Source organism: Tursiops truncatus, chromosome 4 (genome assembly GCF_011762595.2).
Source record: "Tursiops truncatus isolate mTurTru1 chromosome 4, mTurTru1.mat.Y, whole genome shotgun sequence".
NCBI lineage: Eukaryota > Metazoa > Chordata > Mammalia > Artiodactyla > Delphinidae > Tursiops > Tursiops truncatus.
In genome coordinates, this window is record NC_047037.1 from 95154412 (window position 1) to 95731127 (window position 576716).

The following is a 576716-nucleotide window of genomic DNA, read 5'->3' on the forward strand; positions in this document are numbered from 1 at the left end:
TTAGCAGATTCTTTGTGGAAAACATTTGAATCCACCATGTGTTGAGCCAGTGGTGTCAACAATAAACTTCATTTGTTCTTATGGGTTTACCATCATCAGCCCATGAATTTTTGTCAGAAATAGCAGCTGAATATCCTGACTTGCCCTACCACACAGTGTTTGATGACTTACCAGTGGTATCATTTTATTATTATTATTAATTTTTTTTAGCTCAGGGCCAAGATTGAAATTTTTTCAAATGAAAAGAACCTCCCTTAACCACTATTTTGGAACACTTATTGAATGGCTTTAAGATTCGTTTTTTGCTAATTTTGATCATGTGATGATGCTTCTTAACAAACTCAAGCTAAGGACAATGCAGCACTTACATGCAAAACTTATTCTGTGGTAAAGTCATTTCAATAATCACTAACATTATTTGATTCAAAAGTTAAAAAGGAAGCTGTCCATTCTCAAACAAATTTGCAGTGGTTATATTTTTCGAGCTCAAATTACAGTTTTAGTAGTGTTGTTGAGACCTCAATGCAAATGCAAAGAAAATTTCCATGTTTCAAGACCAATTTAACTGTGCATTTTGGAGCTTTCACTTAACTTTCAATTGGAAATAATTAATCTGACATGCTAAAAGGAAAATATCAAGAAAATAGTCTAATTCTATAATTGCCTTCCAAGAGATTAATATGTTCAATTTAAATCATATGTCCTTGGATTGATGGCAGTATTTGTCAGGGTGAAAAGACATTTTTCAAAGACCAAAGTTGTAAAATCTCATTAGAGATCAGGATTAACAGATTAATATTTGCAATTGATTTTGATGATAGGGAAATGTTAAAAGAAATGTTATCCTCCCCCTCCCCAAAAAGAATTTCATTCTTTTCTTTAGTAGATCTGTTTTATAAAAACGTACTCAATATTATTATATTTTAAATTTTGTCAATGGATATATTGTGGAAATTGGTTTTCTCTCTTGTTATAGAAATACTTATATAAATATTCTCAATTTTGCCTCTTAGCCCATGAAGCCTAAAACACTTAATATTTCCAAACCTCTGTTCTGGAGGAAATAAAATCTGAGTAGGAAATTAGCCAGTGAAAGGGAGGAAAGATTCCAGCCAAAGAAGACAGCTTGGGCACATGCGTGAGAACCAATAGAGTATGTGAACAGTACTAAGCAGTTATTGCATTCTGAATCATATAAATACCATGCTTCGTTCCTCTTGCATTTTTGAGCCAATCGGTAATACCAGTTTCTTCCAGAAGATGGCTCCCTTCATTTAGCCAAAATTTTATTATGAAACATTTCCAACATACAGAAAATTTGAAAGAACTTTACAGGGAACACTCATAAACCCACCACTTTGATTCTCTTATCAACATTTTATTATACTTATTTTATCACATATCTATCCCTCCCCTCCATCCATCTCGTTTTTTGATGTATCTCCCTATATACTTCAACAAGTATTTCATTAACTAGTGTTCAAAATTTATTTAGTTTCCTGTTTTTTTTAAATAATAGTTACGGTAATTCCCTGGCGGTCCAATGATTAGGATTCCGAGCTTCACTTCAGGGGGCACAGGTTCAATCCCTGGTCGGGAACTAAGATGGTGCATGCCGCGTGGTACAGCCAAAAAAAAAAAAAAAAAAAAGATATAAAGTAAAATTTACATGAATACTCAAATCTTAAATGGACATTCACTGAGTTTTGACCAACTGTGTTTAATTAACCCAAAATCCATAAAGACATAGAACATTACCATTAAAACAGAAAGTTCTCTCATACCCTTTCCCATTCAATAATTCCTCTCCCACCCAGAAGCAACCACTGTTCTGATTTCTTTTTCCATCATAGGTTAGATTTGTATGGTGTAGAACTTGATACACACAGAATCATACAATATGTACTTTTTTTTTTTGGTAAGGCTTCTTTCATTTAGCATAAGGTTTTGGGGACTCATGTTGATGAGTAAGTCAGTAGTTTATTCCATTTTATTTGAGTAGTAGTCCATTATATGAATATATATTATAGTTTGTCTATATATTCACATTTGATACAACACCGAGAGTGTTTCTTGTATGTATTATGAATAAAGATGATATAAACATTCTTGTATAAAGTGGGTTTTTGTTTGTTTTAAAAGTTTTTTAAATTACAAAATAATACAGGTGGTACTTATTCCTCCTATTTTCAGGATTGAATTGCGGGGCTTAAATCTTTCAATCCCTAAACACTTTATAATTGTTTGAAACTTTTTATCATGGAAAAGTAATTAAAAGAGTACATAACAGGACTTCCCTGGTGGCACAGTAGTTAAGAATCCACCTGGCAATGCAAGGGACACGGGTTTGATCCCTGATCTGGGAGGATCCCACATGCCGCGGAGCAACTAAGCCCATGCACCACAACTACTGAGCCTGCACTCTAGAGCCTGTGAGCCACAACAACTGAGCCCGCATGCTGCAACTACCGAAGCCCACGCGCCTAGAGCCCGTGCTCCACAAAGAGAAGCCACCGTGATGAGAAGCCCGGGCACCGCAATGAAGACCCAATGCAGCCAAAAATAAAGAATAATAATAATTTTTTTAATTAAAAAAAAAGTACATAACTATATAGACTATTGTGATGAACTCTCCTACACAACACCCAGCTTCAACTATTATCCACTTCTGGCCAATCATTTTTTTCATCCATGCCCTTACCCACTAGTCCCTTCCTCAGATTATTTTAAGGCAAATCCCAGCCATCCTGCTATTTCATCTGTAAATATTTAGTATGTATCTCTAAATTTCAATATAAGAACTCTTTTTTTTTATTAAACACACAGTACAATTACAATAGCTAAAGAATTGACAGTACATCTTAATATCAAAAGTCCAGTCAGTATTCAAATTACCCCTATGGTTTATCCAGCTTGGTTGTTCAAATCAGGCCTCAGTTAAAATCCATATGTTGCAATTAGTTGAGGAGGCTCTTAAATTTTTTTTAATCTATAGGCAGAGCCAGCTTCAAGTTGTGCAACCTATGCAGTCACACTGGGTCCCTTGCTCAGGGGTATCCCATGCTTGGAGTTTAATGCTCTGCTGTCGCTGTCTTGAAAGTCTTAATAATTGTATCCTTGCATTTGTGTTTTTTAAGTGAAGTATAATGGGACGATAGAGCATGTGCCTGGGGCTTGCCACCTCAGCTCCCTTGTAGGCCCACTCCTTGCAGCCTCCTCTCTTTCCAGGGATGGGTTCCAGAGGGCCGCTGGTTCTACAGTCCCTTGACTCACTCCTTCCCCTCCCCCTCAGCTCTCTCCAAAGCAGGCAGCACCATCATGCATTATGCCAGTTTGACATCTACCCAGGAGGATGGTGGAAGGAGATGGCTGGCTGAACTTCCCAGCAGCACTGAGGCAGTTCGTTGGTCCGGTGCCTCTAAGGAGGGGGACCTGAGAGCAGGTAGGCCTGGAATGTTCATGCACAATGTCAAGTCACAGGGCAGGACCCTGGGCACCTATGAGGGGCTGCATTGGCCCAGCGAATGTCCTTGCCTGAGAGAGCATGAAGTTAAATAGCAATTGAAAAAATATCATGAAAGGTCGAGAGATAGATTGCAGAAGAAAGGAAATAGCTTATTTTAGTACTTTAAGGACATCTTTTTCCTGCTTTTTGACAAAGGGACCCCATACTTTCATTTTACACTGGACCCTGCAAATTATTTATATAGCTGGTTCTGTTCATTCGTTCTTCTCTCTCTCTCTCAATTTTACATGATGTTGAAGAAATTAAGTCATCCTGTAGATGCCAGTTGCAACCATGTGGAGTCATTTCACATGTTCCTCTGTCCCCTATAATTTATATAATGGGTAGATATGAAAACTTGATTAGAGTTATATTTTTAAGAGAATTCTTTAAATTTTAATAATGCTTCATAATTTTAAAGAAAGATTCATAATTGTTCACTGAGTAATTTATTGATTGATTGATTGATTGATTTTGCGGTACGCGGGCCTCACTGTTGTGGCCTCTCCCGTTGCGGAGCACAGCCCCCGGACGGGCAGGCTCAAAGGCCATGGCTCACGGGCCCAGCTGCTCCGCAGCATGTGGGATCTTCCCGGGCCGGGGCATGAACCCGTGTCCCCCGCATCAGCAGGCGGACTCTCAACCACTGAGCCACCAGGGAAGCCCCACTGAGTAATTTTTAAACCTAGTTATTTTCTAATCTAGTTACTAGGCATTCCTTTCAAAGCCCTCCCTGAGGCCAATGCCTGAGAGTCTTGGGATTGATCAGCCTACTGGGAACTCTGATGATAGATTCTAAAAAGGCAGGATCCCTCCCCACAGCTGAGGAGAGAATGCTATTGGAAGAAAACACTAAGATTGGTGCCTAAGTCATTCCGAAGGCATTCGTGTTTACACATTCCTGTTGTTGTCTTATTTTAACTTTTTCTGCCTCTTAACGCTGTCAAAATTCTTCCATAGGCTTCTGTGAGATGACTGTCATGGATATCTATTTCCTTTCACCTCATCTGCTCAGCCTCCTTCAGTAGATTCTTTCTCCATTTCTCCTATCCCGTAAATATTAGTATTTCCTGATTCCTTTGGCTGACTCACTCTAGTCACTCTTTCTAGGGGTGGCAGACCCAGAGATGCCCTATCCAGATCCCTCTTCAAGCAAGAGCTTGAAGACATCATAGTTAGCAATGTCCTCCAGCTGTCAGCAGAGTCTGGCTCAGCTGCTGAGCACCACCTCACTTAGGTCATGAACTCCCTGGGTCAACCCACATCTGCTGACTAAGCAAGGTGGGGGTATAAAGAGAATTGATCATTTGACTCAAAAAGGGATACTCTGACAGGCAATAATTGTTCCAGAGCTCCTGGCAGGGTTGACTGGGGTTTAGTTGGGCCAGTAATGCATTTGCCTTCTTCTGCCTAACATTGCTTCCTCCTTCCTTTCATAGGACCTGGTCCCTAATAAATACCTTTTACTCTAAACATAGTCTCAGTAAGTGCTTCCAGAGAAGACAGCCTGTGACAGTAGGTGATGCTATCCCACATATTCTACTATCACCTATAGATCCATTACTCCTAAAATACATCCTATTCCAAACACTCCTCTAAACTTGTTTATCTTCCCACTACACAATTCCACCTTAACATCCTACGGGCATCGTGAACTTGGTCTTTCCCAAAGTGACCCTTTCCTCACAAACAGGCTCCTTCCTCTTATCTGTCTTCTTTTGACAAATGATACCGCTATTCACTAAGTCTCCATCTTCAAATTTTCCTTACTTCCTGCATTATCTATTGCTATGTTAACAAATTATTCCTAAAACAAAGTAGTTTAAAACAACAAACATTTATGATCTCACCGTTTTTATGGGTTAGGAATTCAAGAGGGTTTATCTGGGCGGAAACTGGAAGAGCAAGAAACATGTTCTACCCCAGAGCCTCCGGAGGGAGCACAGATCGCTTGACTTCAGCCTAGTGATACTGATTTCAGACTTCCAGCCTCTAGACCCATAAGAGAATACATTTGTCATGTTTTAAGCCATCAAGTTTGTGGTTATTTGTTACAGCAACCACAGGAAACTAATACAGCAGGAGACTATGTATAAAAGGTGAAGAAACAGTGAAGAGAATGCTCTGTTCTCAGGAAGTATATAGACGCCCAGAAAAGCACCAATTTTGGAGTGAAGCTGTCTTTTGCCTATGAAAGAGAAAGGATAAAGTCTGCAAAAATTTATGGATGGTGTTGGAAACTGTGCTTTATGACACTATATAAAATGCTTTTAGGGGTTTCTGTATAATTTCTTCTTATTATAAGAGTGTTTGAACACAATGTAAGGTGTGATACATACAAAGTGTTATAAAGAACCCTGAAATGCCAGCTCTAGGAAAGAGTAAAAGAGCTAAAATCCATAAGACCGAGTCTCCTGCTTTTCCTCCACGGAGTTAGACCAAAAATAATTTCGAGGACCGACAGAACAAAATCTTCCTAAAATGCTTGGGAAGGGACTATAAATTCTGGGGTTCTGTGAAGTAAACAGATCCAAAATCCTGCAGGTAGATCTTGGCTCCACCCTCTACTCACATCCAGCTCTGCCTTGTGGAGCTTGTAGAAGCCAGGACTATTCCAGAAAGATTTTTTTTTAAGTGATCAAACAATTTTATCACCAGTAATTTAAAACAAAGAAAGTTAGATGGATGTCAGAGTCAAGTTCAAAAACCATGGAAGCTGAGGTATCCATCTGCCTGTAGTCTATTTAGACAAAGTCTTCTAAGTATACCAGACACTCTCAACAGCTGGTCAGAGTTGGTCAGGCTGTCAAATTCCTTCCCTTTGCTTCTTTGGTTTTTCAACCCCATTCATATCTCTATTCATTCATTCTTGAGATTGTTTCCAACATATGTGCAGCTTTCTTAATATCAGTCAGCCACCTTGTTGGACTTTTTAAATCTCTTCAACCACCTATTTGCAGAACTTTTTAGGGTGCGTTGCTTATATAGAGAGTGTCCAGAAGAAGGAAATTTCCTACTCTACCCATTTTGAGTTCTTGTGGCTGGACTAATAATAAAATCAACACACAACAGATGAACAGGAGAAAAAGAAAATTAACCAAATTTAATTCATGTGCACAGAGGTCTCACAGAAATAAGTCCTAAGTAAGAAGTTGCAAAAGCAGGCAGCTTGTATATTTTTTAGACAAAGGAACAATAATTAGTAAGGAATTTAAGCAAAGTTTGGGCTTTGGGTAGTAAATTAGTATCAAAGTTTGTTTATACAAGCTTCTGTGCCCTGAATTCCCTATCTCTGGTAATAATGATGTCTTCCTACCTCCTGGTACAGTACAGCGAGAGAGTATGAGAGATTTATTTCCTGCTTCCAAGGGGACACAGAGGAGGGTCTAAGTATCCCTCTTGCACCTACCGGTTCTTAAGTAACATGAATGCAAAATATCCACTATGCCATTGAGGCATACTTTGGAGCAGCCTGCCAGTGGGCTCCAACAACAGCATAAACCGATCATTAGATTTGTTTCCTAGTCAAGTACTCCAGCCTCGCACACAATTCAAGGATTCTCTTTTGCCATTCCCCATCATTTGCTGAAGTACCGAGCATTACAGAAGGGGTCAAGCGATCCAGGCATCGGCCTTCCCGGTGGGCCCGGGCAGGGCTGCCTTTTCCAGAGAAGGGCTTTACCGTTTCCTGAGCAACCACCGGCCGCTACCCCCACACCCCCGCCTCTAGGTAGCAGCCGGCAGCCTGGCAATCGACCGCCACCGGCAGTCGTCATTTTGCAATGCTTCGGCGCTTACTTAATATAGAGTTTGTAAACTAAATGAATTAATGTATGCATATGATTTAGCACGAGTCCTGGCACACAGAAAGAGAACACTCAACGAACGTTAATTATAATTAATGCAAAACGCCATCAAGCACAATTCCATTTGCACGGCCTCAGAGACAGTTCAGATGTCCTTATTTTTTTGCAAATGTGGAAACTATTACAATTTAATTTTGTTAGTTAAGGAAATGGGCCAGCACAGAAGGCAAAATATGATTTTAGGTTTTACCTAATTGGTATTCATCTATACATCACTAAACTATAAGAGGGAGGGGAGAGAGGAGCCTCTTCTCTTTACCTCACGTTCCCTGCAGTAGGACGAAGCTCTAGGAGAGACGACAGAATGACTCAGAAAGCAACTGCCTGCCTGTCCCTCCCTCCCCGCCTGTAGAGCCTTAACGGCCTCTAGCGCAGTTACTCCAGAGGCAGACGGCCACCGGGGAACTCTAGACGTGTCTCCCCGGCGAGGTGACGTCATCACCGAACGCCGGGGTTAGGGAAGAGAATTGTGGGAGGAGATTGCTTTCCCACGACCTTATAAGGGCTTTTCCCATGATCCTTTCCTTCTTTTCGCCATCTTTTCTTCTCGCCGGCGCTAGCAGCAATGAAGTAAGCAGGAACCTTATATCCCAATCCTCTTGCATCTTCGGGCAAAGGGCCTCTCCGGCATCCCAGGCATGGCTTCTTCTTTCCGAAGATATCCCCTACCCCACCTAATGTGCTTTCGCTTTTCGTTACAGGGTCGAGCTATGCAGTTTCAGCGGGTACAAGATCTACCCAGGACACGGGAGGCGCTACGCCAGGACCGACGGGAAGGTGAAAGGCCGCTTGGGCTAAACGCACCTTTGCTGCTAAGGAAAGACCGGTCTCGTTCAGTCTAGGCGGGATCCTTCACCACATCACCCTTGGTCCCTGAAAAGCTTGTTCCGGGGACCCTGTGTGCAATGATTGTTAGGATCAGAAACCTCTAAGTGAATCAGTCTTGAGCTTTGATCGAATGTAAATCAGGTCGGAAGTTAGGAGCTTGTGTAACATTAATGTTCCAGTGTAAGGGCAGTGGGCCACCGGGGTATTTGGCTATTTTATGGGCACCAGGTCCTTTTGGAATCTCGGGAGGGACAGGAGTTAGATGCCTTCCAGAATTTGACACCCAACTGTCTTCTGCGTTATGAAGTTAGGTTTGTCTACTCGAGAAAAGACAGGGCGAAACGCAGAGTTTCCTGCCAGTTCTGTGATACAAGCCTTTTGGTCTGTATGGGCCTCAGTTTTGTAAAATGAGAGGATAGAATTAGAATATTAATTCACTAGTAATTTCAAGCTCAAGACTCCTACTTTGAACTTGTCACGACAGGTTTTCCAATTTCTTAATGCAAAATGTGAGTCGGCATTCCTTTCCAAGAGGAATCCTCGTCAGATCAACTGGACTGTCCTCTACAGAAGAAAGCACAAAAAGGGACAGTCGGTAAGTGAAATGCACTTTCATGTTGTTGAAACTCTGAGCATCATTTACTGCTTTTTAAAATTAAATGAGACAGTGTGAAAGTACTTCTAACTGAAAAGCATCAGACAGTGAAGTGAAAATGATTGATATAAAGAGTGCCTCCTTATACATCTTAGGCTCACAGTAAAAATATCAAGTTGAAATTTGAAAGCATTCCCCCTTCCAGAGTTAGGTAAATTACATTAAGCTCACTTGGGTTATAGTGCACCATTAAAGTGTTTAAGATGTTCAAGTGGTGGCAACTAAATAGTTCTGTGAAAACTTGGTATTGGTTATAATGCTTATAGAATTATTCCCAATGTAGGTATCATATTGTGGAGTCTTCCAGCATATTAGTTCTTAAAACTGGTTGTGTTTTTTGAAGTGGTCTTTTAGGTTGTTGAAACAGATTTTTCAGAAAAGGTTTGAGTGTCATGGCAAGAGAATTAGTATTCAGGAGGCTTGTGAATATTTAGTGAGTGAGCACTTCCTGGGTGAAAGACATGGCTAGGTATTATGGGAGTTCAGAGGAAGGAAAAATTCTAAATAGGGGGATGTGACATACCCAGTAGGGTGGCCGTTATCCAAACGGGGGTGGGGGTGGGAGGAATTACAAATGTTGGTGGGGATGTGGAGAAATTGGAACCCTGTGCATTGCTGAATGAAGATGGTGCAGGCACTGTGGAAAGTGGTTTGGCAGTTTCTCAAAAAGTTAAAGAGAATTACCGTCATATGATCTAGCAATTCCATTTCTAAGTCTATATACGCAAAAGAATTGTAAGCAGGGACTTAAACAGATTACTTGTACACTGATGTTCACGGTGCTGTTATTCACAGTAGCCAAAAGGTGGAAACAACCAAATGTCCCATCAGTGGATGAATGGATAACTAAATGTGATAAATACATACAGTGAAATATTATTCAGCCTTAAAAAGCTGACAGGCCTGACATTATGCTAAGTGAAATAAGCCAGACACAAGAAGACAAATATTGTATGATTCCACTTTTATGGGGTACCTAGTTGTGGACAAATTCATAAAGACAAAGTAGAGGTTACCAGGCAGGACTAGGGGGGAAGGTGGAATAGGGAGCTATTATTTAATGGGTGCAGAGTTCGTTTTGAATTATGAAAAAAGTTCTGGAGATGGAAGTTGGTGTTTGCACAATATTACAATGCCACTGAATTACACACTTAAAAATGCTTTAAAATGGTCAACTTACTGTTATATATATTTTACCACAATAAGAAAAATATTTTTTAAATGGATTTGAGGTAAGAAAAATATAAACAGGTAAATACTGGCATTTTCTACAATAAAATTTCACCTCTGTATAAAGTTTAAAGTATTGGTAAAACGAGCATTTTGGTTAACCACAAATGTGCCCTCTTTTCTCCATATGTCCTGTTTAAAAATTTTAAGATATTTTGCGTATCCCTGCTTTAATAAATAGTTCGTTTTATTTTTTCTTGGACTTAGAGATGCACACAAGATCTTTTTTCTCACAAGCACTGTAGCATAGGTTTCAGTATAGAATCTGCAGCAGATGTGTGAATTGTACTGTCTTGATTCCCAGACATTCCCTACATTTGGTGGCTTTCCTGTCTTAGATCATCTTCTAACTTGACTATTTCTCCCAGTGTCAATACTTGGAGTAAAAACAAAATAGAGTTGAGGTTTGATAATTTTTTTCCGAAAGCACATTCTTTATCATAAAGTCTTGTTAAGATCACTTTTAAAGTACTATTCAGTTAACTTCCTTAGAGTTTAACTTTCTGTTCTTCTAAATAATGGCCAGGATTTGTAATAGATGGTTTAACCAATCCATAATCGGAAAACTTATCTGTGTATTGTAGTATTTTACATATAGATACTTTAAAAATATATATTTGTATGTATATTTCATTTCAAATAATTGCATGGATTATTTTTGGTCTTTTTTTTTTTTTTTTTTTGCTGCACTGTGCAGCATGTGGGATCTCAGGTCCCCAACCAGGGATTGAACCTGGCAGTGAAAGCCCAGAGTCATAACGACTAAGCCACCAGGGAACTCCCTGGTTGTATATTTCTGTGGTCTGAATTGTGTTCCCCCCCAAATTCATATGTTGAAACTGAGCCTCCAAGGTGATGGTTAGGAGGTGGGACCTTTGGGAGGTGATACAGTCATGAGGGCAGAGCCCTCATGAATGGAATTAGTGCCCTTATAAAAAAGGCCCGAGAGAGAGCTCATTTGCCCCCTTCTGACATGTGATATATTTCATTTCTTCCCGACATTCATGAAGCAAGGTTGCTAAGTGTGGTCCCCATCTTTTTGTTCTGTAGGAAGAAATTCAAAAGAAAAGAACCCGCCGTGCAGTCAAATTCCAGAGGGCCATAACTGGTGCATCTCTTGCTGATATAATGGCCAAGAGGAATCAGAAACCTGAAGTTAGGAAGGCTCAACGAGAACAAGCTATCAGGTGAGGAAGCTTTCATTATGAGCATTTCAGCTGTTGGAATGGATTTTAGGTTATGTTTGGGTTTATAGGCACAGAAATCTTAATCTCATGTTATTTTGTGTTGTGTTACTTGCATCTGTATAGGAATTGTGAAATTGTAAACACTCATGTTTAATAATACAGAAGTTTATACTATAGTCTAAATGATTTGTTGAAATTCTATATGCAATTATAAAGATACTGTACAATTTCTAACAAATGTTAAGCTGACTTGGTGGTTAATGACATTTGTTAATAAATCCTTTGGATTTATCATACAAATAATTGCAGGTGGGGAAGGAATATGTTAATTCTACTTTTCCCAAACACTAGCCTCTTGTTAATAGACTATACCCTTAAGGAGTAAAGTGCTTTGCTTATGTTATTTTTAACCCCACAGGGCTGCCAAGGAAGCAAAAAAGGCTAAGCAAGCATCTAAAAAGACAGCAATGGCTGCTGCAAAGGTAATTGTGGGATTATCTTGGATTTCTCATTTAAAGCAACAGAAAGATTTATTTTTAATCCAAATTGTGGTAAATGAAAGTTTCAGTTTTTTTAAGGAATTTAGTTCAAGGCTCTAATGGAAATGATGTCCATAACTGATTTCTGAGTGAGTGATTCCGGTCTCCAGAGAGGTCCCTTTGCTAAAGCCAAATGCGTATGTTAGTGCTATATAGAAATAGAAAGGGGGAAAATAAAGGTGTTTTAAAGTTTATTTTGAAATAATTCTAGATTTTCAGTAAAATTTTCTATAATTGTACAGAATTTACCCAGCTTTTATCAGTGTTAATTTCAATAACCATAGTAAAAATTTCAAACCAAAAAATTAGCATTGGTCCTTCTTCTGTTCTTAGGATACAGTTCAGGGTCCCACACTGCATCTAGTTGTGTCTCTTAACTCCTTCAATCTGATATCTTTGTCTTTCGTTTATATTTCATATAAAGGTGGACTTCATAATATTAGGAACACAGATAATTAGGAAAGCAGTCTAGGAAACAAACAGAATCTGGGCATAAGAGAGCAGTGATTGGGGGAAAAAAACCAAAACAAAAGCTCACATGGAATAATGCCACATAACATATTGTCTTTTTACAGGCTCCCACAAAGGCAGCACCTAAGCAAAAGATTGTGAAGCCTGTGAAAGTTTCTGCTCCCCGTGTTGGTGGAAAACGCTAAGTTGGTAGCTTGGATTTTTAAATAAAGATCTGACTATAACTAGATTGTGGTGGAATTTTTACTCCTAAATTAGGCATGTTCAGCCTACACAGTAATAGCTAAACCACACAGTTAGGAATTTAAGAGCTAGGTGGGTTTTTTTGTTTTAATAAATTATTTATTTATGGCTGCATTGGGTCTTCTTTGCTGTGTGGGCTTTCTCTAGTTGCAGTGAGCAAGGGCTACTCTAAGTTGTGGAGCATGGGCTCTAGGCACGCGGGCTTCAATAGTTGTGGCGTGTGGGCTCAGTAGTGTGGCTCACGGGCTTAGTTGCTCCGCGGCATGTGGGATCTTCACAGACCAGGGACCGAACCCGTGTCCCCTGCATTGGCAGGTGGATTCTTAACCACTGCACCACCAGGGAAGTCCAAGAGCTAGGTATCTTTTAAAGAGTTCATTTCTTGGGAATAGTGCCTCCTAATGTAAGCCTCTTGGAGAGATGTTAAGCAAGATGATGTAAATAAAATAAGATCTATATGGTTAAATGCAAGCTTTGCTCAGCTGAGGCTATAAGGGCATGTTACAGACTGCATTGTCTAAACTTTTTTTGTTACATAGCTACAAGTACTAGGATGTTGCATAGATTTTAGCCAGGTTGATTGCTAAAAGATGCATTTTTTTCTTCTGTCTGCAGAAAGGAAGCCTTCTTAATGAGTTATTTTCTTGTTAAATTACCCTTCTCCATAATAGACACATTTATTTCATATTGGGGATGCCTTTTGGTTCACTAGTATCTCACCTTTTAACGATTAGCTTATAGCTGAGTTAAAACTACTTAGAACTATCACCTGTATAATCTGCTCTTGCTTCCAGAAAATAAGCTTAAATGAATACAATTTCTTTTACATAAATGGGGTAAGGAAAATAGTAATTGTAATTGTTGTTAAGAATAGGCTTACAGGGCTTCCCTGGTGGCGCAGTGGTTGAGAATCTGCCTGCCAATGCAGGGGACACGGGTTCGAGCCCTGGTCTGGGAAGATCCTACATGCTGCGGAGCAACTGGGCCCATGAGCCACAATTACTGAGCCTGCGTGTCTGGGGCCTGTGCTCCGCAACAAGAGGCCGCGATAGTGAGAGGCCTGTGCACTGCAATGAAGAGTGGCCCCCACTTGCCTCAACTAGAGAAAGCCCTTGCACAGAAACGAAGACCCAACACAGCCATAAATAAATAAATTAAAACTTAAAAAAAAAAATTGGCTTGCACTTCTTCAAAAAGCAGATCATCACGTACCACACTGTGCTAAGTTGCAAGGAAACGATGAACAAGGTACATCCTCTTGAGAAACATGCTTTTTATACATAGGAATAGTATGTGAAGGTAAAATACATCAACACTGCCCCTCACCTCCATTCTATCCAGAGTGATGGAATTAATGATTATATCTGGTGCTTGTTAAATTCAGGCATTGGTCTAGGTGTTGGGGATAAAACAGTCTTTGGAGGACTTGAAAACTGAAAAGGTTTATAAAGTAAATATACATATACAAGGTAAGCTGGTTGGCTGGCTTTTGCTTAGATTTTGTTTGGGGAAAAAACCCTTTTTATTGTGATTTTTAAAAAATACATGAAAAAAGAGGTCATGCAGCTGTGAACAGAGAAAGCTTAAAAGCCAGTCAAAATACCCAACGTGAATGCAGAGCTACATGTTCTTACTTCTGAACACAATAAAATGTCCCCTTAAAAGCACTGCTTTTTTCGTCTAAATGCCTTAAAATGGAACTGCCCATTCTGATTACCTTTGAGTCCTGAACAGCTTGCAGCTCAGGACAGTATAAACACTAAATACTTGTTCTCACAGGACAGCAAGTTTAGCTTTTCTCAGGAAGACCACTGGACCACGTGTAAAACATTTTACTAAAACATTTCTCTATTGGCCCAAAGGCACAGAGGAGAATCCCAAGTTTCAGTGGACTTCTCAGGGTTTTCACGGGGTGTGTTTTGATAGAAACTGATTTGGGTGTGGAGGGATTTCGACTAACTTAGCTTCTCTTAGCCATGTCCACAACTTGTTTACTTAAAATTTTAATCTACTTACATTAAATTTAGTTTTTTTAATGTGTTTTCTTTAAAGGTTTATTTTTAATTTTTATTTTTTTGGCTGCATCGGGTCTTAGTTGCGGCACGTGGGCTCTTAGTTGTGGTGGTGGGTTTTCTCTAATCTAGTTGTGCGCAGGCTCCAGAGTGCATGGACTCTAGTTTGGGCAGGCAGGCTCTAGCTGAGGTGGGCGAGCTCAGTAGTTGTGGCATGCAGGCTTAGTTGCCTCGCGGCATGTGGGATCTTAGTTCCCTGACCAGGGATCGAATCCGCATCCCCTGCACTGCAAAGCGGATTCTTACTACTGGACCACCAGGAAAGTCCCACATTAAATTTAGTTTTAAAGGAAGTCTATTTCACAGCAAAACTGGTGGTGCTGGCCCAGCACATATACATCCCTTGGAGGGTGGATTTGGAAATCCATTCTGGGTGCCCCACCCCTTGGGAGCAGGGGTGTGTCTCCATCTTCTAATTCCTCCCTCACCCAGCTGTAGTCTGTGGAATGAGTGGCCCTAAGGCCTGGTAGTTCTATCTTTCCTCAGGGCCTGGGAGCTCATGTACCTACAGCTAGAATGTTCAACTGCCTCAAACAACCGGGCCGTTTGGAAATTCCTGCAATCCCCACCCCCAAGTGCCGGGGAACTGAGTGCATCCCGCTTTTTTTTTTTGTTTTAATTATTTCATTTATTTAGGTTGCGCTGGGTCTTAGTTGCGGTTCGTGGGCTCCTCTGTTGTGGCATGCAAACTCTTAGTTTGCATGTGGGATCTAGTTCCCTGGCCAGGGATAGAACCCGGATCCCCTGCATTGGAAGTACGGATTCTTAACCACTGCACCACTAGGGAAGTCCCGCATCCTGCTTTTTGAGCCCACTGTTCTCACCATCTGTCCACACCTATCTCCAAAGGGTCACCTCACTCTGACTGCAGACTCTAGGCTGGGAGAGGAGAGGGTTGGCCCAGAGTTTTCAGGCTCCAATAAAGCACCGCGCAGTCTGAGCCGCCTCGGCCTTTTGTGCATTCAGTATATGTTGGGTGTAAAATGGAGAATTTTTTCCCCTAAGTTTATGTAAAAATATATGCCAATAAAGCTGTAAGAAAACACTGCTAGCTGATCTTCCTCACTCCTTGCCAACATGACTACCTTCATAGGTAAAAAATCGTCAATACATAAGCTGATCATTCCAGAAAAATGACTATTCCATGGGTAGTTAGGAACCAGCAGTCGCTTAGAAATTACATTAACTCCTATCACGGAGGGATTTAGATTTTATAACACTTAACTGGAAGCTACATTTTCATTAGAAAGGGCTTTCTTTAGTCTTACATCCAGTGGCTAATATTATACTAGGGGCCTCAAAATCTGGCGCTTTTATGTTGTCGGGTGTCTTAAAAACGTAGGCGGGGTCAAAAAGACTCCTTTACACCTTGGGGTATTTCCGACGGGATTAACAACTGCCCACCACCGCCTCCTACACGTGCTCAGATCCTGGGAAAGAAGGGAAAAGCAAAAAGGGAAACTGCCAGGACTTAAGATGTCTGCTCAAAACCACTTCGATTTCCCAGGAAGGGCCTACCCGCTACCAAAATGTCCGTCCGCAGTCCTAACGTCACTTGGTCGGCTAGATCAAGCTAGAAAGCCATTGCGCTCCAATCAGGTCTTAGCCCCCTCACCCACTGCCCTTGATTTACGTCACTTCCGGTGGTGCAGCAGCCATTTTGTCAGTCGCCAGCGGATCCCGCGCGCTGGAGAAGTGCAGTTCCTCTTGGTTACCAACTCGTCAGTTCTCCCTCCACGGTGCGGGCGCCCTCGAAGAGCACTCACCACAGACACAGCCAGTCCTCCCTACAGTGCCGCCACTGCTGTTGCATCCGCCCGGAACTAGTGCGCTGTCTTCCTCCCTTGCCACTGACAGGCGCCCTCGGGGAGCCGCCGTCAGCGATGTCAAGCGAGGAAAGCTACCAGGCCATCCTGCGCTACCTGACGAACGAGTGCGAGCCGTACGCGCCGGGCACCGAGGGTAATGTCAAGCGTAAAATCCGCAAGGCGGCCGCCTGCTACGTGGTGCGCGACGGAACGCTGTATTACCAGCGGAGGCAGCGGCACCGCAAGACCTTCGCCGAGCTGGAGGTGGTGCTGCAGCCCGACCGGCGCCGGGGGCTTATCGAGGCTGCGCACCTAGGCCCGGGCGGCACTCACCACACCCAGCATCAGACCTGGCACGACTTGTCCAAGACGTACTGGTGGCGAGGTAAGACCTCGCTCGCGGTAAGGGGGAGGGCGGGCGGCTTGCTCCCAGAAAAGGCCCGCAGCCAGAGGCGGGCCTGTCTGGGCACCCGCGAGTGTGAGGGTCCGGCACCCTCCTCCCGGACGCTGCTCGCGGGCCCAGCCTAGCCCGTGCCCGGCGGCGGAGCAGCTGCCAGGCGGAGCCGAGAGGGTGGGGGACGCGAAAGGAGCCGCACTTCCCACAGGAAGGAGGCCGGGGAAGCTGGGGGCGGGCCCTGGCCCGGGGTGGGGCGAAGGGGGCTTCGCCGGGGGCCGGCCCAGCCGCGGGGAGGGGCCGGGACGCGCGGGGTGCGCTGGGCCCGCCTCCTTCGGCGGCGCGGGAGGCGGTGGCTTCTTCCCTTTGCGGACGCTTTTGGGCGGCCGTTGCAGGTGCAGTGTGTGTGCGTTTAAAAATTCTGTTTGTGCGGATGGTTTGGGAGCGGCGCGGTCCGCCCAGAGCCCGGCCGCTTTCTGCAGTGCGTTCCGCTAGGGTGTTGGCCAGCGGGTTTGAGCTTCTGCTGATCCGCTTGCCGGGGTTCCTCTTTGTGCTACTGCGGCGTGAATAAGGAATCATACAGTTGTGTGCAGAAGTGATTTCGAGTGACTGTGTGGAAACAGTCATTTGAGCCTAGTTTTTAGGACAAGAATTTTAAAAGCAGGTACTCTCAATTCTGGGTATTTTAATATTCTTCCGTTTGCCGTAGTGAAGAGCGATTTGGACACTGTGAGGCACTGTGTATACCCCAGAAAAGATGAGGTTTCTGGGACTGTTATGGTTCGGGAGTGTGGCTTTAAAGTTTGACTCCTTGGGAACCAGGTTAGGGAAGGAGAGAAAGGGTCCTTCGGGTTTTTGTTTTTGTTTTTTACCGTCCTCACTCTCCAAAAAGTTGATGAATATTCAAATCGTTTATAATTTGTAAAAGTTTGCAGGCCTATAGAATAGGTTTCGTCAGGAACGATTCCGTATGGTTCTGCAGAAATTAACTTATGGAACTTAATCTGTGAGTAAGGAAGTTAGACTACTGAATATGAACTTTTCTGGACAGGTCTTTTTGCATCTTAAATAATTTTTTCGTGTTTTCAAAAACAGTCCAGCTCTCTATATTCTTCTTAAAAGCTTTTCCTTATTTTATATTTTAAACCAATATCTGACTTAAATTCCTATAGCGACATGACTGAAGGGTAAATATGGAGTAATTGCTGCATTTTGTTAGGATTGATTTGGTCAGACATAGTTTTGTTGAACAAATGTCTCAGGTTTAATATTTTATGACATGTTAAAACGATAATTATAGCTAAAGATAACACGGATCAAGCTTTTACATGCAGGCATAGTGCTGAGCACTTAATTTATTTTTACATAGTATTTAATCCTCATCAAACCTTGTAAGATGAAAACATTTGTCTCTGTTTTACAGATGGGAAAACTAAAAGCACCAGGAGCTGACCTTTGGGATTTCAAACTTTTCTTAATCACTATTATATGGTGCTAAATGGGCTTAGTGTTCAGAATTTTCCTTCCCTAAATTGATTATCTGTGAGTGATAATCTAATCCAGTATTTTGTTTGTTTGATTTTTGTTTTAGTGTGCAGTGTCTTAAAAGACAAAAAAAAAAACAAACCTGGGACTGTGTTGATGTTTATTTTTTTTAATGAGAGATACATTTGTGGATAAGTAGACTTTTGAAGTCCTTAAATGTCCAGAACAGCTGTTCTCTAAATTTGGTACTAAACCCCTGAACAGGGAGGCCCTGAGATCCTTTCAGAGAATCCCCAAAGTCAAAATTATATTCATAATAATACTAAGGCATTATTTGCCTTTTTACTTATTGTATCACAAGTATACAGTGGCGTTTTCCAGAGGCTACATGACATGTGATAATATGGCAATAGATTGAATGCATATATGATAATCTGTCTTCTGTTAAACCACGCATTAAAAAGACTTGCAAAAGGGGCTTCCCTGGTGGCGCAGTGGTTGAGAGTCCGCCTGCCGATGCAGGGGTCACGGGTTCGTGCCCCGGTCCGGGAAGATCCCACATGCTGCGGAGCGGCTGGGCCCGTGAGCCATGGCTGCTGACCCTGCGTGTCCAGAGCCTGTGCTCCGCAACGGGAGAGGCCACAACAGTGAGAGGCCCGCATACCGCAAAAAAATAAAAAATTAAAAAAATTTAAAAAAAATTAAAAAAAGACTTGCAAAAATGTAAAGTAGCACACTTTTCTCACTAATTTTTTTATGTTTTGGTAAATAGTATTTTTCGTATAAATGCTATTTTTGTTAATATGTAATGGGTTTATGATACTATTTTATATCATTATTTTTATTATTTTAATATTTTTTCATTTAAAATGAGAATTCATAGCATCAGAGAAGTTTGCTCTCGATTATTAGCTATTCATTTTGATGTTTATTACATTAACACTTTGCTCATTTTACTTGTTTGTTATAGGCCTATTAAAATTATCAACACTGGGGACTTCCCTGGTGGTTCAGTGGTTAGGACTCCACGCTTCCACAGCAAGGGGCGTGGGTTCGATCCCTGGTTGGGGAACCAAGATCCCGCATGCTGCTTGGGACTGCCAAAAGGAAGAGAAAAAAAAAATTAACAACGCTGCATAGACAGAAAAATAAACATTCTTGGACCTGGAATTGATAGCTGATAAAACATTCTTAACTGTCAGTTTTTAATGTGTCATACACTACAAATGGACCCTTTTTATAACAAACATACTCCAAAGCCCTGTAGATGTTTATCTGGGAATTAATAAGATCTAATCAGTGTAGGTGCCAAGAAAAAAACGAATCCAAAGTCAGGGGTAGTTTACTGGGATTTATTATTTATGCTGCTTTTTCTAGAATGTTGCCATCATAAGCAATGCCATTATATCCTGGTAATCAAGCAAGTTTGTAGCAAGTTCACTTGTTTGAGCACAGTGAAAAACTGGCTCAGTGCCTAAAGTTGACATATAGCAAATTTATTTCAGAACGTAAAATGTTAGTAGATAGTCTCACCCTCTCAACCCCTTATTTTATCCTGTATTATAGTTGTATGCTGGAGTTTCAAAATAAATGACTCTCTCCCCTGCCTCAGTCAAATGCTGACTTACGGGGATCTACAATTAATGCAAAATGTGAAGAGAAAATTAAATTAGTAGGAAAAAAGATTAAACTACGAAAATTATGTAATAGGTTAAATTAGCCACCTGCAGAGGTTCCTACCCTAAGAACTGATTTGTTTTATGGGGATAAATTGATGCTGACATTATCTAATCTAGAAGAGGAGGGTGTAATTTCTGAAAACCCAGCAAGAACTGGGTCTATGTTAATACAGCTATAACTGATCACTTTGTAACCTCTTTGAAAAAAAAATCTGAATGACTAATATGTGTGGAGAAATAGAAATAGGAGCCACTATTCTCTGGGCCTCATCACTGATAGGGAGGGAGGGAGGTTCTTGAACAGCTAACAGGAGCAAATTGTTCAATTTGGCAGATCTCCGGAGTAAGGGTTCTCAACCCTGGACAGTTTTGCCTCCCAGGGAACATCTGACTATGTCTGGAGACAATACTGGTTGTCATAACTGGTGGTGGTGTTTGAGGGGCTGCTCTTGACGTCTGGTTAGGTGGAGGTCAGGAATGCTCCTAAACATTCCACAGTGCACAGGACAGGACAGTCTACCCACCTCTCCCTGCCCCACAAAAAGAATCATCTGGCCCAAAATGTCAACACTGCTGAGGTTGGAAAACGCTGCTCTAGAGTGAGAATCTGTTCCTCGAGTTGTTTTATCAGAGGTTGTTTACCCACTAAGTCTATGCTCAGTAAAGAACCTTTTAATGCTAATTTGGTATTTTATGTGGACTTTCTTTTTGGGGGGAGGGGCTGCATTGGGTCTTCGTTGCTGCGTGCGCTTTCTCTAGTTGCGGCGAGTGGGGACTTCTTTTGGTTTCAGTGCACAGGCTTCTCATTGTGGTAGCTTCTCTTGTTGCGGAGCACAGGCTCTAGGCATGCAGGCTTCAGTAGTTGTGGTATGTGGGCTCAGTAGTTGTAGCACATGGGTTTAGTTGCTCCGCAGCATGTGGGATCTTCCTGGACCAGGGCTTGAACCTGTGTCCCCTGCATTGGCAGGTGGGTTCTTAACCACTGTGCCACCAGAGAAGTCCCCTATGTGGACGTTTTTATGGAGGTTGACCATTGAGCATCATTTAATGCTTACGTAGTAGTTACCTTGTCTCAGACACTGTTCAAAGTGATTTATAAATATTAATATTTTATCATTATAACATGCTGTGAAGGTAAGTGCTCTTATCCCCATTTTGGCACAGAGAGGTTAGGTGACTTGGACATGGTCACAAAGCTAGTCAGTGGATTCAAATTTTCCTGCATAAAGTAATTTCTACCCCTTGTGGTAATTACCCACTCTTAAAATAGTAAGTTAACTACTTTTACACATTTATGTCTTTTCAGTGATTAATTTGAGTCAGATTCTTTCAGCTTAATCAGCTCTGGGCAAGCTAAAGAGGTCAGGTTCATGAATCTGTAAAGCTAGATTTAAGATGCATCCCATCAAAACACTAACACTAGAGTTAAAGAACTCCTAAAATATGATAGGATGATTTTTTTCGGACAGTTGATCGACTGTCATACATTGATATCTTTTTTTCTATAAATTTATTTATTTTTGGCTGCGTTGGGTCTTCGTTGCTGTGCAGCGAGCGGGGTTTACTCTTCGTTGTGGTGAGTGGGCTTCTCATTGCAGTGGCTTCTCTTGTTGAGGAGCAAGGGCTGTAGGCACACGGACTTCAGTAGTTGCGGCACGCGGGCTCAGTAGTTGTGGCGCTTGGGCTTAGTTGCTCCGCGGCATGTGGGATCTTCCCGGACCAGGGCTTGAACCTGTGTCCCCTGCATTGGCAGGCGGATTCCTAACCACTGCACCACCAGGGAAGTCCCGAGAATATAATTTTCCGAATTCATTAGTCCAGTGTGTACTTCTTTTAGTAAGTATGGGATATAATACAATTTGAGGAATATTGCTTAAATACTATCTGAAGGTTGATGTGCAAGTAATTTGGTATAATTTATCATCTTGAAACTCTTTTCAGGAATTTTCTATATACCTCTGTATCATTTTAGCTAATTAACAGCCTTTTCATTGGCATTTTACTTGGGGATTGTGGGGGAAGAAGTTTCTGTCACAGGGATTGATAAATGTGTTCCTGGGTAAGTAGCATAGTATCCTGAAAGTCACATGACTTCTGGAGGCCCACTTATGCAGTTTACTAGGTGTGACTTTGGACAGGTTACCTCTTAGGGCTTCATTCTCCTTGCCTGTAGAATGGGAATTAATTGGTCCTCCCTTACAAGTATGATGGAGAGGGGGGAGTGTGTGTTAAGTGTTCCTCCCTGCTTCCTACCCCATCCCAACATTTTGAGTTGAAAGTTGAAATTCAAGGAGCTTCCCTGGTGGCGCAGTGGTTGAGAGTCCGCCTGACGATGCAGAGGACACAGATTTGTGCCCCGGTCCGGGAAGATCCCACGTGCTGCGGAGCGGCTGGGCCCGTGAACCATGGCCGCTGAGCCTGCGCGTCCGGAGCCTGTGCTCCGCGACGGGAGAGGCCGCAACAGTGAGAGGCCCGCGTACCGCAAAAAAAAAAAAAAAGAAAGTTGAAATTCAAAGTAGGGTTTTATGAGTGGCTCGTGTATAATCAACTTTTGATAGATTGGGTATACTGTTATTTAATAAAACTCTAAAAGCTCATAGCTTTCAAAGACAGATATATTTTACACTCATTACAAGTTTTGGTTGTGGTCCTTTTCAGGTTGCAGATTGGCTCCACCTGTTTTTTTTCATCTACATTTCAGGCTAAAGGGCAGTATCCATCTGGAACATGCTGCTCTTTGACAGAGGGGACATAAGTCAGGGAACCGATGGGAAACATTGCTTCTTAAAGCTTCTGGTGACACATGGTATCCATCATATTCATTCATATTCCATTGGCCAAAGCTAATTGCATGGTGAAGCCTGATGGTAGTAGGGTGGAGAGTTATTAGCGTGAACCACATTATTATATTACTGTTTATGAAGGTCAAAAACAGTTGAATATTGGCAATTTCATATAGTTCCTATTGCATGAGTGAGTTGAAACTCACATGGAGATGGATGGTGCTACATAATCATACAGCGAGTAAATGAATAACTAAGAGTAAACAACAAAACAGTCTACTTCGGCATGGAGACAAATTGTCATTATAACATATCTTTGAAAAAAATGTATCTTAAATTCTAAATAATTCACTCTACATACTTTATGGGCATGTGTGTGTCTGTATACATGCACTTGAATATACATCAGTATACACAGATTAAATAATGAACAGTATAATCTTCAGTTTTCACATGAGAGCAGTATTAAATTTAACTAGTTAATTTTTGTTTCATTGTAGGTATATTAAAGCAAGTCAAAGATTACATTAAACAGTGTAGCAAATGCCAGGAGAAACTAGATCGATCCCGTCCTATATCAGATACTTCAGAAATGTTGGAAGAATTGGGACTAGACCTTGAATCTGGAGAAGAAAGTAATGAATCAGAGGATGACCTGAGCAACTTTACTTCGCCTCCAACTACAGCTTCCAAGCCTGCAAAAAAGAAGCCAGTATCCAAACATGAACTTGTATTTGTAAGTGGAACTTTCCATTCAGCTTAACATTGGTAACTAGTGTGTTAGTATTTATAGTCTTAACTGAATTTTTTCTTAAACCACTAAAACTGCTTCCCTTTTGGCACTGTCATTGTCATGTTGTTATATGCCCTAAAAGTTTGCTAATACTGCCTCTTCCTTAATCATAAGTATTCTTGTTGTTTCTTCTCATCAGAATGTAACTTGTTGGTTTGTTGTTAATTACTCCTCCTCTCTTCTTTTTAATAGTATATTGGTACAGGTAGACAGAATACATTTCTGGAAGCAGTCTCTGGGTCATGCAGCAAGGTAAAATTAAGCTGACTAGGTCTTTGTTTTTTGCCTGCATTAGTTTCTTATATCATCAAATAAATTTCTGACTAATAAGAGGAGGCAGCAAGAAGTGAGATGCAGATTTTCATTGGGTCAAGTAGAATGAACATAGCAGAAGATAGTGAGAACAACGTATCTTTTTATTGAAATACATAGGTAATAAAGAATATCAGGTTATTTCTTCATATTAGTGGAATCTTTTACAAGGGAATAATGTGTCTTGTTTTAAATTCTGTTAAGGGTAAAAATACAGATGATATGTAATGCAACTCTTGGTCTCAAACTTATTTTGATAGGTTGACACCAAAGGAGTGGTGAAACGTTCTTCTCCAAAACATTGTCAGGCTGTCTTAAAACAGCTGAATGAACAGAGACTCTCTAACCAGTTCTGTGATGTTACTTTGTTAATTGAAGGAGAAGAGTACAAAGCTCATAAATCTGTTCTGTCAGCTAATAGCGAATATTTTCGAGATCTTTTTATTGAAAAAGGAGCTGTTTCCAGTCATGAGGCAGTGGTGGATCTTTCTGGTAAGAATTTTCTGATATTCTTGTTTTTTGTTAATAAGTATATACTGGAAGAGGGGTGTGTATATCTTACAAACTCAGGTTTTATGCTCAAGTGAGAGAAGCCCACTTACAGAAACAGACTAAGCTGAACTGTAAGGTCCTTCCTTTTAGTAGGGTTTCCAAGATAGAGTTATGAAAAGGCTGTCATTTCCTATCACTATCCGTTAGCGGAGATGATTGTAGCAGTAGTAGAATTTCTGGGATTTACACTGTTAAAAACAGTTTGAGAGAAATCCATAATTGCACCAGTGTTATTACACTAAGTAAATATATTACTTTAAAATTGACTGCCTGAATCTTATGTTGTGCAACATGAAATTGTAGAGCACTTATGTAGGTCTGTTGTTTTTCATTTTTTAAGATTAATAATCGTCATTCATTAGATTCGATAATCAAATTGTCAGTATAGAATAATCAGAATTCCAGATGTGGTTTTTTCGTTTCTTTGGGGCTGCTGCTGTTGTTGTTATTATTATTAAATGAATAATTTGACTTTCTTTTGGCCTCACTAGAATTTATGTATTGGCTTAGGAGTCAACAAATGAAAATTTAGGAAGCATTAAAATAGGTAACCTTATTTATACATTTCCTCATAATATTAATTTGCTGTAATTCTTGAATTACTGACACCACTGTGTGAAATGTCATTTCCCCTTTCTTAAACAAAAAAATGACTTTATCCAGATATATAAATACTTACCTAGTTAACCACTGATCCTTTTCTACCTTATACTTGTTAAAACTCACCTTCTCTGGAAAGACAAATTCATATATTTTTCCTTAACAGTAGCTATATGTTTAATTACTAAAAAATATTTCTGAAGCATCCATTGTTTGCAAGGAACTGGCCTGGGCTATGGGGATACAGTGGTGAACAAAAACTTTTACAGAGCATAGAGTTGCATTACATCCTAGATTCGTGATATTTACTTTGGTGACTCAGAGGAGAAAATACATCTTATTCTGGGCCATCTGAATAATAAAACCTATCACAAGTGTAGTCTTGATGTGTTAGCTTTGGAATTTTTTCCTTATCTTTCATGCATCTTTTTTTTTTTTTTTTTTTGGCGGTATGTGGGCCTCTCAGTGTTGTGGCCTTGGGCCCAGCCACTCCGCGGCATGTGGGATCTTCCCAGACCAGGCACAAACCCGCGTCCCCTGCATCAGCAGGCGGACTCTCAACCACTGCACCACCAGGGAAGCCCTCATGTATCTTTTTTTTTTTGCTGTATGTGGGCCTCTCCCACTGCGAAGCACAGGCTCCGGACGCGCAGGCTTAGCGGCCATGGCTCATGGGCCCAGCCGCTCCGCGGCATGTGGGATCTTCCCGGACTGGGGCACGAACCCATGTCCCCTGCATCGGCAGGCGGACTCTCAACCACTGCGCCACCAGGGAAGCCCCTTCATGCATCTTTTATGCATCTGAAGCAGAAAGAAGAGTGTGTTGCTCTTTTCCAGTTTCTCAGCAGCTTATAATAGCAAATGAAATGTCTGCCCCCAAATAACTGCAGCACAGCATTCTATTATTCCAACAAAATATCTCATTTATTCTTCATTCTATATGCTTATTTTTATATATTGTTCAGCAAATATGGTGTAAACCAATAGCAGGTGAAGTAGACATTGTTAAAAATTTTGTTTGATTTTTAAATATTTAGTAGACTAATTATAAAATATGTGTAATGTATAAAAAAGCAATGATAAATGACATCTGTTTTCTAATTACCTAGTTTAATGGTTGTTGAATTCATCAGTATTTTCCTTTATGTTGTTTATGCTTTAAAAAAAAATTCTTCCCTACTCAGTCGTAAAGATATTTTCATATACTGCCTTACAGTTTTCCTTTCATATTTAACTTTTAATCTATTTGGAATTTTTTTTTTGATGGTGTGAGATAGGTGTTTGATTTCATTTTTTCCCATTTTGTTTCAGAACCATTTAGTGAAAACTCCCTTCTCTTCCTACCCATCAGCCATGCAAATTCTCTTAAAAAACACATTTTCACATGTTTGGTACTGATTATAAGCTTTTTTCCAGTCTATTGGTTGTCTCTTCTCACACTATTATTGCTTGGTCTTAATGACCTTAGCTTTATAATAATGAAAGTCTCCCACCTTAATTATTCAGGTGGGTCTTAGTTATCCATAACTCTTTGCTGTTCCATATAAACTATTAAAGCAGCTTGTCTGCTTCCATAAAAAGAAGAAAAATGTATTTTGTTAGGGATTACATCGAATTAATAAAGTTTTAGAGGTTTTTCCATAAAAGTCTCACACATCTTTTGTTAGATTATTCTAAGGTAGTTTATACTTTTTGATACTACTATAATTTGTTTTCTTAAAATTATATTATTTCTGATTTATTTTTGGTAACTGTTGATTCTATATACAGTAGTACTGAATATAGAATCAACAAAGTAGTACTGTATATAGAGTACTGTATATAGTAGTACTGTATATAGAATCAACAAAGAATCTATAGATAAATGTCTGAATGACTACTAGTCATTCAGACATTTATCTATACTCTTTGAGATTTTCCATATAAAACAAATACTGAATATATTAATATATTATCTGCTAATAGTAATTTTTTTTTCCCTACCTTTCCAGTCCTTATATTTTGAACTTTTTTTTTCTCGCTTTACAGTGCTGTTTAGGACTTCAAAAGAACCCCAGCAGTTAAATAGAGGTAGTGATAGAGGGTTCATTTATTCCCATGGTAAAGAAAGACATGGGAATGCTTTTTTTTCTTTTTTAACCATGAAGTATATTATTTGGTGAATGTTTTAAATAGATAACCCTTTACCCCCTTTAACATTAAGGAAATTCCCTCTGAAATAGGTGTGGACTTACCACATACTTTTTCTGTATCCGTTGAGACCATCTTTTTTTCATTAACGTGGGAAATTACATTGGTTTACTAATGTTAACTCAATTTTTCATTCCTGAGATAAATCCAGTTTAGTCATAATATATCATCTTTTGTACAAACTGCTGTGTTTGGTTTAGAATGCTAATATTGTTAGACTGTTTCCAAGTGTATTCATGAGTAATTTTCCTTTTTCACACTGTTTCTGTCATGTTTTGATATCAGAGTTGGTTTAGTCTTATAGATTGTGTATTCCCTCCAATTTTTTACATTCACTGAAGTAGTTACTATGAGATTAGAATTATTTGTTTCTTGAATTTTTGGTAGAATGGTGGCTAAAATTGACTGGACTTTTGGGGGAAGATTTTTAGTTACTAATTCGACAAGTTTAATGGTTAGGGAATTCTTTAGGTTTTCTATTTCATCTTGAGTAATTTATAGAAAGTTTTGCCATAATATGTCCATTTCATCTAAATTTTCAAGTTTCTTGGCACAATTTTTGTTGTTGGTGGTGGTGGTGCCACGCGGCCTGTGGGATCTTAGTTCCCGACCACAGACTGAACCTGGACCCTCGGCAGTGAAAGCGCAGAGTCCTAACCACTGGACTGCCAAGGAATTCCAGCACAAAATTTTTTAATATTCTCTTCTAAATGCCTCCAGGGACTGTAGATTTGTCTCTTTCATTCCTTCTGCCTTCTCTCTCATTTCTGAATTTTTTTTACTAGAGGTTTACTGACTTTTTAAAAAAAAAGTTGGTAGACTATAACTTGTAGGGTGGCCCACTGCCTGCTTTTGTAAATAAAGTTTTATTGGGAGACAGCCACACCCATGTATTTATATATTGTCTGTGGCTGCTTTTGAGCTTACAAGGGCAGAATTGAATAGTTGCTACATAAACTAGTGACCCACAAAACCTAAAATATTTGCTTATCTTGCTCTTTACAGAAAAACTCTCCTAAGCCCTATGCCAAAGCATAATTTTTTAAATGTTAAAAACCTAACTTTTATGCAAATACTATAGTACAAGGTTTTATATGATTAATTTAGGAAACCAGTAAGATGTTAAAACTGTTTCTAATAGAATTCTGAAGAAAAGAATTGTATATATTGTCTTTCAACCAGAGAAATGAATTTGCTCAAAATGAGTTTGCTAACAGATTGGTTAATACTCTATAGAGAAATGAACTGTAAATTTTGGAGTTATATTTCCTACCCTGATAGAAAAAGCTTCTTAATCTTTCACATTTCATTTGCATTTGCAATTACTTTTCTGTAAATTAATTTTTAGAGTTATAAAATAATCTAGTCAATAGCAGTCAATCAGTGGTGCCTGCTCAACACTACTTTTTTAAAAATTTTATTTATTTATTTTGGCTGCGTTGGGTCTGTTGCTGCGCGTGGGCTTTCTCTAGTTGCAGCGAGCAGGGGCTACTCTTTGTTGCGGTGCGCGGGCTTCTCATTGCAGTGGCTTCTCTTGTGGAGCACAGGCTCTAGGCACACAGTCTTCAGTAGCTGTGGCATGTGGGCTCAGTAGTTGTGGCACATGGACTCTAGAGCACAGGCTCAGTAGTTGCGGCACACGGGCTTAGTTGCTCCACAGCATTTGGGATCTTCCTGGATCAGGGCTTGAACCCGTGTCGCCTGCATTGGCAGGCGGGTTCTTAACCACTGTGCCACCAGGGAAGTCCCTCAACACTACTCTTAAAGAACACCTGACTACAAGGATATATTATACAGAACAGAAAATATAGCCAATATTTTACAGTAACTATAAATGGAGCATAACCTTTAAAAATTGTGGAACACTATGTTGTATACCTGAAAATTATGTAATACTGTACGTACACTGTACCTTGATAAACAAAAACCCAATATTTTTGCCTGATAACCAAATTTTTCTTTATTGAAGTAGAGTTGGTTTACACCGTTGTGTTAATTTCTGCTGTACAGCAAAGTGATTCAGTTATACATATATATACATTCTTTCTTTTTTTTTTTTTTTTTTTTTGTACGCGGGCCTCTCACTGTTGTGGCCTCTCCCGCTGCGGAGCACAGGCTCCAGACGCTCAGGCTCAGCGGCCATGGCTCACGGGCCCAGCCGCTCCATGGCATGTGGGATCTTCCCGGACCGGGGCACGAACCCGTGTCCTCTGCATCGGCAGGTGGACTCTCAAGCACTGCGCCACCAGAGAAGGCCCCTATACATTCTTTCTTAATTCTTTCCATTATGGTTTATTACTGGATATTGAATATAGTTCCCTGTGCTATACAGTAGGACCTTGCTGTTATCCATTCTACATATAATAGTTTCCATCCGCTAACCCCAAACTCCCACTCCATCCCTCCACCACTCCCCCTCCCTGTTGGCAACTACAAGTCTGTTCTCTATGTCTGTGAGTCTTTCTGTTTCGTACACAAGTTCATTTGTGTCATATTTTAGATTCCACTTAAAACTGATATCATATGGTATTGTCTTTTGCTGTTTGACTTACTTCACTTAGTATGATAATCTCTAGGTCCAACCATGTTGCAGCAAATGGCATTATTTCATTCTTTTTTATGGCTGAGTAATATTCCATTGTATATATATGTACCACATCTTTATCCATTCATCTGTCAGTGAACATCTAGATTGTTTCTATGTCTTGGCTATTGTAAATAGTGCTGCTGTGATCATAGGGGTGCATGTATCTTTTTGAATTATAGTTTTGTGTGGATATATGCCCAGGAGTGGGATTGCTGGATCATATGGCAACTCTATTTTTAGTTTTTTGAAGAACCTCCATACTATTTTCCATAGTGGCTGCACCAATTTACATTCTCACCAACAGTGTAGGAGGGTTCCCTTTTCTCCACACCCTCTTCAGCATTTGTTATTTGTAGACTTTTTGGTGGTGGGTGGGGCGGTGGCACAGCATGGCTTGCGGGATCTTAGTTCCCTGACCAGAGATTGAACCAGCAGCGGTCCTCAGCAGTGAAAGCACAGAGTCATAACCACTGGACCGCCGAGGAATTCCCATTTGTAAGCTTTTTTTTTTTTTACATCTTTATTGGAGTATAATTGCTTTACAATGGTGTGTTAGTTTCTGCTTTATAACAAAGTGAATCAGTTATACATATACATATGTTCCCATATAGCTTCCCTCTTGCGTCTCCCTCCCTCCCACCCTCCCTATCCCACCCCTCTAGGTGGTCACAGAGCACCAAGCTGATCTCCCTGTGCTATGCGGCTGCTTCCCACTATCTATCTATTTTACGTTTGGTAGTGTATATATGTCCATGCCACTCTCTCACTTTGTCACAGCTTACCCTTCCCCCTCCCCATATCCTTAAGTCCATTCTCCGGTACGTCTGTGTCTTTATTCCTGTCTTACCCCTAGGTTCTTCTTGATATTTTTTTTCTTAAATTGCATATATATGTGTTAGCATATGGTATTTGTCTTTCTCTTTCTGACTTACTTCACTCTGTATGACAGACTCTAGGTCCATCCACCTCATTACAAAGAGCTCAATTTCGTTTCTTTTTATGGCTGAGTAATATTCCATTGTATATATGTGCCACATCTTCTTTATCCATTCATCTGATGATGGACACTTAGGTTGTTTCCATGTCCTGGCTATTGTAAATAGAGCTGCAATGAACATTTTGGTACATGACTGTTTTTGAATTATGGTTTTCTCAGGGTATATGCCCAGTAGTGGGATTGCTGGGTCATATGGTAGTTCTATTTGTAGTTTTTTAAGGAACCTCCATACTGTTCTCCATAGTGGTTGTACCAATTCACATTCCCACCAGCAGTGCAAGAGTGTTCCCTTTTCTCCACACCCTCTCCAGCATTTATTGTTTCTAGATTTTTTTGATGATGGCCATTCTGACTGATGTGAGATGATATCTCATTGTACTTTTGATTTGCATTTCTCTAATGATTAATGATGTTGAGCATTCTTTCATGTGTTTGTTGGCAGTCTGTATACCTTCTTTGGAGAAATGTCTATTTAGGTCTTCTGCTCATTTTTGGATTGGGTTGTTTGTTTTTTTGTTATTGAGCTGCATGAGCTGCTTGTAAATTTTAGAGATTAATCCTTTCTCAGTTGCTTCATTTGCAAATATTTTCTCCCATTCTGAGGGTTGTCTTTTGGTCTTGTTTATGGTTTCCTTTGCTGTGCAAAAGCTTTGAAGTTTCATTAGGTCCCATTTGTTTATTTTTGTTTTTTATTTCCATTTGTCTAGGAGGTGGGTCAAAAAGGATCTTGCTGTGATTTATGTCATAGAGTGTTCTGCCTATGTTTTCCTCTAAGAGTTTGATAGTTTCTGGCCTTACATTTAGGTCTTTAATCCATTTTGAGCTTATTTTTCTGTATGGTGTTAGGGAGTGATCTAATCTCATACTTTTACATGTACCTGTCCAGTTTTCCCAGCACCACTTATTGAAGAGGCTGTCCTTTCTCCACTGTACATTCCTGCCTCCTTTATCAAAGATAAGGTGACCATATGTCCGTGGGTTTATCTCTGGGCTTTCTATCTTGTTCCATTGATCTGTCTTTCTGTTTTTGTGCCAGTACCATACTGTCTTGATTACTGTAGCTTTGTAGTATAGTCTGAAGTCAGGGAGCCTGATTCCTCCAGCTCCATTTTTCATTATCAAGATTGCTTTGGCTATTCGGGGTCTTTTGTGTTTCCATACAAATTGTGAAATTTTTTGTTCTAGTTCTGTGAAAAATGCCAGTGGTAGTTTCATAGGGATTGCATTGAATCTGTAGATTGCTTTGGGTAGTAGAGTCATTTTCACAATGTTGATTGTTCCAATCCAAGAACATGGTGTATCTCTCTATCTATTTGTATCATCTTTAATTTCTTTCATCAGTGTCTTACAATTTTCTGCATACAGGTCTTTTGTCTCCTTGGGTAGGTTTATTCCTAGATATTTTACTTTTTGTTGCTATGGTAAATGGGAGTGTTTTCTTGGTTTCACTTTCAGATTTTTCATCATTAGTGTATAGGAATGCCAGAGATTTCTGTGCATTAATTTTGTATCCTGCTACTTTACCAAATTCATTGATCAGCTCTAGTAGTTTTCTGGTAGCATCCTTAGGATTCTCTATGTATAGTATCATGTCATCTGCAAAGAGTGACAGCTTCACTTCTTCTTTTCCGATTTGGATTCCTTTTATTTCCTTTTCTTCTCTGATTGCTGTGGCTAAAACTTCCAAAACTATGTTGAATAAGAGTGGTGAGAGTGGGCAACCTTGTCTTGTTCCTGATCTTAGTGGAAATGCTTTCAGTTTTTCACCGTTGAGGACGATGTTGGCTGTGGGTTTGTAATATATGGCCTTTATCATGTTGAGGAAAGTTCCTTCTATGCCTACTTTCTGGAGTGTTTTTATCATAAATGGGTGTTGAATTTTCTTGAAAGCTTTCTCTGCATCTATTGAGATGACCATATGGTTTTTCTCGTTCAGTTTGTTAATATGGTGTATCATGTTGATTGATTTGCATATATTGAAGAATCCTTGCATTCCTGGAATAAACCCCACTTGATCATGGTGTATGATCCTTTTAATGTGCTGTTGGATTCTGTTTGCTAGTATTTTGTTGAGGATTTTTGCATCTATGTTCATCAGTGATATTGGCCTGTAGTTTTCTTTCCTTGTGACATCCTTGTCTGGTTTTGGTATCAGGGTGATGGTGGCCTCGTAGAATGAGTTTGGGAGTGTTCCTCCCTATGCTATATTTTGGAAGAGTTTGAGAAGGATAGGTGTTAGCTCTCCTCTAAATGTTTGATAGAATTCACCCGTGAAGCCATCTGGTCCTGGGCTTTTGTTTGTTGGAAGATTTTTTTTTTTTTTTTTTTCAGTACGCAGGCCTCTCACTGTTGTGGCTTCTCCCGTTGCAGAGCACAGGCTCCGGACGCACAGGCTCAGTGGCCATGGCTCACGGGCCTAGCCGCTCCGCGGCATGTGGGATCTTCCCGGACCGGGGCACGAACCCGTGTCCCCTGCATCGGCAGGCAGACTCGCAACCACTGCACCACCAGGGAAGCCCTGTTGGAAGATTTTTAATCACGGTTTCAATTTCAGTGCTTGTGACTGGTCTGTTTATATTTTCTATTTCTTTCTGGTTCAGTCTCAGAAGCTGTGCTTTTCTAAGAATTTGTCCATTTCTTCCAGGTTGTGCATTTTACTGGCATAGAGTTGCTTGTAGTAATCTCTCATGATCATTTGTATTTCTGCAGTGTCAGTTGTTACTTCTCCTTTTTCATTTCTAAATCTATTGATTTGAGTCTTCTCCCTTTTTATCTTGATGAGTCTGGCTAATGGTTTATCAATTTTGTTTATCTGCTCAAAGAACCAGCTTTTAGTTTTATTGATCTTTGCTATCGTTTCCTTCATTTCTTTTTAATTTATTTCTGATCTGGTCTTTATGATTTCTTTCCTTCTGCTAACTTTGGGGTTTTTTTCTTCTTCTTTCTCTAATTGCTTTAGGTGCAAGGTTAGGTTGTTTATTCAAGATGTTTCCTGTTTCTTAAAGTAGGATTGTATTGCTATAAACTTCCCTCTTAGAACTGCTTTTGCTGCCTCACATAGGTTTTGGGTTGTCGTGTCTCCATTGTCATTTGTTTCTAGGTATTTTTTGATTTCCTCTTTGATTTCTTCAGTGATCAATTCGTTATTAAGTAGTGTATTGTTTTGCCTCCATGTGTTTGTATTTTTTACAGATCATTTCCTGTAATTGATACCTAGTCTCATAGCGTTGTGGTCAGAAAAGATCATTGATACAATTTCAATTTTCTTAAATTTACCAAGGCTTGATTTGTGACCCAGGATATGGTCTATCCTGGAGACTGTTCCATGAACACGTGAGAAAAATGTGTATTCTGTTGTTTTTGGATGGAGTGTCCTATAATATCAGTTAAGTCCATCTTGTTTAATGTATCATTTAAAGCTTGTGTTTCCTTATTTATTTTCATTTTGGATGATCTGTCCATTGGTGAAAGTGGGGTGTTAAAGTCCCCTACTATGAATGTGTTACTGTCGATTTCCCCTTTTTTGGCTGTTGGTATTTGCCTTATGTATTGAGGTGCTCCTATGTTGGCTGCATAAATAGTTACAGTTGTTATATCTTCTTCTTGGATGAATCCCTTGATCATTATGTAGTGTCCTTCTTTGTCTCTTCTAATAGTCTTTATTTATTTATTTTTTTTTGCGGTACACAGGCTTCTCACTGTTGTGGCCTCTCCCGTTGCGGAGCACAGGCTCCGGACGCGCAGGCTCAGCGGCCATGGCTCACGGGCCTAGCCGCTCCGCAGCATGTGGGATCTTCCCAGACCAGGACACGAACCCGTGTCCCCTGCATCGGCAGGTGGACTCTTAACCACTGTGCCACCAGGGAAGCCCTAATAGTCTTTATTTTAAAGTCTACTTTGTCTGATGTGAGAATTGCTACTCCAGCTTTCTTTTGGTTTCCATTTGCATGGAATATCTTTTTGCATCTCCTCAGTTTCAGTCTGTATGTGTCCCTAGGTCTGAAGTGGGTCTCTTGTAGACAGCATATATATGGGTCGTGTTTTTGTATCCATTCAGCCAGTCTGTGTCTTTTGGTGGGAGCATTTAATCCATTTACATTTAAGGTAATTATTGATAAGTATTGTTCCTATTCCCATTTTCTTCATTGTTTTGGGTTTGTTATTATAGGTCTTTTCCTTCTCTTCTGTTTCTTGCCTAGAGAAGATCCTTTAGCATTTGTTGTAAAGTTGGTTTGGTGGTGGTGAACTCTCTCAGCTTTTGCTTGTCTGTAAAGGTTTTAATTTCTCCATCAAATCTGAATGAGATCCTTGCTGGGTACAGTAATCTTGGTTGTAGGTTTTTCTCCTTCATCACTTTAAATTTGTCCTGCCAGTCCCTTCTGGCTTGCAGAGTTTCTGCTGAAAGATCATTAACCTTATGGGGCTTCCCTTGTGTGTTACCTATTGTTTTTCCCTTGCTGCTTTTAATATGTTTTCTTTGTATTTAATTTTTGACAGTTTGATTAATATGTGTCTTGGCATGTTTCTCCTTGGATTTATCCTGTATGGGACTCTCTGTGCTTCCTGGACTTGATTAACTATTTCCTTTCCCATATTAGGGAAGTTTTCAATTATAATCTCACATGTTTTCTCAGTCCCTTTGTTTTTCTCTTCTTCTTCTGGAACCCCTATAATTTGAATGTTGGTGCGTTTAATGTTGTCCCAGAGGTCTCGGAGACTGTCCTCAGTTCTTTTCATTCTCTTTTCTTTATTCTGCTCTGCAGTAGTTATTTCCACTATTTTATCTTCCAGGTCACTTATCCATTCTTCTGCCTCAGTTGTTCTCCTATTGATCCCTTCTAGAGTATTTTTGTTTTTTTGTTTGTTTTTGAGGTATGCGGGCCTCTCACTGTTGTGGCCTCTCCTTTGCAGAGCACAGGCTCCGGAAGCGCAGGGTCAGCAGCCATGGCTCACGGACCCAGCCGCTCTGCAGCATGTGGGATCTTCCCGGACTGGGGCACGAACTTGTGTCCCCCGCATCGGCAGGTGGACTCTCAACCACTGTGCCACCAGGGAAGCCCCCTTCTAGAGTATTTTTAATTTCATTTATTGTGTTGTTCATCGTTGCTTGTTTCATCTTTAGTTCTTCTAGGTTCTTGTTAAATGTTTCTTGTATTTTCTCTATTATATTTCCAAGATTTTGGATCATCTTTACTATCATTATTCTGAATTCTTTTTCAGGTAGACTGCCTATTTCGTCTTCATTTGTTAGGTCTGGTGGGTTTTTATCTTGCTCCTTCATCTGCTGTTTGTTTTTCTGTCTTCTCATTTTGCTTATCTTACTGTGTTTGGGGTCTCCTTTTTGCAGGCTGCAGGTTCATAGTTCCCGTTGTTTTTGGTGTCTGTCCCCAGTGGCTAAAGTTGGTTCAGTGGGTTGTGTAGGCTTCCTGGTGGAGGGGACTAGTGCCTGTGTTCTGCTGCATGAAGCTGGATCTTGTCTTTCTGGTGGGCAGGTCCACGTTTTGTGGTGTGTTTTGGGGTGTCTGTGGACTTACTATGATTTTAGGCAGCCTCTCTGCTAATGGGTGGGGTTGTGTTCCTGTTTTGCTAGTTGTTTGGCATAGGTTGTCCAGCACTGTAGCTTGCTGGTCATTGAGTGAAGCTGGGTGCTGGTGTTGAGATGGAGATCTCTGGGAGATTTTCACCGTTTGATATTATGTGGAGCTGGGAGTTCCCTTGTGGACCAGTGTCCTGAAGTTGGCTCTCCCACCTCAGAGGCACAGCACTGACTCCTGGCTTCAGCACCAAGAGCCTTTCATCCACATGGCTCAGAATAAAAGGGAGAAAAAGTAGAAAGAAAGAAAGAGAGAAAGAGAGGAAGGAAGGAAGGATAAAAGAAAATAAAGTAAGGTAAAATAAAGTTATTAAAATAAAAAAATATTTAAAAAAAAATTTTTAAGTAGAAAAACAAACAAAAAACTGGTCGGATAGAACCCTAGGACAAATGGTGAAAGAAAGCTACACAGACAAAATCTCACACAGAAGCATACACATACACACTCACAAGAAGAGGAAAAGGGGAAAAAATAATAAATCTTGCTCTCAAAGTCCACCTCCTCAATTTGGGATGATTCGTTGTCTATTCAGGTATTGCACAGATGCAGGGTACATCAAGTTGATTGTGGAGCTTTAATCTGCTGCTCCTGAGGCTGTTGGGAGAGATTTCCCTTTCTCTTCTTTGTTCTCACAGCTCCCAGGGGCTCAGCTTTGGATTTGGCCCCGCCTTTGCATGTAGGTCGCTGGAGGGTGACTGCTCTTCGCTCACACAGGACGGGGTTAAAGGAGCCGCTGATTTGGGGGCTCTGGCTCACTCAGGCCAGTGGGAGGGAGGGGTACGGAGTGCGGGGCGAGCCTGCAGCGGCAGAGGCCAGCGTGACGTTGCACCAGCCTGAGGCTCGCTGTGCGTTCTCCTGGGGAAGTTGTCCCTGGATCCCGGGAACCTGGCAGTGGCGGGCTGCACAGGCTCCCGGGAGGGGAGGTGTGAATAGTGACCTGTGCTCGCACACAGGCTTCTTGGTGGCGGCAGCAGCAGCCTTAGCGTCTCATGCCCATCTCTGTGGTCCGCGCTTTTAGCCGCGGCTCGCGCCCGTCTGTGGAGCTCCTTTAAGCGGCGCTCTTAATCCCTTCTCCTTGCGCACCAGGAAACAAAGAGGGAAGAAAAAGTCTCTTGCCTCTTCGGCAGGTCCAGACTTTTTCCGGGACTCCCTCCCGGCTAGCCGTGGTGCACTAACCCCTTCAGGCAGTGTTCAAGCTGCCAGTCCTCTCCCTGCGCTCTGCTCCAACTGAAGCCAGATCCTCAGCTCCCAGGTGAGCTGACAAGCCTCTCGGGCTGGTGAGTGCTGGTCGGGCTGGTGAGTGCTGGTTGGCAACGATCCTCTGTGCGGAAATCTCTCTGCTTTGCCTACTGCACCCCTGTGGCTGCGCTCTCCTCAGCAGCTCCAAAGCTCCCCCCGCTCCGCCCCCCACAGTCTCCGCCAGTGAAGGGACTTCTAGTGTGTGGAAACCTTTCCTCCTTCACAGCTCCCTCCCACTGGTGCAAGTCCCGTCCCTATTCTTTTGTCTCTGTTTATTCTTTTTTCTTTTGCCCTACCCAGGTACGTGGGGAGTTTTGTGCCTTTTGGGAGGTCTGAGGTCTTCTGCCAGCGTTCAGTAGGTGTTTTTTAGGAGTTCCACGTGTAGATGTATTTCTGATGTATCTGTGGATAGGAAGGTGATCTCTGCGTCTTACTCTTCTGCCATGTTTCCCCTCCGAGCACCCATTTGTAAACTTTTAATGATGGCCATTTTGACCAGTGTGAGGTGGTACCTCATTGTAGTTTTAATTTTCACTTCTCTAATAATTTAGCAATGATTAGCATCCTTTTTTTTTGTTTGTTTAATATTTATTTATTTGGCTGTGCCAAGTCTTAGTTGCAACATGCAGGATTTTTAGTTGTGCCATGCAAACTGTTAGTTGCAGCATGTGGAATCTAGTTGCCCAACCAGGAGTCAAACCCAGGCCCTCTGCATTGGGAGTGTGGAGTTCCAGCTCTTGGACCACCAGGGAAGTCCCTTGAGCATTTTTTCATAAACTTATTGGCCATCTTTGTGTTTTCTTTGCAGAAATGTCTCTTTAGTTCTTCTGCCCATTTTTTGATTGGGTTGTTTGTTTTTGTTGAATTGTATGAGCTGTTTGTATATTTTGGAGATTAAGCACTTGTCAGTCACATCTCTTGCAAATATTTTCTCCCATTCCATAGATTGTCTTTTCATTTTGTTTATGGTTTGCTTTGCTATGCAAAAGCTTGTAAGTTTAAGTCCCATTTGTTTATTTTTGCTTTTATGTCTATTGCCTTGGGCGACTGACCTAGGAAAACATTGGTACAATTTATGTCAGAGTATGTTTGGCCTATGTTCTTTTCTAGGAATTTTAGGGTGTCATGTCTTTTTTTTTTTTAATAAATTTATTTATTTTTGGCTGCATTGAGTCTTCGTTGCTACGTATGGGCTTTCTCGAGTTGTGGCGAGTTGGGGCTACCCTTCGTTGCGGTGCACGGGCTTCTCATTGCAGTGGCTTCTCTTGTTGTGGAGCACAGGCTCTAGGCACGCAGGCTTCAGTAGTTGTGGCATGCAGGCTCAAATAGTTGTGGCTCACAGGTTCTCGGGTGTAGGCTCAGTAGTTGTGGCGCATGGGCTTAGTTGCTCCGCAGCGTGTGGGATCTTCCCGGACCAGGGATCAAACCTGTGTTCCCTGCATTGGCAGGCGGATTCTTAACCACTGTGCCACCAGGAAAGTCCCGCCCCTTTTATTTTGATTAAAATGTTTTCCAGAGTGTGTGTATATGTACATAAAAAGGCTAGGAGTAAAAACAAAATATCAAAATTATCTTGTGGCAATAGGATTATGAGTGGGTTTTTTTTTTTTTTTCCCGGTACGCGGGCCTCTCACTGCTATGTGGCCCCTCCCGTTGCAGAGCACAGGCTCCGGACGCGCAGGCTCAGCGGCCATGGCTTCCGGGCCCAGCCGCTCTGCGGCATGTGGGATCCTCCCGGACCGGGGCACGAACCCGTGTCCCCTGCATCAGCAGGTGTACTCTCAACCACTGCGCCACCAGGGAAGCCCCTATGAGTGGTTTTTTTATCTTATTTTCTTTTGTGTTTTATAGCATTTTACAGTAAACATTTGACTTGTATCTTTGGGAAAAAATGGTTTTTGATATTTAAAGTTACTTGGAGCAGAGTTATTTCTTTCATGGAAAATTTTTCTTATGACTTCAACTTAGAAATTAAAAAGGTACTAGGTAAAAGACCAAAATACATTATTTTGTTGGTATCTGTTGCTTTTTTTTTAAGAAATATTCTTTCTTACCTCAACCTTATTTAACCCGGTTTCATAATTTGTAGCAGTATTAATATGACTTCAGCCTGCTTGATTATCAGCTTTCCTAGGAATGGCTGAATTAGCTATGATGGTCATGTTGATGTGTAGTCTCCCCAGCTTTCAACCTGAATCCTAATAGATCTCACAGTTTAAGGTTTCCCTGTATGCTTGTTACTTGTTTATCCACTATTTGCCTATATAAAAGGACCACATTTTATGTATCTTGAGTCAAAACTGAAAAACACAGCAAACATGAGTTTTTTGGTTTTGGGGGTTTTCTGGCCATGCTGCATGTCTTGCGGGATCTTAGTTCCCTCACTGGGGATTGAACCCGTTCCCCCTGCAGCAGAAGCGCAGAGTCCTAACCACCGAGCCAGCAGGGAATTCCCAAACATGAGTTTTTAAAAGGTTGCTTTGGCTCCCTGTATTTTAATAAAATATCTCTTAAGATAAATTATTATATGAGAAAAGCAAGGCACAGAAAAGTATGTGTAGTATAACACCTACTATAAGAAGGAGGCATAAGAGTATTTGTTTGACTGTATAAAGACTCTAAAAATCTGTACAAATTCTTAATCATTCTGGTCATGGAGATGGAGTTGGACTTTTCACTGTGTAATCTTCTGATATTTGAATCATGTGAATTTTAAAAATGGGTTTCGAAAGTGAAGTACTGAGAACTTAGAAATAAACTGATCTTATTTTCTCACATAAAATGAGAACCTAATACCTCATGTGTATAGTAATTGTCTTATTATTTAGAACAAAGATAAGCAAACTATAACCCAAAGGCCGCCAGTCCTCCTTTCCCTCCCTTTTTCTGAATAAAGTTGTATTGTACCATAGCCATGCCCATTTGTATACATATTATAATATATGGCTTCTCTTTCCAGCTACAATGGCAGAATTAAGTAGTTGCAACAGACACTTTATGGCCTGCAATCTTTATTATCTAATTCTATACAGAAAAATTTTGCTGACCCTCTGCTGTAGACCTTGTTTTAAAGTTTTTAATAGTAGAACCCTCTGTTTACAGTCAAATTTTTATATGGACTTCTATTATTAAAATATACAGCTATACTTATTGCAGTGAGGTTAGGGGACAGGTTGGTTGAACCCTGCCTACTCACCTGCCTCCCTCTCTTTTTTTACCCTCCATTCTCCAGCAGATGATTCTTGAGGGGAATTTGAGGAACCCCCGGGGTTCTAAGGAGTACATTTTGAAAATGACTGCCTTACAACAACTCTTTGAGGCAGTAAGTGTGATATTATTTTCTATTTTAGGTATTGAGAGACTCGGCTCATAGAAGTTAGTTAGTCAAGGCTTAATAAGCAACCAGAACTCAAAACAAATCCAGGATATTTAATTGCAGAATAAATGGTCATATTTGCCTTTATATTCTATTTTATATTGTCATAATTATACAGTAATTGTTTCTACAAGGTGTTTTAGTGGTGATTTGACTTTTTTGTCTTTCATCTTTCTTGTTTCGCATAGGCTTTTGTAAGGCAAGCTTCCTTCCTTTACTGGAATTTGCCTATACTTCTGTGCTAAGTTTTGACTTCTGTAGCATGGCTGATGTAGCCATCTTGGCTCGTCATCTTTTCATGTCAGAAGTTTTAGAAATCTGTGAAAGTGTACATAAACTAATGGAAGAGAAGCAGCTAACAGTATATAAGAAGGGTGAGGTACAAACAGTTACATCTACACAGGACTTACCAGAACAAAATGGAGGTACAGCACCTCCTGTGGCTAACAACGAGGGAACCACAACAACTTTATCCACTGAACTTGGGGATTGTGAAATTGTACTGCTGGTGAATGGAGAATTGCCAGAGCAGAATGGAGAGCTAGGACAACAGCCTGAGCCCCAGGTTTCTTCACAGACCGAAGCTGCTCTGTCACCTGTAGGCTGTGTAACTGATTCCCATCCTGAAATGGAGTCTGTTGATTTAGGAACAAAAAACAGCCAGACAGAACTAGAAACTTTAAACAGCAGAGAAGATGGCACAGTCTCTAATACTCATCCTAAGCTTTCAAAAGAGAATGTAATCAGTAGCTCTCCAGAAAACAGTAATATGGGAAATGATACAGCAACAGAGGATATCTGTGCTGAAGATATCTCAGAGCATAGGCAGAAGCTTGGCCAGTTTTTAAAAGATCAGGAAAATCTAGTTGAACCGACAGCACAGACAGACCATAGTCCCGATGATGATGATACTTACAGAAGCAGGCTTCGGCAGCGTTCTGTTAACGAAGGAGGATATATCCGACTACACAAAGGAATGGAGAAGAAGCTGCAGAAACGGAAAGCCATTTCCAAGTCAGCAGTTCAACAGGTATGATGAAAAAAGAGTTTACCTTTGTAGTTTTAGCTTTAAGTTGAAAACATTCTGCAGTTAAACTTACGGTGATAATTATCTTGGGGGGAAGGGGAGTGGATGCAGGAAAGCAATTTAATGTTTTAAATACCAATATTAAGATAATGTGAATTTGAGATAGTTAATTTATTTAGATTGTGTTTTCTGTTCTTTAATTAGGTGGCTCAGAAATTAGTTCAAAGAGGAAAAAAGATGAAACAACCAAAAAGGGATGCTAAAGAGAATACCGAAGAAGAAGCATCCCATAAATGTGGGGAATGTGGAATGGTTTTTCAGAGACGATATGCTCTTATAAAGCACATACTGAAACATGAAAGAGCTAGAGATTACAAGTGTCCAGTAAGTATCTGGAAAGCTAATAGTATAGATGGCTATAACTTCATTATAAATAGAATCCAATTTACTGCTTCATTATTATCCTGCCATTTGTGTTCTCTCTTCTCTCTGTCTCCCTTACATTGCCGTAAGAGTTATCTTCTGATTTGTACATGTCATGTTCTTGCCAAAAAATATTTACCTCTGCTTCTTCTTGATACCCTAGTAAGACAACAGTAAAACGATCTTTTTAAAAAGCTCATAGAAAGGCAAAAAGAACAGGAGACCTTAGCAACTAAATTCTGGATTCTGATAAATAGATGGAGTGTTTTTTGTTTGTTTGTTGGCTGCCCCATGCGGCATGCGGTATCTTAGTTCCCCAACCAGGGATAGAACCTGTACCCCCCTGCAGTGGAAGCACAGGGTCTTAGCCACTGGACTGCCAGGGAAGTCCCTAGATGGAGTCATTGATTCAGCAGATTTGAAAGGGCTCATTCCCAGGCTTTCAGTGTGGAAAGCTAAGAATCAATCTAAATTGTATTGCAGAACTACCAAAAGGCTCAGAAATTAATGGTACTAGCTACCTTGAAAGTAGAGATGAGTCTGGTTGTTAGAAAGTCTGTTTTGGTTTTTTTTTCTGGCTGCGTTGGGTCTACATTGCTATACATGGGCTTTCTCTGGTTGCGGCTAGCGGGAGCTACTCTTCATTGTGGTGCACTGGCTTCTCACTGCGGTGGCTTCTCTTGTTGCAGAGCATGGGCTCTAGGTGCGCAGACTTCAGTAGTTGTGGCGCACGGGCTTCAGTAGTTGTGGCATGCAGGCTCTAGAGCACAGGCTTAGTAGTTGTGGCACACAGACTTAGTTGCTCCACAGCATGTGGGATCTTCCTGGACCAGGGCTCAAACACGAGTCCCCTGCATTGGCAGGCGGACTCTTAACCACTTTGCCACCAGGGAAGTCCCTAGAAAGTCTTTCTAAGAAGTAAGTAAATCACTACCACCATGCCTTCAGCCAAAGATCCATCTTCTACTCTCTGAAAAAGATAAAACCCACCACTGCTCTAGGGAACACTGTGAATAATGAGGGTGAATGTACTATATACCAAACAAGGGAAGGTAAAAGCATATATACTGAATATTGAATCCTTTCAAGCTCTCTTTCCCTACTCAAGTTCTAGAATATTAACAACCAAACCCTTAATCTTAAAATAGAAGGATTTCTTAAAGGTGAGAAATCCGAAGTCTGATAACAAAAGATCTAAAGATACTGCTCATTAAAGCCTGTGGTTAATAGTTTACTCCTCTGCTTACACACAAGTTCCAATCGGTTTTTAAATGTCTTATTTTGAAATGTGAATAGACATCAGGTATACAGACTCACAAATATTTGAAGCAAAAAAACAACTTTGAGGAATCCAATACTATGCAGTTAAAAGAAACCTCAAACACCCCCCCACACACAACCCAAACCACAAACTATGATTTATATTAGAGATAAATAAAACAATTACATCAGTAAAACAATAACCATGTACTGTGTTTTTAAAAGGACACATCAAGAGAACAGAAGAGTTTTTCTTAGGAATAAAATACATAATAACACATATAGAAAAGTTAGGAAATACAATTGACTAAATCACCCAGAAAATAAAGCAAAAGACAAGGTAAAAATGGGAGTGAAAGAAATTTTAGAGGATTGGTCTAGGTTGTCTTCTAATATCCAGATAATTCCAAACAGCATGGAGAGAAAGAAACCACTAATGCAATGAAAAAAAATTTGAGAACTTGAAAATAGAAGTTTCCTTGTTAAAAGGGTGCGTTGAATGTCCAGAATCATGGGTGAAAATAAATCTATACCAAGATATATTATGAAATTTCAGAATCAAGGTACAAAGAAAATCTTATAAATTACAAGAGAGAAAGGATAAGGGTCAGAATAGCTTCAGGCCTTTCAGCAGCAACAGTGCAAGTTAGAAGACAAAGGCACAATATCTTTAATATTATAAAAGGAAATGATTTCTAACTTGGAATCAGTATTCAAACTATATTTATGATGGTAGAATAAGAACAGTTTCAGACATGCAAGGTCTGCAAAGTTTTACCTCCCAAACTCCCTTTCTCAGGAAGCTGTCGGCAGAGGTATTCCTCTAAAATGAGCAAGACATGGGAAACGGGAAACATGGGGTCCAATCTGTAGAGTCCAAGCGTGGGAAACAACCGCCCCAGTCTGGAACACCAACGTAGTGCTTTGACAGCGATCTCCCACAAGGTGATGTTTTAAACCTTCTCCCAATAGACAGTTGAGAGAAAGGTTTGATGATGAATTAGCAGTAAATACAAAGATAAATAAAACAGAAAAGGAAACGAAAGGAAAGGAAAGAGACTCATACTGTCTGTATGGTCCAGCTGTAATAACATGTATGTCATCCAGATAATGTAAGCACTGAAATTGATCTCATCAAAATGATCATAAAGCTGTATTGAGAAAGTATGGTAATGGGAAGGATCATGTACATGTAGAGAGTGGAGAGGTAAAGGAGAGGGTCACTTCCTATTATTCATATTACTCAGAATTACAGAGATAATCATTAAGAAAGAGTCAAAAAAGTAGAGTAGTGAACCAAGAGGCCAGTTTTACCTATTAAAAAAAAGTTTTGTAGATCATGACTATAAATAACTCTGATTTTAAAATAAAGAACAGAAGCTTTCAGGAATACTCAACAAGTACAGGGTAAAACCCAAGGACTATCACAGTTTTATCTTCCTACTTTTTCCAGCCCCTATTTTTGCTCTTCCTAACAACTGTTAGTACTCATATAATAATAGTATTCTTGTCTTTGTCTGTGTCTTACCATTCCTTCAACACCCAGCCTCGGTGATGATGCCTTTCCTTATACTCTGATTATTCCCTCTTCCTAAGTATTGATCTTTCACCTATTTACATATAAATCCTGTTTTTGTGGTTAGATTATAAATCTTTGCAGAGAGGAGGCTGGGTCTGTCCCTTTCATTTCTATAGTGTGGTACCTAGCATATTGTCTTTTACATAGTATATATGTTTATTGAGTGATATAATTGTAACAAAGATATGGAATGTTGAAGTACAAGTTGAGTTTCACTTAACATTTGTGATGGAAATACATTCAGGCAGAATTTTGTTTACTTTTTCTTTTAGTTGTGTAAGAAACAGTTTCAGTACAGTGCCTCCTTGAGAGCACACCTTATTCGACATACCAGGAAAGATGCACCTACTTCATCCTCTTCCAGTTCTGCACCTAATGAGGCATCAGGATCATCATCTGAGAAGGGCAGAACCAAACGCGAATTTATATGTTCGATATGTGGAAGGACATTACCTAAATTATATTCTCTTCGAATACATATGTTAAAGCACACAGGGGTAAAACCACATGCATGCCAGGTAAAGCCATTATATTTATTTTGTTATTTAAAGAAGATTGGAACATAACCGGTGATAAGACTGGTTGATTCTGGCGTCACATCACTTTGGTAAAATGTCACAGGAAGTCCATAACTTTTTCAGTTTGTTGCCTAGGTCAAGGGTGATTCCCAGTTCTGTTCTTTAATTTGGCTGAAGTTGTAACTTGAAATTAATCTATTTAGGATGTTCGGGAAACTTGCTAGGATTCAGAGCGATACAGGGTGAGAATAGCCAATTCATCATCTCAGTCATCCCTTAACGTTCAGTAGGACCAACCTGGCTTGGGAAGGAACCTGTGAGTTAAACACGTCTTAGTAGAAATTCTGCCTAAGCTATGTGTCCTTCTCTAGAGCTGAAGACTAAATGCCAAAATGTGATTCCTGGGTAAAGAATCCTGTGATAAGCCAGCTTTGGGCTATTTGCAACGGTGAAAAATTTCTAGTAGCACCTATAGCCTTGCATATAAGGATGACCCACTATTTTTATTAATAAACAGTTTTGGAACCAGTGAAATTTTTAATGTTTTTCTCTCTCTCTTTCGTTTCTTTTTTTTTTTTTTTTTTTTTTTTTTTTTTCTTTTCTCTTTCGTTTCTTAAGCTTCGTATTATAAGAAAAAAGAATGTAAGAGAGTAGAATAAACCCTCATGTACTCTTCACCCAGCTTTAATAGTTATCAACACATGGTCAATTGTGGGATTTTTTTTAAATTTTTATTGAAATATAGTTGATTTACAATGTTGTGTTAGTTTCAGGTGTTCAGCAAAGTGATTCATTTATTTATTTATTCATTCATCCATTCATTCTTTTTTAGATTCTTTTCCATTATAGGTTATTACAAGATATCGAGTGTAGTTCCCTGTGCTATACAGTAGGTCCTTGTTGGTTATCTGTGGTCAGTTGTATTTTATATGTACTGTCTCTCACTCCCTTACTTCCCCCTCCCTTCAGTTATTTTGAAGCCAAGTCCTAAGCATCATTTTATTCATATATTTAAAAACTAAGTGTTAATTCGGCCTCTGGTCTTCTGGTGTAGCACTACTCAAAATGTGTGGTCCATAAAAGATAAGTGCAAAGATGGAGAGTAGCATGTAGAAACTGTCATGGTAATTTGATACTGTGACATTTTCATTGTGTTTAACAAAAATCTCTCCCTAATAGATTGGGGAAAGAAAAAAACTGGTTCTTCATCATAGAGAGTTTAAGAAGCACTGTTCTAGTTGGTATAGCAGGAGTTGAGTATATTGTTCTTGATTAAGCTCCCATGTCTCTTTTAATATAAGATATATTGTTTACCAGTCTCACAAAGGACAGTATGAGGTTTTTTTGCATACTGTTTTGAGTTCTTCTAGTGATCTCATGGGTGTAAGAAAAATAGCAATATTGGTTAACTACTGAATCAGAAGATGATCAGCCAGCTAAAATCCTTGGCCCTTGTATCAACTTTAACTTTGTCATTTTGTTTATAATTTAAGTTTTTAATTTAAAATAGCATAGTAGGTTCTGTGTCCTCATTCTTCAGAAACAGCCCTTATCTCTTTTCCTGTTTTACTGGTTTAAACACCTGTGCTCTCTTAGGTCTGTGGAAAGACTTTCATCTACAAGCACGGTCTAAAATTACACCAGAGTCTCCATCAATCACAGAAGCAGTTCCAGTGTGAACTATGCGTTAAGTCATTTGTTACCAAACGGAGTCTTCAGGAACATATGAGTATTCACACAGGTATGAGAAACTTATATTGACATAGTTACATGTTATATACTATTAATTTACTAGTATATTGATTATGCTGTAAGATGACTGTATGTGTGCAGTTTTTTATTAATGAGAGTAAAGGTTTTTTTTGTTTTTTTGTGTTTTTTTTTTAGAGTAAAGTTTAAAAGTTGTTCTTATAATCTAGTTTTAGAGCTATCTTATTTGTGTAAAAATTGTTTCAGTCAGTGCAGAAAAATGTGTACTGAGTATTAAATCCAGGCACCTAAGGAAATGGTCTTGCTTTTAAAAAGTTAAGCAGTAGATAGATGCAACTGTCAGCATGGTATGTGGCTTATAATTTTATTAGAACTTTTAGTCCACATATACTTATTTTCAGGTGTTTAAAGCAGTTATGTGGAAAATGGCTGATGAAGGGTAGATAATCTGCTCTAGAACTTGTATACAACTCTACACTGTTATAATCCAGATGATCATGCAAGCCTGTCACATTCTGTGGGTAGTAGTAGTAGCCTCTCTAGTACTCTGGTTGAGAGAAAATAGGGATTTTGACATAGTTTGTTATTCTTAGAAGGTGGATGCCACATGTTACAGCTTCCGTGCCCACTTGATAAAATAACTTCTGAAATACAACGTAAAGCATTCTGTTGGAAGAGCACCTGATTGCTGGATTTGTGACATGGTTTTTATTTTTTATAGGCGAGTCCAAGTACCTTTGCTCAGTTTGTGGAAAGTCTTTTCACAGGGGCTCTGGGCTCAGCAAGCACCTAAAGAAACACCAACCAAAGCCTGAAGTTCGAGGCTATCATTGTACTCAGTAAGTATTTAATATGTGAACCATTCAATTAATTTCCTTGTGTTCTTACTCAGTTTATTTGAAAGTTGTTTCAAAAGAAAATATTTGAGGTGACTATAGTTGATAACACTGTATAATATGATTGAATTTTGCTAAGAGAGTAGGAACTTGAATATTCATATGTAATTATACACACACGTATATATATGTGAGGTGATGGGTGTGTTAACAAGTGGGAGGATTCCTTTCACAGTGTATACATGTACTGAATCATCACAGTATACACTTTAAATATCTGACAATTTTATTTTTCAGTTACACCTCAGTAAAACTGAAAAAGCAGAATACTTGAAGATAATATTAAACTGTTATTTGTTTACTCTTGATTTTATCAGTTTGTTTTTGTCTAGATGTTCCTATTTATTTATGTAACAGTTTTATTTAGACACAAATTTCATACCATACAAATCACTCATTTTAAATGATTTAAAGAAGTTGTTCAAATGTGCAACCAGTTCTTTCCTACAGTAGGGACTGTAGGAAAGAAGGGTCCCTTGGTGCCAGCCAGAGATTCTTCCTAGGCAGTTCCTCGGAAGTACTTGGCCCTCTGCTCATTTCTCCCTTCTTCAGATTCCTTTTTCCCTCTTTTCATTTTCCAAAGCCTCTTGAAATCTTTTTTATAATTGAAGTAAAGTTCATAGAACATAACATTCATCATTTTAAAGTGTTCAGTTTAGTGGCTTTCAGTACATTCACGGTGTTGTGTGAGCATCACCACTAATTCCAGAATGCCTTCAATACTCAGGCCAGGCAGTTTACAATTCTGCCTTGGTCTTCTCTTTCTGTTTGTGCAGAGTCAGCCATTGGTGAGAGTATAGAGCCTTTTCGGGTCTTTTCTGAGCATGTGCCCAGCACTGGGCAGATATTTGGACTTCTAGATTCCTGGGAATATGTGAGAGTTTTTCAAAGCTCTCATTCCCCAAAACATCTCGGTCTCCAGCCTTTTCCTCACAGGCTTTTGGTTTGGATATTGTTTGCACCGAACTGCTGTTCCTTGCCCCAGCAGCTGTGGCTAATACATTTGCCTGTAAGTGTTTCCAGCCATCTGCTCCTCTGTACTCCCCACCCCTCCCCGAGTCCTCAGCCCTGGAAGAGTTAGGGTAAATACAAGCAGACCCTTTGAGGGGTAACCTCAAGAAGTCATCAGATAGCTTAGAACAACTACAGCTCTGTGAGAATAAGTTCCTCTGGTACTAGGGACCCATAGCAGGAGTGCAGTCTGTCTGCTGAGCTGAGGAGCCCGGGGATGGGGCCAGGGTGAGTTGAAATGCCACAGAGCTCTCTTACCAAGATTCAGCAATTGCTTTCTTGATTAAATATTTACCTGGTCACTGTAAACTTTTAATTAGTTTCCAGAGGTCCAATAAAGTTGATTCTGACAGTTTTTGCCCATTTGTTTACTGCTTTCATGTAGGGATGGGCTTTTGGAGTTACCTACTCTGCCCTATATGCTGATGTCACTCTATAATCAGTCTTATTTTAAAACAAAGATAGTTTATTATTCATACATTTTTAGTTGCAAGTATAAGAAAACCCAATTTAAACTGACTTGAGGGCTTCCCTGGCTTAGTGGTTGAGAACCCGCCTGCCAATGCGGGGGACATGGGTTCGAGCCCTGGTCCGGGAAGATCCCACATGCCGCAGAGCAACTAAGCCTGTGTGCCACAACTACTGAGCCCACGTGCCACAACTAATGAAGCCCGTGCGCCTAGAGCCCATGCTGCACAACAAAAAAAGCCACCACAATGAGAAGCCTGCGCACCACAAAAAAGTAGTAGTCCCACCTCAACAAAGAGAAAGCCCGCGCACAGCAACAAAGACCCACACAGGCAATAATAAAAACAAATAAATAAATTTATTCTTAAAAATTTAAAAATAAAATAAACTGACTTGAATGAAAGTCGAATCTAGGAGTCTGAATAGTTTAATGTAAACTGGTTTCAGATTCATTAGCACTTGATGTCTCTGAGACTCCGTATGGACAAGGCAGTGGCAATGATTTCAGCCTTACATCCTCTCAACTCCCAGATTGTCAAGCTGCTTTTCTCGTAGTTCCTATAAAAGCCCTGAGGTTCGCTACCATTGGATCTGGTTAAGGCATTTGGTTTTCTGTGAATCGATCACTATGGCTAAGAGAATGCTGTGCTCTGATTGACCTAGGCCTAAGTCAGTTGCTCCATCCTTATGGTCAAGAGTGAGGCCTACTTCCAATAGATGGACAGAGACTGGGAGAGGGTGAAAAGGGATGTCAAAAGGGGAGATCAGATGGGGTTGACGAGGAGACGGAAAATAATAACACCTATGATAACCCTTGGGAGCTGTGCAGGATTCTTTCTAAAATGTTTCTAGTACTCTGCAGCTAAAAGAACTTAAGACCCTGTAGCCTTGATGCAAGATTGGAATAGTAAGAATTGTTTTTGTTTTAAATTGGGATCATCTTGTGGAGTTCTAGAAACCCAAGAATATACTGAGTTCTTGGAAACTTCTTTTAAAAGAATAAGATGATCCAGTTGGGTGAATGAACTTTGTTATTGCAGATGTGAGAAAAGTTTCTTTGAAGCTAGAGATCTTCGCCAGCACATGAACAAACATCTTGGTGTGAAGCCATTCCAGTGCCAATTTTGTGATAAGTGCTATAGTTGGAAGAAAGATTGGTATTCCCATGTGAAGTCTCACTCTGTCACTGAGCCTTACAGGTGGGTAAATCTGAGAAGGATCTAAACTTAAGATATAAATGTACTTGGATTAATTATTATGGATTCTGGTGCTTTGGAAAAAATAATTTGGGGTTTTCCTTTATTTTAGGTGTAATATATGTGGCAAAGAATTTTATGAAAAGGCATTGTTCAGAAGGCATGTAAAGAAAGCTACCCATGGAAAAAAAGGAAGAGCAAAGCAAAACCTGGAACGGGTGTGTGAACAATGTGGAAGAAAATTCACTCAGCTGAGAGAGTATAGGAGACACATGAACAACCATGGAGGTAACTATACTTCATATAGTTATATATATATATATATATATATATATAAAACTTTCAGTAGAATAAAAGCCAGTCCAGTAGTGATTCTCCTTTTACCATTCCTCTTGCCTATTATCTCGCTTTCCTTAATAAGAGATTAATCCCATGTTGTGGAAGATTTATTCAAGTGATAGAGGTGATCCTGAACCTGACTACCTAATTGTTGTGTAGATAGATAGATTCCTGTTTTAGTGAGCTTAATACTCTATATCAATATTTTTATGCTGGAATGGACTACTTGAAGTTTCTGGTTTTTTATCCTAGGATTATAGGATTGCTGTGAAGGCTAAAAGAGACTATTCACAGAACCTCAGGATTGTCTCTCAGTAACTTCTATCAATAGGAACATCTTTAGAGAGATTATATCCAGAATCTGCTTTATTCTAAGAGAAACCATTTGGTTCTAAATAAAAGACCGCCATAGTCAAGATAGAAACGTTTATGGGCTATTGTACTTAAAAGAAAAGCATTATTTATCAGGCAGCTGTAATATATTTTGGTACTTGGACCTCACCACACATACACCTCTCTTGTTTCTTTTTTAATAGGAGTTAAGCCATTTGAGTGCTTAACATGTGGAGTAGCTTGGGCTGATGCCCGATCTCTAAAACGCCACGTCAGAACACATACAGGTGAACGGCCCTATGTCTGTCCGGTATGTAGTGAAGCCTACATAGATGCTCGAACACTCCGTAAACATATGACTAAATTCCACAGAGATTATGTGCCTTGCAAAATTATGCTGGAAAAAGATACCCTTCAGTTTCATAACCAAGGAACTCAAGTGGAGCATGCTGTTAGCATCTTAACAGCAGATATGCAGGAACAAGAAAACAGCGGTCCTCAAGAACTTGAAACTGTGGTAGTGACAGGAGAAACTATGGAAGCTCTCGAAGCTGTTGCAGCTACTGAAGAATGTCCGTCAGTATCTACACTTTCTGACCAAAGTATTATGCAAGTGGTTAACTATGTGTTAGCACAACAGCAAGGACAGAAGCTGTCTGAAGTTGCAGAAGCTATTCAAACTGTTGAAGTAGAGGTGGCCCATATTTCAGAAACAGAGTGAATGTAGTAATCGAGATGAACAGAAGGGACATCTCACATAAACTGAACTCACAGAACATTTGTTTACAGTACTATGTGGCTGTCTGCCTAGAGTTTGTACATCAAGGCTCTGGGCTGTTTTGGTGGTGTTTTAACATTTCTAAACGGTTTGTCTGGCTAATGGGTTCTGTAGAAAAGTCCATTTACTGTAAAGAAATTGAAAACAAATCTGTTTGATGGCAGTGGATTATCATGGTATACTTTTTATGAATTAATGTTTATAAAGAACTGTACTAAATAAATTAAAAACCGTACAGTTTCATTTGCATTTTGACATTATTATATACTTTGAGTTTAAAAGGCTGTACTAATTGGCTTTTCTTCTCTTTTATTCTCAAAATATAGAGGTTCTGTGATTTCATTTGCCTTGTTTATGGTTTAAAAATTCTAATATAAAACGTTTTAGTGCGATGCATAAGTATATTACATTTTTTTAAATGCTTCAGATCTGTGATTCTTGACTTACTATTTATTTTAACCCCTTATAAAGTCAGGGATTCTTTATTTTAAAGCACTTAATGAGTTACATGTTGTAATCAAGTTTGCACAGTGTACTTAATCTATATGGGGAACCCCTAAATGAATAGCTGATTTTTTTAAATGCCATTAAAATGCATGAAATGCCTATTAAAGCCTTACTCTACTATCCTTCAAGGCAAGTAAATTGACCATGAGCAAAGAACATTGTTATTAAACTGTTGATGGGAAATTTCTCCATGATTACATAAGATGATAAATGGGAAAAAAGTTAAAACTAGGTTTGGTATGTTTGCAGCTTTTGTATCATGTTTAATTGTTCAATTTTGTTGAAGAACTGCAGTTTAGAAGTAGGATAGCAATATAGACATCTACAGCGGTCCTGTGGATACCATGTAATTGTTAAGTAATTTCAGAATATTGAAAATTCTTCAGCCCTCATTACAGTATACTACTTAAAGAAATTGATTATGGCCCACCAAATTGTTAAAATTAAATTCTTTTTAAAAGTTGCCTGAAAGTTAAATTAATTTGTGTGTTTGATTTTTAAATTCCCACCTCTTTAAGCTATCCAGTTTTCTCGTTTTTCAAAATAGCCACGGGGAGATGCCACATTTCTCTCCTGGGAAACTACCACTCAAGCTGTAATTGTTAAAATTAAACTTCTAAGTATTAGAAGCTAATATAAGTTGTAAAATTAAGATACAAGCAGATCACATGTAAGTCATTCCTAAAGCACAAGAAAAGAATGTGCCTTGATGTACATATATTATTAAGATGCGTATTCCAGTTTACTTTAAAAATGGCTTAAAAGATGAAGAATAAATGTGATGCCATGCATGCATTGTACCTGTATATGTAATATTTGCATTTGCAAATTTCCCATTGTTTTGATAGCTGTGTGGCTGACTTTCAATTTTAAGTGGATTAACATACAGTCTGTAACTTTATAATGGCTGCTTGTTTATCATATCTTTCAGTTAGTGAAAATGTATTTCAACCTGACAAAAATTTGGAATTGTGTCTTTATGTTCCCTTGTCACCATTGTTATTAGATTTAGTTAATTGTATAAGACCCATTAATGTATGTCATAAATATGTAAATAAAAGATGTTGAATCTTGTTTAAGGCATAAGCTTTGGAGTTGAGCTTGTCACTATTTTCAGCTCATAAATCAGTTGCTGTTATTTGATATGTTATTGAGTTAATCCGTTTGTTTGTTTGTTTGTTTTGCGGTAAGTGGGCCTCTCACTGTTGTGGCCTCTCCCGTTGTGGAGCACAGGCTCCGGACACACAGGCTCAGCGGCCATGGCTCACGGGCCCAGCTGCTCTGCGGCATGTGGGATCTTCCCGGACTGGGGCATGAACCCGTGTCCCCTGCATCGGCAGACGGACTCTCAACCACTGCGCCACCAGGGAAGTCCGAGTTAATCCATTTTTAAAGGGGAGGAGAATTGAACACATTAAAAAATAACCATTGACAGAACACATAATACTATTAAGACTTATTACACTTAATCTTACCACAAAATTAAAAGTAGTACAATTAACCGCCATCTTTGGATCATTTAAATGTGTTTAGAGAATTACATAAATTACGTGTAGAAATAAGTGTTAAGGTTCCAAAAATTCAGTTTTATATTTCCATGGGGAAAATTATTTAGTTTATAATAATTCATTTTTAGAAGCACACGTTGATTTGTTGTTGTCAGATGACTTCCTTCCTGATTAAATCTGCTTGTTACTGCTGTTTTATTAAAAGCCATTGGCTGTTTACATAATTTCACAAGGTTACCTAAACTGATAAATTTAGAGTTAATCCAGACCTTCAGTGTCTTGTCTTTTTTAAAATAATAGCTTTGATATAAACTGCATGATGCTTCCCACTCATAATTGAATCAGGAAATTTAAACCTATAATCTTCATGGAGGTTCCTAAACAGGGGTTTTACATCTGTTTGGAAAATAAACAAAGTCTTTGTCTCCCCTGATCTTATAAATGTATAGTTATAGTTTGTAAAGGCTTAGAGCAAAGATGCAAAGATAACTTGTTTAATTATTTTAAATATACCAGTCTTATAGTCTATTATCTGAAGTTTTGAAGTTGAATACTGCTGTTTATTGGATTTCTCCAGAGTTTTATAAATGTTAGAGTATAAGCGCATCTCCAGTAGGGCCTTATCTTTGGAATCCTGTGCCACCTGCCTACGTTGAAAAAGGGTCCTCCCAGATCAGTTTTATGTTTGCTTTTGTTAGATTGTTCCAAGAGTATCAATGGCTAGGCACTATTTTCATATTAATTTCTCAAACTCTGGTTTCCTAGACCAGCAACTGTAAATTTGAACTTTAGACCAGTGTGAGAACAAGGTCATTGTTCTAAATCTTAAAGGGAGGCTGTTTGCCCACCTCGTGCCCAGTCTGGGACAGACAAATATCTTTGCCTGGGTTGGTGAATGGAGTTTTTTTCTGGCTTGTTCTTTCACTGAAGGTGTAGCTCTTCAGTGGTTCCAACCCAGCTTTGTGTGGAATTCTTAGTTCCGATCTCTGTGGACCTAAATCCTGATCTCTTGTCACCTTTGGGCTTTCAAAAGCCAGCGCCTTTGAAACTGGCAGTCCCATCTATCACAAGGTTACTACAGTTTCAACTCAGTTTCCTCTGATTTGGGGACCCTAGGACATTTCGTTTCTTAAAGTCTTAGTACTACGATTTTCTTTTTTTTTTAGTTTTTATTTATTTGGCTGCGCCAGGTCTTGGTTGTGGCCTGCGGGCTCTTAGTTGCAGCATGCATGCAGGATCTAGTTCCCTGACCAGGGATTGAACCCAGGCCCCCTGCATGGGGAGCGTGGAGTCTTAACCACTGGACCACCAGGGAAGTCCCACTATGATTTCAAAGGAGTTTGTTCTAGCAGAGATTTATAGGTTAGTCTTTTCCAAATCCTGGAAAACAAATAGTGTTGTTTCTTTAAATATTTTTCTCCTCTGGTTACTTCTTTATTTCTAAGAGAAGGTTTTATTTCTACCCTCAATACCTGTCTCATTCTCTCCTTTTTCTCCATTCCTGATAACCTTATGGGAGTTGCTCAACTTCATCTTTAACTGTTTTTTTAATTGAATTATCTATTGAATTCATTTTAAAATTTGTATTTCTTATACTAGCATTTCCACTTAGTTCTTCATACGTGCTTATTCCTGCTTCTCTTTTCCATTCTTTCCTTGTTGATTGGATTTATTGTGCTCATTTGAATTCTTACTGTGTTCTGTGTGCTCTACAAAAAACATTACTTTCTGTGAATATACCACAACTTTACCTTTCTACCACAGTTAGATGTTTGGGTTATTTTCAGTTTGGGGTTATGAAGAATGCTGCAAGGCCCATTTTTATCCTCTTGGTATATATATGAACATGCATTTCTGTTGCGTACATAACTAAGAGTGGAATTTGAGTCATTTGGATTTGAGGATGTTCAACTTAAGCAGATAATATCGAAATATTTTCCGAAGAAACTGTGCCATTTTACACTCAGCAGTGCTGGTTGCTTCACATGCTTGCCAAGTACTGTTGGTCTTATTACTTAGCACTCTGCAGGGACTTCTAGGACAATATTAAATAGCTGTTGTGTTTGCCATCTTTGTCTTTTTCCAGTCTCAGTGAAAATCTGAGATTCACATGGTGGGCTAGATGGCTTCACCATGGGGGCTTATTGCCAGAAAAAAAAACAACCATGTGATTAAAGGGTTGAAATTTTCTGCCCCACCCCCTGACCTCCAAGGGAGGGGAGAGAAGCTGAAGACTGAGTTCACTCACTATGGCCATTAATTCATTAATTTAACCAATTATGCACTGTATATAATGCAACTTCAACAAAAACTTGAAGAGGCTCAGAGAGCTTCCTGGTTGGTGAGCATATTGATGTACTGGGTGGGTGGCACACTCCAACTCCACAGGAACAGAAGCTCCAGCACCCCTCCCTCCCAGACGTTGCCCTATGGGTCTCTTCCACTTGGCTATCCCTGAGTTGTATCCTTTATAATAAAATTGTAATTGTAACTTTAGTGCTTTAAGTGAGCTCTGTGAGTTGTTCTAGTGAATTATCAAAGGCGGGGGGGCTCCATAGAAGCCCCTAAATTTATAGTTGGCCAGGCAGAATTGCGGGTGGTTTGGGGATATCCAAGACCTGCTGTTAGCATCTGAAGTGGGTGCAGTCTTGTGGAATTGAGGCCTTAACTCATGGGGTATGTGCTAACTCTGGGTAGTAATGTCAGAATTGAATTGTAGGACACCCAGCTGTCAGAGAATTGGTGCTGAAACATTCCATCCACGTAGAGGATTGGTCTGAATCGGAGTGTCAGAGATCAAGTGGGGTTAGAGGGGGTGATGTCCATGTGGGAGGTTAAGGCAACCTAGGCAATGGGAGATTGGTTATATAGAGAGGATGAAATACGTAAACACTAAGGATATTGAAAACCAGCATTTTTGCTGTCGGAGAAGGGCGTCGCAAAGGTAGAAAAGGAGATGATGAAATGTGAAGTATTGGTTAAACTGGTAGTTGTCAGACACAAATGCTATGTAAATGTGTGTATATGTATATAAGTGTTTGTGTATACACGCATGTATTCTCTAGTTGTTTATTGAGATGGCCTGGGAGCAGTGATACCCACCAGAAATGATTACACCTAGTACTAAGTATTGGTTTCTAAAAGCCATTCCCCAATAGAACAAACTAGGGCTTCTTGGGGAAATGGCTAATTTCAGGGCTGGGTCAGGAAAAGTACAAAACGAGTCTGGAAAATCTTCTGTCAGAAAGCAAGTTAGATGCTCAGAGAATGATGGGGACATGTCAACAGGGCACAGAAGTCCTCGAAGGGACTTTTACTGGCCAAATCATGGCAAATTGAGTGAGCATAATAATAATGAGAGTAACAGATTATACACCATCAAAGAAAATAGGAAATCGTAAGTCCACTATCAGGAGTCCTTAAAACCATCCCCAGGTTCAGTGATTCACTAAAAGCACTCACAGGAACCAGCAAATACACACACTCATGGCTATGATTTATTACTGAGAATGGATATAAGACAAAATCAGTGAAGGGAAAAGGCAAAGTCCAGAGGAAACAAGCGTAAGTTTCCAAGAACCCCAGTGGAGCCATGCTTAATTCCTCCAGCAATGAGTTGTGAAAACACACGTGTGGAGTGTTATCTATCAGCAGGCTCATTAGAGATTCAGAACCCAAAGTTTTTACTGGTGCTGGTCACATAGGCACCCTCTGCATAGCACATTCCAAAATTCCAGACTCCGGGAAGGAAAGCAGTTGTTCAGCATAAACCACACTGTTTGCATAAGGAGTTTAAGCACAGAGAGCCACGCTTTTTAAGAAAGGTTTTGTATCAGTGTAGGGAACTGTTTACCAGTCAAGTTTCCAATTACCAGCCAAAGGTCAAACTTTGGCCTTAACAGTCCTCCTAGCAGGACTCTAAGGTAGCAGGCTCAGACCTGCTGTATTAGTCTTTTCTTCACAAACAGTAATACAAATAAATGAAAGAATAAATTGAGGGACTTCCCTGGTGGTACAGTGGATAAGACTCTGCTCCCAATGCAGGGGACCCGGGTTCGATCCCTGGTTACAGAAGTAGGTCCCACATACCTGGCGCAACCAAGAGTTTGCATGCTACAACTAAGGAGCCCGCCTGCTGCAACTAAGATCCAGCACAACCAAATAAATAAATATTTTTTTAAAAGGAATAAATTGTAAAGTTGAAGAGGAGCAGGACATTCCCATAGTTTCCCCCACAAAATACTTATTAATATTACAAAGGAGAGGGAGCTGTTACAGTGGAGGATTCCTGGACTGAATGTCAATATTATGACATAGTGTGAGTGTGTTTCGTGTTTGGTGATTGCAATCATTGTTGCTTTTGTTGTGGTCATCCATTTACAATGCTTGGTGTCAGTTTATCTCTTGTAAAAATAAAATACAGTGTGTGTGTGTGTGAGTTGTGAAAAAAAAAAAGAAATGTACACTTAAAATGGGTGAGTTTTATACCTCAATAATTCTTTAAAAAAAGCTATTTGGAGGTCTAAATAAAATACATTAGCTTATAAAAAAATATTACAAAGGAGGAAAGAGAAACTTCATGGGGGAGAAGTCTGACAGACACCTTAAGTAATCAAAGTGATCATGGTCAGTAATAGGATAAATCAAAATTGTGTACCACTTATATAGAATGCAATTAGAAGAATATAACATCATGTGATAGTTCTGTCAAAAATGCATAACTTTAATCATGAGGAAGCATTAGACAATCCCAAATTGAGGGATATTCTACCAAGTAACTGGCCTGTGATATTCAAAAGTGTCAAGGTCACACACACACCCACACACACAAAGACTGAAGAACTGTACCAGACTAAAGGTGACTAACCAGACCTGACAACAATGCAGTACATGATTCTGAACCAGATTATTTTGCTGTAAGGCAATTGGTGAAACTTGAAAGCGGTAAAAAGATTAGATGGTGGTATCCTATCAATGTTAATTTCCTGGCTGTATGCAGTTATGTAAAAGAATGTGCCTATTCATAAGAATACTTAATTCAGATGTGATGTGACATCAGGTTGATAAGTTACTCTCAAATGTCTCAAAACTTATTCTACTTGTAATTTTTCTGTAAGCTTGAGATTGTTTCAAGATAAAATTATCTTTTAAATGAGTTGGAGGATTGACTTCTGGTACGACAGATGAGGTACTCTGCCGATATGTTTCCCAACGAAACTGTAAAATTGTGAAAACAAAAACAACTATTTAAGGGGTCTGTAAATAGTCCTAAGGGCAAACAGCAAATGAGGAACATCTATTCAAGAAGAATCTATGAGAATTCACTAAGAAAGGCAAGAGTCTGTGGTATTTGCATATGATATCACTTATATGTGGAATTAAAATATGACACAAATGAACTTATCTACGAAACAGAAAAAGACTCACAGACATAGAGAACAGACTTGTGGTTGTCAAGGGGGAGGAGAGGTGGAGGAGGGAGAGTGGTAGTTAGGGATAGTATATATAGGATGGATAAACAACAAGGTCCTACGGTATAGCACAGGGAACTATATTCAATATCTTGTAATAAACCAGAATGGAAAAGAACATGAAAAAGAATGTATATATGTATGTAAAACTGAATCACTTTGCTGTGCAATAGAGATGAATACAGCATTGTAAATCAACTATACTTCAATAAAATAAATTTTTTAAAAAGTGTCTGTGGTGGTTTTTTTAATATTTATTTATTTATTTATATTTGGTTGCACGGGGTCCTGGTTGTGGCAGGTGGGCTCCTTAGTTGTGGCATGCATGTGAGATCTAGTTCCCTGACCAGGGATCGAACCCGATCCCCCTGCATTGGGAGCATGGACTCTTAACCACTGCACCACCAGGGAAGCCCTGCGCCTGTGGTATTTGAACAAAGACCACTCCTTCCCTTCCCTGTCTCAGTAAGGTGGCAACGCCACGCCAGACTGCTGCATCCTAGAATATCAGGCTCCCTCTCCCATCAGCTCCCGGTTGCAGGGTGGTCCTCCCAGGAAGTCCAGCCCGTCAGTTTTTCTCATCCTTTTCCCAGCTACCTGTTGCTGAGATAAGGCCTGAGCAAGTGTGGTTGAGAGGTTCCTTCTCAACCAGGAAGGAACCTCTGGGGGTTCCTTCTTCCACCCAGCTCCCACCTGTGGAACAGAGGTTCTACGTTGGGCCAAGTGAGCTGAGAAGACAGAGGCCGTGCCCGCCCTTGTCTCTGTTCATGAACTGGCGGTTCCGTGACAGGAGAGGAAGGCCGAGAAGACCTCAGGCTGCAGCCACTTCTTGGCCAAGAACTCAGCTTGCAGAGAAGGGGTGTCACTCAGAAACTTGCCATGGTCTTCACCTCCAGTTCCAGAATCCTGGCAGAGACTTTGCCTGGAAGTAGAAGCAGACTGTCGAAAGCTCCTAATCTCTTCCCAAAGGGCTGACTGCATTTGCAACTGAGTCTGAGGATATTGAGGCCTATTGAAGCAATTGAGAGGAGACTCAAGATATAGGATAAACTGTAGGCCTGCTGGTTTGTAGGAGAGAACTAGGGAAAAAGATAGCTGAGGGGAACCCTCTTGGAATCAGAATGAATATCAAACACTGACCTCAGAAATTATTATTGCAGGGACTTCCCTGGTGGTCCAATGGGTAAGAATCTGTCTTGCAACGCAGGGGATGCATGTTTGATCCCTGGTCGGGGAACTAAGATCCCACATGATGCAGGGCAGCTAAGCCCATGCACCACAACTACTGAGCCACATCTAGAGAGCCCACGTGCTCTAGAGCCTGTGCACCACAACTAGAGAGAAGCCCACGCACCGCAACTACTGAGCCCATGGGCCACATCTAGAGAGCCCACGCACCACACTAGAGAGAATCCTGCACACTGCAATGAAGAGCCCTCGTGCCGCAAATAAGACTCGACCCAGCCAATAAATAAATAAATAAATATTTTTTAAAAGGAAATTATTATTGCAAAGGAACCAGAGTTTGACTGGATTAGCTTGTTTGAACACCAAATTATTTCTCTAATAATCTAATCCCAGGGTATTATTCAAAACAAATGAGCAATTAGCCAGCAATTAATGGAGTTTAACAGCTCATGTGATCATGGAAACAGAGGAAGAGAACAGTACTAAAATAACTGTCATCCCAAGGTGACTTGGCGTACTGAGAAAAATCAGAGGCTTAGACTATTGGAGGGAAAATAGACCACTAAAATAATCCAGCTATTCACTAAACAAGCAAAAAACAATAACCAAGCCTTGGGAAGGGAGGCGGCATGGGATCAGTACCCCGACTTTCTACAATATGTTATGTAAAACGTCTAGTTTCCAACAAAAAATTACAAAGTATGCAAAGAAGCAGGAAAATATTCCCCATACACTGGGGGAAAAGTAGGCAACAGAAACTGCCTGTGAGAGTAACCACCTGACAGATTTAAAGAAACAGAACTAAAGAAAGCCACTGTCTTAGTCTGTTTGGGCTGTCATAACAAAATACCACAGGCTGGTGGCTTAAACAACAGAAATTTATTTCCCACAGTTCTGGAGACTGGTAAGTCCAAAATCAAGGTGCTGGCAAGGTAGGTTTCATTCTGAGTCCTCTTCTCTTGGCTTGTAGGTGGCTGCCATTTTGCTGTGGGCTCGCAGGACCTCTTCTAGAGAGAACATTCTGGTATCTCATCTTATTAGGACAGTTATTCTATCTGATCAGGACCTCACCCTTATGATCTCCTTTAACTGTAGTTACTTCCTTTGAGGCCGCATCTCCAACTACAGGCACACTGGGAGTTAGGGATTCAACATATGAATTTGGGTTGGGGTGGGGGTAGCGCGGACACAGACATTCAGTCCATAGCAACAGTGACTAAACAAGCAAAGGAAGGTGTACATATATCACCTCAAATAGAGAATAAAGAAAAAGGAAAAAAGAACCAAATAAAATGAGTTGAAAAGTAAACTAACTAAAAGAAAGGAACTTCAAGATAGATGGACAGAGATCATGCAAACCAAAGAACAGAGAGGAAAAACGATGAAGAAAATGAAGAGCCTCAGAGAAATGTGGGACATAATAAAATGTACTAATATATACATAATAGGAGTCCTAGAAGGAGAGAAGAGAGAAGCAGAGAAAAAATTTTTTGAAGAAATAATAATTGAAAACTTCCAACATTTATTGAAAAATAATAACCTACACATCCAGGAAGCTTAATGAACTCAAATCAGAATAAACAGAAAGAGGGGACTTCCCTTGCAGTCCAGTGGTTAGGACTCCACGCTTCCACTGCAGGGGGCTCGGGTTCAATCACTGTTTGGGGAACTAATCCACCAGGCTGCGCAGCGTAGCCCCAAAAAAAGAATAAACATAAAAAGATCCACAAACAGACTCATCATACTAAAAATGCTGAAAGTCAAAGACAAGGAGAAAACTGTAAAAGCAGCAAGAGAAAAACAACTTGTCACTTACAAAGGCACCCCAATAACAGATGACATCTCAGCAGAACAACAGAAGACAGAAGCAGTGAGATAACTTATTCAAAGTACTCAAAGGAATAAACTGTATACCAAGAACCTTACATCCAGAGAAGCTATGTTTCCAAAGTGAGATTACTTTACCAGATAAACAAAAACTGAGAGAATTTGTTGTAACAGACCTGACTTTATAAGAAATACTTACAGGAAATTCTTTAGGCCAAAAGCAACTGAACTCAGATGGTAATTCAGATTCACATAAAAGAACAAAGAGCACCAGTAAAGGTAGTTATGAAATTTTAAAAAATAAATTTATTTATTTTTTGCTGCGTTGGGTCTTTGTTGTGGTGCATGGGCTTCTCATTGTGGTGGCTTCTCTTGTTGCAGAGCACGGGCTCTAGGCACGCGGGCTCAGTAGTTGTGGCTCGCGGGCTCTAGGTGCGTGGGCTTCAGTAGTTGTGGCATGTGGGCTTAGTTGTTGTGGCTCGTGGGCTCTAGAGAGCAGGCTCAGTGGTTGCGGTGCACAGGCTTAGCTGCTCTGCAGCATGTGGGATCTTCCCGGACCAGAGGTCGAACCCGTGTCCCCTGCACTGGCAGGCAGATTCTTAACCACTGCGCCACCAGGGAAGTCTGGTAGTTCTGAAATTATAGCAGGTTGTATGCACAATTATTCTCCTTTATTCCCTTAATTGATTTAACAAGCAGTTGTATAAAGTAATGTGTAGAATGTATTACTGAGCCAATAACATACAGAAATGTAATATATGTGTAAAATATATGCCAATAACAACACAAAGGAGGTAAGAGCAAAACGGTATTGGATAAGGGAGTGGCTGTGGATGGTAAAGTAATAATTATATTAATGTATTGTCGGGGTTGTAACATTAATAGATGTAACAAGTGTAACAGGACCACAGAAAGGGGGACAAGGGAACAGAGTAGAGCTATATAGGATTAACGTTTCTATATATAACAAACTAAGCCAGTATAAATCTGAAGCTCATTCTGATAAGTTAAAGTGTATATGGTAAACCCTAGAGCAATCACTAAAAACAAAAAAGAAAAAATCATTAAAGAAATTAAAATGCTACATTGGAAAATATTCACTCAATACAAAAGAAAGCAGTAAGGGAGGAATAGAGGAACAAACAAACAAACAAAAAACCCGACATATAGAAAACAAAAGTAAGGGTCTTCCCTGGTGGCGCAGTGGTTAAGAATCCACCTGCCAATGCAGGTGACACGGGTTCGATCCCTGATCCAGGAAGATCCTACATGTCGCGGAGCAACTAAGCCCGTGCGCCACAACTACTGAGCCTGCACTCTAGAGCATGTGAGCCACAGCTACTGAGCCCGTGAGCCACAACTACTGAAGCCCGCGCGCCTAGAGCCCGTGCTCCACAACGAGAGAAGACACTGCAATGAGAAGCCTGTGCACCGCAACGAAGAGCAGCCGCCACTCACCGCAACTAGAGAAAGCCCACATACAGCAGCGAAGACCCAACGCAGCCAAAAATAAGTAAATAAATAAATAAATACATGTATATATAAAAAAAGGAAAAAAAGTAAAATGGCATACAAAAATACAACTACATCAATAAAACATTAAATGCAAATAGACTGAACAATCCAATCAAAAGGCAGAGGTTGTCAGGCAGGATTAAAAAAAAAATAAAACCATGATCCAACTGTATGCTGTCTACAGGAGACACACTTTAGATTCAGAGATACAACTAGATTAAAAGTAAATGGATGGGGACTTCCCTGGTGGCAGAGTGGTTAAGAATCCGCCTGCTAATGCAGGGGACACGGGTTCGAGTCCTGGTCCGGGAAGATCCCACATGCCGTGGAGCAGCTAAGCCCATGTACCACATCACTGAGCCTGCGCTCTAGAGCCCACAAGCCACAACTACTGAGCCTACATGCCACAACTACTAAAGCCCACGCGCCTGGAGCCTGTGCTCCGCAACAAGAGAAGCCACAGCAATGAGAAGCTCGTGCACCATAATAAAGAGTAGCCCCCACTCGCTGCAACTAGAGAAAGCCTGTGTGCAGCAATCAAGACCTAAAGCAGCCAAAAATAAATAAATTAATATCTCTGTATGAACGTGTATTTGCTATTTCTTCTGCTTTTAATTCTGGCAATTTTTGCTTTATACAGCTTGAAGCTATTATTAGTTGTATATTGTATAGAATTGTTTTCCTGGTGAGTTGAACCTTTTATCATTATGAAAGGATAAAGTAAAGTGCCTCTGGTAATGCTCCTGGATTTAAGTCTTTTTTGACTGAAATTACAAGAGCTACATCAGTTTTTTTGGTATTCATGTGGTACATTTTACCATCCTATTGCTGTCAACCTGTTCATATCCTCATACTTAAGGTATGTCTGTTGTAAACAGTATACGGTTGTCTTTTTTCTTTTTTTGGCCACTCCATGCAGCATGCAGGATCTTAGCTCCCTGACCAGGGATAGGACCCTTGCCACCTGCAGTGGAAGCATGGAGTCCTAACCACTGGACCACCAGGGAATTCCCTATGGTTGTCTTTATAAAAAAAAAGGTCCAGGCCACCAATCTTTGTCTTTTCATGGGAATATTTAGTCCAGTTATAAAACATGACATAATTACTGACATATTTGCCTATAAATCTGCCATTTTAATTTGCTTTGTTTTCGGTCCTGCCTGTTCTACATTTCTTTTCCTTTTCTGCCTTTTTATGTTTTATTTTTACTTATTTTTACAAAAGTACTTATTTATTTATTTTGGCTGCGCCAGGTCTTAGTTGTGGCATGCAGGATTTTAGTTGTGGCATGCAGGCTTCTTAGTTGCAGCATGCATGTGGGATCTAGTTCCCAGACCAGGGATCGAACCCGGGCCCACTTGCATTGGGAGCGTGGAGTCTTACCCACTGGACCACCAAGGAAGTACCTACTTTTCTGCCTTTTTAAAACACTCCATTCCCCTCCTCCCGTTAGCTTGTGAGTTATGTATTCTTTGAACTGTTATTTTAGTAGTTAGCCTAGACATCACATTAAAGTTCTTGGCACAATGTCTTCTACTTCACAGGCATCCACTTCATGCATGAACTGTAGGCTGTGTAAGTTCAGATACATATCATCCTTTTCAACAGACGTGAAAACAGAAAAAAGAGGCAGATTTATCAACTCCCACACCAATGGTACCCAATATAATTAGGCCTCATGTTGACCCCATTTCCCCTTGAAAACCCTCTGTGGATTTTCTGTCGTCATCTGCTTTCCTAAATTCTGGCTGGAGGTTTTTCTTAAACTTTAAAAGTTATCCTGTATATATTTGTCAATTTTTTTCCTCTTTAACATCTACCATTCTCCTAGGTACCTAGGTCCAGACCTCTAGTCATCTGGATGCTTCCATTTCTTCTATCATTGATTCAACCACTGAATTCCTTAGCAATGTCTCTGATCTGTTACTTCTATTACATTACCACTAATTAATGTTAACATATTACTCTAAGATTTTATAAACTCATGCATGTAGTGTATTACCATTATCTTGGTTTCCTAGCTCCCATGCTGGCCCTGTTTTCCTTTCTGCCTTACACACATTACTTCCAGATTAATATCTGAAATTGCTCTTAATCTTGAAGCTTCCGAGTTTTCAAATGACTCTATGTCCATAGCAAGGAAATCACAATAGGAATGAAAGTAACTAACTCTGTATGTGAAAAGAGATCACTGCTATCAAAATCTTTCTCCATTTCAGCATGGTGGCACTACCAGCAGCCCTTATTTTAAGGGTTGGCACAGCAGACTTCCCTGGTGGTCCAGTGGTAAAGAATCTGCCTTCCAACGCAAGGGACGTGGGTTCAATCCTTGGTCAGGGAACTAAGATCCCACATGCCGAGGGGCAACTAAGCCCGTGTGCGCCACAACAACTGAGCTCCCGCACCTCAATGAGAGAGACTGTGTGCAGCAAACTACAGAGCCCACGCGCCACAACTAGAGAGAAGGCTGAGTGCTGACAACGAAAAAAAAGATCCTGCATGCCTCAATGGAGATCCTGCGTGCCGCAACTAAGACCCGATGCAGCCCAAAAAATAAAGAATAATAAAATAAAATTAAAAAATATTAAAAAAATAAAAAGTTGGCACAGATCAGCAGCTGCTTCTTAAGTTCCTCTACTGGAGAAAGCAAGGACTGTAGTAAAATTCATGCTTAAGATTCCCAGTTTTCTTCCTTGGAGCATCTCATAGTCAGTGCCCACTGTAGAATTCAAATGAGGTAGAATGAGAAGAAACACCTGTTTATAATTACCTGGGAAAGGGACATTTTCATTTCAAAGTGGCCCTTTGAGAATATAACTCCACTTAAATCCTGTTTTGGGAAACTTGCTGGTAAGGTTATGTATGTAACTGTCTATACACAGATTAAATTAATATTCACACACAGCATTACGACAGTGTTGTTAGAATATTTGGGGAGTTTTTTATCCAACTCAGTATTATTTATATTTATGGTTAAGAGACATACCTTGTGAATCTGAGTCAAACCACTGCTCACATCTTGTTTTTTTTTTTTAAAGAAAACTTTTTTTTTTAAAGAGCAGTTTTAGGTTCATAGCAAAACTAAGTGGAAAAGTAAAGTGTTCCTATATACCCCCCTTTCCATTCTCAATTGCATCTTCAGTTAGATTTGCTTTAATGATTTGCAAGTATTTTATCATCTAATTAGTACTTACTTCCTTTCCATATTACTTTCTTTGCAGTACTTGATGTAAGTGTCCTGCTACTTGTTTTGATCTCTTTTCCTTAAAGTCAGGATATAATATATATTCCATAAATACTTAGAAACTTTGTTTTATTTTCAGTCATGGTTACATGGGTAAATTCATAGTTTCTATTGATCTAACCAAGTTTTACATCAACTGTGGTTTAATCATGGAATTCTAAAAGCAGAAATAAAATAAGTAACTCCAGGTGTGTGACTAGCATGAGATCAGGACAATGCTGGATTCTGAGTGAAATTCATTTGTGGTGTATTTGGATGACATACCAATCAGTGACATAGATGCACCAGCATTCAGAGGTAACTCTTCTTGCAGTAAAGTTATAGTGCTCATCCTTGATATTTTACATAGTACACAACAGTTTTTTTTTTCCCCTAAATACTAAGCAATGTAAATTCAATGGATACCACAGATAAAATGCTCCCAAAGAGGACTTATACTTAGAAAAAACCCAAAAAATATTTATAACAGCACATTTGTATTATATTTTAAAAGTACAAGATGTGAATAAGAGTTCTATGTCCATGTGCAATAATTGAGTGGGTGTCTATTGCGATGTAGCCCAAGGTCTTTGGTCTGAAAAAGTTCTCACATATCTGAAGCCCTAGCATGACAGTTAATTTGCCTTAGAGATACCTCTACTCCCCACTCAGTTCTCCAATTATCAAAGTAATGTAGGATCAATGTAGGAAATTTGGAAAGTATAGGAAAATGAAAAGAAGTAAAAAACTAAAACCAATAATTATTGCTAACTAACAATGGATTCTTGTAGGGGTAAAGGGCTACAAATTGCCAGGACTTTTCGTGAGCAAGTTGAATAAGGAATTTCCAAAATTTGTCTTCAGTGTGGTGATGGGCAGCTTGGTGTGCTGTTCTTCCCTGCAGCCAGCAGCTGTACCTCCTCAAAGATCTGAATTTCAGCCTCTGGGCCCCTCCTCTAAGATGTTGTCTTTTGCTTACTTATTCCCTTAGCCCTGCGGGTGGTGGTTTCTTCCTGCAGTTGCTACTTCTACTACACCGGAGAGTTCTCATGTTAATTCTATATATTACAGTTTCCCCTCATTGATAAAATGCTGAAAGAGCTTTCAGCAAAATTCAACACCTATTTCTGATAAAAGTACTTAAGAAAATTAGGAATTGATGGATATTTTTAACATGATAAAATATGTAGTCCTAAAGCCAGGATCTTATTTAATAGTAAAATGCTGGAGATATTTCCACTGAGAAAAAGACAAGGATACCCATTTATTCTACTACTATTCAATACTGTATTAGCGGTATTAAGCAATGCAATTAGACAAGAAAATAAATTGAGGCACAAAAATTGATAAAGTAAAGCCATCTTTATTTGCAGGTGATATGATGGTACACCTAGGAAATTCTTGAGAATCGATGATAAAACTCAAACAATAAGGAGTTTAGTAAGATAGCAAGACACAGAATTAACATACAGAAAATTGTCTTCATATCTTAAAACAATAACCAGCACAAAATGATAGAGAAAACCTCATTTCAATAGCAACAAAGATGATTAAATATTGAGGAAGAAGCTTAACAAGAAATAGGCAAAACCCATATGAGAAAAAATTTAACACTCCCCCAAAACACAAAAGCAGACTGCTTCCTATTAGGATGGCTTAATATCATACAGATGTGTTAACTACAATTAGATCTTGATCTCACAAATGCACAAGTATATATTCCAAATGGATCAGGAGTCTGTTTAAATTTGAAAATGAAACAATACAAGCACTAGAAAAACAAGGGAGAATTTATCTTTAACCTCAGTATAGAGAAAGGCTTTCTATTAACAAAACTGAATGGCAACAGAGATGAATAAAATTCACTACATTACAAAAAAAGGAAGCTTTTTGTATTACAAAGAACACCATAATCAAAGCCGAAAGACAATTAATAATTAGGATAAACTATTTATAACATATGTATAAAGAGTTAATATATGACAAATTCTTAAAATTTGAGAAAGGACCAAAAACCCAATAGTAAAGTGGGAATGAAATAAACAGACTATTCATAAAGATATTCAAATGGCCCTTAAACATATGAAAAGATATTCAACCTCACTCATAGCTAGATAGAGAGATGCAAATTAAAACTATTCTAACATGCCTTTTTTTTTTTAATTAATTAATTAATTTATGGCTGTGTTGGGTCTTCGTTGCTGCATGCGGGCTTTCTCTAGTTGTGGTGAGCAGGGGCTACCCTTGGTTGCGGTGCGGGGGCTTCTCATTGCGGTGGCTTCTCTTGTTGTGGAGCATGGGCTCTAGGCACACAGGCTTCAGCAATTGTGGCACGTGGGCTCAGCAGTTGTGGCTCACGGGCTCCAGAGCGCAGGCTCAGTAGTTGTGGCACACAGGCTTAGTTGCTTTGCGGCATGTGGGATCTTCCCGGACCAGGGCTCGAACCCGTGTCCCCTGCATTAGCAGGCGGATTCTTAACCACCGCGCCACCAGGGAAGTCTCGTGCCGTTTTTTTAAACCTATCAGATATGGCAAAAATTAAAAAGCATGACAAACACATTCTGCTGGCAAGGCTGTGGGAAAAGGCATTCATATATTTTTGGTGGGAAAACAAACTGGTACAATCCTTTTGTAGGAGAATTTGGCAATATCTAATAAGAGTAGATATGCACTTATATTTTGACCCAGCATCCTACTTCTGGGAATTTACCTGAAGGAAGATACACCCCAACGAGAAAATACACCTGCACAGGTTATTCGATTACAGCATTGTAATGGCAAAACATTGGAAATGACCTAAATGCCCATACAAGTAAGAGTAATTGCATTGACTATGGTATATTCACACAATGGAGTACTATGTAGCTGTTAAAAATTTTTGAGAAAGATCTCCATGAACTAGTATAGTTTCCAGGGTATACTATAAAGTGAAAAAAAAAAAGGATAAAAGAATAACTGTAGTATATTACATTTCATGTAAGATAAAAGGAGAAATAATAAACACCCATCTATTCATTGATTTAAAAGGAAACACAGGAAGGATAAACCAGAAACCAGAGATGGATTACCTATAGGGAATAGGTGTAAACAGGATAGAAAGGACAGGAGGAAGAGAATGAGGCAGAAATAGGGAGGAGTTACACTTTTTGTATAGTTCCAACTTTTAGACCTATGCTATTTCACATGCAAAAAAAATTAACGAGCAGTAATTCATTATGAAACACAAACAAAACCAAACTGCATTACAAATGAGTAATACAATCATACTGAAAGGGGGAGCAAAGAACTAACCTACATAACTTTGTAAAATAGTATTTTGATTATGTACTCTTAAGACTAAAAAGGAAAGGAACTACATACAAATACTGCACTCTGGTTAGTTTTTCATAGGGAAATATATGAATTAATTCTGAAACTTTATGTGTATTCTAGAAATTAAGCAAATAAGTGAACAGATTATACACAGTCAGATTTCTTACTGTTGGACCAGAGTAGTAAGTAGAGAAAGGAGGAAGACTAGAATGTATCTGGTGTTGGTCTGGTAATGGAAGTATCTATATGAACTCATGGAGATACATACAGTATACACATACATACACACACACACATATAGATCTAGAAATTGATATAGATGTATATACATACATATTCTAGCTCTGTCAAGTAGGCTAGAAGCAATGACACTTCACAACCAATGAGTACACTTAGTGCAGATTTTGATTCTAAAAGGAACCATGGATGCTTAGAGAAATCACTGATTCCAGGGTTAAAGAAGAGAAAATATGAGATGAGTCCAGAATATCTTCTGGTGCCAGAAATTAAAGATGTATTAAAAAAAAAGAATGGGGACATGTCAAAAAGACACAAGGGTCAATGGGGAGGGGTTTATGTGGGCAGATCTGGGACATTTTGAGTAACAAAATATATGATAGTAGTGCATTATAACCTATAGAATAACATAAGAATACACAGGCCCATTATCAATACAAAATTGAATAAAGAATGGAGAAGGAAATTTCCTCACAGAATTTGAACTACAAAAAATAGAAGATGAAAATAGAAAAATCATCATTCGGCAAATCCTACACTAACAATTGTTTCAGTAAAGAACCATGGGGGAAACACCCAAAAAACAAAAACCATGAATGTCTGCCAATTAGTGGGCAAAAGTATGAGAATACGATACTTACAAGAATTTTCCCATAAGATACTAATTACAAACAGAAAATTTACAACTTTGACATTGTATATATCTGGCAGATACCACCCTAACCAAGTGATCAAAATTAACATCACACTGGTAAGAGGACAAATTGACATCATGTGCTTGCTGATATACTGAAGACACATCCGTTCTGTCTTATTTTTGCCAAAAATGCATAAACTGAATTTGTGAGGAAACATTAGGGAAATCCCAAATTGGGAGATCTACAAATAATTGGCCTGTACTTTTCAAAAAGTCTAAGGTCATAATAGACAAACACTGAAGATTCCCAGATTAAAGGGGTTTGAGAGATGACAACTAAACAATATGTGATAATGTAGTGAATCTTCAACTACGGAGACATTAGTGGAGCAAATGGTGAAATTTGAATAAGGTCTGTAGAATAATAGTGTAAGGTGATATAATATTTTAATAATGTTAATTCCCTGATTTTGACAATTGTCCTGTGGTTGTATGTTATCATTTGAAGAACATGGAAGTACTTCACTATATTTTTGCAATGTTTTGAGTCTGAAATTTTTTCAAAATGAAAAGTTAAAAAAAATTAAAAAGTATCTTCATCTCAGCAGGGAAGTAACTTGAACAATTCCTCCACAGTATATCAAGCTAACCCTGATTATTAGCGTTAAGAAAAAAACATTTGAAATTCATAGCCTTCATTTGTAATTAGTCTAACTAGAAACGAACCTTAATTTTAAAATGTAGTTCAATCTTTTCATTTACTCACACCTGACCTATAGGGCAGCAGCATTATAAACATTAAGAAAATATTTAGAGATAATGGATGGCAGACACAAGTAAGAGAATACCTTCTAACACTTAGGGATTTTCAAAGGTATGCCTCAGCAGGATTTTCTACAGCACATTAATAGATGATACTTTGGCAGTAGAGGAGAGGGAGGATTTGGACTAGGTCTTTTTCTAACCTGAGATACTGTAATGTTCTAGAACTATGTGCTAAGTTAGGTAGACTCCAAAGAGTAATTTAAAATCTCCCATTACTCTGGCCAACAATCTGGGCAAGAGCACCAATAACATCTGTCTCTTCTTTGTTTAAAACAAACCCAGCAACAATTAAGTGTAACAGAAAATAAGAACACTGATAGAGTTGGACAAATTTATTGGTATTTTAGTAAAGACATTCATCTCAGTCGTTTTGGGATGTTATTTCAACATAAACATTAAAATGAACCAAAATGGGAAGTTTGCCTACGTTAAAGCAAGTTAAATTCATGTATCTTGATATAATTAAACCATGTAAGTAAGAACTAATCGTTCTATATACATTTCCATTGTTTTACTTGGGGCTTACTCTAAACTCATATGCAAGTGAACAAAGTATTAGGAATATATACAGGCTGCTTCTCTGGAGTTATTACCTATTAAAAGAGCTCAGAGAGTAGTTATCACCAATTAAACAGTATGAAGCTGCCTCCAAATCTAACATTGTAAGAGTTTTCAAGGAAATCATTATACTATATGTTTCTTTTATGTGTGACTATGCTTTTAAAGATGTGTTTAACTGTCACATTAAAAAAAGAATTCATATACAATACAAAAATACAAAATAAACACAATCCTACAACACAAAGATTAACAAAGTATATGTGGTCAAAGATTCCATAAAATATGTTTAAAGATGCATTTTCTTTCCTTTTATTTTCAGTATCTAAAATGTGCTTTTAAAGAGGCCACTGGTTAATATGTATACAGTTAAAAGAAACAATATTATTGTGCTAAATAAGAATTCCTGTAATAAGTTCAAATCAAATTGGATTTCACAAGTTAGTAACATAAATGCTTTGATAAAGTTACAGAAAGTGCATCTTTCTTATTTTCCATCTTCATACAATGTTGCCTTTTTTTTTTTTGGTGTTTATATCCTTTAAAAAATAAGAACAGCCAAATATTTAACTATTATGTACATTTAAATTTTTGGTGGTGGTTTGTTATTTTAAAAGAAACAGCTTCCTTATGATTTGCCTGAAGATCTGGTGGAAATACTTACAGGAACTAGCTAATAACAAAAACCAAGAGAAGCACATTCAAAATACTGATTTACTTTGGTAGCAAATGGTTGTTCTTTGAAGACTATCAAAGGTAGACAAGACCCTTTAAAGTGAAGTGGGCTATTTTAAATACTCAACAGTTTACATAAAATTTTAAAATGTTCTTTTTAAAGAGCTAAGCATCTGTATCCACTGATAGCAATGCAATAACTAGTTTATGATGATTCGAAACAAAACAAATGCCCATTAGGAAAAAAAAAGCTGTATTTTAATTTTTATCTAATTTACTTTCTCAGTCAATAGTCCAGCAACATTTTCCTCCCAATACAATACTCCCTTCTCTATAAGGCTGTTCCTGGGAGCCAGACTTTAGGTTAACAAGGGAGTTAAGTTAGAGAGTAACTGCCTACAGTTTAAATAGACAACTTTTTGCTTCCCTCTTAATGTGCTAGTAGTTGTGTCTAAAAAAATATGCAATTCTTAGAAAGGTACCATTTATGATTTTTTTAATCATCTATAACCTTTGGAAACTAATCACGTGAAACTACAAAATTAGCAAATGTCTTGAAATCTGTATATAAAACATAAATTACCTCTAATTTCAAATTCTCATTTATTAGTGTACCACTCAATCTTTAAAAAAAGAAAAAGAAAAAAAAAAGGCGGCTCCAAAGATAGTCTTATACCATTCTTTAAAAAAGGAAACTGTTCCTTTTAACTTTACACCCACCCCATACCCCAATTTCAAAACACATCATTTAATTGTCTTGGTCATGGACATTTCCAAGATGAGATTTTATATTTCGCTCCCATAGCTTCTGGTTATCAGAAAACCCATGCTTTCCTTTATTGAAGGAATTTGGTCCTGCTGATGTTGGTGTATCCCTGTGTTAAAAGAAAGGAAACTTATTTAAAATGTTATATAATGATTTTCGGGCTATGTTTTTAACTCATTCAAAACACATTTGTTTAGCACCTATTATAAATGCAGGCCAAACATCAGAAGCCTCTACAGATCTTTTTAAAAATACCCTTTACACAGACCCCATCCTAAAATTTCAGATTCAGTAGGCCTCAGGAGGAGCCAGGTAAATCTGTAGTTTTAACAAACATCTAAGGTGATTCTGATATGCAGCAACCACTATAGTGGCAACCACCATAGTTTTAAAAACCGTTGCTTGTAACCCATTAACAGGGTCATTAAATCAATTTGGTGGTGGCTTGCCATCAGCATTTATAAAAAATGAAACAGAAGATGTCATTTTATGAACTCCTGTTTCAGTTTTAAATGTTTAGATATATGAAGATATATGTATCCTGGGTGTTTAGATTTGGTTATAATGCCAGATGTATTTACTTTAGGTCCCAGTCCGAAAGGGAGGCAGGCAGACAGCCACTGGGACAGTTCCCGTTTGAATCACAGATGAAGTCTGAAGACTGATGCTTGAAGACTCAGCACTTAGTTCTTTGGGAGAATATATACATTTGGTAGAAGTGGGGATATAGTATAGGGTGTTTTGAAGCCCAGCTTTCTTATTAGCCTCGAAGTTATCCATTTACACATACAAAGACAGGAAACTGAACATCGTGTTAACTTGAAATTTATGTTATTTTCACAATAACAGAAACAATGGAGGAAAATTTTTAAATGTTTTTGTCTTCTTTTTATATTTGGCATTTAAATTACTAAGGAAAATGGGACACATACAATCAAGATTAAGTGGTGGGAATATCTTAAGTGAGATGAGTGAAAGCCATTTTTTTATACCTGAAAAAAACTTTTAAATTTTATATCAGAAACATTTCTCATAACTGTTTATTTGAAAAAGTTTAGATTACATGTATCTGAAAAAAAATAGCATTAAATTATCATTATTTTTTCTTTTCTTAAAATACTAATTTTCTTTTACCAGGAGAGTAATCTCAGAAAATAAAACTCTTTTGCCCAAATATGCAACAAAAGCTTGAACACTAATAGATTATGTGCAATTTGCAATTTATTCTTGCTCTTAATTCACTATAATTTTCTACAATATTATACAAAAATTATAATACCTTCCAATATTCTTCATCCTCATCTTTGCTTCTGGAGGCATTTCCTCTGGTTCACTCTGGAGAAAAATGTAAGACAGAAACAGAGATGACTGCATGTAGATAGAGCTGACCCTTGAACAATGCAGGAGGATTAGAGGCACTGCCTCCACAGTGCCACAGTCAAAACCCCGTGTGTAACTTTATAGTTGACCTTCCATAGCCATGGTTCCACACCTGAGGATTAAACCAACCTTGGGAGAGTGTAGTACTGTAGCACGTTACTGAAAAAAATCTGCATATAAATAGGCCTGTGCAGTTCAAACCTGTGTTGGTCAAGGGTCAACTACATTAAAATCACTTGATTACCAATAATGCTAAATTTTACATCTAAGTCTGAAATTTTGGTGAAAGGAGAAAATCATTTATCTTAACTACAGTAAATAAAACCCTCATGCTTCTAGTGTGCTGATTCTGCATAAAGAAAAAAAATTTGGTAAAAACTCGATATTCTAGGGACTCCCCTGCCGGTCCAGTGGTTAAGAATTCCGTGCTTCCATTGTAGGGGGTGCGAGTTCGATCACTGGTTGGGGAACTAAGATCCTGCATGCCGTGCAGCGTGGCCAAAAAACAAACCAACAAAACACAAGAACAAAAAAACCCCCCAAAACAAAAACAAAACCCCCCAAAAACTTGATATTCTAGAACTAAAACTATTTGTTTACTAGAAGCTACACATTGTGTTAAATGCTTTAATATGCACTGTCTTTGAAAACCCTAACAATCCTACAAGGTGGGTATGAGTATCATCATTCACATTTTGCAGGTAAGGTAAACAAGGTTAACTTGTCCCAAGTCACAAAACAGCTAGATGCCAAAGCAAAGGCTCTTAACCATTTTACTGTATTGCTCCTTCTCAAAAATGTCTCCTTTACTGAAAAGACATCTTGAAAGCTCATTCTCTACTACTTTTCCATAGTTACAGCTCGTGAAAAGATATGTGACAAGTGTCTTTTAGATGTTTTTTAAGTATAAATGTTACTGGTGAGCTAAATATTATTTTTTACACAGTCATCTGCCAAGATCCAGCTTAAAGGGATTTCTACTGGTCAAATCTGAGACAATTTGAGCATTATAACCTGTTGAATAGAGCCTACACTTATAAAAGCTCTTCCTTACAGTAAGAAACATTAAACATAGAAGGGATGAAAGAATGAAAAAAAATCACCATTCAGCAAACATCATAATAATTGATTCCGGTAAGAATCATCAATGAATGTTAACACTCATGAGTGAACACTTAAGAAATTATGTATTTTCACATATTCTTTTTTTAAATTTTATTTATTTATTTATGGCTGCGTCGGGTCTTCGTTGCTGTGCGCGGGCTTTCTCTAGTTGCAGCGAGAGGGGGCTACTCTTCATTGAGGCGCACGGGCTTCTCATTGCGGTGGCTTTTCTTGTTGTGGAGCACGGGCTCTAGGCACACGGGCTTCAGTAGTTGCGGCACGTGGGCTCAGTAGTTGTGGCTCGCAGGCTCTAGAGCACAGGCTCAGTAGTTGTGGCGCACAGGCTTAGTTACTCTGTGGCATGTGGGATCTTCCCAGACCAGGGCTCAAACCCGTGTCCCCCGTACTGGCAGGCTGATTCTTAACCACTGTGCCACCAGGGAAGTCCCCTCCACATATTCTTAAAACATATCCCCACAAGATAAATTTTAATTATAAAAGATAAAACAGTAATTTGACAGTAGAGAAATCTGGCAGACATCACTTTAACTAAATGATCAAAGTTAACACTGCCAGTAATGGGATATACTGACATGTGCTCCTGATATGATGCATTGAGAACTTGGCATCACTTCTGTGGTACGCCTGCCAAAAGGAATGTGAATCTAATCATAAGGGAACATCAGACAAATCCAAACTGAGGGACGTTCTACAAACTAACTGGCCTGAACTCTTCAAAAATGTTAACGCCATGAAATACGCAGAAAAACCCAGGAGTTGTCCAAATTAAAAGAGACTAAAGAGATACAACTGAAAAAGTATTTTTAAATTTCAAAATTAACTAAATGAACACACTCTTTGTACAATATATTTCAGGCTTAGATATATATCCAAGGTTAATTAATATGTGCTGCAGAAAAAGGAAGAACCAGATGAAGATTTTATTTCCTTTTATTTTTTTGGCCATGCTGAGCGTCATGCGGGATCTTAGTTCCCTGACCAGGGATCAAACTGGTGCCCCCTGCAGTGGAAGTGCAGAGTCTTAACCACTGGAAGTCTTAACCACTTAACCACTGGACTTCCAGGGAAGTCCCAGATGCAGATTTTAGATGCCTGTGTTCTTTTACCTAAGAGACAAGTTTATCCCTACCTATCATTACCATCTTATAGCAGAAAGAGTGTTGTCTGAACCTGTCTAAAATTTCTTTAAAAACAGGGAAAACAGTAACGTATGATGCAAAGAACATAGGACAAGAAACCAGAAAGCTCAGTTCTAGTTCAACACTTGTGCACAATACTTATGCACACTTAATTTCTCCATTTGGAAAATAAGAATAACCATATCACACAATTCACAGGGATGTATGGAGGATAAAATAAAGTTGTGTGAAAAGATTCAAACTGTTAGGCATTCAAAGCAAGCCATTACTATTATGTAGGTGCTTACTATTTCCAGCCTCTCTACTTCTGCACATGTTGTCCCCTTCTTCCCACAATGTCCTTTCCTGATAACAATCTGTACAAACCAAAATGCTACCTAATCTTTTTAAAAATTTATTTATTTATTTATTTTTGGCTGCATTGGATTTCCGTTGCTGCAAGTGGGCTTTCTCTAGGTGCGGCGAGCAGGGGCTACCCTTTGTTGTGGTGCGCGGGCTTCTCATTGCAGTGGCTTCTCTTGTTGCAGAGCACGGGCTCTAGGTGCACAGGCTTCAGTAGCTGTGGCTTGCGGGTTCTAGAGTGCAGGCTCAATAGTTGTGGCGCACGGGCTTAGTTGCTCCACGGCATGTGGGATCTTTCCGGACCAGGGCTCAAACCCGTGTCCCCTGCACTGGCAGGCGGATTCTTAACCACTGCGCCACTCTGGAACACGTACATATTGACTAGATCTTCTGGCAGAATCACCTGCACTATTGTTATTCCTCATGGGGATACAAGAAGAAAGCACTATAGCTGCTTTTTAAAGCTGAACACATGCATAATGTCTCACTGAAGACTCCAACTATAAAAATTATTGAAGACAGCAGTATTGAATTTTCCTTTTTTTGGATCCTACATATTTCATAGCACACATATATATTATTACTCATAATAAGCATCTGTTGATTTGATTAAGTTCCTTGCCCCCCCAAAGTCAGTAATATTTTAAATAATCCCACAATCAAATTAAATAAACAGAAGAAATATCCAGATTTTGCAGATGTCATTTAAAAAACAACAACTGTTCAGAGCTGCAAAAAAAGTTCACTAGTACCATTAGTACAACTTGACAATTTGCCACTAACATCTTTCTTAAAGAACTTGTTAAAGTAAAACAAACAAAACCAGGTATCAACTTACATCTTCATCTTCATTAAAGGCTGCTGCTACTGAAAGGGTTTTTGGAGCAAGAGTTGGAACGGTTTCCTTAGGTTTCTGAAGAAGAAACATTAAAAAGAGTATAATATGATGTTTACACAGGCTTATTTAATGACAAAAATAATTTATCTTCAAAGATTCAACTTTATGTTTTCATAGAAACATACAGTAAGGAACTAAGAACAAACATTGGAGAAATCTTCTTTCTTTTTGAAAATGTGGGTTATCAATGGGTAGATTTTACTTTATTAATTATATGTCCACTTGTTTTCCTCCTGTCAAAGATTTTCTAGTTAGGGTCTATAATTTAATATCACTTAGCTAAAAGGTACCTGGTACAGGTAAGAGAAAATGAATATTAATACCTGCCCATAGTAACATTAAAATTAAGCACAGTGTGCCTTGAGAAAGATATGAAGACTCATCTTTCTCTACTAGCTAGCTGCCTACTGGACAGCACCACTTAGAGCTCCCAGGGGTACTGCAGTGCTCATTAAGTGCTCAAGTCAGAAAACCTTTTCTTCAACTTGCACATTTTATTGTAAGGTCCTGTTAACTAGATCTCTATTAAACAGACTTAAATCTCCCCTGCCTTCCCAGCTTACTACCACACTACCAACACTAAGGCCCCTTATCATTACTTGCCTGAACTGCTGTTAGAAATACCATCTCCCCACCTTCTGTATTTATTTTCCTCTAATTCTCTATACTGGCACCAGAGTAATGTTTCTAAAATGCAAATCTGTTTAAGGCTCGAGACTCTTTATAATGATTCCATGGCTCCTCTAGAACCCAAAGAATAAAACCAAACTATATTATGGAGTACAAGTCCTTTATGATTTGGTCCTGTGGTCTTATTTGGGGGGCTTTCTATCCCTGCATTTGCCTACCAAACACTTCCTAACTATGAACAATTTCCTGAATGCATCATGCGGCTTCACATCTAAACTGCCTTTGCATAAGTCTTTTTTTTGGCTGTGCTGCACGGCTTATGGGATCTTAGTTCCCCGACCAGGGATTGAACCCGGGCCCACGGCAGTGAAAGTCTTAACCACTGGACCACCACGGAATGCCCTGCATGAAGCTCTTTTTATCTGAGATGTCCCTTTGCCTCTTGCCTGCACTTAAAGCCAACTCTAGCATCACCTCACCAGTAAAACCTTCTCTGAACTGCTGAAACAAAATTAACCATCCCTTCTTGTATAACAGAAACACTTTTTATAAATAATGTTTGTTTTTGAATAAAAATGTTCATTTGGAAATTATGCATAGCAACTCTAGAAGCATCCTTTACTCTTAAAGATGTCATGTATTTGATGTTGTACATAAACATAAGACACAAGTAAGTATTTGTTGGTTGTCTATCTTTTCACATCATATAATCAAAAGCAACAGCTTCAACTATTTTCATATCCTACACCTCATTTCGCCAAGATTATGTTTACACTTTGGTTTACTTTATGAAAAAAAGGTCTTTTGTTTTCTAACGATTGAAGTTTTACTGAATAGGCCTTTTCAAGCATAACCCTCCCAACTAAAATGATCAGCAATTACTAAATCACGTCAATGATCTAGCAAAAGTAGGGATATGGATATCTGATTTAGGAGGTGTGTTCAAGTACCGTAAAATCTATTATCAAGGGGAACACCTGTATGAGAAGTGTACATGAGAACCACATGTTTAATGACTATCAAAAAAAGTAAATATCTATGCAGGTAGGCCTATGCAACTTTATAAAAAACATATTAAACCAAAAGAATCAGCTCAAATAGGGAAAAGAGTCATGAAGTAATGAAGTTACAAGCTGAATGTCTTTTGTTCACACTAAATTTTTTAGAAAAAGGAAGAAAAGGAAAAAAGCAAAACAGCATAGGGTGGGAGTAGGGGTTCTGAGGAATGGTAGCTTTTTTAAAACTAGTGTAGCTCAAACACACTGACTCTAGTAGGAAAATGATCCATATCATATTTTTAAGATCTTTGAATGACATCTAATGAAGAAATCAAGCTGTATGCATCCAGGCAACTGAGCATTAATTTTCACAGAACAGACATGAACAAACAACTTAAAAGCAATTTTAAGATTATTCTCCTTACACAAGAATGTAACCATTTTCTAAAGCCAATAGCAATACACTATTCAAGTAACTTTTTTTCTTAAAGACATCTGTTTAGTTGAACCACATGAAATTAACACTTCTGTAGATCAGAAATAGATAAATCTCTAAACTTCATATGCTTCAATCTAATACTTCAAATACTTTCCAGATACTCCAGGGTTAATAAGTATTAATTTAAGGTTTACATCTTAAAACAAGGAATCAAAAGTTGATCTGTAAAGGACTACTATCATAGATTATAATACTCAATGTCCATTTGTAGCTTCAAAGTAAGGCAATCAGGAAGCTCTTATTAAGCAATACCTTACTAACATTAATCTTTTAAAATACAAATAAATGATTTCTAAATATTATTTTTAATATCACTGGAATTAAAAGATAAGAAAAATAAACTGAAACTCTAAAAATATTTTTCAGGTTTTGCTCAACTTAGGAAATCTTAAGGTATTATTACTTTATAAATCATATAGTCCCTATAATAGTTGTTCCTTCTCATATTCCAACCCCTTCTTAAAAACAGCTTTGTTGAGTTATAATTCATCCAGACCTTTCTTGAATATAGAGCCACTAATTTCTTAAATACTTACATGTAATAAGTTCATGCACCAATGTATCTTTTTATACATCTTTGTATACTTAATTTATCATAATCCAATAAAAGCACATTTTGAAAACAAATTTTCAGACCCATAACAAATATAATATATAAAATAACAACTCACACTTGAGCCAAGTTTGATGGATATGGCTGAGGCTTTCTTTGTCATCTGACTACCTATGGCAAATCCAAACTTGGAGATCTTTGTAGGCTTTGTAGGGAGGTCTGCAGCTTCTTCTTCAGCTGATCGCTTCTCAGCGCTGCGACTGGAATTTTCCCCTCCATTACTGGAAGAAACAGTCTTAGTTTTCACAGGTTTTTCTGCTTCTTCTTCAGGTCCTGGTGAAGTCGAAACAACTTACCAAGATGAGCTATTTTTACTGAGCAGATTGATGGGAGCAGCAACCTCAAAAAGCATCGTTATAAAGAAGATACCTCTGCAGTTGTCACCTACTGAACCCAACAGTCTCTTCCACTGTTTGTTAGAGTATACAGCAGGAACTGAGATTGTGTGGCAGTAGAAGAGGCTCCCATGAATTAACTAGCATAAAATACAGAGCAATTTAAAATTATAAATATAGAGTTCACAAGAAGTAAGACCCTTCAACTAAACACTGTAAGTTGTACAATAATCTAGTTATTTGTGGAATTTTTCTTTTTATAAATTAAGATCTATAAATTCTATACAAACTGGTTTGCTGGCAGTTAGGCACATCATAGGATAATACATTTGACTAATAAAAAGTCTAATATTCTTCAATAACGTACTACTAGTTATACAAAGTACCCTGTTATGAACAGCCCATTATTACCCAAACTACAGTGTTAGTACAGCCTGGAGTAATCTTCTTGAATGATGTGTTCTTCCTGAACATTTCACAATTTTTAGTTAGAAAGGAACTTCAAGGAAGACTTCAAGGTCATCCCCTCTTGAGTAACTGCATTCTACTCTCAAAGCTTGATTAACATCTGTTTAGGCTACTCTTAATATCAACAACTATATTTAGGTTTATATATTATTTTTTCTCATGAAAGAAAGATGAGCTAATGATAATTTCAAACAGAAGACATACATATGTAGATATGGAATGCAAGATGTCTTTCAGTAATTTTGCTTCTTTATATTAATAAATGAAATTAGTTCTCACTTGAATATCTTAGGCCTGTTACACATGCAGCCTATTTAAAAACATATTGGGAGGTAAGACAGAAGGCTGGCTGATTATTAAATATTTTATTTTCTTTCCCAAGTTTACCAATTTACCTTTTGAATGTTTTCTGCTACACTGGATGAATAGTTTATGGAGAAAGAGAAGATTCTCTAAGGGATGGCCCTGACAACAGCTAAGAAAACATGACAAAAAGCTAGAATGGGTAGAAAAGGGGAAATCAAACAGACTGACAAGTAATGAATTAAAAGACGGGATGTTATAGATCCCGATCTATATAGTCTTGGAATGATGGGGTAGCTAAATTAATAAGCACTTTGAATAGAACATTTTATTTTGTTTACAGGAAAATAAAATGAACTCTTTATTACCTTTAGACAAGAGGTGAAAGTTTTAATAACAATGTAGGGGAGAAATTAAGCAGGATTAGGTTTTGGGATTTCCCTAAGAAGCAAAGACAGCACTGGAATAGTTGTCTGAGGTGCCATTCACTTATTTAGATATAAAATTACAAAAGCACCTGAAGAATGTAAGATTGCTATTCAATATTTGAAATACAGAACTCAATTTAGAATTTCTTACAAAAAAGACAGTATTATGCAAACATTTTTTCAGTCTACCACTAAATGCATTTATGCTAAATTTTATTCTGTATTCTATGTATAGTTTTTTTTTCATGTATAGTTTTAATCAAGTATGAATTTTACAGTAAAACCCAAACAGTAATAACTACTTCTTCTTTGTGACTGACACACAGCTAAAACTGGAAACTCACTGGCTCTACGTATCAGAGCATATAGAAACACACAAAAAAGCCACTGGATTTACATATAGAAGCAATCTGTATACTAAATGCACAAGTCTGTGTAAACACAAAGTCTGAAAAACATCAAAACAAATAGAATAAAGAACATTTACTCTTGATTTTAGTGTAACTCTGCTCTTTGAACTGTGACTCAAGGGTTATAATTAGTCAAAATTTCTGGTTCTTTTAAAACCTATCTTTTCTTAATTCTAGGTCTCCTTTTACCCAGAAAATAATTCTGGAACAAAGAATCTAGAAAAATCAAAGCATAAATACGACAAAAAGTGAAAAACATAATTCTTACTATAACATTAATAACAAGTGTGACAACTAACTGAACTAGTATGTGCTAACACATGAAACACAATACTATCTGTTCAATCCTATGATTCTTAGGGAAGATTTCTATAGTGAATGCTCTAGAAAAATGTAGCATGAACAGGGGAGTTGGGAAAACTACTCTACCATTAATTAAGTAATCAACTGTCAGCAACTCAATTTTATTCACATCCGTGGTTCTGTCATCTGAAGAGGCAAACTATCAAGACCACTTAAGTGTTTTAAAGTCCATTAAGTGTTTTCCTTTAAATACAACATGTACTACTTTAGTTTGTATTCATTCTAAGCAAACAAAATGTGTAGATTAGTTAATGTGAAATCAAATTACACATGGTACTAGCATTTTTGGGGAGGAGAGGTGGGCCTTGGAGTACAAAGGTACCTTATTTTGAAAAAAATTACCCAATAAGTTTTAAGTCCATAAGGATACCCTTCATGACGCATTGGCATTCTGGTAACTTCTTCAACTGAAAAAAGGGTACATACCTATCTCTCTAACAGGACATATTCAAGAACCTCCTGGCACAATAAATGTCAATTTCATTAAAGTAGTTTTAGATAACTTAAAATAGCCTGAGGTGGGCATGATTACAATATGAATAGCTCTTCTCTAAAGCGTCTACTTATTTCAAGGAGCTACAAAAATTTAACCAAAGGGAGGGGAAAAAAATCTACCTAAAACCTTACCCTTAATATCATCCCTTCTCTTTAAGGTGAGAGCACCTTACTTACTTACTTCAAGTAAGTAGCTTCTCTTATTAACATAAATTCATGTTAACTATGTTAACTCATTAAAAAATACTTATATTTCCAACTTACTGGACTGTTCAATAGGAGTTAAAAATCAGAATAATCTCTAGGTAAGTCCCCCAAGACAAACTTGATACTGTTTTAAAAATTTTAAAACTTGATACTGTTTTAAAAATTTGCCGTAAAATTATCAATTTAACAATATCCATGGTATGAATGTTTTAACTATGATTTCTTTGTACAATTTCATTAAAAATATCTGACATGCAAAAATGGTTTACATGTAACAGTAGTATTTTCTTTCAAAGGAAGGCACACCCAAGGCAAATTATATAGACGTTATTAAGGGATATTACTTACTCTAAGTCACCAACAAGGAGACAATAATTTTTGATAACAATTAGCAAAGATAACTTTATATCACCCCTTCACAAATATATGCTAAAGTAGAAACATCAATATTCATACTACAGAGCAAATTATCCCTAACTGAAAGGGTGGTGGACAAATTATATAGTGGAACTATGCTGACACTTAAGGTATATTTGTTTTGTTTTGTTTGTTGGCCACCCGGCGCGCCTTGCGGGATCTCAGTTCCCCAGTCAGGGATTGAACCCCGGCCAGGGCAGTGAAAGCCTGGAATCCCAACCACTAAGCCACCAGGGAACTCCCTTAAGGTACACTTTGGCTCACGTTAAACACATCTCAGATACTCAGTCAAGACAGCTGGAAACCCATTCTAAAAGTTAAAAGGTAGTCTAAAAGTCAGATAAGATTCTTCAGGCTACAGATCTTTGTTTTTCCTCAAACTACTAATTTTTAAATGTAGTTCTACTTGATAATTTCCAAGACAATTTTTGACGAAAAAAATCGCTAACGAGGTAGCACTAAATGGCTTAAACTGTTGTTTCATAAACTATTTTACTAGTAAAACAACAATAACAACAACAAAAAACAAGACGGGAGGGGAGTGTGAAGAGGGAAAGGAGTTTGGGCTCAACTAATAGCACCGTACGTGTTTTTTAAAAGGGAATTTCTGGGTCCAAAGTAACTGAACATTACACTTTTCTCAATTTTTGTTTCCAAGTCAAATCACATTAAACTTGTTAGGAGGTCCTAACAGTTGCCTTCATATACTATTAATCTTCTGTATTTTCTCATATTAAATACTTTCAGGGATAAGACGTGAAGAAGAGTTAAGAGTGTGGTACTTAAAACGTTCTAAAGACATTATGCTCAGCTCGCACGTGTTAAGTCACTAGCCTTGTGAGGACAAAGGGGCGGGAGGGCTGGAGAGATTACCGGATGTTTCTTTTCCTTAATGCACAAGACCCAAATTTAGAGGAGTGGAGGTGACAGAATAAAGATAGCTGTAACCTGAGTTTACATCGTAACAAAATACAGGAAGAGTCACACTAGCCTATTTAGCCACCTAAATATCTGGCGTGCAGTTAGCTGGCAACAGCCTAGCACAGAAAAGGCAGACAGTTCAAAGAAAGGCAACCAAACCGTAACCCTAGACCCGGCAGATTAAACCAGGAGGCAGGCAAAGATATTCCTCTTTCCCTCCATCGCCTTGACCCATCCCATTACAGGATCAGAACTAGGCTTGAAAATAAAGAAAAAGGCCAGGGTAGTCCACCTCCTCAGTGAAAAGGGAGCAGCAAACTAACTCCTAGGTGTAACTGAGAGGCCGGCACCGTCGGAAACTCGGCCTGCGGCCAGTTCCTGCGGCCACTGCTCGGTGACTCGCACTGTGCGAGCGCCCGTGTGCGTTTTGTGTGATTGCGTCCGCACCACCACTCCTAGTCCCACCCCGACTTCGGTCCCCCTTTCTGGGGCCCATCTCCCTTCTCTTCGGAAGCAGGGCCTCCGCTGGGGCCAGGAGGTGACGAACAGTGACCGGCTCTGCCCCGGCAAGGAGGCGATGTGGGCCCGGATGCCAGCAGGCCGCACCGGGCGTGCCCAGGGCTTGTGTGGGCCCAGCACCTGGCCGGGTGAGCGCCAGATCCGCCCTTCTCGCCCCGGCCTACTCCCCCCACCCAGGGGAGCTCAAAGAAAGGCCCAGAGCATCCCACGTAGCCCGCGACGCTGGGGTTATGTTCACCTCCGGCGGCTCCAGCTCTCTGCGGCTTTTCAGGCTTCTCCTCTCCCGCCTTTCCGTCCGCCATTTTCCCCGCCGCGGCCTCCCCTGCAGCCACGCCAAGGACGTCACGGCCCCGCCCAGCAACCATTGAGCTTCGGAGCCCGCCTTGGAAGCGGCAGCCTAGAGCGGCCCTAGAGAGTGAAGGGCCTCTCGGAGAGTGAAGTGAATATGATATCATCGGCGAGCGTCCTCTGAGGGAAGGGCGGGGTAGGTTGAGCGGTCCGAGGACTGGTTAGGGACTTGACTAGAGGTGGGTTAGATTTTCATGGTTTACTGGCGGATTCAGGGAAGTGACGGAAGGTGGGATCACAACCCTGGAAACGTTGGTGAGGTCAGGTGAGGTTTCTGTAAAAACTGGCAGACCGAAGCTAGCCAGGCTCTTTCATTCTGTCTGGTTTGCTAGATCACGTGTACCCACTCAAAAAAAAAAAAAAGGACCGAATTCTTATTCCTACCTAAAAGCAAAATCAACGTTTATCGAGCGCCCTCTCGTGTCAGGCGCTATCTCGTTTAATCCCCATAATAGTCCAATGCGGAATTGCCCTCTTTTAATTAGCTGTGAGAGTTGAGGCCAAAGAAAAATTAGTCTAAGGTCGCGTAGGCAAGTGGTAAAACTGATTTTTCTACAAGCTGCAATTTCTGTGTCAAGAGAAGTTACTTTGTTACGTGAAGACCACAGTAGTTTCTGCCTTACTCAGAAACCTTTAGTGTATCCCCAGAGTTTGCAGAAAGAAGTCCAAGCGTTATATTGGGCCCCAGCCTAACTTTTCAGTTTCATCTTCGCTTTTTCTCTCTATATATACTGCCCTCTTGCTATACGGGGTCGGTTCCTTGCCTAGGGAACTGTAGTTTCTGGGTTTGCAGTACAATATACAGTGAGTGTTACAGAAATTGGTCTTACGGAGTCAGAACTTGGGTTGGAATCCCTTTACTGGCTGAGTAAACCTTGAGGGTTTCTTACTGTCTACAGACCTATGTTTCCTTCTCTATAAAATAGAAATAATAATAGTACATCCTCAAAGGGTGGTCCTGGGGATCAAATGAGATAATAAATTCCATATACCATTCTTTGATCATTGTATACTTCCCTCAATATGTGTTAAAAAGAAAAAAAAGTTCTCCCTAGGCGGCTCAAAAATTCCTTGACCACAGAGACCATTAAAAAAATTTTTTTTTTCTTCACAGCAGTTTGTATTGCACATTTCATATATGAAAGGTGCTCAGTATTTGTGAATGGATGACTCCTCAGGCTCCGAGTCTGGAGAATGCAGAAAGAATCAAAGTGTGTTTCCCACGACAGAAACAGGGTGGTTTGCTGATACGGTGATTTGGTGATTTGAAGTCCCTGGTCCACCATCTATGACAGTATATGTAAAAGTGCCCAGCAAACTATTTTACACAGAATAGGTAATTCATGTTTGTTTTATTTTTCCTAGATGTGATCTTCAAAAGTTACTTAATCGCTGAGTCTCTCTTTTTTTTTTTTTTGCCCGTACCAAGCGGCTTTCAGGGATCTTAGTTCCCCGACTAGGGACTGAACTCAGGCCCTCTGCAGTGAAAGCATGGAGTTCTAACCACTGGACAGCCAGGGAATTCCTGAGACTCTTACTTTTAATCATGTTTTAAATGGAGACATAGGGACTTGCCTGGTGGCACAGTGGATAAGACTCCATTCTCCCAATGCAGGGGGCCTGGGTTCCATCCCTGGTCAGGGAATGAGGTCCCACGTGCATGCCACAACTAAGAGTTCACATGCCACCACTAAGGAGCCTACCTGCTGCCAATAAGGAGCCTATCTGCTGCAACTAAGGAGCCCACGAGCGGCAACTAAGGAGCCCCCTGCCACAAGTAAGGAGCCCGCAACTAAGACCTGGTGCAACCAAATAAATAAATAGAGACATAAACATGTGATTTTTATTTGTAATTATGTATGTATTTGCTTATATATGCTTTTTTTGAGTTTTTATGTGTACCCATTTATTGATTGCTGGGAATACAGCTTATTGAGGATACCTGACGTGATGCTTATACGTTTTTTTTTTTTTTTTTTTTTGTGGTACGCAGGCCTCTCACTGCTGTGGCCTCTCCCGTTGTGGAGCACAGGCTCCGGACGCTCAGGCTCAGCGGCCATGGCTCACGGGCCCAGCTGCCTTGCGGCATATGGGATCTTCCCGGACCGGGGCATGAACCCGTGTCCCCTGCATCGGCAGGCGGACTCTCAACCACTGCGCCACCAGGGAAGCCCTGATGCTTATACTTTTAAATGAGAAAATGAAATTTAGAGAGGTCACATACAGCTATCCAGTTCCATATACCACACTGCAGAAGTTAAGGATGGAAGATATTAATCCATTCACCTGTCTGTTCCATGAGGTCATATTGTGCCTATCTTGCTCACCATTGTTTCCCTAGGACCTAGATTATACCAGTTTTCAATAAATATCCATTGAAGAAGTGAATGCAAGCTTCAGTAACCCCCAGCAAATGGGTTAATGGATGAAAAGGCAGTGGAGTGCAGGGCAAAGAGCAGCAGCATTGACTGCATCAGACAAAACCGAATTTAGATTATAACCCTGCTATTTGCTAATCTGTGAGTTTGAACGGATAAGGTAATCTTACTGAATATATTTTAACTATAAAAATGTACTAATACTCATAGGGTTACTGAGAGGAATAAGTGTGATAATACAGGTAAAATTTGTAATACAGTGCTTGGCTTGTGGCGGGCACTTGCTTAATAGTAGCTATTGTTTGCAGTCTCTAAAGAGCTATTCAAATAATGAGTAAACAAGCTGAAAATGGAGAGTAATATAGACAACTATTATTATAATTTATGTAGGTTTTAAAAAAATTATTTATTTTTGGCTGCGTTGGGTCTTCATTGCTGTGCACGGACTTTCTCTAGTTGTGGTGAGTGGGGGCTACTCTTCGTTGCTGTGCATAGGCTTCTCATTGCAGTGGCTTCTCGTTGCAGAGTATGGGCTCTAGGCGTGCGGGCTTCAGTAGTTGTGGCACGCGGGCTCAGTAGTTGTGGCTCGTGGGCTCTAGAATGCAGGCTCAGTAGTTGTGGTGCACGGGCTTAGTTGCTCCACAGCATGTGGTATCTTCCCGGACCAGGGCTCGAACTGTGTCCCCTGCATTGGCAGGCAGATTCTCAAGCACTGCGCCACCAGGGAAGCCCCTCCAACATATATTTATGCTTACTATATGCCAAGCATAGTCTGCATTTTTTTAACATGAAATCAAGTACACTAAATCATCACCCTATGAATTAAGTGCTACAATTACTTTGTTTTTATAGAAGAGGAAACTGGGACACTGAAAAGATAAGTAAGGGGTGGAGCCGAGTGTGGAATTCAGGCACAGAGCTACAACAAATTAGAGAGGAAAAGTGACTAATCATGGTTTCACTAACCTTGTTTTTGTTTTTTAACTTTCAAATTTCTTTACAGCCCAAATTAAGATGAAAACATATTTCTATTCATCCAAGTAATCCAAAACATTCACTGGTTAGATCAGGGTTGGCCCCATGACCCTGTAATATTAAATTACCCAGTTGGGCTTGAACTATCTATCTGATGTTGTACCATGAAATACAGAAACAGAATTGCACTGGGTGTCAAGTGACAGCAGCTCATGGGCTTTGTTTTGTGTGTGTGTGTGCTTACATTTTTTAATTTTAATTTTTTGTTTTTTTTCAAATTCTTTTCCAATTTATCACTAACGTTGGTTCTTAATTCAGCCTGTAATCCCATTATATTTCCCTATACCATTCTCAAGATTTAGTATACATCAGAATCATCTGAAAGGCTTCTCTTTTTTTTTGGCTGCATTGGGTCTTCGTTGCCATTCGCAGGCTTTCTCTAGTTGCCGCAAGCCGGGGCTACTTAACTCTTCGTTGCGGTGCGCGGGCTTCTCATTGCGGTGGCTTCTCTTGTTGCGGAGCACGGGCTCTAGGCACGTGGGCTTCAGTAGTTGCAACATGCGGGCTCAGCAGTTGCGGCATGCGGGCCCTAGAGGGCAGGGCTTTGATAGTTGTGGTGCATGGGCTCAGTAGTGGTGGCACATGGGCTCTAGGGTGCTCGGGCTTCAGTAGTTGTGGTGCACGGGCTTAGTTGCTCTGCGGCATGTGGGATCTTCCTGGACCAGGGATCGAACCTGAGTCCCCTGCATTCGTAGGCGGATTCTTAACCACTGTGCCACCAGGGAAGTCCCTGAAAGTCTTCTTAAAACAGTTAAAACTGTAGTGCCATGGACAGAGTTTTTGATTCAGTAGACTCAGTGGGTGGGTCCCCCCAATTTACATTTCTAACTAGTTCCCAAATGATGAGGCTGCTAGTCTGGGGATCACACTTTGAGAACCATGACCCTAATTCACTCACTTTCCTAGACTGTTTCCCACTTTCTCTGCCCTCCCCTCAACTGATGACTTTGATTCTTATTTTCAGTTAGAAAATAATAGAAATCAAAACAGAACTTCTGTATATTCTCACCATATCTGTGGTGTGGTACCTGCGTTTGTACCTAGATTTTCTGTCTTCTTTTCTGTTACTAATGTAGTAAATCCCATCTTTCTTGCTTATATAAGGTTTCACTCCACTGTTTTATCAGATCCTCCCCACCCCGCCAACTACTGGATCATTTCCAACAGCAAACATACATGCTTTTTATCTCCCATATCTACAAAACAACTATAGCAAAATTAAAAACTCTTCTCTTGATCTCATAACTCCCTCTAGCTCCTTATTACTATTCCCCTTCATATAGTAACTCTTTGAAAGGATTGTTTATACTCATTGTCTCCAATATCTCTTTGGTATTTGGTACCTACTCTGCTACCACCCTGGTCCAACTCACTATTATCTTTCACCTTTGTTTCTGCAGTAGCCTCCTAGCTGGTCCCTCTCTTCTCGTCTCAATACAGCAGCCAAAGTCACTCTTTTAAAATGAATCAGATTGATTGACTTAATAAATTTTAAGGTGCTTGTTATGTGCCAGGCACTGTACCAAGTCCTGGGGATACAGCAGTAAATAAGACAGAAAAGGGAGTTCCCTGGTGGCCTAGTGGTTAGGATTCTGGGCTTTCACTGACGAGACCCGGGTTCAATCCCTGGTTGGGGAACTGAGATCTTGCAAAAATTGACACAACATTGTAAATCAACTGTACTTCAACAACAAAAAAAATTTTTTTAGGGATTTCCCTGGTAGTTCATGGGTGAGACCCCACACTGCCAATGCAGGGGGCCCGGGTTCGATCCCTGGTTGGGGAACTAGATCCCACATGCAGAGTTCACATGCCACAACTAAGAGTCCACATGCCACAGAGAAGATCCTGTGTGCTGCAACTAAGACGTGGTGCAGCCAAAATGAAAGAAAGAAAGAACGAACGAAAGAAAGAAAGAAAGAAAGAAAGAAAGAAAGAAAGAAAGAAAAGAAAAGAAAAGAAAGAGTAAGCAGTTTTAAAAAATGTTAAAAAGGACAGAAAAAAAAATCCCTGCCCTCATGGAGCTTGCATTCTAGTCATCCTGTTAAAATGTCAGGAATGTGTCACTTTTTTGCTCAAGACCATCTGATCTTCCCATCTTATTCAGAATAAAAACCAAGTCCTTACAATGAGAGGCTTACATGACAGACCCCTAGCTACTCCTCTGACCTCATCTTTATCTCTCTTTACCCACTCTGCTTCAGCTACATTAGCCTCCTTGTGTCTTGAACCCTCTCTCAGGGCCTTTGCATTCATCATTCCCTTTACTGGAAATTCCCTTTCCTCGTATCTCCATAGCTCACTCTCACTTTCTTCAGGTCTTTGCTCAAACGTCATCTTATCAGTCTTTGTGCAAATTAGAAAAGGGATACCCTGTTATTGGTTGCAATCTTTTTTTTTATACATTTATTTTATTTTATTTAGTTTTGGCTGTGTTGGGTCTTCGTTGCTGCACGCGGGCTTTCTCTAGTTGCGGCGAGCGGGGCTACTCTTCGTTGCAGTGCGTGGGCTTCTCATTGCGGTGGCTTCTCTTGTTGTGGAGCATGGGCTCTAGGCACGTGGGCACGCGGGCTCTAGAGCGCAGGCTCAGCAGTTGTGGCGCACGGGCTTAGTCGCTCCGCGGCATGTGGGATCTTTCCAGACCAGGACTCGAACTCGTGTACCCTGCATTGGCAGGTGGATTCTTAACCACTGTGCCACGAGGGAAGTCCCTGGGTGCAATCTTTTAAGCACTTGGCTTAAAGGCAGATAGTACCTGTGTATGAAGAAAACAGTGCTTCTTCTAGCAAACATGGCCCTGCACCAGAGTGCATGGCTTGGAGAGGGTTGTATGGGTGTTCTTGCACAGTGAGCAACCTACTTAGAAGACAGTCCCCAACCACCTTGTATAAAATAGTAATGCCTCCCCACTCCAGTATTCCCCTTTCTCCCTTAACCTTCATATTACTTATTACCATCTGACATTTTCTATTATTTATGTCTTGTCTCCTTTCTGCCTGCCAGAATTTAATATCCATGAAGGCTGGGAATATTCTGTATTCCCACTGCTGTATCACCAACACCTGAAATGCTTCTGGGCACGTAGTAGGTACTCAATAAACATTTGATGAATGAATAAATGAGCCAATGAGGAAGATAACCTGCTAGACTGGGAAAAGTAAGACAATTGCTGTGATATGGAAATCAAGGAAGAAGTTTTTCAAGCAGGGAAGAGTTCAGTGAGATATTCATGGTCTTTTTTAATTAGTAAAAAGTGGCCACTGAATCTGGCTGGAAACAGTAGAACTTATGTAAGCACAGATCAGTTTTATCAAGCAGTACTCAAGCTGCACAGTTCGACATGGCAGCCACTAGCTACATGTGACTATTAAGCACTTGAAGTGTGGTTCGTGCCACTGAAGAACTGAACTCAATGTTATTTAAGTTAAAAAACCGAAGCCGTTAGCTTTTTTAAAACACAATTCTGTCATTTTCATAGGATTGCATTTTACTTTAACAATTGAAAATTTAGCATTCGTATATTTTTTCTTAAAATGAAAAGGTTTATTTAGAGAGATACACACTCCATAGCGTGAGCTGTCTCAAAAGGCGAGAGGTGGCCCCAGGGCATGGGGTCATGTGGGAAAATGACAGCGGTGCTGGGAGAAACATACTCCACAGAGTATGGGCCATTTCAGAAGGCAAGAGTAGCCTGGTATTCATATTAAGATGTGCTATAACCATTAAAATACGACCAGATTTTGAATGCTTAGTTTGAAAAATTGAATATGAATGTAAAATCTCATTAGTTTTTAATAATGAATACAAGTTGAAATAATAGTGTCGACATATGGGTTAAATATATTAAAATTAAGTTCACCTTTTATCTTTAACATGGCTACTGGGAATTTTAAAAGTACATACGTGGATTGCATTATATTTCTATTAACAGCAGTGGTGTAGAGGAAATGGAAACTGTGTTCTGAATACTTACTTGAAGGATCTGGCTTAGAAGTTGAACTGCATAATATAGTAGGGATAATAGTAGCAAACAAAGACTTCTTTTTAAATTGTTTAATTATTAAAAGCTGGAAATTTGGTAGCATGTTTGAAAAGAGCAGAAGGAGAGAACTAGAAATGTTATTACATGAAAACATGTCGCTAATAGGTAAGAAGGGGAAGATGATTAGACCATAGGAAACAAAAGTTACCTTCAAAGAGAAAGAATACTATAGAATAAATTATTGGGTGTTTAAGATAAAGAGAAAAGCTGTTACTTCCTAATTCACGCCCAGGAAATCAGACCATCTAGTTTGGAGAAACTGAAGCAGTATCCGAGGTTCTGCTAAATTCCAAATTCAAAAAAATTTGTAAAATTAAAATCAGTATGAGCTCAAACTGTGGATGAGCTTGCCACTGTGATCCATCTATATAGGAGAGAAGCAGTCTTAGAAATCAGTTACTGCTTGGCTATTGCGAAGGGAAAAAATTAAGAAGAAAAATTCTAGTGTTGCATCACTGAAACACCTTAGCATATTGTTACACAGAAATACAAATGTATTCCTCAAAGGGACACAATAACTTGCATATACCGTATTAGAAATTCTATACATTTTGAATGTATAGTCTGAATTAATTAGTTTATATTTACTTAGCACTTACGTGCCAGACGGACACCATATTAAATGTTTTATATGAGTCAAGAACCATTTCTAATCTTTTTATAGATGAGGACAACTGAAATTTCAAGAGATTAATCTAGGCAATGTCAGAACCCGTAGGGTGGAGCTGGAACCCAGAGAGCAGGGCTGGGACACAGGAGGCTCATGAGGTGCATTAGGAGCCTTGTTTGCCTTCCTCTAGTGCCAATCCTGTCAGGCAATCCTAATCCCTTTTTCTTAACCACTACGCTATTTTACTTTCCATGTATCTCAAGCAGTTCAAGTATTAGCACCTTGCTACTCAGTAGGGTCTTAAGAGTTGAAATTCATTCATAATGCACTTCTCATCAATTCTAAGTTTACACATCACCTTTTCTTTTCTTTTTTTTTTTTTTTTTTGCGGTAAGTGGGCCTCTCACTGTTGTGGCCTCTCCCGTTGCGGAGCGCTCCAGACATGCAGGTTCAGCGGCCATAGCTCATGGGCCTAGCCGCTCTGCAGCATGTGGGATCTTCCTGGACCGGGGCTTGAACCCGTGACCCCTGCATTGGCAGGTGGATTCTTAACCACTGCGCTACCAGGGAAGCCCTGAGTGAGGTGTCTTTTTTGAGATAATCAGTTGTGGCCAGGGGAGCAAGGTCTGTAAAAATATGGCAGCTTCCATTCAAATCACATGGCTGAAAAAAGGAAGTATTTCCTTGAAAAGAAAAGCCATCCACACTACAACAGGGAAGTGCTGTAGGAACACTCTTCAAATAAACCCTTTTCTTCTAAGAGGATAAGAAATTAGCTTTATCCCCACGAACCCATTTCTCACTACCCCACGAACCCATTTTTCATTATACGGTTCAATCTCATGACATGCCAAAGGATGTCCTAACTTTTTGTTTAACCAAGACTCAGTTAAATGATATACCTTAGTGCCTATGACATGCCCAGCACTGTACCAAATGTTAAATAAATGAACCACCACCTGAAATTCCATCAATATTCGATGAAAGGGTAGTTGTTGACATGGCTAAAAGAACATTTAAGAAGTAAAATGCAGTCTGAGACTCAAAAGTAGTCATAAGGGCTTCCCTGGTGGCGCAGTGGTTGAGAGTCCGCCCGCCGATGCAGGGGACACGGGTTCGTGCCCCGGTCCGGGAGGATCCCACATGCCGCGGAGCGGCTGGGCCCGTGAGCCATGGCCGCTGAGCCTGCGTGTCCGGAGCCTGTGCTCTGCAACGGGAGAGGCCACGACAGTGAGAGGCCCGCATACCACAAAAAAAAAAAAAAAAAAAGTAGTCATAAAAAGCCACACCAATGGTACAATTATTTTACTCAAACAAACACGGACAACTCTTTTTACTTTCTAAGATTCTTTTTACAGTAAACAAAATATATTTCCAAAGTTTTACAGATATTTAATTGGAGAAAGATAATACTTCAGTTAGTTTGGAAAGACAACCTTTAAAAAAAAGAGCAAGTGAATTCCATTCAGGATGAAACAGACTAACAGAACTGTATTCCTAAGTGGTGGTGGTGGGATCAATTGGGAGACTGGGATTGACATTTATACACTAATATGTATAAAATGGATAACTAATAATAACCTGCTGTATAAAAAATAAAATAAAATTAAAAAAAAAAAAGAAACAAGAGTGTATTACCTGTGCTACTTCAGCAGAGGCTTCCTAAAAATTTCAGCTGACTTTGGAAAAAAAAAAAATAACTGTAATCCTAATCCATTTACTTTTTAAGCTATCAAATATTCTCATTCAAGCTACCTTTTCTGTGTCTATCTACAGAGCCTCTTGGAAATGAATTAAAAGTCTTTGACTTCACTCTGTTGAAAAACTCTTGAGAATGCTGAGAAATATCCAGATAACCAGTATGTTTTCTCCTAGGAACAAACTTCAGAGCCTCTTCCCAATTACCAGTGTTTTTCAGACATAACAAAATACGTATCATTTGATCTAAGGTGAGATTTTTGGTGCCAGTGTCCCACTGCAAATATTTATCTAATGGAAGGCATTCTGTTGCCAGCTTCAGCCGTTTTGCTTTGGCTAGGGATGTGCCTGGTTGCATATTCTTATCAACAAAAGATCCCACTACGTAAATTTTGTCATGCTTGAAAGTAGTCATAACGTTGGGAGAATCTGAAGTTAAATATATAATACTGTCCTTTGGAAATAAATCTACATAAGACTTTTCTGTTGCTGTTAAAAGCAATTTGTTCCACTTTTCTCCATAACGTTTAACTAACTCTCTATAGTAGGCACCACCTGTTTTAAGACTGCAGAAATGAATATGGAAAGGATCAACATTTCTTCTGTTCCATCCTTCACTTTCTAAAAGTTGGGAAACAGCATTCTGCAGTTCTTTTGGTTTCATATAGTCGTCATAAGCCATGTCAAAAACCAAAGGTTGTCCAAACTGCATGGCCTGGGCACCCTTCCAGCCCATTGCAATGTCCATATTCCTATCCCAAAGTCGTAGAAACAGAAAGTTTTGCTGTTTATCTTTCTTAGTGGTTTCTGGTAGCTGATCTTTTTTTACTTGTTCTTTTGCTGCTATTTTCATTTCCTTTTTTATTTGCTTGGCTTTTTTCATTTTTTCCTTAATATATAAATATTTTAAATATTTTCTTTTTGACGATTTAGAAACACATTCCATAACAGTTTTGAGCTCTTCTTCACTGATGTGTTCTGGTACTTCTCTGCGAAGCAATCTCCACATCTCAATTAATTCCCTGGTGGCAGCTAGAGTATCTTCATCCTTGCTACTTGAGACTATTGAAACACCCTCTTCTCGCACACTAGATTTCATTGTAATTTTCCACCTATCCAACTCCAGCTCTTCAGGAGGTGATGTACTCTCCTTATTAGGATAGGACACAGCTGGTATTTTGGAAGACGTGTATCTCTGCAGAGTTGTTGAATATAAAACCCTTCTCTTCCTATGAAGGGTAAATGGCACCAAAACTCTGGCAAAAGGTCTTAAGAAGGTGACACTGACACTCATTTTGAGGAAAACAGGCTTGTAAGAAAAGCCCTATAAAAAAAGAAAAATGTAATGAAAAGTTAAAAACCTCTCAAGTAACTGTGCAAGTATAAATTTGAGATACCAAAATGCAATTTATTTCTGAAACATAAAGTGGAATCTTAGTCCAACTTATTTTTGCACCATTAATTTTTCTTAGACTCCTGTGGCCTAGAGCCTGTGATCATTCACTAGGCAAAAAGTTCAAAACTTATTTGGGTTCTTATTTTAGATATGAACTTCACTATTGTTTTAGGCAAAAGGATACCTTGAAGATCCTTTTCAGATTTGTATCTAGGGACCCAGAAGATCAATGTTACTGGATAACAAAGTTATGTACCACTATATGGCTGAGATTATGGTGCTGTATTCTTCTCCACTTTCTACTAAGCCCAGATACAGAGCCAAACACAAGACCCTTAACAAGCAATACATGAAGACAAAGGGCAGAAAAGTTACAGAAAATGGCAACTAGTAAAAAGCACTTAGCAGCTGCTGTACCAATGCCCTTATATGTTTTCAAAATAGAAATATAGAGAGATCTACTGATTAAAAAAAAAATAAAACCTCCCTTCTCCAATTTAGACTTTACAGCAAATAAAGTTATTGCCAAACAAAATATCCAAAATTAGGGCAAATATATATAAGCTCCACAATTTTATCCTAAAGGTCTGGATGTCCACAAAACAATGAAGATGCTTAAAGATGTGAAACTAGTGCTGGACTTGAAGCAAAAAAAGGAATTCAACTTTTCACCAAATGCAACTAAAATACTTGAAAAGTTCCTTCTTCCCTTGGCTTCATTTAATGACGCTGCATGCTCCTGGGTCTCTGACCTGTGCAATGATGCTCAGATCCATTCCCCCCACACCCCCAACACACACAAGGTGGATGTGCTTCTGAGTTCTGTCCTTAGCCCTTTTTTCAATCTAAACATTTTCCCTATGAACTCTGATCTACCTCCTTGATTTTGATCACCATGTACCAGATGACACCTCAAATGCAACAAACTGAAATCTGTCTCCCTTCCCTTCCCAATCTGCTTCTCCTTCTGCGTTATTTCAGGGAGGGACACTACTATCCATCCATTTGCTAAAGGCAGAAACTGGGAGTCATTTCATAACTGTCCCCTCTCACACCCTCCATTCCTAATTTGAGTTATATTTATTTAGTTTCTAAATACTTCTCTAATCCAGTCACTTCTCTTCAACCTCATTTTCTTATCTTTTTTTTTCTTTTGGAGGCGGGAGGCTGCGCTGCACAGCTTGCAGGATCTTAATTCCCCGACCAGTGATGGTACCCGGGCCCTCTGCAGTGAGAGCACGCAGTCCCAACCACTGGGCTGCCAGGGAATTCCCTCAACCTCATTTTCTTAATTGTATCTGCTAGCCTCTAGATTTGCTCTCCTTCATCTCTAAGCCATTTGGAGCTACTGCAGATCTGATCAATACACTCACATCATCCTCAATGTGTATTTTAAAACTCACTGCTGCCAGGTTAAAATCTAAACTTATATATATGGCTTATAAACTTTTTTCACAAAATCACCATTTGCTTACCTCTTCAGCGACATCTCTAGCTATCTGTCACTTCAAACTTTAGATCAAGTATTCCTATTAGATCTTTTAGCACCCTGTACTTCTGCACCATAGTGCTTGTAACACTGCATTGTAATTTCCTGGCTACTTATTAGCCCCACTATGTGGTAAACTCTATCAGGACAAGGACTGTATTTATAGTAACATCGAACCCAATGTTTGGCAGTATATAGTTCACATTTATCATTCAAGTATTTTTCGATTAAATACTCCGGGTCAATGCTTCTCACATTTAAAACGCGTTCAGACACCTTTTAAAGAAAATACAATTTCCTTCATACTCCTCGAAATAGTTAACCGAGAGTTCTCAGTCCCAATACGAGAAACACTGATTTCGGAAAAAGTCTTTTGAGTTTTGTCTTTGTAAATGGTAAATATTTTTAGGATATCAAAGAAACAAAACCCCCAAATATTTAAAAGGGGAACAAGGATATCATTTTGGGAAACACTGCTCTCGTCCCAGGTACTGTACTTATAGTTTATTAAATCACTAGGCTTCCTCTTATCTGTGGGCCTTCTTAACGCACAAGCTCCGGTATGCGTATGTTAGGTCTCCCGCATCCTCCCACCTCACCACACACACTGGGAGACAAGAAACCCGCCCGTACCAGGAGTGCAAAGACAGTGGCTCCGGCCGGTGCAAACCACAAGGAACCCCAGAGGACGCAGGATTCTGCCGGGAAATGCTGCCCAGGGTTCCGCGCTGCACCTGACCCACAGATTACCTATCACTCTACACAGTATCCGTCGTTGACCCGAGACCCGCAGCCCGAAATCTCTTCCCCTCCTTCCGGCGCTGCCATATGACGTCATGCCAAAGGGGTAAGCCTTCCGGCCTGGAAAGCAGCGCTGTCGTGCAACGCAGGGTGAAAAACATTCACTGACAGTAGCAATACAAAGACTATTGAGACCGCGTTGTGAGGTTTGGGGGCTGAAGCCAGGTGAGAGTGGGTAAGGGATGAGTGGAATATGAGAAAATTGAGTCATCAAGGTTAAACGTTTTTATGAATCTTGGCAGAGGCAATATTCGGTAGGCTCAGCCTCCGGTGTGGTGTCCAGGAAATTTTTGTTATTTTTACTGTGCCTGGGAGAGACTTGACCAGCTGATGGGATTGTTAGCAAGGGAATAAGGAAAGAAAGGTTGAGAAGGGTGAACTTCCTCAGAAGATTGAAAGAGATGGGATTCAGAGGACAGATGGAGGGAACTGGTCTTGGATAGGAGGAGGAAATACCACTTCCTTTGTAACAGGAAGAAGGGAAGAAACTTAGGTGGGGATGGAAACCAGTTTGTAGATATGGCACTTGTAATTTTAGAGTTCCCATTTCTGTGAAAGAGGTAGTCAGCTGAGAATCTCTGGAGAGCGAAGAATGGGAGAAGGTTTCAAATTGTTATGAAGAGTGAATGTGACACTCTCAGTGATGGAGAAGTTTTTCACGTATTGCAGTATAGGGAAGTCATTCTGGCTTATACGTGGTTCTGCCTGAACTTTGTGTGAACTGAAACACAGCCTGACTTACGGCCTGTCAAACACTTATACAGCACATCTACTTTAACCATTAAGATAAAGAATGTCCTCTTCGAAGATAAGGATAAATAGCTCTCTTCCTGTGGCATCCATTAACACTTTCTTGAAGGTAAGGTTCCCTTCCCAGACACGAGGATTATGCTGTCTCATTGAATACATACTATTCTGTCTCTTTTGAAACCTTGAAGGAGCGTACCCCTGTCATGTTTGATGTATGTTCTTTGTTTTATTTATTTATTTGCGGTACGCGGGCCTCTCACTGTTGTGGCCTCTCCCGTTGCGGAGCACAGGCTCCGGACGCGCAGGCTCGGCGGCCATGGCTCACAGGCCTAGACCGCTTCGCGGCACGTGGGATCTTCCCGGACCGGGGCACGAACCCGTGTCCCCTGCATTGGCAGGCGGACTCTCAACCACTGTGCCACCAGGGAAGCCCTGTTCTTTGTTTTAATAATAAGGTTTGAAACTGTGCTGAAAACCATGCTTCGATGGAGCAGATCCTTGGAGCTGCTGAGAGGGGCTGCCTCCCAGGCTATAGTCCTCAGTTTGGTTCTAATAAAACTCTTTTCTATTACTTATTATAGTTTGATTGTTGATTATTTGTGTCAACAGTAGAAGCAGAAAGTAGAATTTTGTTTACCAGGGACTAGGAGGGTGGTGGTGAAAACAAGGGTTTGTTTAGTGGGTATAACAGTTCAGTTTTGCAAGGTGAAAAAGTTCTGGAAATCTGTTGCACAACAGCACGAATATACTTAACACTACTGAGCTTAAAAATTGTTAATATGGTAAACGTGTGTGTTTCTTAAAATCACAATTAAAAAAAGAAAGAACGAAGTGTGAGCTGACTAGGGAATGACAGTCATGTTGTTAGGCAGTGTTTATGGTCTAATTCAGTTTGGGCGTCATGATTTATAGTGATATCAGTCTATCTTATATGATCCCTTTTACCTCACATGAGATAGACTTAACGTTATTACCTCCCTGGCCACCCCTAATCTTCCTAACAGTGGTTCACAAAGTGGGATCCCCAGACCAGCAGCATCAGTATCACCTAGAAACTAGTTAAAAGGCAAATTTTGGGGCCCCACCTACCAATTCTCCTGAATCAGAAACTTTGGCAGTGATACCTAGCAGTCTTTAAGACCTCCAGGTTATCCTGATGTACTTTAAAGTTAGAGAACTGCTGCTTTTGAAGAAGCATTGAAAAGGAAGTAAGAGACTTTCTTGCTGTCTTTTTTAACAGAGACTTCCCACAGTGAATTCACAGTATGTTCTTTTTTTCTTTGTTAAAATTTTAATATGTTTAGTCTGGTATTGGGAAGTGACAGACAAATCTTGGTGTACTTCGCTTACAATGATCATAGCCTATTACCTCTATTTTCCACAAGAAGGGGAAAAGTTATCACATACTGATGTCAGAAAGTCTTAGGATTTTCCTGCAGTCCTCCCTTATCAGTCTTTTCTCTATCAGGACACATCTCTGGTCTGCAGCTTATAGCCAAAAATCTGGAGATATCCTTTTTTGACTTCAAGCTGCTAAAATAGAGCAACATCGGAAGTCAGAGTAAGGGAATAGTTTAGGGTGACCCTAGGAGAGAAAATTAAAATAAACTTTATTTTCAACACAAGTATTTGTGGCAAAAATTCTGATGTCTTGCAGAGAAAGAGGAAACCAGTTTCTAAATACACAGCTGTTTATCAAAACAAGAAAAACTTTAAAACAGGATAAAAATGCTCCCAGACCAAGATAATCTTATAAGCAACAATTGAGTTGAGCTGCTATACCATTAATTTCAGTTGGCATCATTTCTGATGTGGTAGTCTAAAATATGTCTCCAAATTCTTTGACACTCTCTCACGAGGTGGAGTCTAATTCCTCTTCCCTTGAACTTAGTGACTCATGTCCAACAAATAGGAAAAAAGTAGACCAGTATACAACTTCAGAGAGTAGGTCATAAAAGGCGGTGCAGTTTCTGGCTTGCTTATTCACCTGGATGATTCATCCTGTGGGAAGCTAGCTGCCATGTTGTGAGGACATTCAAGTGACAAAGACTCTCCTTGACCAGACTTTAGTTAGGCTCTTCTGAGCCCTCTCCTGGGATTAGTCCTTGACCTTGACCTTCTGTGAGATTGCATAGGTCAATTTTAGCAAGAATCCTGCTAAGTCATCCCCCAACCTTGATATATTATCAAGTTTCTCACTCCTCACTCTTCATATCAAAGCCCTTGTCCTGCCTTTAGCAAGAATCTCTCTACCGTTGAGGTCTCTTAGTTTTCCATCCACGGATATCTCCACTCTGCTCCTAGCTATCTTTATTGTTTTGGAGTTGAGCCTGATCTCTGTTCCCTATTGCAATGTCCCTAACTGCAATAGTCTTGAGTAAAGTCTTCCTTACCATTTGAACAAGTGTCAGGTTAAGTTTTTAATAGAAGCAGCCTATGGAAGAAGTCCATATAGCGAGTTACTGAGGCCTCCTGCCAACAGCCAGCCCAGCTTTAGATAACTGCAGCTTCAGATAGTCTTTTTTTTTAAAAATAAATTTATTTATTTATGGCCACGTTGGGTCTTCGTTGCTGCGCGTGGGCTTTCTCTAGTTGCAGCGAGCCGGCACCACTCTTCGTTGCGGTGCGTGGGCTTCTCATTGCGGTGGGCTTCAGTAGTTGTGGCACGCAGGCTCAGTAGTTGTGGCGCATGGGCTTACTTGCTCTGTGGCACGTGGGATCTTCCTGGACCAGGGCTCAAACCCATGTCCCCTGCATTGGCAGGTGGATTCTTAACCATTGTGCCACCAGGAAAGCCCTTCAGACAGTCTTGAGTGTGCTCTTCTGAGGGATCCTGAACCAGAATCACCCAATTAAGCTGCTCCTGAATTCCTGACCAACAGAAGCTGTGAGATAATAAATGTTTGTTGTTTTAAGTCACCAAGTTTTGGGGGTAATCTAATATGTAGCAATAGATAACTAATACACCTGACTACCACATTAAATAGTAAATTGGGGGTTATGAGAAACATCAACGTTCAGTTAGTTAAATATAAGACAAAATAGTTTTTATGGCAACACTTTTTTTTTACTTTTTTGGTGCTTTTCACAGTAAGTGCATTAAATACATTCTAGATAGACTATCTGTGTTGGTAGAGACTTCTAAAGCTCAACTTATTTACACAATGGGAAATGCAGGCTGGGAGAGAGGAACTGGTTTATCCAATGCTAGGAGTCATTTATTTATTTATTTATTTATTATTTTTGGCTGCACCTCATGGCTTTTGGGATCTTAGTTCCTCCACCAGGGATTGATCCCAGGCCCGAGGCAGTGAAAGCACCAAGTCCTAACCACTAGACTGCCAGGGGATTCCCCCTGGGAGTCATTTAAAATCTGCATATCCTGATTTACAATTCAGTGCTTTTTGTTTTTTTTTCATTATGCCACTCAAGACATGGTGCAGAAAGAGAAATTTGAGATATTATGTCTATACTGTTAAGGAATTGTCATAGTCTGTTCAGGCTGCTATAACAGAGTATCATAGACTGGGAGGCTTAGACAACAAATATTTATTTCTCACAGTTCTAGACACTGGGAAGTCCATGATCGAGGCACCAGAAGATTCAGTGTCTGGTGAAGGCCTGCTTCCTGCTTCATAGATGGCTGTGTTCTCACTGTGTCTCACATTGTAGAAGGGAGCTTTCTGGGGTTTCTTTCATAAAAGTACTAATCTCATTCGTGAGGGCTCTACCCTCATGACGTAATCACCTCCCAAACACCCCACCTCCTAATACCATCACGTTGGGGATTAAGATTTCACCATGAATTTTGGCGGGGACACAAACATTCAGTCCATAACAGGAATTATAGTGTATACTAGGTTAAAAAAACACTAGGAGGGACTTCCCTGGCGGTCCAGTGGTTGAGAATCCACGCTTCCACTGCAGGGGGCACGGGTTGATCCCTGGTTGGGGAACTAAGATCCCGCATGCTGCACGGAGCAGACAAAAAACAAAAAACAAAACCCCCAAAACTAGGAATAAGAACACTAGGAAGACACTAGAAAGAGCTATGTACAGAAAAATTTGTATGTCCTATTAGATATGGCAGAGTCAGTTTTTCAAATGTAACATCTATAAGATGTTATAGAAAAGCCCAAACAAACTTCTTGGCCAACTCAATATTATACATAAATAGAGATGCAACAAGGATTTATTGTATAGCACAGGGAATTATATTCAATATCTTGTAATAAACTATAATGGAATATAATCCTCAAAAAAACGGAATCATTTTACTGTATACCTAATACTAACACAATGCTGTAAATCAACTACACTTCAATTGAAAGAAAGTATTAAGCATTTCTCAAACTACTGCCAAAATTATTTTGGTCTCCTGGCTTCCAAGCTTGTTCTCCTTCTAATCTATTCTCTAAACTGCAATCGGGATATTCTTATAAAATGTAAATCTGATAATATTCTCCTGTCTAAAACCATCCAATGGCTTCCATTGTCATTAGAATAAAGTAAAAAAAAATTCTTTTTAAAATTTATTTATTTTTGGCTGTGTTGGGTCTTCGTTGCTGCATGGGCTTTCTGTAGTTGTGGTGAGCAGTGGCCACTCTTCGTTGCAGTGTGTGGGCTTATTATTGCTGTGGCTTCTCCTGTTGTGGAGCATGGGCTCTAGGCACACGGGCTTCAGTAGTTGTGGCATGCGGGCTCAGTAGTTGTGGCTTGTGGGCTCTAGAGTGCAGGCTCAGTAGTTGTGACACACGGGCTTAGTTGCTCCACGGCATGTGGGATCTTCCCAGACCAGGGCTTGAAGCCGTGTGCCCTGCATTGGCAGGCGGATTCTTAACCACTGCGCCACCAGGGAAGTCCTAAAGTAAAAATTCTTAACATGGACATTGCAGCCTTGAATAAGCTGCCTGTTTATTTCTCTAACTTAACTTTGCAGCTACTGACAAAACCTCTCTCCTTTACCAAATCAGAGTCTGGCTCCTCTGAGCCCTCCTCTTGACTAGGCTCTGACATTGGGCTCTGCCCTGGGTCTGCTTAGTCCAGTTTTAGTAGGAATTATGCTGAGTCAGTTAGTGAAAATCTCACCTTTGGTATCTGAACGTCCTCTATTATATCTGATAAAATTCCTCATCCTCCACTGTCAATATCTTACCACCCCTGGCCCGCCTTCAGTAAGAATCCTGTTGAGTCAGTCTAGCAAGAATATCTATTATCCCTAATGTTTTTACTTAGTAGTTTTCCATTCACTGACCCTCACCCTGCTACTTGGTTATAACTGCCCCGCCCCACCCTTGTCCTTGTGTTTGGAGTTGAGCCCAATCTCTCTCCCCTACTACAAAACCCCCATTGCAGCAATCCCTTTTGAATAAATCTTCCTTACTGTCTTTAATGCATGTCATGAAAAATTTTTTCTTTATCACTACTCCCCATAATCTTTTAGTTCCAGCTGAACTGGACTTCTTCCTCCTGCCTTAGGACTTTTGCACATGTGATTCCTTTGCCTATGACTTAGTTTTTCCAGATAACTACTATTGTTCTTCAAACTAGGCATCATTTTCTCAGGGAGTATTTCCTGAACCCCAAGGCTGTTAGCTCTCATGCTAGATGTTCTATGACACCCTTTATTTCTTAACACTCTTCACACTTGCAATTTGTTGTTCATTGTGAACTCCAAATAAGGTTAAAGGCAACGTTGGCCTTGTTTGCCAGTGTGCCCAACACTAGTATTGACTAGTACATAGTAGACACTCAAATATTAGCTGAAGGTATGAGTAAACACACACACGAGATCAACAAACATAAACAAAAAAACTCACAAACATACAAAGAATGGAGTTGCTTATGATGTTTAATTTTTATGTTCACTTATATTTTTAATACAGCATTAAGAATGCAGAAGTCAAACACTGACTTAGTCTTTAATTTCTATCAACTACAGTTTTGGTGTCATTCTATGAAACTGAGAAATCTTTTCAAAAGAAGATCCTCTAACTAGACTACTCTTAATTTGACTAATACTGTAAAATATTAATGATAGTACTGACTGACTTCCTGGTTCATCAATAGGCTACGGAAGAGAACATACTCACTTTTTAAAAGAGTTAACAAATCAAATTTCAAGCCAGAACATACTGCCTATGAGTTGGAAGTATTCTTTTTCTTCTAGCATCTACATTAGCAAAGTTTCAGTGGGACAAAACAATCTTAGATGGCAAAAAAGTAACTTAAGCACTTTGCTTTCTTTTTGTGGAGCTTCTAGTTACTATGGGCACTCGAGAGAAATTAATAGCTGCTTTGGCTTTCAAAGATTTTCTGAAGTATTTAAAAATTGACTGAAGGCTAGAGGAAGGGGCTAAGTTGTGTTCTTCTGTACCAGCAGAAACCGTGGGAAACTCCTTTTTCAAAACAGTAGCTGCAGGTTTATCCAAAGGCTTTGGACTTGTCACCCATTCACGGCAGTGGTGCTTTATCCATGCTAATAACTGGATGTCACTCCCCAGCTGGTGTCCTACGTGATGTTCAGAGTCAATAAGTGCAACAGCATATACTTTGCTCATTACTTCCCACTTTCTACGAACAAGCAAGTCCATAAAAACCAAGCCTCCATAACCATGTACAAGGAAGGCAACATCCTTGCCTTCAGCCTTTGAAATGAAGTAATCCCAAATATAAGCCATGTGTTCTTCAGGAGTGTTGCTGCATCTTTTTGGAATACATTGGAGAGACTGCTGGAGAGATAAAAAGCTCTCAGTCTGAACCATTTTTCTGGAAGGAGACTCAACATTTTGTGTTAAAAGGCCTTTCCACTCTTTTTCTGTCTGCAGGTCCACAAAATTGTCGTTGGGGTTTAGCACAATTACATCATAATGTGCCTGCAATGCCATTTGAATACATGGTATCTGACTTCCATGTTGGAGACCATGATGTATTACTGCCTGCTGACTCCACTGACCAGCTCTAAAGACCCCACGGTCCTGAAGAAGGACGAGAAGAGCAGAATGATGACTTGTTAATGCTCTCTCACTCACGAAAAAGAAGCTTCTTGGTTCCTTATCAGCCTCTGGTGGGATATATACTTTTTGTAATTTGCACACTTTTTCCAAAAGTTCATAAATGTATTGTTCAAGCAAATGGCCAAGGGCCTGGTAGCGCTTGCTATTCCTCTCCAGGACATTTTTATAATAGTTAAAGACAAAAGGCTTATGTGTCTCAGTGTGTCTCAATTCAGCTTTTTCATTGAAGTCATATTTAAGTTCCTCTAGTAAATCAGATTGTTCTATAAATTTTCGGAAGCTCAGTTCCTGAGTCACTGGTAACCACTGAAAGTGAAAAGCAATATTATGTCAGTACCAGAAAAAATAAAATAAAAATTTCATCTTGCTAAAGTCTTCCTGCGGGAAATCATACTGAATTAAGCACTTTAAGAAGACATTAACATTATGGTAAAGATTTTAACTCAAAATAATTGTGAACGATGCAAAGTAGTGAGAAACTGAATACACTAAGGGACAATGGCCAGACGGTATATAAAAACAGAACTCTGACCCACAACCTGCAGCAACTTGCCCAGGAAGCCAATCCCTTATCTGTTGATCCAATAAACAGCCCAGGAAGCCAGTCTTGTAAGTCAGAATCTCAGGAAGTCAGACTGCTACCTCTAGTGACAAGCTGAGAAGCCAAACAATAACTTCTGTTACAGTGGGTCCAAAATGGCCAGGACGTGATTAATAACTTAGAGCTTCCCTAATTTTTATCCCCGCTTCCAACTTAGGACCCACCAGAGAAAGCCAAATATGCACCCCTAAACAGTCACATAGGATGCCTCCCTTCTAGTTATCTTGCATTCAGCTTCCTCATGCCAACAGTGTCCAGTCAGGACATACCAGCAGCCTTCCCTTTTTTTTCCACTACAAAGCTTTCCCACTCCTCTGCCTGCCTTTGAGTCACTGCCAAAATGCAAGTGATGGTGGCTAACTCCCTTGCTATAGTGAGCTCAGAATGAATAGGTTTTGCTTTTCTCATTTGGTTGGTCTTTATCTCCACAGTAAGCATTCAAACATTTTTGCTATTAAATAAATGGCAGGGGATGGCAGTAGAAGTGAAATGTGAACCAGGCAGTGTAGATGATGATCAATTTATCTACTAATAGAAGATATGGTTATTCTGATATTTGAAAATAAAAAAAGTGACTGAGAAGTGAACTTAGTTATTGTCAACATAGCCCAAAGGGAAAAGAAAAGACTTTGAAAGGTTAAGTCCTGGAAAAAAAATCTCAAATAGACTCTATTCTGAGGCAAACAAACAAACAAACAAAAAACAACAAAAAAGTTAAGTGGCTTGTGCCAAACAACTGTTAAATAAATGTTGGGTACCGAGGCTATCTGACTCCAATTCATGTTCTTAACAAATTCATGAATACTCTCACTCCTTAATTTCTTAACACTCACACTGGCAACCACAACCTACTTCCAATAAATAGCACTCCATAAAATGATTTTCAGTGCCACTCAAGCTGCTATCAAGGCTTAAGGCAAAATCAACATGGTGCTTGCTTGCTTTGATTTCTTAACTCTTTTCTCACTGAATCTTATTCCCTGATTCCCAATTAATACTTCATGAAGGTGTTTGGTTGTTCGAAGCATCCAACCTATCTACACTGCTCTCTATTCTTTAAAAACTTTTTTCCTTACAGTATTGCTGATCTCAGGTGCTATTATGTAATTAATATATTTTCCTAGCATGTAAATGACAGATAGGAGCCTCTGGAATTAGATTGATTTAGGTTTAAATCCTAGCTCCAAATTTTATGTTGAGTGACTTTCAGCAGGTTTCTTTACCTCTATGAGTTTCGGTTTTTTCTACTTTTGAGTCTTAGTTTATGTTATCTAAAATAGCAATCCTTATTACCCTCTATCCTGCTACTCTGCTTATTTTTCTTCATAGCCTACATTACCACCTGGTATATAATTGTTTGTATATTTGAAAATTATCTGTCTCCCCTCACTAGAATAAAAGCTCTATGAGAACAGGAACTTTGTTTAATTAACTGCTGTATCTGCAGTACTTGGAACAGTGTCTGACAAATATTATATAAATATTTTTTGAATGCATAAATGCAAAATAGGATAACATCATTTATTTCACAAAGCTGCTGTGAGAATTAAATTAACTAATATAGGTAAAAACCATTTTATGTACTGTCTCACACGTGGAAGTTTCTGTAAAGATAGGATGATCTTCCTTTTTGAGAAGTGTGAAATAAAAAAAACATATATCTCTTGTCCAGCCTTCCTTATTCACTCAACACTGTGATTTTTATCCACATTAATAAACATAGTCCTAGGTCATTCATTTTATCAGTTTATAGTATTCCATTGCTTGAATATGCCATGGTTTGTTTAACCATTTTCCTGTTGAAGAATATTTAGGTTGCTCCAGTTTTCCACTATTATAAACAAAGCTATAACAAACATAGCTATATTTTTGTGCACATATCAAGAGTTTCTTAAGGCAATATACCTAGAAGTGGAACTTCTAGGTCATATCAGCATCTTCCATTTTACCAGATATTGCCAAATTGCTCTCCAAAAAGGAGGGTCTATTTTATACTTTGGCATGGATGAGGAGGTTTGCCCAGAAAAGCAGTAATCTCTTAGATCTAAAAATACTTTGTTTATTCAGGTGCTGTGCTGGAAACTGCCTTTTTCTCTACTGAAATAAAGAGAAAGGTACTGAATATTTAAACCTCAATGAACTAAACCTAAACCAACTAAACTAAACTAAACCAACGAACTAAAGAACCTTGTTAGCTAACTTTTCTTTCAATCAGAGAGTAAAATAAAATGAGTATTTTCTAATAGCACATAGTATATGGCATTCAGTTACTCTTTTTCACCTTTAAGTGCTTGTGTACCTAGTTGTTTGAGAAACAATTCTCGGGGGAAAAGAATGGGAGTTTGCAAACTGGAAAACCCAAATGGCACACAGATATATAAAGGACAGGTATAGGTGGGGTGAACAGGAGCAAGGTGCAGAGTATCCTGTAGAATGAAAAGGTAGACAATTCTTTAGAATTTATTGTAGCATATTTTGCTTGGTTAATATACTCAAACTTGTAACTCTCATATCTAGCTGTCTACCTGATATATTTACTTGGATGTCAAATAGCCATTTCAAACTTAACACGTCCAAAGCACTCCCTTCAGTCTACTCTCCCTTTAGTCTTTCTCATCTTATAAATAATTCCATTCTTTCAGTTGCTTGTGCTGCAACCTTCTTTTCTCTCTTTCACACTCCACATCTGATCAATCAGCAAATCTGTAGGCTCCCTTATTTGAAATATATCTCTAATCTAACCACTTGTTACCTCTCCACCTCTACTGCCCTAGCCCTAGTACAAGTCACTATCAACACTAACCTTCATTATTAAGCCTCCTATCTAATCTCTTTGCACTCTTATCTCCTGGTAGTCTGTTTAACACATAGCAGCTAGAACAATCTTTTCAAAACATCTAAATTGGATATCACACCCCTGTTCAAAATGCTCCATTGTCTCCCCTCTTACTCAGAATAAAAGCCTAAGTTCTTACCATGGCCTACAAGGTCCCCCATGACCCTTAGCTCTCCAAGGTCATTTCCCTCCATTTCTCTCACTTGCTTACTCATCTAGTTACATCATCTGGCTCTTAGCGCTTTCTCAGGTGTCATTTCCCACCACTCTCTTGCTTACTTCACTCTAGCCCCACCTGGCCTCTTTGCCGCCAACTTGTAAAGCAAACTCCTATTTAAGGGCATCCCCCTTGCTATGCCCACAGATTGGGATACTCTTCCCCTAGATATCTATAGGGCTTCATTTCCTTCAAGTTTCTGCCCATCTGTTATCTGATCAGAGAAACTTTCTCTGAGCATTCTATCTGAAAGGGCAATCCCCTCTAATCCTTCCTTACTCCCTGTCTATCTATGATGCTTCATTTTTCCCTCCCTTCCTCCTTCTTCCTTTTCTTTTTTTTGGGGGGGGATTTTTTTTTTTTGTATTCAAACAGAAAGTCACAAAAATTATAATCATCCTCATCAGTTCACTCAGTTTTCTTTTCTTTTTGTTTTTGCACTTATTACCAACTGACATATACTTGCTTACTGTCTGTTCCCTCCCATTAGAATATAAGTTTGGGACTTCCCTGGTAAACCAGTGGTTAAGACTCTGTGCTTCCACTTCAGGGGGCATGGGTTCAATCCCTGGTCTGGGAACTAAGATCCCACAAGTTGTGCGGCACGGCTGAAAAAAAAAAAGTTCCATGACAGCAGAGACAAGGACTTTGTTTTGTTTTGTTCAGTAGTTCTTGGAATAGTGCCTGGTGAATAGTAGGCACTTAAACATTGTTGTTAGAATTTTACAATTTTTGCTAAGGGCATAAGAAAGTAAAGAGAAAAATCCTCTAGCTGTATATACAGGAGAAAGATGCACACAAAGCTTTTGAAAAATTATAGAGGCTCCTTCTATAATTCTAAAGTTAATAAATGTTGATTTATGAATTATTCTTAGAGACTATCCTATACATCTATATATATTTATTTTCTCTTTTGAAAATCAAGATGGTCCATTAAAATAAAGGAGAGAAACTGTTTTATATACTTAGTTTTCTAAAGAGTGGTTTGGAATAAGATAACTTAGCTTTAAGAATAAGATTGTCGGACTTCCCTGGTGGCGCAGTGGTTAAGAATCCACCTGCCAATGCAGGGGACACAGGTTTGAGCCCTGGTCTGGGAAGATCCCACATGCCGCGGAGCAACTAAGCCCGTGCGCCACAACTACTCAGCCTGTGCTCAAGAGCCCTCAAGCCACAACTCCTGAAGCTCCGGCGCCTAGAGCCCGTGCTCTGCAACAAGAGAAGCTACAGCAATGAGAAGCCCATGCACCTACAACGAAGAGTAGCCCCCGCTCACTGCAACTAGAGAAAGCCCGCGTGCAGCAACAAAGACCCAACTCAGCCATAAATAAATAAATAGAATAAGACTGTCAGAGCTGCAAGGGATTTCATTGATATTCTTAGCTAATATGTTTATTTTATAGAGAAGTGAGGCTTTCAAAGGTAAACTGACATGCCCAAAATAACTCAGGCAGCTCTACAAACTTGAGAGAAGATTCATTTTTTACCAGTGATTTTAAAAATACACAGTATTGGGCTTCCCTGGTGGCACAGTGGTTGAGAGTTCGCCTGCCGATGCAGGGGACACGGGTTTTTGCCCCGGTCCGGGAAGATCCCACATGCCGCGGAGCTGCTAGGCCCCGTGAGCCATGGCCACTGAGCCTGCGCGTCCGGAGCCTGTGCTCCGCAACGGGAGAGGCCACAACAGTAAGAGGCCTGCGTACCGCAAAAAAAAAAAAAAAAAAAAAAAAAAATACACAGTACTTTTTCATTCATTCACCAAAAATTTGGTGAGGGGTTTTGTTAGTCACTTAGTTTTCTATATCGAATACTCTAGTCATTTTAAGAAGGGAAAAGAGTATATAATCATTAACGAGAATTTCAAGTTAGGTCCTTTTAGTAACCTGGATTAGGTGGTGACACTGCTGTTATAGCCATGACTAGAGCAAAACATAGTTATTTTAAATTATTTAACTAATTGTGGTAAAATACATTAAAAATTTATAGTTTTAACCATTTTTACATGGGCAGTTCAGTGGCACTGAGTACACCCACATTGTGTGCAACCATTAATACCATCCATCCATCTAACATTTTTCATCTTGAAAAACTGTAACTCTGTACCCAGTAAGCTATAATTTTTCATTTCCCCTTAGCAGCAGCCCCTGGCAAATCTTTCTACTTTCTGTCTCTGAATTTGACAAGAAGAGGGTGGGTGGGGCAACAGAATCACAGATGCAAGTAATTTTAATTAGCTTACTTTGGTTTTAACAAACTCCTTCTCTAGGATCATAAAGTGGTTATATTTAACAATATTTTACATTCTTTACAAGTGATCAGTAAACTTTTATGAAAATATAATTTTACAACCCGGGAAGTTAGGGTCTAACCCCACGTTACACAGTAATATACCCTATTACAGTAATTACAGTCCTTTGGTGTATTTAAGAAAGAGGTCCTGTTGTATATCCTATGACATTAAGAAGCACAAATGAGTGATACTTCACTAAGAAAATGAAAAAATATCTAAAGATACTTTTTTCAATGAACATGTTTTTATTTACTTATATATTTAGAAAACCAAACTAAACCAAAACAAAAAAAACCCTGGAAAACATCATTTAAGAATTACTGCTTTGGTAAAAAGCAGCACTATTTTTATTTTCCCAACAGATAAATGCAATTATGAGGGCTTTTTTCAGAAAAATAATTATGCCTGTATACAATTCCATTTAGTAAATTATAGAAAATAATAGAGCTTATGAAATTTTATATGTAAAAGATTCAAAGAAGAGCAAACTAAATCTCTTCCCCCTGCCTACCTCTCCCCAGGAAAGACTAAAGAAGATTAATTTAAGCCACCTGAGGCAAAGACAGAAAATAGGATATTAGTGATGGAAAGAAAAAAATCAGATGTTAGAAATCTTGGGTTGCCCAAATTTGAGTATGTAACAGAATCTCCTAGGAAAGTTTCTTAGAAAACTAATTTAGTGAACTATTATAAAGATACCCTTGTAACTACCCCAGGTTAGCTTTGCGAGCCCCCCCTAAAGTGCCTTCAAGTGCCCTCTTCCTCCCCTCCAAGAGCAAGCACTCCAGACTTTTATAGAAATCAATGCTTTCTATTTCTTTATGGTTTTATCTCCTATGTACACAGCCCTAAGACCTATAGTTTAGTAGTTGAGTTTTGTTCTTTTTTTTTTTTTTTAAACTTGATATGCCTTCCTGGGAAACTGAAATTCTGACAGCTAGATTTTGGATTTACTGACGTTGCCCAATCCTAGATCCTATGCTTCTTGATTGGGATTATTTAGAGGTAAGGGGGTACCAAAAGATAAAGGATAAAGAAGACAGGACTACCTAAAGCTTCAATTTTACTAAATAGTAACATAAAATGAAATTTTTCTATTAAAATCAACCAAATGTATTAAGGCATAGAAATGCTAAATAAATATCACATTTTAAGACAGAACACTCTAAAGTTAGTGTTGGTGGGGAGGGATAAATTAGGAGTTTGGGATTAACATATATACTACTATATATAAAACATAACCAACAAGGACCTACTGTATAGCCCAGGGAATGATACTCAATATATTGTAATAAACTATAAGGGAAAAGAATCTGAAAAAAAATAGGTGTATACTGTGTTTTCAATCTTCAGCTGGGTCTGGGACACCAGACCCTGTCCGAGATGCTGGGGACACACATAGTACCTGCCTTCCAGGAGCTCCCTCACTCCTGTGAGGTCCAGAGAGTCAACCCCACTAATTTCAGTCCTTAGCTCAACACTGTTGCCCCTGTACCTTACTCATTAAGAGCAAAATAAATTTGAATGCATGAGTTAAAAAAAAAAAGATGTATATGTATGTATAACTGAATCACTCTGCTGTACACCTGAAACTAACACAACATTGTAAATCAAGTATACCACAATTAAAAAAAAATGATGAGCAAATCAAAGACTATGCAGCCAAAAAAATCAGAAAAAAAACGTATTAGAGAGGTATGCCATGAAGTTAATTAATACAAATATAATTTTTTCTATAAAAAATATATTAATCTAACATAAAAACCGAAAAAGAAGATAGTGGTGTATGTACAGGATACCTGGGGCTGAGCCCCAGAGCCAAATGACAGTTTAAAAAACTTAGGTTATTAACGGTTTGTCCTATAGCCTCCTGGACAAGAGATTACCCATCTCTTGCTTAAATACCTCAAGTTACTGCAGGTTTTCATAACTTCTAGGAATAGGCTATTACACTGTAGGGCAGTTAAAATTGCTCATTGTCTTAAAAAGGAAGATATCCTTGAAACAAAAAAACCTATAGTCATTTTTCATGAATCATATGTTAATTCTTTTATATCTAGAAGAAAAATCCTTCACATAAGAATTCTCAATATTTTAAGGATAAGATTCAACTACTAACAAAAATAAGGCTAATAGGAACATGACACAGTGCTCCAAATATCTTTGCAAAATCTAGGCTTTCCAGGAGCCCATGGTAAGGAATTCCAGATTTTAATTTCTAAAACAGTTTAGGAAGTCAGGATGTACCCAGTGCCCAACCGAACCTGTTTATACTCAGATTGTACTTAAAGTTAATTCACCTGTGAAGAGAAGGGTCTTTTTAGATTTTGTTAAGCTCTCCCCAAAGAAATTGTTAATTAAGGGGTAAAATAAAGGGTTGATCAATTTCACACTGCCACTATGTCTTGAAACTATTAAAAAAACACACCCACTGCTTTTAATAGTGTAGTCAAAACAAAAATATAATGAATACCTAACTTAAACACTTTATATGCACTTTTAACACTCAATAAAGAACCATACTCATTAAGATCAAACCAGTCCATCCTCTCCTCCTATAAAATACTGGGCTGATGAATTTCTAATCTCAAATAATCTTAATTTAAAAGGCTCTATACAGTGTGAGCTAAACATACATAAGAGAAATGAACTTATTTACAAACATACAAAGAGAAGATAATCATTCACTTTTTTTGGTCTTTCTTCCTTATTTTAAAATAAGGAAGCTTTCTCCTGAACATCATAAAACACTATAAAAGAAAAGACTGTGTAATTAGTCTTTCATAAAAGGAAAAGTAAGGTTGTTAAATGACTCCCTCAAAAGTAAAAAACTGAACTTTTTAGTCCTATAGTTGTTTGCAATACAGTCAACTATGTAGTAGAGATTGTTAAAACTAAACAATAAAAATACTGGTTTAAAAAGCAAATTTGAAAATAAAAAGCAAATTTAAAATTCTTGAGCTTAAAGGCCATTTATCTTCACATATGTTATTCAAAACCAGCTCCAATTCAAAGAAACAAACTGACCCACTAAGTCTTTATTAGCAGAAATGCTGTATTTGGTTCAATGACAAGTTTAAATGACATATTTGCAAGCTGAATGATATTATTTCTTATAATTTCATTTCTCACAGGTTCACTTCTTACTGCTAAACTTTAAAACTTCTTTTAAGGAAGCTGTAAGTTTGGACTGAAATGGATTAGGCCTACTTACAATTTCCTTTTTTATGTTTCCACCTCTTAGCTCTATTTCCATCTTTTGCAGTTAGTTTCCTATAATATTGGCTGATGAATTGAGCCAGTATGATTCTTGAGTTAAATCATTCAATTAAAAGAGTTGATTTATGAGGAAACTTAAAATTCAGATATTTTTCAGTAGGCAGTGTTTTTATTTGTTAAACGTAAACTAGGGCCTCTAAATGAAATCCTTGTAGTGAATTTCATTCTCATCAAGCCCTGAAGTATTTCTGCTTTTCAGCCATTCCTGCCATGTAAGACACTCCCCCCGGCCCAATAGGATCATCACCTGGAGGCCTACTTTTAGCTCCGCACAGGCCACACTGTAAGTAAGAAGCAAGGCTCAAGAAGCACAAACCTGGTCTCTGGTAATGAGCTGGACGAGTCCCTTTACTGGCCTTGGTAAAATGGGGGAGGGGGAGCGGATGTTAAACTGTTGGAACATTCCAGTATCATTTTGCCTCTGGAGCGCTCTGCTGAATTTTGTGAAACTTACTGTGATTAAAGCTTACACAGTAAAAAAAAAAAGTTATTCAAATATGTACATTACGGCTAATAAAGTAGGACAATTTTCTAAACTGATGGGTCCTATGAAAGGACAAAAAAAATCAGTCTGCAAGTACTAGTCGTTGAGTTCGAGGTCAGGGTTATTCCTTTAAGTACTGTAATAAAAATTAGCGGCACAAATTCGTTTACACCCACCACTTTCTAGCATCTCAGCATTTTATGTTTTAAAAAATTGAGGTGCAACTTATCTTTTTTCCTGGCCTTTAAAAATGGTGAGTTTGAAGAGATCCTTTCTATTACTCTGACATTCTCTCCTCAGCTGACCTTATTGATTTCCACTCCAACTGCTAAACCAGCAGCTAGGCTATTGATTTTTGTCGTCTTAAAATCTTTTTTTCTGAGTCTGAGGAAGCGCCTTGAGGACAAATATATGGGAGAGTCCATGAGGAAAGTAGTAGCATAAAAGGACTAACGTTTTGTTCTCATATTTCCGGGGTCCCCTCGCGGGATTCAGTGAAGTGGAGGAATTCCTAAAGTTTCCCCGGTTTAGTTTTTAGTCAATTTAATCTTCAAAGTCAACAAAGCCTTGACGATCTCGGGCTAAAACCTAGCACCCAGTCTCAGTTTCTAACAGGGGCAGAGACAATGAAAACAGCGTCACTTAATAAGCACTTGCAACGGTAGCCCGCAGAGAAAACTACCCCCAGGAAGTGATTTCCGGGTGGCGGTGGGAGGGGTGGCTAATTTCCGGTCTGAGGGCCGGCGACGGCTCTTGCGCAAGCGCAGTTCACATTTTCCTGGCTTTTTTTTCCCCCCCCTCCCCTCCCCCTCCCTTCCCCAGCCTGAGGGGTCTTGAGGTGACAGCGACTGCGATTCCAGCAGGAGGAGGAGAAGATGGACAAGGGGAAGGCCGGGCGACGGCGATCTTCATCCGGTGAGAAAGGGTCGGAGGAGGGCTGAGCATATTGTTTCCTACCTCGGGCAAAGCGGGGGAACAGGCGACGACGGGTGCTGCGGCCCGGAGCTGCGAGGGCTCGGGCTACGGCTCGGGCTCGGGGTCGGGCGCGGCGGGGAGGGGAGGAGGTGAGGGGAGTGGGGAGTGGAATGGAGTGGGGTGGAGGGGCGCGCACAATGGAGGGTTCCCGGGTCTCGCGGGCCCCTGCGAGTCGAAGACCCACTCCGAGCTGTCATCAAAGCCTCGGCCGCTCTTCACCCCGTCACCCCTTTTCATTTTTGTCCTTCTCCCGCGAGCACCCTCCTTGGGTCTCATCGGCCTGCGGCTCTTCCCGGTTGGCTTGCCGCTCTCCTGCCACGCCTTCCTCGTAATTCCACCAGTGTTCCAGTTTCATTTCCAGCTTCTCAGCGCCTACTTTCCTCTCTTCCTTTGATTCTCGACTTTGGCTCTTTCTCCCCCCTGTACCTCCTGGCAGGTAAAAGCAGCAAAGAAGGAAAGGTTGGGCATGTTAATTGACACTTCATTCCTCGTCTAAGTGCTGCAAGCAACGTGTCTTGCTTGGTCTTCTGAGCCGGCCCGCTTAATAACGTTTTTATTTTCCAGATACCCCCTTCTTCCAAAAGCGATTCAAAAGTCGAACAAAGGATTTGAAGCCATGTTTCGTTGTGTTTTTATTCTCAGCGTGTTTTTGTTTTTGAAATTGTTTTGCTGCTTAAATGACTGTCTTCAGTTTTGGGTACTACATCTTAGAAACACAAAAGTGGAGGTGTAAGACGCGAGGTCGAGCCCCTCCCAGTCAGCAAGTTTCTGTCAAAGATCTCATCCATTAAGGGTACCGCAGTTTCTGTATTAAGTCCTGTGGACTTACCAGAGGAGGAGGGGACAAGGGCTCTTTAATAAGCTTACACTCTAGTACACTAACATTCAGTGAATCAATTATTTCATTAAATTTTCTTATTTATTATTGTGCCATCTGTTGTTGCATAGACAGTCTATGCAGTCTATTTAGACAATTCTACATTTATTTAGGAGTGCCCTTGTGGCAGTGTGCCTCAAACTTTTTTGGCCACAAAGGAGCGTGAACATGGATCTCTGGGACATTGCTTAAAGTAGCTTAAATTCCTCTTCATAAGCAACCAGTATTACCATTTGTGTGTGTGTGTATTCTAGAGATATTCTTTGCTGTTGAAAGTATATGTATGTATTATATATATACATATATACACACATATGTATGTATGTATATGCCTTCAGTAGATCGGTGTTTGTTTTAATATACTTTTTTCTCCCCTAAAACCTTCAAGTGAAATTGACACATAAGGCCTATGCACAGTGTTTATCTGGTGTCATTTGTGTGCTTCCTCACACAGAACTTTAGGGGTAATCATACCTCAGTTTAACATGCACAGCCTTTTTTCAATAAAAGCATTTCTCCTTGGCTTAGTACGTTGTTTTGGGGGTAAGGGCAAGATATTAGCTTTGTTCTTCAGCAAATCCCATCCTCTTTACCTGGTTACACTTAGATTTATTTATCTATTTATTACAGTTAGTTTGGTGCAAGTAGTTGTGGGAAGTAAAATTTGAGAGTAAAATTGTTAATTCTTTTTAAATTTTATTTATTTATTTATTTATTTTGTGGTACACGGGCCTCTCACTGTTGTGGCCTCTCCCGTTGCGGAGCACAGGCTCCAGACGCGCAGGCTCAGCGGCCATGGCTCACAGGCATAGCCGCTCCGCGGCATGGCATGTGGGATCTTCCCGGACCGGGGCACGAACCCATGTCCCCTGCATCGGCAGGTGGACTCTCAACCACTGCGCCACCAGGGAAGCCCTTAAAATTGTTAATTCTTAAAAGACGTTGATATTTATGTGAGCTATCCCTCTGGAGAGGATTTCTTTTTCTGCTGACTTCCCTTTTGGAGCTGTCCTTTCTGAAAAGTAATTGTTAATGTATAGTAAAAACCATTCTCAGATCTAATATTAACTAGCTGTTCTCCAGTATTCATCTGGTTTTAAGAGATGAATATTAATTTTTAAGAATGTTTCTTTTCTGAATAGTGTATATTTAATTTTCTCACATAGATTCTCAGAAACAGAACAATCAGTTGGCTTAAAGGGATTCTGAATTCTGTGTGACATTTATGTGCATGCAGTTGCCATTTCATTAGGAGGGTTGCTAACTGGAACTTGAATGACTGGAAGTGACATTTATCATCGTGAGAATTTCATAAGTACCCAAAGGTAAAATTTTGATTAATAACAGGAAGAATTCTAAGTTAGAGGTATAAGGAAGGCGGATAGCAGTCGAGAGAGAAAACAAGATATGAAGTTTCAAGTTTCCTCTGTGAGACTGCACTAGGTTTTCCTAAACTTTCTCCTGAACAAGGAAGAACTATGAAGGGTTACATAGTGTATTGCTCAAAACTCTTTTAGTTGCAAGTAGCAGAAACCCAATTCCAGGTGGTTTAAGCAAAACAAAAAAACAAGCATTTGTGGACTCACATAACTGACAACTGTAGGAGTTGGATGGCTTCTGGCATGGCTGTATCTGTTTTAGGCACTGGTTCTCAAGGTATGGTCTGGGAACCTCTGGGTTCCCTGAGTCCCTTTTGGGTCTGTGAGCTTACACGGTTTTTCATAATTTTAAGACATTGTTTGCCTTTCCCTCTTAATCTTCTACCTGTGTACAGGACAGTTTTCCAGAGGCTACATGACATGTATCACAACAAATTGAATGCAGAAGCATATAGAGGAAATCATCTGTCTTTTATTAAGTTAGATGTTAAAGAGAGTTGCAAAAAGTAAAATAATGCCATTCTTCTCAATGTTTTGAAACTAAAGTTATTTAAAAAATCGTTACGTTAACATGCATTGTGTTATTGTTTTTAAATGAGTTAATAAAGAAAAATTCTGTAAGTAGAAGAACCACGAAAACTCTGATTGCCCCACTTTTCTGGAATGTGACCATGAATCAAGAATCAAGCATAAAACACCTCTAAGCATGAGAGGAGAAATCACATGGTTTGTATGCTAAAGTTCACTCATGAGAAGCTTCTGAAGGCTTTCTTCCTATTATACTGAATCTATGTGTTTAAGTTATTTATTACCCCAATAAAGATGAATATCCTATTTCCAGGTTTCCAGCATATCAAAGCAGTGAATTAGATGGGGACACAGATAAAAAATTATTGGTACCAGAGACAGGTCTAGTGACAGTTGAATGAAATAATAAAGTGCTAATGGTCATTCAAGGGAGCATGACCATTAGAAATGTTTAACAACAACAAAAGTATAACAGATATATTAGAGTCATAGATCACAACTTCCAAATGAATTTTTGAATTAAAACAGGAAAGTTGAAGTAAATTTCAAGTTATCAACTGTTCAGGCAACAACTTTGGAGATCTGTGTTCATTCTCATTTGCAGTTAAGGATAGATAAGTTTTTTTAGTACTTAGGTACTAAACAGCATGCTAAGAATTTTACAGATGTTATAATTCTTTCGAAAACCTTCTGAGGTGGTTATTATTATTTCTGATATACAGATGAGGAACCTGGAATTTAGGGAGGGTAAGCAACTGTTAGCAATACAAGAAGCAGAGCCAGGATTCAAAATCTGGTCTTTCTGATTACAAAACATATAATTTAAATCTTTTTTACTGTCATAGGATGTTAGTGAATCTTACTCGGAAAAAAGGTTTGATGGACAAATAAATGGGACAACTGTAGTTATAAGAAAATTTTATTTACTGCAGGATTTTTCAGAGCTTTTGCTGTGCTACTATACATTCTGCCTCTCCAAGAGATTGAACATGCAGTGTTTCTCAGACTTGCTTGATTTTGAAACTCTTCCCTCCTCCCCCAGTTTCAGCTTGAGGATCTAGTGTCCCATGATGATACACCTTTCTTTTTTCAGTAGGTCCAGGTGATGGCTGCATATTATGCAGTGTCTGATGAACCATAATTGAAGTTCAAAACCAGAATCTACAATTAATCATGGTAAAACTACTTTATTTGCAGTGATGTTAGCTGAAGCCATTGGAATGGATAGGATTACCCACAGAAAGAGTATGGAGTGAGAAAAATCTTGAATCACATATATTTAATTTCAAAGTAAGGAGGAAGAGACACTGGTGAGCAGTTAGGCAGATTAGAAGGAGTATGATAGGTTTGGGAAGCAAGGGAGAGTGAATGCAATGTAAATCAGAGAGTTAAAGCAGTATGAGGATGCTGGATTTGGCAATTAGTAGGTCACTTTTTTTTTTTAACCACTGATTTTAGTAGAGCAATAGGGACAAAAGCCAGATTTCAAGAGGCTAAATGAATGAGTGGTGGTGAGGAAATAGAAGATGAGATGTGCATTAAAGATTTTGGAACAAGCTTGAGTATGAAATTAAGTAGAAAGGATTATTTAAAAAAGACTATAAAAATCAGGTTTGTATGGCATGGGAAAGGGTTCACTGGAGAGAGAACGATATCTGGTAGGAGATAATTGATAGGGTGAAGTCTTAGAAGAAATGGGGGAGGATAGACTCAGGACAGTTTGTTAAATAAGACTTGTGTAAAGGTGGGAAGATGGATAAAGATATAGATAAATTTTGAGAAGTTAAGGATATTGCAATCATGGCTTCTAAGTGAAATAGGCAAGATCATCTTTTGAGAAAGAGGGACTTTCAGGTGGTATTGGGAGCTCAAAATAGAGTAGGAGGTCAATTAGGGATGAATAGAAGAGCTGTTGGGCTTCCGTCGTGGCGCAGTGGTTGAGAGTCCACCTGCCGATGCAGGGGACACGGGTTCGTGCCCCAGTTCAGGAAGATCCCACAGGCCATGGAGCGGCTATGCCCATGAGCCATGGCCGCTGAGCCTGCGAGTCCGGAGCCTGTGCTCCGCAACGGGAGAGGCCACAACAGTAAGAGGCCCGCATACCGCAAAAAAAAAAAAAAAAAAAAAAAAAAAGAACTATTAACTAATTTTGAAAAGGTATTTGTTAAAACACGTGTGCGTCTGTAGATAGTACCAGTTGTGGTTACTACAATTATGATTTTCTTTAGCAGTGCTAATCAGTCTAGGAGCAAGAATTTGGGGGGAATAAAAGAATTTAGTTTTACTTAGGGTTAAAGGATATTATACGATGTGGGGGTAAAAAATGGGATCAGTGCGAGTGAGGAAATGGAAGGGTTAAAGGACAGTATGTTGTAGAACGAGAGGTTCACATTTGTGAGCTTGAGAAGTGTAACCCTATTAAATCTATTTGTGAATGCACGTTGTTGAAATGGGAATGTGATATGAAGAAGTTTGTTGGACTAGAGTAAATTAAGATGAGTCCATTGTATTGAGTGATTTGATTTATGAAAGTTTTAGAGCTTCGGTATGATGGTAGGTTTTAATGATAGAGAGGAAAACTATGAATCAAGTATCAGAATATTCTAGGAATGTTGGAAAGGGTCTTGGGTCAGTACATGGCAATTATAATATGGGTGAGGTAATAATACATACAAGTTATGGGAATTTTAAAGGAGGAATTATTGCAATAAGGATGAATATTAATTGGAAGTGGTGGCAGGGGGAGGAGGTTGTTAATCCCTTCCCCTGTTTTTATAAGTGGGAGAAGAATATTCTTGAGAGAGTCTTAAAAAAATAGTGTAGTAAATAAAAAGATGTATAATGTATAATTATGTAATAAAAAGGATTCAGTTAAACTGAGGTGGAGGAAATGTTCAAGGAGAAGATTCAGAATTTAAGGAAATTGTATTGACTTTGGAAAGGAATTTGGTGGGCTGGGGAAGAGCTAGAGAAGAGTGTAGATGAAAACTATACCTCAATAAAAAGAAAAACAAAGAGAATATTAAAAAGACATGTACTCAAGGGTCAAGTTAAAAAAAAAATGTAGTGGAAAGGGTAGAGTGGCATTACCCTAAGAGATGAGAGAATAGCAAGGTAATAAGCTGTAGGGATTGGAATCTAGGGTGGTGAATGTGATTCCCAAGCCTGGTGATAGAAGGCAGAGGATTGGAAAGTAGATTAGAGGGGGGATATGGTAACACAGGGAGTGGGTTATGTATAGGACTGAGTAGCTCTAAAGATTCAGACTGGAACTTTGCTGTAATGGTGCTGTCTCAAACCTGCCTCTCAGATGTATAACTCTAATGTGAGTCTTCAGTAATTTAGGAGGCTGGCTAATGTGAGCTGCTTCATCACATATACCTAGATTGATAACTCACTTCTTGGCTTCACTTAGCATTGCACTGTCCTACCACCCATTTCTCCCTGTCTAAAACTTATTATCTAAAACTTACTTCAAAGCCCAGTTCAATTGTGCCTTTTCAAGAACTATCTCCTAATTAACTCAAACTTAAAAAATATTCCTATTTTTGAATTTCCATGGGTGTTTGCGCCTCTTATGTGATGTTTGCCAGATTCCATCATATATTCTAGCTTGCTGAATTGTTTAATCTCTGCTTTTATACTGTTAACTCTGTGACAGGGGCTGTCTTATTCATTTCCTATCCCCGTAGCATCCAGCATGCCTAGAGTGTTCTGGTTAAGAATTCCACCTCTGGAATCAGACCAGTGATGGATTAACATGGTGACCTTGGGCAAGTTATTTGTATTTTTCAAACCTAGATTCTTCATCTATAAAATGGAGATAATGCCATTACTGAACTCACAAGACTTTTGTAAGATTAAATAAAATAATTTGTGTAAAGTACTTAGCATAGTGCCTGGCAATGGTAATTACTGTTGTTTAAAATAAATGTTTATGTAATATATGAATGAATGGTTCCACAAGCTCCTTGAGAAAAAGTCATGCTTTCTGATTATTTGACATATATATATAATGGGAATAATTAGAGTGATTTTTCCGTATGCTAATGTAAATACATTAAGGTTTCTTAAAGAGGGGTATTTTAGTATAAAATATTGTAATAATAATAGTTATCATTTATTTGCAGTATTTGCCAGATATACTCTAAAGGGAGACGATCTCCCTTTATTTTGAAATATAGTTGATTTATTGTGTTTGTTTCAGGTGTACAGCAAAGTGATTCAGCTGTATATATGTTTTTCAGATTATTTTCCATTATAGGTATTACAAGATATTGAATATTGTTCCCTGTTTTGTACAGTAAATCCTTGTTGCTTATCTATTTTATGTATAGTAGTTTGTATCTGTTAATCCCATACTTGTAATTTATCGTTCTGCCCACTCTCTTTCCCCTTTGGTAACCATAAGTTTTTTTTCTATGTCTGTGAGTCGGTTTCTGTTTTGTATTTAGATTCATTTGTATTAATTTTTACATTCTGCATACAAGTGATATCGTATATTTATCTTTTTATGACATTTCACTTAATATGATATTCTCTGGGTCCATTCTTGTTGCTGCAAATGGCAATATTTCATTCTTTTTTATGGCTGAGTAATATTCCATTATATGTATATATATATGTGTGTGTGTGTGTGTGTGTGTGTGTGTGTGTGTGTCTGTCTACACACACCGCATCTTCTTTATCCAGTCATCTGTTGATACACACTTAGGTTGCTTCCATGTCTTGGCTATTATAAATAGTGCTGCTATGAACATTGGGGTGCATGTATCTTTTTGAATTAGAGTTTTCGTCTTTTCTGGATATATGCCCAGGAGTGGGATTGCTGAATCACGGTAGCTCTATTTTTTGTTTGTTTGTTTTTTTATTTAATTTATTTATTTTATTATTTTTGGCTGCGTTGGGTCTTTGTTGCTGCGCGCGGGCTTTCTCTAGTTGCCGCGAGCGGGGGTTACTCTTCGTTGCAGTGCGTGGGCTTCTCATTGCAGTGTCTTCTCTTGTTACAGAGCACGGGCTCTAGGTGCATGGGCTTCAGTAGTTGTGGCACGCGGGCTTCAGTAGTTGTGGCTCACGGGCTCTAGAGCACAGGCTCAGTAGCTGTGGAGCATGGGCTTAGTTGCTCCATAGCATGTGGGACCTTCCTGGACCAGGGCTTGAACCCGTGTCCCCTGCATTGGCAGGTGGATTCTTAACCACTGCGCCACCAGGGAAGCCCCTCCAGTTTTAGTTTTTATTTTTTAATTATTTAAAAAAATATTTATTTTATTTTATTTATTTATTTTGCCTGTGTTGGGTCTTAGTTGCAGCATGTGGGGTCTTTGTTGTGGTGCTCAGGCTTCTCTTCTCTCTAGTTGTGGTGTGCGGGTTCCAGGACATATGGGCTCTGTAATTGTGGCGTGTGGGGTCCAGAGCGCATGGACTCTGTAGTTTGTGACACGTGGGCTCTCTCTTTGAGGCATGCGAGCTCAGTAGATGTGGCCCTGTGGCATGTGGGATCTTAGTGCCCCAACTAGGGATCGAACCCATGTCCCCTGCATTGGAAGGAGGATTCTTTACCACTGGACCACCAGGGAAGTCCCCATTTTTTGTTTTTAAAGGAACCCACATACTGTTTTCCATAGTGGCGGTACCAACTTACATTCCCACCAACAGTGTAGGAGGATTCCCTTTTCTCCACACCCTCTCCAGCATTTATTATTTGTAGACTTTTCCATGATAGTTATTCTGCCTGGTGTGAGGTGATACCTCATTGTAGTTTTGATTTCCATTTCTCTAATAATTAGCGACATTGAGCATCTTTTCATGTGCCTTTTGGCCATCTGCATGTCTTCTATGGAGAAATGTGTACTTAGGTCTTCTGCCCGTTTTCTGATTGGGTTGTTTTGTTTTATTTTGTTTTGTTTTTTTGATATTGAGTTGTATGAGCTGTTTGTATATTTTGGAAATTAAGCTCTTGTCAGTCACATTGTTTGCAAATATTTTCTCCCATTCTGTAGGTTGTCTTTTCATTTTGTTGATGGTTTCCTTTGCTGTGCAAAAGCTTTTAAGTTTGATTAGGTCCCATTTGTTTATTTTTGCTTTTATTTCTTTTGGGAGACTAGACTATGTCACTTTAATCTTGGCAATTGAAAAGCTGGATATTGTCCCCTTTTTAGAGATGAGACACTGAGTCTCAGAGAAGTCACAGCTAGTAAGCCAAGATATAAATTTAGGTTGTTGGACTTTAATATTTTTACTCTAGAGCACTGTGCTATACCAGACAGTCACAAGCAGCGATGCATCATTTATTAAAATGCTCTAATACCAACCTAGTATCAGATGGAGCAACTCAGTTATAGAACCCCTAAAATTTTGGGAAGTCACAATAGTAGTCACTAAAAGAAATGTACAAACATTCTGCAAAATAGGATAGAAGCATTTTTAACTCAATGAGTCTGTCTGTGATTTAAGCAACTGATATTCCTTTTTTAAAAATACATATATTTTATTAAATTGAAAGTTGACTAGAAAGTGAATTTATGTAAGAAAGGTTTTCTTACCATTTATCTAAATGTTATATATTTTTGGTAGTCTGAGAAATGCTACTTTATTGAAAATTATTTAAATCTATTGAAAGCTTAAGTATAGAAGTTAAAGTAATTTTTACATCAGTGATTGCTCGAGGAAATGCATATGGTGAAATTCATGCTATTTTCATGAAATGAGAGAAATTATTTCAGCTATGTAGATTTCTGGATAAGCTATAGCCCATTCGTTATAACTGTTATTTTAAAGGTTTTTTAATTTTTAAGTTGAGATATTACATACGACACAGTACAATATCTTTAGTTTGATGATTTTTTATACTTGTATACATACACTTGTATAACTATCACCTAGATCAAGATACGGAACATTTCCAGCATCTCAGAAGGCTAACTTGTATCCCATCCCAGTCAGTCAGTAGTTTTTCCCTGCTCGGGTACTCACACTATCCTAACTGATTTGTTTTACCTGTTCCTGAATTCCACATAAATAGAATCATACATTCTTCTGCATCTGTTTTCTTCTGAACGTAATGTCTGTGAGATGTATCCGTGTTGTGCACAGCAGTAATTCATTCTTTTTTATTACTATGTAGTTTTCAATTAGCAATAATTGCGCCTCGGATAAACCTCGTTGGCTATGATACTGCCACTGTGCAAAGCTTGTAGTTTTCTATTGTATGAAAAGGTTTATCCATGCTCCTGTGATGGACATTTGGATTATTTTTAGTTTTTGGCTATTAAGAACAAAGATAACATTCTTATACATGCCTTTTGGTGGACACAGGCACTAATTTCTCTTGATTAAATATCTAGAAATGTAATTGTTGGACATTGAGTAGGCAGGTGTTTAACTTTAGTAGATACTGACTGGCAAAGTAGATGTATTCGTTTACACTCCCACCAGCAATATATGAGACTTCTAGTCTCTTATCAATACTTGGTATTGTCATTCTTTTTAAGTTTACCCTTTCCAAGGGCTGTGTAATGGTATTCTCTTACCATTTTAGTTTACACTTCCCTAGTAATAATGAAATTGAGCATATTTTCATATGTTTATTGGCCACTTGGACATTCTTTTTTATGGAGTACCTATTCAAGGCTTTTTCCCATTTTGAAGATTGGGTTGTCTTGCCTTTGCTTTATACGAGTTCTTTATGTGTTCTGGTTATGAATCCTTTGACAGATATATGTATTATACAGTATTATTAACTATAGTCACCATGCTGTACATAGATACATGAATTATAAATAATCTTCCAGTCTGTGGTTTGCCTTCTCACTCAATGATGAGGTTTGGTGAACAGAAGTTTTTAATTTTAATGAAGTTGAGTTTATTAATCCTTTCCTTTATGGATTAGTACTACTTGAGTCTTGTTTGAGAGATCCTTGCGAACCCCAAGTTCATGAAGATATTCCCCTCATTTTTATTCTAGAAGCTTTATTTGTCTTTGACATTTAAATCTATGATCAATTTAAAAAGAATTTTTGATATAGTGTGATGTTTATTACTTGTTTACCTTGTTTGGTTATCAAATTGTGTCAGCATTACTCATGGAAAAGATCATCCCTTTTCCACTGAATTGCAGTGGTGTGTTTGTCATAAATAGGTGATCACATTTGTGTGGGTCTCTACCATTCATTTTTATTATGAAATTTGTGAGAAATTTCAGTGAATTGTAAGTTCCAGGAAGACTTAGGCTGTGTTTAATTTGCTCACTACACTATACCCACTGGCTAGCACAGTGCCAGACACATGATAGACATTCAGTAATTATTTGTTGACTGAATGAAAGAATCATTCAGTAGAAGTCTCAAAAAGGTTGGTGAGGAAAGACTTAAGCTGTTCTCTGTTGCATAAATGCTTAGATATGTAGCCCTCACCTTGTGTTCTCCTCCCCTGTGGCCCCCCACCCCCCATTATAAGAATTTATCTGGTCTTATGGTTCAACCAACATAAATCGAAGACCTACTGGATACTAGGATTTTTTTTTTTTTAATATTTATTTATTTATTTGGCTGCGTCAGGTCTTAGTTGCAGCATGAGGAATCTTTAGTTACGGCATGTGGGATCTAGTTCCCTGACCAGGGGTTGAACCCAGGCCCCCTGCATTGGGAGCGTGGAGTCTTAACCGCTGGACCACCAGGGAAGTCCCTGGATACTAGGATTTTTGCCAAGGAATTTCTTACTGAGTTCTTAGAACCAGCTTTCTTTTTTCAGTTGTCATCATATGTATATTGTTTAATTGAGAAATTTTGTGAGAATCTGCTACTCTTTGATTATTTTTGACCTTTAGTCCTTCAGGTTCTGTAAAATGTATCAATGTAAATTGTAAATGTAACAAGAAACTAATTTGAAACAAAAGATAACTGAAAAGATTTATTCTGTTATGTTATCTCATTTAATGTTAAATTATAATTTTTACTATGTCTTTGTAGAAATTGTCACAGAAGGGAAAAGGAAAAAGCCTTCATCTTTGGAGTTACATAAGGTATGTATTAGTTTTGCTCTTAACCTTTGCATTATCTTTAGAGTTAATAATATTGAAAGTATTTTGGTATTTGTCTTTTTAATAAAATTTTAGGGAAAATACTGTAAATCCATAATTAATCAGTGTTTTTTTGGGAATGGTATATCCTAATAAACCAAGGGTTAGCTAGGAAACCCTTTCTGGGACCAGCCTTGTTTAAATCATTGTAAAATTTTCCAGTATACTTTCCAAGTCTTATTTTAGATTTATATAGAACAGAACTCATTTCTTTGATGACTGAATATATTAGAGCACCTGAGATTCATTCACTTATGATACTGTAGATGTTGAAGAGTTGTATTCAAGTCATGTGCTGAAATTTACTGTTTGGAATATGTATGTATGTCCTTTTAAACATACTTTTTTTCATTTATTTATTTCTTTTATATAAGCCAAGAGTAGCAAAACAAGTAAAATGAAGTTTCTACCTACATAGAGGTGTTTAAAAAAATTTAATCTGTGTTTTTAGAAAGATAATCTTTTTTCCTATAGAATTTTGTGATTTAAATGCCATAGTACCTTGATTTGCATTATAATAATTGATTAGAGACTTTTCTCTGACACATTCTAATTATACACAGAGGACTTTAATTTGGTGTATTTTTTGGAACAAAGAGGGACAAGAAGAAATCATAAAGGAGGGCTGTGAGAGGAATCAAGAGCACCTTACAAGACCACACAGAGAGCATGGCTTTGGATACTCTTTTTCTACCTTGGCTTACTTCAGATTTGTGGGGTGTGGTTTCTTCATTTAAAATTCTGGGACTTCCCTGGTGGCACAGTGGTTAAGAATCCACCTGCCAGTGCAGGGGACATGGGTTCTATCCCTGGTCTGGGAAGATCCCACATGCCGCAGAGCAACTAAGCCCGTGCGCCACAGCTACTGAGCCTATACTCTAGAGCCTGGGTGCCACAACTACTGAGGCCCGTGCTCCTAGAGCCTGTGTTCCGCAACAAGAGAAGCCACCGCCATGAGAAGCCCACACACCACAGTAAAGAATAGCCCCTACTCGCCGCAACTAGAGAAAGCCCATGCGCAGCAACACAGCCAAAAAAAGAAAAAAAAAAGAAAAAATTCTGGATTTATGGAATCCAGGCGGTTCAGTGGTTAGGACTCCATGCTTTCACTGCTGTGGGTCCGGGTTCGATCCCTTGTTGGGGAACTAAGATCCCACAAGCTGTGCCATTCAGCCAAAAAAATTCTGGATTTAGCTTAAGTGAGGTAGATGAGGGAGTTAAAAAAGAAATTTACATTGTTATTATACCCAGTTTTATTATTTATTTATGTATTTGATTTTTAAGAATTTTTATTGGCGTATAGTTGATTTACAAGGTTGTGTTAGTTTTAGGTGTACAGCAAATAAATCAGTTATACATATATCTACTCTTTTTTAGATTCTTTTCCCATGTAGGTCATTACAGAGTATGGAGTAGAGTTCCCTGTGCTATACAGGGAACTTATTAGTTATCTATTTTATGTGTAATAGTGTGTATATAACAATCCCAGTCTCCCAGTTTATCCCTCCCCCACCTCTTTCTCTTCTAGTAACCATAAGTTTGTTTTCTACATCTGTGACTCTATTTCTGTTTTGTAAATAAGTTCATTTGTACCAGTTTTTAGGTGCCACATATAAGCAATATCATATGATATTTGTCTTTCTCTGTCTGACTTACTTTACTCAGTGTGACAATCTCTAGGTCCATCCTTGTTACTGCAAATGGCATTATTTTGTTCTTTTTTATGGCTGAGTAATATTCCACTGTATATATATGTACCACATCTTTTTTATCCATTCATCTGTCGATGGACACTTAGGTTGCTTCCATGTCCTGGCTATTGTAAATAGAGCTGCAATGAACATTGTGGTACATGACTCTTCCTGAATTATGGTTTTCTCAGGGTATATGCCCAGTAGCGGGATTGCTGGGTCATATGGTAGTTCTATTTGTAGTTTTTTAAGGAACCTCCATACGGTTCTCCTTAGTGGCTGTATCAGTTTACATTCCCACCAACAGTTCAAGAGGGTTCCCTTTTTTTCTCCACACCCTCTTCAGCATTTATTGTTTGTAGATTTTTTGATGATGGCCATTCTGACTGGTGTGAGGTGATACCTCATTGTAGTTTTGATTTTCATTTCTCTAATAATTAGTGATGTTGATCATCTTTTCTTGTGCTTTTTGGCCATCTGTATGTCTTTGGAAAATGAGAAAAATGTACATTTAGATCTTCCTCCCATTAAAAAAAATTATTATTATTATTATTATTTTGGCCACACTGCATGGCATGTGGGATCTTAGTTCCCTGTCCAGAGATTGAACCCCCGCCCCCTACATTGGAAGCGTGGTGTCTTAACCACTGGACCACCAGGGAAGTCCCTGTTTATTTTTTTGATATTGAGCTGTGCGAGCTGTTTGTATATTTTGGAGATTAATCCCTTGTTGGTCTCTTCATTTGCGAATATTTTCTCCCATTTTGAGGGTTGTCTTTTTGTTTATGATTTCCTTTGCTGTGCAAAAGGTTTTAAGTTTAATTAGGTCCCATTTGTTTGTTTTTATTTTCATTACTCTAAGAGGTGGATTCAAAAGATATCGCTGCTATTTATGTCAAGAGTGTTCTGCCTATGTTTTCCTCTAAGAATTTTATAGTATCTGGCCTTACATTTAGGTCTTTTTCAGAAAAACCTATTTATTTATTTATTTATTTATTTTTGGCTGCATTGGGTCTTCATTGATGTGCGCAGGCTTTCTCTTGTTGTGGCAAGCGGGGGCCACTCCCATTCCGGTGCATGGGCTTCTCATTGCAGTGGCCTCTCTTGTTGCGGAGCACGGCTCTAGGCACATGGGCTTCAGTAGTTGTGGCATGCGGGCTCAGTAATTGTGGCTCGCGGGCTCTAGAGCGCAGGCTCAGGAGCTGTGGCACACGGGCTTAGTTGTCCTGTGGCACGTGGGAACCTCACGGACCAGGGGTCGAACCCGTGTCCCCTGCATTGGCAGGCAGATTCTCAACCACTGGGGCACCAGGGAAGTCCCCATTTAGATCTTTAATCCAATTTGAGTTTATTTGTGTGTATGTATACCTGGTTTTAAATACCTCTGTATTGACTGCCACTTCTTTTCTGCTTAATACCTTCAGTGAAGTGAAATGCTTTGCTTTAGGACATTGGTTTATGCATCTTGCTCTGAAGCTCCACCATTAGAAATTCATAATTTGTATTATGAATTTGTATTATGAGTGTACTGACTAAATACATTTCTCTTATTTTTAGTTGTACAGCAATGTTTTTTAAAACTGTTAATTTTCAAGTAACTTTAAATTTACAGAAATAGTACAGTTTCCATCTACCCTTCACTCAGCTTCCCCCAGTGTTAATGTCTTACATAACCATAGTACAGTTATCAACATAAAGAAGTTAACATGGGTATATTTTAAACTATAGACATTATTTGAATTTCTTCAATTTTTTCACTAATGTCATTTTTCTGTTTTAGGATCCAATTCAGGATCTCACATTGCATTGATTTCCTTAAGTCTATGACAGTTCTTGTCTTTTTTCTTTCGTGACCATGACACTTTTAAAGAATACTAGGCAATATTTTGTTGAATCCTTAAGTTTGGGTTTGTCTTATGTTTCTAATCATGTGTGATTAGATTAAGGTTGTGGCTTTTTGAGAACAATACCACAGAAGGGTTGTGCCCTTCTCAGTTGTCCTATCAGGGGTACATAATGATGGTATGTCTTATTACTGGTGATGTCAGTCTTGATCACCTGGTTAAGATGGTGTCTGTGTGGTTACTCCATTGTAAAGTTATTTTTTATCTTTAGTAAATAGATATCTTGGGAGAGATATCTTGTGTTTTTTCTCCCAGTTTTATTGAGGTATAATTGACATATAGCACTCCATAAGTTTAAGGTGTACAATATAATGATTTTTCTTACATACATCATGAAATGATTACCACCGTAGGTTTAGTGAACATCCATCATCTCATATAGATACAACATTAAAGAAATAGAAAGAAATTTTTTCCCTTGTGATGAGAACTCTTTGGTTTTATTCTTTTAACAACTTCTATTTATAACGTACATCAGTGTTCATTTCTTTATCATGTTGTATGTTACATCCCTAGTACTTATTTATCTTACAATTGGAAGTTTGTATTGGGAGAGATATTTTGAATCTATGCAAATATACTGTTTCTTCTTAAACTTTCACCCACTGTTTTAGCATTTAACAGTGGATCTTGCTTGCAACAGTTAAAATACGATATTCTATTGGTGACTTTCTATTTTCTTCATTCCCTCTATATTTATTAAAATTCTTCTGGAATGGATAGCTGTCCCTCTTGTCTCACTTATTTATTCAATTATTTACATATATCAACATGGACTTATAGGTATTTATTTTATTCTATGTGTTATAATCTACTACTGTCATTACTGGTTTTGTTGATCAAAGTATTCCAGCTTTGGCATTGGAAGTTCTTTCAGGATGGCTCTTGTGCCCTTTTGACATGCTCCGATGTTTGTTTGTCTGTTTTTTTGAGCTCTTCCTTACTTTCTGGTACTATAAGATACTTTCCGAGGAGCTCTGTTTTTTTAAATTCAAGAATAGTATTCAGAAACCCAGCTCAGGGTGCTAGATGTGCTCATTGCTGCTGGGGTGTCATCATTTCTAGGCTCTCTCAATAAACAGGACTAGAAGAATATATGTGTACTAACTCATACATATACATACATATCTGTATTTATTTCTCTATCTGCTTATCTATACATCTAAAGAAACCCTTATGAGTTCAGTACTGTTACTTCTGATTCCAATCCAATACCACAGGGCTTATTTTAGCCTGCCCTCTTTCCTTATTTATTTATTTTTTAATATTTATTTATTTGGCTGTGCCGGGTCTTAGTTGTGGCACGCGAGATATTTGTTGCGCCACGTGGGATCTTTAGCTGCAGCATGTGAACTCTTAGTTGCAGCATGCAGGATCTAGTTCTCTGACCAGGGATCAAACCCCCGGCCCCCTGCGGAGTCTTAGCCACTGGACCATCAGGGAAGTCTCCTTCTTCGCTTATTTTTAACTTTTCTGTCTCTCAGTATCTACATTATATTTTCTTATTTGTTCAACCATAATATGCACATGAAGTTGTGGTGCTACTGTTTAAAAATGTAGAATTTTTTTAGAATATTGGCATATTAAATTCTTGTTAGCAGTTAATAGTATTGCTTTTTCTCTCAAGGCAGCTAGGGAAATAAATCACTGAAAGGATTGAAGTTTTGATTGGTATAGGGACAAGACTCTGATATATTTTAAGTATTTAAAAAAATATTTCTAAATCAATACTAGATTGTTGTGAAGAAATTAGAAAATTCAGTTGAACAAAAAGAATACCACCTGGACACAGTTAAAATTAACACTGAAGTGTATATCCTACTAATTTGTCTGCGTATCTGTATATCTATCTATAATAAACAAATATTTAAATATTTATGGTTGAAAACCACAAAATACTATTTTATTATTTACTTTTTCTACTTAATTATATATTATAAACATTTTCTGAAATCAAGTTTAAAGCATTGCTCAGTAGATACTTATTGGGTACTTAACATGTATTGGACACTATACTAGGCATAAGTACCAGGGAAGCAGTGGTAAACATTTTCAATGACTACATTATATTCAACTGCAGGGATGTATCACAGTTAATTTAACCACTATCCTGTCATTATAGTTTTGAATTGTTTTCAGTTAAAAATTATAAATTGTACTGCAGTTATTATCCTTGTAGCTAAATCTTTGGAACATCATTATCTACTAATTATTCCTGGCCTTTTGATAGGTGCTGGAACTAGATTAACTCAAAGCTTATATCTCTGGATAGATGTAGAGTAAGAGTGTGAACACTTTGAATTCTGCTAATGGGGAGATCCATAGTCTTTGGCTTTTTAAATGAGGAGGTCGATACTGAAAACTAAAAACCAAGACTTTCATTCTTCCTTGGTAAGTCATAGCCATATCTTTGAGCAGACCCCAAAGTTTCCCTAAATAATAATTCTACGTCTATGTAGTATCTGAAGAAATAAGTGATTAAGGTTCTGAAGTTCTGTATTAAGATTACGGCAGAGATCATTTCAGCTTGTAAGGAGCATATGTTAGCAATGCATAACTTGTCGATAGAATCCAGCATATTTACCCCCCCCACCCATTATCTTCTTTTGATAGCATTCTCTTTTTGAGGGCATACTGTAATGAATTAGGTATAAAATGAACCTCAAAGTGACTGTGTGAATTGATTTGCTGAAAGGCTTGTTTAGTATTACATTTGAACATTAGTAAGTAAAATAAAATAAATGTTCTTGAGCTTTGTTTTTGGGAAGTTGTTAGAGTTCTGTCAATGTATTTAAGTATAACTTGAAGGGAAGGGGGTTTAGAACCCTTTTTTGCTTTAAAAGATTAAATTTTGATCTTTAAAGTATTAGGAGGGTATTGAAAATATTTGAAAGTATTAGGAGTCCGTTCTGATTCTTGTAATGGAATTATAATATAGGCTTTGCAGAATCATTAGTGGCTTAGAATCTCTGTTGATTGTACACAATTGAGATCATGATTAAAATTTGTCTATGAATAGATCAGATTGTTGTAAAGAGACAGACATTATTTTTATGATTTAATCATTAAGAAAAAAGTGAGTGTAGAAAAATTTGACGGAGTAGTTAGTTGTACCTAAAATCTGCTTGCCACGCATATACAATATTAGACCGAGAGATTTAGATATGTAATTTATTGACCAGGAAGCTGCAGCAGAGGTTTTTCTGGAGCTTTAAATGTTTATTTATTTTTTCTTGCTTTTAATGGTTGCGTGATAGTCCTATTAAAAAATAAAACATGTGGAAACTGTAGGAAGACACAAAAATGAAAATAAAAATCACTCCTTATATTAGCATTCAGAGCTAGTCACTGGTAAACGTTTTTGTGCATATCCTTTCACATTTGTTTTCCATATATGGATTTTTTTTTTGCCTTATAAAAGAGAGATCATTCTGTAGATATGATTTTCTTTATTACTTGTATTGGAAATAATTTCTTATTTGTTCTGGAACATGTTTTTTAATAACTGCTGTACAGTATCTCATTATTTGTCTTTACAGTAATTTTATTTGTGTTCTTTTATTATCATTGTTTCTATTTTTTCTATACTATAAATAATATATAGTCTATGTCCCTGTTCATAAATGTTTGTATGTATATACAGTTGGTCCTCGAACACAATGTATTTGAACTGCTTCAGTCCACTTATACACAGAAGTTTTAAAAATAAATACTATAGTACTACACGATCTGTGGTTGGTTGAACCTGAGGATGTGGAACTATGGATACATAAGGGTGATTATAAAGTTACTCAAATTTTCAATTGCGCAGGGGTTGGTGCCCCAACTCCTGAATTGTTCAAGGGTCTACTGTACTTTGATTTTCAAACCTTTTGATGCTTGTTTAGAGTTTTAATAAATTTCCAGATTTCATATGTTTATGCTTTTAGGGGAAGTAGAGAGCTCCTTTTTTTGAAGATAGGGTAAATTATATTTTGTGTCCATCCTAATGGAAGTATACATGAATATTTATTAGGGTAAATAATTTATTAACTTTGAGTCTAATCCACTTATAGGTAAAATAATAAAAACGAATTACTGTGAAAAAAGAATATAAAATCTTCCACAGAAGACATCAGAAGTCTTTTATTTTTACAAAATACTCAACACCTATACCCAACTCTTTAAAAAATATCAGCTGCTCTCCTTCAAGTTTGAACTTGGTATCTTTTTAGGTTATTACTAGGGCTGTGTAACAGATTATCCCCAAACTTAGTGGTTTAAACTTACTTGGCTCATGAATCTGCTGTCTGGCCAGGGTTCAGAGATAGCTTTTCTTGGTTTCATTTGGAGTTAGCTAGGTTTGCTTGGGGGCTGAGGCCTGGAATCATCTTAAAGGATCACTCACTCACTTACCTTGATACCTGTGTTTGGAAGCCTCATATATCTTGTTATATATCTGTTCTTTTTAGCCTTCTCATGAAATCTTTGCAGCACAGCAGCTTCAGGGTATCCAAGATTTTTTTTAACCTATGGCTTACGGCTCCCAAGGCATCTATACTGAGAGACAGAGAGAGACGGAAAAAAAGAGGGAGGAAGGAAGGGAAAACACACAAATATTGCTACATGAAAGGTAGGCTGAAGCAGTGTAGCTATACATAATGCTTTTTATGATCTAGCATTGGAAGTCACAGGCCTGCCCAGATTCAAGGGGAAGGAACATAGACTGCACCTGATGTTGGAGAACGGGTCAGTATCACATTGTAAGAAGAGCATGTGGGTTGTAGAATATTGATATGGCCATGATCGGAAAACACAATATGCCACAGTGTCTAATGTAGGCTAAATATCCTACTCACAAAGGATCCATGGGTGTGAACAGTCTGAAGCCCTTGTCTTACTCCCTGAAAAAACAACTGTTATTCCCTGATTAAGAATACAAAGGAAATGACTGATTTAGAGATAATGTTTTGGCAGATGAAGAATTATAAAGAGGTACCTTTTATATAAATTAAATATAAATAATTAAGATGTTACTGATGCCCAAGAGGATTAACTCCAGGGTACTAATGAAATAAGTGTTCAGATACCCTTTCTTCACAATTATTTTATCCTCCTAACTTATTTTTACTCTCACTGAAATCATTTTATCGTTGTCACTGGTTGTAGTTGATACAGTGCTTATATGTTATGTAATAAGCTGAACTTGATGCTTAACCATCATTTATAATGTGAAAGTTAAATTATTTTAAGTTCTAAACAAATGATTTCAAACTTGTGGCTACACTATATCCATCCATTCATTTGTTTATTCAGTATCATGAGCCATACACTTTGGAGATGTAAAGGTGACTTAAGGGTGCTCTCTTTAAGGACCTCCACAGTCTGGAGAAGAAGACAGACATGTAGACAAATAATTATAATATAGTATGAAATGTGTTAATACAAATTACCAAGTACTAACACCCAGAGAAAGGAACGCCTTGGTGTGGGAGTGTTGACTGTGTGGATAAGAGAATAATTTTGTGCAAAATCTGAGGTATTTAATAGGGGAGAAATAGAGGGAAGAGCATTCTAGGTTGGAGGAGCAGTACGTACAGAGGGGTAGAGATGTATGCTTGAAGAAGGTTGAGCAAACTCAGTGGGGTTGGGGTGTAGAGTTTGTGATATTTGGATGATGTCAAAGAGCCCAGATTGTTAAGAGTTTTATATATAAGTAATGGGTGCTATTGTTGAATTTAAAATTGTAGCCATAATTAGATTTGTGTGTTAGAGACCTCTGGGGATAGCGTTTGAAAGATTAAAAGGGAAAAAAAACTGCAAGTAAGAATAGTTAAGAAGTTATTATGGGGGGAACCTTCAAGATGGCAGAGGAGTAAGACGTGGAGATCACCTTCTTCCCCACAGATACATCAAAAATACATCTACATGTGGAACAGCTGTTACAGCACACCTACTGAACGCTGGCAGAAGACCTCAGACTTCCCAAAAGGCAAGAAACTCCCCACATACCTGGATAGGGCAAAAGAAAAAAGGAAAAACAGAGACAAAAGGATAGGGGTCCTCTGGGCAGGAGCAGCAGATTAAATCTCCACAATCAACTTGATGTACCCTGCATCTCTGGAATACCTGAATAGACAATGAATCATCCCAAAACTGAGGCGATGGACTTTGGGAGCAACTATACACTTGGGGTTTGCTTTCTGCATCTAATTTGTTTCTGGATTTTTGTTTATCTTAGTTTAGTATTTAGAGCTTATTATCATGGGTAGATTTGTTCATTGATTTGTTTGCTCTCTTCCTTTTATATATATATATATATTTTTCTCCTTTTTCTCTTTTTATGAGTGTGTATGCATATGCTTTCTGTGATTTTGTCTGTATAGCTTTGCTTTTACAGTTTGTCCTAGGATTATATCGTTTTTTTGTTTTTTTTGGGTGTAGTTTTCCACGCTTGTTATCATTGGTGGATTTGTTTTTGGTTTGGTTACTCTCTTCTTCCCTTTTTTTTTTCTTTTTAATATTTAAAAAAATTTTTATTTTAATTATTTTATATTTTTCTCCTCCTTCCTCCCTCCCTCCCTCCCTCCCTTCCTTCCTTCCTTCCTTCCCTTTATCCCTATCTCCCTCCCTCCCTCCCTCCCTCCCTCCCTTCCTTCCTTCCCTTTATCCCTGTCTCCCTCCCTTCCTCCCTCCCTCCCTCTCTACCTTCCTATCTCTCCCTTTTCTTCTGAGCTGCGTGGCTGACAGGGTCTTGGTGCTCCGGCCGGGTGTCAGGCCTGAGCCTCTGAGGTGGGAGAGCCGAGTTCAGGATATTGGTCCACCAGAGACCTCCCGGCCCCACGTAATATCAAATGGTGAAAGCTCTCCCAGAGATCTCCACCTCAGTGCTACGAGCCAGCTCCACTCAATGACCGGCAAGCTATAGTGCTGGACACCCTGTGCCAAATAACTAGCAAGACAGGAACACAACCCCACCCATTAGCAGGGAGGCTGCCTAAAATCATAGTAAGTTCACAGACACCCCAAAACACACCACCGGATGCGGTCCTGTCCACCGGAAAGATGAGTTGCAGCCTAATCCACCAGAAAACAGGCACCAGTCCACTCCACCAGGAAACCTACACAACCCACTGAACCAACCTTAACTGCTGGGCCAGACACCAAAAACAATGGGAACTACGAACTTGCCGCCTGCGAAAAGGAGACCCCAAACACAGTAAGTTAAGCAAAATGAGAAGACATAAATACACAGCAGATGAAAGAGCAAGGTAAAAACCCACCAGACCAAATCAAGGAAGAGGAAATAGGCAGTCTACCTGAAAAAGAATTCAGAGTAATGATAGTGAAGATGATTAAAAATCTTGGAAATAGAATGGAGGAAATACGAGAAACGTTTAAGAAGGACCCAGAAAACCTAAAGAGCAAACAAACAATGATGAGCAGCATAATAAATGAAATTAAAAATTCTCTAGAAGGAATCGATAGCAGAATAACTGAGGCAGAAGAACGGATAAGTGACCTGGAAGATAAAATAGTGGAAATAGCTACTGCAGAGCAGAATAAAGAAAAAAGAAGGAAAAGAATTGAGGACAGTCTCAGAGACCTCTGGGACAACATTAAACACACCAACATTCGAATTATAGGGGTCCCAGAAGAAGAAGAGAAAAAGAAAGGGACTGAGAAAATATTTGAAGAGATTATAGTTGAAAACTTCCCTAATATGGGAAAGGAAATAATCAACTCCAGGAAGCGCAGAGATTGCCATACAGGATAAATCCAAGGAGAAACACACCAAGACACATATTAATCAAACTATCAAAAGTTAAATACAAAGAAAACATATTAAAAGCAGCAAGGGAAAAACAACAAATAATATACAAGGGAATCCCCATAAGGTTAACAGCTGATCTTTCAGCAGAAACTCTGCAAGCCAGAAGGGTGCGGCAGGACATATTTAAAGTAATGAAAGGGAAAAACCTACAACCAAGATTACTCTACCCAGCAAGGATCTCATTCAGATTTGATGGAGAAATTAAAACCTTTCCAGAGAAGCAAAAGCTAAGAGAATTCACCAACACCAAGCCAGCTTTACAACAAATGCTAAAGGAACTTCTCTAGGCAGAGACACAAGAGAAGGAAAAGACCTACAAAAACAAACCCAAAACAAGAAAGTGGTAAAAGGAACATAAATATTGATAACTACCTTAAATGTAAATGGACTAAATGCTCCAACCAAAAGACATAGATGGCTGAATGGATACAAAAACAAGAACTGCATGTATGTTTTCTACAAGACACCCACTTCAGACCTAGGGACACATACAGACTGAAAGTGAGGGGATGGAAAAAGATATTCCATGCAAATGGAAATCAACGGAAAGCTGGAGTAGGAATTCTCACATCAGACAAAATAGACTTTAAAATAAAGACTATTACAAGAGACAAAGAAGGACACTACTTAATGATCAAGGTATCAATCCAAGAAGAAGATATAACAACTGTAAATATTTATGCACTCAACATAGGTGCACCTCAATACATAAGGCAAATGCTAACAGCCATAAAAGGGGAAATCAACAGTAACACAATCATAGTAGGGGACTTTAACACCCCACTTTCACTAATGGCCAGATCACCCAAAATGAAAATAAATAAGGAAACACAAGTTTAAATGATACATTAAGCAAGATGGACTTAATTGATACTTATAGGACGTTCCATCCCAAAACAACAGAGTACACTTTCTTCTCAAGTGCTCATGGAACGTTCTCCAGGATAGATCATATCTTGGGTCACAAATCAAGCCTTGTTAAGTTTAAGAAAATTGAAATCGTGTTAAGTATCTTAACATGATTTAAGCACTTAAGCACTTAAGCACTTAAGCACAGTGCTTAAATCTTAACATGATTTAAGCACTTAAGCTTAACATGATTTAAGCACTTAATCTTAACATGATTTAAGCACTTAAGCACTTAAGCACTTCAACCACAGTGCTATGAGACTAGATATCAATTACAGGAAAAAATCTGTAAAAAATACAAATTCATCGAAGCTAAACAATACACTACTAAATAACCAGAGATCACTGAAGAAATCGAAGAGGAAATCAGAAAATACCTAGAAACAAATGACAACGAAAACACGACAACCCAAAACCAATGGGATGCAGAAAAAGCAGTTCTAAGAGCGAAGTTTATAGCAATACAATCCTACCTCAAGAAACAAGAAACATCTCAAATAAACAAGCTAACCTTACACCTAAAGCAATTGGAGAAAGAAGAACAGAAAAACCCCAAAGTTAGCAGAAGGAAAGAAATTGTAAAGATAAGATCCAAAATGAATGAAAAAGAAATGAAGGAAATGATAGCAAAGAATAATAAAACTAAAAGCTGATTCTTTGATAAGATGAACAAATTTGATAAACCATTAGCCAGACTCATCAAGCAAAACTGGGAGAAGACTCAAATCAATAGGATTAGAAATGAAAAAGGAGAACTAACAACTGACACTGTAGAAATACAAAGGATCGTGAGAGATTACTACAAGCAACCATATGCCAGTAAAATGCACAACCTGGAAGAAATGGACAAATTCTTAGAAAAGCACAACCTTCTGAGACTGAACCAGAAAGAAATAGAAAATATAAACAGACCAGTCACAAGCACTGAAATTGAAACCGTGATTAAAAATCTTCCCACAAACAAAAGCCCAGGACCAGATGGCTTCACAGGTGAATTCTATCAAATATTTAGAGGAGAGCTAACACCTATCCTTCTCAAACTCTTCCAAAATATAGCAGAGGGAGAAACACCCCCAAACTCACCATCACCTTGATACCACAACCAGACAAGGTGTCACAAAAATATCAAACTACAGGCCAATATCACTGATGAACATAGATGCAAAAATCCTCAACAAAATACTAGCAAACAGAATCCAACAGCTCATTAAAAGGATCATACACCATGATCAAGTGGGGTTTGTCCCAGGAATGCAAGGATTCTTCAATATATGCAAATCCATCAAGGTGATACACCATATTAACCAACTGAAGGATAAAAACCTTATGATAAACTCAATAGATGCAGAAAAAGCTTTCCACAAAATTCAACACTGATTTATGATAAAAACCCTCCAGAAAGTAGGCTTAGAGGGAACCTACCTCAACATAATAAAGGCTATCTATGACAAACCAACAGCCAACGTCATTTTCAATGGTGAAAAACTGAAACTATTTCCACCAAGATCAGGAAGGAGACAAGGTTGCCCACTCTCACCACTGTTATTCAACATAGTTTTGGAAGTTTCAGCCACAGCAGTCAGAAAAGAAAAAGAAATAAAAGGAATCCAAATCAGAAAAGAAGTAAAACTGTCACTGTTTGCAAATGAAATGATACTGTACATAGAGAGTCCTAAATATGCTACCAGAAAACTACTAGAGCTGATCTGTGAGTTTGGTAATGTAGCAGGATACAAAATTAATGCACAGAAATCTCTTGCATTCCTTTACACTAATGATGAAAAATCTGAAAGAGAAATTAAGGAAACACTCCCATTTACCATTGCAACAAAAAGAATAAAATACCTAGGAATATACCTACCTAAGGAGAAAAAAGATCTGTATGCAGAATACTATAAGACACTGATGAAAGAAATTAAAGATGATGTGAACAGATGGAGAGATATATCATGTTCTTGGATTGGAATAATCAACATTGTGAAAATGACTATACTACCCAAAGCAATTTACAGAGTCAGTGCAATCCCTATCAAACTACCACTGGCATTTTTCACAGAACTAGAGCAAAAAATTTCACAATTTCTATTAAAACACAAAAGACTCCTAATAGCCAAAGGAATCTTGAGAAAGGAAAAAGGAGCTGGAGGAATCAGGCTCCCTGCCTTCAGAGTATACTACAGAGCTACAGTAATTAAGACAGTATGGTACTGGCAGAAAAACAGAAATATAAATCAGTGGAACAGGATAGAAGCCCAGAGATAAATCCACACACATATGGTCACCTTATCTTTGATAAAGGAGTCAAGAATATACAGTGGAGAAAAGTCAACCTCTTCAATAAGTGGTGCTGGGAAAACTGGACAGCTACATATAAAAGAATGAAATTAGAATACTCCCTAACACCATACACAAAAATAAACTCAAAATTGATTAAAGACCTGAATGTAAGGCCAGACACTTTAAAACTCTTAGAGGAAAACATAGAACACTCTATGACATAAATCACAGCAAGATCCTTTTTGACCCACTGCCTAGTGTAATGGGAATAAAACCAAAAATAAACAAATGGGATCTAATGAAACTTAAAAGCTTTTGCATAGCAAAGGAAACCATAAGACGAAAGGACAGCCCTCATAATGGGAGAAAATATTTGCAAACGTAGCAACTGACAAAGGATTAATCTTCAGAATATACAAGCAGCCCATGCAGCTCAATATCAAAAAAACAAACAATGCAATCCAAAAATGGGCAGAAGAGCTAAATACACATTTCTCCTTAGAATGTGTACAGATGGTCAACAAACACTGAAAGGATGCTTAACATCACTAATTATTAGAGAAATGCAAATCTAAACTACTATGAGGTATCACCTCACACCAGTCAGAATGGCTATCATCAAAAAATCTACAAACAGTAAATGCTGGAGAGGGTGTGGAGAAAAGGGAACCTTCCTGCAGTGTTGGTGGGAATGTAAATTGATACAGCCACTATGGAGAACAGTATGGAGGTTCCTTAAAAAACTAAAAATAGAGCTACCATATGACCCAGCATTCCCGCTACTGGGCATATACCCTGAGAAAACCATAATTCAAAAAGAGTCATGTACTGCAATGTTCATTGTAGCTCTATTTACAATAGCCAGGACATGGAAGAAACCTAAGTGTCCATCGACAGATGAATGGATAAAGAAGATGTGGCACATATATACAATAGAATAACACTTGGCCATAAAAATAAACAAAACTGAGTTATTTGTAGTGAGGTGGATGGACCTAGAGTCTGTCATAGAGAGTGAAGTATGTCAGAAAGAGAGAAACAAATACCATATGCTAACACATATATATAGAAAGTTTAAAAGAAGAAGGTTCTGAAGAACCTAGGGGCAGGACAGGAAAAAAGACACAGACGTAGAGAATGGATTTGGGGACACAGGAAGGGGGAAGCGTAAGCTGGACGAAGTGAGAGAGTGGCATTGACATATATACACTACCAAATGTAAAATAGCTAGTCAGAAGCAACCGCATAGCACAGGGAGACCAGCTCGGTGCTTTGTGACCACCTAGGGGGTGGGATAGGGAGCGTGGGAGGGAGACACAAGAGGGAGGGGATATGGGGATATATGTATACGTATAGCTGATTCTCTTTGTTTTATAGCAGAAACTAACACAAGAATGTAAAGCAAATATCCTGCAATAAGGATGTTAAAAAAACGTTAATGTGATACTTCATTTATCTACTTTTTTACTGAATGAGAGAGGCTTTTTATAAAATTATATTCGACTACCTATAAAGTAAGCACTGAATTTAAAACTCTTTAAAACTAATACCAAAATATTAATGCAAGTAATATAACGGTTCTGTTAGCTCATTCAGCTCTTATTTATATTTCAGTTAAACCGGTTATTTTCTCATTCTGGTTTCAGATAAAAAAGATGTTAAATGCAAAACCAGAGGATGTTTGTGTTAAGTCACCATTGTCCAAACTCAGAAGCTCAGAACGCTGGGATCTTTCTTTGCAGGGGGTAAATAAAAACTATTTCCTTTTAAGTATGTGGTGTTACTTGGTATGTTAAAATAATTTAATAAAGCTGAATTTTAATTTTCTTATATGTCCTTTTTTTTGTTTTCTAATTGCAGGTTTTAAATTTATTTCTGGCAAATGTTGAAGTGATGCTTTGAGGTTAGGGTCTTTTTCAATTTAAATCTAAGAACATCTTATTATGCATGGTTGTTTCATTCATGAATTTAAATCTCATTATTGTAATATATATTATATTTAAAATTTATGAGAATATTAAGCTTATTAGAATCCTTTGCTCTTTTTCTCTGTTTTGTAAGTTTGAGAGGGTACATCTTAAAGGGTGACACAACTATATGTGTGTGTGTGTATATATATTTTTAAAATATTTATTTTTTATTGGGGTACGGTTGCTTTACAATGTTGTGCTAGCTCCTGCTGCACAGCAGAGTGAACCAGCCATATGTATACACATATCCCCTCCCTTTTGGATTTCCTCCCATCCAGGTCACCACAGAGCACCAAGTAGAGTTCCCTGTGCTATACAGCAGGTCCTCACTAGTTATCTATTTCATACGCAGTGGCGTATGAAATAGATTGACCCAGATGTCAATCTCAATCTCCCAATTCATCCCAGCCCAACACGACTATATCTCAAAAGGTATCCTGATTATGAATCTGGAGTAATTTTATTACTATTAAGTATTACTATAGAGTTCTCATGAATAAAGCTTAAGATAGCACTTTATAAGTTTTTTTTTTTTTTTCTTGACAGGCACAACTCATGGTCAAGGTTTTAAAAATAGAATTTTTCTAAGATTTTCTAATTCTCCATTTGAGGATATACGTATTAGTCTACTAGGGCTAACATAACGAAAGACCACAGGTCAGATGGCTTAAACAACAGAAAGTTATTTTCTCACAGGTCTGGAGGCTGGAAGTCCAAAATCAAGGTGCTGGCAGGGTTCATTTCACTAAGGCCTCTCTCCTTGGCTTACAGATGGCTATCTTCTTGCTTTGTCCTCATATGGCCTCTTTTCTGTGCACCCACATCCCTGGAGTTTCTTCCTCTTCTTATAAGGACACTAGTCTTATAGGATTAGGGTCCCACCCTTATGACCTCATTTAAACTTCATTACCTATGTAAAGGCCCTATCTCCACATACAGTCATATTAAAGGTTAGGATGTCAACATATGAATTTTGGCAGAGACAGTTCAGATCACAACAGGAGAATTTTAGGATAACAGACTTTAAGTCACCTTGAATGTATGTGTTTTTATGTTACAGACAAGAAAAATTAACCATTTACTATAACTGTTCTCAGAGGAAAGATTTGTTGTTAGTATTAGTTGCTTTAACATTTATATATTTATTTATTTTGGCCGTACTGCATGGCTTGCAGGATCTTAGTTCCCTGAGTAGGGATTGATCCCATGCCCTCAGCAGTGAAAACATGGAGTCCTAACCACTAGACCACCAGGGAATTCCCTAACATTATTTAAAAATTTAATAATTAAATAATGCATTTGCTTTTTATACAGTGTACAAAAAAGGGAAATAACAAATGGGACTATTTCCTAAATGTAGTCACTGCTGACAGTTTTTTTTCATTCCTTTCAAGGAAAAGAAAGCATATTGCCCCCATATGACTCTGTATTATTTTTTGATCATTGCTTAAGAGGGATCATGAAATACATAGTAATATTAGTAATATTGTTAATTTTTTCTTCTATTTTAACACATTTAGATCTATCTCTTTTATTTATTTTTTATTGGCTTTGCAATACTCCAAAAATATACTATATACAATAATTTATTCACTTAGTGCACTGATATTAGACAATTTGGTTGTTTCTAGAGTTTTGCTGACAGAAACAATATTGCAAGACCTTCATTTTTTGTAAACAGGGAACTATTTTTTTTTTTTTTTTTTTTGCAGTACGCGGGCCTCTCGCTGTTGTGGCCTCTCCCGTTGCGGAGCACAGGCTTCAGATGCGCAGGCTCAGCGGCCATGGCTCACGGGCCTAGCCGCTCCGCGGCATGTGGGATCTTCCCGGACCGGGGCACGAACCCGTGTCCCCTGCATCGGCAGGCGGACTCTCAACCACTGCGCCACCAGGGAAGCCCAACAGGGAACTATTTTTGAGTGGAATTACTGGGTCTAAGGAAGTTTGCATATTAAATTTTAATGAATATTGCAAAATTGTCCCACAGAAGATTTACACCAATTTATATTGCCACCAGTGAGAGCTCCCCTATTTCTACAGGTTTACTATTACTGGATATTATCAGGCAGTAAAATTGTTGCCAGTAGAAGAAAAAAATACATTATTTTTTTAAGCTTTTTTAAAAAAAATATTTATTTATTTTTGGTTGCATTGGGTCTTAGTTTTGGGGATCTTTCGTTGTGGTCCGTGGGCTCTCTGGTTGTGGCACGTGGCTCAGTAGTTGCAGTGCATAGGCTTACTTGCCCCATGGCATGTGGGATCTTAGTTCCTGGACCAGGGATTGAACCTGCTTTCCCTGCATTGGAAGGCAGATTCTTAACCACTGGACCACCAGGGAAGTCCCCAACATACATTATTTTAAGAAAATTTTATCTCTGCATTTATATATTTTACTTTATGTTTTAGAGTACTGAATGGAGTAAAAATAAGATATATATATCATTTTAAATACAAACACACACACACACACACACACACAGTCTCTTGGAAGTAGATGGATGCTTTTTGTTGGGTTTGTTTTCTTAAGGGGTGTCTTACTAAATGTGTTTTTTCCTTTACCCTTGGGTCATATAATCTTCCTTTAGTATTTGGCCTTCAAGAGGCAGATGTGGATCACCAGAGAGCTCTTTTTTAAGAAATAAATTTATTTATTTTATTTATTTATTTTTGGCTGTGTTGGGTCTTCATTGCTACGCGCGGGCTTTCTCCAGTTGCGGTGAGTGGGGGCTACTCTTCGTTGCGGTGCGTGTGCTTCTCACTGCAGTGGCTTCTCGTTGCGGAGCACAGGCTCTAGGCATGTGGGCTTCAGTAGTTGTGGCATGAGGGCTCAGTAGTTGTGGTTTGTGGGCTCTAGAGCGCAGGCTCAGTAGTTGTTGCACATGGACTTAGTAGTTGCTCTGTGGCATGTGGGACCTTCCCGGACCAGGCTCGAACCCATGTCCCCTGCATTGGCAGTCATATTGTTAACCACTGTGCCACCAGGGAAGTCCCCAGAGAGCTCTTTAGGTATTAAGTCTCTATGTTATATAATCTGCCGTCTTCTCTTTCCTTAACTCCTTTTCATTTCAGCAGTCTCCTTTTCCTGCGAAGTAATGGCTTATTTTCTCCTATTTCTCTCTACCCACTGAGTGAAACAAGGCCTCCTCAGAGACATATTTTCTTCTCCTATGACCAGTTTCCCACTCTAGTTGCACGTGTTCCTTAGGATAGTGATACTTAACTTTTGGGAAATCTACATCGTGTTTGAGATTTGAAGTGGCAAATGTGTCAGCTTTACCTTGCTCCCATGTTGCTTTAGACTTAACGGTATTTGTTAAGTGTGCTTCATAGTTTGTAGGGTTTGAGGCAGTACCAAAATCTTGCTTTGTTGTTTCTCCCACACGCTGTAGGTTTCAATGAAATAAAAAGGGATAAATACCACTCTCCATAATCTTCAGATTATGCTATCTTCAGCAGAATTTTAACTTGTTTATTTTTGATATTAACTGAGATACAATTATATAAAGCAGGCTGCACAGATCTTAGGTGTATAATTGGATGAGCTTTGACTAATGTAACATATGCAACCAATATCTCAGTGAAATAGAGCATTGTCGTGAGCCTTGAAAGTTCCCTTATGCCCCTTACCATTGTATCTTCTCTTTGCCCGCTGTCCCTATTCCCACCCTGTTCCTGACAACCAATTTTCTGATTTCTATATCAGTAAGATAGTTTTGCCTATTCGTATAGTGTATACTCTTTTGTGTTTGCTTAGTTTTCTTTTGCTTAGTAAAACGTTGTTGAAACTCATTCCTGTTTTCTGTCTATCAGCAGTTGCTGTGAGCGGGGGGGGGGGTACTCATTGTTGTGGTGCGTGGGCTTTTCATCATGGTGGCTTCTCTTGTTGGAGACTCTAGGCACGCGGGCTTCAGTAGTTGTGGCATGTGGGCTCAGTAGTTGTGGCTTGTGGGCTCTAGAGTGCAGGCTCAGTAGTTGTGGTGCCCGGACCAGGCTCGAACCCATGACCCCTGCATTGGCAGGAAGATTCTTAACCACTGTGCCACCAGGAAAGCCCAGTTTGTTTCTTTTTACTGCTAAGTAATATTCTGTTATATGAGTATAACACAATTTATTAATCTAATTCTTCTGTTGATGGACTTTTGGGATTGTTTTTAATTGGTTTTAATTTGCTTTGCCCTGGTGACTAATGGTGTTAAAATATTTTCATATGTTGATTAGCTGTTGTATGTTTTCTTTTTTTGTGAAGTGTCTGTTCAAATTTTTTGCCCTTTTAAAAATATATTTTATTGGCAATTAATTTACATATAATTAAATTAATCCATTTTAAGTGTTCTCTGAATTTTGACAAAGGTATACATTTTTGCAGCCACCACCATTATAAAGGGGTGTGTGTGTGTGTGTGTGTGTGTGTGTGTGTGTGTGTGTGTATTTGTATTTATTTATCGTTTTTTTCTTGGTGTACAGTCCTATGAGTTACAAGATCTGTATAGACTCATATGACTATCATCACAGTGAAGATACCATACAGTTCTATCACTCCAAAAAATTCCCTGGTGCTGTCCCCTTTGTAGTTACTCCCTATCCCCATCTCTAACCCATGGTAACATTGTTGTTTTCTCTACCTGTAGTTCTGTATTTTCCAGAATGTCACATGAATGCAATCATGGAGTATGTAATTTTTTAATGTTTTGAGAGTGGCTTTTTCATGTAGTATAATGCCATTGAGATTCATTGATGTTGTATATATCAATAGTTTGTTTAACCATTCCCACATTAACCACTGAAGGACATATGGGTTGTTTCCAGTTTTTGGCAGTTAGGAATAAAGATGCTATACATATTTGTATACAGGTCTTTTTTGTGAGCAGAAGTTTTTAAATTTCTCTAGGGAAAATACCTAGGAGTGGGATTCCTGAATCATATGTAAGTGTATGTTTAACTGCCAAACTGATTTCCAGAATACCATTTTACATTCCCACCAGCAATGTATGGGACTTCTGGATGCTCTGTAACTTTACCAATACTTGGTGCTGTCAGTTTGCTTATTTTTTAAAATAATAGACTTTTTTAGAGTTGTTTCAGGTTTACCAAAAAATTGAAGGGATAGTACAAACAGTACCCATATATTCATTCTGCCCTTCCCTATGCTCACACACAGTTTCCTTATTATTAACATCTTGCATTAATGTGGTACATTTGTTACAATTGGTGAGCCAAATACTGATACATTTTTTTAATATTGAGATGTAATTGACATGTAACACTGTATTAGTTTTAGGTGTACAACATGATGATATTTATTTATTTATTTATTTATTTATTTATTTTGGGGATCAAGCCATTTTATCTAGGGGCTTTGGAGGAAGGTTGAAAGGCTGGGAGGACAGTGAGATCTGATGTCCTTTTCCCAGCCGGGAGCTTCCCAGCTTCACCATCTCTGAAAGCCATAATGATTGATACATATTTAAATTGCAAGATTATTGCCACAGTAAGTTTAGTTAACATACATTACCATACATAGTTACAGTTTTTTTTTCTTATGATGAGACTTTTAAGATCTACTCTCTTAGCAGGTTTCAAATGTATAGTATAGTTTTGTTAACTAATTCGCCATGCTGTACATTATGTCCCCAGGACTTATAACTGGACATTTGTACCTTTTGGCCACCTTCATTCATTTCCTCCAGCTCTCAACCCCTGCCTCTGGCAACCACAAATCTGTTCTCTGTATCAATGCATTAAGATTCAAAAAAAATTCCACATGTAAGTGAGATCGTACAGTATTTGTTTTTCTCTGTTTGACTTATTTCACGTAGTATAATGCCCTGACAGTCTACCCATATTATTGCTAATGGCAAGATTTCCTTCTTTTTTTATGGTTGAATAACATTCCATTAAAGTGTGTGTGTGTGTATATATGTGTGTGTATATATATATGTACACATACCACATTTTGTTTATCCATTCATCCATTGATGGACACTTAGATTGTTTACACATCCTGGCTATTGTAAATAATATTGCAGTGAACATGGAGTTGTTGATAATTTTTTTTTCAGGTAGTGATTTTGTTTTCTAAGGAAAAATACCCAGAAGTGGAAATGGAATTGCTGAATCATGTGGTTTTTAAAAATTTTTTTTGAGGAACCTCCATAGTATTTTCCATAGTGTCTCTACCAGTTTACATTCCTGCAAGCAGTGCACAAGGGTTCCATTTTCTCCTCATCCTTTTTTTTCTTTTTAAATATTTATTTATTTGGCTGTGTCAGGTCTTAGTTGTGGCACGCGGGATCTTCTATTGCAGCACATGGGCTTCTCTATAGTTGTGGCGCTTGGGCTCTAGAGCACGCGGGCTCAGTAGTTGTAGCACGTGGGCTCTCTTGTGGCACACGGGCTCCAGAACCTGCGTGCTCATTAGTTGCGGTGCACAGGCTTAGCTGTCCTGCAGCATGTAAGATCTTAGCTCCCTGACCAGGGATTGAACCTGCGTCCCCTGCATTGGAAGGTGGATTCTTTTTTTTAAATAAATTTATAAATTTATATATTTATTTATTTATGGCTGCGTTGGGTCTTCATTGCTGCATGCGGGCTTTTTTCTCTAGTTGCGTCTAGCGGGGGCTACTCATTGTTGCAGTGGGCAAGTTTCTCATTGTGGTGGCTTCTATTGTTGCGGAGCATGGGCTCTAGGCACCCGGGCTGCAGTAGTTGTGGCTCATGGGCTCTAGAGTGCAGAGTCAGTAGTTGTGGCGCACGGGCTTAGTTGCTCTGCGGCATGTGGGATCTTCCTGGACCAGTGATTGAATCCGTGTCCCCTGCATTAGCAGGCGGATTCTTAACCACTGCGCAACCAGGGAAGTCCCAGAAGGTGGATTCTTAACCACTGGACCACCAGGGAAGTCCCTCTCCTCATCCTTGCATCCTCTTTTTGTCTTGTCTTTTTGATAATGGCCATTCTACCAGGTGTGAGGAGGTAGTTCATTGTGGTTTTGATTTGCATTTCCATGGTGTTTAGTGATGTTGAGCCCCTTTTCATGTACTTGTTGGCCATATGTATGTCTTCTTTGGAAAAATTTCTATTCAGATCTGTCGATTTTTAAATTAGATCTTTTGTTTTTGCTATTGAGTTGTATGAGTTCTTTATATATTTTGGATGTTAGCCTTCTATCAGTTATATGTTTCAGAAATAATTTCTCCAATTCTGTAGATTGGTTTTTCATATTGTTGATGGTTTCCTTTGCTGTGCAGACATTTTTAGGTTGATGTAGTCTCACTTGTTTATTTTGTTTTTATTGCCTTTGCCTAGGTGTCAAATCCAAAAAATCATTGTTAAGACACTGATATCAAGGAACTTACCCTTTATGTTATCTTTTAGGAGTTCTATAGTTTCAGGTTTTATGTTCAAGTCAGTCAGTTCATTTTGAATTGATTTTTGTGTATGGTGTAAGATAGTCATCCTGTTTCATTCTTTTGCATATGGTTGTTCAGTTTTCCCAGCATAATTTATTGAAGAGACTGTCTTTTCCCAACTGTATATTCTAGTGTTATTTATCATAAATTAATTGACCATATAGGTGTAGATTTATTTCTGGGCTCTCTAGTCTGTTCAGTTGATCTATTTTTGTGTTTTTATGGCAGTACCATACTGTTTTGATTACTATAGCCTCGTAATGTAGTTTGAAATCAGGACGTGTGGTGTCTTCAGCTTTGTTCTTCTTAAGATTGCTTTGGCTATTCAGGGTCTTTTGTGGTTCCAAACAAATTTTAAGATTTTTTTTTCTATTTCTGTGAAAAATACTGTTGGAATGTTGATAGGGATTGCATGAATCTGTAAGTTGCTTTGGGTAGTACGGCCATTTTATCATTATTAATTCTTCCTGTCCATGAGTATGGCATATGTTGCCAATTATTTGTATCTCTTCAATTTCTTTCATCAGTGTCTTACAGTTTTCACTGTATGGGTTGTTTATTCCTAGATATTTTATTCTTTTTACTGCAGTTGTAAATGGGACTGTTTTCTTAATTTCTCTTTCAGGTAGTTTATTGTAAGTGTGTAGAAATGCAATTGTTTTTTTGTATGTTGATTTTGTATCCTGCAACTGTACTGAATTCGTTGATTAGTTGTAACAGTTTTTTTGGTGTGATCTTTAGGGTTTTCTATGTATGATATCTTGTCATCTGCAAATAGAGACAGTTTTACTTTTTTTCGAATTTGGATACTTTTTATTTATTTTTCTTGCCTAATTGCTCTGGCTAGGACTTCTTGTACTCTGTTGAATAAAAGTGGTGAGTGTGGCCATCTTTGTTTTGTTCCTGATCTTAGAGGAAAAGCTTTCAGCTTTTTACTCTTGAGTATGACATGAGATGTGGGCCTGTTATACGTGTCCTGTCATACATAATTGAGGTACATTCCCTCTATACCTGCCTTGTTGAGAGTTTTTATGGTGAATGGATGTTGAATTTTGCCAAATGCTTTTTCTGCGTCTATTGATATGATGATATGATTTCATCATTCATTTGATGAATGTGATGTATCACATAGATTGATTTGTGGATGTTGAAGCATTTTTGCATACCTGGAATAAATCTGACTTGTTCATGATGTGTGAACCTTTTAATGTATTGTTGAATTTAGTTTGCTAATATTTTGTTGAGGATTTTTGCATCTGTGTTCATCAAGGATATTGGTTTTGGTATTAGGGTAATGATGGCCTCATAAAATGAGTTCGGGAGTGTTTCCTCCTCCTCTGTTTTTTGGAAGAGTTTGAGAAGGATTAGTAATAATTCTTCTCTAAATGTTTGGTAGGCTTCACCAGGGACTCCATCTGGTCCTGGACTTTTGTTTGTTGGGAGGTTTTTGATTACTGATTCAGTCTTGTTACTAGTAATTGTTCTGTTCGTATTTTCTCTTTCTTCATGATTCAGTCTTAGTAGGTTATGTTTCTAGAAATTTATTCATTTCTTACAGGTTGTCCAGTTTGTTGGCATATAATTCATAGTAGTCTCTTATGATCTTTTATAGTTCTGTGATCAGTAGTAATATCTCCTCTCTAATTTTTGATGTTTTTGTTTTGTGAGTTCTCTCTCCTTTTTGCTTGTTGTGCCTAGCTAAAGGCCATTTTGGGGTTATCTTTTCAAAAAACAGCTTAGTTTCATTGATCTTTCCTATTATCTCTTCACTCTCTAGTCACTTATTTCCACTCTGATTTATACTTTCATATGTTTTCTTGTAACTAATTAGTTCCTTTTTTGGCTTAAGGAAAACCCTTCAACATTTCATGTGTGGCAGGTCTAGTGGTGCTTCTCTGGAACTTTACCTTTTGCTTGTCTGGAGCTCTTTATCTCTCCTTCAGTCCTGGAGGACAACTTTGCTGGGTAGAGTGTCCTTGGTTGGCAGTTTTTTCTTCTTTCAGCACTTTGAATATATTGAGACACTCCCTTCTGGCCTGTAAAGTTTCTGCTGAAAAATCTGCTGATAGTCTTATGGGGGTTCCCTTGTATATAAGAGGTTGTTTTTTCTCTTGTTACTTTTTAGATTGTCTCCTCGTCTTTAACGTTTTACAATTTAATTATAATGTGCCTTGGTGTGGCTCTCTATAGATGCATCTAGTTTGGAACTTTCTGGGCTTCCTGACTGTGGATGTTGGTTTCCTTCCGCAGGTTAGGGAAATTTTCAACCAGTATTTCTTTTCCTTTTTTTCTTTTTTTTTTTAAAGAGTTTTATTAGCAACTAATCAAGATGCTTTTTTTTTTTTTTGCGATATGCGGGCCTCTCCCATTGCGGAGCACAGGCTTCGGATGCGCGGGCTCAGCGACCGTGGCTCACGGGCCTAGCCGCTCCGTGGCATGTGGGATCTTCCCGGACCGGGGCACGAACCCGTGTTCCCTGCATCAGCAGGCGGACTCTCAACCACTGTGCCACCAGGGAAGCCCTCAACCAGTATTTCTTTAAATAAGTTTTCTACCCTCCCTTCTCTTTTTGGTACTCCTATTATGTGAATATTGTTCTCCTTTATGTTGTCTTATAAGTCCCTTAGTATATGCTCACTCTTTTTATTCTTTTTTTGATCCTTTGATTGGATGAATTCTACTGCCCTGTCTTTGAGTTCACTGATCCTTTCTTTCACGTCATCTAGTTTACTGTTGATCTTTCTATTGAATTTTTCAGTTCAATTATTAATATTCTTCAGTTCTGTGATTTGGTACTTTCTTATATTTTCTTTCTTTTTGTTGAAATTTTCATTTTGTTTATGCATTGGTCTTTTGACTTTGGTGAGCATCTTTATGACTAATTTTTTGAACTATTTATCAGGTAGATCACTTATTTCCAGTCAGTAAGGTGTTTTTTTTCTGAGGTTTTATCTTGTTCTTTCATTTGTAATGTATTTTTCTGCTTTATTTTCCTTCATTCTCTGGTTAGTTTCCATGTATTAGATAAAACAGCCACCTCTCTCAGTCTTGAAAGACTGATCTTATATAGGACCTGAACCTTATCCTTTAATCCTGTCCTAACTCTCGGTTGTTTCTTAGACCTCTGTGATTGTCCAAGCAGTCTTCTTTGTTTATAGTGGCTTCCAGTAGTTGAGTGTGACAAGACCTGTCCGTATCCCAAGGGGGAGGATCTTAACACCTAGATGCAGGCTGATTGGAAGCCAGGCCCCCAGGCAGCAGCTTTTAAAGTACATAGCTAGGGACTTCCCTGGTGGCGCAGTAGTTAAGAATCCGCCTGCCAATGCAGGGGACACAGGTTCGAGCCCTGGTCCGGGAGGATCCCACATGCCGTGGAGCAACTAGGCCTGTGCACCACAACTCCTGAGCCTGCACTCTAGAGCCCGCGAGCCACAACTACTGAGCCCATGCTCCGCAGCAAAGAGAAGCCACTGCAGTGAGAAGCCCATGCGCTGCAACAAGGAGAAGCCCCTCCTCGCTGCAACTAGAGAAAAAAGCCCGTGTGCAGCAACAAAGACCCAATGAAGCCAAAAAAAAAAAAAAAAGTACACAGCTATACCTCTTTCAGAGTAGGACTGGCAGACAGGTGTTTCTGTTTGTTTGCTCTGTGCTGTAACCTGGGGGGATAGCTGGTTAAAAACTGTTCTGCTCTTAGGTTTAGTCCTGTGGGACCTACGAGCATATGCCCCATTGGCCACCAGAGCCAGGTGATTAAGGGATATCCCCTAGGCAGCAGCTGCAAAAAGTGGTGTGCAGTCTTGTGCATAAGCTCCTTTTTGGGAGATAAGGGCAACCTGGAGGTAGAGGGAGAGCTCAGAGATGGTGCCTACCTGCCTCTGTGGTCTCTGGAGAGTGTTGCAGTTGGACCTGGGGTGTGTATTAAATTAGAAGCCTGCCCTTCATACTGCAGATTTTGCGATAAACAAATAGGCCTCTTTTATAGAAAGACTGGGTGCATTTTAGTCTGCTGCCTCTATTCTGGGTCCTGGAGGGTTAGCCATGGTGAGTCCATGTGAGCCTTTTAAGAACTGTATCTTAGTATGCCAAAGCCTTATGGGTCTTATATTTAGATGCAAGTTCTGTTGCGTTTTAAAGCTAAATGTTTTGGGGGCCTATCTCCTTGGTGATAATCTTAAAAGTTGGGGTGCTAAATGTGGGGTGCAAACCCATTGCTCCTTAGGGAAAAGCTGGGAGTTGTGAGTTCCTTTCTGGCTGTGTTCTGATCTGCTGGGGATGGTGTTTATGGAGAGATTATGTCTCAGCCTCTCCTACCAGTTTTTTTTTTTTTCCCACTTTTGCGGTACGCGGGCCTCTCACTGCCGTGGCCTCTCCCGTCGCGGAGCACAGGCTCCAGACGCGCAGTTTCAGCGGCCATGGCTCACGGGCCTAGCCGCTCCGCGGCATGTGGGATCCTCCTGGACCAGGGCACGAACCCGTGTCCCCTGCATCGGCAGGCAGACTCTCAACCACTGCACAACCAGGGAAGCCCTCTCCTACCAGTTTTGATGTGGGTTTTTTCTCATTTGTGTGATAAGAGTTGCTCAGCTAGTTTCTGGATTTCTTTCAGAGGGAGTTGTTCTGTATGTAGCTGTAGATTTGGTGTGTCCATGGGAGGAAGTGAATTCAGGACACTACCTACATCATCATTGTGAACTGGAACACCTCTGTTATATTATTGACTGAAGTCCGTAGTTTATATTAGGGTTCACTTTTTGTATAGTATATTCTATGTGTTTTGAGAATATGATGACATGTATCCACTATTACAGTGTAATTCAGAATAATTTCACTGTTCTAAAAATTTCTTGGGCTTCCCTGGTGGCGCAGTGGTTGAGAGTCCGCCTGCCGATGCAGGGGACACGGGTTCGTGCCCCGGTCCGGGAAGATCCCACATGCCGCGGAGTGGCTGGGCCCGTGAGCCATGGCTGCTGAGCCTGCGCGTCCGGAGCCTGTGCTCTGCAACGGGAGAGGCCACAACAGTGAGAGGCCCGCGTACTGCAAAAAAAAAAAAATTTCTTGTGCTCCACTGATCTTCTAATATCTCTATAGTTTTTTTATTTACAGTGAAAACTTTTATATTTTGAATTAGCTAGCTGGACTCAGTTTAGACGATCCCAATTCTATTGGCTACTCCAATGCATCATAGTCAGGAGCCAGTAGAACATATGCCTTCTTCTTTCCATCAGGCCATGTCAATGTCAGAGCTTCTTCACAGCCTGTTTAATTTGGTGTTTGTTGGCCTTGCCATCCACAGTGAACACCAGTGTGTTGTTGTTTTCTGTTTTCTTTATGGCTGACTTGGTGGTGAGGGAGGACTTGATGATGGCATAGTGGTCAAACTTGTTTCTTCTAGGGGTGCTCTTCTGAGGACATTTGTGTTGCCTCTTGAGCTGCAGTGTTTTGGGCCGTTGGAAGGTGGGTGACATCCAGATCTTCTTTTTTTGTGGCTGTGGATGCCTTTCAACAGTACTTTCTTGGCCTTCAAAGCTTTTGCTTTTGCTTTTGCTTTGGGAGGTGCAGGAGCTTCTTTCTTTGCCTTTGGCGCCATCTGCGTGAAAAGCTCCATAGTTTTAAAAATTTATTTATTTATTTATTTTTGGCTGTGTTGGGTCTTCCTTGCTGCGCTCGGGCTTTCTTTTAGCTGCGGCGAGCGGGGGCTACTCTTCATTGTGGTGCGCGGGCTTCTCATTGTGGTGGCTTCTCTTGTGAGTATGGGCTCTAGGTGCACGGGCTTCAGTAGTTGTGGCTCACAGGCTCAGTAGTTGTGGCTCGTGGGCTGTAGAGCACAGGCTCAGTAGTTGTGGCGCATGGGCTTAGTTGCTCTGCGGCACGTGGGATCTTCCCGGACCCAGGCTCGAACCTGTGTCCCCTGCATTGGCAGGTGGATTCTTAATGACTGTGCCATCAGGGAAGTCCCCATATATATTTTTTTAAATCATATTGTCATATTCTTGGAATCATACAGCCTTTTCAGATTGGCTTCTTTCACTTAGCTGTATGCTTTTATGTTTATCAAAGTGTCTTTTTGTGGCTTGATAGCTCGGTTCTTTAAAAAAAAATTTTTTTTTTTTTAGAAAGACTATTTTTTAGAGTAACTTTAGGTTCATAACAAAATTGAGCAGAAAATACAGACAGGTCCCATATATCCCCTGCCCCTACACATGCACAGACTCCCCCAATGTCATTTGTGTTTATTGCTGAATGATACTCCATTATGTGGGTGTACCACAGTTTCTTTATCATCTATTGAAAGACATCTTGGTTACTTTAAAGTTTTCGCAATTATGCATAAAGCTGCACTAAACATTAATGTGCAGATTTTTGTGTGGACAGAAGTTTCCAGCTTATTTGGGTAAATACTAAGGAGTGTAGTTGCTAGATTGTTTGTTAAGAGTATGTTTAGTTTTGTTAGAAATTGCCAAAGCGTCTTCCAAAATGGTTGTACCATTTTGCATTTCCACCAGCAACTAATGAGATTTCCTGTTATTCCACATCCTGGCCAACATTTGGGGTAGTCAGTGTTTTGGGTTTTAGCCATTCTAATAGGTATGTAGTAGTATCTCTTTGTTTTACCTTGTAATTCCCTGATGACATGTTTTGGTGAGCTTCTTTTCATATGCATATTTGTCATCTGTGTATCTTCTTTGATGAAGTGTGTGTTCCCATTTTTGGCTCATTTTTTCTTTTTGGCTGTGCTGCATGGCTTGTGGGATCTTAGTTCCCCAACCAGGGATTGAACCCGGGCCCACAGCAGTGAAAGCATCGAGTCCTAACGAGTGGATCACCAGGGAATTCCCTCATTTTTTAAATTGTTTGTTTTCTTGTTTTTTAGTTTTAAGCGTTATTGTATATTTTGGGTACCAGTCCTTTATCACATATGTGTTTTGCAAAGAGTTTTTTCTAGTCTGTATCTTAACTTTTCATTCTTTTAACAGTATCTTTCACAGAGCAGTTTTAATTTTAATGAAGCCCAAATTTCAATTTTTCCTTCATGGATTGTGCTTTAGGTATTATATCTAAGGAGTAATTGTTCAACTGAAGGTCACCTAGATTATCTCTGATGTTATCTTTTAGGGATTTTATAGTTTTGCAATTTACATTTAGATCTGTGATCCATTTTCAGTTAATTTTTGTGAAAGGTATAAGATTTGTGTCTCTGTTTATTTCTTCATACACGAGTGGCCAGTTCTTTTAGTGTCATTTGTTGAAGATTAGCCTTTCTCCGTTGAATTGCCATTGTTCCTTTGTTAGAAATTAATTGATTACATTGTGTGGATCCTTTTCTCAGCTGTCTATTCTGTTCTGTTGATCTATTTGTCTGTTTTTTTGTCCATACCATGCTGTCTTGGTTACTGTAGCTTTATAGTAAGTCTTTAAGGTGGGAGTATCAGTTCTCTGAACTTGTTCTTTAATATTGTATTGGCTATTCTGGGTCTTTCATCTTTCTATTTAAAATTTCAAATCAGTCTGTCGAAATCCACAAAATAACTTGCTGTGATACTGATTGGAATTGTGGTGATTCTGTAGATCAAGTTGGGAAGAACTGACATCTTGACAGTATTGAGTCTTCCTGTTCATGTTCATGGAATATCTATTTATTTAGATCTTTGATATCTTTCATTGGAGTTTTATAGTTCTTTTCATATAGATTTTACACATTTTTAAAGATTTGTACATAAGTATTTAATTTTTTCAGTGCTAATGTAAGTGGTATTGTGTTTTTAATTTCAAATTCTAATAGTTCTTTACCTTCATGTAAGAAAGCAATTAATTTTTGTATATTCATCTTATCCTGCACTGTTGCTATAATTGCTTATTAGTTCAAGGAAGTTTTTTCTTTTTTCTTTTTTTTCAAATTCATCTCTGGGATTTCCTACATAGACAATTATGTCATCTCAAATAAAGGTTTTATTTTTTCCTTCCCAATCTGTATCCCTTTTATTTCCTTTTCTTGTCTCATTGCATTATCTAGGACTTCCTGTATGAGGTTGAATAGGAGTGATGAGAGGGAGCATTCTTGCTTGTTCTCAATCTTAGCGTCAAAGCATATGGTTTCTCGCCATTAAGTATGATGTTGGCTGTAGGTTTGTTGTAGATATTCTTAATCAAATTAAAAATATTCCCCTCTATTCCTAGTTTTCTGAGAGTTAAAAAAAATCATAAATGGCTTTTGGGTTTTGTCAGATGCTTTTTCCACATCTATTGATATGGCCATTTCATATTTCTTCTTTGGCTTGTTGACATTAATGGATTTTTCAAATGCCTAACCATCATTGCTTATTTGAAATAAGTCTCACTTGTTTATGATATATGATTCTTTTTATACTTTGTTGGATTTGATTCTGTTGAGAATATTTTCACCTATGTTCATAAGAGATATTGTGTAGTTTTCTTTTTTTGTAATGTATTTTTCTGGTTTTGGTATTAAGGCTGGCCTCGGGACTTCCCTGTTGGTCTGGTGGTTAAGAATCTACCTTCCAGTGCAGGGGATGTGGTTTTGATCCCTGGTCAGGGAACTAGATCCTGCATGCCGTGGGGCAAGTAAGCCCGTGCGCTGCAACTACTGAGCCCGTGCGCTCTAGAGCCAGTGTGCCACAACTAGAGAGCCCATGCACCACAACTACTGAGCCTGCACACTCTGGAGCCCGAGCGCCACAACTAGAGAGAAGCCTGCGTGCCGTAACGAAGAACCCGTGCGCTGCAACCAAGGATTCCACATGCCAACAACAAAGATCCTGCATGCTGCAACTAAGACCTGATGCAGCCAAATAAATAAATAAATAAACAAAAGGAAAAATAGAAAGGCTGGCCTCATAAGAGGAGTTTGGAAGTGTTCCTCTACTTCTATTTTGTGAAAGAAATTATAGAGAATTTGTATAATTGATTCCTTAAATGTTTGGTAGAATTCACTGATGAACCAAACTGGGCCTAGTCCTTTCTGTTTCGGAAGGTATGAAATATTGATTCAATTGATTCAATATCTTTAATGGTTATGGGCCTATTCAGATTACATAAGTTTTGATCAATTGTATCTTTCAAGGTATTCGTCCATTTTCATCTAAGTTTTCACATTTGTGGGCATTGAGTTGTTCATAGCATTTCTGTATTATTTCTATATAATGTCCATTGGACCAGTACTGATTGCCCCTCTTTCATTTTTGATATTAGTAATCTGTCTCTTCTGTTTTTTTTCTTAGTTAACCTGGGTAGAGGTTATCAATTTTATTGATTTTTTTTCAAAGAACCAACCTTTGATTTGGTTGATTTTCTCTGTTGATTTCTTGTTTTCAATTTCATTGATTTCTGCTCTTTTATTTATTTATTTCTTTTCTTCTGCTTACTTTGGAATAAATTTGCCCTTCTTTTTTTAATTTCCAAAGCTGGAAGTTTGCATTATTGATTTTAGAATTGTCTCCTTTTTTAATACATGCATCCAGTGCTATAAATTTCCCTCTAAGCATGTGCGCTTGAGAAGAATGTGTATTCTTCTGTTTTAGATGAAGTATTCTATAAATGTTAATTAGATTTAGTTGACTGATGGTGTTTTTCAGTTCAGTTATTTCATTACTGATTTCCTTACTGATTTTCTGCCTGCTGGATCTGTTTCTGATAGAGGGATGTTGAAGTAGATATGTCTATTTGTCCTTGTATCAATATTTCTATCAGTTTTTGCCTTATGTATTTTGGTGTTGGGCATATATACATTAAGGATTATTATGGTTTTTTGGCAAATTGACCCCTCTATCATTATGTAATATTCCTCTTTATCCCTGTATCCCCAAATTTGATACTGTTTTTTCCTCTGAAATCTCAGTCTGAAATTAATATAGCTACTCTGTCTTTTGATCTCTTAGAATGGTGTATCTTTCTTCATCCCTTTACTTTTAATCTGTTTGTGTCTTTATATTTAAAGTGAGTTTATTGTATACAATGTAGAGTAGGGTCTTTTTTCTTTTTTGAATCATAGATTGATTTGATTTTCAAATATTAAACCACTGTTCTGTCCTAGAATAAGCCCTAATTAGTCATGCTGTATTATTCTTTTTATATATTGCTGGTTTTGATCTGCTGATTTTTGTTGAGTATTTTTGTCTGTACTTATCAGGGATATTGGTCTTTAGTTTTCTTGTACTCTCATTATATTGGTTTGGTATCAGTATAATGTTTGCTTTATAGATTGAATTGGGAATTGTTTATTTCTAGTTAATGGAATAGGTTGTGTAGAATTCACTTTATTTTCTTCTTAAATGTTCATTTGAATGTCTGTGAAAACTCTAGGAAATCCCTGCTAGAATGAGAGCTTCAAAATTAGGTAACTAAATGATTTGATCCTGTAGGGTAGGGGGTTAGTGGAAGGGGAGGGTGGCAGATGTGTTTATAAAAGGGTAGCAGAAAGGATCTTTACGACACAACTGTTCTATATCTTGAGTTTGGTTGTAGTCACAGAGATGAGCACATGTGATAAAATCGCCTAGGACTAAATGCATGCATACAAACACACACACACAAGTATGTGCATGTAAAACAGGTGAAATCTTAATAAGGTCATGGATTGTTTCAATGTCACTTTCCTGGTGATGATATTGCTGTGCAGTTGTGCAAGGCGTTACCATCAGGGAAAACTTGTTGAAGAGAATACAGGATTCCCCAGATAGCCTCTCTCCCTGCACCTCACCAATTTATCCAGCTGTTCAGTAGATGTTGGTTACCAAATAATTTCAGCTTATGTTTTCTGATAAGTGTTTTCACTGTTGACATTACATGTTGCTAATTTGGAAATTAGATGAAGAGTCAATAGAATTGAAATTCTGATATAAAAGTTAAATCCTGACCAATAATCTCAATTGGTTGGAAAGTCATCATCCATCTTTATTACAGTAGGCTGTGACATGGATAAGTAGTTGTAAGCAAAGCTGATATTTTCTTCAGGTTGCAGATTTGGTTCATTTTTAGTATGTAAGGAAGTACTCAGTTGAGACTGTGAACACTGCACCACTTAGAATGGGTATAGAGTTGATTTGTCCAAGAAAAATTTTAGTCAAGTTCCTATTGAACATTTGGTTTTAATTATCATAGTATTTTATTTTGATGCCCCTGCTAGAATGAGAGCTTCAAAATCAGGCAACTAAATGATTTGGTCTTGTCTCTAAGCAAAGTCTTTTATTCTTCTATAAGTTTTTTCATATTTAAATTACAACTGTTCATACTATTTCAGCCTTCCTATTTGTGATCAGATAGCTTTCAAAATATGTATATGAATAAATTCTCATTCATAATCAGATTGTGGGAGAATTCTTTGTTATCTGATTTTTTTTTCAGAGATAGCATGTATATAGGTTCATAGACTAAGTGAAAAATTGTATCTCTGAAAAATACAGATTATTATCCAGGCTGCAATTCTAATCCAACTTTGGAAAGAAAAAACATTCTAGTGTGATATTAAATATAAGAAACAATTTATCAAAGTCTAAGTGAATTTTTGTTTTCCTTTGATAATGTCTGTAGATACACTCCAGATTACCCTTGGCTGTGGTAGGATTGGAGATGGGCATTGAAACATCTTACTGTTATTTAGAGTTAATAAAAGTTTAATCAATTCCCCTCCTCTCCTATTAAAGATACCTTCATTTTGTCTCATTGTGTTTGTTTCATTTTTTGTAATAGTTTAAAACTTCTCATTCTTTTCCCCCCTCTTTGGTGGGAATTATGTTTCTTTTCTGTACAGAATATGAGACTCAAAGACTAGTACTCATCATTTTGCAAATATAGGTAAAACCTAATTACAACGTTATTAGTAGGGTAGAAAAAAATTTGGAAACAAAAAATGTGAAAGCTGCATTTACTGTGAGATTAGTGAAACAGTTGTGGAAAACTAGTTAACCAGTAGTTCTGAGAGTCTAGCTTGTGAGCTAAATTATTCCCAGTCCTGGTTGCAGTTTGATGTAAACAAATAATGTAATTCATTGTGAGAACTGTTATCAGTAATAGAGGTATGTAAAATAGTGTTAGAGCAGAGATACTGATTTACTTTTCTAGAGAGTGAGGAAGGCTTCATAGGTGGTGTTGATCTGGGACTTAATGGACAAGGAGAATTGGGGAGGGCAAAGCACATTCTAGTAAGAGGAAACATGTACAGAAAGATGTCAAAGGATCTGAATGGCATGCACTTTCAGGGAACTACATATAGTTTAGTGTTGTCGGAATAGAAGATTCATGGGAAGCAGAAGTGAGAAAGATAACTCAGTTCTTTTTTTTTTTTTCTCCTTAGGTAGTGGGGAATACTTAGGAATTTAAGCAAGGGGAAGCAGAAGTGAGAAAGATAACTCAGTTCTTTTTTTTTTTTTTTCTCCTTAGGTAGTGGGGAATACTTAGGAATTTAAGCAAGAGAATGACATCAGATTTGCATTTTTGAAAGATTTAACTTTCTTGACAGAGTGGCTGCTGGACTGGGGGGGAGAAGAGACCATTTGCAGGGAATCCCATTAGGAGAACATTGCAAGAGTCCAGGTCAGAAGTAAGAGGCAGAACTAAGACAGTGATACTGAAAATGGAGGAAAAATGTATTTTTAATCTAGTTATATTGATACATTTACATTTTGTAGTGAAATGGGGGTGACAATGTGTTTAAGTTGATATCTTGATAGGAAGGATTTCCGAGAATTTGTGTAATTTAGAATTACAGCATTGGAAGGAGCATAGGCTTTTATGTCAGGCAGACTTGGGTTAACTGGTGAAGTTTATTCTCTGAGCTTCACTTCCCACTTATAAAGTGATGAGTTTTATACCATGTAGGGCTGTGGTGATAATGAGATAATAATGCCTGGAGAATAAAAATGACAGTTTATTGAGGGCTATCATGGTTAAGACAGTGTTTTATTTTGTTTTTCATTACTTAAATTTTTTTTTTACTTTTAAAAATGTATTTCTAATTATGGTAAAACACACATAGCATAAAATTTATCATCTTAACCATTTTTAATGGTACAGTTCACTGGCATTTAGTATATTCGCATTGTTGTGCAACCATCGCCACCGTCTATCTCCAGAATTCTTTACATCTTGCAAAACCACGACACTTTACCCATTAAACAATAACTCTCCATTTCCCCCTCTCCCATCCCCTGGCAACCAAAATTCTACTGTTTTCTATCTCTCTGAACTCTAGATACTTCCTATAACTTGAATCATAGAGTATTTGTCTTTTTGTTACTGGCTTATTTCACTTAACCTAATGTCATTGCGTTGGGAAAAACGCATCTTCCTCCCATGTTTCTCCTTTCCTCTCATACTACTATCATTTTCACAACACTTCTCACACCAGATGTTTGTGGGTTTTCCCCCACCAAGCAAGCCTCTGGGACATGAGCTGGGTGTCCTACAATTTATCTCAATTCCGACACTATCTACCTGGAGATGGTTTCAGATCTCACAGGTTGTGGGCTCAGTCCCAAGACTGCTCCCACCCCACTTCAGATGCCAATCACAATTCCAGGTTGTCACCTGTGCTTCTGACCAGCTGGCTATAAATCTGAGATTCCCATGACTCTCTCCTCAGGTTTGATTAATTTATGCTAGAGCAGTTCACAGAACACAGAGAAACACTTATTTACATTTACCAGTTTATTTAAGGACATGATAAAGGATACAGATGAACAGCCAAATGAATAGATACATAGGGCAAGGTCTGGTAGGGTCCTGAGTGCAGGAGCTTCTGTCCCTGTGGAGTTGGGGTGTGTCACCTTCCGGGTATATGGATGTGTTTAGCAACCTCAAAGCTCTTTGAACCTCATATAATATTTTTGAGATTGTAATGGAGATTTGCTCACATAGGCATGACCGATAATTAATTGTTTCCAGTCCTTCTCCCCTGTCTAGAGAATGGTGGGGCAAAGATGAGAATTCCAAGCTTGTAATATTGGCTTGGTCTTTCTGGTGACTAGCCCCTATCCAGGAGCCATCTAGGATCTCACCCAGAGTCGCTTCATTAATACAAAAGGCAAATCTATCACCCAGGAAATTGTGAGGGTTTTAGGAGCCCTGTGTCAGGGATTGGGGTTAAAAACCAGATATTATAGCAAAAGATGCTCCTATCACCAAGGGAATTACAAGGATTTTAGGAGCTCTGTGTAGGAACTGGGGCCAGAGACCAATATAAATATTTTTTATAATCTCATAGTTGTCAAAGTTCATGACTAATTTTTTGAACTATTTATCAGGTAGATCACTTATTTCCAGTCAGTAAGGTGTTTTTTTCTGAGGTTTTATCTTGTTCTTTCATTTGTAATGTATTTTTCAGCTTTATTTTCCTTCATTCTCTGGTTAGTTTCCATGTATTAGCGTGTTGTAGCGTGTGTCAGAATTTCCTTACTTTTTAAGGCTGAGTAATATTTCATTGTATGTATATGACACATTTCATTATTATTGGTGTTATTATTGATGGGACACTTGAGTTGTTTCCACCTTGTAGCTATTGTGAAAAATGCTGCTATGAACATAGGTGTACAAATATCTCTTTGAGGAAGACAGTATATTTTAGCTCTAGTTGATTTACATTGTTGTGTTAGTTTCAGGTGTACAGAAAAGTGATTCAGTTATACATATGTATACATATTCTTTTCCATTATGGTTTATTACAGGATATTGAATATAGTTGTCTGTGCTATACAGTAGGACCCTGTTGTTTATTTTATATGTATTAGTTTGTTTCTGCTAATCCCAAACTCCTAATTTATCCCTCCTCTACCCCCTTTCCTCTTTGGTAACCATAAGTTTGTTTTCTATATCTCTGAGTCTGTTTCTGTTTCATAAATAAGTTCATTTGTGTCATATTTTAGATTCCACATATAAATGATATCATATGGTATTTGTCTTTCTCTTTCTGACTTACTTCACTTAATATAATCTCTGGGTATATCCATGTTGCTGCAAATGGCATTATTCTTTTTCATGGCTGAGTAATATTCCTCTCTCTCTCTCTCTCTCTCTCTCTCTCTCTCTCTCTCTCTCTCTCTCTCTCTCTATACACACACACACACACACACACACACACACACACACACACACACACACATCTTCTTTATCCATTCATCTGTCAATAGACATTTAGGTTGCTTCCATGTCTTCTTGGCCATTGTAAATAGTGTTGCTGTGAACATTGGAGTGCATGTATGTTTTTGAATTACAGTTTTCTCTGGATATATGCCCAGGAGAGGGATTGCTAATCATATGGCAACTCTGTTTTTAGTTTTTGAAGGAACCTTCATAGTGTTATCCATAGTGGCCACACCAATTTACATTCCCACCAATAGTGTTAAGAGGGTTCCCTTTTCTCCACACCCTCTCCAGCATTTGTTATTTGTAGACTACTTAAAAAAATAATTTATTTTTTTTTGGCTGTGTTGGGACTTCGTTGCTGCATGTGGGCTTTCTCTAGTTGCGGCGAGCGGGGCTGCTCTTTGTTGTGGTGCTTTTTGGCCATTTGTATGTCTTCTTTGGAGAAATGTCTATTTAGGAAGGAAGACAGTATTTTAAACTTATATAATCATCATATATCCTTGTGAGATAGTAACCATTATTACGTAAGGAAACTAACGCATAGAGAAGATAAGTAATTTATTTGCCCAGATTCACACTGTTTCTCTTTTTAAAAATAAATAAATAAATAAATTTATTTATTTATGGTTGCATTGGGTCTTCGTTGTTGCATGCGGGCTTTCTAGTTGCGGTGAGCTGGGGCTGCTCTTCATTGAGGTGTGCGAGCTTCTCATTGCGGTGGCTTCTCTTGTTGCGGAGCACAGGCTCTAGGCACGTGGGCTTCAGTATTTGTGGCTCACAGGCTCTACAGCACAGGCTCCGTAGTTGTGGTGCATGGGCTTAGTTGTTCTGCGGCATGTGGGATCTTCCTGGACCAGGGCTCGAACCTGTGTCCCCTGCATTGGCAGGCGGATTCTTAACCACTGCGCCACCAGGGAAGTCCCCACACTGTTTATATATATATATATTTAAAAAATTTTTAATTTTGGCTGCATTGGGTCTCTGCTGCGTGCAGGCTTTGTCTAGATGTGATGAGCGGGGGCTACTCTTTGTTGTGATGTGTGGGCTTCTCATTGCGGTGGCTTCTTTTGTTGTGGAGCACAGGTTCTAGTTACATGGACTTCAGTAGTTGCAGCATGAGGGCTCAGTAGTTGGGGTGTGCAGGCTCTAGGACGTGTGGGCTTCAGTAGTTGTGTGTGTGGGCTCAGTAGTTGTGGCTCGCAGGCTCTAGAGTGCAGGCTCAGTAGTTGTGGCTCATGGGCTTAGTTGCTCTGTGGCATGTGGGATCTTCCCAGACCAGGTATTGAACCTGTGTTCCCTGCATTGGCAGGCGGATTCTTCCATTGCGCCACCAGGGAAGTCCTGTTTCTATATTAACTAAATCAACTTTAACTTTGTTTGTAGTTGGATTAAACCTAAACACTGTTAGTAAGATATCTGACTCTTCCCTAAACTTTTTCCATGCAGCAGTTCATAGGGAATCAGTTGTAATCCCTTCCAATTGTTTATAAATGCAGTTATTTCAGAATCACAGACTCTGTTTAACTTGGCATGTAATTATTTTTATTTCCTTTAAACACATTCACCATTTTTCGTAGTGATGTAAGCTTTTGAGTCTTAAAATGTCTATTTCCTGACTAAAATTACCTTTACATTTTTAAATGTCTTTTTTCTTTTTCTTTTCTTTTCTTTTTTTTTTTGCGGTACGCGGGCCTGTCTCACTGTTGTGGCCTTTCCCGTTGCGGAGCACAGGCTCCGGGCGCGCAGGCTCAGCGACCATGGCTCATGGGCCCAGCCGCTCCGCGGCACGTGGGATCTTCCCGGACTGGGGCACGAACCTGTGTCCCCTGCATCGGCAGGTGGACTCTCAACCACTGCACCACCAGGGGAGCCCTCTTTTTCTTTTTTTAACGAATTAAGTCCAGACCCTTTATTTATTTATTTATCTATTTATTTATGTTTTGGCTGCGTGGCATGTGGGATCTTAGTTCCCCAGCCAGGGATTGAACCTGCACTACTTGCAGTGGAATGTAGAGTCTTAACCACTGGACCGCCAGGGAAGTCCATAAATGTCTTTCTTCTGTAATTTATTGGACTTTTATATCCTCATTAGCAAAAGATGCCAGGTGTTTTGTAGATTGCAGTTTTCCCCCTCTGTGAACTGTTATGACTTTGGCTGTTTATCTTGAATTTCTAAATAAAAAGAAAATTTAAGTGCCTCTTAATTGTCATATTGCTATATTTATTATTGAAATTCCAAATTCCATTTTTTTTCCTTAGTGGAAAAGGAGCCTAAGAAATAAGGTCCTCTCTGTAGACCATAAAAGTAAAAAAGATGTACGTGGGCGTCCTGTCACTTCTAAGACATCAGCAGAAAGGTAAGATATATGTATGTGTGTGATATAGGATGGGCTTATACTATGTATAGTGTGACCATGAATGATTCATTTAACCTTTTTGGTTCTCAAATTTGCACAACTTTTAAAATACAGTGATTGAGTTCAGTGACCTCTACTGTTCCTTCTAAGCTCTTTCTGTGATTCTAATTCATCTTAACTCCTTGTTTTTGTGTGTTTGTAACATCTTGAAAGCTTTAGCTAATAAAGCAAGAGTTACATATAGACTCGTTAAGATGCTGGATTCATCTTTTGTCCTCCATTTAGCAACTCTGGTCTTAAAGTCATAGTATTAATGAATAATGGATATGCTGGAATTAAATATCTATGGGATTCAAATTACAATTATTACCAGCAGGAAATCGGAGCTAAATTTTAGTATTGGACATCAGTAAATGCTTAAAAAGTTGTTATTTTGCAAAAGGGTATTATCTGTTTTAGAATAGTGAATGAATAAAAAGTGACAGTAACAAAGTTAAAAATTACAGTTATTGGGAGTTTGCACAAATGAGAAGACTAATTGGAGTTTTCTTTTTATAAGTTTATTTATTTTTTATTTTATTTTTGGCTGCATTGGGTCTTTGCCGCTGTGCATGGGCTTTCTCTAGTTGCAGTGAGCAGGGGCTACTCTTTGTTGCGGTGTGTGGTCTTCTCGTTGCAGAGCACAGGCTCTAGGCACGCGGGCTTCAGTAGTTGCAGCACATGGGCTCAGTAGTTGTGGCTCGTGGGCTCTAGAGCACAGGCAGTAGTTATGGCACACGGGCTTAGTTGCTCTGCGGCATGTGGGATCTTCCCAGACCAGGGCTCGAACCCGTGTCCCCTGCATTTGACAGGCGGATTCTTAACCACTGTGCCACCAGGGAAGTCCTAATTGGAATTCTTGATTTTATGTCAGAGCACTCTGTAAGCTGTTTAGTCTGAATTCTCACCTTTCAAGTGAATTGTCCTTAGGAAATAAGCATATTGGTGACTCCATATCCTTATCAATACTTATTTTCCGTCCCTCCTTCCCTTCCTTCCTTCTTTCCATAGTTGTCCTAGTGGGTGTGAAACGATAATCTCATCGTGGTTTTGGTACATATTTCCTAATGACATTGAGTGTCTTTTTATATGCCTGTTGGTCATTTGTATATCTTCTTTGGAGAAATGTCTGTTTAGATCCTTTTAAAAATTGTTTAAAAATTGTGGTGTTTATCTTTTTATTGTTGAGTTGTAAGAGTTCTTTATATATTCTGGATACAGGTCCTTATTAGATATGTGATTTGGAAATATTTTCTCTCACTCAGCTTTTCACTTTCTTGATGGTGTCCTTTGAAGCACGAAAGTTTTTTTCACTTTGATCAAATCCCATTTATCTGTTTTTCTTTTGTTGTTGTGCTTTTGTTGTCATATCTAAGGAACTATTGCCTAATCTGAGGTCATGATGATTTACTCTTGTGTTTTCGTCTAAGGGTTTTATAGTTCTAGCTCTTAGATTTAGGTATTTTATCCATTTTGAATTAATTTTGGGTATGGCATGAGATAGGCATCCAAATTTATATTTTTGTTTGTGAATATGCAGTTGTCCCAGCAACATTTGTTGAAGAGGTACGAATTTTTCTTGGTACCTTTGTTGAAAATCAGTTGACATTAATGTAAGTGTTTATTTCTGGATTTGGAATTCTAGTCCATTGATGTATATGTCTGTTTTTATGTCAGTACCGCTGTGTGCTGTACACTGTATTATTGCAACTTGGTGGTAAGTTTTGAAATTGGGAAATGTGAGTCTTCCAACTTCATAATATTTTTCAAGATTTTTTAAAAAAAATTTTCTGGCTGCACTGTGCAGCATGCAGGATGTTAGTTCCCCGACCAGGGATCAAATCCATGCCGCCTGCAGTGGAAGCATGGAGTCTTAACCACTGGGCTGCCAGGGAAGTCCCTTTTCAAGATTGTTTTGGTTGTTCTGGGTTCCTTGCATTTTCAACTGAGTTTTAGAATCAGTTGGTCATTTTGAGCAAAACAGCCAACAAGGATTTTGATGGAGGATGTGTTGAATCTGTAGACCAATTTGGGGAGTATTGCTGTCTTAACAAATTAAATCTTCTGATTCATGAATATATCTTTCCATTTATTTAGGTCTTATTCAATTTCTTTCAACAGTGTTTTGTAACTTTCAGTGTGTCTTGGACATTTATTGTTAAATTTATTCCCAAGTATTTTCTTTTTGATGCTGTTGTGAATGGAAGTATTATCTTAATTTTAGTTTTAGATGGTTCATTACTAGTGTGTAGAAATCCCATTTATTTATATATGTTGACCCTGATTTATATATCGTGACCCTGTTTGTCCTGTTCTAGAAATTTTTAGTAGATTGCTTGGAATTTTGTATATACAAGATCATGTCATCTGCAAACAAAGATGGCTTTACTGCTTCCTTTTCAGCTGGAGGCCTTTAATTTTTTCCCCTTGCCTAATTGTCCTGGCTAGAATGTACAATGTATAATGGAAGTGGTGAGAGTGGAAATCTTTGTTTTGTTCCCACTATCAGAGGGAAAGCATTCAGTATGTCACCATTAAGTATGATGTTAGTTATAGGTTTTTTATAGATGCCCTGCTATGGTTTGAATGTTTGTACAATATCTCCCCAAAATTCATATGTTGAAATCCTAATGCCTAATGTGATGGTGTTTGGAGGCGGGGCCATTGAGGGGGGTGCTTAAGTCATGAGGGTGGAGCCCTCATGAACGGGATTAGTGCTCTTTTTATAAAAGAGACCTCACAGAGCTTCCTGGTGCCTTCTACCACGTGAGGACACTGTGAGGAGTCTGCAGTCTGCAACCCAGAAGAGGGCCTTCACCAGAGCCTGACCATGTTGGCCAGCACCCTGATCTTGGACTTCCCAGCCTCCAGAACCGTGAGAAATAAATGTTTGTTGTTTATAAGCTGCTGAGTCTGTGATATTTTGTTATAGCCTGAACAGACTAAGACATGCCCTTTTTCATGTTGAGGAAGTTCCCTTCTGTTCTTAATTTGTGGGAGGCTTTTTATGATGAATGTGTGTTGGATTTTGTCAAATGCTTTTCCTGCATTTATATCATGTAATTTGTATCCTTTATTAATATAATGTATTACATAAATTGATTTTTAGATTTTAAACCAACTTTGCATTCCTGGGATAAATGTCACTTGATTCTGATTTATGATCCCATTTATATGTTACTGGTTTCAGTTTGCTAGGATTTTATTGAGGATATCTATGTTTGTATTCAGAAGGGAAAATAACTTGCTATTTTCTTATGTTGTCTTTGTCTGGCTTTGGAATGAGGCTAATAATAGCCTTGTAGAATGAGGTGAAAAGTGTTGTCTCTTCCTTTGTTTTCCGGAAGAGGTTTTGAAGGATTGGTATTAATTCTTGTTTAAATGTTTGATAAAATTCACCAGTGAATCCATCTGGTCATTCATTGGTGGTGTGTGTGTGTGTGTGTTTGTATGTGTGTGTGTATCTGTGAAGTTTTCCAGTTAGAAATTCAGATTTTTCCTTGTTATAAGTCTGTTGAGATTTTCTATTTTTTTTTTTATGAGTCTGTTTTGGTAGCTTCTGTTTTTCTAGGAATTTTTATATTTTATTTATCTAATTTGTTGCCATACATTTGTTCATAGTATTCTATTATACTGTTTAAAATTTCTGTAATACTGTTAGTGATGACCCGTCTTTCATTCCTTATTTTAGTAATTTGAGTGTTTTCTTTCTTTTCTTTTTTTGTTCAGTCTACCTAGATACTTGTAAATTTTGTTGATCTTTTCAAGGAACCAACTTTTGGTTTCATCAGTATTCTCCTTAGGTTTTCTATATTCTATTTCATTTAGTTTCACTGTAATCTTATTTTTTATTTCTTCTCTTTGTTTTGGACATAGTTTGTGCTTCTTTTTCTAATTTCTTAAGGTACATGGTTAGGTTATTGATTTGAGATGTCTTCTTTTCTAGTATAGGTGTTTAGTTTTAAATTTTATTCTAAGCAGTGCGTTAGCTGCACCTCATAAATTTTGGTATGTTGTGATTTTTTATTCATTAAGCTCAAAAGTATTTTCTAATTTCTGGTATGATTGATTCACTTCTTTTGAAAGTGTGAATTGTTTAATTTCTATGTATTTTTAAATTTCAAAGATTTTCTTCTTTTATTGAGATATAATTGACATATAACATTATATTAGTTTCAGATATACAACATAATGATTCTATACTTGTATATACTATGAAATGATTACCACAGTAAGTATAGGTAACATCCATCACTCACATAGTTACAGATTTTTTTGTGTGTGATGACAACTTTTAAGATTTACTTTCTTAACAACTTTCAAATATACAATACAGTATTATTAACCATAGTCCCCATGTTGTACATTATATCCTCATGACTTAGTTTTGTTGTTGTTAATTTTTAATTGAATTACACTGTGGTCTGAGAACGTTTTGTATGATTTCACTTCTTGTAAATTTATTGAGGTTTATTTGTGGCCTGGTATGTGGTCTTTCTTGGAGAATGTTCCATGTGTTTGAGAAGAATGTGCATTCTGTTCCTGTTTGTTAGAGTGGTCTGTGGATGCGTTGGTTGATGGTGTTATTCAAGCCTTCTGTATCCTTGCTGATTTTTGTCTAGTTGTTCTATCAAGACTGGGGTTTTAAGTGTTGAACTATTACTGTTGAATTGTTAATTTCTCCTTTCTGTTAGTTTTTGCTTAATGAGCCTTGTGGTCCTGTTATTAAGTATATGTGTATTTATAGTCAGTATATCTTACTGATGAATTAACCCTTTTGTCAATGAAATGTCCCTCATTGTTTCTACAGACTTTTTCTTTTTTTGCTTTAAAGTCTATCTTGTCTAATACTGATAGAGCCTAGTCCACCTGTCTTAAGGTTGCTGTTTGCATGGTACACCTGTTTCCATCATTTTACTTTGAACCTGTTTATTTCTTTGAGTCCAAAGTGTGTCTCTGGTTGAGAGCATATTGTTGGATCTTATCTTAGTCTGTTTAGACTGTTATAACAAAATATCATAAGACTAGGTGGCTTATAAACAAAAAACATTTATTTTTCAAAAGTGTTATAATTCCTGGGAATCCCAGGATCATAGCACTCCCAGATTCAGTATCTGGTGATGGCTTCCTGGTTCTTAGATGGCCATCTTTTTACTGTATCCTCAAAGGGTGGAAGGGGTACTCTCTTGAACCTTTTTTATGAGCACTAATCCTATTCATGAGGGCTCTACCCTCATGACCCAGTCACCTCCCAAAGGCCCCACCTCCTACTGCCATCACTTTGGGGGTTAGGATTTTAAAATATGAATTTTGAGGTGAAACAAACATTCAGAACACAGAAGGTCTTGTGTTTTTTTTTTTTTTAATCTACTCTCACCATCTCGACCTTTGACTAGATTATTTAATCCATTCACATTTCATGTGAATCAAGGTGTCCTCTAGGCTGTGCTTCCTTTGAAGGCATTAAGGAATAATCTGTTCCGTGTCTCTCTCCTCTCTTCTTCATGCATTCAGTCCTCCATATTTACATGTTTTCCCTGTATGTCTTCATGTTGTCTTCCTTCTGTGTATGTCTGTTTCTGCCATTTTTATAAGGATACCAGTCATAAGGTACAGGCATACCTTGTTTTATTGTGCTTCATGTTATCGCACTTTGGAGACAATGCATTTTTTTACAAATTGAATGTTGCAGGCAACCCTGCATTTAGCAAGTCTGTCGGTAGCATTTTTCCAGAAACATTTGCTCACTTTGTGTCTCTGTGTCACGGTTTGCTAATTCTCCCAATATATCAAACTTTTTCATTGTTATTATATTTGTTATGGTGATCTGTGATCAGTAATTTTTTAAATTCAAGTATAGTTGATTTACAATACTGTGTTTCAAGCAAAATGATTCAGTTGTATATTTTTTCAGATTATATTCCATTATAGGTTATTACAAGACACTGAATATAATTTCCTGTGCTATACAGTAAATCCTTCTTGCTTATCTATTTTATGTATAGTAGTTTATACCGGTTAATCCCATACTCTTAATTTGTCCCTCGCCACCTCTCCCTCCTGTTTGGTAACCATAAATTGGTTTTCTATGTCTCTGAGTCTGTTTCTGTTTTTTTTTAAAAAACATCTTTATTGGAGTATAATTGCTTTACAATGTTGTGTTAGTTTCTGCTGTATAACAAAGTGAATCAGCTCTATGTATACATATATCCCCATATCCTCTCACTTTTGTGTCTCCTTCCTACCCTCCCTATCCCACCCCTCTAGGTGGTCACAAAGCACCGAGCTGTTCTCCCTGTGCTATGTGGCTGCTTCCCACTAACTATCTGTTTTACATTTGGTAGTGTATATATGTCATAGCTACTCTGTCACTTCGTCCCAGCTTACCCTTCCCCCTCCCCGTGTCCTCAAGTACCTTCTCTCCATCTGCATCTTTATTCCTGTCCTGCTCCTTGGTTCATCAGAACCATTTTTTTTGTTTTTTAGATTCCATATATATGTATTACCATATGGTATTTGTTTTTCTCTTTCTGACTTACTTCACTCTGTATGACAGTCTCTAGGTCTATCCATCTCACTACAAATAGCTCAATTTTGTTTCCTTTTATGGCTGAATAATATTCCATTGTGTATATATGCCACATCTTCTTTATCCATGCATCTGTCGATGGACACTTAGGTTGCTTCCATGTCCTGGCTATTGTAAATAGAGCTGCAATGAACACTGTGGTACATGACTCTTTGAATTATGGTTTTCTCAGGGTATATGCCCAGTAGTGGGATTGCTGGGTTGTATGGTAGTTCTATTTTTAGTTTTTTAAGGAACCTCTATACTCTTCTCCATAGTGGCTGTATCAATTTACATTCCCTCCAACAGTGTAGGAGGGTTCCCTTTTCTCCACACCCTCTTCAGCATTTATTGTTTGTAGATTTTTTGATGATGGCCATTCTGACCGGTGTGAGGTGATACCGGTGTGAGGTTTGATTTGCATTTCTTTAATGATTAGTTATGTTGAGCATCCTTTCATGTGTTTGTTGGCAATCTGTATATCTTCTTTGGAGAAATGTCTATTTAGGCCTTCTGCCCAGTTTTGGATTGGGTTGTTTGTTTTTTTGATCTTGAGCTTCATGATCTGCTTGTATTAATCTTTTGTCAGTTGCTTCGTTTGCAAATATTTTCTCCCATTCTGAGGGTTGTCTTTTTGTCTTGTTTATGGTTTCCTTTGCTGTGCAAAAGCTTTTAAGTTTCATTAGGTCCCATTTGTATATTTTTGTTTTAATTCCATTTCTCTAGGAGGTGGGTCAAAAAGGATCTTGCTCTGATTTATGTCATAGAGTGTTCTGCCTATGTTTTCCTCTAAGAGTTTTATAGTGCCTGGCCTTACATTTAGGTCTTTAATCCATTTTGAGTTTATTTTTGTGTATGGTGTTAGGGAGTTTTCTAATTTCATTCTTTTACAAGTAGCCGTCCAGTTTTCCCAGCACCACTTATTGAAGAGGCTGTCTTTTCTCCATTGTATATTTGTGCCTCCTTTATCAAAGATAAGGTGACCATATGTGCATGGGTTTATCTCACGGCTTTCTATCCTGTTCCATTGATCTGTATTTCTGTTTTTGTGCCAGTATCATACTGTTTTGATTACTCTAGGTTTGTAATATAATCTGAAGTCAGGGAGCCTGATTCCTCCAGCTCTGTTTCTGTTTCTCAAGATTGGTTTGGCTATTTGCAGTCTTCTATGTTTCCATACAAATTTAAACTTTTTTTTTGTTTTAGTTCTGTGAAAAATTAATACTACTATTAATAAAGCTACTGTGAATATCCATGTACAAGTGCCTGTGTGGACATGTTTTTATTCCTTTTGGTTAAATACCTAGGAGATGGGTTGCTGGGTCATTGAAAGTACATTTTCAACTTTGTTAAGCAACTGCCAAATGTTTTCCAAAAGCAGTTGTGCCACTTTACATTCTCATCAGCAGTGCAGAAGAGTTTTACTTCCTCCACCCTCCTGCCAGCACTTGTATGGTCAACCTCTGTCATCATCCCTTTTAATGTATGTGTAGTGATATCTTATTGTGATTTTAATTGCATTTCCTTGATGAATGATGATGTTGAGCATCTTTTCATGTGCTTCTTGTTCTTTTGTATCTTCTCTAAAGTGTCTGTTGAAATATTTTGCTGTCCTTCCCCCTTTTTTGAAAAGACAAACTTTTTTTAAAGACTGGAAAGATGAGGTTAATGATATTGAGCACCTTTTTATGTGCATATTCGCTATTCATATGTCTTTCTTGTGAAGTGTTCAAATATATTTAAATATATAGAAATTTAAAAAATTTTACCTTTAATTTGGGGGGAAAAGATTGCTGACTTCTGCCTTAGGATATTATTAGTCAATCAGATTACAGTAAAGCAAATTTATGAACATGAAATAAGTATTTTCACAGAGAATCCAAATTGTCTTTTTCACTTAGAGCCAACTATTAGAATTACCAGTAAAATCACCAGTGGTGATTCTTATTTGGTTTGGGTAAATAGAAAAATGGCATTTTCCAACATTGGATATTTTCATATTTAAAATTATTAAAATTACCACTGGGATATTTTCCCAAATAATTTAGCAAATTACTAATAGTGATTTTCTCAGACGAAAAGTATACCTTATATATCCTTAAGATTTTAGAAGTATTTTCATTTGATCATTTTAAGTTGTACAGTTGTAAAACCTATAAAAGAGTAGTCCTGAATGTAAAAAATAATTTTTTTTCACTAATCAATAGATAGTTTTTGACTGGGTAAAGATGTTTACCATTCTTTACAAAATTAATTGGTTGACATTTCTCTTTATGTAAATAGTATAGTACTTGCTTAGTATAGAAAAGAGAAATAAAGACAAGTTGAAAGAAAAAAACACAGCCAGTCTCTCTTAAAATTTAAAGTAGAAGATTTTAAGAGACTAATAAGTAACATTCCATTAAGTGGCTTTATCATTGTTTACTTAACCATTCTGCTATTGCTGGGAATTTTTATGTTTTTAATTTAAAAAATTTTTAAATTTTTGGCTGTGTCAGGTCTTCGTTGTGGCACGTGGGATCTTTGTTGCGGCATGTGGGATCTTTCGTTGGTGGTGCATAGGCTTCTCTCTAGTTGTGGCACGTGTGCATTGTAGCATGCGGTTTTATTTTTCCCCTCTCTCTAGTTGAGGTGCGTGGGCTCAGTAGTTGCAGCGCGAGGGCTTAGTTGCCATGCAGAATGTGGGATCTTAGTTCCCCGACCAGGGATTGAACCTGTGTCTCGTGCGTTGGAAGGCGGATTGTTTACTGCTGGACCACCAGGGAAGTCCCTATTGCTGGGAATTTAAATTTGCTTTCATTTTGTTGCTTTTATAAATAATACTGTGATGAATATCTTCATGCATAGCTTTTTCCCCGTTTCATATTTTTTTGGTACAGGACCAGGCGGGATTATTTTGTTAAGAGTATAACAAACACGCAAGATGTTGTTAATGTTTTCCCACATTTGCCTTCTCTCAGTCTCTTTTCATACATGTATGTAAGTGCATATCACATATGCATATTCATGTACACATTTTTTTTCACAGAACCATTTGAAGGTAAGTCACAGATGTCAGGCACTTCACCTCTGAATACTTTAGCCTGTACTTCTTAAGAACAAGAAAGTTCTTTTACATGATAACCACAATATATTATGAAGAAAATTTATAATAATTTCATATTATCATGTAATATAAAGTCTAGAATCAGAATTCTCTAAATGTCCCCCAAAATGTCTTTTGTTAAAAAAATCTAGGATCAAATTGAGGTTCATGCATTTTATTTTTTGGTTATTATGTCTCATTAGTCTCTTAATCTTAGAATAGCCCCTGCCTCCCCCCGACCCCCCTAAACCATGACATTGATTTTTTGAAGAGTTCAGGCCAGTTGTCTTGTAGAATGTCCTACATTCTAGATTTTTATAATTGTGTTTGTCCTCATAATTAGGTTCATGTTACATTTTTGACAAAAGTACTTCATAGCTGATGTATTTGCTTATTGCATTATATCAGGGGATATGTAGTGTCTGCTTGTCCCACTGTTGGTGGCCTTACATTTGATCACTTGGTTAAGGTGGTAGCTACCAGATTTTCAGTTATAAAGGTGCCTTTTTCCTTCGTAATTAATAATCATTTGTGAACCTAATTATCTGTTTGCATTGTGCTGACACCAAGGTGGCTGAGCAGTGATGGGAAAAAAAATCACAAAACACAGTATGTTTATGCCATTATAAATTTGTGGTTATTAACCCTACTGGATTCCTCAACTTCAAGATAATCCTACTGTGTTTCTCTAGTCAGCTTGTGTTCCCCCTCTCCACAGTGATGATTTGAAACCTTTTCTCTCCTCAAGCCTGTGTTCTTTTACCTTTTGTATCACTTTGAAAAAATGATCTTGGTTTCTGGAAGAAGGAAAAGGGGTTCTTCTCCCACCATAAACCAGCACAGTGGAGCAGTTAAGAGTGCTGGCAACAGAGTTGAGAGTGTGTGGCTCTGGATCCCGCTCTCACCACTCACTCATTTAACTATGGACTTAGTTATTAATCATTCTATTCTTGGTCTTCTCAGTTGCAGAAGAATAATTACCATTATACTTCACAGAGTAGTTGTGAGGATTAAATGAAGTGTAAATCATTGTAGAGGTCTTAACATGCTTCCTGGTGTATGGTGCATGTTCAGTAAATATTAGCTCTTTTTATGCTACTTCTTAAGAAACTTAATTATAAAGTTAATTATACTGTCTCCTGTATCTTCAACCTCTCCTAGTCTGTTGACCTCTTCCCCTAAGCACTGAAACTTACACAGATATTTTCTATCTTAAGCTAACTAAGCAACCAATAACTAACTAAGAAGACCTTTCTTGCATCTCACATTTATCTTCAGCTCTTGTCCTATATCCCCCTTTCGTAGCTGTTTGTCAACTGCCTACATTTGCTGTGTCTGTGTCCCTTTTCTTCTTTCCCATTTCTGCTCCCACCATTCCACTAAACTATCCCTAAGCACCATTTCCTCTCTAAATTCATTATTACCCTTTTCTCTTGGTGTTTTCTTTATTATTCATAAAAGATCAAAGTCATCTTTTAAAAATACAGCTCTGGTCTCATGATTCTTTTGTTAAAACTAGGGGATTGATATTGTTGTTGACATTAAAGTTTCAAATCCTCAGTATAGTCCACAGGGTCCTGCCTAACTGCCCATCTTTATCTTATACAAATTTCCTCTTCACTTTAAGCACTTGAGCCAGGTAAGTCCTTTAATTTCCTTGAACAAGCTTTACTCTTGTCTGAGCATTTACATTTTGTCCTCCTTTTTGAACCACTCTCCATTTTCCACTTGTTTCCTTTGGACAGTTTCAACGTAAATGTCATATTCTCAGTAAAACCTTCCCTGATCTGGTTCAGAAGAAATGCAGCACCTGTATTTTCTGTTCGTATTGCTCATCACAGTTGTAATTAAATAATTAATCGGGTAATTCTTCTTTGGAATGTAAGCTCCATGAAGGCAGGAACTGTAACTCTTTCGTTTGTTGCTGAATCTCCAGATTCTACTAGTACAGTTGTTTTGCTAGAAGGTATTTGGTAAGTATTTGTTGAACGAAGAATGAATTATTATTCATTCATAGAAATTTCACTCATCTCTTTATTCTTTAATGATAATTCTAAAATCTATAAACTTAAAGTATTTGGAGTTTCAGTGCGTTCTATAGAGGTTCCTCTGAAGACTTCTATCCCGCTTCTTCCAGATGATCTGAAGATACAGCCCCAAGTGGCTGCGGCAAACAAGTGATTTCTTTGAGCTCTGTTTTATATTAAAAATACACGAACACTTTGCTTTCTCTTTCTTAATATTATTAACATTTGTTAAACAAACAGTGCCTAAAACTGGTACTAGGGAATAGAATAGACACTCTTCTGATCACACATTTCCAATTCTTCCAGCCATTCCTCATTTGACATTGTCTCACATCTACTTGGTAGCCTGTTCACAGTCCTGAAGAAACTATATTTCATGGTTCTAGAACTGAACACAGTTCTTCAGGTATTATCAGCACATAGATATGTTGAATGAGTAATGGGCAAAATTTAATGAGGCAGAGCTGGAAGTGTTTGGATTTATCAGTTTTACTTTTGAAATTGGTGTAGGTACAGTAAGTGTTTTAAGTTGACATATTTTTAGAAATAAGGTAAAATTAAATGTATCTTAAGACTGTGTAGGGTTAAGATTGTAGATGTTGTACTGTTACCCTTAGTTTTAATTATGTTTGCCAAGTCAAATACTAAAACAAAAATACATTTTTAGTGCAGAAAGCGGTTGCCTCTGTGACATGATGTGCAGATGTGTGTTGTTGTTCCACTTGTAGTGTGACCAAGCACAGATTGGTTACCAGCAATCCAACAGCTGTACGTGTGTGTGACCACAGATGTAGTATACTAGATAGAATTCTGAAGAAAGTCCCAATTTAAGTGAAATGTGCTTTAGTTTTTCATGTATATTTGAGAATGATTGGCATATTTTTTACTTATGATATTTACTACTCTGGTTAATTTCTTGAAGGACTGAATTTAGAATTCCTGGAAGTTTTCATTTGTTACAATTTGTGATGAATTTATGTATTATATAATGTTTAGTACTGTATGTATTAATTATTTATGTGTGTAACAGGCAACTCAAAGTTATGTTGACGAATGTCCTATGGACGGATTTAGGACGAAAATTCAGAAAGACCCTACCTAAAAATGATGCTAATTTATGTGATGCCAACAAGGTGCAATCAGACTCATTGCCTTCGACATCTGTTGACAGCCTAGAGACATGTCAAAAATTAGAACCTCTTCACCAAAGCCTTAATTTATCTGAAAGGTATGTTGTTCAGTATTGCTTTTGTTCAACTTACCGCAGTTGAAATAATTTAAGTCCAATAGTCTTCAAAATAAGATTGTTGGAAATGATCTTTAAGAAAATCTGCATATACAGGTGTGACTCCCTCAAATCTTAAAGTTGACAATCTTAATTTACAAAGTTAATGATTCTACATTTCATTAGATTGACATAGAATTATTTTTAAAAACAAGTATTCTTATTGCATTTAGCTTAATAATTTGATTCACATGTACATATTTTTAGAGATTCACATATGATATAAAATGAAGAACTAGATATATATAGATGGGTAAGGACCTAGATTAAATATTTTTTGAAAGGTGTGTTAAAGATGCAGAAATAAAACAGGTATGTATATCTATCTGTAGATCTTTTAAATTTTCTGCATCTTTAACATACCTTTTAAATATTATTTAACCTGGGTCCTTACTACTTTTGACTTTGTGAGCTTCCTTGTATTTTACATGTGTTTTTTTTAAAAAGGAGATGATTTTGAAATATTACTCCCAGATTTTTGATAATAAATATGCGGTTTAATTTTGAAAACTAACAAGTTTTGTTCTATATTTTTTAAAAGAATTATATATGAAGTTTGGGGCTAAAAATTAGGAATTAGCTCTGGGAATTTGTCATCTGTAACATATTAATATTTTTAATGTATTTCCACTTACAGTTTTAACCCTTAAATGAGTATTTTTTAGGGGAGGTATTTTGCTTTCAATTAGCATATCCTGTCATTAGCTAGATGGTGCTTTGGTTATTTGGTCTGTAATCTGATAACGATTTGTAAGTGCTTTAAGCCAAGATCCAGTGAAAACCTGTTAACTTTCAGCACAATTATTTTAAATATTAAAGAACTCTGTCAAAACATCTGAACAACAACAACAAAAAAAGAACAAAAACAAAAACAAAACAAAACAAAAAAACATCTGAACATAGTATTATGCATTAATTGTATTTTTAAAAAGGACACTTTTTTTTTAATACATCTTTATTGGAGTGTAATTGCTTCACAATGCTGTGTTAGTTTCTGTTGTACAACAAAGTGAATCAGCCATATGCATACATAGATCCCCATATGCCCTCCCTCTTGTGTCTCCCTCCTACCCTCCTTATCCCACCCCTCTAGGTGGTCACAAAGCACCGAGCTGATCTCCCTGTGCTGTGCGGCTGCTTCGCACTAGATATCTATTTTACATTTGGTAGTGTGTATATGTTGATGCTTCTCTCACTTCGTCCCAGCTTACCCTTCCCTTTCCCCGTGTCCTCAAAACCATTCTCTATGTCTACTTCTTTATTCCTGTCCTGACACTAGGTTCATCAGTACCATTTATTTTTGGACTCCATATATATGCATTAGCATATGGTATTTGTTTTTCTCTTTTTGACTTACTTCACTCTGTATGACAGACTCTAGGTCCATCCACCTCACTACAAATAACTCAACTTCATTTCTTTTTATGGCTGAGTGATATTCCATTGTATATATGTGCCAAATCTTCTTTATCCATTCATCTATCGATGGACATTTAGGTTGCTTCCATGTCCTGGCTATTGTAAATAGTGCTGCAGTGAACATTGGGGTGCATGTGTCTTTTTGAATTATGGTTTTCTCAGGGTAAATGCTCAGTAGTGGGATTGCTGCGTCATATGGTAGTTCTATTTTTAGCTTTTTAAGGAACTTCCATACTGTTCTCCATAGTGGTTGTATCAATTTACATTGCCACCAACAGTGCAGAGGAGGGTTCCCTTTTCACCAAGGACACTTCTTTTAAAAAAGGCAAAAACATAAAAAGCTATGTAACAGGAATTTCCATACTAGATCATATCTGATGTAAATTTAACTTTCTAAAGCACCCAAAATCTTAGAGTCAAACAACTTAGCTTCAGTAATTTATGAAGCAGCTTGCTCTCATTGTCCTGGAGTCCAGTGTTTTTCCTCCTTAGTACAGGTGAGCTATTCCCTTACTGTGCTGCTAGATCTAAATAAAGGGGGCTAAAGGAATGACCCTTCCAATCCCTTTGATTCTCTTGAAAAGAAGCTTTAGCTCTCTTCCAAATGACATCTGTCCCCTCATCCCATATCTGTCCTTTTTTCAATTAGATCAGCATGATTGGAAAAGTGTAATGTTTCATTCTCTTGGAATAGTTTTTCTCACTACAAGTTGTTAGCAGCTAGATTATGTGTCCATGAAATTTAAATATAATGTGAAGAGTCCCAATAACATTCTAATTTGGTTTTTACTGTGTGTGTGTTGTTCTGTTCACTTACTGGGATGAACTACTAGTTAGTCCAGACTTTTTCCCTCAGCTCTAGGTGTCCTAAATTTAACTTGTTCCAAAGTGGATGCATCGTCTTTGTTCCCAGACTTGTTCCTATCTCTGTATCTCCTCCCTGTCTGAATATATGACTCCTCTTTACGCTTAGTTCTTCAAATTAGAACTTGGAAATTGTCCTGGCTCCTCTTTTTTCCTTATCCTTTGTATCCAGTCATTTATCATGTCTAGTTATTTGTACCTCCTAAATCTGTCTTGAAATGATCTTTTCTTCATCTTTATTGCCACTGCCTCAGTTCAGGCCCTGATAACTTTGTGCCTTTATTATTAGGATCGTAATTTGATTGGGCTTCCTGAGCATAGTCTTTTTCTTCTAGGTTATTTCTCTGTATTGTTGCTGAAGTATTCATTCTAAAAGGCAGATGTTACTTGTCACTCTCCAGTTTAACATCTTTCTGTGGCTCCACATAAAGTTTAGGATAAAGTTCAAATTCCTTACCTTGGCATACAAGGTCCGTGATGATTTCACCTTTGACTACCTCTAGCTTTGTGTATGTCCACTCTTCCATATTTATGCTGTGCTTTAGATTTAGGAAACTACTGGTAGTTCACTGAATGTATAATGCTGTTTTATTCCTCTGAGCTCATGCTTTTTCTCTTATCTTGGGAACAATTCTCCTTTTCCCCTTTACTGACTTATATTGAGCTCATTATATTTAACATTGAGCTCATTTCTTCTTTGATTCCACCTGCCACATCTGCATTTGATCCCTTTCTTTGTCTTGCTAAGCAGCCTGTTCCTGTATCATAGCACTCATCACACTATACTGTGATTTTTAGTTTCTCTGCTTCCCTGACAATAAGCTTCATGAGGGCAGGGACCCTACATTTTATTATTTTTTCCTTGCACAGTACTGGGCACATACTAAACGCTCAATACATGTTTGCTGACTATAAGAAAGAAATTGCTTCTCAGCAGAGTTACATCTTCAGTCTCCTTGATTGAAATGTCTTTTCCTCCATCAGAACCAATTATCTGCTCTGTAATTTTGGGGACAATCAGGAGAAGAGATATCACAAGCTTCAAATAAGAAAATTGGAGAACTGTTTAGGGTATAGCTTTAGTTAGATGTTTTCTTTGTGGGGCTTGCTATCTAGACTAGGAGACTGAGACTTTTACATGATGCTGTTTGTCTTATTTTCATTTTACTTAGGTAGGAATTCATTATTTCAGAAAGATGAAAGAGAGAGAAATTTATTTATTTATTTATTTTTTGCGGTACGCGGGCCTCTCACTGTTGTGGCCTCTCCCGTTGCGGAGCACAGGCTCAGGATGCGCAGGCTCAGCGGCCATGGCTCATGGGCCCAGCCGCTCTGCAGCATGTGGGAACTTCGCGGACCGGGGCACGAACCCATGTCCCCTGCATCGGCAGGTGGACTCTAAACCACTGTGCCACCAGGGAAGCTGTATTTTTAGTTTTTAACTTAAAGTTTAAATATTGAGTAAACCAAAATTACTCATTCATTCCCAGAAATGTCATTTTTTTACTTTTTAAAAATTTTATTATTTGTTTTTATTTTTTAACTTAAACTTTTAAATTTTATATTGGAGTATAGTTGATTTATAATGTTGTGTTAGTTTCAGCTGTACAGAAAAGGAGTGGCATTTTTTAGAAATTTTATGTGCGTTCTAGGATCTAAAGGTAGTGATCTAAGTAAGTTGCCTTTTAATGAAGATAGTTTAGCCTTTTAATTTCCGGATAAAATTGAGAAGAAAAACAGAAAACACATGATACCAATCAGTCTTGTTAAATAATGAAGAACAGGGTCAAGAGTTTTAGAAATATCAAATTAGCAGTATGTGGGATGCATACATTTCTTTTTAAACAAGTAAACCATATTTTAGTGTAGGTTTTATCTCCTTATGTGGTTCATATCTGTTTTCCTGGGAGAATATTTCCAGATCCTTATAAACTTTGGACATTAGGCAAGAAAGAGCCTAGTGGGAGACATGTGCAAAACTTTTGAGACGGTAAAGCATCTTTCTCCTGTTTTCATCTATTGGCACCAGAGATTATTAGAGAAATATTGACACAGTGTAACTATATTCTGTTAAAAAAAAGTTAGTTCCTGGTTTTTGGAATTCCCCTAAATGGCTTAATTATATTTATTCATGTTTTTCTTAAGTTTGCCTATGTTTGAAGTTTTAGAAAATTACATATTCCAGATATTGTGGTGGTAAGACTTTCTGGACACCCCGGTATTCTTGTAACCTTAAGAGTTCTTTAAGCCAGTAATGTTTTAGTTGAGTGATAATATATTCACTTAAAATATAGCTTAGTAAAAGAAAAGAGCAAACTTAGGAAATCTGTGAATCTCTTTAAGAAAGTAATTCAAAAATGAAAAATTTTTTTTCTTTGTAGCTTAAGAAACTGATTTAGAAAGTAATATTTTGAATTATATCATCTGGGATAAGAATACATTTATAGGAACCCTAAAAAAGACCCGGTGCAGCCTAAAGAAAGAAATGACCATTGTTAACCAAAAAAAAAGAAAGAAAATGTTTTGATCAAGAAAAAAATAAGTTACATAGCACAGTTTTAGAAAAGCATTCATCTAAATTACAACAAAATAAAAACTAAATTAGCATTGTAATTTTTTTGCTTGTTATTTATAGCTTTATTACCAGATGTAATTGTTATCTTTCAACAGGGGTTCCATTTCTTTAAAAATTTGCTCTTAGCATCAAGTATGTCTTATTAGCTCTTATCAGTTTTTCAGAGTTTTTCCCCATTTATTAAATTATTTCAATCTTATATTTACCTTGCTACCAATATGTGGGGGAGGAACTCACAATTTGTGATTGAAAAAATTAAGAACCAGAGAAAATAACCATGTAGAGACACAATCAATAAAAGATATTACTTCTCAGGCCGGTATACTTTCTGTTTCATCTCACTGCATTACAAAATTTGTTTCTCCTTTGGTTTAACATATTATATGTTGAAGTGTGATTTCATAATATTAGTAAGTAAAGTTAAACAAATTCTGTTTTACTTACTGATACTATTTGCATACTTGGGAAAAAATTGGATGGACTGTGTGAAATGACATTTTTCAGTCCTTCCTTATATATTGTGATAGTATGAGAGATGAAGTATACACCTTTATATATTTCTTGTGAAAATTCAGAATCTTTTGAAATGCTGGCTAGCCCTAGAATTTCCATGGCAGTGCTAATTTATAAGTTGTACACCAAAAGACAGTTTAGGTATTATGAACTTAGTTATTACTTTATAGATTTGTTTTCTGTAAGGCTTTCATACAGAGCTCTCTGTTTCTTCAAGGTACACAAATTACATAAGTTGAGAATAGCTGATGAAAGATGTTTGGGCTATGGTTAGTGTTATGAAGAGCTAGGTGTACTGTAGGCATTGCTAACTATTTAACTGTATACTTTTCTACTAAAATATTTTCATTAAGATTGCAGAGCATGATGAATTATGACAATCAAGCACTAATTGAAAAGATAATTTATAAGTTTGAGCAAGACTTCAATAATAGGAAAATTAAAGTGAGCTTCCATTTCTTGTATATTTACTGTGTGCCAGGACTTGTGCTAAACTGCTTTACATCTATTATTTCATCTAATCTTTATAATTTTTTAAGGTAGATATTATAATTCTCCCCATCTTTGAGATGAGGAGATCGAAGATAAGAGGTATAAATTATGGTAAGTAACTTATCTAAGGTTATATAGTTACTAGGTGCTGAATTCAGAACCCAACCTTATGTTTGACTCCAGAGTCCTTGGTCTTAACCTCTGTGCCATACTGCTTTTCATTCTTTTGACCTTTTATTTTTTAATAAGTAGGTATTGGACTTTATTACATATTTTATGTGATGTCTATTAACCTTTAAATATTCTACTTACTTAAAAAATTTTTTTCTTGTGGCATTTGTTCACATAGTAGTGGAATGCTTTCTAATTGAAAGGTGTATCATGGTAGACATGCTGAGATAGTTCCCTGAACCTTCTGATAGCTTCAGAGGCCCTCTAGGGCTCTTGTGCTTTAGAAATGCGGGTTCTACTGAAGTTTGGTATATAATCTTTTCAAGTGGTTTTTTGGTGAATTTTGACATTTTTCTCTTCTAGGAAAGACTTTCAGCTATTTGTTTAGCTTAAAAATTCTCATTTATCCTCTAAGATTCTTTTTTCATAGCTCTGCTTTTTCTTCCTTCAAAATCTAGCAGCAAAACAAACCATAAAAGAATAGAATGATCATTTATTATTCAGAAGCTAATTCTAATCTTTATAATTTTTCCCTTTCCTTGCTGATATTTGTATTTTTTGTTGTTGTTGATTATTCTCTTCAGTACTTTTTATAGGACTAATATTCTATGGACTCTTTATCTCATATTTGAGAGACAGCTTTTTTTTTTTTTTAGGGACTCAACATTTAAAAACACATTTAAACATACTGTAGTCAGGCATTTAAACAGAGATACTAAATTATAGCTGATATTTCTTTGGTATTTCTTCCTCTGTGCCCCAAATTTTCTCTTTATAAACACTACGGTTCTTGGATTATTTTCATTATGAGCCACATTTTAGAATTCAGTAATGATAGAGGACCATAAAAAGAGTGTATCATCTGCTCTTAAAATGAGCTATCAACTAGTATATCAGATTCTCTCATCTCTTAAAAGTAAGTAAAATTTTAATTGTGCCAAACTATTCGGAAAAAAATAGTTCTTACCCAATAAAATTCTCTCTTCTAATATCCCTGCATTTTCCCTAAAGCATTGAGAACTGTAGTTGAGTTTTCTTTAGTGATTTATTTCACAGCAATTCCTAGTGTGAGGTCAGACAGAAGAAATCTTGAGACTCCTTACTGGTCCTGTATTGTCTTCATTCCTACTTCAATTCGAGGATTTTAAGAAGGGTTCTGTCAGACATCAAATATACAAAGCAGACAATAATAAATAGGATTCTTAGAGATTTAAATCATGAGGAGAGATAGAAAAATATCTCTGTCCTCCTCTCCCCACAGTTAGTGGTTGTACTAAATGGCTGACTTTCTTTGCTTTCTTCCTTCACTCGAACTCTGAGCTCAGAGAGTTGTATTTACTGCTAGCCTTGTTTTTAGATCATATACTGGTTAATCAACCCAGTACATTTTTTTGTGGAGGTTGTTCTGGAAATGGATATTTTTAAAGTTTCCTGAAGTATCTACAGAAAAGCTCAGTTATCTTGATGCTGTGGCAGGTTAGTATTGAGGATGCAGTGTAATGGGATAAAATTAAAAGAACCAAAAGATAATTGGCCAAGGTCCTTCTTCCAGGAAGAGTTGCTTATACTTGGGCAACCATTTAACTTTTCTGAGCTTTGAGTTCTTCATGTTTAAAATAAAGAGAAGGCTAAGTTATTTTAAAGTTCTCCTATGAGTTGAAATTTTACATTATCTGGAACATAGTGAAAAGAACACAGTGCCTCTATGTAGTGAAAATAGAGTACCTCTGAGAACTACAGCAGATGTAACAAAGTACAGGGAAGCTCACATTTTTTTACTTAAACAAAAGTACTCTGGCCCTTTCTAGGTGTTATGTATTGTCTCTCACAAAAGGTCAATAAAGTGCTTCAAGTGACATATGGGTAACAGTCAAGGGGGACATCTGATAAAGAGGAGATAAGAAACTTAAAAAATACACTAATGTGAAGTAAAAAAATCACAATAATTTGGCCTGGGCCAGTCAATTCAGGACAGATAGTTGCCTTGAGGGCATCATTGTAGTGTGGAAAAGAACATCAGTTGTTTATAGTAACAACTGGCTAACCAGGAGAAGATTAGGCTATCCTCTTCTGTTTAAGGATGATATGAAACCACCGCTTTAAAAAAGTTTGGAGTGTTAAAAATTACACTTTACTAAACATTTATTTTGTTGACCCTTTTGCCTGGTGCTATTATATAAAGAGTATTTATTACCATCAGTGTATGTGCTGTTTCACTTAAGGATTCTATCATTACCATAGATACAATCTGAATGATGTCTTCCTTATTGGATTTAGCATTTGTCATTTACCAATTATGAGTATTGTTATTTACCAAGGACCTTTCTGTTGAAGGAGAAGAATAAAGATTTATTGAATTGGTTTGTAGTATCTGTGTTTTTAATAACTACTGGAAAAGAAAAAGCATTTTTTGAGAAAAACTGGTTGAAATTTTAAGCAACCCCAATAGCATCCACTAAGTACAGTTAAGCCATTATAGTGGCATGCCAATCTATGCCAATTTATAAGATACAAGTATTTCTAGAAACAAAAAAAAGAGTGTTCATCCAACATTTTGAGTTTTTATGGGCTGATTTCCAGGGTGGTATAATTCTAATAGCTTACTTGTACTGAGTTGAAAATGCTTGAAAATTCAACTTCCTAGAATTTTTTTTACTGCAAATTTCAGTACAGTACAGTGTTTGTTATTTTATATGACAGGATACCCAGAGTTATATTGACGAATGTCCTGGGAACGGAGTTAGGAAGAAAATACATAAAGACCTCACCTGTAACTGAGGCCAGTTTGGGTGATACAGACAACTTGCAATCAGAGCAGCTTTCTTCATCATCTGATGGCAGCCTAGAATCTTGTCAAAATCTAAATCCTCACAAGAGCTCCTTTTTATCTGAAAGGTATGTTTAGTGATAACTTTACTCAAAATAAATATTTTACTTATTCTCATGAGCCTTCCTCTATTCTTCCCCCACAGATATGTTACTGCTAAATGAGAGGCAGCCGTGCTCTGATGGCTAGTATAACTTTTCTCCCCTGGTGGCTGGAACGGCTATTGGAACCAACAGTCCGTAGCTAATAATCAGTTTCAGACAGTACCGGTCACTCTACTTGTGTTTTGGGAAAGTGGAGGCAGACTCTTAATGAAAATTTAGTACCTATTTCAGTTTATTTGTCTGGTATAATTGAAATTCATTCTCCTGACATCTGTCTATTCCTTCTCTTTCTTTGTCCTATTCATCCATCTGGCTTTCTCTCTATCCATCCATCCATCTGTCCGTCCGTCCATCCATCCACATCCATCTTTTCTTTTTTTTTTTTTTCTTTTTCTTTTTGCGGTACGCGGGCCTCTCACTGTTGTGGCCTCTCCCGTTGCGGAGCACAGGCTCCAGACGTGCAGGTTCAGCGGCTGTGGCTCACGGGTCCAGCCGCTCCGCGGCATGTGGGATCTTCCCGGACCGGGGCACGAACCCGCGTCCACTACATCGGCAGGCGGACTCTCAACCACTGTGCCACCAGGGAAGCCCCCCTCCATCTTTTCTTATTCACTATTTGTATACTCATATTCTAGAACTGTACCTGGCCATTAAATATCTGCTGAATGAATGACTGAATGCATTCTTCACAAAAAATGGCCTGAGATAGCTGAATTCCATTAACAAACATGGCTTACTGTACTGATAAGAGAAATGGAAATCAGCAGTTGCTTTTGTTTTAAGCTTTAGCAAAGGCTCATTTGGGGCTGTAAATAAGAAAAAAAATTGCAGTAAAAAGCTAGGGGATGTCAGTTAGTAAATAGTACTAGATCTTTTAACTTTCATTTACCGTGAACTTCTCTATTTTATTTTCTGCTTTCCACCAGTACAATAAATAGTTTTGATCTGAGTGAAAAATTATTGATCCAGTCTTAATTGTCCCTCTACCCCCAACCAAAAGGTAACTTCTGGTTTGTATTTCTCTTGTAAGCCTAGTTACATTAAAGAGTATTTATGGTTGCCTTTTAAAATATCTATAACAAATTTCTTAATTTCTAACACATTCTGTTTTTATAAACTCTGTTTATTTCTTATGAACTTAAAAATTTTATGAATTTTTCTCCTTTTGGAAAATATTTTGTGTTTCACTTAGGTTCTACTTAGTAAATTCTCAGTGACAATTTTAGCTTCATACTTTTTCTGAATTTGCTGAAAAAAGCTCCAGTGGCATTATCCAGTTACTAATAAATTTAATGTAGAATCAGAGATAGTAGAAATGCATTTATCATTTTGCACTATAAGTGTTTATATTTGCCTCCTGTACTAGACCATGAGCTCCTTAAGGAGAGATCATATCTTTACATTTATATCCAGTGCTTAGCTCAATACATATTGAATTTTGTGCACTTGGGTTAATGTTCATGTCATTTAACCTTGATCTTTGGTTTCCTTAGTTGTAAAAAGAGAAATATATATATATATATATATATATATATATATATATATTTTTTTTTTTTTTTTTTTGCGGTACGCGGGCCTCTCACTGTTGTGGCCTCTCCCGTTGCGGAGCACAGGCTCCGGACGTGCAGGCTCAGCGGCCATGGCTCACAGGCCCAGCTGCTCCGCGGCATGTGGGATCTTCCCGGACCGGGGCACGAACCCGTGTCCCCTGCATCAGCAGGCAGACTCTCAACCACTGCGCCACCGGGGAAGCCCAAGAGAAATAATTTTGAATAATGTTTCTAACCTCACAGAATTGTGTATAATCATTTTAAAATCTCACTTGTGAGAATTCTTTATGAAAATAAAATACCATACAAAAAATTATTATTGAAGATACTTTCTGTAGAGAAAGTCACTTATGTACTGTTCCCATGGAATTCAAATGACATGAGTGCACATTCATGCTGTTATGAAAAGTAGCACTATTGTGAGGATTCTGTGAAACTATCAAATTGTAATCTATACTTTTCAGGCTTTATACCAACCTGGGGCTAAGGTTTACTAGTAACAACTCTAAAATTTCTGGCTCTTTCTAAAATCTATTCAGTGAGAACTCTAGGTCTCCTAAGGTCCTTTCCAAATAGTAAGGAAATTTCCAGGTGGTATTTGATATGGACCCTGGAAATTCATTCTCTTGGTGGTAATTTTCTTTCTTTGATTCTTGCATTTAGAATAGGCATAGACTTTGGAGCCAGACGCCTGGATTCAGATTTTAGCTGTACTGCTAACATGCTGACTTACCTTGGGCAAGTTACCTATTCTATCTTTAAAACAGGGATAATTATACACACCTTATAGGATTATTGTGCAGATTTAAGGAGATAACCTATGTAAAGTGCCTAGAACTTGATAGGTAACCAATAAATGGTAGTCACAATTGCCACAGCCATACTAGTATTACCATGTGGTTTAAGGAGTACTGTACTCCTTAAACCAAACTAGTTCTCTCTTCCCTTAAAATGAGTTCATTTTGAGGAGAATCCAGAGTGCCCCATAAATTTTAAGTATGGCCATATCATCACTTCAGTAGATATGCCCCATTAAAACTAAATACAGGATGAATACAGGATAGGCTCGAGGAGGGGACTCTTGTAACCAACCTCCTCCTAGTTTGCCTGTCTTAAAATCAGAAAGGGTAAATAGAAATTAGATCTTCTCAGAAGGAAACATGATGTTCTGACATTATTGTTACTGTTCTTTATTGTAGAGAATGTGGCCAACTTTGTTACAAAGATAGAATGTCAAGTAGCAACTAGAAGTTGGTGGATTGAAGAATGGAGGCTATGGCTGAAAACTGAGGAGGTTTCCTCTGAAAACCCAATGCTTGTGCCCTTGATGATACATATGAAAAAATGTTATATGAAGGCTAAAAGTCTTACTTTAGCCTTAGCTTGTCTTTATTGTTCAGAGCTGTTATTACCAACTTTAATGACAGCCTGAATGTAATTATATAGGAAAAAAAGTCTTGTGTTTTATGCCAAAAATAAAGGATTAATAGAAAACACCAAAAGTGAATAGGAAATTTAAATTAAAATGGTCACCTTGAAGTAGCATATTTGCTTTTTCTAGATGCCAATTTATTTTAACATATAGATACTTAATTATTAACCTTTATACTATTCCTATAACAAATTTTAATTAATATTTATTAAGTCTTTACTATGATATTACACTGTGATAAATGCCATACCTGTATTAACTTATTTAGTACGGACTTGAATTGCAGCTCAGGCAATTTGCTTAACTTCTCTTTCTCTGTACCTCAGTTTAGCCCATCTGTAAAATAAGATAATAATACCTAGGTATGCTGGAGGAGTAAATGAGAAAATCACTTATTATCTTTCAATTTGATAACTTTTTACATCAATACATAGAGATCTATTTTATCTTCTTTTACATATATTTACTTCCTTATGGGTGGACATTTAGGGTATTTTTCATTTTTTATCTGTATAACAATGCCATAATAAATGGAGTTATCCTTTTTTATAAATTTATTTTTTAAATTTATTTATTTATTTTTGGCTGCATTGGGTCTTCATTGCTGTGTGTGGGTTTTCTCTGGTTGTGTCGAGCAGGGGCTACTCTTTGTTGTGGTGCATGGGCTTCTCATTGTAGTGGCTTCTCTTGTTGCAGAGCACGGGCTCTAGGTGCGTGGGCTTCAGTAGTTGCAGCACACGGGCTCAGTAGTTGTGGCTCATGGGCTCTAGAGCACAGGCTCTGTTGTTGTGGTGCATGGGCTTAGTTGCCTCGCGGCATGTGGGATCTTCCCAGACCAGGGATCGAACCTGTGTCCCCTGCATTGGCAGGCGGATTCTTAACCACTGTGCCACCAGGGAAGTCCATTAAGTTTATTTATTTAGTTTTGGCTGTGTTGGGTCTTCGTTGCTGCGTGCAGGCTTTCTCTAGTTGCAGCAAGCGGTGGCTACTCTTCGTTGTGGTGCACGGGCTTCTCATAGTGGTGGCTTCTCTTGTTGCAGAGCATGGGCTCTAGGCACACGGGCTTCAGTAGTTGTGGCATACAGGCTCAGTAGTTGTGGTTCATGGGCTTAGTTGCTCTGCGGCAAGTGGGATCCTCCCAGACCAGGGATCGAACCCGTGTCCCCTGCATTGGCAGGCGGATTCTTAACCACTGCGTCACCAGGGAAGTCCCAATAAATGGATTTATATATATATCTTTGTGTACTTAATCTTATAAATCTTGTAGTGCCATTCTCCTGTACTTTATCCAGAATTAAGTGATATCATTGAAATATTTTGATGACCTGTTGGCAAAAATAAACATAATTGTTTTCAATAAATTGTTTTCATTTCAGTCATTATTTTAGTGAAGATGGATTTTGTATTTCTCACATGAGTTTCTTCTTTAGTCTTTGCATGTATTGGGGTGTTTCATTTGTTTCTTACTGATTTGTAAGAACTCTTATGAAAGGTACTTACTCTTTGTTATATGTGTTGCAAAAATTTTTTTAGGTTTCCTATTTGTAATTTTACTTTGTTTATACTAACTTCTGTAGTATTGATACTTAAAGTTTTATTTTGTAAAACCTGTCAGTGTTTGACCCCAGTGTTTTGGTTTATTCTTGGAAAGACCTCCTCAACCCCAAGTATAAAAATAGGTCAGTGAACTACAGTTTAATTTGTGATGTTTTGAGTGAGGTATTAGACCCAGAATAACAGTCTGGAGATAACTTTTCTAATAGTTTTGGTTCCTTTTTGCCTTTCTGGAGTCTGATATAAATGTCTATGGATACATGGGTTGCTTCCACTTTTTGGCTATTGTGAATAATAACACTGTTATGAACATCAGTGTACAAGTATCTGTGTTTCTGCTTTTAATTATTTTGGGTGTATATCTGAAAGTGGAATTGCTGGATCATTTAATTCTATTATTAATTTTTTGAGTAACCCCCACACTGTTCTCTGTAGTAACTGTACCATTTTACATTGACACAGCAGTGCACAAGGGTCCTGGTTTTTTCACATCATTGGTAACACTTGTTATTTTTTGTGTTTGCATAATGGCCATCCTAATGGGTGTGAAGTGATATCTCATTGTGCTTTTGATATGGTTTTTCCTAGTAATTACTGATATTGAACATCTTTTTCATGAGTTTATTGGCCATTCATGTATCTTCTTTGGAGAACTGTCTGTTCAGCTCCTTTGCCCATTGATGAATCAGGTTGTTATTTATTTATTTATTTTTTAACATCATTATTGGAGTATAATTGCTTTACAATGTTGTGTTAGTTTCTGCTGTATAACAAAGTGAATCAGCTATATGCATACATATATCCCCATATCCCCTCCCTCTTGCATCTCCCTGCCACCCTCCCTATCCCACTCCTCTAGGTGGTTGCAGAGCAGCAAGCTGATCTCCCTGTGCTATGCTGCTGCTTCTCACTAGCTATCTGTTTTACATTTGGTAGTGTATATATGTCAATGTTACTCTCTCACTTCGTCCCAGCTTACCCTTCCCGCTCCCCTTGTTCTTAAGTCCATTCTCTACGTCTGTGTCTTTATTCATGTCCTGCCCCTAGGTTCATCAGAACTTTATTTTTTTTTTTAGATTCCATATATACGTGTTAGCACACGGTATTCGCTTTTCTCTTTGACTTACTTCACTCTGTATGACAGACTCTAGGTCCATCCGCCTCACTACAAATAACTCAATTTCGTTTCTTTTTATGGCTGAGTAATATTCCATTGTATATATGTGCCACATCATCTTTATCCATTCATCTGTCAGTGGACACTTAGGTTGCTTCCATGTCGTGGCTACTGTAAATAGAGCTTCAGTGAACATTGTGGTACATGACTCTTTTTGAATTATGGTTTTCTCAGGGTATATGCCCAGTAGTGGGACTGCTGGGTCATATGGTAGTCCTACTTTTAGTTTTTTAAGGAACCTCCATACTGTTCTCCATAGTGCTGTATCAATTTACATTCCCATCTACAGTACAAGAGGGTTCCCTTTTCTCCACACCCTCTCCAGCATTTATTGTTTCTGGATTTTTTGATGGTGGCCATTCTGACCAGTGTGAGGTGATACCTCATTGTAGTTTTGATTTTCATTTCTCTAATAATTAGTGATGTTGAGCATCTTTTCATGTGTGTCTTGGCAATTTGTATGTCTTTGGAGTAATGTCTATTTAGGTCCTCTGCCCAGTTTTGGATTGGGTTGTTTGTTTTTTTGATATTGAGCTTCATGATCTGCTTGTATATTTTAGAGGTTAATCTTTTGTCAGTTGCTTCGTTTGCAAATATTTTCTCCCATTCTGAGGGTTGTCTTTTCGTCTTGTTTATGGTTTCCTTTGCTGTGCAAAAGCTTTTAAGTGTCATTAGGTCCCATTTGTATATTTTTGTTTTTATTTCCATTTCTCTGGGAGGTGGGTCAAAAAGGATCTTGCTGTGATTTACGTCATAGAGTGTTCTGCCTATGTTTTCCTCTAAGAGTTTGATAGTATCCGGCATTACATTTAGGTCTTTAATCCATTTTGAGTTTATTTTTGTGTATGGTGTTAGGGAGTTTTCTAATTTCATTCTTTTACATGTAGCCATCCAGTTTTCCCAGCACCACTTATTTAAGAGGCTGTCTTTTCTCCATTTATATTCTTGCTTCCTTTATCAAAGATAAGGTGACCATATGTGCATGGGTTTATCTCAGGGCTTTCTATCCTGTCCCACTGATGTATATTTCTGTTTCTGTGCCAGTACCATCCTATCTTGATTACTGTAGCTTTGTAGTATAGTCTGAAGTCAGGGAGCCTGATTCTCCAGCTCCGTTTTTCTTTCTCAAGATTGCTTTGGCTGTTTGGGGTCTTTTGTGTTTCCATACAAATTGTGCAATTTTCTGTTCTAGTTCTGTGAAAAATGCCATTGGTAATTTGATAGGGATTGCATTGAATCTGTAGATTGTTTTGGATAGTATAGTCATTTTCACAGTGTTGATTCTTTCACTCCAAGAGCATGGTATATATCTCTCCATCCGTTTGTATCGTCTCTAATTTCTTTCATCAGTGTCATAGTTTTTGGCATGTAGGCTTTCTCTCCTTAGGTAGGTTTATTCCTAGATATTTTACCCTTTGTTGCAATGGTAAATGGGAGTGTTCCTTTAATTTCTCTTTCAGATTCTTTGTCATTAGTGTATAGGAATATAAGAGATTACTGTGTATTAATTTTGTATCCTGCTACTCTACCAAATTCATTGATTAGCTCTAGTAGTTTTCGGTAACATCTTTAGGATTCTCTATGTATAGTATCATGTCATCTGCAAACAGTGACAGTTTTACTTCTTCTTTTCCAATTTGGATTCCTTTTCTTTCTTTTTCTTCTCTGATTGCTGTGGCTATAACTACCAAAACTGTGTTGAATAGTAGTGGTGAGAGTGGGCAACCTTGTCTTGTTCCTGATCTTAGAGGAAGTGTTTTCAGTTTTTCACAATTGAGAATGATGTTGGCTGTGGGTTTGTCAGATATGGCCTTTATTATGTTGAGGTAGGTTCCCTCTGTGTCTACTGTCTGGAGAGTTTTTATCATAAATTGGTGTTGAATTTTGTGGAAAGCTTTTTCTGCATGTATTGAGAAATCATGGTTTTTATCCTCCAGTTTGTTAATATGGTGTATCACAAGGACTGATTTGTGTATATTTAAGAATCCTTGCATAAACTCCACTTGATCATGGTATATGATCCTTTTAATATGCTTTTGGATTCTGTTTGCTAGGATATTGTTGAGGATTTTTGCATCTATGTTCATCAGTGATATTGGCCTGTAGTTTTTTTTTTTTTTTGTGACGCCTTTGTCTGGCTTTGGTATCAGGGTGATGCTGTCCTTGTAGAATGAGTTCGGGAGTGTTCCTCCTTCTGCTATGTTTTGGAAGAGTTTTAGAAGGATAGGTGTTAACTCTTCTCTAAATGTTTGATAGAATTCACCTGTGAAGCCATCTGGTCCTGGGCTTTTGTTTGTTGGAAGATTTTTAATCTCACTTTCAAATTCAGTGCTTGTGATTGGTCTGTTTATATTTTCTATTTCTTCCTGGTTCAGTCTTGGAAGGTAGTGCTTTTCTAAGAATTTGTGCATTTCTTCTAGGTTGTCCATTTTATTGGCATATAGTTGCTTGTAGTAATCTCTCTTGATCCTTTGTATTTCTGCAGTGTCAGTTGTTACTTCCCTTTTTCATTTCTAATTCTTTTGAGTCTTCTCCCTTCTTTTCTTGATGAGTCTGGCTAATGGTTTATCAATTTTGTTTATCTTTTGAAAGAACCAGCTTTTAGTTTTATTGATGTTTGCTATCATTTCCTTCATTTCTTTTTCATTTATTTCTGATCTGATCTTTATGATTTCTTTCCTTCTGCTAACTTTGGGGGTTTTTTGTTCTTCTTTCTCTAATTGCTTTAGGCGTAAGGTTAGATTGTTTATTTGAGTTGTTTCTTGTTTCTTGAGGTAGGATTATATTGCTATAAACTCCCCTCTTAGAACTGCTTTTGCTGCCTCACATAGGTTTTGGGTGGTCATGTTTTCATTGTCATTTATTTCTAGGTATTTTTTGATTTCCTCTTTGATTTCTTCAATGATCTCTTGGTTATTTAGTAGCATATTGTCTAGCCTCCATGTGTTTGTATTTTTTACAGCTTCTGTGCTGTAATCGATACCTAGTCTCATAGTGTTGTGGTCTGAAAAGATACTTGATATGATTTCAATCTTCTTAAATTTACCAAGGCTTGATTTGTGACTCACGATATGGTCTATCCTGGAGAATATTCCATGAGCACTTGAGAAGAAAGTGTATTCTGTTGTTTTGGGATGGAATGTCCTGTAAGTATCAATTAAGTCCATCTTGTTTAATGTATCATTTAAATCTTGTGTTTCCTTATTTATTTTCATTTTGGGTGATCTGTCCATTGGTGAAAGTTGTTTTAAAGTCCCCTACTGTTATTGTGTTACTGTCAATTTCCCCTTTTATGGCTGTTAGCATTTGCCTTATGTATTGAGGTGTTCCTATGTTGGGTGCATATATATTTACAATTGTTATATCTTCTTCCTAGTTCGATCGCTTGATCATTTTATAGTGTCCTTCTTTGTCTCTTGTAATAGTCTTTATTTTACATTCTGTTTTGTCTGATATGAGAATTGCTGCTTCAGCTTTCTGTTGATTTCCATTTGCATGGAATATCTTTTTCCATCCCCTCACGTTCATTCTGTACATGTCCCTAGGTCTGAAGTGGGTCTGTTGTGGACAGCGTGTATACAGGTCTTGTTTTTGTATCTATTCAGTCAGCCTGGGTCTTTTGGTTGGAGCATTTAATCCATTTACATTTAAGGTAGTTATCGATATGTATTTTCCTATTACCATTTTCCTAATTGTTTTTGGTTTGTTTTTGTAGGTCTTTTCATTCTTTTGTGTTTCCTGCCCAGAGAATTTGCTTTAGCATTTTTGTAAAGCTGGTTTGGTGGTGCCGAATTCTCTTAGATTTTGCTTGTCTGTAAAAGTTTTAATTTCTCTGTAGAATCTGAATGAGATCCTTTCTGGATAGAGTAGTCTTGGTTGCAGGTTTTTCCCGTTTATCACTTAAATATGTCCTGCCCACTCCCTTCTGGTTTGCAGAGTTTCTGCTGAAAGATCGGCTGTTAACCTTATGGCCATTCCCTTATATGTTACTTGTTGCTTTTCCCTTGCTGCTTTTAATATTTTTTGTTTGTATTTATTTTTTAATTTTTTTTTGTTTTGCATAACACGGGCCTCTCACTGTTGTGGACTCTCCTGTTGCGGAGCACACGCTCCGGACACGCAGGCTCAGCGGCCATGGCTCACAGGCCCAGCCGCTTCGCGGCATGTGAGATTTTCTGGACTGGGGCACGAACCCCCATCCCCTGCATCGGCAGGCAGACTCTCAACCATTGCGCCATCAGGGAAGCCCTGTATTTAATTTTTGATAGTTTGATTAATATGTGCCTTGGTTTATTTCTGCTTGGATTTATCCTGCATGGGACTCTCTGTGCTTCCTGGAGTTGAATGAGTATTTCCTTTCCCATGTTAGGGAAGTTTCCAACTATAATCTTTTCAAATATTTCCTCATATCCTTTCTTTTTCTCTTCCTCTTCTGGGACCTGTATAATTCGAATTTTGATGCATTTAATGATGCCCCAGCGGTCTCCGAGACTGTCCTCAATTGTGTTCTTTCTTTTTTCTGCTCCCTGGCAGTTATTTCCACTATTTTATCTTCCAGCTCGCTTATCTGCTTTTTCTGCCTCAGTTATTCTGCCATTGCTTCCTTCTAGAGTATTTTTAATTTCAGTAATTATGTTGTTCCTCACTGTTTATTTGCTCTTTAGTTCTCTAGATCCTTGTTAAATGTCTCTTGTATTTTCTCCATCTGTTTCCAAGAATTTGGATCATCTCTTCTATCATTACTCTGAATTCTTTTTCAGGTAAGTTATGTATCTCGTCTTCATTTATTTGGTCTTGTATGTTTTTACCTAGCTTCTTCATCTATAACATGTGTTTTTGTTGTTTCTTTTTTTTTTTCCTGGGTGGTGCTGTATTCCTGTCTTACTGGTTGTTTCGCCTGAGACTTAGAACACTGAAGTTTGCAGCCGGTTGGATAGAGCTGGGTCATGGTGCTGAGATGAGGACCTCTGGGAGGCTTCACTCCGATTAATAGTCACTGGGGTCTGAGGTTCTCTCTTAGTCCAGCAGTTTGGACTCAGAGCTCCCACCACAGTAGCTTGGGCCCGACATCCGGAATGGGAACCAAGATCCTGCAAGCTTTGTGGCACAGTAAAAAAAAAAAAAAAAAAAGCAAGCAATAAAGAAAAAGAGGAGCAGTACAGTATCAAAGAATAAAAAACAAAATAAAATTAGAAAGATAAAAAATATATTAGGAAAAATAAAAGTATAATTGAAACAACCACTTGCTGGGGCTTCCTTCTGTCCTTTTTGGTGTCCATGGTTCCCCACCAGTGCCTGGTAAGTGTCCTAGTTGTGCGAAGATGTGAATTCCCCATCATCCTAGTATGCCGTCTTCTGTTTTTTATTTTTGAGTTTTAGGAGTTCTCTCTATATTCTGAATATTAATATATTATCAGAAATATGATTTGCAAATATTTTCTCCCATTTTGTGGGTTGACTTTTATTCTACTGATACTGCCACTTGATGTACAGAAGTTTCAGTTTTGATAAAGTCCAATATATGTTTCCATTTTTTGCCCATGCTTTGGTGTCATATACAAGAAATTTTTGCCAAATCCAGTGTCATGAACATTTTCCCCTATGCCTAGAGTTTTATAGTTTCAGCTTATGCATTTAGGCCTTTGATGCATTTTGAGTTAACTTTTGTGTAGGGTGTTAGGTGAGGGTCCATCTTCATTCTTTTTGCATGTGGATATTCTGTTTCTCCACATGCTTTGTTGAAAAGGCTGTCCTTTCCCCACCGAATGGTCTTGGCAGCCATGTGAAAATCATCTGCCATATATGCGAGGGTTTATTTCTGGGTGTTGTTCTATTACATTGATCTCTATATCTGTCTTTATGCCAGTTCCATGGTGTTTTGATTATTATAGCTTTGTAGTAATTTTTGAAATCAGGGAGTGTGAGACCTCCAAATTTGTTGAAGATTGTTTTTGGCTCTTCTGGTTTGCTTAAGGTCATGTATGCGTTTTAGGATAAGTTTTTATATTTCTGCAAGAAATGCTACTGCAGTTTTGATAAGATTGAATTCAGTGTGTAGATTGCTTTAGGTAGTATTGACATCTTAACAATATTAAGCCTTCCAATCCATGAACATGGGATGTGTTTCCATTTATTAATGTCTTCTTTAATTTCTTTCAGCCATGTTTTATAGTTTTCATTGTACACGTCTTTTGTCTCCTTGGTTAAGTGCTAAGTTTCTTTTTCTCTTCTTGAAGCTATTGTAAATAGATTGTTTTCTTAGTTTCCTTTTTTTGTTGTTGTTTATTAATTCTAACAGTTTTGTTTTTGTGTATGTGTGTGTGTAATCTTTAGAGTTTCCTATATGTAAGATCATATCATCTGCAAACACAGATTATTTCTTTCCAGTTTCGATGCTTTTATATTTCTTTTTCTTGTATAAGTGCTCTGGCTAGAACTTCTAGTACTGTGTTGATTAGAAGTGGTAAAATTGGGCATCCTTGCGTTATTCCTGATCCTAGAAGAAAAGCTGTCAATCTTTCATCGTTGAGTTTGATGTTTCCTGTGCATTCTTAATATATGGTTTTTACTATGTTGAGGTGAGTAGTTTGTTTCTATTCCTAGATTGTCGAATTTTATTTTTTAGTTATTAGCAAAAGGTATTGAATTTTGTGGAGTGCTTTTTCTGCATTAATTGACATGACCATGTGGTTTTACACTTTTATTCTGTTAATGTGGTGTGTTATATTGATAGATTTTTGTATGTTGAACCATCCTTGCATCCTGGGAGTAAATCCATGTAGTTAAGGTATATAACCATATGAGCCATTTGAGGTATTTTATTGAGGATTTTTGCATCAATGTTCCTTGGGGATATTGGCCTATATTTTTATTGTAGTGTCTTTGAATTGATTTGCTATCAGGGCAATGCTTGACCTCACAGAATGAGGATGTATTCCATCATCTTCAGTTTTTTGGAAGAGTTTGAAAAGACTATCTGTTAGTTGTTCTTTAAAAGTTTGGTAGAATTCACCGTTTGAGGCTGTCAGTTCCAGGGCTTTCCTTTATTGGGAGGTTTTTGGTTACTGACTCAATGTCCTTACTAGTTATGGGTCTATTCAAATTTTCTATTTATTTGTGATTTAGTAGGTTTTGTGTCAGTAGGAATTTGTTAATTTCAACCACATTATCCAATTCATATAGTTGTTCATCGTACGCTCTTCTAATCTTTTTTATTTCTGTCGGGCTGGTCGTAATGTTTTAATTTTCATTTCTGATTTTATTAATTTGAATCTTCTCTTCGTTTTCTTAGTCCATCTAGCTAAAGGTCTGTTGATTTTATTGATCTTTCTGAAGAATGAACTTTTGGTTTTGTTGATTTTTCTCTTTTTTTCCTCCCATTCTCTTTTTATCTCTGCTCTTATCTTTATTATTTTATTACTTCCACTACCTTTGAATTTAGTTTGTTCTTTTTCTAGTTCCTTAAGTTGTAAAGTTAGGTTGTTGGTATGAGATATTTCTTCTTTTTTGGTGTAAGCATCTATAGCTGTATATTTCTCCTTTAGCACTGCTTTTGCTTCATCCCATGTGTTTTGATATGTTGTCCTTTCATTTTCATTTATCCCTCAGCGTTTTCTGTTTCCTTGTGATATCTTCTTACACCCATTGCTTGCTTCAGAGTGTGTTGTTTAATTTCCAAAGATGTGAGTATTCCAGTTTTCCTTCTGTTACTGATTTCTAACTTCATCCTGTGTGGTCAGAGAAGATGCCTTGTATGATATTTATCTTTCTAAATCTGTTGAGATATAGTTTTTTTGTCTTAAAATACAGCTATCATGGAGAATGTCCTTTGTACACTTGAGAAGAATACATATTCTCTTGTTGGGTAGAGTATTCTGTATATGACGGTTAGGTCTCGTAGGTTTATTTTATTTGTTTAAGTCCTCTAATTCCTTACATATCTTCTCTCAGGTTGTTCTGTTCCTGTTGAGAGTGGGGTATTGAAGTCTTCAACTATTACTGTGAAAATGTCTGTTTCTCCCTTCTGTTCTATCAATTTTTTCCTTAATATATTTTGATAATATTAGATGTGTAAGTATTTACAATTGTTAAATCACCTATTGTATTGAACCTTGTACTAATATATAATGTCCTTCTTTCTCTCCTGTGAACTTCTGATTTAAGGTCTATTTTGTCTGATATTAGTATAGCCACCCTTGCTCTCTTTTGGCTAGTATTTGCATAGAATATCTTTTTTCATATTTTCACTTTCAGCCTATTTGTGTCTTTGCATCTAAAGTGAGTCTCTTGTAGACAGCCTACAGTTGGATCTTTTTTTTTTTTGCCATGCCATGCAGCATGCGGGATCTTAGTTCCCCGACCAGGGATTCAACCTGCACCCCCTGTGGTGGAAGTGCAGTCTTAACCACTGGACTGCCAAGGAAGTCTTGGATCATATATTTTTAATCCATTCTGCCAGTCTTTATCTTTTGTTTGGGGTTGAATTAATTACAGTTAAAGCAGTTATTGATAAGGAAGGACTTTCTGTGATTTTGATATTTGTTTTCTATACACCTTATAGCTTTTTTGCCCCTTATTTCCTACATTACTGTCTTTCTCTGTGTTTACTTGTTTTTTCGTAGTGAAGCTTTTTGATTTCATTCTCATTTCCTTTTGTCTGTATTCTATAGCTGATTTCTTTGTGGTTATCATGAAGATTACATTTAACATTCTAAAGTTATAACATGCTAATTTGAATTTATGCCAGCTTAATTTCAATAACATTCAGAACTGTGCTCCTCTATAGCTCTGTCCTCACGTCCTTTCAATTACTGATGTCATAAAATGATATCTTTATGAACTGTTTGTTCAAAAGCATAGTCTAATAATTTAAAAAATGCATTAGTTTCTTAAGTCAGTGGTCCCCAACATTTTTGGCACCAGGGACCAGTTTCGTGGAAGAGTTTTTCCATGGACGGGGGTCGGGGGGGTGGTTCAGGCAGTAATGTGAGTGATGGTTCAGGCGGTAATGCGAGCGATGGGGAGCGATGGGGAGTGATGGGTAGTGGCAGATGAAGCTTCACTTGCCTACTGGCTGCTCACCTCCTGCTGTGCAGCCTAGTTCGTAACAGGCCGTGTGGACCAATAGCAGTCCATGACCCGGGGATTGGGGACCCCTGGCTTAAATCATGTAGAAAGTAAACGGGCAAGTTACAAACCAGTTACAATACCTGATTTTACAATTGTCTATGAATTTACTTTTACCAGTTATCTTTATTTCTTCATATGGCTTTGAATTACTGTCTAATGTCCTGTCATTTCAACATGAAGACTCTCTTTAGTTTTTCTTATAGGGCTGTTTTTTCTTATAGTGGTAATGAACGCCCTCAGCTTTTTTTTTTTTTTTTTTTTGCGGTATGCGGGCCTCTCACTGTTGTGGCCTCTCCCGTTGCAGAGCACAGGCTCCGGACGCACAGGCTCAGCAGCCATGGCTCATGGGCCCAGCCGTTCCGTGGCATGTGGGATCTTCCCGGACCGGGGCACGAACCCATGTCCCCTGCATCGGCAGGCGGACTCTCAACCACTGTACCACCAGGGAAGCCCCCGCCCTCAGCTTTTGATTGTCTTAGAATATCTTAATTTTGTCCCAATTTTTGAAGGACAGTTTGGCCAGATATAGGATTTCCTGTTGACAGTTTTTTTCTTTAGTCCTTTGAATATACCAATTCAGTGCCTTCTGGCCAGCATGTTTATTGATGAGAAATCTGCTCATAATCTTATTGAGGATCTTTTGTGTGTGATGAGTCACATTTTGCTTGGTGCTTTCAAGATTCTCTCTTTGCCTTTGTCTTTGGACAATTTGATTATAACATTTCTTGGTGTAGATCTCATTCAGTTTACTCTACATGTAGTTCCTTGAGCTTTTTGGGTATTTATATTCATTTTTTTCATCAAATTTGGAATTCTTTGGTGATATTTATTCCAATAATATCTTTGCCCCTTTCTCTTCTCCTCTGAGACTCCAACAATGTGTATATTAGTCCATTTTTTGGTGTCCCATAGGTCCCTTAGGCTCTGTTTACTTTTCTTAAATATTTCTTCTTTCTGGGCCTTCCCTGGTGGCGCAGTGGTTAAGAATCTGCCTGCCAATGCAGGGGGCATGGGTTCGAGCCCTTGTCCGGGAACATCCCACATTCCGTGGAGTAACTAAGCCCATGGGCTACAACTATTGAGCCTGCGCTCTGGAGCCCATGCTCTGTAACAAAGAGAAGCCACTGCAAAAAGAAGCCTGGGCGCCGCGACGAAGAGTAGCCCCTGCTCGCCGCAACTAGAGAAAGCCTGTGCGCAGCAATGAAGATCCAACACAGCCAAAAAATAAATAAATAAAGTTATTAAAAAAATTTTTTTTTTCTTCTTTCTGTTCCTCAGATTTGGTCATTTCCATGATCATATTTTCAGGTTCAGTGACCGTTTCTTCTTGTTTCTTCTCCCTGCTCAAATCTGCTTTTGAATCTCTCTAATAAATTTTCATTTCAGTTATTATACTTTTTTAGCTCCAGAATTTCCTTTTGGTTCATTTGTGTATTTTGTCTTTTATTGATATTTTCATTTTATCATAAGTCATTTTCTTGACTTTTGTCCAAGATATTTTTCTTTTTCTTTTTTTAAAATTTCTCCGCATCACGTAGCATGTGGGATTTTTGTTCCCTGACCGACCAGGGATCAAACCTGCATCCCCTGCTTTGGAAGCACGGAGTCTTAACTACTGTACCACCAGGGAAGTCCCTGAGGATCTTTAAGATAGTCGTTGTAATGTCTTTGTCTACTGAAGCTGCCAACTGGATCTTTTCAGGGACAGGTTCTGTTGATTAATTTTTTTTTCTGTTGAATTGGCCATACTTTCCTGTTTCTTTGTATGTCTTATGAATTTTTGTTGTTGTTGAAAATTTGACATTTGGATCTTATAAGATGCCAAGTCTGAAAATCAGATTCTCCCTTCCCCAGCGTTTGCTGGATTTTTTCCCTTTGTTAGTTTTTTAAATTGTTGTAACATGTCCCTCTTCCAGGGATCAGCCTGATATGTAAACAAAAGGTCTTTTCAGGTTTTTTCTGAACCTGTGTCTTTCCCCGGTTATGTCTGTGACATTCTAAATTTCCTTGTACATGTGATTACGTTTTAATGTCCTAGTCCTTAAATGTTTGGTTCCCATAAGGAGAAAATGGGAAAAATGAAGGGAGGAAATAAAATAGGTGCTAGTTCTTTAAATCTCTTGGAAGTTGTTTTAGCTGGATGGGGAGATTGTTGCAACAATGGTAGTGGTTGTTGTGGCAATGGCTGCCTGTCTCTATGTCTGCTTATCCACGATCAGAGATAGCAATCAGTGATCAGAATACAGATTCCCAGTATTTGGAGGATGAGGTCCTTATTGCTCATGTTGGTAATTGTAAGCCTGTGCAAACTGTTCTAGGAACTTGGGCATTGCTGCTTGCCTCCAAGCTGGGCATAGGTAACTGCTACCATCCAAATTGCCTAAATTGACCAAAATTAACTGCAATTTACTGTTGAACCTTTTGACTGGAAGTTGTAAGCCTTCCGTAGACTCCAGAATTCCAAAGTAGTTACATCATACAGATTCTGCCAGTGCAGTTGTTGTCTAGGTGAGAACATGGTAGGTGTTTCCTACTCTGCAATCTTCCTGAGGTCACTTGGTATGTACTTCATATTTTATTGTACAGGGATCTTTGATTTATTCTTGGTGTCTGACTTTTTAGTACTTTTATAAATGTAAAAATTTCTAAGTGGGGGTGGGGGAGGGAAGAATTGGGAGTTTGGGATTAGCAGATGCAAATTATTGTATATAGGATGGATAACAACAAGATCCTACTGTAATAGCACAGGGAACTATATTCAATATCCTGTGATAAACCGTGATGGAAAAGAACATGAAAAAGAATATATATACATATAACTGAATCACTTTGGTGTACAACAGAAATTAACAACATTGTAAATCAACTGTACTTCAATAAAATTTAAAAAGTTTCTATGTTGTTAAGTAGTTTTGAAAATGGAGTAATTACTGTATAATATATTCTACTGTAAAGGAATGCTGTAGGTTAATAATTTTATATAGTTTTTTTATTTCAAAATTTTTACCCACTTAAATAATACCATAATGAGTTGTTTTGTTAATTATAGTTATCATGGGTGAGAAGATTGTCAGTAAAGATTGAATTCATTCTATGGCTAGTCTCATTAGTACCAAATTGCTTTCCCAGTTGTTTATCAATTTGCTTTTAAAAACTAGTTTATTGATATGTTACTGACAGAATATTGTATTAGTTTTAGGTGTACAACGTAATCTCATATATGTATGTATTGCAAAATGAGTAACACAGTAAGTTTAGTTAACATCCATCACCGCACATAGTTACAGTTTTTTTTCTCTTTTTTTAAATATTTATTTATTTGGCTGCGCTGGCTCTTAGTTGTGGCATGCGGGATCTAGTTCCCTGACCAGGGCTTGAACCCAGCCCCCCTGCATTGGGAGCGCAGAGTCTTAACCACTGGACCAACAGGGAAGTCCCAGTTTTCTTTCTCTTGATGAGAACTTTTAAGATCTACTATCTTACCAACTTTCAAATATATAGTACACTGTTGTCATCTATAGTCATCATGCTGTACCTTACATCTCCAGGACTTATTTCTCTTACAACTGGAAACTTGTACCTTTTTACCACCTTCAGTCATTTCATGCCCCTGGCTCTGGCAGCCACCAATCTGTTGTCTGTATCTAGGTGTGTGTTTGTCTGTTTTTAAATTTAGATTCCACATATAAGTGAGATTGTACAGTATTTGTCTTTGTCCAAGGTTCATTCATGTTATCACAAATGGCAGGATTTCTTTTTTCATGACTGAATAATATTCCATCGTGTGTGTGTGTGTGTGTGTGTGTGTGTGTGTGTGTGTGTGTGTGTCAGTGTCACATTTTCTTTATCCATTCATCTATTGACGGACACTTATGTTGTTTCCATGTCTTGGCTGTTGCAAATAATGCTGCAGTGAACATGGGGGTGTGTATATCTTTTTGAGAGAGTGCTTTTGTTTCCTAAGGATACATACTAAGAAGTGGAATTGCTGGATCGTTTATTAGTTCTATTTTTAATTTTTTGAGGAACCTTCATACTGTTTTCCATAGTGGCTGCAGTAATTTATATTCCCACAGCACTCCACATCCTTGCCAACACTTCTTTCTTATCTTTTGATAATAGTCTTTCTCACATGTGTGAGATTATACCTCACTGTGGTTTTGATACACATTTCCCTGATGATTAGTGGATGTTGAGCTCCTTTTCATGTACCTGTTGGTCATTTGTAGTCTTCTTTGGAAAAACCTCTGTTCGGTTTTTCTGCCTATTTTTTAATGAAATTGTTCTACTTTTTTGGTTGAGTTGTATGAATTCTTTATATATTTTGGATATTAACTCCCTTATCAGATACATGATTTACAAATATTTTCTCCTATTCCATGGGTTGCCTTTTTTTTGTTGTTTTTTTTTCGGTACGCGGGCCTCTCACTGTTGTGGCCTCTCCCGTTGCGGAGGACGCGCAGGCTCCGCGGCCACGGTTCACGGGCCCAGCCGCTCTGCGGCATGTGGGATCTTCCCGGTCTGGGGCACAAACCTGTGTCCCCTGCATCGGCAGGCAGACTCTCAACCACTGTGCCACCAGGGAAGCCCCATGGGTTGCCTTTTAATTTTATTGAAGGTTTCCTTTGCTGTGCAGCTTTTTGGTCCCACTTTTTAATTTTCTTTTGTTGCCTTTGTTTTGGTGTTTAATCCAAAAAATCATTGCCAAGATCATTGTGAAGGTACTTACTCTCATGTGTTTTTCTAGGAGTTGTATGGTTTCAGGTCATACATTTAAGTGTTTAATCCATTTTGTGTTGATTTTTGTATATGGTATAAGATATTTATACAGTTTCATTCTTTTGCATGTGGCTGTCAAGTTTTCCCAACATCAGTTATTGAAGAGACTCTCCTTTTCCCATTGTGTATTCTTAGCGCCTTTATCATACAGGAGTTGACCATATATGCATGGATTAATTTCTGGCTCTCTATTCTGTTTCATTCATTTATGTGTCTGTTTTTATGCCAATACTATATTGTTTTGATTACTGTGGTTTTGTAATGTAGTTTGAAATCATGAAGTGTGATTCCTCTGGCTTTGTTTTTCTTTCTCAAGATTGCTTTGGCTATTTGGGGTCTTTAGTAGTTCCATACAAATTTTAAGACTGTTCTATTTCTGTGAAAAAGGCCATTAGAATGTTGATAGGGATTGCTTTGAATCTGTAGGTTGCTTTGGGTAGGATGAACATTTTAACAAAATTAATTTTTCCAATCCATGAGTATAGAATATCTTCCCATTTATTTGTGTCTTCAGTTTCTTTCATCAGTATCTTATAGTTTTCAGTGTACAGGTTTTTCTTCTTCTAGGTTATATTTATTCATAAGTATAATTTTATTCTTTTTGCTATAGTTATAAATGGTATTTTTTCTTAATTTCTCTTTCAGATAGTTCATTGTTAGTGTATAGAAATGCAACTGATTGTAGTGTGTTGACCTTGTATCCTGCAACTTTAGTGAATTCATTTATTCTCACAGTTTTTTGCTGGATTTTCTAGGGTTTTCTTTCTATAAGATCATATCATCTGCAAATAATGACAGTTTTACTTTTTCCTTTCTGATTTGGATGCCTTTTATTTATTTATTTTTTCTTGTCTAATTTGTGTAGCCAGGATTTCCAGTACTGTGTTGAATAAGAGTGGTGAGAGTGGGCACCCTTGTCTTGTTCTTCATCTTAGAGGTGAAGCTTTTAATTTTTACTGTTTAATATGATGTTAGCTGTGGGTTTGTGACATTGGCCTTTACTATGTTGTGGTATGTTCCTTTTATACCCAGGTTTTTGAGGGTTTTATCATGAAAGGTTGTTGAATTTTGTCATGCTTTTTCTGCATCTTTTGAGGGATCAGATGATTTTTATCTTTTATTTTATTAATGTGGTTTATCACATTGATTGATTTTTGGATGTTGTACCATTCTTGCATCTCTGCAATAAGTTGCACTTGCTCATGGTGTTTGATCCTTTTAACGTGTGTTGTGGAATTTGGTTTCCAGTACTTTGATGAGAATTTTCGCATCTCTATGCATTAAGGATATTTTGGTGTATAGTTTTCTTTTCCTGTAGTGTTCTTAACTGGCTTTGGTATTAGTGTAGTGATGGCCTTGCAAAATGAGTATAGAAGTGTTTCCTCCTCTTAAAATTTTTGGAAGAGTTTGAGAAGGATTGTCATTAATTCTTCTTTAATTGTTTGGTAGAATTAACCAGTGAAACCATTTGGTCCTGGGCTTCTCTGTGTTGGGAGGTTTTTGATTACTAATTCAGTCTCCTTGTTATTGATCTGTTCAGATTTTCTTTTTCTTCATGATTCAGTTTGGTAGGTTGTATGTTTCTAGATATTTGTCCATTTCTTCTAGTTTATATGACTTGATGTACAATTGTTTGTAATAGTCACTTATGATATTCATATTTTATTCATATGATATTCATATTTCTGTGCTACCAGTTGTAATGATTTTATTTACAAGTCTTCTCTTTTTTCCTTTAGTCTAGCCAAAAGGTTTTTTGCCCCCAGAAAACCAGCTCTTAGGTTATCCATATTGTTGGCATATAATTACTTATTGTAGTCTCTTGATGATCTGTTTTGATTTGAGTCTTTTTTTTCTTGGTTCGTCTAGCTAAAGGTTTGTCAACTTTATTTTTTGAAAAAACTAGCTCTTAGTTTTGTTTATCTTTTCTGTTGTTTTTCTTATTTTTATTTTATTTACTTCTGCTCTGATCTTTGTTGTTTCTTTCCTTGTGCTTAGTTTGGGCTTCATGTGTTCTTTTTCTAGTTCCAAGAGGTGTAAAGTGAGGTTGTTTATTGGAGTTCTTTCTTGTTTTTTAATGTAGGCATTTATTGCTATTAACTTCCCTCGTAGAACATTCCATAGATTTTGACATTTTATGCTCACATTTTCATTTGTTTCAAGATATTTCTTGATCTTCCTTTTGATTTTTTTCTTTGGCCAGTTGGTTTTCAGTAGCATATTGTTTAACCTCCATATACTTGTGAATTTTTCAGCTTTCCTCCTGTTATTGATTTCTCATTTTATACTGTTTGGTTGGGAAAGATATTTTGTAGATTTTAGTCTTCTTAAATTTGCTAAGTCTCGCATTGTGGCCTATCATGTGACTTATCATGGAGAATGTTCTGTGTTTATGTTTTATAAATGCATGTCAGGTCTATTTGGTCAAGTTTACGGTTCAATCCAATGTTTCCTTTTTGATTTTTTTTTTGTGTGTGTGGTCTGGATGACCTAATGATTACTGAAAGTGGGGTGAGGTATTGAAATCCCCTACTACTATTGTATTATGTTTTCATTAATAGTGATATTATGCTCATCATCCAAAACTTGTTTTTCACATAGTATTATATTTTATGTATTTAACCAGTAGGTTATATTTTAAATTATTTTCTCTGTAGGTAAAATTTGTAACTACACTCCAAACTTTATTTAAAAAAATTTTTTTTTATTTTTATTTTTTTGCGGTACGCAGGCCTGTCACTGTTGTGGCCTCTCCTGCTGCGGAGCACAGGCTCCGGACGCGCAGGCTCAGCAGCCATGGCTCATGGGCCCAGCCGCTCCGCGGCATGTGGGATCTTCCCAGACCGGGGCACGAACCTGTGTTCCCTGCATCGGCAGGCGGACTCCCAACCACTGCGCCACCAGGGAAGCCCCAAACTTTATTTTGTACATAACTTTTGATATGTGAACCATGCTTGAAACATATTAACAATTACCTTTGACTTATTTTTTGATTACACATAAGTGTGATTATCATGTACTTGTGTTCGTGGAATTTTTACTTTTTAGACCTCTTCGATGTATTTAATACTTGTATTATTCTTTGTTCATTTTGCATGTGCACAATTCTGTGTTGTGCTTATCTTGTTTTTTTCCTTCCAAAGAAGCATGGAGAACTTAAAGGTAGAACAAGAATGAGAACTTATTTCTCAAGTCATATTTTAATATTCTTTTTACTGTTCAGATCACATCCTCTGCTATATAGGATGCCATTTGTAACCTGTTATTTTTATCGTGAATATATGTCAGCTGGCTTCTAAATTCATTTGTGTTCAGAAGAATTGAGTATAATATTATTTTGTTTTGCAGGAGTTCACAACCAAGTCAGACAGACAATAATTATGCAAAGCAGGCTGCACACACTAAAGAAAAGCGAAGAGATGATGATAGCATTTCACTTGTAATGTCTGATACTCAACCTAAAGGTTAGTGAACCTCAGAAAACTGTTGCCAATTGAGTTTTTGTCTGTTGCATTTTTAATAATATTTTTTTAACTAACTTTATACATGAAAGTAAAGAGATTTTTTAGTGACACAAAGAAAATTGCTAAATTTACCATTTGTATACATCTCCTGATTTGTTTACAAAATCCAGAAGTTAAATTTGAATATTATTATTTTCTTTCTTTTTTTTTTGTTGGGGCTGGGCATACAGGTATAAAGTTATAATGTTAGTTTGACTCTTTCTAAATGTCACTCCCATGGATATGTCTAGTAAGTGATATTACTGCTAACTTGATTATTATTATTAGCTTCCCACTGTCTATCCTCCTACTATGAAATACATTCTTTATTCATTAGGATTTCTCTCGACTCTAGGAGGATGCCAATACAAGCCACTATTAGCCCAAATTTAAAGGTAAATACATCCCAGACTTCTGAAAATTCACTGTAGGCCTCCTTGCCTGTCGGGTTAATGAATTGACTTCTTTTCTCCTTTTTGTCTCTTCTTATAAAGATCGTAAAATAATTTATAAAAGCTTTCACCAAAACAAATTTATACATTAGTCAAATGTGAAACTAACATCTTCAAGGGTCTCTTGGATTATTAATAGCTTTAAACTAGTTGAGGTATTTTGTTTTCTGAATGATTTTATAAATTATTCACAAGAAACGGGGTCCTTCACTGACACTGTGTAAAAATTCTTTGTACTTCATTTGGAACACAGCTGTTCTCACATTTTAAATAGTCTTTTTCATAGAGGAGGAAAACCTAAAAGGAAACTAGACTGATATCTTTGATGTATACAAGAAACCAGCTGCAACTCTTATGAGGGCAATCTCTAAAGTATTGTGACTCTGTAGACATAATCTTTCAATTGGTCACTAGGTACTATCTGCATATAATGAAAGACATTTTTTTTTTTTTTTACAAATTGTCCTTTTCCCAGAAATAATTATCTTTAAATTACAATATAAAAGTGTAAGTGGGCTTATATTTGTACAAGTGGCCTCAATCAGATACTATCAAGACACTGTTAAACCTTCATTGCTTTCCTGGGTAGAGTAGGAATAGTTAAATAAAAAGCTTTCTAATTTGTGCCCTTCAGTATTCCTTCAAAGTCACAGTGGAATTTTAGACTTACAGCAGGGAAAAAAATGCACGATAAAAGAAACACTTTATAGTTTCTTAGTATCCCTGAAGGGTCTCCTCTTAAGTAAAGTGTTTTTAAGAAAATTAGCTATTGAAACTTTATTGAAACTCACCGTATTTTCATCCTATAGATAATTGTGTCTAATAGCAATCGTTTAACGTGAGCCCATAAATTAATGAGAGTTCTGAATTAAATCCCAGGTATACCATTGTCAACTTCCAGTTTTTTTGAGATATAATTGACAGCACTGTATAAGTTTAAGGTGTACAGCGTAATGAATTTAACTTATGTACATCATGAAATGATTATCAAAATGAATTTAGTGAACATCCATCTTCTCATATAGATACAGAATTAAATAGAAAAAAAATTTTCCTTGTGATGAGAACTCTTAGGATTTACTCTCCTAACAACTTTCCTATATAACACACAGCAGTGTTAATTATATTTATCATGTTATACATTACATCCTAGAACTTATTTATCTTATAACAGGAAGTTTGTACATGTCAACTGCCGTCTTGCAATTCTGCCTCCCCCTGCCTCTGATAACCACAAATATTATCTCTTTTTCTGAGTTTCTTTGTTTTTGAATTATAATTGACCTACAGCATTATGTTAGTTCCTGTTACATGACATAGTAATTCAATATTTCTATACATTTCAAAATGATCACCACGATAAGTCTAGTTATGATCTGTCACCATACAAAAATATTACACAGTTATTGATATATTCCCCACACTAGATGTACTTTTCTTTTGTAGTACATTAAGTTTGCCTTGTAGCATTTGCTTTTTTGAATATAATACATTGGAAATATTTAACATCTTATTTTTATAAGAATTTGTTACCTCTTTAATTTTATATGCTAGTAATATTTGCAAGTAAAATTGTATTTGTTATCAGGTAGAGTCTTGTTTTTACAATGTCTAACTCTACCTAATAAATTTATCCCTGTTTCCAATGTGATAGTCTTGGCTGATGTGCAATTAGTAAACTGTTAGAAGGAAAACTCCTGTATAATAGGATTTTTTTCAAGCCCTATTTCTTTCATCAGTTTTTTTTTTTAACTTTCAGCTTTATATTTATTATAGTTGATTAACAATGTTGTGTTAGTTTCAGGTATGCAACAAAGTGATACAGTTATACGTACACATGTATCTATTATTTTTCAAATTCTTTTCCCAATTAGGTTGTTACAGAATATTGAGGAGAGTTCCCTGTGCTGTACAGTAGGTCCTTGTTGGTTATCCACTTTAAATACAGCAGTGTGTACATGTCAGTCCCACACTCCCTAACTGTCCCCCGACCCACACCCTTCCCCCCGGTAACCATAAGTTTGTTCTCTAAGTCTGTGAGTCTGTTTCTGTTCTGTAAATAAGTTCATTTGTAACTTTTTTTTTTTTTAGATTCTGCATATAAGCGATATCATACCATATTTCTCTTTCTCTGTCTGACTTACTTCACTCAGTATGACAGTCTCTGGGTCCATCCATGTTGCTGTGAATGGCAATTACTTCATTCTTTTTAATGGCTGAGTAGTATTCCATTGCATACATGTACCACATCTTCTTTATCCATTCTTCTGTCGATGGACATTTAGGTTGTTTCCGTGTCTTGGCTATTGTAAACAGCGCTGTAATGAATATTGGGGTGCATATATCCTTTTGGACCATGTTTTACTCTGGGTATATGCCCAGGAGTGGGATTGCAGGACTATATGGTAGCTCTGTTTTTGGCTTCTTAGGGAATTTCCATACTGTCACCATAGTGGCTGCACCAATTTACATTCACACCAATAGTGTAGGAGGGTTCCCTTCTCTCCACACCCTCTCCAGCATTTATTGTTTGTGGATTTTTTCATGATTGCCATTCTGACTGGTGTGAGGTGACATCTCATTGTACTTTTAATTTGCATTTCTCTAATAATTATTAACGTTGAACATCTTTTCATGTGGCTCTTGCCTATCTGTATGTCTTCTTTGGAGAAATGTCTATTTAGGTCTTCTGCCCATTTTTGATTGGGTTGTTTGTTTTGATGATATTAAGCCACATGAGCTGTCTGTAAGTTTTGGAGTCTAATCTCTTGTCGATCACATCATGTGCAAATATTTTCTCCCATTCTGAGGGTTGTCTTTTCGTCTTGTTTTTGGTTTCCTTTGCTGTGCAAAAACTTTTGAGTTTGATTAGGTCTCATTTGTTTATTTTTGTTTTTATTTCCATTACTCTGCTGTGATTTATGTCTGAGAGTGTTCATCCTTTGTTTTCCTCTAACAGTTTTTATAGTGTCCAGTCTCACATTTAGGTCTTTAATCCATTTTGAGTTTTTTTTTGTGTATGGTGTTAAAGAATATTCTAATTTAATTTTTTTAACATGTAGCTGTCCAGTTTTCCCAGCACCATTTATTGAAGAGACTGTGTTTCCTCCATTATGTAGTCTTGCCTCCTTTGTCATGGATTAATTGACCATAGGTGCATGGGTTTATTTCTGGGCTTTCTAGCCTATTCCATTGATCTGTATTTCTATTTTTGTGCTAGTACCATACTGTTTTGATGACTATAGCTTTGTAGTATAGTCTGAAGTCAGGGAGCCTGATTCCTCCAGCTCCACTTTTCTTTCTCAAGATTGCTTTGGCTATTCTGGGTCTTTTGTGTCTCCATACAAATTTTAAGATTTTTTTTGTTCTAGTTATGTGAAAAATGCCATTGGTAATTTGATAGGGATTGCATTGAATCTATAGATTGCCTTGGTTAGTATAATCATTTTGACAATATTGATTCTTCCAGTCCAAGGACATTGTATATCTTTCCATCTGTTCATGTTGTCTTTGATTTCTTTCATTAGTGTCTTATAGTTTTTGGAGTACAGGTCTTTTGTCTTCTTAGGTAGGTTTGTTCCTAGGTGTTTTATTCTTTTTGATGTGATGGTAAATGGGATTGTTTCTTGAATTTCTCTTTCTGATCTTTCGTTGTTAGTGTATAGAAATGTAACAGATTTTTGTGTATTAATTTTGTAACCTGCAACTTTATCAAATTCATTGATGAGCTCTAGTAGTTTTCTGGTAGTGTCGTTAGGATTTTCTATGTATAGTATCATGTCATCTGCAAACTGAAAATCTAACTTCTTTTCCAATTTGGATTCCTTTTATTTCTTTTTCTTCTCTGATTGCTGTAGCTAGAACTTTGAAAACTATGTTGAAAGTGGCAAGAGTGGACATCCTTGTCTTGTTCCTGATCTTTGAGGAAATGCTTTTATTTTTTCACTGTTGAGTATGATGTTAGCTGTAGGTTTGTCATATATGGCCTTTATTATGCTGAGGTATGTTCCCTCTATGCCCACTTTTTGGAGAGTTTTTATCATAAATGGGTGCTGAATTTTGTCAAAAGCTTTTTCTCCATCTATTGAGATGATCATATGATTTTTTTTCTTCAATTTGTTGATGTGGTGTGTCATATTGACTGATTTGCAGGAATTGAAAAATCCTTCCATCCCTGGGATAAATCCCACTTGATTATGGTGTATGATCCTTTTAATGTGTTGTTGGATTTGGATTGCTAGTATTCTGTTGAGGATTTTTGCATCTATATTCATCAGTGATATTGGCCTGTAATTTTCTTTTTTTTTTTTTTGTAGTATCTTTGTCTGGTTTTGGTAACATAATGAATTTGGGAGTTTTCCTTCCTCTGCAATTTTTTGGAACAATTTCAGAAGGATAGCTGTTAGCTCTTCTCTAAATGTTGAATAGAATTCGCCTGTGAAGCCATCTGGTCCTGAACTTTTGTTTGTTGGGAGTTTTAAAATCACAGTTTGAATTTCATTACTTGTGATTGGTCTGTTCATAATTTCTATTTCTTCCTGCTTCTGTCTTGGGAGAGTGTACCTTTCTAAGAATTTGTCCATTTCTTCCAGGTTGTCCATTTTATTGCCCTATAGATGCTATCTTATGATCCTTTGTATTTCTGTAGTGTCAGTTGTAACTTCTCCTTTTTCATTTCTAATTTTATTGGTTTGAATCCTCCCTTTTTTTCTTGATGAGTCTGGCTAAAGGTTTATTAATTTTGTTTATCTTCTCAAAGAACCAGCTTTTAGTTTCATTGATCTTTGCTATTGTTTTCTTTGTCTCTGTTTCATTTATTTCTGCTCTGGTCTTTATGATTTCTTTCCTTCTACTAGCTTTAGGTTTTGCTTGTTCTTCTTTCTCCAGTTGCTTTAGGTGTAAGGTTAGGTTGTTCATTTGAGATTTTTCTTGTTTCCTGAGGTAAACTTGTATTGCTATAAACTTCCTTCTTAGCACTGCTTTTGCTGCATCCCATAGGTTTTGGATCATTGTGCTTTGTTTTCATTTGTCTCTAGGTATTTTTTGATTTCGTCAGTGATCCATTGGTTGTTTAGTAGCATATTGTTTAGCCTCTGTGTGTTTGTGTTTTTGACAGTTTTTTTCTTTTTTCTTCTTTTTTAATTAATTAATTTATTTTTGGCTGTGTTGGGTTTTCGTTGCTGCACACAGGCTTTCTCTAGTTGTGGCAAGCGGGGGCTACTCTTCATTGTGGTGTGTGGGCTTCTCTTTGCAGTGGCTTCTCTTGTTATGGAGCACAGGCTTTATGTGCATGGGCTTTAGTAGTTGTTGAACCCAGGCTCAGTAGTTGTGGCTCGTGGGCTCTAGAGTGCAGGCTCAGTAGTTGTGGCATGTGGGCTTAGTTGCTCCGCAGCATGTGGAATCTTCCTGGACCAGGGCTGGAACCCATGTCCCTTGCATTGGCATGTGGGTTCTTATCCACGGCACCACCAGGGAATTCCCTACAGTTTTTGTCTTGTAATTTACTTCTGATCTCATAGCGTTGTGGTCAGAAAAGATGCTTGATATGATTTCAATTTTCTTAAATTTACCAAGGCTCTCTGTGGCCCAGCATGTGGTCAGTCCTGGAGAACATTCCATGTGCACATGAGAAGAATGTGTATTCTGTTGCTTTTGGATAGAATGCTTTATAAATATCAGTTAAGTCCATCTGGTCTAATGTGTCATTTAAGGCCTGTATTTCCTTATTGATTTTCTGTTTGGATGATGTGTCCATTGATGAAAGTGGAGTGTTAAAGTCCTCAGTATTATTGTGTTACTGTCATTTTCCCTTTCATGGCTGTTAGCATTTGCCTTACATTTTGAGGTGCTCCTATGTTGGGTGCATATATATTTACAATTGTTATATCTTCTTCTTGGGTTGATCCCTTGGTCATTATGTAGTGTCCTTCTTTGTCTCTTATAATAGTCTTTATTTATTATTTATTTATTTATTTATTTGCGGTACACGGGCCTCCCACTGTTGTGGCCTCTCCTGTTGCGGAGCACAGGCTCCAGATGTGCAGGCTCAGTGGCCATGGCTCATGGGCCCAGCCGCTCCACGGCATGTGGGATCCTCCCGGACCGGGGCACGAACCTGTGTCCCCTGCATCCAGGCAGACTCTTAACCACTGTGCCACCAGGGAAGCCCCTAACAGTCTTTATTTTAAAGTCTACTTTGTCTAGTATTAGTATTGCTACTGCAGCTTTCTTTTGATCTCCATTTGCATCGAATACCTTTTTCCATCCTCTCACTTTCAGTCTGTATGTGTCCCTAGGTCTGAAGTGGGTCTCTTGCAGACAGCATATGTATGGGTCTTGCTTTTGTATCCATTCAGCCAGTCTTTATGTCTTTTGATTGGAGCATTTAATCCATTTACATTTAAGGTAATTATCGATATGTAAGTTCCTATTGCCATTTTCTTAATTGTTTTGGGTTTGTTTTTGTAGGTCTTTTTTCTTCCCTTCCTCTCTTATTCTTTTTTCCTCTGGTTGGATGACCATCTTTAGTGTTGTGGTTGGGTTGCCTTTTCTTTTTCTTTGTGTGTGTGTGTGAGTGTATCTATTGTAGTTTTTGGGTTTGTTATTCCCATGAGGTTTTGATATAGTAGTCTATGTATGTACAAGGTTGTTTTAAATTGCTGGTCCCTTTTCTGCCTAGATAAGTTTCTTTAGCATTTGTTGCAAAGCTGGTCTGGTGGTGCTGAACTGTCTTAGCTTTTGCTTGTCTGTGAAGCTTTTGAATGAGAGTCCTGCTGGGTAGAATATTCTTAGTTGAAGGTTCTTCCCTTTCATCACTTTTAATATATCGTGCCACTCCCTTCTGGCCTGTAGAGTTTCAGCTGAAAAGTCAGCTGATAACCTTATGGGAGTTCCCTTGTATGTTACTTCTCATTTTTCCCTTGTCACTTTTAATATTTTTTTCTTTATCTTTAATTCTTTTCAGTTTGATTACCTTGTGTCTCAGTGTTTCTTCTTGGTTTATCCTGCCTGGGACTCTCTGCTCTTCCTGGACTTGGGTGAATGTTTCCTTTCCCATGTTAGGGAATTTTTCAGCAATTATCTCTTCAAATTATTTCTCAGGTCCTTTCTGTCTCTCTTCTCCTTCTGGGAACCCTATAATGTGAATGTTGGTGTGTTTAATGTTGTCCCAGACGTCTCTTAGACTGTCATTTATTTTCATTCTTTTTTCTTTATTCTGTTCCGCGGCAGTGATTTCCACCATTTTGTCTTCCACGTCACTTATTTGTTCTTCTGTTATCTCCTCAGTTATTCTGCTATTGATTCCTTCTAGTGTATTTTTCATTTCAGTTATTGTATTGTTCACCTCTGTTGTTTGTTCTTTAGTTCTTCTATGTCTTTGTTAAACATTTCTTGCATCTTCTCCATCCTTGCCTCCATTCTTTTCCTTGATGCTGCATCTTCTTCAGTATCATTATTCTGAATTCTTTTTCTGAAAGGTTTTTTATCTCCACTTCAGTTGTTTTTCTGGGGTTTTATCTTGTTCCTTCATCTGGGAAATATACTTTTGCCATTTCATTTTGTCTAATTTTCTTTCTTTATTTTTCTTAAAAATAAATTTATTTATTTATGTATTTATGTATTTATTTATTCATGGCTGCATTCATTCTTTGTTGCTGCGCACAGGCTTTTTCTAGTTGGGGCGAAGGGGGGCTACTCTTCGTTGTGGTACATGGGCTTCCCATTGCGGTGGCTTCTCTTGTTGCGGAGCATGGGTTCTAGCTATATGGGTTTCAGTAGTTTTGGCATACGGGCTCAGTAGTTGTGGCTCATGGGCTCTAAGTGTAGGCTCAATAGTTGTGGCACACGGGTTTAGTTGCTTCGTGGCATGTGGGATCTTCCCAGACCAGGGCTCGAACCCGTTCCCCTGCATTGGCAGGTGGATTCTTAACCACTGCGCCACCAGGGAAGTCCTTATTTTGTCTAATTTTCTGTGATTGTAGATTTCGTTTGGCAGGCTGCAGGATTGTAGTTCTCCTTGCTTCTGCTGTCTGCCCTCTGGTGGGTGAGGCTATTTAAGAGGGTTTGACAAGCTTCCTGATGGGAGGGACTGGTGGTGGGTGGAGGTGGGACTCATCCTTCTGGTGGGCAGGGTTGTGCTCAGTAAAACTTTTTTTCTTTTTTTTTACATCTTTATTAGAGTATAATTGTTTTACAGTGGTGTGTTAGTTTCTGCTTTATAACAAAGTGAATCAGTTATACATATACATATGTTCCCATATCTCTTCCCTCTTGCGTCTCCCTCCCTCCCACCCTCCCTATCCCACCCCTCTAGGTGGTCACAAAGCACCGAGCTGATCTCCCTGTGCTATACGGCTGCTTCCCACTAGCTATCTATTTTACATTTGGTAGTGTATATATGTCCATGCCACTCTGTCACTTTGTCACAGCTTACCCTTCCCCCTCCCCATATCCTCAAGTCCATTCTCTAGTAGGTTGGTGTCTTTATTCCCCTAGGTTCTTCATGACATTTTTTTTTCCCTTAAATTCCACATATATGTGTTAGCATACGGTATTTGTCTCTCTCTTTCTGACTTACTTCACTCTGTATGACAAACTCTAGGTCCATCCACCTCACTACAAATAACTAAATTTCGTTTCTTTTTATGGCTGAGTAATATTCCATTGTATATATGTGCCACATCTTCTTTATCCATTCATCGGATGATGGACACTGAGGTTGCTTCCATCTCCTGGCGATTGTAAACAAACCTGCAATGAACATTTTGGTACATGACTCTTTTTGAATTATGGTTTTCTCAGGCTATATGCCCAGTAGTGGGATTGCTGGGTCATATGGTAGTTCTATCTGTAGTTTTTTAAGGAACCTCCATACTGTTCTCCATAGTGGCTGTACCAATTCACATTCCCACCAGCAATGCAAGAGTGTTTCCTTTTCTCCACACCCTCTCCAGCATTTATTGTTTCTAGATGTTTTTGATGATGGCCATTCTGACTGGTGTGCGATGATATCTCATTGTACTTTTGATTTGCATTTCTCTAATGATTAATGATGTTGAGCATTCTTTCATGTGTTTGCTGGCAGTCTGTATACCTTCTTTGGAGAAATGTCTATTTAGGTCTTCTGCCCATTTCTGGATTGGGTTGTTTGTTTTTTTGTTATTGAGCTGCATAAGCTGCTTGTAAATTTTGGAGATTAATCCTTTGTCAGTTGCTTCATTTGCAAATATTTTCTCCCATTCTGAGGGTTGTCTTTTGGTCTTGTTTATGGTTCCCTTTGCTGTGCAAAAGCTTTGAAGTTTCATTAGATCCCATTTGTTTATTTTTGTTTTTATTTCCATTTCTCTAGGAGGTGGGTCAAGAAGGATCTTGCTGTGATTTATGTCATAGAGTGTTCTGCCTATGTTTTCCTCTAAGAGTTTGATAGTTTCTGGCCTTACATTTAGGTCTTTAATCGATTTTGAGCTTATTTTTGTGTATGGTATTAGGGAGTGATCTAATCTCATACTTTTACATGTACCTGTCCAGTTTCCCCAGCACCACTTATTGAAGAGGCTGTCCTTTCTCCACTGTACATTCCTTCCTCCTTTATCAAAGATAAGGTGACCATATGTGTGTGGGTTTATCTCTGGGCTTTCTCTCCTGGTCCCTTGATCTACATTTCTGTTTTTGTGCTAGTACCATACTGTCTTGATTACTGTAGCTTTGTAGTGTAGTCTGAAGTCAAGGAGCCTGATTCCTCCAGCTCCGTTTCTCATTCTCAAGATTGCTTTGGCTATTTCGAGTCTTTTGTGTTTCCATACAACTTGTGAAATTTTTTGTTCTAGTTCTGTGAAAAATGCCAGTGGTAGTTTGATAGGGATTGCATTGAATCTGTAGATTGCTTTGGGTAGTAGAGTCATTTTCACAATGTTGATTCTTCCAATCCAAGAACATGGTATATCTCTCCATCTATTTGTATCATCTTTAATTTCTTTCATCAGTGTCTTACAATTTTCTGCATACAGGTCTTTTGTCTCCTTAGGTAGGTTTATTCCCAGAAATTTTATTATTTTTCTTGCAGTGGTAAATGGGATTGTTTTCTTAATTTCACTTTCAGGTTTTTCATCATTAGTGTATAGGAATGCCAGAGATTTCTGTGCATTAATTTTGTATCCTGCTACTTTACCAAATTCATTGGTTACCTCTAGTAGTTTTCTGGTGGCATCTTTAGGATTCTCTACGTATAGTATCATGTCATCTGCAAACAGTGACAGCTTTACTTCTTCTTTCCTGATTTGGATTCCTTTTATTTCCTTTTCTTCTCTGACTGCTGTGGCTAAAACATCCAAAACTATGTTGAATAAGAGTGGTGAGAGTGGGCAACCTTGTTTTGTTCCTGATCTTAGTTTTTTCAGTTTTTCACCATTGAGGATGATGTTGGCTGTGGGTTTGTCATATATGGCCTTTATTATGTTGAGGAAAGTTCCTTCTATGCCTACTTTCTGTAGGTTTTTTATCATAAATGGGTGTTGAATTTTGTCGAAAGCTTTCTCTGCATCTGTTGAGATGATCATATGGTTTTTCTCCTTCAGTTTGTTAATATGGTGTATCATGTTGATTGATTTGCGTATATTGAAGAATCCTTGCATTCCTGGGATAAACCCCACTTGATCATGGTGTATGATCCTTTTAATGTGCTGTTGGATTCTGTTTGCTAGTATTTTGTTGAGGATTTTTGAATCTATGTTCATCAGTGATATTGGCCTGTAGTTTTCTTTCTTTGTGACATCGTTTTCTGGTTTTGGTATCAGGGTGATGGTGGCCTCGTAGAATGAGTTTGGGAGTGTTCCTCCTTCTGCTATATTTTGGAAGAGTTTGAGAAGGATAGGTGTTAGCTCTTCTCTAAATGTTTGATAGAATTCGCCTGTGAAGCCATCTGGTCCTGGGCTTTTGTTTGTTGGAAGATTTTTATCACAGTTTCAGTGCTTGTGATTGGTCTGTTCATATTTTCTATTTCTTCCTGATTTAGTCTTGGCAGGTTATGCATGTCTAAGAATGTGTCCATTTCTTCCAGGTTGTCCATTTTATTGGCATAGAGTTGATGTAGTAATCTCTCATGATCTTTTGTATTTCTGCAGTGTCAGTTGTTACTTTTCTGTTTTTATTTCTAATTCTATTGATTTGAGTCTTCTCCCTTTTTTTCTTGATGAGTCTGGCTAATGGTTTATCAATTTTGTTTATCTTCTCAAAGAACCAGCTTTTAGTTTGCTATCATTTTCTTCATTTCTTTTTCATTTATTTCTTATCTGATCTTTATGATTTCTTTCCTTCTGCTAACTTTGGGGTTTTTTTTTTGTTCTTCTTTCTCTCATTGCTTTAGGTGCAAGGTGAGGTTGTTTATTCGAGATGTTTCCTGTTTCTTAAGGTAGGATTGTATTGCTATAAACTTCCCTCTTAGAACTGCTTTTGCTGCCTCACATAGGTTTTGGTTCGTTTTGTCTCCATTGTCATTTGTTTCTAGGTTTTTTTTGATTTCCTCTTTGATTTCTTCAGTGATCACTTTGTCATTAAGTCGTGTATTGTTTAGCCTCCGTGTGTTTGTATTTTTTACAGATCTTTTCCTCTAATTGATATCTAGTCTTATCGCGTTGTGGTCGGAAAAGATACTTGATACATTTCAGTTTTCTTAAATTTACCAAGGCTTGATTTGTGACCCAAGTTATGATTTATCCTGGAGAATGTTCCATGAGCACTTGAGAAAAATGTGTATTCTGTTGTTTTTGGATGGAATATCCTATAAATATCAATTAATTCCATGTTGTTTAATGTATCATTTAAAGTTTGTGTTTTCTTATTTTATTTCATTTTGGATGATCCATCCATTGGTGAAAGTGGGGTGTTAAAGTCCCCTACTATGAATGTGTTACTGTCGATTTCCCCTTTTATGGCTGTTGGTATTTGCCTTATGTATTGTGGTGCTCCTACGTTGGGTGTATAAATATTTACAATTGCTATATCTTCTTCTTGGATCGATCCCTTGATCATTATGTAGTGTCCTTCTTTGTCTCTTGTAATAGTCTTTATTTTACAGTCGATTTTGTCTGATATGAGAATTGCTACTCCAGCTGTCTGTTGATTTCCATTTGCATGGAATATCTTTTTCCATCCCCTCACTTTCAGTCTGTATGTATGCCTAGGTCTGAAGTGGGTCTCTTGTAGAGAGCATATATATGGGTCTTGTTTTTGTATCCATTCAGCCAGTCTGTGTCTTTTGGTGGGAGCATTTAATCCATTTACATTTAAGGTAATTATCGATATATATGTTCCTATTCCCATTTTCTTAATTGTTTTGGGTTTGCTGTTGTAGGTCTTTTCCTTCTCTTGTGTTTCTTGCCTAGAGAAGTTCCTTTAGCATTTTTTGTAAAGCTGGTTTGGTGGTGCTGAACTCTCTCAGCTTTTGCTTGTCTGTAAAGGTTTTAATTTCTCCATCAAAACTGAATGAGATCCTTGCTGGGTAGAGTAATCTTGGTTGTAGGTTTTTCTCCTTCATCACTTTAAATATATCCTGCCACTCCCTTCTGGCTTGCAGAGTTTCTGCTGAGAGATCAGCTGTTAACCTTATGGGGATTCCCTTGTGTGTTATTTGTTATTTTTCCCTTGCTGCTTTTAATGTTTTTTCTTTTATTTAATTTTTGACAGTTTGATTAATATATGTCTTGGTGTGTTTCTCCTTGGATGTATCCTGTATGGGACTCTCTGTGCTTCTTGGAGTTGATTAACTATTTCCTTTCCCATATTAGGGAAGTTTTTTTTTTTTTTTTTTAGGGAAGTTTTTAACTATAATCTCTTAAAATATTTTCTCAGTCCCTTTCTTTTTCTCTTCTTCTTCTGGGACCCCTATAATTCGAATGTTGGTGCGTTTAATGTTGTCCCAGAGGTCTCTGAGCCTGTCCTCAGTTCTTTTCCTTCTTTTTTCTTTATTCTGCTCTGCAGTAGTTATTTCCACTATTTTGACTTCCAGGTCACTTATCTGTTCTTCTGTCTCAGTTATTCTGCTATTGATCCCTTCTAGAGTATTTTTAATTTCATGTATTGTGTTGTTCATCATTGCTTGTTTCATCTTTAGTTCTTCTATGTCCTTGTTAAATGTTTCTTGCATTTTGTCTATTCTATTTCCAAGATTTTGGATCATCTTTAGTATCATCATTCTGAATTATTTTTCAGGTAGACTGCTTATTTCCTCTTCATTTGTTATGTCTGGTGTGTTTTTATCTTGCTCCTTCATCTGCTGTGTGTTTTTCTGTCTTCTCCTTTTGCTTATCTTACTGTGTTTGGGGTCTCCTTTTTGCAGGCTGCAGGTTCGTAGTTCCCGTTGTTTTTGGTGTCTGTCCCCAGTGGCTACAGTTGGTTCAGTGGGTTGTGTAGGTTTCCTGGTAGAGGGGACTAGTGCCTGTGTCTGGTGGATGAGGCTGGATCTTGTCTTTCTGGTGGGCAGGTCCACGTTTTGTGGTGTGTTTTGGGGTGTCTGTGGACTTATTATGATTTTAGACAGCCTCTCTGCTAATGGGTGGGGTTGTGTTCCTGTCTTGCTAGTTGTTTGGCATAGGGTGTCCAGCACTGTAGCTTTCTGGTCGTTGAGTGCAGCTGGGTGTTGGTGTTGAGATGGAGATCTCTGGGAGATTTTCACTGTTTGATATTACATGGAGCTGGAAGGTCTCTTGTGGACCAGTGTCCTGAAGTTCACTCTCCCACCTCAGAGAGACAGCACTGCGTCCTGGCTGCAGCACCAAGAGTCTTTCATCCACACGGTCACGAAAAGAGGAAAAGGGGAAAAAATAATAAATCTTGCTCTCAAAGTCTACCTCCTCAATTCAGGATGATTTATTTTCTATTTATGTATTCCACAGATGCAGGGTACATCAAGTTGATTGTGGAGATTTAATCCACTGCTGCTAAGGCTGCTGTGAGACATTTCCGTTTCTCTTCTTTGTTTGCATAGCTCCCGGGGCTCAACTTTGGATTTGGCCCGCCTCTGCGTGTACGTCGCCGGAGGGCGTCTGTTTTTCACTCAGACAGGATGTGGTTAAAAGAGCATCTGATTCGGGGGCTGTGGCTCACTCAGGCTTGGGGGAGGGAGGGTCACGGATGCAGGGCGTGCCTGCAGCGGCAGAGGCTGGCGTGATGTTGAACCAGCCTTAGATGCGCTGTGCGTTCTCCCGGGGAAGTTGTCCCTGGATCCCGGGACCCTGGCAGTGGCGGGCTGAACAGCCTTCCGGGAGGGGAGGTGTGGAGAGTGACCTGTGCTCACACACAGGTCTCTTGGTTGTGGCAGCCGCAGCCTTAGCGTCTCATGCGCGTCTCTGGGGTCTGCGCTGTTAGCTGCGGCTCGCGCCCGTCTCTGGAGCTCCTTTAAGCAGTGCTCTTAATCCCCTCTCCTCACGCACCGGGAAACAAAGAGGGAAAAAAAGTCTCTTGCCTCTTCGGCAGGTCCAGACTTTTACCCGACTCCCTCCCGGCTAGCAGTGGTGCACTAACCCCCTGCAGGCTGTGTTCACGCCGCCAGTCCTCTCCCTGTGCTCCTACTGAAGCCCGAGCCTCAGCTCCCAGCCCCGCCTGCCCTGGCGGGTGAGCAGACAAGCCTCTCGGGCTGGTGAATGCTGGTCGGCACCGATCCTGTGTGAGGGAATCTCTCCGCTTTGCCCTCCGCATCCCTGTTGCTGTGCTCTGCTCCGCGGGTCCGAAGTTTCCCCGCTCTTCCACCTGCAGCCTCTGTCCGCGAAGGGGCTTCCTAGTGTGTGGAAACCTTTCTTCCTTCACAGCTCCTTCCCACTTCTGCAGGTCCCGTCCCTATTCTTTTGTCTCTGTTTATTTTTTCTTTTGCCCTACCCAGGTACGTGGGGAGTTTCTTGCCTTTTGGGAGGTCTGAGGTCTCCTGCCAGCGTTCAGTAGGTGTTCTGTAGGAGTTGTTCCACGTGTAGATGTATTTCTGATGTATGTGTGGGGAGGAAGGTGATCTCCGTGTCTTATTCTTCCACCACCTTACCCCTAGCCCTCAGTAAAACTTTATGCACTTATCTGATGATGGGTGGGGTTGGGTTCTCACCCTTTTGGTTGTTTGGCCTGAGGTGACCCAGTACTGGAGCCTACATGCTGTTTAGTAGGGCTAATGGCGGCCTCCGGGTGGGCTTCCACCAGTGGGTACTTCCCAGAACTGCTGGTTCCTGTGTCCTTTTCCCCAGCCACCATCCGCCTCCACAGGAGACCCTTCAGTAATAGCAGGGAGGTCTGGCCCAGTCTCTTACGACGTCACTCCTTTTTTCCCTGGGTCCTGGTGTGCACGAGACTTTGTGTGTGCTCTCCAAGAGTGGAGTTTCTGTTTCTCCCAGTCCTGTGGACATCCTTTGATCAAACCCCACTAGCCTTCAAAACTAGATTCTCTGGGGACTTCTCCTTCTGTTGTTGGACCCCCAGGCTGGGAAGCCTGATGTGGGGCTCGGAACTTTTCACTCCTGTGGGATAACTTCTGTAGTATAATTGTTTTCCACCTTTCTGTCGCCCACTTGGCGGGTATAGGATTTGAGTTTATTGCTGTTGCGTCCCTCCTACCATCTTGCTGTGGCCTCCTCTTTGTCTTTGGATGTAGTGTATTCTGTGTTTGGTAGGTTCCAGCGTTTTTTTGTCCCTGGTTGTTCAGCAGTTAGTTGTGATTTTGGTGTTTTCATAAAAAGGGGATGCGTCCTTCTACTTTGCCATCTTGAGGTAATCCCTCTTCAGTTTTTTCTGTAGCATTTATGTTTAGAAGTTATAACTTGATATGGTATTTATAAGTAGAAATTGTCTTTGACTACCTTTACAGTTTACAGAATTACAAATAAAATTTATTGTGCTTTTCAAAATACTGTGTTGATAATTTGGGGGTAGTTTATTTTCCTGGGGGGAGGGAGTTAAGAATGTTGTCTTTGGAAATTGGAAGACTGTTGACAGTCTTGGAGTTTTTGCCCTCAGTCCCGTCCCCATGCCTGCCTTTTAAACAAAGACGAAGAGAAATTATGAATGTTAGTCTTTAGATGTTTATAAAGCTAGAGTAAGAGCAAGAATAGTTTGAAGAGAAGGTGTATAGTGTTGAAGAACTTTGAGTGAATGGAGAGGTCAGGTCATTCAGTGTTACATAGACTTTAAGTTATGAATTCAAGCAAGCTGCTTTGGGACTTGCTTTGTGTGAACTCTGAGTTGGTACTTGTATGGTGTAGATTCAGAGAGCAAAATAATTCAGGATAACCTGCAGTTAGTTAGGATAACCCTCAGTTAGTTAGGTAGAACCTTTTGGAAGGTATTTTTTATATATATATTTGATATATATATATCAAATATATATATTTGATATATATATATTTTTTATATTTATATTTGATAACTGAAATACTAAGCAGGTTTGTTAATACTTGATATGGGTTTCAAAATAATGCTTTTTTGACTTAAAAAAGGGAGTACTTCCTTTTCTGTAGGGTAATAAATTTATTGGAGGTTTAAAATTATAGGGTCTTGATTTTTTTTAAAAAAAGAAAGTGTGAAGGAAATTGTTAGCCTTATGAATAATTATTTATCACAGTCACCTGCAGAGGAAAGGTATTTTTGTTCCTTTTAAAAGAGCAGTGATCAATACTCTACTCTTTCAAATTATTGTCCCTTTTCATTTAAAAAATATGTATATATAAAACTTACATTTAAAAAGGACAACTAATTGCTAAATTAGTTGTAGTTTCTAAAATCACAGTGAATTTAAAAAACTTTTTAAGAGACTAACTTTCAAAATTTTATTAAGACTTTTTTTTTTGTATCAGAGTAAAATGCAGTTATGGGAAAAGGAAAAACATGGTTTGGTTGCTTTGCTTTGGTTGCTAAAGAATACTACCTTTTAATATATTTCCCATATCTTATACTTTTTGTACAATGAACATTTGCTTTGTGTACGCAGTTTAAAATGGGATATGTCTTTATATTCATCCATGTTAGTATGAGAATTTAGCAGTGGACTATGAAAAAACTAGCTTTGAAAGTAGTATAGTCATTTTGATGATTTTATTTGAGCTCTTCTAAATGGGATTCTTTCTTTACTTTTTGGCCATATTTATGTCTCTTCTGTTTTTTTAAGACCTCAATAGGGGAAGTAGAGGTTGTGATCATCTTGAAGAGGGGAGCAGAAACAAGGATAATACAAATTCTGATTCAAAAATGGAATCCACTCTGATTTCCAGGAAGAGGAAACAAAGGCTTAGAAGTAATTTACCTGGTTCTCTTAATCCTACTTCTTTGTATAAGTCAGCAGAACAGACAGTAAGTAGAGGTATTTAGATGTCATATGAAATAATTTGTGCTGTGATAAAAATGAATTGACTGTGGCCAAATAATGTTCTCCTGGCTTTCTGCTTTTATCATCATATTTCTTTCTTTTCTTTGCCTATTTTTTTCATTCTGTTTATTTTTTAAAAAATACTTTAAATACAACTTTTTTTTGCAGTAATACAGTTATGGAAACAAATTTCAAATACAGTCATCACTGAGTATCTACATAATATTGGTTCCAGGACCCTGCACATACCAAAATCCTTAGATGCTTAAATACCTTATATAAAATGGTGTAATATTTGCATATAATCTACATCTTCCTGTATATTTTAAATAATCTCTAGATTACTTATAATAACTAATACAATGTAAATTATATGTAAATGGCTATAAATACAATGTAAATGCTATGTAAATAGTTGTCTCTGCATGGCAAATTCAAGTTTGGCCTTTTGTAAATTTCTGGAATTATTTTTCTGGAAATATTTACCATTTGCAGTTGGTGGAACCTGCGGTTGGTGGAACCTGCGCATACAGTGGGCTGACTGTATTATGAACAAGTAAAACAGTTAAAAGTATTTCTCCTCCGATAACCAGCCCTTAGTAGTTTGATGTATATCTTTCAGACCTGTTTGCTTTTGTCCTCCCCTTATAACCAAATACTATTCATACTGTCCAGTCAGTTGCTTTTTCACTTGCTCTGTGAAGTTATTACCTGACTTATTTTATCAGTAGTAATTTACTTCCGATTTCTATAGACATCTCTTTTTCCAGAGTTTAGGGAATTTGTTGTAGAGAATTACCATACATACGTTAATGCATACATTACCTATTTTCAAAGACTTAGTGTGCAGTTAACAATAAAAGTATGAGGAGACAGCTTTTTGAGTCCTTTGATTCACAAGGCATTTCAGGACTTTGCTGTGCCTTTGAGTTATAATTATAAACATGATTTATATTTATACAGTAATAGAGATGTGAAGGCAGTGATTGATTTTCATAATTTTTCATATTGTTATCCTCTTAAGTTTTTAATTTTTTTGCTTTTTTGTTACTAAAGTCATATGATGTCAAATGACCTCTTTTGCAAAATAAAACTGTAAAAAAAATTCCTCTCATTTAAAGTTGACAAGACTGTGGAAGACCTCTGAACCACTTGTAAATATGGGAGTTTCTCCTTCCCATCTTTTTGAAAAATGTTTAGGCAACTGATTGGACAGACCAAACTCTATATATTTGAGAGACACTGGCAAGAGTAATGTAGTATAATTGAGTAGTTTTCTACCCCTATATTTATAGAAATGATATAATGTTTTTACTTCTATACTCTTCTTTAGGAATTTAAACTTAAAAAAACTCTTTATGTTAGCCAAATTTGAAAAATCCTAATTTTTGTATGCATTTATTTATGTTCAGAAAGAACAAGAAAATGACCCAACAGTATCCACTGAGTTGGAAAAGTCAAGTGAAAACTATCAGGAGGACCCAAAACTGCTTGAAGAAATTATGCTTGAACCCATAGAAAGTGATTTTACTAAACTATCCTCACTTTGTAGTCAGGAGTTGGCTTTGAGTGCTGCTCCCCAAATCACCTCTGAATGTTCAACCACTAAAACTTTTGAGAGCTGTATTTCTACTGATACTGTGGGGAATTGTCCTGTGGTTGAGAAGGATGAGAATGAATTGAACACAGTAGAAAAACCTGTTTTAAGTGAACATAGTGAAGGGAACCAATCATTTATCTCTGCTGAACCAAGTAAGTAACATGAGGATAACAATTTTCTCTCCTCTACTTATTTCTTTTCTTTCTCCTCTCAAACAAATTTTGCTAGGCAATAAGTTATTTATTACATCATTGTGGAATATATTAACTTCAGAAAAAAAAGACTTGGGGTTTTGGGACTTCATTTATTTTGTAATATTGATTTAGGTAAGGAGTGGAGTACTTGGAAGCAGAAGTAATTTTTTTTTAGATTAGTGTACTGTAATCTCATCAGTAGTTTTTTATAAGTTTCTGTAAGGACCATTATTATTGTCATTTTGGTTGATTAAGCTGAAGTACAGAGCATTTAAGTGCTGTTTAATTATTGTCATTAATTTTTTAATTTTCCAGTATTTGATGCAGTCACATGGTACAAAAAAGGTTCTAAAGGATATCCAGTGACTGGTCTCCCACATCTTTCCCTAGCCATCCATTTCCCCCTCCTAAAAGCAACTAATGTAACAGGATTTAAAGTACAATTTAGAATGATGGTGTAATAACATGATTAGAACTAGAATTTGGTCCTAAGTTCTCCTCATGACTCTATCCATTTTTAAATATCTTCGTCCTCTAGAAGTTAAGGTTGCAGGTAACTGCCAAATAATAGTGCTGACATGGAAACATTGTATGTGACTAGTGTAAATTAGATAATGAATGATGGGCCAGTTTCTAAATTGAATAAAGTTAGATGATTCAGTTCAGTGGGATTATGAAAGATATATTGCATGAATTACAAAGTTCTCTTTTTATGTATGATTATTGTGACACATTTAAAAAATACATTTTACCTTTTTAGTTGTTGTTTCCAGTGATGAAGAAGGACCCGTTGAACATAAAAGTTCAGAAATTCTTAAATTACAACCTAAGCAAGATCATGCCATCTCTAATGAAAGTGAGAGTACTTCTGAGCCAGCAATGTCAGAACTACCACTGATTACATGTGAATCTGTACGGGTAATTTATTTCTGTCTTCTCACAGATTAACAGTGAAATATACACTATTGGCTAATGACTATTTTTTTTTCTGTTAAGCAGAATATTATATAAAAATTATGAATTTTCTTAGTTTGAATTTTTTTTTTTTTTTTTTTTTTTTTTTGCGGTACGTGGGCCTCTCACTGTTGTGGCCTCTCCTGTTGTGGAGCAAAGGCTCCGGACGCGCAGGCTCAGCGGCCATGGCTCACGGGCCCAGCTGCTCCACGGCACGTGGGATCTTCCCGGACCGGGGCACGAACCGGTGTCCCCTGCATCGGCAGGCGGACCCTCAACCACTGCGCCACCACGGAAGCCCCCTTAGTTTGAATTTTGAGACAACTTTCATATTAGTTTGAGGGAAGTATGTAATTGTTTTAATTTGAAGTGAAAGGCTTAATACCATTTTTCTTCTGGCCATTTTTATTTTTTAAGTCTAAATATTCTGACTTGAATATTCTTTTCTTATGGTTCTCATTGGACATTTAAGTACTTCATCAAAACATTTTCTAGATTTAAACAGTTTCCAGTATTTGTCTGGTCTTACAGTACAATGGTGACTTGGAATTATTCCTTTCCCTCACATGCTATTAAGGCAGCATGATAGAGGAAAGAACCTGACTCTGGAGATACACAGATCTGTGTTCAAATCCTGGCTCTGTCATTTGGGCAAGTCCCTTAACTTCCTTAAGCCTGAGTTTCCTTATATCCTAAATGAGGATAATAACACCTAATTCACAAGATTATTTTTTGAGTATTAAGTGAAACAACATATGAAAGCATTTAGAACAGTATCACAAACCTATCAGTTTGGTAAGTACTTTGTCTCTTTCTCTTATAGAAAATAGTAAGTGGAAGTGTCTGTTGGTTTAATGTCAGCTAGTGGTGTTTTTGACATACATATAGCTCTAAAGTAAGGTTCAAGTTATTTATTGTCAGTATTCATTCATATTATCAGCTCTGATTATCCTATTTTAAAGAAATGATTATCGGTAGACCACCAGTGCAGAATTATGGTTAACTTCTGTTTTTTTTTTTTTTTTTTTTTGGCGGTACGCGGGCCTCTCACTGTTGTGGCCTCTACCGTTGCGGAGCACAGGCTCCGGATGCACAGGCTCAGTGGCCATGGCTCATGGGCCCAGCCGCTCCACGGCATGTGGGATCTTCCCGGACTGGGGCACGAACCTGTGTCCCCTGCATCGGCAGGCGGACTCTCAACCACTGCGCCACCAGGGAAGCCCTGTTGGTTGTTTTTGAATAATGTCAGAGGCTGTTATTCTATAGAGTGTGGTGAAGAATTTGGTCAGTTCCATGAAAACAGTCTGATGGGCTGATTAGTGTTTCACGGGTGTTTCTTTCTTTTTTAAAAAAATTTATTATTTATTTTATTTTTGGCTGCGTTGGGTCTTATTTGCATCATCTTCATTAAGGCATGCGAGATCTTTCATTGCGGTGCGTGGGCTTCTCTAGTTGTGGTGTGCGGGTTTTCTCTTCTCTAATTGTGGTGCGTAGGGTACAGGGCACGTGGGTTCTGTAGTTTGCGGCACGTGGGCTCTCTAGTTGAGGCTCGCGAGCTCAGTAGTTGTGGCGTGCGGGCTTAGTTGCCCTGCGGCATGTGGGATCTCAGTTCCCTGACCGGGATCGAACCTGAGTCCCCTGCATTGTAAGGTGGATTCTTTACCACTGGACCACCAGGGAAGTACCTCACGGGTGTTTCTGTTGCATTTGGTACTCCATAGAGAGATTACCTCAGGAATTGTGTTCTGAATTTTTGTTAAAATGTAACAATTGTTGCCCAGTTGGGCCAATAGCCTACTTGATGGCTTAGTTGTTTTGTAATTAAAACAGTGTTGACAATGAGTTCAAAATTCTAAATGAATTACAGTTCCCTTGGCAGTATATAAATTGACAATACAGTATGAAATGACTGTGTTAAAGGAAAATGACATCTCTTGTAGAACTGACAGCATATGATCACAGCCAAGCAGCAAATAATGTAGAGATCTACCAAAATCTATAAGGCAGAATAAACCTCCACACCCTCCCTTGTTTCCAATTTTAAATGAAGTTATGAGAAACATAGATTGACCGTTTTTAAGAGGCAGTTAGTCTTTACCAAATGTGAGGCCCAATAAGGAATTCTTTCTAATCCATCTTCTCATTTTGTCACTTAAAACACACAGGCAGTTATTAGAACCATCTGTAGTTGATTAGATTCCCCGTTTTTACTTAGGGGATAAGAAGAGTTCAGTAAGCAATAAAAGCTGAGAATGATAAAGAAATTCTATTAGGCAGGTAAATGGCATTGTGAGCTGGGTTAAAAATGATGAGTAATGTGCATGTTTCAGGTGAGGATTAATCACATTTTCTAGAGGTAGGAGGAGAGTGAGTACACGTGCATAATTGCTCTAGTAGTAATTTATTTGGTTATTAGTGATGTTAAGGTTAAAGAGGGATAATGTGTAACAGCTAGGCAAATGTGGAGTGGAAAAAGTCATCTGAAAGCAGTGTAAAGCTCCAAAGAGATGGTGGGAAATTGCTGCTGCTGATACTGCCTGGTAGTCTATTGTAATTTAAAAGCAGAGTTGTGAATTTTTTGAGCAGAAGTGGTATGATTTTTGAGGTTTTAGGCAGCTGGTTGGCTATCCTCAGCCATAGTGCATGTAATAAAGTATATAGATTTGATGTAACAGGCGGTTCTTAGGCACTTATATTCCTTCATTGCTCAGTAAAAGTGCAGTAGTTGAGAGCATTGTCTTGGTTTATGGAAGCACTTTTATGTGCTTGAAATAACCCTTGACCTGGAGTTAGAAACCTGCATTTGTCTTAGTTTTGCTTCTTACTAACTGCATTACCATGGGCAGGTCACTTAACCAATCCAAACATATATTAACTCTACTTATAAAATACAAGAAGAAAAAAAAAACTTGCCCCATGGGGTGGTTGTGGTGATTAAGAGAGGTGATGTTTTTAAAAACTCATTTGAAACTGTTTAGTTATATATATTTTAATTTATAAAATTAAAGTAATTTAATTATTTAAAATTAAATTAATTATATAAATTTTAATTTATTTCTGTTGAGTTAAAAATGAATAAAGCCTATTAGAGAATACTGACTTTGAAATGGCTTTGATACAGAGGAGAATGTATTTCTGAAACTTGGGCCTATGGAATTAATTTAGGATTCAGCTTTTTAGAGTAATTTTCTCAAAGTAGACATATACTTAACAAAAAATTTATTTATTTAATTTATTAAATTTTGGCAGCTTTGGGTCTTCATTGCTGCACGCCGCCTTCTCTAGTTGCGGCGAGCGGGGGCTATTCTTCGTTGCTGTGTGCAGGCTTCTCATTGCGGTGGCTTCTCTTGTTGCAGAGCACTGGCTCTAGGCAAGTAGGCTTCAGTAGTTGTGGCACGTGGGCTCAGTAGTTGTGGCACATGGGCTTAGTTGCTCTGCGGCATGTGGGATCTTCCTGGACCAGGGCTTGAACCCGTGTCCCCTGCATTGGCAGGCAGATTCTTAACCACTGCACCACCAGGGAAGTCCAACCATATACTTTTCAAGGAAAAAAATCTAGATAACTATTTCTTCACAGTAAGAACAGTGTAAAATCCTTCATAGATTCATTAATAGTAATTTAAAGAAGTATTTGACTTTGAAAATCATCATCAGCATTTATATAATACTTAGGTTTATATGCATTTTATAATTTTTTCCTTGTTAGGCTTCATCTGAATTATGTCAATATAATCCTGTCATGGAAAACATTTCCTGTGTTATACCTAGTAATGAGATGGATCTACAACTGGATTTTATATTTACTTCTGTTTATATTGGTAAAGTAAAAGGAGCTTCTAAAGGTTGTGTTACAGTAAGTATATTTAATTTTTTTTTTAGCTTTGCTTTTTGGACAAGGCATTTTCAGATTGTCTTCTCTTTTTTTAGTGCAAATGAAAATAGAATTGAGATGAATTTTATATAGGACAATTTGAATGTCATTATACCTATTTTGAAACATGTCTTTACTTGTGAAATCTTGAAACTATAGAGGAATGCCCTAAAATCATATCTGTAATCTGACTACTCTAATGAGGATTATGTATGAAAAAAATCATATGTAACATTGATATTCTTTGGGCTCTAAAACTTACTTGATGGTAAAGTAAATTTTTCTTTATGGTATAGTTAATAGCAAAAAGAAATCTCATATTGATGGTTTAAATTGTTCTCCAGATTCCCAAACTTGTTATTTAAGGATCTCCAGGAATAGTTCCTATTCTATTTTTCCACTTTTTTTCAGTTTTAACTCATCACACTTTGCATATGAAAGCCATATTGGATTTTGCTCAGTTCTCTATATTTTCTCACTATTTTTCTGCCTGTTAAAATCTTTTAAGGTTTATCTGAAATACTTCCTCTTCCAGAAAACCTTTTCCTGATTTCTCCTTCCTAGCCATAATTAACTTCTCCTTTTACTATGTACTTACAGCACTTTGTTTGTACATCTGTTGTAGGATTTATTCTGTGTGTTTTTGTATTCTTGCCTAAACCTCTCCATTAGCCTTTAAGCATCTTGTGATGAAGAGTCGTGCCTTTATTCCCCTTTACACTTTACATAAATGGCTCAAACCTAAAACACTTATAAACATTAGTTGAATTGTCCAGAAGAAACTGCCAAAAGACCTCACACTTATAAACATTAGTTGAATTGACTATGTCAGATTATAATTCAGGTATTTTCCTGGAAGTTTTGTTAATATTTCACTCTGTTATGGATAAGGCAGGGAATATAAAAATGGTAAGATATGATCTCTGCTTTCAAGGAACTTGTAGCCTAATGAAGCAGTCTTGTTTACGGGAGAGGCCACAACAGTGAGAGGCCCGCGTACTGCAAAAGAAACAAACAAACAAAAAAAACAACACTTAAGGAGGTCAGATATATACAAAAGATACCTAGAGAAAATTTAGCATCTTGTCACAGAAGGAGCAGAAAGAGCAGGAACCTTGCTGAATCCTTAGTCAGAAGGGAATTTATAACATGGAACAAAGAAAAATGAATGCTGGGAATGTCAGCAAAGCTAAGGATCAAATCCTGCTTTGTGATTTATTTACCAAAGTCAGTGACACCCTGTGAGGTCTTATGACAGTTTCTTCTGGACTTTATCTTATATTTTTTTAAATATTCAGGAAACTTTTTTTTTTTTTTTTTTTCGGTACGCGGGCCTCTCACTGTTGCGGCCTCTCCCGTTGCGGAGCACAGGCTCCGGACGCGCAGGCTCAGCGGCCATGGCTCACGGGCCCAGCCGCTGCGCGGCATGTGGGATCTTCCCGGACCGGGGCGCGAACCTGTGTCCCCTGAATCGGCAGGCGGACTCTCAACCACTGCACCACCAGGGAAGCCCTCAGGAAACATTTTTGAAAAGTGTATTAAGTAAAGTCTTACTGGCTTTTATAAATGAGCATATTGAGAATTAAATTACTTGTACAGGGTTCTTAAACTTCCATAAAACTAAGTCTTTACAGTGAAACATCTTTTTGGTTTATTGAGAAAAAGGCTTAAGGCTTTTAGTATAGACTTTGATTATGTACTTGTGGTTTAAAAAAGAAAAAAATTTTGAAAAATTTGAATAGTAACACATCTTGAGTGGTAACTCGTATTTTGCTTCTTTATTTTCCCTTTAGTTCACGACAAAGTATATTAAGATCCCATTTCAAGGTAAGCTATCATTGTCTTATGACATCTTTTCACTGTAATTTTGAGTATAAAATAATTGGTCAGCAAAAATTCTGAGATATTTCTGCAATTAGTTTTTCATACTTTTTTCCAGTGTAGAATTTATGTAAAAATAAGATTAATAATATGTTTCAATTTAACACTTTTTAGCAGCTTCAAAATGAGTTAAATGTTTTATAACACTTAAAATATACTATTTTTATACTGTTGTTTTAATGACTTCAAGTAATATGAAGGGACTCATGGCAATTTCTTGGGATTAACAAAAGTAGTTTTGATAGCAAGATTTTTGATATATAAAAATGGATGAAAATAGAAACTAAGTAAAGAAGTATAAGGAAAATTTTTAGTGTTGCACACAAACATGTAAAATGGTTTTGTGTAGGGATTAAGAGAGATTTAAACAGGCAGAACTGTTTCTTATCTGAGTAAGGCAATGTGGATTGGAAAATGGACCTATAATTTGTAGAGACTCAAACAAGTTTCTCATTCTCTTTCCAAATAAAAAACCTGTCAGAATAAATACCATTAAGAGAACAAATAATAAGCAACAGAGAATAGTCTCTTTAGAGAATGAATTATGAGAAGGATGAACAAAAACAATATATACAAATAGCACTTCAGAAATGAACTGGGGAAGAGGAAACCTGTGTTTCCCAGTTCAGAAGTGAACTGGGGAAGACCGAAGATGAGATTGAAATAACTTTAGTTGGACTCCCCAGATACCCATGTACAGAATCCACAACTGTATGTTATAATAATGAATCTAATGATTAGGAAGCTACTATAAATAGTAAGAATATGTAAGGCATATATAATATATAAAAATAAATATACTGATATTCCTAATTAGGAAATTTTAATAAGTTATTGTGGAATAATATAATATTAGCTATTTAAAGAAACCAAGGCCTGTGATTCAAGAGGAAATAACTTCATAAAAATAGTGCTATAATCTGTAGATAAAGACCTGGGTAACAGAGCTACCTCTCAATTTCTTTTTCTTTAATAGAGGTATAAATTATGTACAACATTATATTAATTTCAGGTGTACAACATTATGATTCGATATTTGTATATATTGCAAAATGATTCCCCCAATAAGTCAAGTTAACATCCATCCCCATACATAGTTACAAAAATTTTTTTGTGTGTGATGAGGACTTTTAAGATCTATGCAATAGGTCTTAAATATGCAATACAGTATTATTAACAATAGTCACCATGTGCTGTACATTATATTCTCACTGCTTATTTATTTTATAATTGGAAATTTATATCTTTTGATCTCCTTCTGTCATTTCGTCCACCCCCTGCTTCTGGCAACTACCAATCTGATCTCTGTATCTATGAGCTTTTTTTTTTTTTTTTTAAAGATTCCACCTATAAGTTATGTCATAGGGTATTTGTCTTTCTCTGGCTTATTTCGCTTACTTAGCATAATGCCCTCAAGGCATGTTGTTGCAAATGGTAAGATTTCGTTCCTTTTTTTTTTTTTTTTTTTTTTTTTGGTCAGAACAGTATTCCATTGTATATATATCACATATTATTTAGCACATATTCATTCATCCATTGATGGACACTTAGGTTTTTTCCATATCTTGGCTATTGTGAATAATGCTGCAGTTAACATGGGAGTGCATATATATTTTTTCTAATTAGTGTTTTCCTTTCCTTTGCATAAATATGCAGAAGTGGAGTTGCTGGATCATTAAAAAAATATTTTTGAGAACGCTTTGTTTTCCATAGTGGCTGCACCAGTTTACATTCCCACCAACAGTGCACAAGTGCACAAGAGTTCCTTGTTACCACATCCTTGCCAATACTCATTATTTCTTTTCTTTTTGTTAATAGCCATTCTAATAGGTGTGAGGTGGTATATCATAGTGGTTTTGATTTTCATTTCTGTGACGAGTAGCAGTGTTGACCACCTTTTTGTGTACCTGTTGGCCATCTGTATGTTTTCCTTGGAAAAATGTCTTTTCAGTGTCTCTGCCTTTTTTTCAGTCAGATTGTTTGGGGTTTTTTTGCTGTTGAGTTGTATGAGTTCATTATATATTTTGGATTTTAACCCCTTATCAGATATGTGGCTTGCAAATATTTTCTCTCATTCAGTAGGTTGCCTTTTAATTTTGTTGATGATTTCCTTTGCCATGTAGAAGCTTTGTAGTTTGATGTAGTCCCACTACATCTAACTAAAATCTATAGGTAAAAACCTTTGTAATGGAGCTACCTCTCAAATTCTTATGATACAAACAAACATCAAAAATGATACTTTAGGTTTTCATCGTTAATATTTTGTGCTTTGTTTCAAATGTTGCTTTCTTTATAGCTTTTCTATCCCAAATGAATATATATAAATATATATATATATATATTTTTTAAATATTTTTTTGGCCACACTGCACAGCATGTGGGATCTTAGTTCCCTGACCAGGGATCTAACCCAGGCCCCTCGCATTGGAAGTGTGGAGTCTTAACCACTGGACTGCCAGGGAAGTTCGCAAATTATTATTTTTTTTTGACATCTTTATTGGAGTATAATTGCTTTACAAGGTGTGTTAGTTTCTGCTTTATAACAAAGTGAATCAGCTCCAAATGATCTTTAAAAGGTGATTTTAATTAAAAATTTTGGAAAAATACTCTTGTCAGTGGTAATGGGTTTACGATTTTATAATGGAAGAGGAAAATATTAGCTTCTTCAAATCCTGTCTGTGCTAAATTCCCATATAAAAAAATTTTTTTTTTTTTAAACAAGGCATGCAGGGACTTCCCTGGTGGCGCAGTGATTAAGACGCTCTCAATACGGGGGCCTGGGTTCGATCCCTGGCCAAAGAACTAGATCCCACATGCATACTGCAGCTAAGAGTTCTCATGCTGCAGCTAAGGAGCCGACGAGCCACAACTAAGGAGCCCACATGCCGCAACTAAGGAGCAGGAGAGCTGCAACTAAGGAGTCCGCCTACTGCAACTAAGACCCGGTGCAACCAATAAATAAATAAAACAAGGCATGCATGTGAAAGGTTTTTGTAGGTGGGGAAATCTAGGGGTCTAAGTGTTTATTTTTCTGCAGCAGCTGTGGGAAAAATTTGATTTATTCATATTTATATTAGCTCTTAATTATGTTTGGCTGTGGCTTAAAGAAAATAGTTTATTTTTTATTCACATTTAAGAATGCCAGAGGTGGACTGAACAGGGCTGATATGATGTTTATTTGGTCATCAGAGGCCCAGACTCCTTTCATTTTCTTACTCTGTCATCCCTGACACATGACTTTCATCCTCTAGTTTGTCTCATGGTCCATATGGCTGCTCATACTCCAGCCATCGTGTTTGTTTTTTTTAAAATAAATTTGTTCATTTATTTATTTTTGGCTGCGTTGGATCTTCGTTGCTGTGCGCGGGCTTTCTCTAGTTGCAGCGAGTGGGGGCTTCTCTTCATTGCAGTGCGCGGACTTCTCATTGTGGTGGCTTCTCTTTTTGTGGAGCACGGGCTGTAGGCGCATGGGCTTCAGTAGTTGTGGCACGCAGGCTCAGTAGTTGTAGCTTGTGGGCTGTAGAGCGCAGGCTCAGTAGTTGTGGCGCACAGGCTTAGTTGCTCTGTGGCATGTGGGATCTTCCCAGACCAGGGACCGAACCCATGTTCCCTGAATTGGCAGGTGGATTCTTAACCACTGTGCCACCAGGGAAGTCCAGCCATCATGTTGTAATGTTCCAGGTAGAGAGCAGGAGGAAAGGAAAAATGGTAGAAAGAATACATACCACCTATCTCTTTCCCTTTTAAGGAGTCTTCTTGGGTGTGCATACCACCTAACCTTCTGCTTATATTTTCTTAGCTAGAATGTAGTCAAATGACCACTCATCTATTTGCAAAGGGAGCTAGGAAATAGAGTTTTTAAGAGGTGGTATCTTGCTTCCTCATAAAATTAGGGTCCTGTTACTAAAATCCCTAACAGTAGCTAGGAGAAATGATAGGCAACTCCTGCTTTCAGTGTCTGTCATAGCCCTGTAACAGAATAAACTAAATATTTTGGGAAAATTTGTTAATGAGGTAAATTTTTCTTGTGATGGTGTTAAATGCCCCCTGGCTTTTCTTCTTCTTTTTTTTTTGTGGTGCGCGGGCCTCTCACTGTTGTGGCCTCTCCTGTTGCGGAGCACAGGCTCCGGACACGCAGGCTCAGTGGCCATGGCTCATGGGCCCAGCCGCTCCACGGCATGTGGGATCTTCCCGGACCGGGGCACGAACCCGTGTCCCCTGCATCGGCAGGCGGACTCTCAACCACTGCGCCACCAGGGAAGCCGCCCCCGGCTTTTTTAAGGGAATCTTTTTAAAGCAGCCCTCCTAAAGAATATTTAACTTTCATATTAAGAGCTTGGAACATTTGGATTAGTGATAACTATCTAGATTTCACAGAAATAGTATCAACTATTTGGGGCTGTGAGCTGCATGAGGAAGAAATGCTGAGAAGTTTTTCTGAAGGTTCTCACTCTTTACTTTTAACTTAATCTGTCTGTCTTTGCTGCCAGTTTCATTGACAGTTTTCAGAATGGAGGAGTTACAGTGTTCATAGACTGGAAGAATGAATATTGTTAAAATGTCCATATTACCCAGAGCGTTCTACAGCACTGTAATCCCTGTCAAAGTTCTAATGGAGTCTTTCACAGAATCTAATGGAGTCTTTCACAGAAATAGAAAAAAAAAATCCTAAAATTTGTATGGAACAACAAAAGACCCCAAATACCCAAAGCAGTCCTGAGAAGAACACAACTGGAGGCACCACACATCCTGATTTCAAATTGTATTACAAAGCTATAGTAATCAAAAGAGTATGATATAGGCATAAAACACACACAGAGATCAATGGAACAGAACTGAGAGCCCAGAAATAAACCCACATATATATGGTAAATTAATTTTCAACAAAGGAGCCAAGAATATACAATAGGGAAAGGATAGTTTCTTCAATAAATGGTGTTGAGAAAGCTGGACAGCCACATGCAAAGGAATGAAACTGGACCTCTACCTCTACTATATACAGAAATCAACTCAAAATGGTTTAATAACTTAAATGTATGACCGGAAACCATAAAACTCCTAGAAGAAAACATAGGAGGTAAGCTCCTTGACATTGGTCTTGGCAGTTTTTTGCATCTGACAGCAAAAGCAAAGGCAACAAAAGCAAAAATAAACAAGTTGCACTACATCAAACTAAAAAGCTTCTGCACAACAAAGGAAACCTTTAACAAAATGAAAAGACAACCTACTAAATGGGAGAAAATATTTGCAAATCGTATATCTGATAAGGGGTTAATACCCAAAATATACAAAGAACTCATACAATTCAACATCAAAAAAACAAACAACCCTATTAAAAAATGGGCAGAGGACCTGAATGACATTTTTCCAAAGGAGACATACAGATGACCAATAGACACATGAAAAGATGCTCAACATCACTGATTGTCAGTGAAATGCCAATTGTCAGCGAGATACCACCTCATACTGGTCAGAATGTCTATCATCAAAAAGACAGTAGATAACAAGTGCCGGAAAGGATGTGGAGAAAAGGGAAACCTCTTCCACTGTTGGCACACATTAGGATTGTAAGTTGATGCAGCCACTATGGAAAACAGTATGGAGGTTGGTCAAAAAATTAAAAATAGAACTGCCATGCGATCCAGCAATTTCACTTCAGGGTATTTACTCAAAGAAAACAAAACAGTAATTTGAAAAAGTACATGTACCCCAGTGTTCATTGCAGCATTGTTCACAATAGCCAAGGTGTGAAAATAACATAAATGTCCTCTAATAGATGAATGGATGAAGATGTGTTTTATATATATATATATATATATATATATATATATATATACAATGGAATATTACTCAACCATTATAAAAATGAAATCTTGCCATTTGTGACAACATGGATGGATCTAGAGGGTATTATGCTAAGTGAAATAAGTCAGACAAAGACAAATACAGTATGATCTCACTTGTATGTAGAATCTGAAAACAAAAGGGAAGGAGACTCAAAGATAAAGAAAAAAAGCAGCTGGTTGCCATAGAGGAGGGTGGTGGGGAGTTGGGAGAAATAAGTGGAAAGGATTAAGAGGTATAAGCCTCCACTTATAAAATAAATAAGCAACGGCAATGTAATATACAACATAAGGAGTATGGTCAGTAATATTGTAATACCTTTGTATGGGGACAGATGGTTACTAGACTTACCATAGTAATCATTTTATAATGTATGCAAATATCAAATCATTATGTAGTAATGTGAAACTAACATTATATGTCAACTATATTTCAATTTAAAAAAGGCGTACAAATCAAAAACAAAGAAAGAAAAAGGAGCCACTAAATAGAGAGTAAAAGAAGAGGGAAGGTAGGTTAGAATAGGACATGACAGGATAGGAAGAGAGGAAGTCAGGAGGCGCCACCAAAAAAATTGCATCCTAGACCTTTCAGAAGCTCATATGACTCTGGGGAATCTTTGGGTAATGGCTGGTCTGTGTAGTGGAATGCAGATGTTTGAGGAGAAGAAAAATAGGCGTTAAGTGGCTTATGATAGCATTTGCAGTCTTGGTTGATAGTATTAACCAAGATAGAATTATATAGTTTTTTCAGTTATACTATGCTTAGTTTTCTGCATTGATAAGATAGTCCGAGATCATATAGTGTGAGAGGCTAAATTCCTACATTTAATTATCACTTAAAAATTGTTTGGCCCTTTCTAATTTTTTTTTTAAATTTTTTACACCCTTTCTAATTTATGTGATCTTTTTTACTGTAATAATCCTGTTTAGGTATTTCAGCCAAGTTTACTGAAATGTACTGGAAATGATATTTTTGAAAAACCTTGCATATAATTCTTTTTAAAAAATACATTGTGTTAAAGAGGAGTCATACAGTGCATATGGAGTGTATTCCTAAATAGATTAATTTATTACCTTGTTATCTTTTATTTATTACAGTGTCCCTGCATGAGATTTCATTGCTAGTGGATACTACACATTTAAAGCGGTTTGGGTTATGGAAAAATAAAGATGATGATCACAGTAAAAGAAGTCATGCTATCCTCTTTCTTTGGGTCTCCTCAAATTATCTTCAAGAGATTCAGACCCAATTAGAAAACTCTATGTTAAGCCAGCAATGTGAGTATAAAAAGATTTCTAAATTTCAGGATAATCTGAGAAGTCCTATAAATAAAGTAATTTTCCTCTAAAATAATTTAGTAGAATGTAATTATTTCATTGAATTGAAATAAGTTCATTGAATTCAAAATAATTTATCCCTTGATATTACATAAGATACTTTATTCATTTAATTTCTCCTTTTAATTTTACTCAACCGATTAAAATTATCTTCTAAAATAAAAGGACTACCTTACCTTTTAGTCACTTGACATCCTTGGCTACCTGTCTTAAGAGTTTCTTGCCCTTATTTCATAATGAACTGTGACAGAACTAATCAGTGGCAAAGTCAAATAAAATACAGAAGTCTTTATCTTCAACATTTTCTATAGTTTCTAAAAAAGATAAATCAGTTTATTTACTTATGTATCATTTTTCTAAGACTGGGTTGAATACTTTTCTGGTCCTCCCATAACACTTATCTATCAATATATAGTATCTTGAGATATTTCCCAACTTTGTTTAGTTTCCAGCTCCTAAAGGAGTCTGGTTTAGAATTGGGTAAATCAAATTGGTAAATTTCTTTATCTCTTTAATCTCTCTGCCATTTCCCCTCCTACTCCCTTGCACATTAAAGATGTTAAGTAGTGAACTAAATTTTATGTCTTTAAAATTACTTATTTTGCTGTCCTCATTACTTCCAAATTAATTGGGAAAATTCATGATTAAATAGCAGAGAAGTTGGAAAAATACACAAGCCATTTATAATCATTATGGGAGGAGAGAATGTCATTTGATGAGAGAAAATGATTTTGAAGGAAGTGTTTGAATGGAAATTGTTTTAATTGGTAGATTTGATATATGAAGAGGGCTAGAGAAAAACAATTGCTTAGTCATCATTCATTTACTTATTCATACATTCATTAACAAACATTTAAGAGCACCTAGTAAATGCCAGGTACTGGAGATGCAGCAGTCAATACCATTGTGGAGTTTGTATTCTAATGTAGTAGGAGTCTAAAAATTGTGAGTTTTGGTTATAGGTTACTAATGTCCTGTTTTGGGATTTAATTTGCCTGGGTTATTAACTAACATACAAAATAGTTTGTTGAGTTGTATACCAACCTTATTGTTACTAATAATTATTTTAATTATAATCCCTTTGAAAAATAACACTACTGATAAAAACTGATTTCTTTTTTCTTTCATAGCAAAATCCACTGAATTCATTTTCCTTGAGCTACACAGTTCTATTTCACAGAGAGAAGAATTGAAATTGCAAGACATTATGACAGAAATAAGTACAGCCAATGGAGAATTAGAGCTTTCTTATCCACTGTCTTGGGTTCAAGCACTTCCTTTATTTCAGAACCTCTCTTCAAAAGAAAGCTCTTTTATTCATTATTACTGTGCTTCAACTTGTTCTTTCCCTGTTGCTACTGCTGAAGAAATGAAGATGAAATCAATATCTCAGGTTAGCATATGATTAATATAATTAGTGAGGGGGAGGGAGGCAGTTCGATAAAAATTCTTTTTTTGAAATGAGCATGATTTCAGAATGCTGTGTTTTGTCAAAAGAGCACAGGAACCAACCTAAAGGAACTCCCAGTGCCAGAGCTGGAACAGTTAGATCAACAAAATCAGTAATGATAGCCTGTGATTATTATGAAAAAATAAGATATAATGCCAATTAATCTATATTGATACAAATAAATAACTGAATGGATGAATGAAAACATAAAAAAAGGTGGGTAAGGGACAATTCTTTCTTAGAAAAGTGTTGCAATTAATAAATGTAAAAGGAACAAGAGAAATATAAAACCACCTCTAGAAAAATCATAGTTATGATTGTTGCAGGTAAGGTCCACAGAGGGATGCTAAATTTAATGGATGAAAACTTAAGGGAAAACAGGATATGTGTACAATATCAATCTCTCACCCCAAATATTAATTAATTACAAAAAAGAAGTAACTTTTTTTTCTCCACTGTAGTAACTTACAGTGGAGAAACCTTGCAGACATCACCTTAACCCAAGTGATTGAAGTTAACATTACCAGTAGTAAGATATATTGACCTAATGTACCTGTCACATCATGCACGGAGAAGAGTACATCATTTCTGTGGTGTTCTTCTCAATATTGTATAACCTCAGTCTAATTGTGAGAAAAATCAGACAAACCCAGTTACAAAGTAACTGACCAGCAGTCTTAAAAAATATCAAGGTCATGAAAGACAAGGAAAGATTGAGGAATTGTAGGATCCTGAAACAAAAGAAATTTGTTAGCGGAAAAACTAGTAAAATCAGAATAAAGTTTGTAGTTTAGTTTGTAGTATGATACCAACATTAATTTCTTAGTTTTAATAATTGTACTGTGGTTTAAAAAGATGTTAATATTAGGGGGATCTGTGAGAGGCTTATTTGTTTTTTGCAATTCTTTTATCAATATAAGTCTAAAATTATCTTGGAACAATTAATGGTAAGTTTTAAAATACTGTGTTTATTTTTATAGAAGGTCGCTAATACACATGTGGCTTGTGTATCTCTGCCAAATACCTCTAGAAAGAAAAGCATTTATTAAGTTTGCTCTGACATGGGCGTGTGCACACACTCACACACACACACACACACACACACACACACACTCATGTGGGTTTGGTCTGGGGCTAAGCTGGTTTTTTAAAGGTCTGTAGAAAGCCACATTAGTGGAAGTCAAGATGTAAGCCTTCACCACTGTCTTTTGCATAATGTTGTAAAAATTTTGCCTGGTAATTACATTGTATATACAAATTTGTATCATAGTTTTCCATTTAATAATAAAATATCAACTTATGTTCTTATAAACTCTTCAGTCTCTCATTTAAATTTTTTCCTACTACCTATCACCTCTTTTGTTCATTTTGAACAAAATGAATACTGTTTTCAGATTCCTAAGTTAATTATAAAGCCAGACCTGTAAGTAACACTTCAGGTTAAACTTTGATCATTGTATAGTATCTTTTGATCCAAAGTATTATTTTGATTTAGTTATATCTTTATAGAAATTCTAAGAGTATATATATAACTCATTGGTATGTATCAATATTTCTTTTAGTCACATTTTCTCTTACCAGTCTAACTTTTGACTTTGTCCTTTTGAGAGTTAATACGTGTTTGTGCACATATAAGACCTTTTTCTTTGCCATTTTCTGTCAGCCCTCAAATACAGATACAGCCAAGCCTACTTACACCTTACTGCAGAAGCAAAGTAGTGGTTGCTACTCACTTTCTATTACATCGAATCCAGATGAAGAATGGCGAGAAGTCAGGCCCACTGGACCTGTTCAGAAGTATGTACTGTGTCATATCCCGTTTGTAATAGGTGGGCAAATTAGTAGTTTTCATTCACATTGCTGATTTTAAGTACTTTTCCTTTTTAAATGTTTTGAGTTTTACTTTCTTGCTGACAGTTAATAATAGAAATAATTATTAAAAAGTTAAAAAAATTATTAAGAAAACAATCAATGCCATTTCATTTAGTTTTATGTTAATAAGACAGAAATGGTAGCCAAGATGTCAAATGTGGTAAGATTAAAGCATTTATTGAAAATATTTGAATAGAAGAGTATGGTTTTTAAGAATGTGTATTCCATATCTGAATATATAATAGGGAAACTGAAATTGCTTATTAATGTGTGCCTCAATTTAGGGTACTTTATCAGAACTTCCCTTTCAGAAGTACTTCTTTGTTCGTGTTTCGTCTTTTATATGTCTTCTCATGGTGGTAAGGCAGCATAAGGGAGTCTGTGCACTTGAGAGTGATTTCTATTCCTCTTCAAGATTCCTTTTCTCTGTTAAAAAAAGAAAAAAAAAACAAAGGAAAGCACAGGATAGGGAAATAGCCAATAAAATAGTAACTTTCATTTTAGCCCTTAAAATTTTCCTGTGTTATTTCATTTAGGTGCCACGGTTACCAAGATTAAATCAACTGCAGATGATTCTTATCTTCTTGAATCTTTCTAGTTCAACAAGTACATATTATACCTTTATTATTGACTGTAGTTGTGCAATGAGTACCACCCTGTCTGTTCCAAGATTATAGTCAGAACTCACAACTGCTCTTATGTCTGAGCTTTAAGAGAGGGTGCCAAAGGAAAAATGCCTAATTAGTTGTCATTTTGTTTTCCATTTCTTTCTGGTTGTGCTCTAATTATTTATATCCTTTATGTTCTCTTTAAGTTATGCATCGTAAGCACTTTTTTATGGGAAACTTGCCTCCTAAGCTCCCACGGTAATTCTTCATTGTCCAGCTGCTGGTGTAGACTAGCCACCAGTAGGAGAGCATTGTTTTTGACCGTTGACTCTTTTAGTCTTGGGGATTCAAACTTAGCATTGGAAACTGGAGTGTAGGAGAATCTTCTATGGTTTATTACTTCATTTTGTTGAAAGTTAAAAATTGTACAGAAGAGAGACATCCTCAACGGTATTGTCATTGACTGTGAGATAACCTATTGATTAGACAAATACTGAGACTAGCCCACATGGGAAGGATTGGAAATGAAAAGATACTCAATGAGAGTACTATTAGTAGCTTGTGAAAACAAAGGAAGGAAAATATAATTGCTTGTATCATGTCAAATATTTTTTACCCTACACATTTTAGTTATTGAATGCTACTGCCCTGTTATTGTCCTATATAACAAATCCCTTTGACACTAGAGTTTTCAATATTAGTATATTATAATTTTATTTTTACTTTTTAAGGTTGATTGTATATCCTCCACCACCTACTAAAGGGGGCTTAGGAGTAACTAATGAAGATCTGGAGTGCTTAGAAGAAGGAGAGTTTCTTAATGATGTAATCATTGATTTCTACCTTAAGTAAGTACAATGATAAATGATCTTGTCATTTGTTTTACAGGTTTTGATGTGACTATTAAATATCTTTATCTCTGAAGTATTTTAACTCTAGCTAAAAATAACCTGCCAAAATTTCAGATTTGAAAATTTTTGTCTACCGAAGTTTTCTGGTGCTAATTCAGTTTCATTCCTTTACTTCCCATAGATACTATATACTTCAGAAGAGTTACTGTTGTTTTGTTTTATTTGTTTTCGTTTTTCCTTGCTATTGATTGATACTTCTTTTTAGATTTTATTTATTTATTTTTGGCTGTGTTGGGTCTTCGTTGCTGCGCATGGGCTTTCTCTAGTTGCGGCGAGAGGGGGCTACTCTTCGTTGCAGTGTGCGGGCTTCTCATTGAGGTGGCTTCTCTTGTTGCAGAGCACGGGGTCTAGGCGCATTGGCTTCAGTAGTTGTGGCACTCAGGCTTAGGAGTTGTGGCTCACAGGCTCTAGAACACAGGCTCAGTAGTTGTGGCGCATGGGCTTCGTTGCTCCATGGCATGTGGGATCTTCCCGGACTGGGGCTCAAACCCATGTCCCTTGCATTGGCAGGCAGATTCTTAACCACTGCGCCACCAGGGAAGTCCCTGACTGATACTTCTTGGACTATAGTATTATTATAGTGAAGGAAGTACTTATATAATTACAGATCACTTTGGGAACCAGAAAGAAACAACTCTGTAGTTCTCTATTGTGTCTTTAAGTGCTGTAAAAGTTAGCTGTCATTTTAAAAATCCATATACTATTCCATTAAAAATAGTTTTCAACTTTTTATATAGCCAAGCTGAAGGAATGTGTAAGAAAGAAACTTTCATGCAGTGGTAATTTGTCTCTAGCCCTCATTTTGTACTCTATCCCTATACCTACATTTCTAACATTTCAAGATGTCTCCTAATTATTTCACTGACCCTTCCCAAACCAATTTATTATTATCATATTATTTCAGCCCTATTGTTTTACTAAGAGTGCTATCCTTATTCTACTAAGGATAGGCTCAAAAATCTCACGTTATTGTCTACTCTTCATCTTGGACATTGTAGATTTAATCTCTAGAAGTTCTGTTTGGATCTTTTTTATATCTTTCATGTCTCTAACTTTTTGAACATATGGAATATAATTATTATATAACAACTGTTTTAATGTCTTTTTCTACTTATTCTAGTGTCCTTGTCAGTTCTGGGTTGGTTTCAGTTGACTGATTTTTCTCTTCATTATGAGTGGTATTTTTTTTTCTTCTTTTTTGCATGTCTGGTGATTTTTTTACTGGGTGCTGGTATATTCCTATAAATATTCTTGAATTGTGTTTTGAGACAGATTATTTGGAAACAGTTTGATGCTTTTAAGGATCTTGCTTTTTAAGGTTTGTTAAGCGAGCCCAACAAATTAATCCCCACTATTGAGGAAAGACCCTTCTGAATACTCTACTCAGTGCTTCATGAATTATGAGGTTTTCCAGCCTGGCTGGTAGCAGCAGGCAGTATTCCCACAACCTGCGTGAATGCTGGGTACCATTCCCTCTACTTTTTTCAGATAGTTCTTTCCCCAGTCTTAGGTATTTTCCTTATGTACATGCAGTGATCAATATTCTGCTAAATTCTTGAGGAGGACTCTGCAGATGTCTGGAGTTCTCTGTCTATAGTGCTTTTTCTTTTCCAGTATTCTGATCTGCAAACTCTCGCTGCCTTAGTCTCTCCTGACTCTTAGCATCTCCTCAACTCAGGGAATCTGCCATGTTCCGCCTGGGTTATTCCCTTCTGTGCTGCAGCCTGGAAACTTATCAAGGCAGTAAGCTGAGGCAATTACGGAGCTCACCGTTTCTCAAGGGTCACTGTTCTTTGTTGCCTGATGTCCAGTGTTTTAAAAACTATTGTTTCATGTGTTTTGTCTGATTTTTTGCTTGTTTCAAATAGGAGTGTAAGTCTGATCCCTGTTATTCCATCTTGGCTGGGAGTAAAGTTTTCATTATCATTGACTCTTCACCCTCCCTTCCTTCTCTACATACTCAGTTGCCTGAGTAGTAGATTCGGTCTCTCAAATTTGTTTATTGTCTTTCTTTTGTCATCATGATCTTTTTAGTACTACTTATCTTACCTAAATTATTATTCTTTTAAAACAGTCTCCTTATATCCTTTGTCTCTGTTTTCCTATCTGTTAAGTATATTATTACCACCATTATTATTCTTTACTCCATGAATGCAATTCTCACTAGAAACTTTTATTAATTTCTTACTACCTGTCAAAATGAGTTCAAACACAGTCAGGCATTTGAGTGTCTTGATAATATGACACTAATTTGTCTTTTCTGCCATCTACTTATAACCCTGAACCTATTACATAGTCCAGCAAAACTGAATTATAAACAGTTTACTAAACAAAGCCCATCCTTATTCACTCTTTTGCCTTAATGCCATGTTACTCTTGCTTCGTGGAATATTCTTTTTATCTTAACCTGTTGAAATTTTATTCCTCTATCAAGCTTCCTCACAAGGGTTATCTTCTTGAAAACTTTTCCTGGTTTTAAACAGATATTATTAACTCTCATAATACCTTACTTGTATCTCTTTTATGGTTCATATAATATTTTGCCTTATTTTAAAGTTATTGGGTAGCATTATGATTATTTTCCTTCTAAAGGTTGAGCATCTTATATCTTACTTATTTTTGTATTCCTAAATAGTGTCAAATTTATATTTTGTGAGATGAATTGGATCATCTTTGATGTTAATTTTGATATGTTTTATTGGAATTAACTAATATAATTTTATTTCAAATTCAGTTCTAAGAGTATTTTTCTATACTTCCTTTTCACTGAACCTGCCTGTATCTCTGACTCTCTGACTTCTTTTCAGAGGGGATTCTACTTTATTTTTTAAACTACTTTCTATTTATTTTTAATATTGATGAATAACTTTCAAATAGGAAAGTGCACAAATTTTAAGTGTATAGCTCATGAATGTTCACATATGTGTGTACCCATGTTATCGCTATTCAGATTAAGGTAAAGAATACTTTACCTTAAGCAGCACACCAAAAGCATTCTGTGTGTCACCTTCCACATAGTATACCCTCCACATAACCACATTAAAAAAAATTCAAGTTGTGTTTGTCTTTTATGTTTTTTTAAAAAAACAATCCCAAGATCATTTTTGGACCTTTATAAACTATTAACAATAGTAGAGTTCTCTAATTATGAGAGATTTAATCACTAAGTGATTGAATTATAAACTTGTGTTGAAGAATTCTTTTAGTAAAGAAATGGACAAAGGATTTAGAGATTAGTCATGTCTCAGAGTTATTAAAATTTCTCTAGATTTATTTAGGAGCGTCATGGTTTCAGTTTTGTATTTGATTGCATGATTATTCGATTAATATGTCCTTGTACCGTCACTCTTCTGGATTGTAAGCTCTACGGGAGCAGGAATTTTTTTTGCCCCCTCTCATTTTATGTTGCTAGTATAAATATGGTGCTTGGCACATATTAGGAATTTGAGAAATATTTGTTAAGTAAATGAATATGTGGAAAATTTCTGCTTTAATTGATCTTGATAGAAGGTGAGGTAACTAAAGAACAAAAAAAAGCTGAAATCAGAGCAAATTGCAAGATTGCTTTGACTCTAATAGGACATAAAAATGAAGATTTTCAGAACACAGATAATTGGAGGAAGACCGGATAAAATCTAAAAATAATTTACTTTTGTGGTGTTACTTTGCAGGTATCTTATATTGGAGAAGGTGTCAGATGAACTTGTTGAACGAAGTCACATTTTTAGTAGCTTTTTCTACAAATGCTTGACAAGAAAGGAAAATAATTTAACAGAAGATAATCCAAATCTTTCGTAAGTCAGTCTTTCAGTGTACTTAAGTTTTAAGAGGAAAACATGCTATTTTGATGGACTTAGTGAAATAACTTCTTACAGTATTTCCTAGAGTGAGCAGTATTACCACTTTTGCAGGTGCTGGGCCTGTTTGCTCTGAGAGGCATTTCTTACCCTTCCACTGTTCTGTTCCCTATCACAGGGAGGCTGACTCTTACTGGTTGCATTTCCAATTGCATGTTTTGTGGGGGATATTGGAGGTTGGGAGGCAAGGAAAGAAGAAGTCAGGATGTTTCTTCCTTACCCTCTTTGCCTTGGGCAGTTATTCTGGTAGTGGTTCTAGTTCCTCTGTGGGTCCTTCTTTCACTGGACAGACCTGATAGAGCTCTAGCTTCCATTTGGAGGTACTACTTCTTCACTTTGCCCTTCAGCATAAGGGTGTAGCATTGTCCTACTATGCTAAGCTCTGGTTGCCTCACTGATTTCCTTTTGTGGCACTGCGCTTTTTCTATCACCACTGTAGCCAATTATTTGCATTACATTTTATCTGTCTTAAATATATAGGGAGGTTTATGTTTTCCTGGTTGGACCCTCACTAACATACTACTATTTAATTAAACTGGTGTAACATTATAAAAATACCATGTTCCCACAAATCAGCTGAATTTCTGTCCAGGTATTTTTTTGATTAATTCTAAAACCTATAGAGCAGTGGATGGGGCTAGGCGAAAAGGAGGAAGGAGTAATTCTTGTATCTTAGCAGTAACTTGGATAGTTGTGAGCCTGGAGCCACTTCACCCCTCTCCCTGCCCCTAACAATTCGTGTGATAATCTATATGGTAGGCCCATGGTAAAATTAAGAGTTTTTATTTTTTAAAAAGTTAATGTAAGCATTTGTCTACCACTTTACAAGGTACATTTTTGTACATTATTTCTTCCCATAACAGTGCTTTTAGGTATGTAAGGCATTTTTCAGATGAGGAAGCAGGCCAATAAAGATTGGCAGAACTCTGGTAAGTGACAGAACTGGTTGGTACTTAAATCTTTATCTTTTAACCTCTAATCCAGAGATGTTTTTGTTATACTGGACTGCCTTTGAAAAAATGGCTGTGAGAGCTGTTTCATCCCTTTAAAATAATAGGAATAATAGGCAAGTAAGAAGATGATTAAATGGGTAAACTGTCTGAATTTCTTGTATTGTTGGAGAAGGAGGATAGGAATAGAGAGAGTATTAACATTTATTGAGTACCTGCTTGGAGCCATGGCAGTGAACATAACGTTATTTTGTTTGATTCTACAGTAGTCTTATGACATAATGCCATTATTGTTATGAATTGAAGCTTAAAGAAGTTAGATAAGTTATCCGAAGTTGGATATAGCTTTCCAGTTTCAAAGTTCAAGCTTTGTCTGTTGTTTTTAATATTGCAACTATATAATTTATGGCCTAAATTGGGACACTTGAGAGAATAAAAGGAGGCTTTATTAATAGCTACGCTGGGCAACCCATGTATACTGGGGCTGTCCTATACAAACTGAGATGTGTAGTCATCTATATTTTGAGTGTCTTTATGGATTTGGAATTTGTGCTGGTAGACAAGGCCTGCCAGGGTCAACTAAGGAGAAAATCACAATCTGAAAATATTCCTGATAATCAGGGTTAATGGAGAGGGATATATGGAAGGGGAAGATTTATTAAATAAATTTGATATTTAACATTTCTGATGCCCTCCTCTTCTATTTTATGAGTATAGAAACAGATGGTTGGCACCATGCACTTAATCCCACATTTTGTTTTAAGATTACTAGTCAGTGTGGAGATTATGCATTTGGCATACCCACGTAGAAACTGAGGAAATGAAAAGGTAGATTCTGCTGTATTAAAAAAAATTTTTAATTAAAAAATTAGAAAAAATTTAGATGTTGCATGAATGATCATATATAAACATAATACAGAACTGAGTTAGATGAGTGGCATCTTCCAGTGTAAGATAGATCTTATATGTATCTTATGCATAATATATATTTATATATACACATACACATATACATATGAACACATACCTACATATACACACACACAAATACTCATACTAATGCTTAGCCTGATATGTATACAATTAGTATTCACACAAAGAATCCCTACATCGGTTAAAAAAGAAAAAGAACCCAGAAGCAAAGTGACAGGGGATACAAAGCATAATTTATGGCCAGTAAATCCTACAGGAAGCTCAAACTGCTAGTGTTAGGAAATAGCAGACTAAATGTTTCACAAAGTCATTACTGTGGTTTATGAGATCCTGCAAGATCTGCTTCTGTCCATGTCCCTAAACTCATCTTGCAGCATTCTCTCCCCTCATTTATAGCACTTCAGTTCAGCCTACCTCCTTTCAGTTTTCAAATATCCTTAAGCTCTTTCCTGTTTTCTGACAGAAATTTCTTCTTCTGGCACTTTTAAATTTATTTTACAACATGATCTCTAATCATTTTTTTGTTTGTTTGTTCATTTTCTGTTTCTTATTCTAAAATACAAGCTCCATGAGGTCAGGGATTTCATCTGTCTTATTTTCTACTCTATGCCTGGTGCATTTTGCTCAATTCTTAGAACATACTAGGAACTCATAATAAAACATAATAATGTATGTTACTGAATGGGGAAAGAACTGTTAGACATTAGTTGAGGATTTTCCATGCAGTTAGGAACAGAGAATAAGCGATTATATTGCGGCCCCCGTATTCTCTCCTGTCATCCTTGCCCCATCCAATATCTAATGTATTCCCAATCAAATAAGGTTAGCATAATCAGGAAATCTATCAAACAGCAACATAACAAGACAAAAGAAAACCAGGTGTCTATCCTTAAGATCTTTCAGAAGGAAAACAAATTAAGAGACTCTGCACTAGGTAAAAATAATAATTTATAATCGTTGTAATGGTTGGGTCATTTTGAAATAAGAAAATTTGGTAAACATATGACTCATTATTTTATGAAGTTAATCTTTTGCATAGTGACTAATTCCTACCTCATCTTTTAGCCCCATTCTTACTCCCAATGTCTACTCCTGTGAGTTTGGTTAGATATTCACATGGACAGGGATAGGGCAAAGATGTCTGTTTCCTGTGTTACTTGGTATGTAAATGTTTAAGAACTTGATGATTTGTTTAATTTTCTGACTAAAAAGAGGTCCTTCGTGGGACTGAGCCAGAAGTCACATATCACCATCTCCTTTATGCCACTGTGAAATGCTATCCCTTTCCTAGAACCTTTTTTGACATCCAAACTTGGTTTGATATCTTCCTTCTTTAACTTCCCTAATGAGGTAAAGAAAAGGAATTATTATTCATGTGTCCCAACCCTTTTCTTCATGTTTTTCCTAGATGCCATCACCATAATTCCTTTGTATCCTTTATGACACTTATATTTTAATTATTTGTTGTAGTCTTTTTCTGCCTTCATTATTTTGTAAATCCTTTTAGGGCAGTGTGAGTGATTTTCATTATTTGTTCTTAGGAACCTAATAAATATTTGTCAAAGAAATAAAGGATGGATAATGGGTATGCTTAAAACTCATTGTCCTATAATATTCTTATAAATGAAATAAAGGGAGATGAGTCTCATCTTTAAAAATCTAAGACTATATACCTCATCCCTCCTCTTCCATTAAGTTTTAACACCTCCCTTATCACAGATATAACATTTAGACAATTCTGTTAAGGTTTAATGATAATATTTTATATCAGCCCAGGTGGAACTAAATAGAATAAATAGGTATAGCTATTTATATTCAGTTGCTGAGACACTTTTGGCATCTGTAAAGCATTTTATGAATTGCTGCCTTTCTTTTATCCATACTTTATTGTTTATAAATAGTGATCATATTTAAAAACAGCCAGGAGTTAATAAAATGAGATAATTTTCTAGTCTGTTAAATATTATGTACCTTGAAGAAGATGGTTAAATAAACTAAAGCTAGCATTTTTCAGTGTATAAAAAAGATCCCTGAAATCCTTATCTTAAATTTTTAATTTTTTATCTATCAAATATGTCTATCTTTTTGTTCCCAGAATGGCTCAGAGAAGACATAAGAGAGTAAGAACATGGACTCGTCACATAAACATCTTTAATAAAGATTACATCTTTGTGCCTGTAAATGAGTCGTGAGTATTTCAGATTATTTAAAAAAAAATCGGAGAGTACAGAAACATACTTTGTGCATTTTTAGATTAATAATCAGTAAAAAGTATGGGTAGATAAACCCAGGTATTATTTTTAATTTTTTTCTAAAGAACTAGCTAAAATAATGAGTTTATCTTGGATTTTGGTTTGACAGTACTTATATTGTAAATAGTGGGGGAAAAAAATGACAAATGCCCACAAGACTATAATGGCTTAGACATTCAGTTTACTTTGAGGTGGGACTCAAGAAAAGATTTTCTAAACAAAACAATCAAAAGCTTTTAGGATAAATTTTCAAATATTTAAGAGAACAAGCTCTTTAAGCACTAACAGAAAAAAGGTGATGCTATAAGTCTCTTTGTTTGTTTATTAAAGCAGATTCTCAACAGGAAACACTAATTATATAAAAGTAAATGAGTTTGACTTACTCAGATTTTATCCTAAGAAGTCTTAGTGCTTTTTAAATTAGTTTTGGAATCGTGTTCAGATACCACAGTGGACTTCTTCAAAATTGATGTTTGTTATACCCACCTTCTCAGCTATAGTTCTAGAACGTATTCTTCTACATTGTTTAGATTTTGTGTTATTAAGATTATATTTCTTTTTCAACAGGTCTCACTGGTATCTTGCAGTCATTTGTTTTCCATGGTTAGAAGAAGCTGTGTATGAAGATTTTCCACAAACTATATCCCAGCACTCCCAGGCTCAGCAATCCCAACATGACAACAAAACAATAGGTGATAAACTTAATATGGATGGTGTTTTTAATAATGTTGGCAACAGTAAAATGATTATAGAGAACAATATGAAGTTAAAGGATAGTATAATTATTTCTTATCATTTAGTTTATTAGAAGAAATGTCTGAAATTTTCATGATAGATACTCAAGACTCATGTATAAACAAAATGTAATTGTCAGGTTTTACTGTTATATCAAGTTTTATCATAGCAGTTTTTATAAAATAATCTTTCTAAAAGATTATTTTTATAAATCTTTTTTTATAAATTATTATTTTTATAAAATATTTTATAAAATATTTATATTTTTATAAATTATTTTTATAAATCTATTTTATAAATCTTATTTTATAAATCTTTTATAAAATAATCTTTCTAAGAATTCAAGGCATAGATTGAAATCTCCCCTTTTTTCTTTTTCTTTTCTTTTTTTTTTTTTTTTTTGTGGTACGTGGGCCTCTCACTGCTGTGGCCTCTCCCGTTGCGGAGCACAGGCTCCGGACGTGCAGGCTCAGCGGCCATGGCTCACGGGCCCAGCCGCTCCGCGGCACGTGGGATCCTCCTGGACCAGGGCACGAACCCGTGTCCCCTGCATCGGCAGGCGGACTACCAACCACTGCGCCACCAGGGAAGCCCTTTTCTTTTTCTTAATATAAATTAACACAATTCCTGTTGACACTAGTAATTTGGCTAGGTAGTTGCGGGTCTCTTATAATTCTTCCATGATTTTTCTTATGTTACAACCCAGATCTTAAGTAAGCAAATAAGCCTACTTTCTTTGAGGAAAAAAAAAATCAAATTGTATTTTATAGCTGTAGCCTAAGCAGCAAGCAGAATTAATAATAGCCATTACCGTTAATACTGGCCAAAACCTATCTCTTGTGGGGGAGAAAGAAAGACTGATAAAGCAACTGATTACTTTCTATTTTGTCTAATCCTCCTATGCTGCAAAAGTGTATTTATGCAACACTCTATGATCATATGTTAGAAGAACTATTACTAGGCAATAGTAATATTAAAACAGCAGAGATTTTGATAAGTAAGCAATCTATGAAGATTGTCTTTTTACAGGAAACTGGCCCCAGCTAACTGGTATTTCAAGTTTTGGCTCTGGGGTGTATGTATTGTGTGATGACAGCCAATTAAGCATTGTCAGTTTTATCCATCGATTGAATTTTTTTGTAACATTAACCATAAAAAAAATTAAATAGTTCCCAGGTATTTTTTCCCTTTAATTACTACTATGCATACAAATTACAATTTAAACTTATCTAAATACTTTGTATTAGACATAAAATAAACACACATAACTGTTTTGTTATTTCTAACTAGATAATGATCTGCATACTTCTTCAGCATCCTTGGGTACAGAAGATTCTCAAGTAAGTGTGTTTTTATAAATGTGAAGGAAGGAAAACTCATGAATATAACAATTTTATCTGGAAAATAGGGCATAGCTAGGTGGGCTATGATGGATATTGGTGTACCATAATTAAATTATGCTGTTTTATGATTCTTTGGAATATTTCGTTGGGGTAGTAAAGAGAACAAGAGAAATTATTCTTTTTGCATCTGTTTAGCTTACTTTAACTCCCTAGGTTTGTTTATAGTTTATCTGATCATCTTGGTCGACTACTTTTTCAGTTTCTATGGAAAAATGTACTTTTATTCTTCATTATGTCATCAGTTTTTGCACTCAGAGTAATTAATTACCTATATTTTATATTCCACTTTCTATTATTGTAAATTGTTGGTATAAATCATTCAAAGTAGACTCATGGTCAGTCCATACGACTCCTGAGGCTAAGATAGTTACTGTTAACTTTTCTTTAAATGGACCTCTAAACTGATATTCATGGTCTAGATTTGGTATCTTAATTGATTAAGGTAGAAACCTAATTATTTTTTAATACATACAGACAGCAGCAGCCTCCCTGGCATAGGCCTGTGTCTTTACTGTCACTGGTACGGGGTGGGCAGAAGGAAGGAGGTTTCCTTTTCTGATGTCACAGCAGCAGAATAGGGGAGTTCCTTCTTGCCTCTAGAGCCAGGTTTCCCAAATTGGGTTCCATGGAATACTTGTTCTAAGATGCAGTTTATGATAAAAAGGATTCTAAGGTCAGTTAAGTTGGGTAAACCCTGTGTCCTATTCCTCTCTTAGAGATTCACTGTTATATTAGAATAATAAAGGTGCTGAGAAGTTCTGCATATTAAAGAAAGTTTGATCTATTGATTCTTAAATTTATCAACAAAAATAACAAAATACCTCATCTCTTGTCCCTTAGTATACATTAATAATCTGCTTCTTATGCTTCAAAGGGAAGAAGTCTGTCTCTATTGATATCATATACTGAATTAAGAGAATGTGTATAAGGGCAGGTTCAGTTAACTTCTTCATCTTTGCTTAAGATGGCAACTCTGAATAGAAGTAATTCAAGTTCCATGTTGTTTTTTAGACCATGTTAAAGCTCCATAACTTCTTGAGGTCACATGTAAAAGTGCATAAACTACTGTTTCACCAGTATAAGAAATCTATAAATTAAAAAAAAAATGAAGTTGGCTCACTTTAGATGATGAAAAGAACTCTTATTTGAAATTTCAATTTTAAAGTTATTTGAAACATTTTCTATTTCTTTTTTTTTTTAATTTATTTACTCGGTTGTGCTGGGTCTTAGTTGCATCTCGTGGGCTCCTTAGTTGCGGCTTGTGGGCTCCTTAGTTGTGGCTCGTTGGCTCCTTAGTTGTGGCAGGTGGGCTCCTTAGTTGTGGATTGAGGGCTCCTTAGTTGTGGTTTGAGGGCTCCTTAGTTGTGGCTTGCTGGCTCCTTAGTTGCGGCACACGGGCTCCTTAGTTGTGGCATGCAAACTCTTAGTTGCGGCATGCATGTGGGATCTAGTTCCCTGACCAGAGATCGAACCCAGCTCCCCTGCATTGGGAACACAGAGTCTTAGCCACTGTGCCACCGGGGAAGTCCCTATTTGAAACATTTTAAAGAGTAACTGAATATTAATTTATTCACACTAGCTTTAATTGCAAAGTCGTAAAAATTCATGTTATTTCAGAGTCCTGAGATGAATATGTCAGTACCAAAGAAAATGTGTAAAAGGTATGTACATGCTATAATAATAGAGTCTTTTCAGATACATAGGTTTACTTCATATAGGAATATATACATCTTGATTTCTTCCTGTGATTTTCATAGGCCATGCATTCTCATACTAGACTCCTTGAAAGCTGCTTCTGTACAAAACACAGTCCAGAATTTACGAGAGTAAGTAATGACAATTTTACTAAAATCTCAATAATTTTTAAGTTGCCTTAAGAATTACTGAAAAGATTATATCAGGAATTATATTTTATTATTTATTTAGATGAGGCCTGTAAATCTAATTAATAACAAATATCCCCATTATGTGTAAAATATTTCTCAAGGATTATATCAAAAGTCAATTTGGAATTTGTATTCGCAATTGAACAAAAGTCATAATTTTACAAAGGAGCACTGCAAATATTAGTGGTTGTCAAAAGTTAACACTTTAGAAAAAAATAAGAACTCTTTTACATTCTTATTTTGTGTGTGCATGTGTGTTTGTAATTTTTAAATTTCCTACAGGATCTGGAAAAAACTAGCAACTAAAGTTTAAAAATAATTTGTTTAGTTTACTTTGTAATATAAGTGACTTATGTATATGATTTGTGAAAGTTGAGTTGTTGAAAAAAGTCTGGCTTTTAGTTTGAAACTCAGATGATTTTATTTAAAGTAGCACTTTTGAAGCCTCATATTATAATTTGTGCTGTTAAGGTTTAAGTCTTTTGAAATGTGGCTGGAGGCCATATATTTGGCAGCAAGTGTTTTTCCATTTTTGTGAAATTGTTGCATAATAGTAAAGAAATTTCTACTCGAGTCACTCTACTTTTTGATGATTTAAGGTATTTAGAGGTAGAGTGGGAAGTTAAACGAAAAACTCATCGTGAATTCAGCAAAACAAACATGGTGGACCTATGCCCTAAAGTTCCTAAACAAGATAATAGCAGTGATTGTGGAGTATATTTACTGCAATATGTGGAAAGCTTCTTTAAGGTATGTAAAGACATAAATACGTTTTTTATTCACAATTACCAGCATATAACCACAAATTACTGGGCAAGCAAAGAAGCAGGAAAATGTTAGAGGTAATCAAGAAATAAGAAAAAAAAAAGGCATAGAACCATATATAACCCAGATATTGGAGTTGGAAGATAAGAGCTTTAAAATGATTTGATTAATATGTTGGAGAAAATAGTCAAAGATAAACAAAATGGATGAAAATGGAATCTGCTAAAAAAAAAGTCAAGTGGACATTCTCGAACTGAAAATGCATAATGATATATCTGAAATTAAGAACTTACTGTATGGGTTTGATAACAGACTGAATAAAGCAGAAGACAGATAAGGGAACTTTAAAAAAGGACAATAGAAAGTATCTCACTGTAGCTCAGAGAGGAAAAAGAATGTAAAGAAGAGAACAGAGCATAAGAGACAAGTGTGATACAGTCAAAAAGTCTAATTTACATGTAATTGGAGTTGCAGAAGGATTAGGGGTGGAGAGAGAAAATAAGGCAGACACAAATTTGAAGAAAAATTTTCAAAACTCAAAGACTTGTGTATTGAAGAAGCTCAGAAAACCATAAACTACATAAGTACAATGAGAAGTATGGGTATTATTTTCTAGCTCATCAGAGACTCTATAGGAACTGTAGCAATGTTAAAAAGAAATTTTAAATAGCAAGGGATCACTCTGCTTTTTGAACTGTTAGCTCATTACTTCAGTCATAACCAGTATTATTTATGAAGATGGGTATAGCAAAAGGTATTTTTGACCAGAAGCTTGTTTGGAGAATCCTTAAAGGTACTTTCAAAGCATGAGGGTTATAGTATGCAGTTATAACTTTTGGTATAATTGGGGAGGATTGATAATATACAGTAGAACATGGTACACATTATGGAAACCACTAAACATGTTATGCTGTTTTTTTTTCCTTTTTTATTCTAGACTGGAACTTCATTATAGGGTGACAGTTCTGGCCTTCTAATACTCTTTCCAAGAGATTTGATTTTGTTTTTAGATATCCAAAGTGCCTTATTACATGACATAGTCTGAGTCTGTTATATAATTCTACTTTATGTAGCCTCAGTCAGTAGAACATACTTCTAACATAGGTGGTAGCACCACTTAAGATTGCTGGGGGGAAAACCTCAGAACACTAAATCTTGTGTTTCACAAATTTGTGCACTAATATAACAGAGTGTGGATTGAAGAAAATAGGTTTCAGGTTGACCACTCAAAACCTGTGGAACTTTGTAACTAGGCCATAAGAAATACAATTTTAATTCTAATAAAAACACTTGCACAGTTAAATCTCCACTGAGATTTGCCCCTAGAATCACAGTCAGTCCTTCATTTCAGCTTTATACTCTGGGACTCCTAATTTCTTCTTTAAGATGTAAGTCCTTCTTACATCTGGCTTCTAATAGTTTCATCAAATTTCTAAACATGATCTAGGGGTAGTCTTATTCAGCAGTTACTCATTTATTTTTTTAAACACAGGCAGAATTGTCTTTGCAGTTGCAACTTGCAACTTCCTTATTAAGCTTAACGTAATGGAAAATATATCAGTTCCTTAAGCCACTAAATTGGCTATTTCGTGGACTAAAAGAAGGTACTTCTGCAGGATTTTCTATTTTTTATGTGAGATTCTTCATATACTGCTAAGGCTTCCTCTTCGTTTCAATAGTTTCAAAATATTAACATGTTGGAAAAAATTGTGTTCAAACCAGCCTGACTTCTGCATTGTACTGAATCATTCTCTGTTTACTAATTCTCTTTGCACTAATTCACTTAAACATGCATTGTAGCATAACATATGGTGTTTAATTTTGATGTTCAGTAGTTAGCAGTTTAATGAAAATGTTCTAAAATTGATTGTGGTGATGGTTGCCCAACTCTGAATATACTGAAAATCATTCAGTTGAATACTTTAGGCAAATTGTATGTTATGTGAAATATATCTCAGTAAAGCTGTTATTTAAAAAAGTTAGCAATATCTCATTTCTTATAAAAATGAGCTTAAAACAAATTTGAATTATACTGCTAAAGTGATTGCACTCTGTCTTTTCTCTCATTAGGATCCTATTGTTAACTTTGAGCTTCCAATTCATTTGGAGAAATGGTTTCCTCGTCATGTAATAAAGACCAAACGGGAAGATATTCGAGAGCTCATTTTGAAACTTCATTTACAGCAACAGAAGGGCAGCAGTAGCTAGTTAATCTGTACAAACATGACACAGATGTTCTATACGATTACTGGAAAGCTGCTTATCAGCATTTGTGTTAGCCAGCTCACAGAGAAGAAAATAACTTGCAGTAGTTTTATAAGTCACTGTACATTATTTAAAATATACAAGATATAATATTAGGATTGTTAGGATCTCATAGATGGAGTGGAAATGGGGGTGATATAGATAAAGTCATTAGATAGAAATTAAAATTTCATAAATATTTGATATTTTTCTGATTAAATATGCTTGGATTATGCAATAACATATGTAATGTGGGAATGTTTTTATAGATAATAAAACTATGTGATCTGTACTTCCACATAACTGGGAGTTGAAGGGAGTTAGGTCCTCCCTGGTGCCAGCCCCAGTGCTTGTCAAATTCGTTGACAAGTCACATTATATTGTAATTCTATTCTTTGCAGCTCAAGCATGCAATATGAATACTGTGTATTTTTTTTTTTAAAGAATTTAGTATCAAGGCTTCAGAAAATGCCATTTACGGCATCCCTTCTGCATAGTGTGAGAGAAGACATAATGTTAGGAAGGTGATAAAAATTCACTCATTCAATGCGCAGCTTATTTTTCTCAGTTGCTAAGTGGAACCATTACTCTATTCTAATTGTTGCTTGTTTTCCATTTCTTTTGATGTCATGTGTGGGGATCTGAGAATTTAGTTCATTCATTCAGAGTGAAATTTGGAAGAAAAATTTAGCTATCCAAAATAGGTTTTTAAAAATTGTATATGTAGCTTAACTTAGTTTATTTGAGGTATAGCTATATAAATATTGACTTCTGTCCTATTCTGACATCCCAGAATATATGTACACAGTTTCTGTAAGTATAGAAGATAAAATTGGTGACTTCATAACTTTAAAAAAATATCCTCAAAGTCTTCTATATTAATCGTTAGGACTAAATACATAATTTTATAGCTGTTTACCCAGTATTCATCTGCAAAAGCCAGATTGCTCTCATTGCTTTTGTATTTTTATAAGGACATGTGATCCCCATGGAGCATAAGTTTTTGTTAAACATTCAGGTAACAGTTCTGAATTGATGTGATGATGGTGGTATTACATATGATTAAACACTTCATAACTTTCTAATGTTATCAGGAATATTTTGAGGGGATAATTATATTGTATTTTCTCAGACAAGAAAAATGTTTTTTAATCTTCTGTTTTAAGCATCTCTTTACACTGTTACTGTATATAAAGCAGTGAAGCAAAGGCAATTTAAGATGAAGCTAAAAGTCGGAACATTTTATTTCAAAATCTTGTGAATTGAGGTTGTCAGTTAAGCCTTAGTGTCCTTAAGTTTCTGTTAATCTTGTCATCATCTTTATATTGTTCAAGATATTTGTCCTTTGGAGATTTCCTATAAAGATGGTTATAATTACATGTTTCATTCCCAATTTCTGTGGGGGGGAGGGGATTTTTTAGATGACTTAATTATTTTGTATATCTAATTTTGGGAAAGCAAGTATCTAATACATCTCCTTGTGACTTCTTAACTTTTTTGTTTGTATGTTGTTCAAAGACACCTCTGTTCTTTACCATGTTTTGAAGATTGTTTAAAATTCATTTTCCTAAATTCATATGGAAATAATGCTTTGAGAATATCAACATTTTATATTAAACATGTTTCCAATTCATTAAATTGAGGTGTAATTTTTTTCCTTAAGAAATGTGAGCCATTCTTAGAAATAGATTTTAAATTGTATGTTACTCAGTGCATGTCATATAATTGATGCTTAGATTAATTTTTCTGTTTTAGCAGACATGTGGTAATTTTGGTAGTTCAGGGAACATTTTTTGAGCATCTACTACTAGCAGGCAATGTACAAGGTAGAAAAAACGGAATGACAGCTCTTATTCCTAAGTCATTTATAGCCTAATGGGAGAAATGGACATATGAACAGTTTTAATATGCCTGTTAGAAACAATCATAGAGTTTTTTGGGAGCACAGGAGGGTGTTGAGCCTTCGGGTTTGTGTGTGTGTGTGTGTGTGTGTGTGTGTGTGTGTGTGAGAGAGAGAGAGAGAGAGAGAGAGCGCGAGAACGAGGAGATAGTGAGAGGTGGTAGAGAGGTAGTAAGAGGGTTGTCACTAGACAGGGAAAGCCTTTTTAGAGAAGATAATACTGTTTCTCACAACTCTTGGGATAAAAAAATGGTAGCTCTTTTTTTTAAGAAAAAGTTTAATACCTCTTAAAATCAGCTTTTGTGTGTGTGTGTGTTAGGGGGAAAATAGGTCTAGACTTATCATACAGAGCCCTTTCTAATTTGATTCCAGTCTACATTCTGTCCTCATCTTTCCACTGTCACCTACTTTTTAGTCATATAAAGTTATTAATTTATGCTTTAATTACTTTTAGCTTAACACCAAGCTTAAGCCCTTTCTTAATAGGAAATTATCTTGTGTTTTCTTTCTTTCAATACTATTTCTTTGGAAAAGTACTAAGCTAAAATGAATGTGAAATGTCTTTTGTATTCTATATATATATCTTTTATTGTGAAAATGACCTCTAATTGTTGAACTGTCTGGACTGGGAGAACTGTGAGTAGACATGCATACCCCAAAGCCCTCCTTGACCAGAACTTTTTAAAACTCTTTAGGAAAACCTGGGCCCCTTCTTCCCTCTGTAGAATCTCTTGTAACTAACCTTGTCCTTATGGAACTTTGCAAACTTTGCCCAGGGGCTGTTAAAAGACTTGGTTCTGTGTGTATGAGGCTTTCTTATGCTGGTGTGGTTTGCACCCACCCAGGTGGTCTGTACTCTTACAACTGAGTTCGTCCCTTTTGGAAACTGGAGAAATCAGGATCAGGGCTAGTTTAGGATTCTGAAGAGAAATGTGCTTTAGATCTTTACAAAACATTTTTTTTTTCCAGAGAACTTCACCAGAGGTACATAAGATATAAATTCATTGCTATTTGATAGTAAATCCTAGCTTCCACAGAATTAAATTGACTAATTTAATTCCTTTCTACTAGATTTATTTGATAAAAACAGCTGCCCTAATACAAAATTTTTATCTGGTCCCCCATTGTGGTAAAGATAAAAAAAAGTTTCCTTTCTTGGTTAAGAATTACTCACGTAGATAAAGCCACTGGGCCTCATGTGTAATAGCAAATTAAGCAACAAAGTTATTATTATGTAGCTACCATTTATATTGTGTGCTTAGTAGGTGCCAGGTACTTTTCTAAGCATTTTCTGTGTGTTAACTAATTTAATGCTCACAATATCTCTATCATGAGTTAGCTTTACTATTCCTATCCTATTTTATAGATAAGGAAGGAGAAGTAAGTGGTTACAGTGAAAGATTTTCAAATTTTTTAATCGAGGGAAATTTACAAGAAACGGCACCAAGAAAACTAACTTTATTTTGTATGTAGCTCTGTATTTCGGACATAGACAGGTATAGTCAGCCTGGGTGTTTTATGCTTAAAAATCATAGGTTGTAGAAGAACCCAGAGAACATGTGAATCTATCAGGTTTGACTAATAGATTGAGAAAAGTTGTAAAATTCAGTGAATTATATGTGTAACATTATTATTATTTTTGGAAACATTTTTAAGTGGAGTGCTCATTAAAGGCAAGGAGAGTGTTAATAAAGAGCTTAGCTGGCTAGATTAAAGAAATTGTCTCTCCCCATCTGTCCTAATTAGCTTATCTCTCCTGCTTTCATAGCATGCTGGTTATTTCAGAAAAGAAGTGAGAGGTACTTTGAAAGGACACCATTTTTATTTAGCCAATTTATAATGATTTTGGAATGGTTGTCAATTTTTGAACATAAACTGTTTAAATATTAGACCTTTTCTGTAAAAATTTGTTACTGGAAGTTTCAGGCCTTTGGGTGCTCAATTAAGGATTTTGGCCTCTTTCTTGGTTTTGGCTCAAATGATTATGTTTCCTCATTTTGGGAAGATTTCTCTGGGTATTCTGATATTTGTCCTGATAGAAGGAAACCTTCCATCATTAACAGGTATTTAAAAATCTACATTATTTTTTATCTTTAGATCTGAAGTATATTTTCTCTAAAAATAACATTGTTTGATATGACTGCTGTAAGAAATTGAACCAAATATTACTCTAGTCTTTGATATTGCTTCATTTAAACTGTATGAAAATCTCTCCAATAATACTGGTTTTCCTCTTCATTAGTAATTCTTGGTTCAAAGCTTACTTCCTCTTATTTCTTGTGTTGAAATTGGATGTATACTTGATTTCAATAACTAACAATCTTGAAATAAAGGACTAGGAATTAAATGGAGAAAAACTTGAATGCTTTACTTCTCCCCTCCTTAAGCACACATGTCTATAATTCGAGCATTGAGTTCAAAATCCAAATGTGGTGCAAATGTCAGTTTTTCTTCATTTGTTACCTTTCATTCTATGTCTCCGTTCATCATCAGAAGCTTTGTTTATGCTTTCACTCTGTAGCACAAACCTACTTATCTTTAGAAGAGAGCCAAGAACCCAAGAGTACAGTTTCTTTTCTCCTGACTGACTCAGAATCCACAGACTCTTCTCTGTCTATCGAAAAGAAACAACCTATGGACCACAGAGAAACTGAGAGACAGTGGTTGCTCAGAAGAAAGCGATCTACTCTGTTTCCTAATGGTGTGAAAACCTGCCCAGATGAAAATGTTACAGAGGCTATGGCAAACCATGTGAAATATTTTAAAGTCCGAGGTAAGCAAACATTCAAACCCTTGGGCTCTATGATAAAATTCAAACATAGTTCTAAAACAGTTGTTGTATTTGAACATTATAGTTCAAAATTTGTGATGCTTTAGATAGAGACTGAGCCAAATATTGTCTGTCTACTAGCCATGGAAAAGACTTGCTAAGAGTATGGTATTTATACAACTTCAGAGGAAAGTTTACATTATTTTAAGAGAGGACATGGTTTAAAATTTTTGAAGCACTTCAAAAATACCAGTTTATGTTTCTGGATAAATTAATTATAACTTTTACTTCTGCATTACAGTAATTTGTCTAAATATACCCACAAAAGATGTTAACTAAGATATACTTAACCTACTTGGCTAATTAGTTATTTTATATACATGGAAATATGATCAATTTCTATATTTTATAGTTTAGCCATTCTACAGATTCAAGCTATTCTAGTTGTTATACACAAAACTTTTTACCTCTCAAATGGTGGCAGTTCTCACAATGGACCCTAAAGCAACAAAACTAGGAGTTTATTTTATTTTTTTTCATTTTTAAAAATTAGTTTTTATTGGAGTATAGTTGCTTTACAATGTCATGTTAGTTTTTTCTGTACAGCAAAGTGAATCAGCAATACATATACATATATCCCCTCTTTTTTGGATTTCCTTCCGATTTAGGTCACCACAGAGCATTGAGTAGAGTTTCCTGTGCTATACAGTGGGTTCTCCTTAGTTATCTATTTTATACATAGTAATGTATATGTGTCAATCCCAATCTCCCAATTCATCCCACTCCCCCTTCCCCCTTGGTGTCCATACATTTGTTTTCTACATCTGTGTCTCTATTTCTGCTTTGTAAATAAGTTCATCTGTATCATTTTTCTAGATTCCACATATAAGCAATATTATATGATATTTGTTTTTCTCTTTCTGACTTACTCTGTATGACAGTCTCTAGGTCCATCCACATCTCTGCAAATGGCACTATTTCATTCCATTTTATGGCTGAGTAATATTCCATTCTAGATATATCTACCACATCTTCTTTATACATTCCTCTGTTGATGGACATTTAGGTTACTTCCATGTCCTGGCTATCGTAAATAGTGCTGCAGTGAACATTGTGGTACATGTATCTTTTTGAATTATGGTTTTCTCCAAGTGTATGCTCAGGAGTGGGATTGCCGGGTCATATGGTAGTTCTATTTTTAGTTTTTTAAGGAACCTCCATACAGTTCTCCATGGTGGCTGTATCAGTTTACATTCCCACCAGCAGTATAAGAGGGTTCCCTTTTCTCCACACCCTCACCAGCATTTATTTTTGTAGATTTTTTGATGATGGCCATTCTGACTGGTGTGAGGTGATGCCTCATTGTAGTTTTGATTTGCATTTCTCTGATAATTAGTGATGTTGAGCATCTTTTCATGTGTTTGTTGGCCATCTGTATATCTTCTTTGGAGAAATGTCTATTTAGGTCTTCCACCCATTTTTTGATTGGGTTGTTTGTTTTTTTGATATTGAGCTTCATGAGCTGTTTGTATATTTTGGAGATTAATCCCTTGTCCATTGCTTTGTTTGCAAATATTTTTTCCCATTCTGAGGGTTGTCTTTTCATCTTGTTTATGGCTTCCTTTGCAGTGCAAAAGCTTTTAAGTTTCATTAGTTCCCTTTTGTTCATTTCTATTTTTATTTTCATTACTTTAGGAGTTGGGTCAAAAAAGATCTTACTGCGATTTATGTCAAAGAGTGTTTTGCCTATTTTTTCCTCTAAGAGTTTTATAGTGTCCAGCTTTACATTTAGGTCTTGAATCCATTTTGAGTTTATTTTTGTGTATGGTGTTAGGGAGTGTTCTAATTTCATTCTTTTACATGTAGCTGTCCAGTTTTCCCAGCACCACTTATTGAAGAGACTGTCTTTCCTCCATTGTATATCTTTGCCTCCTTTGTCATATATTAGTTGACCGTAGGTGTGTGGGTTTATCTCTGGGCTTTCTGTCCTGTTCCATTTATCTATATTTCTGTTTTTGTGCCTGTACCATACTGTCTTGATTACTATAGCTTTGTAGTATAGTCGGAAGTCCGGGCACCTGATTCCTCCAGCTCCATTTTTCTTTTTCAGGATTGCTTTGGCTATTTGAGGTCTTTTGTGTTTCCATACAAATTGTGAAATTTTTTGTTCTCATTCTGTGAAAAATGCCATTGGTAATTTGATAAGGATTGCACTGAATCTGTAGATTGCTTTGGTCAGTACAGTCATTTTCACAATATTGATTCCTCCAATCCAAGAACATGCTATATCTCTCCATCTGTTTGTGTCATCTTTGATTTTTTTCATCAATATCTTATAGTTTTCTGAGTACAGGTCTTTTGCCTCCTTAGGTAGGTTTATTCCTAGGTATTTTATTCTTTTTGATGTGATGGTAAATGGAATTGTTTCCTTGATTTCTCTTTCTGATCTTTCATTGTTAGTGTTTAGGAATGCAAGAGATTTCTGTGCATTAATTTTGTAACCTGCAACTTTACCAAATTCATTGATTAGCTATAGCAGTTTCCTGGTGGTGTCTTTAGCATTTTCTATGTATAGTATCATGTCATCTGCAAACAGCAACAGTTTTACTTCTTTTCCAATTTGGATTCCTTTTATTTCTTTTTCTTCTGTGATTGCTGTGGCTAGGACTTCCAAAACTGTGTTGAATAATAGTGGTGAGAGTGGACATCCTTGTCCTGTTCCTGATCTTAGAGGAAACGCTTCAGTTTTTCACTATAGAGAATGATGTTTGCTGTGGGTTTGTTGTATATGGCCTTTATTATGTTGAGGTAAGTTCCCTGTTTCCCTACTTTCTGAAGAGTTTTTATCATAAATGGGTGTTGAATGTTGCCAAAAGCTTTTTCTGCATCTATTGAGATGATCATATGGTTTTTATTCTTCAGTTTGTTAATATGGTGTATCACATTGTTTGATTTGCATATACTGAAGAATCCTTGCATCCCTGGGATAAATCCCATTTGATCATGGCGTATGATCCTTTTAATGTGTTGTTGGGTTCAGTTTGCTAGTATTCTGTTGAGGATTTTTGTGTCCATGTTCATCAGCGCTTTGGCCTGTAATTTTCTTATTTTGTGATATCTTTGTCTGGTTTTGATATCAGGGTGATGATGGTGGCCTTGTAGAAAGCTTGGGAGTGTTCCTGTGTAATTTTTTGGAACAGTTTCAGAAGGACAGGTGTTAGCTCTTCTCTAAACATTTGATAGAATTCGCCTGTGAATCCATTTGGTCCTGGACTTTTGTTTGTTGGAACACTTTTTATTTTATATTGAAGTATAGTTGATTAATAATGTTGTGTTAGTTTCAGGTGTACAGCAGAGTGATTCAGTTATACATGTATCTATTTTTTTTTCAAATTCTTTTCCCATTTAGTTTGTTACATAATTATTTTATTTTCAATTAAACAGTGTTATCCTTGATCTCATACCCTTTTATTATATTAATTCATTCTCTGTTCCTTGTATTTACTAACCAGAATTGGTTAATTGACCATAATATATCCCTTAGATATTTGAAGGATTCCCAAACTTTGCTTTTTGCTGCTCAAGAGCCAATAAAAAGCCATAATATGGATGCGATGCTAGTAAATTAAAGTGGATATAGATAATGAAATGATAGTGAAATCAGGATTGTTCATTCATGCATGTATTCAACAAATGTTTATTGATCATTTACTATTTTCCAGGGATTGGGCTATATAAACCTTCAGTCTGAGCTGCTACTTTGTCTTCTTCTTTATTTTCCTCTATGTTGTCCTTTCTGTCCTCCTTCCTTATCAAAGCAAATGCTTTTAAAATAAAAAATTTAATATCAGATATTACATATATTTATATGTTTGATTTTTTTAGTTTCTTAAAGTGGCACAGTATGTTAGAACTTATTTTTTCAGAGTGTATTTATATCTCTTGGTTATATTTTGGACTATCAAACTTACTAAGCAATAAACTTTTCTTTCACTTTTTAAGTGGAAGTCCATTGACCTGGCCTTTTGTGAGTAGGGCATATTCCAGAAGTGGGAAATTCCAAAGAGAGTGGGAAGAGAAAAAGGAACTGAAGATGAATGAGAATGAGTGTTTAATATATCAAAATATGATTTCTACTAACTGGATTTTTATGTAATATTACTTTAAAATAGGTAAGAATACCAGAATACCTAGATAGCTTCTGGTTAAATAGTGAAGAGGAAATAACCAATCATTTAAGGAATATGATTATGTCTTTTAATTTCTTTGCCCTTGTGTTTATACATTCAAGAGACGCTATTGAAACAGAAGCCAACCAAAAGAAAAATAAAGCATTCCTTGAATAATTGACTTTAAAATACAGATTCTGTGAATGAGATCATTGGAAAGGGACCTCAAAGCTAAAATGATTGACACAGCACATCAAGATTATAACAATGTTGATATAGCTGTTACTGTCATGATAAAGAGTAAATATTTTATTTGTTATGTTTTGAAATTTAGGAAAAATGAATATTTTAACATAGGTCTTGATTTGGAAGAGATTCGGAAGAGATAATTGGATTATGCCCTTAGAACCAATTGTTTTGAGATTGGAGGAAAAGATCCACTCACTGTCCAACCAGGAATCTTTGGTTTTTCCACCAAGCTAATTCAGTGTAATGGTTTGCTCAATTTTTCCTTCATAGATAATTTGGTATCAGTTGCTAGTTGGTATAACACATTTGAAAAATATCTCCATTTAAGCAAGAAGCAACTGAATTTAACCTAGTCATTTGTGAAATTAAAGAGATATTTAGGGTGCTTGGAGTAGGAAGTAATAGTATCCCCCTTTAAAAAATTGTATTAGTAGTTGGACCTTTTAAAATATAGCTTTAAAAGGAAACCGTAAACAAGAAGAAAAGACAGCCCTCAGAATGGGAGAAAATATTTGCAAATGAACCAACTGACAAAGGATTAGTCTCCAAAATTTACAAGCAGCTCATGCAGCTGAATATCAAAAAACAACCCAATCCAAAAATAGGCAGAAGACCTAAATAGACATTTCTCCAAAGGAGATATACAGATTGCCAACAAACACATGAAAGAATGCTCAACATCACTAATTATTAGAGAAATGCAAATCAAAACTACAATGAGGTATCACCTCACACCAGTCAGAATGGCCATCATCAAAACTACAAACAGTCAATGCTGGGGAGGGTGTGGAGAAAAGGGAACCCTCTTGCACTGTTGGTGGGAATGTAGATTGGTACAGCCACTATGGAGAATAGCATGGAGGTTCCTTAAAAAACTAAAAATAGAACTACCATATGACCCAGCAATCCCACCACTGGGCATTTACGCTGAGAAAACCATAATTCAAAAAGAGTCATGTACCACAGTGTTCATTGCAGCTTTATTTACAATAGCCAGGACATGGAAGCAACCTAAGTGTCCATCGACAGATGAATGGATAAAGAAGATGTGGCACATATATACAATGGAATATTACTCAGCCATATAAAGAAACAAAATTGAGTTATTTGTAGTGAGGTGGATGGACCTAGAGTCTGTCATACAGAGTGAAGTAAGTCAGAAAGAGAAAAATGAATACCGTGTGCTAGCATGTATATATGGAATCTAAAAAAAAAAAAATGTTTCTGAAGAACCTAGAGGCAGGACAGGAATAAACACACAGATGTAGAGAATGGTTTTGAGGACACAGGGAGGGGGAACGGTAAGCTGGGACGAAGTGAGAGTGGCATTGACATACATACACTACCAAAAGTAAAATAGATAGCTAGCGGGAAGCAGCTGCATAGCACAGGGAGATCAACTTGGTGCTCTGTGACCACCTAGAGGAGTGGGATAGGGAGGGTGAGAGGGAGACGCAAGAGGGAGGAGATATGGGGATATATGTATATGTATAGCTGATTCACTTTGTTATACAGCAGAAACTAACACACCATTGTAAAGCAATTATACTCCAATAAAGGTGTTAAAAAGAAATATGTGGCTTTATTAGGGTATACATTGGTAGATTATAAACTGCACATATTTAAAGCATAGAATTTGATTTGTTTTGACAAATGTATTTATCCTTGAAGTTATCACTACAATCAAGATATTGAATTGTCAATTACCTCCAAACATTTTCTCATGTGCCTATATAATCCCTTCCTCCCTCAGCACCTCCCTTGACCTCAGTGCTGAGGCAACCACTAATCTGCTTTCTATTACTATGTATCGTTTGCATTTTCTACACTTTTTCTACTATGTATCGTTTGCATTTTCTACATATTTTCAATGTCCTCATACTGTTTACTCTTTTTTTTTTGTCTAGCTTCTTCTAATCAGTTTGTTTTGCGACTCATCCATGATTTTTTTGTGTATCAGTAGTTTGTTACCATTTACTGTTGAGTATTATTCCATTTTATGGATATACTGCATCTTGGGATATTTGGGTGCTTTTCAGTTATTGGGGATTACGAGGAAAGCTGTCATGAACGTTTTTGTACAATTTTTTGTGTGAACATATGCTTTTTATATCTGTTGGTTAATAGGAGTGTAGTGGGTGGGTCACATGATAGCTCTATGTTTAACTTTTTAAGAAATTGCCAAAACTGTTTTCCAGTGTAGTTGTACCAACAGCTGTATATTGGGATTCCAATTTTTCCGCATCTGTGCAGCGCTTGGTATAGTCAGTCCTTTTAAACTGTAACCATTCTAGTAGATATGAAGTAACATCTATTGTGGTTTTAACTTGCCTTTTCTTGATGGCTAATGATGTTGAGCACTTTTTCATGTGCTCATTTGCCATTTGTATATCTTTTTTGGTGAAGAGTCTATTCGAATATTTTGCTCCTTTAAAAAAATAATTGGATTGTTTGTTTTATTATTGAGTTGTAAAAGTTCTTTATGTGTTCCAAATACCAGTTCTTTGTCAGATATATGTTTTGCATAAATTTTCTTCCAAGGTTTGGTTTGTCTTTTTATTTTCTTAACAATGTCTTTTGAGGAACAGAAGTTTTAAATTTTGATAAAAGTCCAATTTATCAGTTTTTTTTTTTTTTTTTTTTTTTGCGGTACACGGGCCTCTCACTGTTGTGGCCTCTCCCGTTGCGGAGCACAGGCTCCAGACACGCAGGCTCAGCGGCCATGGCTCACGGGCCCAGCCGTTCCGCGGGCACGTGGGATCTTCCCGGACCGGGGCACGAACCTGTGTCCCCTGCATTGGCAGGCGGACTCTCAACCACTGCGCCACCAGGGAAGCCCTATCAGTTTTTTTTTTGCATCATGCTTGCTTTTGGTGTTGGATCTAAATTTGCTTAGCTCAGAACCACAAAGACTTTCTCTTGTTTTTTCTGATAGAAATTTTATAATTTTTAGGTTTTACATTCAGGTCTATGATCTACTTTGAGTTAATTTTTGTATTTGATGTATATGGATCAAAGTTAAATTTTTTTGCTTTTGCATAGCCAGTTGTTTCAGCATCATTTATTAAAAATATTATCTTTCCTTGCTGCTGAACATTTGTTGAAATTCAGTCTTCTGTATATGATGGGTCTATTACTTCACTTTTCATTCTTTTTTTTTTTTCGGTACGCGGGCCTCTCACTGCTGTGGCCTCTCCCGTTGTGGAGCGCAGGCTCAGTGGCCATGGCTCACGGGCCCAGCCACTCCGCGGCATGTGGGATCTTCCCAGACCGGGGCACGAACCCGTGTCCCCTGCATCGGCAGGCGGACTCTCAACCACTGCGCCACCAGGGAAGCCCACTTTTCATTCTTTTACACAGATCTCTTTGTCTGTTTTTATGCCAGTACCTAACTGTCTTGATTACTGTGAGCTTTATAATAAGTCTTTGAGTAAGATAGTGCAAGTCCTTCAACTTTGTTCTTTTTAAAATTTGTTTGGTTATGCTAGGTCCTTTGTCTTCCATATAAATATTATAATCATCTTGCCAATTTGTACACAAGAGGCTACTGGGATTTTGATTGGGATTGTGTTGAATTTATTGATCAATTTGCAAAGAATTATAATCTTAACAATATTGACCCTTCTGATCTGTGGATATATCCCTCCATTTATTTAGATCTCTGTCAGTTTCTCTCAACAGTGTTTTGTAATTTTCAGTGTATAGATCTTACACATCTTTTTATCAGATTTATTTCACTTTTTTCATGCTATTGTTAACACTATTTAAAAAAAATTTGGTCTCTGATTGTTCCTTGCTAGCATATAGACATACAACTGAGTTATGTGTATTGATCTTTTATTCTATAACTTTGTTAAAATCACTTATTAGTTCTAGTAGCTTCTTAATATACTCCTTAAGGTTTTCTACATGGGTGATTATTTCATCTGCAAATAAAGATATAGTTTTACTTCTTATCTTCCAATTTGTATGCCTTTTATTTCTTTTTCTTGCCTTATTGCATCAAATTAACTGTTCCTCATGCTTTGGGCTCCACGATTCTGAAGGGAAATTATATTACCCTAAGAAAAAGACTTTGCTCCATTCTAGATTTCTGTGTACTAGATAAGATGCACAGCCTGAGTCCTAGTAACAGGATTAAAGACAGATTAAATGCCGGCATTTCCTTCTTCAGAATATTGTCATTACATTTACCCTTCCTCCACCCGTTTCCAGGACAAGTTTCTCTGCCAGAAGAGAGGCTTTTGTAGATTAGTTATCTTCTCGAAACTAGAAAGTTATCTCCAGTGTTAACTAAAGGCTACATGAAAATCATTTGACAAGGATAGGATTTCTGAACAAATAGGCCAAATAGAGAAGTATGTGGCATTTGTCTGTGGTGGAGTTTTGCCCTCCTTAGTACCTCTTTCCTTGAAATAGCCCTGATTTTGCTCTTGTCTGTACAGCCTGTACTGTCCTATCTAGGTTTCCCCTCTCTGAGCTGCATGAATACTCCAGACTACCCCCCAATTCTCCTCCTGTATCAGAATGTAAGTGTTTTGAATTCTATTATTCTCAATTGGAAAACCACTGGATAAATTAAGGATGTGCAGTTGATCCTTGAACAACATGGGTTTGAAATGTGAGGGTCCCCTTCTACTCACATTTTTTTTGAGTAAATGCATACTGCAGTGTTATATGATCCAGGGTTGGTTAAATATGTGGATGTGCAACCGCGGATAAGGAGGGCTAACTGTAAAGTTATATGTGAATTGACTGCAGAGGGTCTGTGCCGCTAACTGCCACATTATTCAAAGGTCAACTGTATTACCTTTCTGGAGGGAATTGCATTTTTTATAGTTTTACTGAGATATAATTAACATACCAATTAATTCATTTAATGTATAGAATTCAATCGTTTTCCAGTATATTCACCGAAACGAGTAACTATCATCACACTCAGTTTAAGAACATTACATCACCTCAAAAAAAACTCCCACCCTTTAGATATCACTTTCTTACCACTCTGTCTCTCCTTCCCCTCCCCCCAGGACTAAGCAACCACTAATCTACTTTCTGTCTCTATAGAATTGCCTATTCTGGATTTGTCATATAAATGAGATAATATAATATATGGTCTTTTGTGACTGGCTTCTTTTACTTAGCATAATGTTTTCAAGGTTCATCCATGTTGTAGCATGTATGAGTAGTTTATTTTTTGTGGCCAAATAATAACATTCTATTGTATGGATACACCACTTTTTGTTTATCCATTTGTCAGCTGATGGATATTTGGGTTGTTTTCGTTTCTCTTGGGTGTATATCTAAGAGTAGAATTTCTGAGTCATACGTTTAACCACGAGAGGAATTTCCAGATTGTTTTCCAAAATAGATGTACCGTGCCCACCAGCAGTGTATGAAGGTTCTGATTTCTCCACATCTTTGCCAGCACTATAATTTCCTTAAAAAAAAGAAAAAATTACAACCATCCTAATGGGTGTGAAGTGGCATCTTGTGGTTTTGATTTGCATTTGTTTAATGACTAATAATGTTGAGCATCCTTTTATATGTTTCTTGGATTTGAATATCTTCTTTCAAAGAATGTCTTTAAATCCTTTGCCTTTTAAAAATTTGGGTTATTTATCTTGTTTTCATTGAGTCATAAGCAATCTTTATATATTCTCGATACAAGACCCTTATCAGACAAATGATCTGAAAGTATTTTCGTTTTCTTGATGGCGTCTTTCACAAAAGACAAAAGGTCTTTTTTTCACCATGCACAAAAGGTTTTGATTTTGATGAAGTCCATTTTATCTATTTGTTATTCTTTTGCAAAACTGTTTATGCTTTTCTGGGTCCAATTTCATATGAATTTTAGAATTAGCTTGTTAATTTCTGTAAAGAAACCAGGGTTCTGATAGGATTGCACTGAGTCTGCAGATCATTTTGAAGATACAGTTGGCCCTCTGTATCTGTGGGTTCTGCAACCACAGATTCAACCAACTGTGGATTTAGGATTGCCGTGTACACACTGCTATATTTAAAATGGATAACCAACAAAGACCCACTGTATAACATAGGGAACTGTGCTCAATATTATATAACAACCTAAATGGGAAAAGAATTTGAAAAAGAATAGATACATGTATATGTATAACAGAATCACTTTGCTGTACACCTGAAACCAACACAGCATTGTTAATCAATTATACCCCAATATAAAAAAGGTTAAAAACAAACAAAAAAAACTTGAAAAAAAATTCCAGAAAGTTCCAAAAAGCAGAACTTGATTTTGCCGTGTGCTGGCAACTATTTACATAACATTTACATTGTATTAGGTATTGTAAGTAATCTAGAGGTGATTTAACATATGCGGGGGTGTGTGCATAGGTTACATGCAAATACTACACCATTTTATATAAGGGAATTGACTATCTGAGGGTTTTGGTATCTGCAGGGGTTGGGGGTTTAACAATTAAATCTTCCAATTCACGAACATGGAAAGTTTTTCCATTTATTTATGTTGTCTTTAATTTTTTTTCAACAGTGTTTCATGGTTTTCAGAGTATAAGTTTTGTACTTTGTTTGTTACATTTATTCCTAAGTATTTTATTATTTTTGATGCTTTTGTAGATGGAATTGTTTTCTTAGGTTCATTTTTTGTTTGTTCATTGCTAGTGTATAGACATACAACTGATTTATATGTATTGATCTTGTATCCTGACACCTTGCTAAACTTGTTTATTCTGTAAGTTTTTAAGTGGATTTCTTAGAAGATTTTTTCAGGAAATGACATCCCCCAAAGCATAATTTGTAGGAGGCAGCTTATTGCTATTCTTCTGTGAATTCATGAGAGATGCCAAGGGAAGGCCTGCTATGAAACCTGGTATGATTTCTACACTTCTGGATGCTCCAGCTGCATTTTTCCTCACACAATAATGTTTTTCTAAGATTTTATGAAAATATTTTAAACATACAAAGTAGTTGAAAGAATAGTTTAGTGAACAACATAGTCTTACCACCTAGCTCTACAGTTAACATTTTATATTTGCTTTATCACATATCTATCTATCCAACCATCCTATTTCTTAGATGTATTTCATAAATTAAAGATATCATTTCATTTCCCTGTAGAACTTCAGCATGAATATCATTAACTAGAGCTTAATATTTGTTTACTTTTCTGAAGGTGGAATTTACATAGAGTGAAATGCATAAATCTTAAGAATACCATTTGGTGAGTTTTGACTAATGCACACATTGGTGTAATCCAAACCTCTCTTAAATTTGGGGATAGTGCCACCACAGAAAGTTCCCTTATTCCCCTTCCAAGACAGTCCTCCCTTCTCAACTCCAACTACCAGGTGACCACTCTTCTAATTTTTTTAAACCATAGCTTAGTTTCACCTATCTAGGACTTTATATAAGTAGAATAGTATGAACTCTTTTGTGTAAGGCTTCTCTGACTCAGCCTTTTGAGATTCATTCATGTTTTTGCATGAATTAGTAATTTGTTCCTTTTGATTCCATTATGTGACCGTATGTTTGTTTATTTTCCTGTTGATGGATACCTGGGTTGTTTTCTTTTTTAAGTTATTATGAATAAAGTTGCTCTAGCATTGAACATAAGTCTTTCTGTGGATATGTGCTTACGTCTCACTTGAAGGAATACCTAGGAGGGGGGTTACTGGGTCGTAGGTTTGGTGTATATTTAGTTATATAAGAAACTACCAGTACTTTTTCCAAAGTGGTTGTACTATTTTTCATTCTTGCCAAAAATGAGGGTTGTGTTTGTTCCACATTCTCACCAAAATTTGATATTGTCAGTGTAAAAAATTTTAGCCTCCCTGGTTCATGTGTGGGTGGTTCAATTTCCATTTCTCTGAAGAGTGAATGACAGAGCACTTTTTCACATACTCGTTGACTCTTTGTATCTCGTCCTTTGTAAAGTGTCTGCTTCAGTCTCTTACATATTTTAAAAATTGGATTGTTTGCCTTTTTTGTTAGGGAGTTGTAGAAATCCTTTAAATATCCTAAATACCAGTTCTTTATCAGATATATGTATTTTGAATATTTTCTGCCAGAGGTATGGCTTACCTATTCATTTTTATTAATAGCATCTTTGTTGAGCAGAAGTTTTTAGTTTTGATGAATTCTAATATCAGTTTTTTGTTTTTTCTTTTATAGTTGTTGCTTTCTGAGTCCTGTCTATGAAATCTTTGCTTATCTTCAGGTCATGTATATATTCTTCTGTGTTTTCTTTTAGGACCTTCAAAGTATTAGCTTTCATATTTCAAATTATTTTATTATGTATATTGTGAAGACGTTATTGAGATTTATTTTTTTCTCATAGATATATATTTGGTCTCACAGTACTTTTAATACTTTCTTTGAATCACCTCATTTCATAACCAGATCTTATAGATATTCGCTTTTTGTTTGTTTTTACCAACCCAGACTTTCATCTTTGCATTGTCTTCTGGTGTGTACTAAGCTGTCATTTGGAAGTTTAAAGAGGAAGAAAGGAAGAACTTGAATCTACAAGTGGTCACCTCTGCCTCAGTCTGTCTCTGTTGGAGTCTTCTGTATGCTGTAGGGTCAGAAGTTCTAAAGAACAGGATTTAGGATGTAGTTAGTTCACTGAAAAAGAAACTAAGTTTGCAACCAAAGGTTCATTCAATTTAACCCTGAAAAATCAGTTGATAGAGAAACTTTCAATATTCATATATTTTAACCTCTGTTAAAGCCTAAGAGGTTTTTTTAGTCTGAGACTCTTCTTCCATCAAATAACTGTTAGACAACCAGAATCCAATATGATAATAACATTTAATATTCATGTAGCACTGTAGTTTATAAAATACTCTCACAGATAAATTAAGTAAAGCAGTTATTATTCATCTCATTAAAAAAGAGAGATGAGTACATTGAAATGTTGACTGGCTAGGTCAGTTACTCTCGGTTATCAAGCTAGTACACAGTGAGCCTAGGGCTAGAATTGAGATCCTTCTGACTCAGTGAGTTCAGGGCCTCTATCTCGATATGCTGGTAGATTAGCATTCAGTCCTCTTGAGATGAAAAACGATTTCCTTGATCTCTGTCCACTTAAATCCATCTTTCTCCCTTACCACCCTCCTCCTCTTCTCTCTCATCCCATCTGTTGTGCGCAGTGCCCTACATCAGGACACTGAAATGGTTACAGGATAGCAATACACTTAGTGCTGTATAAAATGTGCAGACAGCCTGTTTAGGGTCCTTTCAGAGTTGATGCTTTGAAATAACTTAGCAGATACATTAAATTAGCTTTCATTTTAATACAGCAGTATGTTTCTTCTGAATATCATTTTCTTTTCTTTTTAGTTCTCATATCTTTTAAAAAATTAATAGATTTTATTTTTTGGAGAAGTTTTAGGTCTACAGAAAAATTGAGCAGAAAATCCAGAGTTACGTATACTGCCACCCTTACACACACACACACACACACACACACACACACACACACACACACACACATTTTTCCCTCTTATTGTGAGAACCCCAAAGTGCTTTCTCTAAAAATACCTCTCTGTTTGTTTTTCAGTATGCCAGGAAGCTGTCTGGGAAGCCTTCAGGACTTTTTGGGATCGACTTCCTGGGCGTGAAGAATATCATTACTGGATGAATTTGTGTGAGGATGGAATCACAACTATATTTGAAATGGGCACACATTTTAGTCAGTCTGTGGAACATAGAAGCTTAATTATGAAGGTAAATGTAGTAACAAGGGAAGAAATTACTGGACTGTTGTAGGAGTGCGTATACATAGCTCAGGCCTAAAGGAAGAAAGAGCAAATGCCAAATCCCTGCATTACTCTTTTTTGTTGAATTAGGTTGTTCAAGTGACCTACCACAGGGTGGCTTAGTCTTTGTATCCCTAGCTCTGGCCATTATAATAAGCATTGTTAACCCAGCAAGAGCCTCATGCTTGTTTATAAATGTAAATATTTGGAAATAATACTCAGCAAAGATTTAGGCTAAGAATATAAATCTGTGAGAGTCAAACATTCTTGCCAGGGTTTTTCATCTTATCAATTCAGAGTGGTGCAAACGACTCTAATTAAGATAGAGGATATAGGTCATTGGATAAATGTTTAGTAAAGTATAAATGTGATTCTAATTAATGAATTTGCTTACTTGTTTTCCTTGTTTTAGATTTAGTTTACTCTTAGCAAAGGATAAATAAGCATGCATATAGACAAATTATCTGCCCACCTTCCCCTTTCATGTTGCATGCATGTATTCATGACAAGAGAATGGAACTGTTTAGATATACGTGGTAGATTGCTCATGCTGTGTGATAGGCCCTTTATAGCCTTCTTCCTTTTGTTCAAGTCCTACATGTCCTCAGCTCAGATGTAACCTCCTTTGTGAGGAATCAACCCCCAGCCTAGCAGATTTAGCTCCCATAATCCTTTGAACTCCATAATTCTTTATTCATTCTTTAATGTTGTACTTCTTACATTTTATTATTATTAGTTGTATATGTATATGTGGGCCAATGTATCAGAAGAATAGAATTGACAGGGGACCAGACTGGAGGGGTGGATAACTTAACAAATTTATAGTTGATAGGAAACCATTGAAGGGTTGTAAGTAGGTAAGTCATGGGGGCTGATTGGACAGTTTTGAATTGTAAAATGGTTATTATGGTTTCTATACGCCATGTGATAGATTAGAGGGGACAAGATGAGCAGAGATCAGTCACGACTCCAGGGCCGAGGGGATGAGAGTCCTAACTAGACCATGAGATAGAGAAAGGGAGCATAGGGGATATAAGTAGGAAAAAGATTAGTAGGACTCTGTGATGGATTGGATGGGAGTGGGATAGGATGAAAGAATGGCCCAGGAAGCCTCCCAGCTTCTAGCTTGGATGACTACCACTGAGAAGTCAGGCAGAGAAGCGGCTTGTAGATGCTGACAGGGAGAGTGAGTTTGCTTCTTAATGTGTTGTTTTGAGCCATTTGTGAAATGTGAATTGCTTGATATTTAGGTATGAAGCCAAGAAGAGTGGTCTGGGTTATAAATACAGCTCTAGGGATCACCAGCCTTGAGGTAGTAATTGAAATCATAAGAGTGGCTGAGAACCTTACTTAAGCAATCACTGGCTGTCCAAAATCTGAAGGAAGCTTGATTTTACCTTTTTTTTTTCTTAAATTGAAATATAGTTGATTTACAGTTGTGTTGATTTCTGCTGTATAGCAAAGTGATTCAGTTTTACATATATATATATTCTGGGGTTTTTTTTAGCTTGATTTTAAATATAACAACAACTGTTTACACATAGGTGGTGAATTTATGTGGTTGACACCCTTTATCAGAACTCAGAACGCCAGCATTTGTACAAATAACCACCATGCCCGGCCTATAAAATTTTAAAGCTAATAGTATAACCTGATAAAATGATGATTTTGCTATATGCGTATATGTATCTTGAGAGAGATTAATTAAAGGAAATAAAATCACAGTTGAAGCTGCTGGATGGTTGAAATTAAAAAAGAAACAAAAAAGAGTGGCTGAGATTATTCTAGGAGAGTCTGTATAGTAAGAGCCGTGAGTTATTTATAAATATTTTGGGAATTATTTAGAGTAATAGCCTCTCCATTTTACAGATAAGGAAATTGAGGCCCAGCACCAGAGAGACTGTGGGATTTACCTCCATAGCTAAGAAAGAGAAAATGGAATTCTTCTGATTCTAAATTAGTGTTCTTATTATCGTATTGGTCTCAAAATAAAACCACTAATTTAGAGGAAACTTGGAAACAGTTTGCTTTGGAATGCCCCAGAGGAAAATCCAACTATTTATCAGACAATTTATCTTTTTATCTGAATTCTGGAGAATCAGATTTCGTAGTTATTTTATCCACATGATTATATTGGTCTGTGATGAGAGTTTCTATAAATGTATTAGATCACAAAACAGTTTGGTTCTAAGTCCATGGAAGGTTAACGTAAAACTCTACCAATCTCTTACCTGTAGATCTTTTTGGAATGAGTAGCAGGTGAAGTCTGTTAATCTGTGCGCATTAAGAGAGCACAGGGACTTTTGTGCACATACACAGAGACTTGAGTGTCAGGACATTCTTGGAGTCACAGAACAAACTTGGCATCATTAGTACCTTGCTTTAACTATTTCTCTAGCCATAGAGAATAATAACATAGATTCTGTGTTAGGGCATTAGTGTTCTAGATGCAATACATTTTGTTTACTGCTTATTAACTGTCATTGATTCACATGGTCATTTTTATATCTTTGTTTTCCTTAGAAACTGACATACACAAAGGAAACTGTAAGCAGGTGAGTGTCTTTTTTCCTAAGTTCATGCTTGGCAACAGACATGTATCATACCTATTCCCAGACTCATCCCACATTTGATGATTCCTTCCTGTTTTCTTGCCAGTTCCTGCAATGACCAGGCCTGTGGGTTAGTCTCAAATGCTTTTCCTCATCTTGAGGCCACTTCCCTTCCCAGACCACCTCTGCAGCCACTGTGCTAGTTTACTGTCTGACCTTCCCAGGAGGCAGACTTGGTCCTCTCTCTTGGGTGAGAAAATAGATTTTTGGAAATGGAATACCAAATGATCTACTCTTGTTGAGGCTTACAGGCTAATGATAATATTGATCTAAAATGGTACACCTTAGTGGAGGATGGTTTACTAAATGATGGGTTGTGGTGTGGGTCACTTTATTGTGTAATGATGATTATGATGTTGAAGCATAGGAATAGCACAGCCTTGATGAATCCTCCAGTGGTATGAGTCTTGGCTCTGTGGGCCTTTAGGCTTAGGATTAAGGTCATTTCTGGCTCCTGAACAGTAGCAGGACAAAGCAGATCATGGAAGGTGAGGGATTTTGAGCCTACAGGGACTAAAGATTTCCAATTCTATCCATACTCAAAATATCTAGATTATGCCAGCACGTAAGTGATTTTTTTTGAAAAACATCACTAGGGCATGCAATTCAGGTCAGAGTCCAGAATTTTGCCTCAAATTAGATGGAAGGACAGATTGAAAAACCAACTAGGTGAGTCAGTGTCCAGAGGTCTAGCCTGGGCAGCAGAGTCCAGGCAAAAGCATAGCTGGAGTACACCTGTGGGTTGTAGTGGGGTATATGTAAGTTTCAAATCAAACATGAGTAAACAGGAGGAAAGTGGGACTCCTTGTGGTCTCACTTCGTACAGCTAACAGTACCACTGAGTCTATGCTGGGGCCTGGGATTGAGCTCCTGCTTAGCTGTGGGGCAATGTGGTGCTTTAAATGTGTGTTCTTCACCTCTGAGAGCCAGAGCTCGGAGGTTACTTGTGATTGCCATTGCAACACGAAATGCAGTAGACTAAATAATCTTGTGGGTCCTACCAGTGCCAGTAATCTTCATGGTTGTATGTAATAAAAATGATAGCACATCTTACATATCTTATATGGTTAAGAAGTATATAAAAACCATAATAAATATGGCTCTTAACCTGGAAGAAGCCTTGGAGTTTACCTGTGAAAATGGACATTGGAAAGATTGTAGCTTGTGAGTTATTATAAAGTGGTGGAAGGAAGGTTATCTGAAATAGAATGGAAAGTTGTAACACCATATGTGGATTGGTGTCATAACACATAACACATGAGGTGAACAGAGGTAGCTGGAAGATGTTTGAGGGGTAGTTTGTGTATTCCTACGTAGCTCACTTCAACTGGGTGCAGTTTTCTGCATTCACCTACTATTTCTTGTAATGAAATTGTGTATGTGTAGAAGAGAAATTCTTATTATGGTTAGTTTTCCTGATGTGTTAACCATGTTGAAACATTCATAAATAAACATCATAGAGAACTGACTGTGTCACATATTTTTATTGTTAAGGCACTGTATGTCCTAGATAAACGAGGAGACTCAAAATACTATGCACCATCCTTAGAAAACAGGACATGAGTAAAAATAGCAATACAGATGAACAAAAATATAACTGAATTTTGAGAATTTAAAAGTTGGTATCCTTCCCATGAAACTAGAACAGACCAGGTCGGGGTGGGATGAAAAGTTGTGGTACTTGCTGAAATGGTACTTGCTGAAATGAGGTGACCTGGAGTTAGGTAACCCTGGGAGTGAAACCATGGGAGTGGTGTAGGAATTCACTAAACCCCTCTTTCTTTAAGCTGAATATTATAGTCATCCCTTAAAACCCTTAATTTGCCCATCACTTTTCTATATTTAAATTTATTTTTATGATTTTCTTGAGATTACTCTCATTTTCTGTGTTGAGATTCTGGTACTAGTTTTCTATTTCTGCTGCAACAAATTACCACAAGCTTTGGTAGCTTAAAAAAACACAAATTTGGGCTTCCCTGCTGGTGCAGTGGTTGAGAGTCTGCCTGCCGATGCGGGGGACACGGGTTCGTGCCCCGGTCCAGGAAGATCCCACATGCCGCGGAGCGGCTGGGCCCGTGAGCCATGGCCGCTGAGCCTGCGTGTCCGGAGCCTGTGCTCCACAACAGGAGAGGCCACAGCAGTGAGAGGCCCACGTACCGCAGAAAACAAAACAAAAAAACCCCACAAATTTATCTTACAGTTCTGTAGTTCAAAAGTTTGACATGAGTCTCAAGGTGTTGGCACGCCTGCGTTACCTTTCTGGAGGCTCTAGGGGAGAATCTGTTTTCTTGCGTTTTTTAGCTTCTAGAGGCTGCCCACACTTGTTGACTTATGACCCCCTTCCATCTTCAAAGTTAGCAGTGGCTGGTCGAGACTTTCTCACATTCTATCACTCTGACACTCTTCTGCCTCCTTCCACATTTACATTGGGCCTACCTGGATAAACCAGGATACACCCTCTTCCTTAATGCCAGCTGATTAGCAACCTTAATTCCATCTGCTACCTTAATTTCCCTTTGCATGTAACCTAACATAGTCACAGGTTCTGCGGATTAGGATGTGGACATCTTTGGGAGACCATTATTCTGCTTACCACAATACTTGTCTGTAATTTAAATTGCTTCTTTTACATGAACTCTAACCTATCTGCTAACATATGGCTTGTACCAAATAGTCTGCTGTGTACCAATTTAACCTTCCCCCTACTATCATCTGGCAAGTCTATTAAAAAAAAGCATTTTCCACCTTACTCAGGACCTCACATCCCATCTTACCCTTTAGACACCAACCTGTCATTGTTTTTTTCTCTCTCTCCTGAGTGTTCAACTTCTCCTGTTACTAACTGCTCATTAGCATTTAAACATGCTCAAGTGTTCCCAGGTTACCTGTTTTAAAAAAAGCCCTCCTCCAGCACTTGTCTCCAGCCAGACATCTTGAAAACATCTCCCCTTAGCTCCAGTCATAATTTATTCAAATACATTTTCCATCCCCTTTTCTCTTGCTTCTCCTTCTGGAATCCCTATTATGCATAGATTGGCATGCTTTGTATTATCCCATAGGTCTGTTATATTGCTTTCATTTTTTTCATTTGTTTTTCTGTCTGCTGTTTTGATTGGGTAATTTCCATTATTCTATCTTCCAGATCACTTATTCTTTCTTCTGCATTACTCATTCTGCTGTTCATTGCCTTTAGCTCAGCTTTTGTCTCAGCAAATGAATTTTCTAATTTTTCTTGGTTCCTCCTTATAGTTTCTAGTTCCTTTTTACAGTAATCTGAATTTCTGTCGATAACCTTTCTTAATTCCTTCAGCATTTTCATTACCTCCTTTTTGAACTCAGTGTCTATTAGACTGAAGAGGTCTGTTTCATTGTTTGTTCCTTCAGGGGAATTCTCTTGGTCTTTTAACTGGGAGTGGTTCCTCTGCTTCTTCATTTTACTTATATTTCTCTCATTCTGTGAGTTTAGGAGAAACAATTATCTACTGTAGTCTTGGAGGGCTATTTATATGCAGGATCATCCCTGCATAGCTCATGTGGGTTTAATAGTTTTTTGGTGTGAGGGCTGTTTTTGGTTTGAATGATTGCTGTCTCTTTCCTCAGCATGTGCTGTCCTTTATCCCCTTGATAGAGGGTGTGCAGGTGCGTGGCCCTACGCACATGCTCCGAGGAAGGCGGGGGCGGCGGGTGCAAGCTGCCTCTCGAGTCCAAGATGGCAGCAGCAGCTCGCACCTGGAGCTCGTGTAGGCGGTGCCCTGCTGCAGAGGAAGAAGCTTCTATGGCGGTCCCGCCCCTCTCCTTGTGTGCTTCCCAACAATGGCACCTTGCCTCTGTGGTGCACCCCCTAGCAACGGCACCTTGCTTCTTTTCCTAATGCCTCTGCATACAATATTTTATTTAGTTTTCATCAGCACCCTTGTGAAGTAGGTAGGGCAGGAGGTGTTTCTATTTTAGAGATTAGTTCTTGAGGCCCAGAGCAACTGAGGTATTTTCCCAAGTTATACACAAAGTTGGTGATACATCTGGGACTAGAACCCAGGATTCCTAATTCCTTGCCTTATGTTCTTTTGTTGTCACATGCTCATTACAGTTAACAGATTCTAGAACAAAGCAAAGTATAGTAAATTGTAAAGGGGAGTAGTAATCTAGATATGAAAGTATTGTTGGCTTGTTTTACTGTATTTTTAAACATGTATTCCATGTGGCTATGATACCTTTTGACACAATTCCATCTGAATTCCACTGACATGATTAGGTAGTCGTTGTGAGGAGTAAATTATGAGCTGGATAAACTGAGAAAATGAGACAGTAGGGGGTTGTTTGCTGCTGGTATTAAGCTGAAGGTCTTAGCTGACCAACTTCAAATTTGTGGGTTGGCCTAGAAATGAAGCATTTCTGTCTCCAAAACCAGTACTACTCTGTGTTCTAGTTCTGTTGTGAGTCACATTTTAGGGTATCCCTGCAGGAGGCACACCTAATGAGAAAATGTGAAAGGATTCTTGTTACTGTCTTTTGAAGGAAGTGTGGAAGGATGAGGGATTAAGTGTTAGACAAACGATTTGAGTTACTGAGAGTTGCCTACTTACCATCATTAAAATAATGTTATTTTGAATTTAGTAAGTGAAATCCAGTTCTACTGAAGTGAGCAGACTTCTCCATTCTGAGTATTTACTTAGAGAATTAGCTTAAATTTGATTTTAATTTGGGGGACAATTTGACCAACCCCAGGTGAGGTCTGGTTTCTCTGCCATGCCATCCCAACTTTCTTTTCTAGTTACTGTAGTATTGTACTTTGTTTTACTTTGACCTCTTTGCTCTTCATATTGATTGCTCTCCAGCTTTCACTGGGTTTCCCTTCCTCTTTCTTGGTCCTTACACATTTTGACTTTTAGGTCTTTTAGTTTATGTACACCACTATCATTAAGACCAAGTAAAACCATCTTGTTTGCTCTTCTAGGGAATATGGGTCACATAAAGTCCATGTGATGTGGAATTAATGTGGGTAAGAGTGAGGTTTCTGGAATCAAATGGGCCTATTTTACATCACAGCTCCATCATTGGCTAGCTGTGTGACCCTGAGCAAATTCTTAATCTCTTCTATCATTAGTTTCCTCATATGCATAAATGGGGATAATAGTGTCTTCCTTTTAAGACTGATGCCAGAATTAAGTGAGTTAACCAAGATAAAGCACTTAACACAATGCCTGACACGATAAATTTAGTTGTAGTCATTCTTGCTATTATTATCATTGAAAAGCGAACTGGATTAGGAATGGATTAGGAATGGTTAGGAATTTTAGGTATGGCCTTGGGTGACCCTGAGAAAATTGCTTTACCCATTTGCACCTTGATTTTTCATCTATAAAGTGAAGGTATTGGGAGGGATTCTGCCTTGTGGACAGTTGATAAATCCTATTCAAGCCTGATGATGTTAATGTCTCTTCCAAATGCATCTGAATCCTAGTTTTTTAAGCTCCGTCTCCTGCAACCCAAGAAGCCTCTTGGTGCTTTCTCATCATCCAGGTCTTCCTCTACTCATCATTCATCAGAATGACTTATCCAGATGTCCTATTCCTTTGGGTTCTTTTGGATGACAGCTCACTTAGTAAGCAGTTTCCTGCAAGTGGATGAAAAATAACCAATAGTGGTAGGTTTGGTGTACTGGTTTAATATGTTATTCTTTCTAGATAGTATTTCTAAAACCAGAAGAATCCTTATGGTGAGATTTTTTTTAACCTATATTTCTCAAATTTTCTACCAAAGCCTGGGGCTTTAGGGAACATGGCCCTAGTTGACTCCCCCACTCCAATTCCAGTCATGAAATGTCTTTGAAACTATCATATTTTATCTTAATATTCATTTAAACTTTATATTCTACTCTATAGCCACACTTGTTTTAATATTAAGATGTTTTAAATTCCATATCAGTTTTTACTTAGCTCCCTGCCTATGCTTTTACTTTCGAGTAAAAAATTGCTGCTTCAAGATGTGTGCCATGTTTATCTGGTGGCTGTGAGCGACCCTTCCCCTGCCCCACCGTGATCTAGTTTAGAGCAGCAGGACAATTTAAAGGGGGTGGTTCTGAAGTGAAGATGGGACTCACTGAGACATTAGCAAGTCTGAGAGGGAGACATTTTGACTGTGATTAACTCACCTTCGAAAGGTGACTTGTGGAAAGTTGAAGAGAGTTTTCAATTACTATAATTTAAATTGTATATTTTGGGGGTATATGCAAATTTGGACTTGCAGAAACCCACCTTCTTTTCTTTAGAGCAAGGGCTTTCTCAGATTATCCTCTGATCTCTTCAGATCTTTGCTTTCAGTTGCAGGGCAACATGGTAAAAAGATAGTCAGGGACCTGAAACCTGAGAGCAATGTGGCCTATAGCAAATCATTTCTCTAAGCTTGACTTGTTTTATATTAAAAAGTTTTATGACTCTGTGATCTCTCAAATGAGATGAGATTTGGGCTTATATGTTCGCCTTAGCAGGCAGTGCTTTCGTGTCTGTACTACTTGTTGAGTTTGTAATCATGTATTTGTTATCTGTTTTCTATTAGACGGTAACCTTCTTAGACCATGGGTGTTTTGTTCACAACTGTATGTCAAGTGCCTTCTACACTACACTGGTTGGCCAATAGTATTTATTTATTTGTTCCCAAAATATCTATTCAGTGCCTACTAAATGGTAGGTTCTTTTTTAGGGTGGAGATACAGCATGACTATGGCAGGTAAGGTCCCTAATCTCATGGAGTTTAGATTCTTGAGGCAGTCTTATTCAATAGAAATTTCTGTGACGATGGACATGTTCTGGGCTGTCCAATAAAGTAGCCATTAGCCACATGTGACTGCTGAACACTTGAAATGTGGCTAGTGTGGATAAAGTTCTGAATTTTAAAGTTTAATTTTAAATTAATTTAAATTGCCACATATGTCCACTGGCTACCATATTAGACAATGCCATTCTAGAGGATTAGGGTGTGGACAGAGATCAAAAAGTAGATAAATAAATGAGCAGGATAATTTCCCATAGTGATAAGAACTGAGAAGAAACAAAACAGTGTTATGAAATAGTAAGTAAGGGAGTACTTTATGTAGGGTGATTCTAGTTGAGTAGCATCAAAAAATGTAAAATAAATCAATTGTAAAGACTAATTTTTTTTTAATTTGCTACTTAGTACTTTGGTTTGGGAATCGTTGTTTGGAGATCTGATGAATCCTTTTTGGAAAACAAACCCCAAAATAACCCCTCACATTTCTATCATTTAATAACTCCAAACAATTTTTTTCCTAGCCCTGAATTGTCATCTCCAGTTCCTGTTGGTGATACCTCAACATTGGGAGGTAGGCTTTTGTGCCTTTATTCACTTTTCTTCTAAAATTTATTATCTAATTGAAAGGAAGCAAATTTTTCAGCTCACATTTTAAAAATACCATGTGTTTCTCTCTATGTGTTGTTAGAGAGTCTTAAGAAAAATTAATTCTTTTGTCACTTATTTTATGACATTATGATGTGGGTACTTAAGAATCTTTAATTATTAAGTATAATACAAAATCGGAAAACTGCTTAAAACAAATGTACAACCTAAACAATTGTTTTATGGCAAACACCCTGTGATCACTGCTTATGTCAAAAGGTAGGACCTTTCTAGCTCCACCATTTGTCATTTGTCTTGTAGAGTTTTCCAGAGTAATTTTTTCTGATTGCATTCTGTGGTGTACTTTAACATTTACTTTGACCTCTATATTTCCTATAAATTAGTAGTTGCTTTCTTTGTTTTGTTTTGTTTTGTTTTGTTTTGCGGTATGCGGGCCTCTCACTGTTGTGGCCTCTCCCGTTGCGGAGCACAGGCTCCGGACGCGCAGGCTCAGCGGCCATGGCTCACGGGCCTAGCCTCTCCGCCACATGTGGGATCTTCCCGGACCGGGGCACGAACCCATGTCCCCTGCATCGGCGGGCGTACTCTCAACCACTGCGCCACCAGCGGAGCCCGCTTTCTTTATTTTTAATTTTTTTTTAAAAAAATATGTTCTATGTTGGAAATTTCAAACATATACAAAAATAACACAGTGAGGCCCAGCTTCAGTAATTATAATTTATGGGAGGGGGGTGGGTTGAATTGGGAGATTGGGATTGACATATATACACTACCATGTATAAAATAGATAACTAATGAGAACCTGCTGTATAGCACAGGGAACTCAATGCTCTGTGGTGACCTAAATGGGAAGGAAATCCAAAAAAGAGGGGATATATGTATACATGTAGCTGATTCACTTCGCTGTACATCAGAAACTAACACTACATTGTAAAGCAACTATACCCCAATTAAAAAAAGATTATAACTTATGGCCAATTCCAACCATCACCCACTTCCCCTGTCTGAGAGTGTTAGTTTTATTAGATAGCTCCTTAAGGATAGGGACTTTGTATCCCTGGAGGCTTGCATAGAGCCTGACATATAGTACGTATCAATAAATGCTTGTTGAATGAGTCATATTTATTTCTTGTGCTGAGGAGACTCTGGATAAATGTGTCTTGAGGTTAGAATGCACAGAATTTCTAGGATGAAAAAGTAAATGACTTTTAGAAATGCCTTGGAAATCAGTTTCTTGCTTCCTGATAGGAATTCTGATTTAGTCATGGACTGAATTCATGCACATGTCTTTGTTTTTCTACTTAGGTGCCAGTCTCAGTGTTCCATATCCAGGGGTGACCTTCTATGAAGGTATCTCAGAGAGCAGCTTGGAGAGGCCAGAAGAGAGTGTGAGTGATGTTCTGTTTTGTTATTTAGTTTCTAACATGGAGAATAGGGATTAAGAGAGATTTATAGTCCATTGCCAGACTACACAAAACTTCAGGTGGTTCCCTTTATGGAAATGTAGATTCTAAAACCAGTTCAAAAAATCTGCGATTCCTTAGAGAGCCAAGTAAATCTGCTTTTGGCAAGGAATGGCTTCAAACTGTAAATGAAATGACTAGGGGCCTGGGGAGCTGTCATCATGGTAAGCCCACTGTCTTTTGTGGGCTGTGTACATAATTTACTGTGAGGGTTTTTGCTTATGTTCTTCTGTCTCTTAATAAATCAGGACTTAGTCTTCTTCAGAGGGAAAGTATATAGATTTTATGTAGTTTAAAGAAATACCATGCTTTTTAAATGCATCATTATTAATAGTAATCTGTCCACTAAATAACATTAAGTTGGCTTTCTATCACATTGAAAATTTTTTAAAAAGTATACACTTCCAGGAAGATAGAAACATTTTGTTAGAAATTTTGTTAGATATGCATAAATCCTAGATTACTTAATATAAGCAAACTCTGATTGAACGTACTCACTAGAAAGGTACAATTTTGTTACCTTACACCTTCTCTTACCAACTTGGACATTTTAACTTCTGAGAAGTCAAGTTAAGTCACCCCACTCTGCCCCACCACTTTCCCTGTCACTGAACAAGGCTGGTGGTAGTTTGGGATCCTTGAATCAATATATTTACCCTTAGTACAACTGTGTCCAAATTAGATGGTACTAGAAAATATTGGCATTTGATAAATATTTGAATAAAAAGTTATACTGTAGTTCTGAACTTGAGGCAGAATAGTTATGATTTAGGTCTGGAAACATTTACAGAATGAGATAGAATTCACTATAATAGAAATGAAGACATTGTGTGTAATCAATTGGAACATTCTAAAACAGAGAGGGTGATTTGAAGGTGATTTATAGAATCAGTAGGAAAACAGAATAGTACAGGGATACATGACAGGAATTAGATTGCCTGTACCTCTAGTTCAAAGTGAAGCCTAATGTACAGTTTTACAGTTCAGTTTTTTCCTAATACATTTTAGAAATTATATACTTTATTTCTGTTTTGTTACTATTTACCCTGTGTGTTATTATGTGTATTTAATCTAGCAAAATTTAAGTTTTTCAGAATCTTTATCCTTATCCTGAGTAATACAGGAACATTAGAATATTAGAATGATTCAAATGATCACCCTACTATTTTATATGCTATTTTTCAGTATTTTTGTTCTTTCCCTTTAAAGCTTGTTTTACATTTACCCAGATGTTTACCACTTTATTTTCTTAAAACTCTTTTTTGCAGTTTAGACCTCTCTTCTGGACTAATTTTCCTTCTGAAATATATGCTTCTGGTATTACTTTAGTGAGAATATCTCACTGGTTCAATCTCAGTTTTTGGTCACCTGAAACTTTATTATCCTCTTATTCTAGAAAGACACTTAAAATCTGTATTAAATTCTAGATTGAGTTTTTTATTTTCAAGGTTTTATTTCACTTCTTCTAACTTTTATTGTTGCTACTAAGAGCTCAACTAACAATTTAGTTCTTATTCCCTTGTGGGTAATCTTACTATTTTTTTGTCCTACTTTTAAGATATTGCTCTCTCTCTCTGTCTATCTATATCTAATGATGAGAGATAATGACTGAGAATTTCTCAAAATTTATAATAGTAATAAAGCTTCATGTTAAGGAAGTACAACAAATCCAAAGCAAAATAAATAAACATAATCACACTCTTATCCCCATTGTTGTGAAACTGCAGAATCCCATATACTATATAGTGTACTACTGTAAGTATACTGTAGTATAGTATACTGCTACAGGCATATCTCAGAGATACTGTGCGTTCAGTTCCAGACGACCATAATAAAGTGAATATTGCAATAAAGCAAGTCACACGAACTTTTTGGTGTCCTAGTGCATATAAAAGTTATGTTTAAACTCTACTATAGTCTATTGAGTGTACAATAGCATTATGTCTAAAAAAAACCAATGTATATATCTTAATTAAAAAATACTTTATTGCTCAAAACTGCTAACCATCGTCTGAGCCTTGAGGAAGTCTAGTAGTAACATCAAAGATCACTGATCACGCATCGCTATAACAAATATAATAATAATAAAAACATTTGAGATATTGTGAGGATTACCAAAATGTGACACAGGGACATGAAGTGAGCAAATGCTTTTGGAAAAAAGGCACTGATGGACTTGCTTGACTCAGGATTGCCACAAACCTTCAATTTCTAAAAAATGCAGTATCTGCAAAGTACAATAAAGGGAAGCTCAATAAAATGAGGTATGCTTGTGTATATAGTATCCCCAATACTATATCATTTAGTATTATATAGTATCCCAAATACTGTATCATATACTACTCTAACCATAACTATGATATAATAGTATATAATACAGTATTGAGGATACTGCAGTTTCACAAAAATGTATATAGAAGAAATTTTCAGCTGTTACTTCATATGATTAGATATATGTCTGACCTCCTCATTTTATACCTTCTGTCAGTTAACCACTGTTTCATAACTTTCTTTGTCTCTCTGTGTTGCATTCAGAAATGTCTTTCAGTTCACTTATTCTTCTTTCAGCTTAGTCTAATTTGTTTTTCAAACTGTCTATTGAGTTTTTAAAATCCTTGCTTTATGTAGGAGTCTTTGATCTGACTTTTCAACACTATTTATATTTATATTATATCCCTTTGTGGTATTTAAAACTAAAGCCTAGGTCCCAAGGGATCACTAGATATACTATGTACACATAGATTACTGAATCACCTCTCTGGATTTTTCTAACCTATCTTTTTGGATACCTTGGGGCTTTCTTTATTTTCTTACAAACCAGCTCTGCATTAAAAACATTAAAAATATTTATTTAGCATTTTAGGCATTCTGTAGCAGTAAGGTTACTAAGGATATTTCTTGTATAGTAATAATAGAAGTGGAAGTATCTGTTCAAATTTAGTGAGAGAAAATTTAATATGGAAGAAGACAAAGTCTTGTACAAAATTCCTTAAGACTAAAGGTTTTTGTTAGTTTCAACATGACTCAGCAGTATGATGGGGAAAAAAGCTGAGTACTGAGGGGAAAAAAACTAGTAAAAACAAGTGTACTTTCAGGCTGCATGATAGAAATTAGAATCTACTATAAGGAAGGTGATAGTTGTACCATATTTTAATTGTACCATATTTTAATTGATCAGACCTCACTTATGTGTACCACACTCTAAGGAAGACATTAAGAGCTTGAGAAGTCTCTAGAGGAAAGGAACTAGTGAAAAATCAGGGAAGATGACAGCTGCCTATACTTATTTGAAGGGCTGTCTGGGGACTACACTTTTTATACGCATTCCAGGTTGCAGAACTGAGATCAGTGGGAATTTACAGGGAAATATATTTGGGTTTTATTAAGAACTTTACAACCATGAGAGAGCTTTTTTGGAAATGTAATGGCCTGCGTTTGAAAGTCTTTCCAAGACTTTCTCATCAGAGCCATTTAAACTGAGGATGAATAGATATTTGGGGGAGATACTGTAGAGAGAATTCAGGCATCAGAAAGGATGGTGGAATTTTTGAGGTTCTTTCCAGTTGTGAAGTTTTGAAGGTCTGTGGTTATTTGATCCATCAGGGAAGAAAGATGATACAGTAGAAAAAGCCCGGTATTCTCTTCCTGACTCTGCCATTGGCTTGCTGTTAGCCCTTAGGCCATTCTTCCATCTCAATCCCTGTTTTTCTTGTGTATTAAAATGGAGGGACTTGGATTAGATGAGCACAAGTGTATCTTGCATGCAGCAGTTATTAGTGTTGGGTTCTAGTAGTGATATTCTGTTTTCCTCATTCCTTCTACATTTGTTAATTGGGATTCTTTGGTAAGGAACTATTGCCACTTCTCTCTTGTTTATTTATTAAATTATTTATTTATATCAGTACAGACTCATGGATATTTCTTTTATTCTTTGGATTATAATCCACTATTTATTTTGTGGCTCAAATTGTTCCAGCTTTGGCTTGTGGAAGACCTGGATTTAGATGTTACAGAGTACAAAAAGTTTGTTGGTGTGGTTTCAGATTCCACGTAGAAACTAACCTTTAAAACACTTCCACTCATTGAGTTTGGCACAGTATCAGAAAAGATTATCCATGACTATCTGAAAAGGCTATTAATGTATTCCTTCCTTACCCAATACATATCTGTGTGGCTGGATTTTCTTCATGTACTTCAACTAAAACAACATATTGAATGCAGAAGCAGATATGAGAATCTAGCCATCTTTTATTAAGCCAGACTTTAAAGAATTTGTAAAAATATAAACATTACTCTTCTCACTAATTTTTTTATTTTGCAAAACATATGTTATTCATTTGTACATGTAATGAGTTTCTTATTTTGAAATGAATTAATATATATATTTAAAATTTCTCTTTTAATTTTTTGTTTGGTGTGTATCTATAGATATAACCCACAAAAACCAAACTTCTTTGGGTTCCTTAATGAATTTTAAGAGTTTAAAGGGGTCCTAACACCAAATAGTTTGAGAAACACCCTTCTAGACTATTTTTAGATGATAATTTCAACTCTTTTTCTTCTTTAAAAATTTTTTCCTTTTATTTATTTACTAACAAAATTTTCTATCCTTCCCTGAACCAGTCATTGTGTATTCAAAGGAATGTACAAATACACAGTAATTTTAATATTAGCCTATGTCTTAAAGTCCACCAGTTAGTTTCAAAGTCAAATATTATATAAATAATCGTCATCAGAAGTTGCCTTTGGCACAGTGTCTGGCATATCATGGGTGATCAGTAAATATTTGTTGACTGAATGAGTGAACATTTATTGTTCTTTTTCTAAAAATCCAGATTAGCAATGAAATTGAGAATGTGATAGAAGAATCCACAAAACCAGCAGTGGAGCAGGTTGCAGAATTCAGTATCCACCTTTTGGGGGAACAATACAATGAAGAACTACAGGATCCCTACAGCTTTCACCACCAGCGCCTTGTAGAAGAGTTTATTTCAGAGGTGGGTGATTTTCTTGTATTTCTTTTTGTATACAAGATAGTTTGCTGGGGTTGTAAATTTCCCATATTAACAACACTGGTTAAAGGTAGATTTCGGATTTAAGCTTTTCATCTGTTTGATTCAGGGAGTGGTGATTTAGCCATTTCTTTAGAAGGCTCTGTGAAAAGTTCACCGAAAGATGAACTATTTCATTGAAACAAAATTTTGTATGCGTTTGCCATCTGCTACCAAATAAATGCTATTTCCAACTTTGGCTGCACAGCCAAGGAAGAATGTGTTCTATGGCATGGTTTTAACTTGACCATATTTGGAGAAATGAGTATCTTTGAGAAACTGTATTTAGTGTGTTGTTTTTCTTGAGGGAACATCACATTTAATTTTTAAAATTTTATATTTGTTCTTTTTTTAAGTTGAAAATTTTTTAACAGTTAATAATAGGTAGTATGAGGCACCAAGTTCAAAGGACAAAAGGATATCCAGTGAAAAGTAAATTTTCCTGTTATCTCTGTTCCTTGGTTGGAAGTATTTTTAAAAAGGGGTTTCTTTAAAGAATTGTGCATTAGACCATCCCACAACCTTACTTTCTGGAAGAATTCTATATAGGGGCTTGAACTCAAGATTCTTTCAGTCAAAAATGACCCATTCTTGGCCCCCTTCTTGTGTGCCTTTGCTCTTGTATAGACTGTAAGGCACTGAGTGCCCATCTCCTCTCTCTGTCCAGTGAGAGGGCACATCATTCCTTCCTGTTTATTTCTTTTCCATCGCTCTCGATGGAATTCTCTTTGGCTAAGTTTTTCAATTCCATTACCTTGGACTAATTTCCTTCTCTTTACACTGTTTAGACGAGAAACAAAAATGTGCATCTCTCAGCCAAGCAGCATTATTGCAGCCATCAGACACAGAGAATGTAGGCCAGACGATTAACTTCCTAGCTGTGTGGCCAAGTTGTGAGGCTGTATGGTGTGTGGAAGAAATGTCAGCCAGGCCAGTGGCCACCTGGCATCAGATAGTGTCTTGGATCAGCTGTTTGGTTCTCTCTGCCCTTGGATTAAGAAACCTTTAATAAGCCTCAGTGTTTGGGTAAACAGTCATGCTGAATGACTGCATGTTTAGAGAAAGTCTAATAAACACTCTGAAAAAACATTTCCAGCAGGGACTTTATGAGGTATAGGTAGCTATTGGTTTGAGGTGATTTGAGGGTGATGAAGGATCCGTTCCTTCTCTGGCCTTTTTCTATATCCCCGTCCTTTTAACTGGAATAAAATGTTTACGAATAGCCACTTCTTTGTATGGAACTGCAGGGTCAGGGTCATGTCTCTGAAAGGTCCTGTCTCCATGTTTACTGCAAACTGAAGGAGGCCCTCAAGCTCTCTCCCTTCAGGACACAGTCACAGGAATTGTTCCTTCAATATTATTTCTTAGGTAATATTGCAAGACACAGGGAAAAAGAAAGCCTGCTTGGGAGGATTGAGGTTCGGGAGCCGTTACTTTTTTTTTTTTTATTTTTTTTATCTTTTATGAGGAGAAGAGTAAGATAAACTTGGGACATCACCAAGAATGACATCAGAGAGGGAAAGGTCATTGTGATAGGCTTGGGAGTGTGGATACCTGACAACAGACACGGAATCAACAGTGTCCTCGCATAGTGCCTTGTGTTCTGCAGCCTGCTGTATGTCCGTTTGCTAACAGCAGCCGTGTGGGTAATCATCTCCATTTTATAGATGAAACCCAGGAGGGCAAGGAACTTGTTCATGGTCGTTTCATTTCAGCTTCTAGGAGTAGAAGGGAAAATCAGGTCTCCTCCTTCCTTTGAAAGTGTTCCTTCCTTTATATCAATACAGAGTCCCCTTCATTTTAATTCAGGTGAGAAGTTGTCGTGAGCCTCACAGTTTTCCCAGTCCTGGTCCCAATTTTAAAACCATATTTATCAGGGGAAAGAGGATGAGGCATGTATTTCAGGAGAAAGATTGGGGATTGAACAAACTTGGATTCAGTCACTTACCAAATGCATGATCTGGACAAATTAGTTGACATCTCAGAGTCTCAGTTTTCTCAACCATATAATGGGAAAGATATGTATCTCTTGGTATTGTTGAAAGGATTAGAAGTAATGTTATATCAAAGCACTAGGTACATAGCAGTCACTCCGTAAATTGTACCTGTTACTAATCTTGATGTTAATAAAGTGGAATGACTTTATTACAGCTGGGTACCTGTACATAGCTAACTGGGTATGATTAATTAGAATACATATATGTATTTGAATCAAGAGATGGCAAAACCCCAGATGAGTTGGGTTTAGTATTAATAATAACATGCACTTGTACAGCATTTTGCAATTAATGGAGTACTTTCAGCTACATTCATTTTAACCTTACAAAAACTAATGTGGTTGGTGGGCAGGGCAGCATTAATCATATGAAAGAAGACTTGTGCCTGGCCACTCTGCCAGTAAAAACAGCTGGCACTAACCCTCAGTCTTTGGATTCCTAGTCCTGCAGATTCTATCCCCAGCCTCATCCTCCGAGAATTAATAGTACTTCTCAGTTTTCTTTCAGAGAATGAAACAAGGCAATTATTATAGCTAAAAAGTTTCACATGTTTGGATTCTTTATCTGCAAGGCATGAATATCTTCGGTGAACCAAGATTTTAAGAAAATCCCATTCTCCTGATTATGTGTGGACTTGGTTTTAAAAGCAGATGCCCAGAGATGTCACTAACAACTTCTCTTGTTCTAGTGTCGGCCCCCTAGTGACTCATCTGGTGAGATTGTCACCTTCTGAAATGTTGTGGATAAAATGTTTGATTTTGTTAAATATGTATTTATGCATAACTGATTTTTTTAGGTATTTGGTCCAATCTAGCATTTCCCCCCACTCTAGTCACTAAGCTTATATTGATTTATGTGGCTTGATTTTAAAAACTCAGTGATAAAACTGGTTCCTGCAGTTGTGATGCTCATAAATTGGTCTTTTGACCAGTTACTGCTTTATAACCTCCTTCGTGACAAGCAGTCAACAAGGCCTAAGCCCAGGTCTGCAGATTTCTTTCTTAAGTTAGCTGTGTTCACAGCCCCTTGTGTTGTAGGAGTAGGAAACAGATGCCACCAGACATTTTACACTTAGAGGAAATGAGCACCTGACTGTGTGTTAGCGTGTGTGCTGTGGCCAGATTTCTTTTTTAACATCTTTATTGGAGTATAATTGCTTTACAATAGTGTGTTAGTTTCTGCTTTATAACAAAGTGAATCAGCTATACATATACATATATCCCCATATCTCTTCCCTCTTCCGTCTCCCTCCCACCCTCCCTATCCCACCCCTCCAGGTGGTCACAAAGCACCAAGCTGATCTCCCTGTGCTATGCGGCTGCTTCCCACTAGCTATCGATTTTACGTTTGGTAGTGTATATATGTCCATGTGTGGCCAGACTTCTAATCCATATAATTACATTAAAAAATGTTATTACAGTTTCTTTGAAACCAGTCCTTTTTTCACATTTCATCACATAAGGGAAAAAACAGTGCTTTGCCAATAAAAGTGTGTTTTTTATAATTTGGAAAAAATTAATATTAAAGCACATCAAAACCTTAAAAATCAAAATGAAAAAGGAAAATGTGGCAGTGATGTAAAAACTATTTTCTAACATTGTAACAATTATAATTTTCTTAACTTTCTGATCCACATATATCCATATGTGTGTACAAGCTTCTAATGGCTGTAAACAGGGCACTTTATATTCGACTCTTAAAAGCATTTTTTCTATGTACTTTTTTTACATTTCTACATAGCTATAAAGTTTATTTTTATTTTTAACAGGTGGAAAATGCATTTACTGGGCTACTGGGCTACAAGGACATTCATGTACTTGACTTTAGGTAAATAGACTTTAAAAATGCACATGTTTTGTGGAACTCTTTATTTCAAATGGAATATCGTTTTGTGTTTATTATGTATACTCTAACAATGATTCAAAATGATGTGAATACTGTAATTCAATACTATTTTGTTAAATTCATATTCCTTTTTAAAAAATTTATTTTTTAAAATTATATTGGGGTATAGTTGATTTATAATGTGTTAGTTTCAGGTGTACCACAAAGTGAATCAGTTATACATATATCCACTCTTTTTTAGATTCTTTTCCCATATAGGCCATTACAGAGTATTGAGTAGAGTTCCCTGTGCTATACAGTAGGTCCTTATTAGTCATCTGTTTTATATATAGTAGTGTGTATATGTCAATCCTATAAATTCATGTTCCTAATGCTGGTTTTTCAGGTGAAGAAACTGAGTCAGAAAAAGGCAAAATAATATATTCAAGGAGATATATTAAATTGTAGTTGGGCCAGGGTAAGAACTTAGGAATTCATGTCCCCAGCTTGCTGCTGACAAGTCACACTGCTTTTATTTGGCACTGAAGGGAGCCTGAAGTCAGATTAGATGTGACCTCAGCGTGCTCCTAATGCTCGTCAGTGCTACACTAAGGTGACTTTGACGTCTCCGTGTATGGCCACTCTGGAAGGGATGTGTTCATCAACATAACAGTTCTGGGTAAATCAGACACCTCTTTTTTTTTTTTTTTTGCGATACGCGGGCCTCTCACTGTTGTGGCCTCTCCCGTTGCGGAGCACAGGCTCCGGACGCGCAGGCTCAGCGGCCATGGCTCACGGGCCCAGCCGCTCCGCGGCATGTGGGATCTTCCTGGACCGGGGCACGAACCCGTGTCCCCTGCATCGGCAGGCGGACTCTCAACCACTGCACCACCAGGGAAGCCCCAGACACCTCTTTTTAAGACATTTCTTCCCTACTTACGACCTGCAGCATAATACTTGTGAACATTTCCTGAGTGAATACTTCTGGCCTCTTCACATTCCTGAGCTCACTTAATCGTCAACTCTTTCAGCAAAAATATCATTATTAATACTTATTTTGCAGAGGAGCAAACAGGTTTAAAAGGATGAAGTATTAGCCCAAGGTCAGAGAGTTTTTAAGTTAGAGCATAAGAGGGATTTTGAAACAAAGTGGCTGACTTTATAGCTCTCGCTCTTAACCTCTGTGCTAGACTGAGTCCTCTGAAGGTTTGGAGCATGTGGGTGGTAGCTGTGGCCCACCTGTTGGATACAGGGGAGCATGAGCATAATTAACAGTGTATGCATCTTTGGCATAGTCTTGTCACAACTTCTGGGTTTTCCAGAAATAACAGCAAGCACTTACGAGCACAGTGTGCCAGTATTTATATTCAATCGAGCACAGTGTGCCAGTATTTATATTAATTCATTTAATCCCAACAGCCATGCTGTGAAAGACTTATTGTTATCCTCCTTTTTTTCTGACAAGGAAACCAGAGCACAGGGAATTTAAGTGTTTTATCTAAGGACACTCGGCTAATTATTGGTACAGGGGCGAGGGCAAGCATGGTAAATTGACCCTCCACCTACTCTCACACCATGACCTGTCTCCCAGTTCAGCCTTAGCCCTTTGCACAGGATACTTGCCTCCAGCTGTGACTAAAGCTCACATGAGAGCCTGAGAAGGTGAGGCTTTTGAAGTCCTCTCTCATTTGGCAGCACTTGAAAGGCAGCTTGGCCTTTGGGATCAACTTGTCTAGGTTTAAATCCTGCCTTTGGCACTGTTGGCTGGATGGTTTTGGATAAATTAACAAGCCTTAACTTCTCCTTTGTATAAAAAAGATAACTTATACAATTTATATTAATCCTGCTTTATTAAAAAATACTTTTAAATGCTTTGGGTAAATTATTTAGTTGTTTTGTTTCTCAGTTTCTTTACCTGTAATATGGGGATGTTCATGGTCCTTAATAAGTTTTCATGAGGATTAAATGAATTAATTTTTGTAAAATGCATAGCACATGGGAAGTTCTACTACATTAAATAAATGAATATTAAATAAATAAATATTAAAGGCTATGCAATATCCTGTAAGTTAGTCAGTCCTGACCTTTCCCAACCCCTTAGAACCTTACTATATACCATCTGATTTTCTTTTATTCATTTTAATACCACATAACACATTGTATCCCCCCAAAAGTATTACCAATTTTGTTAGTGCCAACAGCTGGAGTTCTCTGCTGATCTACTGAAAAAAAGTTTATTTATAAAGAGATAACCATATATTAATTGTTCAAAAGTATTTTTAACAAGTTTGAAGACAGTAAAGACTATTGATTTTAAAATAGAATATTTTCTCCACCTTTGCTATCTTCCTTCAATGTACAGGAATTTGTCATTATCTAGTATATACAAGCATTTTCATTTAAAGAAACATTTCAGAGGAAGTACATTAAGAACTTGTAGTTTGATGAATTATATGACAATTATAACGCTCTTAAACTCTGCTTAACACTTTCCATTTTTGTTTTCAGATCCCCTAAGGAAAATGGCAGGTAGAGTAACTTTTGGCACTTTCTATACTGTCCACCTAATGAGGAGGTAGTTCAGAAAATATGGTAGCCCAACGTCCAAGGGAGTGTGGCTTAATTTCTTTATTACTTCCAGTATCACTGTTCATCTCCTTACAGATGAGTTGGCCAACATTTTTTTGTTAAGAGTCAGTAAATATTTCAAACCTTTTCACACTATACAGCCTCTGTCGCATCTACTCACCTCTGTCACTATCTGTCAGATGAAAGTAGATGTAAGCAGTATATTGAAAATGAATGAGCGTGGCTGTGTTCCGATAAAACTTATTCATGGACCCTGAAATGTCAATTTCATGTGATCTTCACGTCACAAAATATTGTTATTTTGATTTTTTTCAACCATTTAAAATATAAAATCCATTAACTCATGGACAGTGGGCTGGATTTAGCTCACAGGCTGTAGTTTACAGACTTCTGTCATAGGCTGCTGACTGACAAGTACTTTTATTTTTTAATCTATTTTTATTTAGTTTTAAATCAAAAAAATTTTTTTGAGGTATAGTTGATTTACAATTTTTTTTTTTTTTCTTTTTGGTGGTACTTGGGCCTCTCACTGTTGTGGCCTCTCCCGTTGCGGAGCACAGGCTCAGGATGCGCAGGCTCAGCGGCCATGGCTCACGGGCCTAGCCGCTCCGTGGCATGTGGGATCTTCCCAGACTGGGGCACGAACCCGTTTCCCCTGCATCAGCAGGCAGACTCTCAAATCACTGCGCCACCAGGGAAGCCCTGATTTACAATTTTATATAAGTTTCAGGTGTACAACATAGTGATTCACAATTTTTAAAGGTTATACTCCATTTATAGTTATTGTAAAATATTGGCTATATTCCCTGTGCTGTACAATATAGCCTACAACAAATACTTTAAAATATTGAGTTATACTTAATTTAAAATTGGAATAAAAACTGGCATTAATGAAAACACTTTCAAGTATACTATTGTCATTGAATAATATAATCAAGTGTCATTTTAAGTGGTAAATGAAAGGGAGAAAGCTGATCTCTATCATAGTTCATTTGCGAAAACAGCTGCTCTCTGGAACTTCTTAGAAGCATAATATAAAAACATAGTCAATTCGCCTTGTGAAGGTTGCTTGTCATTTTATCTTTGAACTCAACTTTATTTAAAATTTACTTTCTCTTGAAAGATTGATAACCATAATATAGAAAACATGAAGCAAATTCATAAGCTAAGTACAGAGATGTTTAGAGATACGGTAATATTTCTTCATTGTAATATCTTTTTAAAATATTTTTATTGAAGTATAGTTGATTTACAGTATTATATTAGTTTCAGGTGTGGAACATAGTGACTCAGTATTTTTATATATTATATTCCATTTAAAGTTACTATGAAATATTAGCTATATTCCCTGTGCTGTACGATATATCCTTGTAGCTTATTTATTTTATACATAGTAGTTTGTATTTCTTAATCCTCTACCCCTATCGTGCCCCTCCTCCCTTTCCTCGTCCCACTGGTAACTACTAGTTTGTTCTCTATATCTGTGAGTCAGTTTCTGTTTTGTTATATTCATTCGATTATTTTATTTTTCAGATTCCACATATAAATGATAACATAGAGTATTTATCTTTCTCTGTCTGACTTATTTCACTAAATGTAATACACTCCAGGTCAATCCATGTCATTATGCCTTCATTTATATAAGATATAAATATAATATCTTACATTTGAAAAGGGCTTTCTGACTTCCTCATTTTCATTTATATTATTTTAGCAAATATTCACTAAGTGTCTGCTAATTGGGCAAACCTTGTGCCTGCAAAAATGAATAACTGTTGGTCTCCATCATCTAGGAACACAGTCTAATTAAAAGTGCTTTCAGAGATATGTCAAAGTACGGGTTCTTTTGTTTTTTCATTTTATTTTCTTATATCCCTGTAAGATAGTGAAAATGAGAATATTCATTCTCCTTTTGGAGGCAATTTTGCCTTAGAGAGGCAAACTGATTTGACGTAGCTTACGTGACTAGAGGGTATCAGATATTTTGTCCAAAGTAATCAGGATTTGGGTTTCTGTACTCTTAGCATATGCAGACTGCTCTGTGTGTTTATATTATAGGTATATGTGTTGATGGTCAATATTCAACCAAAAGATAGTTTAATTGCTGCCCTCTTGGGGAGATTAGAATGTTAAAACAACCCGAATTCTGATGTTAATCCTGTGATCAAAGAATGGTTTCAGTTGCTGAGTGCTAAGTTCTCTATCGGGACACAGACAACAATTCAATATGAAACCATTAGATTTTATGATAGAATTGTTAACCTAAGTACAGTTTCTAAAATTGTTCCGTATTGTCAGATATTAACCAGTTGGTGGAGTTTATTCATAACTTTCTGGTATACTTTTATTTTGAGCTGTGTGTGAATGAATGTGTGGCACAGAAATAGTCTATTTATATAATACGTAACACCCCTGTCTCTCTCCATAAGCATTTATATACACATGAAATTTTCTATTTGCTTTGTACCTCTTTCAAGATGCACACATTATTTTAAGTTATTAGGACCCATTTGAAGTGAATAAACAAAATATCTGCCTGGTACACACACTTCAAAAATTCAGCTCCAGGCCTTGTAAGTATGCACCTTCTTCCTAATAGAAGTATGAGAGAAGAAGGGATGTCTGAGTTTCTCTGAAATATCTTTAGTTTGATCAGTTGTCACGATATGTAGTATCATTATTTTTTCTATTTAAAACCTGCACACATCAAACAGCCAATCAGGGCATTAGAGGTGAGGAATAAGGGTAAATTTCACCTCCACATGATTGATGTCTCTGGAAATAGCAGTCAGACAGAGAAACTTTCCTCTACATAGCAGTCGTTTCAGTTTAGAAGATGAAAGATGATGCTATGGTGATGGTTGGTTAACTTGGAGTTGCTGAGTTTAGAGAGCCAGCATAGCTTTCTTCAGTCAGATAACGTTTTGTCACCAGTGTGCATTCTGCGTCTTACGTACTTTCTTTTTCTCTTGGCTTTTATTCTGTTCCTCATCTTGAGATGTCTCTGTATTCTATTTGCCATGCCAGAACTAAGTCTGTTCTGGGTCATGCTGAAGTTCTCCGATCTGAGAATAAATGGTTTTCTGATACCTCAAGCATTACTTTGAGTTCTCTTTCCAGGACAAAAACTTGGTAATAAATTGCAGTATCTCTGTGAGGCATTTTATCTTCTTTAAAGAATGTATCCTTACTAGACAAGGTAGATGATATTAGAAGTGTTATTTTTAGAAGTCCAAGGGAAACATTGGGAGACAAATTATATTTTGCCAGTAAAGAGTAAGGCTTGTGATCTAACCCAGACTGCCTGATTTGCTCAGATTTCTTGATCCAGGAACATTTCTCTTGGTCTTCTCCCTATGCTATTTAAAAGTCATGCAAAGCACATGGTAGGCTCTCAGTAAAGGCTTGACTCTCCTTGTCTGATTTTCTTTGTAGCCTTGTCTGATTTTCTTTGTAGCTCAAGTGCTAACTGGCACAACCTTTTCTTCTTCTCCATTTTTTCCCTTATCACTGCTTCCTTAGAGCCTTAGAGTCTTAGAGCCATATTAACATGTTAATAGGTTGGGCATAGATCCCAAGGAGAAGCTCACCTTTCTGGAGATGTAGGCATGGTCCATCCCACAGAGCTTGGAAAGAGCATGCACATCCTTACAGAGTTGGGTTCTGGCTGTGAAGCAGTGTTCCTAAAATCATTACTCAGAAGACACAAATGTATGAGGATAATATGCATGCTCTTTAGGGTGAAAAATTACTCTTTCATATTTAGAGACTTAAAAACCCTTCAGATTAAGTCAGGAGTATCACATACTGTCATTTAAGTGGCACAAATTCAATGGTCTTATCTGCCTGCATTACTGAATAAAATTGACTGTTTGTTTTTTCATTATTTTCAAAAGTATTTAGTGAACTGCTGTGAGCCAGGTATTGTGTCCTAAATGCTTGGGACACATGTGGTGTGGTAAGTTGTGACCAGTAAGTGTCCCTCATACTATTTTATTTCACATTGGGGCCATCATTTGGTTATTTTAGCATGTTTTACTGAATTTATTTCTTTACAAAAGGAGATCAGGAATTACTCATGAATCAACATATTGCGATATGAAAAATTAAGGGTTTGAGGGAATTTACAGATGACAAGCAGATGTCTCGCCACTTAGTAGGGCATCCGGGTGTCAAAATGCTCAATTACCACTTTAAAACTCCCTAAACCACCCTGTTGGAAGTGGTAGCTTATCAGATCTGGGAGGAAAACCTTGCTGACCTTAGAGTGGGACAGGAACATCGTATCATGCCTGGCTGCTTCTGTGGCAGGTGAGGGGTAACACCTTCATGGCTTCCCCTGTAGGCCCTGGACAAGATCAGAATGCCAGTGTTCCCAGGAAGGAGAGGTCTCTTGAGACCAATTTATGCTAACCAAACCACAAAATACAATGCCGATTGATCTATTTAAAGCAAGAAATATATCTGCCAACTGACTAATTATTGCATTGGCTTAGCTCATGCATTCTTTCCCCATAGGACAGTCTGTAGGGAATTATAATCAAAAGTTCCTTTTGCAAGCTTGAGATCAGAGAAAGGAAGTTGGGTGATCCTAATGGCCAGTATCAAAGTCATGCTAGCCTGTTGCAGCTGTCTCCAGTCTAGGGATCTGTGTTACAAGGAAGCCACAATACACTGATCAGAAACTTTTCACTAATGGTAGCATAAATTAGTTGACTAACCCTTTTTCTAGACTCTATGAGACACTTCTCATTATCCTGACACTTTTTTTTGAGATATATGAATACCTTAATTAGGCTGCAGTTTTCTCTTTATATTCAGGCAGGTATAGATTTCTGTTAATTTGATAGGCACTTAATGCCAGGTACCAAGCCAAACATTGGAGATAGAAACTCAAGGAGAGACTGCAAGGCAGTCACTATAAACAGAATCTTTTTACAAAACAGCAAAGGCTATAATCAAGGAATATATAAGTGAGCTCAGAGGAGGAAGTGCTTAATTTATTTGAGTGCTTTGCTTTGGGCATCATTTTGCTCCTATAGAATGTCTGAAGGTGGCAGATTATTTCCATTGCACATCTGCCTTCAGTGGTTTCTCTTTGGGAGGGTGGTATTCTCCTTTCCTCTGGAGGGATCTTGGTGTGTCTTGCTGGGTACTGCCTCTGATGGCTGTGTCTCATAGACTGGCTGGAAGCCAGAATGATGAGTAGAGCAAAGCCATTCTCATAATGACTTTTTTCTGGTAGTAGTTTAATTAAAGTTACTGAGAGTGTAGCAAAGTAGTTCAGAATACAGGTACTGGAGTCAGGCAGATCCGTGTTTGAATCTTGACTCTATCTATCCCTTATATATGGTGAAATTTTAGGCAAGTCTTTTAACTTCTTTAAAGCTCGGTTTCTTAATAATAATCTGAAGGTAATAAAACCTTCATAAGGTTATTATGAATATTAAGTGAGATTAAAGCCTGTGAAATACCTGTCACATTGTAAGCACTTACAAAAATGTTAGTTTTTAGCTGTTAGATAAATCTGAGTGTCTAGAAGGAGTAATTCTGTTGGCTTAAAAATTTTATATTCTGATGTTTCTTCAAAATGACTATTTAAGAAAATATCAAATGACGTATCATGTCCTACTAATTATTTTCACTTTATCCTTTATTCCAAGAAATCTTCTCTTTGCTTGTGGAAAGATAGTGAAAAGGCCCCATTCCTAGACAAAGTTATTTCTTAGCACTTGTCAAACTTTTATTCAGCACATTAAGGAGGGAACCAACAGAAAAATGAGACCTAGTTTCTAGAGCATTTGAAAGAAGTATATATAGTTAATTGGGAAAGGATTGTTAAGTTAGACACAACATTGCTAAATGCCCTACTGGTTAGTAAAATCATAAACTTTGGATTTATCGTTCTATCAGGCCAAAAAACCCATCACATTTTAGTAGTTCTTTTTTACAATCCACTATTAAACTTTATAGGACTGTAAATTGTCTGTGCTATAAAACAAAAGTATGTCTCCTGAGAGACTTAGATAACTGTCATATTAGAAAATATTCTAGCATGATATTTTTAAAAAGTCATCAATTTGCTTTATCTCCAAATATTTCATATTTTCCTCTCACAGTAGGCAACTATGTTTTAGTTCCTAGTAATTAAGCTTCTTCATTGCTTCACTCCCCATTGTGGAGTACATAATTCATCCAGCAACAGTAATAAAGAGATATGAGAGGATTTCCCATTGTTGAGTAGAGTTAGAGGGTTTTGTTTTGTTTTGTTCTTTTAAATCAGGTAGGAAAAAGGCTAATAGGGAAAGAAGGAAGCAGGCTGATAGGGGAAAGGAGCAGTTGGCTTTGAAGGGGTGAGAACATGGGGGAAGAATACGCTCAGGTATTGTGCAGGGTTGACTCTGCGGCCTCCTTAGACCCCTTTCCATGTTCTTAGATCTATAACCCTCTGTTCTCTGGGAAGAAGGGGATGGCTAAAGGTTTCCCAGAGTCTTCAGAGAATGGTGATGGAATCCATGCTTTTTGAGACTCTCCCTCTAGGTCTAATGTTTGTTCTTGGTGGGTTCAAAGCTCCTTTCTTTGTGTTTCCTTGGTGGGACCTAATCTGTTTCTCTTTTCATCCATAGTGGCATAGATGTTCACTATGCAGTTACCTTCAATGGTGATGCCATCAGCAATACCACCTGGGACCTAATTAGCCTTCACTCCAACAAGGTGGAGAACCATGGTCTTGTGGAATTGGATGATAAGCCCACTGCTGTTTATACAATTAGTAACTTCAGAGATTATATTGCTGAGACACTGCACCAGAATGTTTTGCTGGGGACCTCCTCTTTGAATCTGGATCCTGACTCCCTTCAGCTTATTGATGGTAAGTTGGATAACCATTAAGTCTTTGTACAGTTTTAGTTTCTTTTCCAGTATATTCTGGGAAAACTAATTTCCAAAAATATTTATGGTTCTGGCACTCTCTAGACTGCATGAGACAGAAGCCATCCTGATGTGAATGGCTCTTTAGCCATGCAGATAATTTGGGTAGATCAATCAGGGGTTTCTGGTGGAAGAATGGCATGAGGATTAAGATATGCCATAGGCAAAATGAGGTTGTTTAGGAAACTAAATCCATAAACAACATAGTGAGGTCTTCCTTTTATGTGGAGCCTGTGGTGGAGCTACTTCCTAGAAGGTGTCCTAAAAAAGAGGTCAACAGTTCTCTCAGAATTTCCAAGCAAGTTTAACAAAAGCTTTAGGATATCCAGTACAAACTAATTCAGGTGCTTTGACCTTTCAGTAGATGTACATTTCAATTGCTCAGAATTTTATTCCTAAAATCCATTTCTGTTTGTTTTGCCAGCTTCAGAGTTCTGAATGGCTGCAGCTTTCTAGGTGACTCAATCATCTTAAAAGATATGTTCATCTTTGATCTCATGCTACTTGTTTTCCATAGAAGACAAGATAACTGAATACACAGTTGAAAAAGAATTTTGGGAAATACTTACATTTTCCAAAAATAGGGTCTTTGACTTCTGTTTGATCCCTTTATGCCAGTGAACAGGTGAATTAAGAGAGATTCTGCTTCAATTTTTGTGTATGCACCAGATCACCTTTCTGACAATCCTTTCTTTTTAGCTTTTATTGATTCCTTCTCTCCTCCAGGCAAAATCATTTTCTTTTTTGTCTGTGTTCACATACATTATATAAATGTCCCTCATATTGTTTTATAATATGTATTTATCTGTGACATAGGGAACAGTTCCACAAAAGAAACTTGACTTTATTAATGTTTATAGCCTCAATCTCATCAAAGTCCATGGTAAGTAGCAAGGATTCAGTAAATCTTATTGAATTAAATTATACAATCTACTCTGTTAACCTTATGGCTTAGTATTGGTATAGTGATAAACTCTCTGGTGTCTTACCCCATTTTTCAAAGGCACTTTCTGCCGAAAAGGAAATAGTTTTGCATAATTTTCTCCATTTTTAGCATCAACTAAATGAGTTGGAATTTCAGTTCAACTTTGTTATTAAAATGAAAAAAAATCAGTTTTAAAGCAACTACTTCATAGGAATCTTGAAAAGAGTAAAAAATTGCTTGATAAAGGAAAGAAAATAATATAGGAGTGTCCTAAATGTAATGATGGGGAGAATATTTATTTTATGTTTGAGTCTTATAATTTAGACAGATTGTGCTAATATAAGTACAATATTTGAATAAAGTATCAAGCATTTTCTAAGCGACTCCCCATCTGTTCTACCCAAATGTAAGCTGTAAAAAGGAAAAACTTGGTTTTTAGTTGTCCCTGAACCTCAAGTACAATTGTGTCTCAACTAAAAATGTTCTTTAATGTTACTCTTTCTTTAGTGAGAGGAGTTTTACTTCCCCAAAGTGAAGACCAAGTTTGGAACACCCAAAGTTCAAGTCTTCAGGAAACCTTACCATCTATTCTGGTAAGTATGTTTCTGTGTTTTACTCCTAGAACCAGGCCCTCAAGCTTTTCTTCTTTGTACACTTACCTGCTTACTTTGGTATCATGACTTTCCCAAGCTGTTCCTATTACACATATTCTCTTATATCATCCTTGGGACATTATTCATAGTAGTCAGTTCATGGGACCCAAGTATTGGTTCAGATAATTTAAGCCTTCTACAGTGGTTAAATGAAGTCCACACATTTGGCATTGCCAAAGTCCACACATGGTAGAAAGCTTATTTATGGTTCATACTTGCTTGGTGATAATTAAGCTATAAGTGCCCACTGAGTTGTTCTCTAAAAGTTACCCAGAAATAGTTTTTATAGCCAAGATTATAAATTTGGTGTACATAGATACAGAGTATACATTTTTGTTCCAAGGATTGTATTGAAGAAAAAGTTTAGACTCCAAAGCATATTGAACAGTGTGTGTATGGAAAGGAGAGAAGGCAGAGTAGAAATATTGGCTAGTTGACAGAGATGGTATATCAGGTCTGCATTTTTTTTTCATATTTAAGTCCATTTATTTCTAATGTTATTTATCCTTACATGTGTGTTTTTTTTAATTGCACTTTGAAGTTGTAGAATTTCTTTTTTTTTTTTTAATTGGCATATAGTTGCTTTACAATGTTGTGTTAGTTTCTGCTGTACAGCAAAGTGAATTAGCCACACGTATACATATATCCTCTCTTCCTTGGATTTCCTTCCCATTTAGGTCACCACAGAGCAGTGAGTAGAGTTTCCTGTGCTTTACAGTCTGTTCTCATTAGTTATCTATTTTATACATAGTAGTGTATATATGTCAACCCCAATCCATCCCACCCCCACCTTCCAATCAGGCCTCCTTTTAACCTGGGCAGAAAGCATTCCCATTTGCACAGAAACAGCATGGAATGAACTTTCCTTTTTGTTCTTACCACTTAACTCCCCTGGACACTCTTCTGCCCCCTTCAAATCTCCACTTGCCATGTCATCTACAGGGAGGCATCCAGTAGAAAAGAAAGTGGCTTCCTCAAGTGCAGGTAAAACAACAACCACAACACCTGTAGAGACTAAGCTGTCTACAACACGACTATACGATCTTTTATTATCACACAGTCACAGAATGGCGACTCCCTTCTTCTTCATTCCCTGCTCCTTCTACCCTCTTGAGACTTCTTTTCTGTCTCATATGGCAAAGAAGAAATTAATGGTAATTAATTTCAGATACTTGTTTCCTGGCTTTAATCCAGCAATTGAAATTTAGAAAGTCTGCCCCAAATTGGCTTAACCAATATATACAGCCATTACTTCTGCTCAGGTATAGAGCAACTCAGTTTTGAAATGTGGAGTCACTGGAAAAACTCTTTTTCACCAAGTTCCATGTTGGAGAAAAAAGGTTAGAGGGGGATTGACATCAGAGATTACATTCATTGGGTGTTTGTTTATTCATTCACTTATTAATTCAAGTATATTTATTTTGTGCTTTTCATGTGCCAAGTGCTGGGGAAACTAAGATGAATAAGGTGTGGCCTTGCCTACAAGAAGTTTCCAGTCTGGTGGTTGTAGACAGACTTCTACACAAATAAAGTAGTGCTGTCATAGGATTTCATCCAAGGTGCGGTGGCAGGGAGTGGTGATCCACTGCGAACATGGTACATTCCGCTCCTTCTAATCCCATTCTACTCAGGGCTTCTGTAACCACAGATCTGTGATGATATCTTAGAACGATGTAAAGACAGAAATTTCTGCATAAGCCAGGGGTTGCAAACTGGAGACCAGCTGACTGGATCCAGCTATAGGCATGTGCTTTGGGGCCAATTTTTTTTTTTTAATTTTTATAAATTTATTTATTTATTTTTGGCTGCGTTGGGTCTTCGTTGCTGCGCAAAGGCTTTCTCTAGTTGCGGTGAGCGGGGGCTACTCTTTGTGGCAGTGCGCGGGCTTCTCATTGAGGTGGCTTCTCTTGTTGTGGAGCACGGGCTCTAGGCACATGGGCTTCAGTAGTTGTGGCTCATGGGCTCAGTAGTTGTGGCTCATGGGCTTCAGTAGTTGCGGTGCATGGGCTCTAAAGCACAGGCTCAGTAGTTGTGGCGCATGGGCTTAGTTGCTCCACGGCATGTGGGATCTTCCCGGACCAGGACCCGAACCCGTGTCCCCTGCATTGGCAGGCAGATTCTTAACCACTGCGCCACCAGGGAAGCCCCCAAATTTTTTAAAAAGCCAATATTTAAAAGTAAGGAGATTTTTGCGTAAAAATGCAGATTTCCAACTTCTTTTGAAAACCGGAAGATCTGATATCATTAGGTTTACATTTCCCATTGCAGAAAGTGGCTAGAGCTTGGCTGAAAGAAGCTACCCCTTTAATTATTGGCAAACACTGACTACCTGGACTCATTTGTTCATTTATGTTGCCTCTTCTGTGGTTCTATTTGCATTTAAGCCAACTCCTTAGTTTTTCAATTTGAGGAGACATTGCAATGTTAATGGGTGATTAAAAAACATGAAAGAAAAGAATGATTAATTAGAGGTATCTGATTATTGCTTCTCCTCCTCCCCCTCCTCCCCTCCTCCTCCCCGTTCCCTCCTCCCCCTTCTCCCCCTCCTCCTTTTCCTCCCCCTCCTCCCCCTTCTCTCCCTTCTCCCCCTACTCCCACTCCTCTCTCTCTATTCTTTAATAGAAATGAGATTTTTTTAATCCGATTTTATTTTTAGAAATTATTTTAGACTTAAGAATGTTGGGATATTGAATTTGACACCTTTTGGCCTCCTGGTTTGGAAAATCACTTGTTGCACAGTATGCTTCCTATAGCACTTAGCAAACTTTTCAATTGGCCTTAGCAGAAGTGAAACTGGCCAATATAATATTGAACCTGTTAATATACTACATTGAACTAAAAGAAGAATTCATGAGTTGAATTTGTTACTATGGGAACATCTATTCATATAAAAATAAATAAAGTGCTATTCCTGGCATGTATGTGTTCATCTTTCAAAATATATGAGAGAGCTTCATTGCCCTGCCCTTTTTTTTTTTACTGGGTACTTGTTTGGAATAGATGGTCTTCCTTCTTTATTTAAAAAGTCAAGTTGTGGGCTTCCCTGGTGGCGCAGTGGTTGAGAGTCCGCCTGCTGATGCAGGGGATGTGGGTTCGTGCCCCGGTCTGGGAAGATCCCACATGCCGCGGAGTGGCTGGGCCCATGAGCCATGGCCGCTGAGCCTGCGCGTCTGGAGCCTGTGGGAGAGGCCACAGCAGTGAGAGGCCCGCGTACCACACACACAAAAAAAGTCAAGTTGTTTACTTTCACATTTTACGTTGTTTACTTGTGGCTTAATTTTTATTAAAGATATTGTGTATTGTTTTAACTTTTATGAACTGAAAAGGAGTTTATAGGTATATCAAAATCATATATATTACTTGAGCATATCTTTTTCATTGAGGATTCAGCTGCTTTCCTAATGTGTGTCAGATCATAGGCTCTGTCTGATAAAACTCAGTTTCTTAAGTGTAGGTCGAAGAGCTTAGCCTTCTCTCTTAGAATTTCGAAAAAATGCACACGTAGAATTTACAAGGATGTAAATATGCCTTACTCAGCTGGAAGCACAGGTGGCTTTAACATATCTCTATAAGTGGTTTTAGGTAATTCAGAGGAAAACAAGTGAATTCCCTGGTATGGTATGACACTCATCATCGTACCAACATTTTTGAGGGACAGAACTTAGTATTGAGTAAATGGCCTTCTTACTTTTCACTGAATACATATATAGTTTTAGATAATAGAAAAAAAATGAGAAAGAAAGAAACTTTTCCTCATATACAAACAGCCTCCATTTTCAACATAGACGTTTAAATATTAGAAAATGGTTTTTCCTCCTTTCTCTCCTTTGTGTTCACCTGGGTCTTTTAGATTTGTGCATATATGCTAACCTGAATGAGAATAGACTGCCAAGTCTGCTAGCTCCGGTTTCTCCGCTGGAAATCCTTTTGCCCTCTGTATGTATTCCTCAATGAACAGTCTGGTATAGTGAGTGAAGCACGGGGACCGAACTCTAGAAACTCAGAATCTGGTTCTGACTTTTTTTTCTCTATTTTTTGTGACTGTGGGCATTTCACTTCTATGAACCTCAGTTCCTTATTTTTAATAGGCAAGTTGGGACTAAATGATTCTTAAGAGTCTTTCTAGTTATAAAATTTGATAGTTTTGTTACATTCAAACATATGTGCATGCTCAGCCCCACTTCCTAACATAAGATTTTTATAAACCAAAGGATGGCCTTATAAAGCACTGAGCCTTTGGCAACACAAAAGCTTCTATTTGTTTTACTTCTACATTCTGGAATTCAGTTGGTTGTCTTTTCATTTATCTGGAATTGAGCTGTTGCTCTCACCATCTGGTCAATTCATTTTATTCCCCCTAGCTTTATTGAGATATAATTGACATCCAACACTGTATAAATTTAAGGTGTGTAATATGATGATTTGATACACATATATTGTGAAGTACTTATCACAATAGAGTTAGTTAACACCTCCGTAACTTCACATAATTACCTTTTTTTTTTTTTTTGGTGGTAAGAACATTTAAGATTTACTCGTTAGACAAATTTCAAGTTTATAACACAGTACTGTTAACTATAGCCACCACGTTGTACATTAGCTACCCAGAACTCATTCAGCTTATAACTGCAAGTTTGTACTTTTTAACTGACATCTCTCCATCTCCCCATCGCCAGACTCTGGAAAACACCATTCTACAGTTGTTTTTATGAGTTTGGCTTTCTCAGATTCTACATATAAGTGATATCATACAGTATTCTTCTGACTTATTTCACTTAGCATAATGCCCTCAAGGTCCATCCCTGTTGTCACAAATGGCAGGATTTCTTTCTCTTTCATGGCTGAATAATATTCCATTGTATATATGTAACACATCTTCTTTATCCATTCATCTGTCAGTGGACACTTAAGTTGTTTCCATATCTTAACTATTGTGACTAATGCTGCAGTGAACATGGGAATACTATAGATATCTCTTTGACACACTGATTTAATTTCCTTTAGCCATATACTCAGAAGTGGGTATTGCTGGATCACATGGTAGTTCTATTTTTAATTTTATGAGGAAAAAATTTTTTTCCACACACCATTGCCAGCACTTTTGTCTTTTTGACAATAGCCATTCTAACAGGTGTGAGGTGATATTTCACTGTGGTTTTGATTTGCATTTCCCTGATGATAGTGATGTTGAATATCTTTTCATGTAGCTATTGGCCATTTGGATATTTTCTTTCTGTTTTTCTCAGACCTCCTATGGATACACCTTCTCCACACTTCTTGCTGCCTGTTGTGGCAGAATTCTTAAGCTTGTATGCTTTTTTTTTGCGGTATGCGGCCTCTCACTGTTGTGGCCTTTCCCATTGCAGAGCACAGGCTCTGGACACGCAGGCTCAGCGGCCATGGCTCACGGGCCCAGCCGCTCCGCGGCATGTGGGATCTTCACGGACGGGAGCACGAACCCGTGTCCCCTGCATCGGCAGGCGGACTCTCAACCACTGCACCACCAGGGAAGCCCTGTATGCCTTCTCTTGATCCTGCAGTGTACCAGGCTAAGTACTGACAGCTTTCCTAAAGGAAGTGCAAAAGGTTAACTTTGTCGTCTCTCCTTGGCCTATGGATAGATTCAGGCTGGCTTTTTGGGCCTGCTCGCTAGCTGTCTGCCAAAGTCCGCTCTCCCTGCCATGGGGAGTGCACACGAGGAGCTGGCCGTGGGGTGGAGGAGGTGCCTGTGGGGGTGAGGTGCCCATGGGCCAGTTGAGGGGGATCCGTGGGCAGGGTGTCTTGGCAGCTCGTGGTCAGACCTCCTGGTGGAGTCAGTCATGTAGTTAGTAGGATCTGCATCCCTGTGATATGTTCAGAGTCCTGGCCGCCGTTCTTTCAGCCACTTCCCATCCCCTGGTCGTGCAGTTTACAACTCAGTTCTCTGGATAGAGTGAGAGAGAAACAGACCTCTTTAGCAAGGTCCTGCACAGCTGGGGAGGCCAGAGACTCACTCACATGCTCTCACTTTCCGCTGTGCAGAAATCATGTACAGAGAGGGTTTCTCTTGGCCCTGAGTTGTGCTGCCTTGGGGGAGGGATGAGGTGGGTAAAGGGAAACTGTTCCTCTTACACTCGCCAATGTGTCTAAAGTTGGACGTTTTTGCTCAAATGGTGTGTTTGGAGCTTCTCTGTTGGACTCCTGGACTTCCACAAAGGCTCTGTCATTCATGGGTGACTGTCTAAGTCATTGTTCTCCAGCGGCTCCCAGACTGTGTCTGAGAGGGGCTGGAGCCAGTTCACGGGCCACCTCAGGGTCCACAGCCAGGACTGAGGCCTGTATGCTTCTTACCCTGTGCATGGGTGGGCTAGACTCCTTCTGGGTCCCTTGGTGTATGATGCTGGATCCCACAGCTCCCACAAAGGCACTTTTGTCCATAGAGGATGCCAAATTGTTACTGTTGAAGGGGGAATACGAGTGGGGGATGTCTTACTCAGCTGACATCACTCTGGCTCATTCTTGAGGACCCAGAAAGTTTTAGACCCTCTAGTCAGAAACGTAAGGCAACTTTGTGTGTCTGTTTGGTGCTGGGTTATATAGGAGCACTGTGTACGCAGGTCAGTGATTGCAAGCTGCCTTCACTACATAGAGTTATATAAGGTTAAGTTCGCTCCTTGTGATGATGTACTCTTAAAATATTAAAATTTACTAGAAAAAAGCCAGAAATCTTTCCCCTGATTAGATCATCTTTTTGGCCTTACTCATGAATCAAGTCTTGATATCCTCATGTTTACTTCTGACGAGAGAATTCCCAAGAGGTAATTTCTTATCCTGAAATGGTTCTTTTATTATTATTATTTTTTAATCTTTTGCAGTTACATCCTGTCTTTTGAGGATGGTCTTCCTCTTTCTTTGACATATATCTTGCCTTTCTCTACTTTCTCTGTATATTTCATTTCATCAGACTCTGGTCACAGACTCCAGTCTAATGCTCAGATGTGTCTTCCTCTATTCCATTTTTTGACCAAAGTCACACTGGCAAAAATATTCACTAGTATTGCGCCATCCACTTTTCATCACTTCCCTCTTAACTTTCTAGATTCTTTATTTCTAATCAAATTTAGCAGAATGATACCATTTTTGGTTCATGTTGTTGTTATTTTAATTGATTCTCATTCTTCCTTTTCTGGCTATTTGTATTTCATTACAAATTATGTAATCATCTTTTGACAGAAGTGATTCAAACTTTTATGGATTTTAAAAATACATTGCACTACAAAACATGGCACGGCCAGGGTTTCAATAGTAACAGAACCACCTGTTCTGTTAAGGGGTTAAGGGAGTGAAAAAGGGATCTTGAGGTATGCTGAGACTAATAACAGTGAGAAGCCATTCCCATCCATTGGACTGTAGGGCAAGGGGAGGAAATGCAATTACCAGAGCCCAGTGAGAGCTGAAGTTGCAATTGTAGAGGGACGCAGCTACGTCTGCAGTATTGAGGCTTGGAGGAAACTGGGAAGAAATACCGAAACCTCTCACTCTTCCTGTCCTTTGATCTTCTGCTTGTAAAAGTGTAAACTCAGACAGAAGACAGCTGGTAAGGGAGCAGGGTGATGAAATTATCAGGGAAGAGAAGGAGCTACGGTGGTGGCAGATGAAAATAGCCAGCAGGATGGCCCACTTAAAATAGGACCTAATTAAAAGCATGAACAAGGTAGGAAGTGTTGGTGTCACTGAGTTCCACAAAAGAAAATTAGTTACTTGACTTAGTGCTTTTAGTTTAGAAATAGTAGATGAAACTGAGAGTATCTCCATATATATGCAGTGGTCTACTATGCATTTGTCACTAGAAGAGGGGATAAATTGGGTCATGCTCAGTGATTTCTTGCCTCATGTTCCCTCCCTTGTGACTAGGAGAGTGTGCTGTCTAAGGCTTCCTCACATGGACCCTTGATGGAGAGACAAGGGGAAGTGTGTAGGCAAAGCATACAAGACTAATTAGGTCATGACATTGGGTTGAGTCCCTCCGTAGGCTAGTAGGTTGTTTAGTTCCTGGCCATGGACTGAAGTGTAGGTAGCCACCTTAAAATTGTGTGCTTTTGTTTAATAATCACATTAGGCTTGAGAGTATATGCCAGTGAAAATTCACTACCCTTGGCAGGAATCTCCTGGAAGAGTGGGGAGAGGATTCTATTCAGAGTTTCTTAGTTTTCATGGGCTTCATTTTGTTTATAGCTCTTCCATGAATTCTAGTCTTCAGGCAGGTTTATGCTTGTGGAAAATTTCTTAAAGGTTCCAGTTGATGAGAAATATAATGATTTAACAACTAAAGAAGTATTTTAGAAACCCAGGCTGGAATAATACAACCAACACATGATCAAGCTGCATCCTCTACTGAGGAGCTTTTAAAAGTACCATGTCTAGGTCCTACCCTCAGACCAGTTAAGTTAGAATCTCTGAGGTGTGGGGTGTGGGCATTGGTGTCTTTAAAAAGCTTACATGTGATTTTTTAAAAAAATTTATTTATTTCCTTTTTTTTTTTTTTTTGGCTGCATTGGGTCTTCGTTGCTGTACGCGGGCTTTCTCTAGTTGCAGCGAGTGGGGGCTACTCTTCGTTGCGGTGCATGGGCTCTCATTGTAGTGGCTTCTTTTTTTTTTTTTTTTTTTTTGCGGTACGTGGGCCTCTCACTGTTGTGGCCTCTCCTGTTGCAGAGCACAGGCTCCGGATGCGCAGGCTTAGCAGCCGTGGCTCACGGGCCCAGCCGCTTCGCGGCATGTGGGATCTTCCCGGACCAGGGCACGAACCCCTGTTCCCTGCATCGGCAGGCGGACTCTCAACCACTGCGCCACCAGGGAAGCCCGGTGGCTTCTCTTGTTGCAGAGCACAGGCTCTAGGCGTGTGGGCTCAGTAGTTGTGGCTCACGGGCTATAGAGCACAGGCTCAGTAGTTGTGGTCCACAGGCTTAGTTGCTCCGCGGCATGTGGGATCTTCCTGGACCAGGGCTCGAACCTGTGTCCCCTACATTGGCGGGTGGGTTCTTAACCACTGCACCACCGGGGAAGTCCTTGCATGTGATTTTAATGCTATTTAGAGTAGAGAATGATTGATCTTTTCCATTTTCCTTTTTCAGTTTTTATCTAGGAAATATTTTGTGAATTCCTTCTATACATATGACACTTCTTACTTTTTGTGATTCAGCATAGATTGGAATATATAAACTCCTATCCAGTGTTATGGCTGTTTTACCTATTAACATCATTAAACTTTTTTACGTGGACTAACCTTCACAGGATTAAATAATCAGTATGTTCAATGGTTGTGTTTCTGTCTACTTTTCTATTCCTGAAGCTAAACTTTAAGATACGATTAGTACTACATTAGTAAAAAGTCACTGGAAAGAGAAAATTTTATTTTGTAAGTGTGATACCAATTCACAGATGTTCCTGTTTGCTCAAGGTAAGAGACCACATTTTGATGTGTTGCAATTTCGTATCAAAATAAAAGACCTTAATTTAATACCTTTCAGAATGATGAATAAAATTACTGATTGTTCTTTCTGCTATGGGCAATGTGCTTAGGTCTTTGACAACAAATTACAGATATTAGTAACATCTATGTATTTAAAGTATTTAAGCTAATAAGACAGAGGGAAAGGAACCATCTAAAGCAAGGCAAACAATATTTTCTCTCACAAACTCACTTTGTTTGGGATCTTTTAAATATATTATCTCATCTATTCCCACTTTCCAGGTGAGATTCAAGCGATACATGATTTTTCTCTAGATTTTCCAACTAGTAAGTGGTTGAATTAGGATTTAATTATGGATCTGTTTGATTCTAGAGCCCATACTCCCCTTCCCTCCCCCAATATTACATTGCCTTTTTGTCCCTAGAAAATCCAGGAATGTAGATAGATAGATGGTATTTGAAATTATTTTTATGTGTTTCTTTTATCTATGATATGATTTAGCCTCTTTTTGCCCCTCCAGGATAATACCCCTCAAGCTGAATGGCCCTCAGCAGATGAATTCACCATGAGCAGTATTTCACCACTTGATTTCAGCTCTGGTCCTCCTTCAACCACTGGCAGGGAACTCTGGTCAGAAAGCCCTTTGGGTGATTTAGTGTCTGCACCCAAATTAGCCTTTCCCTCGAAGATGAGCCTCAGTTCTTCCCCAGAGGTTTTAGAGGTTAGCAGCTTGACTCTTCATTCTGTCACCCCAGCAGTGCTTCAGACTGGCTTGCCTGTGGCTTCTGAAGAAAGGACTTCTGGGTCTCACTCATTAGAAGATGGTAAGGAATTCTAATGACTTTTTGTACTTCTTTATTGTATCAGATGACAAAGGTTTTGAAGAGAGCGAGAGACTAGGGTTAGGAGAAAAGCATGGCAGCATTCATTAGGAGGAAATGTCTTGGGAAAGTTGTGTGAGAAAGGGAACAATCAGCTTTAATTGGTTGGAAGGGAGCATCCAAATAGGTAAATAATTAGAAATGAACTTGTGGGCTGGGCTGGGATCACCTAATAGATATTTTGAAGGTCTTGTTAAAGAATTTATAATTTAATTATATTACTATTTAAGAACTACTCTTCTTACTTGAATATTTGAGTGGTAAACAAACAGCCTCAAAGAAGATTATTCCAGTATCTTTTAATAGGATTAATTGGGGGCCAGTAGAGATTTTTAGCTTGTATCAGGCTTGAACTAGGGCAGCTACAGCAGAGATTAAGAAATGAAAGTCAAGTAGCTGATTTAGCTGTTGTGGGATGTGACTCAGGGATGGAGTATATGTGAAAGAGGAAGATGAACAAAGATATAAGTAATGAGTCTAGGATTTTGAACATTGGGTGAACCTGAAGGCTGATGGATAATAAACATAATAAGGGAGAGTTCCCTGGTGGTCTAGTGGTTATGACTCAGAACTTTCACTGCTGTGGCCCAGGTTCAATCCCTGGTCGAGGAACTAAGATCCCACAAGCTGCATGGCGTGGCCAAAAATAAAAAAAATAAACATAACAAGGAGATGGAAATTCCTTGGGAATTTTCCTAGGGAATTTTCTTCCTAAGTTTTTACTAGATTCACTCTTTGTTGTCAGTATGACTACCAGCAGTTCTTTATTTTCAGGGAGTAAAAATAATCACGTGTTTGAAGATGAATTTTTTCAGTACCTGATGTCTTGTTATCCTCAGTTAAGGGGGTTATAATCATGAGTGACTGTACCGTATCACAAAAACATAATCATACCTTCTTGTTGTTTGCTGGATTTGGCAAAGTAAAAGTCAGCAACTGTCTGTCGTAATCTAATGGGGAAAAATGGGTAGCTGGTTTTATTAGGAGGACTGGGAATATATTTTGGCATCTATGTAGATTAATTAATGGTAAACTCTATTTTTAGGATTAACTAAAGTTAAAGGGTCAGAAGATTTTCTTTCTATTGATCCACTGCCTTCAAGCCCATTTAGTCGTCCTATGCCAAAAGAAATAATACCATCCATGGAAGACTCTGGGGTGTCTTTGACATCCTCACCATATCCGGTCTCCTCTGTCCCATTTGATATTCTTGCTAAAGAAGTAACTACGCCTTTTGGCATGGACTCTTTGGCCTCCAAAGTCAAAGGCCAATTAGAAGCGAGCACTTGGATGCCAGACACATCTATGGAGAAAGAGTTCATATTTGAGAGTGGTTTAGGTTCAGGGTCTGGGCAAAAGGTAGGTCTGATTACTTGGCCATGGAGCAAGACTTCATTAGAGAAGAGCACTGAACCATTTTCCAAGTCATGGCTTGAAGTTGAGGATTCAGAGGATTTACTTTTGCCAACTGAGGATACAGATGAGAAACTAGTTATAGATGACAGAATAGATTCCATAGATCAAAGTACTGAGCATTCAAAATATGGACATTTTGATAGATCCACAAACTTTGCAGAGGATGAGACCCTTGGTGGACCTACTGCGTCCATCTTTGCAGAGACCACAACTCAATCTGCATCTCCAGTTCTATCCAAGCACACATCAGAAGTACCTGACATTGACTATTATTCAATTACCAAATCACCTCCTCTACTGACATCTGCAGCAATCTCTGCTTCTACTGATAAACCAATTCAAGAAGAACCCTTTCTAAAGGAGGATATGGAACAAACTACAGAGTCATCCAACCGTGAATGGTTTGACAGCAAGATTTCAGTAGTGAAGCCAGATGTGCAACCTTTGTGGACCATATTGCCAGAATCAGATGTAGTTTGGGTAAGAACTTCTCCCCTAGAGAAACTGTCCAGAGACACATTGGCAAGTACACCACAGAGTACTGACAAGCTCTGGTTGAAAGCTTCCATGACACAGTCTACCAAATTGCCTTCAACCACAAGTTCCACCCTGCTGGAAGATGAAGTCATTATGGGCGTACAGGATATTTCATTAGAATTGGACCAGATAGGCACAGATTACTATCATCCTGAGCTAATCCCAGAGGAAAATGGCAAGGTTGGTGGTTATGTGGAAATGTCTACAAGTATTCACTCCACAGAGATGGCTATTGTGGCTCAGCCAACAAAAAGTGAAGACTTGAGTCATACCCAAGCCGCAGGAGCTTTGGTGGTTTTCTTCAGCCTCAGAGTGACTAACATGATGTTTTCAGAAGATCTGTTTAATAAAAACTCTTTGGAGTATAAAGCCCTGGAGCAAAGATTCTTAGAACTGGTAAGCATAAGAAGTGAAATACAGGCATTAGTGAATAATCGTGTATGAACCACCCCTCTTTCCCCCCAGAGCATGAGATCTGAGCCAAGGAAAGTGTGGTCTGCTATGGATTTTCATTTCCTATCATCTACAAATACTGTAATGGCCTAGGGTTCATAGGAAAATAATGAGACAGGTGGTTACAAGAAACGGAAAACACAAAATGGTATGAGCCACACTTGGATATTGTATTCTTGGCTATTGTAACTTAGATACTGGATATTGTATTATATAATTTCTGGGACCGATACAAGTTTAAGATTTATATTCACATTTTATTGTGAGACCAGTGCTTTGTGGGTACCTGTAATGCCTTCACTGTCACGATCCTTTAGTGAAACAGAATAAACTCTCTGATGTCTAAAACTGTCTGTGAGTTCCATGGGGTTCGTAAATAACACTGAAACCTCATGACTCGCAAATAATTCACAATTCATACTTTTGTTGATGAACAGTTTAAATAACATAAATAGAATACAATTTGGAAAAGTGGAGGGGTTCATCTTTGTTTTCAGTATGTATTGAACAAAATGCAAAACTTTGTCAATAAACTGACCAATTTTTGTGTATTGTAGCTGGTTCCCTATCTCCAGTCAAATCTCACTGGGTTCCAGAATTTAGAAATCCTGAACTTCAGAAATGGCAGTATTGTGGTGAACAGCCGAATGAAGTTCGCCAAGTCTGTCCCTCCTAATGTCACCAATACTGTATACGTGATTCTGGAAGACTTTTGCACCACTGCTTACCAAACCATGAACTTGGCTATTGATAAATACTCCCTCGATGTGGAATCAGGTAATGATATTAAATACTATGGTGGTTTCTTAGTGGAACCTCGTTATTATTCTTGTGTAGTTTCTTCTACACTGAGTCAAGATGAATTCAATACTTATAGGTAAAAGAGTACTATGTCTGACAAATTTTCCACGTCTTGATAATTAGTAAAATATCTCTTCCAAGGATGTCAATATCATTCTCTTTTCAAAAGGATTGTCCACACTTGGCTTTACATGTTTACCTCCCATTTCCTTTTCTACCTGCTGTATCTGGCTCTCTATTTTACTTATCCATGGATCTGTTCTTATTACATCTCTACGCTGCCAAGCCCAATAGCTTTGGCCTTTCTTGCCTTCTATGTTATTTTCCTACGTTGTTTTATCAATTTCCATTATTGTAAGCCTAATATAAATGTCAGTAACTCTCCACATTTCTATATGCAGATCAGACTTATCTTCTGAGCTCCAGAATCAATATGTAACTATGTACTTGATTATCTCAACTTGGATATATACTATGTATATCAAGCTTAGACTAAGCCCTTAGGCTAAGACTGAGCCCTTGTTTTCCATATCTGCATACCTTCCAACTAAATTTACCTCTCTCAGCTTTACTATCTTGATAAATGGAAGCTGTATCCACTCAGCTACTGAAGCCAGAAACCTGGAAAGTCATTCTGATATCTCAGTTTCCATCACCCCTTTCAGTCACTCACAAACTGACATTGATTCTGAATTCTAAATATATCTCAAATCTATGTGTTTTTCTCTGTCTTCACTTCCCCTACTTTAGGCCAAGCCATCATCATCTCTCATTTGGACCAGTTTCTCCACTACCTCTCTTTTTCCCGCACTCCCATACCTTCCCATTCATTCTCCAGACAGTAGCCAGGGTGCTCTTTCTAAATAATCAGATTATTTCACTTTTCTGCTTGAAATACTTTCAATGGCTGCCTGGTTCAGTAGCCACAGGCCTGGTCCCTGTCTTCTTCCCCAGTATCGTCCAATGAAACTAACTTCTTTTCTCACTATGTTCTAGTCAAATTAGCTCGTTTTGGGTTCCTTAGATTTCCAAAACTTATCTTGACTTGAAGCTTTTTGCACATACTGTCTTCTTTGCCTGAATCTCTTTCCCCTCTTGGCTGACTTCTGCTTACCCTTTATGCCTCAGTTCAAATGTCTCTTCCTCAGGACTTTCACTGACTCACCCATAATCTAGGTTGGTTCTTTTCCCTCTGTAGAGTTTATAACTATTGTAATCATGGTAACTTATGCACATACTTGCTAAATAGCTATTTTGCCCAGTTGAACTATCCACAAGGACTGAGACTTTATTTTATTAACCACTTGGTAGCCAAAACCTCGCACAGTGTCTTGCATGTAGAATGTACTCAAAAATACTGTGAATGAGTGAAATGAACCATTGTTTTTATTTGGAAGACTTGGATGCAGAGGGTACTGCTGGATCCTCAAACCTTTGTTCTTTTTTACCTTCTATATACCAGAGGACAGTGGTTTTGCTTAGGAGTAAGGTGGAATGTCTGGGTTTGTGTTTCTCCAGTGCTTTTCACTCTCAGACTGGTTTGGAAGCCAGCCCTATTCTTTAACCGGGAAAGAAGCAAACATTCTTTCCTTTGAAATCCTTGAAGGACCGTTATTCACTGAAAGTGAGGAAAATGATTTAGCTAATCCCCCTATAGCCAAATCTTTTGCCACTTGAGTTCTTTAAGGACATTTGCACATTCTTTGCCATGTGGTGTAGTGGAAGAAGCAATTAATTATAATTTGGAAGGCCTGATTTCTTGCCTCTGCTCTGCCATTTATTATTTGTGTGATCCTAGGTGAGCTGTTTTATCTCTGAGCCTTACTCCCTCATATAGCAAATGGGGATAATGTTACCTGGCCTGTGTATTTCATGGGGCTATTCTAAGGATTAAACAAATAGCATGTATAAAAACATTTGACTAGCCATACAAATGCAAGCAGTGATGATTATAAAACTTTTGCAAAAGTCTACCCACTTCTTCTTCTTTTTTTTTTTTTTTGTGGTACGCAGGCCTCTCACCGTTGTGGCCTCTCCCGTTGCGGAGCACAGGCTCCGGACGTGCAGGCCCAGCAGCCCTGGCTCACGGGCCCAGCCGCTCCGCGGCACATGGGATCTTCCCGGACCGGGGCACGAACCCGTGTCCCCTGCATCGGCAGGCGGACTCTCAACCACTGCGCCACCAGGGAAGCCCTACCCACTTCTTTTTAAAGGGAAGTACATAAATAAGTGCATTTACCTCAGTTTTGTATGTAACTCACATGTCAGCTCTATGCCAAATCATCCAGGTTTATAGGGTCACCTTGTTCCTTAATATTCAAATGAATTTGCATTAGTCTCTCCCGTGTGCAGTGTAAAACCTGCATCCATGGCCCTCAACCCCTAATATCTCTAGGAATTATCAGGGAACTTAACTGTCTCTTAATCATCTCCAGCTCTGATTTCCTTCTGCTGAATTTCCAATCTCACATTTGTCTTGACCCTTGTGGTTGTTCTTTATGTTAATCCAACACAGATCATGGTCCCATGTTTTTACTTTCCCAAAGTACCTCTAACACAAGGCAGTTGATTCCATCAGGTATTTGTTGATGATATGAGGGTGATGGAGGAATTTTTATTGTAGCACAGGAGATTACTGTTAGGTGTAAATATCCAAAAATTTCTCAGCCACCCTTTCAAGGGTGTCTTTTAATGGACAATTTTTTCTCCAGGACTAAGTCAGCTACCATGTTACTCTGGCCACTCTGGCTGTATTTCCAGACCTTCTTCACATTTCCTCTACTCTCATTCTCCGGGACCCATCAATCCTTCTCTTAGCCTGTCCCTGGAAAACCAGAGTGTAATTCATTCTACAGTTTAGATCCCTGTCTCCCATCCCAAGATTAGCTCCAAGTCTACCTTTGTTTTCCCATAAAGTCATTAAAGTACTCTTCCAAACAAAGAGCTATCTATTCTGGGCCTCCACCTTTAACCTGCACAAAAGACTAAAAATCAACTTTAAAACTCCAGTCTTTTATTCACATGATTAAAATATTGGTCTTGGTCTCTCTCCTTGATCCGGGATCAAAAGGGAGCAGCATGTATCTTTTTCCTCTTATGGATTCTGTTTTTCCTTTCCCTAGACACTCACCCACACCCATGGAATGGTCACAAAGTTTTAGAATTTTTAAATAGAATTTTCCTATTTCTTGTATATTTTTAGTTAAAAACCTTCAGATTAAACTATTATTTTATCTGAAGGTTGGCTAAAGATAAGACTGACTTGTCTCTTGCTTAATTTGTTTTAACATGTAGTGTCTCAGAAATTCTTGAATTTCCATCAACAAAGGGGGACTGTGCAATATCATCCTTCCCACCCCCTATATACACTTCTGTACCTCACTGCTAGGCCAGGATTAGATTATTTTCTGATTAAAAAGTCACAGAATGAATACCAGGGTAAGGATGTGAAGACTTAGGAAATACACAGTCGAGTCCTGCTGTGTATTTCCCTTGTAGAAACTGCCATCTGTCAGCACATTTGTGTGCTCTTCTTGTTATATGAGCATCTTATTATTGGTCTCCTGTATTAGTTTCCTAGGGTGCTGTAACAGAGGATCACAAACTGGGTGGCTTCTAACAAAAGAAATTTATTCTCTCATAGTTCTGGAGGCTAGAAATCCAAATCAAGGTGTTGGCAGAGCCGTGTTCCCTCTGAAAGCTCTAGGAAAGAATCCTATCTTGCCTCTTCCTAGCTTCTGGTGTTCACCAGCAATCCTTGACACTCCTTGGCTTATAGATGCATCACTCCAGTCTCTGCTTCTGTCTTTATATGGCCTTCTTCACTGTGTGTCTGTGTCTCTGTGTCCAAATTTCCCTCTTCTTATAAGGATACCAGGTATTGGACTAGCAGTAACCTAATCCCGTATGACCTCATCTTAACTTGATTACATTTACAAAGACCCTATTTCCGAATAAAGTCATATTCTGAGGTTCTGGGTGGACATGAATTTTGGGAGGATACTATTCAACCCAGTATCTCTCCCCATTCCTACATAGGGCTAAGAAAGATCAGCCGCGGAGATCCTACAAACTCCAAGGCCACAGATTCGTGCAAAATGTCTTTAATTTTCACAGTAGCAAGGAAATCATTGACTCTGAGAGCAATATTAATTTATCTGGAATATCTGGAAACTGAGAGACTATGCTCTTTGTTTTTTAACCTCCCCTTTGTCTTCTGGCTAATTCTTATGCTTTTTCATACAGATGAGTTTATGGGTCATTTACAGTTATTTCCTCTTTTTGTGGTATCCTTGTCACCATTTGCAATTCAGAGATTGTCACTGACCAGTGAAGAACATACAGTGGAACCATGGTAGGATGGAAGGCCCATCCATGGTCAATGTCTTTTATCATTTTTGACTGGTTTGTGTGTCCTAATTAATTTAAGAAAATGTCACTTTCTCTCATCCCATCAATGAAAAATGAAATCACTGAAGCTAAAATACTGTTGGGAATGGCCTGAGGAGGTGCAGGGCTGATTTGTTTTTCTGACATTAGCTTTCACTAATCTCCAATGTTCTTAGGCTGCTCTTATTGGGCTATACGCATCCCTGAGGCTTCCACCAGTTCTACTCTGGATACTGTCTCTCCATCCATGTTCTCGGTGGGGTGGGCTGGGGGTGGGGCATGTAGCATCATGTGCAGCGTGGAGGAGGATGACAGAAGGATAAGGTTGGTGGAAATGAACGGTACTGAAAACTGTTTAATTTAGATCTACAATTACATGGATTTTAAAGCTTCTACATGCTTCCTACATAAAACAGGTAGAGGCTCACCCAGGTCATTGGGTTTTATGGTTTGGCTCTGAGTTTCAGAGAAATTTGACAAAAGCTCATCAATCAAGGATGAATCAGAAATTTTTTGTGGTGTGGATGGTGGTGTTGTATTTCAGTGATTCAGGAAGGGGATTGGATGTTCCCGGTACTTTGGATGGGGGAGCCGTAGTGGAGGGGTTTCATGTACCCCAATTCCTGTGTTTTGCCTTTCCTTGTATCGTTTTCTGGTTTGCTTGATGTTTTAGGTGATCAAGCCAACCCTTGCAAGTTTCAAGCATGCAATGAATTTTCCGAGTGTTTGGTCAACCCCTGGAGTGGAGAAGCAGAGTGCAGATGCTACCCTGGGTACCTGAGTGTGGAAGAACTGCCCTGTCAGAGTCTCTGTGACCTACAGCCCGACTTCTGCTTGAATGATGGAAAGTGTGACATCATGCCTGGGCATGGGGCCATTTGTAGGTATGCTATAGTTAGAGATTTTGGCTTCACAAGATTAGAGATACTTCCTCTGAAGAAAAGGGATCTGCGCCTATAATGTTAGGACGATCACAGCAATATTTATTATAGAAGTTATATCTAGGAAATAGATGGGTGCCATCGAGTCCTCCTGTGAGGACTGAGTCAGTTCATAGGCCTGGATTATACCCAGTTCAGTGGGTTATTTTATCTTATGCTCTTAGGGAGCTGTAAGAAAAACATTGCCTAGTGTCCTACAGAGAGTACTTAGAGTAGTTGGGGATTTTTGTGTTATGGTTCTTAGTGGTGATAACAAGGCAATTGGTGATCAAATTAGGTTTAGGCATATGATCGACACTTTACACTGTATCTGAAACAGAGTTGTTTTATTGTTCTATTTGAATTATGTTCTTAACAGCTTTGGGCTGCTCTTGGTCCTACTGAATATTCAAAAATAAAGAAAAGCAAGTATTTAAAATTGTGACAAATATATTTTAAGTATCTAAGATCTATTTTTTAAAGGTAGAAGCAAAGAAAATGCAGCAGGCAAATGAGCAGATTCAGGTAGCCTTCCCTGGTCACTCGCCTTAAAAAGAGCAGAGCAAATCAACCTCCCAACCACATCCAACCAAAGTCACATGGTGTGAAAGGAGAGAATGCTGAGAATAAGCCAGGGAAACATCAATAAGAGGACAATTTGTGAATTTCAAAAAGGGCAAATGTTGGCATGGATGCCAAAAACAGAAGAAATAGTTGGAAATGACTCACACTTTTCTATGTGTAAAGTTTAGCTAGAAAACTAAGAGGAAAAATAGTCTCTTGATTTCCAGAGAAATGAATATGATTTTGAAAAGCAGTGATTGCTGCTCTGGGAATTGAAGATATTTTTGCACAAGTGGGTGGCCTTGTGGTTTGGAGGATCTCTGCAGTGTGATGGAAGGACGTGAGGAGTCTAGGGACCTGGGTTCTAGACCAGCTCTGTTGCTGACTAATTGTGTGATCCAACACCAGTCGTTTTCCTTCCCGGGCCTGTTTTTCATTATCCATAATAAGGAAGTTGACTTTCTTTAAGTCTAGTCAGTCTTTTATTCAGTCTTTACAAGTAGTCATTGAGGACCTCCTGGGTCTGTGCCAGGTCTCATGCATAGCCTTAAATCTTACCGTTTAACCTCTTTACTGAAGCTTCATGTGGTCAGCATTTATTTCTCTACCTGTTCTCAGTCCCACTGTAGGTTCTGCTGTTACTTGTTACTTTCAGCAGAGTGATTCCATTTTGGGGCTTGGTCACTTCTCGTTCCAGGTGCCGGGTGGGCGAGAACTGGTGGTATCGAGGTGAGCACTGTGAGGAGTTTGTGTCCGAGCCCTTGGTGATAGGCATCACCATCGCCTCCATGGTTGGACTTGTCCTCATTTCTTCTGCTTTCGTCTTCTTCCTCATCAGGACTCTTCAAGCTCGATATGTTAGGAGAGAAAGAGAGAGACCCTTCAGGTAAGTACGGAAAATTGCTCTCTGATAGACTAAAATATTCCTTTTATTCATTCATTTTGTACTTCCTGTGTGCCAAATACTGGAAAGGATCAGCGTGGAGGGGAGAGGGCTATAAAGTTGAATAAAGACAGGGTCCCTGTCCTCAAAGTGTGTCAGATTGGAAACAAACATAAGCAACAGTTTGAACACGCTGCTAGGGTGCCTAGATGAAGAATGAATTTGTTTTGCCTAGGGGAGGACATCTTAGAAGTTTTAATGATGGCTATGGTATTTAGCTGGACCAAAGAGTAGATGTTTGCTGCAGGGGGTGGGTGGGAGACGTTCTAGCTAGTTGCATGAACATTAGCACAGTCGGGGAGGCACGCATGAATCTCACTGCACACTGAAGGTCACGGTGGGGGAGGGGTTGGAAGGGTGATAGAGATGAGGGGAGGCCCTATGTGAGGACCAGATCTGTTAGTTCCTTCCCCTTTGGCTCATTCCAGTGGTAATTAGCCAGACTTTAAATCTAGATAAGAATCTGACAAGAAATGGAATCTGGTTCTCTTTTTAGTTGAGCATAGCTTCATTAACAAAGGAAATAAAACTGGTTCTACTTGCTAGACTAAGCGATCCAAGGACCTTTTGAGTTGTAATATGATCACAATCCCGGGCTGTACTTTGTTTCTGTGCTTCCAGGTCTGCTTCGGGTCTAGGTTACCTCCCCTCATCCTCTGGCTTAGGCCCAGGAGACACCTCTCCTAGGTTCCTAGAGCACCCAGGACATAATTCCATATTGTTCTTATACTTTGTATTGGGTCTGACTTTGCATTAGACCGCAGTCTCATTCTGGAGAGATTCCAACAATTCTTTGTACCATCAGCATCTAGAATGTTCCTAGGCATATAATCAATGCTCAGCACATATTTGTAGACCTGAAATGAATTTAACTGAAGCCCATTCTCCCCTGTATTTCTATTTCTAGTAGATTCTTTGTGTGGTTTATCTACCCTGGGAATAATGGAGCTGTATTCATTTAATGAAATACTGTTGGCAGACACATTTCCCCATCAGCATTTATTGGGTGCCAGGCACTGTGGGGCAAATAAAGATGAAGGAGACTTGGAACAGTTCCACAGGCACTTACCAGATAGTTGAGGAGATAATAATGATAACACGTGGTAAATAATTTTTGAGATTGATCTGGATATTTTTCACAGTCACCTCTCCTCGTCCCCCATTGGTATCCAGTTAGCCTCCTTTTCTTCCTCAACAGAAATCTTGCTCCAGGTTAATAGTCTTCCAAGTAGTTGAGCATCCAACGAAGAACCTGATTCAATCATACTTTTCTTTTTGTGGCTCCAGCAGGCAGCCTGACAGCCTCTCGTCTGTGGAAAGAGCTGTAAAGCACAACCCCGTGTTTGAAAGTCACGGGGCTGATCTCGAGCAGTACGAAGGACCCTACCCTCAGCGGCCCTTCTACAGCTCCACAGGCAGAGAGATGATTGCTGGTCTGAGCAGGGAAGAAATCAGACAAATGTATGAGAACAGTGAGCTTTCCAGAGAGGTAGGAAACTTGGTTTTTCTGTTGCTGCTCTTCTGGGTGTGTGTGTGTATGTGTGTGTGTGTGTGTGTGTGTGTGTACAGTAGGTTGCAAGAAAGGTTGAAAATTATTTCATGATTAGTTTTTTACCTCATGCTATCTCCCAGTCGATGTGATATGTAGAGGGTATACAATTCTGCGCTGTCCTTATTTCCCACCCAGTGGGTCCTTTATCATTAATAGCAAATGCTCTCTCCCTCCACCCCCCCTCCTTAGAAATATATGTCTGGGTTATTCAGAGCAGTTCATGTAGTAGCCACACCTTCCATTTTTCTGAAAAGGCCATTGTTTTCTATAGCTCTCCCCTGGATAGTTCAGAAAGCCACAATCTCTTATAAAAATTAGACCTCTTTTTTAAAAAGCTGTTAAAGTTTTTCTAATGCAATGTAGAAAAACTTTCTTTTCCTTTTCTTTCTTCTTCTTTTTTTTTTTAAAGGAAATTCAAGAAAGAATGAGAATTTTGGAACTGTATGCCAGGGATCCTGAGTTTGCAGCTTTTGTGAGAGAACATCAAATGTAAGCGTTAAGTTTGCCTTAGAGTTAGTGCCACAAGCATGAATACTTAATTCCTGTCCCTGTGACATGGGTTTTGTTGGTAACCAATGTTTGTTGAGTTCTTTTCAATTAATACACATCCACACAGATTACCTCATTTATTCCTCCTAATGCCTTTATAAGTTGAATGTTTCTTATTTAAGTTTTATGAATGAGGAAAGGAAACCTCAAAAAGATGGAGGGACTTACTCAAGATCATGATGACAGCAAATGCCGGAGAAGATTGAAAACAAAAGACACTCTGTTCTGGCCTAGAGCTCCCTGGCTCTGTCATATTTTCTTATTAATATAGATGTCACCCATTTGAATAGCTGTAAATCCTCACATATTTTAACATATACTTCCTTTTCCATCTCTGTAGATACTTTAAAGTATGCTTTGAATGAGACAAATCTCATTAAAGTGTGTCCCTTGCTTTTATTAAGTTCATCTTTTCTTTTTTTAAAAAAAAAATTGGGGGGGGCTATAGTTGTTTTACAATGTTGTGTTAGTTTCTACTGTACAGCGAAGTGAAGTAGAGTTCCCTGTGCTATACAGCAGGTTCATTTTACTTTTCAATCTACCTTTTTCCATTACTTTTTTTAGCATGCATTTTGGGCAAGTGTCTGTAGTTTTTTTCCCCTTGTTCCTCAGGATCCATAACCAGACTTAGGTTACAAAAATACAATAATCTTGTAAAGAGAACATTTATAGATGTTACTTGAGTGTAGTGGGTGGGATTATAATTTGGCTTTGATATTTGGTCCTACAGCTGCCCTCACAAAGGTGCTTCCTCATGGATGGGTCTCACCCAGGCCAGGTGATGGCACCAGGTTTTTAGAAGAGAAAAACCAGAGCAATTCATGCCTGCTTATAGCAGAAATTGATAAAGGGTCAGGATAACACATGTGGTTCTGATTGGAACCTCTGCCCCTTTGTTCCAAATCCCCTTTTTCTGATAGACAGCCCCTCATGCATGGTTCCTCTGATAGGAAGGGACAAATTGACATCAAAGGAAACTAAAGAAGACGCTTTTCTAATTCCATTTGCATGGTAGAGACTCCTTTAAACATCTGACTTATTAGCCCATGGGAGTTGCTGCCAACCTTGCTTGAATGCTATCAGAGCAATATTACTGGGACTCTGCCTTTTAGACCAGGATACCTGCTTATCTCGGCATCTCTAGCCAGCAGATGGCCTATGGCTCCACTTCCGTGGTATCCAATAGAAAGAACGTGACTGATGTTTTTTATCTTTCCTAAGCCCCTCAGAGCCATCTGCGTTCCATGAATTACAAATGCATCTCATCTAGGCTAAGAAATCCAAAGAAAGGATCCAGGAGAGCCTAATTAGGGACAGACAGATGGACTACATGTTTCACTTTCTTCTGGTAAACTGTTTGGCATTAAAATTATTTAAAAATTCATGTAACAAAGAAGATTTAAACAAGAAGATCCAGTGAAACAAAAGAATGTTCACACAGACACTATAAGGGGGTTGTTCACAGTGGGAAGATGGCATTGAAAAAATGTTAGGTACATAATCCATACAACATTTTCAGTTTTCACATAGTCCGGAGTTTTCATCTACCAGTAGCTCAAGAAAATATTAATGGGGAACATATGTTTATGTATGACTGATTCACTTTGTTATAAAGCAGAAACTAACACACCATTATAAAGCAATTATACCCCAATAAAGATGTTAAAAAAAAAAAAGAAAATATTAATGGGCTTGATTTAGGATTCAGTAAAAGTATTACATAGTCTCTGTAGATTGGATTCTTTTTTTTTAACTTAGCAAAGCACAGGACAGCTTTCCTGCAAAGAAAGAAGGTATTGGTGATTTTAGGACTATAGCTTGATGATATATTACAACAAAAGTGCATTTCAGTACATTCTGGATTTTTTCCAATTAATTCCTCTTTGTTTTTTTCATGGCAGGGAAGAGCTTTAACCAAAACTATTTTGCAACTGATTAGAAGCCTAGAGAAGATGGAGATCACTCATTACCTACGTCATATAATTAACTTGGGTTTGGAACTCTGTTGAAAGAAGCGTTTTCTATCAAAAAAATTAAATTTGGGACACAAATATTTTTTTCTAGTTTAAAATTTTAGAATATAGTAAGAGATGTGATGGTTTTTATACCCACAAAGACCAAAAGCTGTACTTAAAGGGAATCAAAACTGTATGGGGCTTCCCTGGTGGCACAGTGATTAAGAATCCACCGGTCAATGCAGGGGACATGGATTCGAGTCCTGGTCTGGGAAGATCCCACATGCTGCGGAGCAATGAAGCCCGTACACCACAACTACTGAGCCTGCTCTCTAGAACCCGCAAGCCACAACTACTGAGCCCATGTGCCACAACTACTGAAGCCTGTGCGCCTACAGCCCATGCTCCGCAACAAGAGAAGCCACCGCAATGAGAAGCCCACGCACCACAATGAAGAGTAGCCCCCATTCGCCGCAACTGGAGAAAGCCCACGCACAGCAACAAAGACCCAATGAAGCCAAAAATAAATAAATAAATAAATATGTTTTAAGGGTATTTGTTCACATTTATGTGCCCTAAAGTCCCATTTACTTTACATAATAAAACAAGTGCAGGTTTTACATGATTTTATTCCCACCTCTTCTTTTTTTTTTTCTGCAGTATCTGGTCATTATGGCTTGGCTGCTCCCCTCCCCCTGCCTTTTACCACATAGTAAATTTTAATATAGTTGAACGACGCTGACTTAATATTACTTCTGACAAAAAGATGTAAATTGCATAAATATTCTTTGTAGGCTCTCAAACCATGTTGGCTCAAATACGATACCTGATTTAGTTATTTACTTGCATGCTTGTTTTATAAGTTTGCCTTCTTCCATTTCATGAGTTTTAGGCAGCTGGTATCTTTGTGTCATTTCCATGTTTTCAATAATGGATACTTTGACATCTATTAGCCCGTGAGTTGAATTTTCATTTTGAAATGGGAAAAGAAGGTAACATATTTACTCCATAAGAAAACTGCTGATTTAGGAGAATAAGTTATCTTTATTAAATTGAGATATTTTAGCCAAGAAAAATATGGGTCTTTTTTTTTTTCTCTTAAGATGTTTGTAACAATTCCCAGTAGGATGGGTGGGGCCAGCCTTTCAGATTTACAATCCAGCTGCAGTGAGTTATGCATCCTAGCTCATTCTATTCCCAAGTGTGCAATGAATGCAGAAAAATGGTGTGAAGGTCCCAATCCTAAAATCAGTTGCATTGTGTTCCACAGAAGATCCTGGCTAGAGGTGGGAAGGTGGGAGGGTACTAGAAAGTAATTGAAGTAACGAATCTACCTAGAAATTTTCTTGAGTCATGCATTTTGTAAAACCTTATACTGTCCCTATGAGTTAACAAGATACAGGTTAAATCACTCCCCTCGGGGTAATAAGACACAAGTTAGAACACACAATTTGTAGCTACAGCCAGGTTTAAATGATTCCTTACCCTGACTTTTTTTTCTTCACATATATAATTTCTTCTTTAGTGATTAAGGGAATAAATAGGAAAAATGTAACCATGATATCAGAGAATAAAGGTATAATTATTTATGTATTCAGACTGTGTGATGATTCTGAAGTGACCATAATATATGTTCAATGTGGAGTATGGATAATGAAGGATTTTTCTTTTTCATCTTGTTTATAATGACACTGTACATAAAGTATGGGTCAGATAAGCTCATGTTACTGTACTGTTTGCTTGAAATGCTCTAGTCTTAATACTAGCTAATTAGAAATAAAAATTTAACAGTCTTTATGTATATGAAAGGTTTTTTCTCATGTATATAACTGTGCCATTTTCATTATTAATAAACTTCTCTTTCAAGAATTTCCCTACATTCTTTTTGTCAATTAGAATAAAACATTGTAGATTGTAGCAGTAGTTCAGTTGTAATTACCACTCAAAGATACACCTACCCAATGTGAGCATGGTGTGGGAAAGATAATCATTCTTTGATTAACCTTTGTGTAGTGAGGATCTTGGAGAATTGGAGACAAACCCAGAGCCCGATTGTTGCCCCCAATTTTGTTGATAGTTAATAATGCTGAGTTATTATTTGGCCTCGCTTGAACTTTAGTCTTTTAAAGTCTTAGAAACTTTCATTTTTTCCTCATTTGCTTAAGGCAGGGGTGGAAGGAAAGCTGGATGGAGTTGATTAAAGAAAGATTAGGGGTGAGTAGCTAGCACCAGCTGTCTTGTAACAAGAGATGGAATTGGTGTCCTGTCTTAAAAGAGAACAAGAAGACATAAACGTGGTATAACAGCAGTATGATGCAAGTTTGCATGGGAAGGTCAGCTACCACTTACTTAAGCATCAGCATCAGAAACCTCAACTTTGTTTTTTTTTTCCCTATGTTTGCATGTTGTTTTGCTGGCAAGAGGCCGTGAGGAAGTCCTAAATGAGTCTTAGGAAAGAGAAGGATGGTCTTGATTTGACTCTAAAGACTGTATTAAAAAAACACAAAGTTGGAGAAATGTGTCCAATAAATGCCTATTGATAGATTAATTAGTGACCTAATTTTAGAAGAAACAGTGAGTAATAACCCTGTTTTTAATAAGTCTGGTCAGGACAAGCCTGAGTTACTCTTAGGTCATGTGTTCACCACGCTGGTCCACTTTCTAGGTTCTTTGGAATGTATGTCTCTTCTGAGCTAGTCCTTGATGGACTGTGTCCCATGACGTTTAAGTTATCCTCTCACCAAAACACACACATATCTTGTGTTTCACTTTTTTTGTCTGTACAAATGAATCCATGCTAATATAATAATCAATATTAAGGAATCATGCTTTTCCAAGTAATATGAATATTGTATGTAGGATTTCTGGGAGTAATTTATTATTCCAAATGAATAACTCTGTCAGTATTGCACTCACCATGGCAGGTTTGGGGAAGAATCTGCATATTTTAAGCAGGTGGGCCTTTGAAGAAACCTCCAAAACCCCCCCCCTGTATTTTATGCCTTTTTCTGTACCATTTATATGCTTCCACTCCACTATTCACCACGGCTGTGTTGTAATTTTTTATTTATGTCATTGACCTCCCACTAAACTGAATTCTTTGATGTTGTGGCCATATCTTGCTCATTTACTACTCACGAAACCAAAGAGTGCTTGAGGCAGAGTTGTTCTACAATATTCAGTTAGCTTGAGATAATGGGTCATATGTGTTTAATGACTAGCAAGCAGATTAGGTGCAACTATGAGTGGTTTACAAACCATTTTTAAATAAGTAGTTTATAGAGATTTAAAAAGAACCCTAGGTTAGAGAGGGGGAAGATGCCGGAAGAGAAAGACGCGGAGATCATCTTCCTCCCCACAGATACATCAGAAATACATCTACACGTGGAACAACTCCTACAGAACACCTACTGAACGCTGGCAGAAGACCTCAGACCTCCCAAAAGGCAAGAAACTCCCCACGTACCTGGGTAGGGCAAAAGAAAAAACAGACAAAAGAATAGGGAGGGGACCTGCACCAGCGGGAGGGAGCAGTGAAGGAGGAAAGGTTCCACACACTAGAAGCCCCTTCGCGGGCGGAGACTGCGGGTGGCAGAGGGGGAACGCTTCGGAGCCGTGCAGGAGAGCACAGCAACACGGGTGCGGAGGGCAAAGCGGAGAGATTCCCGCACAGAGGATTGGTGCCGATCGGCACTCACCAGCCCGAGAGGCTTGTCTGCTCACACGCCGGGGTGGGCGGGGCCGGGAGCTGAGGCTCGGGCTTCGGTCGGAGCGCAGGGAGAGGACTGGCGGCGTGAACACAGCCTGCAGGGGGTTAGTGCGCCACGGCTAGCCAGGAGGGAGTCCGGGGAAAAGTCTGGACCTGCCGAAGAGGCAAGAGCCTTTTTCTTCCCTCTTTGTTTCCTGGTGTGCGAGGAGAGGAGATTAAGAGCGCCGCTTAAAGGAGCTCCAGAGACGGGTGTGAGCCGCGACTAACAGCGCTAACCTCAGAGACGGGCATGAGACGCTAAGGCTGCTGCTGCCGCCACCAAGAAGCCTGTGTGCGAGCACAGGTCACTCTCCACACCCCCTCCCGGGAGCCTGTGCAGCCCGCCACTGACAGGGTCCCGGGATCCAGGGACAACTTCCCCGGGAGAACGCACGGCGGCTCAGGCTGGTGCAACGTCATGCCGGCCTCTGCCGCCGCTGGCTCGCCTGAGCAAAGAACAGACGCCCTCAGGCGACCTACACGCAGAGGCGGGGCCAAATCCAAAGCTGAATCCCTGGAGCTGTGCGAGCAAAGAAGAGAAAGGGAAATTTCTCCCAGCAGCCTCAGGAGCAGCGGATTAAATCTCTACAATCAACTTGAGGTACCCTGCATCTGTGGAATATCTAAATAGACAACGAATCATCCCAAATTGAGGAGGTGGACTTTGAGAGCAAGGTATATTATTTTTTCCCCTTTTCCTCTTTTGGTGAGTGTGTATGTGTATGCTTCTGTGTGAGATTTTGTCTGTATAGCTTTGCTTTCACCATTTGTCCTAGGGTTCTGTCCGTCCATTTTTTTTTTTAACTTAAAAAAATTTTTTTTAATAATTATTTTTTATTTTAATAAATTTATTTTATTTTACCTTACTTTATTTTATCCTCTTTCTTTCTTACTTTCTTTCTACTTTTTCTTACTTTTATTCTGAGCCATTTGGATGAAAGGCTCTTGGTGTTGCAGCCTGGAGTCAGTGCTGTGCCTCTGAGGTGGGAGAGCCAAGTTCAGGACACTGGTCCACAAGAGACCTCCCAGCTCCACGTAATAACAAATGGTGAAAATCTCCCAGAGATCTCCATCTCAACACCAACACCCAGCTTCACTCAACGACCAGCAAGCTACCGTGCTGGACACCCTATGCCAAACAACTAGCAAGACAGGAACACAACCCCACCCATTAGCAGAGAGGCTGCCTAAAATCATAATAAGTCCACAGACACCCCAAAACACACCACCAGACGTGGACCTGCCCACCAGAAAGACCAGATCCAGCCTCATCCACCAGAACACAGGCACTAGTCCCCTCCACCAGGAAACCTACACAACCCACTGAACCAACTTTAGCCACTGAGGACAGACACCAAAAAAAACGGGAGCTACGAACCTGCAGCCTGCAAAAAGGAGACCCCAAACACAGTAAGATAAGCAAAAGGAGAAGACAGAAAAACACACAGCAGATGAAGGAGCAAGATAAAAACCCACCAGACCTAACAAATGAAGAGGATTGGCAGTCTACCTGAAAAAGAATTCAGAATAATGATAGTAAAGATGATCCAAAATCTTGGAAATAGAATAGACAAAATGCAAGAAACATTTAACAAGGACCTAGAAGAACTAAAGATGAAACAAGTAATGAAGAACAACACAATAAATGAAATTACAAATACTCCAGGAGGGATCAATAGCAGAATAACTAAGGCAGAAGAACGGATAAGTGACCTGGAAGATAAAATAGTGGAAATAACTACTGCAGAGCAGAATAAAGAAAAAAGAAGGAAAAGAACTGAGGACAGTCTCAGAGACCTCTGGGACAACATTAAACGCAGCAACATTCGAATTATAGGGGTTCCAGAAGAAGAAGAGAAAAAGAAAGGGACTGAGAAGATATTTGAAGAGATTATAATTGAAAACTTCCCTAATATGGGAAAGGAAATAGTTAATCAAGTCCAGGAAGCACAGAGAGTCCCATACAGGATAAATCCAAGGAGAAATACGCCAAGACACATATTAATCAAACTGTCAAAAATTAAATACAAAGAAAACATATTAAAAGCAGCAAGGGAAAAACAACAAATAACACACAAGGGAATCCCCATAAGGTTAACAGCTGATCTTTCAGCAGAAACTCTGCAAGCCAGAAGGGACTGGCAGGACATATTTAAAGTAATGAAGGAGAAAAAGCTACAACCAAGATTACTCTACCAAGCAAGGATCTCATTCAGTTTCGATGGAGAAATTAAAACTTTTACAGACAAGCAAAAGCTGAGAGAGTTCATCACCCCCAAACCAGCTTTACAACCAATGCTAAAGGATCTTCTCTAGGCAAGAAACATAGGAGAAGGAAAAAACCTATAATAACAAACACAATTAAGGAAATGGGAATAGGAACATACATATCGATAATTACCTTAAATGTAAATGGATTAAATGCTCCCACCATAAGACACAGACTGGCTGAATGGATACAAAAACAAGACCCATATATATGCTGTCTACAAGAGACCCACTTCAGACCTAGAGACACATACAGACTGAAAGTGAGGGGATGGAAAAAGATATTCCATGCAAATGGAAACCAAAAGAAAGCTGGAGTAGCAATTCTCATATCAGACAAAATAGATTTTAAAATAAGGAGTATTACAAGAGACAAAGAAGGACACTACATAATGATCAAAGGATCAATCCAAGAAGAAGATATAACAATTGTAAATATTTATGCACCCAACATAGGAGCACCTCAATACATAAGGCAAATATTAACAGCCATAAAAGGGGAAATCGACAGTAACACGTTCATAGTAGGGGACTTTAACACCCCACTTTCACCCATGGACAGATCATCCAAAATGAAAATAAATAAGGAAACACAAGCTTTAAATGATACATTAAACAAGATGGACTTAATTGATATTTATAGGACATTCCATCCAAAAACAACAAAATACACATTTTTCTCAAGTGCTCATGGAGCATTGTCCAGGATAGGTCATACCTTGGGTCACAAATGAAATCTTGGTAAATTTAATAAAATTGAAATTGTATCAAGTATCTTTTCCGACCACAATGCTATGAGACTAGATATCAACTACAGGAAAAGGTCTGTAAAAAATACAAACACATGGAGGCAAAACAATACACTACTTAATAATGAAGTGATCACTGAAGAAATCAAAGAGGAAATCAAAAAATACCTATAAACAAATGACAGTGGAGACATGATGACCCAAAACTTATGGGATGCAGCAAAAGCAGTTCTAAGAGGGAAGTTTATAGTAATACAATCCTACCTTAAGAAACAGGAAACATCTCAAATAAACAACCTAACCTTGCACCTAAAGCAATTAGAGAAAGAAGAAGAAAAAACCCCCAAAGTTAGCAGAAGGAAAGAAATCATAAAGATCAGATCAGAAATAAATGAAAAAGAAATGAAGGAAACGATAGCAAAGATCAATAAAACTAAAAGCTGGTTCTTTGAGAAGATAAACAAAATGATAAACCATTAGCCAGACTCATCAAGAAAAAAAGGGAGAAGACTCAAATCAATAGAATTAGAAATGAAAAAGGAGAAGTAACAACTGACACTGCAGAAATACAAAAGATCTTGAGAGATTACAAGCAACTCTATGCCAATAAAATGGACAATCTGGAAGAAATGGACAAATTCTTAGAAATGCCCAACGTGCCAAGACTGAATCAGGAAGAAATAGAAAATATGAGCAGACCAATCACAAGCACTGAAATTGGAACTGTGATTAAAAATCTTCCAACAAAGAAAAGCCCAGGACCAGATGGCTTCACAGGCGAATTCTATCAAACATTTAGAGAAGAGCTAACACCTATCCTTCTCAAACTCTTCCAAAATATAACAGAGGGAGGAACACTCCCAAACTCGTTCTATGAGGCCACCATCACCCTGATACCAAAACTAGAAAAGGATAGCACAAAGAAAGAAAACTACAGGCAATATCACTGATGAACATAGATGCAAAAATCCTCAACAAAATACTAGCAAACAGAATCCAACAGCACATTAAAAGGATCATACACTATGATCAAATGAGGTTTATTCCAGAAATGCAAGGATTCTTCAATATACGCAAATCAATTAATGTGATACACCATATTAACAAATTGAAGGAGAAAAACCATATGGTCATCTCAATAGATGCAGAGAAAGCTTTTGACAAAATTCAACACCCATTTGTGATAAAAACCCTCCAGACAGTAGGCATAGAGGGAACTTCTCTCAACATAATAAAGGCCATATATGACAAACCCATAGCCAACATCATCCTCAATGGTGAAAAACTGAAACCATTTCCACTAAGATCAGGAACAAGACAAGGTTGCCCACTCTCACCACTCTTATTCAACATAGTTTTGGATGTTTTAGCCACAGCAGTCAGAGAAGAAAAGGAAATAAAAGGAATCCAAATCAGGAAAGAAGAAGTAAAGCTGTCACTGTTTGCAGATGACATGATACTATACATAGAGAATCCTAAAGATGCTACCAGAAAACAACTACAGGTAATCAATGAATATGGTAAAGTAGCAGGATACAAAATTAATGCACAGAAATCTCTTGCATTCTTATACAGTAATGATGAAAAATCTGAAAGTGAAATCAAGAAAACACTCCCATTTACCATTGTAACAAAAAGAATAAAATATCTAGGAATAAACCTACCTAAGGAGACAAAAGACCTGTGTGCAGGAAATTATAAGACACTGATGAAAGAAATTAAAGATGATACAAATAGATGGAGAGATATACCATGTTCTTGGATTGGGAGAATCAACATTGTGAAAATGACTCTACTACCCAAAACAATCTACAGATTCAATGCAATCCCTATCAAACTACCACTGGCATTTTTCACAGAACTAGAACAAAAAATTTTACAATTTGTATGGAAACACAAAAGACCCCGAATAGCCAAAGCAATCTTGAGAACGAAAAACGGAGCTGGGGGAATCAGGCTCCCTGACTTCAGACTATACTACAAAGCTACAGTAAGCAAGACAGTATGGTATTGGTACAAAAACAGAAATATAGATCAATGGAACAGGATAGAAAGCCCAGAGATAAACCCACGCACATATGGTCACCTTATCTTTGATAAAGGAGGCAGGAATGTACAGTGGAGAAAGGACAGCCTCTTCAATAAGTGGTGCTGGGAAAACTGGACAGGTACATGTAAAAGTATGAGATTAGATCACTCCCTAATACCATACACAAAAATAAGCTCAAAATGGATTAAAGACCTAAATGTAAGGCCAGAAACTATGAAACTCTTAGAGGAGAACATAGGCAGAACACTCTGTGACATTAATCACAGCAAGATCCTTTTTGACCCTCCTTCTAGAGAAATGGAAATAAAAACAAAAATAAATGGGACCTAATGAAACTTCAAAGCTTTTGCACAGCAAAGGAAACCATAAACAAGACCAAAAGACAACCCTCAGAATGGGAGAAAATATTTGCAAATGAAGCAACTGACAAAGGATTAATCTCCAGAATTTACAAGCAGCTCATGCAGCTCAATAACAAAAAGCAAACAACCCAATTCAAAAATGGGCAGAAGAACTAAATAGACATTTCTCCAAAGAAGATATACACACTGCCAACAAACAGATGAAAGAATACTCAACATCATTAATCATTAGAGAAATGCAAATGAAAGCTACGATGAGATATCATCTCACACCAGTCAGAATGGCCATCATCAAAAAATCTAGAAACAATAGATGCTGGAGAGGGTGTGGAGAAAAGGGAACACTCTTGCACTGCTGTTGGGAGTGTGAATTGGTATAGCCTCTATGGAGAACAGTATGGGTGTTCTACACCCATCGAGCTACTATATGACCCAGCAATCCCACTACTGGGCATATACCCTGAGAAAACCATAATTCAAAAAGAGTCATGTACCAAAATGTTCATTGCAGCTCTATTTACAATAGCCAGGAGATGGAGGCAACCTAAGTGTTCATCGGATGAATGGATAAAGAAGATGTGGCACATATATACAATGGAATATTACTCAGCCATAAAAAGAAACGAAATTGAGCTATTTGTAATGAGGTGGATAGACCTAGAGTCTTCATAAAGAGTGAAGTAAGTCAGAAAGAGAAAGAGAAATACCGTATGCTAACACATATATATGGAATTTAAGAAAAAAAATGTCATGAAGAACCTAGGGGTAAGACAGGAATAAGGACACAGACCTATAGAGAATGGACTTGAGGATATGGGGAGGGGGAAGGGTAAGCTGTGACAAAGTGAGAGAGTGGCATGGAGATATACATGCTACCAAAGGTAAAATAGATAGCTAGTGGGAAGCAGCCGCATAGCACAGGGAGATCAGTTCGGTGCTTTGTGACCACCTATAGGGGTGCGATAGGGAGGGCTGGAGGGAGGGAGACGCAAGAGGGAAGAGATATGGGAACATATGTATATGTATAACTGATTCACTTTGTTATAAAGCAGAAACTAACACACCATTGGAAAGCAATTATCCTCCAATAAAGATGTAAAAAAATAAAATAAAATAAAAAGAACCCTAAATGTTTCAAGAGATCAGATTCATACATTTATATCAATCTATTCTCATTGAGTAATTCGCAGATCATAAAGTAGTAAGCGTTTTAGAAAATCCTATCAGAATGTATGGACTGCTACATTGAGATGTAATAAACTGTATTTCTTAACCACAGACTCAAGGAGGAAAGCAGGATGAAGAGGTGGAATAGAGTGGGGAATGGTGCTGGATGGTAGAGAAAGCTTCAGGTGCTATGGCTGGCTGAGGAACGAAGACTGGGGAGCTTGTGGAGACAGGTGGGTTTGTGGAAACAAATTCAACTCTACTTTCTTTTGGAGTGGGGAGTATGACACATATAGAAGACATCGTTTAATCTTAAAAAACAGGTTTTTTTAAAAAAAGTAATTTTATTCCTTTTTTATTTCTTTGTTGTGCAGGGCAGAATAAAATAAAGGCATGAGGGAGCAGGGCACAGATGAAGGTGTGACTCAGTTCTTCCCATTTTTTTAAAAAAACACAACCATGGGGAAGGATGAGTAGTTGGTTAAACCTGTCAGTTTTATTTAAGTTCTAGTAATAATGTTTTGTGAGAGTTAGAGATGATGCACTTTCAATATTGATCTTCTTCATCCTGTACATAACAGCAACCAATGTTGGTATTACCTCTCAGTTTCCCAACGTTTACCATGAGGGGAAGATTGCTTGTCTTCCTATTTAAGTAACTTAATCCCAGCAGAGTGGCTGGTATCCCTGTGCCCCAAAGGAAAGGCCCTGAAAAGAGAAGGCATCACGCCAGGTTCCTCCAGGATGAAGGTTCCATCCTTCCCTTTCTGTGATGTAGGTGCTTGGAAGCATCTATTTGGCTCCATGCTCCTAGGGGATGGGTATTAGTTTTGCTCAGTGTCACATAATTGTCAAATACTCAGTGAGGGTGGTATTGCTGCTACTATGAAACCATCAAAAGTTTATGTGATAACAAAACAAATGTTAAATATTTTCTTTCCTCTAATGAATGAGGGAAACTCATTTTTGATTCAGATTTTAAATTGCTATTGCTTGGAAGGTACAGAAAAATGAAATAGATTAGAAAGATTTCAAAGTTTCAGGAAAAACTAAATTGTATTGATCTAAAAACAGATACTGGTTTAATTTTTAATTGCTTTTTAGCGATAATTGGTCAAGGTGACCCTCTCCCTGCCTTTTTTATTTTGCTATGGACACGTTTTTAAAGTTTTTATACAGAAAGCTTTTGTGAAATATTTCTTTTTCTTAAAGAATCTGTGGTTTCTGGTGTCTTACTACTTTATGAGAGAAGGTTGATGATCTAAATTAAAGAATAGTTCCTTACCTTTTCTTTTTTAATACTATTTGGATTTGGAATGCCACAGATAAAATGAGCATTCTACCATTCTACTATTTAGTAGACAATTCTACCATTTAGTGACAATTTCATTTTAGATGAATAATCAATCAATAGTTCATGTTGCAGTTACTACGGGGAAAATGGATTTAATGGCCTGTTTCCAGGGCACATGATACTCTTGAAAGTATACAGATAAGGAAACTGTTGGGTTGGAATTGCCCCTTTAAAATGCTGCCTGTTTCTTTAAAAATGTAAATGTAAATATAACTTATTTCTAGAGAAATTTATTTTCCTTATGAAGTGCTCTCCATGACAGTAGTGGAATGATCTCTCTTCCTCATAAAAGAAAGTTCAAAAACACATGTTGAGGATTGGAAATACCTTCTTGAGCCAGGGAAGATTTTTTTTCCATTGCTCCACTTTTTCTTATTTTACTTTCATATTTGCCAGTGATGTTTCAGGATCAGAATTTAACTTGGAATTGCGAAGCTGCAAGCTTAAATGGACTTTCCATTAATGAACAGGTTTAGACATTATTCTATTTTGAGAACAGTCTTTAATTTGGGCTTAAAATATAAAATTGACAGTTTGGAAAGATCTATAAAGTCAGGTAATTCTTTTCAGTTTTATTAAACCAAGATGGAGAGAGCAGGTATATGATAATGTTAGTGAACATGGTATAAAAACACTGGCTTTGCCAGTATTTCTTCAGTGCCGAGGTGGGAGCCACACTGATTGATGGCATTTCATCATTTCTTCTTATCCCTGGCCTGTGATACACTGTGCTGCTCTCCATGTACACGTTTACATCAGGACCTCACACTGACCCCCACTTGGGAGGGCTCAGCAGTGCACCAAGTGAGGGCCAGGTCCTTGCTGTCTGTTCCAGAACTCACTGGGGAAAGATGAGAGTTACATGGCAACCTGCAGAGACAAACATGTTAACTTGCAATTTGGTTGCTCCAGGGTTTACATCTAATTGTCTTAGAAAGTTTTGTCCCCAGTACAGTTTGATTTGGAATGGAAGGTTGGGTTAAGTTATTACCTAAAATGTTCATTGTTGAGGCCATCTTTTATTACTAAATTATGTCAATCGAAAGATGATGTTTTTAACCTCTCAACTTTTATACGGATTTAAGGGGCAGACAATCTCATTCCCAAGTTATAATACTATTCCTTAGAACCAGAAACAGCAAGTAAAATATCTTTCCTGCTTCAAGTTGCCTTTTTATTTTCTAGGAGACTGGAAAATACAGTAATTCTAGCCAACAAAGGTGTCATCAGACTCAATTTTCTAGTATTAGTCTACTTGCCAAAACTTAGACCATGTCATACAGAACTCACAAGCCACCCAGGCCTGGAAACCTAACTCCTGTTTCAGCCATCAGTGGGGTGGGAAGTGCTTTTATGTTGACGGGTACATGGAATGTCTGTACCTTGCCCTTCCCCTTAATGTGCTTTCTTGTCCCTCCACATGTTTTGAGTTTCTGAAGGCTTGTAGCTCTGGCATCCTCTTCTGCCCCGGCTGTAGTGACCTGTGTGTACTCATGGTTACTATGTGAGCTCAGCATCTGTGCTTCAAAGTCATCACCTTCACAGAAAGCTTGTGTCTGAGGCTGTGCAGCACAGTGTCGGGTAGATGGGAGAGCGTTTGGGCTAAGTGGCTGCAAACAGAGGCTAAAAGTACATTCTGTTGTTAAAGTGGTGAGTAAAGATGTGGCAGATAAATAATGACATCTTTCCTCCTAGCCCCTAAACTGGACACTCTTCTAAAGATGAACACTAAAAAAAAATCAGCTGGTCTACATGTGAATATTATCATCAAATTTACATTCCCAAAGGAATTAAGTTTTTTGTAACAATATTGTGGTTCTCTTTGATATGCCTGTCTTTGAAGGTCTACTAGTTGTTTGAGGGTCCTATGTGATTCTGGAATTATTGAAAAATATGACCACAGGCAACCCTCATTGACCCATGGTAAAATTTTATACCTTCCTGACATGGGTTTGGAAAATGCAAAATAACTTCTATATTTGTCTAATCAAAACATAAAGGTAAATATAGGTGAATTTGCTTCATGAAAAGTCACCTGGTTATCTCAGGATTAATCCACTGTCTCATCTCATTTATTCCTGAGGATAAGAGAACATGCTCTTCTAAATCTCCAAATACCTTTTCTCCAAAGAGTTCCAGAGTGGTGCAGAGTGGAAAATAAAGATTAGAATAAGTCATAAACATTGGCTAATTGGGGGCAAAAAGGGAAGACGGGAAAGCAGGCTATGATAAACACACACTTTACAAACTTCCAGCCAATATTTGAACGAAGCTTCCCTAAAGATGTTAGAATCACATTTTTATTACTGGATTATGATAACCAGGGGTTGGGGGCTTGGTCAAGGAGAACCTGGAAGGGATCAGGATCCTGGTTTCCTGTCACTCATGATGATGAGAATCTGAAACACAGGTGGTGATGGGGGCAGAGGAAGGAGGTGGGGAGTAGGTTTAGAAAAGCTAGTAACTGAGCCGTAGATAATGGTTTCAGAATCAGGGTGAGCTGAGGTCAGCATACAAGCAAGACAAGGTATTTGGCAAATACCAAAGGCAGGTATTTCGGAATACCATTTACTGAGTGTGTTTGGGCTGAGTGCTTTATATATGTATTATTTCTTTGCATTATTTTCATAACTGCCTTCAGCAGTATTTCCAACCCATTAATGATATTAAATTATTCAGCATTGTAGCAATTCAAAATTTTAGGGCCTCACAAACAGCCCTTTACATACAAAATTTAACATGATGGCTTGGGAAAAAGAAGAAATGTCAACCTTTCTGAGTTGCCCCCTTTTAGGGACATTGCCCAATTAGAGATGCAACATTAATGTTGAACCAAAAGAAAGGCTGAGAAAATGCATGTTTTTGTTTTTTTAAGATAGTTTAAAAAATATTATAAAGTAATAAATACTTATTTGAAGAGAATTTTTAAAATACAGAAAAGTGTAAGGAAAACAAATCATCCCACAGTTTCCCTCCAGATACAGCTATTGTGATTTTGATGTTTTCCCTGCTCATCTTTTTTCCCACGTCTCTTAAGTAATTAGGACTACACTCCCCTTCCTCCTTTTAACCTAATATTATACAAAGAGCATTTTCATTACAAATTCTTTAGTCACATAATTTTCGAAAACATTTCACCACAGAGATCAAACTGGTGGTGTGTAGCTGAGTCTGGCCCGTAGACATATTTTGTTTGGCCTTTGTGATGTTCACGAATATTTGAATTACTTGCCAGTATATTTTAAAATCAGGAGATTTCACGTCACCTAGCCTACTTCACTCGTCTAGGTGACCTGTCTGGCCACTTTCAGCACGTGCTTTGAGAGTTCTGGGATGGCTTTACCAAAACTTACATTAGCCATTCATTCACGTATTGTGATTACTTTTAGATTATTTCTGATTTTTAAAATTGTCAGAATGAATAATAGAAGGAATACCATTGTATTTTCTGTATTTCTAAATGTTTCCTTAAGAAAGATTTTTAGAAGTAGATTTATTTCATTGAGGTTTCAAGGCTTTTCTTGTCACATTTTCTTGGCAATCAAACCACAGAACCTTCTTTCCATTGACCAGTCTTGTCATGTCTGTAAGCAGGGTCTTGGACTGACTGCATGGGCGTTGGCCAGGCTGGGCCTGCTGCTGGCATGGAGGGGCTCTCCGTGGCCAGCATGAGAGCGTATCCAGGCCTGACTTTCCATTTACCTCTTTGCTAGGAGCTTGGTGCAAGTTAATTTGGCCAGGATGTCCTTTAATCTGTTATTTTTTTAAATCAGAGGTGAATTAGTACAAGTCAGTTTTGTGATATTGACTTACTTTTTACTTGAATATAAGATCATTGTGGGTTTTTTTAGTTATCTTTTTAAAAAAGTTAATTAATTAATTAATTTATTTATTTATTTTTGGCTGCATTGAGTCTTCCTTGCTGCGCAGGGGCCTTCTCTAGCTGCAGTGAGTGGGGGCTGCTACCTTTTGCTGCGGTGCGCGGGCTTCTCATTGCGGTGGCCTCTCGTTGCAGAGCACGGGCTCTAGGCCCACAGGCTTCAGTAGCTGTGATGCACGGGCCAAGCTGCTCTGTGGCATGTGGCATCCTCCTGAACCCGGGCTCGAACCAGTGTCCCCTGCATCTGCAGGCGGACTCTTAACCACTGCACCACCAGGGAAGTCCGAAGATCATTGTTAAAAAATGAATTTTTACTTCAGTTATTTAAAAATATTCTTAATTTTTTGTTCTGAATTACAGACTTTTGGGTGTTGAGTATATGGCCATACTTTAATGTTTAGAAAAATATGTTTTATTTGATAAAAGTTTGTATTGAACTAGGATTTATAAACACCCTATACCAAATGAGAAACCCATAATAATTATATATAAAATATCAGTATAGAGCGATGAGTAATATTCATTTGATCTTGATACTTTTATTAAAGGAGAAACTATGTTTATCTCTTCCCCTCAGTTCATCTCCATTACTTTAGATTATATCTCAAGACTCACCTTTCTTCAGAGATTTTCCCAACTCATTGCTTCAAGAATATTTTTAAAAGCAGCTACTTATTAAATACTTCTACACACTCAGCATATTGTTGTGGGAAAGGCAAAGATGTATGAAGCACAACCTTTGCCCTTAAAGAGTTGCAATCTAGTTGGGAAGACAGGGCACAAATGCAGAATAAAATCAAGTACAAGATTGGGTGGAGCAGACTACCTCTAGTGCTCAGGAGAGTCAGGAAGAAATAATTCATTGTGGGGTCAGTAGGCTGAACCGGCAGGTTAGTCCTGAACGTGGCCCTAGATTGAATTTAGGTTCTAGTGGACATTGTGGGTGAGTAGTACAGGGGCAGCTGTTTAGGGCAGGTGAGGAGACTGGCCTACCTGGGCAGAGCATTTAGGCTGGGAAGCTGGAGGGGATACGTTCAGATGGGTAGGAGGGGCGGTGGCTATAAGATGTGGAGCACCAGACAGAGCATTGTAAACTTACTCTGACAAACACTGGGAAGCCTTTGGAAGTAAAAAACATGCTGATGGCAGCACTTGGGGGACTCTTCTTTCCCTTTCCTGGGACTTTTCTTTCCCTTTCTATTAGAATAGAAAAGGAATAGAGGCAAGGAGGACAGTTAAATGGCGTCGCCATAGTCTAGGCATGATGTGAAGAGGGTAGGGATGTGGAATATTTCAGAAAAATGAATGCATTGAAGAAATTTTATATGGGCAAAGTTGCCAATATTTAAAGAATAGTTGGATATGGAGTAGAGGAAAAGGAAAAAAAAAAAGTCAGATGACTAAAATTTCAAGTTCTAGGCACAAGGAGCATTATGGAGTCTTTAAGTAGAAACAGAAATGCTTAGACTGTATACTACTTTATGGCAGAAAGGGTTATATGTCCAGCTTTAGAAATGGTTTCAGCTTGTCCATCAGCCCATTCTTCTTTTGAGGTTTGGTTTGGTTTTGTTTATATTAGAATACTAAGTGGCAAATTTAAAGGTGAGAAGAGAATAAATGGTAGGTTAACTGTTTAGTCTTGAAGGATATAAGGTTTTCTTCTAAGATTAATGAATTCTTTATGTTCCAGCCTCATAATGTTACCAAGACAAACATCATGAGTTTTGTTTTTTTGTTGTTCCCATGTGAACCGGTTAGCTTTGCTCTGCTCTTCGGCAACAGACTTTGCTTCTAATTGTGAACTCACCAATTTCAAATTTATGCTGTTGAAATGGGGGAAATTGGGAGTTTAAGAGAATGAATAAATGCAAATTCATTTGCTTCCAAAACATGTATGTGAGCATCCATGCACCCACATGTGCACACGCACTACATGCATGTACACATACACACATACATACACAAATCCAGATCTATGCCTTACCTATAGTGGGTTAGTGTATTTTTTTAGAGCCTTGACCGTATATATTTCTTTATTGACTTATTTACTCTTCAACTATAGATGTCAAAGAAGGAATAAGAAACACTCCTTAGAATGTTCATTCCTTAGAAATGAATAGAATAGTGTCTTAATGTTTAAAAGGTTGGGTTGGGTTGGGTTGTAGAGCATGGGATAGAGATAAACAGGTCTTCTTTTGCTGCAGACGTTACTCTGGGGAATTTTACCTCAAACATTATAACAAATGATTGCACACACTTAAAAGAAACTTTGAACTCCTTGGCAAAGAAATTAAGTAATAAGATTAATTCTTTTAATAAGCCTGCTGGAATCTATTTTTGAGGCTGTTCCTAGGTTATCAGATGAGTATAAAAGGGACATCAAGTATTTCTATTACCATCACCAGTTGTAAAAGGCAGAAAACAATGATTTCTTTCTTCACATTTGTGGGTGAGATGACCTCTTGGTTGGTCTATGTGAAAAAACATCAACAAATAGTAATGGTAGCCAAGTTTCCCTGGGAGGGAATAATGACTTCCCAGTCCATAAACATGGAATTGCCACATACCTGTCAGCAGCCTTGGCTTCATATGATATATTCCTAAATCCCTCTTTGTAGGGGTTTGGCTTCCAAAGGAATGGCAAGAGAAAGGGTGAGTTAAGGCACTTAGAGCCAAGAGAAACCAAGCAGTGAATTGATTCTTTAAAGTGAAACAAAGATACCAAATTGGTTAAGACAAAGTTAAACACAGAGTACAAATGGTAAGAGAGGGGTTGGAAACGCCCAAACTGGGATAGAGTGGAGCAAGAGCAAGATTAAGGAACTAAACAAGGGGATACCAGGTTTATAGAGTACGATCACCTGTGACTTGTTTTTATAGACTGCCGGCTGAATGCTGCATGGGTAGTTTGGTTTGATTTAAAGGATAGAGTGGATGACACAGGATCTGGCAACTTAATTGGAATGATAAAGCTTTACACTGATTTGATTCTGGTCTCTTGTGCTGAAAGTAAGCTAATAGTAGATGTAGCAAAAAACTAAGACAGTATATTATAGTTTGTGTGGAACGTTGTCAGCCAGACCTGGGAGAAGGTAGTTACCATAGCTGTTGAAAACTGTTCCATTGTTAAGTCAGTGGAACTTCTTCCAGTTGCTGAACATGGAGAGGCGTTTTGAATAACTTAGTTGGCCAGGGTGTTCTCACAGTCCAGACCAGGATGTCCTTCGTCTTCTACATCATTCATTCATACTGGTACTTTCCTTGTGTGTGTGGTGATAAAAATAGAAATGAAAGTATCTGACCAATCCATGTATTACAAATGGCAAGAGCTATGAGGAAAGAGTGGGAAAAGCACTAGTTGGAGAATGGGGCTGGTTAGGACTTAACTTTCAGCCATGGATCAGCCACAAAATAACTAAGTGACCTTGGTCAAGTCACTTCTTTGGGTTTGAATTCCTCATGGAAAAAGGTAAGAAGGTTAAAAAATTGGCAGCTCAATTAGATTGATTGGTACGCATACAACAGAGTTTATTGTCTCCTTACCTTTAAGTGTGTTTAAAAATGTAATAAAAAGTAAAAAAAAGTTGGAACGCACATAAAAAAGACACAAATGTCATCCTGCCTCCTTCCCATCCAACTAAACTGTGGAGGTTGAACCAGATGATAAGGTCTCTTGTATTCTAAAGTCTGTGATTCATTTTCTAGTACTGCAAGATGGAGCCAGGATTGTTTCAAGCTGTTTTGAGTAGGAGTCTTATGCGATCAAAAATGTCTTCCATGGAATGATTTTTCCAAATCAATATTACATTCTTGATTATCCTTCCTTGGTCAATTTACATAGAAATGTATGTGTATTTCATGGGCTATACTGAGTGGCCTGGCATGTTTTACAGTGATTTGTAGTCTTTTCATATCAAAATCAATGTCAGGTCTGCAGACGTAGTTTGAAAGCAATATATTCATGTGAACACTTTCAAAATGAGCTAGAAACAACAGCCTTTTGGATAACTACGTAACTTCCCGTGAAAGACATCATTTATGGAAAGGTGATTCATGCTCAGTCTTTGTCAAAATTTAAATTTCTCCAGCAGTTTTTCTATCCACACCCAGCTTAAGATATGAGACAATTAACTAATGATTTGATCAGCTTGCAAAGGTGAGTTGGATAGTTTTTCTTACATAAAAATTTCCAGCAAAGGGCTGCACTTATATGGTAATGTTAGTGGTATCAGCGAGCAATTCTGTCCTTTGAGGTTTATATGTAAGTAGGGGTCATGGGTACTGAGTAAAAGACTCACAGTAGCCTCCATAGTAATAGAAGCAACAGAAAAGGCTTATTTTTAGAGAAAAGACCTACCAATGGCTTGATGATAGAATAAACAGTCAAGGCATGATGTTAGGATTATTTTGGAAATTCTTGCCTTCTGTGATAACCACAAAAACTCCTTTGTCAATTTATGTGCAGTTCTTTTCGGTATGGGACATTATTTATGAGCAGGGCTCCGTGACAGCTGGTATTTTGTGGCAAAGCTCAGTTCCAGCATTTTTAGATGGAATGTCAGTAGTAAGAAACAGAAATTTATATTCATACTAATATGCTAGCCCAGAAATTGAAGTTAAAAGTCTCTTGACATTTTGGAAATCGTCCTCCAACAAAGATCTCCCAAGGAGAGCCTTTCTTGTTAGGTAATGATGACTTGGCAGTACCTGACTTTTAGGAAAGGAGAATACAGTAGAAATACAGTAGCAGCAGGAAGCCTGAAAACTAGTTTTGTTTTGAGAGAATGAGTACAAGTCGCATAGGTATGGTTTTATATATCTCTTGCTTTCACTTGTATTTTGAAATATTGTATGGCTGCCTCTAAAATTTAAACTTTGATCTCCTCATCATTGGTCAGAGAACATGATGTAGAAAAAAGGCCAAAGAAGTCATACTCAGAAAATCCAAGTTCAAGTCTTGACTTCTTCATAGGCTGCATGATATTGGGGAAGATAATTTGCCCCTGGGAGCCTCAGTGTCCCCATCTGTTAGTTGGGAATCATGGTAAGACCAACCTCACAGGTATTAAATGAGATAATATTTATGAAAAATTATATCACAAAATGCAAAAACTATATAATAGTAATTATTGATTATATCATTAGCAAATCTGGAATCTTAGCAAGGTTTCTATAAAGCAATAGAATATTAAAGGGGCAAAGGGAATTTCTAAGTGAAGAATTCCTTAACTGGGAATGCTCTTCACAGATTGAGAAATATTTGTGTGTTCACTATAGTGTCTTGTATTTGTTGTTCTACTTGGGCATGGTCACACTCTGCAAGGATCTCAAGAAGAAAAGTACAGAGTTGATGCATTAGGAATATATACTACTTTAGGCCCTCATTCTCACGGCTCATTTCCCCTCAGTCTTGCTTACCATCATTATTTGTTCATGGTATAACCAGTGTGATCCTCTGGGTACATACAATTGATATCCAGGTTCTGTTTCAACCAACCTCCCTCCTTCCCTCCCTCCCTCCCTCCTTCCCTTACTTTTTCTTTTTGAGAAGATTAAGTGAATTGAAGAAAAGGCTTGATCCAGGTAGGCTGACACCATTTCTTTCTTTTGTATGTTTGGAATTCTTCTAGAATATGTTGGGGAATTTGTTAACAGCTTCTATAGCTAGACTATTTCACTATTATGCACAGAGCAGCACTAATTACTAGTACTGTGTAATTGTTTCTCTCAAGGAAATACCTCTTATAAGGGGTCTCTTCCATCTGGAGGAGCCCTACTGTATAATCTCACCTCTGGTTTTAGCCATGTGAACAGTAAGAGCTTTGTAATCCCTTACAAAGAAAATGGCTGGTGATCTTAGCATCTTTGATATACACGTTTATGAAAAAATGTTGTAAAAGTTATCTTTATTGAGTGTGGTTTTATCACTGCTGGAGTGACTTCCACTTTACTTATGGACATTTATAAGTACTGTTCCAAATTCAGCTTTATGTTAGGCAGTCTGCTTGGCTACATTCAAGATCCCTCACTGCCAGGTGAAGGGCTGTGAAAATTCTTGACATTATTTTGGTGACTGTAAAGAGCATACCTCTGTCAGGGTGGTCTTTCCTTCCTCTTTTAAACTTCCTTGCATATGTAAGCAGAGCACTGTATGACCTTGCTCAGTGTGACTGAGGGTTGGTGTTTCTTAAATGATATTCAGATACCCTGTGTTCTGCTCACCCTGCTGGCTTTTGCAGGCAGCATTTATGTTAGGTCTTTCCCCCTTACTTTCTATGAGGTGTAATGATTGTGCAGGCCTTTCCTTTGGTCATTACAATTGTCAAATTGGTTTCGCCAAGTGGCCCTGATTAATGAACTCTGTGTATAAGATACTCTCTTAACCATGTTATCTAGGAAAGTCTTCTCATTTTGCAAAATTACTCTGAACCCATGCAGCCCTAAACTCATGGCACGGAGGAACAGAAACACAAAACTATTGAGCCTACTAACGATTCACCACATATATCACAGTAATAATAAGTAATAAACATCAACAGAGTCAATAGGTACTAGGGCGGTTACCATTTTGTCTCACATTTCCTAACTTATTCTTTCAATAATTGTCAGAAAAGCATATAAAAGTTTTTTTGATTATCACTGGCCAAATGTAACAAACTATATATAGATACACATGTGGGTGTAGATGATTCCTCAGTAAGGACATAAATGACAAAGAATTACAACAAATGACACAAAGAATTAGAAAGTTATATGGAGATCTAGACAGACACTGTCTTAGGAAAAGTGTTTTTTTTTTTTCTCATCTCCTCACCAAAAACCTCATACACAGTTTATAGAAAAATAATGGGCTTCAAGAATATCATAAGGAAATAACAGATTATTGCTGAGGAAATTAATCCTGATGGAAAATATATACTTTCTTGTTTTTGCAGTTTGGGTAGGTTCTGTGCTCTGGGTACTGCACGTACTGTTTGAAGCAGAAGGAAATTGTTGTTCTGAAGTTTAAAAAAGTCAGATTTAGTCATGTGCAGGGGGGGAGTTGAGTGCTCCCAGAGCCTCATGTCTCTGGAAGACGTGAAAGAACAAGAGATTTTGCCAAGATTGACTTTGCTTTTAGACTTTCCTTCACCGCATTCCAGGGCAGAGAGCGTGTAGTGTTGGAAGCGACCCACTGGCAGGATGTTTAGGATCACATGGCAATGTGTTGTGGGTGAACAGGACTGGCAGTTCACGGACTGCTTTTATTTATATCCCATTGTGAGTTTTTAGGTGGTTTGGAGAGTTTTGGTTCTTTCAGAACAGGTTTTATTCAGAGTATAAAGTATTAAAACTTTTCTCCTGCAACGAATGATAGTTGAAATACTTTCTCTAATTGCCTAAGCTACTCCATGGCTATAATTTAAGCACATTTGGAATCTGTGTTATTTCTGTCGTGCCATCAGGTTACTGTTTACTGTTACAGCTCATCAAGTTTTTATTGAGTAACTAAAGGAAAATTAATATTTTGGTAAGTACTTGGACAAAGATATTAAGGGTTAATAAGTCTGGGGTTCAGAAAGATACCTCAGTTTTATCCAGGGGAGAGCTTAGGCACTAGAAGAATCAGAGTTGGTAATTACGCAAACATGCTTTTCTGATAAATGAGCAGATGTTGTTAATTTTGACATACCACGGCTGGACTGCAGTATTATGCCTCTTCCATGGATATGAATTGAACTACTGGAAAGTAGTTCATCTGGAAAATGTGGCTGTGGAGAATGTGCAGGAGAACTCACAGAGCCATGGCCTGGGAGCCTAGGAGGGGAGGTCACATGCTGGGAACCAGGAACTTATCCAAACTTGATACTGTGCATTTCGAATACTGTATTCACCCAGAAACTTAAGGTCCACTGAGTGATGTTTCCAGTATAATCACAAGAATTCTAAAACTTCCAGGACTAAGTATTAGCTAGGCCCTTTCCTGGAGGAATTGACATACAGGTAGAGAAGGAGCCACGAGCCCAGATCAGGCCTAGCCCTGAGTATCTTCATTCAGCAGGTGTTTATGGAATGCCAGCTCTATGCCAGGTGCTGGGCGAGGTGCACGGGGAACAAAGACAGATGAGCCATAGTCTGACGTTGGGGCACTCACACACTAGGTGGGTGATGGATATGTTTATAACTAATGATGAGAAACTGAGCAACCCTGCAATAAGGTTATGAATGAAGTGCTGTAGGGCACAGGAGAGAGAAATTGAAGTGCTAGTTAACAACGGTGAAGAATTGTTGCATTGGAACGGTCCTTACCGGTTACCTAGTTCTACCCAATGCAGGATTCTCACCGCTGCTTCCCTGGCAGATGGTCATTTAGCCTGTGCTCAAACCCCCCTCTAGAGGCAGCTCATTGCATTTTCAGGCATCTCTGTTTAATTGATTCAAACCAATATTATGTGTACACTTATCAGGCATTGTGCCGAGTCTGTTGTACCTGTTATCTCATTTAATCCTTACCCAGGAGTAGGTACTTCTAATATCCCTCTTTTCAGATGAACAACTGAGGCTCACAGAAGTTAACCAGTTTGTCCAAGTTTATAAGTTCAGCAGTGTCTGGAACAAGGTCTTAAATCTATTGCCTGACTTCAAATCTGTGTTCTTGATCTACCTGATACTCTCATGGGTTCCTATTCTTTCACCTGCTGAGAAAAAGATCAAGTGTAATTTCTCTTCCTTGTGACAGCTCTTCAAATATTTCCAGAGAACGTGTATGTGTCCCTTCCCCCCACATCCAACTCTTTCCCCGTCATTCTAAGTTCTTTCAAATGTTCCCCCAAAGACATGCTTTTCAGACCTTCCACCATCCTGGTCACCTCCGGGGGCTCTCCTGTGTGTTGATGGCTTTCCTAAGATGGAGTTTGCAGCATTACCGCAGCATTCCTGCAGCAGTAGAAGAAGTAGAAGTAGCAGAAGTAGCCTGTCTCCCGTTGAGGAAGATAGGCATGACATCTCTTTACCTGAGATGTATTCATATTAGCAGCGGCTGCATCACTTTTATGGCTCAGGCTTCGTTTGTTGTCCATAAAATTCATAGGTCTATTTTTCTCCCCCCTTTTTGGCCTTTATTACATTTATTTATAACCATGCCTCATTTGCAGCTTTTTTTTTTTTTTTTGAATTGTGCTCAGGTCACATGATGATCTGAAAAGAGATACAGCCAGAAATATTTCGTCTTCACATAGGTAGAAGCTGGGTAGGTACACTCCAAAGAGGCAGTGGCCAAGCAGTTTGCAAGGGCTTTCCTTCACCCCCTCGAGCCCCGTGAGTTTTTCTCACATACAAGAGGGCATCCAGTCGACTCCTGATGAGAGCCTGGGTCATTGTGCTCTTCAGGGAGGAGAGGATATGTTCTCCCCAGGCACATGGCTCAGGCTCTTCATCTTGTCCCATGGGATCTTGTCTTCTTGAGCTCCTTGAGAATAGGGAAGCTGGAGGATGAGGGAGTGTGCTCTTCTGGCAGGAAGAACTTGGCTAAGTGTTCTAAAAGACCTAGTCCAAATACTAGTTTAGAAAGATCGCTTAAACATTCATTAGAGGCTTAATTGGTGGCCTCGGTCATCTTAATGTTCATTAGTGGTTTGTATAAATGTTTTAGTGGTAATTAATATTTGAAAACCTGGATATCTAGTCTTTTAAAAGTTGCGGGGCCTCTGGTAATCCTGAAGTGCCACTGACAGGTTTAGATAATTTAGAAAATTATTAGATTTTTCAAGGTGAACTAGATTTTAAATAAACTCTAGGTGCGTTTGATAATATTTCAAAAACTTTTTTACGATTACTTGAAACTGAGTGGATTTAAGCATGAAAGTGTGTATTAGGAGCACAACAACAAAAAAGCCATGTAATAGTGAAGTGGCAATTTTTTTACACTGATTAAAATTCAAGGAATATAGTTCATTTTTCCAGGGCTTTCCCTAGTAGAAATAATCACCATGGAAAATGACTGTATTTCATATCAAATGTTATGCTCTGCATTCATAAGTTATTTAATCAAGCATAGAAAAACCATCTTTATGAAGCAGATTTTGATGCTCATGTTTAATATTTTGAAAAATGACCTTAATAAGTTGTTTGAAAGTATTTTAGAGGGGAGCTTTCAATCTGAATTCTGAAAGAACAGCTCTTATGTTTATTCTTGAATTTCTTTATTGGAATAATCTGTTCTAGATCAGTGATTCTCAAAGTGTAGTCCCTGGACCAGCAACATTAGTACCACCTACGAACATGTCAGAAATGCAGATTCTCAGATTCCCCCATCCCCGACCTGCTGAATAGGAAACTAGGAGAGTGGATCACACACTGTGTGTTTTAACAAGCCCTCTAGCTAATTCTGGTGCTTGCTAAGTTTGAGAACCACTGATCCAGATTGTTTCAAGCTTTGTAGAATTATTCAATATTCCATGTGGTGGCCAAATTCTGTTAGAATGGAATGAGGAGAAGCCTCTACTTCTACTGCAGTTATTACAAGTGGTCAGAGAACTTGGTCCATATAAGAGATGTGTGCATGGCAAGGAGAAATCTCACTGCTGTTTTCTTCCCTCACTCATATAAAAGAATGAATTATTTTCTCTTTCTTTAGGAAATCAAACTAGATTTCCTGGAATGCCTAGGACTTATCCTGATGGAAAAATGCTTAACTCGGTAGTTCAGTCAAACTCTCTGCCCTAAAATAAAGAGAAATACCCCAAGAAAAGACCCCCGAAGATGAGGAAGTTCTTACCCTTGAAGGGCTGCATGAAACAGCTTAGTGACCTAAGTCTGTGTAGCTGGATAGAGCTGGGAGAACTTTTATTTCATTGCCCTATAAAGGAATATTCTGCTCAGATAGTTAAGGTTTTTCTCTGATCTTAAAGACCTCCAAAGACAAAGATAGTCACAATTAATTATCGTTTTGTTATTAAATTTGAAGTTAATAGCCATAAATGTCAGAAAATGCATTTTTACATTTCCTATGTAAGTAATGTTAGGGTCACACGGCAGTTCAAATATTGCCTAAAATCATTTTTCACAGTTGGCAGTTCTGACACATCAGTTGTCAAATTCTGTCGTTCCAGGCTTGGGAGCAGATAACCCTCCAGGGCTTATGAAGAGGGAGAAGTGACCCTTCCCAAATCAGTATAGACCCCTCTCGTCCCAACCCAAATCTCTTTAATCTGAATAGTGGGAAAGAGGAAATGCTTGGAGTTGGGTCACTAACCTGTGTATGTGTGTGTGTGTGTGTGTGTATGTGTATGTGTAAGGAGGTGGTGCTTCCTCTCTAAAGCTAGTGGGAGTCACTCATAAAGCCTGCACATATTCATGATGGAGTAAAATGAGTAAAGTGAAATGATTTCATATTTAACCCACTGTCTCCAGACTATTCAGCAAACAATTTTAAAAGGTTTAAACGTTTTAAAAATATGTAAGTTTTATTGGATTTTTAAATTTTATATAGTTGATTTACAATATTATATAATTTCAGGTATACAATGTAGTGATTCAATATTTTTACATGTTATATTCTGTTTAAAGTTATAAAATATTGGCTATCTTACATGTACTATACAATATATTCTTGTAGCTTATTTATTTTATACATAGTAGTTTGTACCTCTTAATCCCCCAGCCCTATCTTGCCCCTCTCCCCTTCCCTCTCACCATTGGTAATAACTAGTTCTCTATATCTGTGAGTTTGTTTCTGTTTTATTAAATTCATTTGTTTGTTTCAATTTTAGATTTCACATATAAGTGATAACATACAGTGTTTGTCTTTCTGTGACTTATTTCACTAAGCATAATACCCTCCTGGTCCATCCATGTTGTTGCAAATGGCAAAATTTCATTCTTTTTTATGGCTGAGTAGTATTCCATTGTATGTATATACGTTACTTTTTCTTTATCCAATCATCTGTTGATGGACACTTAAGTTGCTTCCATATCTTGGCAATTGTAAATAATGCTACTATGAACATTGGGGTGCATGTATGTTTTCAAATTAGTGTTTTTATTTTCTTTGGATAGATACCTGGAAGTGGAGTTGCCAGATCATATGGTAGTTCTATTTTTAGTTTTCTGAGAAATCTCCATACTGTTTTTTTATAGTGGCTGTACCAAGTTACATTCCCACCAGTAGTGTACTGGGGTTCCCTTTTCTCCACATCTTTGCCAACATTTGCTATTTGTGTTCTTTTGATGATAGCCATTCTGACATCTGTGAGGTAATATCTCATTGTGGTTTTAATTTGCATTTCCCTGATGATTAACAATGCTGAACATCTTTTCATGTACCTGTTGGCCATCTGTATGTCTTATGTGGAAGAATGTCTATTCAGGTCTTCTGCCCATTTTTGAAAATTTTTTTTGATATTGAGTTGGATAAGCTGTTTATATATATTTGGGTATTAATCCCTAATTGGTCATATCATTTGCAAATATTTTCTCCCATGCAGTATGTTTTCTTTTCATTTTGTTGATGGTTTCCTTTGCTGTGCAAAAGTTTTAAGTTTAATTAGGTCCCATTTATTTATTTTTGCTTCTGTTTCCTTTGCCCGAGGAGACAGATTTTTAAAAATTTCTACGATTTATGTCAAAAAGTATTCTGCCTGTGTTCTCTTGTAGGATATTTATGGTTTTAGGTCTTATTACATTTAGGTCTCTAATCCCTTTTGGGTTTATTTTTGTATATGGTATGAGAAAATATAATCTCATTCTTTTACATGTAGCTGCTCAGTTTCCCCAGTACCACTTACTGAAGAAGCTGTCTTTTCTCTATTGTATATTCTTGCCTCCTTTGTCATAGATTAATTGACCATAAGTTTGTGGGTTTATTTCTGGGCTCTTTATTCTATTCTGTTGATCTATATGTCTGTTTTTGTGCGAGTACCATACTGTTTTGATTACTGTAGCTTTGTAGTTAAGTTTGAAGTCAGGGAGCATGATAACCTCCAGCTTTGTTCTTTTTTCTCAAGATTGCTTTGGCATACACTACCAGATATAAAATGGATGGCTAGTGGGAAGCAGCTGCATAGCACAGGGAGATCAGCTCAAAGCTTTGTGATGACCTAGAGGGGTGGGATAGGGAGCGTGGGAGGGAGGCTCAAGAGGGAAGGGATATGGGAATATATGTATACATATAGCTGATTCACTTTGTTGTACAGCAGAAACTAACATAACATTGTAAAGCAATTATACTCCAATAAAGATATTTAAAAAAAAAGATTGCTTTGGCTATTTGGGGTCTTTTTGGTTCCATATAAATTTTAGAATTATTTGTTCTAGTTCTGTAAAAAATGTCCTGGGTATTTTGATAGGGATTGCATTACATCTTTAGATTGCTTTGGGTAGTATAGAAAGTTTAACAATATTAATTTTTTCCAACCCATGAACATGGGATATCTTTTCATTTCTTTGTGTCATCTTCAATTTACTTCATCATTGTTTAATAGTTTTCAGAGTAAAGATCTTTCACCTCCTTGGTTGTTTATTCCTAAGTATTTTATGCTTTTTGATGCAATTTTAAATGGGATTTTTTTTCTCTTTGTGAAAGTTCATTATTAGTGTATAGAAAAGTAACAGATTTCTGTATATTAATCTTGTATCCTGCAACTTTACCAGATTCACTTATTTCTTTTTTTTTATTTTTATTTTTTATTTATTTATTTTTTTTTTAACATCTTTATTGGGGTATAATTACTTTACAATGGTGTGTTAGTTTCTGCTTTATAACAAAGTGAATCAGTTATACATATACATATGTTCCCATATCTCTTCCCTCTTGCGTCTCCCTCCCTCCCACCCCCCCTATCCCACCCCTCCAGGCTGTCACAGAGCACCGAGCCAATATCCCTGTGCCATGCGGCTGTTTCCCACTAGCTATCTACCTTACTACGTTTGTTAGTGTGTATATGTCCATGACTCTCTCTCGCCCCGTCACAGCTCACCCTTCCCCCTCCCCATAACCTCAAGTCCGTTCTCTAGGAGGTCTGCGTCTTTATTCCTGCCTTACCCCTAGGTTCTTCATGACATTTTTTTTTTTTCTTAAATTCCATATATATGTGTTAGCATACTGTATTTGTCTTTTTCTTTCTGACTTACTTCACTGTGTATGACAGACTCTAGGTCTATCCACCTCATTACAAATAGCTCAATTTCGTTTCTTTTTATGGCTGAGTAATATTCCATTGTATATATGTGCCACATCTTCTTTATCCATTCATCCGATGATGGGCACTTAGGTTGTTTCCATCTCCGGGCTATTGTAAATAGAGCTGCGATGAACATTTTGGTACATGACTCTTTTTGAATTTCGGTTTTCTCAGGGTATATGCCCAGTAGTGGGATTGCTGGGTCATATGGTAGTTCTATTTGTAGTTTTTTAAGGAACCTCCATACTGTTCTCCATAGTGGCTGAACCAATTCACATTCCCACCAGCAGTGCAAGAGGGTTCCCTTTTCTCCACACCCTCTCCAGCATTTATTGTTTCTAGATTTATTGATGATGGCCATTCTGACTGGTGTGAGATGATATCTCATTGTAGTTTTGATTTGCATTTCTCTAATGATTAATGATGTTGAGCATTCTTTCATGTGTTTGTTGGCAGTCTGTATATCTTCTTTGGAGAAATGTCTATTTAGTTCTTCTGCCCATTTTTGGATTGGGTTGTTTGTTTTTTTGTTGTTGAGCTGCATGAGCTGCTTGTAAATTTTGGAGATTAATCCTTTGTCAGTTGCTTCATTTGCAAATATTTTCTCCCATTCTGAGGGTTGTCTTTTGGTCTTGTTTATGGTTTCCTTTGCTGTGCAAAAGCTTTGAAGTTTCATTAGGTCCCATTTGTTTATTTTTGTTTTTATTTCCATTACTCTAGGGGGTGGGTCAGAAAGAATCTTGCTGTGATTTATGTCATAGAGTGTTCTGCCTATGTTTTCCTCTAATAGTTTGATAGTTTCTGGCCTTATATTTAGGTCTTTAATCCATTTTGAGCTTATTTTTGTGTATGGTGTTAGGGAGTGTTCTAATTTCATTCTTTTACATGTACCTGTCCAGTTTTCCCAGCACCATTTATTGAAGAGGTTGTCCTTTTTCCACTGTACATTCCTGCCACCTTTATCAAAGATAAGGTGTCCATATGTGCATGGGTTTATCTCTGGGCTTTCTATCCTGTTCCATTGATCTATCTTTCTGTTTTTGTGCCAGTACCATACTGTCTTGATAACTGTAGCTTTGTAGTATAGTCTGAAGTCAGGGAGCCTGATTCCTCCAGTTCCTTTTTTTGTTCTCAAGATTGCTTTGGCTATTCGGGGTCTTTTGTGTTTCCATACAAATTGCGAAATTTTTTGTTCTAGTTCTGTGAAAAATGCCAATGGTAGTTTGATAGGGATTGCATTGAATCTATAGATTGCTTTGGGTAGTAGAGTCATTTTCACAATGTTGATTCTTCCAATCCAAGAACATGGTATATCTCTCCATCTATTTGTATCATCTTTAATTTCTTTCATCAGTGTCTTATAGTTTTCTGCATACAGGTCTTTTGTCTCCTTAGGTAGGTTTATTCCTAGATATTTTATTCTTTTTGTTGCAATGGTAAATGGGAGTGTTTTCTTGATTTCACTTTCAGATTTTTCATCATTAGTATATAGGAATGCCAGAGATTTCTGTGCATTAATTTTGTATCCTGCTACTTTACCAAATTCATTGATTAGCTCTAGTAGTTTTCTGGTAGCATCTTTAGGATTCTCTATGTATAGGATCATGTCATCTGCAAACAGTGACAGCTTTACTTCTTCTTTTCCGATTTGGATTCCTTTTATTTCCTTCTCTTCTCTGATTGCTGTGGCTAAAACTTCCAAAACTATGTTGAATAAGAGTGGTGAGAGTGGGCACCCTTGTCTTGTTCCTGATCTTAGTGGAAATGCTTTCAGTTTTTCACCATTGAGGATGATGTTTGCTGTGGGCTTGTCGTATATGGCCTTTATTATGTTGAGGAAAGTTCCCTCTATGCCTACTTTCTGCAGGGTTTTTATCATAAATGGGTGTTGAATTTTGTCAAAAGCTTTCTCTGCATCTATTGAGATGATCATATGGTTTTTCTCCTTCAGTTTGTTAATATGGTTTATCACATTGATAGATTTGCGTATATTGAAGAATCCTTGCATTCCTGGAACAAACCCCACCTGATCATGGTGTATGATCCTTTTAATGTGCTGTTGGATTCTGTTTGCTAGTATTTTGTTGAGGATTTTTGCATCTATGTTCATCAGTGATATTGGTCTGTAGTTTTCTTTCTTTGTGACATCCTTGCCTGGTTTTGGTATCAAGGTGATGGTGGCCTCGTAGAATGTGTTTGGGAGTGTTCCTCCCTCTGTTATATTTTGGAAGAGTTTGAGAAGGATAGGTGTTAGCTCTTCTCTAAATGTTTGATAGAATTCGCCTGTGAAGCCATCTGGTCCTGGGCTTTTCTTTGTTGGAAGATTTTTAATCACAGTTTCAATTTCAGTGCTTGTGATTGGTCTGTTCATATTTTCTATTTCTTCCTGATTCAGTCTTGGCAGGTTGTGCATTTCTAAGAATTTGTCCATTTCTTCCAGATTGTCCATTTTATTGGCATAGAGTTGCTTGTAGTAATCTCTCATGATCTCTTTTATTTCTGCAGTGTCAGTTGTTACCTCTCCTTTTTCATTTCTAATTCTATTGATTTGAGTCTTCTCCCTTTTTTTCTTGATAAGTCTGGCTAGTGGTTTATCTATTTTGTTTATCTTCTCAAAGAACCAGCTTTTAGTTTCATTGATCTTTGCTATTGTTTCCTTCATTTCTTTTTCATTTATTTCTGATCTGATTTTTATGATTTCTTTCCTTCTGCTAGCTTTGGGGTTTTTTCTTCTTCTTTCTCTAATTGCTTGAGGTGCAAGGTTAGGTTGTTTATTCGAGATGTTTCCTGCTTCTTAAGGTGGGCTTGTATTGCTATAAACTTCCCCCTTAGAACTGCTTTTGCTGCATCCCACAGGTTTTGGGTCGTTGTGTCTCCATTGTCATTTGTTTCTAGGTATTTTTTGATTTCCTCTTTGATTTCTTCAGTGATCACTTCATTATTAAGTAGTGTATTGTTTAGCCTCCATGTGTTTGTATTTTTTACAGATCTTTTCCTGTAATTGATATCTAGTCTCATGGCGTTGTGGTCAGAAAAGATACTTGATACAATTTCAATTTTCTTAAATTTGCCAAGGCTTGATTTGTGACCCAAGATATGATCTATCCTGGAGAATGTTCCGTGAGCACTTGAGAAAAATGTGTATTCTGTTGTTTTTGGATGGAGTGTCCTATAAATATCAATTAAGTCCATCTTGTTTAATGTATCATTTAAAGCTTGTGTTTCCTTATTTATTTTCATTTTGGATGATCTGTCCATGGGTGAAAGTGGGGTGTTTAAGTCCCCTACTATGAATGTGTTACTGTCAATTTCCCCTTTTATGGCTGTTAGTATTTGCCTTATGTATTGAGGTGCTCCTATGTTGGGTGCATAAATATTTACAATTGTTATATCTTCTTCTTGGATCGATCCCTTGATCATTATGTAGTGTCCTTCTTTGTCTCTTTTAATAGTCCTTATTTTAAAGTCTATTTTGTCTGATATGAGAATTGCTACTCCAGCTTTCTTTTGGTTTCCATTTGCATGGAATATCTTTTTCCATCCCCTTACTTTTAGTCTGTATGTGTCTCTAGGTCTGAAGTGGGTCTCTTGTAGACAGCATATGTAAGGGTCTTGTTTTTGTATCCATTCAGCTAATCTGTGTCTTTTGGTGGGAGCATTTAGTCCATTTACATTTAAGGTAATTATCGATATGTATGTTCCTATTCCCATTTTCTATATTGTTTTGGGTTCGTTATTATAGGTCTTTTCCTTCTCTTGTGTTTCTTGCCTAGAGAAGATCCTTTAGCATTTGTTGTAAAGCTGGTTTGGTGGTGCTGAACTCTCTCAGCTTTTGCTTGTCTGTAAAGGTTTTAATTTCTCCATCAAATCTGAATGAGATCCTTGCTGGGTAGAGTAGTCTTGGTTGCAGATTTTTCTCCTTCATCACTTTCAGTATGTCCTGCCACTCCCTTCTGGCTTGTAGGGTTTCTGCTGAAAGATCAGCTGTTAACCTTATGGGGATTCCCTTATGTGTTATTTGTTGTTTTTCCCTTGCTGCTTTTAATATGCTTTCTTTGTGTTTAATTTTTGACAGTTTGATTAATATGTGTCTTGGCGTATTTCTCCTTGTATTTATCCTGTATGGGACTCTCTGTGCTTCCTGGACTTGATTAACTATTTCCTTTCCCATATTAGGGAAGTTTTCAACTATAATCTCTTCAAATATTTTCTCAGTCCCTTTCTTTTTCTCTTCTTCTTCTGGAACCCCTATAATTCGAATGTTGGTGCGTTTAATGTTGTCCCAGAGGTCTCTGAGACTGTCCTCAGTTCTTTTCATTCTTTTTTCTTTATTCTGCTCTGCAGTAGTTATTTCCACTATTTTATCTTCCAGGTCACTTATCCGTTCTTCTGCCTCAGTTATTCTGCTATTGATCCCATCTAGAGTATTTTTAATTTCATTTATTGTGTTGTTCATCGTTGCTTGTTTCATCTTTAGTTCTTCTAGGTCCTTGTTAACTGATTCTTGCATTTTGTCCATTCTATTGTCCATTCTATCTCCAAGATTTCGGATCAACCTTACTATCATTATTCTGAATTCTTTTTCAGGTAGACTGCCTATTTTCTCTTCATTTGTTAGGTCTGGTGCATTTTTATCTTGCTCCTTTATCTGCTGTGTGTTTTTCTGTTTTCTCATTTTGCTTATCTTACTGTGTTTGGGGTCTCCTTTTTGCAGGCTGCAGGTTCGTAGTTCCTCCTGTTTTTGATGTCTGTCTCCAGTGGCTAAGGTTGGTTCAGTGGGTTGTGTAGGCTTCCTGGTGGAGGGGACTAGTGCCTGTGTTGTGGTGGAAGAGGCTGGATCTTGTCTCTCTAGTGGGCAGGTTCATGTCTGGTGGTGTGTTTTGGGGTGTCTGTGGCCTTATTATGATTTTAGGCAGCCTCTCTGCTAATGGGTGGGGTTGTGTTCCTGTTTTGCTAGTTGTTTGGCACAGGTTGTCCAGCACTGTGGCTTGCTGGTCGTTGAGTGAAGCTGGGTGCTGGTGTTAAGATGGAGGTCTCTGGGAGATTTTCGCCGTTTGATATTATCTGGAGCTGGGAGGTCTCTTGTGAACCAGTGTCTTGAAGTTGGCTCTCCTACCTCAGAGGCAGAGCCCTGCCTCCTGGCTGGAGCACCAAGAGCCTTTCATCCACACGGCTCAGAATAAAAGGGAGAAAAAGTAGAGGGAATTAGTAGACGTATGAGGAAAGAAAGAAGGAAAGGAGGGAAGAAAGGAGGGAAGGAAGGAGGGAAGGAAGGAAGGAAGGAAGGAAGAAAGAAAGAAAGAAGCAAAGAAGGAAAGAAGGCAAGAAGGAACGAAAGGAGGGAGGGAGGGAGGGAGGAAGGAAGGAGGGAAAGAAGGAAAAACAAAAAGAAAGAAGATACAGTAAAAATAAAATAAAGTATAATAAAGTTATTGAATTAAAAAATTCTTAATTAGAAAAAAAAAAAAAAAGGACGGATAAAACCTTAGGACAAATGTTGGAAGCAAAGCTGTACAGACAAAGTCTTACACAGAAGCGTACACATACACCCTCACAAAAAGAGGTAAAGGGGGAAAAATCATAAATCTTGCTGTCAGAGACCACCTCCTCAATTTGGATGATTCGTTGTCTAAAGGAGGGAAGGAAGGAGGGAAGGAAGGAAGGAAGGAAGGAAGAAAGAAAGAAGCAAGGAAGGAAAGAAGGCAAGAAGGAACGAAAGGAGGGAGGGAGGAAGGAAGGAAGGAGGGAAAGAAGGGAAAACAGAAAGAAGATACAGTAAAAATAAAATAGAGTATAATAAAGTTATTGAATTAAAAAGTTCTTAATTAGAAAAAAAAAAAAAAAGGGACGGATAGAACCTTAGGACAAATGTTGAAAGCAAAGCTATACAGACAAAGTCTTACACAGAAGCGTACACATACACCCTCACAAAAAGAGGTAAAGGGGGAAAAATCATAAATCTTGCTGTCAGAGACCACCTCCTCAATTTGGGATGATTCGTTGTCTAAAGGAGGGAAGGAAGGAAGGAAAGAAAGAAAGAAAGAAAGGACGAAGGTAAAGTATAATAACGTTCTTAAAATTAAAATTGATTATTAAGAAAAAAAATTTTAAGAAAAAAACATGGACGGATAGAACCTAGGACAAATGGTGGAAGCAAGACTATACAGACAAGATCTCACACAGAAGCATACACATACACATTCACAAAAAGAGGAATAGGGAGAAAAATCATAGATCTTGCTCCCAAAGTCCACCTCCTTAATTTGGGATGATTGGCTGTCTATTCATGTATTCCACAGATGCAGGGTACATCAAGTTGATTGTGGAGCTTTAATCCGCTGCTTCTGAGGCTGCTGGGAGAGATTTCCCTTTCTCTTCTTTGTTCTCACAGCTCACAGGGGCTCAGCTTTGGATTTGGCCCTGCCTCTGCGTGTAGGTCGCTGGAGGGCGTCTGTTTTTTGCTCAGACAGGACGGGGTTAAAGGAGCCGCTGATTCGGGGGTTCTGGCGTACGGAGGCCGGCGGCGGGGAGGGAGGGGCACGGAATGCGGGGCGGGCCTGCGGCGGCAAAGTCCGGCGTGACTCTGCACCAGCCCGAGGCCCGCCGTGCGCTCTCCCGGGGAAGTCGTCCCCGGATCCCGGGAACCCGGCAGTGGCGGGCTGCACAGGCTCCGCGGAAGAGGGGAGTGGAGAGCGACCTGCGCTCGCACACAGGCCCCTTGGTGGCGGCAGCAGCAGCCCCAACGTCTCCCGCCCGCCTTGGGGTCCGCGCCTCCAGCCGCGGCTTGCGCCCGTCTCTGGAGTCAGCGCCCTCAGCCGCGGCTCGCGCCCGTCTCTGGGGTCCGCGCCCTCAGCCGCGGCTCGCGCCCGTCTCTGGGGTCCGCGCTTTCAGCCGCGGCTCGCGCCCGTCTCTGGGGTCCGCGCCCTCAGCCGCGGCTCGCGCCCGTCTCTGGGGTCCGCGCTTTCAGCCGCGGCTCGCGCCCGTCTCTGGGGTCCGCGCTTTCAGCCGCGGCTCGCGCCCGTCTCTGGGGTTCGCGCTTTTAGCCGCGGCTCGCGCCCGTCTCTGGAGTTCCTTTAAGCAGCGTTCTTAAACCCCTCTCCTCACGCACCAGGAAACAAAGAGGGAAGAAAAAGTCTCTTGCCTCTTCGGCAGGTGCAGGCTTTTCCCCGGACTCCCTCCCGGCTAGCTGTGGTGCACTAACCCCTTCAGGCTATGTTCAAGCCGCCAACCCCAGTCCTCTCCCTGTGCTCCGTCCGAAACCGAAACCCTAGCCTCAGAGCCTCAGCTCGCAGCCCCGCCCGTCCCGGCGGGTGAGCAGACAAGCCTCTCGGGCTGGTGAGTGCCGGTCGGCACCGATCCTCTGTGCGGGAATCTCCCCGCTTTGCCCTCCGCACCCGTTGCTGTGCACTCCTCCGCGGCTTCGAAGCTCCCCCCTCCGCCTCCCGCAGTCTCCGCCCGCGAAGGGGCTTCCTAGTGTGTGGAAACTTTTCCTCCTTCACAGCTCCCTCCCACTGGTGCAGGTGCCGTCCCTATTCTTTTGTCTCTGTTTATTCTTTTTTCCTTTTGCCCTACCCAGGTACGTGGGGAGTTTCTTGCCTTTTGGGAGGTCTGAGGTCTTCTGCCAGCCTTCAGTAGGTGTTCTGCAGGAGTTGTTCCACGTGTAGATGTATTTCTGGTGTATCTGTGGAGAGGAAGGTGATCTCCGCGTCTTACTCTTCCGCCATCTTCCCTTACTCCAGATTCACTTATTTCTAATAGTTTTTTTTTTTGGTAGAGACTTTAAGGTTTTTTGTATATAGTATCATGTCATCTACAAATATTAACAGTTTTACTTCTCCCCCTCCAATTTGGATGCCTTTTATTTCTTTTTCTTGTCTGATTGCTGTGACTGGGACTGCCAATACTATGTTAAATAGAAATAGCAAGTGTGGGTATCATTGTCTTGTTTTTGAATTTAAGGGAAAGGCTTTCAGCTTTTCACCATTGAGTATGATGCTAGCTGGGTTTGTCATAAATGGCCTTTATTATTTTGAGATATGTTCCCTCTGTACCCACTTTGATGAGGGTTTTTTTTTATTATCATGAATGGATGTTGAATTTTGTCAAATGTTTTTTCTGTGTCTATTGAGATGATCATATGATTTTTACCTTTCCTTTTGTTACTGTGGTCTATCGCATTGATTGATTTGAAGATATAGAACCATTCTTGCATCCCTGGAATAAATTAAAGGGCTTAAACTTTTAAAGTACAGGTATGCTGTCAAATGATACTCAAATGGATTTTTAAGAGCTGAATTATCACTGTATTACCTAAGGATTATGCTTGTCCTAAATATCATATGCATTTTTAACTGAAGGGTTATTACTCGTGATTACATGTATAAGTTGTAGTCATATAGTAAAATAACTGTACATTTTATAATAACTGATTAAGATTTATTGTTTTTTTCTATCATGGAGCTTCTAAGAACTTTTTTTTCCTTTCCTATTTTTAGCTGCTATGACATTTTAGATACTGTAAAATGTAGGATTTTCCTGCTATCTGGGATAGTGTCTAGCCAAGTTGACCATTCTTATTCTGTTAGAAAATTCTTCCTTTTACTGAGCTGAGGCAATTCTTCTTATACACCATCTCCAGGGTAATGGGAGTCTATAATTATGAGAGGCTCATAATGAGTCTTTGGCTCTCTGTGGAGGTAGAGAGAAGAAAATATTATTTCCATTTCATAGCCAAGGGAACATACATAGACAAAAGCACCACAAAAGTGTGGACAAGATTTAAATTGTAAAGTAAAGATTTTGATTTCCATAGTAAAAGTGGACCAGGGTTTCCAAATCAGTGTCTCCTAAAGCCATCACTTTTATTTGGCTAAACTGAGAGAAAGACAAAATGTGTTTTTTAGACCGTGCCATCCAGTAGAAATATATTGTGGGCTATATATGTACTTTTAGGTGTTCTAGCAATCACATTAAAAACGTAAAAAGAGGGCTTCTCTGGTGGCGCAGTGGTTGAGAGTCCTCCTGCCGATGCAGGGGACACGGGTTCGTGCCCCGGTCCGGGAGGATTCCACATGCCGCGGAGTGGCTGGGCCCGTGAGCCATGGCCGCTGAGCCTACGCGTTCGGAGCCTGGGCTCTGCAATGGGAGAGGCCCCAACAGTGAGAGGCCTGCGTACCGCAAAAAACAAAACAAAACAAAAAAACGTTAAAAGAAACAGGTGCCATTAATTTTAATAATGTATTTTACTTAACTGAAGGTACACAGGATAGTATGATTTCACCATATAATCATTATAAAGAATGAATGGAATACTTTACATCCTTTTTTTTTGTACTAAGTCTTCAAAATCATAGCATACCTCAGTTCGAACTTGTCACATTTTAGATGCTCAATAGCCACTTGTGGCTACTGTCTACCATATTAAACAGCACAGCTCCGGAATCTTCCTTTTCTACCCTTGCTGGCTGCTCCAACTCCCTTTCCCACCCAAAATACAAAATGTATTTGCAGATGTTGAGTTCCCTGTCTCTGGAAGTGTTTGAGCAGAGGCTGGGTAACCAATGCTTGGTGGGAATATTGTGAATAAAGACCATCAGGTGGATTTTTGGACAAGAAAAGCCTTAAAATCCCTTGCAACTCCAATGTTCTGTGATACTGTGATACTGAGAAATGAGTCATGGAATTATGAGTTTGGAAAGAACTTCCTTCCATATTAGCTGTGCCATTTTCTGTCATTATCTCCTGATTTGTTATTTACCTCTTCTCTACTTCTAATATGGATAAAATGATCATTTGTAGAATACTATATCGTTTATAAACCACTCTCATAAACACTAATGGTTAATTCATTTATTTCTCCACCGATTCAGTAATGGTGTATTGAGTCCCTACAATGTATTAGTCTCTGTGCCGGAGCTGGAATGCATTAACTGCAGTGTGTGGAAGAGCATGACCCTGGTGCTCAGAGTATTCAAGCTATCCTGTTCCTACTATTCCTTATCCCTGGTTTCTGCAATCTGTTTCCTCCTTGTTTGGCTTGAGTCACTAGGAACCACAAATGTGCTGATATGAACATAGCGGTCTGACTTTGTTTTCTGATATGAAATGTGAATCCCTCCCCAAAGGACAGTTTTCAGTGATGAGAAAACTGCAGGTGGGTTCTCTGCTCCTCTGGTGTGATTAAGCCATTAGAAATAAGGTATCTTTTTTTTTCAGCATTAAAGAGAAGTAGAATCTGCTGTCATTTAGCTACATGTCACCTGGAATTGTAATTTCCATTAAAAACTCCTTTGCTGTCAGCCAACTGCCAGGTAGACACTTAATCTCCTTTGACTCTATGCTGCACTTTTTTGTGCCCTATCCAAAAATTCTGAAAGAATTAAAGCTGCTTCTGAGCCATGGTTTATCAATTATGATGCTCCTGCTTTAGAGAAAGAAAAAAATACAGAAACTTCTGGTGTCAGAAAAACTGGTTCTTGTCCTGATAGTAAAAAATCAGGATTTAAGACCAAGGAAAACCATTTATGGAAGTATTTTAGGGATTTGGTTATAATTCTGCCTAGTAAGTTTGAAAATTCTCCATCTCACTCTTGTTTCGTTCTTTAATTGTCCTAGAGTATTTTATAAATTCAGTTTCTAAATTCTACTGTACCCAACTTTACTGGAATGTCTTCTAACAGTTTCATGTTACCACCAGAGAGCAGCAGAGATTTATAGGTAGTTAATGAGTACCCTAAATACCAAAAAACACAGAAGCTTGGCCACGTGATTTGATCTCATTAATTAAATGGCTAGGAGGAAAAAGAGGCAGCTGATTCATAACCAGAACTTTCACTCATTGGCTTGTCTCCCCACCCTTTCACACTTACTTTCTCTGAGGTATGTGTATAAGTGTGTGATTTTAATAATTTATGACATTGGTTGGGGAGAGTTTTTTTGTCTTTTCTAGACGCTTTGGGGATATGGGTCAAAATGCAACTCTTATTCCACACTCACACATGCATAGACTGAACAATGAATCTGAAGGCAGTGAATCCAGAGATGTAGGAAGTGCAGTGCTGTTCCTCTAGAGCAGGAGGGGTCATCAAACTACTGCCCACAGGGCAAATCCAGCCCAGTGCCTCTTGTTGTAAATAAAGTTTTATTGGAACACAGGCACATTTGTTTATGTTTTGTCTTTGGTGGCTTTCATGCGACAGTGGCAGGCTTGAGTGACCATAGTAGAACATATGGCCAACAAAGCCTACATTAGTTACTATCTTGCCCTTTACAGAAAAAGTTTCCTAACCTTACTCTACACCATATTTGCATTTTAAATTTAAATTATGGAAAATATGGAGAAGCTGAAGGAGTCGTGGATTGGGACTTTCAACAACTATTTTTCTATTCCTAATTCTTCTACCTGGGTGGGTCTTTCACCATTTCTAGCCCTGGAGTCCTCATCTGCAAGTAGGGGTGGGAGTGGGGGGAGGTTGAACTTGGTAGCATCTAAGATCCTTTCCAGATCCAGAGTTCTATGACTTTTTTGATTGCCTTTGTTCTTACATGAATATGCTATATAGTGAACAAGTTGTTTTAATTTTTAAGTTTTTTTAATGAACAGTTATTTCTTTTTTTTTTTAAGAATCATTGTTATTTTATTTATTTATTTTGGCTGCGCCAGGTCTTAGTTGCAGCACCCAGGATCTTTTAGTTGCAGCATATGGGAATGTTTTAGTTGCAGCATGTGGACTCTTAGTTGCGGCATGCGGACTTCTTAGTTGCGGCATGCATGCGGGATCTGGTTCCCCAACCAGGGATTGAACCCAGGCCCCCTGCGTTGGGAGCATGGAAGGGGAAGTCCCATGAACAAGTTGTTTTATGGGGGCATCATTTTGCTTGGTCTATGTTCCCCAGGCTCCACTTTTAATCCCACAGGATTTGTCAGATGACTGGGCCACTTTGCACTATACATCAGGGAAGTCTGGCGCCACACTTACATATCCTTAGAAATTATGTTAATGTCATTTAAGAGAAAAAGGGAAAGCATAAGGTCAGTGCTTAGTTTCCTAACTCTAGCTAAGCAGGACTATATTTTTCTTGTTTTGAAGTCTCCATTTTGACTACATTCCTAGACCTACCTTTTTTGACAAGCTCCTTTTTTTTTTTTTTGCAGTAGAGTTATTAAATGTTGTACTAAATATTAACTCAGCAGTGTCTACAATTTTGCCTTTTAACATCTTGTTGGAATGTCTGGTAATCTGAAGCAGTACTGATTTCCAAAATGTAAATATGAAGAGAAGCATGTGAAGTAAAAATTTAATACTATAGACAGTTTGATTCCACATTTTAGTTTATTATTCTGTTTTTGATTGATTTATTGATTCATTAATCTAACAAAGATCCACTTAGTAACCTATTTAGTGTTGGGAATATAGCAATGATAAAGCAGATGATTAAGGAGAAGATGCTCACTGTGAAAACTTTGGAAAACAGAGCAAAGTGTAAAATAGAACCTAATTCAGTTTAAGTATTTGTACTCGTGCATTCTTTTTTCAAAATGTAAATATTTATGTAGCTAACATGCTTCAGTATCAAGCCTAGTGTTTGTGTTTCTTGATTTATTTACTGTTAATCTGTAGAATATTTATTAGCAAGATGCCTTTTTAGGCATTTGAAAATCACTGTTTAGTTTTTTATGCCCCACATTTCTGATGTCTAAGAGGTTTTACAGTACAATTATTTATAAATGTGTTATTGCCTATATCATCTGAAGGGTCTTTAAGTTTGTGTTGGTAAGATGCTACTCAAATTCTCTGTCAAAGAGAGAGGGAGCTTACTTTAAGAGGTAGACATTATCATCTAACCATGTGATCCTTCATATGTGGATTTGAAGCTGTTGACACCCTTAGCCACTCAAATCCTTTTTGGAACAATTGGCTGGATGAGTCACCTACAGGAACACTCCTTTCCTAGTTCTTTACACGCTCAGAGATGTGTGTGGAAGATTTGGAGTTGAAATAGCTGAGTTTAAATCTCTGCTCTGCTACTTCCTAACTGGGTAATTTTGGCTGAATCACTTAACTCTCTCTCCTTTGTCCTCACCTATAGAGTAGAGGTGAAATACCAACCCTGCCTATCTCACAGGGTTGCTGTGTAGGCAAAAAGACAATGTGAGGGTTTAAATAAAAGCATGCTATTAAACCCAAATAACCAATGCTTAGGCTGGGGTTAAAATGAAGCCCAACAGTCGGCATGTTACCACAGATCATAAGGACGGATAATTGACTTTGGAGCCTTCAGACCAATTTAGTCAGTTGGACTGATTAGCTTTGCCAGTTGAAGTTTACAAATTCACTAAAATGGACTATCGAGTTCTTCCATTAGTCAAACCAACAAATACATGTTTGGTATTAACTACGTGCATGCCACTGGGCTTGTGTTGTGGAAGATATAAAGAAGCTCTCTGCCTATAAGAGCTTACTATTTAGAAGGTAAGGATGTCAATCAAGTATACAGAAAACAAAAATCACTTTAAGGGCTCCCCTGGTGGCGCAGTGGTTGAGAGTCCTCCTGCCGATGCAGGGGACGTGGGTTCGTGCCCTGGTCTGGGAAGATCCCACATGCCGCGGAGCGGCTGGACCCGTGGGCCATGGCTGCTGAGCCTGCGCGTCCGGAGCCTGTGCTCCGCAATGAGAGAGGCCACAACAGTGAGAGGCCTGCGTACCGCAAAAAAACAAACAAAAAAAGAAAAGAAATCACTTTAAGTTTTCAACAGAGGGGTTTATTTATTTCTTTTTACTTTGAAACAACCATAAACTTTCATGAGCTTGTCACTTTTGAAGATTCTAGGCCATTTACTTTGTAGAATATCTCTCAATTTGGCTTTGATGTTTCCTCATGATTAGATTCAGGTTACATAGGAGTGATGAGTGATGCTGTGTTCTCAATGCATCCCATCAGGTGGCACACATTTTTGGTTTGTCCTGTTATTGATCATGTTCCCTTTGATCACTTTCTTGTAGTCTGTCAGACTTCTCTACCATAAAGCTAATCTTTCCCCCTTTATAGCTACTATTTGAAGAGATAGTTTACTTTGAGACTATGTGAATATCCTGTTCCTCATCAAACTTTAATTAATCCATTCATATCAGTACAAAATCTTGTTTTCATAATTTGTTTAATGAATTATAATGTTACTATCATTATCTTGATGTTCAAATTGTCCCTATTTTGTCCAGAGGGAACCACTTCATTCTGACTTCTGTGTCCTTTTGACATGTCCCCTTTATTATTTGAGTATTTTCTTACATTCTGATCCCAAAAGATGTTCCAGGCTCGTCTTAATCTTTCCCTACCACAGCGCTGGAGAATGACTTACAGAGATAAAGACCTGGCTCTGAGTGTGCTCATTGCCTTTGAGGTATTGCTGCTTTCAGATTCTAACAGAGGAGATTTAATTCAGGGAATAGATTAAACTGCTGATGGGGAAGCTGGAGGCAAATAGGGGTCAGTAAGGCAACCCAGAGAAACCACTAACGCCCTTAGGCTAGAGGGCCAAAAGGGGGGTGTAGTGTGCTCAGGAGGTCAGGTCATCTGGAAGAAGTTTGAGAAGTACTGGACTGTCTAGAGGGAACCTGAGCCATGGAGGATGTGCAGCTGCTACAAGAGAAGCCGCGTGAGGAGGAGAGGTTTTTCCCTTCCTCTTGAGCTCCCATCTACTCTCAGTACCTCCCGTTGGCCTGACTTGGCCAGAATCCACCTGTCATAGGATCCTGGGAAACAAAGCCTGCAGAGTCAGCCCCCTGAGACGGAATGTAGAGGAGTGGAAGGGATAAAAATAGAACTGAGTGTAAAAGGTCCAGGACTCGCACAAAAATATATACATCCTTGCATCCTGGTAATTGCCATTTGAACAAAACAAATAACGAGTGTTTTTGTGACTTGAGATGGGTAACATCTTCTCTGATGTGGCCACTTAAATTTAACGTGTTCCCAAGAATCCTCACCCTGCCTTTTAGAACCCAGGCATTCAACTGGGTCACTTATTAGTACTAGAGGGCAGATAGCTGCACCTTAACCCGTGCTCTGACTCACTCTTCCCTTCCTGTTTCCAGGCAGTCTCTATTTTGTGAGAAGGGAGCCTTTAGGCTCTAGGCTGAGTCACAGAGTCCAGTTCACCTCTTTACGAGATATTTTTATCTCGCATATTTTTTTTTTTTTTTTTTTTTTTTGCGGTACGCGGGCCTTTCACTGTTGCCGCCTCTCCCGTTGCAGAACACAGGCTCCGGACGCGCAGGCTCAGCGGCCATGGCTCACGGGCCCCGCCGCTCTGCAGCATGCGGGATCCTCCCGGACCAGGGCATGAACCCGCGTCCCCTGCATTGGCAGGCGGACTCTCAATCGCTGTGCAACCAGGGAAGCCCCTCTCGCATGTTTTTGATTGAATTATGTCCCCCAAAAGATGTTGAAGTCCTGAATAATAAAGTCACACCTGAATATGTGACTTTATTTAGAAATAGCATCTTTGCAGATGATCAAATTTAAATGAGATCAGTAGGGTGGGCCCTAATCTAATACAACTTTATAAAAAGGAGTAATTTGGACACAGACATACACACAGGGAAGATACCATGTGAACATCATGGCAGAGATCAGAATCATGCATCCATAAACAGAAATGCCAACCACCAGAGTCCAGGAGAGAGGCGTGGAACAGTTCCCTCACAGTCCTGAGACGGAACCAACCCTGTCGACACCTTGGTCTCAGACTTCTAGCCTCCAGAACTGTGAGACAATAAATTTCTGTTGTTTAAGTCACTCAGTTTGCAATACTTTGTTGTGACAGCCCTAGCAAACGAATACACTGTATTAGAGGTAGATGTCAGGTATTCAGTTATCTACTGATCAAGTGCTACTTGGTCTCCAGCAGTGGAAAGTGGTGTAGTAAAGGGGCTGGAAGGAGTGCAGGTGTGACCTGAAGACCTGCATTTTCTTCTTTACTTCTGCCTGGGAACAACTTGGTTAGTATTGAGTTTGTCGCTCCCTGTTCCTCTGCATTCCCTGGTGGCAGGCCTGCCTTTGCCCATTGCTGACAAGGTACCAGAGGATGGTCAAAGCTGATACCCAGCTCTCTTTGAGCTGGTGTTCAGGCCTGGCCTCTGCAGCTGGTCAAAGGCTGGGAGCAGGGATTCCACATGTCATTTTACTTTCCTCCTGTGTGAGCAAGCTTGGGTTCCTGCTGTAGGCCTCAGGTTTATGTAGGTCTGGCATTGGCTCAGCACTTGGATGGAGGAGCAAAACCACATGTAAACAATATGTTGCTGGTATGACAGTCAAAATGCTACCGTCTGTTCATGGGACAACGTTCCTGCACTCTTGGATACAGAAAAAGAAAAAAAAAGTGTTGCTGTTCTGGTTGGTTTGTTGGTTTATTTGATTATTTTGTCTATATATAGAATGTCACCTGCTAAAGCCAACTAAAGGTCAGCCTTTAGGTTTTCAGTTTATATTGGCCAAGTTTCTCACATAGGATTAATTATATACATTTCGAAGGTTACTCATCAAATACTGGAGATTAAGATCACATACCTTAGGAGATGACACATAACTGAAAGTATGCAATGTTGTATCATGTGGCAGACACAATACAGTTCTAGAGAGTTGTCCCAGGAATCTCCAGAGAATTGATCTTTATGGAATTTGGCCTCAGTATTGAGTATATTACTGACATATGCTATGTGTTATTTCATGCTTGTAATTATCTGTAATTTGCTACACAATGCTTTGTTGCTATTAACCCTAAACATTTTGGCTTATGGGGATTTGAGATGATGTAGAACTTTTACCTCCAAGTACTTAGATGTGAAACATGTCACTGATGTTAGGAAAGGTGACAGGACAAAGGCTCGAGGGTCTTGAACTGAGGAATAAGAAGTGAGGCCTAGAGCTCTAAAAAAACTATTTACTTTCATGACCATTTATATGACCCAACTTAATGGCTCCCTATAATTAATAATGACTATTTCTTTTATTTTCTCTGTGAAAGTAGGAAGTGATTTTCAAATGCTGTCAATCTGTATATTTATTATAAGTGAAAATATTTATTTCTCTTTTTCTTTTTTACTAGAGTATCCTAGCCCTTCTTTCTTTTTTGAACCCTCCACCCCATTGTTCATAGAAACGCATGTGGGATGGATGGATGGATGGATGGAGAACCTCATCACGTCATCCGCTTTCTGAGTTCACAGATTTTATCATTTGGTGTAGGTAGAGCAAAATCAAATGCTCTGTTGCTGTTTCTCTCACACTGTACCCGAACTCCCGGAGGAAGTTCCTCAGAGAACAGAGCCTCAGGATAAATATGTCATCTCTTGTTGGAGTATCAACTTTACTAAGATGTTTGGGAAATAATATAATTTTTATATTAAAACACTCAGGTTTATTATAGAGTAGAATATGTAATCAGCATGACTTAAAACCATAGAACACAATTGTGCCTGACTGCTTTTTCCAAGATACAAGCAATAAAATGTAATATTTAGAGTAGAAATTCTGGACTCATGTGAACCACTTAAAACCTTGCTAGACCTTGGGCAAGTTACTTAACCTCTTTACCTCTCAGTTTCCTCCTCTATAAAATGGGGCTAATAGTCATATGCAACTTACAGAGTTGGTAGAACATTAAAGGTGCTTAGCTTAATGTCTGGCACATAGTAAATACACAAATTTTAGCTGTGCTGCTGCTGGTGACGTGGTCAGACCCTTGGAGCTAAAACTTGATGCTTCTCAGTCACTAGGGGTAGATATGCAGCACTGCTCTGGAGAAATTAAGCCCGCTTCTGCCATCTCCTTTTTGGGTCTGGGCATTCAGAACATGCTGAGGAATTAACCCTAAGCACAACTGTGAAGAGACAATTGTTGCTCTTGAATTCAGAGTCAGTGGTGCTTGCTGGATGGTACATAGTCTCTGGGCCACCAGGAGTTAAACATTATCACAAAGAGAGAAACTTGGACCAGATGGCTGGATTGGTCAGTGAGTGGGGAAAGGATGAAGCGTCAAAGTCTTTAGTTTGAGGGTCTACAAATGGTGCTGCTTCCCTCAAGAGCAGCATATGGGGCTGAAGTCAAAGGATTAGATCAGGATAAGAAATATGAGGCACAGATCCTGCTACTCTCCTCTCCTGTGGTCTTACAGACCTTACTAATGGATTACCACACTTTTTTTAACAGAGCTCAGGTGTGGCTTCAGAATCCTTCTCAATATGATGCTCTGGGTAGGCACTAGTAAATGATGATCACTTGAGAAGTGTCTTTCTGGGTAACTCTTGAGAAATTCTAGGAGTTTTGGACACTATTAGCAAGAAAAGTTAGCAACAGAAGTGGCTTCAAAGACTCATCTGCTTGAATGAAAGGCCTTCCATGACTCACCATATTTTAATCTCTATTTCTCCCAAACAGCTCTTTTAATTCAGCTTTCAGGATGCAAAGCAGTAGGATAAAACTAATGCATATGGAAGCTAGAATGATAGATACTGATGTCCTAGCTTTCCCACTATATTTGCATTTTAAGAAGAGCTAATAAAAATGAGAGGATGTTATGTTGGAATTCCATCCCATGTGTTTTTTTATAAACTCCTGCCTGATTCTGTCTAGTTGGTGTTTTCTGTTCTCAGATGGGGAGGGGTATATACAGGCTACGTCAATGCACAGTCACTCATACCAGTGCCAAGAGAGGCTCAAAGGAGGACCGCTCAGGTCATGGGTAAGAAGGGTAAGGCCACATCCCTGTGGTCAGTGGGTGGAGCACAAACAAGAAATATTTTTACTTTTTGCCCATCATTTCCACCAGCTTCATTGAATTGAATCTCCCTTCCCTGCTGTGTAGTAAAGAATTTAACTTTGCTCAGAGAGAGGTCTGGCCTTTGACCTTGACTCCTGGGAGGTAATCTCTAAGCCTTTGAAATATTCTGCCTGATAAAAGTTTCTTTGTTTATCTGGGGACCTTGGGCCACACCAGATAGTCTAACAGTGTAGTTTGTAGTGGGGACTTTGGGTCGTGTGGTATCAGCTCACTCTCGAGAGGGGCTGGAGGTGGAGGTCAGCCATGTGAGCCTCAGTAAAGGCTCTGGTCACCAAGGTTTGGGTGAGCTTGCCTGTTGGTAATACTCAGTGTGTATTGTCACACATTATTAATGGGAACGTTAATGTTGTCTGTGAATGCACTGGAGGGGACAACTGGAAGCTCTGTGTGCGGAGCTTTCCTGGACTCTGTCCCATGCATCTATTCAATAGCTATTAAAATGCTATTTTTTTTTTTTTTTTTTGCCGTACTTGGGCCTCTCACTGCTGTGGCCTCTCCTGTTGCGGAGCACAGACTCCGGACACGCAGGCCCAGCGGCCATGGCTCACAGGCCCAGCCTCTCCGCGGCACATGGGATCTTCCCGGACCGGGCATGAACCCGTGTCCCCTTTATCGGCAGGTGGACTCTCAACCACTGCGCCACCAGGGAAGCCCTAAAATGCTATTTTAATCTGCATTAACACTGTAACACTGTAACAAAACAAAACCATGTGTATAACAGCTTTCAGTGAGTTTTTTGAGTCCTTCTAGTCAATTATTGAATCTGAGGTAGTCTTGGGGATCCCTGAACTTGCAATTGGTGCCTTAAGTGACAGTGGTTTTGGGGACTGTTCCCTAACTTTACACCCTCTGAGTAACAGATTCCTTCCTGTTATATTGGATAGATTCATTAACTTTCCAGATCCTTTGGTTAGTGAGAATCTATCAGATTCAAAGTTCTCATTTTAAAGTTTCAGTCTCCTCCATTACTAGCCAGATTTGTGGCTGGAGGAACTTGAGATGGGATGGGTCTTGGTCTTTCTTTCTAGTCCTGTACCCTTCTCATTTTGATGGTGTGTGGTCTTCTTCTGGATTTCCCCCTTCTCCTTCTGGATTTCCCCCTTCTCCTTCTGATTCCCTAGTTCCTCAGGTGGACTGGGACCCTGATAAAAGAGAAGGAAAGGGACAAATATCACACTGTGTTGGTTGACTTTGCCTTTCTAGCTAACCCTGGACCAGTGCTGATGCCTTCTATATGGCAGGTGTCACAGGTGCTGGTGCCCTCGTGGGGGCACATGACTCTATTCTCCCAGGGTTTGATAGGGGGATGCTTACTGCACTGTGTCCTGCCTACACCTCTTCAACCCCCTTCAACTGCCTTGTGCTTGTTCCCCTCTCCCTGGGGACAGGGCATTGAGAAGATGGTGTAAGTTACATTACTCAGGGTCACTTGAAATCATTATTAGGGTTCACTGTGGCTCCGCTCTACCCTATCATCTCTTCACTTCTGTTTCTTGCTCTGGTAGGTTTAGGGTAGATGAGTGGTTATTGGTGTTAGGACCACTTTATCCTCTTGAAATTATTGAGGACTCTGAATGTCTTTTGTTTGTGTGAATTATAGCTCTCAATATTTGCCATGCTAAAATTACAACTGAGAAATTGAAAAATATTTATTAATTCAGTTAAAAATAACAATGATAAACCCATTACATATCAACTTAATTATTTTTAATGAAAAATAACTATATTTTCCCAAACAAGCGTCAATGAGAAGAGTAGCATTGTTTTTCATTTTTGCAAATATCTTTAGTGCCTGGCTTAATAGATTATAACTGGATTCTAATATCTTATTCTGCATTTAGTCTTTAAAGTTGTGATCTTTTTAAAATTGAGACATAAAAAAAATCTGGCATGACACAGATACACAGTTGGAAAGGGAGGAATATTCTGATAGTGTCTTCAGGTAATTGTGAGTAGTCTTTTTTTTTTTCTTTATCTTCTATATTGGAGTATATTTGGTTTATAATGTTGTGTTAGTTTCAGGTGTACAACGAAGTGATTTAGTTATACCTATTCTTTTTCAGATTCTTTTCCCATATAGGTTATTACAGACGTGAGTAATCTTCTTAAATACTATACCAAAATTTGAAAGTGGTAGTTTCTTAGAGGTTGGTTGCAATGTGGAATTTAAAACCATATCAACAAACTTTTCATACTATGTTGCATTAAAATAGATTGATCCCTCTTGCACATTGAATAATCATTAACCCATGCATGATTTCTTAATATGCAGTGACTATTTGAAAAATATTGGTTCACCTAATCAGATCTTCCAACTGTGAACATATTTCATTATGCAATATCCAAAGTATCACATACCAATGTCATTAGAAAAGTCCTTAAGTATCAGGAAGTTTTCAAGGTCATTGTGGTAGACACAAATTTTCCAAAATTTTAATTTTCACTTGAGAACTTGAATTTTTTTTTGATAACAAATACTATGAGCTGTTTTCCTAGAAGTGACAGGCTTACTTTGCTGATTTTGAGAAAGTATCTGGCAAATACCCAAGTCTGAAAAATGATAGTTTGTCTATTATTCATTCCTTCAAGTAAAAATAATGTTTACGGAAAGCAGAATAATGGTCCACCAAAGATGTCTGCGTCCTAATCCCTGGAACCTGTGAATATGTTACTTTGCTAGTGAAAGAGACATTGCAGACGTGATTCAGGTAAGCATTTGAAGACAGGGCGACTGTCCTGGATGACCAGGCTGAGCCCAGTGTAATCACAGGGGTCCTTATAGGTGAATGAGGGAGGCAGGGAATTTGGAGATGCTCTCCTGCTGGCTTTGAGATTAGAAGAAGAAGCCATGAGCTGAAGAAAGCAGATGGATTCTGCAAGCTGGAAAAGGCCTCCCAAAAAAACAAAAAGAGGGATTTTTTTTCTTAGAGCTTCCAGAAGGAATTTACTGCTGACACCTTGAGCCCAGTGAGATCTACATCAGACTACTGCCCTCCAGAAATGTAAGATAGTAAATTTGTGTTGTTCTAAGTTTGTGGCATTTTGTTATAACAACAATAGGAAACTAATACAGTATTCCATGAAAAGAGCAGCTACCTCAGCTCACAACTCCATCACATAATACTTTCCCTGAAGACAACAGGCTACTTCAGTATGCAGCTGAAGTGCTTTACGTGTACTTCCCTTCATTTTCTTGCAGGATATTAAGAAGACAGGTAATCAAGCGACAGGGTATAATAAAATTAATAACTTTTAGTACTTCATCAAGGACATCCTTGTGGGTATCATTTTTCTCCTTCTAACTGTGAGTGGTGGATGTTAAGAATACAATGATTAAGTTTGGTGCCACTGCCTTGATTCCTGCTAAGGTACCCATGGGTTTTACTCTCCACTGCTTTCGTACTATCTGTGCAAAAATCAAAACAGTGAGAAGGCAAGTAATATCTTAGGATTCTTATGAAATGAGTTTTGACCTTGTGAATCCCCTGAAAATGTTTAGGAGACAGCCGGGGGCCCACAGTGTGAAGATTGCTGAGGCTAATCTTCGTATTACAAGACATTCACTTTTAGCAATACTGCTCCTGCCTCTCAAGGAAGGGGAGGAAAAGCCAAAAAACCTCTCCATAGACTTCTAGAAAATTCCCACTCCTTCCCAGCTGTCTTTTTATACCCACAGGAAGGGGGTGGTACTGGATTGATGGCTGAGGGTAATAGGATTGGCCGTGGAGAGGGCATTTGTGCCTCAAGGGTACAGAATATCTTTTCTCTCAAGTTTGAGGTCGCTCAGTAGTCAGTTCTAAAGGCTCTGGATTTTGCATTGGGGCTTAAGTTACAAGTGGCAGTTCTATTTTCAAGAGAATTCCCAGTTCTGCTTTTAGCAAGAGTTAAATATTCCAAACCATGTTGTGCTTTAAAAACTGAATACAAATCAGGAAGCAATTTGGAAAAAAGTTTTATTATAACCCACTATTAGCTCCATCCAGAAGGCCAGATGTGCTCCTGCAGAAGTGAAAAAGTCAACTGGTACACATGAAAAGTACTCTCAGGCCTTAGAGTGTCCTGAGCTCCTGTAAGAGCAATTGGGGGCCTTTGAGTTCCTGTATTTGGCCTTCTGAAGACAGCGGGTGCCAAGTAAATGTCACTAACTGACTGATGGAAGGACTAGCAGAGAAATTGGAGCCACTTGATGGTGGCAAACTTTTAAGTAGGAAAAGCTGATTCATCCCATTTGGACCCTTCAGGGAAGCAGTAGGAGGATTGTGTGCCTCCAGGGTAAATTTGTATCTGGCTCTTCTACTTTCTTGCTGTGTGATTTTGGACAGTTAACTATTTTGAGTGTCATTTCAATCTCCTGTGATATAAAGGTAATAAAATTACCTGATGTATATTATGGGGGCATAATAGTCTAGTGGTATACATTGAAGTATATATTGCACCATGTCGTTCAAATTTTAATTCCAATATAATCTTAACTTAGATAGCTTTCAGGGCAAGTACAAGGGCAGCCTGGCAGTGAGGAGCAGGGCAGAGGAGGGAGAGTCAGGCCCAAGAGCCCGGACAGCTTCCTTATCCCTCATCTCAGTCCCCACATTCTAAGCTCAGACTCTGCTGGTTTTGTTTTCATGACTCTGGGGGGTGGTTTCAATATCTTTTCATAGTTCATTCTGGACATCACCTGCAACAGAATCACCTGGGTGATTGTTAAATATGTAGGTTATACCCTCCTGCAGGCAGATTCCTGGCCCTCCCCTCCAGACCCACTGCAGCAATCTCTGATGCTGGAGGTGACACGTCCCAGGAGGTTCTGATACACGTTCAGTTTGAGAGCTGCTGCCTTAAGCGCTTTGTGAGTCAAGGTCCTCATCTATAGAAGAGCGTGTTTTATTACATGTCAGGTCTCCTGCATAACGTCAGAAGAATCAATTTCACTTATTTTTTTTCACGATTTCAGAACTGTCATACTTTTACCCTCAACCAAGATATCAGCTTATTTATTTTAAAGATTAAATGTATAGGTCCATGGTGGAGAATAATCAATGAATGGAAGTAATTTTTATTTTCTGTAATGATTTTTTAGAAATGGAAATATTCACTAATTTTGCTCTGGCCAAAATATTCATCTGCTGATGAATTAATTTGAGATGCAAAGCACGAGATGTAACTAACAGAATCGGCAAACATGCAGGAAAGTCCATCTCGTGGTTAGGTCTGTTAGAAAGAGACCTCAGACATCCATGGAGCAACACAAGTATGCTTAGGTTGGAAAGGAGCACATAGGGGCCTGCTGACAGTAGACCAGGGACTGTCTGAATGCAGTCAAAGGAAATTGGATCCGAGCACATGCTTTGCTTCAGCCTGTGGAATCATTCTTTTCTCATTATCATCACCAGATGATAGTTAGGTCTTCCTTGGCACATGAGGCTGAGCTGGACCTTGCACTCACAGAGCGATCAATTTTCTGGAGGTAAATTCCTCTGCTGCCAGAAACAAGGGACAGTTTCCAGATGACTGCTGCTCTCTCCTCTACAAAGCCCAGTTTTCCTCGTCTGATGACCATATGTCCTGGATTTTCTTGCCAAGACTCAGTTTCATGTAATTTTCTTCTTTTCAGTAAAATGAATAAACCTCTAATTAAATCTGACATAATTGGTCCTCATTTATAAGACTCTAAATATATATATACATTACACAAATAAATTCGCAGATCAGAAAAAAAAGATTCCCTTGTCAGATCAGACTTTCCAAATTTGGTTCAGAAATCACGGTCATCTAAGAGGTCAGGTGAAAGGCAGAACTACTCAGTGTTGCTAAAATGGGTAGGTAGAACTATTTAACAATGAACATATCAAATGGATACAGGCCAGTCCTGTCTGCAAAGACAGCATCAAGTTGTGTATGTATAAATACGTCTGCTTTTGGTCGATGTTCTTCTAAAAGTGGTTTTGTTAGCAGAGTACATTTTTACAGCTGGGGAGCCGCTCATGGTTAAGATAATATTGGCAGATGGATTTAAGAGAAGCAGCAAGGCATGCCCAGCTACCATTGGAATCCTTTTCACAGATCTTGCTTTGCTTCCCACCTATTGCTTTCTTCTGCCAGTTTCATTTTTGTGGGCAAGACTGACCAGCTCTTGTTGGTCTGAGTTCCTCTTATGCTCTTATATCCTGGACAGCATGCCAGATGCTTTTTGTTTCTTCTTCTTTAGATATGAACTGAACAGTTGATAAAAGTTGAATCATTGGTTCCAAGTTTCAGCTCTAATTCAATTTTAGTTCCTATCCTTCTTGGTGCTCTTAGAAACACTGAATAACTTTCCCTTTTGCTGGATTTTTTTTGGTGACTATGATCCCTGAACCCAAAATTGAAATTTGTGATCTGACAAGGGATGTATTTTTCTGATTTGTACATTTATTTATTTGAAATGTCTTATAAATGGGGACAAACTATGTCAGATTTAGTAATCAGTTTAATGAATCACTTTTCTTGTTGCTGCGTGTTGGGCAAGAAGCCCCTTCAATTCTTGGCTTTCGTAGGTCTCTGTTGAGGTGACCCTTAGCTGTTCACATGGCCCTGGGCCCTCTGCTGATGCTGGGCCACACCTGGGACAGAAATACCTGTGAGGCTGTCCATGGTCTTTTCTGCGGCAGTTTTTCCCTCACTGGCATTTGACCCCCTCCCAACCTGAGTGGGTCTACTAGGAATCAGAAAGTAAGCCCCCTTTCTCTTTTTTCTTCCATGCCAATGCCAAAAGAATCCTTCTCACATCTAAGGTGCAGGGATGAGATTCTGCCTCCAAATTTTTGCCCAAAGTATTGTGGCTACACACCTAATCTTCTTCTCACTCTGGAATACAAAACCCAGAGAGGCTGACTCTCTACTGCTGTTTTCTGTGCTGCCAAAAAACTTTCCTTGAGGCAGCCAGCTGGCTGGATACTGGGACAACAATGAACCATAACATATCTTAGTATTTCAGAAGTACTGCACTGAATTGCTATGCCTGTGAGCTCTTTCTTCATATCTTCAAATTCCCCTTGTGTAATTTTTCACAAGTGTCTTCCCTCCCTCTGATACATATTCTGGAAACTAAGAACAGATCTGTAGCCCTGACTGAGGATTTCCTGAGGAATCTCCTTGCAAATAGAGTTTATTTACTGCTGACTGATATAAAACCTTCCAGACACCATTTCCTTCATTTTGGTTCCTTTTGCAGAACTTAAATTTTTGGAAGAAAATGTAAAAGATGAGTGTAAACTTCTATGGGTTGAATCATGTCCCTCCCAATTGTATGTTGAAATCCTAACCCCCAGTCCCTCAGAATGTGACCTTATTTGAAAATAGGGCTGTTGCAAATGTAATTAGTTGAGGTCAAATGGGAAGAGTGGGCCCCTAATTCAATATGATTGGTGTCCTTATAAGAATACGGCCATGTGAAGACAAGAGACACAGCAAGGACATCATATGAAGACAGAGAATTGGAGTGATGCATCTGTAAGTCGAGGGATGCCAAAGATTGCTGGCAAACCACCAGAAGCTGGGAAGAGGCAAGGAAGGAGTTCCCCCTACAGGTTTTAGAGGGAGCATGGCCTTGCTGACATTTTGTTTTCAGCTCGTGGATTCCAGGACGGTGAGAGAATAAAATTCTGTTGTTTTAAGATGACCGGTTGTGGTACTTTGTTATGACAGCCCTAGGAAACGAATACACAAACCACTGATTTAGAACTTGATTTTTTTGGAGTTTTTAAAAAAATCAAAGTACAACATACAACAGTAAAGTACATAAAGTAAAAGTACACAAATTTTAAATATATTGTTCAATTTTTTATATGTACATTTCAATAATTTCTTCCGTATCCCTGTGCAGCTGTCATCCAGGCCAATAGATAGAATATCTCCAGGACCCAAGAGGGCTCCCTTGGGCTGCATCCCAGTCAGTCATCTTCCATGACCTCAAGAGGTCACCACTATTTTGACTTCTCTCCCTCACTATGAGTTCTGCTTATTCTTGAACTTTACATAAACAGAATCATAAATATGTGCTCTTTTGTGCCTGGCTTCATCTGCTCAGCACAATGCCTATTGATTTATTCATGTTGTTGTGTGTGCCTGCACTGATTTCAGATTTAAGAATAATACAGTTCTCTATACTACTTCGGACAGAAATGAGCCCTTTCTTGCTTTTACAAGGTTTAGTTGCTTTCATGGATTGATTTAATTTTGCGACGCAGTTTAATGAACTGGAAATGACTGGAGTCATCAGCATAAGAAAGTTACGGTGACTGATTTTTTAAAAAATTTAATAGACATGTGTTTAACATCTGCCACTTGGTAGAATGAAATTAGAAATTGTAAATGAATTATGCAAGAAGAAATATGCTTGTAAACTGCATACATCACCAAAATGGCCCATGTGGAGATCTTGCTTAATTCTAGAAAAATTCAGGAGGAAAACAGAAACATTTGGTTCAGGAAGCATAGTAAATTCCCTTTGACCCAGCACTTACACTTCTAGGAATTTATCTTAAGGAAATAACTAGATGTGCAAAAAGGTTAACTACAAGGATGTCCTATTTATTATTGCTAATGGGGAGAGAAAAGAGAGCGAGAGCGAGGGAACTGGTGTGGGGAATAATCTAAATTCTTGGTAAATGAGGAGGATTGGTTAAATAAATTAAGGCACATCTGTAAGATAAAATCAATGTATTGTTTTGTTCTCATCTCTTCTCAAATTTAGTGCCTTTTCACTCACGTTCAGTGTACAATATTTTATGGTGCTTGATTAAAAGATACACACTACTACATATAAAATAGATAAACAACAAGGACCTACCGTATAGCACAGGGAACTATACTCAATATCTTGTAATAACCTATAATGGAAAAGAATCTGAAGAAGTATGTATAACTGAATCACTTTGTTGTACACCTGAAACTAACACATTGTAAATCAGCTATACTTCAATAAAAAAAATTACCTATGTGTTTTAGAAGAATATTTAATGATGTAAGCATGTTGCCCATATACGTTTATTGGTAAAGTTGTTACTAAACAATAAGCACAGGATGATTTCATTTTTATAATAACATTATGTAAATACAGAACAAAGACTAGGAGGCTAAATAACAACATATAAATTAATAGTAGTTACTTCTAAGTGATAGGATTATGGGTGATTTAAATTTTCTTCTTTGTGCTTTTGGTTTCCCAAACTTTTGATATTGTTTTGTTTTTGAATTTTTATTTGTTTACTTATTTATTTTTTGGCTGCACCACAGGGCATGCGGGATCTTAGTTACCCAACCAGGGATTGAACCCGTGCCTCCTGCATTGCAAGTGTGGAGTCTTAACCACGGGGCCACCAGGGAAGTCCCTTGATATTATTTTTGAAATAAGAAAACTATTTCTTAAAAAAAAGAAAGAATAGGAATTAATCACCTGTTTTAAGGCTGTGTTCACTTTGCAGTAGATGATTTGATCCGAAAGCATGGTTTCTAATGAAGCTTTGGTTCATAAGAACATCCAACTGAGATTATTTTTAACATGGCTCACCTCTATTGTACATTGTTTCATACAAACAAAGCTTAACTTTCCTTTTTTTTTTATTATATGTTTTGGAATGTCTCCAAATAACCCTACTTTTTAATTGCAATAAATATGCAACATATATATTCAAGTCTAGTGTAACATATGAACCTCATGAGTGAAAACTACTTTTTATTTTAACTTGATGTAAAGAACTGGGTGGGAAGATCAACCTACATGACCCACCCCACTGCTGTGCCTGCTTCTGGAAAGAAGAGGCTGTCTCCATCTTGGAACCCGGAATGAGTATACTTAGTTTTATTGCAGGGGAGGATGGATTGAAAGGGGAAGGGAATAGGAAGAGGGGGTTTTAGGCATTTCAGCTTTGAATAGTTCAAAGCTGGACTCTAGACTATAATTTCAGATTGGGATTGAATGTGAAGAACTGAGACTACCAGCTACTGTCGAAGCTCAGGGGTCTGGGGTAGAAGGCTGGGGGTAAGGGGTATATGGACAAATGACCATGCGGGTACTTCTCGATTTGAAATCTGAGGCTGCGCCTTTGCACTCTGTCATCTCTAATGTCTCTTCTTTTGGTATCCTTTAAAAATATTTTGTACATCTCTCTTGTCTCTTAGAGATGAAAGCAGATGTCTGGTTTGGTAAGACTCTTTTTCACCATCTGGTGTTCACTACAGTCCTATGAAATTTATTGGTTTTGTTCTCATCTGTCCTCAAACTTAGTGTATTTCCACTTAAGGTCAACAGTTTATTCAAGTTGCAAACAGAAGAAAAATATTCTATCTTCAGTCTTTCTCTTGTGTCCATTAAAAACTCAGATTTGCTACAAGCCTATCTATGGAAAATTTATTTATGAATAAATAAATTTATTCTTCCCATTTAATTTCTTCATCAAACACTACTGTTCTTCATATCAGGACTAAGAAAGCAGTCCTTTGCTCCCCATTCCCAGTCTATTTTGTTTGTTTTCTGCTGTTGTAAACTTTCTTCCTCCCAGTGGACATGCTGTTTCTCATCCATTTCCTTCAGAGTCAGAGGTGGGGCCTATGTATTGAGACTGGACCACAAGACATGGGCACAAGGCTCTATTATAATGAGCGGCCAGAAGACAAACACACATGCATTTAGATGTGCTTTCATCCACCAGAATTCTCAAGAACCACAAGGTGGTCACCACCGTGTCTGTGCGTGACTGGGAGTCCAAGGATGGCTGACCCTGCTGTTTGATGACTGCAGGTCTCTTTTCTCTTGGTGTCAGTTTCATTGGCTGTACTGATAATTACTAGTGAGTTGGGGACTCAGTCTTAGGGGTCCTTCCTCTGCAATCCTGCTCTTATAAAGTGCTTGTGGCAAAGAACGCTCTATATGCTATTGTAAGACATTCTCCGTGGGTTTTAGTTATTTAGAATTCAGACAAGGAAATGTGCTTGACCTGCTGTAATCTTTTTCTCTGTGAATTGCATTTTTTTTTTATGTTTTTACCATTGATGTCTGCTTTTGTAATCTTATCTCTTCTTTTTCCAATTGATTTTCCAGTGAATGTGACCAAGTTTTTGGTCATTTTCATGGTTGACGGTTGCCAGCTTTAGCAAATAAAAATATAGTACATCCAGTTAAATTAGAATTCCAGATAAACAACAAATAACTTTTAGTATATACCATGCAATATTTGTACTAAAAATTATTTTTTGAATATATATATATGTATATATATATAAAATCTGAAATTCAAATTTACCTGGGCATTTTGTAGTTTATCTGGCAACTCTATTTCCATTTGACTTCAGAGCCTGTCCCTACTTAATTAACACCTCAAAAAAAACCACTCAGAAGAGCAAGCCCAATCAGCTGTTTTTTTCCCGCTTTCTGATTACAAGTTATTGGCACAGAAAGGTAAAACTTCTGATGGAAGTGAGTCTTCTGGGATTATCTTTGGAATTTGCAATGTTCTGCCTACCCTCTGAGACTTTGTACATGATGCTCTTTATGTCTGGAGTTGTGCCTTCCTTGTCCCACCTCCCAGTACTCTCTCTCTGTGCCTTGGCTCTTGCTCTGCCTTGCCTGACCAGCTCCTACTCCTTCTTTTAGTTTCCATTCTGAGGCCATTTCTTTCCTCTGAGAACCATTCCTTGACTACACACATATGGGAGGAAGCGCCTGTCCTTTGCTTGCTCACAGCATCCTCAACTTCCCCACCAGAGAACCTGCTTATGGCATTTGGTCTATGAGGAGAAGACTGTACCTGTCCAGGCCATCGTTGTATCCTCAACAGTGCCTAACTGTTGAATGAATGAATGAATGAATACATCTGGAGGACTGGGGTGGGGAGGGGTGAATAGGTAAACTGAAGAGTCTCCAATAAAAAATTTCATAGGAGAAAATGAAGACAAAAATGCTTGATTCTGGGAGAATGGCACAAAGCCAGAGAGGAGGGATGATCTTACACAGAGCAAATGCCTTTCATCCATATAATTCTCCAGCTCAGACTCCACGGAGTCACACTTAAGTTCTAAGATAAGGTGACTCCAAGAAAGAGTCAAAAGAGAAACCTCCATGGGTATAGACTGTGTCAGTCAGCATCGGCTGTGTAATAGCAACCACTCCAGGCATAAAGGTGGTGATGGTGTAGCTCACAACTCTGGAGTCCTCCAAAACAGACACTTTCCCTTTATTTAGTTAATTTATTTTTTATTGGGGTATAGTTGTTTTACAATGTTGTGTTAGTTTCTACTGCGCAGCAAAGTAGAGTTCCCTGTGCTATACAGCAGATTCTCATTAGTTATCTATTTCATATGTATTAGTGTATATATGTCAATCCCAGTCTCCCAGTTCATCCCATCCCCGCTTTCCCCCCTTGGTGTCCTTACGTTTGTTCTCTACGTCTGAGACGCTTTCACTTTAGTGAGCTTGAGCAGGACAGAGGAAAAGGGCAGACGTCCATAGCAAATACAAGCCTTAGTTCCTGTAGCCCCTTAAGACTCCCAGAATTCTTTGAGAGTTATTTTGAGGGGACCAGAGTTTTGGCAGAGTAGATGGAGAACAAAATCAACAACTCCTGTTTATAACATATGTGACCCTATTTTTACCCCCAGTTGGTGTGGCCTGGGAGATATCGACTGTGTTCATATTTTTAGCTTCTTTGTTTAGAATAACTTATAAATAAAGATGATGGCTAATTCTTCCACATGCACTCTGCAGGGTCATTTATAGTTTCTCTCTGCAATTAAATTGCAGGCTCTGAAAAGAGTGGAGAATTTAATGAGGCAGATGAAAATCTGATAAATTGGCCTTGTCCTCCCTTGGAGCAGGGTTATGACTATATGTCACATAAGGGTGTTATTTACTAGTATTTTTAGGAGAAGTGATTTGCTTCTTATAATAGAAGACCTTTCAGATAATTATCTATGCTTGCTTCTTATTAAAATAACCTATAGTTGCACAAAATAGGAAAATTATGACCCCTTTCCTGCTGTGAATTTAGATAAAAATGAGTGAATAGAGGACAAGATTGCATGATCAACACATTCTAATGTCACTTGGAATGGTGTGTTTTCTCTCTTTATTATAATAATGCAATGCCAACAGTTACATCTTCCTACTGAGGCAGTAAACAGAAGGAGAAACAATGTTGTTTACAACAAAATTCTTTATATTTGCTTTTGGCTATAATTGAAAGGGAAATAGTTCTAATAGGTGGGCAGAGAGGGTTAAAATCCCCATGGTGAGAGGAGTTAGTCAGCATCTCACTTTCCTCCCAAATCTGTTTGCAAATATGAATTTACATAGAGATTGTGGGCCTTTTGGAAAAAGAGGCTGGAACACTGACCCACTCCCCACCTCCCCAGGTTCTCTTGACCTGGGCCATACATCATAGCCTCCTGGTGACTAATCCACTGATCCTAGACCATTCCCAGCCAATCAAACCAGAATCTCTAGGATGGGCAGGCATCACCTTTTAAATAAAATTTTCTAGGTGATTCTAACGTGCACCCAGGTTGAGAACCACTATTCTAGAATGTACAAAATTATTTGTAGACCTGGAGTGTTGACAATAGGGATCAGACTTCAGGAAAGACTGTAGGTCCCTGAGAGACGATTCACTGTGAAGGCCTGAAGGCCCAGCAAGGTGGTGGCTGGTGGCATTCGTGCCTGTCAGCCGTATGGCCGGCTCTGTGCGTGTGTGTGCTATACCCACAGACAGAGCAAGAGGGCCCTGCATATCATAAACATTGACACACCATGAGGCCAAAGCTTTTTTCCCAGTGTCTTAGAAAAGTTTTTTTTTTTTTTTTATACTTGGTAACCTATTGAATGAATGGAAATTATGGAAAAGGAAATAATGAGACAAACCAAGCCCTTCAAATGCATGCATGTGTGCGTGTGTGCGTGTGTGTGTGCATGTGTGTATGACACACAGAGAGAGAGAGTGAGAGTGAGAGAAGGAGAGGGAGGGAAAGAGGGAGAAATTGTGAGAGTCTTTTGAGACTCAGTTTTTCTGGGAAATCATGCGGACCAAGTATAAAATAGAAGAGAGGGAAAACTCTCACTGTGGCAGTTCTGTAGCTCCAGTGGCTGTGACCCGTGGTGGGGAGGATAGCAGAAGAGGGTTAATAAATTGTGGCGTCCTCTCTATGGGAATCATGGTGGCTGGGTGTGAAATCTTTGCTCAGCTAGTCTTGGTGGTAAATTCAAGAGTTGTTTCATCAGGATCTAGTGGCCATTCCCCTTTGGATTCTGGGATAATTTAGGGGAGGCAATGACTTCTTGGCTTGGAGAATCCCTAAGATTTTTTTGATCACGTAGATTCCACTATTCCATGGGAGGCAGGCAATGTCCTGGCCCAAGTCTGACTCAGAGAGGGGAACTTCCATGAAGACTTTGTCTTGATAATGTAACTTCCCAGTTCCACCCACTTAGTCCCATTATAACTCACATTGTATTAACAAGAGAGGCCAGAGGAGGAAGTGTCTTGTGTGTACCTTGTCCTAACAGCATCTTTGACAGTTGGTCCATAACTGCATTCAAGGTTCTTCCCTGCAGCAAGTTAGCTTTCCTACATTTTGCAAGGAGTTGGGTCATGGGTTCTTACCTGAGACTCCTGAAAATAGGTACATAAGAAGATATGATGATAACAGAGTTTATCTAAAGCCATTGCCTGGGAACAAAGAAGGAAGAAAAGAAAGACAATTTGCAAATATCCATTCAAGGCCATTCCTCTCTGAGAAAATGTTTCCTTCATGCTTGGATCACAAAGGAAGATTGGAAGATTTTTCCTGAGGTCTGTTTCATTCATTTTATTTTACTATTAGTCTTCTCTTTGATTAATATCAAGCTCAGCAACCTCAGACCTCTGCAACCTAAATGCATCAAAGATCTTTGATATCACTATTACTATAATTCTGTAGGGATTATAGCTTTGCTCTGGTAACCTTTCATAGATCCCCTTTTTATTTCACAAAACAACGACAAGGTGACAGTAATAGCTTTTCGGGTGGAATTTTAACCCTGAGCAGCACAACGGGGGAATGACCTGGGCTCTCATTCATTCCATTCTAACTGGGTTATAGCAGTTAAGCCTGTGAGGTGTAGAATCTGGGGAGGAGTCTGCAGCAAGGTCACTGAGATTTGGTTTTTAATATCGGTGGTGCTACAGCTGTGAGGCTCATTATCTTGGTTTATCTGACGCTATGCAGTAATTAAATATGTCTTCGTGCTTGATAAGTTTAAGGTTACATAAGTGCAGCATAAGAATCTGCATTCATGGAACTTTCATTTGGGGAAGCAAGACATAGAACCTTAAGTAGTACGAGAAGAGTGTATATAATATATATTGCGATGAACAGTTAAGAGCATAAGTGGGTAGGAAGAGCTGGAGAAAATTGCTTGGAATAAGTAGGACTGAGAGAGGTTCCGAAGGCTAGGAAGGATAAGTGGAAAGGTGAAAGGTATGACATTTGGGGTGACGGAATAGTTAAGCAAAGATGTGGAGGTGGGAAACAGGTTGATGTATTTCATGAACAATGAGGAGACTGTTAGCTAGAGTATTCTTCTCTAGGGCTGCTGTAACAAAGTACTACAAACTTGGTGGTTTAAAACTATAGAAATGTATTCTCTCACAGAGGCTAGAAGTTTAAAATCAAGGTGTTGCACAGTCTCACTAGAGCTGAGGCTCAGCATGCGGCTTCACATGGAGCCCTATAATATTTAGATTCATTTAATGTTTCAGCATTTTTCTTGGGAATAACTAGAAATAACAAACATTTTTGAGAACTAGTGTTTTCTTGAAAGTACCACCAAAACCTAAGTGCATCTTTCTCAAGATTAAATTTCATATTATTGCAACAATGGAGCAATACAAAGGGTACTTTTTATTATGAAAAATATTTGTCCATAAATTGTGCCATCTTGTTGTTTAATATTATCATTAAAGAGCAGACAGGTTTTGCACAAAAAAGGAAACCATCAACAAAATGAAAAGGCAACTTACCAAATGAGAGAAGATATTTGAAAATCATATACCTGATAAGGGGTTAATATCCAAAATATATAAAGAACTCATACAACTCAATAGCAAAAAACCAATCTGACTAAAAAATGGGCAGAGGATGTGAATGCACATTTTTCCAAAGAAGACATACAAAGGGACAACAGGTACATGAAAAGGTGCTTAACATCACTCACCATCAGGGAAATGCAAATCAAAACCACAATGAGATATCACCTCACACCTGTCAGAATGGCTATTATCAAAAAGACAACAAATAACACGTATTGGTGAGAAGATGACTAAAAGGGAATCCTTGTGCACTGTTGGTAGGAATGTAAATTGGTGTAGCCAATATGGAAAATAATATGGAGGTTCCTCAAAAAATCTAAAATGGAACTACAGTATGATCCAGCAATTTCACTTCTGGGTATTTATCTGATGAAAACGAAACACCAGCTTGAAAAGATATATGTGCACCCTTATGTTCATGGTAGCATTATTTATAATAGCCAAGACATGGAAACAACTGTGTCCATCAGTGGATGAATGGATAAAGAAAATGTGATTTATATATTATTCAACCATAAATAGGAATGAAATCTTGCCATTTGTGACAACACAAATGGACCTTAAGGGCATTATAAGTGAAATAAGTCAGACAGAAGAAAGCAAATACCATATAATTTCACTTTTATGTAGAATCTAAAAAAAATGTATAACTGAACTCATAGATACAGAGAATGGATTGGTGGGTGGAAGAAGCAGGGTGGTGGAGGGTGGGTGAAATGAACGAAGATGGTCAAAAGGTACAGAATTCCAGTTATAAAATAAATAAGTCCTGGCAATGTATAGCATGGTGACTATAGTTAGTAATACTATACTGTATATTTGAAAATTGCTAAGAGAGTAGATCTTAAGTTCTCATCACAAGAAAACAATTTTTTTGTAACTATGTGTGGTGATAGATATTAATTAGACATTGTGGTGATCATTTAGCAATATATAAAAATACTGAATCATTATGGTACACATGAAACTAATATAATGTTATATGTCTGTTATAACTCAAAAAAAGAAGGAAATGAATAGCTAAAGGTACACTGGAGAAGTATTTTAGCAGGAGCGACTGCAGTAGCCATTCATGGTTACTTCTGCCCATTTCCTTTCTTGAGGTAAGGAGAATTTATAAGCTGTTAACTTTGTATGCTCTGCATAAACTGTTATAAAATTTTCAGATGTGAATTTAGCTTATTTTTTTACCTACCAAAGATTCCAAAGAGAGTGGAGAAATTAACCAGAAAAGTTTATTTCAAAAGCAACTTTTATTAAAATGTCATTAGCACTAGTTCAGGATATAAAGTTAATAACTTCTTTAATAAAGCTATTCATCATTTATAGATCCCCAACATATTTACCTGAGTAAACAACTCTGTTTTCCCTTCAGTTTCACTTAGTCAGTGTTAGGGGCAAGCATAGATTTTTTTCCTCTGGCTTGTGTTTATAAAATAACTCCTTTCAATCTGTTTTATGTGAAAGGAGATCTCCTTTCGGGGTGGTTCTAATGCACCACCCCAAAATGTGCATTTACACATATGAAAAGAAGTAAAAATATATTACAGAGCCTTTATTCTTATATATTAACTATGTGAAATTTAATTTTCTACCCATCAAAATATTTTCCCCTTTAATTAATTATCAATTAAACTCTCTTGTTCTTCTTGTACTATACACCTGAATTACCTTCCTACCTGCTATAAAATTCTATGAAACTTTTCATGAGGTGTTAGGAAAACATTATTCTGGATCCAGACCTCCAAAAGCTTTTTAAAAAAGCAATTTATCATCAAAATTAAAAAAAAAAACAAAACACTTTTGTGCTTCAAAGGACACTATCAAGAAGATAAAAAGACAATTCAAAAAGGGAAAAAATATTTGCAAATCATATATCTGATAAGGGACATGTATCTAAAATATAAAGAGCTCTTATACTCAATAAAAAAGAGGCAAATAATCCAATTAAAAATGGATGAATAGTTCAAATAGACATTTCTCTGAAGAAGATATACAAATGACCAATAAGCACAAGAAAAGGTGATCATTTGGGAAATACAAATCAAAAATCACGAGATGCCACTTCACACCCACTAGGATGGATGGTTATAATAAAAAAGACAGACAATAAGTGTTGGTGAGGATTTGGAGAAATTGCACCCTCGTATATTGCTTATGGGATTGTAAAATGGTGCAGCCATTTGGGAAATCGGATTGGCAGTTCCTTGAGTGGTTAAACATGGAGTTGCCATATAAACTAGCAATTCCTCTCCTAGGTACATACTCAAGAGAATTGAAACACGTGGCCACAAAAAACTTGTACACAGGGCTTCCCTGGTGGCGCAGTGGTTGAGAATCTGCCTGCTAATGCAGGGGACACAGGTTCGAGCCCTTGTCTGGGAAGATCACGCATGCCGTGAGCAACTGGGCCCGTGAGCCACAACTGATGAGCCTGTGCGTCTGGAGCCTGTGCTCCGCAACAGGAGAGGCTGCGACAGTGAGAGGCCTGCGCACCGCGATGAAGAGTGGCCTCCGCTTGTCACAAGTAGAGAAAGCCCTTGCACAGAAACCAAGACCCAACACAGACGAAAATAAAAATAAGTAAAAGAAGGCTCAACATTTAAAAAAAAAACAAACTTGCACACAAATGTTCATAACAGCATTATTCATAATAGTCAAAAAGTGGAAATAACCTAAATGCTTGTCAACTAATGAATGAATCAATGAAATGTAGTATTGTTTGTACAATGGTATATTATTGGGTCATGTTATGGACTGAATGTTTCTGTCTCCCCTACTGCCCCCCACACTCAAATATTGAAGCCATTACCCCCAATGTGATGATATGAAGAGAAGAGGTCTTTGGAAGGTAATTAGGTTTACATGGGCTCATGAGAGTGGAGCCCACATAATAGGATTGGTAGCCTTATAAGGAAAGGAAAAGACATTAAAGAATCCAGTGAGAAGTTGGCCATCTGCAAGTCAGCAAGAAGGCCCTCACCAAGAACCAAATCTCCAATCTGCTAGCCCCTTTTTCATGGACTTCACAGGCTTCAGAACGATGAGAAATAAATGTTGTTTAAGTCACCCAGTCTATGGTGTTTTGTTATAGCTGCCTGAAATGACTAAGGTCGTGAAAAATGAAGTGCTGATACATGCTACACGTGGATAAACCTTGTTAAGTGAGAGAAGCCAGACACAAAGCCCACCAAAAAAATAAAGTAAAAAAGAAAGAGAGAGAAAAGAAAAAAAGAACAAAGAAGGAACAGGTGCATTAGAACCACCCCAAAATCAGCTGATAGAGATTTAATTGGCATTGCCAGTGATTTCTGTCGTAGGAGAGGGGTTAGAAGAGCAGTCAAAGTAGACAACTGTTTGCATCTGCAACACCACTTTGTGTCTGCTTCTCACAGGTTGGGTCAGTGGCAAATGCTTAGACATGTGAACCAGGAAGAAATTTCAATAAACAGAGGCTGAAACTGGTGTGGTAATACCTGAATGTTGTGAGCATTTCTTTCTTTTTTTTTTTTTTTAAAAAAAAGAAGATCCAACAGGCTGTTTTTATTTAAAAAAAAAATTTTTTTTTTTTATCAAGAAAAAGAGTCCAAGGAATTAAACTTAATCCAATAGACAGTTGGTCCTTGAACAATGTGGGGTTAGGGGTGTGGACCCTCCACTCAGTGAAAAATGTGTGTATAAGTTATAGTCAGCCCTTCATAGTTCCTCCGTATACGTGGTTTCTCCATATACGTGGTTGCACATCTATGGATTAAATCAACCACAGATTGTGTAGAACTGTAGTATTTACTATCGAAAAAAAATCCACATATCAGTGGACCTGCACAGTTCAAACCCTTGTTGTTCAAGGGTCAACTGTACTAGCTTCTTAGTTCTAAAACACTTGCAGCAAAAACCAATTTTCTTTTAGTGTGGAGGGCAGCATTTCCTAATTACTGGAATTCCTTGGCCCATGAATGAGTAAGGGCAAGTGTCATGAGGCCTCTTAAAGTTAAAAAAAATTTTAAATTCTTTTATTATGGTAACATATAGCATGAAATCTACCATTTTAGCCATTTTTAAGTGTACAGATCAGTGGCATTAAATACATTCACATTGTTGTGTATGAAGCTACTTTTTGAAATGTACTTTTTACTTGGTCATTTTTTTCCTTCAAAATATGAGTGACCCTCAAAGTCTCTGCACATCCAGTTAAGTGAGGTCAGTATCCTTGTAGAGAGAAATCTGACACCAATAAGATAATGCTGAATTACTTCATTTACTACTTGTTAGGTAGGTAAATTCTAGATTAGCAAATTCTGGATGAAAAAAGATTTTAGGTTCCAAGGATCTGTCGTACCCAATGTCAATGGAAAATTCTTTCTTTGAGATTGCCTTGATTCTAGTATACTGTTTAATCTAGTTGGCCCCTCTGTGTCATACTTGTTAAATTCTTTTACTAAATCTGGGCAGACATAACTGTAGCACTCCTTTACTTCCATTGCTGTTTCCAGGGATTGCCCTAGAGGAATTCCTACTTCTTGGCCTCTCAGCAGTTGCTGAATGAAATACAGTACAGCTCACCTTGTGACTGGAATGTGCTTACCTCAGCTGCCAATCACATGTCCTGTAGCCACAGAAAGGACAGGAGTGACAGCATCTTAATACCAGTCACTATCAGTTTTCCTACATGTCTTGTTGCTCAGGATGCTGTTAATGCAAGCACAGCCTGCATGGCTATGTACAAGCCTGGAATATTGAAGTACTCAAACCATATTTCAGTAGTGTATTCTATTTTCAGGAGCATTTAGTGGAGATTTAATCAAAAGAAAGTAATGACATTCAGGTTGTGCTTTGAGTATTGAGAGAACATTTGCTCTATAAACCTTTCCATTAGGTGACAGCCTTAAACTATACCATGATAGACTGACCACTTTATGGTACCTGTGGCTTTTTCTATTACTTCTTTTTCACCTCTAATTTTGTTTATTTGGCCTCTCTTTTTTTCTTAGTGAGTCTGGCTGAAGGTTTATCAATTTTGTTTATATTTTCAAAAAAACCAGCTCTTAGGTTCATTAATCTTTCTATTGTGTTTTTTTCTTTTCTTTTTTGGTCTCTAGTTATTTCTGCTCTGATCTTTATTATTTCCTTCCTTCTGTAAACTTCGGGCTTTTTCTAAGTCTGTCAGATGGAAAGTTAGGTTGTTTATTTGAGATTTATCTTGTTTCTTGTGGTAGGCCTGTATCACTATAAACTTTCCTCCTAGAACCGCTTTTGCTGTGTCCTATAGATTTTAGAAAGTTGCATTTCTATTTTCATTCATCTCAAGGTATTTTTTGATTTCATCTTTCATTTCTTTGTCGATTCACTCTTTTCTTAGTAAGATGTTGTTAGTCTCTACATGTCTGTGTTTCCTCCATTTTTCTTCCTGTAATTGATTTCTAGTTTCATACTGTTGTGGTTGGAAAAGTTGTTTAATATAAATAATTTCAATTTTCTAAATTTATTAAGACTTGTTTTGTGGCCTAACATGTTATCTATCCTGGAGAAAATTCCATGTGCACTTGAAAAGAATGTGTATTCTGCTGGGGTTTTTTGTTTGTTTATTTGGTAGAATGTTCTGCAGATATCTATTAAGACCATCTGGTGTAATGTGTCATTTAAGGCCACTGTTTCCTTATTAATATTCTGTTTGGTCGATCTGTCCACTGATGTAAGTGGTATATTCAAGTATCCTACTATTATTGTATTACTGTCAATTTCTCCCTTTATGTCTGTTAATATTTGCTTTATATATTTAGGTGCTCCTATATTAAATGCACATATATTTATGAATGCTATATCCTCTTCTTGGATTGACCCCTTTATCATTATATAATGGTCATCTTTGTCTTTTGTTACAGACTTTATTTTAAAATCTGTTTTTTCTGATATGAGTATTGCTATCCCAGTTTTCTTTTCATTTCCATTTGCATGGGTTATTTTTTTCTATTCCTTTACTTTCAGTCTTCTGTTCTTCCTTGATGAGTTAGTGTCTTAATTCCTTCTTCTTCCCAGTAAAAGCCAATTCTCATAGCCTTCATTCATCATAAGTGTAAATAATGTCAAATACATTATGGTATTATTCTTCCAAGGGTATTTACATTTTCTAAATTGAAGGTATAATGGCTTAGTATGGCATTTGAATAATTATTTTCACAATGAGAAAAGATTTCTTTTTCAAAAATAGATTGTTTTGTTTTGAAATTCTTACTGACATTTAAAATTTTGAGAAATATTATGCAGTGGTTTGACATACATTAGAACTCTGGAGAGAGAATAAAACTGTTAGCAGAAAAGAGAAGCTATCTGTGGGCTTACACAGGATAGTATCTCACTTTCTTCTTTCCTCTTCTTTTTTGAAGAAGTGGCAAAGAATGATTTCCTTTTCACCTTGGCTCTGAAGGATATGTTTTATGTGTTGGCAAGTCTTACCCTTGCACATAAATGAATTATACTAATAGTAACCCGAATCTCATAGCATTATTAGTGTTTGATTTGATTCTGGGGAGAATTAACCAGGTACCACTCCATAATCAAACAGCAGGCAATAGCATTTAAAGTAGTTGCCTGTCTGTAGGCAAGGTTGTCCATAAATTCCAAATATTTCATAGACCACCCACCCAGATAACTCTGGTGGGACACACACATACACAGGGAACCACCACTAAGAGACAAGCACTCAGGATTAGGTAGGTCATGGTCACCAGCCACTGGCAGGCTTTGGCAAGAGCATCAGTTGTCATTTTCTACTATGGGGGTTTGCTTTGTGTCCAGAGCCCATATCAAACACATTGCTGCAACTGAGCAGATTGTCAGCCACAGTAAGTTTCATGGAAATGTTTTCCTGCACTTCTCTGATGCATATAGATAAAGTGAAAATCCTGCTTTTCTTTCTTCAGAAACTGAAATGTAAAGATTATGAGGGACAGGTATGATCACAACATAGCAGTTCTTGAAAACATATTCTATAGCTTAAACCAAATCGTTTTCTTCCCATGAGTGAATTGTCTAGCAGTATAAGTTTCTGAAAAGCCTGTATAATCAGAATTCCAGAAATACCTGAACCCAGGTGAATCCTACCACAAAGCGTGTTGGGACTTCACATCGTAGTCCCTTTGACAGGGGCACATATAAAATTGATGTTGAAGTTTGGTCTTAGGTTAGTTGTTTGTGTTCTTATTTATTTCCCCTGCTATTTCTTGGTGAGAGGGAGTATTTTAACTCTTTCTTCTTCCCAGTTAAAGCCAATTCTTCTTCTGTTATTTTTAGTTTGAAGTTGTGACATTTACTCCATATTTTCCTTTCAAATGGGAAAACTGGTGAAAATACTTTGTAAACTGTGATGTGCCATTCATTTTTTAAACTATCATGATTTATAAGGTTTTAAAATTGCATTTGGCACTATTTACAGAAAGGATTTTTTTTTTTTTTTTTTTTTGCAGTACACGGGCCTCTCACTGTTGTGGCCTCTCCCATTGCAGAGCACAGGCTCTGGACGCACAGGCTCAGTGGCCATGGCTCATGGGCCTAGCCGCTCCGCGGCATGTGGGATCTTCCTGGACCGGGGCACGAACCCGTATCCCCTGCATCAGCAGGCGGACTCTCAACCACAGCGCCACCATGGAAGCCCCAGAAAGGATTTTTTTAGTGGTTATGGATTATGTTTCTGGTAGTATCTTACCCAGAAGATGTCTCTTGTCCAGGGCATATGTCTATAAGAAGCAAATTATTCCTTCTGCTTGCATTGCTACATGCTTTGAAGAAAGGGCCCTATAGCTACCAGCAGAAGCCAGAGCTAAATCTGTGATTCAAATAATGCCAACAGCACTTCTGCTTAGATAATTATATGAAGACAGATGGGATTAATTAGGAGCACTATATAGTCACAACCGAGGCACCAGCTTTGGTTCCATTCCTGTGGCTCCCTGGTGCCACTATTAATCTCAGAATTTTAGGTAGTGATGGTAGAGTCCAGACTCACCACCACCATCAGGGAACTTTGAGGAGAGTTTTAAGACACTTTGAGGAGAGTTTTAAGGGCCTAGGCTTCTCCCTGCTACTGCTGTTTTGCCCACATTTGCAAAAGATTTGGTTCAGTAGGAGGAACAGAGCAGAGAGAAGCCCTGTACTGAGGGCAAGTGATGGTGAAAGGGCCAAGTTTTCTGCATGGTGGTCAGATTGGGGTGGCAGCTGCTCCTGCCACCAGTTTTATCCAGGTTTTCCTCCCAGATCTGTGGGAGACCTAGTCCTCTGACCCAGCCTTATGTCTCGAGAGGTGGGACCTGGATGGAATGGGCTGAGGCCAAACCAAGAATTTGCGGCAAGGAGAAATTTATGTTCTTGTTAAAGGCAAGGTTGACCTGGGATGCAAAGAAATGTCTGAATCCTGCAGTCCAAGCAGGGAGGTGGAGAACAAAAACTCTGATGTGGAAGGTTAACAACAGAGAATGGGAAAGATGGAATAAACTATGCAGACCCTGGAAAACCCTTCTGAGACAACAAAGCATCCATTCCTTCAATGCCTTTTGGCCTGAAATGTGATTGATGTGAAAGCAATGTTCCTTTTACTTTAGGTTTTCATTGCCTGTAGCTCCTTACCTCTGAATTGTTGGATCTGAGACCTTGTTGAGCTATGTGAGGACTTAGAAACCCAGTCTTTTCCTTCTCACCCTCACCAGGGGATATTTGATGCACTTGTCTGGCGAGTGTTCCTAATGTAGAGGTCTAGACATCAAGCTTTAGGAGTAGAAACTCCCATGAAAATATCATAGCAGGTTTGTACATTAAATGATTATTTCTGAAGACAAATATGTACATACTAGTTCATGTGTGCAATCAGAATAAATTTGTTAATGATGAGGAAGGAGTTAATGTAACTGGACTGTGACCCAGTTTGCCCCTGACTACCAGGGGATGCTCCACCTAGGATGAGGGGGAAGAAGGCAGGTAATCCAATCCTAGACAATGTGATTCTGGACCTTTAGGTAATTAGGCTAATGATCTATGCTAGCTGGAGTGCTCTTAGTAAGATGTCCTTGAAAACTGACATGAAAGCTAGGGTATAAAACAGAGATGTATCATAAATAAAATGTTCCCTTACTCTGTGAGATAACCCCATATATCCTCCGTTGGAGAGCTCATCTATCATTTTGGACCAGAGAGTGAGTGCTCATCATAAGAAGGGAGGCCACCTCAATGTCCCCAAATCCTCTCTGCTTTGTCTGAGCCCATGGATTACCTGACTCTTTTACATCATTATGAAGGCTTGATACTGGGTAAGATATTGATTTGTGTGAGTCTAATCCTTTGTATTAGCACAGGCACTAATTACCTAGAGCAAAGAAAACAAAGAAAATGGTACCAAGTACATGTGCCTGTCTTCTAAGGTCCACTTTCTATACTTAGCTCTTGTTAAAAATTTTAATTTATGGGGAAGAGTAAAAAATGAAATAAAAGAGAAAAAATTTAAATCAGGTTCTTTAAGTATTCAATGGATTAATTTTTTTCTATTTTTTTATGTGGTAAAATGCATATAACAACTTACCATTTTAATTTTTAAGTGTACAATCCAGTGGCATTAAAAACTTTCACACTGTTGTACAACCATCATCACTATCCATTTCCAGAACTTTTTTTATCATCCCTGACAGAAACTCTATAGCCATTAAATAATAACTCCTCAGCACCTGGTATCTTCTATTCTTCTTACTGTCTTCATGAATTTACCTACTTCAGGCACCTCATGTAAGTGGAATCATATAATACTTGTCCTTTTGTGTCCAGCTTATTTCACTTAGCATAATGTTTGCAAGATTCATCCATATTGTAATATGTATCAGGATTTCATTCCTTTCTAAAGGTCAATAATATTCCATTTTACATGTATACCACACTTTGTTTATCCATTAATCTGATGATGGACATTTGGGTTGTTTCCTCATTTTGGCTAGTGTGAATAATGCTGCTATAAACATTAGTGTATAAGTATCTGTTTGAGTCCTTGTTTTCAGTTCTTTTGGGTATATATCCAGAAGTGGAATTGCTGGATCATATGGTAATTCTATATTTCACTTTTGAGGAACTGCCATACTGTTTTCCACAGTGGCTATGCCAATTTACATCCCCACCAACAATGCAACAAGGATTCCAATTTCCCCACACTCTTGCCAACACTTGTTATTTTCTAGTATTTTTTTTATGATTGCTACCTAATGGATGTCTTATCTATCTTTTAGCCAAGTCTCATTATTAAATAACAATAAATTTAATAATATTTTACTGCTTACTAGCTTGTTCCTATGAGCAGCTAGTTGCAACTTTCTGGCCAGTCTTGCCTCTGGAACAACCTTGCCCCTGAAGCAAAACTGCTGAGACTGAACTGCTTAGCTGTCTCTTTGGGGGGTCTTTGCTGATGTCATTTCCCTCTTGTCACCTCCAGCCAACCTCTTTGGGAAACTGATGGGTGAATAATAGAGAAGCTTGTTGGACAACTTGGAATTCAACAAAAAGAGTTCAGGAGTAATAAGTTTGCATCAACTTTCTTTACAGGATCCTTCTATAGTGTGTCATCTTACTCAGCTTTGACTATTCATGCAGGTTAAGAGGGATTTGACATATCTGGCCTGATCCATTGCTGTGTTCATTATTCTCTTCTTCTTGGTATGGTTTACCTTCTAGAAACTTAAAAGGTATATTTGTTTAAGGAAGGTGATTTTTATTTCCTAATGTAATGATCATTGATATTTCAAATACATATTCAGTAAATATCATTGAGGAATTTATATTACTGATTGCTTAAGCCATCATTGCCTTAAAAGTGCATGCACATTCTGAATGTCAGAGATTGGTTTTTTCATTATTGTTGTTAGTAAAAGCAGTATCTGTTCACTTTAGATCTTTAGGGCCTGTCTGCTTCTGTTACTGCTGAAGCCCAAACATTCGAACTGCAGTTGGCACTACAGAGATGGGAAGCCAGACTGGGGCCTGTTTTGCCTCCTGGTTGTTGATAAAGCTGTCAGCCAGGTTGTGGGGGCAGAATTCTGGCAAGACTAGTGTTCAGAATTTCTTAAGCTTAGCCAACTGGCAATGGATGTCATCCAGGAGATGAATATGACACCCTAATTCCCTGCTCCATAAAAATACACACATCCATCATAATATTTCATTTTGATTTTTCTGTGATACACTGTGGGCTGCAGAAATCTCTAAATAGGATCAATTAGGAGAAACTGAATGCAATATGACATTTTTAACATTTGTTTGTTTGTTTGTTTTATGTTTTTTGAATTATTGAATTTTATTTCATTTATTTTTTTATACAGCAGGTTCTTATTAGTCATCCATTTTATACACATCAGTGTATATCTGTCAATCCCAAACTCCCAATTCATCATACCCCTACCCCCACCTGCTTTCCCCCCTTGGTGTCCATACATTTATTCTCTATATCTGTGTCTCAATTTCTGCCCTGCAAACCGGTTCGTCTGTACCATTTTTCTAGGTTCCACATATATGCGTTAATATATGTTATTTGTTTTTCTCTTTCTGACTTACTTCACTCTGTATGACAGTCTCTCGATCCATCCACCTCTCTACAAATGACCCAATTTCATTCCTTTTTATGGCTGAGTAATATTCCATTGTATATATGTACCACATCTTCTTTATCCATTCATCTGTCAATGGGCATTTAGGTTGCTTCCATGACCTGGCTATTGTAAATAGTGCTGCAATGAACACTGGAGTGCATGTGTCTTTGTGAATTACAAAGGTTTTCTCTGAGTGGGATTGCTTGGTCATATTGGTAGTTCTATTTTTAGTTTTTTAAGGAACCTCCATACTATTATCCATAGTGGCTGTATCAATTTACATTCCCACCAACAATGCAAGAGGGTTCCCTTTTCCCCACACCCTCTCCAGCATTTATTGTTTGTAGAATTTCTGATGATGCCCATTCTGACCGGTGTGAGGTGATACCTCATTGTAGTTTTGATTTGCATTTCTCTAATAATTAGTGAGGCTGAGTAGCTTTTCATGTGCTTCTTGGCCATCTGTATATCTTCTTTGGAGAAATATCTATTTAGGTCTTCTGCCCATTTTTGGATTGGGTTGTTTGGTTTTTTGATATTGAGCTGCATGAGCTGTTTATATATTTTGGAGATTAATCCTTTGTCCATTGATTCGTTTGCAAATATTTTCTCCCATTCTGAGGGTAGTCTTTTTGTCTTGTTTGTAGTTTCCTTTGCTGTGCAAAAGCTTTTAAGTTTCTTTAGGTCCCATTTGTTTATTTTTGTTTTTATTTCCATTACTCTAGGAGGTGGATCTAAAAAGATCTTGCTGTGATTTATGTCAGAGTGTTCTTCCTATGTTTTCCTCTAAGAAGTGTCCAGTCTTACATTTAGGTCTGTAATTGATTTTGAGTCTATTTTTTGTGTATGGTGTTAGGGAGTGTTCTAATTTCATTCTTTTACATGTAGCTGTCCAGTTTTCCCAGCACCACTTATTGAAGAGACTGTCTTTTCTCCACTGTATATCCTTGCCTCCTTTGTCATAGATTAGTTGACCATAGGTGCATGGGTTTATCTCTGGGCTTTCTATCTTGTTCCATTGATCAATATTTCTGTTTTTGTGCCAGTACCATATTGTCTTGATTACTGTAGCTTTCTAATATAGTCTGAAGTCAGGGAGTCTGATTCCTCCAGCTCCATATTTTTCCCTCACTAATGCTTTGGCTATACGGGGTCTTTTGTGTCTCCATACAAATTTTAAGATTTTTTTCCTCTAGTTCTGTAAAAAATGCCATTGGTAATTTGATAGGGATTGCGTTGAACCTGTAAATTGCTTTGGGTAGTAGAGTCATTTTCACAATATTGATTCTTCCAATCCACAAATATGGTATATCTCTCTGTCTGTTGGTATCATGTTTAATTTCTTTCATCAGTGTCATATAGTTTTCTGCATACAGGTCTTTTGTCTCCCTAGGTAGGTTTATTCCTAGGTATTTTATTCATTTTGTTGCAATGGTAAATGGGAGTGTTTCCTTAATTTCTCTTTCAGATTTTTCATCATTAGTGTATAGGAATGCAAGAGATTTCTGTGCATTAATTTTGTATCCTGCAACTTTACCAATTTCATTGATTAGCTCTAGTAGTTTTCTGGTAGCATCTTTAGGATTCTCTATGTGTAGTATCATGTTATCTGCAAACAGTGACAGTTTTACTTCTTCTTTTCCAATTTGTATTCCTTTTATTTCTTTTTCTTCTCTCATTGCCATGGCTAGGACTTCCAAAACTATTTTGATAACAGTGGTGAGGGTGGACATCCTTGTCTTTTTCCTGATCTTAGAGGAAATGCTTCAGTTTTTCACCTTTGAGAATGATGTTTGCTGTGGGTTTGTCATATATGGCCTTTATTATGTTGAGATAGGTTCCCTCTATGCCCACTTTCTGGAGAGCTTTTATCATAAATCGGTGTTGAATTTTGTCAAAAGCCTTTTCTGCATCTATTGAGATGATCATATGGTTTTTATCCTCCAATTTGTTAATATGGTATGTCACATTGATTGATTTGCATATATTGAAGAATCCTTGCATCCCTGGGATAAATCCCACTTGATCATGGTGTATGATCCTTTTTAATGTGTTGTTGAATTCTGTTACTATTTTGTTGAGGATTTTTGCATCTATATTCATGAGTGATATTGGTCTGTACTTTTCTTTTTTTGTAGTATCTTTGTCTGGTTTTGGTATCAGGGTGATGGTGGCCTCATAGAATGAGTTTTGGAGTGCTCCTTCCTCTACAGTTTTTTGGAAGAGTTTGAGAAGGATGAGTGCCAGCTCTTCTTTAAAGTGTGGTAGAATTAACCTGTGAAGCCATCTGGTCCTGGACTTTTGTTTGTTGGAAGATTTTTAATCACAGTTTCCATTTCATTACTTGTGATTGGTCTGTTCATATTTTCTATTTCTTCCTGGTTCAGTCTTGGAAGGTTGTACCTTTCTAAGAATTTGTCCGTTTCTTCCAGGTTGTCCATTTTATTGGCATAGAGTTGCTTGTAGTAGTCTCTTAAGATGCTTTGTATTTCTGCGGTGTCTGTTGTAACCTCTCCTTTTTCATTTCTAATTTTATTGATTTGAATCCTCTCCCTCTTTTTCTTGATGAGTCTGGCTAATGGTTTATCAATTTTGTTTATCTTCTCAGAGAACCAGCTTTCAGTTTTATTGATCTTTGATATTGTTTTCTTTGTTTCTATTTCATTTATTTCCACTCTGATCTTTATGATTTCTTTCCTTCTAACTTTGGGTTTTGTTTGTTCTTCTTTCTGTAGTTTCTTTAGGTGTAAGGTTAGATTGTTTATTTGAGATTTTTCTTGTTTCTTGAGGTACGCGTGTATAGCCCTAAACTTCCCTCGTAGAAGTGCTTTTGCTGCATCCCACAGGTTTTGGATCATTGTATTTTCATTGTCATTTGCCTCTAGGTATTTTTTGATTTCCTCTTTCATTTCTTCAGTGATCTCTTGGTTATTTAGTAACGTATTGTTTATACTTCATGTGTTTGTGTTTTTTACTTTTTTTCCCTGTGTTTGATTTCTAATCTCATAATGTTGTGGTTAGAAAAGATGCTTGATATGATTTCAATTTTCTTATATTTACTGAGGCTTGATTTGTGACCCAAGATATGATCTATCCTGGAGAATGTTCCATGTGCACTTGAGAAGAAAGTGTAATCTGCTGGTTTTAGATGGAATATTCTATAAATATCAATTAAATGTATCTGGGCTATTGTGTCATAAATTTGTATTCCTTTTATTTGTATTCCTTTTATTGTGTCATTAAAGCTTGTGTTTCCTTATTAATTTTCTGTATGGATAGTCTGTCCATTGGTGTAAGTGAGGTGTTAAAGTCCCCCACTCTTATTGTACTGTCGATTTCCTCTTTTGTAGCTTTTAGCAGTTGCCTTATGTATTGAGGTGCTCCTATTTTGTGTGCATATATTTGTATATATATATTTATATATATATTTATAATTGCTATATCTTCTTCTTGGATTGATCCCTTGATCATTGTGTAGTGTCCTTCCTTGTCTCCTGTAACATTCTTTGTTTTAAATTATATTTTATCTGATATGAGTATTGCTACTCCAGCTTTCTTTTGATTTCCATTTGCATGGAGTATCTTTTTCCATCTCCTCACTTTCAGTCGTATGTGTCCTTAGGTCTGAAGTGGGTCTCTTATATACAACATATATATGGATCTTATTTTTGTATCCATTCAGCTAGCCTGTGTCTTTTGGTTGGAGCATTTAATCCATTCACGTTTAAGGTAATTATTGATATGTAATGTCCTAGTACGATTTTCTTAATGGTTTTGCATTGTTATTGTAGGTCCTTTTCTTCTCTTGTGTTTCGCATTTCGAGAATTTCCTTTAGCATTTGTTGTAGCATTTGTTTGCTGGTTTGGTGGTGCTGAATTCTCTTAGCTTTTGCTCGTCTGTAAAGCTTTTGATTTCTCCATTGAATCTGAATGAGATCCTTGCTGGGTAGAGTAATCTTGGCCATAGTTTCTTCCCTTTCATCACTTTAAACATGTCCTGCCACTCCCTTCTGGCTTGTAGGGTTTCTCCTGAGACATCAGCTGTTAACCTTATGTGAGTTACCTTGCATGTTATTTGTCTTTTTTCCCTTGCTGCTTTCAATAATTTTTCTTTGTCTTTAATTTTTGCCAATTTGATTACTATGTGTCTTGGCATTTTTCTCCTTGGGTTTATCCTGTATGAGACTCTCTGCGCTTCCTGGACTTGGGTGGGTATTTCCTTTCCCATGTTAGGGAAGCTTTCAACTATAATCTCTTCAAATATTTTCTCGGGTCCTGTCTCTCTCTCTTCTCCTTCTGGGACCCCTATAATGCAAATGTTGTTACATTTAATATTCTCCCAGAGGTCTCTTAGGCTGTCTTCATTTCTTTTCATTCTTTTTTCTTTATTCTGTTCTGCAGCAGTGAGTTCCATCATTCTGTCTTCCAGGTCACTTATCCATTCTTCTGCCTCAGTTATTCTGCTATTGATTCCTCCTAGTGTAGTTTTCATTTCCATTATTGTATTGTTCATCTCTGTTTGTTTGTTCTTTAATTCTTCTAGATCTTTGTTAAACATTTCTTGCATCTTCTCAATCTTCACCTCCATTCTTTTTCCGAGGTCTTGGATCATCTTCACTATCGTTATTCTGAATTCTTTTTCTGGAAGGTTGCCTGTCTCCAGTTCATTTAGTTGTTTTTCTGGGGTTTTATCCTGCTCCTTCATCTGGTTCATAGCCCTCTGCATTTTCATCTTGTCTATTTTCTGTGAATGTGGTTTTTGTTCCACATGCTAAAGGATTGTAGTTCTTCTTGCTTCTGATGTCTGTCCTCTGGTGGATGAAACTATCTAAGAGGCTTGAGCAAGTTTCCTGACGGGAGGCACTGGTGGTGGGTAGAGCTGGCTGTTGCTCTGGTTGGCAGAGCTCCCTTTTTTTTTTTTAGTAGAAAAACTGCTAAATGTCTTGGGCCTGTCTTTCTGGTACTTTACATGAGTAACTAGTTTTATAAAATAGAGTTGATGGAATCAGAAATAAAAATTCAGTTCCCTCCCTTGAGAAACTAGGATCTTGAGTTGAAGTAAAAGTTTCTAGAGACATTGGTGATTTTAAGAGACTCTAAAGTGGTTTGTCAGCTATTCAAAATGCTATTCAAAGTGTGGTCCAAGGGCATCAGCATTACCATCACTAGGATCTTGTTCAAAAGAAAAACAAACAAACAAACTTAGGTCACTTCCCAGACCTGCAGGAAAAAGAATCTGCATTTGAACAAGATCCCTAAGTGATGTGTAAACACAATAAAATTTGAAAAGTGCTTGTTTAAAAGCGTACAGCTGACCCTTAAACAACGTGGGGAAATAGGGGTGTTGAACCTCCACATGGTTGAAAATCCCCCATATACGCGGTTCCACCGTATCCATAGTTCCGTATTCACTATTCAACCAACGTATCCATAGTTCCGTATTCGCTATTCAACCAATGGCAGATCGTGTGGTTTTGCAGTCTTTCTATTAAAAAACATCCAAGTATAAGTGGACCTGCTCAGTTCAAACCCTGTTGTTCAATGTCAGGAAACTGTAACTTTATTGAAATTTAGAGGAAGATTTCCTTTAAATCAAGCCACAGACTCTTTTAGATGCGCAAGATGCTCCTTCTCCTCTTATCATGTAATTGAGTAAAAGAATACACTAAGAGGAATTTTAAAATACTCTGTGTCCATTAAGTGGCTATTAATTAAATTTTGGCAGTATCTTTTTTTTAAAACATCTTTATTGGAGTATAATTGCTTTACAATGGTGTGTTAGTTTCTGCTTTATAACAAAGTGAATCAGCTATACATATACATATATCCCCACATCTCCTCCCTCTTGGGTCTCCCTCACTCCCACCCTCCCTATCCCACCCCTCTAGGTGGTCACAAACCACCAAGCTGATCTCCCTGTGCTATGTGGCTGCTTCTCACTAGCTATCTATTTTACATATATTTGGCGGTATCTTAATTGAAATACTATTTCCAAGGCCTTCAAATTTTCTCTATAATATACTCTACGTCGGTTGTAACAGTAAAGTGAGTTTTCAGGGATATGCTCCATTTCATGTAGGTTGGGGTGGATTATAAATTGATACACCTTTCTGGAGTATAGCCTAATTTCAGCTCCTTCACAGCCTCTGGAGAGAGACTGAGGAAGGTTATGAGACACATTAACAGGTTACTGTAACGTCTTCATTCTTAACTAGTTTAACAAATATAAAGATTTAATTTCTTTTATTTAAAAATTTTAGGTTTATTATTTTTTAAGTTTCATTTTTAGATTTTGTTTATTCATTCATTTATTCACAAAATATTTATTAAGGGCTGGAGGATTTTTTTCCCTATTCTAGAAGTATTTTAGAATTCAATGCAAATACAATTTGAGTGAAATAAAAACTTAGCAAATTCATTGAGTATGGAAAAAATATATTTTACTTTTTGTCCTATTACTACTCAATACTGTGTTTTCTATAGAATTGTTGTATAAAACAATCATACATTAAAACATACATATCAAACAAGGTAGTATTTAATACACATCTTTTAAATTTGGAATGGGAATTTGCATTTCACAGTATTTAGAATTTTCACCATTAGGTACATGTACATGATTCGTTGCATTTAATATGAAAAGTGTTTCATTTTTATTCCACAGCTTCAATAAATAGCTCTGACATTAGAACAAATGTTTATGTCCACGTGTAAAGTCTGGCAATATTGTGGCTTGACTTTTCCAACTATTTTTCCCACTAAAAGTGTCTAAGGATGTTGAGTTAGTGAAATATCTTTGCTACTTCGATTTGGTAAGGGTTTCATAGTATGCTTTGCAGAGCAATTTCCACGTCTTAGGAGGAGTTTATTAGCTCATGAGGGAAAGTAAAGTTCTAACATGTACAGAGATGCTTTGATGTTTAACTAGAAGATCAAAAGTAAAATTGAACACCATGTTCCCTTCCTCATCTTTTTTTTTGTAATTATCATCACGTTTTAGCAAAATTAAGAAATCTCAGGTTGTTTCATGTGCTGACAGTACTGTATTGTGGCCCTAAACATGTACACACACATATGTCCTGTTCTTAGAAATGGAGAAGAGGATATGAGGTCATTTGTGATGAACATTCTGGTCCCAAATTATTCTAGAGTGTTTGCTGACAAAATTCACACTAGAAAAATCATCTGGCCACCGTTACAGGTGTGTGTGAGCTGCTTGTTTTTAAGAAAATATTCGCAGACATTAAGTTGATACAAATTTCAAGATATTTTCATTGTTTTCTGCAATGGACAATTAGAGTCTGATGTGACTAGAATTTTTGTGTTTAGAGAAGAGATAATTCATAAACATTCCCAAGTAGAGTATCATGGTTTTATTAGCTCTCACAACCTTTCCTAATATCTCTTTCCTGGAAAAAGTAAAGCAGCCAGACAAGCATAAGTTAATTGCTCAATTTCATATTGTTAGACATTACAAGTTAGAAAACAAATGAAGGAGTTTTCAGTTCTCACTATTTGTAAACTACTTAATGTTTACCATGTTGAAAAACCCTGGAATCTAGCTTTTTCTAACATAGTGGGGCTCAGTGTTGAGAGTATGAGGAAGTCCCAAATATGAGGAGGTATGGAGAAAACCTGTGTCCTAGTGCACACCTCGACACTTAATGTATCATCTCACCTGATGAGGATGAAATATAATTCATAACCTCTTGAGTAATAATGAAGTTATTGAGCACAGATTCCTTGACTCTGCATATTCCTGTGACTTGCTGGGGTGGAGGTCGTAAAGGTGTGACAGTGCATCAGACATGAGCTACAAGCTTTCAAGTGTTCATCTCTAACTCAAGGTTGTTCAGCTCTACCCCTCTGCACATAAATATTGCCAGCATGCCAAATTTTTGTATAAACCCAAACAAGACAAAGGCACAGTCAGTGTGAGACACCTAGAGAATCAACAGACATTTTTTTGGTTGCGCTTAAAAAATGGTTTTCTTAAGAAGATCCACATTGCTGATATGAATTCCAGAAGTGGAAAAACAATAGTTCTGGAAATCAACCACGTAAAGACAGTCAATAAGATGTATTACTATATCTTGTCCCTTTAGGAACACTGCCACTTTCCCCTCAGGTCCAACTCTTTAAAGTTAATATAGTTTAAAAATTGAATTTTGGGAAGGACTAGTTGACATTTGATAATTAAATATATATATATAATGAAGCAGGAAAAAAACCCAAGAAGGACAATCACATTGCTTTATTTCATGGAATAACAGCTGGGATGTTCATTTACTGTCTTTTCTAGGCTAATAAAATTTATTCTAAAACAGCCTTCCAAATAGCACTATGAAAGCCAAGAATATATATATATTTTTTGCTAGAAATCAAATGACTTCTTGCAATACTATTTTATGGAATCTGCTGATTATTTTACCATTTGGGCATAGAGATATAGTCTCAAGAGCTGTAGAAATTTAACTACACCAAATTCAAATCACCACTTCTTATGCTGTGTAGTTGAAAACATACAATTTTAAATACATCTTCATATTCTTGTTCACTAAAATCAACCCACAGTTATTTAGAAAGTGATCAGGTGACAATTATCTGGTGTTTTGCCTGGTTTTGGGTGTTCATCGTTTGCCCATACTTACCACTGTTTGTTTCTGAGACCCAATATTCCCCTCTCACCTCTTCATTTTTCCCTAAAAGACTGTTGGTATAATGAGAATATGCCAGGCCAGCCACTGATATTATATTAATTAGCCTGTCCAGAGTATGATGGAAGATGAAAATACTAGATAAATTAAAAGTTAAACAGCTCTCCTTGAGGGTGACATGAAAAGTCATACATTAACTTTTATGAATAAAGATATTTGGAACTTTTGCCAGATGAATCTGGTAAGTACAGATCTGGATTTTATTACTTTTACTTGAGTTTTCATGATTATATGTGCAGATAGTCCCAATTAGAGTATCTGTCTGTCTTCTTGGTATTGTTGATTTCAGCATATGTCTCTTCATTAATTAAAACAGTAATAATGATAACAGTGAAAACTAACATTTATTTAGTGTGCTTACTACCATGGTGGCCAGTAACTATCATATTTTATGTAAACAGAGTAATATCCTTAAGATATTTACAATAGTGGGGAAAATCAAGGTGCGTACTATTATTATCCCCTGAGAAGAGGTGAGGAAACTGATGCACAGATAAGTTTAGTCATTTTCCCAAGGTTATACAGCTAGTAAGAGGTATAGTCAGGATTTAAATCCGGAGCATGTTCCCTTCACCGTTAGGCTGTATAGCCATTCACTTGTGGGCAAAGCACATGGTGTTTTTTACCCCTGACTGGTATGGGTATTGTCTGCTGGCATACTGTGGAGATTCATAGTGGACATTGTCAAGAGGATGATAATAAATAGAATAAATTTCCTGCATGATATTCTTGGAATGGAAGTTGTAGGATATCATCAACACGGTCACATGGTGACCTCAGCTCCTCTTGTCCCTCACTCAGACTGTCAGCTCATGGCAGGTGAGTCACAAGTAGGCTCTCTGTGTCTAACGGCATGTGCGTAGATATTTCTGGTTCATACTGCCTTGGACAGGTACTAAAGATCAAGCATGTGGACACCGTGACACGGTTTCAGCCAGTCTTCCAGCTTTTGCTTGGCAAAATCTCAGGAGGTTAGACCAAAGATTTTGAAATAAAAATTATGAAAAGAATAGAATTGGTTTTGTCATTAACCTTTTCGGCTTAGAGATTCACTTTTCTTTTGCCTACTTAGTAGCTATTGGGTAGACTGTGGTGTAAATGACTGTAGAATTTGTCAAATTAAGAATGTTAACCTTCTATTTTAATACAATATCACTCCCCTGCCCCAAACCTTTTTTTTCTCTAGCTTGGCCTTTTTGGATTCAATTCAGCAAAAGTTATTCACCAAGATTCAATATAAGTAAAGCTCTGTGAAAAATGTCATGGGTATTTTGATAGGGATTGCATTAAATCTTTAGATTGCTTTGGGTAGTATGGCCATTTAAGACACTTTTTAAAAAAAATTAATTATTTAATTTATTTATTTATTTTTGGCTGTGTTGGGTCTTCGTTTCTGTGCGAGGGCTTTCTCTAGTTGTGGCAAGCGGGGGCCGCTCTTCATCGTGGTGCACGGGCCTCTCACTATCGTGGCCTCTCTTGTTGCAGAGCACAGGCTTCAGACACGCAGGCTCAGTAGTTGTGGCTCACGGGCCTAGTTGCTCTGCGGCATGTGGGATCTTCCCAGACCAGGGCTCAAACCCACGTCCCCTGCATTGGCAGGCAGATTCTTAACCACTGTGCCACCAGGGAAGCCCCAGTATGGCCATTTAAAAAATATTAATTCTTTCAATCCAAGAGCACAGGATATCTTTCTATTCTAGCTCCCGCTTAAGGAATATTCATTTTATATCTACCAAGTCATGTGTATACATTTCTTTCTTGCCCAAGAAACTTATTAGTTAAGGCAAAATTGACTGTTTCTAGACTTAAATGATTTCATTGTTGAAGGCAATAGACTGATTGTTTAAATAAATCAATAAAACCTCTTTTGCACAACACAAGAAATACAGAATGTTAAGGGTCTGAGATTTTTCACTTTTCAATTAGTGTTGATATCATCAATTCATTTTTTAAACTGTAAATGGTGTATTCTGATCACAGAGTGCATGTTAGAAAATGGGCTACTATCAGCAATTTCTGGATTTAGGTATTTTTCATCTAAGAGGGTGAGTGGTCTTCTAGTTCTAATTCTACATTCCTAAGAAAGGACTCATAGATCAGGTGAGGGAGCTGGTGTCCAAAGATGATCTCCCAATGAGCTATATTTCCTGGTATTCACACTGTATTAGTTTCTTTTTTAAAAAAATAAATTTATTTATTTTATTTAGTTTACTTTTGGCTGCGTTGGGTCTTTGTTGCTGTGCGCGGGTTTTCTCTAGTCGCGGCGTGTGGGGGCTACTCTTCATTGTGGTGCGCGGGCTTCTCATCGTGGTGGCTTCTCTTGTTGTGGAGCACAGGCTCTAGGTGCGTGGGCTTCAGTAGTTGTGGCATGCGGACTTCAGTAGTTGTGGCTCGCGGGCTGTGGAGCGCAGGCTTCGTAGTTGTGGCACACAGGCTTAGTTGCTCTGCGGCATGTGGGATCTTCCCGGACCAGGGATCGAACCCTGCATTGGCAGGCAGATTCTTAACCACTGTACCACCAGGGAAGTCCCACGCTGTATTAGTTTCTTATTATTATACTTAATAACAAATTGCCACAGATTTTGTGGCTTAAACAACATAAATTTATTATCTTACAGTTCTGTAGGTGATAAGTCCAACATGGGTCTCACTAGGCTAAAATCAGTATGTCAGCAGGGCTGAGCTCCTTTCTGGAGGCTCTAAGGGAGAATACGTTTTCTTGCCTTTTCCAGGTTCTAGAGGTCACCTGAATGCCTTGGCTCATGGCTCCCTTTCTCCAGCTTCAGGTGAGCAATGACAGGCCAAGTCCTTCTCATACTGCCGTCTCTGTGGTTCTTTGGAGCTGAGAGTTTCTCCAGTTTGAAGCACTCATATTTTAGATTAGGCACACCTGGATAATACAGGATAATCTCCTTACGTCAAGGTCCATATCCTTTTTACAAAAAAATATTTATTTATTTATTTATTTGGCTGCGCCGTGTCTTAGTTGTAGCATGAGGGATCTTTTTCTTTCTTCTTTTCTTTTTTTTTTTAGTTGCGGCATGCATGCGAGATCTAGTTCCCTGACCAGGGATTGAACATGGGCCCCCTACATTGGGAGCATGGAGTCTTAACCACTGGACCACCAGGGAGGTCCCTCAATGTCCATATCCTTAATCACATCTGCAAAGTCTATTTTGCCATGTAAGGTAACCTATTTACAGGTTCCAGGGATTAGAATACAGACATCACTGGAGGGCCATTTTGCTGCATATCCTAATGCCCTTATATAAGCCCCTTCTCTGAATCTGAGCTGTCCTTGTGACTCTATCTTAAATAGGAATGATGGTATGTGGCTTTTGAAGCCTTGATAATTCTACCTGGGCCTCTTGCAATTGTAGTTTTTGGATACTCCCTGTTGGAACTCAGCCCCTATGCTGTGAGAAGTTCAAACCGCATGGAGATGCTAGGTACAGAGGCTCTGGTAGACAGCCTGAGCTGAGCTCCCCTTGATAGCCAGTTACAACTACCAGGTATATAAGTGAGACTTCTTAGACGTCTAGCTCAGTCAAACCTTCATAAGACTGCAGGCCTGGCTGATATGTGACTGCAAGTGCATGAGAGATGCCAAGTGACACTTCCTGCTGAGTCCAGCAACCACCTGAACATTGAGAGGAAATAAATTGTTGTTTAAGGCCACTATGTTTTGTTTTCAAAACTGCATAACCAGAAAGTCAAGCTGGGATGAGATTTCTATCCTTTGACAATCAACTTTGGTCAGGGGTTAAGATTGTATCTGTCAGGTATCTTAACTTCGAAGAGTAGACATTAAATCTGGTTAAGTTAAGCAGAGGAAACATTTCTCTGCTGCCTGATTGGAAACTTCTGCAATTTGGTTTGGTTTCTCACTACGGAATGTTATGACACTTGTTTTCTGGTGCTTTTCAGTCTCTATTGCCAACGTAATGGTCCAATTTACAAATGAGATTAGGTGTCTTCTAGAATTATAATGAGGATTGGAGAACCAGGCTTGGAGATGTCAACCTAAATAAAGAGGGAAACTGGGGCAAGCTCAAAATTGTCAAAAAGATGAGTTTATTCAGGAATAGCAGAGAGAAATTACAAATCAGGACAGGCAAACCATAGCAAGCTACAGGCAACTTTTCCTTGGCCTCAAAAATGCCACACCAAGGTGCCCACACCAAGTCCCTTGCCCTCATCACTCCGGTGAGTTACCATCTACTTTCGGTTTGGAAAGTCTGTTCTCAGATCCTGAGCTTCCTCCCTTTGGCTGAGTTTTCTGACTTTATTTGGGATCTGTTTGAAGGCTTTATCCTCTGATGAATACTCGTTTGTTTTCTTATTGGAAGTACGCTAGAATTTCGGTTTAATTCCTTTGGAATTCTTGAGAGCAACAATTAAAAATAATATAAGTGGATGTGAGTGGAGCAAATAAATACTATTAGAACACTTCCACCTCCTTATGAGAGACTTTGGTCTCTGAGACAAAAGACTCCCATGAGAGGATAAGGCTGATTGACATTAAGTCACCCGCCAACTGCAAGACAGTTTTCATGCAACAAGGGGCACCTGGTCATGGGTCAGATAACCAGGACAAAGGCCATCCCCTGGAAGAAAAATCTGAAGATCTTGTGAAAGGCACACTCTAGAACAAAACACAACTCTCAACCCTGAAAGCATACCCATCAAGCTGTTTAGGAATTTTTCTTTTGCTCTCAAAAAAACCTATGACGTATGGGATTCCAGTCATTTAAATGCTCTAAGGGTGGCCCTCCTTCAGGGACCTCAGCCAGTTTGACGTTACAGAATTATGGTCTCTCCTCACGTGCATTTTTTTTTTTTTTTTGCGGTACACGGGCCTCTCACTGTTGTGGCTTCTCCCTTTGCGGAGCACAGGCTCCGGACGCGCAGGCTCAGCGGCCATGGCGCACGGGCCCAGCCGCTATGCGGCATGTAGGATCTTCCCGGACCAGGGCACGAACCCGTGTCCCCTGCATCGGCAGGTGGACTCTCAACCACTGCGCCACCAGGGAAGCCCCTCACGTGCATTTTTGACTAAATGGACCAACCTTAGTAGAGATAATTTAGAAATTCAATGGCCATTATGGGGAATTTTTGATCTCCCCAAACTTGTTTCTCTCCAGAGTAAATTAGAAGACTGTAGCAATAGAACTAGACAAACTTAATGAGATAGCTATTTTAATTGGTACATAGAGGCTTCTAAATGTGTTCAGGGTTCAAAAAATTGCCTCTTTACAAAATACTATTTCTAAGTTAGCTGAAGCAAATAAACAACTGAAAGGAGAAAAAAATCATTTGAGATCTCTTCCTGCGCAGCACGAGCCGAGGTTTCTCTCAACCTACTGCTCCACCTCCTCCGTGTACACCTTTGCCCTCTTCTAACCCCCTTCCTTTATCTGAACTTTCCTTCCTCTCTAATGCTGAAACTTACCAACTCTCCCTTTAAAAATTAGGTTTTCTGAGGATTCTGCTAAACCATTAATTTCTTACATTCCATGGACCAAAGCTGAATCTTGAGCTATAATAAAAGATTTTCCTAACGTAACTGAAGAGCCTCATAGATTTGCAGAAGAATTCAATGTTGTAATTCAGACTTATCAACCTGGCTTCTCCAGTGTTTATCAATTCATGCACTTGCTTTCTGGAAAAGGTTAAGCCCAGCATTGGATGAAAACTGTTAATTGGGAAAGCCCCAAACAATCCTTAGAATTCCAAGTAAGTCAACCACTGGCTCTTTTATATGACCAAGCTCATGCCATACCCAAAAGGTAGCATCTTGCCATCCCAAGAGCTTTCCCTAAACCAGTAGACTGGAACAAAATTCAGACATGTATCCAAAAGCCTGCCAAATCTGTTTATGATTATTACAGCAGACTCCAAATTGTCTTTAAAGAAAATTCTGGACTTGCTATAGATGTTGAATCTACCAGGGTAGCCTTTAAATCAATGTTTAGAAATGGTTTAAACAGATCTATCCCTCTTAGTCAAGAGAACTCGCATAGAATGGGAAACAATGCCCCCCTCTGATCTTGTCAATCTAGCTAATCAGTTAGCCTGCACCCTAGAAGATGATTCCAAAAGAAGGGCAACTAAAATTTTAAATCTTCAACTTCAACAAATGGAATCTCCCCAACTTTCCCTCCTGGGCTTTGTCATTATTGTAAAAAAAAAACTGGCCATTGGAAAAAGGACTGCTACAGATCAAAAAGGTCTAGCTGGTTGCAGCTTTCTAAGAGCCGAGGGTCAGACTCATCCCAATCATGGGACTCCGAGGAAACACAGGGACTGTTTCCCATCCTACCATTACATAGGCCGTGGGAAACTACTCTCTAGATTGGGGATGAATCCCTTACAATAATCATCTAAACAGGTAGCTGCTCTCTCTGTGCTCCAACCCTACTACAATTAAACAGTCTCTTCTCAGAGTAGTACATTTATTCAAATAGTGGTGGCCTCAAATAAACGAAAACATGTCCCTATTTCTAAACCTATACCCTTTTGCTTGGGATCTTTGCAAGATAAACATTCATTTCTCCTCAGTGAATCATCTCCTGTCCACTTACTAAGATGAGATTTCCTAGAAAAATATCATGCTGCTATTTCTTTCTCTTGAAAGGAGATATAACACGAGGTCAAAGCCCTTGAATCTCAGAATCTCATCCTCAAGAAAATCCAAACCCTTTTTCTTTCATAATACTTTACAAACCAGGGGATCCCAAACTTCAGACTTATCCCCATTATTAGATTTATTGTCCCCTATTTTGTGGGCAAAATCTTCCACAGACATGGGCAGAATTTATAGAGTCTCTCCGTTAAACGCCAAATGCATTCCTTAAATCCTCTCCCCAGAATTGATACCCTATAAACAAAGAAGCTTTCCAGGGCACAAGACCTATCATAGAAGACTCATAAAGCACAGAGACTTACTATCCCTTGCATCAGTCCTTGTAAAACCCCTATTTTACCTGTAAGAAAACCTAATGGTCAAGGATGGAGATCTGTCTAAGATCTCCGAGCAATAAATAATATTGTTATTTTTCACCATCCTGTTGTCCCTAATCCCCATGTGGTGTTTTTAGCGTCCATCCCTACTGAAAGCAAATTTTTTACTTTGATTTATGCAGTGCATTCTTTAGTATTCCAATTGATAAGGCTAGCCAATATCCTTTCGCCTTTACTGGGGAAGAACAACAATACACCTGGTTAGTAACGCTCCCTAGTTTTACTGAAAACCCCTCTTACTCTTCACAAATTTTAAGAGCTGACCTGGATGATATAAAATTCTCTAGAGGCTCCATCTTACTACAATATGTAGATGATTTATTTTTCTGCTCATTCTCTCAAGCCTCCTCACAAGAAGACAGTATTCACTTTTTAAAACTCTTAACCACTAAGGGACACAAGGTCTCAAGTGAAAAATTGCAATTTGTTCAAACTCAAGTTGGGCATTTAGGAAATTCAATCTCAGGAGAAGGGTTATACCTAGATCCTGATAAGCTTCATAGCATCTTGAGCTTCCCCAAACCTAAAACCAGAAGTCAGCTACAGGGTTTGCTTGGGCTAGCTGGTTATTGTCACAATTGGTTCCAAACCTCTCCTTAATCACCCAGCCCCTGTATGTCTTATCATAAACCACTAAACCTGATCCCATTATCTGGGAAGACCAAGATGACTTAGCCTTTAAAACCTTGAAGGAAAGCTTAATAAATCCACCTGCTCTTGGCTATCCAAACTATCCTGTTCTTTCTGTATATGAAAAAGAGGGAGATGCCCTTGGAGTACTTACTGTAAAACATGGGTGCTACCACTGACCTCTAGGTCACAAATCGTAGATCCTGTAGCCCGAGGTTACCCTCCATACCACAGGGTTGTCCCTGCTACTACCCTTCTGTTAAAGGCCACTGAAGAAATAGTCAAGGGATCCTCCCTCTTTGACCGTCTTTCTACCTCGTGCTGTCGAAGCTCTCTTGCACTCACACCACACCCAACACTTTTCAGCAAGCCATCTTACTTCTTATGAAATTCTCTTGCTAAATGTCCCCCATATCATCCTTGTTCATTGTAACAATATTGACCCTGCTACCCTTCCTCCTTCTTCCATGGACAAAACCCCTCGTGACTGTTTGACTTTGATGGATCACCTAGTAACCCCTAGTTACAAGAAACCCCCTTTAACATATGTTAATTTCCCATGGAATACTGATAGCCCTTACTTGAAAGATGAAAATGGTAAACATCATGCTGGATATGCAACATCAACTCCTTTTGAAATCACTAAGGCAAAGACCCTTAGCTTTGACCACTTTAGCCCCAAAAGCCAAATTATACGCTCTTACTTGAGCATGTATTCTAGCTAGGTAAAACCACAAACATCTATACTGATAGTTGATATGCCTTTGGAGTAGCCCGTGATTTTGGAATATTATGGAAACAAGACTTTCTTACTTCCAGTGGAGACAAAATTAAAAATGGCCCTTATGTTCCAAACTTAGTGAACGCTGTACTCCTGCCAGCAGCACTGGCTGTTATTCAACATTCTCGGGTATTCCAAGTCTGACTCTCTGGAAACCAAAGGAAACCGCCTCGCTGATGTCTATGCAGAAAATGCTGCTTGTATAGGATCCATGGACCAAACCTTTGTTATGGTCCAGAAAACTATTTCCTCTGGCAACAACAGAAGAGAATTAACCAGGGAAATCCGACAAATGGACCCTGAAAAGGAAAAAGCAAAATTGGAGATCTAAAATTTGGAGGTCGGACCCAATAATGAACTGGTGCTGTCAGAAAATCTAAAATTTTTATTATTGATTACCATACACGAGTTAAATCATTGGTCAACTGATAAAGTGATAATGTTCATGAATCAATGTTGGTGGGGAAACCAACACTGCAAGGCTGCAAAAAGTGCTTATCTTGCTTGTTCTATCTGTCCTGAATTTAACCCAGGGGAACCTATTTGTACTGTCCCTGGATATTTTAATTTACCATTTAATAGACCTTTTGAGGTTTGGCAAATGGATTTCATACAGTTGCCCCCATCTCATGAATACAAGTATGTTTTAGTAATGGTTTGCATGTTTTCACACTGAACTGAAGGCTTCCCATGTAAACAGGTGAGTACATCTTCTGTAGCTAAAATCCTATTTAAAAAAATTATTCCCACTTGGGGAACACCCCCTTGAACTTCATAGTGATTGAAGAACCCACTTTGTTGATCAAAACTTGGCAATTCTGTGCTGTCTGGCAAGTTCTGCAGCACTTTCATTGTGTTTATCCGCCTCACTCCTTAGGAGTGATCGAATGTTATAAATGGAATTATTAAGACTCAGCTAAATTAGTTGAAACCCTCCAATTACCCTGGCCAAAAGCATTACCACTGTTTCTTCTAAATCTTAGATGTATTCCCTCAAGATACATAAACTTTCGCCTTCTGAAATAATTACAGGAGGGCCGATACACTTAGTCCCTGCTTCTTTTCACCCACAGCTAATAAAGGGGGATATGCTTCAATTTTGCAAAGACCTGATCAAGTCCATAGAAAATAATTATGCTTTGGTAGAACAAGCTTTCCACAGTGTGCTCCCAGGAGATGAAGACATCAAACACTACACTTCACAGCCGGACATTTCATCTATTGGAAAACACATCTCCAAAAAGACTGTCTTCAACCGCGCTGGAAAGGCCCCTACCAGGTGCTATTAACTAACCCCTGTGCACAGTCTTCAAGGAATAGACTCCTGGATTCATGTATCATATCTAAAGCAAGTCCTAAAAACTGATAGGTCCTGTGTACCAACTGGGGACTTGAAACTGAAAATTTCTAGGGACTGATGTAGACAGCATCTATAGTAGACAGCTTACCCAAAATATCCAGGGCCTGTGTAAATTTTTAAAATCTTTTTTTCTTTTTACTCTATGTTTAATTAAATCATGTCATTCAGGCCTTCAACTGTCCTTTCCCTAGTTTTCCTACCATCTTTTACTTTACCTTTAACATATTGCAATTCCTCTGCTATTCCCAAATAAACTTATCTTTTTGATAATTTTGAGCTTGCCTCAGTTTACCTCTTTATTTAGGTCATCAGAGGCTAAGCAGTCAAGGGCAATGCCCCTGAATTATGTCTGAGAAAGAGACCCAGTGAGAATATTGCTCCGTCATCATGAGGGCCAAGCTTTAAGCACTGAATCTCTATTAGCAGCACCAAAGGTGCTGACTCTGGATATTAAAACCTGTACCACTACTTCTCCTACCCCAGAAAGTCCATCTTTCTTCAACTGCCACTCCATGAGGGAGAGTTGCCTATGGATCTTATTCCCTTGTGTCACCATCTCTCAATTTAAGGTCCAGAGTGGGCATATCTGATTTGTAGAATGCAGCAAACTTCTAGCTTTAAGAAGCTCCCTGCCACTGCCACCCCTTACTAAAGGATTTGTTGAAATCATCTGGAATTTCAGTTTGGGTTTTTAAAAAATATTGTGCCTTGTATTTTGGGGGAATCTTTTTTTTAAAATTTATTTTATTGAAGTATAGTTGATTTATAATGTGTTAATTTCTGCTATACAGCAAAGTGATTCAGTTATACACATATATACACATTCTTTTCATATTCTTTTCCATTATGGTTTATCACAGGATATTGAACATAGTTCCTTTGCTATACAGAAGGACCTTGTTGTTTATCCATTCTATATATAATAGTTTGCATCTGCTAATCCCAAACTCCCAATCCATCCCTCCTCCACCCCCCTCCCCACCAGCAACGACAAGTCTGTTCTCTATGTCTGCAAGTCTGTTTCTGTTTCTTAGATAAGTTCATTTGTGTCATATTTTAGATTGGGGAATCCTTTCTTCTTTGTATTAAAATTATAGCCGTATTATTCAATAATTATTTGGAATTAAGTATTTTTCCCCCACTGGTCTCATTGTTCTCTGCTGTTTACTATATACCATTTTGCCCTTTAAAAACTTTTTGATAATTTTAAATCATTTTTTTTTCTGAGAGACACTCTTAAGTAATATTTTTCAGAAGGAATGAGTGAATAGTAAATTTTTTGAGTCCTTACACATTCAAAAGTGTTTGTCCTCACATTTAAATGACAATTTGGTTCTATATTGAATTCTAAGGTCACAATTCTTTGATAAATTCTTTAGAGATTATACCATTTCTGCCTAGTAGTAAGTTTTACATAGCTGCTCTTGGTTTATTTTTCCTGTCAGTAATATGTTTATTTTGTCTTTTCATTTGTTAGGTTTTTCTCTTTATTTTTGAAATTCAGAAATCACACTAGAACATATTCTAGATATATTTTCTTTCACTATGTCTTCTGATTATCAAGGTGCTTTTTTGCTCTGAACACTGAAGTTTTTCTTCAGCTCAGAAAAATATTTTTTTTCCCTGTGATTTCCTTTACAAGCATTTCTCTTCCTTTACTCAGTCCTCCCCAGAACCCCTAAGATGTGGTGCTCAAAGTGTGGTCCCTCCAAGCATCACGTAGGAATTTCTTAGAAATGGGAGTTCTTGATCCAAGAATTCCCCAAGACCAACTGAACCAGAATTTTTAAGGATGGGGCTCAGAAATTTGTGTTTTAAGAAGCTCTCCAGGTGATTCTGATACATGCTAAACTTTGGCTCCAGCAAGCCACTGAACGTTGAGAGATAATAATAGATCATTGCTGTGAAGTTAAATAGCCAGACTGAGCTGTTAGCAAACAATTTCCATTAGCCCTGCCTATTCTTGTATAAGTGTGATTGCAGAGTTCATCTTCTGTTCTAACTCTGATGTTTCAAGCTTAGCGCTCTTTATCCTCATGACATCCCGTGTTAGATCCCCTTCTTCTGTGGCTTTGAAAGCATTCTATTCATGTCCCTATCACATTCTTTTTTTTTTTTTTTTTTTTCGGTACGCGGGCCTCTCACTGTTGTGGCCTCTCCCGTTGCGGAGCACAGGCTCCGGACGCGCAGGCTCAGCGCTGTGGCTCACGGGTCCAGCCGTTCCGTGGCATGTGGGATCTTCCCGGACCAGGGCACGAACCCGTGTCCCCTGCATCGGCAGGCGGACTCTCAACCACTGCACCACCAGGGAAGCCCCCTATCACATTCTTGACACACTGAATTTTAATTTGATTTGCCTGTCTTTCCCACTACATGATAAAGTCCTTAAGGCGGGGATTTCTTAGTGTCTAGTAACGCTTAATACACATTCAGTCAACGTTGGTTCAATGACTGACTCATTGACCATGTCCAAGATCAGAGAATTTAAATCAGACAGGGTGGACCAATAAAGCAGGGGTCAAAATGATGACAGCTGGTGAAGGATCCAATAGATAAGCTGCCCTCAGAAAAGTGATGCTTGGCAGAAGGTGTAAGAGGCCCAGAGGAGACATATATCAGTCAAGACCCTAACAGGAAAGAGATGGAACACTCAAATTAGGACATTTCCACAAAGATTTATTTATAAAGGGACTATCTGTAAAGGTGAATGTTCTGGAGTGTAGGGCACCACAGGAGATGGTGCAGTAACCTGGGATTAGTGGCAATTGGGCTATTACCACTGTCGGCCCAAATAGATAAGGGTGGGAACTGTTCCCAGAATTCAGAAAGAGTTATGTAGTGGAGGCCTTCCTTAGAGAAGTGACCCTTGGTCAAGGGACACAGTGAGGCAGGGATTCAGGGGAATAAATGCCCTGTCCTCACTCTCCTCCCTCCCAGCAATCTCTTTCTGTGGCTCTCCACTGGCTGATCACAACTGGAAGTCTGAGAGAAGGCAGGCTGTTGATAACAGTTCATCCAGGTCAGTGTCCCAGGGCAGAAGGCAGGTTGCAGAAGGACGGAGAGTGGATTTGGAGGAGAAATAAAAGATGGCCAGCACAAGACATCAGGTATGGGACTAAGTCTAAAAAGTGAGGATGAAGATGGCTGTTTGCCAGATTAGAGGGATATGGAGAAGGGAGTTATTAACTCACCATATTATTGCTGCATCACAAACAACCACAAAATCTAAGCGGCTTACAGCAGCAAGCATTTACTTAGCCTATGTGTCTGTGTGTCTTCTAGGTTGGGCCTCGTTGGGGTGGTCTGACTGGAGCAGCTTGTTCCATGTGTCTCTACTTCCTGGGACCATCAAGCTCCCCCATGGATGCTCTTCCCACAGAGATGGCAGAAATGCAAGGGACCAAGGCCAATTGTGCAAGTGCTTTGCAAGCTTTTAGTCATGTCATGCCTCACAATGTTCTATTGGTCTAAACAAGTCACATGGCCAATCTGGGCTAGAAAAAGCATGTGATTATCCTCTTGTTAACCTTTTGAATATGGGTTAAGGGAAATGTTCACAAATGATAGAAAATTCTCTGATGGATTTCGTGGAATTTTCTCTAGCACTGCCTCTCCTCAAAGCTGTACAGTTATCTGCCTAAAAAAATTAAATATATTAGCGGTAGATTCTGCTGCTAATTCCTGCACATTCAGTATCTCCACAGAACCTAAATTAAAATATAATTCAACACTCAGGAGAAGAGCAATTTTTTTTCTGCATTCTTCTTGGAAATGTCCACAACACATGGATACATATAATAGTCTCTAGCTGGCAAATAAATCCACTAACACTGCTGTTAAAAAATAAAAAGGACCTTTTAGGAAGGTACATGAAATTTTGGGATGCATATATGCCTGGATTTCAAATATAACTTGGCAAATACACTGGATTTTAAAAATGTGAAAATGAGTAACTTTGAGATCCTGGTTGAGGATGAAACCCAGAGGTGAAAATATTTGTTTTGTTGCTTTTAAAGGCCAGAATGTAATGATACAGTAAATTGGCATGGTAAGATGAATTATTCCAGGTGTTTATTTACTTATTTTTATCATTCATTTAATTGACTTTTATTGAGTTCCTGCTAACATCAGAACACTAATACTAGGTCAATCAATGGTGGTTAAAGAGATTAATGAGACATGATTTCTACCATTAAAAAATTTATGATTTCCCTGGGAAGATAAAATGTTAACAAATGTAAATAAAAATATAGGCAAGAATAGCATAGAGACTAGAGTATATATTTTCATAGCTCACTGTAAGCTTTCTGGGAACAGGATCTGTGGCTTGATACCCAATGCCTAGTATTAGGTATTTAATAACAGTTGAGTGTGAACAAGAAATGATTCATTCTAATGGAAAGACATATGGTAAGTTTTATGGAAGAGATGGTATTTGGGCTGAATTGCAAAAGATGGGTAAAATTTCAACAAGTGAAAAAGATGGGGAAGATAATAAGGGCTTTCTAGTTGAGGGAACAGCTTAAAGTATGGACATGTAAAATTTCCTAACACGTTTGGGTAATCGTGACTAGCTGGATATGGTACAACATAGGTACCTAAAGAGACATGGTGAGTGATAGGGCTAAGGGGGAGTTTTAGAAAAGTGGCATGGGAAATTGAGGCTGAGGAGTTTTCACTTTGGTCTGTGAATACTCGGGGGCCACTGAAGGCATTTAAAGAGGGAATATAAGCGTGTAACCCAGGTGGCTATTTTAAGGTTGGAGTGGAAAGCAAGAGTCTAAGCTGGGACCAGTTAGGAAGCTTTAGCAACACACCAAGCAAAAGATTAATTTTAAGAGCCAGATTAGGGCAGTGGCGGAGGCGGGGGATAGGAGGAGATGGGGCTGGGAGCAAATATCACTGAAGCAGAGTTGAAGGGCTTTGGTAACCAAATTGGTGTGGGTTGAGAATTCCTTTGACTCCCAATAGTTCACACCTGGGTGACTCTGAGGATGCTGGTGCCATTACTGAGAAAGGGGACTCAAAGGAAAAGCATGTTTGGTCTGTCTTCAATTTTGCAAATTGAGCTTGAAGTTCAGAGGGCACAACTAAGAGTGAATAGTCCTCGGGCAGTTGGAAATTTGAATCTGGCCCTCTGCAATGTGATATTATGGGTTGCAGCCTGAAAATCTCATCTGGTCTAAATTTGGAGTGACCAGATTATTTTTGAGTGGCAAAATTGAGAACATTACAAAGACTTTCTAAACAAGTAGTAAAATTTTTATGGGACATTATAACCCTCAATATTTCTCTTTGATTCTTTTTGCCACGCCATCTGAATCCTTTCCTTCTCCTCTTGCTGCTTCCTGAAGGCCATTAACCACGGAAGGAATGCTTTCCTTTCTGAGGCTTTTGCCCAATTTGGTGAAGTCCAAAGGGACAATATGTTAGGTACAATTTGAAAAGTTTTGCCCCGTTCTTAAGCTGGATCTAAGGGTGCAGGACCCTGTATCTCTGTGGTATATTCCTCTGCTGTCTACTTCCATCTGGGAGGTGTTTACTACTGTCTGATAGGCTCACCATGACTGGTGCCTCTAAACCAGGACAACCAGATGGATTGCATAGTCAACTTCTAACAAAAGCAAATTTTGAATATAAAACTCTGATTTCAAAAACAGTCCTGGACACTGTCCCTTCCCTGCAGCCCCTGCTCTGAGCCAATGTCTGTCCTAATCCTGTCCGTTTTGGGGCTTTGCTGTCCATTTTTGTCTTTACTAAACATTTTTGATCTATCAGTAGACTTAGCTTTCCTGTTTTGTTTCATTTTTCAATTGTAGTAAAACATATATAATGTAAAATTTACCATCTTAACTATTTTTAGGAGTACCGTCCATCGGTGATAAGTACGTTCACATTGTTGTGCAACCAATCTCCAGAACTCCTTTCATCTTGCAGAACAGAAATTCTACCCATTAAACAATAACTCCCCACTCCACGACCCCCCCTCAGCCCTTGGCAATCACCTCTCTACTTTCTGTCTTTGTGAATTTGATACCTCCAGGTACCTCATATAAATGGAATCATATAGTATTTGTCTTTTTGTGATGTTTTCCTGGTTTTGATCCATCTCCTGGGATTTGAACTCATCTTAGGCTTTGTCACTTATTGACATGATAAAGGCCTGGACCCCAGAATCCCACTACCATTATGCTGGGCCTGTGCTACTCTCCCTGAGGGAAAATTATATATCATGAGACAATGTTTCAGCTACATGTAATTCCCCATATCCAGTCTGTTCCTCATCCAATCATGCAACTGGAAGGAATGCAGCATTCATACCCCTGCCTTATGGCAAAATGTGCCCCCCGGCCCCAGCTCTGCAGACAGATTACATACCAATGGCAAGAATGCAGGATCCTGCAAATCAAAAGAGTCTAAGAATGGCAACTCAAAGAGTTAGAATATAGACAATGAGAAAAAAAACCACACCAGGAGTTTGGTATTTATATTTATACTTTTCTTCTGAAGACAGTAACACACTTACCAGATATTATCTTAACAGTGAGGCAAATCCTTCAGAAAATTGCAGTCTGACAAATTAAACTCCCCTAAAAATGTCCCACAGATAATGCCTTATCTGATTTGAAACTGAAGCTGTCACCCTTGAAAACTTGGAAAGGGACCTTGGTCATTGATGGCAATCTATGGTGCCAGAGGAGTTTCTTTAAGCCAGCGCTGTGGTGGATCTGGGCCTGGGGTGTGTGGGTACTTCAACGTCATGGCTCCAGCAAGAATCTGAAGGGTTAGTGTGTTTACCCAGCTGAAACCCATGCTGGGCATGGGAGAGTGTATCTTGTTTTCTGAGCTCTCTGGATAAAGCCTTTACTACCTGGGCAACTCCTCATGCCTGACTGGCTCCCTGTTGTAGCCCCAGCTCTTACCACAATGCCTTACACACAGCAGGAATTAGGTAAACATTTGCCAAATGATAAAAAAGAATACACATGAGGTCATTCTTCCTTATTTTTATTTATTTATTTTAATAAAAGCATTTTTTAACATCTTTATTACAGTATAATTACTTTATATTGTTGTGTTAGTTTCTGCTGTATAACAAAGTGAATCAGCTATACATATACTTATATCCCCATATGCCCTCCCTCTTGCGTCTCCCTCCCACCCTCCCTATCCCACCCCTCTAGGTGGACACAAAGCACCGAGCTGATCTCCCTTTGCTATGCGGCTGCTTCCCACTAGCTATCTATTTTACATTTGGTAGTGTATATATGTCCATGCCACTCTCTCACTTCATCCCATCTTACCCTTACCCCTCCCCGTGTCCTCAAGTCCATTCTCTACGTCTGTGTCTTTATTCCTGTCCTGCCCCTAGGTTCATCAGAACGATTTTTTTTTGATTCCATATATATGTGTCAACATATGGTATTTGTTTTACTCTTTCTGACTTATTTCACTCCGTATGACAGATTCTAGGTCCACCCACTTCACTACAAATAGTTCAATTTCATTTCTTTTTATGGCTGGGTAATATTCCATTGTATATATGTGCCACATCTTCTTTATCCATTCATCTGTCATTGGACACTTAGGATGCTTCTGTGTCCTGGGTATTGTAAACAGTGCTGCAACGAATATTGTGGTACATGTCTCTCTCCTTTTTTAAATTAATTTAATTTATTTTTTATATAGCAGGTTCTTATTAGTTATCCATTTTATACATATTAGTGTATATATGTCAATCCCAATCTCCCAATTCATCACACCCCCCCCCCCACACAGCCACTTTCCCCCCTTGGAGTCCATGCATTTGTTCTGTACATCTGTGTCTCAATTTCTGCCCTGCAAACCGGTTCATCTGTACCATTTTTCTAGGTTCCGCATACATGTGTTAATATACGATATTTGTTTTTCTCTTTCTGACTTACTTCACTCTGTATGACAGTCTGTAGATCCATCCACATCTCTAAAAATGACCCAATTTCATTCCATTTTATGGCTGAGTAATATTACATTGTATATATGTACCATATCTTCTTTATCCATCTGTCTGTTGGTGGGCATTTAGGTTGCTTCCATGTCCTGGCTATTGTAAATAGTGCTGCAATGAACATTGGGGTGCATGTGTCTTTGAATTATGGTTTTCTCTGGGTATATGCCCAGTAGTGTAATTGCTGGGTCATATGGTAATTCTATTTTTAGTTTTTAAGGAACCTCCATACTGTTCTCCATAGTGGCTGTATCAATTTACATTCCCACCAACAATGCAAGAGGATACCTTTTCTCCACACCCTCTCCAGCATTTGTCGATTGTACATTTTCTGATGATGCCCATTCTAACTGGTGTGAGGTGATACCTCATTATAGTTTTGATTTGCATTTCTCTTATAATTAGTGATGCTGAGCAGCTTTTCATGTGCTTCTTGGCCATTTGTGTGTCTTCTTTGGAGAAATGTCTATTTAGGTCTTCTGCCCATTTTTGGATTGGGTTCTTTGTTTTTTAATATTGAACTGCATGAGCTGTTTATATATTTTGGAGATTAATCCTTTGTCCATTGATTCATTTGCAAATATTTTCTCCCATTCTGAGGGTAGTCTTTTCATCTTGTTTGTAGTTTCCTTTACTGTGCAAAAGCTTTTAAGTTTCATTAGGTCCCATTTGTTTATTTTTGTTTTTATTTCCATTACTCTAGGAGGTGGATCAAAAAAGATCTTGCTGTGATTTATGTCAAAGAGTATTCTTCCGATGTTTTCCTCTAAGAGTTTTATAGTGTCCAGTCCCACATCTAGGTCTCTAATCTATTTTGAGTTTATTTTGTGTATGGTGTTAGTGAGTGTTCTAATTTCATTCTTTTACATGTAGCTGTCTGGTTTTCCCATCCCCACTTATTGAAGAGACTGTCTTTTCTCCACTGTATATCCTTGCCTCCTTTGTCATAGATTAGTTGACCACAGGTGTGTGGGTTTATCTCTGGGCTTTCTATCTTGCTCCATAGATCTATATTTCTGTTTTTGTGCCAGTACCACATTGTCTTGATTACTGTAGCTTTCTAGTATAGCCTGAAGTCAGGGAGTCTGATTCTTCCAGCTCCATTTGTTTCCCTCAAGACTGCTTTGGCTATTCGGGGTCTTTTGTGTCTCCATACAAATTTTAAGATGATTTGTTCTAGTTCTGTAAAAAATGCCATTGGTAATTTGATAGGGATTGCATGAATCTGTAGAATGCTTTGGGTAGTAGAGTCACTTTCACAATGTTGATTCTTCCAATCCAAAAACATGGTATATCTCTCCATCTGTTGGTATCATTTTTAATTTCTTTCATCAGTGTCTTAGAGTTTTCTGCATACAGGTCTTTTGTTTCCCTAGGTAGGTTTATTCTCAGGTATTTTAATTCTTTTTGTTGCAATGGTGAATGGAAGTGTTTCCTTAATTTCTCTTTCAGATTTTTCATCATTAGTGTATAGGAATGCAAGAGATTTCTGTGCATTAATTTTGTATCCTGCAACTTTACCAAATAAATTGATTAGCTCTAGTAGTTTTCTGGTAGCATCTTTAGGATTCTCTATGTATAGTATCATGTCATCTGCAAACAGTGACAGTTTTACTTCTTCTTTTCCAATTTGTATTCCTTTTATTTCTTTTTCTTCTCTCATTGCCATGGCTAGGACTTCCAAAACTACATTGAATCATAGTGGTGAGAGTGGATATCTTTCTTTTGTTCCTGATCTTAGAGGAAATGCTTTCAATTTTTCACCTTTGAGAATGATGTTTGCTGTGGGTTTGTCATATATGGCCTTTATTATGTTGAGATAGGTTCCCTCTATGCCCACTTTCTGGAGAGTTTTTATCATAAATCGGTGTTGAATTTTGTCAAAAGCTTTTTCCGCATCTATTGACATGATCATATGATTTTTATTCTTCAATTTGTTAATATGCTGTATCACATTGATGATTTCAGTATATTGAAGAACTCTTGCATCCCTGGGATAAAAATCCCACTTGATCATGGTGTATGATTCTTTTAATGTGTTGTTGGATTCTGTTTGCTAGTATTCGTTGAGGATTTTTGCATGTATATTCATGAGTGATATTGGTCTGTAATTTTCTTTTTTTGTAGTATCTTTGTCTGATTTTGGTATCAGGGTGATGGTGGCCTCATAGAATGAATTTTGGAGTGTTCTTTCCTCTACAGTTTTTTGGAAGAGTTTCAGAAGGATGAGTGTTAGCTCTTTTCTAAATGTTTGATAGAATTCACCTTTGAAGCCGTCTCTGGTCCTGGACTGTTGTTTGTTGGAAGATTTTTAATCACAGTTTCAATTTCATTACTTGTGATTGGACTATTCATATTTTCTATTTTTTCCTGGTTCAGTCTTGGATGGTTATACCTTTTGAAGAATTTGTCCATTTCTTCCAGTTTGTCCATTGTATTGGCATAGAGTTGCTTGTAGTAGTCTCTTAAGATGCTTTGTATTTCTGCGGTGTCTGTTGTAACTTCTCCTTTTTCATTTCTAATTTTATTGATTTGAATCCTCTCCCTCTTTTTCTTGATGAGTCTGGCTAATGGTTTATCAATTTTGTTTATCTTCTCAGAGAAACAGCTTTCAGTTTTATTGATCTTTGATATTGTTTTCTTTGTTTCTATTTCATTTATTTCCACTCTGATCTTTATGATTTCTTTCCTTATGCTAACTTTGGGTTTTGTTTTTTCTTCTTCTATAGTTTCTTTAGGTGTAAAGTTAGATTGTTTATTTGAGATTTTTCTTGTTTCTTGAGGTACGCGTGTATAGTCATAAACTTCCCTCTTAGAACTGCTTTTGCTGCATCCCATAGGTTTTGGATCATTGTGTTTTCATTGTCATTTGTCTCTAGGTATTTTTTGATTTCCCCTTTGATTTCTTCAGTTATCTCTTGGTTATTTAGTAACGTATTGTTTATCCTCCATGTGTTTGTGTTTCTTACTTTTTCTTTCCTGTATTTGATTTCTAATCTCATAGTGTTGTGCTCAGAAAAGATGCTTGATATGATTTCAATTTTCTTAAATTTACTGAGGCTTGATTTGTGACCCAAGATATGATCCAACCTGGAGAATATTCCGTGTGCACTTGAGAAGAAAGTGTAATCTGCTGTTTTTGGATGGAATGTCCTATAAATATCAATTAAATGTATCTGGGCTATTGTGTCATTTAAAGCTTGTGTTTCCTTATTAATTTTCTGTTTGGATGATCTGTCCATTGGTGTAAGTGAGGTGTTAAAGTCCCCCACTATTATTGTGCTACTGTCGATTTCCTCTTTTGTAGCTTTTAGCAGTTGCCTTATGTATTGAGGTGCTCCTATTTTATGTGCATATATATTTATAATTGCTATATCTTCTTCTTGGATTGATCCCTTGATCATTATGTAGGGTCCTTCCTTGTCTCCTGTAACATTCTTTGTTTTAAATTCTATTTTATCTGATATGAGTATTGCTACTCCAGCTTTCTTTTGATTTCCATTTGCATGGAATATCTTTTTCCATCCATACTCACTTTCAGTCTGTATGTGTCCCTAGGTCTGAAGTGGGTCTCTTATATATAGCATATATATGGGTCTTGTTTTTGTATCCATTCAGCCAGCCTGTGTCTTTTGGTTGGAGCATTTAATCCATTCACGTTTAAGGTAATTATTGATATGTAATGTCCTAGTACCATTTTCTTAATGGTTTTGAGCTTGTTATTGTAGATCCTTTTATTCTCTTGTGTTTCGCACTTAGAGAAGTACCTTTATCGTTTGTTGTAGCATTTGTTTGCTGGTTTGGTGGTGCTGAATTCTCTTAGCTTTTGCTCGTCTGTAAAGCTTTTGATTTCTCCATCATATCTGAATGAGATCCTTGCTGGGTAGAGTAATCTTGGCCGTAGTTTCTTCCCTTTCATCACTTTAAATATGTCCTCTGCAGAGAAATCAGCTGTAAACCTTATGGAAGTTCCCTTGAATGTTATTTGTCATTTTTCCCTTGCTGCTTTCAATAATTTTACTTTGTCTTTAATTTTTGCCAGTTTGATTACTATGTGTCTCGGCGTGTTTCTCCTTGTGTTTATCTTGTATGGGACTCTCTGTGCCTCCTGGATTTGAGTGGCTATTTCCTTTCCCATGTTAGGGAAGTTTTCAACTATAATCTCTTCAAATATTTTCTCGGGTCCTTTCTCTCTCTCTCTTCTCCTTCTGGGACCCCTTTAATGTGAATGTTGTTGTGTTTAATGTTGTCCCAGAGCTCTCTTAGGCTGTCTTCATTTCTTTTCATTCTTTTTTCTGTTCTGCAGCAGTGAGTTCCACCATCCTGTCTTCCAGGTCACTTATCCATTCTTCTGCCTCAGTTATTCTGCTACTGATTCCTTCTAGTGTAGTTTTCATTTCTGTTATTGTATTGTTCATCTCTGTTTGTTTGTTCTTTAATTCTTCTAGGTCTTTTTAAAACATTTCTTGCATCTTCTCGATCTTCACCTCCATTCTTTTTCCTAGGTACTGGATCTTCTTCACTATCATTATTCTGAATTCTTTTTCTGGAAGGTTGCCTATCTCCACCTCGTTTAGTTGTTTTTCTGGGGTTTTATCTTGTTCCTTCATCTGGTACATAGCCCTCTGCCTTTTCACCCTGTCTATCTTTCTGTAAATGTGGTTTTTATTCCACAGGCTACAGGATTGTAGTTCTTCTTGCTTCTGCTGTCTGCCCTCTGGTGGATGAGCCTATCTAAGAGGCTTGATCAAGTTTCCTGATGGGAGGGACTGGTGGTGGGTAGAGCTGGGTGTTGCTCTGGTGGGCAGAGCTCAGTAGAACTTTAATCTGCTTGTCTGCTGATAGGTGGGCTGGGTTCCATCCCTGTTGGTTGTTTGGCCTGAGGCTACCCAGCTCTGAAGCCTACCATGGCTTTTTGGTGGGGCTAGTGGTGGACTCTGGGAGGGCTCATGCCAAGGAGTACTTCCCAGAACTTCTGCTGCCAGTGTCCTTGTCCACTCAGTGAGCCACAGCCACCCCCCGCCTCTGCAGGAGACCCTGAAACACTAGCAGGTAGGTCTGGTTCAATCTCCTATGGGGTCACTGCTCCTTGCCCTGGTTCCTGATGCACAGACTACTTTGTGTGTGCCTTCCAAGAGTGCAGTCTCTTTTTCCCCTGGCGTGTCAAAGTCCTGCAACTGAATCCTGCTACCCTTCAAAGTCTGATTCTTAGGAATTCCTCATCCCATGGCCAGACCCCCAGGTTGGGAAGCATGATGTGGGGCTCAGAACCTTCACTCCACTGGGTGGACTTCTGTGGTATAAGTGTTCTCCAGTTTGTGAGTCACTGACCCAGCAGTTATGGGATTTGATTTTGCTGTGATTGCGCCCCTCCTACCATCTCATTGTGGCTTCTCCTTTGTCTTTGGATGTGGGGTATCTTTTTTGGCGAGTTCCAGTTTCTTCCTGTCGATGATTATCCGGCAGTTAGTTGTGATTCTGGTGCTCTTGCAAGAGGGAGCGAGAGCACGTCCTTCTACTCCAGCATCTTGAACCAATCCACATGTCTCTTTTTGAATTATGGTTTTCTCAGGGTATATGCCCCGTAGTGGGATTGCTGGGTCATATGGTAGTTCTTTTTTTATTAATTAATTAATTTATTTTTGGCTGCATTGGGTCTTTGTTGCTGCGCGCAGGCTTTTCTCTAGTTGTGGTGAGCAGGGGCTTCTCTTGTTGTGGAGCACGGGCTCTAGGTGCGTGGGTTTCAGTAGTTGTGGCTTGCATGCTCTAGAGTGCAGACTCAGTGGTTGTGGTGCATGGGCTTAGTTGCTCCACAGCATGTGGGATCTTCCCAGACCAGGGCTTGAACCTGTGTCCCCTGCTTTGGCAGGTGGATCCTCAACCACTGTGCCACCAGGGAAGCCTGATAGTTCTATTTTTAGTTTTTTAAGGAACCTCCATTCTTTTCTCCATAGTGGCTGTATCTAATTACATTCCCACCAACAGTGTAGGAGGGTTCCCTTTTCTCCACACCCTCCCCAGAATTTATTGTTTGTAGATTTTTTTGATGTTGACCATTCTGACTGGTGTGAGGTGATGCCTCATTGTAGTTTTGATTTGCATTTCTCTAATGATTAGTGACGTTGAGTGTCCTTTCATGTGTTTGTTGGCAGTCTGTATATCTTCTTTGGAGAAATGTCTGTTTAGGTCTTCTGCCCTTTTTTTTTTTTTTCAGTACGTGGGCCTCTCACTGTTGTGGCCTCTCCCATTGTGGAGCATAGGCTCCGGACACGCAGGCTCAGTGGCCATGGCTCACAGGCCCATCCACTCCGCGGCATGTGGGATCTTCCTGGACCGGGGCACTAACCTGCGTCCCCTGCATCAGCAGGAGAATTCTCAACCACTCTGCCACCAGGGAAGCCCTGCCCATTTTTTGATTGGCTTGTTTTTTTTTTGATATTGAGCTGCATGAGATGCTTGTATATTTTGGAGATTAATCCTTTGTCAGTTGCTTCATTTGCAAATATTTTCTCCCATTCTGAGGGTTGTCTTTTTGTCTTGTTTATTGTTTCCTTTGCTGTGCAAAAGCTTTTAAGTTTCACTAGGTCCCATTTGTTTATTTTTGTTTTTCTTTCCATTTTTCTAGGAGGTGGGTCAAAAAGGATCTTGCTGTGATTTATCTCATAGTGTGTTCTGCCTCTGTTTTCCTCTAAGAGTTTTATAGTGTCTGGCCTTCCATTGAGGTCTTTAATCTATTTTGAGTTTATTTTTGTGTATGGTGTTAGGGAGTGTTGTAATTTCATTCTTTTACATGCTGCTGTACAGTTGTCCCAGCACCACTTATTGAAGAGGCTGTTTTTTCTCCATTGTATATCCTTGCCAATTATGTCAAATATGAGGTGACTCTATGTGCATGGATTTATTTCTGGGCTGTCTATCCTGTTCCATTGATCCATATTTATGTTTTTATGCCAGTACCATACTGTGTTGATCACTGTAGCTTTATAGTATAGTCTGAAGTCCAGGATCTTGATTCCTCCAGCTACGTTTTTCTTTTGCAAGATTGCTTTGGCCTTTTGGCGTCTTTTGTGTTTCCATAAAACTTGTGAAATTGTTTGTTGTAGTTCTGTGAAAAGTGCCATTGTAGTTTGATAGGGATTACATTGAATCTGTAGATTGCTTTCGGTAGTATAGTCATTTTCACAATGTTGATTCTTCCTATCCAAGAACATGGTATATCTCTCCAGCTGTTTGTATCATCTGTTTTTTTTTTTTGGCAGTACGCAGGCCTCTCACTGTTGTGGCCTCTCCCATTGCGGAGCACAGGCTCTGGACGGGCATGCTCAGCGGCCATGGCTCACGGGCACAGCCACTCTGTGGCATGTGGGATCTTCCCAGACCAGGGCACGAATGCGTGTCCCCTGCATCGGCAGGCAGACTCTCAACCAATGCGCCACCAGGGAAGCCCTGTATCACCTTTAATTTAATTCTTTCATCAGTGTCTTATAGTTTTCCACATACAGGTCTTTTGTCTCCTTAGATAGGTTTATTCCTAGGTAGTTTATTCTTTTTGTTGCAATGGTAAATGAGAGTGTTTCCTTAATTTCTTTTAGCTTTTTTCATCATTAGTGTATAGGAATGCAAGAGATTTCTGAGCATTAATTTTGTATCCTGCTACTTTACCAAATTCATTGATTAGCTCTAGTAGTCTTCTGGTAGCATCTTTAGGATTCTCTATGTATAGTATCATGTCATCTGCAAGCAGTGACATTTTTAATTCTTATTTGCTGATTTGGATTCCTTTTATTTCTTTTTCTTCTCTCATTGCTGGGGCTAAAACTTCCAAAACTATGTTGAATAATAGTGGTGAGGGTGGGCAACCTTGTCTTGATCCTGATCTTAGTGGAAATGGTTGCAGTTTTTCACCATTGAGAACGATGTTGGCTGTGGGTTTCTCATATATGACCTTTATTATGTTGAGGTAAGTTCCCTCTATGCCTACTTTCTGGAGAGTTTTTATCATAAATGGGTGTTGAAATTTGTCAAACCTTTTTTTGCATCTATTGAGATGATCATATGGTTTTTATCCTTCAGTCTGTTAATATGGTGTATCATGTTGATTGATTTGCGTATACTGAAGAATCCTTGCATTCCTGGGATAAACTCCTCTTGATCATGGTGTATTATACTTTTAATGCGCTGTTGGATTCTGTTTGCTAGTACTTTGTTGGAGATTTTTATATCTATGTTCATCAGTGATATTGGTCTGTAGTTTTCGTTACTGTTACACCTTTGTCTGGTTTTGGTATCAGGGTGATGGTGGCCTCATAGAATGAGTTTGGGAGTGTTCCTCCCTCTGCTGTATTTGGAAGAGTTTGAGAAGGATAGGTGTTAGTTCTTCTGTAAATGTTTGATAGAATTCGCCTGTGAAGCCATCTGGTCCTGGTCTTTTGTTTGTTGGAAGATTTTTAATCACAGTTCCAGTGTCAGTGCTTCTGATTGGTCCGTTTATATTTTCTATTTCTTCCTGGTTCAGTCTCAGAAGGTTGTGCTTTTCTAAGAATTTGTCCGTTTGTTCCAGATTGTCCATTTTATTGGCATAGAGCTGCTTGTATTGTTCTCTCATGATTCTTTGTATTTCTGCAGTGTCAGTTGTTACTTCTCCTTTTTCATTTCTAATTCTGTTGATTCAAGTCTCCTCCCTTTTTTTCTTGATGAGCCTGGCTAATGGTTTATCAATTTTGTTTTTCTTCTCAAAGAACTAGCTTTGAGTTTTATTGATTTTTGCTATCGTTTTCTTCGTTTCTTTTTCATTTATTTCTGATCTGGTCTTTATGATTTCTTTGCTTCTGCTAACTTCGGGGGTTTTTGTTCTTCTTTCTCTAATTGCTTTAGGTGTACGTTTAGGTTTATTGTTTATTTGAGATGTTTGTTGTTTCTTGAGGTAGGTTTGTATTGCTATAAACTTCCCTCTCAGAACTGCTTTTGCTGCATCCCATAGGTTTTGGGTCATCTTGCTTTCATTGTCATTTGTTTCTAGGTATGTTTTGATTTCCTCTTTGATTTCCTCAGTGATCTCTTGGTTATTTAGTAGCATATTGTTTAGCCTCCATGTGTTTGTATTTTTTTCAGTTTTTTTCCTGTAATTGATATCTAGTCTCATAGTGTTGTGGTCAGAAAAGATACTTGATACAATTTCAATTTTCTTAAATTTACCAAGGCTTGATTTGTTACCCAAGATATGATCTATCCTGGAGAATATTCTATGAGCACTTGAGAAGAAAATGTATTCTGTTGTTTTTGATAGAATGTCCTAAAAATATCATTTAAATCCATCTTGTTTAATGTGTCATTTTAAGCTTGTGTTTATTATAGCTTATTTATTTTCATTTTTGATGATCTGTCCTTTGGTGAAAGTGGGGTGTTTAAGTTCCCTACTATGTTTTTGTTACTGTCGATTTCCCCTTTTATGGCTGTTAGCATTTGCCTTACATATTGAGATGCTCCTATGTTGGGTGCATAAATATTAACAATTGTTATATCTTCTTCTTGTATTGATCCCTTGATCATTATGTAGTATCCTTCTTTGTCTCTTGTAATAGTCTTTATTTTAAAGTCTATTTTGTCTGATATGAGAATTGCTACTCCAGCTTTCTTTTGATTTCCATTGGCACGGAATATCTATTTCCATCCCCTCAGTTTCAGTCTGTATATGTCCCTAGGTCTGAAGTGGGTCTCTTGTAAATAGCATATATACGGGTATTGTTTCTGTATCCATTCAGCCACTCTATGTCTTTTAGTTGGAACATTTAATCCATTTACATTTAAGGTAATTATTTATATGTATGTTCCTATTACCATTTTCTTAATTGTTTTGGGTTTGTTATTGTAGGTCTATTCCTTCTCTTATGTTTCCTGCATAGAGAAGTTTCTTTATCATATGTTGTAAAGCTGGTTTGGTGGTGCTGAATTCTCTTAGCTTTTGCTTGTCTGTAAAGGTTTTAATTTCTACGTTGAATCTGAATGAGATCCTTGCTGGGTAGAGTAATCTTGGTTGTAGGTTTTTCCCTTTCATCACTTTAAATATGTCCTGCCACTCCCTTCTGGCCTGCAGAGTTTCTCCTGAACCACCTGTTAACCTTATAGGAGTTCCCTTGTATGTCATTTGTTGCTTTTCCCTTGTTGCTTTCAATATTTTTTCTTTGTCTTTAATTTTTGCCAGTTTGATTACTATGTGTCTTGGCATGTTTCTCCTTGGGTTTATCCTGTATGGTATTCTCTTCACTTCCTGGACTTGATTGACTATTTCCCTTCCCATATTAGGGATGTTTTCAACTATAATCTCTTCAAGTATTTTCTCAGTCCCTTTTTCTCTTCTTTTTCTGGGACCCCTATAATTTGAATGTTGGTGCTTTTAATGTGTCCCAGAGGTCTCTGAGACTCTCCTCAGTTCTTTTCATTCTTTTTTCTTTATTCTGCTCTGTGGTCATTATTTCCACTATTTTATCTTCCTGGTCACTTATGCCTTCTTCTGCCTCAGTTATTCTGCTATTGATCCCTTCTAGAGAGTTTTTAATTTCATTTATTGTGTTGTTCATCACTGTTTTTTTGCTCTTTAGTTCTTCTAGGTCCTTGTTAAACGTATCTTGTATTTCCTCCGTTCTATTTCCAAGATTTGGGATCATCTTTACTATCATTATTCTGAATTCTTTTTCAGGTAAACTGCCTATTCACTCTTCATTTCTTTGGTCTGGTGGGTTTTTGCCTTGCTCCTTCATCTGCTGTGTATTTTTCTGTCTTCTCATTTTGCTTAACTTACTGTGTTTAGTGTCTCCTTTTCACAGGCTGCAGGTTCATAGTTCCCATTGTTTTTGGTTCCCCCCCCAGTGGGTAAGGTTCGTTCAGTGGGTTTGTAGGTTTCTTGGTGGAGGTGACTGGTGCCTGTGTTCTGGTGGATGAGCCTGTATCTTGTCTTTCTGGTGGGCAGGACTGCATCTGGTGGTGTGTTTTGTGGTATCTGTGACGTTATTATGATTTTAGGCAGCCTCTCTGCTAATGGGTGGGGTTGTGTTCCTGTCTTGCTGTTTGGTATGGGGTGTCCAGCACTGTAACTTTCTGGTCGTTGAGTGGAGCTGGGTCTTAGCGTTGAGACAGAGATCTCTGGGAGAGCTCTCACCAATTGATATTATGTGACTCCGGGAGGTCTCTGGTGGTCCAATATCCTGAACTCTGCTCTTCCACCTCAGAGGCTCAGGCCTGACAGCCAGTTGGAGCACCAAGACCCTGTCAGCCACATGGCTCAGAAGAAAAGGGAGAAAAAAAAGGAAAGAAAGGAAAAATAATATAAAGTTATTAAAATAAAAAAGTAATAAAGAAAAAGAAGAGAGCAAACAAACCAATAAACAAATCCACCAATGATAACAAGTGCTAAAAACTAAACTAAGATAAAGATAAAAATCAGAAACTGGTCAGTCGCATGCAGGAAACCCCAAGTCTACAGTTGCTCCCAATTCTGCTGTCTCAATTTTGGGATGAATTGTTGTCTGTTCAGGTATTCCAGAGATGCAGGGTACATCGAGTTGATTGTGGAGATTTAATCCGCTGCTCCTGAGGCTGCATGGAGGAATTTCCCTTTCTCTTCATTGTTTGCGCAGCTCCCGGGGTTCAGCTTTGGATTTGGCCCTGCCTGTGCGTGTAGGTCGCCTGAGGGTGTCTGTTCCCCACCCAGACAGGAGGGAGTTAAAGGAGCGGCTGACTGGGGGGCTGTGGCTCACTAAGGCCAGGGGGAAGGAGGGTTATGGAATGTGTGGCCAGTCTGCGGTGGCAGAGGCCAGCATGACATTGCAACAGCCTGAGGCACGCAGTGTGTTCTCCTGGGGAAGTTGTCCCTGGATCACAGAACCCTGGCAGTGGCGGGCTGCACAGGCTCCCCGGAGGGGAGGTGTGGATAGTGACGTGTGCTTGCACACAGGCTTCTTGGTGGCTGCAGCAGCATCCTTAGCATTTCATGTCTGTCTCGGGTGTCCAAGCCGATAGCCGTGGCTTGCGCATGTCTCTGGAGCTTGTTTAGGCAGTGCTCTGAATCCCCTCTCCTCATGCACCACTAAACAATGGTCTCTTGCCTCTTAGGCAGTTCCACACTTTTTCTCGGACTCCCTCCTGGCTAGCTGTGGCACAGTAGCCCCCTTCAGGCTTTGTTCACGCAGCCAACCCCAGTCCTCTCCCTAGGATCTGACCTCCGAAGCCTGAGCCTCAGCTCCCAACCTCCACCTGCCCTGGCAGGTGAGCAGACAAACCTCTTAGGTTGATGAGTGCTGGTCAGCACCATTCCTCTGTGCAGGAATCTCTCTGCTTTGCCCTCTGCACCCCTGTTGCTGCGCTCTCCTCAGTGGCTCCGAAGCTTCCCCTGCCCACCCCTCGTCTCCACCAATGAAGGGGCTTCCTAGTGTGTGGAAACTTTTCCTCCTTCACAGCTCCCTCCCAGAGGTGCAGGTCCTGTTCCTATTCTTTTGTCTCTGTGTTTTCTTTTTTCTTTTGCCCTACCGAGGTATGTGGGGATTTTCTTGCCTTTTGGGAGGTCTGAGGTCTTCTGCCAGCATTCAGTAGGTGTTCTGTAGGAGTTGTTCCACACGTAGATGTATTTTTGATGTATTTGTGGGGAGGAAGATGATCTCCACGTCTTACTCCTCCACCATCTTGAAGTTCTTCCCTCTTCTTTATTTTTAAATCTCCAAATCTTTCATTAGTCAATCTGCAATTTGATCCCCTATCATCATTAACACTTAGGAAAATAGGTTAATATGCTTAAATAGTATTTTCAAGTTCCAAAGAGATTCAAAAGGTACTGCCATCCAAGTAACTTAGGCTACTAGGTCCCCGGGATTTCTTGTGATCTACCACTGGTTTAACAGTTTGTTCCCATTGCTCAATAAAATGTACTATTGGAAAAGTTGGTGTAAGTATTTTAGTTGTAGGAGAAAGAGCCAGAGAGAGAGAGAGAGACCTGGCATCAATTGTCTGTTTTTTCTATTTAACGGAAATACCAGGAACAGGAAGTACACTGGGGTTGGGTACACACTAGATTCAAGGAACTGGTTAAGATAGATAACAATGTCTTTGCAGAGAGTTAGGACCCAGTTTCACTTCCAACTATGATATTCGCAATACAGTCCAACCCCCCAAATGTGGGCAAAGCAGTTCTCAAGGAGGACTTGGAAGGTGGTTGCAAACTCTGAAGAGGGAGGCAGAAATGTGACCTGGAGATTGTGACATATTGTAAAAATGCAATGAGGCTTTCACGCTTGGAGCAGAGGCCGATGCTGGGAAATAACCTTGGACATTGAAAGAAGGGTCAATTCATAAAATGTCTGGAAGTCAGGCCTAGAAGAGTAGAGTCAGTGTAAAGATAGTGGGGGCTACAGTAAGTTCGGATATAGTGTTGTCTAGCTCGCTTTTGGTTGACGTAATTTCTGTTTCATCACTCCTGAAGTATCTGAAATATGGGATAGACACTCATCATAGATTTATACTGATCAAGCTAAGTATGATGAAACTAAATTAATTAGTGTTTCAACTAATTAGACACTGAAACACACAAGGCCACTGCCTTCCTTGGACTCGTCTTGTATGGGTGATAGGCCTAGTTGATGATATATAAATTCGTAAGTTAGCTTTCAGTGGGGGTTTCTTAATACCAAAACATGTTTTCACTCTCACCATTTGAGCTTTCTTGTTCTTCAGATGCAAGGATCCAGGAGCTTTACTGGGTAATTACACGGTAGTTTTGTCAAGGCCCTCTTTGCTTACACTGACTCCTGTGGATCACATGCTCCTAAAAATGTTTTCTGACCCTTCCACTGATCATACGTTCCCTCTGTTCTTCCGAGATGTCTCCCAACCTGATGGCTTGACTCTAATAGACAAGGACACCTCACATGTTGAGGTGACAGCCTTGTCGCTGCCCACCCATGGTGAGCCAAGGCTTAGCCCTTTCTTGGATATTTTCACCTTGGCCCAGCCTCACCCTTGGTTAGTATTTTGAGTTCCTGATCTCTTCATAAGAAGTCTTGGTTAGATCTCAGAAGCCTCAGATTTATTTTATAGCAACTTGGTGCAGGTCTGGTCCCAGACCAGTCAGAGATTTATGCCAGTCCTGACAACCAGTGTTGAAGAAAAATAGAGATTCAGCATTGGTGTGCCTCCAAGGGAATTCCTGGAAAGGTGACTGAAAGGGCGAAATGTTGGTCTTACCTCTTCCTTAAGATGCTTGTGAGAAGGCCAGTTTGGTGTTCAGATTAGATTCCCCAAAGTGAAGTTAATGCTTACATCTACTTCAATACATTCGCAGTTTTATCGTCCAGCAAAGTAGAATGGGCTTACGATAGGCCTTTCCAAGAAGGAGCTAATCAAGGGGAAGACAGCTGGGAAAGTTGAAGGAGGGTTACACAGTGAGCTCATGTCCCCTTGGTTTACAGAAGGGGTGTATTTGTGTGGCCTCTTGCTGCACAGGGCTTTCCCGCATTAAGAGAAGGACTCAGCTGAGGTCCGAGATATGAAAGACACAGCTGGCATCATACGTATCCATGCCTTCACCCCACCCATTTTGGAGAGAGTGCTGAGCCTTTGCTTTTAAGTGCTTCAGCTCCTGCTTCTGTGGAACACAAGTTCCTTTACTCTTCTCAAAATCATGTTCTTAGTCCAAGCTCTTTTTGCACAAAGGCTTAATACTGTAGGAATCACTGTTATGCTGGTGACATCTCTTTCCCTTTTCATCTCTTTGTGGTTTATCTGAGTAGAGTGGATGGTATCACTTTTGAAAAAACACTGATATAACCTGATCTAGATTTAAGTGAGATGTGATCTAGCTCTCAGCCTCAGCTAGACTTCAACTCTTTTTTTTTTTTTCCTGGTAGCTTTTTATTCCAGGAGGCATTAAACACCAATCTGAATTCTTTTCACTATAAAGTAAAGCAGTCATTTCTTATACTTGTCCATTAAGGAGTGGATTTTTCTTTTCTTTTTGTCCTAAACCAGTGTTCCTAAAATAATACCAACTCTTTCAGAAACATCTGGGCAGCATATAAACAAACACATTCCCAGGCCCCAGCCCCACAAAGATACTGATTCAGAGGAGCTAGGATGAGACCCTCCAGGTAATTCTTAATGCACTCCAGAGTTTTTGAAAACCTGTGCTTCAAGGAATTTAGAACTTGTCTAGGCTCAGGTTTGTGTTCAAAAAGATGAATTCAGCTCGCAAAAGGTTTCAAGGAGATGGCGAAGCAGCTCAGAAGTGGGAGCTGGCTTGACACACTGTTGTGGGGTGAGATGAGTGATATTCATTTGTCAGCCGAGCTCCTCTTTCCCCAGTCATTTCCCGTGGTTGAACAGCTTTCATGGCTTTCTGCAATGCTTCATGAAGAAGCAGGGAACCATTCAGAGCTCACATGATCCCGTCACCGTCTGAGTCATCTCTAAAAGTCCTGAACTTTCCAACAGCCTTGCTGGCAGAGCAAGTCAAAGTCAAGAAGCAGGTAAGCAACCTGCCATCCTTTGCTGGTGAACACAGATATTTTGATAAAGCTATTGGCATGTTTAATAGAGTGAAATTAACTAGTCAAACTCTACTTCACTCATTGGAACTTTAAGGTTGCTTTTGGAATGGCAGAGGGATTTTTGGAGTTTTTTCTTGCCTTGAGCTTTGTTTGGGGTTAGTTTTAATAGAAGACTCCAGGAGACAGCTATTCCAGAGAAATCTGCCATAAGAGTGAATTCATATTTGCTTAAAATGAATTCACTTCAGGGGATTAGGTTTAACACGTGACCATAAACTTAAAGAGTAACCTTTTAACATCACAAGGAGTTGCCTTTCACTTAAAACTGTCAGATGTGAAAGGTACATTTTGGGATATGAAAAACTAAAACTCACTAACTAATACGGATCATTTAGGAAGGATTAGTGCTAGACACATAGATGCTCATAAATGATTATTGTTGAAGGAGGAGTGGGATTTGAAGAACAAATTGAGTAACTATTGACTGAGAAGTAGCTTTGTGTTTAGTGAGAATAACAAAAATGTCTTCCGGATCATTTGATGTTTATGATGTAAAGTATTTCCTGACAGTGCTTATGCAGTAAGTAATGGGTGTTTATTAGCTGGCCCATTTTAAACACTTTATATTTTGTTTTGTTTTGGTAATTGAATATAATAAACAGTATTGTTGCCTGGACAGCAGCTGTGGTTTTATTACCCAAAAGGATGCTTTCAGATTGCTATCTTTTGTAGTGTCCAGTGGTGCTCTTTGTAGATGACAGACACAAGCAATTCCTCTTTTAATGAGTTGGAAAATGTTATGAGTTTGAGGATGAAGGTTTCAAGTTCTTGATTAGGCAAATTAAGTAGTCTGACTTCTTTTTAACTGTTCTGTGCAGATGGCTGATTTTCCAAAGACTAATTTTCAACAGAGATTCTTGAAGCCATGAAGCTCTTTTATTTAAAAACAACAATAACAGATCCCTGCAATTTAAATAAACTGATGCCCAGGGGAGTATAATATTTGTGGTTTTAGGAAGTTGAAATGACAGACTTATCATAAATTCATTGTAGCTGTCTTTCTATAAAACTTTAAATTATAGTTTCAACACAGCGAAGTGTTTGAATGAAACAATGTTTTCTACCCATTAAAAAAAAACAATGTGTTCATGAGAGGAAATAGAGCTTCACACAGCATTACTTCAGCTAAGCAAGAAGAGTGCATATTGTCATTGAGAGGTTCTGGGATCTCTCTGGGAGGACCTCAGAGGAGTCTCCAGGAACTGTGGACAAAATGCCCCAGATTGGGGTATGAAGAAGGCAGTGTCAGATTTCACAGGGCTTCTGTCCTTCTAAACTCCTCTGGGGACAACTTGACCTCCAAACATCCATTCTCCTCCTTAGCTGATTTTGTGGACCAAGAGGAGAAAAATAGGAATTAGAAAGAGCCCATGTGAACAAGGTGTTTTTCATTGTTCACTGAGGAAGGAAAACTTCGATGTGAAGTGCCCAGGGCAGGGACGGGCACATGCTCTTTTAGACTAAAGTTATTTGTGCACAGGAAACGAGGTCTAGGTTATGTTAACAGGATTGTACATTTATCATGTAAGTGAGACGGGGCCTTCATGGTAAAGAGTAAGATGCCTTCCGAGAAATATTTTAGAAAAAATAAACAAACTTTCGTACAAAGAGGAACGCTACTGGTCCTAGTTCATCCCTCCCTCTCTGCCCCTGCCTTCCTCCATGCATTAAACCAGAGCAAATATCCCTTCTCAGCCTCTTTTAGTACATAATAGAGTTTTCTGTAGGACAGCAACCACACAGAAGAGGTAGAAAGAGAGCTGAAAACCTGGGACTATAGCATAACCCTCCCCTTGGTGGAAATTTGGTGGAGAAAAAAAAGGCTATACGCTGAGGTTGTGAACATTTCCAAACACAAGATAGGTTTTAGGGGAATTAAGATTCTATAAAGAATTTAATATATAATTTAATCATCTCTGGTAGGTTTTTAATTGAAGTTCCATTAGATTTATATGTTAATTTTGGAGGAATCTGTGTTTCCATAATACTGTTTTTCCTATCCAGGAACATAGTACACATCTTTCCATTTCTTCATATCTTACTTTGTGTCTTTCAATAGAATTAAAAATTTTTTTCATATGAAATTCTTGTTAAATCTACTCCTATGTATTTTTCCTTGTTATTGTCATAAAGAAGGGAAATTCTTTCTCATTTCCCTTTCTCAGTGATTATTGCTAAACAGGGAAAATTATTGATTTAAACAAATTATCCTGTACCTAGCCACCTCACCAATTCATGTAAATTCTTTCTTTCTTTTTTCTTTCTTTCTTTTTTATAAAACAGTCTTGTCTGCAAAGGGATTAACCTTGTTTTCCAATGATTTTTACATGGTATTTGATTTTTCTAAAACTTGTGTGGCATTTGTTAACATTTTCAGAACAGTGAATAATAATGGTTGCAGCCATCAACTCTATCTAGTACTGGTATTAAGAAAAATGGCTTTAGGGAATTCCCTGGTGGTCCAGTGATTAGGACTATGTGCTTTCACTGCTGTGGGCCCTGGTTGGATCCCTGGTCAGGGAACTACAATACCACAAGCCTTGAGGCGTGGCCAAAAAAAAAAAAAAAAAGAGAGAGAGAGAGAAAAATGGCTTTATTTTTCATTATTTATGCTATCTGCCGTTGATTTTTGATAAATAACTTTTATTATATTTAAGTAGTTTCCATTTTACTTACTGTCTCTGTTAGAAATGGTGATCTAATTTTGAGTCTTTTTTCTTGCATTTATTGACATTACATGGTGTTTCTCCTATAATTTCTTTTTTTTTTTTTTTTTGCAGTACGCGGGCCTCTCACTGCTGTGGCCTCTCCCGTTGCGGAGCACAGGCTCCGGACGCGCAGGCTCAGCAGCCATGGCTCACGGGCCCAGCCGCTCCGCGGCATGTGGGATCTTCCCAGACTGGGGCACGAACCCGCGTCCCCTGCATCGGCAGGCAGACTCTCAACCACTGCGCCACCAGGGAAGCCCTCCCCTATAATTTCTTGATATACTTTATTATGTCAATGGATTTTCAGATATTGAACATCCCTTCTCTTCCTGGAATAAGTTTTATTTGGTCATAATGTATTATTTTCATTAATGGATTCTATTTGATAATATTTAATTTAGAAGATTACATAAAATGGGTCTAAAATAAGTATTTCTAAATGATCAAGGTTAGAACCTCTGTGTCAGCTTTCCATGTAAACCTGCTAATATTTGAAGTTGTGCCTGCACTGGCATTCCTTCCTATGGCCACTGGTGAAATCTTGTCCATGCCTCAAGGCTCACCTCAGTGCCATTTCATCTGTGAAGCCTTTCCTTTGTCTTGGCCGCTACTGCATAAAAACACTTCTTATGCTAGATCTTCACAATGTGTTGTAGTGTCAAAGCATGATTTTCAAAAACTTATCATGACACTTCTGTAAGTACACAGTGAGCACTTGTCAAAGATTTACTTAACTCATGAATGAAGGAACAAGCAGGATAAGCTGGTTCAAAAAATTCTCTGATGAACAGAGAATTTTATGGTTTATTGGGGATGGTGTGCTAAAATAAATTGGCTAAGTTAGAGACAAATTGTTTAATATCCTAAAGGGCAATAAAATCATAATATTTGTGGTTATTTTTTTCTATTGAACAGAAACGATTTGCATCTTTTCTGGGCAAAAGTTGACAAGTTTTTACGTAACCTTGTAGAATCATATTAAATAGTAAGTTAGAGACAGGTATATTCCCCCAGAGAAAGAAATAATCCTTGAGTGGGCCTCATAGATGATGTTCAGGGATGACTTTGAAAAGATATGCAGGTTTCCTTTTGCCATATTTCTTTGTTTTGGATACTTTTTTTCCTTAATGGTAGTAAATTCTGTAAAAGGTACCATCTACTTTATGTTTCCATTATTTGCATGTCTGACCTACACATGGCATGGTGTAGAGGAAAGCGCATGAGATTTGAATATCTCACACAGTCTAAGGTTTGAACCTTGACTCTCCAAGCCCAACCCTCATCCATATATGGTTTGTGCTGTTAGAGGAGGGGTCTGGGATAGCAGGGAGGCACAATAAAAATAGACGGAGGGCTCGGGAGCATCAGGAGAAAGCACACGTGGCACGTCTCTGGCATTCTCACATGGCAACAACTCAGCATGACCATATTTCACCAGCCTGAGGAGACAAATGGGCACAAGGACACCAGTAAGCTCAAGTTTCTGTTTGTGCCTCCAAATGCCTATGTAGAACTTTTCCCACCCCTGCTAACAAGGGACCCTCTCCCCTAATATTTCTGGGTTTCCCCCAAAGGAGTGCCCATTTGACCACAGATCAATATGACAGCCACAGTTACCCTAACCTATTCTCCTCCTGGGCCTTGGGCTTCTCCCTTGGTGATGTTTGCTGCCCCTGATGCCCTCTGAAACCTCCCGATGGCAGTGGAGAATGGAGAAACTGAGGGAACTTGCTTCTGAGACCCCAAAGCCAAGAAGCTGTCTTTGCCACCACTTCCAGCTGCCTGTCCCCCTTTCCTCCCATATCTGAGTATCTTAACAGGACAGGTCCGTATGACAAATAGAACATGGGGAGACTTCATTTACTCGAGGATGTGTACTTGGATTCACATGCACACGAGCTCCTGCTTTAGGGTAAAGAAGATTTTAAACAAATGTTATTCAGTTGTTATTTGACTGCTAATTGGTACCAGGTGCTGTAGGATAAAGATTTTTTTTTTTTTTAAAAAGGAACATTCCTGGCCTTAAAGAAGCTAGTTCAAACTATCTAGTGTAGGTAGGATAAATATACTAAAAGGTCAAATAATTTTGCAAAACCTAAGAAATTGAGGAAAATGCCGTAGGATGTTAATCCAGCCCAAGGCATTTGTTGTGAGGATTTCAGTGACGATTAGGGATCACGTTCCTCAGTCATTAGCAACAACGCTGAAATCGAAGCATGTTTTTCTCTCCAGACAGAAATTGAGTAGGGTTTATGTACTGTGTGTGAATATGTTTGTGTGCTTATGTACAAAATATCTAGGAGTTCATGGCTGAAGTCTTCCTGCCTCCCTGACAGGTTCCTGTTATTGTTGTTTTTGTTTTGCCTGGCAAATGTATTGACTTGGAAAAATAATTCAAGAGCTCTCGTTGTGTCAACATGAATGTGTACCATATGCCTTGTCTGATCTTGTAAGTCCTTTATGCCTGTCTTCAAAAATACAAATATGAAGCTTCTTTAGCTAATTAATCACTGCACTGCACTCTCTCACTACAGAGAACAGTAGATTTAAAATTATAACAATTAAATATGAAGTTACAAGGAGGAAAAAATGTTGAAGTGTAAGAGGTTTTTAGGGTGCAGGGGACTCTAAATTGTAGCTTCTTAAGTCATTTCTAACCAGAAACCAGATCTGTCATGAAGGAAGGTGTGTCTCTACTTTCAGAATCATTGAGTAGGGCTGTTCAGGTTAGAAGACTCTGTGTATCTCTGATTAGAGAATAAATCATCTTTTTTTTTGTGTGTGTGATATGCGGGCCTCTCACTGTTGTGGCCTCTCCCGTTGCGGAGCACAGGCTCTGGACGCGCAGGCTCAGCGGCCATGGCTCCTGGGCCCAGCCGCTCCGCGGCATGTGGGATCCTCCCGGACCGGGGCACGAACCCGTGTCCCCTGCATCGGCAGGCGGACTCTCAACCACTGCACCACCAGGGAAGCCCCTGTTTATGTTATTTTTATGTGTTGATGTGTCAAATATATGTCTATGAGACTTTTATAATGGCATAACATTCTGTTACAGTCTTTAGTTTAATCGATTCCTATTAGGTATGTTGGACTGCTTTCCAGTATTTCACAATTATTGACAATTCTGGTGAAGATTTTTGTGCCTAAATCCTCACAAACATCTTTTATTTTTCTTTAGGTTCCAATTAATGGACTCAGGTAAGGAGAAAGCACAAAAGTCTGAGTCTTTTGCTATGTATTACTAAAATAACCTTTGTAGATGGCAAACCAATTTATTATTCCATTTAAGTAATATTAACATTTAAAAGATTTTTGGGTTTAATGCACATCAGATATTTCCAACAGTGTTATCTTTCTCAGGTTGTTAGCTGTAGGGTAAAGGATGGTGTAAATGAAGGAATGGAATCCCACAGATTTGTTATAAAATCAGTCTTGTGACCTAGGAAAATCTAGTTAACCTCTCTAAGCCTCAGTTTCTTTGTCAGTAAAATTGGGATAAAAGTTTCATATAGGGTTGCTGGGGGATTAAGTTTTGCACACAGAAAATGTCCAATTAAATACCTTATACAAAAGTTTGGGGGAAGGGATAAATTAGGAGTTAGGGATTAACATATACACACTACTACATATAAAACAGATAATCAACAAGGACCTACTGTATACAGAGGGAACTCTACTCAATATTCTGTAATAATCTATATGAAAAAAGAAACTGAAAAAGGATGGATATGTATGTATATATATATATGTGTGTAACTGAATCACTTTGCCATATACCTGAAACTAACACATTGTAAATCAACTATACTCCAATAAAATAAAAATTAAATTAAAAATTAAAAAAATAGAATCTCCCTGGTGGCGCAGTGGTTGAGAGACCACCTGCCGATGCAGGAGAAACGGGTTCGCGCCCTGGTCTGGGAGGATCCCACATGCCACGGAGCGGCTGGGCCCGTGAGCCATGGCTGCTGAGCCTGCGCGTCCGGAGCCTGTGCTCCGCAGTGGGAGAGGCCACAACAGTGAGAGGCCCACGTACCGCAAAAAAAAAAAAATGAAAATAAAAAAATACCTTATACATACACGTAGCTAACTTATGGAATGCCTTTGTATTCTAATTGTATGCCCTGTGTTCTCCCATTTAATGATCAAAACCCTAGAAAGAATCATTATCTCCATCTTGCTCAGATATACAGAGGACAGGCACTCATTAAATACTTCCACTGTCAGAGACAGGCAAAATCATGCTCAACAGGGAGAACTCCGGCATGAGAAATACTGATTTAATCATGGGAGTAAATGACAATAGTGCTGACATCTGGATTCCGGTTGCCTCTCGATATTATGATATAATAAGAAATATACATTTGGTCTTTGTTCCCAGTTCCTGGAGCAAATCTTGTGAAACCCTTACTTCTAGAGTGTTAGCGGTGAGGAGAAGCAGCTTTTGTTATTTTCACCGCACCTAACTTTACGCTAATGAGGTTTCTCCCAGAGGAGGGCGCAGGTTGCCAGAGGGACCGACCAAGTGATTAGTGGATTGGAACTTTCAGCCCCGCTCCTGCCCTCCTGGGAGGGTGGAGAGTCTGGGGATTGAGTTAATCACCAATGGCTAATGATTTAATCAATCATGCCTATGCAATGGAGCCTCCATAAACCCCTAAACAAAGGGAGAGCTTCTGGGTTGGTGAACACATTGAGGTGCTAGGAGGTGGCAGTCCTGGAGAGGGCACAGAAGCTCTGTATTGCCCACCCCCTGTGGCTTGCCCTGTGCATCTCTTCCATCTGGCTGTCTTGTTCTATCCTTCACAATAAGCCTGTAATAGTAAGTAAAGGGTTTTCCTGAGTTCTGTGAACCATTCTAGCAAATTATTGACCTAAGGAAAGGGCTGTGGGAATCTCTGATTTATAGCCAGTCATCCAGAAGTAGGGGAGGCCCAGACTTGTGACTGGTATCTGAAGTGGGGGGCAGTCTTGTGGGGCTGAGCCTTAACCTGTAATTCTATGTTTAATTTTTTTGAGGAACTGCCATACTGTTTTTCATAGCGACTGCACCATTTTATGTTCCCACGAGCAATGCACAAGGGTTCCAATTTCCTCACATTTTTGCCAACATTTCTTTTTTTTTTAATAATAACTAGTGGGTGTGAAGTAGTATTTTATTATGGTTTTGATTTACATTTCCCTAATGGTCAGTATTGTCAAACATTTTTTTATGTGCTCATCGGCTATTAATATATCTTGGGAAAAATGTCTGATTCCTTTGCTCATTTTTTTAATTGAGTTGTTTTTTTGTTGAGTTGCTCTAAGTGATGATGTTTTTTTTAAGAGTACTATTGAATACAAGGTATCTTGTTTTAGACAAAACTCTCAGTTTCCATACAATATTGATTTTCTGGAATTTCCTAGCTATGCTTAAATTTCATTTTTTCCTATTCTAGTATATGTGCTGCCGAAGCGAGCATTCATTTTTTCCTGTCAGAATTGTTTTCATTGATTTTTTTTAAAATGGTTCCTGGGAAAATGAGATTTTCATCTCAGCATCTGTGTTATGAAATACTGATGACTGTACTTTCTGGCATGTGTTCTGACTAAATTGCTAGTTGGACAACCCATTTTGGCTACCCTGTTTTTTTAAAAAGTTAACATTTTAGAGGATAGAATCCATATCTTCTAATTTTTCAAATTATTTAAATAGTGATAGCCTCCAAGTTCATGCAACAGAGCAAATCTATTTCTTAACCAAATTGGGTGAGAGAAGAGGAATAAAATATCATGACCCTCCACTGAGAAATATCTCATAGTTTCTCAGAGTGGGCTTTTTTTTTTTTTTTTTGGTCTGAGTAGGTGACTGAATGGACTAAATTTATTGCCAGATAATATTGAGTATTGACCTATATATTAGTTTCCTCTGGCTGCTGTGACAAGGTACGACAACCTTGGTAGCTTAAAGCAACACAATTTATTCCCTTACAATTCTGGAGGCTCAGACGCCAAAATCAAGGTGCTGACATCCTGTCAGCAGGACCACTCTCCCTCTGTACATGCTAGGGGACCATTCTCCCTCTGTACGTTCCAGCTCCTTGCATTCCTTGTTGCATGGCCTCTTCCTCCATCAGCATAGCCTTTGTCAGCATAACATCTTGGCTTCACTTGTTGCATTACTTTCTTGTTCTGGTGTATGAAATGTCCTTCTGTCTCCCTCTTATAGCAATACCTGTGACTGCATTTAGGAGACAGCTGGATAATCCAGGCTACTCTCCCCAAGACCCTTAAATTAATCACATCTGTAAAGACCCTTTTCTGCCATGGAAGGTAACATGCACAGGTTTCAGGAATTAGGATGTGGATCTCTTTCCAGGAGCCATTTTCTAGCCTACCACAACCTATAAATGGCTCTTTGGAAATTTAAAATGAAAAAGAAAAAGGAGGTTGTAAACATCATAGATGTCACTGACTCCTAGTTCTGTAAACAAAGTTTATGTTCAATACGATTCTGCCTTTTAGTCGTGCTGACTGCCTTGCTTTTTCTTTTCCCGTTTTGTTCTTAACCATCTGCAGTTTAGATTCTGCTCTGTGCAGCTGATACAATGCTTTCAGAAGTTTTTCAGTGACTATAAAGCCTAATCTTGGAGCGTTTCTCTTTGGTTTTCTTCCTCCTCTTTCTCTTTGAAACACTCAGCAGAGACCACTTGTTTTTTTAGTTTTTTTTTTTTTTTTTTTTTTTTTGCGGTACGCGGGCCTCTCACTGTTGTGGCCTCTCCCATTGCGGAGCACAGGCTCCGGACGCACAGGCTCAGCGGCCATGGCCCACGGGCCCAGCCGCTCCACGGCATGTGGGATCTTCCCGGACCGGGGCACGAACCTGCGTCCCCTGCACCGGCAGGTGGACTGTCAACCACTGCGCCACCAGGGAAGCCCTCCTTTGATGTCTTTTATTCTCCTAACCCATAATATTGAATTCTTTGAGGTTCCGTGCATAGCTCTCTGGTTTCTTCCCAGACCTCAGTCTTTATGGGCTCTTGGGTTTAGCTACTGAGTTGATGAGACAAATATTTATCTTTAAACCTGAATTCTAACTCTATGCCTGTGACAGCCATCTATTTCCTGCCCTCTGACAGGTCATGGACATATAGATATCCTGATGTCATCTCTAATCCAGCATTTATAAAAACAAAACTCATCTCTCACTCTTCTTACTGGTTTTCTTTTTAATTTCCAAGCAGGTCAATGACACCATTAAGCTAAAAATTTTGGCATCTTATTCCTTACAACTAGGCATCGTTATATCCTTTTGATTCTTAGTGAAAATAGTTTTTGGTTTTGTTATTTTTAACTCTGTAGTCTAGAGCAGTGCTATTCAAAGCCTGGTCCATGGATCAACAACATTAGCACCACCTGAAAGCCTGTTAGAAATGCAAATTCTTGGTCCTATCCCAGCCCTTCTGAATTACAATCTGTATTTTAACTGTGTTTTAGCAAGCTCTCCAGCTGAGTCTAATGTGTGGTGGCGTTCAGCAACCACTGGCCTAGAGTCGAGTGTTGGCGGGCATCGCTCCAGTCTGAGATCACGGCCGCAGCTTCTTAATAGGAGGTGAGTCTCCCTATTTCCAGTCAAATGTCTTATGGACAATTATTTTCTTTTTCAATTCCTATTTTCTCTGTCAATCTTTTTTTTTTTTTTTTTGCGGTTCGTGGGCCTCTCACTGTTGTGGCCTCTCCCGTTGCGGAGCACAGGCTCCACACGCGCAGGCTCAGCGGCCATGGCTCACGGGCCCAGCCGTTCCGTGGCATGTGGGATCCTCCCGGACCGGGGCACGAACCCGTGTCCCCTGCATCGGCAGGCGGACTCTCAACCACTGCGCCACCAGGGAAGCCCCTCTGTCAATCTTATTTCATATCTTACAGTGTTATGTATTTCATGTGTATGAACTATGTGGAAACTGGCCAAGAGGACATGTTCAAGGGAAACAGACATCTAGAATTAATTAACGCACTTCCAGGTTTCATTCCTCTTTTGAGTGACAGGCTGTAGCAGTTTTTTTCCCTTTTCTTCTTCTTCTTTTTATAATGCTCCCAGCTCAGTGGACTTAGCTCCTTCCGTAGTAGAAAACTTCAAAACAGAAGTCTTGTTCCATCTGGGAAAGTTGGGGACAGGAAGGAGACTAGGAGAGGGAGAGGACTGCTATCCAAAAACTCAATGTGGATTGCAAATATGAGTAGGAATTTTAGCATCAAATGCATTGCTGAGGTTTGTCACATATTAGTAGTTTTTTTTTGAGTAAAATAACTTAAAATTTCCAAGTCTTTTCAGCTCCTCCTAGCTTTCTTCATGCAGCTAGAATTCATGGCAATGGTTTATCTGAGATAATCTCCTTTTCTATTTTTCAACATTAGTTAAGGCCAAGAACACAAGGAGGAGATCCTTTTGTTAGATGACTAGCATTTGGAAAAAAAATTTGGATAGAAGGGAGAAAGTCTTCAAATAACTTAATTACCTGCTTTTTTCTGCCCCACGACTCCTGAATGTATTGATTTAACTAAAATTTAGTATTCCATGAACACCTTTCAAATAAAAAAAAGAAGGAATTAAACATTTGTCAGTGTTGAGATACATGCTAGAAATAGAACACAATGATGCTTACAAGGGACTCTCTCTTGTTGCTCACAGTTTAATGTGGGAAACAGACTAGTAAACAGACACTTCAAATACAGCCCCCAACCATGTAATTGGCCCCAGGCCTCTCTGCTTTTAGGACGTCAGAGAAGCTCTTAATTCTGCCACACAGTTACGAGAGGTTCAGCAGTGTAAAGACTGTCCTGTGAGTGGCACGTCATCTGTTCCGGAACAGCGGAGCAATAGTGCAGGAACATTTGTGCTGAGAAAATGGCAGAGTCAAAGGTCTGTGAGACTGGTTTCAGTTATAAACTTCACTGACTTATTGTAGGAGAAAGAAAAGAATTGGAGCAGGGCTCCTACCAAATCATGCCTATTTAATTCCCCACGATTGGAAGTTAAATTTAATTGTTTCAGCAGTGTGTCCAAGATAAGGGAGTTGAAATGATGGATCAACTCCTTCATTCATATAATAATTTGAGTCATTCTGAACCAAGATAAAATTATTGAAGGATGTGCTAAGGTGGCTTACATCTTTGGCCATTTTAGGTTCAAAAGCTATTTAAACTTGAACTTTCTTAGAGATTTCTTGATGAATTAAACTGATGATTCATTCTTTTTCAAGAGGCTAATAAGTTAATAAGAGCCAAAGAAAATCATTTATTCAGAGGTTCCATCCCTTAATGAATAAAACTATTGATTTCACATTGTCTATTTAACAACAAATAAGAATTTTATAGTTTGCTGTCAATGGTTTTATACTGTCTGGATGGCAATAAGGAGAACAAAGTTGAAGACCCAGGATCTAAAGACAGTACCAAATATTCTTTAAATAGTGCAAAACAGATTTTTTCCTCCCTCCCTCCCTCCCTCCCTTCCTCCCTCCCTTCCTCCCTTCCCTCCTTCCCTCCCTCCCTCCCTCCTATTGTTAAAGTGGAAGAGCAAGGATCATCCTTTACAAATATCTGAAAAATATAACTTGGTTAAGCCTTATTCTACCTTAAATCTTTCTTGGCCACTTATAGGAAAATATGATATGGGAACAACTTATCTCACATTTTGGCGCTAATGCACTTAATCCAAGTGATAGAAATGAGGCCACATTTTAAAAATTATTTCATGCACATACCTTATCAGAATCATATTTCAAGTGTGTCTCCCATTGACTTTACTTACAATACTTATGCATCAATCTCCAACATTTATAGAAGACCACTGAGTATACAGAGCACAATACTAGGCACAGTGTACTTGGTTGGAAAACAGCCTCTCGTAAATTCACAACGTTCTTGAGAAATCTCAACTGATGTGTAAAACCATGGGGAACATACATTGCTGTGTGAAAATAGAAACATTAAACCGGCACTCTACTAAATAAGTAGAAAAATGGACAAAGTTATGCTCAGTTGTGACGGCTTGAGAGTAAAGTCCTTTGCTAGTTTGTTCTGCTGAATACCCACTAGATCTGTACAGGTTACTAGAATTCCAGACTGATGTTTATATAAAGTTGTGTTTATGTGACATTTAGGAACCATTGGCATGAATCTCTTTGAAGTTTATTGTAAGCAGCATAAATCAAATAAAATCTTGTAACAAACTGTGGCAGCTCTCAGCTTCTGTTGGGACATTTTAAAAGCCCCACTTTTTTTCTTTTGTCTCAATATAGGACCTCTGGAAATCAGAGGATGTAAGTAGATCTTAGGGTATCGTTTCATGCTTTTAACTCTATTTAATCTCACCCTCAGCCCTACTTCATATCAATAATCTGTATTGTCATATCCTCTTAGAATTTTTTCAAGTACATGCATCTTTAAAAAATTACTTTTTGCTAATATAGTGTTTTACAACCTCTCTTAAACTTTGTCATATTGTGGTAAATCTTATGTCCTTTTTTAACGTTATTTGAAATTTTAAAATTAAATATTGTGACAGACACTGTTAATAATAACCAAATATTCTTGCACATTTCTACATTTCCCAGTCTCTGCAGTTAGGGTGGGAACAATGTGACTCCTTCAGGCAAAAAAGTATATAAGTAAAGAGATGGTTTCTTGGCCAGGGCAGTTAAGGCCCAATGTGGCACTACCATCTCTGTCTCTCTTTTATCTGTGTAACTGGAGAAATCCAAGATGCTGGAGTTGCAAGATTGAAGAGCCTGGGGCCCCAAGTCACTGCTTGCCCAACCGATTTGCATTGGATTGATAAACAAAACAAAACAAAACAAAACAAACCCTTGCAGTTAAACCACTGAAATTGCAGGATTTATTTGCTACTGAGGCATAACCAAGAATTACTTAAATAATACCAATATCTTGAATAAAATATTAATCAGAGAAATGGGATAAAAGGCCACTTTACATGCCTATTTCACAATCACTGGATGGGATTTGGACTCAAATAAGCTAGTTTCTAAGCGACACTTCAGGACTACTTCCAAACAATGAAGTATTTTCTGCCTGGTGATAAAGATTTAAACTGCCTAAGGAAGCTGGTCTCCACTTAGTTTTTCAAATATATTGGGGGACCATGTTATTGATGACAAAAACCCTTTGTTATTAAAAAAAAATTGAGCTACTGCTTTAAATGACAAAGTTATTCTTTCAAAGCTTTGCTTTTTATATATTTTTTCTGATTATAAAAGCAACATATGCTTATTGAGGGAGAAATTTTTTGTATTTTAAGAAATACAAAAAATAAATTAAAAAAATCCCCTCGGGGCTTCCCTGGTGGCGCAGTGGTTGAGAGTCCGCCTGCCGATGCAGGGCACACAGGTTCGTGCCCTGGTCCGGGAAGATCCCACATGCCGCGGAGCGGCTGGGCCCGTGAGCCATGGCCGCGGAGCCTGCGTGTCCGGAGCCTGTGCTCCGCAAACGGGAGAGGCCACAACAGTGAGTGGCCCGCCTACCGCAAAAAAAAAAAAAAAAAAAAAAAAAAATTTGGCTTTAAGCTTTTTGTGATTGCATGTATTTGTTCTCCCAAATGGTATGCTTTTGGAGCCAATCACAACAGATGAGTATGATTTAGAATAGATTTGGCACAATGCTTTTGTTTTCTTTTGTTTAATGTGTTATGCAGTTAAAATCATAAATAGCAGTTTTTTTCAACTGTGTTGTGAGATAGCCAATTATAAATAGTGAGGAAAGCCATGGATCAGCTTTCAACTTCCATGAGCCTATTTTAAGTATTGTCTGTGAATGCCAGAGGCATCTTTGTATTTTCTGCTCTTTTGATTATCATTGATGGAGTCAGTGTTTATAATTGTGGACACATTTTGGTGAACTTTCTCATTCCTTGGACCCCATTAACACTATGGCATTTCTCTTTCTTCTTCCTTCTGCACTTTCACCAGGGTGCTCTAAATTTAACTGAGATGCTTCTAAATTTTTTTTTGTTTTGTTTTCCTCTTCAAACTTTTGCTGTTATCAGTTTAACTCTAACATATATGTAAATGTCTCTCAAATTCATATTTTACTCCAGATTTTTTCCAGACACTTATTTAACCACTTGTATTCTTCCTGCATCTCCCGGTGTCCTTATCTTCTTCTCTCAAATCAGTTACCAATTTCATATCTTGGTTTTCCGTGTCTTTGACTTCCCTTTCCCAATCACTTGGGCTCAAACAAGGTCAGCCTTCATTCCTTTCTCCTTCACCACTGATCCAGTGAGTCGTAAAGCTCCCATTAACTCCTTTTTTTTTTTTTTTTTTTTTTTTTGCGATACGCGGGCCTCTCACTGTTGTGGCCTCTCCGGTTGCGGAGCACAGGCTCCGGACGCGCAGGCTCCGCGGCCATGGCTCACGGGCCCAGCCGCTCCGCGGCATGTGGGATCTTCCCGAACCGGGTCACGAACCCGTGTCCCCTGCATCGGCAGGCGGACTCTCAACCACTGCGCCATCAGGGAAGCCCCCATTAACTCCTTTTAACTAAACTACTTCAAGTACATGGCATCAGAGCAGTAGAGAACAACTTCTGAAAGCAGTAGTTTTCTGTTTATTCCTTCCCCACCTGCTCTTATGCTCTCAGAGGAACTATACTTTAACTGTGTTTTATTCTCCAAGTGGCCACTTAAGAAAAAAAAAAAAAACTATAGGTAATGTGCTTATAGCTGTATTTATTTATTGATCTACCAACTTCATGCTATTGACTTCCCAACATAAAACATAGTATGTCTTTGGATTCGTTACCCCTCCTCTTCTTCTGATGTTTCAGTATTTATATTTGTAATTCTTTTATTTCTTTACTTTTGAAATTTTAATCTATATAAGCATCTATTTCTTGTCCTTCAACTTTTGGTATTATTTCTTGATCTTCTCTTGTAAAATGAGAATATCAGTGCCCTTACCCTTTCCTCTATCTTTATTGTAGTCCACAGTTACCTTCTATCTGCAACCACTTCTAAGTTTTCTGTTTGGTTATCTCTAAAGGCTCAAACCCAATAAATACTGGCTACATTATTATAGCATTATTTTATATCTATCTATCTCCACAGCTGGATCCCCATTACATTTCCTTCCCTATAGATGCAATGTTGTGATCCCCAGGCCCTGAAGGAACATGTGCTTTGTTTCTGGGCCTATTGAATTTTCTGGTTTTTTGTTTGTTTGTTAAGAAGAAATGATTATGAGGAAATAAAAATAATAGTATATATTATAGTGTTTTATATATATACTATTATATGGTTTATTTATATAATTTAATATAATTATGTATAATAGTATATATATGTGTATTTGTATTTTAAGGGCTTTAGTTTTTTAGACCAGTTTTAGGGTCACAGAAAAATTGAGAGGAAGATACAAAGATTTCCCATGTATTTTCTGCCTCCACACATGTATAGCCTCCCCTGTTATCAACATCCTCCATCAGAGTGGTACATTTGTTATGATTGATGAACCTACATTGACACATCATTATCAGCCAAAGACCATAGTTTACATTAGGGTTCATTCTTGGTGTTGTACATTCCATGGATTTGACCAAATGTATAATGACATGTATACACCATTATGGTAAACAGAGTAGTTTCACTGCCATAAAAATCCTCTGTGCTCTTCCTATTCATCTCACCCTCCTCCCTAATCCCTGGCAACCACTGATCGCTTTACTGTCTCCATAGTTTTGCCTTTCCGGAATGTCCTACGGTTGGAATCATACAGTGTGTAGCCTTTTCAGATTGGCTTCTTTCATTTACTAATATGCATTTAAGTTTCCTCCACATCTTTACATGGCTTGATAGCTCATTTCTTTTTAGTGCTGAATAATAATCCATTGTCTGACAGTTTATTTATCCATCCACCTACTGAAACACATCCTGGTTGCTTCCAAGTTTTGGCAATTAGGAATAAAGCAGCTGTAAACATTTGTGTGCAGGTTTCTGTGTGGATATAAGTTTTCAAATCATTTGGGTAAATACCAAGGGGCAAAATTGCTGAATCATGTGGTAGGAATATGTTAGTTTTGTAAGAAAGCACCAAACTGTCTTCCAAAGTGGCTATGCCATTCTGCATTCCCACCAGCAATGAATGAAGTTCCTGTTGCTCTACATCCTCCCAGCATCTGGTGACATAAAAATAGTGTCAGTTGGGAATTTGGGCCATTCTGTTAGGTGTGTAGTGGTATCTTGTTGTTTTAATTTGCATTTCCCTGATGACATATGATATGGCCATCTTCTCGTGTTTATTGCCATTTGTACATCTTCTTTGATCAGGTGTCTGTTAAGGTCTTTGGCCCATTTTTAAATTGGGTTTTCTGTTTATTGTTGAGTTTTAAGAGTTCTTTGTTTATCAGACATGTCTTTTGCAAATATTTCCTCCCATTCTGGCCCTGTCTTTTTACTCTTTTGATAGTGTCATTTGCAGAGCAGAAAAAGTTAATTTTAATAAAATCTAGCTTATCAGTTCTTTCTTTCATGTATCGTAACTTTGGTGTTGTCTTTAAAATGTCATCGCCATACCCAAAGTCATCTAGGTTTTCTCCTATTTTATCTTCTAGGAGTTTTATAGTTTTACATTTTATTTTAGGTCTCTAATCCAACTTGAGACAATTTTTGAGAAGTGTATCAGGTCTGTGTCTAGATTGATGTTTTTGCATGTGAATGTCCAGTTGTTCCAGTACAATTTGTTGAAAAGACATTCTTTCTCCATTGTATTGCCTTTACTCCTTTGTCAAAGGTCAGTTAGCTATATTTAGGTGGTTCTATTTCTGGACTCTGTTCCATTGATCTATTTGCCTATTCTTGGCCAATACCACACAGGCATACTTACTGTAACTTTATAATTAATCTTGAAGTTGGATAATATCAGTAGCCCAATTTTGTTCTTAAATATTTTTTTGGCTATTCTGGGTCTTTTACTTCTCCATATAAACTTTAGAATCAGTTTGTCGATATCCACAATATAACTTGTTGGGATTTTGATTGGGATTACACTGAATCTATAGATCAAGTTAGGAAGAACTGACATCTTCCTAATATTGTCTTCCTATCCATGAACATGGAAAATCTCTTCATTTATTTAGTTCTTTGATTTTGTTCATTAGAGTTTTGTGGTTTTCCTTATAAGGTATTGTAATATTTTGTTAGATTTATACCTGAACATTTCAGTTTTGGGGGGTGCTAATGTAAATGGTATTGCATTTTTAATTTCAAATTCCATTTATTCATTGTGGGTATACAGAAAGTGATTGACTTTTGTTTATTAACCTTGTATCCTGCAACCTTGCCTTAGTTGCTTATCAGTTCTAGGAGATTTTTGTCAATTCTTTTGGATTTTCTACATAATTATGTCATCTGCCAACAAAGACAGCTTTATTTCTTCCTTCCCAATCTGTATACCTTTTATTTCCTTTTCTTATTACATTAGTTAGGACTTCCAGTATAACTTTGAAAAAGAGTGGTAAGAAGGGACATCCTTGCCTTATTCCTGTACATAATAGGAAAGCTTTGAGTTTCTCATCATCGAATATGATGTTAGCTGTAAGTTTTTTGTGGCTACTTGATCAAGTTGAGGAAGTTCCCCTCTATTCCTAGTTTACTAAGAGTTTTTATCATGAATTGACATTGAATTTGTTAAATATATGCATTCACTGCTTTAAATTTTCCTCTAAGCACTGCTTTGTCTGCATCCTAGAAATGTTGATAAGTTGTGTTTCACTTTCGTTTAGTTCAAAATATTTTAAAAAAATTTTGAGATGTCTCTTTTGACCCATATGTTACTTAGAAGTGTGTTGTTTAATCTCCATGTTTTTTTGGGATTCCATTTATGTTTCTGTTATTGATTTCTAGTTTAATTCCATTGCTGTCTGAGAGCAGACATTGTGTGATTTCTAGTCTTCTAAATTTGTTATGATATGTTTTATGGCTATCTTTCTATTTTGTTGAATTTCAATGTGAACTTGAGAAGAATGTGTATTTTGTTCTTTTTGGATGAAGTAGTCTATTGATGTTGATTATATCCAGATGATTGTTGGGATTTTGAGTTCACTTACTGATTTTCTGCCTGCTGGATCTATCCATTCCTGAGGGAGGGGTGTCAAAATCTCCAAGTAGAATAGTGGATTCATCTATTTCTCCTTACAGTTCTATCAGTTTTTGCCTCATGTAGTTTGCCCCTCTTTTGTTAGGTTAGTACATGTTAAGGATTATGGAGAATTGGAGAACTTGGAGAATTGGCCCCTTTATCATTATGTAATGCCCCTCCTTTTTCCTGATAAATTTCCTTGCTTTGAAGTCTGCTTTGTCTGAAATTAATATAGCTACTTCTACTTGCTTTCTTTTGATTCGTGTTGGCTTGGTATATCTTTCTCCATCCATTTACTTTTTTTTTTTTTTTTTTTTTGCGGTGCGTGGTCCTCTCACTGTTGCGGCCTCTCCCGTTGCGGAGCACAGGCTCCAGACGCGCAGGCTCAGCGGCCACGGCTCACGGGCCCAGCCGCTCTGTGGCACGTGGGATCTTCCCGGACCGGGGCACGAACCCGCGTCCCCTATATCGGCAGGCGGACTCAACCACTGCGCCACCAGGGAAGCCCCATCCATTTACTTTTAACCAATATGTTCTTTATGTTTAAAGTGGGTTTCTTGTAGACAACATAGAGTGGGTCTTGTTTTTTGATACACTCTGACAATCTTTGTCTTTTAATTGGTTTATTTAGACCATTGATGTATAAAGTGATAATTGGTATATTTGGATTAATATTTACCATATTAGTTACTGCTTTGAGTTGTTGCCCTTCCTATTTTTGTCTTCTACTCTTTTTCTGCTTATTTTTTTAATTGAGCCTTTTATATGATTCCAATTTTTCTCCTTTCTTAACATGTGTTATACATTTTTTTCCTATTTTAAGTGGTTGCCATAGAGTTTGAAATATACAACTAATCCAAGTCCTCTCAAATAACACAATAATTTCATGGATAGTGTATTTTATAATAAGTAAATAATGCCAATTCCTTCATTCCATCCTTTGTATCATTGCTGTCTTTCATTTCACTTGTCTATAAGCATACATAAACATACATACAATATTGTTGTTATTGTTATTTTGAGAAAACTATTATCTGTTCAATCAATTATGAATAAGAAAAGTAAGAGTTTTTATATTACTTTTACTTATTCCTTCTCTGTTGCTCTTCCTTTCTTTATGTTGATCTGAATTACTGATGTATAATTTTTCTTCTCTCTGAAGAATTTTTTGTTAAACATTTCTTGTAAGGAGGCAACAAATTCCCTCAATTTTGTTTGTGTTAGAAAGTCTTTATTTTCCTTCATTTTTGAAGGATAATTTCACAGAGTACAGAATTCTGGTTTTTGATTCTTTTCTCTCAACATTTTAAATATTTCACTCTGCTCTTTTCTTGCCAGCATGGATTCTGAGGAGAAGTCAGATGTAATTCTTATCTTTTTTCTGCTACAGGTAAGGTGTATTTTCCTCTGGCTTCTTTCGGGACTTTTTAGTTATCTTTGATTTTCTACCATTTGAATATGATATGCCTGGGTATAGTTTTTTGGCATTTATCCTGCTTGGAGTTCTCTGATCTTCCTGTATCTGTGATTTGATGTCTGACATTAATTTGGGGAAATTCTCACTTATTTCTGTTTCAAATATTTCTTCTATTCCTTTCTCTCTTTCTTCTCCTTCTGATATTCCCGTTATACATGTGTTATACTTTTTGTAGTTGTCCCGTAGTCCTTGAGTATTGTGGGGTTTTTTTTTTCAGTCTTTCTTTTTCATTTTGGAAGTTTCTATTGAGATATCCTCAGACTCAGAGATTCTTTCCTCTGCCATGTTCAGTACACTAATGAACCCGTCAAAGGCATCCTTCATTTCAGTTACAGTGTTTTTTATCTCTAGCATTTCCTTTTGTTTTTTTCTTAGAATTTTTATCTCTCTGCTTACATTGCCCATCTGTTCTTGCATGCTGTCTACTTTATTCATTAAAGCCTTGTATTGGTGGGCCTGTAGCTGGTGTATTAAATTAAGAATATACAGATTATGACCTGCTGAATGAGAAGGCACAAGCCATCCACATGACAGGTAGCTCCCTCATCATCTGGGCTCCCACTCTGGGGAAATGAAAACCATGGGGACATTTTGATTGAAGATGCAGTTTAAAACACTCACATAGAGGAAGTAAAGTCACAAGATTTATTACTTACAAATCCCAGAAACAAGGGAGGCAGTCTGTGCAGTGAGCTGGGAGAAGGGTGGTCCTCCATCCCAGGTTACAGGCAAGAAAGAGATAGAAGACAGCACCTATTATTTATAAGGGGGTTGGGGCTGAGGTCACTAACTTTTTGTGGGCTCAACTCTAAGTAGTTATTTTAAAAGGTGCCCTGGGAAAAGCAAAGTAGGAACTTGTGGCAGGAATCCTAAGCTCAGATCCTAAACGTCCAGACTCTGGGTGTGAGCGTGGTTGTTATACTGTAAAATGCCTACACAGCAACTCAAAATAGCCATTTTCTCATCACAAGCCTTTAACATAGTAAGCATAGTTGTTTTAAGTTTCTGGTCTGATAATTCCAACATCCCTGCCATGTCTGTTTCTAATGCTTGCTCTGTCCCTTCCAACGTTTTTTTTTTAAATTTTAGTATGTCTTGTAATTTTTAAAAATGGCCAAACATAGATGTACTAGATGAAAGGAATTTATGTAAATAGGCCTTTAGTAACATGGGCATAATGTATGGGGAAAGGGGAAGTGTTCTAGAGACCTATGATTACGTCTCAGTCTTTTAGTCAGCCTGTCCCTCTGGACTGTGAACTTCACAAATGCTTCTATCTTCTTTTCCCCCACCTTAGGTGAAACAGTGTGGCTTGAGTGGTCTGGAGATGGCTATTTCCCTTTTCCCACATGGAAGGCTAGAAAGGGCTGGAGCTGTGCATTTCCGTTCCTCCAGGTCAGCTGGACTCTGATAAAACTCTAGCAGATTAGGCTGTGGTCAAGTAATTTCTCTGGAGCACAGACCTTGTTTAAGAAGAACAGTGTGTTCCAGCGTATTCAAATTAGTTCCTTTCCCTGTTCCTTGCTGGAAGCATTAGGGGATTTTTCTCTGATATTTACTGTAAGAACCTGTATGATATCTTAGAGATAAAAGCCATAAAAGAATGAGGCTCTCCTACAACTAGGTCTTCCTGAAGTTTTTTTACTGTCAGATTTGTTCACTGTGAGCTTCCAAAAATTCATCAATTATAGTTCTGATTTTTCTACCATAGCACTGGTTCCTGTAGAGATTTCAGCTGTGAGTTTCTATCTTGTAAGTTGCGATTGTTTGAATTCACTTACCAGACTCTCCAATTTTGGGGGCAGCAGTTTGTCCCATGACTTTACTTCTCTTTTGCATCTAAGAAAAGTTGTGAATGCTTCAATTTGTTCCGCTTTTTATTTGTTGTTAGGATGGAGTGGTCCGCGTTTTCTTTGTTGTTAGGATGGAGTGGTGACTTCTAAAGTCCTGTGTTGTACCAGAAACCAGAAGTCTTGAATTCTGTTTTCTTATACTGTATCAATTGCTTAACATTATTTCCCATTTCAGTTTGCTGCATATTTAGAAAGTGACTTTTCGAAGAGATGGAGCTTTGGGATTCTTATCCTGCATTATTTTTTAAAATTAAGGTTTAATTCACACATCATAAAACTTAACCTTTTAAACTATGCAATTCAGTGGCTTTTAGTACATTCACAAAGTTGTGCAACCATCACCACTATCTAATTTCGGAATAATTTCATCATTCCCCAAAAGCAACTTGTTTAGCAGTCATTCCACATTCCTCTCTACCCCAGGTGCTGGCAACGATTAATTTACTTTCTGTCTTCGGATTTGTCTATTTTGGACATTTCATATAGATAGAATCATACTATATGTAATCTTTTGTGTCTGGATTCTTAGCATAATGTTTTCATCCATGTTTTGTCATGTTCATCCATATTGTAGCATGAATAAGTATTTCATTCCTTTTTGTGGCTAAATAATATTCCATTCTATGAATATACTATATTTACCTATTCATCAGTTGATGGAAATTTGGATTGTTTCCACTTTTTGGCTATTATGAACATTGTTGCTATGAATATTTTTATAAGTTTTGGTGTGAACATAGGTTTTAATTTCTCTTGGGACTGGAATTGTTGACTCATATGATATCTCTGTGTTTAACCTTTGAGTAACTGTAACTGCTTCCAAAGAAGCTGCATCATTTTACATCCTCACCAGCAATGTATGAAGGTTCCAATTTCTCCACAGTCTCACCAACACTTGCTATTGTTTCTCTTTTTGATTATAGCCATCCTAGTTGGTGTGAAGTGGTATCTCATCATGGTTTTGACTGGCATTTTGCTAATGACTAATGACATTGAACATCTTTTTATGCACTTCTTGGAGATTTGTATATCTTCTTTGGAGACTTGTCTACTCAGATTCTTTGTGCCTTTTTTAATGGGTTGTCTTATTGATAAGTTGCTAAGAGTTTTAAAAAATATATATTCTGAATATTATACTCTTACTGGATGTATGATTTCCTATTCTATGGATTGTCTTCTCACATTCTTGATAGTGTCTTCTGAAGTACAAAAGTTTCTAATTTTAATGAAGTCCAACTTATCTATTTTTCTTTGCTTGTGCTTTTGGTGTCATATCTATGGAACCATTGTCTAATCCAAGGTCACAGAAATTATATCTGTTTTCATCCAGTAATTTTACAGTTTTATCTCTTAGGTCTTTGATTCATTTTCAGTTAATTTTTGTATATTGTGTGAAGTAGATGCCCAACTTCATTCTTTTGCATGTGAGGATCTAATTGTCACACTGGATGACTTTTTATTATTATTATTTTAACATCTTTATTGGAGTATAATTGCTTTACATCATTGTGTTAGTTGCTGCTGTATAACAAAGTGAATCAGCTATACATATATCCCCATATCCCCTCCCGCTTGCATCTCCCTCCCACCCTCCCTATCCCACCCCTCTAGGTAGTCACAAAGCACTGAGCTGATCTCCCCGTGCTATGCGGCTGCTTCCCACTAGCTACCTATTTTACATTTGGTAGTGTATATATGTCAATGCCACTCTCTCACTTTGTCCCAGCTTACACTTCCCACTCCCCATGTTCTTAAGTCCACTCTCTACATCTGTGTCTTTATTCCTGCTCTGCCCCTAGGTTCTGATGAACCTTTTTTTTTTTTTAGATTCCATATATATGTGTTAGCATACGGTATTTGTTTTTCTCTTTCTGACTTACTTCACTCTGTGTGACAGACTCTTGGTCCATCCATCTCACTACAAATAACTCAATTTCGTTTCTTTTCATGGCTGAGTAATATTCCATTGTATATATGTGCCACATCTTTATCCATTCATCTGTTGATGGACACTTAGGTTGCTTCCCTGTCCTGGCTATTGTAAATAGTGCTGCAATGAACATTGTGGTACATGACTCTTTTTGAGTTATGGTTTTCTCAGGGTATATGCCCAGTAGTGGGATTGCTGGGTCCTATGGTAGTTCTATTTTTAGTTTTTTAAGGACCCTCCATACTGTTCTCCATAGTGGCTGTATCAATTTACATTCCCACCAACAGTGTAGGAGGATTCCCTTTTCTCCACACCCTCTCCACCATTTATTGTTTGTAGATTTTTTGATGATGGCCATTCTCACTAGTGTGAGGGTGATACCTCACTGTAGTTTTGATTTGCATTTCTCTAATGGTTGGTGATGTAGAGCATCCTTTCATGTGTTTGTTGGCAGTCTGCATATCTTCTTTGGAGAAATGTCTATTTAGGTCTTCTGCCCATTTTTGGATTGGATTGTTTGGTTTTTTTTTGATATTGAGCTGCATGAGCTGCTTGTATATTTTGGAGATTAATCCTTTGTCAGTTGCTTCATTTGCAAATATTTTCTCCCATTCTGTGGGTTGTCTTTGGATGAGATTTGAAGAAGATCAAATAAAGATATCTTTGTGAATGGAGTCTTCCAGGGGATGACCAGATAGGTCAAATAATGGCAGTGCTCTGGGAAAGAGAAGCCCCATAGAGTGGCTGCCAAGCTTCTGGTTTTCACCATGATCATGGGTTGTTGCTTTCCAAGGATACTACAGAGCTGGAGAGTGGGGGATGAGAATAGGGCAAGTTAAAATGCCACAGAACTCACTGTATTTCCTGAGATTCAGTCACTTGTTTTGAACAAATGCTCCATGGATTGCTACAAGCCTTTGGTTAATTTCCAGAGTTCTAAAAAAGTTGATTTTGGCAAATTTTACCAGTGTTCTCATTGCTTTTATGTAGGAGAGGTTTTTCAGATGTCTTTACTCTTCCATTTTCACTGATGTCACCCCTGCACTGTTATTTCTATGTTACATTCTCACCATTTTCTAATCTCTCAGTCGTATTTACTGTTTTATTGAGTCCCTGCCCCTCACCCCTCTTAAAGATTGGAGCCTGTGTCCTCCTTATCCAGTCTTTTGACATTCTCCCTGGGCCTACAGCATGGCTTTTATCCTAAACATTTTGGATTGGATTCACTGTTTTCTAGATACAGTGCCTTGTTCTGTCTTGCTTTGACCTTCATTTTCCTGGAAAACTTTTGTAAGTAATTTCTTAAGAAAGTGATATGTGAAAAGAAATAGGTATGTATTCTTGCATTTTTGAAATGTCTTGTTCTTGCCTTCACTCTTGATTGATAGTTTGGCTAGGTATTGAATTTTAGCTTTAAAACTTTTCCTCAAAAAATTTGAGGGCATTGGTCCTTTGTGTTTCTGTCTGTTATTTATTGCCACAACAATGATGAATAACAAAGTACCTTAAATAAGTCCAAACATTTATCATTGTTCCCAATTCTGTGAGTTATCTGGGCAATTCTTTTAGTCTCAGTTGGGATACTTATGAGTGTGGTCTGTTAAGAGTAGCTCTGTGACTGCTGATTTTAAATGGAATCACATATTTGGGAATTGGCTAGCTGTAGGCTGGTCTAGGATGACTTCATCTGGAGTGACTCAGCTATTTTCCATATCATTCTCTTATTCTCCCTCCATGTTAGCCTGAATATGTTCTCATGACAGTAGCAGGGATCCAAGAAAAAAGCTGAACACATACAAGCTCCTTTTCAAATCTCTTTTGCTAATAACTCATTGGTCAAAGCAAGTCATGTAGTTAAGCTAAGAGTCAGATGAGAGAAGACTACAAATTTACAAGGCAAAGGGTTTGATATGGTGAGATTATTATTTTGAGCCAGTAATGTGCTTAATTTATTACGGTGTTCTAGTATATAATGTGGCTGATGAGAAGTCTTGTGCCAGTCTAATTCTTATCCTTTTGTTTTTGTTTAGGATTTACTCTTTATCCTTGACCTAAAATTTCAGAATGGTGCATCTAGGTACATTTAAAAAATATTACTAAGAAGTAATTTTAATGTATACTTGGTGGATACTTTCAATCTGAAGATTTGTCCCTAAACCCTGAAATTATCCCCTTTGATAACTTTTTTTCTCATCATTTTCTTTTTACACTTTGAAGTTCCCATTAATTGAATCTGCTGGATTTGTTCTGCGTGTCTCCTGTCTTTCATAGAGTCCATGTTTTGTTCTTCTTATTCTGGGAGATTACCAAAATTTTGTTTTCCAGTCATTATACCAAATATTTATTTTGGCTATTTAAAAAAATTTCTAAAAGCGCTTTCTTGTTCTCTTCCTTTTTCATTGCTTTCTATTTTAGTGTTATGGATGTAATTTCTGAGTAAATTATAAATTTTCTTTTGTCTTTTAAATTGTTTTCTTCTATACCTTGAATTATTTGTTTCTACCAAGATCTTAAAATTGTTTTTTTTTTCTCTTTTTTTTGGGGGGAGGTGGGGAGGTCTTTCTGTTTTATAAAGTTGGTTCTCCTCATATATATACCTGGTAGTCCTTGGTTTTCCATTTACATTCCTGATTAAAGTATAGGATAACTGGCATGTGCCTCCTTTATTATTTTATGCATAGCTTTATTTTCTAAATTTCTTTATTTCTTTATTTAAATGTCTTCTCTGAATGACCATTTTTACCAAGAGTCTATGTGGAGTGAGTAGTTTTCATCACCTGTCTTGCTTTAAGACCAAGGGATGGAGTAAGGTTAGTGTTGAGGACAGAATAGCCCCTACTCAAACATATGGGAAATTTTTATCCTTTCTGTTGCACACTGGACACTTTATTGTTTTGTATAGTTAAGTCTTCCTGTCTCTTAGCTCTCTAACTAGATTAAAGTGTGGGAACACTATTATATACATACTTTACCACACAAAATTCTGCTTTGGCCAAGACAGTTGTGTAGTTACATTGATTAATTAACCTGTTGCCAGAAGACTTTAATACTTGAGCAAGCTTCCCTTTCTTGCTAGAAAATGTTAACTGATCTTACTTGGTTAAGAATAAAAAAAACTCACTTCCAGTTTTACTCTAAGTTGTTTTTCTTACTAGAATCCCCTAATTAGTTTAGGTATTTCACATTCCAATAACTAAATTTATTTTGCAACTTCGGAGTTTCCTGGGATTTCCCATAGAGTCAGAGATATCTGCAGAATAATCTGGGAAAATTTTTGAAGTAGAAGAAGGAGTACGTGAACATCTACTGAAATTCTCATTAACTGTACTTAGAAACTGAACTTTATCGATTAAAAATTAGTTTCAATCTCTGTATGATATGTACCCCTGGAAATCTTCAAATCAGTATTTTCTAAGTTTTTGTTAAGTTTATTTTGGAAAATTTCCATAATACAAATGTAGAGAGTATTATCATTAACTTAAATATCCATCACCCTGAATTATCAACAGTTCCCAATTTTGTTGCTTCTACTCCCTGCTACATTTTTTCTTCTGGAGTATTTTAAAGCAAATTTTAGTCATCATTTCATTTCACCTGTTTTTTTCCTTCATAATCACTATGCCATTTTCAAACCAAACCAAATTTAAATCTCTTAATGTCATCTAATAGTACATAGTTCAGGGCTTCCCTGGTGGCGCAGTGGTTGAGAGTCCGCCTGCCGATGCAGGCGACACGGTTTCGTGACGCGGTCCGAGAAGATCCCACATGCCGCTGAGTGGTTGGGCCCGTGAGCCATGGCCGCTGGGCCTGCGCGTCTGGAGCCTGTGCTTCGTAGCGGGAGAGGCCGCCAACAGTGAGAGGCCCGTGTACTGCAAAAAAAAAAAAAAAAAAAAAAAAAATAGTACATAGTTCAATTTTCCTTGTATCTCAGAAATGTCTTTTTTACTTTTTAGAATTAGGATTCAAGCAAGACACATTCACTACATTTGGTTATTATGTAAGTTCCTATCCTATCTTTCGGAGTTCTGACTCCTTGTTTTTTTTCCTTATCAGTGTTGTGTTAGGGCACTGGTTCTCAGTTTTTGTGGGTTTTTTTTTTTTTTTTTTTTGCCTCAGGACTCCTTTACTCTCTTAAAAATTATGGGGGACTCCAAAGAGCTGTAATTTATGTGAATTATTTATAATTTAATTTGTTTTTAATTTATTGAGTTAATATTTACCAATTAGAAAATAAAACAAATTTAAAACATATATTAATAAAAATATTTTAAATAATTTTTTTCATTAAAAATAATAATAGTAAACCCATTGCATGTTAACATAAATAAAAATTTTATGAAAAATAATTATTTTCCAAAACAAAACTGATTTAGTGAGAAGTACAATAGCACTGTTTTACACTTCTACAAATCGCTAATGTCTGGCTTACTAGAAGGCAGCTAGATTCCACATCTGCTTCTGCATTCAAACTACTGCATTATGTTAATTTGATTGAAGAAATACATATGACTACATATATATGAAGAAATATATATATATGAAGAAAATCTAGCCTTCATACAGTTATGAAGTCCTGTAGCTTTTTTTTTTATGGATATTTATTTATTTTTACTTTTAATTTTTGACTCATATTTCTATTTTTTTTTTGTTTAACTTTTTATTTTATATTGGAGTATAGCTGATTAACAATGTTGTGATAGTTTCAGGTGCACAGCAAATCGACTCAGCCATACATATACATGTATCCATTCTCCCCCGACTCCCCTCCCATCCAGGCTGCCACATAACATTGAGCAGAGTTCCCTTTGCTATACAGTAGGTCATTGTTGGTTATCCTTTTTAAATATAGCAGTGTGTAAATGTCAATTCCAAACTCCCTAACTAACCCTTTCCTCCACCCTTCCCCCCCCCCCCCTCCCCGGTAACCATAAGTTCATTCTCTAAGTCTGTGAGTCCGTTTCTGTTTTGTAAATATGTTCATTTGTATCATTTCTTTTTATTTTTAAAAATTTTTTATTAATTTTTTTCATTTCTTTTTAGATTCCACATATAAGCGATATCTTACGATATTTCTCTTTCTCTGTCTCTGAAGTCCTGTAGCTTTTGAAGAACTCCATAGTATTCTTGTCAGACAATAAAAGTGCAAAAGCAAATAATATCTCAGTGTTATTCTAAAGATAGTCTTGACCTGCCAGATCACATAAACAGGTCTCAGGGACCCTGGGCTTCTACTCCTTACACTGAGCCACGATGGCTCCCCCATCTCATAGAGGTGCTTGTCTTACTCTGCTCCATCTAATAGCTCTAGGACTGTGGTGTTTGGGAAGAAGCGAGAGCAGGACAGAACAGAAATCTTGAACTTTATGTATAAGTGTTGAGGTTTATTATAGTACTGAAGAGTTAATTCTGAAACTTGTATGCGTATCACGTTGAGAGAGTGAGTAAAAATATTGATGTTGGGAACAAGGGTTCTTGCTGTAAGAAAAAGGAGAGACAAATGTAGAATTGGGAAGGTGAGGAAGAATCTTGTGCTTTAATGAAGTTGAATTGGGGATATAAGTATGAACTAATCAATATGAATTTATAATGTTTAAAAAATGTATTTCCTAATTCTGTCCAGTAGAAGGGCATAGAAGCAATAGCATCATAGTAACAATTTTACTTGTGCCCAGATCTTGTCTTCTGAATCCCTGCTTTTGAGAAATGCCTGATTACAGTCCTGGGAAAGGAGGGCACAAGTGAGCCTTAAACACCTTGTGGTGCCAGCAGGCTGAGATGTGTGCAATGACAGGTGGGACCCCCAAAGGATATGGGAGCTACCTGGAGGGTCTCCCACTGGACTTAAACTATCTGTGTTTTACTATTACTTAGCTATTTTATATTTGTCCATATTTATCAAGTCCTTGTATCTGTGACTCTTTACACAAATGTGAAACAAATTTGCAAGTAAGCAAATAATATTATAAAATCAAATATAAGTCAATGACCTGTTTTAATATGCATATTTTGTTGAAACTAAATTACCTTTTGTTAGGTGTAATATATTTACTTTGTGTGTTTGAGCTTCAGTTCTACAGATGCAGAGGATGCCTGCGTATATAAGTATGTTGTACAGAATAGCGTTAATAATTTCAAAGCTTTTAAAATAGTTCATTATAATCAGTTCACCCTTCACCAAAACTCTACCAAGGAACAACCCTAGATGTCACTGTCAATAATATATCATTTTAACTCTAAAGCTTCCATGTTTATTCAAGACAAGATTAGCATTGTGTTGTTATTGAATTCTATATTACAATGGCATCTAATCAAATTACTGGAGAAGAAAAATATCTGAAGTTCTTGATTTTTGCAGATGTTGAAAATGGTAATAGTTCACACACTGAGCCTGCTCTCAGACTGAGGCCTATCTGTAAATACTGGAAGTGATTTGTACACCCCATTTAAAAATGACATGACTGTAACTCAGGTTTCCCTATTCCTTTTCTTAATCCCTAGCTAGAAATTTTAAACTGTTGAAAACTTCTATTTCTCCCTTGATGGATGTGAGTACATTTAGATCTTAAGTCCATGTTTATGTTATTTCTCATAATTTGTGACAATTAAATTAGTACCTTTCTTCACCATACCATGGTGTTCTTATATCAAATTGGCTTCAATGTTAGTACCTTAAACTGAAGTCTGTTTCTGTGAAAGACATGCTTTTCAACTATAGATTCTCTTGGTAAAAGGAAATTGTCTTTATAACTGATAAAAATAATTCAATACAAAAACAGTGCAGAACAGTTAGCTTGACATTAGGTCTTACCAAACGATAGCAGTTAGCCATGCTTATTCCCACATACAAAGTTAAGTTCTGTGACTTTAGGTGGTCCTTGGTGCTCCCATAATCATTATTCTTGGGGAGGCAGGATTCATCTTTGAGGTGGCTTTTTGGATGATACAGGATATATTCACGTAATTTTTAAAGTTGCCAAATAAAAAAATAAGCTTTAAAAACATTCCTAGAGCACTTGTAGACAGTCCACAGTATCCTCTTACCCCCACCAACCCACCGGCCCCCCCACCCCCAGAGAAAAATAAGACTTTTGGAAACACCCAAATGATGGATTTGGAACAATGTTTGGGAAAGGTGTAAATTAGGCCTGTTTTCTCTTGGTCATAATCCAGATTTCCAATTAATTTGATAGAAGCACTTCCAGTTGACATTCATTCACCAATTTTCTGTATTTGTTGCAGTTTTTTCCCCTCTTAAAGGCTGTTTTCAATACTGATAGCATACTGAGCCTGTTCACGTAAGCTGTAGGCTACTTTCTATTTTTATTTATTTTTTTGCTGTGTTGGGTCTTCATTTCTGTGCGAGGGCTTTCTCTAATTGTGGCAAGCGGGGGCCACTCTTCATCGCGGTGTTCAGGCCTCTCACTATCGAGGCCTCTCTTGTTGCGGAGCACAGGCTCCAGACGCGCAGGCTCAGTAGTTGTGGCTCATGGGCCTAGTTGCTCCGCGGCATGTGGGATCTTCCCAGACTAGGGCTTGAACCCGTGTCCCCTGCATTAGCAGGCAGATTCTCAACCACTGCGCCACCAGGGAATCCCTGTAGGCTACTTTCTATCACAGCCGTATACTTCTGCTACCACCGATGAAATTGTTTGTTCTAAAATCTTTTTATTCCAGTTTTTAAATTTTATACAATCTATGTTTATTATATTATAATTATATAATCTTATTAGACACTGTATACATCAATGAAACAAATATTGGACGGAGAATTATTTCTAGGAAAACTAAGATGAATGCTTTGGATGTTGATAAAAACATGGCACTGTGCTTGCTGCCTAATTAGGTGTGAATGAGAGAATTGAGATCAGAAGGAAGGATCATACTAATCTAGAAAACATTTTCACTTAAACTGCTTGACAAGGGACCCTGTATTCTTTCCTGCCCTGAGACTAATTGGGAATTTAATGTGATGTTGTGATAATTTTCCTTATATCTGAAGATTGGTTAAATAAATGTGTACTTTCATGTTTTAGGTAAAATGCTTAAATTACTAATCAATTTGTGATTGTCCCCATCAACCAACTTTTCTTTAGCCAGCCATCTACTGGTCCTGAGTATATCAAATCATCCCATTACCTAAATCTTTAGTCCTAGATGGAAAATAAACCGTGATGCTAGGATATTTATTCCATTTTCTTAGGTGAGCTTTTATAACATGTCCTAGTGTTTGCTTTTTTAAAAAAAAATTTATTAAGAAGATGACATATATCTATCTGGTTCCTGAGAAGGGAAAGGAAGAAATTAGAAAAGACTACTGCAGTTATCCAAAAGTTTTGTAGAAGTGTCATTGTTCTTTATTCACAGTAGATGCACAGGAAAGACTTGATTCATTCCAAAAGTAGAGTAGAGCCAAGATATTTGGTTTTTTTAATTAATTAATTTTATTTATTTATTTTTGGCTCTGTTGGGTCTTTGTTGCTGCGCATAGGCTTCTCTAGTTGTGGTGAGCAGGGGCTACTCTTTGTTGCGGTGCGCGGGCTTCTCATTGCAGTGGCTTCTCTTGTTGTGGAGCACAGGCTCTAGGCGCGCTGGCTTCAGTAGTTTTGGCACATGGGCTCAGTAGTTGTGGCTCGCGGGCTCTAGAGAGCAGGCTCAGTAGTTTGGCACACGGGCTTAGTTGCTCCGCAGCATGTGGGATCTTCCCGGACCAGGGCTCGAACCCGTGTCCCCTGCATTGGCAGGTGGATTCTTAACCACTGTGCCACCAGGGAAGTCCACGATATTTGTTTTAAAATCCAAAAATGTTTAGGAATTCTTCCTATCTTTTTTTGAAGCTGGTCTTTGAATATTTGTATTCCTGTCTCCTCGTGTTTTCTGACTTGTGCTGGAGTGACCTGTCTGAACAGGGGATAATCTTGTTATGTGCTTATGGCTGTGGAGAAATTAAAGCTGCTCTTGGCTAAGGACTTGGACTTGAAAGAAATGACTGTGTGATGTATACAATTCCGTAAGCTCACTTGTCTCCTCTACAGGTCCATGCTGTTCTAACACCCATGTAGGTACTTGAAGATGTGCTGACCTTGACCTCTTACAATAACAGAAAGGTTTGCAGACTTACAGTTGAGATCTTTTAATAATTTGAAAGAATTCTGGAGAGATTTTGTCTCTGAAAAATACTCACCATATGAAAATGCAAGGTACTTTTTCCTCGAGTTGGAAATCAGTGAAGTTTCTCAACTCTAATTTACTTTTCATAGGCTATAATATCACAGTTTTGAGAATTTCCAGTAACCCAGATTACAGCACAGCTGCACAGTTTGGAAAGCAGCTGCCTAAATGAGGTGGATCTTGTCGTGTTTATTTGAAAGGATGTTTGTGGTTGTTTGACAAAATGAAGAGCTTAATCAGGATAAAACTTTTTATTCTGTCTCTCCCTTCTCTATATGCTGCCTAATATTTTTTTATTAAATGACTTCTCTGATAATTACAAACACTTGGTTAATGTTAGAATATTTTTATTTTAATACATAGTTGGACAAGTTGACTTTTCCCCCTTTCTCTCCACATTCATCCCACGAGAGTGGTGAAGCAACTACCAACATCTTTTTGCCATCAACACAATTATTTTGTTGAATGTATTTTTTGGTAAATCCATGTTCACCCTTGAAAAGAGCCTGAGTTAGAATTTTCTTAAAGCCCCCTTTGTGTAATGTAGTTTTTGAAGAAATAGACTTTATTTTTTAGAGCAGTTTTAGATTCACAGAAAAATTGAGTGGAAAGTACAGAGTTCCCATATATCTCCTGCCTCTACACACGCATAATCTCCCTCAGTATCAACATCCTGCACCAGATGGTTACATTTGTTACAACTTATGAACCTATATTGACAAATATCTATAGTCAACATCTATATAGTCTTGGTGCTGTACATTCTGTGGGTTTGGAAAATGTATAATATCATGTATCCACCATTATAGTATCACACAGTGTAGTTTCACTCTACTAAAAACCCTCTGCGCTCTGCCTAGTCATCCTTCCTTCCCCCCTCCTCCCAGCAACCACTGATCTTGTTACTGTCTCCTTAGTCTGCCTTTTCCAGGATGACATATAGTTGGAATCATACAGTATGTAGCTTTTTCAGATTGGCTTCTTTTACTTAGTAATATGCATTTAAGTTCCTCCAGGTCAGGCTTCCCTGGTGGCACAGTGGTTGAGGGTCCGCCTGCCGATGCAGGGGACATGGTTCGTGCCCTGGTCCGGGAGGATCCCACATGCCACGAAGCAACTAGGCCCGTGAGCCATGCGTGCTGAGCCTGCACGTCGGGAGCCTGTGCTCTGCGACGGGAGAGGCCACAACAGTGAGAGGCCCGCGTACCCAATAAGTTCCTCCAGGTCTTTATGTGGCTTGTTAGCTCTTTTCTTTGCAGTGTTGTATAATAGTCTGTGGTCTGGATGGGCCTCAGTTTATTTATCCATTCACCTACTGAATGCTTGGTTGCTTCCAAGTTTGGGCAATGATGAATAAAGTGGCTGTAAGTATCTGTGTGCAGGTTTTTGGCTGTATATAAGTTTTCAACTCCTACGGATAAATACTAAGGAGTGAGATTGCTGGATCATATGGTAAGAGTATGTTTAATTGATAAGAAACTGCTGTCTTCCAAAGTGGCTGTAGCAGTTTACATTCCCACCAGCAATGAATGAGAGTTACTAGTGAGATGCATTTTTAAGTACATTTATTTTAAAATTTATAACAACCTTATAAAATGGGTATTAATGAGGTTAACATGCAAAAGTGATCAGACTCAAGGAGACTGACTATCCTGAGGCTAAGAAACTAGCCTGGGGGCTTCCCTGGTGGCACAGTGGTTAAGAATCCACCTGCCAATGCAGGGGACACGGGTTCAAGCCCTGATCTGGGAAGATCCCACATGCCGCGGAGCAACGAAGCCCGTGTGCCACAACTACTGAGTCTGTGCTCTAGAGCCTGTGAGCCACAACTACTGAGCCCACGTGCCACAACTGCTGAGCTCATGTGCCACAACTAATGAAGCCCGTGTGCCTAGAACCCATGCTCTGCAACAAGAGAAGCCACTGCAGTGAGAAGCCCACGCACCACAAAGAGTAGCCCCTGCTCGCTGCAACTAGAGAAAGCCTGTGTGCAGCAACGAAGACCCAATGCAGCCAAAAATGAATAAATAAATAAAAATTTAAAAAATGAATAAAATCTATCTGAAAAAAAAAAAGAAAAAAAGAAACTAGTCTGAAGTCTATTCTAGTTCAAAAGTTTGCATTATTTCTTTTGTGCCTTAATGACTCTGCTAAATATAAGCCATGAAGGACACATAAAACATTTATAAATGTTTTAAGTTGAACTGTTAAGGTTCAACTTAAATGTATTAAGTTGAACTGTTTTTTTCTAAATGATCTTGAAACATTATAATTAGACCTTCCATGCACTACTCTATATATGTTGAAACTGAGGTCTAGCTTGCTTAAGTGATAGAGTCATGGTGACACAGCTAACTAGTAGTAGGGCCAATTTTGTCCCAAGGTCTCTTGACTTTGGATATTAGCACTGGTAAGACTGATTTTCAAATATTGCTTATGGGATTGTCTTGCTACATTATATTGACTTTTATTTTTAAAAAGTTTTTTTTTCTCCTTAAGATTCAATCCTTTTTATTTAAATTAGCTTTAACATCTGTTTTAACAAGGAAAAATTTCTAAAGTGAAAATATGCCTTTCACCTTTCTAGTTTATATGAGTATTTTTTCCTACATTTCTTTTACTTTTAAAAAGTTTGGTTCAATTGGATTTTTTTAAACAATGTTTTGCTCTATTTGGTCATATATATTATTAAATTTCCAGATAAATTCATATCTGAATAACTTGGAAAACTTGAGCATTTTAAAGTGAGAACTGACACAGAAAGGTGTATGTGTCATAAAAACAAAGAGAATTTATTCTAGTTGCCACAATAGATCGTTTCAGTTATTTATAGCTCCTCCAATGTAGTTAGTACTTAAATAACAACACAATGTTCATCTTCCTACTCCTGCTTTTCTACTGCTCTCTGCTCCTTGCATCCAGGTTCAACATACATTCATTGGTCATCTATTAATACTTTGTGCCAGGCTTCATGTGAGTGAAAGTATATGACATAGTGTGTATGTACTCAGCTCTTTATTGCAACCCTGCAGAATGGACATGAAACTCACAGGAAAATAATATGGCTTCCTTTCTGTTCTTTAACTATTAATTACTCTATGAATGTTTTCCTTCTTGCTAATGGTTCAATCGTTTCTTACTTTAATTTTCAATACTGTCTTACTTTAATTTTCATGTTTTACCTCCTCAACTATATATGGCATAATTTTCCTCCCATAAAATGTATCCTACCATGATTGATCCCTTGGTTTACTGAACCTCAAAAAGATACTACACCAATTTCTTTTACAGCTCCTGTGTTTCAGCTATATGTCGTCCAAGCCAGCACATTTCTACCGCATAGCATTTGATCAGCACATTAGGATTACAAATACATTATGGGAAAGAACTTTAGTAATGATGATGGTAAGCATCACTTAAAAGTAACTTTTAGATAAAAACTAAAAAATAATTAATTGATGATTATTATGATATGTTAAAGAATCTTAAGTAAAAAAGATGAATTTTCTATTGGAAGAGTGAGCTAGAAAGGGAAGTTTAGTGCTGGTACCCACTCTACTCTCAAACCCAGATGAGTTTAGTTCCCCACTTGATTATTAGTTAGGAGGCAAGCAGTGTGCTTGAAACTCTGTCTTTTCTAACCTCATCTCCTTCATGGATGTCTTGGAGACAAGTTCTTATGGTTCTGTGTCCTTCTCACCCCTCAAGCTAGGTGTTGCTTGGCTGTTATGCTATTATAGTCCAGGGACTTTAATTCTCAATCTGACTATGAGTACAATTTAGTAGATGTATAGTGTGTCTAAACTAGTTGGTAGCGTTGGGGTGAAGGCAATCCATTTCTCGGACCAAAGGTAGGTCTCCCTAAAACTTAATTTTTACACTGTTGCAAGAGAAACAAGTGTGCCCGTTGTTATACAAGGGAAGTAGATGATTTTGAAAACACACTATTATCTTTTTTTTTTTTTTTTGCGGTATGCGGGCCTCTCGCTGTTGTGTCCTCTCCTGTTGCGGAGCACAGGCTCTGGACGCACAGGCTCAGCGGCCATGGCTCACGGGCCCAGGCGCTCGGCGGCGTGTGGGATCTTCCTAGACCGGGGCACGAACCTGTGTCCCCTGCATCGGCAGGCAGACTCTCAACCACTGCACCACCAGGGAAGCCCCACACTATTTTTATGAGTTTTTTCCACTTAGAAAAATGGAAAAAATTGTGTGTATTTGTACATATGTAACTGTATTCTTCTCATCCCTTGTACCCTCTCCCAAATATGGTTACACCCTTTGCTATTTTGCCCTGTAATCTTACTATTCCTCCAGTTAGATATCCTGTAATGTGCTTTATACATCTTGAATCTCTACTGCCTCATACAAGAGCTTGTAAACATCCCCATCCCACACTGTTCTCTCCCCCACTTCTCTTCTTCATGTCTTCTTCCAAGGACTAATCCCTCTTCCCACTACATATTCTATTAATTACATTATATTATGGCTGTTGGTTTAGCTATCTAGCCTAAATGGGTCCCAGAAGAATAGATCCTCTATATCCTTATTCCCTCTTTCTTCAATGCTTAGCACAGTATGTGGTGCAGACACAGAATAGGGACCAAAATGTTAGAATGGAGGATGTGTCTTGTGAGAGAAGATCCTCATTATCTTCAAGTGTGTGGGTACACTCTGAGAGCGTGCTGATATGTGTGTGGACACATGGTTCTTATATTAGCCTTCTGTGACCATAGGAAAAATGTTAAATTTCTTCCTAACCACTTGCAGTACATAAAACATCACAGCTTAACAAAAATCTATGAAATCAGATCTCCAAGGTTTCTTTGTTATGTTCTTGTGGGATAAAAAAAAAAAAGAGTTAAGTGGACTCCATTTATCTCATTCTTGAATTAGTAGAATTGAACTAGAAACTTGAAGCACTGGGCTTGCCTGGTGGCGCAGTGGTTGAGAATCTGCCTGCTAATGCAGGGGACATGGGTTCGAGCCCTGGTCTGGGAAGATCCCACATGCCGCGGAACAGCTAGGTCCGTGAGCCACAACTACTGAGCCTGCGCGTCTGGAGACTGTGCTCTGCAATAAGAGAGGCCGTGATAGTGAGAGGCCCGCGCACCACGATGAAGAGTGGCCCCCGCTTGCTGCAACTAGAGAAAGCCCTCGCACAGAAACGAAGACCCAGCACAGCCAAAAATAAATAAATAAATATTTAAAAAAAATTGAAGCACTAAGTTACTTCAAATTTAGCAAGTATCTTAACATTTTGGAAATAGTATAAGATCCCAATAGTACAGCAGGAGTATTATTCTAGGTTAAGGGTGACATAGGTGATCCTATGGTGTGTGATTACTTAACTGAAGAAAATATACTAGGTTGATATTGAAAATTAAAGCAAAACCTCTCATGAAGCCCTCCATTAACCTGTAAATGGTTAACCCCCAGGTGGGCTCATGACATTGGCTCTAGCAGCCTCCAGCTTCTCCTTGCGTGTCACAACACAGCCTGAGCCCATGAAGATGCTACACCTATTCTTGGCAGCATTTTACCTGGATTTCTAAGGCTATAAAATGATTTAAGGAAAAATTATGGCATGTGAGAAGGATTCTTAATATGTATACTCTTAGGCATAATAAATAATTTTTCTATAAATTAGTCAAAAAATTTCCTAGTGTCTTCTTTATTTTCAAAGGCAAAGGAAGGGGGCTTCCCTGGTGGCGCAGTGGTTGAGAGTCTGCCTGCCGATGCAGGGGACACAGGTTCGTGCCCCGGTCCGGGAAGATCCCACATGCCGCGGAGCGGCTGGGCCTGTGAGCCATGGCCGCTGAGCCTGCGCGTCTGGAGCCTGTGCTCTGCAACGGGAGAGGCCACAACAGTGAGAGAGAGGCCCGCGTACCGCCAAAAAAAAAAAAAAAAAAAAAGGCAAAGGAAGAAAGCTGGTGTCCTTTTTGTATTCTCACATCAACGGTCGTGAGGCATTTTAATTTAAGGGGAAACAAATCTGTGACCCACTTTTAAACAACTGAGACTGATTAACCTTTGTTTAAATTCATCTAATTTAAAATAAACAGCCTGGAAATAAATTAGACATTTTTCGGTAGGAAGTAGAGAAAGGGATCATGTAAATACAGAAAGTGAGAAGAGATGTTAACCGCATAGATGCTGGTGTGAACTGGGGGAGAGTTTCACTTAAAAAAAGTTCTCTTGGCTCTCGTGTATAGAGATCATACCCCCTTCTCACCCGGTTTCAGTGATGAATTGTTTTTGCACATGAGGGAAATCAAACAGAATCTTGACAAGTGTCTATATTTTACATGTGTATAACTTCACAGAGAAAATACGTGTTTGTTCTTTGTGGAAATTGGGGCTCTCTTTTACCTCCTCCTCCAATGCATAGAGAATCAGTCACAGTGTTAAATACAGGATCCCTGGTCAGGGCTAATCTGTGAGAAACTTCAACCTAAACCCGCAAGCACCTGAATTCTTACTGAGCATGGCATGATGGTGTGTGGCATTCTTCACAGTGGTCTAGTTTGCGTAGTTTGGGGCCATGGTGGTACGTAGAGTGTCCTAGATCAGGAGTCAGGAGGCTTGACTTTGTTATTAACAAGTTGTATGACTTGAGCAAGCTATTTAACCTCTGTGTGCCTTAGTCTCTGTTGAAGAATAGAAAAGAGGAGAGGAACCTGTCTTTGTTGAGGTAAAAACTCAATATGAGCAAAACGTGTTTCATTCATATACTTCTATAAAAACTCAAGTAGAATTAAGACATCAGCATTGAAGAGGTTGGCTTAGGTGATGATGCTGTTATGAATTTCCATGGCAACACAACATACTAAGTTTTATCTTTAAAAATTGTTGTGTCCATAAATCGAATGCCCTTACAGAATAAACGATTATGCATTTTGTTGATAGAACGTAGTGTGCTGCTAATTAGTTGAGAAATCTTTTAACTTTTGTGGGCATATATTTAGTGCTTACCGAATATCTGCTTAATCTATCCAATAGTTAGCATTTTATATCACTAATATGATTGCTTTTCAGTTAGCCAAGATTAGTTTCAGCTTGAAACCAAGAACTCAGACTATTGTATATTGACTTCTTCTTTTTTTTTCTTTTTGCTTTAACTTACTTATTCTAACTTTTGTTAGATGAATGTCATTTAACCAATCCTTTTTTAGGCTTTTCTTCACAAATATTTCAAACTATAGCTTTTGTTTTATATCTGTGTGAAACTTATCAAAGACTTTTGAAGTATAACTCAGCATATGATTAATTATTAGCACTCTGTTGATAAGGGAACCAAGAGTAAATTGATTTAATCTATTAAAGGGAAAGTTGGGATTTATATAAGAGAAAGTGGCAAAGAAGAAAAAATATAGATCTTTCAGAAACAACAAATTGTTTTCTTGGGCAAGATGTGGACAAGTTGATAGTAAGCAAAGAGATGTTTCTTTTCAATTGCTCATGGATTCTCCGGAAGACCTTAGATGTTTCACTATAACAAGTTGCTCTGCATTCTATTAGTGTCCTACATTAGCATCTCCATCTCGGTTTTGCTAGGTGTGCTCCATTTCTCTCATTACCATTTTTCACAGTCAGTCACTTTTTTAATATATCCCCAGTGCATAGCTGTCTTAGTTTTCTATTGTTGCTGAAACAAGTTACCACAAAATCTGTTACTTAAAGCAGCAGTAATTAATTGAATTATAGCTGACATAAAACATTATATTAGTTTTGGGTGTACAACATAATGATTCAATATATGCATATGTTGCAAAATGATCACCATGTCTGGTTACCATCCATAACCACATATAGTTCCAAAATTTTTTCAGTGTGATGAGAACTTTTTAAGATCTACTCTCTTAGCAACTTCCAAATATACAACTGCTAACTATAGTCACCATGTTGTACATTACACCCCAGGACTTAATTATTTTTGTAAATCAAAGTATGTGTTTTTTGACCCTCTTCATACATTTCACATGCTCTCACCCACTGTCTCTGGCAGCCACCAATCTGTTCTCTGTATCTATGAGTTCAGTATTTTTTTTTTTTTTACTTTTTTGATTTTAATTTTGGCCATGCCCCACGACATGTCAAGCAGGGATTGAACCCAGGCCCTTGGCAGTGAGAGCACAGAGTACTAACCACTGGACTGCCAAGGAATTCCCAGTATTTTTTTTTTTAGATTCCACTTAAAAGAGAGATCATATGGTATTTGTTCTTCTCTGTCTCTGACTTATTTCACTTAACAAAGGGCCCTCAAGTTCTATCCATGTTATTGCAAATGGCAGGATTTCATTCTTTTTTAATGGCTGAATAATATTCTGTTGTGTATGTGTGTGTTATACAAATATATGCATTTATATATACATGTGTGCCTATATATATATAGGCATTTTCTTTTCCATTCATTCTTTGATAGACACTAGGTTGTTTCCTTTTCTTCGCTATTGTAAATAATGTTGCAATATACACATGGGGATGTGTATATCTTTTCGAGTTAGTGTTTTTATTTCCTTTGGATAAATACCCAGAAGTGGGATTTCTGAATCGTATAGTAGTTTTATTTTTAATTGTTTGATAAACTTCCATATTGTTCTCCATAGTGGCTGTACCAATTTATATTCCAACAGTGCACAAGGATTCCCTTTTCTCCACATCCTTGCCAACCCTTGTTTTCTCTTGTCTTTTTGATAATCACCATTCTAATAGATGTGAAGTAATATTCCATTGTGGTTTTGATTTGCATTTCACTGATAATGAGTGATGTTCAGCATATTTTCATGTACTTTTTGGCCATATGTATGACTTCTTTGGGAAAATATCTATTCAGTTCTTCTGTCTATTTTTAATCAGATTTTTTTGGATGTAAAGTTGTGTGAGTTCTTTATGTATTTTGTGTATTAAACCCTTATTAAATATATGATTTGCAAATACTTTTTCCTATTCCATAGGTTGCCTTTTCATTTTGTTTATGGTTTCCTTTACTGTGCAGAAGTTTTTTGATTTTTATTTATTATTTTTAGGTTTAGCAACACAGAATTTATTTTTGGGTTGGATTTCCAGGGCTTTTACATAAAACAAACAAAGAAAATGACAACTATGTCAAGTATGAATATGAGCTTGCTCTGGCTTTCACAAGACATAAGGAGTTCAGTCTGCTTCCCTTTGGTTACTAAATTATAGGCAGGCACATGATGTACTGGAAAGAAAACTAATTTGGAAATCAGGAGGCTCCGATCTTGCATTTATCTTAGTCTGGGCTCTGTAACTTTGAATGAGTTGCTTCCGTTCTTTGGAACCTAGTTTCTTTTTTATAATGGAAGCAAAATTGTTAAAACTTTCTTTTTTTTAATTGAAGTATAGTTGGTATACAATATTATATAGGTTACAGGTGTAAAATATAGTGATTAACAATTTTTAAAGACTATACTCCATGTATAGTTATTATAAAATATTTGCTATAGTCCATGTGTTGTACAATATATCTTTGTAGCTTATATTATACCTAATAGTTTGTAGCTCTTAGTTCCCTACCCCTATATTGTCCCTCCGCCTTGCCTCTCCTCACTGGTAACCACTAGTTTGTTCTCTATATCTGTGAGTCTGCTTCTGTTTTTATTATATTCACTAGTTTGTTGTATTTTTCAGATTCCACATATATGTGATATCATACAGTATTTTTCTTTGTCTGATTTATTTCACTTAGCCTAATGCCCTCCAGGTCCATCCATGTTGCTGCAAATGGCAAAATTTTATTTTTTTAATGACTAAGTAGTATTCCATTGTATATATGTATATATACCAGATCTTCTTTACCCAGTCATCTGTTGATGGTTACTTAGGTTGCTTCCATGTCTTGGCAATTATAAATAATGCTGCTATGAACATTGGGGTGCATGTATCCTTTCAAATTAGTGTTTTTGCATTTGTTTTGTTTTGTTTTGGATATAAACCTGGGAGTGAAATTGCTAGGTCATATGGTAATTCTATTTTTAGTTTTTTGAGAAACCTCCATACTGTTTTCCACAGTGGCTGTACCAATTTACATTCCAACCAATAGTGAATGAGAATTCCCTGCCAAAGCTTTTCAGTTTGATATAGTCCCACTTTACTTCTGCTTTTGTTGCCTGTGCTTTTCATGTCAAATCCAAAAAATCATCACCAGGATTAATGTCAAGGAGCTTATTGCCTATGTTTTCTTCTAGAAGTTTATGGTTTTAGGTCTTAAGATCAATTCTTTAATCCATTTTGAGTTAATTTTGTGTATGGTATAAGATAATGGTCCAATTTCACTCTTTTGCATATGGCTGTCCAGTTTTCCCAACATCATTTTTGAGGAAACCCTTCCCCATTGTATATTCATGGTTTCTTTGTTAAAGATTAATTGACTATATTTGTGTGGGTTTATTTTGGGGCTCTCTATTCCTTTCAATTGATCTATTTGTCTGTTTTTATGCCAGTACCATACTGCTTTGATTACTATAACTTTGTAATCAGGAAATGTGAGGCCTCCAGCTTTGTTCTTCTTTCTCGAGATTGCTTTGGCTGTTAGGGTTCTTTTTCAGTTCCATACAAATTTTAGGCTTTTTTCTATTTCTGTGAAAAATGCCATTGGAATGTTGATAGGGATTGCACTGAATCTGTAGATTGCTTTGGGTAGTATGGACATTTTAAAAATATTAATTCTTCTGCGTAAGCATGGAATATCTTTCCATTTATTTGTATCTTCAGTTTCTTTCATTAGTGTTTCACAGTTTTCAGGGTACAGATCTTTCACCTCCTTGGCTAGATTTAGTCCTAAGTGATTTATTCTTTTTGACGCTATTGTAAATCAGATTGTTTTCTTAATTTCTCTTTCTGGTAGTTTGTTATTAGTATATAGAAATGACACAGATTTTTGTATATTGATTTTGTTTCCTGCAACTTTACCAAATTCATTTATTAGTTCTAACAGGTTTCTTTTTTGTAGAGCCTTTAGAGTTTTCTGTATATAAGATCATGTTGTCTGCATAAATGACATTTTTACTTCTTCCTTTCTGATTTCCATGGCTTTTATTATCTTTTTTCTTGCCTAATTGCTTTGGCTGGACTTCAAATAATATGTTGAATAAAAGCGGTGAGAGTAGGCATTCTTGTTTTGTTCCTGATCTTAGAAAAGCTGAACGCTTTCACCACTGAGTATGATGTTGGCTATAGTTTTGTCATATACGGCCTTTATCATGTTGAAGTATGTTTCCTCTGTACCTATCTTGTTGAGAGTTTTTACCATATATGCATGTTGAATTTTGTCAAATGCTTTTTCTGCACCTTATCTTGACATGATCATATAATTTTTATCCTTCATTTTGTTAATGTGGTATATGACATTGATTTATGGATATTGAATCATCCTTGCATCCCTGGAATAAATCACACTGGATCATGGTGTGTGATCCTTTTAATGTATTGTTGAATTTGGTTTGCTAATATTTTATTGAGGTTTGTTCCATCTATGTTCATAAGGGATATTGGCCTGCAATTTTCTTTTTTTGTAGTGTCTTCACTGGTTTTGGTATCAGGGTAATGCAGGCCTTATAAATTGAGTTCAGAATTGTAAAACACAAATATTTTATAGTTCTATAGGTCAGAGTTTGAAAGGAGTCTGCAAGGCTGTGTTCCCTTCTGGAGACTCAGAGGGGGTTGATTAATTTCTGTTCCCTTCCCAGATTCTAGAGGTTGTCTGCATTCTTTGGCTCATGGCTACATCACTCTGACCTCTGCTTCTATCATCATATCTCTTTCTCTGACTCAGACACTCCTGCTTTCCTCTTATAAAGACACTTCTGATTACATTGGGCTCACCCAGAAAATCCAAGGTAAGTTTTCTAAAGATCCTTGACTTAATTACATCTGCAAAGTCTCTTTTGCCATATAAAGTGACATATTCACGGGTTTTGGGGATTACAATGAGGATAGCTTTGGGAGGGTTCATTATTCTGCATGTGTTAACAACACATGACAAGATCCATGGTAGATACAAAGAGCTACAGTTATTATAATAATGTATATAATTACCCAGGAGTGTAAAACAAAAGCTAATGCTATCTTGACATATCAATAATTGATAATTATGCCTTTTATGATGAATAATTCTAAGGCCCATTGACAAAGTAGTTAAAAAGTATAAGTAGACTTTATAATACAGTTCCAGTGAGACCCATCAATGAAATCTTAATGTGCTTTTACTTTCTCCATGAAGATTCATTTATTCACATGTATATATATTTATCGGTTAATAATTAGAATTAAAAAACTATGTGCCAGGTCCTGCTCTCATAGAGGCTTACAATAAAAGGTGGAAGACAAGTATTGATGAAGTTATTACCTTTGTTGATTGATGTGATTACAGATGGCAGTGCTGGAAATGAGAGATGTAGAGGGCTTGATGAGAGTATAAATTGAGTTCCTCACCTGGTATGGGCATCAGGGTAGTTTTCAGAAGTCATAGAGATAAATGGCCAAAATTTCTTGGAAAATAACAGGTTTACCTGTAGGTATTAGTGTTCTAGGCGTTTATACCATGAGAAGGCCAACTATAAAAAGTGTCAATAGCTTTCCCTCATTAATCTATCCATGCAGGGCATGTTCCATTGACAACTTTTGTTATGAGTAAATTCTTCTTGGTTTTCAAGAGTCCTGTGGTGCCATTTTTAGACAATGGTCTTATGAACACAAGGAAAGGAAGAACTGCAATCACTTCAGTGAGCATCAGGTGGTCTGGTGATAGGATAGATATAAAGTTGAAACTGTCATCTTCTCAGGTTACTGCCTCAGTGATGTCAATCACTGCCTGAATACCTCATTAAAAAAAAAGACATTCAGTTTGTGTTATGTATACTCGTCAGTACAAGAAATTCTTGGCTTCTTGGGACATGGGTTTCCTATGGAGTTTTTGCCATGTTGAAGGCAAGGTACCCAGCACAAGGGTACCTTCCCTAATGCCCAGGAGTTTTTGAACCTGACCAGTGCTTCTGAGGAATGTAGACCACTCAGAACTGATGCTCTTTTACCTTATGATATTGAAACTGTCCTTGGGGCCAAAGAATGGTATTTAACTCTGGTGCAACAATTACAACAGAACATATTACTTGCAGATTTGTATATAAATTATTAAGTTCTGGTTGTTACCTGGAATCCTATCTCCATGGCCATGTCTTAATAAACTGTGCTGATGGCATACTTCTTTAAGAGTTGTTTTTTTCAAGATGCACCTATGACTTTATTCTTCTCATTGTACTACAGCTCTTGAAGCTTTTGTTCCAGGCTTTTGTCCTGAGAAATCAGTCACAGGATTATAGATTTGGTGAAACTCACCCAGGAAATTTGACTATTTTAGAACCTACCTTAAGCAGCTTTTCAGGCTGATTACATTTTATGGTTGATTACCTTCAGGCTACTGATTTGAAGAGATGGATGATAGATGACTAATCAGAAAGCTCCTGGAAGAATCTAAGCTTGTATAGACTATACTTCCTCATAAAGATTACATTTTGTGGGGAAACAGACTTTATATTCCCAAAGGTGGCTGCTGCATTGACCTTAGATGTTATTTACTTTCATAGATTTTGTTTTTAAATGTTTGTTTTTAATCTATCTTGACTGTCTGTGGTCACATAAAAGATTTTGGTTTAGATTATTCCAGGAACAGATTTTTTTTTTTTTTAATTGAGGAAGTACTGTTAAGGCGAATCTATGTTTGTTTAAGCCTAAAAACCCATTTTTAATATAGACGTTTTTACTTTGTGCGGGAAATATGCTTCCACACAAATATGTTCGTTATTTATATAGTGGTACTGTTAGACATATGTCTCTATGAAGGTAAAACAAATAACTAATTTCAGAGAATCTAAAAGTTTCTAAAAAAGGGGTTATTTAAGGTTTTGTAAACTTTTATACAAGTTACTTGCTATTAGATAAACATTCTAGGGGAGTATTTTTCTTAGATGATTTTGAGCTCTAATATCCTGCTTTCTGGAAATTCCTGGAGCTTATGAATTTGACATACCAGACAAAGTTATTAAGGAATTTAAAATAGGTTTGTCAGCCTGAGTAAGTGGGAAAATTAAGGAATTTCTTATGTAAAATGCCACACAACTTGATTATTTTCTCTATAGTTTTGGCTTTCTTACAATGAAGTAACTAACAAATGCAACTATAACCACAGGCTTATTTAGGATAAATGCAAAGAGTTAGCTCCTAGCACCCTGTGCTCTTTTTCAGACTAATTATTGCCCCCCCTTTTATTAAGATATAATTGATAAATAAAATTGTGTATATTTAAACTGTACAGTGTGACAATTTGAAATACATATACATTGTGAACTGACTACTACAATCAAGTTAACAAATTTATCACCTCACAGTTACCATTTTTTCCTTTTTAATTTTAATTTTCAGAACTTATTTTATTGAGGCAATGTCAATTTATAACATTATCTAAGTTTCATGTATTCAACATTATATTTCTACTTCTGTACACCCTCCAATATGCTCACCACCAAAAATTTAATTTCTATCCATCACCATACAGTTGAGCCCTATTACTCTGTTCTTTGTATTTGTGTGTTTGTTTTGTTTATTTATTTATTCATTTATTTTTAATAGTTTGTTTTTTACATTCCACATATGAGTGAAATCATACAGTATATGAACCATCTGAAAGAGAAATTAAGAAAACAATCCCATTTACATTAGCATCAAAAAGACTAAAACACACAGGAATAAATTTAACCAAGAAGGTGAAAGATCTGTACCCTGAAAACTATAAAACATTGATGAAAGAAATTGAAGAAGACACAAATAAGTGGAAAGATATCTCATTGTCATGAACTGGAAGTTTTATTATTGTTAAAATGTACCTACTACCTAAAGCAGTCTTCAGATTCAATGCAATCTCTATCAAAACTTCAAAGGCATTTCTCACAGAAATAGAAAAAGCAACCTTAAAATTCACGTGGAACCACAGAAGATCCCTAATAGCCAAAGTAATCTTGATAAAGAAGAACAAAGCTGGAGGCATCATGCTTCCTGATTTAAAGCTCTATTACAAAGCTACAGTAATCAAAAAAAATATGGTACTGGCATAAAACAGACACATAGACCAGTGGAAAGGAATAGAGAGCCCAGAAAAAAAATCCATGCATATATGATCAATTAATCTTTGACAAGGGTGCCAAGAATACACGATGGGGAAAAGATAGTGTCTTCAATAAATGGCATCAGGAAAACTGGACCACTACCTCATACCATACACCAAAACCAGCTCAAAATGAATTAAAGACTTAAATGTAAGATCTGAAACCATATAACTCCTAGAAGAAAACATAGGGTAAAATCTTCTTGGCATTGGTTTTGGCAATAATATTTCAGATATGGCACCAAAAGCACAGGCAACAAAAGCAAAATAAACAAGCAAGCCTACATCAAACTAAGAAGCTTCTGCACAGCAAAAGAAACAATCAGTAGTGAAGAGACAGCCTATGGAATGGGAGAAAATATTTGCAAATCAGATATTTCATAAGGGATTAAATATGTAAGGAACTCATACAACTCAATTACAAAAAAATCCAATTAAAAAATGGTCAAAGGACTTGAAAAGACATTTTTCCAAGGAAGACATGAATGGACAACAGGTACATGAAAAGGCGTTCAATATCACTAATCATCAGGGAAATGAAAATCAAAACCACAACGAGGTATCACTTCACACCTGTTAGGATGGCTATAATAATAATAATAAAAGATAACAAAGGCAGGCAAAGATGTGGAGAAAAAGGGACCCTTGTACACTCTTGGTGGGAATTTATATTGGTGCAGCCACTATGGAGAACATTATGGTGGTTCTTTAAAAAATTTAAAACAGAATTGCCATATTATCCAGAAATCTCATTTCTGTGTATATATCTGAAGGAAACAAAATCAGTATCTCAAAGAGATATCTGCACCCCCATGTTCATTGTAGCATTATTCACAGTAGCCATGACATTCTAACAACCTAAGTGTCCTTTGATGAATGAATGGATAAAGAAAATATGATATCTATATGTCTATATAGCTACATCTTTTGCTGTGATACAACATACAATAAACACATGCCACTTTAAAGATTATTTTTTTCTGTCTTTCAAATGACAATTTAAGGGTTATATCCAATTTGATTTTTTTTATTGGAATATAATTGTTTTACAATGTTGTGTTTCTGCTGTACAATGAAGTGAATCAGCTATATGTATACCTATATCCCCCCCCGCCTTGGACCTCCCGCCCACCCCCGCTCCACCGAGCTGAGCTCCCTGTGCTATATAGCAAGTTCCCACTAGCTATCTATTTTACACATGGTAATGTATTTACCTCAAACCTAATCTCCCAATTCATCCCACCCTCTCCTTCCCCACTGTGTCCACATGTTCATTCTCTATGTCTACACCTCTATTCCTGCCCTGCAAATAGGTTCATCTGTTCCATTATTCTAGATTCCACATATATGCGTTAATAATATGTTATTTGTTTTTCTCTTTCTGTCTTACTTCACTCCATATGACAAACTCTAGGTCCATGCACTCTCTACAAATGACCCAATTTTGTTCCTTTTTATGGCTGAGTAATATTCCATTGTATGTATATACCACATCTTCCTTATTCATTCATTTGTCATTGGACAATTAGGTTGTTTCCATGTCCTGGCTATTATAAATAGTGCTGCAATGAACATTATTAGTACTGTCTCCTGCACTGCTTAGTTCTTACTTTCTAATCCTGCAATGTTAATAAAAAGAGATTCTTGTCTTGAGCTTTAGAAGTAAAGTATTATGTCCCAGTAAGATTGAGAAGCAGTACTCTGTTTTATCAACTAGATTTCAGGCCCTAATGAAACTAAGAACAATGATTCCTTTTGGTAGTGGTTTGTTGGTTGGTTTTTAACACTTGGTTTAGAATAGTTATCTGTACCACGATGGAGGAGTGATAGTGGAGAGTCTGTCACTGTCAGTTAAACTCAAAATTAAAACCATGGGACTTCCATGTTGGCGCAGTTGTTAAGAATCCGCCTGCCAATGCAGGGGACATGGGTTCGAGCCCTGGTCTGGGACGATCCTACATGCCATAGAGCAACTAAGCCCGTGCGCCACAACTACTGAGCCTGTGCTCTAGAGCCCATGAGCCACAACTACTGAAGCTCGTGTGCCTAGAGCCCGTGTTCCGCGACAAGAGAAGCCACTGCAATGAGAAGCCCACGCAACGCAATGAAGAGTAGCCCCCACTCGCCGCAACTAGAGAAGCCTGTGCACAGCAACAAAGACCCAGCTCAGCCAAAAATAAATAAATTTATTTAAAAAAATTAAAAAAAATTTAAAACCATGCAGGTAATTTAAGTGAGTAAATTTTACATTTTGGAAGACACTTGCCCCATGTAAATGTGAGAAATTGCACTAGATAGTCTAAATCTTTAAGAAGAGGTAAAAGTCTGTAACTTTCATATGAAGCGTATTGTCATTTAATATTGGTAATAAACTAAATCAAACATCGCAGACGAAAGAAATCACTACTGCAAAACCACCTGTCAAGTTGAAACTTCTGGAGTAAATGATACCTAGGTTTCTTCCAGTTGTAAAAAAGGTCTAGTCAATAAATTATAGTCACCATTTCGTTGCCCTGTATAGTTTTTTAATTGAATAAGATATCAATGCATGCTATCTAAATAACTTGGTTATGTTTTTCTACCACAGAGGTCTAGTTTTAAATTTTAATTTAGTAGAATGATGCTGATAAATGGCTCTAGATTTTTGCCTCATTGATGCTAATGGGAGTAATGGGGTTCCTTTCGATAGGATACTTTAATATCATTGTCAGAATAGGTACTACCTTGAGTATGAACTTGTACTTTTAAATAAACTGTTGTATCAAGTCAGGGATCAGGTTGTCAGCCATCACAGATCTAACTGATGAAATTAGCCAGAAAGCACAGTGACTTTTGTTCTAGGATTTTGGTTAAAGAAAACTTGATATATAACTCTTAATCATAGGAATTTTAACTCTTTGGGGAAAGTCTGTGATAAAATTATAACTGAGGGAAAAAATAAATCAGAATTTCTGCATCCAAAAATAGAATGATAGATTTTTTTCAAAATATCTAGCATTAGTGTTTAACTCTTGTATTGGACTCTCTATTAGAAATAAGTTGTAGAAGCTGTATAGTATAGTAAAAGAATATAGTAAAAGAAATATCAGGAATTCTTGGTTAGTTTTAAGCCTTCACTCTTAGATGGAAGATGCTTTTCAGTGAATCCCTGAAACATCTGGACAGAGCTCAAGGGTGGCCCTGGGTTGGTGCATGATGCAAAGGTTTGAGCCTTGACAAATTTCTTTAAATATCAATCATTCTAAATGACTAGTTAGTGATTGAGTTTCAGATTCTTTTTGGAGGATATTAAGCAAGAGGGGGAAAAAAAAAGGGTACTGGATATAGGAGGAATGCAGGTGGCATGGGAGACCAAGTGAGGACTCAGACATACTTCAACTTGTTTCTGCTTTCTTTATAAAGTGGTAGACTTTGTTTTAGGTGACCTTTCTCTGTCTGACAAATCTACTTACAGGTAACATTGTAGCAGCTCAGGATTAGTACTCACAGAGGGAGAAACTGGTCAGAGGTCTGACTAGGGAAGGAGGACTCAAAGTACACTTGACATGGGTCGTGGGCCAGCAAAGGAAGGAACGATGAAGATAATGCTATCTTACACAGCAGTGAAACCTAGTAAACTTTCTACCTGAGCAAGAAGGCTATGATTTGTGAGCTAGATTTCAAAATACAGTCAACCCTCAATATCTGCTATTCCACATTCGCGGATTCAACCGACTGCGGATTGATTTTCCAGCGGATTTTGCTTTTCCGGAACTCGCAGCTAGGGAGAGCCAACCGTACCACACCATTTTATGTAAGGGACACGAGCATCCTCGGATTTTGGTATATGCGGGCGTCCTGGAAGCAGTCCCTCGTGGATACTGAAGAGCGACTGCAGTGCACGAAGTTGCACATGATGTGGAGGCCAGGTCTTAGTGGGTAAGACTGTATGGGCAAGATCACTCAGAAAAATATTTAATCGTTATAGCACTGGTAGAGGACTTCAGAGAGTGGTGTTTGGGTAACAGAAGTTGGGACTTACATATGAAAGTAGACATGCTATTTACTTATGAATGGCCATCAAAATCCAGTTTCCCTTAGAGTTTTGGAAAAGAGAATACACTGGACACATTTCCTGAAAGAATTACCTGAGACATTTGTGGAAGAGTGCCTGTTTGTCACCTTTTTCTATTTAAAGCTCTCCAGCATTTTACCTCTTTCCTATATTTTGAAAATTCCTTGCTGCAGAGGTTCTGCTGGGAAGCAGCGTCCACCTCCCACTAGGGAAGTGGAAAATTTTGTAACATCATAGAAACAGAAAATTCTCAGAAATTGCTTCTCTAGCTCTTATGGGACTAGGTAGATCAGATATAGTGGTCTGGGCTGTTCAGCTTGGAGTTCCTGGAGCCAAGTTGGAGGTCTAGATAGGGAGGTGCTCTCTGAGGGCAGCAGCAGGTGTGTCCAGGGAGCGGCTCCAGTTCTGGGGGTGGGGAGGCAGGGTAGGGGCTACATGTCCTCCCAGCTGGTCTGTGCTGGACGCTGGGTGTGATCCTACCTGCAGAGCTTTCTTTTGTTCCTGCCTGTTCTGAGTCTGATTTTCCAGTCTCCCCAGGAATTGTGAAATACCCATATACTTCAGCATCATTTTTTCTTTGCAGCTTAAGTCAGGTAGATTTGGTTTCCATTCTTTGCAACTGACTATATAATACATGAGGGAATCACACAACCTTCTCCCTTTGAGTCCCTGGAGAAGAGAACTTGATGGCATTTAAAAAGCTGGAAATTAAATTGAGCTTTTTAGCTACAGAACTTTTTAAGGCCAAGTACCACCCTGGGATGGGGAGGGGACAACATTGTTCTGCGTGAAAACTCATGAGCTCTGAGCAGGGCAAAAAACAAAGAATCTGACCATATAAGATTGCTTGACTACTTCTCTTTCCTCATCAAGCCATTTCTGTCTTCTTTTACTTATGAGGCTTCGGTTCTTGCTTCTCCTGTATGCTCTTCTAACCTTTGATCCTAACATGAAGCCTGGCAAGCCGTAGTTGCTGCAGGATTTGTTGAATCAACTTTCATGGTTCTGTAGTTTCTTGACTCTTGGAAATAAGTGGCCAAAATAGTTTAAAGAATGATGTATTTTTGGTTTATTTCTTTTTGAATGCTGTGAAATCATTCCCTAATTAGAAAATAGACTTATTTTTTCATGGGGTCTTATGGAATCCCTTCATATACTTTTTGCTTTGCAGAGAACTCTTTTCTACCGCAGACTTGTTCTTGTGGTTTTATTTTTGAGTGATTAACTTGGGATAAGGGAACCATTTTGAAGGATTTACTCATGAGTTCAAAATGTATATACATCATTGCAACAATTGCTGCTGTAGGGAGAGTCCTAAAACAAAACAAAACTTAGAAATTTGCTTACAAAATGACAGGACTTTGTCTTATCCCCTACCCCCCACCAAGAGAGAGACAGACAGACAGACAGAAAGAGAGAGAGAGAAAGAGAGAAATCTCTATGGCATCATAGTTGGAACCCAGTGCATTTAGAGCCAGTTGGCTTGCCCTTGGCTTTGGAGACCAGCCGGCTGATCTCCAAACATCACAGCCAAAGACAGCTTTATAATCAAAGCGGAAAATAGCTGAGGAAACATTTGGAAAGCCCCTAGTTTCTGTTTCTGTTTGTTCCTTTGCCCACCTGGTAATAATAAGACTTTTTACATTCTTTCCACAGTATTTGGTGTGGTCTTCTGAACACTAACATTTGTCCTTTGTCCATACACATATTAGACAAATCTTGCAACATAAAGAGGTTTGTAGAGGATCGGTCTAATATTTTATATAGCCCGATTCTTTGCTTTTAGGGAGTGACATTAAACTATCATCCTAGGGGTGTGTGGTAGTTATTTCACTGATGCTATGCTTCTCCAGAGCAAAAAGGGCATCAGAAACATGTGACTCTTGTTTAGCTTCACATGAATTACGTTGAAGTTTGAAGCATGGAGTTAAATAATAGCTGAAATAAATATTAAGTAAACAATTTGCTTCCTGTTTTCCTGAGATTATCTGAAATGGCCAGTTTTACAGTCCAGCTACTTAGCTCAGGATATGTGCCCATTCTGAAATTTTGCACTTGGTAATGAAATCTAAATATTTTCTGCGACTAAGCAGGCATATGAATTAGAAGGCCATGAAATATTAAATATGAGGGAAAATAAGTTTATAGCTTAATATGAAAGAAATTTAAAACATATAGAGTAAACTTGTGCCAAAATCAGAGATTCTCAGCCTTGGCTGTACATTGGAACCACATGGGGAGCTTTAAGAAGCACTGATGCTTGGGTCCCACCCCAGTCTGACTTACCTGGTCCTGGGTGTCTCCAAGCCATCAGAATTTTAAGTGCTGTAAAACTGTTTGATAGACTGAAAAATACTAGAATTCATTGACTTTATCCAGGTGCTTTACAGAGTCAAGTTAAACAATAACAGATGAAATACAGTCATCAGGTGGTAAGAAGCAGTATAGTGTCTAACTCTACTTCTTTCCTTAAGTTTAATTACAGATTGTGTACTTTGTTTAACGTCTATCTCGCCCTCTAGACTGTATGTTTTCTGAGTGCAGGGAACATCCCTGTGTTATTCACTGTTGTGTATTCCCAAGGCTCAATGGCTCTATACAGTGTAGAGCGTATGATTGGCCCTCAGATATTATAAAATAAATGAATACTTACAAAAGATTTGGCTTATAGAGACTCTGAAGAGCATCAGATCAGGGTAATGTCATGCCCAAATTCCTTCTATGGGAATGAATTACCTTTAATTCTTTCAGTTCAAAGCTCTAATTCTCTATCAACTAAACTTCCTCTTAAGAAAATATGCTAAGCTATTGATTTTTCACATTTCAGTGTCATGGTAGAATATAAACTCCACGAGGGCAAGGACTTTGCCTTGTTTATTGCTCTATCTTCTATGTTCCCAATAGTAAGATCTCATATATTGGTGAAAAGAATGAATTATGTATCAGTGCTTTTTAAACTGCATTCCAAGGAGATCAAGCCTCTTAGATGTGCCCCAAGGTTTGGAAGTGGTAGTGGTGCATAACAGAGAGACACACCAAGCAACCGGAGCTAACCTCTATTCCATGTTCACTTCAACTAGAATAAGCCTTGTGTTTCTTGGGGCTCCTTATTTTATTTTTAAAAGCTTGAGCCACTAAGTTGTACTATTTCAGAAGAACATTTCCGTAAAAAATTAGTCCTTATAAGTTTATTTTAAAGAATGAAACATTTTAACTATATAATTATATAGTTTAATATACATACATAAAATTGCACAAAACACATGTAATATATTTATAACACAAAGAAAATACCCACATAAACATGAAGGTCAAAAAGTAGGTTACTGACATCTCAGAGCCCCTTTCCTCTCCCCTCAAATACTGCCTCCTCCCCCCAGAAGAAACCACTCTCCTGACTTCTAACCCTCTGGTTTTGCCTGCTTTTTAAAGAATGTTTTGTGAAAAAAACCCATACTGTATATATCCTTTTGTGTATACTTTTTTCTCCTTGATATTATTTTCAAAATGACTCCATATGGTTTTATTTGACTCATTTTCAGTGCTATGTAATATTCTGTTTTATGAATATTACATAATTAATCCATTCTACTACTGATTGATCATTTGGGTTTCTAATTTTGACAGCTATGAAAAATGTTGCTACTGTGAATATTCTCATACATGTGTATGCATTTCTGTTGGGTTCCACTAGGAGTGGAATTGCTGATTATAGGATATGGATGGGTATTTATATAGCTTTATTTGGGACAGTCAGTTTTTTTTTTCTAACGTGATTATTTCAGTTTAAAATTTCTTTTTTCTTTTTTTTTTTTTTTTTGCGGTACGCGGGCCTCTCACTGTTGTGGCCTCTCCCATTGTGGAGCACAGGCTCTGGATATGCAGGCTCAGCAGCCATGGCTCACGGGCCCAGCCGCTCCGTGGCATGTGGGATCCTCCCAGACCGGGGCATGAACCTGCATTGGCAGGCGGACTCTCAACCACTGCGCCACCAGGGAAGCCCCTCATTATTGTTTTAATTTCCATTTTCTCAGCTACTGAAAATTTCACCAGCAGTATATGAATAGTCCCTTCCCATTTTTCCTTTTTCACACCAATTCCTTGTATTATCAGCCTCTTTACTTTGAGCCATCCTGTTTGGACGTGTAGTGGGAGCTCATTTTGGTTGTGTATTTTTTTTTTAACATTTTATTTTTGGATACGTTGGGTCCTCATTGCTCTGTGGGGTCTTTCTCTAGTTGTGGCGAGTGGGGGCAACTCTTAGTTGTGGTGCATGGGCTTCTTCTTGTGGTGGCTTCTCTTGTTGCAGAGCATGGGCTCTGGGAGCACGGGCTTCAGTAGTTGTGGCACATAGGCTCTAGAGCGCACGCTCATTAGTTGTGGTGCACAGGCTTAGTTGCTCCGCAGCATGTGGAATCTTCCCAGACCAGGGATCAAACTGGTGTGCCCTGCATTGGCAGGTGGATTCCTAACCACTGTGCCACCAGGGAAGTACCTCATTATTGTTTTAATTTCCATTTTCTCAGCTACTGAAAAGTAGGCTAGAGGGCAGACAGCAGAAGCAAGAAGAACTACAGTCCTGCAGCCTGTGGAATGAAAACCAGATTCACAGAAAGGTAGACAAAATGAAAAGGCAGAGGACTATGTACCAGATGAAGGAACAGGATAAAACCCCAGAAAAACAATTAAATGAAGTGGAGATAGGCAACCTTCCAGAAAAAGAATTCAGAATAATGATAGTGAAGATGATCCAGGACCTCGGAAAAAGAATGGAGGCAAAGATTGAGAAGATGCAAGAAATGTTTAACAAAGAACTAGAAGAATAAAAAACAAACAGCTAGAAGAATTAAAGAACAAACAAACGGAGATGAACAATACAATAACTGAAATGAAAAATACACTAGAAGCAATCAATAGCAGAATAACTGAGGAAGAAAACTTACAAGTAACGTGGAAGACAGAATGGTGGAATTCACTGCTGCAGAACAGAATAAAGAAAAAGAATGAAAAGAAATAAAGACAGCCTAAGAAACATCTGGGACAACATTAAATGCAACAACATTCACATTATAGGGGTCCCAGAGGGAGGAGAGAGAGAGAAAGGACCCAAGAAAACGTTTGAAGAGATTATAGTTGAAAATTTCCCTAAAATGGGAAAGGAAATAGCCACCCAAGTACAGGAAGCACAGAGAGTCCCAGGCAGGATAAACCCAAGGAGAAACACACCGAGACAAATACTAATCAAATTGACAAAAATGAGAGATAAAGAAAAATTATTGAAAGCAACAAGGGAAAAATGACAAATAACATACAAAGGAACTCCCATAAGGTTAACAGCTGATTTCTCAGCAGAAACTCTACAAGCCAGAAGGGAGTGGCATGGTATACTTAAAGTGATGAAAGGGAAGAACCTACAACCAAGATTACTCTACCCAGCAAGGATCTCTTTCAGATTCAATGGAGAAATCAAAAGGTTTACAGACAAGCAAAGGCTAAGATAATTCAGCACCACCAAACCAGCTCTACAGCAAATGCTAAAGGAACTTCTCTAAGTGGAAAACACAAGAGAAGAAAAGGACCTACAATAACAAACCCAAAACCATTAAGAAAATGGTAATAGGAACATACATATTGATAATTACCTTAAATGTAAATGTATTAAGTGCTCCAACCAAAAGACACAGTCATGCTGAATGGATAGAAAAGCAAGACCCGTATATATGCTGTCCACAACAGACCCACTTCAGACCTAGGGACACATACAGACTGAAAGTGAGGGAATGGAAAAAGGTTTTCCATGCAAATGGAAATCCAAAGAAAGCTGGAGTAGCAATACTCATATCAGATAAATAGATTTTAAAATAAAGAATGTTACAAGGAACATGGAAGGACATTACATAATGATCAAGGGATCCATTCAAGAAAAATATATAACAATTATAAATATATATGCACCCAATATTGGAGCACCTCAATACATAAGGCAAATGCTAACAGCTGTAAAAGAGGCAATTGACAGTAACACAATAGTAGTGGGGGACTTTAACACCTCACTGACGACAATGGACATAATCCAGACAGAAAATCAAAAAGGAAACAGAAACTTTAAATGACATATTAGATGACATAGATTTAACTGATATTTATAGGACATTCCATCCAAAAACAGGAGATTACACTTTCTTCTCAAGTGCACACAAAACATTCTCCAGGATACATCACATCTTGGGTCACAACTCAAGTCTCAGTAAATTTTAGAAAATTGAAACCATATCAAGCATCTTTTCCAACACAATGATATGAGATTAGAAATAAGTTACAGGGAAAAATACGTAAAACCACAAACACATGGAGGCTAAACAATACATTACAAAATAACCAAGAGATCACTGAGGGAATCAAAAAATAACTAGAGACAAATGGCAATGAAAACATGATGATCCAAAACCTAAGGGATATGGAAAAGCAGTTCTAAGAGGGAAGTTTATAGCAATGCAATCCTACCTCAAGAAACAAGAAAAATCTCAAATGAACCATCTAACCTTACACATAAAGGAACTAGAGAAAGAAGAAAAAACACATCCCAAACTTGGTAGAAGGAAAGAAATCATAAGTATCAGCAGAAATAAATGAAATAGAAACAAAGGAAGCAATAGCAAAGATCAATAAAATTAAAAGCTGGTTCTTTGACAAGATAAACAAAATAGATAAACCTTTAGCCAGACTCATCAAGAAAATGAGGGAGAGGACTCAAACGCATATATGTGGAATGTAGAAAAATGGTACAGATGAACCAGTTTGCAAGGCAGAAGGGACTAAGGGACTACTAAGGGACTACTACAAGCAACTCTATGCCAATAAAATGGACAACCTGGAAGAAATGGACAAATTCTTAGACAGGTATAACCTTCCAAGACTGAACCAGGAAGAAATAGAAAATATGAACAGACAATCACAAGTAATGAAATTGAAACTGTGATTAAAAATCTGCCAACAAACAAAAGTCCAGGACCAGATGGCTTCACAGGTGAATTCTATCAAACATTTAGAGAAGAGCTAACACCCATCCTTCTCAACCTCTTCCAAAAATTTGCAGAGTAAGGAACACTCCCAAACTCATTCTACAAGGCCACCATCACCCTGATACCGAAACCAGACAAAGATACTACAAAAACAGAAAATTACAGACCAATATCACTGATGAATATAGATGCAAAAATCCTCGGTAAAACACTAGCAAACAGAATCCAACAACACATTACAAGGGTTATACACCATGATAAAGTGGGATTTATCCCAGGGATGCAAGGATTCTTCAATATATGCAAATCAGTCAATGTGATACACCATATTAACAAATTGAAGAATAAAAACCATATGATTAGGTCAGTAGATGCAGAAAAAGCTTTTGACAAAATTCAACACCCGCTTATGATAAAAACCCTCCAGAAGGTGGGCATAGAGGGAACCTATGCCCACTTTCAACCTAATAAAGGCCATATATGGCAAACTCACAGCAAACATCATTCTCAGTGGTGAAAAACTGAAAGCATTTCCTCTAAGATCAGGAAAAAGACAAGGTTGTCCACTCTCACCACTATTATTCGATGTAGTTTTGGAAGTTCTAGCCACAGCAATCAGAGAAGAAAAAGAAATGAAAGGAATACAAATTGGAAAAGAAGAAGTAATACTATCAGTGTTTGCAGATGACATGATACTATATATAGATAATCCTAAAGATGCTGCCAGAAAATTACTAGAGCTAATCAATGAATATGGTAAAATTGCAGGATACAAAATGAACGCACAGAAGTCTCTTGCATTCCTATACACTAACAACAAAAGATCAGAAAGAGAAATTAAGGATACAATCCCATTCACCATTGCAATAAAAAGAATAAAATACCTAGGAATAAATCTTTCTAAGGAGACAAAAGACCTATATACAGAAAACTATAAGACACTGCGGAAAGAAATCAAAGATGATACAAACAGATGGAGAAATATACTATGTTCTTGGATTGGAAGATTGTGAAAATGAGTATACTACCCAAAGCAATCCAAAGATTTAATGCAATCCCTGTGACATTTTTTACAGAAATAGAACAAAAAATCTTAAAATTTGTGCGGAGACACAAAAGACCCTGAATAGCCAAAGCATTCTTGAGGAAAAAAAACTGAGCTGGAGAACTCACACTCCCTGACTTCAGACTATACTACAAAGCTACAGTAATCAAGACAATATGGTACTGGAACAAAAACAGAAATATAGATCAATGGAACAGGATGGAAAACCCAGAGATAAACCCACACACCTGTGGTCAACTAATCTATGAAAAAGGTGGCAAGGATATACAATGGAGAAAAGACAGTCTATTCAATAAGTGGTGCTGGGAAAACTGGACAGCTACATGTAAAAGAATGAAATTAGAACACTCCCTAACACCATATACAAAAATAAACTCAAAATGGATTAAAGACCTAAGTGTAAGGCCAGACACTATAAAACTCTTGGAGAAAAACATAGGCAGAACACTGTATGACACAAATCACTGCAAGATCCTTTCTGACCCGCCTCCTAGAGAAATGGAAATAAAAACAAAAACAAATGGGACCTAATGAAACTTAAAATCTTTTGCAGAGCAAAGGAAACTATAAACAAGACGAAAAGACAGGCCTCAGAATGGTAGAAAATATTTGCCAATGAATTAATGAACAAAGGATTAATCTCCAAAATATACAAACAGCTCATGCAGCTCAATATTAAAAAAACAAAAAACCCAATCAAAAAATTGTCAGAAGACCTAAATAGACATTTCTCCAAAGAAGACATACAGATGGCCAACAAACACATGAAATGCTGCTCAACATCACTAATTATTAGAGAAATGCAAATCAAAACTACAATGAGGTGTCACCTCACACCCGTTAGAGTGGGCATTATCCGAAAATCTACAAACAATAAATGCTGGATAGGGTGTGGAGAAAAGGGAACGCTCTTCCACTGTTGGTGGGAATGTAAATTGATACAGTAACTATGGAGAACAGTATGGACATTCCTTAAAAAACTAAAAATAGAACTACCATATGACCCAGCAATCCCACTACTCAACATATACCCTGAGAAAACCATAATTCAAAAACACATGCACCCCAACTTTCATTGCAGCATTATTTACAATAGCCATGTCATGGAAGCAGCCTAAATGCCCATCGACAGACTAATGGATAAAGAAGATGTGGTACATATATACAATGGAATATTACTCAGCCATAAAAAGGAAAGAAATTGGGTCATTTGTAGAGACGTGGGTGGACCTAGAGACTGTCATACAGAGTGAAGTAAGTCAGAAAGAGAAAAACAAATATCGTATATTAACGCACATATGTGGAATGTAGAAAAATGGTACAGATGAACCAGTTTGCAAGGCAGAAATACAGACACGGATGTAGAGAGCAAACATATGGACACCAACGGGGGAAAGTGGGGTGGTGGTGGTGATGGTTAGATGTATTGGGAGATTGGGTTTCACATGTATACACTAATATGTATAAAATAGGTAACTAATACGAACCTGCTGTATAAAAAATTAAATTAAATTAAATTAAATTAAAAAGAAACAGAAAAGTAGGCTATTTGGATATCCTCTTTGTGACATACCTTTGAATTTCTTTCCCATTACTATTGGGTTGTCTGTGTCCTGGTTTGTATGAGTTCATTGCATATTTTGGATATAAGCCTTTTGCTGATGTATTGCAAATATCTGCTCCCATCTGCAGCTTGCTTTTTCAATTCTCTTTGTGGTGTATCTTGATGAATAGAACGTTTTAGGTTTAATGTTGTCTAGTTGATCAGTTTTTTCCTTTAGGTTAGGTGGTGTTGTTGTTGTTGTGTGTGCTCTGTTTTAATCATCTTTCCAATGCTGAGGTCATAATGATATACCTTATTATATTCTAGAGCAATACTATCCAATAGAACTTTCAAAAATGATGGAAATATTCTGTATCTGGGCTGTCACATACTATTTTCAGATGCTATTGAGCACTTGAAATGTGGCTAGTAAGACTGAGGAACTGAATTTTAAATTTTATTTAATTTTAATTAATTTAGCTCTTTGTGGCTGGGAACTACCGTATCCAACAAAGCAACTCTAGGAGGCTATTGCTTTGTCTTTTATGTTTAAATGTACAATCCAGCTGGAATTGATTTTGTGTGTTTGTATGGTATGAGATAAGGGTTAGGCTCAATATTTTTTCCCATATCTAATTGACCAGAATGAATTTTGTTGAAAAGATTGCTTTCTCCATTGCTCTGTAGTACCACTTTTGTCATAAATTAGGTGTATATACACACTTGGATCTTTGAACTCTTTCTTCTTGTCTATTTGCATATCTTTGTGTTGATTCCATATGATCTTTTTTTTTTTTTTTTTTTTTTTTTTTTTTTTGCGGTACACGGGCTTCTCACTGTTGTGGCCTCTCCCATCGCGGAGCACAGGCTCCAGACACGCAGGCCCAACGGCCATGGCTCACGGGCCTAGCCGCTCCACGACATGTGGGATCTTCCTGGACCAGGGCATGAACCCGTGTCCCCTGAATTGGCAGGCAGACTCTCAACCACTGTGCCACCAGGGAAGCCCCATATGATCTTAATTGTATAGATATATTAATATTTATTAAGTTCTACTTTGCTTTTTGAGAGCATCTTGGTTATTGTTAGCTTTTTTTATTTCCATGTAAATTTTAGAATTAACTTGTTAAACTACACACACATACACACACTCCTATTGGGTTTGTTTATTAATTAATTAATTAATTAATTAAGTTTTTCACACACACACACACACACACAGTATCTTATTTTTTACAAGAGATAAATAAACTGACACCAGGCATTGTAAATGGATGACCACAACAAAAGCAACAATGATTGCAATTACCAAACACAAAATACACTCATACTATGTCATAATATTGACATTCAGTCCAGTAATCCTCCACTGTAACAGCTCCTTTACTTTGCAGTGAAAATTGATTTTTATATTCTTTGCCTCTGAGTCTTTGTGGGATTTTTTTTTAATTCAAACAGAAAGTCACAAAAATTATAATCATCTTCATCAGTTCACTCAGTCCCATGTAATTAATTTTTTTTTCATCTTGATCTTTTGTTAGCACTTTTATGAATTCATCAGTTTTCCATTTGAGTTCTGAAAATGCTTATTCATTCAGTTCAGCAGTATAGTCAGTTACCAGAAACCTGTACTTGTCACAGTCTTTTCCATGAATTCCTTGAAGATGAAACCCTTTTACAGGAACATTATTGCAAAAGCATCAGAGTACACCCAGAACTGTCTGTAAATGAGAAAAGACTTAAAAATGACCACGGTTAAAGATTTAATGAAAGTTCATAATAATGCAATCAACAAAGAAATTTAGTTATTTCTGAGATATACATTTTAAAGTAATAACTAGAATTATGACTTACAACATTATACCAGAACATATAAGATTTTTAGAAATTTCATGTAATGTCTGAAATATTTATATTAACATATTTCATACATATAACCCAAAGAAAGTTTAGTATTGGTTGTTTTTGTTTTTTTGTACTGCAGGTTCTCATTAGTCATCAATTTTATACACATCAGTGTATACATGTCAATCCCAATTGCCCAATTCAGCACACCACCATCCCCACCCCACCGTGGTTTTCCCCCCTTGGTGTCCATACGTCTGTTCTCTACATCTGTGTCTCAACTTCTGTCCTGCAAACTGGCTCATCTGTACCATTCTTCTAGGTTCCACGTACATACGTTAATATACAGTATTTGTTTTTCTCTTTCTGATTTACTTCACTCTGTATAACAGTCTCTAGATCCATCCATGTCTCAACAAATGACCCAATTTCGTTCCGTTTTATAGTTGAGTACTATTCCATTGTATATATGTACCACAACTTCTTTATCCATTGGTCTGTTGATGGGCATTTAGGTTGCTTCCATGACTTGGCTATTGTAAATAGTGCTGCAATGAACATTGGAGTGCATGTGTCTTTTTGAATTATGGTTTTCTCTGGGTATATGCCCAGTAGTGGGATTCCTGGATCATGTGGTAATTCTATTTTTAGTATTTTTAAGGAACTTCCATACTGTCCTCCATAGTGGCTATATCAATTTACATTCCCACCAACAGTGGAAGAGCGTTCCCTTTTCTCCACACCCTATCCAGCATTTGTTGTTTGTAGATTTTCTGATGAAGCCCATTATAACTGGTGTGAGGTGATACCTCATTCTAGTTTTGATTTGCATTTCTCTAATAATTAGTGATGTTGAGCAGCTTTTCATGTGCTTCTTGATGATCAGTATGTCTTCTTTGGAGAAATGTCTATTTAGGTCTTCTGCCCATTTTTGGATTGGGTTGTTTGTTTCTTTAATATTGAGCTGCATGAGCTGTTTATATATTTTGGAGATTAATCCTTTGTCCCTTGATTCATTTGCAAATATTTTCTCCCATTCTGAGGGTTGTCTTTTCATCTTGTTTATGGTTTCCTTTGCTGTGCAAAAGCTTTGAAGTTTCATTAGGTCCCATTTGTTTATTTTTGTTTTTATTTCCATTACTCTAGGAGGTGGGTCCAAAAAGATCTTGCTGTGATCTATGTCAAAGAGTGTTCTTCCTATGTTTTCCTCTAAGAGCTTTATAGTGTCTGGCCTTCCATTTAGGTCTTTAATCTATTTTGAGTTAATTTTTGTGTGTGATGTTAGGGAGTGTTCTAATTTCATTCTTTTACATGTAGCTGTCCAGTTTTCCCAACACCACTTATTGAATAGACTGTCTTTTCTCCATTGTATATCTTTGCCTCTTTTGTCATAGATTAGTTGACTATAGGTGTGTGGGTTTATCTCTATGCTTTCTATCTTATTCCATTGATCTGTGTTTCTGTTTTGGTGCCAGTACCATATTGTCTTGATTACTGTAGCTTTGTAGTATAGTCTGAAGTCAGGGAGTGTGAGTTCTCCAGCTCAGTTTTTTTTCCCTCAAGACTGCTTTGGCTATTCGGGGTCTTTTGTGTCTCCATACAAATTTTAAGATGATTTGTTCTATTTCCATAAAAAATGCCATTGGTAATTTGATAGGGATTGCATTGAATCTGTAGATTGCTCTGGGTAGTATAGTCATTTTCACAATATTGATTCTTCCAATCTAAGAACATGGTATATCTCTCCATCTGTTGGTATCATGTTTAATTTCTTTCATCAGTGTCCTATAGTTTTCTGCATACAGGTCTTTTGTCTCCCTAGGTAGGTTTACTTCTGGGTATTTTATTCTTTTTGTTGCAATGGTAAATGGGAGTGTTTTCATAACTTCTCTTTCAGATTTTTCATCATTAGTGTATAGGAATGCAAGAGATTTCTGTGCATTAAGTTTGTATCCTTCAACTTTGCCAAATTTCTTGATTATCTCTAGTAGTTTTCTGGTGGCATTTTTAGGATTCTCTATGTATAGTATCATGTCATCTGCAAACAGTGACAGTTTTATTTCTTCATTTCCAATTTGTATAACTTTTATTACTTTTTCTCCTCTGATTGCCTTGGCTAGGACTCCCCAAACTATGTTGAATAATAGTGGTGAGATTGGACATCCTTGTCTCATTCATGATCTTAGAGGAAATGCTTTCAGTTTTTCCTCATTGAGAATGATGTTTGCTGTGGGTTTGTTGTATATGGCCTTTATTATGTTGAAATAGGTTCCCTCTGTGCCCACTTTCTTGAGAGTTTTTATCATAAATAGGTGTTTAATTTTCTCAAAAGCTTTTCCTGCATCTATTGCGATGATCATATGGTTTTTATTCTTCAACTTATTAATATGGTGTATCACATTGATGATTTGTGTATATTGAAGAATTCTTACATACCTGGGATAAATCCCACTTGATCATGGTGTATGATCCTTGTAATGTGTTGTTGGATTCTGTTTGCTAGTATTTTGTTGGGGATTTTTGCATGTATATTCATGAGTGGTATTGGTCTGTAATTTTCTTTTTTTGTAGTATCTTTGTCTGGTTTTGGTATCAGGGTGATGGTGGCCTCATAGAATGAGTTTTGGAGTGTTCCTTCCTCTGCAGTTTTTTTTAGAAGAGTTTGAGAAGGATAGGTTTTAGCTCTTCTCTAAATGTTTGATAGAATTCACCTGTGAAGCCATTTGGTCCTGGACTTTTGTTTGTTGGAAGATTTTTAATCACAGTTTCAATTTCATTACTTGTGATTGGTCTGTTCATATTTTCTATTTCTTCCTGGTTCAGTCTTGGAATGTTGTACCTTTCTAAGAATTTGTCCATTTCTTCCAGGTTGTCCATTTTATTTTCTGTGTCCATTTTATCTTTCTGTGAATGTGGTTTTGTTCCACAGGCTGCAGGATTGTAGTTCTTCTTGCTTCTGCTGTCTGCCCTCTGGTGGATGAGTCTATATAAGAGGCTTGATGGGAGGGACTGGTGGTGAGTAGAACTGACTGTTGCTCTGGTGGGCAGAGCTCATTAATACTTTAATCTACTTGACTGTTGATGGGTGGGGTTGGTTGTTTGGCCTGAGGCATCCCAATACTGCAGCCTGCCTGGGCTCTTGGGTGGGGCTAATGACAGACTCTGGGAGGGCTCACACCAAAGAGTACTTTCCAGAACTTCTCCTTCCAGTGTCCTTTTCCCCACGGTTAGCCACAGCCCCCCACCCCCCGCCTCTGCAGGAGACCCTCCAACACTAGCAGGTAGGTCTGGTTCAGTCTCCCTTGGGGTCACTGCTCCTTCCCCTGGGACCTGATGTGCACACTACTTTGGTGTGCCCTCCAAGAGTGGAATCTCTGTGTCCCCCAGTCCTGTCGAAGTCCTGCAATCAATTCCCACATGGCTTCACATTCTGGTCTCTAGGAATTCCTCCTCCCATTGCTGGACCCCCATGTTGGGAACCCTGATGTGCAGCTCAGAACCTTCACTCCAGTGGGTGGACTTCTGTGGTATAAGTGTTCTCCAGTCTGTGAGTCACCCACCCACCAGTTATGGGATTTGATTTTACTGTGATTGCACCCCTCCTACCATCTCATTGTGGCTTCTCCTTTGTCTTTGGATGTGGGGTATATTTACTGGTGAGTTCCAGTGTCTTCCTGTCGATGATTGTCCAGCAGCTAGTTGTGATTCTGGTGTTCTCACAAGAGGGAGTGAAAGTACGTCTTTGTACTCCACCATCTGTTTCCTCCTTGATGTAGCCCTCCTATTGGGTTTTAATTAGCATTTTATCAACTCTGTAGGCCAGTTCGGGGAGGACTAACAGCTTTACATGATTGAGTTTTCTATGTAAGAAATGCCATACCTCCTTTATGGTCTTTATTTTCTGTCAGACATGGTAGTGATTTTTCACATATTTTATTGGATTTATTCCTAAGGATTGGATATTTTTGACACTATTATAAATGACACCTCTAAATATTTCATTTTCTGTTTGCTCTTGGTACAGAAATGCAGTTGATTTTGTCATATTGATCTTGTATTTGGCAATCTTGCTAAACTCATTTTTTATTCTAATAATTTGGAGGTTATTTGTAGATTATTTCATATATTCTACAAGCAGATCATAAGCAAATAATTGTTGTCTTATTTCTTCACTGTCTGAACTTTGAATCTCTTACTTCTTTTTCTTGCTTTATTGCACTGGCTAGAACCTCCACTACAATGAATAGTAATGGATATTTTGTAAAATTATTACCATTGTAGTGTGAGCAGAGACCTCCATCATGTCACATAACTACCATTTCTTTTTCTGATGAGAACATTTGATCTATTCTCTTAGCAACTTTCAAGTATACAATACAATATTGTTAACTATAATCACCATGCTGTAAAATAGATCCCCAAAACTTATTTATCTTGTAAATGAAAGTCTGTACCCTTTGATCAGCATCTCCCCTTTCCCCCACTCTCTCAATCCTGGCAGCCACCATTCTACTCTCTGTTTCTATGACTTAAACTATTTTAGAAGCCGCATATAAGTGAGATCATTTAGTAATTGTCTTTCTATGTCTGACTTATTTCACTTAGCTTAATGTCTTCCAGGTTCATCCATATTGTCACAAATAGCAGGATTTTCTTTTTTTGTGTGTGTGGTTTATACATACTACATTTTCTTTACCTATATCCATCTATGGACCCTTTGTTGTTTCCATATGTTGGCTATTGTGAATAATGCTGCAATGAACATGGAAGTGCAGATATCTCTTTAATATACTGATTTTATTTCATTTGGACATATACCCAGGAGTGGGATTTCTGGATCATATGGAAGTTCTCTTTATTTTTTGAGGAATGGCTACTGTTTTTCATAATGGCTGTACCAATTTACATTCTCACCGACAGTCTACAAGAGTTTCCTTTTCTCCTACCCGATCAGTGCTTGCTGTCTCTTGTCTTTTTTTAAATAACCATTCTAAGAGGTGTGAGGTGGTATCTCATTGTGGTTTTGATTTGCATTTCCCTGATGAAGAGTGATGTTGAGTACATTTTCATATAATTGTTGGCCACCTGAATGTCTTCTTTGGAGAATGCCTATTCAGTTCTTCTGCCCATTTTAAAATCAGATTATCATTATTATTATTATTTGTTATTAAGTTATATGAATTCTGTATATATTTTTGATATTAACCCCTTATCAGATATCTGATTTGCAAATATTTTCTTCCATTTAGTAGGTTGGCTTTTCATTTTGCTGATGGTTTCCTTTGATTACCAGAAGCTTTTATTTATTTATTTATTTATTATTTTTGGCTGTGTTGTGTCTTCGTTGCTGGGCATGGGCTTTCTCTAGTTGTGGCAAGCGGGGGCTACTCTTCAATGTGGTGTGCGGGCTTCTCACTGCGGTGACTTCTTTTGTTGCGGAGCTTGGGCTCTAGGGGTGCAGGCTTCAGTAGTTGTGGCATACAGGCTCAGTTGTTATGGTTCGCAGGCTCTAGATCGCAGGCTCAGTAGTTGTGGCGCACGGGCTTTGTTGCTCCATGGCATGTGGGACCTTCCTGGACTAGGGCTCAAACCTCTTTCCCCTGCATTGGCAGGAGGATTCTTAACCACTGTGCCATCAGGGAAGTCCCCAAACAATATTAATTCTTCCAATACATAAAGTTAGGATATCCTTCCCTTTATTTTTGTCTTCTTTAATTTCTTTCGTCAGTCTTTTATAGTTTTCAGTGTACTAATTTTTCACCTCCTTGGTTAAATTTATTCCTAAGTATTTTATTCTTTTTGATACTATTGTAAATGGGATTGTTGTATTAAATTCTTTGTCAGACAGTTCTTTGTTAGCATTTAGAGGTGCAACTAATTTTTATACCTGATTTTGTGTCCTGCAATTTTATTGAATTAGTTTATTAGTTCTAACAGTGTTTTTTTGTTTTTTGGGTTTTTTTTGGCTGTGTTGGGTCTTCATTGCTGTGCGTGGGCTTTCTCTAGTTGCGTTGAGTGGGGGCTACTCTTCATTGCGGTGCACGGGCTTCTCATTGCAGTGGCTTCTCTTGTTGCGGAGCACAGAATATAGGCACGTGGGCTTCAGTAGTTGTGGTACGCGGGCTCCGTAGTTGTGGCTCACGGGCTCTAAAGCACAGGGTCAGTAGTTGTGGCGCACAGGCTTAGTTGCTCCGTGGCATGTGGGATCTTGCCAGACCAGGGATCAAACCCGTGTCCCCTGCACTGGCAGGTGGATTTTTAGCCACTGTGCCACCAGGGAAGTCCCCTCACAGTGTTTTGATGGGGTCTTTAGATTTTTCTCTATGTAAGATTATGTCATCTGCAGACAGAGACAATTTCACTTCTTCCTTTCCAATTTGGATGCTTTTAATTACTTTTCCTTGCTTAACTGTTCAAGCTAGGACTTCCAGTACAATGTTAAATAGGACTGGTGAGTGTGGGCATGCTTGTTTTGTTCGTGATTTTAGGGAAAAAGCAAAACAAACAAACAAATGAACACATGAAACACTGCATACCAAAGCTTATGGGATGATGCAGATGTATCCAAAGTAGTTCTAAGAGGTAAACTTATAGCAGTAAATCCAACATTAAGAAAAAAGGAAGATCTCAAATAAGCAACTTAACATTACACCTCAAGGAGCTAGAAAAAGAATAAACTAAGCCCAGAGTTAGCAGAAGGCAGGAGATAATAAAGATTAGAGCAGAAACAAATAAAACACACACCAGAAAGACAATAGAAAAGATCAACATAACTTGGATTTGATTTTTTAAAACAAAAATTGACCAAACTTTAGCTAGACTTACCAAGAAAAAAAGAGAGAGGAACTCAAATAAAATTATAAATGGAAGATGAGGCCTTATAACACACCACAAAAATACAAAGATTCATAAGAGACTACTCTGAACAATTATATACCAACAAATTGAATTACCTAGAATAAATGAATACATTCCTAGAAACATACATCCTACCAAGACTAAATCCTGAAGAAATAGAAAATCTGAACAAGCCAGAGATGGGTAAAGAGAATGTATCAGTAATCAACAACCTCCCAGCAAAGAAAAGCCCAGGATCAGATGGCTTTGCAGCTGAAATTACCAGATATTTAAAGAAGAGTTAATGCCAGTCCTTCTCAAACTCTTGCAAAAAATTTAAAAAGAGGAAACACTTCCAGACTCATTTTAAGAGAATAGCATTACCCTCATATCAAAGCCAGACAAGAACACTACAAAGAAAAGAAATTACAGGTCAATATCCCTATAAACATAGATGCAAAAATTATCTACAAAACACTAGCAATTTGTGACCACTTAGAGGGGTGGGATAGGGAGGGTGGGAGGGAGGGAGATGCAAGAAGGAAGAGATATGGGGACATATGTATATGTTTAACTGATTCACTTTGTTATAAAGCAGAAACTAACACACCATTGTAAAGCAATTATACTCCAATAAAGATGTTAAAAAAACCACAAAACACTAGCAAGCCAAATTCAACAGCACATTTAAAAGATCATACATTATGATCAAGTGGGGTTCATCCTTGGGATGCAAGGATGGTTCAAAATACATAAATCAATAAACATGGTACACCACATTAACAGAATTAAAGATAAAAATCACATGATCAATCTTAATAGATGTAGAAAAAGTATTTGACAAAATTCAGCACCTTTCATGATAAAAACTCGAATCAAGTTAGGTTTAGAAAAATGTACCTCATCCTAATGAAGGCCCCATATGACAAGGCCACAGCTGACATCATACTCAACTGTGAAAAGAACTAATTCTTTAATGTTGTGTCAGATACATTTGTTAGTTGCATTTTTTTGGTAGTTTCATTGCTTTCTCTATTTTTTGTTATCTTTCTTTTTATGTTTCTCTTTTTAATCTAGTTGTAATTTTTAATTGAATGTTTTATTCATTTATTCTCTTTCTTCAAGGTTATTATTTTTACTAAAAGCAGCTTTATAAGCTCTAACCCATAGTTTTGGCATATAGGGAATTGAATTTTATTTTGCCCAGCTAATCTTTTGCATATTTGATTTTTATTATTGATATTTTAAGTTAAGGGGGAATTTAAAAGTATAACTTTCTTCATTGTTATATCTCAACTGAAAAGCAAGGATGTTTAATAACTGCCCCCCCTCCCCGCCCCACCCCCTTGGTGGGTCATGAATTCCCACTTCTGTCTCTCTAGCACTGATGACTGCTAAATCTTGGCTTTAGGCTTTGGCAGCTCAGCTGGATTTTTTTGCTTGGATTTTCAAGTCTCACTCTGCATGAGAAAGGCTTAGGAGTTGGCAAATGCCTCAAGGGCAAATTACTGCCTCATTTTGGGCGATCCTCTTTTTTTTCCTTCCTCCCTGTCATGCTTTGGCCTCTTTGGTCTATCCTCCCCAACCTATCCTCCCTGGTGGAACTGCTCCAAGCCCCAGTCTACCACTTTGTGTTTAGAAATGATGGTCCAAATCACCAACACCTCTGAGGGAAAAACCAGTCATCACTGTGGGTTCACCTTGGTCTGCCCTTCTTTTCTCTGGGACTTTTGCCCCTCAGCTGCTGATTGTCTTGGTTGATCTCTGATGCCTTCACTGATGCTTTCAAACATTTTTCAGGTCTTTTATTCAGCTTTCATAATTGTTTTTGGCAAGAGAATTGGTAATGAGAATGCAAGATTTTCCCCTTAATTCTTTTTCTATAATGGTCAGTTCCTTTAAAATTTTAATCTTAGCTTTTATTTTAGTTGATTCTATTTTACACTCATCTCTTGACTTACATCTCAAAAAGTCTGTTTTCTTTTAATTTATTAAAAACACAAAGTGGATAATTTCTAAAAATATCTTTAGTTGTTTTTTTTTTTAACTATAAATCAGTTTCTTGCTCTAAATCATTTTATGTGTATACCCTGAATCCCTAAGGGACTTCCTTGCTTTATGTTGTTTAATATTGCTTTACTCAGTCTTGAAAGAGAAGAAATATTCCCAGGTTCTGTGTTTGGAAAAAACAATCTAAAATTCCTGTAAGTCCCCTGTACTGTTCATTTGGGTGTGGAGTAAATCTCTCATATCTTAAACTGAAGGGGGTTATTTTTATTAGATATCTACTAGCCAGATTTCAAAGGTCAGTGAGTCATTGGTTTAGAATGGCTCTTCTAGCTTTGCTCTTGTCTTTCAGCTGAATTCACTGACTCAGAAGGGAGTTTATCCCTGAATCATTAGAGAACAGCTGAGGTACTTTCACCAGGGTAGCATTTGAGAAGTAACAATCCCAAATGCATTGGCTTCCTTGCCTCTTCCTTTATTTCACCCCTGCCTTTTAAATACTTCACATCAAAAATGCAGGATACCTCCACTTATGTGTTTTTATAGGGCCCAATTACCTTGGGTACCGAGAGAGACTGAGAAAGAGAATGCCTTAAAAGTTATCCTTGTGTTGCAGACAAGGGGCTGCCAAGTGTGGGATAAGGAAAAGAGCAGGGCTTTTATGTCAGTAGTCTTGGTTACCCCAACTCTCAAGCTTCTCAACAGTGAAAAGATCATTTAAATCATTCTCATTGTAAAATTGGTGTGATAATGTACCCTCCTCAAAGGATTATTGTAAGGACAAACAATACCATCAGTACATTCTTGTTACAAAGAAAGTGCTCCAAATACTAGCTGTTATTATCACTTTTATTATTATTATTACTCTTCTAATAACAAACATTAGTAAATTCATATTGGGTACCAGACTCCTTTGTGAAGTATATGTATTTTGTATATTAAGCAAGGTTTTGTAACATTTCTAATTTGGTGAGGTGGGTATGGGGTCAAGGTGGGGCAGTGAAAAAAGAAGGCTCATGGGAAGTTCCTTAGGCTAATCTTTTGTTTTACTGAAAGCTTGCTTTTGGTTTTAAGATTCATTGGATTTGCTGGCAAAATAACCACTCCTTTCAAACAAATAAACAACTTTAATTAATTTTTTAATGAAAGGTGATTTAACTTAATTTTAATATACAATCATTAGAAGGAAAGGAATAAGAATATTAGAGAAACATAACAGGGTATATATCACTGAATTGGGCCGGCACCTACTTCCAGATCCAAACAGCAGCTGGGAAGTCCCAAGTAACAGCAATCTGGAGCCCCAGCTGGAAAGGGTCCCGGGTGGTGCATCCACCCCATGGGTGAGATTGGAGTTCTGGGGGCTTCCGTTTACAATTCCAGGCTGCAAACTGATACTATCAGTTTGCCTGCAAAATTGCAGCTCTGGTACTATTGTAACAATGTTGGTTTCACCATGTGAGTCACAAGATTTTCTACACCCCGGGGGTGGGGGGTGGGGGGGGGGACTGGCCAGGTCCCCAGGGCTCAAGAAATTCCAAGACTCACTCCCTTTCTTATCGCGCCGCCGCCACTTGACTTGCTAGCAGCAGTTGCTAGGTGTGTCAGCAGGCAGGCTGTCCAGGCAGGCTCACAAGTCAGTCAGAGGCCTGCTTCTGCCTCTGAAGCCTGAACAAGACTATTTTACTAGTTTTCCCAACATCTCTGCAACATAAGTGATTTGGGGGGCAGATCTTCTGCATCAGAGCCTCAGCAAAGCCCTACTGTAATTATCCGTGCTATTTTCTCCAACGTTTTGTTGTCGCTGCCATTTCTAGACCTCATTTTACTATGAAGGCCTTCACAAGCTGACTTCAATTTAACTTTCCAACCAGAAATCCTACTATTTACTCTCAGAGACTCAAAGTTACAACCACACAGAGCAACTGCAATATTCTCTGAATATGGTAACACTTTTCCTGTCGCGTGCATTTTTGCAGACAGTTTACCAGCTTGACCAGCCTTGACTGCTCTTTCTCAGAATCTGCCTGCCAACGCAGGGGAAATGGGTTAGATCCCGGCTCTGGGAAGATCCCACATGCCACGGTGCAACTAAGCCCGTGTGCCACAACTACCGAAGCCCACGCACCTACAGCCTGTGCTCCGCAACAAGAGAAGCCACCACAATGAGAAGCCCGCGCACCGCAACGAAGAATAGCCCCTGTTCACCGCAACTGGAGAAAGTCCGTTTGGAGCAATGAAGACCCAATGCAGTCAAAAATAAATAAATTAAAAAAAAAAATCTTAAACTCTTCCTCCTACATGACTCAGCATAAGCATCTTCTTTTTATTTTTTAGCAGGCTGAACAGACTAAGACAGATGTATTATTTGATCTTATGGCCTGAGAATACATGAGAAGCCTTTCTCTTCTATTTTTAGCTTTATGTAACATATCTGCTTTAATTTTTTTATATTAGTTTCAGGTGTACAACACAGTGACTCGATATTTTAATAGATTACTCCATTTAAAGTTATAAAATATCGACTATATTCCTTGTGCCGTACAATATATCCTTGTAGCTTATTTATTTTATGCATGGTAGTTTGTACCTCTTAATCCTCCATCCCTATCTTGCCCCTCTTCCCTTCCCTCTTCCCCCTGGTAACCACTAGTTTGTTCTCTATATCTGTAAGCCTGTACTGTTTTGTTATATTCATTTGTTTCATACTTTAGATTCCACACATAAGTAATAACACAGAGTATTTCTCATTCTCTATTTCACTAAGCATAATACCCTCCAGGTCCAAACATGTTGTTGCAAATGGCAAAATTTCATTCATTTTTATGGCTGAGTAATATTCCATTGTATATATATCACATCTTCTTTATCCATTCATCTTGATGGATACTTAGGTTGCTTCCATATTTTGGCTATTGTTAATAATAATGCTGCTATGAACATTATGGTGCATGTATCATTAGTGTTTTTTTTAACATCTTTATTGGAGTATGACTGCTTTATAATGTTGTGTTAGTTTCTGTGGTAGAACAAAGTGAATCAGCTCTATGTACACATATATCCCCATATCCCCTCCCTCTTGCATCTCCCTCCCACCCTGCCTATCCCACCCATCTACGTGGTCACAAAGCACCGAGCTGATCTCCCTGTGCGATGGCTTCCCACTAGCTACTTATTTTACATGTGGTAGTGTATATATGGCCATGCCACTCTCTCACTTCGTCCCACCTTACCCTTACCCTTCTCCATGTCCTCAAGTCCATTCTCTATGTCTGTGTCTTTATTCCTGTGTTGCCCTTAGGTTCATCAGAACCATTTTATTTTTTTATTTTATTTTTTAGATTCCATGATATGTGATATGCATACGGTATTTGTTTTTCTCTTTCTGACTTACTTCACTCTGTATGACAGACTCTAGGTCCATCCACTTCACTACAGATAACTCAATTTCATTTTTTTCATGGCTGAGTAATATTCCATTGTATATATGTGCCACATCTTCTTTATCCATTCATCTGTCAGTAGATGCTTAGGATGCTTCCATGTCCTGGCTATTGTAAATAGAGCTGCAGTGAACATTGTGGTACATGACTCTTTTTGAATTATAGTTTTCTCAGGGTATATGCCCAGTAGGTGGGATTGCTGGGGAACATGGTAGTTCTATTTTTAGTTTTCTAAGGCATCTCCATACTGTTCTCCATAGTGACTGTATCAGTTTACATCTCCACCAACAGTGCAAGAGGGTTCCCTTTTTGCCACACCCTCCCCAGCATTAATTGTTTATAGATTTTTTGATGATGGCTATTCTGACCAGTGTGAGGTGATACCTCATTGTAGTTTTGTTTTTGTTTTTTTGCGGTACGCGGGCCTCTCACTGTTGTGGCCTCTCCCATTGCGGAGCACAAGCTCCAGACGTGCAGGCTCAGTGGCCATGTCTCACAGGCCCAGCCACTTCGCGGCATGTGGGATCCTCCCAGACCGGGGCACGAACCCGTGTCCCCTGCATCGGCAGGCGGACTCTCAACCACTGCACCACTAGGGAAGCCCTCAATGTAGTTTTGATTTGCATTTCTCTAGTGATAAGTGATGTTGAGCATCTTTTCATGTGTGTGTTGGCAATCTGTATATCTTGTTTGGAGAAATGTCTATTTAGGTCTTCTGCCCATTTTTGGACTGGGTTATTGTGTTTTTGATATTGAGCTGCATGAGCTGCTTGTACATTTTGGCGATTAATTGTTTGTCAGTTGCTTCATGTGCAAATATTTTCTCCCGTTCTGAGGGTTGCCTTTTCGTCTTGTTTATGGTTTCCTTTGCTGTGCAAAAGCTTTGAAGTTTCATTAGGTCCCATTTGTTTATTTTTGTTTTTATTTCCATTTCTCTAGGAGGTGGGTCAAGAAGGATCTTGCTGTGATTTATGTCATAGAGTGTTCTGCCTATGTTTTCCGCTAAGAGTTTGATAGTTTCTGGCCTTACATTTAGGTCTTTAATCAATTTTGAGCTTATTTTTGTGTATGGTGTTAGGGAGTGTTCTACTTTCATTCTTTTACATGTAGCTGTCCCGTTTTCCCAGCACCACTTATTGAAGAGGCTCTCTTTTCTCCATTGTATATTCTTGCCTCCTTTATCAAAGATAAGGTGACCACATGTGCGCGGGTATACTTCTGGGCTTTCTATCCTGTACCATTGATCTATATTTCTGTTTTTGTGCCAGTACCTTGCTGTCTTGATTACTGTAGCTTTGTAGTATAGTCTGAAGTACAGGAGCCTGATTGCTCTAGTTCCATTTTTCTTTCTCAAGATTGCTTTCACTCTTCGGGGTCTTTTGTGTTTCCATACAAATTGTGAAATTGTTTGCTCCGGTTCTGTGAGAAATGCCACTGGTAGCTTGATAGGGATTGTATTGAATCTGTAGATTGCTTTAGGTAGTATAGTCATTTTCACAGTGTTGATTCTTCCAATTCAAGAACACAGTATATCTCTCCATCTGTTGGTGTCATCTTTAATTTCTTTCATCAGTGTCTTATAGTTTTCTGCATACAGGTCTTTGTCTCCTTAGGTAGGTTTATTCCTAGGTATTTTATTCTTTTTGTTGCAGTGGTAAATGGAAGTATTTCCTTAATTTCTCTTTCGGATTTTTCATCATTAGTGTATAGGAATGCAAGAGATGTTTGTGCATTTATTTTGTATCCTGCTACTCTACCAAATTCATTGATTAGCTCTAGTAGTTTTCTGGTAGCATCTTTAGGATTCTTTATGTATAGTATCATGTCATCTGGAAACAGTGACAGTTTTACTTCTATTTTGATCTGGGTTCCTTTTAATTCTTTTTCTTCTCTGATTGCTGTGGCTAGGACTTCCAAAACTATGCTGAATAATAGTACTGAGAGTGGGCAACCTTGTCTTATTCCTGATCTCAGAGGAAATGGTTTCAGTTTTTCATCATTGAGAAAGATGTTGGCTGTGGGTTTATCATATACGGACTTTATTATGTTGAGCTAGGTTCCCCCTATGCCTACTTTCTGGAGAGTTTTTATTATAAATCAATGTTGAATTTTGTTGAAAGCTTCTTCTGCATCTACTGAGATTATCATATGGTTTTTATCCTTCAATTTGTTACTATGGTGTATCCCATTGATTGATTTCCATATATTGAAGAACCCTTGCATTCCTGGGATAAACCCCACTTGACCATGGTGTATGATCCTTTTAATCTGCTGTTGGATTCTGTTTGCTGGGTTTTTTTTGAGGATTTTTGCATCTATGTTCATCCGAGATATTGGCCTGTAGTTTTCTTTTTTAGTGACATGTTTGTCTGGTTTTGGTTTCAGGGTGAAGGTGGCTGCGTAGAATGAGTTTGGGCAAGTTCCTCCATCTGCTATATTTTGCAAGAGTTTGAGAATGATAGGTGTTAGCTCTTTTCTAAATGTTTGATAGATTTTGCCTGTGAAGCCATCTTGTCCTGGGGTTTTGTTTGTTGGAAGATTTTTAATCACACTCTCAACTTCAGTGCTTGTGATTGGTCTGTTTATATTTTCTATTTCTTCCTGGTTCAGTCTTGGAAGGTTGTGCTTTTCTAAGAATTTGTCCACTTCTTCCAGGTTGTGCATTTTATTGGCATAGAGTTGCTTTTAGTAATCTCTCATGATCCTTTGTATTTTTGCAGTGTCAGTTGTTACTTCTTTTTCATTTCTAATTCTGTTGACTTGAGTCTTCTCCCTTTTTTTCTCGATGAGTGTGGCTATCGGTTTATCAATTTCATTTATCTTCTCAAAGAACCAGCTTTTAGTTTTATTGATCTTTGCTATCATTTCCTTTTCATTTATTTCTGATCTGATATTTATCATTTCTTTTGTTCTGCTGACTTTGGGTTTTTTTTTGTTCTTTCGCTAATTGCTTTAGGTGTAAGGTTAGGTTGTTTACTTGAGATGTTTCTTGTTTCTTGAGGTAGGATTGTATTGATATAAACTTCCCTCTTAGAACTGCTTTTGCTGCATCCCATAGGGTTTGGGTCATCGTGTTTTCACTGTCATTTGTTTCTAGGTATTTTTTGATTTCCTCTTTGATTATCTCAGTGATCTCTTCGTTATTTAGTAGTGTATTGTTTAGCCTCCATGTGTTTGTTTTTTTTACAGTTATTTTTCTTGTCATTGATATCTAGTCTCATAGCATTTTGGTCGGAAAAGATACTTGATACAATTTCAATTTTCTTAAATTTACCAAGGCTAGATTTGTGACCCAAGATATGATCTATTCTGGAGAATGTTCCATGAGCACTTGAGAAGAAAGTGTATTCTGTCGTTTTTGGATGGGATGTCCTATAAATATCAATGAAATCCATCTTGTTTAATGTATCATTTAAAGCTTGTGTTTCCTTATTTTCATTTTGTATGATCTGTCCATTGGTGAAAGTTAAATTTCCATAGTATTGTTGTGTCAGTGTCAGTTCCCCCCCCTTTTTTTTTTTTTTGTGGTACATGGGCCTCTCACCACTGTGGCCTCTCCCGTTGCGGAGCACAGGCTCCGGATGCGCAGGCTCAGCGACCATGGCTCATGGGCCCAGCCTCTCCGTGGCATCTGGGATCTTCCCAGACCAGGGCACGAACCCGTGTCCCCTGCATCAGCAGGCGGACTCTCAACCACTGCGCCACCAGGGAAGCCCTCAATTTCCCCGTTTATGGCTGTTAGCATTTGCCTTATGTATTGAGGTCCTCCTGTGTTGGGTGCATAAATATTTACAATTGTTATGTCTTCTTGGATTGATCCCTTGATCATTATGTAGTGTCCTTCTTTGCCTCTTGTGATCATCTTTATTTTAAAGTCTATTTTGTCTGATATGAGAATTGCTACTCCAGCTTTCTTTTGGTTTCCATTTGCATGGAATATCTTTTTCCCTCCCCTCACTTTCAGTCTGTATGTGTACCTAGGTCTGAAGTGGGTTTCTTGTAGACAGTATGTATCGGTCTTGTTTTTGTATCCATTCAGCCAGTCTGTGTCTTTTATTTGGAGCATTTAATCCATTTATATAAGGTAATTATCGATATGTATGTTCCTATTACCATTTTCTTAATTGTTTTGGGTTTGTTTTTGTAGGTCTTTTCCTTCTCTTGTGTTTCCTGCCTAGAGAAGTTCCTTTAGCATTTGTTGTAAAGCTGGTTTGGTGGTGCTGAATTCTCTTAGCTTTTGCTTGTCTGTAAAGGTTTTAATTTCCCTGTTGAATCTGAATGAGATCCTTGCTGGGTAGAGTAATTTTGGTTGTCAGTTTTTTCCTTTCATCACTTTAAATATTTCTTGCCACTCCCTTCTAGCTTGCAGAGTTTCTGCTGAAAGATCAGCTGTTATCCTTATGGGGATTCCTTTGTACGTTATTTGGTGCTTTTCCCTTGCTTCTTTTAATATTTTTTCTTTGTATTTAATTTTTGATCGTTTGATTAATATATGTATCAGCATGTTTCTCTTTGAGTTTATCATATATGGTACTCTCTGTGGTTCCTGGACTTGATTGCCTGTTTCCTTTCCCATGTTAGGGAAATTCTTGAGTATAATCTCTTCAAATATTTTCTCAGATGCTTTCTTTTTCTCTTTTTCTTCTGGGACCAATATAATTCAAATGTTGGTGCATTTAATGTTGTCCCAGAGGTCTCTGAGACTGTCTTCAGTTGTTTTCATTCTTTTTTCTATATTCTGCTCCCTGGCAGTTGTTTCTACCATTTTATCTTCCAACTCACTTATCCGTTCTTCTGCCTCAGTTATTCTGTTATTGATTACTTCTAGATTTTTTTTTTTTTTTTTTTTTGCAGTATGCGGGCCTCTCACTGCTGTGGCCTCTCCTGTTGCGGAGCACAGGCTCCAGATGCGCAGGCTCAGCGGCCATGGCTCACTGGCCCAGCCGCTCCACGGCATGTGGGATCTTCCCGGACTGGGGCACGAACCCGTGTCCCCTGCATCGGCAGGCAGACTCTCAACCACTGCGCCACCAGGGAAGCCCTAGAGTATTTTTAACTTCAGTAATTGTGTTCATCACTGTTTGTTTGCTCTTTAGTTCTTCTAGATCCTTGTTAACTGTTTCTCGTATTTTCTCCTTTCTGTTTCTGAGATTTTGGATCATCTTTAATATCATTACTCTGAATTCTTTTTCAGGTAGGTTGCCTATTTCGTTTTATTTGATCTTGTAGGTTTTTACCTCACTCCTTTGTCTGTAACATATTTTTTTGTCATTTCATTTTTTTTTTTTTTTTGGGTGGTGCTGTATTCCTGTCTTACTGGTTGTTTGGCCTGAGATGTCCAGTAATGAAGTTTGCAGGCAGTTGGATGGAGCTGGGTCTTGGTGCTGAGGTGAGGACCTCTTGGAGGCCTCACTCCAAATGATATTCCCTGGGGTCTGAGGTTCTCTGTTAATGCAGCGGTTTGGACTTAGAGCTCCCACCACAGGAGCTTGGGCCTGACCTCTGGCCTGGGAACAAAGATCCCACAAGCTTCATGTCATGGAAAAGAAAAAGAAAAGGAAGAAAGAAAGAAAACAAGGAGGAGTACAATATCAAAGTATAAAAAACAAATAGAATTAGAAAGATAAAAATTATATTAGGAAAAATAAAACTAAATTGAAACAATGGTTGCTGGTCATTCCTCCTATCCCTTTAGGTGTCTGTGGTCCCCCTTCAGTGCCTGGTAGATGCCCTAGTTGTGAGGAGATGCAAATTCCACGTCCTCCTAGTATGCCATCTTGACCCCACCCTGAGATTGCATTTTGATGCAAGTCTATCATTAGTGTTTTCATTTTCTTCGGACATATACAGGAGTGGAATTTCTGGATCACATGGTAGTTCTGTTTTTAGTTTTTTGAGGAACTTCCATACTGTTTTCCTTATTGGCTGTATCTTCTTTACCAAGAACTCTTTCCTGACTGCTCACAGCTCCTACAATATTTTATTCCATATAGTGGAAACTTATACTCACTATTATTCAGCTTCCAGGGTATAAATTTCTTTGTTTTAATTTATTATGTTTTAAAATTTTTATTGGAGTAAAGTTGATTTACAATGTTGTCTTACTTTCTGCTGTACAGCAACGTGAACTAACACACCATTGTAAAGCAATTATAGTCCAATAAAGATGTTTAAAAAAAAAGTGTATCAGTTCTACGTATACATATATTAACACTTTTGTAGATTCTTTTTCCACATAGGTCATTACAGAGTATCGAGTAGAGTTCTGGAACTGTTTCTTATTTTACTTTGCATTTTCTGGCAATGAGGTACAATTCTTTTTACTTGGTAGGCATTCAGTAAAGGCCATTAAAAACAGAACTCAAGTATTTTTTTAATGGTAATGTTTTCTATTTAGATACCACTGGTGAAAGATAGTACTTAGGCAGACAGGAAATATCTATCTTCAAAATCTGTTAGTTGTGATTTTGTTTGCATGTATGGTTAACTGTGAGTAGGTGGTTATTTAAACTAGTGTTGCCTTAGTTTCTGTGGTCCCAACAGTAATCACTGAGTCAGAGAAGGACACTGTTATTAATTATAAGACTGAGAAGGTCACGCTGTACAGAATGCCTGCAAATTTCCTTTGTAGAGTCAGAAGCCTATTTCTAGATCTTTATGCCCTATTTCCAGAGTCCTTAAAGTTCTTATTCTCTTACTTTCAGAATTAACACTTCCTTTATTCATGATCTTGGTTAATGATTTTACTCAGTTTCCCAAGTCAGAAACCTGTGTTTCCTCCATTCTCTCTTTTCCTTTATTCTGCTTATAATCCCTGCCTAAGTCTATCAGTTTACTTGAAGTTTAAAAAGAAGATGCAGCAGCTCTTACTTCTTTTTTAAAATTATCATCTTTTCCTTCTTGGAAAGAGTAGAAACTGGTTCCCTACTCATATCCCTCATCCTAATCTGTTTCCCATTCTCGTCTGTTTTTAAAATACTTGAGTATTTAAGCAATGCCAATTCCCCCCCCCCCAAATATTCAATAATACATCTCTGCTATTTGAAAATCTGTTAGATTCAAGTGGCTAAGGTATGGAATTGAAACTCCTTAGATTTGACCTAACCCATCTTGTCAACCTCACCTTCGACTCCTCTCTGTACAGCTCAGTTCCAGGAGCACACCTGATCCTTTAAGGCTCTGTTGGGCTCCTTTGCTTACTGTTCTGTGTTGTTCTTTGCTGTAAAGTTCCTACTCACCCTTCAAGATCCAACAAAATATTAATTCCAGATAAGAAGTTGCTCTGTCTATGGGATTTCTCAGCCCTTTGTTAACGTACCTTCAGTAGTTACTGCCAGGGTGGTTGTGTTAGTGACCAGTGTTCTTGTACTTTTTAATCAATAGAAATTGATAAGAGACCAGATGAGAAATTCAGGCAAGACTGCAGCACGTGGGAGCAAAAACAAGTAACAGATTCCCTTGCTCGCTCCCTGATGGGGGCGAGGCAAGCTGGTCTCTTAAATGGGGTGAGGGTTGGGGTGGGTCCAGGGGTTGGGCTGGAGTGATGGCTTAGGTGGTTGGCCCACCCACTTTGTGGTGCTTTGTACATGCACAGTACCCTGCTTTTGTTCCCGACACCTCAAAAGTGGCAGTTGTGTTTTGGATCTTTTTGTATCTTGTTGTTCATGATTTGCCCCAACTGCACATGCATGCAGTTAATTTTAGTCCATTCTAATTTCTTTGTATTCTGTTACTTGAGGAAATGTTTATCCACATGCAAGCACTGCAGCAAATGGTTTCAGGTCCCAGGTCCCAGCCTGTCTCTGTTATTTATGTTTGTCTTTGTCTTCCCCCGTAAGCCCTATGAGAGCAGGAAATCTAAATTAGTCATGTTTGTAATCCCAGGTATTGCACAGTATCTAATAATGGTAGGGGTACAATTTGATTTTCTTAACTTTGGCTTTAAAATTTCAGCTATATGTTTAAGGGTATAATAAGAACCCTAGAAGCAAGTTAAGAGACCTACCTGAGTTCTAGTCCTGAGTTGGTTATTAACATAGCATCCTGGGTGTTTTATAACTTTCCATTTTCTGCTCTTCCTTTCCCTCTAACCATCCACTCATCCTGATTTAATGAACTTAATCTCAGAGTGAGACATGAGAGGTTCACAGAGTCACAGTTTAGACATGTGATCTTGGAAACATAAGAGGTTCTTGCTATGCACAGTGCACACAAAAAGCCTTTAATTAAACACGTGAAATGTATTAGTCACATGCTCTTGAGAAAACTGAAAAAAAGGGACCCATCCCAGGCCCAGATGTGTCCTTGGAAAGGACTGGGCCAACAACAGACAAGGAGGGGTGAGGGTTTCAGCCATGATTACTCCCATCTGTTGTTCTTTAAAACAAAACCAAAAAAAGTTTCCCAAATGAACACTAGACGTGGGAAAAATTATAAGAAGCTGATATCAAAGCTGGACTAAATATGTAGAAATAGTAGCTTAATATTCCTGAATTTTGAGATGGAAATTTAGATTTTAAATTTTGTGAAAGCCTCAACTGCTTTTTGTTTCTTTTCGTCTTTGACTTCCTTCTTCTTAACTTTGACGCTTCTGTGATGAGTCTAGAACATACCAAATGGTGGATAAACCCACCCCATTGAGCTTAGCTGGATTAGAATTTTTCCACATAAACTGTTGGACATTTTGTACACTGATCCAAACAGGTATGGAGAACAGTGATACCAATTTTCCTTATGAATTTAAGGAGTAGAGAATAACTGTAAGTGGGGAGGACACAGCTGCAGGTATATTGATTTAACTTTAATAATTTAATAAGCCACCATTTAATAAAGAGAGACATGCTACAACCCGGGATAGATTTTATATTATTAGCTACTCTTTCCTTTTCTGGATGACAGAGTTTATGGCAGCATGGTTCCTCCATGACTGTTGGCATTAATTAAATAATTGAATGAACCAACTGAAGTCTCGTAGATATGTTCATGTTATTTTGATGTCTGGAGATTATGAAGGACTGATATACCAAGAATATCTTACACTCTTTGATTTAAATTTTTAATTTGTTGCTGTCCATTACAATATTAGATCCTCCTGTGAATTTATATGTCCTAAGAAGATAGTTCTATCTGTTCTTAACCTTGCTAATGTATTTTCTTTCAAGGCAGTTAATGAAGTGTTTTAGTTTATTTGTTCTACAAAAGTGAAAAAAAAGCATTAAGCTTAAAAGCAAATAATTCTCTTGAGATGCTTTGAACTGTGATTAAATGTGGAATCTTTGAATACTTGTTACCTGTGGAAATTTAAGGATGTAGTATTTTTAAAAATAGCAACTAAATATTGTTTTTTCTTCATGCAATCTCATTTAAAGAACACATATAAGTACAATGTTTCCTTCACTGCTTTTTCCACCAAGCAGTCAAATTGAGAGCCTTCATTCATTACAGCTGTAGATAATCACACTAAAGAGAAAAGCTGTTTCATCAAGTTATGGGAAATGTGAACAACTTAGAGTGCTCTAAAACTGGTTTCTAGGAAGAATCAGGATCATAATTTAACTGTTGAAACAATTTTTTGTTCATGTGTGTTTTTCCTTCCTATTGTAAATCTGAGGAAAATGTGACACAGTTTGCTTTTAACGTGTTCACGTATGTTCCTAGTGGATGTCTTAAATCAAGAGATAAACCTTTGTATTTCCAGGGATAAAAACTTAACACACCTGGCACTCACATAAATGTGCTGAGTGGATCAATAAATGAACCAATGATGCTAGTATTTTATACTCTGCTAGACCAATATACCTTTCCAAATGCCGTCTTAGAGATGTATTCTATAAAGTTTGACAAACTAACTAATAAGGAATGTGCCTCTTCCAGCACCCAACTATAGAATATTTGGGAAAACTTGAAGCAAAAGCAAGTTTTAAATGAATATTAAAAAAAAAAAAAAAAAGAAAGAAGGACATCCCCAGGGAACAAAATAAACAGAAAAACACGTTCAAATGAGAGATAAGCAAAGCTAAACCAGAATGGTCCATGGGTGTATCCTGACTAGATGGACCTAAATGGCTGGGGTTTGACACTTAGAGGGAGGCTTAGATCTGCAGTTACTATGTGTGGAAGGAGCTAGAATTGGGCTGCTCATATAAAGCAAGGAGTCTAAGATGGCTGTGTTGTTCCTAAAACCGGCTCTAGGAAAGCAGGCTGGGGGACTTAGAACAAGAATGAGTACTGTGGACACTGAATAGAAAGTGTCATCCTGGAGAATTCAATACCTCAAGTCCGTATTGGGAACCTACCATGGCATAAGAATGAAGAGACAATAAACAACAAGATGTTACTGTATAGCACAGGGAACTATATTCAATATCCTGTAATGGATAATGGAAAAGAATATGAAAAAGAATCTATAACTGAATCACTTTGCTGTACAGGAGAAATTAACACAACATTGTAAATCAACTATACTTCAATAAAATAGTTTTATAAAAAAGAATGAAGAGACAGTCTAACATACATTTTCCTTCCTTCTCTGGAAAGAATCAGGAATTGGAATGGCATTGCATTTCTTACCAGTAGCCCTGGAATCTAGAAAACAGCAGAGGCATTGTTTTAAAGTTCAGGGGAAAAGATTTGCACCAGGAATTCTATGCCCAGACATGTGTCAAGTATCAGGATAGAATAAAAGACCTCCAAAAGGCAAGCTGTCAAATAATTTACCCTCAACACCCTTTCCCTCATGGTAGTAGAAGTTGAGTACATACTCCACCAAAAGAAAGGAAAAAATAAGAAATGAGAAGCCAAAACACTCAGGCAAAGGAGAATCTCATAGAAGAGAGAAATATCAATAAAAGGAATTCCCAAGATGATAACAAAGGGAAACTTCAGAGTGATAGCTCTTCCTAGAGAGCAAACAGTCTAGTTTTGGACTAAGAACACAGAGATCCTGGTGGAATGTTTCCAGTGAAAACAAAAATCAATGGATAGATCGCCCAGTGTGTTGAGGGGAGTTTTATGTCTCTGGTGGATTATTTGGGTCTAAATTGGTGATAGACACTAGAAAACTAAGGGAGAAAAAAGTCAAGTTATTAATTCAAGTATTAAATATTCCTGAAAAAAAGAGTCACACAAGAAAGGTGAGTTTCATTAAACCTTTAAGCAATGAATGACCTCTAACTTGTACTGTTTCAGAGAATAAAGAGAAAATATTCCAACTAATTTTAAGGTTATTAAATTTTTGATACCTGTAGTAGACAGAATGACCGTCTCCCAAAGATATCCTAATCACAGAACCTGTGAATATGTTACATATTCACAGTATATAACAAAGAGTTAAAGTAGCAGACGAGATTAAGGTTGCAAATCAGCTGAATTTAAAATAGATTACTAGGATTGTCCAGGTGGACCTGATAGAATCACATGGGTCCTTAAAAGTGGAAGAAGTCAGTAAAAAAGGTCAGAGTGTTATGATACAAGAAAGGCTCAACCAGCCATTCCTGGCTTTGAAAATGGAAGGGGACCATGGGCCAAAGAATGTGGATGGCCACTAGAAGCTGGAAAAGGCAAGGAAAATGGGCTCTCCCTTAGAGCCTCCAGAAAGGAGGGCAGTCCTGCTGACACTTTGATTTTAGCCCATTGAGACATGTTTTGGACTCCTGACCTTCAGAACTGCATAAGCTAATGAATTTGTTATTATTTGTTACAGCAGCAATAGGAAACTAATACAATGCCCAAACTGAATAAGGACAGTGCAAAAAAATTTACAGACCAATTTCATTTATGAGCATGAATATAAACATACTAAATGAAATACTAGCCTGAAATCCATTCATCAGTATATGTTAGGATTTCTCCAAGAACATAAGGATAGCTCTATTTCAGCATTTATTTATATAAGGTAGTATATTAACAGATTAAAGAAAATGTGTAATATATATATATATATACTGTAAAAATTAAATATATATAGTTTATATCTATAACATAAGACAACATAAACTATTATCTCAAGTGATACATAAAAAGCATTTGTGATGAATCAATACCCATCCATGATATAGTCTTAGGAAACTAAAAATTATTGGGAACATCCTTATTATTTCTGTGATCTGAATCAAATGTCGTTATGTGAACACCAGTGGAAAAATGTTAGAAGTGTTCCTTTTAACATGAAAAGGATAAGGACCCCTGTCATTGCTTCTTGTCAAAGAAATGAAGTAGGGGATGTAACGATTGGAAAGAAAGAGGCAAATTTTTTGTTATTTGTAATAATGTGAGTATATGCATAGAAAATCCAATAGAACTATGAAACTTTGAAAATTTCAGCATAGTGGCTAAATAAAAAAAATAGGATTCCTGTATTGGTAACAACCAATTTGAAAATATAAAACCCTCCATTTTATTTATTTATTTATTCATCTAGTGAGAATTCATTTTTTTATTACTTTTTAAAATTGGAGTATAGTTGATTTACAATCTTGTATTACTTTCTGCTGTACAGAAAAGGGAATCAGTCATATATATATACATATATCTACTCTCTTCTAGACTCCATTCCCATATAGGTCATTATGGAGCATTGAATAGAGTTCCCTGTGCTATACAGTAGGTTCTCATTAGTTATCTTTTTTTTCCATAAATTTATTTATTTAATTAATTTATTTTTGACTGTGTTGAGTGTTCATCGCAGTGCACGGACTTTCTCTAGTTGTGGAGAGTGGGGGCTACTCTTTGTTGCAGTGCGCGGGCTTCTCTTGCTGCGGAGCACGGGCTCTAGGCATGTGGGCTTCAGCAGCTGCAGCACGCGGGCTCAGTAGTTGTGGTGCACAGGCTTAGTTGCTCCGTGGCATGTGGGATCTTCCCGGACCAGGGTTTGAACCCATGTCCCCTGCATTGGCAGGCAGATTCTCAACCACTGTACCACCAGTAAAGCCCTAGTTATCTTTTATATATAGTAGTGAGTATATATCAATCCCAATTTCCCAACTTATCCCTGCCTCCTTTCCCCCTTGGTAACCATAAGTTTGTTTTCTATACCTGTGACTCAGTTTCTTAAAAACCTCCATTTTATAGAGTACCTAGCAATTAAGTGACCAAAAGATGTAAAAGAAATCTTATGAAAGAAATCTTTAAATGTAAAAGCAAACCTGAATAAATTGGGAGCTGAACCATGTTGCTATATGGAAGGACTCACTATGGTGAAAATGTTTCTTCTCTCCTAAATTAATTTATAAAGCCAGTGCAATCCCACTCAAAATTCCAGCAGGATTTTTCATGTAATGAGACAATTAGATTCTAAAATTCAAATGGAAGAAGTGGTCAACTCCAAGGGGCACTGTTCACATTTTATTCTATGGAGAAGTTATCTATTTTAGCGGCACAGGTGACAAAGAAATCAAGAACTTTTGAAGAACAACGTGATGGGTACATCTGCTAGATATCATCACTAGAGAACCGTGGTGTTGAGTTGGTGCAGGGATGTACTGTGGAGCAGAACTGAGAACCTAGAGAAGACCATGTATATACAGAAGCCTTGTGATAGAGGTGGCGTTCAAGTCATTTGGGAAAGAATAGACTATTCAGTAGATGGGGATGCCAACTGGTTCTCCATAGGGCAAATTATAAACTTATGTCTCTATCTCAAACTGCAAATCAGAATGTAAAAAAAGAAACTTTAAAACATTTAGAAGTAAACATGAAGAAGATCTTTGTGAACTTGGGGTAGCGAAGAATTTCTTCAGTAGATAAAAACCATAAGTCATAAAATAAAAGATAGATAAATTTGTCTAAATTAAAACTGATACCTTTTGGCAAAACAAACAAATTTAAAAGTCAAGTGATAGATGGGAAGAAGAAATATACAACACAAATAGAATATTAAGATTCAGAATACTGTATATGATGAAATATAAGGCAATGTTTATTTCCCCAAAATGATTACTCAGAAAAAAGGACTTATCAGAGGCTTTCAAGTCTCTGAAATGTATTAGCAGCCTAAAACCACCCAGTCAGTGCTACTTGTGCATGTTTGTAAAGGACCCAGGTTGCCGCTGATTAAAACAACAAAACAAACTAACAAAAGGCTATCAAGAAGGTTAATACAGATTGTTTATTCCTGGAATATGACTTCAAATTGCAAGAGTTCGATTTGTGGAAAGCAAGCCTTCTAAAGATTTTTGAAATTGAATAATTTTAACTAAAAAGGAACCCCAAAGATTATTTTTAAACTATTAAGATCAGTCAGTTTCTCAAAGGGAAATTGATGGCACATTCAAATTAGGACAATTCAAGAAGTGTTTATTAATCAAAAGGCTAATTATAAAGGTGTGGAGGGGTGTAAGGAAAGTGCAAGGAATAACACAGGACCCCAGGGCTAGCAGGCTCAGAACTATGAACACTCCTAGGTCTGCAAGGGTAAAGCGAAGGAGGGGTCTCTGGATGCGGAAGGAGAGAGTCATGAGGAGTAGGGTGCCTTGAGAGGAGCAATGACTTTCTGTCCAGTGATGTAGCCAGACGGAGGCAACCTCTAAGAGAGGGAGCCAGAGGAGTAAATGCCCCAACCTCACTCTCCTCCCCGCTTCTCATCTCCTGCCAAGCCTGCCATTGGCTGTCCCCAGCAGGAAGCCTGAGAGCAAGGGATCCAGGGTATGTGGCCCACACAGGTCAGCTTTCCAGAGCAGAAAGCAGGGTGGAAAAGGAAGGGGGGGTGGGTTGGAAGGGGCAAATGATGATAACTGGCACAAAAAGCAATATGGTACATGATCATATTGTGAAAATCATGAATAGCAAGTGGTATTTGGTACTTTGGAGCACAGTCTAGAGGGTGTATTAAACACAGATTCAACATTTTTCTGAATAGAAGTGGAGGTGATCTGCTTTAGAAAACTGTAAATGATGCAAAAAGTGGTTCAATCATGAAAAACCCTGATGCTGGATATGCTCATTAGAAATGTGAATAAAATTGTTTCATGAAATGTGAGTGAAGGAGACAGCAATAGTCTGAAAATAATTTATTATGATTAATGTGTGATTTAGAATATGCATTTAAAATGACATTAACATCAGTATGATACATAGACATTTGATGATTTTATCTTTTCTTTTTAACATCTTTATTGGAGTATAATTGCTTTACCATGGTGTGTTAGTTTCTGCTTTATAACAAAGTGAATCAGTTATACATATACATATGTTCCCATATCTCTTCCCTCTTGCATCTCCCTCCCTCCCACCCTCCCTATCCCACCCCTCTAGGTGGTCACAAACCACCTAGCTGATATCCCTGTGCTATGCGGCTACTTCCCACTAGCTATCTATTTTACATTTGGCAGTGTATATATATCCATGCCACTCTCTCACTTTGTCACAGCTTACACTTGCCCCTCCCCATATCCTCAAGTCCATGCTCTAGTAGGTCTGTGTCTTTATTCCCGTCTTACCCCTAGGTTCTTCATGAACTTTTTTTTTTTCTTAAATTCCATATATATATGTGTTAGCATACGGTATTTGTCTTTCTCTTTCTGACTTATTTCACTCTGTATGACAGCCTCTAGGTCCATCCACCTCACTACAAATAACTCACTTTCGTTTCTTTTTATGGCTGAATAATATTCCATTGTATATATATGCCACATCTTCTTTATCCATTCATCTGTTGATGGACACTTAGGTTGCTTCCATGTCCTGTCTATTGTAAATAGAGCTGCAATGAACATTTTGATACATGACTCTATTTGGATTATGGTTTTCTCAGTATATATGCCCAGTAGTGGGATTGCTGGGTCGTATGGTAGTTCTGTTGTTAGTTTTTTAAGGAACCTCCATACTGTTCTCCATAGTGGCTGTATCAATTTACATTCCCACCAACAGTGCAAGAGGGTTCCCTATTCTCCACACCCTCTCCAGCATTTATTGTTTCTAGATATTTTAATGATGGCCATTCTGACTGGTGTGAGATGATATCTCATTGTAAATTTTTTTTTTTTTTTTTTTTTTTTTTTTTTGCGGTACGCGGTCCTCTCACCGTTGTGGCCTCTCCCATTGTGGAGCACAGGCTCCGGACGCACAGGCTCAGTGGCCATGGCTCACGGGCCTAACTGCTCCATGGTATGTGGGATCTTCCCGGACCGGGGCACGAACCCGCGTCCCCTGCATCGGCAGGTGGACTCTCAACCACGGTGCCACCAGGGAAGCCCTCATTGTGGTTTTGATTTGCATTTCTCTAATGATTAATGATGTTGAGCATTCTTTCATGTGTTTGTTGGCAATCTGTATATCTTCTTTGGAGAAATGTCTATTTAGGTCTTCTGCCCATTTTTGAATTGAGTTGTTTATTTTTTTGTTATTGAGCTGCATGAGCTGCTTGTAAATTTTGGAGATTAATCCTTTGTCAGTTGCTTCATTTGCAAATATTTTCTCCCATTCTGAGGGTTGTCTTTTGGTCTTGTTTATGGTTTCCTTTGCTGTGCAAAAGCTTTTAAGTTTCATTAGGTTCCATTTGTTTACTTTTGTTTTTTATTTCCATTTCTCTAGGAGGTGGGTCAAAAAGGATCTTGCTGTGATTTATGTCATAGAGTGTTCTGCCTATGTTTTCCTCTAAAAGTTTGATAGTGTCTGGCCTTACATTTAGGTCTTTAATCCATTTTGAGTTTATTTTTGTGTATGGTGTTAGGGAGTGTTCTAATTTCATACTTTTATATGTACCTATCCAGTTTTCTCAGCACCACTTATTGAAGAGGCTGTCTTTTCTCCACTGTATATTCTTGCCTCCTTTATCAAAGATAAGGTGACCATATGTGCATGGGTTTATCTCTGGAATTTCTATCCTGTTCCCTTGATCTACATTTCTGTTTTTGTGCCAGTACCATACTGTCTTGATTACTGTAGCTTTGTAGTATAGTCTAAAGTCAGGGAGCCTGATTCCTCCAGCTCCATTTCTCGTTCTCAAGATTGCTTTGGCTATTCGGGATCTTCTGTGTTTCCATACAAATTGTGAAATTGTTTGTTCTAGTTCTGTGAAAAATGCCAGTGGTAGTTTGATAGGGATCGCATTGAAGCTGTAGATTGCTTTGGGTAGTAGAGTCATTTTCACAATGTTGATTCTTCCAATCCAAGTACATGGTATATCTCTCAATCTATTTGTATCATCTTTAATTTCTTTCATCAGTGTCTTATAATTTTCTGCATACAGGTCTTTTGTCTCCTCAGGTAGGTTTATTCCTAGATATTTTATTCTTTTTGTTGCAATGGTAAACGGGAGTGTTTTCTTGATTTCAGTTTCAGATTTTTCATCACTAGTGTATAAGAATGCCAGAGATTTCTGTGCATTAATTTTGTATCCTGCTACTTTACCAAATAAATTGATTAGCTCTAGTAGTTTTCTGGTAGTAACTTTAGGATCTCTCTATATAGTTTCATGTCATCTGCAAACAGTGACAGCTTTATTTCTTCTTTTCTGATTTGGATTCCTTTTATTTCCCTTCCTTCTCTGATTGCTGTGGCTAAAACTTCCAAAACTATGTTGAGTAAGAGTGCCAAGAGTGGGCAGACTTGTCTTGTTCCTGATCTTAGTGGAAATGGTTTCAGTTTTTCACCATTGAGGATGATGTTGGCTGTGGGTTTGTCATATATGGCCTTTATTATGTTGAGGAAAGTTCCCTCTATGCCTACTTTCTGCAGGGTTTTTATCATAAATGGGTGTTGAATTTTGTCGAAGGCTTTCTGTGCATCTATTGAGATGATCATATGGTTTTTATCTTTCAGTTTGTTAATATGGTTTATCACGTTGATTGATTTGCGTATATTGAAGAATCCTTGCATTCCTGGAATAAAACCCACTTGCTCATGGTGTATGATCCTTTTAATGTGCTGTTGTATTCTGTTCACTAGTATTTTGTTGAGGATTTTTGCATGTGTGTTCATCAGTGATATTGGCCTGTAGTTTTCTTTCTTTTTGACATATTTGTCTGGTTTTGGTATCAGGGTGATGGTGGCTGCATAGAATGAGTTTGGGAGTGTTCCTCCCTCTGCTATATTTTGGAAGAGTTTGAGAAGGACAGGTGTTAGCTCTTCTCTAAATGTTTGATAGATTTCGCCTGTGAAGCCATCTGGTTCTGGGCTTTTGTTCGTTGGAAGATTTTTAATCACAGTTTCAATTTCAGTGCTTGTGATTTGTCTGTTCATATTTTCTATTTCTTCCTGGTTCAGTCTCAGAAGGTTGTGCATTTTTAAGAATTTGTCCATTTCTTCCAGGTTGTCCATTGTATTGGCATAGAGTTGCTTGTAGTAATCTCTCATGATCTTTTGTATTTCTGCAGTGTCAGTTTTTACTTCTCCTTTTTCATTTCTAATTCTATTGATTTGAGTGTTCCACCCTTTTTTTCTTGATGAGACTGGCTAATGGTTTATCAATTTTGTTTATCTTCTCAAAGAACCAGCTTTAATTTTATTGATCTTTGGTATCGCTTCCTTCATTTCTTTTTCATTTATTTCTGATCTGATCTTTATGATTTCTTTCCTTCTGCTAACTTTGTGGTTTTTTTGTTCTTCTTTCTCTAATTGCTTGAGGTGCAAGGTTACGTTGTTTATTCGAGATGTTTCCTGTTTCTTAAGGTAGGATTGTATTGCTGTAAAATTCTCTCTTAGAACTGCTTTTATTGCATCCCATAGGTTTTGGGTCGTCGCGTCTCCATTGTCATTTGTTTCTAGGTATTTTTTGATTTCTTCAGTGATCACTTCATTATTAAGTAGTGTATTGTTTAGCCTCCATGTGTTTGTAATTTTTACAGATCTTTTCCTGTAATTGATATCTAGTCTCATAGCATTGTTGTCGGGAAAGATAGTTGATATGATTTCAGTTTTCTTAAATTTACCAAGGCTAGATTTGTGACCCAAAATATGATCTTTCCTGGAGAATGTTCCATGAGCACTTGAGAAAAATGTGTATTCTGTTGTTTTTGGATGGAATGTCCTATAAATATCAATTAAGTTCATCTTGTTTAATGTATCATTTAAAGCTTGTATTTCCTTTATATTTTCATTTTGGATGATCTGTCCATTGGTGAAAGTGGGGTGTTAAAGTGCCCTACTATGATTGTGTTATTGTCGATTTCCCCTTTTATGGCTGTTAGTATTTGCCTTATGTATTGAGGTGCTGCTATGTTGGGTGCATAAATATTTACAATTGTTATATCTTCTTCTTGGATCGATCCCTTGATCATTATGTAGTGTCCTTCTTTTTCTCTTGTAATAATCTTTATTTTAAAGTCTATTTTGTCTGATATGAGAATTGCTACTCCAGCTTTCTTTTGGTTTCCATTTGTATAGAATATCTTTTTCCATCCCCTCACTTTCAATCTGTACGTGTCCCTAGGTCTGAAATGGGTTTCTTGTAGGCAGCATATATACAGGTCATGTTTTTGTATCCATTCAGCCAGTCTGTCTTTTGGTGGGAGCATTTAATCCATTTACATCTAAGGTAATTATTGATATGTATGTTCCTATTCCTATTTTCTTAATTGTTTCTGGTTTGTTATTGTAGGTCTTTTCCTTCTCTTGTGTTTCTTGCCTAGAGAAGTTTCTTTAGCATTTGTTGTTAAGCTGGTTTGGTGGTGCTGAACTCTCTCAGCTTTTGCTTGTCTGTAAAGGTTTTAATTTCTCCATCAAAACTGAATGAGATCCTTGCTGGGTAGATAATCTTGGTTGTTAGTTTTTCTCCTTCATCACTTTCAATATGTCCTGCCACTCCCTTCTGGCTTGCAGAGTTTCTGCTGAAAGATCAGCTGTTAACCTTATGGGGATTCCCTTGTGTGTTATTTGTTGGTTTTCCCTTGCTGCTTTTAATATGTTTTCTTTGTATTTAATTTTTGACAGTTTGATTAATATGTGTCTTGGCATGTTTCTCCTTGGATTTATCCTATATGGGACTCTCTGTGCTTCCTGGACTTGATTAACTATTTCCTTTCCCATATTAGGGAAGTTTTCAACTATAATCTCTTCAAATATTTTCTCAGTCCCTTTCCTTTTCTCTTCTTCTGGGACCCCTATGATTCGAATGTTGGTGCATTTAATGTTGTCCCAGAGGTCTCTGAGACTGTCTTCGTTTCTTTTCATTCTTTTTTCTTTATTCTGCTCTGCAGTAGTTATTTCCACTGTTTTATCTTCCAGGTCACTTATCCGTTCTTCTGCCTCAGTTATTCTGCTGTTGATCCCTTCTAGAGTATTTTTAGTTTCATTTATTGTGTTGTTCATCGTTGCTTGTTTCCTCTTTAGTTCTTCTAGGTCCTTGTTAAATGTTTCTTGCATTTTCTCTATTCTATTTCCAAGATTTTGGATCATCTTTACTATCATTATTCTGAATTATTTTTCAAGTAGACTGCCTATTTCCTCTTCATTTGTTAGGTCTGGTGGGTTTTTATCTTGCTCCTTCATCTGCTGTGTGTTTTTCTGTCTTTTCATTTTGCTTATCTTACTGTTTATGGGGTCTCATTTTTGCAGGCTGCAGGTTTTTAGTTCCCATTGTTTTTGGTGTCTGTCCCCAGTGGCTAAGGTTGTTTCAGTGGGTTGTGTAGGCTTCCTGGTGGAGGGGACTAGTGCCTGTGTTCTGGTGGATGAGGCTGGATCTTGTCTTTCTGGTGGGCAGGTCCACGTCTGGTGGTGTGTTTTGGGATGTCTGTGGCCTTATTATGATTTTAGGCAGCCTCTTTGCTAATGGATGGGGCTGTGTTCCTGTCTTTCTAGTTGTTTGGCATAGTGTGTCCAGCACTGTAGCTTGCTGGTCATTTAGTGAAGCTGGGTGTTGGTGTTGAGATGGAGATCTCTGCGAGATTTTTGCCATTTGATATTATGTGGAGCTGGGAGGTCTCTTGTCGACCAGTGTCCTGAAGTTGGCTCTCCCACCTCAGTGGCACAGCCCTGACACCTGGCTGGAGCACGAAGAGACTGTCCTCCACACGGCTCCTAGTTTTGGAGGGTCTCCTGCAGAGTCAGTGGGTGGCTGTGTCTCACCATTAGGACAAGGACACTGGCAGCAGAAGTTCTGGGAAGTACTCCTTCGATTTCAACTTTATACATAAATATTTTTATTTTAAAGTTGTACAAAACTTTATGTGTCTCCTAATTTGGAACACTGGGAGAGACAGCCTTATATTTGGGATCACCTTATATCCAGACACATTTTCGTATATAAAGAACTCTGGAGAAAATGACAGGTAAGTATAAAAATTGGTAAAAGATACGAACCAGCAGTTCAGATAAAAGGTAAAAGGTAAATAGGAAATGAACATAAAAAAGATGCTTAACTAGGAACATAGGAATTAGTGAAACTTGTAATCAGGGAAAAAATTAAAATGAGATACCATTTCACACCCATTTGACTGGCAAATATCAGAAAGTTGTGTATAGAGAAGATCTTACCCATTGCTGCTAATATGTTAATAGTTTCCACCACTTTTTGAGACTTTTGCCAGTATCTAGTGAAAGCATACCCTTTGACACTCTTGATCTAGATCTAGATTGATCTAGGTTGATCTAGAACCTCTTGCTCATGTACACAGGAAGATATTTAAAATAACTTTATTGTTGTATTTTTGGAATAGTGAACTGGAAGTAATTTGATATCAATCAATAGGAGAATGAATAAAATGTGGTTTATTTATATGTTGGAAAATTAACAGCAATTGAAACAAACCAACATGGAAAAACCTTAAAAGGTAGATGAAAAGGCAAGTTTTAGAATGATTCATATTGTAGAATAGCATTTATGTAAATCAAACCCAAAGCAATGCTATATATATTTTTTGTATTCATAAATGTAATAAAGGTATAAAAGCTTGGGCTGAAAGAGATATATGCCACATTCTTCTTAGTGGCTGCCTCAAGGTAAGAATGGAGGGAACGGGACTGTGTAAATGTTGGTAGCAGGAAAGAGTACAATGTCTTGGCCTGAAATACCTGAATATTTGTTTGTTTATATTCTGATTAGATTTAGACTCATTTCCTTTTATGTCCTGAAACAATCTGAACACATTTCCAAGAATCTCAACTATAGTCAACAGAGTTTTACTACTTGGAGGCCAACTGAAAATTTTTGTTCTTAGTGTTGTAATTTTCAGGGCAAGTTATAAAATTATTGATCGGAGCAATTGTAACCATTTTCTATAGTTTATTTCTCCACTAGTCTATAGTCCAGTAGGAGGACTTTTAAATGGAAGATATGGGTGTCAACTAATGGAGTAGTGGGAAGACAAATGCAGTCATGCACATGGCCAGCTGAGAGCAGATTTTTAAAAATTGATGAGTTGTCTTTTCACTAGTTTATTAGGTGACATGCTTCTAAGATGGAAACAGTGTATGAGAAGGGGATGAAAGACTTGAACAGCTTTCCAATTCAATTGTATTGAATTGTGACAATTGTGACATTGTTTTTAAATTAAATATTTGACTTATCCATATTCAAATATTATCACCCATAAATAATTATCACCCATAAGCAGAAGCTGAACAAATTAATTAAAAAATGTCCACCACTGTTAATTATCTGGGCCACTCACTCTTGTCCCAACTCCCCATATACTTGTTTCTATCTGTTAACCTGAACTACAGTGTTCTCTTTTAGGTCAGGTGGTTCTCTGAGACCTCAGCTTAAATTGAATCTTTCCATCTCTCCTGTTCCTTTATAATTGCAAGGAGCATCCACTGTATGTGAATTCTTATGGCCTATTTCACATCTCTTTAGGTAGTTTTACTTTCTTATAGAGCTTTTACAAATGAACCCCAGGATTATTTTTCCTCTATTTGAATCCTTCCTGATCTCCTCCCATTTAAACTACTGTTGTAATTATGGCATTGCATTGGATGTATTCCATTTGTACATACTGCCTTGTCTGCATTAATTAACAAAAATTATAGCAACTTGCCAAGAATACCTCACATTATCATGGGGACAGAAATAGTAATACACTATTCAATAACAACCCACCAATTTCTATCTTCATTTCTTACCTCTCCTCTGAGCTGCTGCCTATTCAACAGACCATATGGATGTCTCTGAGCACCTCAAACTTAACATGTTGAAGACCAAGCCAACAACATCCTCCCAGACCCACTCATCTCTTTGTGTTTTCTGTTCAGTTAATGGCACCTCTTTCAACCAGGAGGTGCAAGTTGTACTGTCATCCTTGAAATGAATCTTCTTTCCTTATTTCTCACATCCAGTTTTCTTCCAGGATATGTCAATTTTGCTTTCTACATATCCCACAGATCTGTCTGGATTCAAGCCATGTACCATCATTGGTCATCTGGACCACTGCAATAGATAGTTTCCTGATCTCCCTGTGCTTTCTCTTTCCATCCTTCAGCATGTTCTATATCCTTTTGATCCCCCCCCCCCTTTTTTTTTCAGGTTTCTCCTCCTTTGCCACTTCTTTAGAGAAGTTTTTCCTGATCTTCCTGGGTTGGTTGAATCCTTCTATTATTAGTGATCAGAGCCCTCAGTACCTAATGTCCTTAGCACATAAGACAGGTTTAATGTTACATTAATTTGATTCAAGCATTTTTTCCCACTAAATCTGCACTGTCCATTACAGTAGCCACTAGCCACAGATGGCTATTTAACTTTAAATTAAGTAAAATTAAATGAAACTTAAAATTCAGTTTCCTAGTCACACCAGCTACACTTCAAGTGCTCAAGAGCCGTCTGGGCACTGGTAGCTACCATGTTGGGCAGTGCAGAGTAAAGAACATTTCCATCACCCTAGGAAGTTCTGTAGGACAACATGCACCAGACTGTAAGCTCTGCAGGGGCACACAATGGTTCTTTTCTTTTTTTCCTGTTGTCAAACAGTCTTTCTGTCTTTCCATTACATTCCTGGTGCCTAGCAACATGTTTGGTCCCACAGAAGGCCTTCCAAAATATTTGTTAAGCAAATGAAAAAATGAGTTAACGAATGAGCACCTCAGAGCCTTGTGGGGATGAAGTAGAGCAGTTAAGAATGTCCCGAATTGGGAAAACTTTCTCCGAGGCTGGTATTTGTGGACCATTGATTCCAGAGACCTCAGCACTTGATGCCGTTCATGTGCTCACTCAATGACATGCCTGCACAAATCTTTGTTTTGCCGTTTCAAAGCTGTACTTGGCCAATCATGGTCTGGAGATCCTTCATGAATATTTTGTAAGAGAAGCTTCCTCATGGAAATTAAAAAGTACCTGACAGGGGCGGCATATATGCTAGCAGATGTTTATCAGTTTTGGCAGTGAATAATTGTCATGTCTGGGATGTGTTCTTTTGCCTAAAGGAACATGGCAAATGATGTGACGGATCATGTTTCTTATTTTACTTTATGCTAGTTTAAGTTTACTTTTAGTGGAGAGTTAATGAAGTACAGTATAGTCTAAAAAAACAGTAAGGAGGGACTCTGGTTTCAGAAACCCATGTGAAAGCTAGAAAACATCACAAAGGATTCTAGTATTTTAATTGAGAGAGAAGCAAATTATGGCCCATGGGCCAAATCCAGCCCAGTGCCTGTTTTTGTGAATAAAGATTTATTGGAACAAAGCCACACCCATTCATCTATTCATCTACTGTTGCTTTCACCCTACAATGGCAGAGTTGAGTAGTTGGGACAGAGACTATGTAGCCTACGTCTAAAATGTTTCTTACCTGGACTTTTATAAAAAGTTTGCTTACCTCTGTTTTAACTCCTACAGGATCCAATGCTACTTGGATTGTTTGAGCTTTATGAGCAGTTAGTGGGTACAGCTGACAAAATGGTCACTCTGTTCAGTTGCTTTCTTTACCAGCCACCCTCCTACCCCCCTGCCCCCAACACTTACATTTTTTTCTTCAAAATCACAGAGAAAAATTATGGAGGTCGTCTAACATTTCTGAGGCAGCAAGGTGAGTTTCAGGCTGTGGGGAGGAAATCATGGATAATAAGATGGAGGTAAAATGCCCTTTGCCATGCTGTGTGCCTTGAGAACCTTCAGATGTTGGTGCCAGAAAAGTGGAAGTTGGCCTGAGCAAAGATAACAGATCAGGAAACATGTACTGACCAGAGATGAACCTCAGAGAACAAAGAGAGAGACGAGGGGCTTTGGAAGTGAGGCTATGTGAGGAGGCTGTGAAAGAATGTGGTACCTCAAAGACAAAGAGATGCTGCACATAGAGAAGACCTTTAGATCAGGGGAATTGTTGGAAAACTGAGCCCAACAGCTATGCCCAGAGAAGGAGAAATAAGTCAGGAAAACTCTATGAAGTTTCCAGGGAAGCCCAGTCAGGAGGCAAGTGGTAATAAAGAGGTTGGGTTTGAACTAGAACTGAGGGTAGATCGGGGGTAGATGGAAGCAGAATCTAGTGAAGAGATGGTGGCAGAGAGAGCAGGAGAGCCCGCTGGCTGGAGGCTCACAGTTAGACTTTTGATTTTCTCTCCAAAAGTGGTTTTATATAAAGTCAGTGAGTAACACTGGCAGGTTTGGAAGAAGGCAGTGAGGTTTAAGTTTTTAAAAAATTTCTGTGTGTGTGTGTGTGTGTATGGTTAATAACTAAGGGCCCACAAAAAATATAAGTGACAGGCCACATAGCATAAACTCTGCAGCCAGGCTACTTCTGTTCAGATTTTGGCTCTGCCACATACTAGCTGTGTGACCTTGGGTGAGTTACTTAACCTCTCTGTGTCCTAATTTGCTCACATAAAATGAAGATAATACTGCTACTACGTCTTAGAGTTGTTTTGAGGGCTAAATAAGCTTACATTTGTGAAGTGCTTACAACTGTGCCTGACACACAATGAGTGCTATAGACATTTATTAAATACTAGTGGTCTCTCTGTCATCTTTTGAGATGCCCTGGCTGGAAGATGAACTAGACACGAACATTGGATATGACCTTAAAATGTCAATTCACATAGAAACCTTTCTCCAATGCACTACGTAAATGCTTTAAAGAATTTGTGTCCTTTAACAGATGACTATTTAGTGTACTGGAGGCATGTCTTCATTTAAAACTTGTTTTTGTCCTTTGAACAGATTGTAAAATAGAGTGTCTGTGTGGACGTTTTATCTCATTGACCCTGATTCTTGCCTGCAAAAATGCATAATACTGAGCAGAAAATGAAATGAAAGGATTGGTGAAGGAGAGGGAAACACAACTTAGGCAGGGGTGTTTGTTTTTAAATCACAGTAAAATACATATAACATAAAAATTGTCATCTTCATGATTTTAATACTACAGTCCTGTAGTATAAATACATGCACATTTGTTGTATCTATGTAAGATGATGGATGTTCACTAAAGTTGTGGCAATCATTTCACGATGTATGCAAGTCAAACCATTATGCTGTACACCTTAAACTTATACAACGTGGTATGTCAGTTATACCTCAATAAAACTGGAAGGAAAGAAAAGAAAAGATCTGTTCTAAACAAAAGAAATTGGTGAAAGCAATATTAATAATATGTATGACTTAACTCAGTATATCTAATATATTTCAACATGTATTAGATATAAAACAATTATTCCTGCAATAGTTCATATCCTTTTTGTGGTAAGGCTTTGTAATCCAGTATGTATTTTTCACTTATTACACATTTCAATTTGAATGCTATATTTTCATCAGAAATCAATGATCTGAAATTGGATTTCATAAAATTTACAGTCAAAAAAGTAGATTCACATATCCAAGTTCTTCTAAACATGCTTAAAAGTTGTGTGGTAATTGAATCAAGTATCAACTTTAAATTTTAATGAAATGTAGATTGAAAAGCCAGTTCCTACTCATAACCCAAATCTAGTCATGAGCAAGTATCCAGTGGACATTTTACAAAACATCTGACCAGCATTCTTCAAAACTGCCAAGATCATCAAAAACAAGGAAAGTCTGAGAAACTGTTACAGATCAGAGGAGGCTGGGGAGACTTGACATCTAAGTGTAATGTGGTGTCCTTTTTGGGGTCCTGGAACAGGAAAAGGACATTCAAGGAAAAATTGGAGAAATGTGGATAAAGTCTAAAGTCTGGAGTTTGGTTAATGGTATTGTACCAACGTCAATGTCTTAGTTTTGACAAATATAGTGATTATATAAGATGTTAATGGTAGGGGAAGCTGGGTGAGGGGCATATGGGAACTCTCTATACCATCACTGCAACTTTTGTGTAAATATAAAAAATTTTTCCAAATAGAAAAAGTTAAAGTAAAAATAAATGCATAAATACAATCACATTGTTGTGCAACCAATCTCCAGAACTCTCTATATCTTGCAAAGCTGAAACTCTACACTCATTAAATAACAACTCACACTCTTAGAGGAAAACATAGGCAGAACACTCTATGACATAAATCACAGCAAGATCCTTTTTGACCCACCTCCTAGAGAAATGGAAATAAAAACAAAAATAAACAAATGGGACCTAATGAAACTTAAAAGCTTTTTCACAGCAAAGGGAACCATAAACAAGACCAAAAGACAACCCTCAGAATGGGAGAAAATATTTGCAAATGAAGCAACTGACAAAGGATTAGTCTCCAAAATTTACGAGCAGCTCATGCAGCTCAATAACAAAAAACAATCCAAAAATGGGCAGAAGACCTAAATAGACATTTCTCCAAAGAAGATATACAGATTGCCAACAAACACATGAAAGAATGCTCAACATCATTAATCATTAGAGAAATGCAAATCAAAACTACAATGAGATATCATCTCACACCAGTCAGAATGGCCATCATCAAAATATCTAGAAACAATAAATGCTGGAGAGGGTGTGGAGAAAAGGGAGCACTCTTGCCCTGCTGGTGGTAATGTGAATTGGTACAGCCACTATGGAGAACAGTATGGAGGTTCCTTACAAAACTACAAATAGAACTACCATATGACCCAGCAATCCCACTACTGGGCATATACCCTGAGAAAACCATAATTCAAAAAGAGTCATGTATCAAAATGTTCATTGCAGCTCTATTTACAATAGCCAGGACATGGAAGCAACCTAAGTGTCCATCAACAGATGAATGGATAAAGAAGATGTGGCATATATATACAATGGAATATTATTCAGCCATAAAAAGAAACGAAATTGAGTTATTTGTAGTGAGGTGGATGGACCTAGAGTCTGTCATAAAGAGTGAAGTAAGTCAGAAAGAGAAAGACAAATACCGCATGCTAACACATATATATGGAATCTAAGAAAAAAAAATGTCATTAGAACCTAGGGGTAAGACAGGAATAAAGACACAGACCTACTAGAGAATGGACTTGAGGATATGGGGAGGGGGAAGGGTAAGCTGTGACAAAGTGCGAGAGTGGCATGGACATATATACGCTACCAAACGTAAAATAGCTAGTGGGAAGCAGCCACATAGCACAGGGAGATAGCTCGGTGTTTTGTGACCACCTAGAGGGGTGGGATAGGGAGGGTGGGAGGGAGGGAGACGCAAGAGGGAAGAGATATGGGAACATATGTATATGTATAACTGATTCACTTTGTTATAAAGCAGAAACTAACACACCACTGTAAAGCAATTATACTCCAATAAAGATGTAAAAAAAAAAAAAACAGAAAAAAAAAGAAAAGAAAACCCCTCACCTTTCTCTTTGCCCTCACCCTTGGCAACCACCATTCTACTTTCTGTTGCTGAGTTTCACTCCTCTAGATACTTCATATAATTGTAATCATACAGTCTTTGCGTTACTGTGACTCGCTTATCTCAATATAATGTCATCAAGTTTCACCCATGTTGTAGCATGTGTTGTGTCAGAACTTCCTTTTTTTTAAGGCTGAAAAATATTCCATTGTATGTTTACGCCCCATTTTATTTATCCATCCATCTGTTGATGGACTCTGTGTTGCTTCTGCCTTTTAGCTATTTGTGAATACGCTGCTATAAACATAAGTGTACAACTGGCAGGTGGCTTTATGAAATTCTGTGATTTGACTCCCTGGTGTCCTTGCTCCCTGGAATATTAGGATAAACTTGGGGTCCAAACCAGGTAGAACTGGGTTATAAGCCTGGTTTTACCACTTACCAGCTATGCATTTTGGGGCAAGTTACTTAAGTTCTCTGATCTTGCTTACTTCTTTGTAATAAAGGAATAGTGATATTTAAACACAGAGTTGTTTTAGGAGTTAAATAAGACCTTGCACAATGTTGGATACATTGTAAGAATTCAATAAATTTCCCCCTTTCCTTTCAAATGTGCCATCTCTTCTTCTGTGATCACCTATGTATATCTCCTTTTATTCTTGCTTTATCACAAGGAGAGACACAAATATTATCCATGAGGCCTGAGGTTGGATTACACTAAGGTTAAACAAAAAATTTCCCCCAGGGTTCCAGTAGAGTCGGTGGAACCTTGTTTAACTAAACAAATATTGCTCAGTGTTTCAGGGTTCTTTTGAGAGTATTGCCATATCCAAGAAGCCTTATGATCCAATCTTCAAATTGCCTTTCTTATTTAAAAGCAGGAAGTAGTATTTTTTTTCAAAAGCAGTTTCAGATATTTGAATTCAGTTCAACACAAACTTTGAGGGAGTGCCAAATTTGACTCACAGGTTCCCTGATGCCTAACTCAATTAGGTCCACTTGCTGGACCTTGATCTGGTAAAGAAAACAGGACCTTTACTTGTTTATGGTGGCTGCAAATGTTTGATTTCATTTCCCTTGTGGGGTGTCATAGAGATAAATGCCTCTTTGTGGTACATTCAAAGAACATCATAGTATAGTGACTATACCAGTAATGGTCTGTTTACTTAAGCTCAATTCACTGGTATAAATATTACTTTAAAATGTCGGCAAAAATATGTCTTTAAATATTTGGAAAAGTGTACAGAGAGAATTTGTGATTTTAGATCTTGGCAAAAAACTATAAAGAAATAAGGTGCCAGATTTGCTTTGTTGGAAAAGTTAAGTTTAACGATTATTTTGTTTTGAGAGACAAAATTAAGAGAATGACTTGAACTTTGATGAAGAAAAATAATGTGAAATAAAAGAAATTTTGGTGGAGGTGACATAAAAATAGGACCGATAGAAATGATGCTTGTTCTTAAAATTCCACACATCAAAGAGTGCAAAACAGCATTTCAGCATCATCATTCAGTCTGACATTAGCTGGTACTGAAATGAATAGACATAAATGAGCTTATTTATTTTCAAGCTCTTACTAAGTCAGAAAATTAAATTAGATTTATAAAATGTTTTGCTTTTGCAAAAACAACTCCCCCTCTCCCCCCAATACAGATCATGTTTATTGTTGGAAATCCTTTTTCAGTATGTTTGAATGTTTAGTATAACATGCATGCAGAGCAAACTGGGGAACCTGAGGAGTGTTCTGAAGAGCCCTGGGAGTTTGAGTGTCATCTTCTCAAGGAGGAAGAGAATTTCAGTCTTACTCATAGGATAGGAATGGAAACAGGGCACAGGTGAGCAACAGATGGTCCCCAATTCAGTGAGTCCTATGTAGTGTTGGGACAACAGAATGTTGTAGAGTCATTGAGTGTATCACCACTGGAGTAGAGTCCATCACCTACCTTGACTTGGTGGACTCTGAAACCAGGCAGTAGCTGAAGGTGTTTAGTTCAGTCCTGTGATTCTGATTTTCAGGAGAAGCTGTGTTGCCAGGCGTTGGAAGTGAGCCCACCAGCAGAGGACTGGCAGCATTGTAATCCCTTTGTTGTAGGGCAGTGCCAAGTATAAGATCTATGCTTCCTGAGGTCCCAGGCAGGATTGCTGTCACAATTTCTTCACTTACTCAAAATAAATGTTTTGAATGATTATAGTTTGCTGGGTATTGTCTAAGACCTGGCTTCCAAAGATTAGTAAATGCACAATTCTTGTCCTCAAGAAGCTCACCTCAGGATGATTTGCCTATTCAATGGTGTGTAAAATGTGTTCTCATTGTTTATAGGTAGGGGCTAAAGTCAAAAGATGTGTGGATACGTCTGACTCACAGTTTCCATAAAGTGGAAATTGAGGGGAGGGAAAGAAGAAGTTCAAGTTAGTGTGGGCTGTTTCTGGGAAGAGTGAGTCAGGGTGAAGCACAGGATAGTGTGGAGTTACTGGAAGTCCAAGGGGGGGACTTAGGAATGAAAGAGGAGGATGTCAATGGAGCCAGAGGAGGTCCCCAAGGTGTAGCTTATCATTAGTTTCAAGGATACAAGGTGAAACTGATTATATGGTATTGAGGCAATCATACCTGTGAGAGCTGAAGGGAACCTGGTATGTCATCTAATTAACTCACTCTTCTTTCAGCTCAACAAAGTGGAGCCTAGAGGGATGGCCTGACTTGTTTTAGTTAAAAGGAACAATAGGCCGTTTTTTTGGTTGGTAGAAATACACTTAAAATATCCATATCGTACAGAATTAGAGATAGTCCATATGTTGGTGGCTTCAGAGATCTTTCCAAGATCACACTGTGTCTAAATCCAGCCCGTGCTTTTCAGAGGTCTCGTCTAAATGCTCTCCTGACCACTTGACCCTTGTCATTCCTTCCTATTTGAAATTTCTGGCTTCTTTGGTGGCACTGCATCCCCCTGGTTTTTCTCCTATTCTTCTGGCCAGTCTTTCTGTCTCCTTTTTAGTTTCTCTTACTTTGCTAATCCTCTACATTCTGCTTCCTAGAGTTCTGTCCATCTTTTCTACTCTTCCAATTCCTATACTCTTTCTGAGCAGCTGAATCTATTGTCATGACTTTACTTTCTGTTTGGAAGTTGATAATTTCTAAGCATAAGTCTCAAGTCAAGATCTGCCACCTGGATTCCAGGCCCTATTCCAACAGTCAACAGCACACCTCCATCTGGATGTTCCGTATGAGGCTTAAACTCAATCAATAAACGTAAAACTGAAGTTATCATCATTTCTCCCCACCCTCACCCTGGGCCCTCATCTCTTCCTCTTCTATTCCCTGTTTTGTTTGGCACCATAATGCTTAGGGTCCTCAAACCACAAACCCAAGGTTTGTCTATTATTTATCCTCATGTTCTGTTGAATATTTTTTTTACCTCTGTAATTTCTTTCTTCACTATCCCCACTGCTATTAGGTTGAAGAACCATCCAGTCCGGGAACCATCCAGTCTGGGAACCATCCAGTCTGGATCAGCAACCTGAAAAAAGCAAATTGGCCTCCTTGCCATCATTACTGCCCACCCCTTGCTACTATCACATAAGACTCAGGGGGATCTTACTGAGCCAAAAAAACCCTAATCCCATCATTTTCCTGCTAAATATTCTTGAAGGCTTCCCATCACATGCAGGGTCAAATCCAAAATCCTTAGCATGACACAAGGTCCTTTGTGATCTGCATTTGGACTTTTCTTTAGTCTTTTTCTTTCTTCCTTCCTTCCTCCTTTCTTTTCTTCCTCCCTCCCTCCCTCCCTCCATTCCTTCCTTCCGTCCTTCCTTCCTTCCTTCCTTTCCTTCCTTCTTTCCCTCTTTCTTTTTTTGCCATTCCCTCTTTACGTTTGTCTCTTGGCATTTCAGAATACCTTCCAGTCTTTGAACTTGCCATACTCTCTGTTAGCCTCTTTACAAAATCAAAGATGCTTTTCTCAACAATATAGTGCATTCTTACTCATCCTTCAAATCTTAGCTCACCTATGATCTCATTCCAAAATCATCTTCTCTCCTTGGTCTGGTTGTGGTGCCCTCAGCATCCTGTGATCATCCCATCCCAGCATTTCCGTGCTATTGAAATTTTGTGGCTTATTTATTGGATCCTTTCCCATCACCTCTAGACAAGGTTCTCATTGAGGGCAGGGTCTGTGCCTTCTCTCTCTGTATATCTAATCCTAGCAAAGTCTATGGTAGGCACCAGGTGCTCAGAATTAAACAAAAAGAGTAAAGATTTGTACATTATTCTAAATCACAATAGGGAAGAGAAGCATATTGGAGTCAGTTGGAGACCTGGATTAAAGTTCAAATACCCATATTCTCATGGAATGTGCTCTACCCCTCCTTATAGGGTATCAGAATCTTTAGGGTGGTATATGTAAGTGAATGAAAATAAGAAACACTACTAAGAATATGGATATACATATTTAAAAAAATCTAGCAATGCAGGAAAAACTATGAAAAATTGCTTAGGCTTACAATGAAACTATTTTATACCCATCAGAGAGACAAAAATGAAAAGTGTGACACATCAAGTACTGGTGATAATATGGAGAAATAGTGATTCAAACATTGCTGGTGGCCCTTTAGAGTATAACTTAGCAATAACTTGTAAACTCAAAGATGTATATATCCTTTGACCAGTAATTGACACTTCTAGGTCCATACTCCAGCAAAACTGTAGCACATGTGCACATGTAAAAAATGTTTGGAAATAATTATTGCAGCTGTGTGCAGTGGCAAAAACATGGAAACATCCTGAATTTTCAGTAGGAGAAGAGACAGATGGTGGCAAAGTCAGTTAGTGGAATACTATACAGCAGTTAAAATGAATCAACTAGAGTTGCCAGTATCACTATGTGTGTATAGAAAAAGCATAGTGTTCAGTAAGAAAAACAAGTTGTAGGATAGTACAGTGTGATACCATTTATAAAATTAAAAACACGCAAAAAATTAAATATTTTTGAACACATTTCGTAAATGTGTTAAGATATGCAGGGAATATACACTAAATTGTTGTCCAATTATGAATAAGTAGTGGGGACTGGAGAGAAATATGGAAACATGAAGGCAGCTCTATTAGGAGGATGGGACAGTGCTTGTTTTCTTAGTTTCTATTTGTCTTAGGCTGTTTGGGCAATAGTTCATTGTAAATTTTGTATTCCCAGAATTACTGTCATTGGATCCTCATGAGAATTCCACCAGTTGATATGAATGCGAAACTGTCTACAACCTTGCTATTCAAAGTGTGGTACTCTGACTGGAAAAATTCACATTGCCTGGGTGCTTGTTAGAAATGCAGAATGCCAGGTCCCCCCTCTGACCTACTGAATCAGCATTTGCCTTCTAAAAATATCCCCAGGGGATTCCTGTGCACATTTAAGTTTGTGAAGCCCTGGACTACAAGACTTAGAGCAATGACTCTCAAGGGTGGGAGATGAGGGGAACAGTTTTGTCTCCAAAGGCACATTTGACAATATCTGGTGAAATTTGGTGGCTGCTACTGGCATCTTGTGGATAGAGCCTAGGGCTGCTGCCAGACAACCTACAAGGCACAGGACAGTCTCCCAGAACAAAGACTTGTCTAGCCCCAAATGTCTGAGGTTGAGAGACCCTGACATGGAGAACAGAGTTTTGCCCAATTCCATATATACACTGTTGGTTATAAAATTTAAAAAAAAAAATTAAAAACCCCACTAAATTCTGAATAGGTACTCCCTCTAGGAAAAACAGGAGGAGAAGGAGGTTAGGGAATGTATATGTAATGTTCTATTTAAAATAAACAACAATTAAGAGGCTAGATAACTTTGCCAAATTATACCAATTAGCTAGACCTCTAGTAGTTTAAAGAAACATAAGAATAGATAGCAAAAATTGGGATCTAAAGATTGAAAAATAAAAATGTGTTTCTGGAAGGGATAAGGATCAAAACAAACTCAAGGCCTTATTTAACTGTGGGTGGGTACATAAAAAATTTTTGTTTTTGGCCAATTCACAAAGACCTGCCTTGACTCTCTCTGCTGTCAGAAAAGTATTGAAAACATTGCCTACTCTAACTTCCTGGATATGCCCTACTTTAGTGGTGCCATGTAAGCAACCAAACCAGCATTTTCAAGGGGAGCTATAATATGAAGGCACCTGTGATGGAAATTCTATGTTCCCTTGCTAGTCCTTTCCTTTTCTACCTGACCTTTAAATGTTTTAGTTTGTCACGACTCCATCCTCTTAACACTTTACGTTCTTTCCCTAAGTGATTGCATCTATTTTTACATTTAAATCTCAAGTTCAGAGAGCTCATCTGAGTTCTAGACCTCAAGTAGCCAGCTGCTGACTCAACATCCCACTGGAAGTCCCACGGACAATTCAGAGACCAAGTCTAATGCTGAATTCGTTCTCTTTCCACCCACCTCCCCTAAACCTACCCCTACTGTGTTTTCTTCCCCAGGATACAGTAGCACCATCCAGCCAACAGCACCTACAGAAACCAGGGAGTCATTTTTAACATCTCCCTCTCCCTTATCCTTTGCATCCAATCCATCCCTAAATTCTGTTGATTCTACCTTATAAATATATCTCAAATACATTGGCATTTCTACAAGTTCGTTACTACTCTTGGTTTTTCCTGGCCTTTGCATCCTCACTAGTCTGCTTATATATTTCAGCACCCACTCCCTCTATACCCCATCCATATTTATCAGCCTTCACCCATTAAACCATTCTCTATACTATATCCAGAGTGATCTCTTCAAAATGCAAATCTGAATGTATCACTCCTGCTTAAAACATTTCCTTAGTTCCCCATTGCTGTTGGGGTCCATCACAGAATCCTTCACAAGCTGTACAGGACCTGGTCTCTTCCCATCTTGGAAGCCTCATCTCATTGCAGTCATCCTCTCTTCTCACTCTTCTCCAATCCAGCTTCCAGCCACACTGCCACCCCTGTAATTCCTCAAATGCATCAAGCTCTTTCCCAGTTCATACCTTTGTCACATTTTGTTCCCTTTGCCTGTAAAACTGACCCCAGTCACCACTTCCCAACTCCTCCATCTAAGAGATGCCACTTCATTCTTTAGCTCTCAGCTCAAGTATTACTTTCTTAGGGAAGACTTCCGTGACCACCTGAGAAGAGATTATCCACAATGCCCAACTCTGTAGTTGTTGATAGTATCTAACCAAAAAGTAATTAACACTCAACCACATAATTGTCTGCTTGCTCCATTAGACAGGAAGTTTCACAAGTGCAGGACAGTGCTTGCTGTTCACTGCTGCATCTCCAGGACTAACCCAGTGCACCCCAAGTAGTGCCTGAGTGAAAGGCTGGGCTTCTGGAATCGCTACAGAGAAGGAGCTACAAGATACTACACAACAGTTGGAACTCAGTTCTTTTTTATTATTTAAGAAAACTAGTCTGGGATATAGTTTTAAATGTCTTAGAAACTAATGTGGAATTAAATATGTAGATATGACTTCATTCTGTGTTTGAGTGTTCTCCTAAGCTTGAAAAGTGAGCAAATTCCCATGCATGTTAGATAAGCTTGGTTTTAGAGGCTGTAGAGTTTGTGCTTGGGAACAACTCATTAGAACATTTTCTAGGGCGACCCCTCA

The 576716-nt window shown here is 38.0% G+C and overlaps 7 protein-coding genes and 3 pseudogenes across 33 annotated transcripts; 4 read left to right on the top strand and 6 right to left on the bottom strand.

Moving 5' to 3' along the window:
- The first annotated feature begins 7867 nt into the window (after nucleotides 1-7867).
- RPL24 (ribosomal protein L24) lies at nucleotides 7868-12510 on the top strand. Its single transcript, XM_004313250.4, has 6 exons — nucleotides 7868-7941; nucleotides 8073-8148; nucleotides 8684-8794; nucleotides 11135-11271; nucleotides 11690-11753; nucleotides 12386-12510. Exons 1-6 carry the CDS (start codon nucleotides 7937-7939, stop codon nucleotides 12464-12466), a joined length of 474 nt encoding a protein of 157 aa, XP_004313298.1. The 5' UTR covers nucleotides 7868-7936; the 3' UTR covers nucleotides 12467-12510.
- A 137-nt stretch (nucleotides 12511-12647) lies between these two features.
- On the top strand, nucleotides 12648-54116 carry ZBTB11 (zinc finger and BTB domain containing 11). Of its 2 annotated transcripts, none has more exons than XM_019922982.3 (11): nucleotides 12648-16789; nucleotides 23246-23481; nucleotides 24111-24342; nucleotides 41174-42015; nucleotides 42217-42396; nucleotides 45547-45792; nucleotides 47389-47533; nucleotides 48224-48341; nucleotides 50918-51076; nucleotides 51186-51361; nucleotides 51949-54116. In XM_019922982.3, exons 1-11 carry the CDS (start codon nucleotides 16480-16482, stop codon nucleotides 52464-52466), a joined length of 3162 nt encoding a protein of 1053 aa, XP_019778541.2. In that variant the 5' UTR covers nucleotides 12648-16479; the 3' UTR covers nucleotides 52467-54116. The 2 variants fall into 2 exon arrangements, with proteins under 2 accessions (XP_019778541.2, XP_019778542.2); XM_019922983.3 differs by lacking the exon at nucleotides 12648-16789 and adding an exon at nucleotides 17304-17462.
- Nucleotides 54117-69109: 14993 nt separating this feature from the next.
- On the bottom strand, nucleotides 69110-87630 carry PCNP (PEST proteolytic signal containing nuclear protein). 3 transcript variants are annotated; one of them, XM_019922903.3, is made up of 6 exons: nucleotides 87501-87594; nucleotides 82693-82871; nucleotides 82455-82617; nucleotides 79597-79671; nucleotides 76052-76107; nucleotides 73091-74881 (listed from the first exon to the last, which is right to left on the bottom strand). In XM_019922903.3, the coding sequence occupies exons 2-6, from the start codon at nucleotides 82746-82748 to the stop codon at nucleotides 74755-74757; spliced, it is 477 nt and encodes a 158-aa protein (XP_019778462.1). In that variant the 5' UTR covers nucleotides 82749-82871; nucleotides 87501-87594; the 3' UTR covers nucleotides 73091-74754. The 3 variants fall into 3 exon arrangements, with proteins under 3 accessions (XP_073660403.1, XP_019778462.1, XP_004323517.2); XM_073804302.1 differs by lacking the exons at nucleotides 73091-74881; nucleotides 82693-82871 and adding an exon at nucleotides 69110-70281 and having other exon boundaries at nucleotides 82455-82669; nucleotides 87501-87630; XM_004323469.4 differs by lacking the exon at nucleotides 82693-82871 and having other exon boundaries at nucleotides 82455-82669; nucleotides 87501-87629.
- Nucleotides 87631-96965: 9335 nt separating this feature from the next.
- Nucleotides 96966-101079, bottom strand: TRMT10C (tRNA methyltransferase 10C, mitochondrial RNase P subunit). 2 transcript variants are annotated; one of them, XM_019923170.3, is made up of 2 exons: nucleotides 101009-101079; nucleotides 96966-98697 (listed from the first exon to the last, which is right to left on the bottom strand). In XM_019923170.3, exon 2 carries the CDS (start codon nucleotides 98665-98667, stop codon nucleotides 97408-97410), a length of 1260 nt encoding a protein of 419 aa, XP_019778729.2. In that variant the 5' UTR covers nucleotides 98668-98697; nucleotides 101009-101079; the 3' UTR covers nucleotides 96966-97407. The 2 variants fall into 2 exon arrangements, with proteins under 2 accessions (XP_019778729.2, XP_004323518.3); XM_004323470.4 differs by having other exon boundaries at nucleotides 100892-101073.
- A 21-nt stretch (nucleotides 101080-101100) lies between these two features.
- On the top strand, nucleotides 101101-272853 carry SENP7 (SUMO specific peptidase 7). 22 transcript variants are annotated; one of them, XM_073804290.1, is made up of 30 exons: nucleotides 101101-101224; nucleotides 101846-101918; nucleotides 118232-118331; nucleotides 119355-119447; nucleotides 123385-123467; nucleotides 131258-131310; nucleotides 139414-139574; nucleotides 140849-140933; nucleotides 147608-147706; nucleotides 172691-172788; nucleotides 185538-185735; nucleotides 194527-194721; nucleotides 217727-217842; nucleotides 235468-235649; nucleotides 237078-237417; nucleotides 238220-238377; nucleotides 242120-242266; nucleotides 244078-244111; nucleotides 251110-251289; nucleotides 252480-252742; nucleotides 254463-254596; nucleotides 256011-256127; nucleotides 259862-259984; nucleotides 264026-264118; nucleotides 264750-264874; nucleotides 266208-266257; nucleotides 267938-267981; nucleotides 268078-268146; nucleotides 268806-268956; nucleotides 271042-272853. In XM_073804290.1, exons 7-30 carry the CDS (start codon nucleotides 139474-139476, stop codon nucleotides 271177-271179), a joined length of 3240 nt encoding a protein of 1079 aa, XP_073660391.1. In that variant the 5' UTR covers nucleotides 101101-101224; nucleotides 101846-101918; nucleotides 118232-118331; nucleotides 119355-119447; nucleotides 123385-123467; nucleotides 131258-131310; nucleotides 139414-139473; the 3' UTR covers nucleotides 271180-272853. The 22 variants fall into 22 exon arrangements, with proteins under 22 accessions (XP_073660391.1, XP_073660390.1, XP_073660389.1 ...); XM_073804289.1 differs by having other exon boundaries at nucleotides 118248-118331; XM_073804288.1 differs by having other exon boundaries at nucleotides 101102-101224; nucleotides 101824-101918.
- Nucleotides 108037-118451, bottom strand: LOC101318245 (putative protein ARB2BP). The gene is made up of 2 exons (XM_019923171.3): nucleotides 118365-118451; nucleotides 108037-109131 (listed from the first exon to the last, which is right to left on the bottom strand). The coding sequence occupies exons 1-2, from the start codon at nucleotides 118449-118451 to the stop codon at nucleotides 108037-108039; spliced, it is 1182 nt and encodes a 393-aa protein (XP_019778730.2).
- On the bottom strand, nucleotides 129400-129482 carry LOC117312280 (U4 spliceosomal RNA; annotated as a pseudogene).
- Nucleotides 160482-160925, bottom strand: LOC101339583 (large ribosomal subunit protein uL23 pseudogene; annotated as a pseudogene).
- A 731-nt stretch (nucleotides 272854-273584) lies between the features above and the next one.
- IMPG2 (interphotoreceptor matrix proteoglycan 2) lies at nucleotides 273585-347678 on the top strand. Of its 2 annotated transcripts, none has more exons than XM_033855874.2 (18): nucleotides 273585-275178; nucleotides 275637-275888; nucleotides 289860-290026; nucleotides 292582-292613; nucleotides 299960-300009; nucleotides 301350-301432; nucleotides 306343-306504; nucleotides 310324-310382; nucleotides 312888-312908; nucleotides 319595-319839; nucleotides 321331-321416; nucleotides 331446-331749; nucleotides 332852-334155; nucleotides 334770-334989; nucleotides 340076-340286; nucleotides 341584-341772; nucleotides 343117-343318; nucleotides 343791-343874. In XM_033855874.2, exons 1-18 carry the CDS (start codon nucleotides 275094-275096, stop codon nucleotides 343872-343874), a joined length of 3756 nt encoding a protein of 1251 aa, XP_033711765.1. In that variant the 5' UTR covers nucleotides 273585-275093. The 2 variants fall into 2 exon arrangements, with proteins under 2 accessions (XP_033711765.1, XP_033711764.1); XM_033855873.2 differs by lacking the exon at nucleotides 273585-275178 and adding an exon at nucleotides 345832-347678 and having other exon boundaries at nucleotides 275528-275888; nucleotides 343791-343870.
- A 67021-nt stretch (nucleotides 347679-414699) lies between these two features.
- Nucleotides 414700-415433, bottom strand: LOC101320299 (actin-related protein 3 pseudogene; annotated as a pseudogene).
- Between the last annotated feature and the right edge of the window lie 161283 nt (nucleotides 415434-576716).

Excerpts from the sequence above, each read along its gene's own strand:
- PCNP (XM_004323469.4), bottom strand. The coding sequence starts at position 87,627 with ATGGTTGCTGGGCGGGGCCGTGACGTCCTTGGCGTGGCTGCAGGGGAG. Across the intron at positions 76,108-79,596 it reads CCTTTAATGAAGATGAAGAT|AGTGAACCAGAGGAAATGCC; the intron begins GTAAGTTGATAC and ends ATTTTTCTCCAG. Across the intron at positions 74,882-76,051 it reads AGGATGAAGAATATTGGAAG|GGATACACCAACATCAGCAG; the intron begins GTATTATAATTT and ends CTTTTAACACAG.
- IMPG2 (XM_033855873.2), top strand. The coding sequence starts at position 275,543 with ATGTGGTGCAAATGTCAGTTTTTCTTCATTTGTTACCTTTCATTCTAT. Across the intron at positions 292,614-299,959 it reads ACAAAGGAAACTGTAAGCAG|CCCTGAATTGTCATCTCCAG; the intron begins GTGAGTGTCTTT and ends TTTTTTTCCTAG. Across the intron at positions 310,383-312,887 it reads ATTCATGTACTTGACTTTAG|ATCCCCTAAGGAAAATGGCA; the intron begins GTAAATAGACTT and ends TTTTGTTTTCAG.
- ZBTB11 (XM_019922982.3), top strand. The coding sequence starts at position 16,480 with ATGTCAAGCGAGGAAAGCTACCAGGCCATCCTGCGCTACCTGACGAAC. Across the intron at positions 48,342-50,917 it reads CGAGGCTATCATTGTACTCA|ATGTGAGAAAAGTTTCTTTG; the intron begins GTAAGTATTTAA and ends TTGTTATTGCAG. Across the intron at positions 51,362-51,948 it reads ACACATGAACAACCATGGAG|GAGTTAAGCCATTTGAGTGC; the intron begins GTAACTATACTT and ends CTTTTTTAATAG.
- LOC101318245 (XM_019923171.3), bottom strand. The coding sequence starts at position 118,451 with ATGTTCCAACAGTTTAACATCCGCTCCCCCTCCCCCATTTTACCAAGG. Across the intron at positions 109,132-118,364 it reads AGCTCATTACCAGAGACCAG|TGGTTACCAGTGACTCAGGA; the intron begins GTTTGTGCTTCT and ends TTTCACTTTCAG.
- SENP7 (XM_073804290.1), top strand. The coding sequence starts at position 139,474 with ATGGCTTACGGCTCCCAAGGCATCTATACTGAGAGACAGAGAGAGACG. Across the intron at positions 139,575-140,848 it reads CAAATATTGCTACATGAAAG|ATACATCAAAAATACATCTA; the intron begins GTAGGCTGAAGC and ends TCTTCCCCACAG. Across the intron at positions 237,418-238,219 it reads ATTTATCTCTGCTGAACCAA|TTGTTGTTTCCAGTGATGAA; the intron begins GTAAGTAACATG and ends TTACCTTTTTAG.
- RPL24 (XM_004313250.4), top strand. Across the intron at positions 8,149-8,683 it reads ACGCCAGGACCGACGGGAAG|GTTTTCCAATTTCTTAATGC; the intron begins GTGAAAGGCCGC and ends TTGTCACGACAG. Across the intron at positions 11,754-12,385 it reads CAGCAATGGCTGCTGCAAAG|GCTCCCACAAAGGCAGCACC; the intron begins GTAATTGTGGGA and ends GTCTTTTTACAG.
- TRMT10C (XM_019923170.3), bottom strand. The coding sequence starts at position 98,667 with ATGAGTGTCAGTGTCACCTTCTTAAGACCTTTTGCCAGAGTTTTGGTG.